The sequence below is a fragment of the Argiope bruennichi genome, chromosome X2 (genome assembly GCF_947563725.1).
Source record: "Argiope bruennichi chromosome X2, qqArgBrue1.1, whole genome shotgun sequence".
NCBI lineage: Eukaryota > Metazoa > Arthropoda > Arachnida > Araneae > Araneidae > Argiope > Argiope bruennichi.
The window spans coordinates 39,422,378-39,999,093 of NC_079163.1; the positions used below are offsets into that span (position 1 = coordinate 39,422,378).

At 28.8% G+C, this 576,716-nt stretch overlaps 7 protein-coding genes across 11 annotated transcripts; 5 read left to right on the forward strand and 2 right to left on the reverse strand.

Annotated features, from left to right (window-relative positions):
• Positions 1–117,775: 117,775 nt before the first annotated feature.
• On the forward strand, positions 117,776–134,697 carry LOC129960555 (DENN domain-containing protein 10-like). Its single transcript, XM_056074044.1, has 8 exons — positions 117,776–117,862; positions 117,954–118,014; positions 120,915–121,126; positions 126,431–126,659; positions 128,525–128,636; positions 131,293–131,501; positions 132,345–132,439; positions 134,158–134,697. The coding sequence occupies exons 2-8, from the start codon at positions 117,975–117,977 to the stop codon at positions 134,329–134,331; spliced, it is 1,071 nt and encodes a 356-aa protein (XP_055930019.1). The 5' UTR covers positions 117,776–117,862; positions 117,954–117,974; the 3' UTR covers positions 134,332–134,697.
• A 15,290-nt stretch (positions 134,698–149,987) lies between these two features.
• On the reverse strand, positions 149,988–166,939 carry LOC129960401 (protein OSCP1-like). Its single transcript, XM_056073820.1, has 10 exons — positions 166,666–166,939; positions 165,254–165,408; positions 164,940–165,107; positions 164,753–164,833; positions 158,164–158,255; positions 153,857–153,979; positions 153,061–153,133; positions 152,832–152,953; positions 152,670–152,727; positions 149,988–150,269 (listed from the first exon to the last, which is right to left on the reverse strand). Exons 1-10 carry the CDS (start codon positions 166,775–166,777, stop codon positions 150,156–150,158), a joined length of 1,098 nt encoding a protein of 365 aa, XP_055929795.1. The 5' UTR covers positions 166,778–166,939; the 3' UTR covers positions 149,988–150,155.
• A 436-nt stretch (positions 166,940–167,375) lies between these two features.
• On the forward strand, positions 167,376–265,770 carry LOC129960082 (insulin-degrading enzyme-like). The gene is made up of 28 exons (XM_056073176.1): positions 167,376–167,504; positions 179,986–180,170; positions 182,821–182,897; positions 190,595–190,621; positions 196,112–196,215; positions 199,715–199,884; positions 203,052–203,174; positions 205,370–205,482; positions 213,339–213,428; positions 215,177–215,249; positions 217,325–217,417; positions 222,152–222,324; positions 224,499–224,602; positions 227,269–227,371; positions 230,882–230,977; positions 231,059–231,085; positions 231,166–231,248; positions 235,716–235,860; positions 240,861–240,971; positions 241,069–241,189; positions 243,847–243,938; positions 245,937–246,048; positions 254,363–254,530; positions 254,608–254,732; positions 257,907–258,054; positions 258,139–258,200; positions 260,685–260,846; positions 260,938–265,770. Exons 1-28 carry the CDS (start codon positions 167,392–167,394, stop codon positions 261,058–261,060), a joined length of 3,123 nt encoding a protein of 1,040 aa, XP_055929151.1. The 5' UTR covers positions 167,376–167,391; the 3' UTR covers positions 261,061–265,770.
• Positions 265,771–277,412: 11,642 nt separating this feature from the next.
• On the forward strand, positions 277,413–280,759 carry LOC129959707 (uncharacterized). The gene is made up of 4 exons (XM_056072596.1): positions 277,413–278,156; positions 278,406–278,526; positions 278,737–278,868; positions 280,662–280,759. Exons 1-4 carry the CDS (start codon positions 277,413–277,415, stop codon positions 280,757–280,759), a joined length of 1,095 nt encoding a protein of 364 aa, XP_055928571.1.
• Positions 280,760–282,296: 1,537 nt separating this feature from the next.
• LOC129960233 (uncharacterized) lies at positions 282,297–336,824 on the forward strand. 4 transcript variants are annotated; one of them, XM_056073492.1, is made up of 10 exons: positions 282,297–282,404; positions 293,185–293,241; positions 293,504–293,569; positions 294,157–294,270; positions 296,043–296,083; positions 320,558–320,617; positions 322,687–322,757; positions 325,456–325,527; positions 332,784–333,491; positions 335,924–336,824. In XM_056073492.1, exons 1-9 carry the CDS (start codon positions 282,375–282,377, stop codon positions 333,461–333,463), a joined length of 1,191 nt encoding a protein of 396 aa, XP_055929467.1. In that variant the 5' UTR covers positions 282,297–282,374; the 3' UTR covers positions 333,464–333,491; positions 335,924–336,824. The 4 variants fall into 4 exon arrangements, with proteins under 4 accessions (XP_055929467.1, XP_055929468.1, XP_055929469.1 ...); XM_056073493.1 differs by having other exon boundaries at positions 293,507–293,569; XM_056073494.1 differs by lacking the exon at positions 296,043–296,083 and having other exon boundaries at positions 282,385–282,404.
• A 7,283-nt stretch (positions 336,825–344,107) lies between these two features.
• LOC129959708 (acid-sensing ion channel 1A-like) lies at positions 344,108–370,600 on the forward strand. The gene is made up of 15 exons (XM_056072597.1): positions 344,108–344,202; positions 344,572–344,647; positions 346,976–347,046; positions 350,910–351,240; positions 352,599–352,659; positions 353,743–353,885; positions 355,574–355,632; positions 356,327–356,487; positions 357,810–357,908; positions 361,163–361,283; positions 364,132–364,207; positions 365,448–365,502; positions 365,851–365,906; positions 366,481–366,556; positions 370,295–370,600. The coding sequence occupies exons 4-15, from the start codon at positions 350,933–350,935 to the stop codon at positions 370,598–370,600; spliced, it is 1,521 nt and encodes a 506-aa protein (XP_055928572.1). The 5' UTR covers positions 344,108–344,202; positions 344,572–344,647; positions 346,976–347,046; positions 350,910–350,932.
• A 46,049-nt stretch (positions 370,601–416,649) lies between these two features.
• On the reverse strand, positions 416,650–564,279 carry LOC129960342 (chorion peroxidase-like). 2 transcript variants are annotated; one of them, XM_056073717.1, is made up of 16 exons: positions 564,071–564,279; positions 516,888–517,070; positions 487,401–487,492; positions 472,522–472,630; positions 469,160–469,377; positions 467,090–467,260; positions 446,395–446,562; positions 442,349–442,450; positions 440,437–440,559; positions 438,040–438,281; positions 436,672–436,804; positions 432,476–432,603; positions 427,928–428,130; positions 424,523–424,692; positions 421,103–421,211; positions 416,650–417,903 (listed from the first exon to the last, which is right to left on the reverse strand). In XM_056073717.1, exons 1-16 carry the CDS (start codon positions 564,076–564,078, stop codon positions 417,819–417,821), a joined length of 2,244 nt encoding a protein of 747 aa, XP_055929692.1. In that variant the 5' UTR covers positions 564,079–564,279; the 3' UTR covers positions 416,650–417,818. The 2 variants fall into 2 exon arrangements, with proteins under 2 accessions (XP_055929692.1, XP_055929693.1); XM_056073718.1 differs by lacking the exon at positions 564,071–564,279 and adding an exon at positions 531,386–531,589.
• Positions 564,280–576,716: the final 12,437 nt, after the last annotated feature.

Here is a 576,716-nt window from a genome sequence, read left to right on the forward strand (position 1 = left end):
ATTTCTTTTCATTATATATGTAAATGATTTACCTCCCTTCTCAGTTGAAAAACTTTTTTCAGGCTATGCTTTATTTAACAGAAACTTGCCTTTCTCGTTTTGAGATCGATCATCAGCTATCTTTCGCGTTGAATTTTTGTTTACCGAAGCGGCTAATCTTTTATAAAATAAAATTGAAAAAATAAACTATACCTTCGGATTGTGACCTCTCGCATTCTTAGAAATATGATGTACAATTTTAGAAATTATTCACTTTGATTTTTTTTTCTGTAATTCTATACAGTTTGTGTCTTTTTAAGAAATTTCAGCTTATGGCTCATAGTTGTATTTAGTTGACTTGCATGCTGTAGTATAGGTGATCAAAAAGTATCAGAAAGTTTCTATTCAAGCCTTTTAATGAAATGATTTTATGTGATTTCACAACCATATAACAAAATTAACACAAATTTCAGTTTATAACTCATAGTCTTATTTAGTTGACATGCACGTTGCAGTATAGGTGATTAAAAAGTATCAGGAAGCTTCTATTTGATCGTTTAATGAAGTGACTTAATGTGACTTCACAGCCATATGACAAAATCAACACAAATTTCAGTTTATAGCTAATAGTTATATTTAGTTGACATACATGTTTCAGTATAGGTGATAAAAAAAGTATCAGGAAGTTTCTATGTGGAAGTTTAATGAAGTATTTTATGTGACTTGAAAGCCATATGACAAAATTAAGGCAAATTTCAGTTTATTATTTTGATTACCAATACAGACATGCATGCTGCTGTATAGGTGATCAAAATATGTCAGGAAGTTCCTATATGAACGTTTAATAAAGTGATTTTATGTGACTTCACAGCCATATGATGGAATTAACACACAAATTATATGTTACCTAACTGCATGCTTTCTTATGTAGCATTGTGCAAAACAACAATGCAGAAAACAAAATATTGCAACAGATTTCAGAATTAAATTAGAGCGATATATTTATGCTCATCATATGAGCATAAAAGAATACCTTTTTTTTTTTAATATGAATTTACATTAGAATCACCAATTAACAAACCACAAAAAACTCCTAAAAAACCTTGAAAAAATTATTTATAAAGGCTGTATATTATAACATCAAATAAAAAAAAACATACTTAGGCAAACCTTTTAAATGAGCATATACTACATCTCCCTCTTTGATGTTACTGAAATAATAAAGATATTTCGATTTATAAAGTTAAATATGATAAGTTTATGTTTTATGTTTTTTGCTAAAAGAGAAGTTTTTTGACGTATTATGTTTCAGCCGTTGTTACTACTCTTACCTCACAGAAACTTACTTCCAAGTTATTATAAATATATGACATATGGAGACCATTAAAATTTATTACGTAGCAAAATTTTATGTTATTAAATCTTTCTACTTATACAGTTAAAATATAAATGTCTCTTTTCATGCTCCCTGGTTTTGAAATATTTCTGAAATGTACTTTCATTTTTAATGAGAAAAGAAATTTTAACATTACTGGTAATTTTCAATCAAATTATAGCTTATAATTTGATAAAACCATAAGTCACTTTATGGTTTTGATATCTTGGAATAATGTAATTCTGACAGACGGCATTTGAATTTTTATTATAACCAAAGTCATTATGCTAATTATGTACGTTTCATTTTACGCTTCTCCATCATAAAATGTGTATAGGAATTATTTCCATCATTTATAAAAATGAGTTAATTTGGTATTACTGGCTAATTTTATTTAAATTTTAATTTGCTCATGGCAAATAATCATCTTAGCTTAATTTTGTATGGACAATAACTGAAATTTTATTATAACAGTAAATTCTAAAAGTTCTCATTTATTCATAAAAATATTCCGTTCAAAAAATGGTTGTTTTGCTAAAACCTGAAAAAAAGACAAAAAGTAATTAGCTTCAGGCAGAGTAATTGGGAAGAGCCCCTGTAAAGCACGCTGAAGAGGCCTCAGGGAGCAGGATGGTACAGTCAAACCTGTTTTTGTCAGGTAGATAGGGGCCGCATAAAAGAAATCGCACAAAAAATGTATTCCGAAACTTTATAAATAAGTTATAACAAATAATGTTTTGTAACATAATAAAGAAAAGAATTTTATAGGGTGAAGGGGAACCGCATAAAAAAATGTATCACTTAGAAAATCTGTCATAGATTTACTAAATAATGAGAAAATGCTTTCCAATTGAAATAAGTAATTAAATGACCCATGGAAACATTTTTTTAATTTAATTTCTCATTTTAAGCATGGAAAATTTTTTAAAACACATAATTCAATGCTGCTCGTCGTAATCCTAAACGCGGATCTTCTGTTGATGAACTAGTTCAAAATCAGTTTCATCATTTGAAGATATTAGAGTTGATTTATTTTTGGAATATATTATTTATTTTATTTTGGAATATTAGAAATAATTGACGTGATATGTACCTACATGGTATGTATCACGTTAACTAATGTATATCATAACACTGTATTAGTGTACATATGTATACTGGTAGAAAACATTACAACGTTGTAATAATGCCAACACCGTAGGATTTCACATACCGCATAAAAAAGACAGCACAAAAACAGGTTTGATAGTACGCGATTTGGTTAAAATACTCAAGAGGAAGACTCCCCTATGTGTTTTTGTAGTGTTATCCTTAGTTGCAACTGTGATCAAAAACAATGAAACAGAAACTTTAATAACGTTCCTTATTCGATCTCTTCACTAGTTTTCTTCAAGGATTATTGGTAAGTTATATATTTACGAAGAAATTACGACAATGAGTACGAAGAAATTACGACAATGGTTACGAAGAAATTTCAATTTTCGTACTTGGATTTTCACTTGAAGAACAAGTTATCATCACAACTTTTATGACTGGATATCTGGGAATGGGTTTTCAATGTAATAGAAACTTATATTTTGATGTATTGGGAATAATATATTATATAGAAAGTAATATCAAATCTGAGGGCTTATAATGCTTTCAGTATAGTTTTTTTCTTTCATGTCAAGTTAACAACTGAAGTTTTAAGGTAATATACATTGTGATTTGTATACTTATTGGTTTTAACGATTGAAAATTTATTTGTTGATAATTATCTGAAGACTTTAACGTTAAGTAAAGAAGGAAATGATGAAACTGGTGATGAGGAAGGAGAAAAGATGATATTCATAGAAGAATCTGAAGACGGTGATTTTGGCTCCTTTCAACAGGAAATAGGAGCAGTGGAAAAGAAAAGGACAACTTACATTCAATCTTCCAGGGCAGCTTTTAAACAAATATGTATATTTTGATTGATAACGCTGAATGTGCTAGAAAGAAAACATATTATTCGTGTCTCTGTAGAAATGATGGATTTGATGGCTGCAAGCTGGATGTGTTGGCTAAATGGAAATGTGTTATGGTTTTGAAAGACCAGTTTTTGATTTCCGATAATCAGATAAAAGCTATACTTTTAGATACTACCATTGGTTGAAAGAAAAAAGTTTTTTTTTCTGATTATGTAAATTTACAAGAAAAATGAGTGAATAGAGGATTGAACTGTATACTTAAAGAGGGGTGGATTTCTATTTATTGTTACTAAATCTATTAATTTTTGTCAATACGAGTTTGTATGCCTTAAATAATTAAACTGATTATATAATGATTATAAATTACTTCAAACTAAAGGCATTAAATATTTATGATAAAATTCATTTGATATTCCATGAAACAGAAGATATTTCTGACAAAACATTGTTGAGCAGTAAAAGAAAAGAAAATTCAATTTCTTGTAAAAAGAGGGGACAAGGAATAAGGTACATTCTGGAGCGATATGTAATAGCTTCTTATTATTTCAAATATCTTCTCCTCAAATTAAGTCGTAACTGTGATTAGAACTCGAGACATGTGTTCCTAATTATTCCAAAATATATAGAATCATTGGGAAGACACTGAGGAAATTGGGAATATTTCTCTTCCTCAGATTGGTTAATTAATCCATTAATTCGAAAGGAAGGTATCATTTAATAAGTCCCGAAGATGTGATTATGCACTCTCATGAAATATATACCTTTTCTTATCTCACATTATCATTTTAAACGGAAAAATAAACTTCTGCAAAACCCGTTCTCACTTTTCCCAACAAACCATATATTAAATTCAAACTTCCATCAGAATAAATTTGAACTTTTTAATTTTAAAATTTAAAGCTTTCGACTGAATTCATTTTTGACTTCTGTTAACTGTAAAGAAGTTTGCCACATTTCAAAATATGTATTATCAAGTAATACATAATTAATTAAATAAAAACATGTTATCACTATTTCATAAAAGGTGCTGAATTTTCATTTAATACCTTGTTTCATTATTTAATTCGCGTGAGAATAAATTGAGAAGATAACGCAATTTACAATAAAACATTTGTCAGTAAAACCTCTAACGGGTTTTTTTTTCTTTACTTAAATCGTAGATGTTAGATAATATGTCTGCAGTTCTTTGAAACAGCTCATTGGGGGACTGTGAAAGTCAAAAGATAAAAGATAGCAGTTTTAAAAGTTTCTTCGCTGAGGGTCGATTTAGAATACGGACACATCAGGGTTTCTCGATATTTCAGAGAGTGTTTAAGATGTATTTCCTTGGTTTCAATCCTGCCAAAAGGAAGATATTTTATTGTTTGCATTTCCTTGTATATAAAATGGAGGATACTTTTTTGTGACTTAATGTTCGAACATGTACTCTTGGAGACTGTAGAATCAATTTTGAAATTTATTTTGCACTATTCGACTTTGGCTATATATATTATATTTAATTGCAGTTAAGCCTTTTAAATAAAACTCCCTGTCCATGATTCCATCAGATTGTCAGACATTAAAGCTATGTTCGTTATTTTCATTGTATATACGAACCTTTTTAATGGAGACTAGTTCTATGACATAATAATGCTGTTATGTCCGGCCTACTAAATTTCAAGGTATTGTAGTTTCACTTTTTTTATTCGTTCGGTAAACTACACATATATGAAACTGAATCTTTCTTTAGCATTTAACAATAAAAGAAAAATCACGAGATCAAATACTTGAAATAATGAAAACGATTTTATAACGAAAAAACGAGAAATAACGAAGTAACGAACAACGAGACGACGAAATAACGAAAAAACAAAAACGACAATTTCTTTCACAACAATGATAATATTGTTGTGAAATGTACTTAAAAATATCTTTTAAAATTAATTAAATATAGATAGAAATATAGATTTTACAGCAACAAAATTGATATAACAAAAATGTATTTTTTTGGATTTTAAAACAGTGTGGAAATTATTTTTGTGTAGAAATATTTATGGAAATTATGGCGAGAAAACATTAAAATTTAGCTTATTTTTAAATTAAATAAAAGTCTAATTAAAATTTTTAAAAATCACTACGAAGTATATATTCTCACCTTCCAAAATATTTTAAAAAATTGCTAAAACCCAGCAAAAATTCCCACAATAATTAAATTGGTATTATCAAAAAGAAAATTTTTTAACGGTGTAAAATTCATTTTGTAATATTTTCGGTAGCTCTAAGAGAAAAGCGCCAGAAGTCAGCTTGATTTTAAAATAATCAAAATTTCAAAAACATCACTCTGAGATACACATTCCCATCTTCCAAAGTATTTTTGGACCAAATTTGGTAGCTCTAGATCAAATGCTCTACTCTGTAAAGCGCCAAAACACACACACATTCATGTTTATTATTAGTAGAGATATATGCAAAAAATTTGTTGAAAATGCTGAAAAAATTATACAAACTCAAGTTAAACTAAGTTTGCACTAGTAATTTGAAAAATCCCAATAGTACAAGAAGGAACTGAATAGTGACAATCCATAGTTCAAAGCTTTTCAGTGTATTTTAGAGACTATTTCAATAGTTAATCCTTCAAAGTTCTAAAGTCACAGCAACAGCAACACACAGCAGACGCAATTTAATAGCTATTCTTTGATGGAGTTGAATAATACCTTATAAATAATGTAAAACAAATTTAAATATCAATGCGGTAGTTTCAGAGAATACTTATTTCAAGTACGTAGGCACAGAAAATATACTGCATTTTATATGTGAGGAAAAAGAATAAATTACTTCTATCTGCAACGAAATCCAAAAAACACATCTTAACACATGTGCTCTCGAAACTACTGTATTGGTATTTAAATTAGTTTTACGTTATTCATAAAGCATTTCCTTGAAATGCTGAAAATTTACACATGTACAGTGAAATCTTAAACCTACCATTTGTACGATCACAATTATCCAAGAAGAAGCTGAAAAGTGGCTAACTTAATTTAAAGGTTTTCAGTATATTTTGGAACTGGCTCATTCGAGCAAGTATCTATCAATAGTTCAGAGTACATTCAAATGAATAGATCTTTGTCGACGTGTTTGCATAATTATTTCTAAATGCAGATTAATCTCATTATTAATATCGAAGATAAGTTTTTTTCTCTTTTTAAATGCTACATTTAGTATTTTATCATTTCATGTTTTCTGGTTTTATTTTCATGCATACGAAATGCAAAAAGGGAGAAGTAATTTGACCATCAAATAAAGAGAAGCCCTAAGTAATTTGATTTCGATCAATTGCCATGTTTCTGATTTTCCATAATCAGAAAAATGGAAGTTAAAATTTCTAAAATTTGAAGTTTGACTTTTCAAAACTTCAAAAAGCTGGAATAACGAAATTTGGTATATGGCCTTTAAACCAAAATTTCAGCTCCTTGTCAAACTTCCAACAAGATCTATTAAATGGATAATTGTCTGCCAATTTTTTTGTATGTGTACATGGAAACTCCGACTCGAAATAAGCTAAATACATGAGTTTTAGCCTGTTATCTTTACGCCAACACTGTAAATCCGTACCAACATCAGTTAATCAGTATATTATCTAAAGTAAATCAGTATTTTGGATCCGATCATTGAAAACGAAACGCTATTGTTACATTATACTAAGTAGATTCTCTTTGCTCTACAACGAATCCTAAACTAAAGCGAACATATTAAGGAAGCATATTACAGAAATGAAGGAATATTACCCATTAAATTCATACTACCTAAATCGAATTCACAATAATATATGCTTAGAATAACTTATTGGTATAATCAGATCACAATTTCTATTTAAAACATATTTTCGTGTGCATAAATATTTTTTTTATTTTGAAAGCACAGAATTTTTTGCTTCACAAAAATAATTTAGTTAGCTGTAAAAAAATAAAAGCCTTCTTTAAGACATTTTTAAAACCTTTAATGTGTTGTTGAAAATAAATAACTTCATGAATTAATGTAATAGTCCATCATTTGGATTCAATAAAAATTCTTTAGTAAATATGTTTGACAAAATTTATCTATGCCGGTTTCTCAATTCTTGTTTTCGCCATAATTTATTACACAATTCGATGTGTTTTCCCTTAGACCAAACCGCAAGGAATGAATAATTTCCAGACGTGTTCTAAGCTAAATGTTGAAATTTAATTTCTGCAATTCTTCGATTTGGTGTCTTTGAATACTATGAAGATAATATCAAGGTTTTAACCATAGATTTGTTATATTTAAATCGAAGTTTCTTGAAAAATATTATTTTACAACTGTATTTTAGCGGTTTATTGGGGATAATGTTGAAAAGAATGATTTCGCCACAGTTAGAGCTTGAGGTTTTTAGAAGCAAAACTTTCTTGGCTATGTGACTGAAAAAACGTTTTTGTGCATCTATATTTTTTTGAAAATTACAATTTTTTTTAAATATTTCTCTTTTTTTTGTTTATTTAGCAAGATGAATTCTAAGTTAGTTGCAATTATTTTCTAAAATTCTCTCTGTTTCTAAGGAAAATGTTGCCAACTGATTATTGTAAATTTCTTTTTATTGACAATGCTTTTGATTCAATCCAGAAGTATTTAAATAGTTTTAATATTAATTGCATTATTAGGAGCCATAACTAAATATTTACATAATGCCATATTCACACAATAAGCATAATTGCTTGTGTCATATAATACTTAACTTGCCGTACGCTTTAATGTGTTATCAGAACATTTTCCAACTTGAAAATTCACGACTGATTTTAAAATTCGATCATCTGATGTGCATTGCGTGTCCATTATTTATTGCAAATGGATTAAATCAGCTGGAAGCATTAGTATGACAGTCATAGATTCACTAAATGATTTTTCATGTTTAAAGCAGAGCGGGAGAAATTAATTTCTTCGATTCTAAGCATAAAGAAACTTGATCCAATTTACGAAAATCATAAAGCTCCTGAAATTCTATTGGACGAAATCCCAATTGTTAACGAATCTTTCAAAAGTATCTCAGAAATATATTAGATTATTTCAGAAAAATCCATATTAATTTGTATTTAACTTAGGTCGTTGTCTGGGAGCTTTTGTATATAGCAATAGAAATTATCTTCAAAATGTGTCTTTCCAAAGGTAAATTACTCAGTGTACGTTTCTAATTTCCGTTTTTCGGAAGTATCTTCTATTTTAATTTATGCAGAAGAGTTTATGGTTGGTAAAAATGATTAATTCTAGAAAATAATGAAAAAGTATGAAAAATCATGTTACTTAAATTATGTATCAAGAGAAATTAATTTTCCAAATTTGTTTCTTTCTTCTTTTTGTAAAATTTATTTTTAATTTTTAAATGATGATTAAGAAAAAAAATTATCTATAGAGAACGTTTTAAAATGGAACAATAAATTATTATATTTAAAAAGAAACTATGCGAACTTGTGATTTTATCTAACATAAGAATACAGAATCAGTTGAAAAAGACATTGATACCAATTTACACTGCATTTTTATATCAATATACTAGCCGCCTTTAACGGTCGGCTGCTGGGATCGGTGGTTGCTAACATTTTCATTAAAAAATTTAATGTAACTCGCTCTCAATGGCTTCATCAGCGAAAAATTTTCATTATTAAATTTTGATAGACATGAAACTCGTATTATTTTAGAAAATTTGCTCCATTTTGTTCAATATGCAATGCATTTCCTTTATTTTCTGTTCATTTCACCTAAAACTTGAACATTAAACTGAAACGAAAGTGGTTAAACTCCGGCTGAATTATAACTTTCTTGCTGAAAATAAACATACTCATTAAAAATATAAGGCTAAAAAATAGAATCGTTTAGCATAGAATTTTTTTCTTACTGCAGAACATTTAACATAATTTCAATTATATCTCAACGATTATTCGATATGAATTTCTATAATTCAACAAAGATTCAGTGAACTGCAATAAAAACAAGGAATTTTCAAGCAATAAAAAAGATAGTGCATTTTTATACATAATTATATTACAGGAAAGAGCAGAAGTTTATGAAAATGGACGCATTTTAAAAATATTTCATCATTGCTTACTTGTCAAGTTAAACCTTACTTGAAAGTACAACCAAATTTCAAAAAATTTTGTTGTATTTTTTATTATACTTTTGAAATAAAAACATACTTTAAACGACTCAGCATGGAAAAGTGAGATATGCAAGAGAAGTTGCAACAATGAAATCAGTCTGAATTTCAGTCAGTAATGAAATTTATTGTTGCAAAATAATAATAATAATAATTAAAAACAGAGAAAAAGTTGTACAGCAACAAAATTGCTATCAAAGAAAAGATAATTTTTTAAATTTTAAATTGGTCGGAAATTTCTTTTTTGTACTATAATTTTTTCGGTAGTTATGGTCGAAAACCGTCAAAATTTTGCTTAGTTTTTAATTAATTAAAATTCTAATTAAAGTTTTAGAAACATTGCTCCTACGTGCACATTTTTCATCTTTCACATTATATCTGTAAAATATCTCGTTGCTCTATGTCTCATGATCTGTTCAGTATAGTTCTAAGACACACGCACACACAGACGTTCTTTATTATTAGAAGTAATTAACATTGGCTGTGAGTGTCAATAACAAATTCAGTTTGTTACTAAAAGTATTACGCCAGTGGGAAAAGTGGAATATAACTGTTGTATTCAACAAGGCAAACAATGAAATGGGTCTTAAGAATGAATGTGCTACAATCACAAATTTGACCAACTCTAAATACAGGTGAAACACGAAAACCGCTTTTTTTTTAAGAAAGGGAAAGAGGAAACTAAATTCCTGAATTTTTGGCAAACATATCTAATAATTATTGCAATTTTACTTCCGCATCACCTGTTTATTTATTTATATGCGGCAATATACACATTTTGTGGAAAATATTTTTGTATGGTTCAGGAATTCTTTGGAACATTAAATGCCTTTGCTTTTCCCGAAGAATTATTTATTGATACGCTTTTATGTGTTTTGTCGGAAGATTTCTATGCTTTTCTTCCATTCTGTTATTGATATTAAACATATATCTCCCAAAAACTCATATCAGGATACAGTATATTTTCTTCGAAAAATCCTATTTTTCTGCTAGTGGCGTGAGAGTTTCATGTAGGGATATTGCTTTCATGAATTTGTAATATTTTTGAGCCATGAATGAGAGTGAAAGATATTCTCCTTCAGAAAGGTGAATACAAAGGATCGAATTACAACTTATCATTCTACAAATATATAGGATTAAAGCATCAAATGCGTCTTTTTTGAATCAAAGCACTGAAAAACATTTTTAGTGCCCGACACATTAGCATTTCGTTTCGCCTTGGTTGTAGCTCCTTCCTGTTTATCTCAATGTTAAAAAAATTATAGAGGCGCCGATTTTCGATAGTTCATCGCCTGCTTTGAATTTCCAGAACATCTTTCTAAAACATTTTCTTTTTGAGATCAAATAAAAACAGTTTTATTCCTTTTCGATGCATAATAGAGTTAACTGAAAAGAAGAATCGTATATTAGTTGTATTAAATGAAAATGATTTATTAATTTTTCTGATGTAGCTTTTTGAAACAAAATTATGGTTATTTTGAACCACAAACAGATTATGAAGAAAACACCTGGACTATTACTCCCATCTCCAAGTTGCCCTACGCGGCTGCAGTGGCCTGGTGGTAAGATCTAGTTTACGGTGCCGTTTCAAGTCCAAGAATCGATTCCACCGAAGAAATGTCGTGCAAGTGGGTCTGGTGCACGTTAAATCCGTCGGGAGCAAATGTCATCTCGCTGTTGTGGTGCTGAAGTTTGGTGAGGGGAGTGCCAGCTCAGGTGTCGTCATTGTCATTTGACCACTTTTCAAAATTATGAGGTCCGTACCAAAATATCCCTACTGTTGCTTTAAAACGGGACATCAATATAGCTAAATTAAACTAAATCAAATTTCCCTACCACATAACATGAGGACATTTCGCTCCGATGGATTTGGCACGCGCTAGGCCCATTTATGAGACAGTTCTTCAGCAGATTTAATTTGCGAGCCAAAACTCAGACTCCGAACAGAAAATTTACCGCCAAGTCACCATGGTCCCCAGACATAAATGTCTGAATATATTTAAAATCAAAAACCAATTTTGACGAATAGGTGAATTATGATATGAATTTAACTACATCTAAAATAATAAATTGAAAATTTGATCCAAGAAACTTAATTCGATGAAAATGAAGTCAACGTGAATGACGAAAAAAAAAAATGAAAAAATTATTTTATATTATTTTCAAGATGCAATACAGAGCAAGGTAATATAGCTGAATTTCTTCGCATGCAGTCATGATACTGCAGAAAATCTTTTAAAGATGAAAATTCAACTCACAATGATTTAATTAGCCTAAACCCCAATGGCAAACGCCACTGCAATTGTAATTAGCAGAATTTTTTTTATATACAAAATTTTTCTTGGAAAAGGGAGAAGAGCCAAGATGTATTATTGTAATAAGAGTAATCATTTGAATTTATGTCTATTATAATAAACTGATATAAAATGTCACTATATATCTAATAGCGAAAGCTACACTGCATCGCTGTAATAAAAATTCTGGAAAGAAGAAATTTGTAAATATAGTTACTGAAGAAGGATTATTTCGGATATTATCAGTTAATTTAGTCAATTTCAGAATAATTCTTAATATCCTTTATGCTATTAATGAAATAATAATGCCTTAATTAACTTTTATAAAATTTAAAATCTAGAAATATTCTAAAATTTGTAAATATTACTTTTACATTATAAACAATACAATATACTTAAGGATTCTGAAATATTATTACAAACCAAATAAGTTCCACCATATTACATTAATAAATGAATAATTAATGCTATTTTCAGCAAAGATTCATTAATGCTTCGAACTTGATAGTTCGAGTTTAGTTTCTTGAATATTATGTGAAAATTGTTATATCATATAAGCGAATATATTATAAGTTGCAAGATGGGAACGAAAATTTTTATGTTTGCTTTAAAAAGCATCAAAATAAACATAGTGTCTAAGATTGTGTCAAATTACGAATTTTGAGACGCAAGAAATGTGTTTTCAAGAAAGTTGCTAGGATCCTACTTGTTCTCCGAAGAGTCTAATGTATCATATAAGCCGATAATGCAAATATGCTTGGCGATGATGTGATTCCCGTTCTAGCAGTTAAATAATTCTGAATTAATTAAATAATTCTGAATAATTCTGAAATAATTCTGAAATAATTCTTAAATAATTCTGAAAATAATTAATTAAATAATTCTGAAAATAATTAATTAAATAATTCTGAAAATAATTAATTAAATAATTCTGAAAATAATTAATTAAATAATTCTGAAAATAATTAATTAAATAATTCTGAAATATCCGAATTTTTCGAATGTGTTCCTAATTCCTAATATCATCATTTTTGTCCTTTTTAATGATTAATTTCTTTTTATTCATTAAGTTATAATGATTACAAATGTTGAAAAAGGAACTCCGGAATAAAGAAGCCTGCAGTTCAATCTTTCTTTAATTGAAACATAGAAAAAAAGTATGAAGTTAAATTTCTGGCAATTGGAATAGTATAAAAAATATGCATTACTTTAAGATAATAGCAACAATTCTTTCCATCAGAAACTGAACATTTTCTGAAGAATTTTCCAATGCAGGCGAAATCAGTAGTACTTAAATATAAAATAACTGGAAAACCGAGTTTCTCTCGGCAGCGTGTTTGGGAAATCGTGTTTTTTTGAGAAAATATTTAGGTACGAATCACATACTGATTACATATAAATATTTTTCAATCTCACCTACATATAAACTGGTCATTTAAATTTAAAAAAATCATGAGTGCACTTAGTTTAACATATTATTCGAAACAATCTGCTATATTACAGTATACATTTTACATTTATATATCATTACTTATATTTTCGAACTTACACTCAGTTTTTACCATGGTGAAATCGGGTCCGAGATGGCACTATATGACATTATCAGCATGAGAGTAGATAGAAAAAGGCTCTAATAATTAGTTATAGAAAAATATATGTCTGTGTGTAAAATTGCATTTTTCTGGAAGGATATCTACATAGATAAACTTAAAAAGCAAGAATGCTAAACATAAATTCATGTGTAAAAAAAGATAAAGCAAAAAGCGCTAGTCGAACATTGGCCCCGGAACACAAGCGTTATTCTAGCCACTAGAGTGCACTGCCCACATTTCAAAGCGGAAGTTGAATATACTTATTCTAATAGATAGTTGTAGAAAAAAAATTTGTGTAATATTGCGGGGTTCTTTCAGGGAAAACACCTACATAGATAAACTTAAAAAGGAAAGCCTTATCAAAGCATAAAAATTTATCAAAATCGTTAGAGCCGTTTCCGATGTACACGAAATAAATTCATATATATACAAGAATTGCTCCTTTAAAATTATAATATTTCTTCATTCATTAAGTTATTATTAATACAAATGTTGAAGAGTGAACCCCGAATAGAGAAGTTTGCGGTCCAATCTTTCTTTAACCCTTTAAAGGGCCATTTTTTTTAGTCATATTATGTTAAAATATTTTTAGGCTTGAAATTAGAATAAGAAAAGGGATTCATTTATCTTATTAGATGAATTTAATTGGATTAATTAATTAATTTGGTTAATTAATAATTAAGTAACAAATCAAGACAGGTCATTTTGCGTGAGATAAAGAACTGAAGCATCTAAGTTTCTGTCTTTCTAAGAAAACTTGTTAGAACTTATGCCAACCTACATTAATTCATACAAAGATTGATAAATTTGGTGGGAAGCATACTTCCCACGGCCCTAGAAAGTTTTAACTGAAATATGAGAAAACTTATCAAGTTACATCTCCATCAGTTGCAAAAGAATAGAAAAAAAAATTGACTTAAAAATTATAATAAAATAAATAAAATAATAATAAAAATGAATAACAAGTATATAATAAATAATAAGATAGTAATAAAAAATAATAATAATAATAAAAGTTAAAAATTTGTGAATTATTTTCCAATGCAAATGAAAGTAGTAGTACTTAAATAAAAGCAATATGTGTTTATCATTTTTAAACTCAGATTAATGATACTCGATTGATATTTAGCAGTATACTTTTCTTTTGAGTATCATCATAATTTTTTGTTTTTAAATTCTGGATTACACATCCAGATTTTCGTTATTGCTCATGTTGCTAATTCTCTTTACAATCACTTTCTTATTAGTGACATCAGTTCTACTTCGAAATCTATTTTCCGTTTTAAGGAACGCTTAAAATGATGAATAACCTGCACAAATTTAACAGCTTCAAATTGTAAAACAGCTCAAAGGATATTGATACATTTATATTTATTATACATACAATTAACCTCGGAATTTTTATTTGATGTTAATCTGAAAGCTAATTAAACTAAATTTCCCTCAAATATAATCAACGAAGCGAACTTTAAATGCATTCATAGTTTGTCAATTGACATGTTCAAAAATTGCAACAGACTCTTGATTTTAAGCTTTTTCCCCCCTGATTTGAAATCCAAAAATGCGATTAAATAAAGGAACAAAATCGTGAAATAAGGTGCAGCAAAGCGAAGATAAATTTTTCTCGTCTCTGGCGTCAGAAAATTCTTGTAATTTTTATGATATTGGAAAAAAGTTATTTAGAAAAATCTCTGACACGAGCAGCTGCAATTTTTCTTGCGTTCATATTTTTCTAAGAAATTTTGCTCTGTATTTCGGGCTGATAAGCAGCTTTAGCAACTTTTCAGTCACAGCTGCTGTTTTACGGAGTTTTTCTAATTAACCTGAAGGATTTTACTTATTCTTAAGCTGAAACAAAAATACCGTTGAAACACAATTCTGATTATGGGGCAAGATGTAGTATGAAATACTTTTCTTCGATAATTTAAAAACTTTCGAGTCGCTTGAAGCCGAGCAAATAATCTAGATTAACTTGCCATGGGAACTGCATGAAAAAAGGAAAGTTGAAGAAATTTGATTAGAATACAAACAGCTCAATTTTGAAACTTTATAATCTGAAATCTTTCTCATATTGATCACAAAAGCACAAATTTAAAAATGCTAGTTCTTTAAATTGGAAAACTAGCTAAAATTAGATCTTGTATTAGATCTTGCAACTTGATTGAAAGTAGAAATTAGATCTTTGTTTCTGTACACGCTCGGTTCATATAAATCAGCAATTTTTGTTAAAAAGTTCTGCTGAGTTTTTCCAAGGCACACCGTTTAATCCGTTGTTTTCTTAGCACCTATTTGTAACAAAGAAGATTATTGAAAACTTAGTGTGTGTGTTTTTTTTTCAAAATATATAGATTATGGCATTATTTTTTCACTTTGAAATGAATAATCTAATTGAACCCAAAACAGTCTGCTTTTGGACGTTCGTTATTATCTTCAAATTGCAGCTGATGATCTCGATGATCTTTGTTTCAGATTTCTGCATAAACTCATATATCTAATTAATAAATCTGAATAAAATTTTATTTTCAATTAAATAAATTTCATTTCTCATTCTATTATTTGTAACAAAACTATCACTGAAATTAGTGATTAATGATCCGATGATACCGTTTCAAATAACAAATAACAAATTATAATAACAAATACAAATAACAAATAATAAATTTTTTCCAACATTTGGCTTTTTTATTTAAAACATTCTTGTTGCATCTTCATCGTCATGTGGGAAGCTTTAAGTTTGTTAATCCTTTAAATACCAGTTCACTTTGAGCAACCGCATTAAATATTGAAGGCCTGTTCGATATGAACATTAAGATCCTAAAATACATAAGGCTCCAAAAATGTATAAGGGTTGCCCAAATCAAAAGTGGACAGGTTGAATAAAAAGAATGCCTTTATTGGAAATTAAAAGAAATTGCCATAGGCATTGTTACACAGGTCCCATAGTTTCAGTAGCAAGTCTATGCCTTTGCTGTAAAAAGATGGTGATTGATTCTTGAGGAAGTCCTGCACAGCTTCCTTCACTTCGCCTTTCGAATGGAAACGTGTCCCCTGTAATGCTCCCTTAAGTGGCCCAAAGATGTGGAAGTTGCAGGGTGACAAATTCGAACTGTACGGCGGATGTTCCAACACTTCCCAAAAGAAATTTTTTAAGAAAATCTGGGTTTCACGGGAGACGTGTGGGCTGGCATTGTTATGGAGAAAGTTCGCTTATTGTTAAGAAGTCCTGGTCTTTTACTTTTGATTGCTGTCCGTAGTTTCGTCAGAGTATTGCAGTACTGTGTTGAATTGATAGTGTTCTCTTGGGGCAAGAAATCAATCAAGAGTGGTCCACGACAATCAATAAATTAAAACCCGTACTAGCGCTCTCTGTTCCGATCTGAACGCATCCATTTGTAGCATGACTTTACTTTAAAACAGTTTGCTATAATACGAATAGTTTTCACTGTTGAATGCCGTATGCAGTGCACACCTCCTACCACCTTTTATATCCCTGTTCGGTAGTTCTGCTATAGATGCAGTCATTCTGAAGCAATCGAAAATGTCAACTTTTCATTTGGGCAGCCCTTATAAAAGACAAGAATTGTTGTCCGATACATGCATGACATATCATTTTTGAATATTGAGTGGACCCTACATGATTTATCATGTGTGCTTAATCAGTTTCTATTAATTATAAATTTCCAATGCAATTCTTATCATTGTGTGTCTAATTGTACTAATGTAAAGAACTATGAGATAAAGGAATCATGTAGGCAAGTTCATCTTTGTTAGTGCCTGTTTTACAATATCGCCCGATTTCGTTCGGAAGAATTCATATGCATAATAACAATCAGGCAATACCGTTGTTATCCTTAATTTAAGGCTTCTCTATACGGAATCCATACAGAATCTCTATACAGAATCCAAGATTATCAATTAATAAACATGTTTCTTAACTGTGAATATGCAATGAACTTGAACAAACAATGTGGATATATTTCTACAAAAAGATACAAATGAAAAACAATACAGTTATAGAATATTTAATGCGTTAGCAAAAGTTAAAACTCATCCATTTTTTTAAGTAGTTTATAGATCCTTCAGGACAATCATTTGTGATAGAGAAAAAAATGTGAACCACTTGAAGTAATTAATTAATATTTTTTGTACATATCACATTTCATCGAAAAATTGAATTTTTTAAAACTTTCAGTTTAATTTTAGAACTTCCCCCATTTTTGACAGATATTGTCAGAACTGCTTCTACACACTTTTCGATTAAATAATTTTTGCTCCGAGCAAAGGTAATTATTCTCACTGAAATCGATTACTGACTCCTTCACCATTTTCCAATAAGTCTGATTGAGTAATACTTCAAACTTACAGAATTTTATAGCAAAACACTATCATTGAGTCTTAATAATTAGATGTGTAACTCAAATTCGACAATAAGCGTTATCACCACTGAGTATTTCATATTCAAAACTTTTGACGGATCAGAAGAGAAACGAAACGTAATTTTTTATGAACTTTTTCTTAGGAAAATATACATCCCTTTCATGGATGTTGTCACTAAAAACATATTTAACAAAAAATTCCTTGGATATTTTTATTAAACTGCAATCCAGAAAGTAATTTCAAACTATTACGCCTTAAAGAATTTTTTTCATAAATTGGATTTAAATTTTGTTAAAAATAATAAGATTACATACTCCTAGTTATATTTTTGAACTCAATTATTTTCTAACAATTAAATATTAACCATCTTTGACGACCAGCTTATTCGCCGACAATAGTGAATGAGCTTTATTTCAAATGAATATCTTATGCATAATTTGACATTCATGGTTCCCTTAACAAAGTATTTTTACACTTCATAGTAGCCTACTCATTGTTCTGTTTTTTGTATACATAGACCTTCATTAGGGCTTCAAATCATATAACTTAACATTTATATAAAAATTGTCAGTATTAATTCATTTTTTTATTTCTTATGCAAAATATGCAAGTGACTTAAACCTTAACCTTTTAATGAGGAAAAGCTTTTCCTCTCATTAAATGATATCGCCATCATTAATAGTTTAAATATTTTTCGCATTTAATACCATGTTAGATGGGTTCAAAAAAAGCTTATAAAAATAGTTTAATAATAGAAACTCTAATCACTCAGCAGATTTACTTCCTTATAAACTGAATATCTTTGAGCTTTTTGCTTACATATTCTTAACAAAAAAATTTGATGAAATAAGAATAGAAAGTAAAATTCATCACGATACAAAAGAATATAAAAAGACAATCAAAATTTCAATGCCTTAGTTTTAAACAATGGAAATGAAACGTGAAATTAAATATCGGTATTGATACAAAAGATTTGAATTTTATTGCAACTAAGAAAAGTATTGCAGCAAATTGTGTATAAAAATATTTTCGAAGTTCGTTAAAATTCGGGAAATAATGTAAAATCGGGAAAAATAATTCGTTAAAATTCGGGATACTAACTAAATTGGTATTACTGAAAAGATAGTTTTTACCTTTGAAAGTGGTGTAAATATTACTTTTTCTCTTATAATATCTTTTTTAAAGTATCTCCAAGAAATGCCAAAAATTTTCGACTTACAACTGCAATAAAGATTTCTCTAAGTTCCGTTATGTACAAGAATTGTTCCACTTAATATGACAACTCATTGTTTTTAATGATGGAATAAATCGTATATTTATGTAATTAAAAATTATTAACTTTCATCAAATAATTCAGAAACTTTTGTACTATTCAATAACTTATAAAACTGATGTTTTAGAAAATATATGCATTTCATTCCAGCATTGAATCAGCATTCTTCAATAGTTAGAATGCCGTTAACAACACACTTGGTATTAAATACTGTTCTCGAGGATAATATCTTATTCTACCAAAATGTTTTTCATAGGTCAAATTTTAATGAATTGAAACATTATTTTGATCAAATGTTTGTAACTTTAATTTAGAATGGAAAATAGAACTATGCATGCATTATAATAAATTGAGCAAGAGCAGGAAAGTTGTTAATTAATGATTATTTTTTACGAATATTTATATTTTTCGAAGAAAACATGATAATGTAATAAATTATCATTCATTCATGTTTCAATGAAAATAAAATTAATTTGGTATCGCTGTAAGAAAACGCTTAAAAATATTCATTAATTGAAATTTCTTATTTAAGATTCAGTGCACATTCAATGTAAGTCTGAATGGAAAACTGTAGAAAAAAAGTTCTTTTAGGCAGCTCTATTTCTGTCAGGAACTAGTTGAGCTGAAAAGTTTTCGTCCAAGTTTGGTAAAGAGATACCTTTATATCAGAACTTGAGCTCGAATCTCGTTTAAGATGACAGTTTACGATATCGCCTTTTTTTTCCAGTAAAATACGATGAAAGTCTAGGAAATTACCCTATGGGATAAGAGGAAAAGGCGACTTGGTTGTAAAAATAAAACTGTTTCGAACTTATTTGCAGTTTAGAATTGAAATTATCGAAAAGAAATCAAAAGTCTTTATTAAAATAATGGAATTTTACATATTCAACTTCAATTATCCCATTGCAGTTTTAATTAATATTTTTTTCATTGTCATATAATTTTTGAGTGAACTGATGACATGCTTTGAAAATGGTTTTATTAAAATTTAAGAAGGTTTACACTGTGTTATTCAAGGAGAAACAACAAAATCTGAAAGAAAATCTCCGTCAGTATTTAAAAATAGTTCTGAAATAATTGCTTGTGATTAACTAATTACGAGATCAAGAAATATGTAAATGCATATCTTTCGAAGTTTCGAAGTGTTGAATTCTCTGTCCGCTTTTAAGATTTTCGATATAAACACTTTATTTTCACATTTTTGTTGATTTTTTTTTAATCTGCATAAAAATATTGTTGAGATCATAATTTAGGTATGTACTTTGTAAAGATATCATTGTAAAGGATGTTGGCAATAGCGATTGATTGGAAAACTAGAGATTGATCTTTCCATCTCTTATATATAAACATACCATAAAACAATATTTTTCAAACATAAGATAAAATTCCTTCAACTACGAAAAAATACTTTCCATAGAGAATTCGGAATGGAGTTCTATGTTCTGTCATAGAGAGAAAGACAATCAAAAATAGAATTTTGACATTTTTTTCGTAAATTCAGATCACTGCTTGTTATTTTATTTATAGCTGAAAATAAGCATTTTATGATTTTACAATATTTCTCTGAGATGGAAGCTATAATTTTAAAATTAAAAATATTTGATTTAAGAATATTATCAGAAGTTTGCGTCTCTTAGAAACATGATTAGAATTAATTTTCACCAGACTGCAAATTTTTACAGTCTGGTGAGTGTTTACAGTGTTTTTACTTTATTATTAACTAGCCGCCTTTGGCGACTAACCGGTTCGCCAATCTTAATGCTCGTTAAAATTTTAATAATTAAATATTTTGTGTAATTCTTATTCTAATAGCTGCTTCATCAAAATATTTTAAAACTTCACATTTTGATAGTCATATAATCCTCTCATAATATTATAAAGGCATTCAGTCATAACGTAATATGTATCTCTCTAATTTTCTGTTAGCTCCCTTAGAATTTATGCTTTAAATTAAAGTGGAAATGATTAATCTGCAATTAATATAATAAAATTTTTTACTGAAACAATATAATATGATTTCTGAAAACAGAGTCACTGAGCATTTAAACCTTATGAGCACTAAAGAATATCTTTCTTAATTTATATAATATCTCAAGAATTTGTCAACCAATTTTTCTCAGATTCATCATGAGCAGATCGATTAATTAACATGTTTAACTTTAAATGCACCCAACACTAAAAAAATAAACAGAATCGTTTAAAATAATCGGCGAAAACAGGTTAAAAAAACTACTTAAAAAACTATGCACTTAAAACTATAAGCATATATAATATATATATATAGCTAACATAAATACAATTTAATTACAAAAGCATACAACTAACCTAAAAATAATTTAAACCAACTCCGCATGCGTTGAAAATAGTTGTCATCAATCAGAACACAATGCGCATGCGTGAATTTTCAACGCCAGTTATGGTAACGCAAATGTGTAAACATTTCTAGATGACAAAAAACAAGAATATAATCATCGATATAATGTTTACTTACAAATGCCATTTTGTGAGATTTTAAAAGCTTTGTATTATCAAACAATAATTTAAAGACTGAAAATAAATTTTGAAAAAATAAAACTATTTGAATCCAAATGATAACTTACATTTTCTATTAACATGTTAAAATTTAAAAAATTTAGACTGCCTTTGGATATAATTATATTACTTATCTAAAATTTCAATATAATAAATACATAAATGCAATGATATTTTAAAATTTAATTTAAATCCTAATTAATTTCTTGGGTTTTATCTTAATTTAGCTCATATTAACATCATTCTAAAATGATATCTTATTTCCTGATTCAATTCTCACTATTTATTTAATTTTTTTAAGCACGCTCTCTAGAAAACTGATGACTGCAGCAATTTCACACGATCCGAGTGAAGGGATAAAAATCTCTAACATTCTTTTAAAGATACCTAAGATTCCCTTTTCTAAGTCGACAAGCGTCAAAGAAATTATTATTGAAATATCATAGTAAAATCACTGAAGGGAAAATTTTTCTCTTTATATATTATATTTTCTCTTTATTTATATTCTCTTTACATTATTATTATTTTCTCTTTATATCAAGCACTCTTTTTTGCTCTTGTGTGGCAATGTAGATGGGAGCAACTTTTATCACTTTTCTTTGTACAAATTATACCTCCCGGGAGGAAATAAATCCAAGATAAAATTTCAAAAATATCTTCTATTCGGCCACGTAACAGAAAAAAATTGTGTTTACAAAAATAAATATAGTTTCTGCAGCTTGAAAATGAAATTAAAAGCATTTAATATTCTTTATAAATCTCTGTGTAAAAATATTAATGGATTAATAATATTTTCGGTCGCAAAAATATTTTTACCCTTCTAAAGTTAATTTATTGTTTCCTACTACTAAAAGGTTGTACAAAATTAGATAATTTTCGTTTGACTTGATAATATATAAACAGAGATATTTTGATAATTTAGTAATTTTGTTAACTGATAATAATATAATAAAATTTTGGGAACGTTACATTCCTGGTATATAAAAAAATTCACTCGTAATTTATTGAATATCAAAACATGTTTCAATCAGAGTAACACAGGACTCAACATGATGTTTGGAAGGCAACAAATTGCGGCATAAACAATTTATTCTGTATTAAAAAAAAAAAAAAAAAAAAAAAAAAAACGATGTAAAAATGACGGTATGAGGAATTCAGTCCTCTTTCAAACAGGACTTAGATATTTAGAGAGGAAAAAGTTGTTGATATCATTTTCAGATAAATTGTCGTGTAGGAAGTGATTGATCGATCTTTAATGAATCAAGTAGAATTTTCGGTTCGTTAAGCAGCAAAATTTAAAAGGTTTCTTTAAAAAAAAAAAACTGTTAAGTATGCAGCATCAACAACTGAAGAAAATATGTTGTTAACTCAATGTTTCATTACTTAAAGCATTATTTATAGAATAGTTTAAAATGTTCTGTTTTTTTAATCAAATAAATTAGTGGTAAAACCATAACCATTTTTAAGTAAATATTATATTAAAAGCAGTATAAAAACTAATGATATGTTACGTAAAATAAGATAGTAATGCAACAATTCAATTACAATTTACGAAATTCCATTGACCTAAATGTAAATAATTTTATTTAAAATTTTATGAACATAATTAGTCAAAATCAGGTTCTGTGCCAGTTCAGTGTCATATAATTAGTCAAGGCGTATGAAAGGCCATATTGAGCAAGGATAAGCAATTTTCACTTTTTTGTACTTTTCATTTTGAATGGTGTCTTTTTAAGCAAATCGCGAAATTGGTCTTGTTTTTTTAAACTAAATTTAACTTGTTTAATTATCTGATTAAGGCTACAAGACTATAACATTAAAAAAACTTTACATTTAAAGTTGTTTCTTGTGAAATGCATCAAAATCTAGTTTATTAGCATGCACTTTCGTTTCCGCAATTATCTCGAATTCGGAGGTTTAAGAAATAGTTGATTACTGCACAATGTCGTATGCTTGCCTTGAATTTCAAATGCAATATTATTCAATAATAAAAGGCAGACATGATATGTCAATTATCACTATTATATCAAAATGTCGTAAGTCGAATTTCTTAAAACATTTTATTGAAGTCACTTTCGAATAAGTTAACTCCAACTACTCTCAAATTATTGTATATGATATCTGATTGTTATATGTTGTAACAAAATGTCATAAGTCCTTAATGGTTTCTATTGTTACATCAGAATTTTATATATTTGTCCTGCATTGTTTTTGACATACATCGTTTTGATACAACAGTGACTCTATCACACTCAACATGCTTAAGTAGTAATTAAAATAAAGTGGCATTATACCTTTTTAAAAAAGCAAGAGAATCTTAGATTTCTTTGATCTGATCTACCAATAAATAAGATATGTGAAATTATGCATAAGAAAAATAAATTTCTTTGACTTTTAAAGAAGGTTACTCAAATTTGCGAAAAAAGCAGTGATTAAATTTTAATTAATTAATATCATTTCTAATAAATGTAGCAAAAGTTGGCATATGTAAAGACGAGGAAACTACTAGTTGGCTTAAAATTATAATAAATAAAGATTGATAACAAAATATTGAAGTAAGACCTTAACATTTTACTAAAATGTTTATTTAAATGGTTGATAATAGTTATAAATGTGGCATTTAAAATACTAGGAGAGAAATGTCTTTTAAAATAGTTTTGTCTTCTCGAAGCAGCAATAGAATCTGAATTTTTTTTTTTCACATGAATAGAAAAACGCAAAAATTTAGACAACACGAATCTAAGAAGATTGCCTAATGCATTTAAATTTTTCCCTTTTGGAATGTGATCACTTAACTTTAAAGGATGCTTCTATTCTACAAAACTGTTTCTTAAGTTGAACTCTTTTGTTGGTTTTCCTTTCTTTTGTGTAGAAGCGCAAGTACATAACCTCTTTAAAATGGATTCTATGGAAATTTTCTTTTAAATTACTTTCTACTCATGAATTTCAAGTAGTAGTATCGGCTGAAGATTTTGAGATCTAGCCCTAATTTTCCACCGAACGTGCCTAAAAGGTATGCTTGAAGCTACTGAATCACGTTTTATAAACTATTCAAATAAGGTATGCTTGTCTTTAACCAAACAGTGGTGTAGTGTGTAAGCGTCTGATGATGTACCCAAAGTTAGTACCCTACATACAGCTGTGATTTAAAAAAAAGAAAAAGAAAAGGACTTTTTTTAACCACCGACTATGTTCTACATTCGACTTTCTCACTCGATTCATTGAATTTTGTATTTTATTTTGTAGCACAATGAAAAGACTCTTTTGTACTTTTCATTTGATTGATGGGCGCAGAATTTGAAATAGCTCTTCAGTCTTGGTATCGCATACTGAAGATAAGCGCATACTAAATTTTATTATTTTATTAAATTATTTTCGTAAAAAATTACTACATTTTATTCTATTTCTATTTAAATCATTTTTTTGAATTTATCTAGCTTGTGTTTTTGTGTTTAGTTGGTGTATTCATACACATTGGAGAGAAAAATAAGAAAACTATTTACCTCTTTTCAGATTTCATCCAAAATTAGACACAGATCTATAATTTTTACATAAAAATCATATACTGAATTCATTTATCTAGCTTTCGGCGTTTTTTAACTATCGCGTTTACAAACGCATGAATCGACAGATCAAAATACTTTGAATATTTTGTTGGACAAATGCAGTAACAAAATAATATCCTATATTTCATTTACCTAGTTAGGTGCATTTTTCAGCTATCATGCTCTCATTCATGCGGATATACGGACAGACTTTCCTTCGACTGAGTTGATTAGAAATCTACAAATTTGGTGTGAACACACAACAAATTACATTCTAATAACTTTTTGAGATTTTGAGATATACTGTATGCAGACAGATGCACAATCAAAATGATTGAATAAATAGATTTTCTGGGAACAGGGAGTCCTAAAATATGTAGATTCATCAAATTCTCAAGGTCTAACATTTTACTGATTATAACACTTTCTCTTTATTTATGTCGTATATGAAAAACTGAAAAACCATCGTATTCAAATAATGTATTCTTTAACTATTAGCAGATGCAGTTCAAAATATTTAGTAGGTTTGTCCGTTATGCAATGAACACTGCGCTATTTGAAGGTCAATAAACAATTTCTACATTTGGTACTTTTAAATTATTCTCGTTTCGAACTTTTCGTCTGATGCGAAATCCTAAATTCCAATTTTAAAGTTTCCACAGTTTCTTCTCGAAATAATAAATTGTATTTCATTTCCCTTCTTTGAGAAGACTCTAGGAACTTCCATTGTCTCTGTCCTGAGTTCGCAAGAGACATCTGGCACCAGACAAATCTATTCTTTTTTATTCTCCTTTAAGAATAAAAAAAAGAACTATTATTTGGAGTTTTGTGAAAATTTTGCTTCAAACTTTCATAACCAAAATTATGGATTCAAATCCGCTTTTGAAAATACTAAGTCTAATAAGATACACATTTCGACAGATATTTTGTTTGCATATTTTCTTCGATTATTCCTTAAATTTCAAATATTACCCAAATGTATCATAAATATTAGCATTTATTATTAGTGTTCACAAGAAAATCACCTATATCCTCATCTTTCAAAGAATAATGGTGACACACGTGTGTGTGTGTGTGTGTGTGTGTGTGTGTGTGTGTGTGTGTGTGTGTGTGTGTGTGTGTGTGTGTGTGTGTGTGTGTGTGTGTGTGTGTGTGTGTGTGTGTGTGTGTGTGTGTGTGTGTGTTTAAATGACTTAAATAACGCTAACTAAATAAGGGAAAGCAAGATTTGTTCCTGCAGTTTGGTTCATGGCTAGCTTCATTTTTCTGCGATGTGATCGATTCTATACCAAACTCGTAAAATGTAAAATTGAAGTTCGCGGTAGTATCTCAAACAGTGTTTTTGTACTTTTCATTTTTCGTTGCTCGCATGTTTGTGATTTAAACGATGCCATGCCCCTCAACTCACATGGAGTATAAAATGGAATAAATCTTGACAAATGTCTACTATTTTGTAACTACAGTGGTTTTATTAAACGCTTTTATTAACGTTATTTTTTTTTGCTTCATTTAAAAAAATTCTAATTCAAGCACCTAAAGCTTTTGCACCACATTTTTCAGTTGGAAGAATTTTTTTACGTGCAGTTTAAAATAGCCAACATGAATCTGATTCTATTTCTAAATAAAGGAATATGTAAAGTTTCCTTATTAGAGTTTTCAGAAATTAAAAAAATTATGCTAAAATTTAATGGAATAAAAGGAAGAACATTTCATGAAAAGAATCTTTCAATCTGAAAAATATTATTTCTCATAAGTTATTAGGCAAGCTTTACACTGGTTTAGTTTAGTTAAATTGATGACCCGAGTGTGTGTTTTTTTTATCGAGTTCTTAATTTTGAACCATGGTCAACTAACGAGTTCGACACCTGATCTAACATAACAGTTTCAAACTGCCAGAACTTTCTAGGAGGTGGGGGACGTTTGATTTATGATGGATTTTAGAGATACGGAAAATGTGTTTTGAACGATTCTTTATACACTATTTTGTTTATTTTACTCAGCATTCATCCTGTACATTTTAAAATGTATTAAAAAAATGATAAAATGCTTTAAAGTTCATTTAATTTTTAGAATCAGTGCATTTCCAATTCATTTTTCATTTTCATTACTATCAATCATTGTGCATGTAACACTAAAAAAAAATATTGTTTCCTTTTCGGTTGCTCTTCAATAACAAAAGACAAATTTTCAACCTTACTTATTTCTTAGAAAAGTCATTTTCCCGTAAAACATTTCAAAGCCCTCATAATTGAGAATTTTCAGTTTTCAAAAGAGTGAGTTGCCCTATTCCATACATTTTCTCTTAAGTGTTTATACTATCTACTTCATTTTTTAAATCTATTTTAAAAGCATTAAATATTTTTCGTATCTATTTTCAAATTAATCATCTCAAAGCCTCTCTCTAACTTTCTCTTTAAAAGCTGAAGAAATAGATATTAAAATCTTTAATAATGAAAAACTCAAAATTTTTACGATGTATCTTTTTTTCTCTCTTTTAAGACTACAATCCCTTATTATTTCACTTCTTCAACATTTTTTATAAATGTTAGAAAGCTTAAAAAAGCTCATCAAAATATTACCGAGTCTTCCTGACAATCTCTTCAAGCAATTATCAATTTTCATAGCAAAACCTCAGATGCATGATATATTTTTTAAATTGCAATTCTACTAAAAAAACAGAATGGATTATATTTGACAGGGTTATTATAATTAAAGTCCCACTTTCAAAATGCTGTAAAAAAAAGTTCCACTGGCCATAATGACTTCCAATTTGAACAGAATATACTTGAAGAATGGGGAAACGGTATGACATAAGAAAAAAGTTCCGAACTGTATCAATAGATGACGCTGTTAGCAATATACGAGTACTATGCAGATAAAAAGATATCCATCGATGCTCACGTTGAATTTGTTATGTGCCTCATATTGCATCTGAGGAGCTTGTCATGAGTCTCTCAATGAAGGATTGCACTCTGCTTGTGAAGCTCTTTTTTACAAGAACGGCGATTATGCTCTAGAAGCATTAAAGAAATTCCGGTCATTGAAGGGTATGAAAAAAGGCTGTGGTCTTATGTATGCCTTCTGAAGAAAATGATTAAGAAATTCGAAGATACAGGTTCTTTCGAAGTGCAATCTGGCAGAGAGAGGAAATCAATTGCTTCGACGTCTGTAGAAGATGTGACCACAGCATTACAGGAAGAGATAAACAGTTGTGTGCAAAATACTATGCAAGGGTAACTGCCCAATCTTTAGACATGCATGTGCGCATGTTCTATAAAATTTGACGCAATAACCTGCATTGCTATCCATATAAAAAAATCCATCTTCTGGAGTTGCCCCCTGCTGACCTGCCAGTAAGACACACTTTTGCTCTGGAATTTCTTGCTCGTGTAGTAGTGGACAATGAAACTGAGGGACATCTTTAGGACAAAAGAAGCCCATTATCACCAAGACTTTGTCAATACATAAAATTGCAGGATATGGGCATCGGAAAATCCATTCGCACCAGCACCGCTTTATTCTGCAAATGTTACTGTGTGGTGCGGATTGACGGCATCGTTTATTGTAGGGCGTTAGATTTTATGAACACTAAGAGCACATATCGGCGAATATTTAGTGGAACCGAATTTCGGACTCAGAATCCTTTGACTCGAAGCTCAGATCTAATCGCTGAGACACAGAGAAAGTTCAAGGCTGTTACGAAAAGACAGCGCATACGCCAACTATGATGCAAGGCTAAAACGATTAAGTTTCGTGGAATGTCAAAAAACGCAATCAGAAAGTTTCAAGAAGGAAAAAAAAACATATCTTTAACGAAAACATTTATAAATGTTATAAAGAAAATTAATAAATATTTCATTAATCATACATAGTTTAGGTGTGAATTACATTATAATTAATTTTTACTTTCTATTATCTAATGTATAAGAAAAAAAAGCAAATTTTTCGTTAAAAAATGCGATCTCGAGTTTTCAGGAATTCTCACATTTCAGACTCTCCGAGTCTAAAAAAAGTATTTTTGGAATTCTGCCTGTACGTTTGCAATCTCAGTATCTGAAAGATTCAGCGATCTGTACGGATGAAACTTGATATACTGTTTTCAAGACAAAATTGCAGATTTTTTTATCAAATTGCGGGCGAAATTTGTCAACAAACAAATTGTCCAACCTTCTGGAGGCATGAGAATATTATAAAATAAGTCGAGTGACGCAAACTAATGAAATTTTATATATAATTTTATCACTAAAATTGTAGATCTGATTCAGATTTGAAACCGAATTCGTTAAGCGGTTGACAGTCTCCCGACCTGTCAATTTATGCGCATTTCATTCGTTAGATCGAAAAAGATATAGGCTAGATAAATGAAATTCAGTATGTGAATTGTGCGCAAAATTTACCAATATATATCAAGCTTTTAAATCCATTCAATCGATGGGAAACGATTGAAAATGGAATCGATTTCGATTTTTTTTTCCATTATACTAAGGAACTAAATACAAAATGTGTATCTTATAAGTATACGAGAAATTGAGGAATTGCTTCTTTTTTTTTCTACTAGGGATGTGGAATTAAAACTACTGAATAAAGGAAATATTGTTATTTAGGAACTAATATGTCGTTAAGAGTAAAGTCTGCTTCCAGCTTCTTGTGAATACTTTACCTTAAAAAGCCAACAAGCATTTTATTTGGTGCGTAATTTTTAACCAGGATTGTAAATGCATATCGAATTTCAGATCAAATCCTTCAAAAGTTTGTAGCACAGTATCATTATGAGTATGTAATCCCAATATCTCAAAAACACAGCTATATAAATGATATTTGGTATGGAATTTGACATCCAAACTGTAAATTTACATAAAAGTTTAAATAAAATGGACTAAATGGGAGAGATTCAGTTCTCTTCACTGTGCTGTTAAGTTTAACACAAAGCGTGCCATATTTTGTATGTATACTATTAAGTAGAGAGATGAATATTCCCACTGATTTATTCTATTTAGTTTTAATTTCAAGAAATCATCAGAAATAAACTGCATTAAATCAAGCTAAACCGATTTGTTTTTTGTACCAGCCCGACATAAAATTTGTTCAGATGCATTTTTTTAAACACAAAATTAGAAAATTTTGCTCGTCCGATCCCATTTCGTCCCAACCTCTGTAAAGAGTACCTGTAAGCGTACTTCTCCGAGATTCAAAATAAAGAATTAAATTATGCAGATAAAATTGCTTCATAAATTCGATTCCATTAATTTGCATATAAATGTCAAGAATACCTGATATTTATGAAGTAGGCTGTGTTTAAAGAGACAGAAATGTAAATTAGCAAATCAAAGCCATCAATATATAATTCTTTTATTCGGAAACAACTCCCACCGTGGGGCATCTCAGATATAAGGATGAAAAGCTTTGGTATGGTGGTTGGTTCTCGTCACCCAATTGGGTACAGAAATTGTGTAGGGTCGGCTACTCTTACCGTGGCTGTGTTGTTAGTGCTGCAAGTGGCTACAATACATTTTAGCTTTGTTTTCGTTGCCTTTGTTTTGTGTTTTCTGGCGTAATCGTGGACAAAAGAGCCGTCATCTACTATCCAACGCGTTACACTTCTTTCTCCATGCACCTACGGGACGATTTTCGTAACAATGCTTGCTGACGTGCATTTTTACTTTTTCATATACGAAATAAAAAGTAAGCAATCTTCAGCCGAATGACAGTACATATCGAAAACACACACTTTTGCTTTCTTGTACACGAAGTACAGGGAAAATATTTTAATTGTGAAAAAATTCGAACTCGAGATTTGGACGGATCTACACGTTTCAGACTACCCTGAGTCCGAAAAACTTATTTCTGTAATTATGTCTGTCTGTGAACATGATAACTCAAAAACACTTTTACCTAGATGAATGAAATGTTCTTCCTATATGGGCAATGGGAAATTTGTCGAATTCTATCAAATTTTGAGTGAAATCCATTCGGAAGAAATCGAGTACAAGTGAACTATTCGAGTACAAGTACCTATTAGAATACAAGTATCTATTCGAGTACTAATGAACTAGATAACTACAAAACGTCAAGAGCTAGATAGATAAAATTTGATACACTCTTTTAGCATCTAAAATGTAATTCGAATTAAATTTCGCAACAAACATGTCAAAGGATTGACCGCCTGCCTCTCTGTAATTCGCATCCGTGTAAACGTAACAGATCTTAAATGTAATGACTTAAATCAATGAAATTTAGTATATGATATTGTGACTACAATTGTAGTCCTTTTATATTATATTTTGGTTTCAAGCGGCCGGAGAAAAGGCGTTCAAAAAACGAATTCACGTGACGGATTCAGTAAAAATGCTTGATGCACGTCAAAAATTTGTATTTCAGAATATTGTTAACCACTGCCATGCAAAGTATTCACGGCTCTACTTCACAATTTTATGCTGGGAGAGGGAAAAAAGATTTTTATTGAAGAGTATGCGAGAAAGTTTCGGGGAGTACATTCCCACTGGTGGGTGTTTTTTGTTATGATTATTATTTTATTAAAGTAATATGAAATAACTTACTAATAACCTGCATTTAATATTTTTCATTTTTAAATTATTTTTGCATGTGGAATAATTTATAAAAAATGATGGTTGCTATTGAATTTTAATAGAAATCGATGGAGAACTCCATTTGATATCATCATGCAAAACTTCAGCACATTCCTACGAATAGTTATTCCATAGTATTAAATTTTAAGCATTCCTGGTAATATGACTCTCTTAGAAGAACATTTCTCAAATAATATTTTTGTATATATATTCCAAAGGAAATCCCTTTTTTTAAGGAAAAGAGAAGGAAAATATATATTTTAAAGGAAATTTTTGCTCTATTTCAAAGAAAAATGTTTTTTGGATTTGTCATTCAAAACGGATTATCATTTTTTATTCAAAAGATACCGAACAGTTATTAAACATATAATATTACTTTCCCTTTCGCTATAAAGAGATATATAACGAAGCTTCGGAAGTACAGCAAAATGTTTTGGAAATCCTCTTCTATAAGATATTACTGTTTTGGTATTTTCATTCTGGAGGTGAAATATCTATCAATAATTCAACCTTAGTATAGTGCAACATAACTAAAAATTATAAAATAAAAACCCAAAACCCTCATTCTAAAGAGAAAAAAAAATGAAATAGATTTTCATTACATTAAGTTTTATAGTTAATTTCTCTATAAAAAATTTCTCTCCATCGAGGAAAAAAATGAAAATAATAATTATGATATTGTATTCACACTGCAATTAAATACAACAAAAATATGAATATGTTAAAGAAAATATTATTTACATAATAAATTTAATTTAATCTTATTAATTCATTTCTATTGTCTATTATCGCGCCTTTTAATGATGCCTTTTAAAATAATAATTTAATAATATATTTGACAAACTACATTTTTTTCATAACAAAAGAAAATATTATTTTTAATTACACAATAGACATAGAACTTTCTGGATGATCAGCCGTAATTAAAAAGTAGCGAAATCGATTGAGATGTTGAACTTGGGGCTCTGTTTAAGTTTTACTTTGAACTGTCTCTCGAAAATGGTAGGTACATACACAATGGGTGCAGGCGATCACTTATAGCGTATCTAGTAGTCATGAATTATTCACTTGAAATAGAAGTTGTCGAAATCGGTGCAGTGGTGGCAAATGGGAGACTCTGCCAGGGTTGTATAAGGTAAAGCGAGATATGTAATATGAAATATTATTTTCAATATTAATCTCAGCAATGGAGAAAAGTGCGGAGATATCTAGAGACCACGGACTGTCATATAAAATAAAAATTGCCGAAAACCGAACAAATAGCTAGAGGTAGAAAAATGTTTCTTCATTTTGCCAAGGATTTTAAATATATAGATGATATAAAAGTAAGGATGTATAGATATAAATAAGATGGCTCGAAATATTTATAATTTAATCCTTTATAATTCATATTATTATTGCTATATAGTTTATATTATTTAATATTTTATGATTCGTAGTAATGCTGTTATATTCTTCATATTATTTAATATTTTATAATTGGTAATAATGCTGTTGTATTGTTCCTATTATCAAATATTTTATAATTCGTAATAATGCTGTTATATTGTTCATATTATTTCATATTTTACAAATCATATCATTCATCTTGCAGTTAAATCAATAGTCTGAAGATTATTCATCAATAGTCATCAATAATCTGAATATTCCGCACAGTAAACTCTAGATAAGGATTTTGCATCAGATTCATTTATTTATCAATTGATTTGCGAACTTATGAACATGCAAAAGTATATAGGGTCTTTCCTAAATCTTCAAAAATAACGCTGCTTTTGTTAGAAATTAAAACGGCAGGGATGGAAAATCAATTTAATGAATTTTGTCATAATTGCATTTATTTACGAAGATAATTTTTCTTTTCTCTTCAACACTTTTATTGAATTCATTTTTTGCAGTTCAATCATAAGCATTCTTTTGAACCATCATAAAAATTATTATCACTAACTTTCAGAGCACAAATATGTAAAAAATGATATATGGGGCAGGTAAAAAAAATTTAGATGCTCATCCATTCTGAATGTTAAGAAGCATAATTAAGCAGCAGCATTATTATAATTTGGACAAATTCTGTTTAGAAGAATTATTTATAAAAATAAATAATTCTTCTAAACAGAATTTGTCCAAATTAAGAAATTCAAGAATATAATAAAATGAAAATAGTTTTTATTCCGAAAGAAATCATTCTTATAAAATGTAGAGCATAGAAATTAATAGATGTTCATAGGAAAGATCTTAGTGACTTTATCTTCATTATTAGTAGTAATAGTATTTGCTTCGCTTTGAAACAAAGAATATATGCTTTTTCGGGAGTTTTCTGAAATGAAAAATATCATGTTCAAGAATCATATTCTAAGAATATTCTACATTCGTCATGATATTCTTTTTATAAAATTACTTTAATAAATAATTTGATGACGAGATTTGAATAAACGTTTACTGCTTTAATAATTTTACCCTGGTATTAGTCCAAGATATACTTTAAAATTCATCTAAAAATTTTAAAAATTGAATATTGAGTGGTAATTTCATTAATTTTGTTACAAAATCTCATTGAAACAGTTAATGATTCTTTTTATTTAGGGTTTCCCTCATAAAAACATTTGAAAATAACAGATTCTTTACAGTTTCAGAGCTTTAAACTAACTAAACAATTTAAAAAAGTATCTAAAATACAATAAAATTTCTTTTTATTGCATATATCTTTAATAAGATAAACAATAGTCATGCATTAAAGTCGTCATGATATTCTTTTTATAAAATTACTTTAATAAATAATTTGATGACGAGATTTGAATAAACGTTTACTGATATAATAATTTTACCCTGGTATTAGTCCAAGATATACTTTAAAATTCATCTAAAAATTTTAAAAATTGAATATTGAGTGGTAATTTCATTAATTTTGTTACAAAATCTCATTGAAACAGTTAATGATTCTTTTTATTTAGGTTTTCCCTCATAAAAACATTTGAAAATAACAGATTCTTTACAGTTTCAGAGCTTTAAACTAACTAAACAATTTAAAAAAGTATCTAAAATACAATAAAATTTCTTTTTATTGCATATATCTTTAATAAGATAAACAATAGTCATGCATTAAAGTCGTCATGATATTCTTTTTATAAAATTACTTTAATAAATAATTTGATGACGAGATTTGAATAAACGTTTACTGCTTTGATAATTTTACCCTGGTATTAGTTCAAGATATACTTTAAAATTCATCTAAAAATTTTAAAAATTGAATATTGAGTGGTAATTTCATTAATTTTGTTACAAAATCTCATTGAAACAGTTAATGATTCTTTTTATTTAGGTTTTCCCTCATAAAAACATTTGAAAATAACAGATTCTTTACAGTTTCAGAGCTTTAAACTAACTAAACAATTTAAAAAAGTATCTAAAATACAATAAAATTTCTTTTTATTGCATATATCTTTAATAAGATAAACAATAGTCATGCATTAAAGTCGTCATGATATTCTTTTTATAAAATTACTTTAATAAATAATTTGATGACGAGATTTGAATAAACGTTTACTGATTTAATAATTTTACCCTGGTATTAGTCCAAGATATACTTTAAAATTCATCTAAAAATTTTAAAAATTGAATATTGAGTGGTAATTTCATTAATTTTGTTACAAAATCTCATTGAAACAGTTAATGATTCTTTTTATTTAGGTTTTACCACATAAAAACATTTGAAAATAACAGATTCTTTACAGTTTCAGATCTTTAAACTAACTAAACAATTTAAAAGTATGTAAAATACAATTAAATTTCTTCTTCTTGCATATATCTTTAATAAGATAAACAATAGTCATGCATTAAAGTCGTCATGATATTCTTTTTATAAAATTACTTTAATAAATAATTTGATGACGAGATTTGAATAAACGTTTACTGCTTTAATATTTTTACCCTGGTATTAGACCAAGATATAATTTAAAATTCATCTAAAAATTTTAAAAATTGAATATTGAGTGGTAATTTCATTAATTTTGTTACAAAATCACATTGAAACAGTTGATGATTCTTTTTATTTAGGTTTTCCCTCATAAAAACATTTGAAAATAACAGATTCTTTACAGTTTCAGATCTTTAAATTAACTAAACAATTTAAAAGTATGTAAAATACAATTAAATTTCTTCTTATTGCATATATCTTTAATAAGATAAACAATAGTCATGCATTAAAGTCGTCATGATATTCTTTTTATAAAATTACTTTAATAAATAATTTGATGACGAGATTTGAATAAACGTTTACTGCTTTAATAATTTTACCCTGGTATTAGTCCAAGATATACTTTAAAATTCATCTAAAAATTTTAAAAATTGAATATTGAGTGGTAATTTCATTAATTTTGTTACAAAATCTCATTGAAACAGTTAATGATTCTTTTTATTTAGGTTTTCCCTCATAAAAACATTTGAAAATAACAGATTCTTTACAGTTTCAGAGCTTTAAACTAACTAAACAATTTAAAAAAGTATCTAAAATACAATAAAATTTCTTTTTATTGCATATATCTTTAATAAGATAAACAATAGTCATGCATTAAAGTCGTCATGATATTCTTTTTATAAAATTACTTTAATAAATAATTTGATGACGAGATTTGAATAAACGTTTACTGATATAATAATTTTACCCTGGTATTAGTCCAAGATATACTTTAAAATTCATCTAAAAATTTTAAAAATTGAATATTGAGTGGTAATTTCATTAATTTTGTTACAAAATCTCATTGAAACAGTTAATGATTCTTTTTATTTAGGTTTTCCCTCATAAAAACATTTGAAAATAACAGATTCTTTACAGTTTCAGATCTTTAAACTAACTAAACAATTTAAAAGTATGTAAAATACAATTAAATTTCTTCTTATTGCATATATCTTTAATAAGATAAACAATAGTCATGCATTAAAGTCGTCATGATATTCTTTTTATAAAATTACTTTAATAAATAATTTGATGACGAGATTTGAATAAACGTTTACTGCTTTAATAATTTTACCCTGGTATTAGTCCAAGATATACTTTAAAATTCATCTAAAAATTTTAAAAATTGAATATTGAGTGGTAATTTGATGAATTTTGTTACAAAATCTCATTGAAACAGTTAATGATTCTTTTTATTTAGGTTTTACCTCATAAAAACATTTGAAAATAACAGATTCTTTACAGTTTCAGAGCTTTTAACTAACTAAACAATTTTAAAAAGTATCTAAAATACGATAAAATTTCTTTTTGTTGCATATATCTTTAATAAGATAAACAATAGTCATGCATTAAAGTCGTCATGATATTCTTTTTATAAAATTACTTTAATAAATAATTTGATAACGAGATTTGAATAAACGTTTACTGCTTTAATAATTTTACCCTGGTATTAGTTCAAGATATACTTTAAAATTCATCTAAAATTTTTAAAAATTGAATATTGAGTGGTAATTTCATTAATTTTGTTACAAAATCTCATTGAAACAATTAATTATTCTTTTTATTTAGGTTTTCCCTCATAAAAACATTTGAAAATAACAGATTCTTTACAGTTTCAGAGCTTTAAACTAACTAAACAATTTAAAAGAATCTAAAATACAATAAAATTTCTTTTTATTGCATATATCTTTAATAAGATAAACAATAGTCATGCATTAAAGTCGTCATGATATTCTTTTTATAAAATTACTTTAATAAATAATTTGATGACAAGATTTGAATAAACATTTACTGCTTTAATAATTTTGCCCTGGTATTAGTCCAGGATATACTTTAAAATTCATCTTAAAGTCGTCGACAGAATAAAGGTGATTAGGATATTTAAAATGATTTTTAAAGTCCAATTCAAATGATGCCTAGTACTGATTAGAGAGTCGTACAACATGCCTAACTCAATAAGGTGACGAATCCCAACAGAGAAGATACAATAATTTCACTAAAGTCCTTAATAATTTGTGCAATTCTATCCAAATGTGAATTCCAACTATATTTGCTATGTTATGTTTATTTATGACTAGCCGCCTTTGGCGACCAGCCGGTTCGCCAATCTTAATGCTCGTTAAAATTTCAATAATTCAATATTTTATGTAATTCCTACTTTAATAGCTTCTTCATCAAATATTTTAAAGCTTCAAATTTTGATAGTCATGTAATTCACTCATAATAATATAAAGTCCTTCAGCCATAACATAATATGTATCTCTCTAATTTTCTGTTAGTTCCGGTAGAATTTATGCTTAAAATTAAAATGGAAATGACTAAACTGCAATTAATATAATATTTTTTACTGAAACAAAGCATTTTTTTAATAATATGATTACTGATAATAGAGTCACTGAGCGTTTAAACTTTATGGGCACTAAAGAATTTCTTTCTTAAGTTATGTAATATCTCAAGAATTTGTCAACAAAATTTTCTCAGATTCATCATGAACAGATCGATTCATTAACAATGTTTAATTTTAAATGCATCAAACTTTAAGAAAATAAAATGAATCGTTTAAAATAATCGGTCGAAAACAGGTTTAAAAAACTACTTTAAAAACGATGTACTTAAAACTATAAGCATATACAAAAAATATATAACTAACATAAATACAATTTACTTACAAAAGCATGCAACTAACCTAAAAATAATTTAAATCAACCGTTGATAAAGGTTGTCATGGCAACATTCAGAATGCGCATGCGTGAATTTTCTTGGCCAGCTCCGGTAACGCAAATGCGTGAATTTTTCTACGCCAGTTGGGGTAACGCTATGCAGATTATACATTTTTTATTTCCTTTATTCTGTGTTATTTTAATTCAAAAGTACTTAAGAATGAATCTGAAACATGGATTAATTAACAATGTTTAATTTTAAATGCATAAAACATTAAGAAAATAAACAGAATCGTTTGAAATAATCCGCCGAAAAATGTTAACCCTAGCCTCATTTCTGTTGGGAGAAAAAAAAATTGAAGTTGGCGGTGGGGAAAATAGAAGATTTTTTTGGCGGAAAAGTTGGCGGTGGGGAAAATGGAAGATTTTTTTGGCGGGAAAGTTAGTTTTTAATTAATAATTAAAATTCTAATTAAAATTTCAAAAAAAGGGACCCCAGGTGCACATTCCCGACCTCTAAGGTATACATGTACCAAATTTGATAGCTGTATGTCAAATGACCTGGCCTGTAGAGCGCCAACACACACACACACACATTGAGCTTTATTATAAGTATAGATAACAAAAAGGGTATTGCATCTGGAAATTTCATAGTGTATACTTTTATATCTAGACAACCCCTTAAGTAAATCTCAAAATTTAATTTTCTTTTAAATGGTACATTTCACTGAAGGCAGCTAGATTGGCTTAAATTATGAATAAATGGGTACCTTTTATGCAGAATAGATAGAAAATAATGATTTAGGGTCATTCCACTTTCGGATTAGATTCGGATCATAATTAGCATCCCAGTTTAAAACAACACTTGGGTTATTTTGAGACAAATCTCATATTTTTTGACAAATCTCATAAGTTTGAGCCGCGATCAAATGATAAAAGCGGCACCTGAGCTGGCACCCCATCTCACAGCTTCTGCATCACATTGAAGGGAGGAAATCTAATCCATAATTCCAGATTTAACGTGCATCAGTCATGCATACTCGACGAATTTTTAGTAGTATCCGATATTGAACTTTGAGCCCTTCAGCTGAAACATTGTCACGTAGACTAGCAGTCTTTTTCCATGTTGGTATTTAATGCAAAATGTCCATTCGAGAGTCAGAATATGTGCTCTTTAATTCTGTCAAAGTTCTTCTAAATTTTTCAAGTATTTGATGCGATTTAACATTTCTTTAAATTGAATTAGAGATACTTTCCGGATTTTTCACCACCAAAAAGAAGAATTATTGGATTCTTGAAAGAAAAATTAAGGCTTTTTTTTTCACATGATACCTTGCCAGGCATTTAGATGTAACGTAAGACTTGTGAACTTAATTCAAGATTATCTGAAATGGAACGTTTATTTCGAACATAATTAACATATCATTAGTAATCAATCATGATAAGTTAATTACCTATCAGAAATTTAAAAAAAATAAAATTGCTTCATCAACTTTTTTTATCGAGTTTTCATTATACGTTTGAATAGTTTCTCCGAGCAACAAAAGGTGAAAGTCAATCACATTAACATTAAGGGATTATTAAACTTTCCACACCAACCTTTTCAGGGATTTGGGATAAAGAACTGACAAGTCCGATATAAAAGAAATGCATGACTTCATTTTTATCTGCAAAACTTTTCGATACACAAATCGAACATCATTAAAAGTCAATACGAATATTATTTAATAGAATAGTTAGAAAACTTTAATAAAATTCCTCAACCAAAATAGACTTCGTAAGTTTTTAGGGAATTTTATTAATTTTATATTCGATTTTTCGCTTCTTTCCTGGCATGTGCAGATTTTGAAATTTTGTACACTTGTGTGTTTTCGCTGAAAACACGTGAATATTATACTTTCATGACTTAATTTTCTGTCAATTATTTAATTGAATTAATTTTTTTATTTTAATTACATTTAGTTGATAAATTAAATAATTATATTTTTAACTCGAATTGAAATGAACTCTATTTTTAATAATTATTTAATTGAATTAATTTTTTATTTTAATTACATATAGTTGATAAATTAAATAATTATATTTTTAACTCGAATTGAAATGAACTCTATTTTTAATAATTATTTTAATGAATTAAATTTTAACTTTTAATTTAAATTTAAGTGAGTTGGGAGAAAAATTGTTTGAAGATACCATAATATAATAATATTATAAATTAAAGACAAAAAATAAAACATAATTTGAATGCAAAAACGTGTATTTTTAATAAAGCTTTTGCTCATTAGCCAAATTATGATTTTTACTACATTTATTTTATTCCTAATACTAAAGTAAGGAAAAGTAGTATTGAATTGCCTCATTAGCAAACAGTATTTTAAAAAAGTTTTTACGCAAACTAATACAATTGACTAGTAAGAATTCTCCAACTGATTAACTGGAAATTGGTTTTGTGAAAGAAATTAAAACAGAGTTTGATTATATCAGCTAATTATCTCGAAATTAAGGTAATTTAAAAATAAGCTCTCTAACGAGACAAGAGATGCAATGAATAAGAATTAATCTTTTATTAAACTCCCCATTCAAAGGCTGCATTTATGTAGAAAGGGTTAAAACTGAAATGCAGCCATTTAAAGAAATATTTCACATTTTATAATGTTAAATAATAAAAATAAGTCTTATGAAACATTATTTGCAATAATGAAATATGTGACAATGTATGTAAATACTATATATACAGGATGATGCAAAATTCATCCTACAAATTGTCGGAGACACATATTATAACGTTAAATAGCAAAAAATGGGTTTTATGGAACATGTTTCCAATAATGAAGTATGTGACTTAATGTATTTAATTATCATATACAGGATGATTCAAAATTCACCGTACAAACTGTCGGAGAAGTGGAAAATACTAACACAAGCCATGTTAACTTGTTATTTTACAGTATATATGAGTGCACATACACTTCAAATGTAAAATATTGCCAATTAACTTGTTAACGGCTTGTCATTTCTGCAACTTCAAACTGTAGCTCGTTTGCAGGACTTCTCTTGTCATACATTCCTAGGTGTTTTTAATTTATTACAATTTTATTTGTTTTTGCTTTCTATTTTCTTACAATAATTTTAATACTGAAGTTTCAATTACCATGTACTTTATAACATAGGAAGAATATAAACAAACAAAATTCAATTAGCCAGTCCTCAAACTCGAAAATTTCTAAATGTATATCAAGTATACTAATATAAATATACGATTTAATGCCATATATTCATGTATTTATTTTCATTCGTACATTCGATTTAAGAGAAGTTGTGCTGATAATTAAGTATTAAATAGGAATTAACATTTAATGCAAATCTGCATAGTTCTCTTTTTAAAAAATGTTATTTGATTTCTTTGAGAAAGCAGGAAATCTTAAACTGTTTAATTGAAGAAATGATCTAACTCCCACACTTCCTTAATTTGAGTCCTTAATCATCTTAAATTTTTAGTAAAAAATATTTTTTAATCTTGCCCTTTAGGGGAAACGGGGTTGCCCCTCAAATACGAGGATGAAAGGATCGAATTTAAGTAAAGATTCCCACTCCCCCCCCCCTCCCAAGCTATATAACAATGTTTATGAAATGGTAAAAATCCCATCACCAATGGCGGGATGTACCTCCTCACGTAATATGATCTATTTTGATTGGATCGCAGTTCCTATATTATTTTTTGATACCCCATTCCCTGCAGCTATGCCAGATGCACTAGTAATTTGGAAGATGCATTTTTTATAATTAATAATGATTCAGATTATATATTCCTACAAAGGATTCGTATAAAGGAAAAATTAAGATTTCCTTAAGATTAAGTTTTGGTCCTTTTATTTGAATAAATAGTTTATCATTTATTATATTATAATTCTTATTTTTAGTACTTTTCTTTTCTTTTTTCTTATTTTATTTTAATATATCTATGGTGATCCAGCCACTCAAATTTACTGGATTTTTTTTATGATTAATAAAGATTTTCGATTGCTCGTCAGCTCAAAACATTTATGTGAAATGCGCTTTTAAAATTCCTGTTTTCAAGCATTTTTAAATCAATAATTTTAATTTCAGTTTACATCAGTTTTAAAATAACATTAAAATTATCTAAGGTTTTTTGGATCCTGTTTTTAAATAGTAAGATTGGGGTAAGCCCAATACAGACAAAAATTTATAAAAGTTAGAACTGCAAATAGATTGGAATTCCTCGCTGGTTTAAATCTATACATTCAGCGAACTCAACATTAGTTACATAGAAACAGAAAATTAAGAATTCCAATTCGGTTGCCCAGATAGAGCTGAAATTTCATTAATAACGATTTGTTGCAATGAAGAATTTGTTTTCTTCTTTTTATGTGATGCATCTTGGTGTCAGCATTTCTTTTTCTTTGGCATGAAGGTTTAATTGCTCTTTTTCAGGATACGGTGGACTCTATTAGATACTTTTGCGAATTATTTACTTAGAGTTAAGAAATGTTTTATGCATATGTATTAAAATATAAATAAATCAAATCAAATATCTTTTTAAAAAACTCTTTCAAACGAGATATATTATTTCTAAAAAAATTAAAAGATAAGTAGTTTTCAAAATATTTCAGGAAATTTAATTTTTAATTTTTTTTTAATTATTTATTCATTATTGTCCTATATAAATCCATTTGGAAGAAAACTGTGAATGATTTTATAATTTCAATTAATTGTTGATATATACGCCTACGAAATGAATTTTTATGGTGATTTTATGTTTTCCGGAACTAAAATTGACTTTTAACTATCTAGTGAGCCTCGAAACATAAAATCCATGTTTCGAGTATATAGCTGAAAGTATGTATGACTTGATGCTCCATCATATGATAAATCTCATGGCGAATCAAACTTCTCAAAATAATTAGATGATGGTCGAGATATTAGTATATTTGACATCATGATCGAAAAATAATGCTCCGATTAAATTATTACTCCATATTTCAAACTTAGTATTCACTGATTAACACAATTGGCGTTTATTTGGTCGCATGTTGCTACTATTTTCTAGTAATCGAAAGTGGCTGCATTTATATTTAAATATTAACTCATGCTGATTTTTTCAATAAAAAGCAACTTTTCTGTTCCTTATTTCCGAAATGTGCTTACGCGCAATTTTCAATGGGATATATTTTATTTTAATTAAAATTGGCTTCCTGCAACGCGACAAATATTGCTCAGGTAACAGGCTTCTCTTCAATTGTGTGGTCTTCTAATTAATAATGTTATGCATATTTCGACTTCTTTTTAAGCGTATTGAATATTTAAAAGGCTTCTCTTCAATTGTGTGGTCTTCTAATTAATAATGTTATGCATATTTCGACTTCTTTTTAAGCGTATTGAATATTTAAAAGGCTTCTCTTCAATTGTGTGGTCTTCTAATTAATAATGTTATGCATATTTCGACTTCTTTTTAAGCGTATTGAATATTTAAAAGGCTTCTCTTCAATTGTGTGGTCTTCTAATTAATAATGTTATGCATATTTCGATTTCTTTTTAAGCGTATTGAATATTTAAAAGGCTGATATTTTTTAATTATTTTAGCCACAAAATGGATGGAGAAGAGATTATTAATTAAATAATAATAGATTACAAGAGTTTTATTTATTTATTATGCTGAAGACTTTCATTTAGCCATTCAATTAAATGCAAAATGGAGCTCAAAATTTAGTTCGTATAAAAACTTATCTTAAATTATTAGAAATCCCATTGTCTTAGGCTAAAAAAAATGCAAACAAGTTGTTTTAATTTGCTTAAAATTAGATGGCATGTGCATATACCTGCGAATGTTTTTAAGACTTTTACCCTTAATGTACAGTTGTATAGCTACAACTTCCAGTATGGCTTGAATGATCATTTGTAAGTACATTTATCATCTAAATTTCATAAATTAATTAGTTAACTAGTAAAATTTTGATATTTTTTTATTTTGAAAGATCAGTTTATCATAATAAAAAGCAAAACATTTCGAGGTGTGCTGGAGTTATTTTTTATAAAAAGTTAAATAACAGACTAAAAACTAAAATATTTAACTCTCTTCTAAACAAAAAAAAAAAAAATCAAATATTAAAAATCGTTTCGCTATAGAAGTAAAAATTTCTGGTAAGTAAATTTTTATATATTTTAATTATTTTTCACCTTTTAGTTTTTATAATTAAATATTACGGAATTTTGAAGTCTATTTTTTTTCTTAAATTTAATGCCAGGTGACCCCAATTCTGTAGAATTAAATGAATTGACTAAATATTAATCATTGTAAATAAGGGAATATATTATTTTCATCGATAATACATAAATGCACAAAATTCCAAGCATCTAAAACATCAGTAAATGAGTGAAAAACCGATTACAAAATTCCATATTAAAATAATGAAATAAATCAAATCAAATAAAAGTGTATATAAAGGTGTTTTATAAATGTCTTTTAACAAGTTGCAATTTCACATCAAAATTGTGGAAAGAATTTTCTTATGTACCGTATTAACCATACTTTATTTGAGAAATTGACAGTAAACATTATATTGAAAAGTTGGATATAAAGCATAAATTACTTTACATTATCCCTTCTCACTCCAGTTTTAAAAATTAATTTACTGCACAGTTCCTTCTTTTACCTGTTTTTCCTTATAAAGGCTCAGATGATTATGAATTTTTTTTTAATTTCCAGTATTATTGTATTCCTGAAGATAGTGTACTACGGCAGGGAAAGATTTCCATAAATTTTGAACATTTCCGTTTCTATATTAATAAATCATAAAAAAAAATATTTATATTCCTTTTGAATATTCTAGAACATTTTTTTTAAATGAACGTTGGAAAAAATTGTTTCTTTGATTCTCTTATGAGCATACGTATATTCGCATTATAGATTGCTTCAGCTTATGAGAGTTTCATTAGAATGCATGACAGTGAATTATTACTAGATTAAAATATTTAGTTTAATAAAGAATTTAAAAAAGGAAAAAAACTCTTACCTTTCTGAAACGCTTACCTTATTCTTTTAAATAAAATCAAAGATAACAGTTTTATAAAAATACTGCTAAAAAAACTCCTAAAACTCTGATTCTAAATGAATTTCTTTTTAATATACGTACATATTTATTTTTGCCATTTTTATACTGACAAAAGAAATTAACTTTAAGTGGTAATGAATGGTTAAACTTGCTGATTTAAAAAAAATTAAACACTTGGGAAAAAACAGAAGAACAGAAGCACGTATTTCTCAAATTGGGATAAAAAAAATCACTACGTCTGATCAGAGAAAAAGGATATATTCCTTTCCCCAAAAAAAATCACTTAAGAAGGAAATAATATAATGAGGTCATTAAAATAATAAAAAAATCAAAGATTCATTGCGTATTTGTAAAGAAAAGAATACATTTTCCAAGCAACTTATTTATGCAAAAGAAGTATATACTCAGAATGAACAAAGCTCTTTGTGACTTGCCGCATTTCAAATGTAGTTAAAAGAGTTAAAAAACAATTGAATATTGTATAAAAAAGAGTGATCAAAAAATGATAAAAGTGATAATATATGATGTGATAATTTCTCATAGATTAGTTTTCATTAACGAATTAAAATGGTTTGATTTGTCTGCCTCCAATGAGCCCCATTCCATGCCATAGGGTGTTCAAATCAAACTAGGTTATCACTGACAAGTAAAGAGCCAAATTATTATGCAGGATTATCAGAAGTCATGAGTTAACGTATAATGTGCCTTCGAAAATTTGATGTATTGTTAAAAATATGTTTAGTATATAAATTTATAATAAATCAATGATTAGTGACGAAAATGGAAATGTTGTGAGTGATAGATTAGATCAATGGATAGCTTTTCTAAAAAAGAAATATCAATACTTGAGAAGAAATATCAATATAAAGATGCCCATTAAAGTCCTCAGCTTCAGAACGACAACAGCTATAGCCATAACAGTATAGTCCAGATGTATAAAGGATTGTGCTGTACGTGATTAGATCACTGACAGAGCCGCCTAGTGACAAATTTCGGAAATAAAACTTTTATCATGAAAACAGTAAGAGAAACAGAAAAAACGTCAATTATGAGGTAATAAAGCATCATCAATTTAGTAAGCAAAGATATCTTCGTACATTAATACTTAGAACACATAAAACGTGTTTCACCATGATTTCTAAAATGATACAGGATAAGGAATATTTATCTGTCATTAGGTCTTTTTTAATTCATTTTACTACCACAATGTACACCCAGAAGGCTTGCACTGAAATTTCCATAGAATGCAATGCAGTAAGGCATTGCAATGTAATACTATAAATAACAAACTGGCGTATGCATCAATAACATGTCTTCGAAAATCTACAATATTGATATTTTTTCTATCTTACAGATTCTTTCTTTCGTCGTAACTTGAAGAATACTCAGTTTGGTCCCTTATTTAATGTTTGGATTTTGCAACAATGTACTTAGGAAGGAAATTTATTCCTTTGTTGAGATCCTGAAATAAGAAGACAAATGTCAGGTGAAAAACGTCGTCGTATCTGACTCATAATCCACTAATAGAGACATTTCGCAAGGCGTCCAAGATATTTCCAATACTCCAGTATCTTGCTTGAACAATTTCACGGTAGCTGGATGATGTAAAATTCATGCTAATCCATCCTTCAAAAGCTTAAATTTGCAAACAGCTATCGTTTTGAACGTTTGCAGAAGTATCGCTGCAAAACTGTATAGGATTTGCTGTCCTAAGAGTATAATAATGATAATTCACAATTCAATTCATTCAATTGATTTTCCTCACAAATAATAATCGTCATCTGAAGGAATTTATGTAAGTCGTTTCTGGACAGAAACGTTAGCATTTCCAATCAATTCATGATTCTTCAAAACAGATTAAATGTTTGAAGTACCGTTTATTGTGCCAAGAAACCCTAATATCTAGTGCATATTAACATCAAGCCACTATGTTCCTGACATATTGCAGTCTCACCTTCCATACCTCCAAAATAACTGACACCACAAACTTCTTGTCTCCCCTTAAATTGACTGAAATATGTGTAGTTGTGTCTATGAGTAGGTTCTTTCCCTTGATCATTCGTCAGTCAAGAATCTGTTGAAAATGATTCCATAAATGCTGTATTCCATCCTTCAGTTGAAAACAAAATTTGACCTCATGTCTGCAGAAAATAAAGTATCGGATCGCTGGACCTTGTTTCAATCCTCAGTGCTTTAGTATAATAAGTGGTATATGCCCAATTGTTTGCTTTGGAAAAGGAACCCTAACATCTAATCGACAATCTGCATAATCAAATGTCTTATTTTTGCACACCTTTGAAAATTGATTTAACTATTAAATGCTCAATTATCTATCTATATGTGAATATTTTTCAATATTGCCTATAAATGAATTGTTCATTTAAATAAAAAAAAATCATGAATGCATTAGTTTAACATATTATTCGAAACAATCTGCTTTATTACAGTATTCATTTTACAGATTATCTATCATAACTATATTTTTGAACTTACACTCATTTTTAACATGGTGAAATCGGGCCCGAGACAGATGGAAAAACTCCCAGTAGTTAGTTATAAACAAATGTTCTTTTATTATAAAATCGAATTTTTTCAAGAAATAACCTATATAGATAGACTTATAAAGCAAAAATATTAAACATAGATAAAAAAAAAAATAGAACAAAAAGAACGATCCGAACCGAGGACTCGCAACACACGCACCTCTCACGTTGTTCTGTCCACCAAACTGCTCTGCCCGCACTTCGAAGCGGAAGCCAACTATACTCATTCTAATAGTCAATTATTAAAAAAAATGTATAAAATCGCGTTTTTTTCAGTGAAGATACCTATACAGATAAATTTAAAAAGCAAAACATTATCTAAATATAGAATTCGATCCAAATCGTTAGAGCCGTTTCCAAGATACACGAAATAAATTTATATATATATATGCAAGAATTATTCGTTTAAAGTTATAAGATAAGTAATTATATTGCCAATTTTTAACAAGTGGAATTGATCTTCCCGAAACTATGTCGGCATACTTTGCAATACAGGTCATATCCCCACTTCCTCCAAATAAAATTGATGACTTTCGGTAAAACAGCGAAGGCCTTGTACGGCACTTGCGAACAATAGTTACGAAATATAGAACATTGACTTCAATCTAACATTTTTACTGAATCTATCGTGAGAATATGCATTTCTGATGTCTCTTTCTCTGCTGATCTACACCGAAATTTGACTTAAAACTATAGCATATCTAATTTCAATGATTGAGTTTACAGTCATATAAATGTACAGACAGACAGACGATCAACAGTTTAACGGATTTGATTCAGAATGTAATATTTATCTATATTTTAAGTGCTAAATATGTACACCAAATTTTATTTTATCTATATTTTAAGTGCTAAATATGTACACCAAATTTTATTTTATCTATATTTTAAGTGCTAAATATGTACACCAAATTTTGTTTTATCTATATTTTAAGTGCTAAAAATGTACACCAAATTTTATTTTATCTATATTTTAAGTGCTAAATATGTACATCAAATTTTATTTTATCTATATTTTAAGTGCTAAATATGTACACCAAATTCTATCTACCTAGGTCTTCGCGTTTTGTAGTTACCGAGTTGATTTGTACTCAAACAACCATCTATCCAGACTTCTAACAAATATATTTCCTTCAAAATTTGACTGAAATCTACAAATTTGATCGTAATTCCATATACCAAATTTCAGCTGTCTATCCCAAAGTGTTTTTGAGTTATCGTATTTACAGACAGACAGACATAATGCCAAAAATGTGTTTTTCACACTCAAGGATGTCAGAATCGTGGAGATTCGTCAAATTCTCGAGTTCAAATTTTTTAACGATTACAATACTTTGTATGCGAGATAATTAAAATGTTACATTAAGTCTTGACTATAGTTTGCATGCGTCAAGCATGACAAAATGCAAAAACTATAGCTTTTGCTACAGTGCTCTATTTATTGAAATTTTTCTAAACATTATAAAAACTCTTACAATTATATAAAACTGCCTCGATCTAGAATGACAATATTCCTATATAACAATTTGAGTGAAATTCTTACAATAATTTTTGTCACCATAAATTTGACATACATGGATTATTTCAAAAGAAATCTGAGTGGAGCTTTTCGTTGCGTGCCGCTGTTGTAATGTTTGTAAAAGAAAGTGGGCTGCAATTTCAAAAAAAAAGTGCTTGTGTTAAAAAATAATAATAAGGTAGTGAAAATTATAATTTTTTTCTGGCAATTGGTAGCATTTTGCTGCTTGATAAAGAGATTAAAAAAGCAATTTCGACGAATTTCTTACTTTTTCAGCGTCATTTCAAAAACTATTGTATCCTTCAGCAAAAAAGAGATTTGATTAAAAGAAAATAAATAACAAGGGAAAGTAAAAGTATAGCATGTTATTTTTACAGAATAATAAGAAATAGATCTTAAAGATTGATCATTTATAAAAAAAAACGGTTGGAAATATCAATTGGAAAATGCGCATTTGTAAAATTCCCCGGGTTACTCTTTTTCATAGATGTTGAATGTTAACAATGAATCGTTTTTTCAATAAATTTCACATAAGGAAAAAATTTAATTTATTTGACATCAATAAATAATAACATCATCAATATAAAAATTATTTTTGCAGATGATGTAAGTTAAAAAAATGATGTTTATATTAATTTATCATTAATTCTATGACTTTTGGATCTTACAATATCAAAAGCTTGTGTTGTCAATACCACGCCAAAACCACTAGACTGCAGTAATTTACTACAGAGATTAGCGGTTTTGGCATGGTACCGACAATGTGCTTGTTAAAAATAGTTTCTATTTAAGTTACTGAAAGCTTTTGGGGACAGCGAAGGACTCAAAATAGATTTGAATCAGTGTACATTTTTTTATTGATAGATAAAGTTTTTTTCTTTTTTTTACTTATAATGTTATTCTTGGAGGCATATTTAAGATATCCGACTAGGTTGAAAACATTAATTTGGATGAAAATTCACATTTTAATTTTAATTTTTAGTTATTTGTTCATTTTATTTATTTATGCAGTTTAAAAAATTTGGTACGTTTCTGTTTCGAATGATAGCTTTATTTTTTTCTTTATGACAGTTAGAGACCAAGCTATAGAAAACTATTGACATGTAACTGATGCTTATTTATAAGCATTTAAAAAATTTCAATTCATTTTCTGAAAAAGGAGTTTTTTTTATAAATCTACCGTACGAGTATCGTCATATCTCAAAAAATAATCAAGTTATCTTAATGAAATTTATAATTAGTGCTCGTTCTATTATGCAGAATGTAATGAACAATGGATTTGATGTTAAATGCTATAGAAGTCAATTTGTGATTATTTTATGTAAATATTGGCGAAAAAAATTCCAAGATGTCATAGATAATTTCTTATAAAATTCATACACACAAAAATTTTATTTTTGAATTTTATTCTTAGATAATAGTTAGCTACACTTTTAGATATATAATGCATGTAATGTTACAAAGAAAAATGAAAAACTGTAACAATTTTTTTTCTCTCTAGAATAATCCAAGGTTTTGTAAATAAATGCTAAAAGTTGCATCGAAATATCCTTATATTAATGAAAAAAAAGCATCATACAAACTTTTTTGTTTTGAAAAATTCTCACCGAACCTAGATGGATACCTTAACTGTATTTTCTTTAGATTTTATGATTATATGTTTGTATTCGAAATGGATTTTTTTTAATTTCCCATTTCCTAAATTCTGTTACTTAGTGATTGGTACTGTAGTGAAAGCTTATAAGCCAGTTAGCAGCTACGCTACCCAAGCAATTGCTTTTGTATTGTGGGCATGTTACTGGACTGCGAATCACAAGGTCCCAGATTCCATCCTCGCTCATCACAATCCGTCACATTAGTGACCTCGGACGATGATCCTTCAACCTTCGTACAGCTGTAGTGGCGCCATGTACCCACAGCAAACCAAAGTCGTCAGACTCCATGCAGCAACAGCAACCACTCACCCACACATGGTCGCCATAACGCTTGGCGCTACTCAAATGGGTACAGGCACATTAGAATCAACAGCTAATACATCATCACTCAACAGTCATGTCGTTCGTCTCACCTCCGACTCACTGAAAGGAGAGTCTGTAGTGAAAGCCTATAAGCCAGTTAACAGCTACCCAAGCAATTGCTTTTGTATTGTGGGCATCTTACGGGACTGCGGACCACAAGGTCCCAGGTTTTATCCTCGTTCATGGCAAATTCGCCACAGTACGCATTTACAATTCACCTGATAGTCTCTCTTCATTCTTAAAATTGGGCAGAATTAAAATTAAAAATTATGTGAAATTTTGGTTCGATAATAATACTGATCTTGCATCTTCCTTGCAAGTTGAAAAAATAATTACTTATTTTTCATTTTTCTATATATCTTAAATATTGCTTCTTCCCAGTTGTTAGTTATTTTTTTAAAAAAAAAGAGTCACTTGAGTCTTTCTCAACTTTCAGTCACTTCTGTTCCATGCCACTTCTAGAAAGACATGCTAGAGGAATGGCAAGAATATTGGAGCGATGATGACACAGGCAGAAATTACTGGACTATATCCAGTATCCTGCCTTCAGTCAACCTTCATCCCACTAACTGGATCAGAGAGGATATTATTTTCTTCTCAGAACACGGCCCTTTTCCTGCCTACCTCAAAAGGTTCAATCTGTCGGAGAGTGAACAGTGCAGATGTGTTGGGATTGGCACGGCACTAACATTATGCTACAGAATGCCTCCTCACAATCTCTTGGCATATGAAAAAACCATCACCAAGCCATGAACAAGAATGGCTGAAAAGAGTCGCAAGCAACTTCCTTTCCAGGCAAAAAATCCCCAGGATAATTAAATTCATAAATGAAAATAGAGATCTATTCTGGTCTCCTTAGCTCTCAACATTAAATGTCAGACTAAGAAAGATTAAGGGAAAAAACAAGCACCGCAGTCTCCTATCATACATTTCAATCAAACAGAATTTCTCTTCGTTCCCATTGACCAAATTATTTTCCATCTGTTTTTATAACTGCATCCTCTTCTACTATGTCATAAAAATAAGTGAACACAGAATATATGTATATTTTTAAATATTTTATCTCTTAGCATAATATTATTTCAAACAGTTTTTCTAAGTAAAAAATCTTTGTAAACGGCTTCATCTCAATATCATTTCTTATATGCTTGTAAATTCTGTAAATAATTATCGTTGTTTTTTTCTACTGTAAATATTTTGGTACTTAAATAAAATTCCCGTAACATGCCTACCAAACTGTTCAGTGACCAGAATGGTCATGGATACAGGGGTATGAGAAGGCGTTCTGTTCTGTTCCATGCCACGATAGCCTGAAGTAAAAACTCGGCTTTGAAGGGGAGAGTTCCATGTTTATTGTTCTAAATTTTTAAAAAATTCAAAATATTTGTAAAATTAATATTATATGTTTCAGTAGTGAGCATTAAGAGTGTAAAACAAATGTCAATCGAATCTTTCTCAATTTCATTCACGTTTACTCCATGCTGTGCTACTCTTTGAAAAAGACTTGGCATTGAAGTAGACAGTTCCAGACTTATTGTTTTAAACTAAAAAAATTCTAAACATTTGTATCATTAATATTATATGCTTCATTTGTGTGCGTAAAATGTTTTTATAAAAGTCACTTGATTCTTTCTCAATTTCACTCACGTCTGCTTCATGCCGCATTAGTCTGGGGTAAGGACTTGGCTTTTAAATGGAGAGTTCCAGGCTTACTGTCTTAAATATTTAAAAATTCTAAATATTTGTAACATTAATATCATGTGCTTCAGTATTGGGCATTAAATGCTTTTAAAAAGTTACTTGACTCTCTCACTTTCACTCACGTCTGTTCCATGCCACGCTAGTCTGGACTAAAGACTCAGCTTTGAAGTAGAGAGTTCCAGGCTTATTGACCTAAATTTTTTTAAAAATTCTCAGCATTTATAATATTTATATTATATGCATCATTTGGGCGCGTTGAATGCTTAAAAAAGTCACTTGAGTCTTTTTCACTTTCGCTGACATCTGTTCCATGGCACCATAGTCTTAGACTTGGCTTAGTAGAGAACTCCAGTCTCAATATCTTTTATTTTAAAACATTTTTAATGTTCGTATTAAATTTTTCAGTAGTGGGCGTTAAATACTTATTCCCTCCTCACCTCATGTGAAATGGAGTGACTTTTTGTGTCTACATATATATATGTGTGTGTGTGTGTTTGTGTGTGTGTGTGTGTGTGTGTGTGTGTGTGTGTGTGTGTGTGTGTGTGTGTGTGTGTGTGTGTGTGTGTGTGTGTGTGTAATTGATTTTTTTTGTATACTATCTAAAGATAATTTTATCTAAATTTTAAATGCCTATAATAAATTTAGCACTTTCACTTGTTAATATGTGTTTGCATTAAGCGTCGTGATGTGTATTTATATCTGCTTTTAAGAAATGTTAATTGAGTTCCTTTAGATATTTACTAGAGAATTGAATCTCCCTCTCATCGGTTTGTTTCAAACCCAGCAACCTTTCGGGTAGACTAGTTCAGTGTGATTGATTTTTCTGAAAATTCGTAGTTAGAAATCTGATTCTACCAGAAAGGCTATGCATGGGCCTGGAGCACGTTAAATCTGACTTCGATGATAAAACGCCCTTCAGACGGAATAACGCGAAATTTAGTAGAAGAATGTGTCGGCTTAGGCATCTCATCTACTGATTACAACTAAAAGCTATTATTTTCGTCACTTAGGAATAGAAATATGAAGTAAGATAATAGCAGATTGCCGATTTGAGGGAAACGTCATGGAGTGCTTGAACTCATGATTCTTAACCTCCAAACACAGCAAGTGGATAGGACAATGGCAAGGCAATGAGATTCCTTAGTAAGTGGTAAGTAATAGTAGAAGTAATTCTGTGTCTTCAAAACTGCCACTGAATTTACGAAACATTAAATTCTGTCTCCAGGCCTCAGGTGCTTTTTATTTTTATATAATTTGCGATATTATTTTCTTCTCAGTATTTTTTTTTTTTCAAAAGTCTAAACGGCAGACTTACAATATATTTAGTTGTTCTCTTTGTAGTAGAAACAAGGGAAAGATGAATTAGTTTCCAGTTAGTCTTGTGAAATCACTTAGTATGTATTATTTTAATGCATTTTTACTCTCGAAATTTATTTAAATAGTTTCCTTTCCTTGTGAGTCTACCAGTTAAGCATACATGAGCCAAATATGCTTCTAATGTTTACTTCTGAGGCGAAAAGAAAAATTGGAAACGAAACGGCAGCTTAGTATAGCTGATTTTAAAAATCAATCTGCAGTAGAAACTTATTTGGGAAGAAAATGTGTGCTATTTAAATTTGTTTCAATGTGCTGTTTTTGATGCGGAGTAAAGAAATTTTTGAATTCACTAAATATTCTGTCTTTCATCCTTCAACTTCAAATAATAATTATAAGACTTTTCTTTTACTTTTGAATAAATGAATGAGTAGTTTTACTAGAACAATTTTGTATTACTATTGTACAAACAACTTTTAGAGCGATATTTTATTCATTTTGTACGAATTTTCAGTTTTGAAAATTAATTATTTGACCCATGTCTTAAAGATACAAAAATCAAATATAACAGAGAACAGACAAATTACTGCTTGAATTTCGTTCTATTACAACTCTTTTTTTAAGCAACACATTGATGATTTTAGAACGAACCACGTATTTTTGAATCGTGACCAGAAGATGAGGATGACACTTGATCCGGTACTATCTTCTACAAATTTTCCGCCTCAGCAAACCAAATTGGCACCCTTAATTAAGTAACAATCTGTTTGTTAAAAAAAAAAGCGCTATTTATTTGTCTCTATTATTTTCGTGGCTTTATTTCACATTCGAATGCTTATATTTGTTTTGTATATATAAAACCCTTAATTCGAGTTTATAGAGATTTTCACAGGATATTTACAAATTTCAGTTAAGTATAATTCATTAAACAATAATAACAAATGTGATTCGCTGACAAAAATTTCAAATGACTGGATGAAATTCGATCCAAAATTCGATTCGAAATTCGAGATCTCTTTTTCTGAATGAAATGGTTCATTTGATTTTATTTTGCTATCCATAAACTATGAGTGATTGTATATAATCGTATATTTCCAGATTATTAATCAGATCACTCTTTTAAATTTTAACTTTAGATCGCTCTATTTCAGAACACTCTATTAAATTTTAACTTTAGATCGCTCTATTTCAGAACACTCTATTAAATTCTAATAATCAAAACTTCTAATTTTGTATTCAAAATTTAAAAAAAAAATCAGTTATTTAAACTCAGAAAATTATCTATGGGTAGAATAAAAAGTTGTTTAAAATATTAATATCTGTTTTATTTTTAATTTAATTTTCTTGCTCTCAATTAACGTAGTATGTACACTACATCATTTTCACATTTGATATTTGGAAGTTTAAAGTATGAAAACATTTTTACACTTCATTTATCCTCTTGAAAAACATCTTTTGTTATTAAAAGTTAACTCATGTAAAACTTTTCTACTGTCTAACATTTTTAGCAAACATCTTCTTTCTTTTGATTGTTCTATGGCCTTTTAGAAAGAAGCCCGAGAAGAATTTCTTTTTCATCTTGAAGCTTTATCTGTCATGTAGTTAATTGATTAATAATTTATTAGCATAATACCTATAATACATTAAAGATTATGACAGCAAAACTTTTTAACGCTCGCGTTTAGGTTGGTATAAATCGTTGATGTCTTAAAAATATAAATTCTTAGCAACGCCAATCAATCAGTTTTAACGCTAATTAGAATGAACAAAGAACATATGCATTTAAGCCTTTTTTGTAAAATAATACGGCTAAAATAATGAGTATAAAATGAAAATAAAATAGTGAAATATAGTAAATATAATGACTTGGTCATGGATGTGACATTAAACGGTTTCAGTTTACCTTTATTGCTTCTCATGGTGATTTTGGAAATTTAGGTGTGGCTCCATAATAATCGATTTATGATGCTTCAGATTAGTTAGACTCTAACAACATTAGTTTTAAACAACGAAGGTAATCAAATGATCTTCCTTATGTACTAGACTATGTACTAGTAGTATGTAGTACTTATAGTGCTTGCTACTTATGTACTAGTAGTGCTACTAGCATGACTGAAAAATAATAATAATAATATATGGCTTAAATACGTTTTCAATCAAAACTTTTTCTTCATAGATAAAGTTAGCTTAAATAAGATTTTAGTCAATTTTTATCGATGAAGCAAAATTAAACCCAAACCATATGAAAATTTAATAAGAAGTGGACATTAATAAAGGCGTTGTAATAAATTTTTATTATCAACAAAGAAAAAAATAGCTTGAATAAAATTGAACAGAATTTACTGATTTTTATGTTGCAAATTTATAGTAATTACTATTTTCAAACAATTATGAGGCTGTAGGAGTGAAACTGAGAAATTATTTTAAAAATTTACCAATAAATAAATTTTATCTTATTTATCAAATTGATAAATTAGTTCACCGTAATCATCTTTATTGAACACTTTATCCTTAATTATGCACATTTGTTTTCATTTTAATTATATTCACAGCCTATTTTAAAGAAACACTAGAGCTTGTTTGAGACAGATTTCGAAATTTTAAAATAATGTCAAAAACCCTGATAGACACTTGATCAAATATCCCCTTCTCCAAATTTGAACTCCATTGAAGCGAAGAAACTGCTGATTCTCGAGGTACATATTCAACGAATACAGTCCCACAAACACGGTGGTTTACAGGGGGACTAGGTCTCGAAGTGGTAACCCTCTAGCCTCAAAGCCGAAATCTTACCAAGGCTACAGTGGCCTGCTCCCATCATTGAAGGCAAAAGCAGGATGAAGATTATGAAGTATTTCATGTAATTTTTATTTGTTTTCTGAGCAAAGGAAACATTCAAAAGAATAATTTTTTTGCTCCATGTAATTTTTTGTTTTCTGAGCAAAGGGAACATCAAGCAGAATATTTGTTTTACTCCACATAATTTTTTATTTGTTTTCTGAGCAAAGGAATTATCCAACAAAATTATTTTTTACTCCATATAAAGTTTTATTTGTTTTCTGAGCAAAGGAAATATACAATAAAATAATTTATTTGATCCATGTAAATTTTTGTTTCCTGAGCAAAGGAAACATCCAACACAATAATGTTTTACTCCATATAAATTTTTATTTGTTTTCTTAGCAAAGGAAACATCCAACAAGATAATTTATTTAATCCATGTTAATTTTTATTTGTTTCCTGAGCAAAGGAAACATCCACCAAAATAATTTTTTACTCCATGTAATTTTTTTTTTTTCTGAGCAAAGGAAACATCCAACAAAGTAATTTTTTACACCATGTAATTAAGCTTTTATTTGTTTTCTGAGCAAAGGAAACATCCACCAAAATAATTTTTTAAACCGTGTAATTAATTTTTTATTTGTTTTCTGAGCAAAGGAAACATGCAACATAATAATGTTTTACTCCTAACATCAGTTCTGAGTGACGGTATTTATTACAATTAATCTTCGTTTCCTAAATGTGGTGATCTTTTGAACGAAACGATCGTTTGCATACACGGGTACATGTCAATGAAAAGTGTTGAAATGCTTGCAAACTGATGTTTGAATGAACTCGCATCAAATGGCGGAAAAACAATATAAAAATATGGGGAAAATTAATAACTCGAGAGAAATCTATTTGCGGTTTCATTGAAGCATCTCTGTGAGACTGAGATAAAATGTTACAAGACAATTGAATGGAATCCAATGAAAAAAAATCTTTTTGTGATGCTATTAGAACGAAAACGAATCTATAACTGTGCGAAACACAGCAGGTGCTCATCGATTCTTCGCAACGCTTTGAAACTAAAATGATCAAGAGCAAAATCAATTACCCAGCTTTTGAAAACTTTTCATAAGAGGAGAAATTTCTAAAATTAACACCACGCTATTTTTTCTGTAATTCTGTTAATTATCCGCCTGCCATTTTTTCCCTATTAATTATAAAAACTAAATTTTTAATTTTGTATGAAGCCGTTTTAAAAATTAGTTCGATCTCATGAAAGATTTACTTACAGTGTCACAAATAATTAATGTTTCTTCAATTATCATCATCGGACTTTTAAAAAAATATATATTAGATTTTTTTTAAGTTAATAATTAGAGTTAAAAATTAAATTACGAGTAAAAAAACTGAAATATCTGTTGTTGGATACGAATATGATACATAATTATTAAAACAAATATGTTGTACAAGAAGTTATATCGATTTAGTCTTTTAAATCCAAATGTATCTCCCTTTCCTTTCAATGGTTTTTCTTAAATTTTGTGGGCCGCAATGACCTGGTGGTAAGGTCTCGGCTTCGAAACCGGAGAGTTTCAGGTTTGAGACCCGATTCCACAGACGAACCGTCGCGTAACGGGGTCTGGCGCACGTTAAATCGGGGCCAAACGTTCTCCCGATGGTGTGGTGTGGAAGTTTGAAGAAGGGAGTGCCAGCTCAGTTGTCGTCCCGTCAATTCAAAGTTACGAGATCCTTCCCAAAATAGCCCTATAGTTGCCTTAAAACTTGATTTTAATAAATTTCGATTTTGTACCTATTCTTTCTAAAGAACCTTGAAACTTTAAATCGCATTTTTCAAACTTCTTTTTATAAATCAATTTTTTTTAATCATTGCGTCAGTTGATCATATTTGCCTATTACTAAGATTGACATTTGATTATTTTTATTAATAGAATGTATTCTTACGCTAAGAATGTGTTTCCGTTATAATATTAGTATCTGATTGACAATTTCATATTATGCAATTGGAATGTAAATAATTGAAACCTTATAATTATTCTGTACATTATACTGTACATATTCTTACTTATTTGAGGTATTTATGATCCTTTGGCATCGTTATCCAAAGATGTGGGAATCTAAGAATACCCGAAACAGTGCCATTTCTATTGATAGTTCTGATGGACTGATTTAAGAACCTCTGGCATTGTTCAGCAGCAATTTTTGACTAATTTGCTTGCTCACTGGAATTCGGCAATGATCCTAGACCCCCTGTAGTCCCCGTGTTTAGGACCTTGTGATTATGATTTGATTCCAAGAATGGGAAAAACACTTCTTGGCATTCGTTATCAAACTGTTTCAGTTATTTATTTTTTTTTGATACAATAGGCTGTTCTATCCGGAACAATAACAGAAAAATGGTACTGTTTCAGCATTCTGCGAATTCCGCGAGACTGGATACACCCCTGGTTATTGTTTTGGTATGCTATTATAAACGTTTCAAGCTAGTGCCAATGTTATATCGGTTGACTGCCGCTATTAAATTTCCACCTTGTAGCAACCTTTCTTTTATTTCAAATAAATACACGCATTAAATCAAAAAGTATTGTAGTTAATATTATTTGCTATAAAATAAGTGATTTATGAAAAAAATACTCATTTATAAAATTTTAATAAAATTATAATTATATGAAAAGAATATAGAAAAGAAATCAAGTTTTTCCGAACATTTGCTGTGATTATATTGGATCATCTAGTCTGAGGTGATAAAAAAAAGATAACCTGAATGTAAAAAGTGGAAAAAAAAACACTGAATGTATAATTTATTATATAGTGATATATATTCTTAGGGAGATAAACTTTTTACAAATAAATAAATAAATATTAATCTCATTAACCTTTAGGTCACTTATTGTAACGAAATACTAAAAAATAACAAAATCAAATGCATAACCAACACAAAAAAGTGGGGGGGGGTAGTAAATTTGGATGGCAAATGACAAAGTTTCAGCTTTAAACTACGTTATCACACTAGCTACTCCGACTTGCCCGAAAGCACACGGATAATCTGTCTGATTAACCAGGCCGCCGTGACGGTAACACTGGCGGGAATTATGGATGAGTCTTAAAGGCCATCACCGGCCACGGTACAACCCTTCCCGTGGGAAGTATGTCCAGTCATTGATAGGAGGTAGCCGATCCACACGATTTCTATATCAAACAGGGTAAAGAGAAGCAACTACTATACCGGAAGATTTTCATCCTCATTTCCGATCTGTTCCCCTTTGGGAGTTTAAAGAAAATGGGGGAAAAAACCGGGTGAAGCTTTAACGAACGAGAAAGAAAATGAAATTTGAGAACATTTCTTTGTAAAGGAAATTTCTATTAAAAATATCGTCAAGATTGTTTCCTAGATAATTTTTACTTAGAAATGTCAGAAAATCTTATATAAAAATCCATCGTAAAGGATCACAGGCTCCCAATATTAGTTACTTTATCCCGATTGGGTAGATAGTCATAGATTATGAAACTCTACACTATGTCATTGTTCCCCGATCTCTATTTCAATTTCATAGAAAATATAGAATGAGAAGTGGTACCATCTCGCTAAATTTATTCTAGAAACCCATTTCGAGTTCAGAAGGACAACTGGCACCTGATGGATATTATTATAGATACCTTTTATTCGAATTCTCGCCACAGAGGAGGTGATTTCATCTTAAATCCACTAATCCCAAACATAGGAATGGCCATTTTAAATCGATGTACGTCTTTTTGATATCTGTTATCCTGCCATGTGAAGACAATGCTTCGACCATGCCAACTATTCTAAAGATTTAAGAGCTGCGTCGCGATTCTATATCAACACAGTTCAGTAATTTATGATCAGCATAAAAGCTTTATATTGTATTATTTATTTATAAATCTTTACAGGTAATTTCTTCCATGTATCACGAAATTGAAGTTGAAATTTTGTGACAAAAGAATATTTTCTTGAGAAAAGATAGAATATCGAATTTTTAATTCAAATTTGTGTATTTTTAATTTTTTTTAGTCATTCTTATAACACGAAACTAAAGAAGGCCTCTTTGTCTCTTTGTGCTTAGTTTTTAAACATTTGAATCTACAGCTACAACAGTATAGCCGTAATATATTAAAAGTTTTTAAATACTAATTTTTTTTTCTAGGTACGGCCTTTATAAACTTACTCAAATGTAAAATAATCAGTATTATTTATTTTATTTGCGACACTGAGTAAAATTTTTAAAAAATAAAACGACACGAATCATAGAGATAATAAATATTAATAATTACGATTTCAGTAGGACGCTCTTTTTGGTTACATTTTCTCTCATCCTAATTCTTTCATTGATCTTTCGTTTTTCCAATATTTCGGATCGTCTGAAAAAGATGCATCCAAACTCTTAACACAATTACACTCGGCCTTCTTAAATATTTAAAATACAATTTATTTTTCTGATGTTTGTTATGCGCAAATATTATCTGTTTCTCACACTTTCGTAAATATTTAAAATACAATTTATTTCCCTAATTTCTGTTATACTCAAATATAATATGTCTCACACACTTCCTTAAATATTTAAAATACAACTTATTTTTCTAATTTCTGTTATTCAAAAATTGCCTGTATCACACGCTTTACTAGAGATCATTATTCGATTGATTGAATAACGAAATAATATGCATGGTAGGGTAGCAGTCAATCAAATTCTTCAATAACAAGAACAAGGTGATAATGAAAATTTTTAGAAAACGATTTTTGAAAGATTTGCTAGATTTCTAAATTCATTGCTTTTCAATCACCATGTTTTAAAAAACTACAATTTTCGCCTCTCGACTTTATCATTTTCTTCCACAAAATGGCAGTTCCACTAAAAGATTCATCTTGTGTGTGGGCGCAGTGCAAGTTTAGTGTGATGTCTTGTTCTAAATGGGATCCGTTAATTTTGCGGAAGTTCGAAAAGTGGGTGTCAGCTAAAACATCGCCCCCGTCATCTAATAGTGGCTTAAAATTATAAGATCCCTCCTAAATAGCTCTCGTATTACCTCCAAATGAGGAGGGGCGTTAATATAACAGAACAAAACTAATTCACAATTTGGCAAGTTTTGCATTTAACTTGATAGCATGATAAAAATAAACAAACAAGCAGTCTGTAGTACCTCGTTCCTTTATGAATTTGGTCAAAATTTGTATACGGATATACAGTTTTTTAAGTAAATTTCACATTCCAAGACTTCACTAGGCCGCGGTGGCCTGGTGGTAAGGTCTCGGCTTCGAAACCGGAGGGTTGCAGGTTCAAGACCCGATTCCACCGAAGAACCGTCGTGTAAGGGGGTCTGTTGCACGTTAAATCTGTCCTGACCAAACGTCCTCCCGCTGGTGTGGAGTGGAGAGGGGGTGCCGACTCAGGTGTCGTCCTCGTCATCTGACCGCGGTTCAAAATTACGAGGTCCGTCCCAAAATAGCCCTAGTGTTGCTTCAAACGGGACGTTAATATATCTAAACTAAATTAAACCAAGACTTCATCTGTCTATCTTGTTGCGATTTTGAGTTATCGCATTCACACGCACACTGACGGACAGACATACAGTCCAATTGAATTTTTCCAAATTTTGATACAACTACTATTTGGGATTAAAAACTATATACTAAATATTTCATCTCGTTCCATCTGTTTTTTAGTAAGCGTGTTCATATCCATATATATATATAAAAAAATATAATTCAAAAGCCGTATTGTTGTTGTTTTTAAAAGTTAGATAGATCTTAATCTAAATTTCTTAATCGAATCTAACAGTCTCAGACTTTTTTAGTGGTATACTTGTTTGTATGAAAGAGCAAAAAAAAAAAAAAAAAAAAAGACGGAGGATGTTAACTTACCTTCCCAAGCGTCTGAAACTTCTTACCTCATTGCTGTTACTCCAGGACAGAAAATCAGGGAAATATTTCATAATTATCTTGGCGGAGAAGTGACGTGACATGGGTAAAGTATTCGTGGTTAGATTATTATTAATATTTTGCGCCTGCTCGTCTGTAAAGTTTTATAAAGACTCGCCCCTCAAGACATGCACCCAAGGGAGTCCCTTCTCTCCTTAACACTAGTCGCTGTACAACTGCATTGATTTTTTTTTTCAATTCACTAGTATAAATCTTAAGTAGTCTAAAATTAGTTATTCTCTGATATGACTTACGTCTGATGGTTAAACATTAGAGTTTTTAAAGATAATTCTAACTTATAATTGAAATTAATAAAAGTATGGGAAAACTGTTTTTAAAGATCCTATTTTAATAGTATACTAATAAAAAGAGAATTTATATTAAATAGTTTCTATTTTTTAATCTTCAGTTTATCCTTTATTACAATATTAATCGCCTCTGGCGATCAGCTAGTTCACTACAATCAGTAGTCACTAAAATTTTTAATTAAGTATTTTATGTAACTAGGTCTTAATGGCTTCTTCAGGAAGATATTTTTAAGCTTTAAATTTTGATAGATATATCATTAATATAAAATTTCATAGATCATAATTTTGATAGAAACATCATTTTGAAGTCTTACACCGTTCTGTCCATTTTACTATGCATTTCGTTATTTTCTGTCAGCTCCCCGAAAATTCATTTAAAAAATGGATATACTTAAATAATATAACTTAATTTCAAACATAAAATGTGTAAAATTTGGCATTTTTCTTTATGTGAATTGTATTTTAAATATAAATTAAAACCCTTTACAAAATTGTCCCGGTTTTAAATAAACATATCGCTTGTTTTCCTGATATTTGTTTTACCAGTAATGATTTATATTAAGGATAGGATAAAAATTCGGATTGCAAAATAATTTTAATAGCAACTTGCACTAATACCTTTGATTTTCTTCCATATTTTGTTTGTTTGTTTGTTTTATCATTCGTGATGCGTTTAATATTCGTTGAGAATTCTCAAGATTCTTGTTGGAAACTGCGTTTAAAAATTTTCTTTAAAAATTGATTAAACATTGTACAGTAATAATACTGTATAGTTAAAAAGAAAATATTTTGAATTTTAAGATGGTGTAAAATTCATTTCTTTTCTATAATACGTTTACCAGTTGTTGCGAAAAAAAAATCCCTTTGAAGAGCATATTCCCACCCTCCAAAATATATATGGAACAAGTGTGGTATATAGGTCAAACTGTCTAGCCTATAGAGCGCGAATACACAAACGCGCGCGCCCAAAAAAAAACACACATTTATTTTTTATTATAAGTAAAATTAAATATAAAGATACATTATGAATTAAAATTATTTTTCTCAGATTCAGTACTACATAACGCCACCCCAAATGTAATTAACTTAATCGATTAGCTGATAATTAATCTCTGAAAATGTTAAAATGATATATTTCCATCGATATTACATAAGTGTGCAAAATTTAAAAACTCTGGCTCTTAAGGAAATGAGCGAAAAGAAAAAATGATAACAAAATTGCATCGTTATACGCATGAAAAGAAAGTCGAGTTAAATATGTGTCTGAACACCAAACAACCAAAATCCTACATTCGTGTGAGAATTATGAGACTGCGATTTTTTGCTTATTTTTGAATGAAATATTATAAAATATCTGTTAGAAAGAATCAGTAAAACCTTCATTTCGAAATGAAAAATGTGTGTGGTTAGCTTTGTTCTCCTTTCAAATAAACTTCCAAAACAAAACAAAAAAATGTGTTTCTTGAATCCCTTCATTTTTTTTTCTAGTTAAAATTTATTTTATGTTTATTGTTAGATACATTTTAAAATTTTGCTTTAAAAAAGAATCACAAAAATTGCTAACTTAGAAAGACATTTTAAGTCTGAATGTGTAGAAAGCACAAGAAAGTGAATTTTGAGTATCAACAAATTTTAAAAGATGCATGTTTAAAAATTCAAAACACTCAATCGTAGTGAATGGAATTGAGAAATATTCATTAGCACCTAGTATGATAAGAAGAATATAAAATATATCAATGAAAAATAATAACACATATTATAAAAGCAGCAGGAAAATACAAGGAATCTAAGGAAAAACGTAATTAAAGAACATAATCTAAACGAGGAGTCTAAAGAAAAATTATAAATAAAATAATAAAATAATGAGTCTAAGAAAACTGAAGTTTGGAATTTTTTTTAAATATCAGTAATTAGTAGAAAAGTTTATTCTGTAACATATATCTTGTCCGACATGTATTTTTAGTCTTTATTTTAATAACGAAAATTAAAAGAACTATGTATGTATATGTTAAGACATAAGTATTTAATAATCTTACAGAATTTATCAAAACCAAGAATTCTGTATAAACTACGTGTTCCCCTCCCTCTCTCTCCCATTTAAAATTCAAAGCTGAAACATAATTTGTTTATTTGTTATGCATTTTTACAGTCATTTCATTTTACCTTATTGTTGGCATTGCAAAACCTGTTATATTAGGAAGTTTCTGGATCTAAAATTTTATAACCAATTCATCTATTTAAAAAATAAATTGTATCGATATTAAAATTTGTCGTTGACAATGCGAGACTATTTTAGCTTGATAAAATAAAATAAGCATTTTTCGGAGTGAAAATCAAAAAGCTTTTAAGGATTATCAGCGATTCAAATAACTTTTGTCTCTTTTTGCTAAATATGTTCCTATTTCCTTGTTTAAAATGAGTGCATAATCTATATAGCATTTCTTATCTCTACGTATCTCTTTATATGTGATAATTATAATCCATTTGGGTTTGCATGTCCATATGACTAAGGTATCCAGTAATGACATTAAAGGGGAAACCAAATTATTTTATCTTGTTCAAGGTGATCGTGGAGCGTCTAATATCTCCTGAAACAGAATTTTGACTTATCTCCAGCATTTAGCAATAAATAGCATTCTTGGGGAACTTTCACTGAAAATGACAAACGTTTGTATTCCACCCAGACGGAAGTCAGGAAAATATCCAACAAAGCAGTCGACCAAGCAAGGAATTCGTTGCTAATGCCCATATCAAACCTCACGTTTATAAATACTTATATAAAGCTCAATGTGTGCGTGTGCTTGTGTGTGTTGGTGCTCTACAGGCCAGATCGTTCTACCTTCAACTACCAAATTTGGCACATGCATACTTTGGAGGTCGGGAATGTGTACCTGGGGTCCCTTTTTTGAATTTTTAATTAGAATTTTAATTATTAATTAAAAACTAACTTTCCCGCCAAAAAAATCTTTTCATTTCCCCACCGCCAAATGAGTAAGGCTTCAGTTTTTTTCCCATGCTAACAAGGATAGGCTTAACATATTTTCGGCTGATTATTTCAAACGATTCTGTTTATTTTCTTAGTGTTTGATGCAATTAAAATTCCCATTGCTAATTAATCGATCTTTCAGATTCATTCTGAAGTACTTTTGAATTAAAATAAAAAAGATAAAGGAAATTAAAAATTTCTAATCTGCGTAGCGTTGCCCCAACTGGCATAGAAAATTCACGCATTTGCGTTACCATAACTGGCGCTGAAAATTCACGCATGCGCATTGAGTTCTGATTGTTAACAATTATTTTCAACGGATGCGGACTTGATTTAAATTATTTTTAGGTTAGTTTTATGCTTTTGTAATTAAATTGTATTTATGTTAGTCATATATTTTTGTATATGCTTATAGTTTTAAGTACATCGTTTTTTTAATAGTTTTTTTTTAACCTGTTTTCGACCGATTATTTTAAACGATTCTGTTTATTTTCTTAGCGTTTGATACATTTAAAATCAAACATTGTAAATTAATCGATCTGCTTATGATGATCTGAGAAAATTTTGTTGACAAATTCTTGAGATATTACATAAATTAAGAAATATATTCTTTAGCGCCCATAAGGTTTAAATGCTCAGTGACTCTGTTTTCAGTAATCATATTATTAAAAAAATGCTTTGTTTCAGTAAAAAATATTATTATATTAATTGCTGATTAATCATTTCCACTTTAATTTAAAGCATAAATTCTACGGGAGCTAACAGAAAATTAGAGAGATACATATTACGTTATGACTGATAATATTATGAGTGAATTATATGACTATCAAAATTTAAAGTTTTGAAATATTTTAATGAAGAAGCTATTAAAGTAGGAATTACATAAAATATTTAATTATTAAAATTTTAACGAGCATTAAGATAGGCGAACCGGCTGGTCGCCAAAGGCGGCAAGTAAATAATAAAATTAAGAACGCGAGCACAGGATACAACCTTAACTTTCTTCATCTGATTCACGGTCCTAAACCTAACAGGTCGCATGTGAACTTCCAGCAAACTATCTACAACAATATATTCTAGACTACCAACGTTAATCAAATAGCTTATATTATCGTATAAATAGTAAATGTATCTTATCTTTAATTAACGAATTCGAAACATTAATGTATTGGAAATATATCTGAAACTTCATCATCTTAAATATTAATAAATTTTCAATGTTTATATTAAAAGCAATTCAATTACATCTCATCAAAATAAAAAGGACTCACAAAAACTCTAGAAGCGGAAGCACGATGTTAAATATAGTTAAAAAAGAGTCTTTATTCTTTCTTCTTACCATTTACTGCACCCAAAGGCTGCATTAAAAAATAATCACCCAAAGAACATAACCATGTAACGTGACACGAGAGTTAATTCCACGACAACGACGCTTATAGATCACTGAAAATAAATTTTACCTGGCTTCAGGCTTCGCTTTGCATTATGTGGTGGATTAATGAGTGTTACTCAGACATTCTTTTAATGTTTCATTAAGCAAAATGTTCAAAACATTTGGTATAGAAAAACTTTTTTTCTTTATCTTAGATATTAATATTTAATCGAATTCCTATATATTGACCTTTCATTTACTAAAAGTCTCTGAATATTTCCCATATATCGATATTTCTCGAAAACTTTGAATTGTCACAAGAACAGCAGTTTATAAACATCAAATAATATTTATGTCCATCGGAGAAAAATTTTGTTTAATGTGGCATAGTAATAATTCAGTACTGTTAATCAATAACAGTGCTAGGCCTGGATAGCCGGATTGGTACGGCGATGGATTCGCGTCTCTGGGTTGTGCCGGCCGATGACTCTCGGTGTGTGTGGTGGATGGCGCACGTATAAATCTATCATGGTTACAAAGTCCTCCCTATCGAGAGTAATACCACTGTGGGTACTGGATCAGGGATGACTGTTCTCTGATTCAGGTTTAAATTATGATATGTGGATGAGTGAATGAAATGCATGAATGGAGTCCGCCCCGTAAAAAGGGTTGTGACGTGTGTGTAACTAAATCGTACTCTTGGCCCTAGATCTCTACTGAAAAAACAAGAGACGCACCCTTTGCTTAAAATCACTGACTTCTAAAGTCAATGGGCTTGTCTATGACAAGTGCCATTAGAAACAAACAAACAATAACAGTACTGAATTGGAAATATATATATATATGGGATCAAAAATTTAATTCGTTGAGTTACCGATCAGGAATTTTTAGAAGACTTCTTTGATTAAGAAGAATCCAAAAAGGATCATGACATTGAAGATGAATTAATTTAATCCAGAAAAAAAATAATTGGGCCCTTATTTTTCTGGAAAAAAAATGTAAACATTCATTTGAAACGGCTTTGTTAAAAGGATATGTTCAATAGATATTAAGAACTAATTTGTCAAAAAATAAATAAAAATTAAGAATTTTTTTGCTTACGGAAATACATTTTTAGTGCATCATAAGCAAACTTGCAAAGATATATACATATTAGAAAAAAATTTCAAATATTTTCTTTTATAGTTTTTAATATTTAAGTTTTCTTTATCACTTAAAAGCTGATTATCCACAACTATGAAAAAATTACATTAAATAAAAACCTTCAAGTTCTATATATAGAAATTTAATTGTATTTTCCAAGTTAAGGATGACAACGATTAAATTAAACCTTGTCAGACCAAAACGGATTCAAGAGAATTCCAAAAATAAAGGTGCGATGTTAAGATGTAAAATACGGCGAAATAAAGAAAGACCCCTTTTCTTCTTCTACCATTTATTGCACCCAAGGGCTACATAAAAAAAATTACCTCCCAGAAGGACATAAATTTGTGAGGTTTAGACGAAAGTTAAATGTAGTATGATGTTTCTCACGGCTTACTGAAAATAAATTTTGCTGAGCTTCAAGTCTGACTTAATGATACTTATAGAGTTAACCCATGTTACTCAGGCAATTCATAGTACTGAGCATCTATTTTCAAGTTTCTTTAAGAAAAGAGATCAAAACATTAGGTGTTCTCAAACCATTAGGTACCAGTTAGGATCAAATGCTGACATAATTTAATGTACAAGTAAAAAACAATTCAATTACATCTTACCAAATCGTAAAGGATTGAGAAGATCTCCAGAAATGAAAATGCGATGTTAGGAAGTTAAGTATAGTGAAGACAAAGATATCCTTCTCTTCTTCGCACGATTCATTGCATCTTAAGACTACATAAAAAAAATTACATCTCAAAAGGATATTAATTTATATCTTTGAGACAAGAATTAAATATAGTTTGATGCTTCCCTTGGCTTACTGAAAATTAGTTTCATCTGACTACGTAGAGTTAACCAATGTTACTCAGATAATTAGTAGTACAGAGTATATGTTTTCAAGTTTCTTTAAGGAAAGAGATCAAAACATTAGGTGTCCTCAAACCATTAGGTACCAGTTAGGATCAAATGCTTGCATAATTTAATATACATGTAAAAAACAATTCAATTACACCATAACAAATCGAAAAGGATTGAGAAGATCTCCAGAAATGAAAATGCGGTGTTAGGAAGTTAAGTATAATAAAGACAAAGATATCATTCTCATTTTCGTACGATTCATTGCATCTTAAGACTACATTAAAAAAAATTACATCTCAAAAGGATATAAATTTATAACTTTGAGACAAGAATTAAATACAGTTTGATACTTCCTATAGCTTACTGAAAATTATTTTTATCTGATTACGTAGAGTTAACCAATGTTACTCAGACAATTCATAGTATAGAGCATCTGTTTTCAAGTTTCTTTAAGGAAAGAGATCAAAACATTACGTATTCTCAAGCCATTAGGTACCAGTTAAGATCAAATCTGACGTAATTTAATGTACATGTAAAAAACAATTCAATTACACCTTAACAAATCAAAAAGGATTGAGAAGATCTCCAGAAATGAAAAGGCGATGTTAGGAAGTTAAGTATAGTAAAGACAAAGATATCCTTCTCTTCTTTGTACGATTCATTGCATTTTAAGACTACATAAAAAATTACATCTTAAAAAGATATAAATTTATAACTTTGAGACAAGAATTAAATATAGTTGGATGCTTCCTTTAGTTTACTGAAAATTAGCTTTATCTGATTACGTAGAGTTAACCAATGTTACTCAGAAAATTAGTAGTAACTTATGTGTTTTCAAGTTTCTTTAAAAGAAGAACTCAAAACGTTAGGTGTCATCAAACCATTAGGTACTAGTTAGGCTCAAATGCTAATATATTTTTAAGGTTGTTGTAAAAAACAATTCAATAAACGATTCAAAAGATCTCCAAAAATGAAAATGCAATGTTAGGAGGATAAGCACAGTAAAGATATCTTCTTTTCTTCGTACCAATTATTGGGCCTTAAGATTACATAACAAATCACATCTCAAAATAATATAAATTTATAACTTTGAGACAAAAGTTTAAATGTAGTATGGTGCTTCCCATAGTTTACTGAAAATGAATTTTATCGAAACATCAGAATGCTGATTAATATAGGAAAATTCACTCATTTACATGATGGTGGGTATTAAATTGAAAAAAAGCACAAAACAAATTATTATTTTCTAGAACACTGAGCTGAATTTTATGTAAAACGTTGAAAATCAATTTATTTGCTTATTTAGCTAAATGCTGTATAAGCGCGTACCGTAAATTAGTAAATAAGACTTCATTTCTGTTTGAGAGGAGAAAGCCTCTTCTAAGATTTTGATGGAAGGCATTAAATAATGGTTTATGATCCGTGTATAATATGAACTGTCAAGTCCCGAAAAAGGGTAGAAAATGTTGATAAATGAATGCATGATCAATAGTATTCTTCAAGCAATACTCTACACCGCTATTGTGTTTATTTTATCCTGGTTAAAAAGAACTCAAGAAGCTGTCAGGAATTATTGATAAATCGTTGCACTTCGGCTCAAATGCTTTGTTCAAAATGTCCACCAGTTCGGATCTTAATCCAGATACAGGATGCGAAAGCGTCATATTTTCTTTTTCTTTTCGGTGCGTTTAATACTGAAAGCTGCTTTCAGAATTTTCCTAAAGGAAATTCTGATTTCTATAGAAATATCATTTAAGAAAGATTAATGTGAAGCAATATTTGATTAGAGCGGTCTATTGAATTTTAGTGAAAGCATAAATATTCAGGTAATAATAATAGAGAATACATCATCAATATACTTCCTAAAGGTGTAATAGCTATTATTCCAAACTCTTAAATATTAAAGAAATCGTTATAGATATATTCAATAATGCCTTAAAATGATTAGCTTCATACATATTTTTCAAAATGAAGATCAAGTCAAGTTAAATAAAAACATATTAAAATAGTTAGTTTGAAATTTCGACTTATGGAATAATGGAGCAAATTCAAATATAAACTGTTTTGCAAGAAGAGATGATTCTCTCAACCAGACAACATATATTTGAATGATTAAATAAAACTGATAGTGTGTGAAAATGAAGTAATCTAAGCTAAATTTTATATATATATATATATATATATATATATATATATATATATATATATATATATATATATATATATATATATATATATATATATATATATATATATATATATATATATATATATATATATATATATATATATACATATATTTGGTTTAAGTAGAATGTAGGTTCGAAGCAGTGAAGAGACTTGGTATTTTTAATTTCGTTTTATTCTCTCTCGGGAGGCAAACATGATTATTTACAAGAAGGTGCAATGAGGCACAAAAGAAAAAGGTAAAAAGGGCTGAACAAATGATCACTAGTCTTATATAACATAGGATTTCTGGCCATCCGCCAATTCAATACACGTGATGATGCTTGACACCTTTTCAAGGGCGACCGAAAGGGATCACTTTCAGTTGAAACGTAGTTCTGATGGCGCATTATTTTTTACAGAGGAATTAATTAAACCGAAAGGGGAATTGGATCACGAAATAAGAGAATATTTTACTATGGTCTAAATTAAGAGTTTAAAATATCATTATATATATATATATAGATAAATATAGATATAGATATAGATATATATCAAGAAGAATTAGATGAACAGAAAAACAGTACTTCTAAAAGGAATGTTTACGTAAAAATTCTGTTTCTCTTTATCTTATCTCTCAAATATCATCCAAATAAGACATGTTTTAAACCATTTGGATACAAATCCATACGTACACAGCTTTCATTCTTTATTTTTGTATTTGAAAATTAAAGTTGGACTTTCTTCTGCAATAATTATTTTAGACTCAAAAATATTTTTGATAGCTTCCATATGTAATTTTTTTTCAAAACGAAAAAATATCTTAAACTCAAATGATAGGAATAATAGATTCAATGAATTTTCATTTAAGCTGAAATTAATAATCTCAGTTTTCTAACTTTAAAAGACCTATTTAGTATTTATTTTAATTTTTGTTTTATTTTTTCTTTTAATATTTTTTTGTTGTTTTCAATGTACACATAAAACATAACCATTTATATTTACATCAAATATAATTATTTACATTCATATAAAACACAAACATTTTTAAGGTCAAAGTAAATCTTAAACTTATTTCCAAAATGAAGCAAATTTTTGTTTTGCGGCATTTGGATTCCCACACATTAAATTAAACCTTTTCTTATACAAATTCTACAAAACTAATTGGAATCCATGAGCTGATGCATATATGATATTTTTCTCTTTTTTTTTAATTCTCTAATTGATAAAATTGCTATTTAAAATTTTCCTATTCTCAATTAATATGGATATAAAATTAATTAAATATGGTTTGTTAATACAATATTTTTTTAATTAACAAGCATCAAAATGTAAATGAATCCTTTTGCACAATCAGATCCGAAATTATCAGTTTTTTTTCTTTTTTAAGTACAATTCGAATAATTCTTGTTATATAATTTTAGTATCACCCAAAGCTAATCTTCAATCTTATCGAAAAGTTAAATAATCACCAAAACAAAAAAATAGTTAATTTCTCAATTATTTCATAATGAAAGCTGCATTCAAAAAATTTGACATGAATTAAAATGTCTCATTACCATAAGCCTAAACAAAAATTCAATTTAAACTTCATTTAAACCCAATATAATTTTATCAATTTCATTCAAATTCAAATGTATATCTTCATCACTTAGAAATTAAATAACTTTTATGTCAACAGAAATATACTTTTTTAGGGAGGTTTATGAAATTGAGATACCTTTAGTCAAAATCATTAATTTTGTTGCACATCTAAATCAATAGCATCAATATCTATAAATGAGAAAGTGCTTCATAATTTTAAAAATAAAAAAAAGAATGTCGTCTACTTTTTGGTTATTAATGGCAATATCAACACAGTATCTTGTACATTCTCCCAATATAGGTTTCCCATTTGCCTGGAACTGCAACAAATCATCGGAAAAATTATTGAAATAAGGATTCTTGTCTCTTTTATGCTTTCTTTTATCCATTTTGGCTCAATCACCTCTGCAGGGCTTCATCGATATTAAAATATTTGTTCCTTTTTTTAGTTTTGCAAAATCTGAAACAAATCTATTTTGTTTCAAACTCTTCCGAAACGATCTTTTCTATTATTTTCCTCTTAATCCATTTAAGAGCCTCCCTCCAGTTCATTGTTTCACGTTAATGGAGACATGTAATGGATTCATTTCTCTTCCTGAAAACTTTAAGCACTTTCTTTAGAAAGCTGGATATACAGTTATCTAAGTTTTTAATCATTAACTTACATCCAAGCCTGTGAAATGAAATTAACCGTAAAATTAGTAAACAAATATAAATTGTCGATGTGATTAAAATAATGACCTGGTTTCCATGAATTATGATAAAATTTCCAAAATATTTATATCTGTAAGATTGTATGCTGATTTTAATGAAATGATATAAGGTAAACTGAATCCTAGAAAGGTAAAAATAATTTGAAAACGAATTACTGGGCCGTTATTTCGTATGCAAAATGAATTCATGTATGAAACTGACATATTAAATATTTCAAATTGGTAGATAATTAATTCCTTTTATATAGAAAGTCGTCAACCTGATCAACAATACAGCATTAAATGATACATCATGGCATGGATTTCGCTATTAATGGTCTCAGTCTGAAACGAAATTCCCTGTTCTTATAAAGTTGTTTTAAGCGTGTGAATATCTTGGGTGGGAGAATGAATGGAAAAACACGTAACTTGAATGATCTCAAACATTTTTGGGATTCAGGTCTAGAGATAAAGATGGCCATTGCTTGCGCTGAATTATTTACTGTTTATAATAATCTCCTATTGCAAGAGCTAATAAAAAGAAAATGTCTAAAGAAAAATCTTGTAAAGTGAAATTATCACTTAATTACTGCACAATATATAAGCAACAAGGATATAATTTCTATAGATTTAAATAATGAAATCTATGCGTCCATAAAGGAATATATCAACGCTATACACGAATACGGTCACATCTACACGGATTTCTGATGTTGAATCGATGATAATATATTCCATATTCTTTCCGAATTAAGTAACGTTTATTACAACGATGTAATCCTGTTCATGCAACTTTAAGGCTGAGTCTGCATTTTCTTCTGAATAGAACAGTCCTCCACTGATTTGTTGATCCATTTTGACGCAATAACTCAAACACTCCCTACTTTGATGTGAAATGAACGGCTCACAGTTGGCTGGTCGTTCAGCGCATTAATTCGCTTCGTAGTGCTTTTTGAATTCAGTATACATTGATAGTCTTTTCCTGATGTCTAAAGGAAATCAAGACCTTAATCAGATTTTGTATTAAGACTTTAATTCTTCTTACGTAAAACTGACTGCAAATATCTTTCATTGGTGGGTGGTATACATATTGGCTATCTTTGGTAGAACCTGTGAAATCCTAAATTTGAAATTCGAAACTGCAGTCAAATTATTTAAACTACAGAAGGATTCACATTTAAAAATAGGGTTATCATCTTTCGGTTTTGATCAATCACTAACTTTCCAATACTCTTGTAAATGATACCTCAAAATAATTGTACAGAATTTGCTATTGCCGACATTTTAACTCACTTTAACAGCAAACCATATAACTTTACTCTCAAACATATATAAATTGTCTGTTGGCTATTTTATATAGGTTTTATAACCTATTATAACCTTTTATAAAATATAATTTTTAAAAAATTGGAGTTTCATTTTTACTTTTTTCTTGGAAAAAGAAATTATTTGATTGTTTTCAAGTTAATGAGTTAATATTTCTGCGAAAATTTCATTTATAACAAGTACACAGACATAAATTTCATATCAGACTGAAAAGTCTCATGCATAGAAATACAGCGTAAACTTGCAACTTAATTTTTTCTAGAATTTTATCAAATATTTTTATATTAATATAAAATAATTTTCCTCTTTCTCACTTGCAACAATGCTGTTATCGCTTATCAAACTTCCTGAATAATTTCAAATTCCTCAGTATCTCCATTACCATTTGAAGCGTATAAACAATTACAAAATGAATATTTATGTTAAATATACCTTCTCTATAAAATTAATAATTAGCTTTTTTAAATGATTACAAAATGTTCATATTTCATTATGAAGCTACTTAGTCAGTTTTCCAGTATTTAACACTGATACAGTAGCGATTGAATTTTAATGTTAGAAACTAAATTATTAAAGGCAAAAAAAATACTCCTAAAAATTGCAAAGCTATAATTATTTTATTCAGAATATTCAGTCAAACTATTGTAGTAAAAAAAAAAAATAGCAATAAACACGTGCCTCTAAAAACTGGAACCATTGGAAAATCGGCCTAAACCAGCGATGCTGAAATTTATTTTATAGCAGCTGAATGGCATATGATAGCATTAAGAATCTGCAAGACGCTTCCTGACTACATTAGTCTTGCGGTTAGAAAGAGTGATTTACATTCTTAATGGATGCTAAATGGAGATTCAACGAAGCTACGACCTTGGCGATATTCTGGGGACTTCGCGATGAATTTTGTCAGTTTGACGACGTAATTGAAGGTTCTGGAAAATGCAGGAAATATGGCTCTACCTCTATTAGGCATCGACATCTAAAGTCCGTCACAACCTATTGATATTTCATATAAGGCGAGGAGCTCATAAGAGCAACTATTCTCTCTCAGGAATTGAATCCGATTAGCAAGCTGTAGACTTCTAGCTGAGCACTCTGGGCCTTATTATAGCTTTTTTTTATTAGAAATTTGCACTCTGCATGCTTTAGTTAGTTTTTACAAGTTCTTTTCTTTGTATATGCCACTACTTAGTTTTTCTTATATGTAAATCGTGTTTTCTGCTGGAATAAAGCGTCGTTTTCCATTATCCAGCTTCATGAACTTCAATCATCAACAGCCATTGGACGATTCTTAGTATTAATATTACAAAGAGTATTCCTTTTTTTTTTTTTAACTTCACTCGCTGTTTTTAATTCCTTATATGTTAACATATCATATGTTTAATCTCTTTAAGTCTATTGCGTCTGTTGTTTTATGTATGACATATAATAACTCTTTTGTCTCTCTAATCTACATTCTGCTCATATCATAGCAACGCGCTTGGAAACTTGTGAATCATTTATGGGAATAATAACAACATACGTGGGACATTTGTACTTTAAAAGATAATCAGTCTCATAAAACTTAGTCAAGTCACGTGACATCGCAGTCGTTCCATTGAACTGTGTATGTCATCTAACAACTTACAGCGTGTCATTTTGCTCTGTGATGTGATATAATACTGCGAGTAGAAAAGAGAGAGATCCTCAGGAATATCAGATATTGTTTATTCTCGGATTCAAAAGCCCTCTACGCTTTTGCGCATGCCCCAGGATGCGTTTATTTAGCCAAAATAGGGGTGAGAGGAAAGACGAAAGGAGGGGATGTTGTATTAATGTGAATTCGGATTTTTTACAGACTTAGAAGATTTAAAAACGGAAAATAACTCGTAATATTGTCGGTAAAAGATACTAATTCACAATAAAATACTTTAGAATAATTTTTATTTACTGGAAGGGGCCTAAACATTAAACTATGGTGAATAAATGGAAGATTTATGTTCTTAAAATTTGATCATTCATTTTTTTTACAAAATTTTAATTATAATTCTGTATGCTAAAACATTTCTTTCTTTTGTTTGTTAGGGAATTTTTACAACATTTTGAGATTAACACAGGTAGATAATCTAGATCCGTTTAATGATATTACATCAGAAATTTTTCATGCCACTCTTGAAAGCTTTTTTGCCATTTGAACTAGCAATATAAGTAATCAATGCAATTCTGAGTTAAAATAAAATAGTATGTCAGAAAATAAATGATACTCACATACACATGAGAAAATAGTGAACGAAAAAGTATCTATAATGAGACAGAAATCAAGGTCAAAGAATGGTGAAGAATTCCTGAAATGCGCTCATCCTTCCGCGTTTCGCCCTTCTGCGAGGTAGAATCTTCGAAAAGTGGTAGTCTCAGTATACTGAAACGAACAACAAAAGTGCCTCGACGCACGGAAATTATTTCACGTGAGCATGAAAGGATTTTATTTAAAATCATAGTTAAAATAATGAGGGTTCAAATTTATCAATTTTCAAACAGTAACGGATAGGTAATAATAATGGTGCATGATATATTTATTTCAAGTGTTTCAGTCTGAATAGCTTAGAAATGTTCACTAGAAATTCTTTAATTATATATCAGATTAAAAAATATATATTCTGTGATTGAATAAATTATTTTTAATGAGATATTTTGATATCAGCAAATAATATTTTTAATTGAGACGTATTTATTTTATTTACACAATATTTAAATCATAAAAACACTTTTCTAAATCATTAATTTAGTTTCACTAATTAATTTTGTTTCCTTGTTTAAAAAACTGATTTTTTTTTTCGTGAAACTGAATGCATTTTCTTTATAAAAACTTGTTAACAACAATATCTAAAACATTCCATTTTACAAAGTAAAAATTTTGCTTAGATTATTTTCTACATCCAAAAGCAATATTATTTATCTAGGAAGAAGATTATAAGATCAAGAATGCAAAACCAATCAATAAAAAATTTGAATTTATATCAGAAAATATATGAATGGAATAACAGAATCCAAAATATTTGCTCAGAAACTTTTGGTTTAAAAGGAAAAGCATTTTTTGTCAATATTTCGCCTTTCGTAAAACTGAACCTTCCGAAAAATCAAAACCTCGAAACGAAATGTTTAAAAAGGGATGAAAGAATTTTTCTCCCTCTCTTTAGAACACCTTCGAAAAATATCTTATTTCGAATTTCACAGATAAGGACAAGAGATATCAAAAATGACGAACTTTATTCCATGTGCACTTTTATAGGACTCATACAGACCTCGAATGAAAAAATCAATGGATATGCAACTTTTAGACTTTGCAAAACTCAAACGATTTCTGTAGAGGATTTGTTAAAAAAAGAGAGAGGGAGAGGTTTTTTTCCCCTTTTTAAGCATAAAAATAAAGAATTTCACATATTCCTTCTTAATGAATCATTTTAACTGTTTCTTTTGTAATATTTTATATGTATTTTTCTATAATTTTACTTTTTAATTTTACTTATTCTTTTTTATAAAGTACCAAGTAAATACAAATGTGAAATGAGGAATCTCATATTTGGCCAATATTGATTCCAAAATTTAGAAGGTAATGAAGAATTTTTTTTTCCTTTTTACTTAGTTTGCGCAGGATTTTATTATACTCGTAAAAGTGCACTCTCAACAAATTTCTTTTCATAACTTATAATAATCATTACGAAACATACGATTTATATTGTGCTTTTGTCTAAAAATCTATATCGTTACAGCTGATTGGATAAAATTAAAAGTGTTTTTATTCAAGGTTTTCCACAAAGAAACTAAGTAAAGCTGATTTTGATTAACTTATTTTCAATGAAAAATTTCCCTTTTTCTTTCAAAAAAAGTTCCATTTTAAAATTTATAAACGTGGGACAATTTTGTAAAAAGTTTGAAGCAAATACCGTCTTTATTCGTAAACTTAGATTACATACAATCGTTTTCAAGACAATGTTATGTTAAATTATACAGTTTAATCGTTAAATGTATTGAATAACAATTAATGAAATTGAAATTACTTGAAACACTCAATTAATTGAAATGTCTCAATAACTTGAATTCTCTTCAAGTTATTAAGATAAGTTTTGATAATTTTGAAGGGTCCTTCTTGTATATTTGTTCCTTATTATTTTAAGTGTCATATTTACATTGCTCTACTGTTCCAGTTTTAATAAAATAACCAGAATTCTGCTTTCTTTCACGGTCAAATTGCCTTTTGTACAAAGAGAAACGCTTCTCATAAAGCATAATAAACATTGCGAAATTCTAAGATTCTCAGTATATAGACCTAAAAGTGACAAAACATACCTATATAAGCACAAATGACCATACAATACATAGTCGTAACTCAAGTGGTCAAACACTAACGGGCGTTTCCCTCTTGGGAGGATCCATCGAATGGTCAGCGTGGTCATTCGATCACTCAAGTCTGGACTTTTCCCAGGAGAGATCATATGAAGAACCTCATCTATAATGATAGCCCTGTTGATTCTGATGAGGATTTTGTAGCCAGAATTTCTGTAGTTCCCATAGAACAAACTTGTGTTTCCACCAAGGTATACCGATCATTATGTCGAGAGTAAAAGATCTGTTTCTTTATTCGTAACCGCGATTTAAGAAGTTCGATATTTTTTCTATAAACACGCCCCTTGAATTCATCAGTTTTTCCTTCGTTCCTTCTTTTTCATTTCCGTTTTTATTGTTCCTCAGAAACTGTTCCACTCACATTTCACCATTTGAGTTACATCAGTGCGTGGATCCATTATATTCATTGTATTTGGTTTTATTCTGTCATTCCTTGAAGTTTGTACAAAGAGCTTTGAAGCATCTCCAATATAAATGCTTTCAGTTTTTGAATAATAAACAAAATTAAGTATCGCAAAGGGCATTATTAAACACTTTTTATTTAACTTGCCTTGTTTCATTTTCGTAAAGATGGAATTTCTTTATTTATTTTTCCTTCTTTATCAGATGTCATAGATTTTTGAAATTACTTCTTTTTCATTTCAATTTTTTATTGTTTCTCAGAAACTATTACACTCACACTTCACCACTTGATTTACGGCTGTGCGTGGATCCATTATATTCATTTGTGTTTGTCTAGTTGTATTCTATCAATCCTTGAAGTTTGTACGAAGAGCTTTGAAGCACTTTCAATATAAATGCTTTCAATATATATCCTTTTGAGTAATAAATAGAATTAAGAATCGAAAAGGATATTATTAAATACTTTTATTTAACTTGCCTTGCTTCATTTTCGTAAAGATGGAATTTCTTTATTTAATTTTCATTCTCTTTATTACATCTGAAATTTTGTATATTTATGTATTCTCAGATAATACATTATTTTAATATTTTAGAAATTGATCATAAATTCATTAATTAATTTAATTCGAAATCACACAAATGGCCCTACCTCGCAGAGAATTCGAAAAAATGTATTCTTTCTAAGTGCCCATAATATAATAATAAATTAAAAATGAAGGTCTAAAAGTAAAAATAATTTAAATAAAACGATTTCTGAAATTTGGTGGACTAAAAGTGTCTTTTTAAAAAATATTTTTTTATTATTTATTTTTTTAATTGTTATTTTTTTAGATGGTTTTTTTTTTCTTTTCTTTTCTTTTCAAAATCACTTTCCAATATATGTAGAATTTATATTATATGTTGCTAGTCACTAAGACCTAATTGACCAAAAATCTTTAGCATTTCTACAAAATTTTCTTGCGACAGTACAAATGTCCACAAAAATGTTTAAGCAATAACTTTATACTTTTCAGTTTCACAAAATGAAAATATTAATTCTATTTTCATGAAAAATTTTACGAGTCCTTTTTTGTCTCACTTATAAAGAATCAAAGTACTTTGAAAAGCATTCAGATGAAAAAGATCAGGATAAAATCAGAAAAGAAATTGAATTCATTCATTTATTGCACTTATTTCAATAAATAATGGTAAACTAAACATTTAGAGTTTTTTTTTCAGGTAAATTTTACTAAGTGTCTTTCCGAAAAGAAAAAGATTCGAATAAAATTATCGTTTTTCAAAAAAAAAATTATTATTTGGGTTACTAAAATAACATCAAAAATGAAAAATACATAGAAAGAAAGACGTTTTTCTAAAATTCCATTTGACAAAAAAAAAAAAAAAAAAAAAAAAAAAAAAAAACGCTTTTTTAGAATATAAAACCAACAATTAGCTTCTGATAATTTTTTTCTTCTGCATGCCTTTTCTTAGAAAGTGATACTTCTGATCAAGACTAGAAGAAATTTGTTTGCATACAAATGCAAATTTTCAGCTCAAAAATTTAAATAAATATTTTTTTATATATTCTGGATAATTTTTTCTATTGATTGCAAGTGTTTGCTTTACGTTTCCGGCAAATTGTAAATCTACTGCATCACGAAACAAATAAAACGAAAAGTAATATTTACATCTTTTTTCAAATTTTTTAAAAATTTTACTGTGCTACAACATTCAAAACTGACACGTTTTCTTGATTGCAATGATTGATTTGACTTTCTAAGAAATAGCTAATTCTTTCTCAAAATTTTCTTTGTGTTTATGCGCTACTAGAAAACGAAAGTGCTGTCAGAACTGACAGTTTTATTTGATTGCAATGATTGGGCTTTCTTTTTAAGTGAAGATCAAAATTAAAATTCGTTGAAGATACATTAATGCATGTGTTCTTTCTGTCGTTCCAATTTTCGATAAATGCAAAAATGAAGAGAAATCAAATGTCTGACAAATAGGTTTGACCTTGAACAAATAAAATGAAAAGAAATAACTACTTCTTTTCCAAAAAATTTTACTATTTTACTGCGTTACAACAGTCAACAATTGCTTGATTTCAATGATAGATCTCACTTTCTAGAAATAGCTACTTCTTTTTTAAAATAATCTCAGTGATTTTGTGCTTCCAGAAAACAAAAGAACTGTCAGAACTGACAGTTTTATTTGGTTGCAGTGATTGGTTCTTTTTAAGTGAATTCCAAACAGACTCATAGAAGGTACGTTATCGCATCTGTCCATTTTGCTATGCCACCTTCCGATTTATGCAAAAATGAACAGAAATGAAATATCTTACAAATAGGCTTGATTTCTTTCTATTTTCTCTAGAAAAAGCATCTTGGTATGCAAAAAATACGAATGTTGTTAGAATTGATCAGATAAAGTTCATCATGAACAGTGATTCGATAATGGGAACGACACAACAGATAGCACTTCCCTTTCTATTTTCACATCATGCCAATATATGGTCTATGATTCCTCCCCCCCCCCCGCACACACAACACATACATAATCATACACAATTGGAAAATGAATCAATCCCCGATATACAGTAAGTCTTTTGTATAATCAAAAATCGTATATGCCATTTAACATCTGCCAACTGCCATTTTACATCTGCCATCTACCATAACAGAAAGAAATAACGGCCTGGAGGGCCACTCAACGTAAAGACAAAATTTATTCTTAATAAATACCAACATATAAAATTTATTCTTAATAAATACCAACATATAAAATTTATTCTTAATAAATACCAACATATAAAATTTATTCTTAATAAATACCAACATATAAAATTTATTCTTAATACATATCTGTTGTTGAAAAGCCGTTATTTGTTTTGATATATAAAAAGCTTTTAGCTCTTAAGATGAAAAAGTTATGTTTTAATGTCTCAAATCTCAAAATTTCAGCGATGAAAAAAAACTAAATTTTATTCAATGGGATAAGCAAGTAATTAAATTCAGTGGCTCTTCATTTCCAGACTATTACTGCAATAAAATAATATGGAAAATCGTTCCTAATTAAATTCATAAGTTCCATGTTACTTTTGATTATATCATAGAAGTTAATAACCTGATTTATAAATGTGAAAAGAGAAAAATATATCATTATAAACACAAAATAAAATATAAGAAAAGGAGCTTATTTGAACGTAGCTGTTCTTTCACCTAGCGTTTATTTATACGCAAATTCCACCTCACTTCGGAGTCAAACTAGGGTGGTGAATTATCAGGTCATGAAAGGATTAGTCAATCTTCAGTCTTCGAAATCTTCTTTTCTTCTTGGTTTGTTTGGCCTCGTATGCGATGAAGTCGTTGTCATTGTTGCTATGCCTTTCAAAGAATATTCTTGATAATTTTTTTTTATGAAAGTAGTTATTGCAATAAGTTAGAGATCTTTCAAACCATCATTATTTTTCAAAAAACCATTGCTTCTTATTTATTTGTTGTACAAATTTATTTCGAAAGGTTTTCAGCTCTTAAATATCGATATCAGCTACTGACTGAGGCGCAGATGAAAGAGGCATAGTTAATGAGAGACTGAACATTGTTTTGTAAATGAATAGTTTTTTGGATTTTGAGAATTTAGAATCTATCCTTGTTAATAGAAATATTTTACTTTTGAACCTTTAAAGTTTCTATTGATTTTTTTTTTCGAGGTTACACCGATGTATATAGTTTCATTTTTCAATGGGATAACTTTTCTGAAAAGTTAGAGGGGAAGAGTTTTTTCTTTCTGTGAATACGCCTGTGACAGGCATATTAATAGGGACGCTTATCGTGCCCATAAAAAATGGATGTTAACATACCCAATACCTATAGGCGCATTAATGTTAAAAGGTTTTAAGGAAAAACACGAATACTATCTAATTAATTCAGTCTGTTTACCGGTTTCAAAATTAACATTTTCAAATATTTTCAAAATTATAAAAGATAATTAAATGCAGCTAAATATTTTTATCCAATTTAAAATTGAAGGTAACAATAAGTACTTCTAAAAACTTTTTAAAACCTTTAAAATTGACTAAGCCTTTATGGTATAAAAGAGCATTTAAAGATGAAATAATAATATAATTAGTCAAAGCACTTTGAATATGAGAGATCTGGATATACATTAAGCAGCTTTTAGCAAAAAACGGGTTTGTAAAATTAAAATTGGATAACAATAAAAAACTGGACAATGGAATTCTCAAATTAGCATTCAACTGATGCTGTATAAAGCCAACAAGGCAGCCCTATCTAGTAATGATAATTTAAGCAAAATGTCGCTAACACCAAATTCAAAGAATTTGGTATCTAAATTTCGTATTATCATCAAATATTTTTCATTCACAATTATTTAATGTCAAATCTTTCGTGTCTGTGAAGACGAAATTTTTTAGTATATTTTTTCACTCACTGTCTGATGTGCAGAAGTAAACATTGGGCGCATTTGTGTATTCTCGATGATAATACACTATTTTAAAATTTCAGAACTGAATTATCAATTAATCGATTAATTTAATAGCATTTTTTTATTCCATACAAGATGCGACACTTAGTAATGAATTATTACTGTTTTAAATACTATTAAATAACATGGAATATCTTGGATACTAAGAAAATAAATACTTCTAAATATACTATACTTGGATAATAAGAAAAGATTATCTTTAATACTTCTAAATTATAGCACTTTACAAGCCCACTGACAGTTATCTGTCAGCGATTTAAGCCTAGTGAGCGTCTCTTGTTTTTGCAGTAGCGCCAACTAGAGCCAAGAGTACGACTTAACTACTTCATACGGTACAATCGCTTGCACGACCCTTTTTTACAAGGGGGCACATTCACACACCTCACAGATAGAACACAGAAGAACAGCCATGCATGAACCGGGGTTCTAACCCGGGACGCCTAGATCACGGAGAAGACGAGCTACCCCTTGCCAGGACGCCGGCATGCAATAATATAATGCATGTATAATTATTCTTTGCAGTGTATACACAAAATTTAGTAACAAATGTTTCTGTAGCCAAATATTGTTATGAAATGCATTTAAAAAAATTTTAATTCTTAGAGCGTAAATATCCAATAATACCACAGAAAATGTGTTACTGAAACGTGTCAGATTTCTCTCATTCATGACAATGCAAATATATGGATTTCACTATACCCACAAGCTTCTTTATTCGCAGTATTTCAAAACTTCGAGAAGAGTTTCTTCAATCTATACTTGTATAAAAGGCTTCTTTATTATTCCCTGATGCTGAAGGAAGGAAGTTGCAAAATATTCATCAATCGAAGATGCTAACATTATTACAAATGAAAAGAAGTCCGTACGATGCAAGTAGTGATGCCTATCTTCTTTCAATCAATATTTTTGCGCCTACCAATAGAATTTAGATAGGATTCTTCAGAAATAAAATATTTTACGAAGTACTGAATAAAAATAAAGTAGTTAAGGCATCCGAAAAAAATTATAGCGCCTTATTTACATAGAACTACCTTTCTTATCTAAAAAGTACGAAAAATTCGGTGAAAGGGAAAGGTATGGGAATCTTCTTTCTAAGATGAAAATTTGACATGGGAATTCTTTTCTTTTGTGAGAAGTGATTCATATTATTTATTAGGACTTAGAAAGAAAGATTTTGCGATTGAGTCAATTCTTTGATGTCTGTGCAGCATTTCTTAACATTGTTATGAAGTGATAGAGCATGGATAGGATATATGAAGAAAACCGGGGTACATTTCGTTTAAATATGGCACTCTTCTTTTTGAAGCATTTGTTTAAAATCTCGAGAAGAGAAGGAAAATTCTCTTTGTTCGCCTCCAACTTTTTATATTCATCTTGAGCTGATACATCTCTTATATTTCAGTGGATTTATTTATTTGGTTATTTATTTTACATCTCAATACGTCGTCAAAAATACTGGTAGTCGGTGCAGCACCGCTTTTGTGAACAGCATAAAATACACAGTGTCCGCTCTCATCGAGGCCCATTAACTAATTTCTAAATCTTTAAAAATAGTAATATAATTCCAATTAGAAAAAATGCTTTAAATGATGAAAAGAATTATATTTTATATTCTTTGCCTCAATATATGCCTTTCTGAAAACTTAAAAACTTTTTATATGGTTCACTGGTCCTATCAGTTCAGGAAAAAGTGTTGCCTTAAAATATGCGAAAAAATCATTGATTTTTACAATTAATATTGACAGAATTATAGCTGTTTAACCAAAATTAAGGTCGTATACAAATTTATTTTTAGAAATAATTTGAAAAAGTAAGATAACAATGCATAATTTCAATTTGCAAACGATCTTGTAGCATCTCTCTCGAGACCACGAATTTAACTATTTAAAATAGTGATTTTCGGCGTTTCATAACTCGATCAGTTTTAGCCGTAGAAGTGACATTATAGCATTATAATATATCGTCTTTGATATTATAGCATACATTTATATATATATATATATATATATATATACACAGGGTGTTCCAAAAGGTCTGAAGCTTCTTATTTTTATAGATTCGGATGGAACTCGTCAAGAAGAGTATTTGGATGTATATCATGTGAAATCCTCGAAATAATAGCGTCATAGTCTAATTAAGATTTGAAGAAATTAGAACAAAAAAAAAAGTGAAAATAATCTTTTATTGAAAACTTTCAATGCAATAGATTTCCGACATGTCGGCCATTCAACCAAATAAAATTGCAAAGTTTGGAATCGAAGTTCTCAGTTTTCTTCTGCAAAACATCTGTTCCAATTTCCTTGACTTCGGTTTCAATTGCTACTCTCTACTTGTGTGTGTGTAAGGATGTTTTGAAATCTAATTTAAACTTAATGAATTTCCTACTGATTTAGCTTAATTTCTCCCATATTAAACTCATTCTAAAATGTTCTCTTACATATATATATAAAGCAAAACTCAAATATTTGCAATACAAAAAGTTATTCTTACTTTTATCTGAAAACAAACACAGTGATGAAGTGGATTATAATTTTTAACTTTCCTGATCAATCATTGTTCTTGTTCTGGGAATCAATTAAATGTTAATAACTGCCAGCAGAAGCTGACATCATGTTTGAAATTGGAACAAGTCATTATTGTGCTTTGTTCTGTAGAAGGAAGATTGATTTTTTATGTAATCAACTTACAAGTAAGAAATTTTGTTAAACTTTATAAAATTTCCTTCTAAATATTAAAAATATTTAGTCAAGAAACAATGACATCAAATAAAAAAATAGACGGACACCTAGAAAGAAAACTAAGATAATTGTGTTACAAGAATGTGGTCTTTCCTATAAAATTGCAAGACAGGTGGGTGGTTCAGTGACTACCTGGAGTCAGAAAGTTTTGTTTACGATATCAAGAGACACATTCATTAAAAAAAAGGCCGAAAAAGATGCACCACATCTGTTGATGATGGAATAATAAAAAGACTATGTCTCCAAAATAGAGGAATGTCATCAACAGCCATCAGAGGTCAATTGATTGATGCTGGCGTTTCTGACCAATAGGAAGAAGATTATTAGATGGTGGACGATTCCTCGAAAAAGGCCTTATCTCAATTTACAGCAGCGCATAAAAAGATTACAGTGGGCAAAGAAGCACATTAATTGAACAGGTGATCAATGGTCGCAAGTTATATTGAGTGATGAAACAAAGTATTGTTATTTGATGGGCGAAAATATGTAAGACGTAGAATAGGAGAAGAGCTACCTCCGGAATACATTCAGCCAACTGTGAAGAACTCAGTTAGTGTTATGATTTGGTCATGCATGTCCGCAGAATGTATTGATCGACTTCATGTTATCAACGGGACACTAAAAGCAAGAAAATATATTAACACTATTCTAGAGCCAAAACTTATACTTTCCATCAGTGATCTCTTTTCCAACAACGTATCAATTTATTTTTCAGCAGGATTCAGCTCCTTGATACATAACAAAAATATCAAAACAGTCATGATCTCAATCCTATTATGGCACCGTTTGAAAATTCTTGAAAAAATTGAAAATTTCAAATAAAAGAGAACTGATTGAGACTATAATTGTTTCCTGGCATCATATAGTAAAGCTCTCTTCAGCTCAATAAAACATCGGTGTGAAGCTGCAATAAAAAATAAAAAGACTGCCCTACTAAGTACTGATAACTCACTACAGTCACCAGCATCTAATGCATCGCGATAATAATTGCAGCTCAACTTTTTTGTATTGCAAATATTTGAATTTTATTTTTGTATTGAAATTAGTATTAAATTCTCTTTAAAATGACAAGACTTTGCATTTTGTGAAACGTAACATTTTCTATAAGCCTATAAGCCATTTTCTATAAGCCTGTGTGTGTGTGTGTGTGTGTGTGTGTGTGTGTGTGTGTGTGTGTGTGTGTGTGTGTGTGTGTGTGTGTGTGTGTGTGTGTGTGTGTGTGTGTGTGTGTGTGTGTGTGTGTGTGTGTGTGTGTGTGTGTGTGTGTGTGTGCAATTATTGAATGAGTATTTTACTAAATATGATTAATAGGACAGGGAGATTGTATAAAAAGTTAGATTTCTTAACATTTTGAAAAGCATATTTATTGACTGAAACAGAACAGGATATAATTCTTTCGGTCTTTCAAAGCATTATTCCAACTGTAACTATTTATATATCTCTTACAGTTCATAAATTACGTATTATACCACGGCAATTGCTGACACCTGTATATACGACAGAGTGTTTTCTATCATTTGAGAACTTTGAAACGTATTTTTTTCAAGTTGCTTTACTTGAATTTTACTTCCGACATAAGAATAAATTTTTATTACATTTTTTCTCTCTTGTATACAAATTTTGTAGTCATCAAAATTTTCGTTCTCTAGATTTTGATGACTCTTCATTTTCAATTGTCCTGGAGCCCGAAAATCCAATTTTAAAATTCTACCTATCTTCTTGCAATATTTTCTTCTCTGAACATGCCCCTTTCTCTGCTCACCTCAAAAGTTTCTGCCTTTCTAACGGTGATCAATGCAATTGTGTTGAGATCGGCACGGTACTTCAGTATGCTATGGAATGACCCCTCATAGTGTCATGGCTCATGAGAAAGTCAGCATCAAACCCAGGCCAAAAGTGACTGAAAAGTGATGTCAGTAACTTATCCAGTTGGGCAGATAAATAACAGTAAAAATAGAGATCTCTTCCTGCTTTCCAATTTCAAACATTTTTGTGTCCTCAATGTATGTTAATTATTCATTACCAGTATCAAATGACCTCCCTGAACCCGAGAATCCCTTTTTAGAATTCTGAATTTTTAGAATTAGAATCTTTCTCTTTGAAAATGGTCCTTTACCTGCTTACTTCAAAAGTTTCATCGTGTAAGTGATCATTGAAGTGGTGAAGTTGGCACTCCACGAAACCAGCAACAAATCTCGAACAAAAAATGACTGAGAAGAGTCATAAATAAATTCTTTTCCAAGTAAAAAAAATCATTGGGTTATCAAAGTTATTTGTATAAATAAAGATTCCTTCCTGTCTATTTAGCTTCCAACCTTTATGTGTCCTTAGAATGACAATTTTGTACTTCGAACATCATATTCTTCGTTTTCAATAACCAAAAAAAGAAGAAGAATGCAACAAATTCACAACTTTCATTACAACATATAAATCAAACCAACGTTCTAATTTGCATTATGATTCTTAGCATGTATGATAAGCTTTATGATAAATACAATACGTAAATACAATTATTAATATTCATAGTATAGCTCTGTTTATTATTATTTTTGAAATTTCGTTTTTCATTGTTACGAAGAAAAACATTATTTAGATCGGATACAATTTTATTATTTTTTTTTCTAATTATATATGTTTGTACTTTCTGTAAATATATCTATGAATACTTTGCTTTAAATAAATGTTTGTGACTGCAACGGCCACCTATACAGAACTACGAAACGGCGTTTTTTTATTATGTATGTCACTGAATATAATAACTAAAAGTCGGAACGAATTCGATGAAATTTGCTAAATGGAACTGTTACTGTCAAAACTGTCAAAATATTAAATAACTGTTAAATTTTATATAACATCTGTTTAAAAGAAATTCATCTTTCTGTTTGTACATGTGTTTGTGAAAACAGTACAACCCAAAAGCATAACGTTAAACAAATAAAATTTAATTTGTGTTCTTGAAATAAAAATCTTGATCTTATCTATTTACAAAAAACTTTTTATTCCTATATGTAACAAGATTTGAACAAGATAAAAGATAAAAGGTTCAAAATGACTTTTTCTTCCCTTCATTATATAATCTGTAATTATCTATTCCATAAAATACTACGAAACTAAATATAAAACATATTATTTTTAATGTAACTTAAAAAGACGAGGAGAGAATAGTTATGCTAGTTATTATAAGAAAATACTATTTAACTACATATTTCCTATTTTTGTTTAGAAAACTTTTCATGAAGTATTCCTTAAATTTAATAGCTTTAGCTTGGAAAATATAATGAGCTATTTCTTTCCGTGTTTCGTTGCTTCACTTGTAAGCCTATATCCCATCATTAAGAGACTTTCTTTTGTCACTTTTTAAAAACATTTTTCAGTCCCATGGGTTTACAAAATACACTTACTTTCTTCTTACTTCAATCCTAAGAGAATCCCTAAAAGTAAATGAAACAAAAGCTTCTTTCTTTTTAAACAGATTTTCTTGTGAAATTTCAAATGATGAAAGGGTTATTCTAAGAATAGTTATTTAGGTTATTAAAAGAAGTTTCTAATTTCTTTGAACAGTTTAAATTCTTTGAAATGTTTTACCACCGAAAAATTGCTTTGAAGCTTCTCTTAATTCCATCTGAAGGGATAAACAGCTTTTTGAATTTAAAAAAAAAATCTTTGACCTATGGATTTTGCAAAATAGTTGATATAAATAAATTGAGAGTGAAAATGATACTATTTTAGTGAGAGTGATTATAATAATTATACTAATAACAATAAATATTTTTACATTAGAAAATAGTCAAGTCAAAAATTATTCTTCTTAAGACAAATTAAGTTATTCTGCGTTATCTAATTTTCTAATTAAAATAAAATTCCATCATATAATTATCATTTGAAGATTCCATGATAATTTCTTTCATATGATAATGAAATGTTTATTTCTTGATGTTACTTTTGATATATTACATGCCAAGCAAATTGTAAGAAAAAACCAATAAAAAAAAATGGACAATATCTACATAATCGAGTTTCAATATGTAATCTAGCTTTCTCTACTATGAATTTTCTGAGTTTAAAGTTGTTTAATTGTTTCATCTATTAGCACAAGATATTGTATGATATTTCCACATTGTTATTCGATAATTTGAATGCTGACCGATAACACGAAAATATATTAAAAATGTTGTTAAGTATTTTGTGCCAAAAGGACATTCTCTTCTGGAAATTAAAGGTTTCATAGATCTATCAGTGAAATCTTGTGTAATTTCTTTATTTTATTAATGAATATAACCCTCTTAAATGATATCTCATGTGAATACGTTATCTAATAATTATTTGCACAGTTCAAAATTAATTGCATGCACAGGATGATCGGTAAAGTCATTTTACCTCCTTTAAATTCAAAGCGGCGTCTCGTATTGCCAGAGAAGTAACGTGTATCTATATAGAGTGACTATGCTGAATTTATTGAGACAGGTTACAGAGCCCCTAGCAACGAAATAAGGAACTCAAAAAATATAAGAGATCTGCCAAAAAGTCCAATAAGGAAAATGCATGCACTACCATAGTAAAAATACAAGAAAAATTTCGTAGAGATCTATAAAATTGGTGAAGATATGGAATTCAAATTAAGAACTTTACCGATAACTCTGTGTAATTACTTCTGTAGGATTACTGATTAGAAATTGTCGAGCCGTTTACAATATAAAAGTCAATGATAATCTTATATTACTGATCATTATTAAAAATGTAGCAATAAAAGAAATCTCTTCAAAACACGTATAATAAAACGTTTAAGGATGCGTTTTTTTATTTGCATTCATAATATAATTATAAAAAAATATTAACTGATTCTGTTTTCAAATATTGTTACTTACCTCCAAAAAGGAGCATAAAATATTATATGCACAAACCAATTTCAACATATTTTCTGTTATTATTTGAAAGAAATAACTTGTCTATATACCCGTTTACGTATTGGTTACTCTAAAACAACTCCCTAATCACATGACTTGAATTTTAACTCTTTGCACTCGAATGATGCCTCTCACTCACCATTCGAAACGGTGCATCATTTTGACGTTTTATTTTGTTTTCAGTTTCGATTGTTAAAAACGCCTACAGAATGGTAAAAAGATGTACATTAATTTTTCAAAGAAATTCAACTTAAAACAATTATGAATATTTATTTTTCAGAGCAATAAATCTTTGTATTAGGTAAATAATTATGAATCGAATTACTTTTACTTTAGGGTTAATAATATTTATAACGAATCCTTCAACTGTTCTTTTTTATAAAAAATAATTCAGTGTAAAGTGTTTATTATTGATTCTAAGTAAAAATTCCTTTCTTATATCACAAAATGTTGGAAGTTGTAGTAACTTTAATGTTGATGATGTCCAATTGCAGTCCGCACTAATGGAACTTTTTTTTTTTTCATTTCCACGCTACTCCTTTTTTTTCTTTCACTAAAAGTAAACATACCTCACTTTACATCGATCTTACCACTAAACCTCGTTTGAATATTAAAAATCCAAAAATTTTCTGTTCTCATATAATCTTTAGCCAAATGACAATACATATCGAAAAAACAAACCTTTTTCTTTTTCATATTAGTCCTGTTTTTCTGTCACAGAAAAAAAAAATAGAAATTTGAATATTCTGAATAGTTTTGATGCATTAGCATTCCAATTTGAAGCTATATTTGTAACAGATATCTAGCATCGACATTTGTATTTTGTAACAGACATCGAAGTCTTAAACTATGGGCAAATGACGAGTGAGATATTTCTACTAAACTTCAACACATTCCAACTTAAGAAGCATGAATCTTGAATTTATCTCGATTGTTCAGGATTATCTTTCACTTTCCTTTGTTAAAACTAACAAATTGGCCAACATGATACTTTCTTTAGTTGAAATCAGTTTGATGAAGTGGATGAATTAGTTTTCAAGAGTTTAGTTATATTAAAGTCCTATTTTAAAGCAACACTAGGGTCACTTTCGGACGGACCTCGTAATTTTGAACTCTGTTCAGACGACGAGGGCGGCACCTGAACTGGCACTTCCTCACCAAGTTTCCACTCCGCACAAGTGGGAGGACGTTTGGCCCCGAAGGATTTAACATGCACCAGATTAGTTTAGACGGCGGTTCCTCGGTAGAATCGAGTCTCGAATCTGAAACCCTCCGGTTCTAAAGTCGAGACCTTACCACCTGGCCACCGTGTCCATGTCGTGTGCTCGAGTAAGTAAGTAAGTAAAAACCTTCCTGTTTTTCCTATTTAGTGTTTTTCAACTAAACTTTTAAATTAAATTCGTTAAATATGTAGCTTACTTAGTGATTTCTTCCTTTTAAAACTGAATAGGAGCGCAAAATTATATCACTTGTTTTATGTGCGTTTCGATTTTTTTTTTTTAGTTTGTTCACTTCTTAAAACTGTTTATTTAATTATCTTCAGATTTTTCAGTGTGGAATTTCCTTTTAACAAACATCTCGAAATCCCCATTATCTTCAAGGAAAGCAATAGTAGGCAACAGAGCAACAATCATCATCCAAATTAAACACTCAATAACACTATTCACTGAATTCATCCATACTACCTCCCTTCAAAATAAACCATATTCCTAAAACCGGCTTTCCCCGTTATGAAAGGGCTCAGCGCTATCGTCAATATTTGGTTACCCAAGATAAAGAAATCTACCCAACTCCGGGCGGATATGCTGGTCAATATTTGGTTGGATCGAAATTTTGAATTATGAATGAGATTTATGAGTTTCTGGTTTATCTATCTATACTTCTACTTTAAATACAAACACTTACCAAAACGTATTTCAAAATAAACATGAAGTTTTGATTTCATCATTAGACAATAAAATTCTCCATCATTCTTCCATTCAGGGAACGTAAAATTCCTAAATTTATTCACTAATACCAGGTAATATATTTTGATTCTCCTTTAGGAAATTAGAGCCTCGTGCCACCATGTGTAGCGAAACCTACACATGGTGGCACGAGGGATACTCTAACTTAAAACGAGGGAAATTTGTTTTTTATCAATTGATATCAATTGGTAAAATGCGTAAGTATTTAATCAATTGATAATATTAATTCATTGACACATTAATCAATTGATAAAATTAATTCAGTGATACAACTGATAAAATACATATTGATAAAAAGATATTTTATCAACTGATATCAAATCATTGTATGTTGTTAAAAAATGTCATATGTCCCTATTAGTCCTAACTGTTACTTGAAAATTTCATTATATTTTGCGGTAAGTGGGTTTTGACATAAAATATTTTGATATAATAGCGACGATATATTACGTGTTAAGAAACTAATTAATAATTATTACCTGACAATTAATATTAATAGGATTAATATAATTAGATCGTGTTTAGTTTAAGTTAAACATGAATCAAATTTTGAATATAATGCATACTCAGTGATAGATTATTGATTGTAAAATCTAATTTTTCTGAAATGTTTAAAATTCAAACATTTGGTGTTCATTCTTTCCTTGACAAGCATATCTGAACAACTAATTAGGAAAGAGAAGAGTCTATTTTCTTAAAACACATAAAACTGAATAAAATGACGATGCAAACAGACGACATAACAAAACTCTTCTTTTGTAAACTGTTTGAAAAATAATCAGACACACATCCTGAAAGTAGTAAAGAGATCTTCTGGCACAGCAATTAGCATTTCTCTCTTTTTTTGGATGATTGCTGTTGTAGAATCTTTATTTGTTCCAAACTAATTGTGCATTCGACGCATCGTATAATATGGAATAATTTGTCGTCCAATTCTTGATAATTATTTTTCCTTTAAATCTTTTGAACAACGTGTAACTTAAGCATTGTTCTTTTGCAATCGATTTAAGATTGAAGAGGAAAAAATTAAATTACTCTCATCCTAATCGTCTCATTTGCAAAACATCTTAAGTTTCTTTTGTCTTTATCTTCCGTGGTTTTCTTTTTCTCTTTTCTTCTTTCTCTCCCCATTTAATGACTTCTTTTTTATAATTCTCTTGTAAAGAAAAACGGCAGTGATTAAATCGTATCAAATCTGAATGGATCAAACAAAAAAGGAAACTTTTTTCTTAGAGTCATAAAGTCGTGCTCGCAACCGAATCGATTTTTAGATATTGTTCACCCGGTTTCTTTTGTCACAATTAAATGTTTTTTTTTAATTCTTTTTCTAGGATATTTGAGACCTTGCAGAAAATGCCATGGTTGTGATGGTATAGGAAAAAACTTCATAAATGAATAATGTACGCTGTTTGAAGAGAAGATGGATAATCTTTCTGACGAAAGAAATTTATCAGAGTTGTTTCAAACTATGATGACTGTCTGAAATATCACATTGATTTTGGATCTTGTGAATGGGCCAAAAAACGCAGATAATTTTTCTCTACAAAATAGTCTTGCAAAGAAATTAGTCATAGGTTTCATCGTATTTTATAATTAAATTATTACATTCTTTACAAAATAGTTTTCGAAAAGTCTTTAACTTCAATAAAAAAGAATTTTATAAATAGTTTCGAATCGATTAGTTACATAAAGCGTTGGGCAGCTTTCGAGTCAAATGTTACTTAGTGTTTGCTCTTTGTTACTTCCTCGTACGCTAAGCTTAGATATAGACATTATTATGGCTGTCGAAAAACTCAACTTCAAAATATCTTTACGAATCTACGTTTTAAAACTTCCTAAAATCGAAGCAAAAAACTTCTTTTGAAATTATTTTTGGCTGTTTGTCCATATATCTGTGAACACAATAACTTAGAAACAGAACAATCTAGACAAAATAAATTCAATATCCATTTTTTACACAAAAATTGTAGATTTCTTTAAAATTTTTAAAGCAATCCATTTATGGCAAGGAGTCTAAATATTCATCCATGGACATGTGAATATGGTAACTCAAAAATTCAATATGACATATATGTTTATCCCCACAACTATATTACAATAAATTTTGAATAATTTAACAATTAGTTAATGGAATTTAATTATTAGATGTTTGACTGAATACAAATACGTTTTCATAAAGAAATCTAAACCAAACAATTGCCAATTTTTGATTATTTTCAAACAAAAATTTTATTTCCGAGTAAACTCACGTTTATAAAGCTTGCGGCTAAAATTAACTTTAAAAAAATATTAAAATTAAGTAAATCTTTATAATTTTACGTTTATAAAGATTTACAGAAATAAAAGTGAGCAAAAAAGAAACAATGGAGCTTGCGGTTAAAATTAACATAAAAAATATTAAAATTTACCCTACCCACGAGGTATAGGGTGGGGTTTCTTTCGCTATGTTGGAACGATGCATGCCGCGACGCTTACGGGACACAGAGGAAATTATGAAGAATTTTTCGTAGGTATCCCACTAAGAAGAATCTCGCTGCCTTTGAAAGAGTATGAGCAACAGCATTTCGCATCCTACGTCGTCGTCATAAGGAATCTTGGCTCCACTTTGTCTTTTTTATAATTTCAACCACAACCAGTGTACAATTTTGGAGAAAAGTCAAAGCAGCAAATGGAATTTATCAGGAGTTCTGATTTCCGGTTTTAAACACAGGAAACGCTTCATACTATTCTCCCATAGCTATCGTTATTATTACCAGGTAAACATTTTCGAGAGTTTCAAGCTCAGACTCGTGACATTCCTTTACACCAGCCTGTATATCTATTAGCACAGACTAACAGTCTAGCTGAACAGATATATCTCCTCTTCAAAACCCACAATTTCCATATAAACAATTATACATTTCCAATCTATGAAATGAAGAGAGCTCTATCTCAAGTTCATAATTCTGGACCCGGATTTCCAGATTCTGTTAAAAACATTCTTTACTTGTTTAATAGAATCTGAAATGAGCAAATATTTAGAAGCAAACATTAGCCCAGTAACATGAAACTTGTGATACCGTTCCTAAAATACTGGAAAAATCCTTGTAACCCTCTGCACTACAAACCATTTGCCTTGACGAGTTGCCAGAGTAAAACTTTCCAACGCATGAACAATGTTAGACTTATGTATGAATTGGAAAAAAAATTGATTGTATTCCTTCCTTTAAAAGTTGTTTCCGAAAAGTATATCCTCTATTGATAAAATCATTCATTTGGAAACCCACATTCGCAATACCTTTGTCCGTCGAAATCATTTTGCTGGTGTGGTTTTCAACATTAATAAAGCATACGCTAGCATATGGCGTTATGGAATTCTTCGACCTTATTTGAATTTGGTCTTGAGAGAAACTTGCCTATTTTTATTTTAAACGAAAGATTTCCTATCTTGTCGTATATTCCGTGTTCGAGTTGAAAATTATCTTTCAAACCCTTTTATTCAACAGGAGGGCGTTCCTCAAGAAAGCGTTTTAAGTGCCACCTTGTTTTCTTTGCATTTTAGTCAAGTTCTTGAAGTTTTACCTGCAACTATTACTGGGATCTTGTGCGTTGATGATTTGCAAATTTCTTATCAAGAATCAAATATGCCCATTATTGAGATACAGCTGCAAATCGCTATTAATAGTTTTATCTTGTTGCGATGAAAAAGGACACAATTTCTCCTGAGAAAAGTTGCTGTACTCATTTCTGTAAAAGAAAAGATCCTGTGGTCTGTATTCATAATATTGATATCCCTGTTGTTAAAGAGACATGTTTTTAGGTATTATTTTTTTACAAGGTAATCACCATTCTTCCACTTATCTCTCATTTCCGGAATGGGAGTGAGAAAACACTCAATATTCTCAAAATCCTATCGAATACAACTTGGGGAACAGAGTCTTACGTTACTTCGCATATATCAAAAGTCAATACTCTCATATATTGACTACGGTTGCGAAATGAATGCGTTTGCTTGTCTCAGCATTTAACGGAGACTCGATGAGTTGCATCATTCTGCATTTAAACTAGACCTTTCTACGTGATTTCCCATTAACTCCCTCTACGTCTAAGGCGGAGAAATACATTAGTTTTTCCGCATACTATCTCTTTCCAAATTTGTTGAAAATTTGAATGTGTCTGTCAATCTTCGTAGGCTTTACAACATCCTTTCTTATAAAGTTCTTCCTTTTCACGAAAAGATAAAAACTGATATTTAAAGTTTAGATCTTGAAAATGCCAAAGTTTATCCAGTTAATCTTTTATCTTCTCCACTTCGGATTATCCAGAGTTTTCATATTTTAACCCGTTTTTAAATTTTAATAAAGCTACAACATTTCCTATTGTTTTCTGACAGTTATTTAATTTTCATCTTTATTAACTTTCAGCTTACACGCCAATTTACACTGATGAATCGAAATCTTCTAGATCTGTTGGATATGATGTTGTTTTCTAGAAGTCATGTATAATTATCGTCGGCACGATTCGTGTTCTATTTGACTGTTGAACTATTTGCGATTTGGTTAGCTCTCGAAAACTTCTCCAATTCTGAAGAGCTTTATTATTGCATTTATTTAGATAGTATGAATGCTCTAGAGATAGTGTAATTCTGTAAATATCAGTCAGCCTATTGCAATAGATATTCTTTGCTGTTTAAAAACTCTTCAGACTAACGGATTTAATATCATATTCAGATGGATTCCTTATATTGACATAACTGGCAATTAAACAGCTGACAGTATTTCAAAAACAGCTGAACCTGTTTTGCATTGAACTTGCCTAAATATTGATTTGGTTAGCATGTATGGCAGTTATATACTTTTGGTTTGGCAGGAATCACAGGATCAACAAATCCAAAACAAATTGCATTTTATTAAACTGATAATCGACTTGTTACCTGTTTCCTCGACTCGAAAAACCGATGTAAAACTAACCAGACTACGGATTGATCACACCTGCTTAACTCACAAGCATCTTCGGTGTAATGAGATGGTACCGATGTGCTCAGACAACTTGAGTCAACTTGACAGTTGTACTTATTTTAATTGAGTGTCTCAAATTTTATTTTCAACGTAGGCGTTTCTTTAATTCATCATTATTATACATGCATGAATTGGTAGAAGAGCAACCTCATCGGAATTTTTTATGAATTTTTAAGAGCTATTAATTTTATTCATTTTATATAAATACGGTTTTCAGTTTTCTTGAAACGATTTTTAATTTTAGTCACAGATTTTGACTTATTGTTGTAAGCACTTCTTTATTATAAACATTTATCTGACTAGTTTATATTGACTTTTTATTATAAACACATAAATCACTGAAGGAGTTTTTTACTATCTTGGAAACCTCATACGAATTTTTCTTCCACCTTTTTTATTCCCTTCATGCTGCCATATCGTACTTTATAAACATGAAATGCCGCAATTTTCAGTCCTACTCTTAAATCTTAGAGTGCACATTGATCTATATGTTCACTACTTACATGATAGCCTTTTTAAATCAATCGTTAATTCTTTCTTAATAAACCAAAAAAATTAACAAATTAACCTTAGCTAAAAATTTAATCTCTGATTTTTTTTCTCAAATATTTTCCTATCCCCATTTACATAGGCGCTCCAAGACGCAACTCCCTCTGGCTATCTGATAACGATGTCAATCATTTTTTATCTCAGCGGTTTCCGTAACTTCATCAGAGCAACATTTTGTTTTACAAAACTAAAATATTAAAAGGTTTTCTATGACAATGTGTCAAAACTTTTTATCCACTTCAAAGTGCAGTTTGCAATTTTCCGCTCCTTTGATGAATGCATTGTTTCCAAATTTTTCTGAGCAAACCGGTACTAGAAGAAAGAACTGAAATATGATCATCCTGATATCATTAAAGAAAAATTATAGTAAGTAAATATGTAAAAAAAAATCAGGAAAGTAGTTTTTCAAACTTTTATTTTTATTTTTTTCTACATAAGCCACCTGACCACTCTGTTTTTAACTAATGAATTAAACATAGGTAACATTTTATCAGGTAGCCAGGTGACATTTTATGAAACATGAAGACCAACAACAGCTGTTTTCAGTCAACAGATGTATAAAAATTAACACAACTACAACTCAGAAATGATAATATCTTAAAATGTAACTTCGAAACAAGTACACACATGGGGAAATCATTTCTGTATTTGCTTATTTATAATAAAAATGTTAAGGTATAATTCATATTCAAATAAAACTAAATTAATTTTATTTATTAACATTATTAAAAATTACTCAAAAAAATTCATTCTTCTTGTTTTTGACCAGAGAAAATATTAACAATTTTACCCTTTCATACACGTGCATATGTTGATGTATCTCCGTTGAAAATATTGTAAGTCCATATAACCTATCACCTCACGTAACCTATGATGACCAAAACAGTATAAATTTTTGAAAAACTCTAAATACAGATTAACAATAGTATACTCTTCTCTTATTTTATATTCAATAATTTAAATATCGAAAGTATTTTTCTTTCTAAATCAAGTGGAAACTCAATAAGGCAGATCATTGATATGGGCATTCTTCTTTCAGTTCAATATGATTTCCCCGGAATAAATGGCGCAAATTGTAGGTTGATATATTGAATCTGAACTGGTAACGCAGATACAGCGTAAATTTTGGAGTATTCATAATCGAAATAAAAATTTTTAAAAAAAAATCTGAATGGCAAAACATATTTATGACGATGCGTCCATTCTCTAATGCTTTGTAGGACCTAATTAGAAACCTCCGAACGATTCAATGCGTGCCATACAATTAATGGTGAACGCATTTAAACCTTCTAAATAGTTCTTTGATGCTTCCTTTATTGAATACTAAAATCCGTAAATGCATATCTTCCCTCGCTTTCTTTTAAATATTTTTTTTTCAAAAAACATGAAACATCCTGTATTTTATACTTTTTAGTGCAAAGCAGGGTATGTAGACTCTAATGTAATCATAGGAATATCCTAAATGGGAAAAAATATCTTAATCATTATAGTATCTTATGCATATGCTACGTCGAGTTGCTATTCTTTAGTGTCTTATAGAATGAAATTAATGTCGCGAATATTTTCAGTCTTCTTTTGAATTCTTCATCATATATTTGTAAAAATCATAGAAGAAATCATGTTGATTAAAACAAGTTTATTCAAATTTAATTGTAACTCAATTATTAACCTCAAATTTAAATTATTAACCATCTCAAATTAATTTTTTGTTTATTGTTAATAAGTCTTTCATTTGTAATTTATTTTAGAATTTTGAGATCATGAAAATGTTTTCCGCTCGGAAAGAGATCGTTGAATTATCGCAATAATTCCAGTGGAACTCACACTGAAGGAACAACTAGAAGAAGTTCGCCTTCTCAGTAAAATCACAACGATGAAAGGAGGTAGGGCAGAAAAAAATCAATTTCTTTTCATGTCGCTTTGCCGCAAAGAAGTTGCCAGTTAATGAGAAAAATAATGAGTAAAAAAGGTGATAAAACTGATTAATATATTTTGCTCCCTATGGAGCTAGGAAGACATACTGAGCAGAAGTGCTCTGCTGGTAACTTTCTCGTATACTCTTTAATAAAATGTCATCCCCTTCTCCTCGTATAAAATTGTCGATCTTGGACTAAGCCATGAACGCTACGAGGGCATAGACTTTTATTTTCGGAGTCCTGTGCGTAAGAATTGTATGCTTTGAATTAAAGTAAAGAAAATCGGTACTTAATTTGGCAAACGGCAATTACAAAAAACCCTATTAGTGAGTGATCATTGGCGAACATTTTGTTTTGTTTTTCAATGTTTTTCATCGCAAGGGTGTAGTTAATATACAAATACAAAAAATCTGAATATGTATTTTGGACGCCGTTTTTTAGACTGATCGAACTACAGTACTATCGACTGATGTAGAACTACAGTTGTAGTCCGAAGATTACATACCAAATCTCATCTTCCTAGTTCTTAAATTTTCGAAATATCGTGTTGACATGTATGAAAAAGCACAAACAGACAAGCCTCTTGAAGGATTTGATTCCAAATTTGATCATGATCTATATTTTAGATGTTGAACTTGAAAATCAAATTTTATCTGCCTAGTTCTTTTATGTTTTGTAATTATCACGATCGCTTTTAAAAGCTTCCTCAGAATGGATTTGTATAAAATTTGATAGAAATCCACAAATTTTATGTAAAGTCCATCTGTAGTTATTGGAGACAGGCGAGGATCGAACTCGTAACCTTATAGTTCGTAGTCGCGTAACATGACCACTATAAAAAAGTGATCACTCCTGTCCAGAGGCTGTTATCTGGCTTATAAAGCTTTACCATACATCTGCCAAATTTCATCCATTTAGCTCAAAGCATTTTTGAGTTATGATGCTTACAGGTACACAGACAGACATAACTCTACTTCATGCCCCGGCAACAATAACCTTCTGGTAATTTAAACAGTGTAATGGATATAAAGTGGAAAGGCATCGAAAGACGTTCCTCAGATGTCTATCGCTGTGACCATTATCCTATTTGCCCGATTTCTGATATGAAATTGAAATCTGTTGTGAAAATACAGACCAACAGACGATGGATCCTTTGATTGATGTGGTTCAAAATATGATAAAGATCTATACTTTAGATGCTTAAAATGTGAACCAAATTTCATTCAACTATATTGTCACGCGTTTGAATTATAGCTCCAAAAACTAAATATAAAGCTCCAAAAATTAAATATAAAGTTTGTTTTGATTGCATATAACATTCCATGCAAAATGCATGGAATGTTACATGCATGCAAAAGTTAAGACTAACAAATGTTCAAAACCCCTGGACGGATTTCGTTCCAAATTTGATAAATATCTGCACTTTAGATGTTAAATCTGAGTAAATGCTTCCTTTTAACTCACTTCGTTTTGTAGTTATCACATTAACTTATATTCGTACAGCCAGACTGCTTCTTCATGGATTTCGATCAAACGTTCACAGAAGTCTACAAATTTGGCATAAAGACCATATTCAAATTTCATACGTCTTCCTCAAACCATTTTTGACCTAACATGTTCATAGATAAACAGATAGGCAGAGATACAAACATAATTTTTTTAATCCATTTTCCCGGAGGAGTTCTGAAACACAGAGATATGTCAAAACCTTGAATTTGGATTTTTTGACGATTACTGTACTTTTCCTTTGTATAGTTAGTGCACGCGAACAGAAATCTACTATCTTTAATTAATTTTTTGTAATTTCTCTCTATCTCCTTATCATATCATTAAATGCTAATTACTCACATTTTTAAGCGTAATAAAATTCGCTTTATCTACATAACTTCCAAACGCACATTCCTTTCAAAGCAAACAAAAAAAATACGTAAAATTACTTCAATATACAATTTTTAGTTCCGAATTATCATCATTATAATCTTCGGGCATCATCTTGTTAATGAATTAAAATGGCTCAAAGTATACACATAAAAAAAGTCTTAAAAATATCAATTTCATTTATTTTCCTTGTTTACAGTACATCATTAACTACTTAAGGTTTATCTCCAGAATTAAATCAAAATATTGTTTGTAAGCAAAAAAAAAAAATGAATAGTAAGAATATAGAAATAAACAAAAGTTTAAAGGTCTTTAACAAAACACTTCAGCTAATAAAACATCTTTATATGTATAAATTTTTGCATGGCATTTTATCCTATCTTAGACCAGATGATATATGGAAATTCGACTTACGGCAAAATACACCTACCCCTAATGTTGACTAAACAACACTCAATGAATGTTTTCAATTGTGATAAAATTGGTAAATGTGATTTAAGAATGTATATAAGAATTCGTTATCAATGATCCTGTCAAATTATCACATTTTAGGGGGTTAACAATAGCAAACGAAGTACTCAAATGGTACTAACATAAACACACACGCACTATTTTGAAATTGTCCATTCCCCAGTTGTTAAACATTAAATCCTTGAAATATTCCAAAGAGCGTCAAACACGTGTTAAAAGCTATTGAAACAACCTGTTACATTTCTAAACACTTACTTAAAGCTTTTAACCTTAGAAATTTATTTATTTATTTATTGACAATGCTGCAAACATGGTGTTGATCGTAACAATGGGCAATAGAAAACGCTTCAAAGAACTGAGCATTAGATAAATTGAAACTTCAATAGCAAAGAAAAGATACAAACGATCAAAATTTTCCCGTCATAATCTTCTGGAATATTCTGAAACCGAACAATATTCAATTTTTATCCTGTGACTACATTTTTGCAGAATTAATATAAGTTTAATATAAACTTTCCCTCAACTAGAAAATTGTTTCATACATTGCTTTTTTTCCTTCATTGTAAAATCATATTCATAAAAGTATTTAAAAAAATTGTTTAAAAAGGGGGGAAAGGCTCAACTACATATTTTTACCCAGGCTCTCAAAAACGATGAGTATTAGTCGCTTAAAAAACAGTTCGTGTGGAACTGGGTCCAAAAATGATGCTAGTGCTAGACAATGCTTACTCGGAATGTCCGAGTAAGCATTATCTACAGAAAAAAAAAATGACTTGCAAAAAAAACATGGAGAATTTTGTTTAAGGTCTCTTAATTTTTTTGTTTCTTTTCGTATTCTCGTCATTCGGTCTTTGTAAACAAATAATTTTATAATGTAATTTTACAATATGTTACCATAAACAAAAATAAATTATTAAAGTTCATATTTTTTAAGACCTAAATAATCTTTCGTTATGCATATACCTCGAACTATTGTAATTCATCGACAGGATGATGCAAGAAGACCTACAATGATGATTAGCTAAGAAAAATTGCATAGTGAAGCAATTTTAAGTATTTTTTGTTTACTTAGAAAGGAGTGTATAGCCAAATGTTATGGACCGATTTTGATAAAAAAAAAATAATAAACCTTGTCAATTTTAAGAAGTTAATTACTTAATAGACCAAACTATAAAAAGCAGATACAGAGAAATTTTAAAAACTAATGTGAAACACTCGATGTTTGCCCTTCTTATGACTTATAAGCCCCATGTGGGCACAAATGATACCTATCCTTTTTATTAATATTTTGTTCATTACATTTCTCGACAACTTAGAACTTCTTTGCCACAAAGAAAAGAACTAATTTCCTTCGGCTAACCCCAGCGCACATATGTTTTTTTATATCGCAATTCGAGAAAAATACAATCAAACTTCGCCTAACCAATACGTCGCAAATCAAGGAAAAAAAAATGGAAAAAAAATCATTTGCTTAACGAGCGATATTTTGCAAAATGAGTGCAAGGAGACATCATGGCGTCGCATGCTGGAGTGTCCTATATCTGTCGGTGTTGAGAGCCTGTTTGAAGAGAAACTTTCAATTTACATGGAAAAAGCTTTGACTGGATAGCGTTGTCGAACGCGATTTCACGGGGTTTGAGCAAGTGCCTGTGGAGCCCTAATCAAGGAGAGTTTATCTCTGGATAAGATTATGGGGCTTGAGGTGGATAGCAACAACATTGATGAGCAAGTTTAAGAACGTATCCAGAATTACATAAGAGCTTATGCAGCTACCTTCTCTGTCGCAGCAAAACGCTTCAGAGAAGATTTGGCCAGCACAAAGAAGAAATAATAAACACGTCAAAGCAACAACCCTTCAGTAAATTAAGGGTGATACTGAAAGCATGGAAAATTATTGCATTGTTTGTTGAAAAGCATCTCTTTGGTAAGACAATAGCTATGTGCACTACAAATTCATTTAACGATAATGCTGTGATTCATTTCCAACAAATTTTGAAATGTAGCCAAAAACAAATGTCTTTAAAAAACTTTCTTGCAAAAAAAAATATATACATTACAAATAATAAATTACATTATTATAAATTTGTTTGAGTATTTTTTTTTTCGAAATTAAACCCATTATCCTATTTTGCATGGATTCCTATAGAAAAAAAAATGCTTCGCTTAAAATGTGTTTCGCATTTCGAGTAAGATTTGGGAACAAATTATGCCCGTTAAAGGAGTTTCACTATACGCTGAAGTTCCTCCAGAACTTTTATCTCTCTTAATTTCTTTAACCCTTTAAAGAAACTTTTTTTTTCCAGAAGTGGTATGTTAAAATATTTTTGGATTAAAATTGATTAAAGGAAAGAAATTTATTTACTTATTGGGTGGAATTAATATGATCCATTAACTAGTTTGATTACTTATTAATTAATTGCACAATCGAGGTATCTTGTTATAGTTTAAAATATGAAACTAAAAAATCTAAGTTTATATTTCGCCGAAAAATATGGCGAGAGCTTAATGCCAATCTTATAAATGCAGTTAGCAAGAAATAAGTTTCCACTTCAGAGTTCTCTAGAATGCGTTCTGTTGGTCCCAATGAGAAAAAATTTCAACTGCAGGTAATTCAAATGATGTGCTTGCCTTTTATTAAATAAAGAAATATTTAGTATAAACTTCCACCAATAGCTGACACTGTAATACATTTGAAAACATTTAATTTGCGTTTTAAATGTTAAATAATATAAAAAGTAGCATTAAAATAGCTCAATATGTCCCCCTTCATATTCAAAATATGTTATAATCACTAAAGCCATTTACTACAGTTGACAAGAATAAGTCTACCAGAATATCAAGATCATGGCGCCAAATGCTGTTCGTCAGATCTGACACAGATGCTGGCGTTTAACGGTAGATACTAACCTTCAGGAAACACCACAACCATAAGTCCCAAGGTTTTTTTTCGGCTAAATTCTAGGCTATGCTATTGTAAAATGATGATTGATCATTCATACAACTTGAAATGCTGACATTGCAATAACTTTATACGATTATCAATGTTAGGAGGTGCACCATCATGCATGAAAATGATATCCTGAAGGCATCCACGCTTTTGAAGTTGTGGAATTACAAAATTCCTCAGCATACCATGGTACAGTTGTCCTTTGGCGGAACAGGTTTGGATTCCATTTGAATTTATCTTTTCACTGATAAAGGTGGCGGTAAAACTGCACGATATTGTCACTTCTTCAAGATGCAATAATTATTCCTGAATAACTTGAGGGATTTTCGCTGCCCGCTTTTGCTCATTGAGTCAAACGCGGGCTTTAGTCACTCCACAGAATATTCCATGGACAAGTGACATCATCCACCATTTCAGCAAGGAACTGAAGTGCAAAAATTTCACGAACAATTGAGTCCCCGTCCTGCAGTAGGTGCACAGGCTTGATTTCGTAGAGATAAAAATGCAAAATCTGCCTTAAGATTTTTCGTACAGTGGAATACAACATATCCAATACACCGGAAATAAATGGCCCTCTCTCATAACCATGCTACGGTTGACTGCTGGTTTCAACTTTAGCAGTAATCACATTTTCGACACTAGAAGACGGGATTTGCTTTCATCCTCTACCTGGAAAAATGCCAACATGCACAGTTATTTCAAATTTCTGTACTATCCTGCATAGGGTACATAGCGATGATATTCTTTAACAATTGTAACGGAGTTTTACTGGTTCTGGTAGAACAACTGAAATGTAAACGTGATATACTGAGCAGGGAAGTAACTAATGCTCATGCAGAATCCTCCTTTTATTTATTCAAAGATTAATACTAATAGGAATGTGCTGTAAGGCAAATGATGCTTCATATTTTCAATATATGCAAATAAATATTATTCATGTTATAACGCCTCTATTGGTGAATTTTGGTGCTTTTTATTTATTAAACATCAAGCATATCTTCATAATTATCTGTAATTCAAATGCTATCTCAATTGATAAAAAAAATTGGAAGCAAATAAAAAAATGAAAGACTATAAAACGAAATAAAACGTAAAGCAAGAGATAAAGAAGGACGATCAGCATATTAATCGCTCATCGGAGAATGTAATTAACGTGGACCACAAAAGATGTGTTCCTTTGTGATTTCCTTTTTTTTTTTTTTTGTCTTTTATTTATATTTTTGAATCACCTTGGTTATTGCCCTTTCTTATATTATTTATTTATTTATTTTACATCTCCGATTCGCATCGGGGTTTTTTTTTCTTCACCTTTCTATTTTGGTCAACTATATCATTTGGTATGAAGACAGTTTCTTTTTCACTTAATTTTTCGATACTGTTTACAAAATAGGCTATAATTCCTTTTGCAGTCCATATTAATTCCATTCTCTGGTCAGGGATTATTCGTTGATCGCTCCATTTTACTCCCTGCTTTTCATATTTTTCCAATTTTACTATTTATTTGCGATTTGTTTTCACAGCGTCCCTTAAATCGCGACTTTTTGCACATTCGTTTAGAATGTATTCCCTTCTTTTCATATATTGCTGACACTTTTCATTTGTTATAGAAACACTTATTTTTATTCTCTGGTTTACTTCCTTCTTTCACTTTTTATTCTTGTTATTATATTTTTGTTGTATTTCAATAAATCTAGTTCATCTGTATACCATTTAAAACATTTTATGATTACCAAATATTATCTGAACTTAATAAGCATAATAATATATTGAAATTATCATGAAATCTCATTAAAAACTATATCTTCGGTATATATTCGGTAATACGTCTTTCTCATTAAAACATTCTTTTGTAGCATTACTTTGATCGACGAACTAAAAATGTTTAACTGCAAAATTAATAATTGATTTCAAGCACTGAAAACATTTTATGAAGTTAATATTGCTGTAATTCAATATTAACTTCATATCTACGAGCCGCTCCTGTCCACATATTTCATTAATAAATCAGAAGAGTAAATCAGTACGGAAAATAACAAGAGTAAACTCCCGTTGTTCTTCTAGTATACTTACACTATATGACAGGGTTTCTAACTCAACGAGAATGGAAAGATTGGCCAAATGCAAAGTTCAAATGCCCCGACGTCCCAGGTTCCCAATCTAAAAATGTCGAATCTAGAACCCCTATTCGAAGTCTTATAACTGTATAGGCCTAACTATCCTACTATTGCCGACTACCAGTATTAAAGATATTAAACATCTCAAAAATGCAGTATTTTTATAATTAATAATAATAATAAGTTTAATTTTCTAAGAACTTCCATCTAACTTGTGATAACTTAGCAGTACAAGGTGGTTTAAATTGAACTGACGGTACTCAGAGACCCTTAGCTCTATTTCTACTGAACGAAATAGAATGAATATGTATTTGTTAATCAGATCATGGGGCTAAAGTTTCCGTTGGAAAAAAAAGTTTTAAATTTTGCCAACTGATGGCACTGCACTGCTTAAAACCGTATGCTAAATACTAGCTCATTCATTTTCGCTATAAAAATGATACATATAATTCGAAGAAATCATTCATCCTCAGTTATCATTCCACTGCTAAAAAAGAACGCACATTGATCGTAAAACTCTTTTATCAGAATGGAACAATGTATCAATCCGTGCTTACCGATGGATGACAAAGTTAAGGAAAAGATCCCTGTCCGCAAATACAGTTAAAGGCACGATGCGTTTCGGGAAAAAAAAAGTGATTTCTGGATGTTGCAACGGATAAAAAACGGTTTGCAACGGAGCCTGCAATTGTTGAGGAAGTTGCAATCACAATAGCTGAAACATCTGTAAATTCTTCAAATTCTATTGCAAGTGATCGCTCAATAACACGAGTAGTAGATATTAAGTGGACAAACATGCGCATGATTTTACGCAAAATCCTGAAGATGAACCCTTACGCGATGCATTTCATGCAATAACTGAAACCATGAGATATTCTGTACGTCTTGATTTGCCTTGCGTTTTCTGATGAGGACGCAAGTGGATAAGTACATGCCATCGCATATTTTATGGACAGATGAAACTCATTTTCACTCAAATGGTGCTGTGAAGATACAGAACTGCCACAAGTAGGGTTCCACCAATCCTCATGACGTTCAATAACAGCCGCTACATTCCCCATATGTCACAGCACTGTATGAATTCACGATGAATTTCATTGTTGGTCCGTACTTATTCGAGAAAATTACAGTGAACAGGTAGATTTGCAGTCACCAGTGACCGGTACAGCAGGCTGCTGGAGGATCTTGTTGTCTCGGCGTTAAGGCAAAAAGGTTGCTCGCCCACCACAGTGTTAATGAATTGCGGTGCAACTGATCAATTCACGCTAATACCCTGATGAACGTGTGATCCTGCATTCTTTCCTGCTTTCCTGACCAGTACGATTTCCAGATCTGAACCTGTAAGACTTCTTACTGTAGGATTTTCCGAGAGATCGCATGTATCAAGGACGTGTAACTAATGAAGCGAACTTGAAAGCTAGCATTGTTCGAAAGGTCTCCCCCATTTCTACTGAAATGCTGCGTGAGGCCGTTTATAGCACGGTGGCCCGCTTTCAGTATATTGTTCAGTATATAGTATACCTGCAAGGTATGTATATAAAGAGCACAGGCATGTGAATAAATAAGATATTCTGTTATTCTTTTATTTTTGGAATGTTATCTTTCCTTTTATTTCGTACAATGCCACCTGTTAGAACTTTTCAACTATTTTTTTTTCCGGTGAGACCCTTAGCGCCATGATCTTAGTAATAAATATATGCAATTTCATTCGGATCCGTTCAGCAGAAACTGAGCTAAGTGTCTATAAGTTGGATCAGTTTATAGATCTAGAACTACAGATCAATAATTTTGGATCTATAGTTTTCTGCTGAGTTGCATTTGTCTAGTTTGCTCCATTTTTTTTTTTTTAATTTCATGCTTGCAGAGAAACAGACATAATACCGTAAATGTAAAAGATATCTGTAATGTGAACATTCATTGAAATCTAGAGGTCGAATTTTTTGGCGATAACAATTTTTTCAACTTTCTTTTAGAAAATAAATAATATGAGTTACACTAAAAAAGTTTTGTTTGCTTTTGTTTTATTTTTTAAAGAAATGCAAACGTGGTGCTGATTATGCCACTGAAGCTGCCGGTAGTAATTGCGAAAGCGTATCCATTCTTTACAAATCATTTGCAGACATTTTTTAATTGAAAATTCAGAAACTTTATGAAAAATTATTTGTGAATCTCATTTTAAGAATACAGTTTAAAAGAGAATATCAAATTTTGATAAATAAGCAGAAAAATTTAAACTCGATGCGAGATAAAATTTGGAACGTATCGAAAAATAAAATATTAAACATACAGATAGAGGTGAAGTGACTCTTAATTATAAATTGTCACACCACCATTTGGATTTGCAAATGTCATTGATTCAGTTAAATATGATAAGCTTGATAAGCTTTATGATAAGCTTTACACGATAAGCTTTAATAAGCAATATTTAAACAACCCGCCGTCTGTCAAGATTTCTCAAGACGTTATAGTTTGAAAGGGAGTGATAAAAGTTCGACTTTTGGAAAAAAAACTTCAAGTAAAATTAAATTTATCAGATAATACATTTAAACAATCACATGTAAAGCTTTGATTGCATCAAAGTTATTAATGAAAATAACTTTCGATGAATTAATCTTTTGGAATTTTTATATTAGTATGAAAACTACGAAACACAAACTAAAGCTATTTTTTAGGAAATACTAATATCAAGCCCAAATGTAACTAACTGGAATGGTCTTCTTAAAACTTTTTTTGAATATTTTTTAATGAAGGCCTTTCCCCCTTCCCCCTCATTAAGCTCGGGAACTTAAATAAAGCCGCGAATACATTGCATAGCATTGCTGGACAAGAATTACGGAATATAGAACGTGAATCTAGTATTTTCTTTGAATCCATCGTGAGAGTATGTATTTTGCACGCTTTTTTGCCAACTGATTTAAACCAATATTTGACAGAAAACTAAAATAATAGTCACAAATCGAATTTCAGTAGTATAAGTCATTGCGTTTGTGATTTATTGCGTTTACATGCATGCTAAAGAACAGACCGATATACGGTCAACTCTTTGACAAATTTGTTTCAAAATTTGATAAGAATTAGAAATTTAGATGTGTTCTATGTATGATCTTTAAATGTATATTATATCTGTGTACCATACCATTTTATCTACATTATTCCTCGCATTATGGAGTTGTCGTGTTCACTTGTAATCGAGCAGTCATATAGACTTCATACAACTGCAGTTGTAATCGCAAAACAACGGGCTTAATTTCATTGATTTAAGTCATTACATTTATAAGTTATTGCAATAATACGGATAAACATATGGTCCACCGTTTAGAAGATTTTGTTCAAAATTTGATAAATATCTATATTTTAGATGCTAAATTTGTGATACAAATTTTATTCACCTACAACTTTGCTTTTTGTAGTTACTGAGGTTACTTGAACTCCTATGAATGGATGCGTTCAAAATTTGAAAAAAATCTGAAATTTTAGTCATAATTTCATGTATAAAATTTAATCAGTCTAGGTCAAAACATTTTTGAGTTATCCTGTTCCCAAATAGACAGATATGATGCCAAAAATGTGTTTGTCGAATTCCGGGAAGTCTGACAGCTGAGTATCTGTCAAAATCCTGAACTCGAATAATTTAACGCTTACAATATTTACTCGAATGCTTAACATTATATCTATGCTTCGTATACAAGAAAGAAAAAATGGGTTTAAAATTCTTTTAAGACAAATCATCTTTTATTTTGATAATTTCAATCGACAGAGTTTTTATTAGGATCTACCGGAACAAAAAAGTAAGAATTCTGAGTAAATGAGTAAAACCGAGTGTTATAGTTGACATTGTGCAGAATCAATCGCCCCTCAAATCTAATTAAATCGATTGATTAAACAATAAGAGGTACTTTATCACAGATAAAAATTATTTATGATTTGTTGATCGGCTATTATTAATATTGCGCGAATACTTTGCCGGAGAAAGAATATATTTTTACATTCACTCAAGCTCTGAAGAGTGCATTATTTAAATCCTTCTAGTAAAAATAATTATATGGCTGAGCTTTTAAATACTTTTAATATTCAGTGGAAATTCCATGTAAATGATCTATCAACTCTTTCTCTAAGTTTGCAGAATAAAGTTGGAAGAAAATAAAATTGACAAAATTTTAAATTCAAAAATATTTTTTTACATCCACATTCAATTCAGATTTGGATTTTATGTAGCACTCTATAATATTCTTAAAATATCTATGAAAATTTTTATTTCGATTCTCGTCTTCCAGGATACTATCTGCTATAAAATCGATTTCTAATATTTGGACCTGGGAGGCTTTTGGGTCTAGATGGAAGTCATTGCTTTATGCTTTTATAACAATATAACCATTGATAAATAAGTACCTCCAAACGCGTGAGTCTAAAAAAATGTGTAAGTGGACGATTTTCTACTTTTCATAATCATTGATTCTGATTGCCAAATTATATGTCTTTATAGCCACATCTTTTTTATTTTAAGAAACGAGCTAGCCCATTTATTACAAGACAAGTCCATTATTTCATGACAGATAATACGCAAGCCGTGAAAAGAAAAATGCCAAATACAATGTAGAAGGACCGATATTCATTCATAGAGGACTGCTGCCACTTATTGCGTCTTAATAGGACTTCAATAAAGCGTCTAAAACTGAAGCATCCCCGACCTTATATCGAAAAAGTAGTACGTTTGTGAAATAAAATCAAGCATAATACTTATATTCTTGAAAAGGCAAAGGAACTTGATTAAACAGGCTGTTTTTTCATCACATATACTCGCATCTTGAGGCCCATATTGTTTTCTGTGCAAAGTAACCTCTTGCTATTGGTCAAACTGGCCCAAAGACAAGTGGTCCCAACTTGGCCAGTCCGTCACTGCTAGCATATGATGTGAACTTTCTATCAATTTTTACAAGGTTTCTAAATTTTCATAATATTGAAATGTACAAATTGTTTTGTAAAAAGCTGTTAATCAAAATCCCTGAATTGTCATTGTTTTATGAATATAATAACGGAGGTTGCTGCTGCTTTTTATATGTAAATTCATGTGGATGCATAAAGGAAAGTATTTTAATCCATAATCCTTTTGATGGACTTGCAAGACACAAAACGTCACCCCTAGGGATTGCAATACCGGGATACCGAATACCGGTATTTTCAGCCATTTGTACAATTTTGTAATACCGGTATTCACAAGTTTAAATACCGGTTTTTCGATATTTACTAGAAATTTTTAAAATTGTCTCCATTATATGTTCAGGTATCGCGAACATAGCAAAATAGTATACGTTTTTGTTTTTATGTCTCCCTAACGGGCGAAATTAATTAGTTAATTAATGGCTTAATTAATTGCTTAAATCTAAATTAGCGAAACATGGATTATCCCTGAAAGAAAATATTGTATCCATAACGACTGATGGAGCAACAGTTATGAAAAAAGTTGGAAAGTTGATTGGTGCAAATCAGCAGTTGTGCTATGCACATGGAATTCAATTAGGAGTAATAGATGTATTATACCAAAAAAATAAAGAACAGAAGAATCCAAATACTGTGGATATAGAAACTTCGGATTCCAACTTTGAAAAGAGTAAGAGAGAGAGTGATATTGACAATGAAGATAATGACAGTGTAATTGTTGAAGAAGATATTGCTAATGAGGATGAAATATTAACCTATCAAGAATTGCTTCCTATAATTTATAAAGTTCGAAAAATTGTTAAGATATTTAAACGTTCCCCTATAAAAAGGATATATTATTTAAATATATACTAACTGAAAATAATATATATTTAAAATAATATATATTTAACAGAACATATGTTAATATTAGATTCTAAAACACGTTGGAACAGTTTACTCCTAATGATGGAACGATTTTTAAAACTGAGAAATCCAATCCAAAAAGCAATAATCGACTTAAACCTGTAAATTAATTTTTCAGATAGTGAATTCGACTTAATATCCAGAACTATATCAGCTCTACTTCCAATAAAACTGACTATTGAGGTATTATGTCGGAGAGATTCTAATTTATTAACAGCTAATGCAACAATAAATTTCATGTTGCAGTCACTGAAAGAACAGCACACATCTCTATCTAAATCACTATCTTATATATTACATTGAAAAACTGCACAGAAGAAAGGCATACCGAAATAGAAAATGTCTCATGATATTTACATAATTATAGTGATTTTAAAAATGAAAATGAAAAAGAAGAAAAGGAAATAACCAATTCAAATCTGATTAAGTTTAGAGTAAATTTTCTTAAAATTTTTTACCCACAAACCTATCCACATTCAGAAGAATTCGGTTCAATTATCGAAGATTATGATATCACTACTGTCGATAGTGAAAAGGAATTATCTCTTGAACAAAAATTATAATTAGCGATAAATAAAAAAATTTCAAAGAAACAAAATACAATACAGAAATCAGCTATATCCAAAACCATCCAACGAGAAATCGATTTATTTGAAGATGAGGGATTTAGAGGTAAATACTTGGAAAAAGTATATCGCGCATTGCTAATAGTACCACCAACTAGAGTAGATGCCGAAAGAGTGTTTTCGACAGCTAGTAATTTTTTCACAAAATTATTTTTCAGGCTTAATGACAGTACAATTGATGCATTATGTTTTTTAAGATCACATTTCAAAAATTTGTAATAGTACCACAGACTGAATAGTGATATTTACACTCTTTTTGTGATTTAAATAAATAAGATGTTTCTTTACTTTTTTGTGATTATATACTGTTATAATTTATAAGTTACAAATTATTTTTTGTGATATTTACACTCTCTAACAAAACTGGCAAATAAAACAAAGAAACACCTGTGTTTTCTTTCTTTTTTAAAAATTTCTAATACCGGTATTAAAACCGGTATCCCGGTATTAAGATTTAAAAAATACCGAATACCGGTATTGAAATTTTGGTCCTGTATTGCAATCCCTAGTCACCCCTTGCCTCTCTGTCCCTAAAGGAAAGTATTTAGTCCTAAATGATAATTCCATGCATCAAAATATGACATATGAGTGAAATCCCAGTCGATTTGATATTAATGGTATTATTTCTACATATTGTTGCCTTTTTCGAGACCTCGCTGTTTTTCATAATTTAATGAGTAAATACAGTAAAAGATTTCAACGCATTTTTAAAGTAAAAGTTTTTGAATACATATGTAGACGACTCATACTATTAGATGGAAAGAGTTTGTCCGCTTGTTTTGAGACTTATAGTTCCTGATTCTGGAAGTTTTAGTATAGTTATATTAACATCGCTTTTTGAAGCAACATGAAGACTATATTTTCGGACAAACCTCGTAATTTTGAGCAGCTATTAGATGACAAAGATAACATCTAATCTAGTAACTCGTCTCCAAACTTCCATATCACATCAGCTGGAAAGTGTTCAATCCCGACGGATTTAATATGTACCTAATCCGCTAATACGGTGGCGAAATAAGGTTCCGAACATTGAGCCCCACGGAACTTTAACCAATTCCTTATCATTAGCTGAACGCTGCCCATAAGTAATTCCTGCAGTACCTATGCATTGTCGTAGTTCGAAAAGGTATCTTTGAAAATAGGTTTAAGAGTTCGGGTTCTTGTATTTGTGGCGGATTGGAATGAGCGAGGATAGAACTTGGGACCTTGTGGTTCGCAGCTGAGTAACAAGACCAAAAGACAAAAGCAATTACTCGTGTTTTGTAACTGTTATCTGTATTAAATTTTATCGTTCTTATTTTTTCTGACTTATTGGAATGCCAAAAAAATGAGGAATGTTGAATTATTGGATTTCAGTCATCACTGTGATGATTCTCTTAAAAATAATTTTGCTATGGGCATTTAAGAAGTGACTAGTACATATTTCGCTATTTTCTTGAAAAACAACTATATTCCGTTCATTATTCATTGAATAACCATCTATTATCTGCTCTAGAGCTATATTTCAAAAGCGAAACTAAAACTTAATCTAGTTCATCCAATTACAATGCAGTTTTTCATACCTTCAATTCAAGCGATGGAACACAACCAACAAAAATCGATGGATGAAAATCAAAGAGAAAAAGTATTATTTACCAAGAAAGCAAGTGCTATTATTTTTTTACACCTCATAAAGAGCTCTTGTTGGCCGATAGAAATTTTGCTATCGATTTTGAATGAGCAATGCGTTTATAGTCGCGTTTGATCGCTGCATTTTATTTTCATTGTTGTGCAGAATCAAAATCTTAAAATTATGCTCAGAAAGCATTATATGGGCTAGCAATAAATATTCCTCTTAGTAAAAACAGCAAATTTATAGACAAATACATTAAAAGTAATTTACAATTCAAACGCAGGTGAAAATCCAAGATTCACCTGTGTTCGGCAAATTGTCCCTAGAGAAAGTAACATCCGGTAGCAAAAAACTATATTCCGGATTTTTCGTTCCTGAACGTTTATGATAAAATGTGTGATCTGTCGGGTCTGTTGGTAACGTGATTCGTATAATGCTGTATATTATGAAATGAAGCTTGTGAGTTTAGTTTATTTCGGTATTACCGGCAATTAATTTATTTATCTAATTTTATTGGCTTTCGTAATAATACCATGATATGATATTTCAGTTTTATGTATAACTGCCGGTGATGGCTTGCATATCTGAATTACTGTCTGCTGGTATCATAGGTTAGTTTAATTTTTTGAATATTTATTTACCTTTTTAAATTTGTAATTGCTGAAATTAAATATAATTATGAAATTCCTTGTTTTATTGAAGTAATGTTTTTATTGAATAATGTGGCTGCTAATTTATCGCCGAAATCAGTGAAATATGATTTTATTAAATAACATTAATTTTAAAAATATTTTTGATACATCATTTTAGCAACTTTTGTTTTAAAGCTGTATTCTTATATTTATTTCGAATAATAAGAATTATTCATAGAATTAGAAAGTAAAAAATAAGGATTATTAATATTTCAGTGTCATAAGAACATCTTTATTAATCATTGAGGTAAATACTTCACAGGTTGCTTCTGAATTACTTGAATATTTGTATAAATATAACTTCTTTAGTGTATGTATCTTTTTATAAAATTATTTGCTTTGTTGTAATACCAATGTACTTTTTAATAATTGCCCTGTCTCATTTGACTGGTGAGATTTTCTCTTGACTTTTCAGTTCTGATTATTTTTCTTTATTTCAGTTATGTGCAGCTAAATTAAAAACTTGTATACAGTTTTGAAGAGAATTCCTGATTTCTTTAATATTATATTTCGATTTTTAATTTTAATTTCATATTTGAATTCTGTTTGATGAAATATATGAATATTTGTTAAAATATTAATAAACTTATAAAAATATTTATTAAATTAATTGCATTCAGAAGTTGTTGATCTTACAAATAGCTTATGCAGTTAAATTTTCAATCTAATAAATATCAAGAAACTGAAGAATCATGAAGTTTATTCTGATAATATCTCTTATGATATTTCTGAATATTTAAAAATTTCATGTTTTCAAAATCTTTTCCTCATAATTTCTAACTCAATCAGCATTGCAAATCAGCAGTAATAAATAAATACAATTTTGATTTCTTCTAATCTTTTATATTATGTATTATATGAAAAAATCTCTGGTGCACAACTTTTATGGTAATTATATAAAATGGTAAATGTTCCACGTTACAGAAACCCATGCTATCAATAAAATCATCTTATGATATAATTATGCTATGTTATTGTTTCCTATAACTTTAAAATGTATATGATATGGGTTATAAATAAGCATTTTAATTTAGGAGATGTGTATAAAAAAGCATTGTGTTTAAAAAACTAATTATCAGTCTTTGCTGTAATGTTAATTTACTATAACCAGCAATAAAGAGCTGGAAGCTGCTGTTCTAGAATAACTCTTGTTGAAATCCTTGTTTATATATATATGTATATATATATAATATTATATTATAGAAGTTTTATATTAATATGATTTTATCTTTTGTTACACACAACATATGTCTTTTACTTCATGGCTCATACATATTTTAATTTAGAAGATGAACCCAGAACAATAAACTGATATTTGGTATTTGAAAATAACAAAAATAATATTTTGGCATTATTATAAATTATATACATGTTGTAATATTTTAACCCTCCAAGTGCTTATTCCATAGTTTCTGCAGGCTGTAAATCAGTCTATTTACTTCAGTGTCTTGCAATTTTAGCAGGGTAACATGTTTATCTTTTAATATAACAAATTTAGTTTGTCAAAGAACAACAGATCCTAAGACTGGCTCTCAAGCATATGAATATAAATTGGCCTACAGAGATTCACCAACTTATTTCCACTAGAAGTGCTTTTCAAAATTTCTGTAAATTTATTGTTGACATCTGTAATCCTTCATAACTTTTAAATTTTCTTCTTTTTCTTTTTGTTATGTGTTATATACTTACTTCTGTAAGCCCCGTGTGATACTTTGTGGTGCACAGGGATTTTATAAATGTTCAATAAAAAAAACAAATTTGAAACATATTATGTTATTATAAGGTATCATATAAATAATTGTTCACTTCATTTTAATAATATTTTAACTTAATTGCTGACATTGGATCTAAATAGAGATTTTTAAAAATTCACAATCCATGTTAATAACCAATGCTATCTGTAATCCAACATTGGTTAATGTAAGAAAAGAACATATAAACTGATTTATATTCTACAGACATTCTTTGTGCAACAAATTATGTGGGTAAGATTTTAACACCTAATAACATTTTTCTTCAAAATAAATCTTAAACCAGGACATTCAAACAGGAAATCATAAAAGGGAACCAATTACTACATGTATATACTATATACATTTAGTAGTTAATACATCTAGTTTTATCTGGCTTAGCTTTAAATTTTTTACTATGGTGAATTTGTATTCTATTTTAAACATAATTCATAGAAAATAACATTTAGAGAAAGCTATAAATATAAAATGTGTGGGAAATTGATATTTTCCTTCAGTTTTACACAAAGAATTCCTAGTATTATACACACTCTAAATCCATTTTCCATTATTATTATTAGATATTTAGCTTTAGTTTCTAAGCATGAAATCGGATTTGCATTCTAGAATTTGTAATTATGATTAAATAAAAGCATGGAGAAATAATATGTAGCTACAAGACACTTTTTAAAGAATTATTTTATTTTTGTTTAACCTGTACAAAACTTTTAGCATTTTTGTGCATTGCAAAAAACCACAGATTATGAAGAATTCTTTTATAGTGTATTATTTTTATGATGATCATTCAATAAGCATTTAAATTATAAATGCCTTTATTGGTACTTTGAAAATTATATACTTTGGTTTTATATTATGATTTTGTCTTTAACAGTTTGAAGCTAACTTATGAAAAATAATACCTAACAGGTACATTACTTCTTTAAAAGGGAAATTTTTCATCTGTTATTTTAGTATTTAACTAATGCAAGTTAATTTATGATTTTTTTTCCCCTGTTGATAGCATAGACAATATAGATTTTTGTCATAAAATATTTTTTTTTTTTTTTTTTTTTTTTTTTCCTATTTTAGAGAAGGATATAAATAATGATGTTTTATGGACTTGGGCCTATCCATCCATATCATCTGAATACAAAACACTTATTATAAATAAATGTGGCTTAGGAAATGGCCTAGGTCTCAGTCATGGTCATCATTTAGTATCTTTTTGCTACTACCATCATCATCAATCTTGGTTTTACTTGCATTTAACAGATGTATTTGAACTTCCTAACTTACTCAGGGTAAGCAAACTTTATGGATCTTTTTTCCAAAATTCTTTGTATTCTTCTTAGATGCATGTAAACATAGTTTGTGATTACATAATTATAAACATTTCATAATTCTAGTGTTTATTTAATGTAGAATTATTATCTTGCCTTGCATCTCAAATATGATGATGAAATGTTATGCTTATGAATGAAGTTCAAAAGATTTTAGCTTTAACAATGATATGTGGTGTCGCTGAATGATTTGTATTCAAAAATGATGAGTAACAGCTATTTAAAATTACTGTTATTGTATCAATGAATTTACTACCAATTTATTAATTTATTTACTCCAAATTTATTATTATCAGTTAAAATAGTCAAGAAATTTTGTCAACCAGTATATATTTATAATTATCCACTACCTTCAATAATGCTGGGTAGCATTAAAAATCTTTTTTTTTTTTTTTGAGGAGGGGGGGTCTGCATTATTATTTGATATGAAATATCAACTTCTGTTTTAAGATTTTGCAATCGAGATAAGATTTATTTTTATGTTGACATTGAATGATATGTCAACATGTGAATAAAGCTAAGCATGAATAAAAATTAGGGATTGTAATTTTATGTTTTATTTACATTTTTTATGCTGGTCTGTTGCAAAGGTTATTGAACTGAGGTTTGCAATTTTAATTATTTTATATTTAAACCAATATTAGTGATTACCTAGTTTTAATTTGAGTGGTCCTGAATGTTATGGATAGAGAAAATCCCATTGCAAAGAAACAATGTTACTATATATTTACATTCAAAATATGCTACAAATAATATATATATATAATATTCGTTTCTTAAACAATCTGCCCTTGTGCATGCTTTTTTCTACTACAGCTTCCATTAGCTATTATGTGGCAAATGGCAGATTTTAACTATATGAGGGTACAGATACTAAATTATTTTGAGATCTCTCCTCAGTAAAATCCATCCATTACTAAAAAGTAGTGTGAATAACTTATTCACGCTTTTCACTTTACCTTTATGCTTATTTCCTAATATGTGTTATGAAATATGAAGGCAGTTCTTATCCTCTTATTTACTGCATCAATAATTTTTATTTTCCCTCATTGTACAGAGAATGTTCTTTATTATTAATAAACTATATATTCATATTTATTTTTTTAAAAAATGGCTCTACATCACAGAAACTGCCATATATTCTATTTACAGAATGCTTCAAAAATGGAACAAGCATTTATTTTCATAAATATTGCTCAAAGACATATACTTTCAATTACAACATTTAATTAAATAGAGTAGACAGTTATATGAAAATATTTTGGCTTCTGTCGATATTAAAAATAGTAATTTTTTTTAATTATTTTTTATTTTACCTTTATAGTGTAAAGATGTCAATTGTTAGAATGTTTCTTTTACATTCATCTATACATAAACAAAGTTTCATATTTCTGTCAATAAAATTAGCAGAGATATGCTTATTTTTAAATTTAGAAGAGATGACTACAATTTTAGATGGAGATATCAATTTCAGAAATTCAAATCTATTCAATACAATAAAACTAATATGCAATATACATCTAATCATATGACTTGAAAGAAATTTGCTTATCATACATATGGTTATTGGTTTTGATGTGTCAACTCCAACTTTATAAAGAAGAGAATCAAAATTTGAGAAGCTAAGCATTTAAGATGTCTCAGAGAAATAGTGGTGGAGCACCAAAGTCGTGTGCTTATTATTAAGCTCTGCAATAAAATGATTTATTTCAGTAAAAAGGAACATTTTGAAATGCTAATGATTTAAGCCTATGGAATTATAATGCTGACCGAGTTGCAAAATGCAACCGTGTTTTATCCTGAATTCTTGGCATCCTTCTAGGAAGTATGTTTACAGAATAGTTTGGCATTTGTGAACTCCTAGATCTTACCTTCTCTGGAAAGGTTAGGGCGTTATACTTCTGATACCAAAATTGATATTCGGGCTTATTTTTCAAGTTAGCCTCATGATAGTCAATTCAAGGCTCAAAATTCTAAAAACAAATTGTGGAGAGAATGCTTCACCCTAATAACAAACATTCGTAAACTCTACATTAGGATCAATATTTAAAGTTTTTTAATTATGCTCTATTTCAGACTGCTAACGGTAGAATGCAGAATTCCATGAAAATGGATTAGCTTTCAAGCACCTGTTAATTTTCTCCCAAATTACCAAGGATTGATGCCTTTTCATTTTTATTCATGTGGTAGCTTACATTATTCTACATATAGCAAATTTCTTTAGATGCTTCAAACCTTTATTGTTGAATTCAAGAATGCTAATTTGATGTCACATATGTTGAAATGGATAGCATGCATTGTTAGAACATGCAACTCTAAGTAGGTGTCAAAGGTGCAAGAAAAAGTTTTGTAAACACGTCAGTTATCCATTATTGGTCATTTTTTTGTATTTTAATTAAAATCCCCCCCCGTCCCCCAGTGACTAGTTAAGCTTGTTTCAGGCCACACGGTTTATCTATTTCTTGTCTCTTAAAACCTCTTTGGTGACCTTGATGCACAAGCTGTTGGTTGGGTAGGAGATTAATTTTGGGATAGTCTTGAAGATCCTTCAGTCTCATTTGGAAGTCAGACAAGTGATAAGTGTTTTGGGATATCTGGCAGTTCTCTTTTTGTATCATTTTGATCATAATGTAATTGCCAGAAGATAGACATATATGGAAATAGTTATATCGAATGGTTCTTCTAGGAGTTTCCACCAAGTAAGATCGATTTGTAGCATGCTTTTATCCGCCCATAGGATCTTTGATTCAAGCAACTTGTGCAGGTTTATGTTCTTGAATGTCTCTAAAACTGTGGTGTTTTTCATGGTGTTTCTTTTGATTGTCTCCATAATTCGGCTCTTTTCTTTGTATATATTATGCTTTTAGAATTTTGAACTTTAGACTTTTTAGTTTGGGGGATTCTTAGTTTATGCCCCATCAGGAGTTCAACAGGAATGAATCCATATTCTCAAAAATAGCATTTGATAGGGATCTTCATCAACCGATTTTATAAAATCATTCTTGATATTTTTAACAATTGACTTTATGAATCCATTGTTCTGAAAATATTTAAGGCTTGTTGTTACAATAGTAAAACGATACCAGGGTACGTAGCATCATGAAAAATGCTTAAAAAGTGCTTGAATTTGAAAAACCACTTTTGAGCATCTTATATAAGTGCTTAATTTTCTCGAGATTTGCAAAGAAAGCGTTTTGTTTTATATTCCCACACATTGAATACGATAATTCGAAAGCGTAGTCGTAAAAGCTTGTTTGCCTGATGTATCAGTAAAGAAATCCAACAAAAAAGGAAGCAATGCGATATAGTATCTCTCACTAGCTTCGAAGATTACTTTTTAAAAAATGCTTCCACTGGCATTTTTTTATTTTCATTTTGCTTCTAACTAAAGAGCTGCCTTTTTTTTTAACTACATGAAATTGTATTTGCTATTTATGAAAGCTGGGATTTGTTAAAACATTTTAATTTCTTTGTAAAATATGTAATTACGTTTTTCTGTAATTTTTTTAAAGCAAGAACTTTTGATTATCTGTTAAAAAGCAGTCTAACTACAGAAGTTAGAGGTGATAATTTTTTATAGTCTTACCTTTTCTGAATCTGCTATTCTTTTATATTAAAAAAATTACCTAAAAATTCTTGTCAGTCTTATGATGATAGGCATTCCAGAATGCTTTAATTCTTAGTTTTATAAGACTGCTAATAAAATTACTAAATAGAGTGAATTAGTTCAGGGGGAAATTTACTCTCTCCATCCGAGCCATGTTGAATTTTATTTTTTGTTGCATAAAAATCAAATGCAAAATTTTTGATTATGCTGTGCTTCTACATCACTATTGAAATTTTCAGAAATGATGTATCCATCTAAACAAATTGCTAATTTATAATTAATCTTATCTTACTATTAATCTTATCTTATTATTAATCTGACAAAAGCATTGGCATTGATAATATGATCATTTTTATGTTTTTCGCAAAACCAAAAGGTCATCATTTGTTTTTCAACAGAAAACGCTGTGCAAATACAGAAATAAATATTAAAATTTAAAATTAATTTTTAAAATAGTTTTTCAAAAAACTATGCATTATTAAAAAATAATAAAACATACTGTGCTTAGAAAATACCCAATTTACGAGTACATATGCATACATGTACAAAGGTGTTTTATTTATGATTTTAAGCTAAGGTGCTTAATTTGTACAGCAGTTTCTCACTGTGCCCTCTAACAGGGCGCATAGGGAGAAACTTTTACTTTTGAGGCGAAAGAAAAAATTACCAAGAAAGTTAGACTCTGATATCTTGATCTCTACAAAGAAATAGAAATTTCGCTTCAAAAAGGAAATTGTTGAATCTGAATATAAAGCTAGTGCACTTGTTCGACAATACAGAAATGTTTCATTACTGACAAAATTAATTAGGTGGGAAAAGTTATTAATGAAAAAATTGAGCAAACTGAAAGTGTTTGGGAAAATATTTGGAGAGGAATAGCTTTTTATTTGCATATTTAAAAAAATTAGCATGATTTTTATATTCTAGATTTGTTCACTTATGTTCTTAACTTTTTTTGAGGAATTGGAATGTTAATGAAGTAGCAGTATAACCTTTATTTCCCTTATACTACTGAGTGCAGTGTAATTAAATAATTTAAGGTATGCAATGAAAGTCTTTTAGTAAGGTTTTCAAACGAAACTTGCATTAAAAAAATATTTTAAATAAGTTTCATTTTAGTTTCAGTGTTGGAAAAGTATTCAGTGATTCCTATTGGTATTTATGTGTATATTTGTATAAAATTGGACATTTAGACCCAATTTATTTCATTCGAGCTTACAGTTCTATAATAAGAAAGTTTTTGGTTAAGGTTGGTTCTTATTTTTTCTCTAAAAGTGCTTAAAAAGTACTTACAATAAAGTGCTTATATTTAAAATAAAATTAATCTACATGCCTTGTGACTGAATTCTGATTCTTGTATGATAAACCAATATCCCAAATTTCTTAACATCGTATATTCAAACTGACAATAAATAATGTTACTAAAATGAAGATAATTAGTTAGTAATATCAAAATTTAATTTAAATTTCAATTATCTAAGATAGATCAGCTTCTTCTTTCAATTTAATCAGTATATTCGTTTGGAAGCCAGTCAGTAATTGTGCTGTATGAAATTACTTGTATGTGTGATTAACCAAATCTTTATATTTTCTGTGTTCTTTATTCTGTCTATGTTGCTTAATATTATCATCATAAAACACTTGGGAATGTTTTTTAGGTGAAACAATTTGTTCTTGTGCTTCAAGCTCGAGATTTTAATCCTGAAAAATATGAAAGCTTATCCCGCATACTAAGTAAAACATACAGTGAAACTGGAAATCCAGCCAACATGCTACAACTATACCTTTCTGTTTTAGTAAAAGGAACATGCTCAACTGAAGATAATGGTACTTTTACGGTTAAGCAGTTTGACAAAGTTTCTATCTTCTCATGTGTTCCAGCTAAAGGTACATATTTTTTTGCTATATATGGCAAAATTTCGAAGACTTTTTAATATCTGCATTGAAACTAAAATTTTATTTATATACATTTTTTTTTTTTATTTACTCAAATTCATGTTCAAGTTGGTGTAAAAATTTTTGGAACTAAAATTATCCCCAAGTGCTGTAAATTTATTCTAGTTTCTTAGGATTTTGTGTGAAATGGTAAGTAGAAGAGAAAAGATCTCACATTTGTTTTAGATAATTATAGAAGAAAAATTAGTTTATTATTTTTTAAATAAAGGAAAAAGTGTAAAAAATGCACACATACATATATATATAATATGCAGTGCCCCAAATAAAGTGGAACAAGCATTTATTTCCTTAACTATTGCTGTTACATATATAAATCCAATTACAAGGTCTCATCAAATAAATTGCCGAGATGTTTAAAAATAGTTTGACTTCTGTAGAGGGTGAGTATAAAAGTTACAAAAATTAAATTTTTATTTGACGGTCAAAGCAAAAAAGAAAGAAAAGAAAGTCTGTAAAATGTTTTTCTCATACTCATTTATAAAGACACATACTCATAAAAACATTTATAAAGGCATACTCATTATAAAGAGTCCCATGCTCGTATCTGAAAAATTTCTTAGATATTAAAAGACAAATTATTGATTTTGACCATTTTTCAATTCCTCTAACCGGTGTTTCAGTGAATCTTTTATTGTGATTTTCAGGGATTGTGTGTCTTATGAGAGATTATTAAAAAGGCAGAATCAGAAAAGTAGGCAGGATAACACATTTATTAACTTTCATTAAATTTTTATAAAATGATCTAATAATACATTAATTGAAGTACTTAAAAGCTTATTCAAAATGAACACCTTTACAAAATTGGATTCTTTTAACAATTTGCGTGCATGTGCAATGGAGTTCATGAATTGTCATTTTGAAGTCGTCTCCAAATATCTATAGAGCTTGTATTGCCAATGCGTTTCATCCCTTAATTTAGATATCAAACCAATCAAAATAAACTAAATATTTGGTGACCTGTCAGCATACTGTTGTACAAAGTGGATCCAACCAAAGAGCTTATAAAAATGTCACACTACACTTTTATAAAAAAAAAAAAAAAAATTGCTATTGATAAAGAGCATTTTGTATGAAGAATGAATTTTTATCTTGCCAAAAGTGATAGTTTTAAAGATAATGGTTTTACCTCGATTAAAAGAACATTCATCTGCCAAAATTTAATTTATCAGAAAATAAGGATTTAATTTTACATTAGCAGGACCTAATTGTAAAATTCTAGACATTGATTATGCTGTTGTCCATGTAACTATTGTAATATATATATATATATATATATATATATATATATATATTGTCCAGAATGGTGTATGGATGCCAATTATTACATTGAAATATTCTCTACATTGCCGGTTTTCGAATGCTGCATTTTGAATGAACTAGCATGAGAGTAAAAATATGCCCAGACTTATTTTTACCCAACGTGAAGGCTTGAAAAGTAAGCTAAAAAAAATGCCAATTTTTGTATCACATGTAAAGCCTTATACTCCTCCTTAAATATATATAATATTATTGAAATGTTTAAAATCAAAATGGCTTTTGACATTATTTTCCTTGCTTAAATTGAAGTAGACAAAAGCAGTTTGTGTTTTTAAGTCAAAATTTATATTTGCATGGGTGAATAGGAAGTATTTTAATATATCTTATGATGCTTTAACCTTTTTCTATTATTGTATGATTAAAAGAAATAACTTATATGTGTTTAGTTTATTATATATGCTTCTTTTGATTTTCATACATTTCTTTATTTATTACAAGTAATTGCATGATTTTTTTTGTAATTTGAATTTGTTTTTTAGATGTTGTAAAATTATTTGGACTTGAATCAATTCTGATTTATACTGCACTTCTTTTGAGAAAACGCATTGTTGTATATCACCATAATTTGGATAGTTTGCTATGGTTTGTAAGGTTAGTAACTTTTTATTCCTATCATCCAGTGTAGATGTATACAGAGTGGTCTCCCAAAAAAAGTGGAATTTATATTTATTTTCCTGTATATTTTCCTTTATATTTCCAGTTACAAAGTTTCAGTTAATAGGGTGTACAATTATGTGAAAAAAAAATGATTTAGCTTTTTATCTTCAATGGAGATTAAAGATGAAAAGCTAAAAAAAATCCTTTTTATTCATCTCTGTTACATACAAAGCTTCACCCTTCTGTCACTAAAATTGGCAGAGATATGATTATTTTTAAAGTTAGAAGTACTAATCGCAAATGTAGATGGAAAGATTTATTTCAGAAATGGAAATTTATTCAGTATGGGAGGAACAAACATTGCAAATATTTATATAGTCGTACAACATCCATCATTCTGATTGGAAAGAAATTTGCTAATCGCACATATTTTTGTTCATTTTGAGTAATTTGGCAATTGCCACTTAGACTTCATAAAGAGGAGAATCGAAATGTGAAATCTGAACATTTAAAATATTTCAGAAATGTAGTGGAATACCGAACAAAAAATTTTTTTTTGCTCACAGCTGTGTGCTTGATATTAGCACAAGAATGATAAATTTCTTTAAAGAGGTACATTTTGAAATGCTAATAGTTTAAATTGTAATGTTGCGAAATTGCAGAATATAAAGGTAGTTCTTTTCCGTATTCCCGGTGGGGCCGCGGTGGCCTGGTGGTAAGGTCTCGGCTCGGAATTGTTTGACGCATTTCGCCTCAATTTTCTCAAGGGAAAAAGAAGAGCATCCATTTTCTTGTAAGAAATTTAAAAGAAGGGTAACATTTTCTTAGATATTTTTTCCAATTGCTACAAAAATTTACAAAATTTGTACAAACTGTTTTTTTTTTTTTAATTCATACTTCTAAAACATTTTTCTTTATTTAATTAAAAAAATGGTAACAAGGACCAATTTTCTACTTTTTTTCTGTATGTCACGGGCATGTCATTCTGCCAACATGTTGGTGGACTAAAAATTTATGCAATTTTGGTGTCATTGAAGGATTTGTATTATACTGATACAGTGTTTTCATTTTGAGTTTGTAAATGTTTTATTTTCCTTAATAGAATTATTATTCAATTCTAATATGCGTGTTGATAAACAATATGAATGGGGGAGACCCCACTAGAAAGAAACAAATCATTTAATTCTTAAACACTCTGTCAATGTGCATGTATTTTCGTACTGCATCTTTTGTGAGTAAATCTGAAAAACAGTTCCGAGATATGACTGGTTGGCTAAAAGTCTGTCTAAAAGGGCGTACATATTCTAGTATTTCTTATTTAATTAGCAAAAAAAGAAAGCGTTTACATAATTGAAACTCGTCTGAAATCCAATAAGTAAAAATGATGGGCGCGTTTCTTTTTCTGAGCATTTATTTTGTAGTCAGAAGCGTAGAACAGTTTTTCATAAATAGTGAAGAACATATTGGGGAATAAATAAAGAAAGAAAAGAAATCAACATCATTCTGATGATATTGGATACATCCGGAAAAAGTCGGGGAAAATTGATCTAAAACCTGGAAATATCAGGGGGGGGGAATCTAACAGTAGAAATTTTGGCCACCCTGAACAATCTGAAGCGCACATTTAATCCTGCACATCTAATAAAAAATAATCACTGGTGACGTTTAAATAGATTACTTCTAAATTTTAATTTGTCTATAAATTTAGTTATTTTTTTAATAAAAAAAATTTCTGGAATTTATCTGAATAAATAGTTTCCAGATTATGATTCTGTTTGCAAATACTTATTTGTTCTGAATAAATGCAAATGATCTTATTTTCAAAAGAAATATGTTAAATCTTTTTAGCAGCTATAACTTTTGAAAATTGATATTGAATTATTGTGGATTATAAAATTGTGATTTTTAACAGTAAAATTTCATTTGATGTTTTAATCTGCACCGTTTTAATTAAAATTTGAATCTAAATTGTTGTAAATATTAAAACTTACTCGCTTTCATTTTTTAAAAGTGGTATCTAAAAGATATTCATAAATTCACTCATTTTCGTTTTTGAAATCTATTTTAATATTGCTGAAATGTATAGTTATTTAAAAGGGTGAACAACTGCTTATATATAGGTGTACGTTCAATTTGTTAAAGAATTAAAATAAACTGAAAATGTTGTAGTTGTACATTGCATTTTTATTTGCATATCATTCTTTTACTGAATAGATTGAATATTCTTGCAAGTTACTCCAACTTAAAAAAAAAAAAAAAAAAAAAAACAATTGTAAAAATCGTAATCGAAGGTATTTTGTGCATTTCACATTAATCATTTAGATGCCTCTGACCTGTAAGTTTTCGAAACTTTTATCTCTGTAGAAAATTTTTTCATTTTAAGTGTTTCCTTTTTTCCCCAAATCAGCAGTATTTCGATTAGATATTTAGTTTAGTTTCACTTCTTTCGTGCCTACTGAAAATAATTAAAATATTTTTTAAAAGTAAGCAGAAGTTGAATTACTTTCCTCAATATTATTGTTGAACTCACTATGCTCTGCTCATCAGTTAGCTTTTGCTGACTGTAATAATTTACGTATATTCTTTTATTTTTTACTCTAAAACGTTAAATATGCTAGTTTTCTTTAAATATTGTGCATCTTTATTGTAGAGCCCTTCCAGCATTTATGTGGCATAGACATGATTGGAGTATTATATATCCTTACATGCAATTAACAAATACAGAAATATCTGAGCTATTGTCTCTTCCTAACTACGTGGCTGGATTTCGGGATGCGGCTGTTGAAGGAAGGACTGAACTTTATGACGTATTTGTGAATTTACCTGCTATTGAAATAACTGTTGCAGCTCATGCTAAAGGTATATTTATTTTTTATTTTTCATTAGTTCCTGTTTTTGAAAACAGATTAAACATATTTGTGATAAATTTTGTTAAAGCATTTCAATTTTTATTTCTAATGTTTTCAATTCAGTGTTCAGCCAGCTTAACCTGCAAGATTGATTAACCATACATTGAGTTTGCAATTTCGAATAGGGTATTTTTTTAATTGCAAAAGTAATAATTTCCATTATGGTAGCGTATCGTATAGATAGTTATAACATAACACTAAGGGAAGAGCCCTATCAGTTTTTTTTCTCTTTCAAAGTGGAAATGGCAATGACTGAATAATGAATAGTAACAAAATACTCCAGACACACCACTAATACCTCAATTGTCCACAATCCTAATGTTTATTACTAAACATTAGAGAGTTCTATACAGAGAAAGAGAGTTTGCCAACTCTATTTGAGGTTTGCAATAGCCTGGTAGCAGAAACTTAGTTTCAAGATTAGAGATATGCAGATTCAAGACCTGACTGTGCTAAAAAATTTCTGTGTATAGGGACTTAATGCACATTATATCTTTCAAAAGTCACATGTTCTTTCATTAATGTGATATAGAAATTCAGAGAAGCTGTGTTATTCTTATCATCTGACCACAGTTCCAAATTGACATGTCTGTTCCAAAATAAACCTTGAATAACTTCACAATGGCATATTAAACTAACTTAGTTAAAACTTTATATTCTTTTAACACAGTGCAAGCTCAACTTGTAAATTTACATTCTTCTATTCTGAGCTGTTGGGACTTTTTTGTAATAACATTTTGTAACCGATTTTTTGCTGTTTACTTTTAATATAATATATCTTATTTTAATTTAGAAATGTTTGCCATGACTAAAACTCACAAGGAGATTGCTGTCTTTATGACTCGACAAGCAGAAAATCCAGATCTGAATGAAAAATTATTTATTAAAGTGAGAATTTAAAAAATACTCATTTTAAAGCATAAATAATTGAATTTTCGTTTAATTAATTTTCAATGTGTTTATAAACTAACTTTATTTTTAAATTAAATTAAAATGTGTATTAAATAATTTTTCAAATTATTTATTCCCCTTTTCATGCATTTTGATCCACAATCCTGATATTCTGTGATATAGAAAATTGGTGACTATAAATAAGATTTTGTGCAATTTAGCAATTTCAGCTAGTTGCAAAAAATGAGAATTTAATTTGTAAAATAAATGTGTTTGTATATTTTAAACTCCAGTTAATTTTTTCTATGTATTTTTTTCTCATTCTGAACTTTTGAAATTATTTATAAACTTAACACAATAGAATATTTTCGTTCATTGTTGTTTATCATGTATATATAAAAAGATTCCTGTTTCCAGTTTCTTTCTATTATATAAATAGTTAATACAAGAGAATCGGGTACCAGGTTTCTCGTCAAGCACATAAAACTGGTTTGTTACAAGATGTAGCAAATGGCGGCAATTTTGAAAAGAGAAATGCCTCACAAAAAAAACCCACCAGGGACAATGTGGCAGCTGAACATGTGATAAATAGTGCAAAATTATAAAAAAAAAAAAAAAAAAAAAAGTTAAATTTATTCTAACATTTTTTTTTTTTTTTTTTTTTTTTGAAATTTTTGTTACGATTAATAAATTTCCTATCTCAAAATTGGCAAGTAAAGGTTAATCCAAGATTTAACAAAAATTAGTAGAACTGCAAAAACGGAAAAAATTTCTGAATATGGAAAGAAAAAAATATAAAAGCACTAACTCCATTTCTCTTGGCCTTCCTTCTCTGCAAAAACTCATCCAATTACACAAAGTTTTACCATCAATCAGAATCTCATTCAAATTCCATTTGCTACTTGTCTCTTTCTCCAAAAAAAATATCATCCTGTCACACAAAATTATATAGTCAGTCGAAATTTCATCCAAAATCTATTTGCCTCTTTCAACAGAATTATAGGCATATTCTTGTTGCTACACTCAAACTAATTATCTTTTCACATCAACCTTTTAATATTGCGGCCATTCTCTTCTTCACTCGTTCAAACACGAAATTTGGCTGCACTCTACAAAGCAAAATGAGAAGATTCCAGAGCACGATTTTTTTAAAAAAACACATGAAGAAACCGAAGAAAAACAGAATTGCAGATTAGCCAGGGATTGATAAAAGATAGACACTCTAAACCTAAAGCCATAAGTGAAGTGAAGTGAAGCAATCTACGAGCGAAGTCTAATATCCCTGCGAGGAGAAATATAAAATAGATTTATTAGAAAATGTCTTCGTTTGGCAACTTATCGCCTAAAAAAAGTTGCAACTTTGACACAAATGTCTGCCAAGTACCCGATTCTCCTGTATGGCTTGTAAATATGTTCACTTTTTATTTTATGCATGCTTATATTCCTCTTTATTTTTACTCTTTTGTACTTTCAAAAATATATGCAATCTGAATGAGAAAAAAATAATTCGTTTTCCATTTTTAATAGTACCATTTTTATTATTCCTTATTTAGATATGTGGTGTATAAGTCTATAGTGTTGTCTTATTACAAAGAAATTTTAAAATACTTTTTATCGTTTTAATGACTTTATTTTGTTTTTAAGCAATTTATTAAAATTTCAAATGTTGGAATTAATTATTCTGTAATGAAATTAATTAGAAAACACCTTTTTAGGAAGTTGCCAACAAAACAAATGAGCTTCTTAGAAGTTTGAGAAATTTAGCTGTGAAGAATGAATTTGGACAAAATGTTATTAAACTAGAAGAACTGAAAAAAAATAAGTTTGCACCTGCTCTTGAGAATTTCTTATGGAATTTAGCTACCGCTGAAGGTTATACCGATATATGATGATTGAAAGCAAATATTTTAATTATTCTTTTATTTCAAAGTTTTCACTTGTGCCTTATTGTTTTTTTGTATAAAAATAAAATAGTTCTGTAGATGTCTAAAAAATATGTTTAAAATAAGATATCGGAATTTAATTATTAAAGACATTATTTGAGTATGTTTAATTTTTCAAAGATGATTTCTTAAATATTAAGATAATTTATGTTAAAGGAAACGCATATACATTATTTTTACATAATGATTACGGTAAAATGTTCTGTAGATTTAGTAATTACACCAGTGACTATTCTGATACTTATTTAAATATTTGCGATTAAGTTATTAAATTTCATTTTTATTAGTCGTATGTTAAATGAACTTTTACTCATGTATAATCATAAATTATAAAAAGTATTAAAAGAACTGTTCATCATTTAAATTTCGATTAAATATAATTTTTTAAAAATAATATTAGTAACAAACATTACATTTGTTACTAATTACTTTTTATAATGAACATTAACTCGTTTATTATAAAAAGCAATCAGACTTTCAGAAGTATATCTTTCATATTTTATTCAAATTTACATATAATTTCTGTTGCATAACATGTCAAACAAAAATAAACTTTTTCGTAAAAGTAATTATCACACTGCGTATGTGTTATAACTGTGAATGAGTTTCAGTTCTCATGATGCATTTGTGTATTAAAACTATATTGCATTCTATCTGTTAAATCTTAAGAGTTTTTAAAATATCATTTCTTTCTCTTTCTTCATCTGTAAGCAAGAACTCTTGAAATTCACCTTAGTTCATCTTGACCAATCTGTAACAAATGATATATTTCTGTTATATTGAAATTAATTATATACACTTTCGCCTTGTTAGTGCCAAAATTAGAGATCTGAAATTAGTGAGATATTATTGTATTTCGTAGAGTATAAATATTGAAATGTTTAAAATGTTATTATAGTTCTTTTAATATTGCTGTGTTTTGATGATATGCAGCAACTTCAACTGCATAACCAAAATAAGTATTTAGAAACGTTTCAACAAATTCTTGATTTTTAATATATGCTTTTTATGCTAACATTATTTCAACTTTAAAGCAGTGAAATGTATTCAAAAACTTTGCAACGAATTTCACTCATTTGTAGGTTAAATGCGATGAAGATGTTTGTTAGATTCTTAAATTTTGTGATATATTATATTCCTTTGTATTCTGACAGTGATTGAATCCAGTGATCCATGTATTGATTTCTGAAAATTTTTTGCATCTGAAAGATTTTATGCATTTATTTATATTTTTTTTATTCACTTTGCTTTTTAAAGCCATTCATTTAAAAAGAATATTCATATTATTTATACAGGTTTAAATTCATTAGATATGTGATATGCATTTCAGTATTGTTATTGTTATAATTTTAATTCTCTAGTTTCAAAACCTTTTAATATGATAGTTTTTCGAATAATGATGATATTTTAATTCCTTGCGTAATACTTTGTTTCAGCCGAATTCCTCTCTAATTTAGCTTATGTTAACTGTAATAGTTGCATTATGCCATCTTTTAATACTTTTAATGCTCTTTTGATTTAGTTTATGATTTATGGATTTACAACTTACATTATTTTTTATTGAACTAAATCTCATTTTTTACTAATAGCAAAGAAATTTAATTAGAAATATAGAACATTCCTAATGAATCATGACAATATATTTTATTAGTTAATTTGTATAGAATCGTCTTGCTTGTGTTCCTAGTTTATTTTATTCTAATTTGTATTAGTCTTAAATCATGCAATGTAAGTAATATTTGTGTAAACTTTTTCAATAATTATACCATGTTGTGAAGTGTTAAAAATGTATATCACCAGTGTCTGTCTACAATCTGAATTAAATTGTATGCGTAGTCCAGCAATTATTTTCTGATGTTAGTTTAAACTGATTATTCTGGTTTTGTTATATGATGATTTAAATATTGAGAGGGGGTGGTGTTTGTATGTATATATATAGAGGTGCATTTTTGGAATTTTTGCCTGCCTTATTACTGTAACATAAGATAGCGTGTGCAGCTCAAGTTACTACATTTTATTATTTGTTCTTATCATATTCACATTTAAACTACTTAGTTGTAGCCAAATAAAAAAAATTAATAATGTATTACCAAAATTGAATATTTTTTGGAAATTAAATACAAGATTATTTCGAATTTACTGCTTTAATTTGCTGTTTAGAAAGTATTAAGTTTTATTATATAGCCATTGTCTTTCACAACATTCCAATGGTTTTATTTTCATTATTTTTGTCCTTGATATGTATGTTACTACTTGTTATAATATATAAAGCTGAAATGAGCATTGCTACAAATCATCAATATGATTATACTTCAATATCTGAAAAATTTGTGGTGTTTAATTCATGAAAAGTTGTGACACTAGAATTGTCTTGACAAGTTGTTAACTCTTGGTGTTCAAAAGATTTAAAAAACAGACTTAAATTAGGTGGAGTTTTCAGATGTTCTTTTTTGCCATCCATGGTGCCTAATACACAACGAAATAAATAAAGTACTATATGTTAGATTTACACTAACTTCTAATCCAATGCATAATATTTAAATGAAATTGGTAAAATAAGTGCTAAAACTTTTATGTAAAATGGATAGATGTGGGAGTCTCATAAATTCTGCTGCAACCTTCAAAAGAAAAGTCAACAGCATTTCTAAACTTTTATTATGTAGTATAATATAAATTTACATAAAGCACTAGCCACTTTTCTAAATGGCTAGCATTAGCTTTTATACTGTTCTAATATTCCTGATACATTCATATCCTAAAATTAATGCTTTGCTTATGAAATCTGCAGCGTTGGATTCTAAAATTGGCTATTTATATTGAAATAGTTCAATTTGCAAATTAGGTTCTTAAGCACACATAAGTTTTAACTAAATTATATCAATTGCCTAATTTTGTATTGTGATAAAAGAAAAAAAAAACTTTATTGGAAGCTTCTTGGCTAATTTTAAATGAAGAACCAATCAGATTTCTTATTGTGGACTTGAATTTCGATTCCCGGTAAGCTTTGATGATTTAATGACTTTCGCATAAAAGGTATTTCAGGTGTATATCTTGCCAAATAAGGATGAGTGTTGATTTCCCATTCGTTCTTCCTAACTTCATTTATATGCTTTTTCATTTTGCGCACGAAAACAACTAAGTCGGGAAATTTCTCAATAACCAGATGTTTTGTTAAATTTTGTCTTTCCCAATGTTTTTTATTTTATCCAAGGTGTAGTTTAGTACACAGGGCCTTTCTAGTATGTGGTATAAATAAATGTAGATTATTTTTAAATTGAGTCAGATTAAATAGAAAATCCTAAATAAATCTCACTTTTTCGAAAAAGGTTTATTTTATTAATAATTATAGGATGTTTAATCATTTGTCTATGTTCTCAAGACTATTTAAGGCTTGCCTTTTCCAGTTAGTTGCAGTGGCAATATTCGATGCCTTTAAAATGCCTATAAGCAGTTTAGTTTCCCTTTTGTTCCCTTCCTCAGTACTTTAAAACCTTGAGATCTATATCTCACATTAAAAAACTGAGGGTTTTTTTTTTTTTAATGTAAATTTGTCACGTTTGAAAACCGGTTTTTAAATTAAAAAAACCGTTTTTCCGGAACGCCTGAATGTTTCTCTTTTTCAAAAAAACAAACAAATATTTCGAATTTTATCTGTTGGGACCGATTTGTCTAGCAGCTGAATGCTTAGGGCGACTAGATGCCAGTTTATTAATAAGTGAAGGTATATTTGAATTTCTGTTAAATGAACTAAAAAATTTTAAACATCGAAATAAGTTTGAAATTATATGCTTTAGAAGAAAGAAGACAAGTAGAATTAGCAACTTCTTTTGCTGCATTTGCCAAATCCCACAGAACATTTCTAGTTCAGCGAAGAAATCTAGTGTACTTTATTTAGCTTCAAAAACCGAAATTATTCAGCTATCTGGAAAGATATTGTCTGGAATATTTCCAAATTCTTATGTGGAAACCGATTCTGATGAAGAGCAAATCAAAGAAACTAGGACTAAAACGGGCAATCAGAGTAATGCTTTTTTTTAAAAAAAGCCATGGAAAAATCATTCATATATTTCTTGAAGACCCTAAAGAAAAACAAATTCAAAGACACTGAAAGCTGAATTTTCATTATTTGAAGCAACGAATAATAGAACAATGTTGTTATTTGATGCCATGAAAACTATAAAACCAATTTCAGTAAATAGTAAAAGTATTTTCAATTTCAGGCAATATTGTGTCCAAAATAAGAACAAGACTTAGCCACCGTTCAGTGGATATTTCATGTTTTTTAAAATCCTATTTTCTTAGGAGATATTAAAATTAATGGAAATAATATAAATATTTTTTGAAATTTTTGTTTGAGTTTCCGTTATTTTGTGTAAATAATATGTAATTCTTAATTTATTTTATGTTTTGGCTTTGACATTGATTTCGTTTGGTTATTTTATATAAATTAAATAAAATATTTTTCCCTTTTTTGACAAAAATTCGAAAACCGGTTTTTTAAAAAGTCGATTTTTGTATAAACCCTATTTGAAAGATAATTTATTTTGGCCTGGATGTCAGGTTTATTGACTATATGACTGGACAACGTTGTTTGCAGCTTCATTGAAATGGTTTAGATTTTGAAAATTTTTGCTGGTTTTCTTTTTAATATTAAAATAATTCACTGTCTGGGTTTGTCGTAAATGTACACCAATGTTTAATTTCATAACTACTTCATTCCTATTTACCAATACTTTTTATTTGACATGCAATTTATCATATTTATTTTTATCTGTGAACATTTTTAACACAGGAAAATATAGTATACTATTTATTAAATTATTATAGCAGAATTTATGAGATTAGCCATCTTAAGATACCTTCATTTCTGTCTGGTAACTGCTTAACAAAGAAGCATCTTAACAAATTTTCATATAATTGTAGTGATATGTGATGTTGCTAGAATTTATATTCATTACTTCTGTTTTATAATGCAAAGGTTTTCAAAATGTGTACTATTAGGAAAATTTTGAATTGCTTAAATCATAGTATTGTTACATGGCGGCACAAGCAATTGTAAGAAAATATTAAATATTTATTAAAAGAACACTTTGCGTCTGTAATAATGAAAAAAATTTCACATCTAAAAAAATCTATTAAACTGAGTGGATATTTTATAGATATTTGTATTTGTCAAATTAGAACTGTTTTTAATGTAAATAAAGAATTTCCATTAATTAAACTTCTGTTATTTGTTTCTCGCGAAAATAATATTTGTTGTGCGTTGTTGGATTTTCAATCTCTGGCAAGGAAATTGAAAGTTTGAAATTTACTTACTTACAGAAGCAGTTTTTTAAATGCTTTTATTTTAGATTTTCTCTGAAAGTATTTCTGGTCTATAGTAGAAAAATTTTCATAATTAAACGTTTCTTTATATATGATAAATCAATAATACAGTAGTACCCTAAAAATGCATGCTTTACTATTTTAGATTCATGTGATTCTATTACATAAATGTCCTTAATCAATGAAAACACTTTTAAAAATCTAAATATATTAAAATACTATTGCATTAAGAGATTTAATGCATTAGTTTTCTTTATTCGCTATCATACAATCTATGAACGCATGCTATTCATTTCATCAATCTCAATCCAATTTCAATATCAGTGTGGTAAGTAAACATTAACTCATCTAAGACTCTTTCATTCTTTAAATTATATCATCTTCCTTCAAGCAAAAGTAACTAAGTTTAAAATTTTCGATTTTGAGATGTATACCTCATTGTTATCACCAATTAGTGTTCTACAGTTTAGCAGAACTCGCTGATTCCTTTGACTCTGTTGCTGAGTACACAGATATCCATATTTCACTAAGCCCTATAGATCCTTATACCACCAGGTAAAAGTCGCCAAGTCCGTTTAGCGCCATTAACCAAATTCATCGTAGATTTGTATGATGCACAAATAGGACTTAATGGTATGAAGTAAATTATCTGTTGCAGTTTAGAAATCAGAACATGTTTATTCAATTATTCCCAGAAAATATTAAAAATATACCTTTTGTCTCTAACTCATGTGGTGGTCAGAATCAAAACTAAAATATGACATCTTTAATTATTTATTTTCTCAAACAATTCGCATCGAAATTATTGAGCAGAAACTCTTGAAATCTGGACATTCGATGATAGAGTGCACAGCACTATCAAGTCATAGAAAAAATACATGTTAGTCTATATTATGCATAACTCGATGAATATCTCTGAGGCCGTCCACTCCATTAAAAAGAGGGAAACTGCTGTTCCATATTCTGTACAGAAACATATGCAATATTTTCCTTGGTCTTTTAATCCTTTTTTGGATACTTAATACAGAATAATACAAAGGATATTGAAGAACATGAAATCATTAAGCTTAAGGTAAAATGTTTCCACTTTAGAAAAAACGCCCTGAATCGATATTTTTTAAATACGGTCATTCAGGGAATTGCTCGAAAATCAAAATCTATGTTGGGAGACGTTTGAAGATTCCTAAATTTTCAAAATCTCCCTTTTCAGTCTCGGCACAGCAGTTAAGTAAAAAGGGAGTAATATTATCGGAACTTCATTCTTGATAAAAATTCCTGTCAAGTTAAAAGAATAAGAATCGTAATCCGGAGCCAAGTTAGGAAAGAGACCCTGAAAATGATCATTTTCTGCTTCGAAGCTATTTTTCTTAGATTAAGGGCTGGTCTTAAGAGATGCGGCTCCCAGTTGGAAACAATTTAATATCTAAATTGTTATCAGATGCTTTTATTTTATTCTGTTTTCAACCAACTTCCACTTACAATATAAAATAAATTTCATCAAACACTTTTTTAAAAGCAGTGAGCAAAGACATATGTATTTACTTTTTAGTCATTATGGGTACTTAAAATGGCATTTTATCTCGAATTCGCTATCAAGGAGTACTACTAATGTGGAATTGATAAATTAATTCATAAATAAATTCTAAAAAAACTAAGAGAATGGCCATAGAGAATACAAGCGTATGTACAATTTTAAACTTTACCATATCAAGAAGTAAGTGAAAATTATATTACAAAGAAAGACCTTCCATCAATTACACCCATTGAGAATTCCACGACAAAGTGCATTAAAAAGAAAAAACTAATGTATATCAAATGCGTGATTTATAAAAACAAATATTTTCTAGGTTTAAATCAAAATGTTCATTATTATTTAAACGACTATAGGAAAGAGAAATCGTAATATTTATAACGATTAAAATTGCTATAAAGGACTAAAAATAACGATCTTGATCTTTAAAAAAAATTCATCATAATTATATGTCGATGACATTTGATCAAGAAGACCCTTATTTCTCAATCCAATATTGAAAACATCCACTCTTTTTTAATATATTTTATGATGAACATCCAATTGTAGTTTATATCTGTATACGTTTACAGATCTATTAAAATCAATTATGTTTTTGTAAATAAGTAATACAAAGTAATGTCGAGAGTGAAACTTGACTAATTCGAAATTGCCAGAAAAAATTCGACTTATCCAAAAATTTCACCTAAGAAAAACTTCTGTTAAGAACACAGTAAAAGAAAATGAATTTGAAACTGAAATAGACAAAGGGTGATTCATTTATTATGTTCAACAGTTTTAATAAATATTACATAACGAATAAATAATCCATGAAATTTCAAAAAATAAACAAATAACATTTGTTGATAAAAACTGTAATAATTATATTATAATGAACTTACTTAATTTTTTTAAATTCAGAATATTTTTATTGGATACATTGAATAGCAATCAATGAAAATAACTTAAGTTATTTTCATTAGAAAAATGAACTTCTTAAATTACGATTTATAGGCTTGAGTTTAAATGAAATAAAATAAAATCGCCTTGCAGGTGGTGTTCTAACAATATATTAAAAAGAAATTCAAGGGTCTAGAGAAAAAGAAATTCGAATCGCCGAAGAATTAGAAAAACGTTCAAATTAGCGAAATTACCCAGTTCAGCCGTAAATCTATTACGGTCCGTCTAATTCGAACCCCTTTTCCACAAATGTTGCAATCCGGAAGCGTCATCGAATGACACCAGTAGCTAAATGACCAGTTGCCGAAGGCAAGTGGCTACCTTTACATATGGACCCCTCCTCCAGGATATGTGAGACAGGTGAAAGGGGAAGAGCTGGTTATTGCAGAGTTGCAAGGACTTTCCATGTCTTTTTTCAAACACATAGTTATATGTTACAAACAACCTCTTCTGTGTCGAGAGAACCATTCAGATTTTTTGATTTCTGAAACCTGCCGCAAAGCGAAGGTGAAGCTCTCTCTTTCATGCAGGAAAGTTTTAATTATGTAAAAATATACTCGATCTTGTTTTGAATAAATACTCTGGCATGGAGCTCTATTGGAAGAAATCGGTGCAATCAGCTAAAGGATTGCCTAGATTCATAATTAATATGCTACTAAAATAAATGCCTTTTCTTTCAATAATTATTTTTTGTCATGACTTTATAAACAGAGATAATGGGGAGAATAATCAAAGGCAACTTTAATGGAAATAGCCAACGTAATGCATTAGAATACAATATTAATATGAATTATAAATTATAATCTATTTCCCTGCACTATTATTGTAAATATATAACTATAATTTATAAAAATAAATGAAATTGGTGATATAAACAAATAACTTCATTTAAATTATTATTGTTCTACAGGAAGTCATAAATGCATTTTATATTTCGGAAGATAAACGTCGCAAAATCCACAAAAAACTTTTAATAGATTGTTACAGCTTACTAATACTTCCAGATAGTTATTTAATTATATAAACGAATAATCTAATCATCAAGAAAATCATTATAAAGGTTACAAACTTGTAAAACAATTTTTACCAGTTTTCGTAACGAGTCAAAAGTTTAAATTGGCCATTAGCGTTAAAAGGTAACAGTAGAAAAGGTTAGTTTGAAAGCATAGATCGCAGAGTTAAAATTATGGTATAAAATACAAAAATAATATCAAAACATGAAAGCGGAAGAAAAAAATTACTTTCAGCTGCACAATTTTATTATCATTATTACTTTAAATTATAAAACTATAATAATTTACTTTAAGCTGTAATAATTTCTCCAACTCACCCATCAATGCGCATGTATTCACTATTCAAATAGCATTGCATGCTGTATGAACAATGAAAATTTCTAAAAAATTAGATATAACTATAAACTGAATTTTTCTAAAAACTGAATTCATTCTTTCATTTCTTTTTTCAATTCCTACTATTAGTTCACACTCTCCCTATATATATTTATATATCTTATTCAAATTTTCAATTGTTAATAAAATACTTTTTATTCACCACTCAAGTTCAAATACATTTTTTTAAACTTTTAATGGATGACATTTGATGTTAATACAGTTTTTCAAATATTAATTCATTAATTATTAAATTAATTACTTTTTAATACTTTAAATAGAGTTTCAGCAGTTTGTAATGAAAATTGAAATCAACAGGCTGTAGCTCAATCGGTTAAATGCAAGGATTTCAGTATTTTTCACGTGAAGATGAAGAATGCGAGTTCAATTCTTGCGAAAGTAGGAATTGACTTTTAAAATATATATATATTACTTGTTTCATATTTAAAAGCGAAAAAAAAATCTGCATATGATATAACTGACCAAAAAGTATTTAAAAAAAATATAATCTAATCACAAATTTATTTAAAAGTATATACAACTCCCTGATACTTTCAGTTTAGGACAATTGGATCAATCTTCAAAAGGCTTAACGTATTTTATTATTTGATCCAATAATCTTAACATATAATTCGCAAAAAAAAAAAAAAAGTTTTAAATAAATGAAATTTATAATGAAAAACACACTACCTGAAATAATAGAAAAAAATATTGTCTTTGTTAACAAAAATCTTTATCCGAAATGTATTACGAATAACAAAGATATTGGGATATTAAAACAAAAGGAAAACTACATTGTTTTTTATGCATATTTTTTTTATAAAATGGCTAAGTTATTATAACATTTTAATATTCCTTTTGGAAATGTCAAAGGAAAGATTATTTAATGAACAAATATTTAAAAAATACAATAAAAGGGCATATCTGAAATTTATCTCTAAGTGCAAATGCAGAAATTCCCATTTTGCATTAAGGCTATTAATCGTTATACGAAACTTCTTTTTGGGAAGACTTTTTGAGTTTCTTGTTGTGTTTCACAAATCCAATATCTCAAATACAAGTTTATTGATGAAGCAAATGTAACAAACTACCTTTCAACAAGAAAAGCGAGAAAATCCGATCATTTCCCGAAAACTTATTAGTCATATATCCATCAGAATGTCAATTAGTAAGAAGAATTCTTTTAATTTTTACCTCTGATTTGCAACACATTTCTCTCTCTGTTTGCCTAGTAAAGATAATAATAATAGCGAAATTTAAATTTAAAAATTTCATTCGGAAACATTGGATCACCACATAAATCTTTTACCCTGAATGCAATAGTGTCTGAAACTAGGAATATATTAAATTTCATCAGCTACAATTTTATCTTCAGATAATGTTTTCTTTTTTTCATATCTACTTTGTGTTGTCTTCTCCCTCCACATAGAAAAAGAATGATCAATTGTGCTTGGAGCATTTGAACTTGCTTTAAGAGTTTGGCAATGTTAAATTGCCCCCAAGAATAACTTCAGAATTTTTTGTGCCCAAGAATTCAGAAAATTAGAACTCTAAGCAGCAAAGGGAAGTATTGACTTCATGTCCACTTGATATACTAATGATTTTTAAAAACGAATCTTTGATGAAAATTTTCATAACAAAAAAAAAAAAAAATCACTGTATTTCTTTTTTGGAAAATATTAGCTTTCTATATCTTGTATTTGTATTTTATATAAAAGTTGATTAAAAAGATATTTAAATAAAAAAAAATTTATCTGGAAAATGTGAATGTATGGAATTGAGATTCTAGAATAAATTTATTCAATAAATAGGAAATCTGTTTTTAAATTCGAATTCGTTTGTCTTCATCTTTTAAATGTGAGAAGCTAATTTTAAGAAGTTTTTTTCCTTAGGATTATGGTACGCTTGAATGTTCTAAAATAAGTTTTTTTTTTAACTCAATTTTAAAAAATTGCTTTTTTTTAATATAGTAAATATGGATATCTATCAATTGGTTTTTTATACCATACAGAACAATGGCGAGTTGTACTCGTCATGTGAATAAAGTTATTGTTGATAATAAATTTGGTTTACAATTTCAATTAAATTTGGTTACAAAATAAGATAATAAATTTGGTTTACAATTTCACGTTGAATTCGGAATCGCTTTTATTAGTTATTTGATATCACAGATCACTATCACATATTGTTTACTGTTAAAATTTCTTGAACAAGTCACGGCCAAATTGTTGTTAGTCAGTAAGATTTCGTTCTTATAAGCATTTAGTGTGAACATTGGTGCTGTCAATATGTATTTTTACTGAGGGTAAAACGTGTGAAATAAACACCGTAATGGATAAGAGTAATGCAGACTTTAAGGTGATTGGAGAGATTCTGAAGAAGCAGTAGAAATAAGCACACATTTACCTGATACTGATAGTGAAATATTATTGAGAAGACGGAACCGTGCTAAGCGACTAATAAATGACTCTAATGAATGCTCTGGAGTCGTAGACAACGTCAAAAGAATGGATTTGGAAAGAAACAGATAATGACTCATATAAAGAAATTTATGGGAGTGTCTAGAGTAAACGCACTGATTTTGCGAAAACCAGGGGCTAATTAAACCGAAGTCATTAGAAGTTTTTGAAGAAATGCTGAATATTAACTTACGAATTAGAATTATATCCATATCAATAATATAATTTTAATTAACAGTATGTAAACATTATAAAATCAAACAGGTTTTTTAAATTAAAATTAAATGGTTATTTCATGCACAATTTTTCATTATAGAATCTTACCGGAAGTGGTTAGTCATCATGTTAACAAGACACATTTATCAATATGGCATTAAAAGAAACAATTGGAATAGCAGAGTTTTTGTCGTAAAGTAATTTGCAGAAAAAAAAAATCGCATTCCTATTTTTTACTTAAAATAGAGAATCTGAATAAACTTGTAATGAACCCATTCAACAAATTTATTGCGTTCTTGTATAAATTCTTTAACTGTGGAATAATAGTCTACCATATAATATTATATAATCTAATTTAAAATAATTTTTATATATTTATCTAATTTATAATATTCTAAATACAATAAATTAAAACCAAAAGACATATATTTTGTAGCTAAATAAATGTTAATTCCGTTTATTCATTTTATTTACACAATTTGTTTATGTCGAATTCAATTCATTTGATAGCAACCTAAGCGATTCTTTTTACCAAGATTAAATTGCAAGGGATTGGTGACAGCAACTGCTTCTGTTTTTATTAGATTGACTTTAGTCTTTACAGACTCGGAAATATCATGAAGAACTAAAACATAATAAATTATAAAATCTTGGACATTTTTTTGCTGCAAAAAGTGGATGAACAAAATTTTATCAAATGCAAATCATTTGCATCATTTGAAAGTGCAACTCTGGATGAACAAAATTTCCTTTTTTTTTTTCCTTAAGAGTTCAGTAAAATTTGAATCAAGGAAAACAAGTAGAAAGGCGAACATGTATCTGTTGCATTATCTGAACATTTCAGTCTTGCATAAAACTGACATTCCAAACAATTAGCTAATTTATTTTGCCTAACTATTCTACAGACATGTGGTCAAAATAGCCGATAAATGTAATAATCTATATGAATTACATCTATTATATTGATTTCTTAGTGGACTGACGAAAAACAATCGACAGAAACCGACATTTGGCTCACCTTCTCGCTATGTCGGTTATTCTTCCAAATGTATTGCAATCAGACCTCTGACATAATGCAGATTTAACTGTTGTTTATCGGGTTGTCAAATTCAGAAAAAATTCGCATATTTCGTCAGTTTACCATATAATAACTTTGAAATAGTGTTGTTATGAATTTGTAATGTTGCTTCCCAGCGTAGCTCGTTCCATCGTAAGACAGTTTTACGGTCAGCTCTGTTGGATGCTGAAGAGATGCCGGATCAATGATCCCAGGCTTGGCGAACATTTGGAGACTTGGCAACGAGTTTGGCGCCAAAATTGGGAGATTCTAGAATCTCTAGGAATTTTAACGATTGGACCAATAAGAGGCGAATTATAGCGATCCTTCTAGAACTTTCGTTCTCTGCCTCGGAAGCTATGAAAAGCCGGTAGACGAAGCTGGAGTCAGGTAAGCAAATTGGATCAGTATAACGACGTGCAAGCGTTGAGAGGAGCTCGAGCGATTAGTGAGTTGAGTATTGAACCGTGGACCGTATCTTGGAGTCAAATACTGAAGCAGCAGCTAGTCGTCTGCTGAGTAGCCACTCGTGTTGTTAGTCAGCACCTGAGTACAGCTAAAATGAGAGACAGTGGTGAATAGCAGACGTTTGAAGGGACGTGAATAACTGTGTGAAGTCTCTCTTTCTGCTGAGTTTTGTATTATTGTGGTTTTTACTACTGATTAACTACTTGTGGTGCTGCTGTTTGTTGTTAGTTCTGCTTTTGCGTATCTCTCGGTTGTGTTCTGTCATCTGTGTATTCCTGTTAATGAACGTCACTGAGACTGTCATTGTTTCACCATACATCTATCATGTCGACGCCGTTTGATTGTTGTCGAGAGTTGTTTTTTTTCCGTAACAGAATTATACATATCTTTGATATTATTAATTGTTACAGTGTCCAGTAGATCACATAGCTCAAGCATATTTACTCAAAAAATTTTCTATGCATTTTATTAATACATATTAAAAAAGAAAATAATATAAAAATACGTATCCGTAGAAATGACTTGTTTTTATAATGGTTTAAAGTGACTTTCTCAAAACACTGGTACCATTGATTTATTCAAATAAAGTATGAGTTTAGCTTGTTCTAAACCTTTTAAATACGGTTTTTCCAAGTAAAATTTTCTTGATTGTTATAGTTAAAGTACATGCGATTCTCATATTGCAAATTTAAAATGAGTCAATATTTATGCACTGCTATAGATTTGCACATCAGTAATTATTTTTAAAAATGCAATTGATTGCAATCATATGTCTTAGTGTTCAGACTTCCAGCACCCTTGAATTAGCTTGAAGTGGTTCTACTAATATTCTTTTTTCATTCTTATGAACAGTATTGAAAATCTAGATTCTATTTTTCAGATTTTGTTTCTGCCACATGTTTTACACATTAAACTATGTAAACATTTTATGGCAAGAAACTGAAAAGTAAAGTAATAGCCACTTTCATTTTCATTAACAAATAAACTGAAATAAAAATAATATGCTAACATAGACAGGTAGTTCTTAATTTCGTCATCAAGAACTATTCAGTGTAACTGAAAATATGGGGAAAACTAGAGCGTGATCTAATTATAGTTTTCTGATATTAAGTCTTACAGCTATTTTGAAAATTAATCTCTTGCAAATGAATTTGGAGATATAGAATATATCCCATTTTATTACATTAGTTCTTATTAGTTCTAAGAATACATATAAACATATCGTAATTGGTACCACTTCCCAAATATAAAGTTCAGTTATAACCCGCCTTATAAATAATATATATCGAAATTACCATTTATTTTTAATTTTAGAATAAAAAGTTTACAAAAAAAAATAAGACTAGAAAAGAACAGAAAATCCGACGTTAAAATAATTAAAAACTCAAAAGTTAGACAAATTATGAGATATTTTCTCTCTTCTTCATCTTTAAAAAAATTATTTTTATTATTTTGGACATTTTTTAATCATTGGCGAATAAATTAAAAATTACTCATTTTATTTTAATAATAAAATTACATTTTTCTTTAGTTTTAATATTACAATGCTTCATAATTAGAAGTTTTCCCTTATGCTATATGACGCGAATATATTGCTTTGGAGAAATGAAGGGTAAATATTAAATTAAATTTCGAAATTCAAGAATAAGCAATGTAAATTTAGCAGTCAGAACACCCCTGAACCTCACACACACACACAAACAGCATGTTAACATATTGATTATTTAATATTCTTCGCTTTCATTTTGATGTGTAAGAGCTCAAGTATGCGAGAAACTCATATTCTTAATATTACTTCATATTGTCATTATTAATAAGCACTGAAATATACTTATTGCATTAAAGTCTAAAGCAACTACAGTTCAACGATTAAGTAAAATATATTCAGTTATGTGCACATGCACATCAGTATTTTTTATGCCTTTACATTTATTTTAAAGGAAGCACTTGTACTTTACTTTTACATAATGCTTATCATAAAAATGTTCTGTAGATTTAGTAACCACTCAAACAGCTATTCTAAGACTAATTTAAATATTTCCAAAGATAAATTATTAAAAAATTTCATTTATATTAGTCATTTACAAAAAGAAATTTTAGTGTGTAATCATAAATTTTAAAATGTATAAAAAAACTGCTTATCATTTAAAATTTGATTAAATATAACTTTTAAATAATAATAATAAGCATGTAATTAATAAAAAGCAATCAGACCTTCAGAAGTATATCTTTCATATTTTATTCAAATTTACATATAACTTGTGTTGCATAACAATTTAAACAAAACAAAACAAAAACATTTTCATAAAAACAATTATCACAGTGCATATGTGTTTAATAACTCCGTGAATGAGAATGAAATCTCATAATGCATTTGTGTACTAAAACTATATTGTGTTGCTTTCTGCTATATCTAAAAGTTCCAAAATATCATTTCTTTCCCTTTTTTCTTCTGTAAGTAGGAACTCATTTGAAATTCGCCCCAGTTCATCTTGACCAACCTGTAATAAAGGAAATATTTCAGCTTTCATAGAAATTGATTAAATATACTTTTACAATTAGTTGGTGCTAAAAATAATTAGAGATATTAAATTAAGAATGCGTTATCATTATATTTTGTAAAGTTTTATTATTTTTTTAGTTTAAATTAAAGGGCAAGTTGTTACATCATAAAAATTAATTAATGCGCAATATATAAATTAAAATGTTGCCTTGCAAGAAGGATTTATTCTAATAAAAATTACTCTGGCTGTCATATTCTCCCAAGTCGCTCAATTTATCATGATTTAATAAGAAATACATCATATTATAAATAAAATCGCCTCTGCGCCGTTTTCTCAAAAATGTATGCAATATTTTGAGTCAAACGAATTATTTTAATCATGTACAGCAACTTCAATTGCATAACCAAACTAAACATTTGGAAATGTTTCAACAAATCTTTGACTTGAAAAATATGCTTTTATGCTAACATTATTTCAAAATTAAAACAGTAAAATATATGGAAAAAGAGGAAAAGTTTGCAACGAATTTCATTCAGTTGTAAATCGAACTAAATGGAAATGTTTTTTGGATTCTTGAATTCTCTGATATAGAATGTTCCTTAATGCTTTGATAATCTATTCAACATTGTATGGTTTTCTAACAATTTTTTGTGCCTTAAAGATTATATACATTTATTTTTTTTATTCAATTTGTTTTTTAAAGCAATTCATTTTAAAATAATATTTATATCTGAAAGATTCTTTTTTGTTTAGACAAATTTAAATTCGTTAGATATGTGATATACATTTCAACACGGTTATTTCAATAAATTTATTCTCTAGTTTTAACACTTTTTAATACGTTAATTTTTCGAACAGCCGTGGTATTTTTAATTTCTTATTTAATACATTGTTCCAAACGAATTACCTTCAAACCCACTTTATGTTAAGTGTAAAGGTAGCATTTTGCCACCTTTTAATATTTGTAATGCTCCTTTGATTTAGTTCATGAATTATGAATTTACAGCTTATATTTTTCTTTTATTGAACTGAACCTCATTTTTTTACTAACAACATATGAATTTATTTAAAAATGCAAGACATTCTTAACAAATCATGACAAATTACTCTGTTAGCCAATTGTAATAGAATCTTCCAGCTTGAGTTCCTAACTTATTTCTAAATTATTATATTCTGAACTCATACAATGTAAGAAATATTTGTGCAAACATGTTGTGAGGTGTTATGCACATATATCACCAGTGTTTATGTTGTTTAAAGTCTGAATTAATTTGTATGTAAATAGAAGCAATTATTTTGTGATATTTTATTTCATTTTATGATAGTTAAAACTGCATCATTCCAATTAAAGCTTTTATCATTTGATAATTTAAATATTGAGGTATATATATATGTGTGTGTGTGTGTTTGTGTGTGTTCACAAAATAATTGCTTCAGTTATACTAGAATCTTCAAGAATTTTTACGATAGAACCAATAGGAGTTGAGATATACTTGATTACTCGAGAAAATTCTCTGCCCTGCTTCAGAAACTATAAGGGGCTGGCAGTCCAAGCCGAAGGCAGTCGTGTATTTCATATAGAGTCGTATAGCAAGTGAACAGTGAATTAGTTGGATCAGTCCAGCGAAACGTTGAGTGGAGCTCAAGCAATTGGTGTATTGAGCTGTGTGCCGAATCTTGGAATTTATTATAGAAACAACATCGAGTCGTGTGTGGAGTAGTAGTCGTATTGTTGTAAGTCGGCAGTTGGATACAGCTAAAGTGAGGAAACAATGGAGAATAGCAGGCGTTTGGAGAGACCGTAAAGAATAGCTACGTAGATTTTTTCCTACCGATGAATTTTGTCTCACCGCTTTGTGTACTCTGGTTGTTGTTTACTACCAATTATTATTTGTTCTAAGTGTGATCAAGTATATTTCTTGTGTACGCCTTGGCTGTGTCTGTCGTCTGTGTATTTGTACCATTGTGTAAATAAACGTCCTCTTTTGTTATTGAGGCCTGCTTACTGTTTTACACTATACACCTACTACAAAGCGAACCCGTCGTCGAATTTTAGCGAAATTTTATTTGTCCGTAAAATTTGGTGGTAGTGGTGGGGTTAACGGACTTTGTGGAGGAATTTCTATAACGATATATTAGAAATAGTTTTACATGAAGAGATATAATGCATTTCTATTTTCTACACATTCTTTTTTTACAATCTGTGAACACACGCTATTCCTTTCATCAGCTTTAATCTATTTTCAATATTAGATTGATGTACTAACAGTAAAATGTCCAATAATCTTTCATTCTTTAGATTATATATATTTTGAAATTGTTGAAATAAAGTACTTAATTTTTAAAAAGTGCATTCCAGAGCTAAAAATTATTATTAAATGCTAACTTATTTCTTACCTGAGATGCATTAATATTGACAACAGAGCAGTTATCTTTGATATCATTTCCATAATACCTTTAAAAGAAATATTTTTTAAAAAAATTTCATTAAAGATAATGCAAACCAATAAAAAAAATGTTAATAATAAAAAAATGTTAAAATAAGAAAATAATGTTTACTGTTCTTCCTTGTCATCATTTGCAGAAAGCTTAATTTCAGGAACAAAATCAGACTGATTACATTTTCCAATGAGACGACCCAAAAGTGTAATTTCTTCTAAAGCTTGACAATTTTCGTTTTCCTAATAGAAATGAAATAACAAAATGTAGTAGGGAAATTAATAAAATGCTAAGAAAAATTATGAAGTTATTTGAAGTTACAGCAGAATATGGTGAAAATATAACATACCAAAGAATGATCTGCAGTTATCTTGGCAGAAGAAACTGAATCTTTGGATTGCAATGAATTGGGCTGTACATATCTAAAAAATTTTACAAAGCATATATTTTAATAAATGCACATCCATTAAAATAAATATATAAAATTTATATCGAAAGTGACATGATCCTTTATTCTTATTAAGCTCTCTCAATGAATTCTGAACAGTTTAAGATACTGATTAATTTCAAAATTCTATATTATTTAAAACATTTTTTCCCCTTAAGAAGACAATTATTTTTATTGATTGTTATATTTAGCTGTAAATCATATAGCTAACACTTGTTAACTAAAAATTGATTTCTTGTCATGTGTATTTTCCTATTGCACATCGCAAAGGAAAATGATATAAAAATACATATCTAAAGGAACATTTTGTTTCTATAGTGGCTTTAAATATGTTTCTCAAAAAAAAAAAAATGTTATTTATGGTAATTGTTTCATACAGATAAAGTATGAGTTTATCTTTCTCAAAATCTTTTTGAACACGATGCTTTCCATGTAAAATTATCTTGATCGTTATAGTTAAGATACATGTGATCTTTCATGTTCTAAATTTAAAATGGATCAAAATTTATTTATGTTCAATATTTACAAGATCTTAACAATTTGTAAAATTCAAGTGCAAAAAAAAAATATTTACTTTCTTAAAATAGTAATCTTTTTTATAGCCTTAATTTGAAGAAATCTTCAAAAAGACATAATATAAAAGTGACTGTAAAAAGCACATACATGTTTAATTGACATTTCATAAAATAATACATACATGTTTTTCCCAAGTTCTATGCCTCTATCCCCATCAATTTCAAGTCTCCTATACGACAATAACTCTTGTATTGGATCTTTGATTTGCGACACTGGAGAATTCGCATTATTTTTTAAATTGTTTCTATGAAAGAAAAAATGTTATTGGATTAAAAACAATGCAGATAAAAAAAATGAATATATGGTTGAAATTTCTAACATTTTCTCCAACATTTAATTTTTAATCAATTTTTTACAATTTAAATATCACTATCCCTTATTCATCTGTTGCATCTAAATTTTCAAGCACACAGTGTCTTAAGTACGTTATAGAATTTCGTACATTTATTTTTAAATCTTTAAGCAATAATTCAAAATTCAAAAATTTATTTTTCAGAAAGTATATTTAAGTTATTCTTTTTCATTTATATTGTAATATTTAGAAGAAACGCTTCTATTTTATATCATCATAAAAAGTACAAAATTTTTCAAAAACAAAGCACAACTTTTCTTTTTAACATTATGCTTTGAATTAAGAGTACTGGGACTTACAAGTTAATTCAAACTTGCTTTCAAAGCATTTTACAAAAATTTATGTTCTCGTTTCTAAACTTTATTTAGATTTATTTCTATTTTATTTAGATTTTCAGATCTGAAAATTTTTTTTACTTCGCCTCACTTCTTCAGTTAAGTATTTATTTTTAATTTTTCAAATAAAAACATAACTAAGTAGCAATCACTATATATTAAGGATTTTTTTCTCACTAAAAGAAATTACATTTCATGAAATGAATTTATCTCGGTATTCGGAATACTTGTCTGTACCTACACGTTTGAAACTACAGATCTCAAAAATTAACTCCTTAAACTGTAATGACGAGTCCAACTCGCCATGAACTTTCTTGAGCAAACTGACAATAACGAGCTGTACTTACCAAAAATTAAGAGAGTCGATACCTTTTCTGAAAAGTTTTATTTATGTAAAAAAAAAAAAAAAAAAAAAAAAAAGAACTGATTAATTTGATGAACAAATTTCACGACTCTTCAAATGCCTAGGTATGATTAATGAGTAATTATTAAAAAAAATAAGGAGTTGTGAATACTATTGCAAATTCTTTTTTCAGTTATAGCAAATATGTAATGTAAACCTGTCCTGATGTCTGACATTTGATTTCGGAATTATAGCATGTTTAAGACATGTTTGGGAATAGGGCATGTTGAATTTGACATTATGGATCAAAAGTTCTCATGTTTGTATGCTTTTCGTGTACCCGGCATTCAAGTCGGGTTAATTTAATAATGATGTTTTCATTAAAATTGTCCGTTTTTATAAAACCTAGATATTCTATTTGATTTACTAGATCAAAGACCCGTTTAAACATTAAAATGTCTTGCAACAAGAAAATTGTAAGGTAAATTACATTACCGTAAACTAAGACAATATTGCTATATTTCTCTTTTCTTTCAACTGCTTTGTAAACTAGTAATGTATAAAAATATCTCAAAACCGTCATAAACTATTTATCTCAATCGCTAATTTTTCCTTCTGTATAGAAAAGCGACAATTTAAGTAAATATTATACCTATATTAAAAATATTAAAAATAGCGTTGGCAAAGTTATCTTGGAAAAGGAGCAACTTTGCCAACTATGTTAAACCAGTTGAAATCTCTCAAAGGCATAAGATAAAATTTAAAAAATTTTTAAATAATGAAAACATTTTTCACACTAATATTAACTCTTTATTGTAAAAAAAGATATACAAAAAAAAAATACAAAAAACTGGAATGGTTATACTTCGGAAACCTTAAAGTCTAAAAAAAAAAAAATGTTTATAATTTTACCAGAAAAGATAAATAGTCCACGGTTTTCGTTTTAAGGAAGGTCGATTGTGTAAACGATCATTTGTTCATTCAGTAAAACTTCATCATGCACGTTTGGGAAGTAAAAGGTTTTCCTTCTACCGTTCCTACAAAGATATTTTACTTCGAACTCCCCGTCTCCCAACAATTGAATGAGTTCATCAACAAGATGTTTGACACTCTTTTCCTCCCGATATTTTACCATAACAAACATTCCAAACTTTAATTTTGAAGAACCATACTATCACTTTTCTGAATCACGTTGACATTCAGCATTTTCATCATTAAAAAAAAAAAAAAAAGGCACAATTAGATTAATCGTTGAAGCAATGGTCATTTCTCTCATTGTTCTTCCATTTACGAACTCCTAGCTCCCAATTTTATTTGCTGTAGAAGTAGGGGAATTTTCTTTTCCCAACAACTGTAAAAGTGCAGAATCTGCATCTACAAAGAGTTTCAGAAATCTGTCACGGACAGCATCGATAAGTAATTCCCCAGTATGCACAAGTAAGGACTTGGTTAAAGATCTCATTTTCCTTATCAATGCTCAATAGAATTTGGTGTCTTGGTTTTTTTTTTTTTTTTAATTGGAACACTTAACTTTTATTCCCAATGATTCTTCGAAGGATATAATAACTTTCAAATACTTTTCTCCACTGGTTATTTCCTTATTAACCACAGTAGAGACAGCAGATCTCAACGTACATCATGATAGTTTCGATACCTTCTGAACTTGGTCCTAATGCGCTTTTGCATCAGAAATACTAATAAAATAAACAAGGAAAATACCTGATCTGAAAAAAGTATACAGGAATTTGATAAAAAGACCAAATTTTAGATTTGCAAAGTTCCATTTTTAACTAGATTTCTGTTGCAAATTTGTCAAGTTATATTATTACACCGAAGTGTAATAAAATTCAAATATAAAAGTGATTTTGAAGTGGGATTATATACTGTTTTAAGCAAAACAAATAGTTTCTATTTACGTTTGAATGAATAGGCTGTTCGAATCACTTGAACACACAAAACACTTGTTCAACAAGTTGGTCATACGCTTTGATTAAAAATAATGAACAAATGAGAGGTTAAAACATGTAAAAAGTTTATCATAAAATATCTTCTCTATGCGATGAAATCATTGGCACCTTCATTCCTTTATTTAGTAACTTAGTAGGGAGTGAAGCATAATTTTTCAGTTCAAAAATTGGCTAAGTTGTTCAAATTTATGGTATGCTTATAAATCGATCTATTTGGAATTTTCATAGGCCATTTATATTATTAAAGATAAGGCAAATTAGAATTAATATTAGATAGATATTTTAAGTGCATTCACTTAATTAAACCTGTACAATATAGAAATCAAATATGAAAATCATTATCAACAATATTGAATTTAATATATTTACTCGAAATCCTAATTAGTGTATTAATTTCATCAACCATTTTCCAAAAATTAATGACACTGAAATACAATAAAATTCTACAAAGTTTTTAAATGTATTTTTATGAAGTTAATTACAGAATATAAGATCAGAAGAAAGTTTAAAAAAATATTTGCCATATAAATATAGAAAAAAAATTATAAAATCACTTCTGATAAGCATTCGTTTTTTCCCTTCCGTATCAAAATCAAAAATAAATAAATAAAATTTTTAAAAAATGTCCATTATTTATTTGGACATTATTTAATAATTGCAGGCCCTCCAATTATTTATTACTTCGAATGACGAAGCACTTTACGCAGGTGCAGCTAGGGACGCGGGAAGCATCAATATAGCTTGGCATGATGCCTTTTCGTAGAAGTTTCACCTGCTACTGGCATGTTCTTTCTTTTTTATTTTAATGATTTTTGGTTGCAGTGTTCTTTTATAGTTTATATTATGTTATTGTAATTTTCGCTTAAATTGGAAGTTATAATTTATTGTTTTATTTTTGTGAAAACTGGTTTATCTCTAAGGCCTCAACTTCAGGGGTTTTTCGGGTCATGAGGGGTCAATATTGTTGGACGAAAATCAGACCCCTCACAGAAAAAAAAATCCCTTGTTTGAATCCCTGCCTGAGGGTGATCCGTGAGAAAGTTTTCCAACCGGATTCATAATTTCTTTTTTGATTCTTTTTGCTTATATTAATTTAATATTCTTACCAATTTGGTTAAGTTCATCTGTGTTTTAGTAGTAGCAGCATTAGCGCTCTCTAAATACAATTCTATCTTTTTTTAGTTTGATTCAGAATTAATTTTTTAGTTTTTTTAGTTTGTTTCAGAAACAAATTTTAATTGATATTTCATAATGTTCATATTTTTGATTATTTCCTATTCCAATTTTTTAAAATTATTATTCCATTATTTATTTCATATTTTTATTCATTTTTTCCGCCCTTCTTCAAAGTACATTCGGTAAACTGTTTATCATGACGATAAACTGATAATGAATGCTTCGTAACTTTCTAAATTTAAGCTTTTAACATACTTTGCATAGTCCACATTCGGCATCTGTTTGTTTCGACAGGGAGTAATCTCGCCAGATGGTAACTGAAGACCAAGCCTCATCAGCACAGAAACCTAAGGTAAAAGAAGTAGAATAATTTAAAAATACTTTTGTTTTTAGTCAGTAATTTTACTGCCCTTTTTCCTGTGCCTGCATTAGCTGATTAAAAAGGCAGAAATCAATACGTTATTTTAATAACAAGCAAATTGCCTTCCACTCTTCATGCTGTTTGCTCAATCTTCCTTTAACATTTGCACAAAGAATTTGCTATCCTCACGGTTATATGATAAGCGTATGATAGATTAAACTTCCATTAAAGAGTTAAATAATGATCTAAATAGTTTTTGCACCTTTTTTTAATATTTCATAAATTAATGAACTTTAATGAACAAATGAACAAAGTAATTATTTTATTTTAATAATAAAGCAGCATTTTTTAAGCATTACTACGTTTCATAAATACATGTTTTTCCTTAGCTTACGTTAAACGAACAATATATTTATGCATTAAAATCTTTAATATAAATTATAGCTTAACTTGATCGATTAAAACACTTTCAGTCATGCGCACAAGCGCTTTGGCATTTTCTATGCTGTTATATATTATTAGAATTTAATAAATGTCAACATGATTCAACAAAAATCCTAATACTATATATATTTTGTGGAAAATTAGTTATCAAAAGCTTATTGATAGGAACTTCAAATAAAATATGTGTTTTCTGATCAGCTAAAAATTATTTAGCAGAATAATAGATTATTATATATTACAAAATAATTTTGTGCAAGGAAGGATAGGCGCAAAAAATGTATATGCATTAGAAGAAAGAAACACAGTTATATACATAAGATTTTATACAACCTATGAAAATAATTTTAACATCTATATTTTTAATTTGAGAACAGATTGATTAATGTACAAGTTTAGCAACCATTTTGAATTTATATGTGGAACAATTAAGAAATAATGCTAATCAAGAAGAAAGACTTAGCAATTAAAAATAAAAATGCAGCACTGATTAATACTCAAACGATAAAAAAAGGACTCATTAACTGAGATTTGCACAGTAAAGTACCATATCTGGTGCTCTACAGTTAAAGACAACTGAAGTTAACAATAAGAATAAAAGGCACTAAATGTGTTATGAACACCACTTAAATTTGCCTGAATAGATTTTATAACTGTTTAAAAGTAATAGATATAATTGAATAGAAATTTGTATTAAAAAACAGCAGATATTTTGTGCGATAAAACTATATTGTTATGAATTTATAATACTGCTTCCCCACCATACTTGAGAGATTTATATGACCTATGAAAATAATTTTAACAACTAATTTTTATTGAATTTTTATTTGAGAATAGATTGACTAAGATACAAGTTTAGCATCCATTTTGAAGCTATATGTAGGGCAATTAAGAAATAAAGATAATTACGATTAATGATTTAGCAATTAAAAATAAAAATGCAGCTTTGGTTAATACTTAAACCATAGGAAAAAGATGCGCACAAATGCAGAACACACACACACACACACACACAAAAAAAAAAAAAAAAAAAAAGATGCACCACATAAGATTTGCACAGCAAAGTGCCGATATCAGATGCTTTACAGTTACAGACAACTGAAGATTATAGATAAAAGCATTAAGTGTGTTATTACCACCACTTAACCCTTTCTAGGGCCGTGGGAAGTATGCTTCCCACCAAATTTATCAATCTTTGCATGAAATTATGTTGGTTGGCATAAGTTCTGACAAATTTTTTTAGTAAGTCAGAAACTTAACTTAGATGCTTCAGTTCTTTATCTCAGACAAAATGATGTGTCTTGATTTGTTACTTAATTATTAATTAACCAAATTAATTAATTAATCAAATTAATTAATTAACCAAATTAAATTTATCTAATAAGCTAAATGAATCCCTTCTCTTATTCTAATTTCAAGCCTAAAAATATTTTAACATAATATGACTAGAAAAAAATGGCCCTTTAAAGGGTTAAATACGTCTGAATAAAACTTTAACCTGGTTAAAAGTAATAGGTATAATTGAATACAATTTAGTGTTAAAAAATAGCATTCGATATTCTGAGCGATAAAACTATATTGTTATGAATTTACATTACCGCTTCCCCGCCACATTTGTGTTATCGCTGGAAACAGACATTTATAGGTACTCATGATGGATGTTATACTCTGTTTCACCCTAACTTGGCAGTATTGTAAAAGGCAGAAAATGTGACGCTCCGCGTTGGGAAAGAGTTCCCCATCAATTCCGACTTTAAAATACTTAAAATGCGCGGAAATTTATCAAATAATATCATAAATTACATAAATCCTTTTTTTATCAGTATGTATTTAAAATTATTCTCAAGTTAGAAGTGCTTATCTGTTAAGTATTTTGTAAATAAAGCGAACGAATAAAACTAAAAGATTCCACTTTGGCTAGAACCGGTCTTCAAGGTCAAATATTTGGCGCGCTTTTCTTTTACGTCTCCGCCAACTCAGTTTCATTCAGTTCGCAACCGTTATCATCTTTCCTACTTTTTTATTCTCGCTTTTTTACCAGCTGATATTTTTGATACTGTTAATCACATTAGTAGTTATTAGTTTTCATTGTTGAATATTTATTCGATTCGTCATTTTATTCACTTCTAAAATGTCTGAAAAAGAGAAAGTGTTATCACCGACTACGCTGTGCACACCTTCAAGACGAGTAAAACCAACAAAAAGTGCAGCATGCAGAAACATATTAAATGTTTATTCTCGACTCCGAGAAAACCCTCAAGATTCTATCAATCAAATCGTCGATAAAGTTTCGCACCTTACAGGTGTTTCGCAATGAACAGTTTTCCTTTTGAAAAAAGAAATAAAGGCATCCAGTCCTTTAAGTATCCCTGGAAAGAAGCGACCTGGCTCAGTAGGTAAACATTCAGGTCTTGTAAAATATGATAATTTTACATTATCCTGTATTTGACGAAAAATCCATGCATTTTTTAGTAGAAATGAGATCCCAACATTAGATAAAGTTTTAAAAGATGTGAACGATGATACAAATATCTTTTCGAAAAACATTAGCCGAACTAAGCTTTACAGAATATTGAAAGATTTAGGGTTTTCTTTTGAGAAACGATGAAACGAAATGAAATAACATTAATGATTTATTAAAATAATGTATCAATAATATTGAAAAAATGATGAAAATAAGGAAACAATTAATTATCCGATAAAGTGATAATATAATAAAGAAAATAAATATTTACTATTTCGCGAAAAATTTGCGAGATAAAGTTTCGCCAGCGATCTGCATTTCTAGTAACTTCGTACTTTAAAGTAACCCAGTTCCCCTGACAACGACTGCGATTCGGCTTGCCTAGAATATACACTACTGCCAAGTTAGGGTGAAACAGAGTATAGTTAATGACCTCCAATCTCGGCGAAGACAAAAATGAAGAATAATGGGACTTATTTTTATTAGGTACCAAGAAGATCCTTCTAATGATTCTATCTAATATGACGTCCTGTAGAAAACCTATATAAATTTAATAGGCTGAAATGAAATGATTATCTCGTTAGAATATTGGTCGCAAAGCGAATTTTCGTATTGTTTACGCTGAGCGCTATAAATATTTTCTAATTAGAGATTTGCTTGACTTGCAATTCTGTTTCTGGCTTCATAAACAAGCTTTTTTTTACTTAGTTTAAATATCTTCCATTTTAGGACTCTTTGTCACTGCAACAATAGGGCATGTCTAGGTACTATATAAAAGAATTCACTGTATCGTGTCAAGGTAGAATACTTCCGCCTATCTAGGTAGAGTGTTATGTAAAAGAATTCTCTATATCATCCTCCGCAAAATAAAATGGTGTAAAAGTAAATTTAGTTTAAATCCACCCTCCTGTACTCCTTCATATTGCGATGGATGTCAAGTCCTAATACCATAAAACAAGATAGTCCAGTATAAGCTGACACCAGAAAGTAAGTTTCAGCAAAGATTAATCTCCCCCCCCCCAAAAAAAAATATCGCCAAAAATGGCATGTTCGTCACTGATATGTGATTAAGCCAAAATTTCATCAATCCAAGCCGATTGAATAGATTACTTCTAATCGGGTCCAATGTTAGTATGCAATCTGCTCTTGATTCGATTCTGTAATAGGAAAGAGTAGGCAGTATATGTGGTTTGAGCCCTATTACAAGAGGCTCAAAACTATTAAGAATTTTAAAAAGGGCTATCTCCCACCACCTCCTTAGCTCAGAATCCTTTGTAAAAAGGGTTCTAATAAAATCTGGCATCAAAAATTGCATACACCCTTTTTTACAGAATGATCTTAAGTCCTAGTAAGATTAACCATCTAGATATTTTTTTAATTCAAATTCATTTTCTGGCCATAATTAGAAAAAAAAAAAAAAAAAAAGATCAACATGCTATACAGCCAATTACATAAAAAATAAGATAACATTGGTAAAGTGATCCCATTTAAAAATTTATATATAAAAAATAAGCCAAAGAAATTTTCATTCCGCATTGTTTTTCTTTTATAAGAGTATGCTGGATTCTTTTAATTCACAGTAAATTTGAAAGCGTGCATAGAAATTGAGGGAGACTCCAGTCCAAATACACTAGAAACAAAGCAGCTAACTAATATTATTTCCAAATAGGCCCGTGTCTCCTAAGGTCGTCCCTGTGGAGAACGGTATGCGATTAATACGCACGCACCAATCTTTGATACAAAAGTTTTTGCACTCTGAACGTTGACATTCAACTTTAAAATTGACGAGCTTTTCGGTTAACTTTTCCACTTTAATACACTGGTAGTGGAGTTAATTCAATTTGAAATTTCGAGGTGACCTTTTTCTACCAGAAATCACCGGTTCTTTACTACATGATGAGATAAGTTATTGTCAAGTTTAAATTCGAAAGCAGATTATTCGTTTCATTGTATTTAAATTTTATCTAAATAAAACGGGTTAAAAACGCGAGTTTTTGATAAATTTCCTATTTTGTTTCATTTAAAATTTTATTCTGAATCTCGCGAAACATTAGTAACTTTTGCCCCGTAAGAAAAAACAAATACCAAAAATATATTTTAAAATTATATATATATATATATATATATATATATATATATATATATATATATATATATATATATATATATATATATATATATATATATATATATATATATATTTTAAACTCTTAATTTGATCCAAATTAATTTCCAAAACTTTATCTTAATTTAGCCGACAGGATTCGAAATTCATTACATATTATTTTTTTTAAATTTTATAAAATCTGACTCAACAAAGTTCTTAAATTAGAAATAAAGTATTAACTTATTAAATAAAATATAATATGTAATGAATTTCGAATCCTGTCGACTAAATAATATGTAATATTTCGTTTTAATATCCATTTCGGGAAAGCATTTTATTTACAAGAAGGCGAAGCGCATCACAAAAGCAGAAGTAGAATTTCAGCTACGTGGAGAATCTATCTGAAGAAGCTATGCCATGATCTGAAGACGCTAACCCGGCAAGTGCCAGCACGGAATCATCTTCAGATTACCGGCGAATCAAGGAGCCGTACCGTAACATCAAATTGCCTCTCATTCCTACTGCCTATTCATTACATATTATATTTTATTTAATAATTTAATACTTTATTTCTAATTTAAGAACTTTGTTGAGTCAGATTTTATAAAATTTAAGAAAAATAATATGTAATGAATTTCGAATCCTGTCGGCTAAATTAAGATAAAGTTTTGGAAATTAATTTGGATCAAATTAAGAGTTAAAAATATCATTACGTATATTTATATATATATACACACACACAAACCAAGAGCAAATCTTTTTACAAGTGCATAAAGTTGCGGGTAAATACACATTCGTCAGCAGCAAAAACCCAACTGTTATAAAAAAAAATATATCCACTTAATTTTCACAACAAACTATGTCTGTGAAGCAGTCTCTATCGATCAAGACTTAAGATTTATTAAGAAATTTATGATAAATTTTCAGATATGAATTCAGAGAACTGCCCCATGACTACTGTCATACAACAAACGCATGCATATTTTAATAAATCTAAAAGAAAAAGGAGAAGTGGGGAGGCGGGGGGGGGGGAGACTGGTAGAAGCCAGAATATGCCAAAAATAAAAAGAAAATTTCTATGTAATGGATGGTAATACTGATAGCAATTTGCTTTCAGTATCGTTTTAAAGAGCTGGTAAACCCAAGGAAATAATTTCATGCAGTCATAGTAATAATAAAAAAAGAAACTTGAATCCAGAACATTTTAAACATTAAATCATGCAAAGAGAAAAATATTTTGTACTTAAAAAGTCATACATGTAACTACTTTTTTTCTATTCCAAATACTTCTAATAAATCTCCGCACCCTACATTAATATAATATGCATTTTGACTTTGATTTCAAATATGGAAATAATTTTCAAATATGGAAATAATTTTCAATTATTTTCATTTTTTCGAAAGCATTAATCTAAATCTATATAAGAAAAAAGCAAGAAAAATTCATTAAAACTACAATACAAATTCTTACTCTAATGTTCAGATCTTTCAAAAACACCTCAATGCATTTGTACAAGCACTGATAATCTTCATGTGACATATCCTTGTAATTCTGAAAAATCCAATAATTTTTATCATCTCCAGATACATCACTAAATGAAATAATAATAGCATAATGCACAGCATAATGAAAAAAAAATTTTTTTTTAAAGACTCACAGAAATAAGCAGTGAATAAACATTTTCGACTTTTTCCTTTAATTCTGGATATGGTTTTGCACAGTTCTTAATTGCATCCATGTGATTTAAAGTCACAAGTAGTATTTCTTCTGGAATTTCACAATTAACCACTTGATATTTGAAAACCATCAGCATTAAATCATACAGCTACAAAAAGTTTGTTAATATAATTTTATTATTAGTGTAACTTTATTTATTTATAAGTACTTCAATAAAGAAAATAAATCAAAATGCATTTATAAATAATTGTAAATTAAGTGAAATTTAATTGATAAAAAACTGTGAATTTGTACCTTGCTCATGCTGTTGCTGTTTAACCTCATTATAGAAGAATGAACTAATTTTTCAAAAACAGACTGCATTGCTGATCTAGAATACATATGTTGTGGCTCAAATAATTCTTTAATAAACTGATCATTAAGCATTGTACTGATAATATCTTGAATAACTAGGGGGAAAATATAGAAAAAATATTAACAACATCAAACAGACATAAAATTTTATATGTTTAAACTTTGTATGTATTTTTCTTAAATAAAAACAATAGAAATTTTCCCACTATTTTTTTTAATGTGCTATTTAGACCTGAAAGCGAACCTGATCATAAAAACTTAGTGCAGGGAACAACAAATAAAATTTTATTTCTTTTGCACAGGAAAAAAATATGCATTTTTTTTAAAAAACATGAATTAAGGCAAACAAATAAAAAAAAGTAACTTTTAAGTGCATATATAGGCTTATATATTGAATTATTTCAGTTCTTTTTTAAAACCTACATTAGGATTTCTGAATTCAGGTTATATTAATCATTGTGTTTAAATTATCATTGTGTTTAAACATAAGCACAATTGCAGAAATTTAAGCAGTTTAAGGTTTAAAAAGAAAAAAAAAACCTCTTTTAACAAAAAAACATTTTTATTAATTGAATTTTAAAAGAATGGAATTTAGTTTATTTAAAAGAATACATAATAAAAATCACCATTTCATAGCTTTATTATTTTCATATAACTGAAAGAAGGGTCATCAAAAATTGTATCTTATTATTAGATGTTTAATAATTTAATTAATACTGAATCAATGATAAAAATATTTTAAAAACAAAAGCTTTTACTTTTTATAGTTACTTTACTTTAGACTAGTCTTTTAAGGCATTACTTAAATAGAGGAAGAAAAAAAAAAAAAAAAAATCTGAGACGAAATTCTGCTCAAGTACTTAGGTATGATGCTGTATAAACCTTAATACAGGTAAATACCTTATTAATTTTATATTAACTTATGTAAATCGATGGAAGGTTGTACAATTTATTTTGTTATTTTACTTACTAATATGTACTAAGCTTTTAAATAACAAATAATAATTTTTTCCAGAAAACTCTTTGTTAATGGAATGAGTTTCTCACTTTTGTTTTAGGACACAGATAGGAGAAAATGTATTCGAATAATGATTTAAATCTTTAGTTAGTTCTATATGCAGTCAAATAATCATTTAAAAAAAAGTACTTTTTTCCAGGAGTTAATATCAAAGGGTAAACTAATTTTTCATAAGAAAGCATTTGTCATAGAAAAAAAGATGAATATTTACAGATAAATATTTAAAAAGTAATAAAATGCATAATAAAGTATTTATTAATATTATTTCATTATAAGATATTATTTTCAATAAAATAAAATGGGCTTGTGTAAAAGCTAATACTGAATAAATTACCTTTTCTAGACTTGTCCTCTGATATATTTTGAGCTTCAAGTCTTTGCTGAATAACATAAATCATTTCGCCACTCAAATTTATAAATATTATAGGAAGAGCTCTATCAGCCATTATTTTTTGACTTTTTTAAAATTTGTAAGTTATTTTTTAATTAGTAAGTATTATTATAAAAGAAAATGTTATTTATTTGATTTTACGGACGAGTGATATATTTGTTGCATACAAGATATACGTATTTACGCTATTCACTTGCCGTTTATTTATAAACAGAGATTGCTAGGTTACCAAATCTTAATTATGATGCCATTCAAATAGAAATTTCGCAAGAATTTTGTGAAAAAAATGATGAGCTTAAAATTCAGTTCAAAACAACTTTTCATAATGCACCTTTCATTATTCAAACTCAAAAAAGAATCAAACCAGTTTTTCTTTTATAAGCTATCGAATTATTCTCATATGAATTCTTTAACAAAAGAAAGAGAAGGGAGGGTGATTCTTGATTTGATTTGACGCCTAAACAGCATAATGACTAATGACTTGTTTTTGTTTTCACGAAGTTTAAATTTAATACAAATAATGGGTGGTATTAACACTATGTGTTTTCTCAAGAATTTTTCTAGGTTTCTTCTCTTGCTAACTGCATGGTTTCAAAGTAATTCTCTATCAAAAAGAGTAGCTTTTTAAAATTGAAAATGGCAATACTTTATCTGTTTATATTTTGCTGAATGGCATTAAAGATCTATGGAAGCGCTGCCTTGGATTTTTTAAGAAAGAATATTTCGACTCAATGTCATCGTAAGATTAAAAATTTGTATTTGAGAACATCTGTGGAAAAGAGGTAACATTTTTATGCACTGATTCATTCTAATACTAATCCACTTTTCGTCGTTGAAACTTTCTTTCACGATATTTCTATATATCGTTTTTTAAAAATTTTTTAAATGATGTTCGTTTACTTCTGGCTTCAACTAGTTTTTGGAAACGCAATTGAATGATATCGAGTATTTTTAAAAACTATTATCTATGAAATTTTTATTCATATGAAGTTGCTCTAATTTTATCTACAATCTGTGCTGAACCATAATTATTTAAGGTGAAAACCCGTTGTGAATGTATGACTTTTATTAAACGTTAAACAATTTTACATTGTTCCTATTAGAAATCCTGATGCTAACAAATAAAATTAATTTACTAATAATAATACCACCCATTTCTCTTATTTTCTTACAATTTAAAGATATTTTATAACTCTTCTTTAAGAATAATTAACTGTTCTTTGAGAATAATTATAAACCATTTATTTACATGGTAATGTATCTTTTATTTTATCACGAAGAATAGTAAAAAAATCTAATAGATTAAAAAAAAGTGAAACCTTGAATGAAATTTCATCATTTCTGTGTTCTGAATAATTATATTTTAATTATTGATAAATGGAGAATTCTCTGTGGATTTTGTAATATTGTTATGGTATCTATAATTGAACTCTGTTTATTTTTTTAAAAAAATATTTTGCATTTTTATTGTATTTTTTTAACTTTAGTTTTTCCTTCTCTAAAAAATTTAAATAGCATTTATTGATAATCAACTTTCATTGTAAGCATCTTGAGAGAATCTAAAATATGAATTCTGCATGAAGAAACAAATGTGATGATATTAAGAAATGATATGCTGATAGAACAGATACTACACATGCATACAAAAGGTCGAGATAATCAATTCCAGAAATAAAAGGATTTTGAATCAGCTATCAGTATTATTATACTTCTAGTCTATTGTTGTAGATATATATAATAAATTGAAATGCCTTTTAATTCACTCATATGTTGTTGTGAAGTGATTGTGTTGAAGAAAGAAGTTTATGTGATGGTCATTTTGTTAAAAATATTAATTTATAAAAAAATCAAAGCTGTTTCAAGAGATGAACTCCTTAACAAGAGATTTTTCTTTGATTTAAATTTAATTAAATGAAAAAAATTGATTAATTAAAATTTTTTTAAAGAAAATTTGGAAAAAAGAATTTTAAGATAAATTTTACTATCATATCAGGAGTAGCTTAAAAATTTTGTTGCATTATTATGTATCAGAATGTTATATAGCCCATTTGAAGTACAGTGATACTCTAAAGGTATAATCTTGATTTCGAAGTCGCATATTCTTATCATGAGTCTAAATTTCAGACTAAGATCAGTTTATCATGATGTGAAGATATATAGCAGTAAATTTGTTTGGGTGTTTAATAACTTCGCATTAATCAGTTATGATATTGAAATTTCATTGATGGAATGGAACTCTAGTGCATCTTAACTTCATCTTCAGATCACAAGTCAAAATTATAAACAAGAGCCAAGCTGTCCCATGTAGAAAGATGGTTGAATTTGAGGTCTTCTATAATTTATATACTATGACCACATTTCTGAGTGAAAGAAGGTACAACCAAGGAGGATCTAGAGCTATCAGTGCCTAAATGTAAGAAAGAAGGGGAAAAAAAAAAAAAAAAAAAAAAACAGAATTGCTGTACTAAACATACTCCAGATCTCTTGTCGGAGCCACTGAAAGGCTGATATCCTGGCCAACTGTGTGTAGAAATTTTAGCTTCATAAGGGAAGGTTGTATCCAAAGTTTCCAGCATGTGTGTGCCTTTTACACTCCTCCTTTAAAATAAAAGGTTTACTTATATGTAGGCTTTATTCTTTATGATGAGACCTATATTTTCTTAGCAAAGTAACTCAGAAAGATCATGGATCTGTTAATCCACTGTTATCTCAATCATATCCATGAGTTACTGTTAATATTTATTTACATAGAGATGACATTCTTTGTCTAATTGTTCACCCTTATGCAAGTGCAATGGATGTTTCCTTATCTTTCAGTATGATAATGCTATAAACCACACAGGATTCATTTGGTGAATAGTTATCTATGTGAACTAATTTTGTTTATAGTTTGGCTAGATTGTTCTCCAATCTTGAACAAGATGGAGCGTGTTTGAAATGCTGTAGAAAAATGTATTTCTATGTTTAACTCAAACTTGCAACTCTTTTAGGTCTGCAAAATACCTTGACTGATAAATAGTCTTTACTGCCAACCACGTTAATGAAAAACTATCATTTTTAAATTAAACAATTATCAAGGCGAGGGGGGAGGGGCATTTTTTTCTTCTTCTCTGACTAATTTGTGAAGTACTGTTTGATTTATGTTCTTGCCAAATTTTATTTAATCCAAATGAATAGAAATTTTACCAACACTATTTTTCTAATCTTCCATTAATTTATAAAACCAATGTAATTGATAATTATAACATAATGGCATATAATAAATTCATGAGAAGGGACATTCTGTTTTAGGAATGTTTTATTTTTTCCATCCAGATCAGAAGACATAGACATCTCAGGTACTTAAATGTCCCACTTACCATTTATGCAGTATTTTTCTATTCATTACAATTTCCAATATCCTGTAATTTATTATAAATCTGAATCACCAAAACTTGCCAAAAGGTTTATTGTAACAGATATACTTACCTGTTGTCTCTAAATCAGAAATATATTTATAACTGAACAGCTAAACAGCTATAATATTTTTATCAGACATAAAACTTGAAGTCTAGTGATTCAAAAAATAAAGTTAAAATTTTGACTTAAGCATTAGGGTAAAAGAATTAAATTGAATGGAAAATAAAGCTGTGTTAATAGTTCTGTACAATTTAAAGCCTTCTTACAATCATATGGAAAGCAATGTACCTCCAACAGATAATGCCCTCAGCAAAAACACCCCCCCCCTTTTTTTTTCTTTTCTGCATTTTATTATGGAGATCTGCTTGCACTTTTGCTGCTAAACGTTTTTATTCTTAAAATTAGTTACTTGTGTTTGTAGTTTTGTTCAATTTCAGATTTAAATTCCTGAAGTATCAATAAGATTTAGTAATTGAAAGCTTCTTAAAACACCTCCCCCTCCCTCTCTCTCTTTAATTCACTTAAATTCCAAAGAAAAATTTTAGCTTTATAAAGCAGAGTTGTGGTTCTTGTTTATTGCTTATGTTTTTTTTTTTCCCTTCTTATTTTCTATGTATCATATTGTGTTTGGTTCTTCATATTTTATTCATTTATACTGCATTGTTTATCATTCCAGAATTGAAAGAAGGATTGACAGTCTAATATGCACATTTTTGAAAACAATTTCACTTTCATTGCTGAATTATGTGAATTAACTTCCTTATTAAGAAAATGAAAAATAATGATTTAAAAGAATTCCTTTTACAGCTTAACAGCTGTCTCTCTCTAAAACTGGAACAAAATAAGCAGCACATACCATGTTTATTAAGATATGAATTAATGATATGTTCTGTGAGCAGAAAGTTATGAAATATTCCAGCATCCCCTCCCCTCGGTTGTTATTATCACAACTTTTTATTCTTGTTGATGAGGGCTACAGTCAACTTGCTAACATTAATATGGCATGCAGTACTAATCGCACACTTGACGAATATAATTTTTTTATTCAAATTTGCAAAATATTTTGAATGAAAAATAATTTTATTAATTTTAAGTAGCTGTCCTGAATGAATGTTTTTTTTTTTTTCTTTTCAAAAATTAAACACTTTTCCTTTTAAATATTTCTTAAATATGTGTAAAGAAAAGGAAATTTGAAAAGAGATGAAGTAAATTAACTTTTAAATTAAATCCATCGAAATAATATATAGGTCATGATAATGTAACTTTTTTCATATTGAAATTGATTCAGAATTCATACGACAGTGCATAGTTAGATGTTGGGTGGCATTAGCAGTTACTCTAGTCATGCAATTGTGAGATCAAAAAAAAAAAAAAAAAAATTTCATTATCATTAAATTTAAAAAATTATTTTTGTATATTGAAAATTATTTATTAAACTTTTGGTTGAAAATATGAGATACCCTATTTAATGTGAACAAATGAATGAAAGTGTATTACTGGAACTGAAGAATGGTTCCTTGGGTCTAGCTTCCAAGTGTTTAGAAGAAGTAAATAATAATGACTTTAACAAAATCAAATTGCAGTTTTTTGGCTGGGCATGTATCATGGCACTATTGTCAGGGAATGCGAAATCTGTTAGTTATGTGTATGAGAAAAGTATGTTATGTTTAAACTCTTATTCCACAGATTCTTAAAAATTAAAATGCTTCTAATCCAGTGTGGGAAAACATGCTGTCCTTTTTACAATTTAGGAACTAATTCAAGCAAGATTTTTAAAAAAAATAACAAATAACTTTTTATTTAAGAACTATGGTAACCAAAATTAAATTTATTTAGAAGAAAGCTTGTTATGACCTTTTTCAAAGATTGCTTTTTAAAGATGGAAGCATTTTGCTAGGAATCTGCGATCAAGGGGAATAATTTGATTTTATGGTCAATAAGTTATGTAATTTCTTTTCAAATATAAACTCTAAAAATTTTTGAAACTTAAAAGAAAAACTAAAACTTTTAAAATTGACATTTTTTTTTTTTTTTTTCAGTTTTGCAGAATTAAAAAAAATGTTGTAACAACAGTTCTTCATTCACAGATAGGATTTTTCGACAAACTTTTGCTATATTGAGAGGTTGATAAGAGTGGTTTTTGTGGATCTTAAACAGGCTATTTCTTTTCTAAGAGTATGCCCTCGGGAGTTTTCTGTAACTTCTGGTGAGGATTTCAATTCATCTATACTTTTTGTTTTTCTTTGAATTAATAGATTGCGCTAGAGTTTGTTTTGGAGTTGCGTAGAAGGAAAAATTTTGTTCTGATTAGGAGTGGTTCTGCGGTGTTAATTTAAAAGATACATTTTCACTGTAGGCAGGTGGTGCTTTTTGTTTCGTCTATTCTGTTGTCTGGGGTAGGTTTTGTCTTTCTTCATTTATTGCACTTATCTTCTTTTGGGGATGAGCTTGGTTTCTAATATATGTTTAATGGCTTCCTTTCTGTATGTTTACTAATTATTCTGAGACCTGTAGTTTCACAGGATTTTCGGATTACGAGGGGACAGTTTTTTATAAGTCTGACTCCTCCCAGAAAATCCCCGTCAGAAGGTGGCATTGGATAATTTTGGTTGCAGTTGTTTTCTTTTTTACCTTGATGTACTCCAATATAATGATTTATATTTTCAAAGATTTCTCTATATCTGGCCAATGTATACTTGAAAATCCGCTGATGGCTTTAGAAAACAGCTGTTAATGTATCAGTTAACATCGCAGGCTATTTCAGGTTTCCTCTTAGTATACATGAAAGTAAAATTTTTAAAACCTTCTTATTCATACTAATTGATAGTGGCATCTTTTGAAGCTAGTGACAGGAAATTAGGAATAGAATATTATTCCTATTGTAGCAGGTGCATGTAACTCGACTCGTAAAGAGCAAGCAATGAAAATTATCATCGCTGGGTAACAAAAGAATTTATCGATTATTATTTTACTTTTTAAAATTCTGTTTTTTAATCCTCATTTGGAGAAATATATTATTGATGAAATAAAAGTTATATTAATGAGTGAGAATTTTCTTCGTATTGTTTCAAATTGGTGACCCTAACGTGATTCGAACATATAACCTTCTTATTTGGAGGCACATCAGAAGATCTCTCCCAAGTTTATGTGAGCAGAGTAAAAAAGGGAAATGCTTATACTTGTTGTAAAGTGTAAATGGAATCCATTCCAAGTAATCAGGAACTTAATTTTAAATATTACTCTTTTAAATTTGTCGTTAGCCGAGAAGCAAATTGTACATGCGATTTGTTAATGCGTTGCTCCTTTCTAAAATTTTCCAGGAAAACTTGAACAGTCAGCTCAAATTCTCATAATACTATCGAGTTTACTACTTCATGATTATTAAGTTCGTTATCTGTAATGTACACAATGATGTTGGATGCCCTTTCATCTAATAATTTAAGAGTATTTCCGCGTTCAGTTTTTCAGGCACATTTTTCGTTACGAAAGATCTCTGAAGGGATGGGGGGAAAAATCCCCGTTTCTTTCGGTTTTCAAAGAATATTAATTGTCAGATTGTTTATGCTTTTTATTAAATCTTCTGAGGAAGAATTCTGACTATCTGTTTCGGTTTTCACAGCACTTCTGCTTCCGTTTGAATTAGATTTAGATTTAATCACTTCTAACTAAGGCTGGGCGATGACCGAACTTCATCATCATGATATTATAGTCCAACACATATCGATATTTTTCGATATATCGTGATATCATTTATTTACAGCTATTAAATGTTAAAAAAATCATCTCTTAACATACTGACTAATCAGAACTACTCCACATAAAAGGAAGTTCCAATTTGTATTTAAAAAAACATTCGTGTTCTTTTCAATAAAAATAGTTGGAAAATAATTGTGTTAAAACCCCTTTCATAAAATGTGTCAATGCCAAAACAATGTCTGCATGTTACAATTTATCATATTACGTTTCTCCAACAATATAATAATTTTTAAAATTTTTACCTTTCTACCTGCTGATTAAAAAGAAACCCTTCAGTTTTTTTTTGTTTTTTTTTTTACATTTAAAAAAAAAGAAAAAAGACATAATAATGCTTTTAACAAGTAAAATTAAGTAGTTTTAAAAAAACCGAATTCGGAATCTGATGTCTTGAAAAATTAATGTTGTATATGAATTACATAAATTTGTATTCTTATTTTAATAATATTATTGGCAGATTTAATTAAAATATGCGCTAGAATTTTAGCAATCGGTATATTAGATAATTGACATTAATGATTCAGTTTACTATTTCAAAATTAAAAAAGAGACGAAAAATGATAATTTCCGAATAAAACATTAATAACAAATATTACGGACGAATGATGTAATACATTAAAGATTTTAGAAAAATGCTTGATCAAATGGAGACCATTATGGCCATTATATACCATCATATTATAAATATGATGTAATGATATCATCATCATTAATATAAACTCGGTGAAAAAATAACCGTCATACAAATACAAAATTATGTTTTTGAATATTAAAATGCTAGCTAATTATCTATTATTTCCAATTATTTTGTCAACATTTTGGCATATTATGAAATTTGAAATGAAATAAAAATTAAAATATAAAAAATTAAAATGAAGGAGAAAGATTAAAAAAAAATATTATGTAAAAGAAAACAGTTAAAAAATCTTTAGAAGAAACATTAAAGAAACATTAAAATATCTTTAGAAGAAACATTAAAATATCTTTACATTAAAAACAGAAAAATAATAATTTCACAAAAAATTTTTTAAGTCCACTGAATACAGGAATTTTTAAATCAATTCAAGATACTGTATATTTGAAGAAAAAAAAAAAGAAAGAAAAAGAACATGAATTAAAAAGAAAACTCTTTTAAACCGCGTGAAAATTTGAAAAAAAAGCGCAACATATAATCCAATAACATAAAGTGAAATAAATCGGAGTAATAAAATTTATCCATTAAAAATATAATGTTGTAATAAAAAATATATTATGAATTTGGAAAAGAGCTTTTTTTAAAATATATATATATATATAAAACAAGAAGAATTATGCACTTAAGCTATAAACTATTTAGAATTATAAAATAACATGCTACAGAAAAGCATGCGGATAAAAAAGAAAAGAACAATACGTGTTTTTCACCAATATGCGAAACAATGCCTTGAAATAGAAAAAAAAAAAAAAATCGTAAAACATTGCCAACACCGATTCTCTTTAGCCATTAAAATTTGACCAATGTCAAGCAAAAACATTGCATGACTGATTCATGCAAATTTGATATATATCGAAAGTTTGATTGATAAGTATTGGCAGTTCGATATGTATTGAAAATTCGATAAGTATCGGCCGTGCGATCAAGGCCCATCGAGCGCTCAAACTAGTTTCGAAAGGAGTTGGAATTTCTGAGTCCTAATGGTAATCTTTTTAGAAGGTGTTGATGATGTCCTGAGATGATGGCGATGTTCATATTAAACATATTTGCTCTGAATTTCAAATTTAAATCAATGTATTTTAATTAAATAATAATTAATATCTTACTTAATGTTTTAATTGAACTGTAATTTCGTAGTTAGATAAAAGCTATAAGTTTTTTTTAATAAAATAATTTTCAGTATCTGTTTCTGAACAGATGCATTTCAATTCAGTTATTTGTATCATTTTTAAATGTTATTCATAAAGGTATTAAAAATTATTACATAATTGCTTTACCACTATTTTTGGAAGATATTTCGCATGTTTAGAATGAATAAATCAGTAAAAAAATTTGCTTGATTGTAAATGAAAATAAATGATACATAATTATTTTATTATATTTAAAAATAAATTTGTTGATGCGTTCATTCAGTTAGGGAATTTAAAACAATTTATTCCAAAATGACATACCTATAAGTAGTATTTTTATATATTAGAATATGACAGTACTTATAGAAATATTAACAGAAATTAAATATGTAGATGAAAAGCAATGAAGAGCAACAAAAATTAACACTAAACGGAAACCAAAATGAAATCGGAAGCTCAAATTAATTTTAAATATCGATTTATTGTATTCCAATTTATCGTGAACCATGATTCGTGATGACGATACCGATAAATCGAAATTTTGCAAAAACTGATATCGAAAAAAATCAATTTTTTTTCTCGATAAATCGGAAATCGGCACAGCCCTACTTCTAACTCAAATTTGAATCTTTCTATTATAATTTATTTTTCAATTTCAAAAGTTCTAATACTTGCTTCTTCACCAAACTTTATTTTACTAAGCCCACTATTAATGAAATCTTTCACAAATTCCTCATCATCTTTTAACGATGTAGAGTTTTTAATAAATTTTTAAGTTCACTCGCTTTGGCGTTTGGTGATATATCATCGCACAATTTGTCGACAGGCAGTCTGAAGTCTTCTCTGAGGCGAATTTTAAATATTTTCATCACAATTCACTATCACCACAAAAATGAAAAATAGTACAATGATAATCGGTAATCCAATAAAATGCTCGTATGGCTAGTAATTTCACCGGCTCGAAGGACCAATGTCTGCTGTGATAGCTCATTAAAACACACACACACACACACACACAATTTTTCTTCTCACATTTTAATTTTCACTACACTGTGCACAGATATACATGTTACTCACTCAACAAAACACTACTTATATATAGCACTTGAGAATTAGGCACAGATGTGGCACCCCACCCTCTGCGTACTTCAATATTCTTTATACTTAGCACCCTCTGCGTACTTCAATATTCTTTATACTTAGCATGCCCTAACAAACATTAATGCAATGGGCAATTCTTACTCTTTGCCTGTTAAAATATAGCAGTTCTTTAATATTTATTTTCCTATTATATTTTAGGTTAATAGTTCGAACACAGTTAAGTTTCTTTTACATTTCATGTGAAATCCTATTGTAAAAGTTTTCTGTTCATTCTGGGCTTTAAGAGAATCATTCCTTCTAATCACTCTCGGCTTTTCTTTTTCTAAACTGTACAGATAATGTAAGGATTCCACTTCTGTGGCTTGTCCGACGAGGTTTTTTCAACTTAGTTCATCTCAGTTTTTATTGTATTGAACTTGTTATCATTTGGCGCTAAGATTAATTAAATTATTAATTTTATAAAATTAAAATTATTAAATTAAAAATTAAATTAAATTAAAATTATTAAAAAATTAAATTAACATTATTAATTTTATTGTTGAATTTTTAAGATCAATGGGATTTCGTAATATTTTATCAATCTTTTTTAATCTTTTCATTTGATTTAGGACCTTCCTTTATCCCATTTATTTATTTTGGTTTCGTTATCATCACTTCAAACCCGATCTGCATAAGTTAACACAGTCTTCGCCGACTTTGCGCTTTAATGACAGTGCCCTGAGTCATGACGACATGCTTGATTATTGCATGTCTTCATGTCCTTCAATCATGGTGGTCAAATCACATCAACAGCTTCAATATTTAGAATTCTGTGTATTTTTTTAAGTATTTTAGCGATCTTTGCCTATAGAGCTTCCAGATTTGTTTCTGAACACTAATAATCCTCAATATCAAGTCAGCTAATTACTTGCAATGCTATGTTTCTTGCACTATGTATAAAATGTGATCCTAGGTTTGTGTGCTCTCGCCTTTCTTACTTTTTGTATGAGTTCTTGGTATGGAATGAATTACTCTTTTAAGCATTAAAGTTAAATCTTTATTTCCGATTCATTCATATCTAATAATTTTTTAACACTCCGAGCCCGACGAATATTCAAACCTGTACGTAGGCTCGTTATATATATACGATATTCATATCCTTTCTATCAGTGAAAAATTTCTGCAAATCAGAATTATCTCTTTATTCAGTTTTTCAATGATATCTGTCACTCTCATCAGGTGTCTAGCCAATTTCTGTTTTATGCGAGCATGAATAATAATTAATTTTTATTATGCAAGCTTGGAATTTTTTTAAATCTCGAAGTGTTTATGAATTCATTTATAAATAGTATTAGGTTATTTATTTCTTTGTTCCAGCTTTTGTATTTAGCAGCTCATTTTTGCATATTTGTTTTGTTTTGTTAATGGATTCACATTTGTTTTAATCCGATTTTAATTATAAATTGAAGTTGTCAATTTTCTTTCAGTGTTATTTTTATTTTGTATGTGGCATTGCATTTCCGCGAAAAACACGGATTTCAAAATTTTCGGAATCGAATTTTATCATTCTGGGAATTGATTCATTTCCTTTTATATAATGATCCCATAATATTTTTAATATCCCAAATACTTTTTATATAAATTGATTCATTTTATTATTCAGTTATGCTTATTTTACTTCTCTGTGTTTATGTTTGAGACAATTCATTATTTTATAAAGGTCAGTTTTTTTTTTTTTTTTTTTTTTTTGTTCCGCTGTGTCGTATTTGATTTATTTTTGTTAGTTGACCATTATTTTTTTTTTAATCCGATTTTAGTGACTAGTTTTGATTTGACTGTTCGTGAACATTAGAGATAGAGAAGATTCCACTGTTAGGGAACAAAGCTTTTAGTGTTACTATATATTTACATCTGAAATATTCAAGTATTAATTGCATATTTCCTTAGCACTCTGACAATATCCATAAAATTTTCTATTGCAATTTTCGTTAGTTAATCTGCGATATCATATCTAAGATATTGTTAATAGGGTAATAATATGTCTAGATGAGCACATCTTCTAGTTGTTTAAAAAGGATATTTGGACGACTTATCTTTCACTACAGTATTAAATAGGTAACCTTACTGTTTTCTCTGTTTTGGTATTTGACTATGGTCGAAGAAATGCAGGATTAAAAGTTTATTTTAATTTAAGCTGAACTACTGTTGGTTTTGAGGAATTAACATATTTAATTGAATATTTGGAGTCCTCTTTCATAGAGATTTCATCTCTCATGTGTACGTGTGTAATTGTAGGTTAAAAAGATTACTTTTTTTTTTTTTTTGATATCAATTTTTTGCAGCAGCATTTCTTTACGTTTCCTTTTAGTTAAGTCCTATTTGTATTGTACATAAGATTATTTACTCTATAAAAATTGTTGGAACTGTACGTAAAATTATACTAAATCTTTCAGTAGTGAAATTTAGGCATCAAATTACTTCGCAAAATGGCATTAATGCGGAGAAACTTTTAGTTATATTTATTCAAAGTACATTTTTGTCTGTTAAATTCATCGTGTCAAATAATTAATTTGAAACGAGTTATAATTTTTGTTAGCATTCATACTTTACAGAAATAGATATTTGAATTTGAAAACATTTAGTAAACCAAAAGTGGTATCAAACTATATGTTTAAAGATTTTATTTTGAAAATTTATTTTTTTTTATTATTTTTGTTATGGTTTTACTTGAAATAAAATATTGATTTTAAAATTCGAAACAAAGTAAGAATTGATAAAGTTCTTGATTATTAGAAACTGCTTAAATGTTTTTACTACTATTTCATTTAATGAAAAAATTTCAAAATCGTTGTCTTTCCCTCCTGTCTTTATACTTATTAGAACTGTCTAACTTTATATTTAAAAGGGGAAAGTGATGCAAAATATTTACAGAAAGTGGGTAGTCTGAAATTCTTTTTATTTATTTATTTTTTAAACATTTTAAAACTAGTGAGACCTGAATATGATTTAATGATGATAATAATATATAAAAATATTTCAGACTGTATTCATGATCTTGTTTGAAACTTCCCTTTTATTCGTATTTTGATATCTGAACTGTTTGTTATTTCTTGTGTATGGATTTCAGTTTTTTTGTTACCTATTTGTTATTAAAACTAACTTTACAGTTATTATGTGTGGTGAAAATTCTTTTGTTTATTTTTAAAGGTCTTACATTTGCACTACAATGATTTTGAAAGATCAGCTAGTATCAAAGGTTTATGATAATATCATCAAATCAGAAGAGGACTCCAGGCTGTACCGGGGATTAGAACTAAGTAATGGAATGAAAGTACTATTGATTAGTGATCCTTCTACAGATAGGTCTGCTGCTGCACTGGATGTTCAGATTGGTACGTTTTAAAGCGTATTAAAATTAATCTCTCTCTTTCTCTCTCTCTCTCTCTCTCTCTCTCTCTCTCTGTCTGTGTGTGTGTGTGTGTGTGTGTGTGTGTGTGCGCGTGCGTGTGAAATGGAGTAAAGAATAAAAAGTTTCAAAAACAGTTACTTATAAAAACTCATTTGTAATTAGAATATTTACGAAAATTTTAGTTCATTTTAATTTAATAAATAAAACATTGCTTATATATAATAAATCCTGGCAAAATGTGCATTTTATTTTAAGGTAAAAGAAAATTCTTTGATGGCATTATTTGTGATTAATAGTTTAAAATAGAGGGAAAAAAAATCAGAAAATGCCATTTGTTTTCTTTAAAATATGTGAGAAAAAATATGTTTGAGTTCTTGTGATTTACCCTATGGGCCAATCGAATTGTCTTCGGTATGGAAAAAAATGCATATTTTTATTTTTATTTCTTGAGGTTGTTGAGTTAGCCGTCCAAAATATACCACTATAACGTGCATCCGGATGAAGGGAGGAGTTGAAATATTAGTTTACCGCATTTTATTTAAAGGTTGTTAATCTGAGAGAAAAATATTAAATTACAATTTTTAAATTAGATTTAATTCAGAAAAATTATTCACACTGAGGTGTGTGTTATACATGAAGTTATTATCTGGTAAAGAATCCGGAGCTATGTCTGAATTACATTTCGAAAAACCGACTTTATCGAAGAGGTGTGGGTGGGTGGGAAGTTGTCGAAAAAATACTTATAAATAAGTTTCTCCTTTTCTTTGATTTGCGAGACTTTGAAGCAAACAGAAATGATATGTCGGAGGCGTTTGTATTTAAAAGATTTGATTAATTACTGATTATCTTAAATACTAACAAAGATAGAAGTTAGACTAAGTGCGAGTTGCTGGACATACCGTTGGAACCAAAAACGGTCAAAATTGCACACTTAGGAGGGTAAAATGTACACCTAGGATCCGTTTTTTTTTTATTATTAATTATTTAAAATTAAGTCTGATTACTTCACCAATAACTTGTAAAAATTTACCGCACAAAGATTACTTTTGTAATATTTTATAGTGCAAGTAATTTTCTTTCCAATGACGCTTAAGATATTTTCGATACTTGTACGATGTTTAGTCTCATTTTTGCAGCATTTTTTTAATTGTAGTTATCTCTGGTGAAAGTCGCTCATAGGGATTATGTTACCTTTTTCTTGACGGTTAGAAGGCATAAAGAAACAGGTTATGTAGGATTAAAATCTGGGGGTGGGGTGGAATTTTGTGGTTTATTACAAGAAAAATGTTTGATACTTTATTGAGGTTTAAATAAGATTAGCAAAATTGTCGGCTTTTTTATAAATTTTCAAATAGTTTAATAAATTTTAACCGAATTTTGAACAAAACCTTTTTTAACTGACTTTAAAATGCTGGAAATATCATTTTTTGTTGATATCAAACTTAATGCCATGTAGGGTTTTGTGATATTTTATAAAATTTTTAGTCTTTAATTAAAATTTGTATCGTTTAAATGCTCTTCTGTAATACAAATTATAAGGATTATTGCATTTTTTAAAAATTTCATGTGATATCTTTTTTATTTTTTATACTTGTATTATTTTAGTTATGTGACAAGAAGTTTAATCGGTTGTTGAGAAATGGCTGCTGATAACTGCATTTATTTACAATTCTATTAACATTATACTCATAAACTATTCTGTACTACTCAAAAGTTTTAAAATGATGTAACTGAAGATGATCTGTGATTACTTTTTATTCTGGGTGCACCTGAATTTCATTTTTCTTTTTAGAACTAGTTTTTGATTTAAAAAGCGTGTAAAAATTTACAGTTTGAAATATTCATTCAATTTATTGTAATTTTTTATAATTTTTAATGCTATCTGTTATCTTTTAAGTTTGATAGTTTGCAATATTCAGAAATTTCAATTGGGAATTGCTTTCTTAGATAGCTTTAATTCCAATTTATTAAAATCAGATTAATATAAAAAGGACAATAAATTTATACATTTATTGATATAACTAAATAATTATAAATAATAAATTGGTCAAACCAGTTGTTCACTAAAAGTGATAAGTGCTTTATAAATGGTTTGATAGAGTAAATTATAATTTTTTTTGTTCCTATAAGCGATATTCATCATATTTTTATCCTTCACTGTTATATTTTTGTAATATAACTGATTTCTGTTTTATTTTAAAGTAATATAATAATTAGTAATATAGCTAGCTTATGTGTAGATGTGATTTGTATTATATTGTTGATATCTGTAAATTATATGAATATTTGTCATTCAGAAAGTTGGCAGTTAAAGTAGAATTATGATTGAGATCAAATTGGTGGGATTAAGTATTAATGGAAGCTACATCAATAAATTTTTTTAAAATAAGAAAACCTTTCATTTTTAAGACGTTTATATTGATTTTACATGCTAATTCTTCAAAATTCCTTAATATTAATAGTATATCTGATGCTTTCTTACTGTAAAATAAAACATTTAAACAATAATACTAGTTTATATTATATTATTTGAATTTTTATTAAATAAATAAATGTTGATTTGAAGATATATAGAATAACATTGTGACATGTTTTCTCTTTAGTTTTAAATGAAATTTTTATGTTTAATTTAGGTTTTATGTCTGAACCTCGTGAATTCCCAGGACTTGCACACTTCTGTGAGCACATGTTGTTTCTTGGTACAGAAAAGGTAGGTGATAGTTGTTTATTATTTTTCTTTATAAAATTATTACTTTAGATATTTGATATTTTAGAATTTTTTATATTTTGTAATACTTCTGGTTTTATATTATTATCTACTTTTCATTTGGTTAAGCTGGTTAATAGGTACAATCCATTAGAAATGCATCCTAACACTTACTATTCTCAATCTTCAAATGTTAAAACCGGGTTGTCACGGCACCGGAAAAATACTGAGAATTTAGAAATCATCTAAAAAAACAGGGGAAATGCAGATAAATTTGAAAATTTCCACAAAAGCCTCTTATGGAAATTTTCCTTTACGGATTTTAAGATCCTCCCCCCCTTTTTCCCTCTAAAAAATCCCACACTCTGAACATTTCGAGAATAAAAGATCGTAGCCACAGCACAGAAAACGAAACAACTGTGTAATCTCGGACACTCACCTCTTTTCTTTTTACTCCCCCTTTTTTTCTGTATAGATCAGTTTAATTTCGATTTCAGAGTCAGTTGTTCTCTTTTCATGAGATTCCTGGATTGCAGTATGAATAGGCCAAATGTAAATTTAAAATTTTTAATATTTGCAAAAGAAGAAAATGACTGTGTCATAAATCTAGGTACTTGTGAACTACACTAATCCATTGGGCATTTCAGTATGAGCATAAATCTGAATGGAAAGTAGGTGTTATAAGAGCAATGTATAGAATATTTAAAGATAATCCAGCTAGACGTGCCGATTTCCTTTAAGTTGCTGATTCTTTAGAATTTTCATTGAAGTTTTGTTCTTTCCACTGGGTAGAAAATATCAGTGTTTGCGAAGTATTCTAAAAGTTTTTGGCAACATAAAGAAATACATAGATTTCAATTTAAAAATTTTTTTCCTGGATCTGCTAAATCCTTAGTGCTTGTTAAACAGTTTATGAAAAATATTGTCAAAAGAAGCAAAAATATTAAATTCTTATTTTTGATAGTACTTGGTGTTCCTAAAAACTTAAAATATTAGAATAATGACTACGAGTTATTTTATTACTAGTGGAATTAATAAGACTGAAAAAAAGATTCTTTTTGGCAGAGTGTTTTATATTTGTGAAGAATACTATAAAAAATATTTGAAGGCATGTCCAAAAATTTTACTGTTTTAAAAACTGCGTCTTGTTTAAATCTACATTTATTGAAGAACCTTGCTTTTTCCACTCCTTAAAACTATGGAATGCTGTTATCCCATTATAATTAGCACGAGTGCTGTTCGTACATATCCTCTTATATACTGTCTGTCCATGACAAGAATATTGGTAGACAATCGTCTATGTTTACGGCGGGCGCTATAGAAACAGATTGCGGTAGGGATGATCCATTTTCAATGGGTGGAATCGGAAAGAAGTCTGGGGGGGTATTCTTTTTCTTGGCGTCAATGTGAAGCGATAACAGAAAATCTATTGCTCATTCGTCTTCTCGCTTTAATCGCAGTTGCACGTATCTTTATATTCGCTTAACTTATTTCTTTTATATTTTATTAATCTTTTCTTTGGTTAATATTAACTGCATTTTATTATTTAATAATTTTTTTTTTTTTTTTGTCTCGTAAATTTTGACATCCTTTAAAATGCCTTTTCGATTTAAGAAAGGGGAGACTTTAAAATCACAAGCACGTAAAATTGTGCATAATGTTGCAGAGTTCTGCTCCGAAGAAGCTGCAGCAAAATCTTTGAAGGTTCCTCTTCCACAAGCCATGAAAAGAGCTGCTCAGGCGACTGGAGTGTCGGAAGGCACTATTAGGAAAATTAAAAATGAAGTTTCGACACTGCACAAAACGGAAGTTTTGAGTACTCCTGGAAAGCACCGTAAAAGGCCTATTGACCGAAATTGTGAAATTGACGACTTCGACAAATGTGTTATTCGTCAAACAGTTCAAGATTTTTACGTCCAGCAAAAGAAAGTGCCTTCTTTAAGAAAATTACTTCCCGTATTGAGAGAGAAGTTGAATTTTCATTGGAATAAGGAATCATTGAGGAAAGTTTTGCATTCAATGAATTTTCGCTGGAAGAAATGCGCGAATAAAAGAAAATTTCTCATCGAAAGACCTGATATTGTGTTTTGGAGAAACAACTACTTGCGAAAAATGAGGCAGTACAGAAAAAGTAAATGCCAGATAGTTTTCATTGATGGAACGTGGGTCGACAGTAATCTAACATTTAGAAAATGCTGGCAAAGTGATACAATTTCAGGAGCCGAAATAAATGTAAATTCCAAAAATCGATTGATCATTGTGCATGCTGGCTCGTCCACGGGATTTATTCCTGGCGCTCAATTAATTTACAAAGCGTCAACTAAAACTGGTGATTATCATGGCCAAATGAATTATGAAAATTTTGAGAAATGGGTGTTGGAAAAACTCATTCCAAATTTGCGCCCAAAAAGTGTCGTGTGCATGGACAATGCTCCATATCACACAAAAGTTGCAAATCCGACACCTACCAAATACAGTACGAAGAAAGAAATGACCGATTGGCTGATTAATAACGGAATAGAATGCGATATGAAAATGAGGAAAGCGGAACTGTATTCGCTAATTGATAGGAATCGCCCTAAAGAAATCATATATAAAATTGACAGCATAATAAAAGAAAATGGGCATTATGTCTTGCGACTTCCCCCCTACCATTGCGATTTAAATGCGATTGAATACGTTTGGTCTTCAGTCAAAAGACTCATCAAAGAGAGAAATATAACAGGAGACTTAAGTTTAGAAAACTTACAGAATCTGTTGTGCGATGCTTTGGGCGGAGTGTCTTCCAAGGAATGGGAGGCTCATTGCCGTCATGGGGAAAAACTTGAAAATTCTTATTGGGAAAAAGATGGAATTTTAGAGGAAGTAGTAGACGAACTGGTAGTTCAAATTGGAAGTACTGAATCGGATTCCGATTCAGAAGAAACGGAATCATGTGACAGTGATTCAGAATTTTTTTAAGAAACTACACAACTGTCACTCGATCTCTGCTAGTTTTGTCATTTTAAAATAATATAGTTTTGCATTCTTTTAATCATAATTAATATATTTTATAAATAAAAAGTGAGTTTTAAAATTGCTTTTTTATTTCTTTTCGATTATTCAATTATAGATTATAGCAGAATGGAATTGTATTTAGTCTAATACATTTTGTTTCTGATACATTGTTATTATTTTCTATTTTTTTCATTAATGTGTTCTTGATTTCTACCATTCATGTTTGTGTTAATAATCAAAAGTTTCAGTTTAACATAGTTTTGATTGTCCTTATTTTTTAAGGTCTGTTTTATTTATTTATTTTGCAGATTTTACTAAATTTAAAGCATGAAATTTAGTTAGTTAATTGCTGATTAATTAATTTTTATAATTGTTATGATAATACTTTAAATTGTAGAAAGTGAAACGAAGAAAGAAACAATAGATTCTAATATTTATCAGGAAATAATAGAATATTTTAGCATGAAGTTACTATGGGCTAAATTAAGATAAAACCTTGGAAATTAATTAAATTGAAATTAGAGTTTAAAATATCATTACATATATACTTTTATAGCTTTTTCTGGATCAAAAACTTTTATTTAATGTTATAAACTGAAATTTAATAAAATAATTATCGTAAATTAGAATTTAACTTTTTAGCATAAATAAGATCGCCTTTTGAATTGATCGATATATGGAACTGGAAAATATAGAAATCCATTTCAAATGATATTTATAAAAAAAATGCACAGTTCAAACTTTTAAAGCAAATTATACTCAGCTGTTTGTATAAGTAAAATTAATTGATCATTCATTTTGAATTTTTTATTTGAAAAATGTATTGAAAATTTATTAAAAAAAAAGTTCTTGCAGGGAACTTTGAATTCCATTATTTTTTAAACTAGTATATTTCACAATTCAGTATTTTATTTTCATCGAAATTATTGAGTAATTTCCTTAAATCTACAGGTATAATTAATTTAGTTATCTACTATCACAATCATTGTCAAGATAAAAAAAAAAAAAATGAGGAGGGGAAAAAAAACCCGTTGTTTTAACCTTTTGCTCTTAGTGTTAAATAATAATTATGAGAAATTGTATTTATAGTTTAAAAAAAAAAAGAATTACTTTGAAATTCAAAATAGTGATTCTATTATGCTATATGAAAATATTTAGAGATTAAAACGATTTAATTTCTTTTCTGGAATTGAATGAGTATATGCAATTATTAAGAAGTAATTCTATTAAATTTTTATCGCTAAATATTATTCAACTATATAATGGTATGAAAAAATATTATATTATAGGTAGCGCATTACTTTTTTTTTCAATAAAATAAAGAAAAATAGTCATTTATTGAGACTTGTTGTCTCGCCTCTCGAGATTCCTTTCTACTCAGGTGCACTGATTGTGATAGTAAAACGGTAGCAGATATGTATTCTCAAACGGTATTGATAGGCTTTGAATAGAAATGTGAAGAACATTAGGAGTGAAGAATTTTCAACCCCGAAATGATAAAATGCATGCAGGAATTTGGATCCTTTATTGCTTCGAGGATACATTGAAAGGAAAAGCTCATTTATCACTCTTATTTGAATTGACAGCTCGTGAGAAAAATTTTTCTTTGAAATAATTGTATTTTTTTTTCAAGCCGGGGGAAATGAATAAATGGTAATCTGGAATACAAAAACAAACTTTTACCGCGGTTTTCGTAGAATAATGTAAAGCGATATTGGGCTTATTTAGTTGGGTTCCTTTAAGTCTGGGACATCTGGCACATGCATGAATGAACACTTGAATTATCTTCAAATTCAGAATACTTTTACATATAAACTTTGCGAAATTAATTATGCTGTAAAAAGCTTGTGCATATTGAAAATAAGTTACAAATCACAGTTTGATTTTTAAAAATCTGAAAATTGATAGTGTGGTAATCGTTAATTTTGTGTTTCGGGAAATAGTATATACATCAGAAAAATAAATATAAATTTGGAAAGGTTTCAAACCTATTTAACAATGAGCATTTTACTTTAAAACAAAATAAAAGCACTTTTATAAAATTTATGAAATAAGTACGATTAATTATGTTAAATTACGATTAATTATGTTAAATTAGATTACCTCGCGTTTGCTGCGGAGAATTTGATATTAATAACTTATATAAATTTAGAGCAAATGAAATGAAGACGATTAATGTTTTGTCATGCATGATTTTACTTAATTTTTTTTTTTTTTTCTTCTTGTGTAGTCGTTAGACATACAAATATTTATTCAGTTTTTCTATTTGATTTGTTTTGTTCTTTGTATACATATGACAGGAATGCCGGATATTTTCAATATTCCGAGTATGCAAATGATTTTCAGCTGAGTGAATTATTTTTTTAAATTTGTTTTCAAGAATTAAATGCAATAATACCAAATATCGCCACTTTGGCGCTAAACGTGCCAATGTAAGAAACTTGAATGAATTTCTACCTCTGCAAAATGAACTCTTCCTACAGTAACCTGTTTCTATAACGCCCGCCGTAAACATAGACGAATGTCTAGCAGTATTCTTGTCGTGGACAGACAGTAGCATATATGTACAGAGGAAACACATGGATTTTTTTTTTTTTTTTCCTTCTAGATTGGAGTGGCAGCTCTGTAAAATTATGGAAAAATGTGTTATTAGATTTAATGATGCGCCTTCTTTAAATATATATAAATTCAATTGGCTTATGGTGTTTCATATTTGTTTTCGTATCTTCATATTTTCTTTCGCTCGCAACTCATAATTTTTTTTTTCCTTTTAAACAATTTCTTATGTTAAGAATCCTTTGAGTATGAATTTTCAGATAATTTGACCCAAACAACTGGAGATATACAAGAAAAGATTTATGGTGATGTCTCTTTATACATTTAAACTTTACTTTCTATGTTTCATCAGTTGATTTGAAAATTTAACATTAATTCTTTTAATTCTTCATAAAAAGTGATGCATCGAATATTTAATTCAAAAGGTTTGTCAAAGTATAAGCTCAAAATTAAATGTGTTTTGTCATCTCCGTTTACAAAGAAAAATTTTAATATATTCGTTCATATTTTTAATTAGTTCTACTTTTACAAATCAGTCGTAATTCATTGAGAATTTTTTTTTTAAAGTCTTATTTTATAAATCAACAATTTTTCTGGTTTTTCTGTAGTTTGTTCTCGCCCTTTCTGATAAGTTGTGCATGAAAACAGTTTTTTTTTTCAGTGTTAACCAACTCAGATCTGTTGAATCGAATATTTACTCTTTTTTCTGTATTATAATTATGTTGAAAAGAAAAATTTTGTATTAATGTCCAATTTTTAGTTTGAAGTAGCATCCAAAGATCTATTTTTTTTTTCTTGTATCATCTAAATAGTATTTATCTCCTAGCTGATTCTTAAGCTAAATTGCGATGAATTCCCCCTTCTCCTTGAAAGGAATGGGAAGACTGAAATTTTACTCAATGTTTTTAATGATATTAAAAGCTCGTAATTCGATCAGTTCTGTCTACAGGAAACTTATTTTCTTTTTAAAATTAGCAATTGTGTTGCGATTAAAGTGGCACCTTTTAGAAGAAAATGCTGCTTAAAAAAGAAAGATGATGACAGAGGAAATGTAATTTAGATTAGTTTAATAAATACGGAACAAGTATCAAATTAAACTGTAAGAAACTAATTCAGTGAATGGTGAAAATAATTTTTCAAATTCTCCATGGGATAAAGTAAAGAAAGTTAATGAGTTTTTTTAATCCACAAATTAATAAAAATTACTTTTGACTGAAGCATATTAATGGAAATAGTTTACCCTGTTAGTATTAATAACTTAAAAATAGTGTTTGCATCACTTTATATATATATATATATATATATATATATATATATATATATATATATATATATATATATATTATGTTTGATAATTTATATTTATATTTTAAATAAATTCTTTTTGTACGGGCCTCTCAAAATGTAAATTTGTAACTTTAACTACCTTTTCCACTACCACTTAACATCAAGAGTTTCATTTAAATTTCTGATCTAGCAATTCTTTAGTTTCTTTTATAAGCTGGTGGGACTCTCTTATTAAGTGATTAAAGCCTAAGAACATTTTGCTACTCTTATCCTTATATTGCCTTTTGCTGGGGAGTATATGTGCAGCAGTTTTGTTAAAGATGGCCATGGTCTGGATATAGTGTAATCAATGTTTCCTTCATTAAAGATATGTGCATAAACTTCAACATTAAGAATTCATTTTGGATTATATAAAATTGCAAACTTATGCATAGCTTTTAAATTATATGAATATAAAAGAAAAATTCTAAATGTTTCTAATTTATTTCCGAAATTTTATTGTTATTAGAATTACTTGAAGAGATACATTAGAAGAATAAAATGTCAATTGTTAAATTAAATAATCCATATTCCCTTTAATAGTGGATGCTATACATTAATTTTGAAATTCCTCCCTATTCCTTATTTTCTAACTTCATACTTTTTTACACCATCATAAATCATTCAAGCTTTTTAGGTGAATGATTTTCATTTTTACTGATTCTTATTCATTTAATAACATAATGTTACATAAATTGCAATTAATATAAACTTTTTTTTTGCTTATTAAATTAAATAATTTTAAAAACTTTTTTGTATTTTTTTTTTTCTTCTTCTTTTTGCTGTTTTAGTAATATTTACCAAAATATTTTCTTTTTCAGTATCCTTCAGAGAATGATTATAATAAGGTAAGAAAAAGTTTTGTTGTATATTATGTAAAAGAAATGTATTTTGCTAAATCTTTCTCTCACAAGAAAATCAGTTGTGATGCATTTTAATTTCAAGATGAAATATGCATACAATGGTTGCAAATTTGTTATTAAAATAAAACCAAATATAAAAATTTAATTTTTATATTTAAATTGATAAAATTTGTAAGTAATTATAAGGATCTAGTTACATATTCATCACAAACACTGTTTTAGAACTTTTGAGGATTTCAGTTGCAGTATCAGTTTTAAGAAATTTCTCTTTGTGCAATCATTAGAAATATTTTCAATGTACATTACATGAGAAAAGTTTAAAAATTTCACCAAGATGGTAATTATTTGAATGGACACTATCAGGGATAATTAGATTTTAACAGAGACTAGAATAGTATGAGTTAGTTTTAAAGTCTTCAAAGGTTATTTCAACATGAAAAAGGAGAAGAAATTGTACAAGGGCAAATTTTATATTGATAAAGTTTGATTTCTTTAGTACCTTTCAGCTACAGTCAACATAAACTATTATTATGTTATTAAGGTTATACTGTAAAAACATTCAGTATATCGATATTTGAATGTTTTTGTATAAGAATTCTTCACATTATGTAAATTCGAGTTTAATTTCATGTTTTTTACTAAAAAAATATTTATATTAGAAAAAAAACTATATTACTTTTTTTAAGCAGTAAATAAAATTTTGCATGTTTTTTAAGCCTACCACAAACTGAGTAAAGGCTACTATGTTCAGTTTCATGTGGTTATACAAATTAGTTGGCTTGGGAAAAGATTTGGAGTTATTGTTCCAAGTTTTGTTTTCTTTTACATTGATTATTTTAGAAAAAACTTAAAAAATAAAAAAAATAAATAAAAACACTTTCACATGTAGTGAAGAACAATTCTAGAATTGCAATTCAGGCAAAAAGATTGTCTCTAGACAAAATCTTTATAATGAAGGATATCCAGGGGTGTTTGTGCTCCGGGGAAACCCCGGAATTCCGGGGATTTTGAACTTCGATACCCGGAAATTCCGGGGATCGTCGTTCAAAAGGAAGTAGGAATAATAATGAATTATTTATTTTGATCTGGGTAATTTTGTTTGCTTTGAAAGCAGAAAACGCAAGGTCAGTGTGTGTGGTGAAAACTTTTCCTTTCTTTCTCCAAAGGCAGTGATAATGCGTGAAAAGCGGGAAAAAACTTCTTTTTTGTTCTTTCCTTATTGCGAGTTATGACTCATTCCCCCGGTTCTCGGACATTCTCTTCTGGATTCTTTTCGGCAAGTAGGCGCGGCAGAAAAAAAAAGGGAGAGACTTCGTTCAACCAGATGTGCGATAACGTGACTCTGGGTTCAAAGGTCTTATCTCTCCTGGCGTGGCGCCAATAAGTAGAGAAGGGGGATTTTTCGCTGTATTAGCTATTTGTTATTGATCGCTTCGCAACTTTTTTTTCTCCGCTGTGTAAAATTTTCGTTTCATTTATTGATGCACGTGTAAATTTTTCGTTTCGCTTATTGAAATATTTTTTTTATTTATGTACGCAAGAGAATTTCACTTTGAAATTTCAGCATATGAAACAGAAATTACCCCTTAAAAATTCATATCTAATTAGTTTTACAGCATTAGATCCAGAGCTAAGAGGTAAAACCAGTACAATATTAGCTTTTGAAAAATTATCTTTTATGTCCCATATTTTTAGTGATAATGAAGAGTCAAAAGTAGAAGCTGAAATAAGGTTATACCAGAGTGATATTGATATCACCAAAGAAATGCTCTACACATCTGATGAAAGTGGAAATCAAGTCAAGTGTACAATTGATAAATATTGGTCTAAAGTTTTTAATTTAAAAGATGATTTCACAAATGATTATAAGTATCCTACATTGGCTAAATTGGTCAAAGCCTGCCTTAGCTGCTTCCATGGCCCATTAGTGGAAAGTGCATTCAACTTAATGGATACACTTGTCACTGACTATAGAACCTCTCTTAAGATTGATTCCCTAGATGCAGTGCAGACTATTAAATATGATTTAATGGCTTCTAAAGAAACCTCATGTGAAAAATATGGCTCAAAAAATCCAATGACTGATCCAATTCACAAAGATCTCTTACTGAATATGAACAGAAGTTGGAAAACATATCAAGAGGACTTAAAAACATGTATTTCAGATGAGTCACCTATAAAAGTCTCTGAAAAACCTTCTACATTAGCAGAAAAGCAAACTGCTTCTACCTCTGCATGTGCAGTTCTCGAGGAAATTTCTTCAACTGTAAATGAGGAAAATAAAAGTCAACCTTTCTGCAATTATGAAGTTCACCACAAAAGAAAGACAAGACCACAAACATCAGAAAATAAAAAAAAGCAGCAGAAATTAGATAATTTTTTTTAAAAGAATTAATTCAGGTAATTTAAAATATTTGCATAAAATGTAGTAGTTTATATGTTTGAAAATTTATGGCTATTAATTTTGCAAAAAAAAAAAAAGTAATTCATTGAACTTTTATAATTAGGTCATTCAATACTTCATAATTGTAATTTTTCATTTCTCCCCCCCCCCCTTCTCGAAACTCCAAAATGCCGGTAGTAAGTCCGTAAAAGTTTCAGGGGATTTTTTGGGGTCCCACAAACACCCCTGGATATCCAAATGAAGGAAAAACACTTATTTATTCAATAAGTAGACTTTTTAAAATTTGGGATTAAAAATAAATGTAGATCAGTGTTTTTATCTGGCTTTTATCCATAGTCATTTTAAATTCATAATTTAATGTGAGATAAAAAAAATATTATTCGAATGATTTTGGATATATTTACGATCTTTATGTAAAACGACCAATCTACCAGAAACTGGTTTCTCTGCACTATATGAAATTAGTTTAATAAAAAAAAAAATACCAATCATTTATTTAGTTTTTAAAACTGATTTCCCTTGCAGGTTTGAATTTCATTCTCTGAAATATCCAACATCTTTGACACACTCACAAAATAGAAACAAGCACAATTATCTGTTTGAGTATCTATCTTTTTGAGTAGTATATCTGCATAACATACAAAATTTTCTCTCAGATTGTAATAATCTATAATAATTTTTCGACGATCATATGATTACTTTTTAAGCATATTTTTAACACGAGATTTTGATTTTCTCATTACAACTAGAAATTGTTTGATTACACCCTTAATGTATATTAGAGAAAGCCAGATAATAGTTATTAATTCATACTATTTTTTTTTTTTTGTGAAATAAATAAATGACTTCAAATCTTTTAACATCTTCCATGAAACACATTTTAAGTTACTCTTGTGGAATATTGCAGTGAAGGCCATGACACATTAATTATTGAAATAAATTGTAATAAATTTTAAAATATTCTGTCTTTTTTTTAACCTGCTCCTAATTTGGTATTGATATCACAGTAACTTTTGATTGTGCATTCAGTACTATTGTGTAATCAACATTACTTTGTTGCTTATATTTTTTATCTTCGTCGTTTTTATGGACTTAAAGGGGTGTCATTTTCAATTTAGTTTTGTATTTATTGAAATCTTTGTGTAATACTAAAGGAAACTTGCGAAAAATTGGCTGAGTGGTTTATAAGTAAAGGTATTCCGGGCGGTAAAATTGCATCTTTGATTAAAAATAATAAAATATTCATCTTTATCTGTAAAAAAATTCGAGGGGAAGAAAACTTTATTCTGGATCAGAGGATATTGAATACCTTTCATAGGAATTCTGAGACCTTGGTTGCCTGATGACAGTATTGGCTTTTAGGCTTGAAGATCCTATGTACTTAAACTAATTCCCCTCAAGATGTAGGTCTTACACACTTTCAATGCTGCATTCCATTCGTATGGTGTGGAGATTTGAAAGGGGCTGCTAGCTTAGATGTAATTTTTATCATTTGGTCACAATTTAAATGTACAAGGTTCTTCTCCAATAATCATACTTTAGTTCCAAGACTGGATGCTGATCAAATTTATCATAAATTTTAGATATTTTGTCACCAAAAATGTCTTGGGAATGTCTTCTCCGTGAGAAGGAATCTTAGATAAACAATTTTGCATTTAATTAACTATAAAAATATTTAATAGTTTTAAATAATTCCCTAGAAGACATCATTGTTGCATTGAAGTAGAATCAAATCTTGCATCGAAGAACTAAGAATTTCATGCACAATTGTTGACTAAATTACCATATTATCACTTTCAAATATTGTAATGGCAATTTCTGTTGAAGATTGACATATAAATAAACATGCTTGATCACAGCTTAAAGTGACTCTAACAACTTTGTTATTACAAAACTAGATACAAATGTAATAAGTCAGTCAGTTGCAGATGTTTACTTTGAAGTTCGGTTTACATTCGATGTTATAAAGCGGCCAGTATCCCTCCCTTACTATTTTTTTTTTATTATTATTATTATTGTTATACAGTTAATTTCCAGATTATAGAAATAAATTTGTTAAATATTTCGTTTAATTTCTTGTTCTGGTAATCTGTATATCTCAATATCTTGAATAAATTATTTTAGTTGTTTCGTAAGGGTATGCTGGGTTTTATGTATGAAATTTGTACGTTCAAAGATCGTAAAACTAATAAATGGAGGAATAATCGGAAAAGGAAATATATGATTGTAAACTGCTTCTTACATTCCTCAAGATATGCTATCTTTTGGCATTAAAATGTTTTCCAATAATCATTTCTCTTTTTATATATTTGCTGTGGAAAGTTTTAGCTTCAGTGTTATTTATCTGCAAGGTTTAATATTTATAGTAAAATATAAAAGTAGTGAAAATTCAGAAATATGGTATTCCATTTCACTGTTTTACCTTATGATTTATTTGCACAAATATGTTTAAACATATGTTGATGCCTTCATTTTTGAAATATGAATTTAATAATAGCGTTTCTTTGTCTTTATTTTTGAATAACAAAAGTAAACATATATATATTTTATTGTGTAATTTTAATAAAGTTATTTTTATAAATGTTCTACTTTCTTATTCTTTTATGCATTTAGTGAAAATTTTCTTCCAAGAATCATTTAAGAATTTAAATATTTACATGTTGATAATGAGAATAAATATATAATGAAGACTTAATGTAAATAATGAATGACTTATAGGATTAAGTATATAAGTTTGAATTCTTATGTTATCCAAATAATAAATGGATGCATGGCCAGATTTTAAATTTATTATTTTGACACATTAAGTGCTGCAAAAAAAAAAAAAAAAGCGAGAGAATCAGAGGGTGTAAGTTTTCCCACCTGGCCAATGTTTTGTCTTGATTTGTGAGTTGCATATATTTCATGAGATCTTGTCAAAAATAACATAAATGTTATTCACATGTTTGTTAACATGTTAAGTATTTTTCTAATTCACTATTAGCATTGCATATTTTCAGTAGCAACATACAATTAAAAATGACATTTATATTTTTTATTGTCAAAACTAATATTTTATTTTGAAATGCTAGTTTCTTCATGAACATGGCGGAAGTAGTAATGCATACACTGCAGAGGGAAACACTTGTTATTACTTTGATGTTTCACCTAATTTTTTAAAAGATGCTTTAGACAGGTATGATTACATTTATATAATAGTATAGCAGTAATTTTCCTTTCTATTTGTTGATGATTGATTTTTTTTTCATGTTTCTGATTGTGATTTGTGATGACTTATGAGATGTATTTAATTTTCACTGTCATTTTTTAAAATTAAAGCATTAAGGATGTTTTATATTAGTAAGATGTTGGAGATAATTCATAAAATAAAAGACGCCATTGAGTTAAAGCTTCCTCTATATTCTTACTCTGTTTTTGTTAAATTATACAATGAATAGATTTGATTCGCCAGTATTTGAAGATAAGTAAATTGTAATTTCTCCCATGATATTGTCAAAAAGTTCTTTTGAAATGCCTTGTTATGACTATTATTATTTAAGCTTTATTTTTAAAAAATGAAATTTAGTACAGATTTCTTTTAGATATGTATGAAATTTAGGTCGGAGATGTAATCTAGAGGAAATTTAGATATTTACAATAACTGTTTTAAGCTAAAATAATAAGTAAATCTCTATTTCTAATTCTTTCATGTTTGTAATTTTTTTGGAAAAATAATTCTGCGAATAGCAGCTATTATTGAAAAAATATTTCTCCTCATGTTAAATACCGTGAATCTGTGACTGATCAAATAAATATCATAGAAAATTCACTTTACTCTACCTGATAATTTTGTGGTTGATTAAAAAAGAATGGCATGATCTTGTTTGGGATTACACATCTTATTACAAATCAAGTAAAATAACTGATATTTTTTGAAATATGACAGACATTTGCAGAAATTTTGGACTCTTCTTTCATAGAAATTTATCTCTAATGCATATATATATAAATTAAATATATTAGATTTAACAGGGAAACTTTATACAATGTCTAAGGAAATTTGCATTTATTAATCCAAAATAAGCCCCATTTAGCAAACCAGCATTTATATCAGTCCCAAAATCAGTTTCCATAGTTTTTTTGGAACTCCTAGAATTTTTTTTTTTTTTTTTTTTTTTTCCCCTGTAATCGAGGCCCCGGAAAAGTCCTTTTTTTTTTTTTTTTTTTTTTTTCTCCCTGTTAAGTTCTTGAAAAATAAGCAAAATTTCCAACAAATTTTTTCGATTTGCTGTCGGGAAAAAAAAAAAAAAAACTATTCTAAAAGTGTTGCTCTACTATTTCAGTATGCATTGCAATAGTCAGTTTGGGGTTTAAAAAGGTGAAAATTAAATTTGAAATTAACATTTTGTCTCAGTTATTAAGTCTGTTTTCATCTCATAAGTCTGTGATCTCGAAACTCTTTTTCAACTGCAAATTTCAGCTTATTAATTGAAAATCACCAAAACGAATCGTTTTAGGGCTCTTCTCTTAAGCATTTAGAAGTAGTAAACAAGAAAATTATTTTGCATTTGAAAATAATACTGAAAATATTTTATTTAAATTTGTTGTTTGCGTTTCTGTATCTAAAGTAACAAATTGTATGGTTTTTGAATTTTCTAAAAATAAAAGTCCTTGAAATGTCCTTGATTTTTTTCCCCTTCAATTAGATCTTCAAAAAAAATCTAATTGCATAAAAAATTGGATTTCGGTTGAAGAATAGTCTAAAGATAGTCTAATAGTCTTCTTTGGATGAATGCTTTGTTTTAGCATATATTTCAAGTTTTTATCAACATCTAGGTATTGGGGAGGTCGTTAATTATTATTTTATCAAGATTCACTTTTCACAACGTATTACTCTGTTCAGAAGCTTAGGAATTTTTTTAAAAAAATGAGAGGCCGAAGAGTGCAAATTTCCAATTGATTTTTCAGGTTCAGTTTTGTAAACTCTTAAGGAAATCCAATTATCTATTCTTTTGACTTAACCAAGTGCAAGCAAATAACAGGAAACTGTGGAATAATGTATGCCTAATTCCTCTGCCGAGACTCTTGCAGTTAAGCAAGAGTCAGACTCTACTAATGTTCTAATTTCATCATGTTCTGTGATTGCTGTAACCTCTTCATAGGTTCGTTTTCTTGAATTCATATAGCCAAGTTGGATTTTTTTAAACATCAGTACACAATTGTCTCTTTTTTCTTTTGTGTTATCTCTAAATGCTTTATTAATATGCTTGACCGCTTCTTTGTTTTGTGGCCCAGTTTGAAGTTTTTTTTAAAAAAAATTGCCTGAATGTGGATATAAACTTGTCCCTTGTTATATCTCTTTATTAGTGTTATCAACTAGTACTCTAATGATTTTGTACTCATATGAAAGAATATTTAATCTTCGCAATCAATACCACTTGCACCAGCTAGTGATGTGTGTAAATATGCAAACCTTTTCATCCCGAAATCTGGTATTTGATCTGTAAGAACTTTATATTCATATACACACGATAAATCTTTTCCCCAAAATAACAATTAAATATTTTATATATGTTCGATTCAGTTTCCCTCTTTCAGGATACTTTAAATTAAACAAAGTATTTCTTTTTCATCTTCAATAGCACAATAGTCTGGATAGGCCCCCTGACACTCTTCGGAATTATATTCTGTGCCATCCTCAACTTGGCTAAAGTTTCTTAATTTGTCACCTTAATACTTCTCAAGTCTTATTCCTGCAGTCAGTCTACCTATGTTGTGATCTTCCTCTTTTTTGGGTTCGAAATGTTTTAGCTAAAAATATCTTTTTAGTGGCTCGATTGTCATTCAATATTATTAACTGTCCTGCCCATTTAATCCTCTGTATGGCTCTAAATTTAAAATTATTTGGCTCTTTAAATAGTTTGTAAAATTTCTAGTTGGTTCTTCTCTTAATAATTAACACATTTAATTTTATCAAATATGCTTCTTAAAATTCTTCTTTTAAATATAACAAGAATCTCTTTATCTTTCACAGCTCATTATTTATGTTTCAGCTACATATATGAGAATGGATATGTTAAAAAACAAATTATTTGTTTTAGCTGAATCTTTATCAATGTCAATATTTTGTTGTTACTTATTATTCTCTTCGTAAACTTCAATATTTTGCTATTTTAACATTGTTTATTATTCAGAATAGGCTTGATTACTGCATTGTGAGAGAAAAGTGTATTTCATCTTGAACTTCGCAATTTAAAACTTCTAATAATGTCCCCTTTCTATTCTAACCTTCTTGAGATTAGAATGTAAACCCTTTTAATCAAAGTTTGTTTGTTCCTATTTGTAACACTGTGTATCTTTTGTGTATATGAATAGAATTTCTCTTCTGATAGATATAGGGCTGTTCATTTTATTAAATAACATTTAAAATTTAATGAACATCGCTATAGTAAATTGATTGATTGAAGTTCTGGAATTTTCAACATATATAATTTTATATCTATCTGTATAACCTTTGTTATTATATTTTAAAATTAATTTTAATCTCTTTTAGTAAAGTTTTTATATGAAATGAACTGTAAACTTTCATATAAATGTCTCAGCTAGAATGTAAAATAAAATGAAAAATACTCAAAATAATGTAAATTTATCAATTATTTATGTATTTATTATTTATGTATTTTTTTCTTCAAAAGATTTGCACAGTTTTTCTTATGCCCATTATTTACTGAAAAAGCTACAGAACGTGAAGTAAATGCTGTAGATTCAGAGCATGAAAAAAATTTACAGATAGACTCTTGGCGTCTTCTTCAGTTAGAAAAGGCAACATGCAATCCTCAGCATGATTACAGCAAATTTGGGACAGGTTGTCAATTTTTTTTATATTTAAGTTAGTTTATTAAATTTATTATAATATAGATTTTGAAAATATGTGGTAATGGTATTTAATTTTTAAAATTTAGTTTAGTGAGAAATATTGAAGTACATGCTATTTTATATGCTTTATATTGGTTGCTTTACTCATGTGTTTTATTGCAGCACTTTGTTATTCCATAATTTGTGGTGAATTTTTTCTAGGAAATTGAGTAATTGATGATCTGCCTTTGTCCTTGGGATGTGTACTTTTATTAATTTGCTTTGGATGGCCTTTAAATGAATTTTAAAATTTTGAGTTTCTTTTATATGATATATACAAAATATTGTAACTTTCAAAAAATTAAATTTCTAGATGTAATTAGAACTCTACATTTTACATTCCCCTGTGTAAAAAAGATAAAAACAATTTTTGGAATTTGGTTTTTCTATTTGTGAACTGCATAATTTAAAAAAAAATACAATAAAGTATACAGATGAGAGGATGGATAAAATTTTGAATGAAATCGTCTTTCGGAAATTTGATTGTATGCCTGTAAATACAATGACTAAAAACACATAGGAATACCTTATTTTGCTAAGGTTTTTATAGTGAAACATTAATTAAAAATGTTTTAGTTTGTCAAGTTTTCTCTGGATTATTTTGATGAAATTATTGACTTGAACTGTCATTAAAATAGTATAGAATGTAGATGTTGGACAATTATAATAAAATCGATTCTTTTTTCAAACTAGTTATCTATTTTAACAGAACAAGTTTTAAAAATATTTTGATCTTTCGATCTTGTATTTGTTTTCATGTTAGAAGTATTATATATTGCCTTTGAGCTTAAAACTTAAATTAAACAGTATTAATTGCCACAAAGTAAAATTTTCAAAACTTTTGGAGCTTTTTGAAGTATATTGTAATTTATTTTCATTAATTTGGCAAATCCAAGGCATCTTTTATATTTATGTGGAGTGAATTTTGCTAACAATTTTTTCTCATGCATTTCATGCTGCTCCTTTTGAAAGTTTTGCATTCCACTTTTTCTTATACTTAATATGCATTCTTTTCTAAGTCATGTCAGAAATATGATTATGAAATCTTTTGTTTTCATAAGGAAATTGGAGATATTTATTAGATTTATATCTAAATAATTGCAGATTTTTAAACATAGGACTTTTTTTTTCAAGGGGCAAAGTAATTGCATTCAGTATCGTGTTGACATTTTTGTCTATGATCTTCTGTCATTCTTTAACCGTCTTCTTGATTCTACATTTATAAAACTTCTGATGCTGCAGATTTACTACTGATTGTAATTTATTATTAATTTTTATTGCGAAAAACCTTAAAACAGGTGTGATTTGTTCATATCGTGATTATTAAAATTTTACATCAAATGAAATAAATAGTAATCTGCCTAAGAAAGGTCAAGATCTTATATGGTGGGTGTATCATTGCAATGTCATGAAGAAACACAGTTTCTCCTCTCTACCTGTTTTTATTTTATTTTATTCTTCAGTTTGGTTTTTTGTTGAATGTTCACATCTTTTCTGATGGTTTTGTTGTGGTATTAAATTTCAGAGTTTCTTTCCTTTGTAATCCCACCAAGCCCATCTTTTATTATTTGTGCTGGTTTGTAAGATGTCTGTCCTGGTTCATTTTGCTTACTTCATGGTCTTTTTTAATTATGATTGTTGACAATTTATTTCACGCCCAGCAATAAAAAGTTTCGAGAAGATAATGTTCATTGTGTCTTTTGAGAAAAGACACAGATATCTCTGCACTTGTTAAGAAAAACTTTCAAATCATGGGAAACCCATTAATCGAATTTTTATTACGGCCAGTTTTTTAAACGATTTTAAATGCATACATAAAAAGCCGAAAAATTTGAGCAATCTCATATATGTTACTGTTGTGATTTGCATTGATTATTGCCGTCGTCAGGATATATTGAGCGACTAGAAAACAGCTAATCTTTATGTGAAAAATCATTTACATGAAACTATGAAAATCAATGTAATTCCTTTAAGGTTTTGGTTCCATACACAGACATACCTTTTTGTATGTCTACGCTGCATTTTTTTTTTAACGTTTGCAGGAGTGAAAAATGAAACCTGATAAAATGTCACTTTTTGCTTTTTATTATTCAATCTACCAAAAAATTGTACAAATCAGTGCAAGATATTTTCTGAATATAGTGTCAACCAAGAAACAAATATAGAGAATTTCCTTCTCATTTATGTAAGAATACCTAAAAAATATATTTATCTCTATTCATGAGCAATTTCTTTGTATCGCCTGCCTGACTTAATAATTGCACATGTATGCTTATTAAAGAAAAAGATTTTCAATTAAGTATCGAACCACAATATTATAAATTTTCGCTTATCAGAAAAAACAATGGGAAAGTGTGTACAGTTATTAAATTAGTAACAAAATTTTATCCTATCTTGAAATATTAAGCTATTTTTTTGCACTACTGCATTTTTTTTTTTTTTTTAGATTTAAAATAAATTTTTTTGTATAGTATATATTTTTTATAAACTAATATGTAGAATAAACAACATCCTTACATTTTTAGTTTCTATTATACTCATTTTTCTTTTTTCTGTGAATATCATTTCAACATTAAAAAATTAAAATGTTCTGTGGTTTTAATTTTATTCTATATATGTATTGATAATTCATACAGTATTGTTCTATATATTGCATTTTTTATTTTATGAATTTTATTTTTAACATTTTATTTAGATTTAGAACCAGTGAACATAAGTATGTTGAAATAATCAAATTTGTTATTTTAAGTTTCCTCATATCATTGTTTATGTTAAACTGTGCATTATTTAAATAATAAATAGAGTCTAATTAATTTCAAATCCTTATCTGTAAACTGTAGGTGATTTTTTATTTTTAAATCAAAGTATTTTAAAAGCCGTATTTCTCATTACAAAGATGAATTAAAGCAAACTTATCCACAGTTAATAAATTTTTATATCCTTTTTTCTATGCTGTAAGTTATTTCAGCTCTATTCCCTGTGTCTTGAATTTTGTGTAAGTTGTAATTATATTTACTTCATTAAAATGTGTTCTCAAAAAAGGAAGCATTAAATTTAATGATCTCTATTATATACAAAATTTAATCTAATAATAAAATTTAATTTTCATTTCTCCAGGTAATCTTGAAACTTTGAGCATTCGGCCAAAAGCCCAAGGAATCAACATTCGAGATGAACTTCTTAAATTTCATAAACAGTTCTACTCGGCAAATGTTATGGCTTTAACTGTCTTTGGAAAAGGTATGAGAGTGAATAAAAAAAACACATTTTTCGTAAACTAATATTTTGATCTGTTAAATGAATAACACAGAATATTAGCGATGCATGTCCTTCCTTTTATGTAGTAAAAGAGTCTTGAAAACAAAGACATTGACTGAAAAAAATCCTTTTACATTTTATTGTATGTTAATCTTTAAAATACAAATATGACTTTTTAATAATATGAGCATGTAGCATTTTCTGAATTTTCAACGAAAATACCAGTAAACAGTGGTAGCACACATAGATCATTTTCAGATATTGTCATTGGTTTTGAGAGTAGCTAATGTACACGGTTCAATATATATATATATATATATATATATATATATATATATAGAGAGAGAGAGAGAGAGAGAGATTGTAGAAAACTGCAAAAAATTTAATACAAAAAACTTTAATTTTCAATATCAAATTGATTAAACGTTGGTACACATTACAAAATAACAGTGTTTTCCCATGCACTTAATGTGCATAATTTTATTTTCATCAATGTATATATATTGTGTCTTCAATGATATTACAATATTTGTATGCTATTAATCAAACTAGGTGCAATTTTATTACATTTTTCTTTTGTATGTTTGTGTTTTAGCACTATCACTTTAATCTTAAATAAAATATCTATATCGAATAGTTTCTTCGGAATTTTTTAAATAAATACTTTAAGCTGCTGGTGCTGTACGAAAATTTCCGCTAATCATCAAGGGAAGACTCTAATTTCCCGTAGAAAATAGATTTTTGACTGTTGAAATGGATGAATGGCAATTTTATGCAAGTCAGAAAATGCTCGCCGAAATATTTGCTTCTCAAAAATAAACCAATCATGTTCGACCTAATCGAGTCATCGTTGACGCTGAAAATTAGAAAACACTATCATTTCTGAATTCATATCTACAATGGACGATTTAATTATAAATATAGCATGTAAATTCAGAAAGGCCTTATATATATAGATAGATAGATAGAAATTCAATAGCATTTGATAAATTTTCTTACATTTTATCTGAAATGTGTTTTTTTGTGATAAAATTTACAATATTCATCTATGTTAATTCATATATTTAAAAACTTACTATTACTACTTACTTGGCCTCTAGGTAGTTGCCTGTTTTATCTTTTCAATTATACGACCCTGCATACAGTTGCTCAAAAACAAATAATAATGTGTCATGAAATATAATATAAAAAGATTTTTTGGAATTAAAATACACAGAAAAAAATGTCCTTTAACAAAAAAATAAAATAAATAAATAATAAATTTCACATTGTCTCATAATCCGTTTTCTTTAAATTGAGCATTAGTTACAAATGAAACATTTTTTTTTTCTTTGCATAAGAATTTATCGCATTCTTTTTCATCAATTAATTCATCGAGTTTAGAAATCATTTCTTGATCTTGAGTTCAGTTAAGCTTTAGATATCTTGTCTTATATTTAATAACAATTTACTAAAAACACCACTTGTATCTTAAGGAATCCAATTAATTCAAATGTGCATATCCCTATTAAACTGCAAAATGTAGCTACAAAGATATTTTGAGACTTGAATAAACCATAGATAGTAAGAACAATTATGTATTCCAATATGTGTTTTGATTTTAGTTCAAAATTGAAACAAGAATAGTTAATAGAGATGTTTATGCTAAGTAAATGTTCTGATTGAAGCTTAATTGAATAAATACTATATAAAATAATTACCTGAATAATTACTATATAAAATATACTTTCTATTTTTGGATAATTAATGACACTATGTCCAAAATATCTAAAACTTAAAAAAATTAAGTTAATTACACGAACTGTATAGGAATGGTCACTTCCTTTGCTTATTTGACCTCTTCTTTATTATTGGTTAAGATTATGATTCTCAATCTTTAAATTTTTAGAATCAAACTTACTGTGCTTAAATACATCTTCTTGCTGATGAATTTTCTTCCTTCTAATATATATATGAAATTTAAATAATTGATACTAAAGGATTTTATGTATATTAACTATTCTTAAATATGACATTTTATTTTTGTATTAATGTAGTACCTGTTCTTATGACATCAATAATGTTATTTTTTCCCTTAAAAGTTTCTAGACTTGTCTTATTTTAAATGTGAAAATAAGCTGAAATATAATTTTTAATGGACAAACATCTTTTTTCTACTGTTTCTTTCCCAATTTTAGAAAGTTTGGAAGAACTAATGGACATGATTGTTCCTCTGTTTTCAAAAGTTGCTAATAAAAATGTAGAAATTCCTGAATGGAAAGAGCATCCCTTTGATTCTGAACATTTGAAAGTAAGTATATAATTGTACTAGTGCGTTATTTTTCTATTATCAGAATACAAAGCCTATCTGATTTCATTTCATCTCTATTTTGTTTTGTTGATATTCTTACTTTATTTTGGTTGGTAGATGCAAGAGGCTTCTTTATGATATACTTGCTATCTTTATTCTGAAGGTTTTTGTTATGTAATTTATATAATAAAATTTACGTTGTTTCTTTTTTTTAATTATTTGATCAAATGAAAAGATTTTTAAATCAACTTTAAATTGAAGATTTCTATCTTCATTAATAATTTTGTACCAAAACTGAATTTTCAGGAGAAAAATAAAAGAAGGGAAAGCATGGAGATACAAAATGTATGAAATTTATATCGATTTTTACTTTTATTCTGGCAATATTACCAACTAACAAATATAGAACGTCTAAATCAATGAATTTTCAGTGTTTTGAGTGGAGTTTAAATAAATGGGCTACCAGTGCCTATCTTCGGAAAAACTGTGAAGACAAAATATTTTGATGGCTGTATATAACAGGATAACATTATATATACAGTTCAGACTCCATTTACTCTCCCTAAGTCACCAATTTTTAGTGTCTTCTTTTAATGCTATTCAACATAGAACTAGCTATTCCTTTCGTACTTCATCAAATGATCACATTTGAAATTCTAATCCGTGCAGATTAGTAATTAATTGGTGACAGTACTTTTATTTTTAAGGTTTCTCTTTCTCAGTTGTCAACTGAATGCAATGAACACTTTGTTTTTAAAGGATTTGTTGCATATGTTAATATTTCCTACATAAATTTGTTGGATTTTTTAAATCTATTGTGACAATTCTGAATTCTCCAATCTTTTGTAACAAACATGAAAATGTGACAGAATGGACTATGATTATACAGGGTGTTGCCGAATTCGACCGACAAATTCAGAGGGGTGATAGTAGGCATCAAGAGGATAAAGAATCACCATACAATATGGGGTATCAAACGACGTTTAGGGGGTGATAATCGCAAAAATATAGGGAGTCGGAGAACTGTTGGAAACTGAAAAATTTAATAAAGAACTAACAAATGGTGTTTCAACTATGCATTTTTTTTAATGAAAACACATTCTTAAAAGCTGTTTTTCATATAAGTAACATGCCGATTTGATGAACCAGGATGTCGTAAATTATTGAAAACGAAAAACTAGTTTAGAACCCTTATCTGCAAAAATATTAAAACTTTAAGAAAAATAAAAGCTTGAAAATATAAGAAATTTTATATTCCTTAATTTGATATAAGTCTGTAGTGTGAAAACTGAGGAGGTTTTAAGATATTCAAGAAAATCTAAAATGTTTGCCGGGAAACATTGTTGCAACATCGGCACCGATGTTTACAGAAGGTATTGCAAAATTCGAAAAGTAAATTTAGAAAAGTGATAGTAGGCATTAAGGAGATAAAAAATTATCATAAAAACAGAGGGTCGCAAGAGACATTTATTCTGTGAAAATCGCAAAAATAGACATCGAAGAGACAATTAGCCTGGTGAAGAGAATGGTCCTATGAATGCGAGGATTTGGAACAAGGTAGTCGAAAAGAAGAAGCTTTCTCGTAGGTAAATTTTCCATGCTTTCGAGGAATATAAAAGCAGCGATCATTGCAGAATTGATGGTTCGAGTTAAAAGTAGCTTGTATTCATTAAAGAGCAGTGCAGAATTGATAGTCGATAAGTTTCATTCGCAAACAATATGTCAGATTTCACGAAAGATTCTTATCGCCTTGATGCCTACTATCATTCCTTAGAATTTTTTGGTAGAATTTTGCAATACCTTCTGTAAACATCGGTGCCGATGTTGCAGCGATGTTTCCAGGCAAACATTTTAGATTTTATTGAATATCTTAAAACCTCCTCAGTTTTCACACTAAAAACTTATATCAAATTAAAAAGTATAAAATTTATTATATTTTCAAGCTTTTATTTTTCTTAAAGTTTTAATATTTTTGCAGATAAGGGTTCTAAACTACTTTTTCGTTTTCAATAATTTACGCCCCCCTGGTTCATCAAATCGGCATGTTACTATGTTACTTACATGAACAATAGCCTCTAAAAATGTGCTTTCACTTAAAAAAAATCATAGTTGAAATACTATTTGTTATTATTTTTTTAATTAATTTTTTGCAGTTTCCAACAGTTCTCCGACTCCCTATATTTTTGTGATTTTCACCCCCCTAAACGTCGTTTGGGACCCCGTGTTGTATGGTGATTCTTTATCCTCTTGATGCCTACTATCACCCCTCTGAATTTGTCGGTCGAATTCGGGAACACCCTGTATATCTTAAACATAAAGCTAACCTTTGTATTAATCATGTATTTTCTAAAGTTAAACAGTATGCTAATAACATTTACTGATTATGGCTTTTATTTAAAAAGCGCATTGGTGAGCCTTTCGTTTCCACTTAGAAATTTCGTTTTAATTCAAGCATGATATTCTTTTAATTGCTATTATTTTGTTTTACAATAATTTTCATGTTATATTGTAAATTTTAATTATAATTAAACCTGATTCCTTGTTTAAAATTGTTATATATTTGCATATTTTCACTGAGATTTTTTATATAAGTTTTCCAAATTACGAAGCTTTATGGAGATATTTTGAATTCTAAAGCATTTTAATGCAATATTCACATGTGTCTCTTTTAAAATATGATTTGAACTGATGTCTGGTTGCAGTATTGCAGGAAATCGCATAAGATTTTGTTATAAGTTTTTTACTTTTTCTCATAAATTTTTGAATTAAATCCTTATTGAATTTTGATTTAAGTTAATTGTAAAATATGTAATAAATCCAATTTTTGTAACTAAAATTTGGAATTGTTGAAAAATCACCATAAAACATTTTTAAACTGCTGCTATATCTTGTCTAAAAAAATTAAATGTATTAAAAGATTTTTATCAGAACTTTCAAACCTTTATTTCTATGTTTATTTATTTAGATTAAATATATAAGGCATTGTAGATACAAAGAGTAAAATCAATGTTGGTTGGATTCCCCCCCCCCCTTCTTTTTCTTGTATGTTGATTTGTCACACTGGTGACTAAGTAAATAAGCATTTTTATCGAGAATTCTTGCTCTTTCTTAACGTATTAAAGTGCAGTTGAAGTGTCTTATGAGAGTATTTGAACTCTGAAAGCAAAGCGCGGCCCTTCCTTCTACATTGAATCCACCAAAACTGCCTAAAATATTTTCACATGACTTGGAAAATGTAATCTGTTGAGTTTGTCCATTACTTACTGTGGGGAAAATTTTAAGTTATTGTCGCAAGCATGTATACGCCATTTAAAGTAAGTTGGTTTCTTCTCTGAACTTTAGGTAGCTTACTTGACTTACAGAACCTGTATTTATCAAAGGTGGTGACATGCAAAGACGTTAAAGGACTTTAGCAAAAAGAAAATTGAGTTCTGAATTGTGTCGTTTTAATTATGCTATAGTAATAACAATGTGTGTGAAACAGTGTGTCTTATTGAAGTTTGTAATATGCATGGAGATTAGGAAAATCTATTTGCACTGCTGTTCAACTAGAATTATTGTTCTTGATCAAAAGTGAAGAGAGAATTGAATTTTAAATTAGAAGACTAAACGACTGAAGTGAAACTACACATTTTGTCTCAGCTGTGTTAAATCACTATTGTAACACATAAATCATCATGGAAAGTATTTCCTGGTTGGGTTTAATGTTAATTCACTGTTTTACTATTGTTGGAACAGTTGAATGAAAACTGTTCTATTAGTGAGTGTGTGACTGAGCATTATTATCGCATTTTTAATGGCAAATTAACACGAGTGTGGAACCTTCCAGCATTAATACATGTAACTTCTGTTATTAGACTGGCGTTACCATAATTAATATTTTAAAAAATAATTGTAACTCATCCAACGAAAAACCAAAAAAACTGCATTCCATATAACCTGAAGCTTCTCAGAATCTTGGAAAGTTGATATCAATGAAGAGATCCTCATTATCGTATTAGACTTACAATATTCACTCCTCACCTTTAAATTGATCAGTGGTATGCAATTATATAAATAGATACTGTGAACATACAATTCTGATGTTATGTTCCTTAAACAACGGTAATTCAATTATAAGTAGTACTGTGTGTAATTTTTTCTTCGACAAGAATAATTCCAATGAGTAGTTTATAACTATTAATAAATTTTACTCGAGTGATGTATATAATGAATGTTACTGATACTTATATATCTGCATTTTCGTTATATACATATGCATGTGTATGCAGTTCATTCACGGATTCTAAAACCCTCCCTGCTTTTGCTCATGTGCCATAATGTATTTATCTTGTCAAAATAGGGATGAGAGGAAAGATGAAAGAAGGAAATGATTGCATTTAACAATAAGGTGAACTCGAATTATACGCGGAATTAGCAGTCGGAAAAGGATACTAATTCACAATAAAATATTGTAGAGCAATTTTTATTTACTGTGAGGCGTTGAAACGTAAAATTATAATAAATAAGTGGAAGATTCCTGTTAGTAAAATTTGTCAATTCATTTTTTTATAAGAAAATAATAATTTTTTTAGTTTAAAACTTTTTTTTTTAAATTTATAATTGAATTTTTTCATAATGTTTTGAGATTAACAACGGTAAATAATCTCAGTCACATTTAATGATTTAGAAAATATTTTTCTTGCCAGCTCTGAAAGCAATAAATATGCAATTTTGAGTTACAATAAAATAGTACGATCAAAAAGATATGATTCTGTTATAAATAGGAAAAAAAAAAAAAATCTAATGGGGCGGAAATCAAGAACAAAGAAGGAAGAACTCCAAAAATGTACTCATGCTTTCCACATCAACCAGGCAGAATCGTCAAAATGTGGTAGTTTCGGGATACTGAAATGAATACTATGTACGCGCGTATTTACATTCCGCACAAATATAACATTTAATGGGGGAAAGATCCTTTGTATATGTACAGTTACGGGGGGGGGAGAAATCCATCTCGCTTTATTCTGACATCGTTTATCGTGCAATCATAAAAAGAAAAGAAAAAAGTATCATTCGAAGGGAATTAATGTACTCTTAAAGATTTTTTAATTAAAAAAAAATTCATGCCGGATAATCTATATATTAAAGTAAAAAAGAATTTCAAAATTGCCAATGGGAACATCCATTTCCCTCATCAAATTTCTGTACTGTATCAAAATTTATTTCCGGAAGCCAAATTTCAGTAAGCTACGTCTGTCCGTTTCGAAATTATGAGCTACCAAAGTTTTAACTTTCTAATGTTAGGGCAAAATTTTGAATTTTTATTCATATCTTAAAAACTAATGTTGTTGACTCTGTTTTAACAAAAAATATAAAGTATTTTGCACATTTTCAATGAATATTCATGATATAAAATTAATTTTTAACATATGATATAATTTTACAGAATTTAGGTTTAGCAATTTCTAAATGGCAAAACGCCTAAATTTGAACTTCAATCAATACACTAAATTCACTGTAATACACTGTATTGTTTATAAACGATGCATTTAGGGTACATTCAAAAATTTCAAAATATCAACAACTTTTTATTTGGATTTCAGATACTTTTTATTCTTCATTTCTTCGATCAAATATTATTTTCCACGTTATTTTAATGTTAGAGCATGTAAAAAAACAGCTTTAAAAATATTAAATCAAAGGGGATAAAAATACTTTTAATAATAGTTTCTTAGTTGTCATTACTTATAAATCTGAAAGAGTCTGTCTTTGTGAAGAGCTAAAATTTTTACTAATTGCTTTTATAATGTCGCTTAAGGAATGTAAGAAGTGAATGCAAAATTGAATCTTATTTCTTGCTAAATCCTTTGTAAGAATGTAACTATTTAATTTTATAAACATATTGAACCAAATTATTTCTCTTTATAATCAATACATAATGAACTCTCTATATTTTTTTAACTTATTGATGTAGTTTTATGTACTCAAGATTGCAGAAGTCTCAAATTTCATGAATTTAATCTGTTTTAATTGTTATTAATATTGTATATAATAATTAACATTGTATATGCATTTACTATTAATTTGCTAGATGCAAAATATATTTTATATTTATACCATATACTTGAAAAAAGGATAATTCCAAATAATTTTAATAGTTCATGAAGTGTTTCGAAATGAATTGACAGATACTAATGAAACTTGGTTTCTGGGAATAACTTTTGAGGTAGTTTAAAATTTGATGAGATAAATGGATGTTGCTATTGGAAATTTTGAAATTTTCGCTCTTATTTCAATATGTGGAGAGCCTACCAAGAAAGTTTTAATTCAGAATTCTTTAAAAGTACGTTAGGCGCTTTCAAATGACACCTTTTTTATGATTGTACGATGAATGATGCTGTAATAAAGCTGGGTGGCTCCCTTTTTTTCCTCAACTGTACATGCGAACATATGCTGTTCATTACATGTAACTCATGTTTGCAATGTTACAGATTCGCTCTTATTTTGCAATACAACCATATTGTGTTTAATTGATAAAGGTCATAAACAGGTGCAATTGACCTTTTAGTAATTTCTTTTTCATTTGTTTTGATGTTTTTGGCAATAGTTTTTGTATTTTGTTAGAACTTTATTATACTTTGGCTTATTGTCTTCTTAATCTGGATTGGATTAAGAGTGCTTAAACTATTGGATCTTCAAACTGCTTAAGTTGAATAATTTTGCAATAATTTATAGGGTAAATTTCTAGATAGCAAGTCACACTTATAATATAGATTGTTCTTTACATTTCTAATACATGAATATATGTAACATTACAAACATGCATATATACATACTTTCATATTAACTTACTTTCATACACACTTAGTTTCACGTATATATATATTCTTAGTTTATTACTTATGTTTGTACTTATTACATTACTTACCTATCTGTCTTTGTCTGTTACTTATATATATAAACATTCTTATGTGAATGATATAAGTATCGCTGTAATGAATAGTAGCAATACATCTACATATTACTTGAGAAAAAAACAATTGGTAATTACAAAACTGCCCATTAAGCTTACACCAGAAATTAAAGGCAAAATTTTGATTAGATTAAAATCTCTACATATAAAACAATATCTTACATGGCACAGAAACTGCTCTTATTACATATTATCGAATGGCAACAATCAAATATAAACAAATCCTTATATGAACATTTCAGACTGCTTCATTGAAAGTTTTACAGTTTCGCATGATTCACTAATTAATGAAGCTGTAAAATGCTATTTGAAATGCTCTGAATAGAGCTTTCCCAAAACACTATTCACAGAGAGGAAAGAAGAGGTAAAAGAGGTAGGCTTCAAACAAAAGTCAAGGGTAAAGTTAATTAAATGGAAGGTGACAAAGAGAATTGCAAAAATGTAACTAAATGTTATTCAATTTTAAAAAGAATTATAAAATACTCTATTAGTACAAAGATGATGAAAAAAAGTTTAAAGTTCAGATTTTCTTTAAAAAAATTTCATAAGGTCTTTTTTTTTTTTTTTTTTTTTTTCAATTTAGACAACAAACGTTTAGACATCTCTGAACAAAAATAGTTAACATGAATTATCTCGCGTTGAGGTCGTCCTTGTGGGAAAAATAAAAAAATGAAAATGCGTTTTCCTGAAAGCCAGCATTTGTAGAATTTGTCTTTCATATCTACAATGCCTCATAAATATTGAATATATTGTTTTAAAAACAAATAGTGGATATTTGTTTGCCAGAATTTAAATATATATATATATAACATTTATTTTGGCTATGTATATTTTTAATTCTTTTATTTCATGATATTTTAATAATACCCTTTAAATTGTTTTGTTGTTCATTTATTTTTAGTTGGAAGGCTATGTTGTTCCAGTTAAAGATGTAAGAACTTTAAATGTTTCATTTCCAATTCCAGATCTCCGACACGAATATCGTTGTAATGTAAGTTTTTTTAAAAAATATATTTCTGCTGATTATCTTTATTTTGCTTTTAATAGGTTTTTCCTTCAAACATAATTTTTAATGGATGATGTAAGTCATTAAAAGCTTGTTTTATTAGAAAATTTAGAAAAATTACAGTTTTATTAACATGTTTCTTAAATGTTTGCTCTTTATTTATATATAATAATATATAAATTTATCATTTCTAAAAAGTGCTTTTCTCTTAATGAATTGTTTTTCATATTCATTAAAAAGTTCATTTGAAAAGTTAGTTAGTTCATTAAAAAATACTTATGATTTCAAATTTTGCTTTCTGTATATAATTTTATCTAGATTACCACTAGATAAAAAAAATATTGAAATTGATTTTAGAAGACATAGGATTTTGTTACTAACCTCCCCCCCCCAGAAGTAATTTTCTCTAACTGCAGTTACATTTTTGCCATCATTCCTCAAAGTATATTTTAAAATCTTTTTATCTTTATAAAGTATTTTAAAGAGTTTATTTAAAATAAATAAAGTATTTGCACTACTGTTTGTCTCTGTAATAGTTTTTAAAAACGTTTCTTACACATGATTCGATTTATTTTTTATTTGTATTTACTTAACTTTTGGCTATTAAAATTTTAAACATGTGATTATTCCAAGTAGTAATGCAGATTATTCAGTCTTATTCAATATTCATTTTATGTGTACTTTTTCTTTGTTCTAAAAAGTATTTTTCATTATTATTATTACTATTTATTCATATGCAGTGCAATGTTTCATCTTAAAAATGTTAAGCTGCTTGATAAAGAAATTAAAAGGTTTATGTAGTTTGCTTTATGTATATATGGCAGAGGTGAAACCTTTGCAATAACCAGTGTTTTTCCTGGTTGGTTTATTCTTTAAATTTCAAAAAATTGCCTTTCTTCTCAGACATATTTCATAAAAGCTGAGATGCAGTTTTGAATGTTCGGAAACCGTAATATCTTGTTCCTTCTGTTTCACAAAATTCTATGAGATATGAAGGCATGGGATGCCAAACTTTGTGTCTAGTTTTACGGGCAGATCTGTATGTGGAAAATGTCAGTGCTCTAAAACAATTATTATATTTATGTTTTTTTATAAACTTTTATATATGCTGTAGTAATAGTAACTTCATCATTTTCATCTATCTATCTATATCTATCTATCTATATATATATTTTGGTTTTGCTTTGAATTTTCAGCAATTTTAAGCTATATACAAATATTATGAAACAAGATGTGTTTATAAAAGTGATATCAATCGCTTCGTTTTCTCAGTTTTATAATCGCATCTAAAGGAAGATTATTTCGATATTAATTAAGAATTGATGAAGATTTCTCAAATGGAATGTTATATAATTTTGCGATAAAAAGTGTTTTTTTGTCTTGCTGCATTTTTGAATTTTATTTTTAAATGTTATTTATCCTTTCGTTAAAAGTTTCCTTGATTTCTAATTCATTTCTTTTTTAATGAATTTAATTGTAAACAGATGTCATTTCAAATTTCTTACTTGGCAAATAATTTTATAAATGCATACTTAACGATTTAAAATCAAAATTATGTCTTGTATTGCTCTGTGTCTGTGCAAGATTTCATAAACTCCTGCCTCTAGAAGTTTAGATATCTGTAGAAAGCATATAAACATATTTTATGTTGTATAAATATATTCATTGCAATTGAAATTAAAGATTAATAAATTGAATTTCTCACCAGTAATTTATCTGTGTATATTTTACAGCCTGGTTCATACTTGGGACACTTGATTGGTCATGAAGGTCCAGGAAGTTTATTGTCAGAATTAAAATCATTAGGTGAAAACTATACATCCTTAATTATTTTAATTTGATTGATTAACTTGACATATATTAATGCTTAACTTATTTTAAACTTTTCACCAAAACATATTGTTTTTGTCATTGCTAAATTTTTAATGTGTGTTATTTTCTTAAATTATTTATAAATTCCACTGGATTCCTTCTATTGTCCTGTCATATATGGATTCCAATGAAAAAATTGTTTCGCATTACGAATAAGATTCAGGAACGAATTATGCCCATTAATTGAGGTTCCACTGTTTTTGAAAAGAAGATCTGAATCCTACTAAACATTCAATTATGATTTTGAAATTTTTGTTGTATCACAGATCAGAGTTGCCCTTTCTTCTAAGATTCAGCAGTATTCATTTATCAATTCTTAGATAGAAAGAAAAGAAGAGAATTTTATATTTTCCTCATTCCTGATGTTTAACTTTCCTGTTCCATTTATACTATATAAAATAGCAAAAAAAAAAAAAAAATGTCATCATTGATATTAAAGTTTTAAAACCCTTCAGTTTTTCTGTAAGTTTTTAAAAAATCAAAGAATACTTCTTAGTTTTCGAGTCGATTAAATACGCATTCACCATATTTTCATTTCCCAGATTATAGTTTCTACCTTTTCATTTTCAACACGCTTTTTGAAGCCCTCCCCCTCACTTTTCAGTTGAATTTTTTCCATTCATCTTTATAATTTTATGAGAAAATAAACCTGATTCCAAATTTCCGAAACAAAGTAGCACTTCTTCAGAATCGAAAGGATGAATTTGTTGGATTTTCTCTAAAACTTGGAAAATTGGTATGGATTCATGTTTCTGTTATTCACTTTCCTATATTATAAAATTTTGGCTATAATTTCACTGATATCTTATATTAGCCTTCTTTAATTAATTAAAAAAATCCTTTTGACCATTGATATGTCATTTTAAACAAAATGAAATCCATAGTAAAAGTTATTTCACATGCCTTATTCTCTTTAGAGTAACATTTGTGCATTATGCATTCAAAAGATAAATTGTGCATTTCCTGTTATAAATTTGTTAAAGCACTTTTCTTAAAATCACTTAACAAAATTTAAATAAAAATTAGTGATCAATATCATTATTATAATGAAATGTTATTATTGTATCTGATTAATGAAGGTAATCTTGCCTGTTTTATGAAATTTGAAATTTTATAATATTTCGAATAAACCTGTCATTGTGAACTTTTTATTTTAAATTTAGCACTAGCTAAATAACGGATTATTTAAAAATTTCCATTTTTTTAAAAAGTTATACAGTTTTTCATTGTTGTTAAGTTAACAAAAATTCACGGTAACAAGCTATAAAAATTCAGCTTTTGAGTTAAATTTGATATTTAATAGTGTTCAGTGCAACTGAAAATAATTACAGAGGATATCGTGGAAATCTGTAATTTGTAAATTCCATATGTTTTCTGTCATTATAATAGCGCATTTTATTTCTGTATAAAAAGTAAGTTTATTTTTGAACATTATTTTTATTTTAAGTATGATGCATGCCCCAAAATTTTATCTTGATGGGGGGAAAATCGCTGCTTATCAGTTTACCGATTAAAATTTCATGATCCTGTCAGAGATGTTTAGCTATAGTATTTTTATTTTATTTATTTTTGTTAATTGGAAACATGATTATATTGCATTTTTCGTGATTAAGCTTGATTCAATAGACTTTTATTAATGTTTACTTTAAAGAAATGTATGCATTCTTTCATGTCATAAGTATTCCTCCTTACGTTTTAAAAATTAGATTTTTAAAATACTTTGTATTAATTCTTGCAAGATGCTTATGTATCAGGATGATTAAATGTGAAAAGTTTTTCATATTCTAATTTCAAAATATTCTTTGTGTAATATATAGTTGAACAAAATTAATTTCATCAGTATCATAACTTTTTGTTTAATGATGATTATCAGAAAAATATTCTAACATTTTGAAAAACTTTTTTTTAATGAGTGATTCTCCTTATGACAGGCGATAACCGTTTTCTCCTCAACCCCCCTATGTTTAATTTGAATCGCTTTTTTAAAATTGTCATTTTATCTTGATAAGGTTGGGTGAATAGCTTAGCTGCAGGAGTGAAACCTGGCTGCAAAGGATTTGCATTTTTCATTGTGGATTTAATACTAACAGAAGAAGGGCTTGGTAAGTAAAAAAAAAAAAAAAAAAAATTAATTAAGAATTAGTGTTGTGAAAAATATTTGGAATTGCATTACAAAAAGAAAAAGGATGTATCACTTTTCCATAATCGATTTTTTTTTATTTCAGCATATTTACTTTACATTATTAGGGCATAACTTTTGTAATAGATTTCAATGTATTCTGTTCGTTAGATATATATGTGATCTTTTCCATTATTTATTCTGTCGAATTGTAGGATGAAAAGAAGTATCATTTCTCATGTTTGCTAAAGTTCTTGTTAATACCAGACACCTGTCTTTAATCAAGTTTTCAGAATTCATCTGAATGGAAATACAGTTTTTTCATGTGAAATTAGAATTTTTGGTACTATTTTTCTTCAACAGTTTAACTATTTTCCGGTTTTATATCATGAGAAGTGTTATAAACAAGTTTTATTTATCTCATCCTTCTTACAGCCTAGAAACAATTGTGAAATTTTCTTCCTATTTCAATTATCGCAAAACAGAAAACTCTAATAAACTGAAGTATATTTTTTTTCCGTGTAACTATTTATCGACATAAAATTTTAATGTACAATTTCACATTATTACAGAATATATTTTCTTTTTAATTTAAGAAGAAAAAAGCTTTAAAATTTTGGAAAAGCTTTTATTTTAGTGTAAGCTATATAAAAGCTCTTAGTATAATGTGTTGTATGCATTAAGAGTGAATAACCTACACATGCATATAATTAGGGACATGTGTGTAAGTAAATTTTAAAACATTTGTATGAAGAGATATGATCACTATAGCATCTCTATTTGATTTAATGATTAATTTAATATGCAGCTTGCTGAACGACATTCGACTAAGAAAACTGAATTATTATCTTCCTGTTTAATGGAAGCAAATTAATAATTGTAATATAGTTTGTATTTTATACTAGGCAAATTTATACCTAATATTAGATAAATCTTAATCTCTTCGATTTTAGTTTGTTTAAATTGGTATAAAAATTGATACTTATATTTCAAACCATTTGTATTATTTCAATTTGTACTTCTGAAAATATAAACAATAAATATGCTATTTGAAATTATAACATGTGCAAAGTCCTATTGCTCTAATAGATTTAGATGCAATTCATAAAATTTTTAGACTTCTACAGATTTATCTATAAGTTTCAACATTTACGCAGTTTTATAATATACAGGGTGGAAAAAAAAAACCCTTCCCCTATATATGAAACCCTAGCGGCCTATCCGCTCAACCAATCGAACCAAAATTTCAGACATGGTTGTTTGAAGGTATGCGCTGGAGATTGTGACAATTCTAAACAACGCAGAACTAACGGTTACGGTTACAGTGAGAGAATTTCGAAATTTTCGAATGGCAACACCCACTTTTTTCTTGTGCAAATTGATGAGTGAATTGAAAAACCACAAATGGCGTTGGAACGATTAGCGTGGGACGAAAATTGCCGACGGAAAGCATTTGCAAAGAAGAGCATTATAAAGGACAAAGGCATTATGACAACACAGAGAGGAAAGAGAAAAAAAAACCTTTTATTGGAATGGAAAGTTACAATTACAGGTTTTCAACGTGTTCACCATCGCAGGCGACAACGCATTGTATTCGGGAGATTGTGGACAACAATACCGAATGTAGCATAAAAGGAGGAATCTGCATAACTTCACGTGTTATGGCATCTTGAAATTCTGACACATCTCGTGGACGAGGCGAGTACACCTTAGATTACAGATGACCTCAGAACCAGAAATCCATAGGAGTGCAGTCGGGGGATCGCGGTGGCCACGAAACTGCAAAGTTACGAGAGATGACTCTATCATCAAAGTGTTGTTGCAGCACTGGTCGAAGACATTGGGCGACATGTGGATTAGCCTCACCTTGCATCCATACAATGTTACTAATGACATTTCGTTGCTGCAATTCCGGAATAACGTAATTCTGCAACGTTGATTTATATCGAGCACTTGTGACAGAGCATGATTTCAAACTTATGGTAGTGACCTCTTCAAAGAAGTACAGACCGAGAACAAATGTTCTAGCGATGTCGCACCACACAGTCACTTTGGCTTCGTGTAAAAGCACTGGTGCCACATCGTGAGGGTTTTTTTTCAGCCCAGTGAACACAGTTCTTGTGTTAACGTTTCCAGTTAACGAGAAGTGTGCCTCATTCGTACATATTATCCGCAGCGGCCATCTCTCATCTTCATCATATCTGATGATGAAAAAATTTGAGATGTCCACACGCAGTTCCTCATCTCCAGGCTGCAACATCTGGACACGCTGAAACCGGTGCTTTTACTGTCTAACCCTGTGAATTATGCAAAGTGCGTCAAAGCTCATCCTTTCTGTGTTGTCATTAGTCCTTTATAATGCTCTTCTTTGCAAATGCTTTACGCCGGCAATTTTCGTCACACTCTAATCATTCCAACGCCATTTGTGGTTTTTCAATACGCTGATCAATTTGCGCAAGGAAAAATTGGGTGTTGCCATTCGAAAATTTCGAAATTCTCTCACTGTAAACGTAACCGTGAACTCTGCGTTGTTTAGAATCATCACAGTCTCCAGCGCATACCTTCAAACAACCATGTCTGAAATTTTGGTTCGATTGGTTGAGCGGATAAACCGCTAGGGTTTCATATATGGGGGAAGTTTTTTTTTTTTTTTTTTTTTTTTTTTTTTTTTTTTTTTTACCACCCTGTATATACTTTTTTGCTATGCATCTATTCTTTCTAAACCAGTTTTTAATATCCACCTCACATATGTTTTGAAAACGCAGTTTAAAACATTGTTTCCATTTGCCTTTGTAGCAAGAAAAAAAGAAACTACAGCCCTAGTATTTAATTTTTAAAAGATGCACGTTCAAAGTGTTTAAATTGATAGAATTTTGATGAATTGTTGCTTTTTCTTCGCACAACAAATTGCAACATCTCCGTGGCCAATGAGGAGCATTATTTTTATGATTGGACATAAGTACTTGATTTATTGTTCTAACACTATTTCTCAAGGACTTTGTGGCGTCAATAACCTTAAATGATCCTTAATGTGAAGAAGAAAGCAGTCATTCTTTATCTGGTTATACTAACACCCAGGGAAGCACTTCGAAAAGAGGATGAGATGCTTCCGGTATGGTGGTCGGATCTCGCCACCCTGGAGGGTACACAAAAAGGTGGGGGGATCTGGCTCCTCCTATCGATGACGGGACGTATATCCTTCGGCATGGGTTGTGCCGTGGCCGGTGATGGCCCTTAGGACTCAACCACAGTTCCCGCCAGTGTTGCTATTGAGGCGGGCCGGTTATTCAGTTTTCTTTATCCGTGTGCCTTCGGGCGGGTCAGAGAGTCAGTGATATGACTTAACTGGTTAAAATTATTGCTTGTACTTTCGTGAAAGGTTTTTATTTGAAAATATCTTGATAATGGATTTGCATTTTTCTTTCTGACTCACACAAATTATTCGCTATATGAAGATAGAATGCTGAATGAATAATGCTATGAAAAATGCTAAAATATTAATGCCACTATTTTCAACTACAACCGTAATCTGTGCATCATATTCTGAATGAGAGTATTATTAATATCAAAGTCTTAAATCAGAAAAATAGTTCTGAGCAACTCATGGAATTAATATTTTCAACAAGGAACTGCTTACATTCTTTAAAACTAAAAACTATCTCATTCGGTGATTTTATTGTTATTACGAATCCATTTTATTATCAAATCCAATTTGATAATGTTTAGAGATGAGGATCGAGAAGAATTTTGCTGAGAATATTTACATCCTCTATTTAATTATATATATTAAAGAATCATATTTTAGAATTTATTAATAATTTTGTTTCATTTTCTACATTTATTCTTTAAGAACTAAATTATTGTGTTTATATATTTAAATGCGTGTGTCCTTTTTTTTTTCTCTCTCTCTCTCTTTCTTTCTTTTTTAAAATTGTTACTTGTATTAGTGAATAATATTTTATAATGGTGGATTTAGGATGGTATTAATTTTAATAAGCATTACATTTTTAATATGTTGCCAAAATGCTCTGTATTATTTTAAAAGGAAATGAATGCTTTATACACATTATAATAAACCTTTTAAAGCAAACTTATACTTAAATCAAAAATATTTAGAAATTCAATAAAGAAAGAAAAGAACATGAAAAATATATTTCATTTTAACTCAGAAACAGAAACATCAGATTTGTGAATCGAAAGTGGATACATGGAATCATTTTGACTTCCATTCCAAGATTCTAATATTTAAACCAATTTGTAAGCAACGATTTCTGCTAACGACCCTTTGGGAACTAAATCTTTTCCTATGGTTCATTTTGTCTCATAAAATATGAAAAACAACATAAAGAACAGAAAAATGACATTACCTTTGTGACATAGCTGGTTCTAAATTGTCTATTGTCTGGTAAATATCATAGCTAGAAATGTTAGAAACAGCACAGTAGCTCCAGTGATTGGACAGTAGTTGAAGTCGGAACTGAAGTCACAATAACACCATATTTTCATTTTAAGGCTAACTAATATAAACGCTTGATCAGGTGCTTAATATTTTAAAATAAGCTTTGGGTACTGCATTAGTACTCATAATTAAGTCGTTATTTATTTCTCATAAAATTAAATTTAGATGTGATTAGAAAGTTAAAATCTTCAAAATGGTTTTGTGCGTAATAAATACTAATTTTTTTTTTTTTTCATTCCTTTAATTTCTGTATATTAGAACACACCGATGATATTGTAACCTTACTATTCCAATATTTAACAATGCTGAAAGAGGTAGGACCACAGGAATGGATTTTTAAAGAATGCCAGAAGCTTTCGGAAATGACTTTTCGCTTTAAAGACAGAGAAAAACCACAAGTATATGTTTGTTCAATTGCCAGTAGAATTTTTGTAAGTATAACTGTTAAATATTATTGCTTTCTGTGTGAAAAAGTTAAATCAGTGTCGTAGTAGAAAATGTGTGATTGAAGAGTTTTAAAGATTGACTAGGGTTAAATAAATATGGTAAATACTCAACGATAAAATGTGTGTAAAATGTTTTGTTCCAATTTCTGTGTTAATCAAAAAAAATCTGCAATGTCTCCTTTTTTTTGTTGGTAAAAATTTACATATTCCAGTTGGCTGACACCTAGCATTAAACCAGTTATACCTTCTGTCCATATTTAGAATGATCTTTATAGGCTTTATTTCATGTCATAAGTAAGTGAAAAATTCTTAAATAAGTACCTCATGAAGTATTTTGTTAAAAACCCTTGCCAGAAAATAGATCTTTTATAGCATTAATTTAAAACAAAGAAGATAAATGTATAACGATACGAAACTTTCAGAGATGTTCAGTATTTTGCAGTCATGGGGGGGGGGATAGCAAAAAGGCCTTAAATATTTTTCTGACATTGTTCAGATATATTTAAGCAAAATGTCTGTATGAGAGGAAATACAGGCCTCTAAAAGTCCACTGAACAAAAAGTTTTTGGAAAATTATCTATATATTTAAATATGTTCTGACTTTGAAATATCTAATTTGCAACATTTTTGTTGTTCTCATAAATGAACACAACTTGGCGAAATTAAGTGTTTGATAAACATTTGTTAAATTGCCTGTACTATATCAGCAAATATAAAACTTTTTCCATTTTTCACTTAGAGGTTTCATATCGATTTAGGTTTTGTGATAATTAATAGTAGATTTCTCTTCTACTGTCTGTCCACCAAAAGAACACTTCCCGCCAAATGTCTATGCTTACGACGGGCGTCATAGAAACGGGTTTCAGTAGGGAAGATCCACTTCTAATAGAAGGAATCGGACGGAAATCTGGAGGTTATTTTTCTTTTTGCGTCAGTTTGAAGCGATAAAAAAAGCTGTTGATCTAAATTTGTTTCTAAAATATCATTATTGCTTTTTTTTTAATAATAAAAGTACACAATCAAGTGTTTGCTCCATTTACATTCAGGGAATGCCGTCTTGTTTTTTCTACTTTGTCTTGAATTTTTAATGATTTACATTAAAAATTCACAAAAAGTAATTATAAAATTGTATGAACCACAAAATATAATTTTAAAAATATTTTTCGTATGATTTTTAACTAAAACTCTTTCTTATAAAAAAAAATTATATCTTAATTTACTTTCATAGCTTTTTCTGAATCGAAAACTTTTATTTACTAATGCCATAAACTGAAATTTAATGAAATATTTGTCGTAAATCAAAAGTTAGATAACTTGTTAACAGTTTGAATAAGATCACCCTTTGAATTAATCGATATATAGAACTGGAAAATACAAAAATCTATTTCAAGGTAATATTTTTAAAACAATAACATTTGAAACTTTTTAAGCAAATTATACTCAATTGTTTGCATTGGAAAAATTAAACCCATTATTGATTTCGAATTCTTTCTTTGGAAACTGTATTGAAAATTTAAGTTAAAGTTTTTGCACGAAATTTAGGATATAATTATTTTTAAAGGAAATATATTTTAAGAATTCAGTCCTTTATTTTCATTGAAATTATTGAATTATTTCCTTAATCTACAGGTATAATTTAGTTATCTCCTATCACAATCATTGTCAAGATTAAAAAAAGAGAGAGATATATAGATAGAGAGAACTTATTTAAATTTCTGCTCTTAGTTTTAAATAATAATTATAAGAAATTGAACTTATACATTCAAAAGAAAAGTTTGAAATTAAAAATAGTCATTCTATTACACTATATGAAAATGTTTAGAAGTTAGTACGATTTTATTTATTTTCTGGAATTCAATGAACATATGCACTTGTTGAGAAGTAATTCTATTAAATATTTACTGCCAAATAATATCCAGTACTATAATAATATGAAGAATATTACATTACACAATAGGAAGCTCATTACACATTTTTTTAATGAAATAAAAAACTGTTCAAGCTAAACGTGCCATCTTCCTGTTGCTTTACATTAATACCTGCTGGTAAATAACAATACTTTTTAAATGGTCTTTTTAAACAATTGAATGAATTTTCATGTGTTGAAAAAATTTGAGTAACTGTAGATTTCTGAATGGTTTACCTCACTTTTATTTAAGCTTTATCCAATGGAAGAAGTACTTACTGGTCCCTATCTGCTTCGCGAATACAAATCGGATCTCATCAATGAGCTGCTGGCCATGCTAACGCCCGATAGAATTCGGTAAGTTTTTGAAGATAAGACAAACACTCATTCTTAACCTTCATTATAATGATATTTTTCATCAGTATATTTATTTCTGATCTGCATTATTTTTAAATATAAATTTCAGTATTTAATAATTGTTTCAGTATTTAATATATATTTTGAATTCATTTGACAATTTTGGCACAGAAAACAATCTTGTCGTCTCTTAAAATGTAAACTTATAATTTTTGAAAGCAGAGTCGGGGTTGAAGACAAAGAAAAATACTTTGAATTTTTAACTTCGTATTGTTTCATCCCGGGAGACATGATTTATGAACAAGCAGAAGCGACGAGCACACGCACAACACAGAACGATCCAGAGCGAAATGAGGAAAAGCTGATGAACATTTTATCCCTGTGAATATATGCTGTGATATTTTAATTGGGATTTCCAACACGTGTCAATCATAGGGATCATTTAGAAGAATTTGTTTAAGTCGGCAATATTTTATCCCTTCACTCGGAGTGTGGGAACTTGTTGGCTTTTAGCCGATTCAGCAATTTTAGAACTCGTGTTAAATTAATTAATTAGAAAAGGTGGAATGGGATCAGAAAATAAGAGAATATTATAGAATGAAGTTGATGTGAGCTAAATTAAACTGAAAGGAAATTAATTAAGTTTAAATTAGATTTTAAAATATCATAAAAATATAAGCATTGGGTAATTAGAAACTATTATTGAAATAATCTAAAATTAAAATTATTTTGGAAACGAAACTAAATTATTTCGGTATCGCAACTAAAAAATTATTTCCGATTCAAACTAAAAACTAAAAAAAAGAACAGAAAACACACCTTTGTATTTAGAGAGCGCAAATGCAGCTACTGCTAAAACACAGATGAAGCAAGACAATAGTAATAAAAACAAAGTTAATAACGAAAAAAAATACAAAATTTAACCAAATAAAATAAGAATCCGGCCAGAACACTTTCTCAAGGGTCGCCCTCAGGCAGGGATTCAAAACAAGGGATTTTTTCTGTGAAGTATAAAGAGTAAAATGTCCAACAGAATTGATTCCTCATGACCCGAAAATCCCCTGAAATTAGGTCTAAGAGATACACTATATTTACAGAAAAGAAAACAAAACAATAAATTAGAAGAATACGACCACTAATAAGCAAAAATACAATGACATAAAATAACCATATAATAACACTTAAACCAATTATGAAACAAAAAGGAAAGACATAACAGCAGCAGGCAAAAAAATTTTTTTAACATAAGCTCACTTTGTTTCCCGCGCCCTTAAACTGTTTTAGCTAACACCATTCAAGGTAAAAATAATTGGAGAGTCTCTGCGCCATCTATTGAGTTAGTTAATGTACAACGGAAGGTCTATTTTTAGGCCGGATTTATTTTATTTGGTTTAATTTTGTTGTTTTTTCCCTATTAACTTGGTTTGTATTACTATATATATAATATACAGTGTGTGTGAGAGAGAAAGAAAAGTGTTTCATTTCTTCTAAAAAAAACAACTTTGAGATTGGTTTTATTTGTCTATATTTTTACCTACAAATTTTTAAAGGAAATACTATTTTGCTAATCATTTTGCAGTTTAAACCACAACCTATCCCAATAATAATAAGCGTAATCTTTGTTTGAAAGTTGTCTATGCTCCATATGATTAACACTGTTTACTCATGATATACTGGATCATTGTTAAGATTGAAACAATTCAATAGTCCTGGTTTTATAATAGTTTTGCTGATTAATCTAAACAAAATTGCATTTCCTGCCGGTTTTTGGTCCAGACAGATATTGCATCAACATTTGAAAAGTCTTCTAGGGAGACAAACTATTTGCTGTTTCTGCAGTTATTAATTGTGATCTAATGCGTGTTTTTTTGGGGGGGGAGCTAGAAATAATGTTATTTATAGAGATCCATTCAATGAAAGATGTTTTTTCTGTAACTTCTTTTGTCATATTAACCGTTAGTTTAATATGACTCGAATATATTTCGTTCCAAATTATATTCGAATTGCTTGGAGTCCACAGAAAGGAAATTCTTTGGTTTAATTTTGTCAGATTGTGTATCTTGGAGGCTATATGTTGTTGAGTTTTGGTGACTGAATAGAGATATTTTCAAAGACGGCCTTTCACAATAACTATGTATACGAATCATGTTGAATGACTGAGTGTAACAGAATAAAGAATGCACAACTTGCAAAAAAAAAAAAAAAAAAAAAAAATCAGTTTACATATTCCTTGAAAATAAAAATAAAAAAGACTAAGAAGGGCAAACTTTTTTCTCAGTTAAATTGGCTCTTAACTTGTAAAGCATGCAACATGAGACGCCTCTTCAATGCTGTTTCCTCTTCAAACTGAAATCCAACATTCAACCAAGATTTACAGTAGCGCTATCATCGAAATTCATTAATTCTCTTTTGTAATTCAGTCTAGCCTTTCAATGTAATATTAAACATACAAATAATCTTGAGAATTTTATGAGCTCATACAGCTGTGCATAAACTCACTAAAAATCCTGAACTGATTGATGGATATTCATATATGGGTTATGATTTTATTTCCGAGCCCAAATTTTTTTATTATTCTATTTAGCTCCAAAACAAAGTATAATTTTTTCAGGTAAAATCAAATTGCATCAATTTTATGCATATCGAATCGCATTTTTTAATTATAGGATTGCAAAAGTTGGAAAAGAATTCGAAAGTATCTGTCATGAGACAGAAAAGTGGTATGGTACCAAGTATCGATTGGATCCTATACCAGAGGAAACTTTAGAAGTGAGTATTTTAACTATCTTAGTTATCTTTTAAATAGACACTTCAGGCGTTCTTTCTGCAGTATTTAAAATTTAAATTAATGTAGGTTTCGCTTATTTAAGGTAATTTTTGTTTCTTTCGGAGTTGGAAGTAATTTTATTTAAACTCCTATCTTCTCACACTAAGCGATGACTTTTTTCTTCAATAGAATTGTTTTATTGGCTAGAAAAAGCAATTTAAACAAAGCATTTATAGACATTGAATACTCAAACAAGTGATGCTAAAACAGGATTGCCACGGTACTTGAAAAACCTTGACAAGTCCTAGGGAAAAAGTGAAATTTGCAACTAATTTTTTCGATTTGCGGATCGAAAAAGAAAAATCTATTCTAAAACTGTTGCTCTACAGTTTCAAATGGCCTTATAATAGTCAATTTTCAAAAGAAACAAGGTGAAAATTAAATTTGAAATTAACATTTTGTCTCAATTATTAAGTCTGAACACATTTTCAGATAATCTTTACGCTCGGGAAAACTAGTATTCATATGTAACTACATATGAAGTATTCATATGTAACTACATATGAATAGCAATTCATCACTTATATCCCTTCCGAATTTTTGATGCTTCAATGGGATGTTTAATAAGAAGTAAGCGTAAAAATTTATTTTGAATAAAAATTCAATGGAATTTAACAACAATATTTCGATTAAACAAGCAATTTCAAAGAAATACTACTTGAACCAAAAAACAATTTCAACCTAAGTCAACATAAAGCCATTGTGGTTTTTCGCAGATAAGAAAAACAACTTTTACTCCCCTTTTCAAAGAATGACCCCTCAATGTCCCACGCCTAAAGGATCCCGCAGGACCTCGTATTCTAAGACATGTGTAAATGACCTTAAACCGCCTTGTTGGAATCCATTGTGTTGACTACCCTTCAAACAATCAAAATGTCAAACTTTATAGGGGGGGACACGTTAAAATAAATCTAAAACAGTCTAGGAGCAGTATATGACCTATATAATAGTCCGTGCAAACCGAACTTGTTTCGTTACTGACCATACATTAAAATCCATGCAAAACGATCTTGAAGCCAACCAGGTATTATGTCGAAATTAGTGTTAAATCCTTAGAGGATTAAAAGAGTAAAACAATTTTTCACATATATTTTTTCAATAAAGAAAGAAAGCAACATCATTTTGAGGATATTGGGTACATCTGAAAAAAGTCAGGGAAATTCAAACAGCAAAACTGATGGTCATCCTGTTACGGAATGTACATTTTTTAATGATTTTGTTTTAAATAAATTGTGAATGTGTTTTTGAAGTCAACACTTTTTAGTAGTTTATGTGAAATTAGCATCTGTTTTTTGCTGTGTGGTGGATAGCGTTTGCACTTTGATCTTGAAACCTACTTTGAGCTGCGAGTTTTAGCATATTAACTGAAGAAGAGCTCAACAATTCTTCTGAGTGTTTGCCCTTAAACATTTAGAGGTAGTAAATAAGAAAGTAATAATACGTTTGAAAATTAACTGTAAAAATTTGTAAAAAATATTATTTGCACTTCAGTATCTGAAGTATACTGGCCACCAAAAGTCAAGGTACACCCTGTCTTTTGTGTCTTAATTTCAGAATGAATAAACATAGGAACAAGAAATTTGGAGTAAATGTGCACTGAATAATTCTTTGATAAATACAACACAGAAATTTTCTTAAGTTCAACACAAATATGAATTGCAACAAAAAGGATTTGACCTTAGTAGAGAAGTGTATTCTTGGAGAAAACAATACACCACAGTTTTATGTGGAAAAATGTCACGGAAACATTACAAAAATGGGTTCTAATGAGGAATATGTCCATCCCTAGCTACAATGCTTTGGCAGCATCGATCTTCCATGCTAAGAATTAAGTTGTCGGACACCGAAATTCGAAGCGAAAACCAGATGCGGAGTAATTTTTCCTCGTTCCAGCTCATTTTACGATCAAGAAGGAGGACTTGAAGCAGCAATCTGTCTCTCAAAGTTCTTCAAAAGATGCTCTATCGGATTCAGGTTTCGGTATCTAGTTGACCGCTTCATTCTCTCAATACCGTGACCTTCAATATAATCCTCAATAAGTCGAGCTCGGTGCGGTCGCCCATTGTTGCCCATCAGAAGAAAATCATTACCAATAGCAACCGCATATGGGCAGATATTTGGTTTAAGGATCTCGTCTCGATATCTCACGCCTTTCAAAATTCCTCCCTGGAATACATGCAGGTCAGTGTGACCACCAAGAAAGTCTCTATCCAAACCATACTTCTATTTCTGTAACTGCAGCTTTCAACCACGTTACATTGGTTGTACCTAGTGCGTTGTTTCCTTCAGATCAGCTAAAAATCTGAGTTACTCTCCGATATGAACATGGACTTGTCTGTGAAAAATACAGAAACTGTTTGGTAGCTGGTCCAGACTGTTCTCTTGCCCAACTTAAACATGCAGCTGTGTATTCTGGCTTCAACTGAGGACTCACAACTGGTCTTACTTACAGACCTATATGGTGAAGGCGTCTTCGCACTGTAGTATCGGAGATTCTTATCCATGTTACTACAAAATGCAATGCCCTGAACTGAGGTACAATAGTGTTTCTCTGCCTTCAGGCCGAAAGCGCTAAATAATGGTTTCCCGCAGATGCTGTAACTCATGGTCGGCCTGAAACTTATTTTCCACAAAATCCTCGGATTGAAACAGATCCCATAGTCATCTGACCATACTATGAAAAACATTGAGACGTCTAGGAGCATCAGCTTATGATAATCCCTTTTTCATCCGTTCGACCGACCGCCACTTAAAAGAATCTGGCAAAAAACTTCCCCTAGGCATTTCTAGACTCTCCTGGATGTTGTCATCGAAACTGTCTATAACAATTGAAGATCAAGAGTCCTTCACAAAATTTACACACAAAATTACAATGGTTAGAATTTTGCTCATTTCTCCCATTCCTCTATTTGTATTCTATTCTTTAAAGTAAAAGTAGTAGCTACTGTTTTTACATGAGTTTTCTTAAAGTTCGTTACAATCATGCATATAAACTGCGAATTTTAATGTTATTGCCATTTTTTATGATAAATTTTGATAAACATGCTATTCCTTAGCTTTTGGAGGCCGGTGTACGTAATTTATGATTCTTGAACTTTCTAAAAATGATCGTCGGAATCCTTGAGGGTTTTTATTATTATTTATTTTCTTCTTTAATAAAAATAATTTTTTCTTTAATATCTGCGTTGTTAATGAGATCTTGATTGTATATAATGTTTCTTAAAGAAAACATTTTTGTATCCTGGATTTCATATGAAGTTTACTGCTTTAAATTACTTGCCCGTTATTTCATTTCTTATGAATGGTAGACAGCTTGTGTTCTCAAATAACTTTTGTTTGTCCATGAATGATACTAGCTATCCGTGCTTTAGAATTTTAAATTAGATTTCTTCTTGATATAAAATATTCCAAAAATTGAATTTGATTTTTACCATTGTGTTTCATTCGTTTAGTGTTGGAGAGCTGCTAAATTGCATCCAAATCTAAAATTACCTCTTCCTAATGACTTGATACCATCTAGTTTAGATTTAGTTCCATTGGATCCAAATGTAAGTATAAGAAGTTTTCTTGCTACTTGTATTTATATCTAATACTTATATCTTAATAATACGATTTGTTCTGTCTTGTAGAATCCCAAGTTTCCAACTCTTATTAAAGTAAGTTCCAATGTTTTGTGTGGTAAATTGGTTTGTATTGTTTATTAAGTATCTATGCTTAATAATTTTAAATCTTCCAGAATAGCGAACTTTGCCATCTGTGGTTTAAACAAGATGATCAATTTGGACTTCCTAAATCATCTCTAAATTTTGAGATAGAAAGGTGAGTTTTGCAGCTCTTTTTAAAAATTATTTAAATTATAAATTACCATTAAATATTTTAATAACCAATCAAATTTCCTGATGATTTTAACCGTGGGATGAGTCTGAATCTTCTTTGGCTCATTTAGATTGTATGTATACACATTGGTGCTCAAAATTAAGATTGCAGTCATGTATCTCGAAGAATAACTGATTTATTGTAAAGACATTTCCTTGTTGCTGAAGGGATACTTGCAGGTTTCAGGCCTTAAGATGAAGGGGGAAAAAATCCCTCATTATATTTTATTTCCACTCAACTATGTTCCTTTACATTTTTGCCGTGCCCAAAAGTAATGTTCCTTTAAGACGGACTTTTTTTTTCTGTGAATTCGTTGAATAAAGTCCGTACTGCTGGTCCTTAGAGTTAAATGCTCTTTTCCATTGGGAATCTAAATACATTTTGCCTGGAAATTGTTGTTTCAAATATGTAAACAGTTTTTCAAGAGAGCTCTCAAGCAATAGAACTGTGGAGTCGGATAGTTAATGGTATAACTATATATTTATCCTCTGCAGGTGCCATGATTTCCGAACGACTAGGCTGATGTTTCTGGTAAGTACTACCTGTAATTTAGATTTTTTTCCCCATAACAGGAAAAGTTCATTTCAAATATTTTTTTTTTTTAACTATTGAGTGTTTTTACTTTATTAGACTAGCCAACTCCAAGTCTATTGGTGGTCTATCTCGGTCTAGTATCCAAACAATTCTATGATTTTATTTTAACTGTAACTGAAGAGTCTTGTTATTTTTTCTTGTAAGAAATATTGCACAATTCTGGCAGTATAAGGTTTCTTCTGTTAGCTATTTTTGGTCTTAAATGGATTTTTATTTTATTCCTTTTTAATATGCTATAATACTATTGTCTGTCTTATGTTATTGGGGCATGTTTGTACAAAACATCATTATACAGGGTTGCAATCCTACCTGTTAAACCGAGGAAACACAGAAAATTTCAAAATAGCTTAAAAAAACCGAGAAAATGCAGGGAAATCTGAAACTTTTCGTAAGAGCAGGAAAAATACAGGGAATTGTAAATTTCTTTATTTTTTTCTCATCCAAAAAATGCCGATTTGTAAAGATAGCAAGAATTAAAGATCATAATCATAGATTCCGAAAACGAAACAGTACCATTCGCGATTGTATAATGCGAAACTCATCCTTCCGCCCCCCCCCCTTTTTCCCCGTATAGATCATTCCAGTTCCGATTAACGAGACATCTGTTCTTTTCCCGTGAGATCCCCGGATTGCTGCGAATGGGCATGCGCGAGACTTCTGTAACAGAAAATACATTTCTGTGGCGGAAATAGCAACATTCAATCTGCGGAAGCAGCGCGATGGCATAGAGTCTACCATACTTGAGTTAATTGAATGGTGTTTTTTTTTTTTTTTTTTTAAATTGCCAGCTTATTCAAAGTAGATTAAAGAATTTTTTTATATAACGATCTGCTCAAAATTTGTATTTAATACGAATTGGATGTATAAAAAAATTATTCCTGATTTGGCTGAATAGGTTCGAGAAGTTTTGCAAAATCCATTTGTTGCATACTGCTTGCTTTGTAAAAAAATAATAAGGCTAAGTAATATGGGGAAACAGGCTTCTACTAGTCATACCAAAAGAGAAAACATACAAGACTGCATGCCAGTTCAAAAGAGTCATCATTGATGTAGGACTTAATATCTAAAAGGAACACTGGAAAGGTTGGCACATTAAATCTGAAAACGAAAAATTTAATGTCCGAAAATAAACCGATTTTGAAATTTTTAGTTTAAGAACTATAATTTAAAGTTGAATTTTTATTAAGCATTAAAACCTGTTGTGTCACATTCGTCATTTAATGCGTTCGATGACATATCAGAATTATTTTCACATATGTTACTGGAAATGAAGTAGCTAAAAAAGAAAAGTGTGCGTTACATCATACAAAAATGTCGTATCTTATTTGTTACGGATTAGACCCATTAGCTCTATGAAACTGATGGCTGAAAAAATCTGCAGAAGTTGCAGAAATTAATGCCCAATTTGATTTGATTTTCTTGATTTTATTGGCACAAGAGCCATGGGTGAGCGTCATGCCCTACCGAGATATACTGGCATGGCTTTAATACATCTAGGAATTTTCATCACACATGAAAAAGGCAAAAAAAAAAAAAAATTAATGCCCAAATACATGAATTGGCAAAAATGAATAATAAAAAAACCACTCTTGCCTTATAATTTTTTTTTAAGTAATCATTAGATGATTTGTATCGCGATAAAAAAAATGTTTTGTGTTTTATTTCATCAAGCCCTTAATTTTGTGTGACTTACAATTAAAGAGCATGAAGGTAATAAATATATCCCCCCCCCTCCTGATATATAAATTTTAGCTTAGTAAATTCTAGATGATAAATAAAGAGAAATTTGTTATTATTTTTAGTAGTGATAAATAGTTGCTTCTTCTCCTTACTTTTTCCACTCCTTAAAACCATATTGCATAATAACTAGTGCATGAATGCTATTCGCACATTTCCTTGAATATATATACAGGGAAAAACAGAGATTTTTTTTTTTTTTTTCTCCCAGATTTGGGTGGCAACCCTATTATAGTGAATCAATAATTATTCGAGATATCAAATGATTCCTGCTTGTAACTTTAATCTTAGATACTATTTTGCAGTACTGTAGCATGATGACTATGTAATTACAAATGCCTTAACGTAGTTTCCATGACTTTGTCTTCCAACTGTTCACGGGCTTGTAAGAATGGTTAGGTGTTCCTTAATGGTAGTAGCACAGTTGGCCTTCTTCACATCTGAGTAAAACTTCAAAATGGATCAACTTTCGGAGGAGTGTCCCGACTATAATTGTAGTACAAGGCTGACAATGTAATTGGGAATAAAATGTATTTAAAGACTCTTAGTATTAACTTTGTTGGTTTAGGTTTTTCTGAGTATATACTGTAAACGAAGAGAAAAGTAGCTTTCATTAATTTCTCAGGAGAATAAATGGTCATAATGAAAATGTCTTTATAATTTTAAATTCATTGAGAACCTAAATTGTTTCTGCTCCAAATTACAGTGCATAGAAAGCAATTGTATCATGTGCATTTTTTATGATATTCAAACATTATTATAGAAAAATAATACTACAGTTTTTCCTAATTCTTAAATTCCCATGATCACTCTTAATGTTCATTATCTGGAGAATTCAAAAAACTCTTTACTGCCATCACTACTATTTTGTAATCATGTACGTTTCTGTCAGTTTTCAAGAAGAAGAAAAAAAAAATGTCAGTACATCTAATGTATATGGTTTTTTCTTTTCCTTTTTTAATTCCCGCCAATCTGATTAGAATTTCCAGTTGCATATCTAACTTTATAAGATTGTTTTCATGTATTTTTTATCATCTCTCATTTATGAAAAATTTCTCACCTCCATAACGGAAAATTGCTTGAGTATTGTTTTTCTATTATATGTTTATATCCAGTGTTTTTCATTATTGTTTATTTACTGGTATAGAAAAAATTTCGTCATCACTCTCTCTCTAAATATTTTATCGGTTCTTTATAATGTGTGCACATTTTGCTTTGTTATATTAGTTGAGAGTATGACACTTTTCTCTCATCAATCTAATCTTTCTGAATATTATAGAATTTTTTTTCTTTTATTTCATTATTCTTGAATGATGGAAGTTCCTTTTATCCTTTTGCTCTTTGGTCTTTAAATGGAAAATTTTCATATTTAAAAATTATGTATTAGTGACCTTTTCTGTCATTGTTTTCTTGTTTTAAAAAAGGTTAGGAAGAATAAATGCCTGTCTTATTTCATATATTTGTATTATTACACCAGTTTCTTCTCTAGGTGCAAGCTTAATAAAATAAATGGTTCTTTTATGGTAATATTCATTTCCTTGGTGTTCAAAAAAATGCAGTCGTTTAATTATTTAGATTTAAATCTGTTTTGTGTTGAAGTAAAATTCTCTTAAGCATTTTATGTAGCTTTGCAATTTGCATAATGTCCTTTTTATTTAAAAAAAAATCTTGTTCTAGTTTAAAATATTAATTTGCATAAATAATTATTTCTTTTTTTCTCTTGGACGTTTCCTAATGATAACCCATGCAATAATTCATTTCCAGTATGTTTACCCTTCTACGCTGAACTAAATTAAATTCAAAACTATGTTTCTTAGAACAATATCTTTTTGTGTGTGTTATGAATGTGAATGAATAGTTTAGTTAATTTTATTAGGTTGTTTTTTATCTAAGCGTTTATTAATTACTACATATAGTTTTGGCGAATTATAATTAGTATGGAATTATATTTTTAAAAACATTGAATTCTTGCTGTTCCTATAACTTCAGTAATTAATTGAGAATTTAAAATAAAACTTTGTATTTTTGTTTGCCATATTTCTATTTAATAAATATGAAATTGAATTTTTATTGTTTCAGCCCTTTGGCATATATTGATCCTCTTCATTATAATATAACACACTTAATTGTTCAGTTGGTGAAGGATGCTTTAAATGAGTATGCATATGCTGCTGAATTAGCTGGACTGTCGTATGTTTTAGGAAATACAAAGCTTGGTATATTTGTAAGTAAAAAACGTATTATTTGAAAATTTTGATTTGATGAATAAAAATGCTCTAACATGTTTGCACAATATTTATATTAAAACTTTGTGTTTTTGTAATTGCATCTATGTTAATTATTTAGATTACTTAATAAAAATGCTAGTTTTTGAATCTTGGATGATGGGCAAAAAAAAAAATTATTTCCTTAAACATGTGTGGTAATCTAACTAAAAGCTCTAATTATAAATATGATATTTCTTAATCTAATTTAAATCTTAATTTCGTAATCTTTCCTTCTAAATTTAAATCTTCCTTTCCTAACAATCCTCTACGATTAACTGGAAGGCATTTTCCAAAATTACATGTAGATACCAATGGTAAAAAGTCAAGAAGACAGTGTGTAGTATGCAAAAAAAGGTACTTAAAAGGAAAAAAAAAAGAAGAAGAAAAAAACGAAAGTTAACTTATTATGAATGCAAAATTTACAACGTAGCGCTTTACCCCGAACAATGTTTTGAATTATATCATAAACTTCAAAAATTTTAGATATAATTATGTATTTTTTATAGTAAGTCTTCTAATATTTTCCATGTTTTGAATATGTGTATGCAAATGTATGCCATTTTCTGAAACTATATATGAGCCGTTTATTTTGAAAGTGAGGTAAGTCCATTTTTGAAAAAAATGGGGATAATGGCAGTTATAGATAAAACTTGTTATAATCTTTTTATATGTAAAAAATTTGTAGTAAAAAAAAAATTAGATTCTAGTATTTGGGAGATGGAAGTTTTATCTCTTAACAGAATTGAAAATCTGTTTATTTTGAAAGTGATGCAAGTCCTTCTTAGATTGAAATTATATTTGACCGAGTATATTACGGCAAAATTTAGCTCCGGTTGCTGCTGTATGGTGAAGCAAATGTGGCCGTTTGACATCATGTCTGAAATCTAGGGTGTTTCTATTTATCTATTTTTGATATTGAAAATCGGTGGTTGTACAGTATTTCATAAATAATAAAAAAGTATATCTTAATTTGAGTCGATAATAATATGTTTACTTCCGTCACCGATTATTCAGTCCAGTGACAATGATATAAATATCATTGATCAGAAATTTTTATTGTCAGGACATTCATTTCTACCGAATGATCGTGATTTCGGAGTGAAACTATCCACTAACTATTCAAGGCAGAAACCAGTTCCTTGCATATTCCCCAGGATTACTATAAAGTAATACAAAATAGTCGGAAACATAATAAATTTTTAGTACATGAAATTAAACGTGGAAATTTATTTTCAACCCAACCTCTGGAAAAATCGGTTTTAAAAAGAAAGAAAAATACTGATAGAGAAACCGCGAATTGATTAAATATATACTGGATCAGATTTACAAGGGGTGTACCATACAAAATGTTCAAAAAAACTTCAATAGAACGAGATTTTGAATTTAAAATTATCGATTTGTCAACACAATGAGGAGGATAAATAATTATTTTAACAAAGGTTATTTTAACAAAAACGTTTCTTTATTTCATTTTCTTTAAATTTCTCAATAGTTTTTTAAATATTGCAACAATTTTATTACAGTATATTCAGATACTGTCAGTGATAAAAAAAAAAAGAACTAAATTTCAGCGTATTTAATTGCAGTAATGATTTTATATGAATTTTTTTTAAAAAATTAGGTTTAGCGGGAAAAATTGCCCGGGCCTGTGGGTGCGTACACTCTTGGAGCGCACGGGCCTGAGGGAATGCTTTTTTTCTCCTTTCGCCTGTTCTGAAGGAGTTAAAATTGCAAATAATTGTAAATTATAATATATAAAGCATCTTCGCATCTTCGAACAAATATGATTTACATTTTACAAAGTAGCCACATTCAGCGACCAGCTGATTCACTCAACAAATTAATTATATTAATTTTGTGATATTGGTCTACTTTAATTAATATTTAGTGCATAGAATTAATTACTAATTATAACCAAGAAATAGATTAGTAAATATGAAGAAAATAATACGCTAGATGTGTCACTATTTATTGCATAAGTAAAATCAAAATGTTCTGAATACTTTGGAAGTATGTATTTAATGATATTTATGTTATTTCATTAAGCGTTAAAAGAGCGAATGCAGAACGTCTTCCTAAACAGCATGAGATTTAATTAAGGTTATTTAAATATTTTCAGGCATAGATTTAATTAAAATTGATATAATTACATGCTAATTAACTAATTATAAATTTTATATTTAATTAAATTATAACAATCGGTTGAATAGCAAATTAATTGCTGCCGGTGCTTGAAATTCGACAAAATTATAATCTTATGAAATAATCAATTTAAAATATCTAGGAAATGAAGAAAAGGTCATCACGACGTCTAAATCATTCATCTACATAAAAAAATTGTATGTTCATATTAGCATGTATGCGAGAAAAGATATAACATCCATTAGTTATAAAAATCTAAAAAAAGTTTAATTTTTGGTTGAAACAATGTACTTGATATATATATATATATATATATATATATATATATATATATATATATATATATATATATATATATATATAATGATATTTTAATTCTAATTTAAATTTCCAAGATTTTATCTTAATTTAGCCCATCGTAACTTCATTTTAAAATATTATTTTATTTCTTGATCTAATTCCACTTTCGGTTTAATTAATCCCTTTGTAAAAATAATGCGCCATCAGTACTACGTATCAAATGAAAGTGATACTTTCGTTGCCCTTGTCAGAGGTCAACACATGTATTCCATCGGTGTGTGGCCGGAAATCCTATGTTATATAAGACTAGTGATCATTTGTTTCGCTCTTCTTTACTTCTGTTTTTGTGTCGGACGTGCCTTGTCCGCGTATCTGCTTGTAAATAATTATGCTTTCACGAAATGGATATTAAAATTAATTTTAAAATATACCATGTCTCTTCGACGTCTTCGAACCTGCATTCTGCTTCAACCAAAATAATGTTATATATATATATAACGACTTTCATACTTTAAAGTCGCATATGTTATTGATAGTAGTTACAATAATTGCATCTATTAAGTGGATAGGAATTACACATTTAAACTAATTATATCACATAAATTTATAGCTACTGGTGCTGTTTTTAAAAAAAGTAGAAATACCATTTTATTTTGAAATGCACTGTTATAAACATCTATAAACTTATTAGTTGGGAAATTCTCTTATATAATTCATGTACATTTAATAAATATCATGAAATAAAAATGTTGTTAAGCTTATATCATACATAGAGAAAGAAAATTATGATACGATTATTTACTACCTTTCCATAGCCTAAAAATAAGGTTAAATTTTTGATTAAAAAAACTTTGAGTATAATGATATTTTTCAAAAGAAGAAAAACAAAAGATTTTAAAATGCGACGATAAATAAAATAGTTTTGACTTAGATTTCAACGATGGAAGTTACGATTGCTAAATATATTTAAAAATACTTTTTAGGATCTGTTAAAATTATGGAAAAATCTAAATTTACATCATTGAAAAGATAATTAGGCGTTTGTCCAAAAGACGGAAACCGTCATTTAACATATGAAGGTAAAAAATTCAAATACTCAAAAGTCATTGATTATTCTTTTGAAATGAGTCTTAGTGAATTTAACTTTCTTTTAAGCAATATCTGAAATTTAAAACTACATTCGAAATCAGATATTATTTTTTAAACATTGACTTAGTACTAGTTTTCATTTGAAATGAATTTTCCAGAAACGGTAATTATTAATAAAGGGATTTTTTTAAACAGCTTACTTTATACATAATAATTACATAAATATTGAAGTGCAATTTTTAATTTCTGAGTAACGATTGCTATTTGAATACTTTTTTGATGGACTGTACAATGAAGATTGATAGCAATTCCTGATGAGCAAATTGGGGGGGGGGGGGGTAATTTGATACTTTTTACAGTTCGAGAAAAATCTACAGCTCTGGGTCAGATTCTATATTGAGAAAAATGAAATTGTATTCTGTATGGTTTTATAGAGAAACAAAAACACGATTTCTCTCTTTTGAAATATTGTGAATGAAATTTGTTCTTTTTAAAATATTTTTTTTCTTTTTTCTTATAATTTTCCATACTGATATTCTGGTTAAAGCATAGGTGGTGTTAGCAAGAGTGAGAGTTTTGTCCTCAAAAGTTTTCACCACTTCAGAGCTGGGCATTAACGAATATGATAATTTTAAAGTTAATATACTATAAATAATCGAAGTATCCAAAGGACGGTTTAAGCGGTTTGACTACATTTGGCGAAAAGATGAGTAAATGCTAAAAATATGTATTGTTTTTTACAGAAAGGTGTAAATAAAGTTCATTGTGGCATGTCGTTTGTCTCTTCAAAAAGCTTTTCAGATTTTATATATTCTTATTTTGTGTACTTATATGAATTCTATCCCTTCATCTTGTTTCTTGCTCGTTTGTGTTATTTCTTTGCACTTATAGTACAGTTCTACTGTATTCCGAAATTCTTTGCTTCAGTTTCTGTGCCAATATGGTTCAAAGACAGCAAAACTTAGCTCATAACATTAGCTAATTAAACTAAAAACAAAACATTATTTTGTTATGTAATCATATCTAAATATTCTTACGTACAGTTTTAAACTAAAATCATATACCCATACTGCTTAAACACTTGTTTTTCTTGTTTACCTCTTGTGTTCAAATTCCACGGAGAGACAACAGATTTTTATTTTTTAACAGAAAAATGCGGTCCATATTTTCTTCAGCTGATGGTCACCAAACTGACAGTATGGAAAACGTGCTAGATTTTATTAAAAAGGTTGGATAAAAGTTTTCAAATTATTGAAAGTAATACTGCAAATCTGCAGCTTTGAGAGATAAGTCATCACAAGTTATGCAACAAAATCTCTTTTTTGAAATATTTTTGTTTTCAACTTGGAAAGGTTTTATTGTATTTAAAGTATTTGATCAAAATATATGTCTCACGTATTTCACTGAGTTTTTATTATTTTTTCAGTTAAATATAAAGGGTTACAGCAGTAAACAACATATCCTTTTACAAAAAATTATGGATAAACTTACTACAATCAAGATTTGTAAGAAACGTTTCGACATCTTGAAAGAAGGAGTGAGTTTTAAAATAGCTGATATTTCTATTTATTTTTGAAATTCAAATTGGTGTAAGAATGCAATTTTACATTTGCACTTTTATTTTCTTGGTATAGTTGCGCAAATGCCTCAGTAACTTCCGCGCAGAACAGCCCCATCGACATGCATTTTATTATACTTCAATGTTGCTTTGTGAACGAATTTGGACAAATGAGGAACTCTTAAATTGCTTAGATGGTAAGTAATTCTTTTGCTGTAATTCTGCATTTAAATATTTATTACTGAACCAAAGTTTTATTATTTGTTATTTTTATGGTATTTGTTGCTTAATAATCTAGGTAGACAGACTGTTCGTTGGTGAATTTCGTAAAAAGTTGGTAGAAAATAATAATTTTTATACGAAGACCATATACCAAATTTTAATAGCTTCCAACTCGTCATATTTATAAGCCTGGGCGTTTTGGACAGTGTGATCTAAAACATGATGAAAACCTCGAGATAGTATTTTTTTGATGATTATATATTTTTCTCTCTCTTACGAAAATGTAAAAATCCTCATTGCATAGCTTCTTAGAAGTATCAAATGACCTGTTGATCCATGTATTGATTTAGTTAAAAGATGTTGATTTTCTATAGCTTAAATGTTCAAAATTCAATACACAAGGACCGAGCATGTTTTATGCTCAAAATCTGTTAGACTGTTCTTTGAAGGGGAACTATTAAATATTGAAGGATAAATTGAAATACTTTTTTTACGAAGTCATAGCGTTTGTTTAGCTTAAGCGGCTCATTTAAATCGCTTAGGCCGTAGATATTGTGCAGGATTTGGTCCCTTTTTTAGTAAACGAAATTTAGTATACATAGCTACACATTTTTAACTTAATCATCACGTTAAGATTTATTCTGGGTTCATTATTAATTTCAGTAACTTTTTGAAAAGGCTTACATTTTCCTTTATTATGACTCATGGCTGTATGGTATCCACGATTGTACACAGTTTTATCTATGCATTTATAAATACCTTAATAGCGAAGTAAATGCATTGAAACATATAGGAAATTGATCAGCTATATTTGGCAAAGTGGTAATATTTTATAATTTATAAAATTTGTATTTTTGCAAATTTATTTGACAACAAAAGTATAACATATTTTTATTGATTTCATTTGATCTACTGACAGCGTCCCCTATCACCCGCCTAGCCAACGATCCTAAGTAGCTGAATAGTCGCAAATTCGCTGCTATTTTATCATCGCAATCTTTCACGAAGGTGGCGCAACTTCGTTAATTATGACTCCTGAGCCAAAAAACCTCACAGATCCCTCCATCGAAACATCTTTGACGAAGGAAATCATTTATAATAGAATAAGTCATTGTTAGAACTTTAGATTAAGCTTAGACAATCCTCACCAAGTAAAGATTTTAAACTGAGTTTCTGCAGAAGATATCATTTTTGCATTATACATTTCATTACTATTTTTGTTAATTATTTAAGTTTACACACTATTTTCACAAGTATAACTCTTTATTATATTTTTATAATAATGTAAAGATAAAGGATACTTAGGTATCGCTTTTAAAATACCTCTAAATTTTAATCTCTTACTTGGACACCACTTTGAAGTAGGGTTGTGTGTCGAAGTGCCCCAATGTACTTCCAGGTATAGCAATAGGGAGGGTGGATTTAATGATATCTCTTAATTTGATTTAAAACCTAATTAATTATTTTTTTTAGTCTTAAATAGTCCATGTTACTTTATTCTAAAATTTTCTTTGCTTCCTGAACCAATCCATTTTTTTAAAATTTAATTATTGCCAACTGTTTAGAAATTAAATTAATAGTTCCATTTGTTTATGTGGTATCATTTACTTCGATTTAACTATTTTTGAAATATAATTAAATTAAATACGATTATTATTTCGTATTTAATCGGTCTATATATTTATATATAGTCTTAAAACTATCCAACACTGAAGTACTGTTACATCGTTTCATGTGCGTCGTTTTTCATGTCTCTTTAATTTGTCTTCTTTTGAATGTTAATTATCGATATATTATCTCATTTTTCTGATCGATATATATATATATCTCCTCTCTTTGTAGTTCTTTGTAAAAAGTCATAGAATTTGTTTGAAAAGAATTTAAAAATGAAACAAAAATATTCAACTATTTAAAAACTTGCTTTTTTTTTTTTTTTTTTTTTTTTTTTTTTTGTCCAATTGTTTGTTAGCAGCGGATGTTAGATTAACTGAAATACATTTTTAAATCACAAATAAATGTTGAATATTGCATTATTGAAAGAGTTTTCAAAGACTTGCATGAAGTTATCTTTGAATTTCCCCATCCTTTACCTTCACTCCTATTTTTTTTATTGTCTTGCAGTTTCTTTTATTTTTCTTATTTTATTGAAATATTTAAAAATGCAAAAAAATGATCTACTTGTTTTTCAATTAACTGAACATTATATTTAGTTATAATTAAATTATATGCTTACATTTTCAAATAGAATGTATTTTTTCTGCTTTATTTTTAGAATCCAATTAAACTTACGATCATGTAACCATAAAATCGTTTGGTTCCCGTATTCTGTTTTTAATATTTTGATTTCTTGGTTTTAGAATATTTTTTTTTATTTGAGTATTTATGAAATTTTGCCCTGGTTTCTGATATTTTGAAATAGGTATGTGCAAGTATTGACAATCTAATATATAATCTCATGTAATCTTCATTTAAGTTTAAAATAATGGATGATGGTTAGAAATAAAATGTTTACATTTTAATTTATTGGGATTGTACACATACCAGGATTCGTGAATCAAAATTTTTTTTATGCATGTTTTAATCCTATCAATAATACATGTACTCATTTTATTTATCTGTTATAATCTCCTAGAAATAACTGTTGAAATGGTACAGCAGACAATTCCAAGGCTGTTGGCTAAAATTCATATTGAAGCCTTAATGTATGGTAACCTAAATAAAAAGGTATGTATATTAACTATTTATAACTTTATTTTATTTTACAAGTAAGTTATCTTTTTTATGGTACTATAATATCAAAGGATTGTTTTGCTATCAGTTTTGAACTAATGAGTTTATCTTTTATCACTGAAATAGGCACTTTTTCATCAATTTTTTAATGATTTTTTTTTGTTTATCTTTTATGAAAAAATGAATCTAAGTTATGTTTAATCTTTTTTTCTTTCTTTTTCTCCCTTTCTTTCTCTTCATTTTTTTTTTTCTTTTAAAACTTGAAATGTAAGAAATTGTTATTTTGAATTGCAAATTTTTAATTAAAACCCATATTCCTAAATTATTACGATTAAAAATGGGGAAATTTGGTTTTACTTTGCTTGGTACCATTTGTGCTAAATTTCTCATTTGGAAACGATGCTGCTTGAATTTCACTTTAAAAATTCTTTATATTCTACTTAGTCAGCACTGGACGAAACAGCGCTTATTAAAGACTGCAACTGTAGTTTACTTTTTAAAACTTAATTATGTATGGTATGAAATCAAAGGAATTGCCATCCAGTTTTATTGGTTTCATTAATTGGATTTCATGTCCATTATTATGAAGTGGAGTGAATTTCATATGTTTCGTAAGTCCATTAGATATTGAATGTATTTCACTCTCTCAGTAATATCATATTATAATTAATATCCTTTTCTGTTATTGGTATAACTTAATAATAGTTCAGAATATTAAATATAAATTACGGACCAAACTGCGTGTTATTTATGGTTTGTTGGTTTTTATCATATATTTGCAATAATAATTTATGAAAATCTGCCAGTAATTATTACTCAGCTAAATGTGAAGAAGACTGAGAATCAGACTTTCACTGAAAATCTACTTATATTGGATGACCCTGGACTCCTTGACCATATTTTAAGGTTAAATAAATTACATATAAACAAACATTTCATGTATAACAATATGGGGTCAGAAATGAAAAATGTAGGCAGAAGGGAAAAAAATGCTGAAGACCGTGCAGCTCGCATTCGGTTTCTTGACCTGAAATGAACCGATCTCGCAAAGCTAGCGGTATAAACGAGGAGAAATTTTGTGGACCGGTTTTGTCTTGTTGGGGAAGTGTTCATAGTACAACCTTAATGCCTCTCTTCCATTACAATTCGCAAGCCCATACGTAAGATGCATATCTGCTTTCTCAGATAGCACAAATCGCTCCATCGCACAAAAACATTCTCTAAAGCAAAGAATCGTTTGAACGACGCATAATACTATTCAAACTCAATAAAATTGTTTAGCGGACGATTTGATAATACAATCTAAATAAACCTCAATAACTATTCAATATTTTTCCTTCTAAAAAATTTATCTTTATTTAAGCTGCGTCACTGATATATCCTCTGCTCTAAAAATATTATGCAAAGAAATAAATAAAGACATTTTTTCCCTCATTTGCTCTGCTTTTTTTTTTTTTTTTTTTCCCTATCCTTTTTATCTCAGATCGTATACTGGTGTGTGTGTGTGTGTGTGTGTGTGTGTGTGTGTGTGTGTGTGTGTGTGTGTGTGTGTATATATATATATATATAATCTTCTTTATATGTATTTTACGTACCCTTAAGATGTGGCCCATGAATTCAGGGATATGCTGTATATTCTTATTCATTTCACCATTAAATTTCAAGATTTTTTTTTTTTTTAAAAATACATTTAAACTATAATATCATTTGTATAATCCTCTCCATGGAAATATGCTGAAATTGTTTCATCTTACTGATAACATTTGTATAATCCTCTCCATGGAAATATGCTGAAATTGTTTCATCTTACTGATAACATTTGCTTAAATTATTTCCAAAGAATTTTTTTTGAAATTTTTAATTGGTATATGAAATAAAAAAATTAAACTAGTTCTGAAATATGTTTACTCATAACTAGAAATTGAATCATGTTGTTAAAAAAATGGCCTTGTAACATTCAGCTATTAATGCTAATGTTTGCTTAAATTATAGATGGCTCTGGAACTGATGGGCATTGTTGAAGAAACATTGATTAAGAATATGGGTTCAAGATATTTGATGCCTAGCCAACTAACTAGAGAACGAGAAATTCAACTTTCTGACGGTAATAAATAAATATTATTATTTGCTATTATTTCCCCCCCCCCTTTTGTATACATCTGGTCTTTTGCCATTTAAATGGTTAATGAAGTCTTCCAGGGTATTATATTCATATATTAAATGTAAAAATATGCTGAATTGTCACTTTAATCATAAATATATGGCTATTGTCACAAGTGATATATACAAATTATAACCAAATATTTATGACACTGCCGCTGAATATTTATAATATATTTTTTACCAATTTAATTCTGTGTATATTCATTTATTAATTTTGCACTCGTTTATTTGCATTTGTTCTAAATGTTGTATTTTGTAAATTTTTTATGTTGTTTTTATGCTTTATATTTTTATTTATCTTTAATTTATTCTATTTTATTTTAATTTATTCTAATTATTTTCTTATTATTTTACTTATACTTGAAATGGCCAAAACTTTAACCTAGAAGTGTAAGTTGATGTTAAGATTTTCAGACTAGATTCTTCTGACTCAAATGTCAAATTCACTCATCTTATAATTTGCCCTATATTTGGCGCAATAACCGACAGTGTGGCGAGTAAATAAGATGTAGCATTTTTGCAAACTTTTCTTTGTGTTTTGGCTAAGATATCGTCTAGATTTATGAAAAATTAAATTCTTATTTTCGTCCATTATTTCAATCACCTATTAGTGGAAGGCGAAAACATCAACATTTTTTTAATTAATTATTCTGGGCTTCTGAGTAGTTATATATCATTTGGATTTAATCTCTTCGTTCATTTTATATATCCTCCATTTTAAGAGCATGCATTGGCTCATTTAACTCTTTAACATCCAAGCACTTTTCAAGTGGCACTCCCTTTAACATCCAGACTTTCTCAGCGTGTCTCTGAAAGACATGGACTCGTCCTAGCTGAGGGGCAGTTACCCCCCGCACTCTGAAGTAATAAAACTGTCGACGCTCTACCTTGAATAATTGCCTTGCGGTTTTCGACAACGAGATTCATTTTCCATCCGCTTAAGAGTTTTATTCTAATGTATTTATATTTTTTAGTGTGAAGTGTTTCGCTCACCATCTTTGCGAAGCATTTTTCTTTTTACAAAAAATTTGAAATTTATTCTATAATTTAAAAAATAGTTGTTTTTTTTTTCGTAAGTTTCATGTTAGGCTTCCAAACCATTTAAATAAAAACTGGCTTTACTAGCAATTTCAAAAACATCTTTATAATTCATTTAATTCTCAATAGGCTTTTATATTTTTTTTGTTGCCAAAATTAAATAATATGTCATATATTACCATGTAAAAAAAAATTTACATAGTAATGTAAAACATACATTATACATATATCAATGCAATTACTACATTTTTTTTACATAGTATAGATGTCAATGCTTTTCAGTGATAAACAAGATAATGTTTTAAATCTTCATTTAATACCGAAATAAAAACAATCGTTGGATAAAAAAAAATGTTATTACTCTTTTTGAAAGATGTTTCGAAAATAATATGTTCTTTCAACACTCAGCGAAAATTTGTTTTTTTTTTATTGTCTTTAGCATTTTTTTTTTTAGTATAAACGATTATCTTTATTGAATTTTTAAATATAAAATATTATTTTGCATTTTCGATAGTGATACTAAGAGAAAAATTTTAGAACTTTAATTAAATTTTTAAAGAAGTTTTCACATTTTTTTTCTCCAAAACCGTACGCATTCTTGCTTTTACATTAAATAATCGAAAAAGAATGTAGAGTAAAGATAAATTCCAAAAATATCTGTATTTTGCCACTCATTTTTACTAATCTTTTAAAATATAACTATTAAAATTTTTTTCTAACAAGGGAATATATTACGTCAAACGTTATATATCTCATCTATCGAATTGTTTCGATAGATGAGATAACATATTTTTAAAACTTCATTTAATACTGAAACACAAAAATTTATGAAATAAAATTTGGGGGGAAAATTACTCAACGAAATATATTTCAAAAATACATTCCTTCAGTTTTCAGCCTGAACCTTTTACTAAAACATTACATTCTTCATAAACTAAATATGAAGATTTAACACATTTAAAATTACATTAATCATAAATATTACTTTTTTAGTATGAACTGTCATATTGATTTTTTCAAGCTGAATTTCTGATTTTAAAATGTTATGTGAAGTTTTCTATAATATTGTTAAGACAAGATAAATTTTTGAACAAAAGCTTCATATTAAATTTCCACAAATTTACACACGAGGGAATCATTTGCAAATTTTTGATAATATGTATATTATATAACATTTTTTGACTCCTCATCTCTATCTCTCTCGTTGACCTGACCCTCGTTAGTTTCATCTCCTGCTTATTTGCTTAGAATAAACGAGAGATCAGCTAAAGTATCATTTTTTGGCCAACCATCATCTTCGCTGATAGATCACTGTCACTTTCATCAGAATCAAGTAAAATTGCTTTAATTTCTTATTCAGTATGTTCACGATTTCTTTTACTCATAATGAAGAAAATTTCAATAGAAAAATTACTCTGATAATCCAAACACCCGATTCACAGTACATAAAATAAAGAGTAGAAATTCACAACTGAAGAGAAATTTTCAGAATGGCATTCTAAAAAGGAACTCAGTATTTATATAAATTATCTCACTCTTTGAAGAGGGCAATAAAGAATACTCCAAATCTTTTTTTTTTTTTTTTTTTTTTTTTGTCTTTAATTCTATTTTAAAAGCGGTAGTTTGTACACGGTCTCAGAATTTCCGACAGTCCTTTGATGAAAGAATAAGATGCAGTGTAAAACGACTTCCTACCATAGTAACAAGTATCGCTACCCATTTTGTGAGAAAACTGCGATGTGAATAGGCCGCATTGACAATGCAATGGTTTGTCTTTATATCATTACAATAGTCTTACTACTGGAAAGGTCTTCTGATGCTTGTCCGAAAAATAAACAACGTGTCGGTATCCTTATATATCATTCATCGTTACCAGAGAACTTCAGTGGAAAATTTCTTTTATAAATGGCCATAAAATCTTTCCAATTTTGAGCTAACAACACGTGAAAATAGAAACTAAAACCCTTTTAAAATACAAAATAAAAGCCAATAATCTATTTAGTGAATTCCTCCTCAACCCCTACCGCCCGAAGGCACAGGGGAAACTACTGTGAAAAAGCCTCGATTATCGAAGATAACGAGGACCTCCTGGAGTGTTCAGTAGAATAGCCACTTTTAATACCCATCTCCCCTAAAACGGCTAGCAGCCGCCCCAAACCGCCCCACGTGAATGTTATAGGGTAAATTCTCAAACCGCCCCAAACCGCCCCGCTGGAATCGAGAGGGTTAACGTAAAATGCCTTCCAGGCGCAATCGATACGAAGTTGAGTGAGTTCTTTGCCAAAAATGCTTTGATACTGATTACGCTGAAAGACACACGAGTATGGAGCATCAAAAATTAGTAAAACAAAATTGTGTAGATTTGATAGAAAAGGGAGTGAAGAAATGGAAGAATCCATGGGAAATAATTTCATCAAAAGGCGTTCATTGTTTGAAGGCAATGGAAGCTGTAATATTCTTCAGGATGCTACTCTCAAAGATAAATTTTTTTTTTCTTTCCTTCTGAATTGTAAGGGGTTATTAGATTAAACTTTCGATAGTTAATTTTTCTTATTTTCTCTTGCATTGATTGTGTCTTGTGCATTGATTCTTTTCATTTGATTATATATTGCCCAAGCATTATTAACTTTTAAGAAAATTTACTAACCAAGAATACTTTTTATACATTTTTATGTTTAGTTATTTCATTTTATTAAGTGTTATTTTGCATATGTTATGATTATTCAATATTAGACATTTATAAATTACTGTAGTCCTGTTCGATTAATTCATTTTTATTGTTATTGAAATATTTTTCAAGCGCTAAAAAAGATACAGAAGATTAAGAATTTTGTTAAATTCGAATCAAATTCAAAATAGTTTAAAAACTTATTTATTGTTAAAGTCGGGTTAATTATTTTCATGATCATACTACAACAAATTTAGGCAGTTTTGTAGCATGATCAACCTGTGTTTTGATCTGTATACAAAAATCTGAGAATGAAATATAGCCACATTTTTTTCTAAAATAAGAATTCAGTGCAATTAAATCTCAAAAGTCGCACAGGAAATGGATTCAAATATTGACAATCTTTAATTTCACTAAAAGAAATTGAGAACAATGTTTTTGTAAATATCCTAGCAACTTTTTAAAAATGGGGGAAAATTAAGTTTAGTATCTGAATAATGAAATTAAGAGCATGAAGAAGTTTACTGAGCTAATATATAATTAGTTTTAAATAAATGTAAGTTAACTATTCTGAATAATTTTGAGACTAGAGAAATTATCCTTGCCTCCCCCCTCGGTAAATCTCTGGCGTTGCTTCTGGAGGACCTGATGTAAGAAATTAACTTTTAACAAACACTTACGATTAGGACTGCGTATGCCGGATTAGCCATTATCAATGTACGTGTATTTAGAAAAATAATTAGTGGTTTATGTTTGTTTGTTTTTTTGGTGTATTGCATAAAAATTGGTTAAAACAATTTTTTTAACTGGACAAATGTGTTGTATTCTTTATTTATATTAATATATTTAAATTCGAAAGTGAGTACATTATTTTCAAAAACGAGAAATCAGTTCTTGAATTCTAAATATCCTATCTTAATTTTTTAAATATGTGTATTTATTTTTAAGAATTTTTTTTCCATGAGGCTATTGAAAGTATAGATGTGTTCAAAAATAAGTTTTCTCCCTCATAAGCACTGTTGGTTTTTGTTATAGTTTTTATCGTTTAGTGTTGTAAATACGGATATTCTATCAGTAAGTTTTTTAGTAATCACCATTTTATCAAGACGCCTTTATTCATAAGCCATTAAAAAGACATTGGGAATTATAATTTTTGTCGTGAAGTAACTGGTAGAAGAAACAAAAAATTCACATTCCAATATCAATATTGAATATGGAATAAGAATCATTTAAATCAGAATTCATTCAACAAGTTTAGTGCATTTTGAGAGGAATTCTTTATTTTTTGTTGAGAATTGTTCATATCATGTTTATTTATTTTTTGTTGTAAAATTGTTGGGAATATTTTATTTAAAAAATAATTGTAGCTTAATGAATTAAATAAACAAACAGATATATTACAGTTTAGTAATTTTAATTTCTATTTACATATTTTATTTACACTATTGGTTTATGATAAATTCATAGCATTTGACTACTACAAAACAATTTCATTTAGTAAGTTTGATTGCTGACAGCAGCTACCTATGCTTTAATAGACTCATTTTAGCCATTAACCAGACAAGAAATTATTATAAAGTAGTAAAATATAATAAACTAGGGGGCTTCGAACCTTGCTCGCTTTTGCTCGCCAACCCCAATTATACATACGTCTTCCTCGAATCATAATTTCATAATTTTAACTTTTTTGGCCAAAATGCAGAATTAAAACAGGAAATTAAATAAAAACTTTCTTAAAACCGTTTGAAGATACTTATTAATATAATATTTCATGTTGCGTAATTTTTACTAATTAAAGGCATATTTAAAAACAGTATTTAATGCTGCCTATTTTAGCCTGCATTCTAATTCCAGTTTCGCTGTAGACAATGCTATTTACAATTGACCATGTGAAAATATTGCATTGGCCATTAATAATCTGACCAACTTTGTCCAAACTCTGACCTTGTTACTTATTGATATTCACAACGGAAGTTAGTCTCGCTGGAAATTGCAACCTTTTCTATATAAATGGCATATCTGCATCATCTTCATTCATTCATCATCAGTTAGAATACATGGTACTTGAACACTTGTGCTTTTTGTGACCCATCATCACCTGAACATGTAAAATGTAGAGCTCAGTCTTTCTGACTATAAATCGAGATCCATCGCTGGACGGCCCGTTAGTATTTAAATGAAATAATAATAATGCAGGGATAACATGTGCATTGCTTAGGTATTCAAACAACGACAGAAAGACGAAAAATTTCCGTTACTCGAAAAAGGTAAACAAACTGAAAAGCTATTAATTTATGTTGCCGATGTGTCTAAAAGTAGAATTAATAAATATTGTTTTAAACTCATTTGCTGATAATTTAGTGTTAATTAAAGCTTTATTCTTTTTTTTTTTTTTGTATCCATTTCAACTTTCAGTGCAGTATAAATACTTATTAATAAGTTTTAATAATTTTCATTAAGTATTTCAAACAATATTAGCGAACTTCAAATGATTCACTATCTACCAATCACAAAACGAATAAAACGCAATGTGTACATAAATTTTTTGTATAATAAAAATATTAGAAATTTCTGAAAATATTTTGTTGCAAAAAGAAATAAGTAGATAAATAATATACCTCTTCTTTTCTTAAGTATTAAGAAATTTTGAATCGGAGAAAACAAGTTGAAAGGCGCCGAAGCATTCATTGCATTATCCTAACGTCTTAGTCTTGTATAATGCTGATTTTCTCATTTTCCTTAATAATTCCACTAACTAGTGGTCAAAATAGTCGATGAAGATAACAATCCGTACAAATTGTCTTCCATCATGTTGGTTTCTTAGTGGACAGACCTAAAACAATCGACAAAAGGCGACATATGATTCACTTGTTGCGACATCAATTATTTTGCCAAATGCTGCACAAACTACATACTGAATGAATGATAGTTGTTGAATCAGATATCTTACATTTTGTCGACTTCTATCGTATTAATTTCTAAATCAGCCTATGTAAATCTTAAGAATGCGACATCTAATTTACTTGTCCCCTTATCACTTATTGTACCGAATTTAGTGCAAACTACTTGCTCAGTAAATGGCAACTAAAATAGGTGTCTGACAGTCTGCTGACTTAGCTGGGGTATAGAATTCGAAGAAAGTTTTTATATTTCGACTATTTACTGTATAATAGCTTAGATGGAATTCTTTGATATTCATCTTTATGAAACAATGCTTACGAAATTCATAATAGCTCGCTGGCGGATTAGGGCGGTTGCCCTTCATCCGGTGTCGCTGCCTCTGCTTATAACAGTATAATAGGTTAGCGTGTCTCTTTGTACTCCTCAGCACAGACCATCAAACTTAGAACTACCAGACCTTACATTACTTTTTTTTCTTAGGTATTGCACCATGTGACTTTTCAAGTTTAATTATACCTAAAATAATTTGATGTTGTTACAGCCTTTATAGGTAGGTTTTCGAAGAATTATCTCATGGAATTGTTGAAATGTAAAATTATCTTTCCCTTGTTGCTGATTCGATTGTTGAATGACATTTTAAAAATCTAATCTTAATAAATATTAAATTCTGTTTGAAATGACACGATCATTTACTATTTCAACAAACATTATACAAATACTGGAAACAGAAACATAATAGGTGTTAAAACGTATAATTTTTTAAATATTTCTTAATTTAAATCTTATAGCGATATTAAAGTTTTATTTTTCCATTTCCGATTTCTTATTATCCTTTAAACATCTATCTCTAATTTAGGATTTAAATATGAAAATCCTTTTTAAAAAAATGATTGATATATTGTTTTAATTTTATCGTACTAAGTTAACATAAAATAAAAATTCATTCGAAATAATGAGTATGATTAAATGAGAATTTTTGAGGTAATATTGCGAAGAATTGGCAGAATGTAACTTACATTTTCTCAATATTACAATGAAGCTGAAAACTTTAAATTTAAAATTAGATTATGATTTAGTTTAAATTTTAAAACGTACATTTTAAATTCGAAAAAAGTGAGTTATTAATGTGTCGAATGATTCAGCTGTTTGCCAAGGGCAAATAGTAAATTATATAATGAAGACTATTGTTAATCAAACTGCAACTATATGAAATAAAAGCAACTATATGAAAAAAATGACGAATACGAAGCTCATAAATTCAATTCTTAATCTTCAGTCTTCGTTTTTACTGAGATGTAAGTGACATTATAATTTATAACCTAAATCGTGGTTTATTCTAATTTAAATCTGCTTGTAATATTATGATGTAAGGAAAATATTATATTTCTCTTTAAAAAAATTACTAAATGATTTGATTTGAAGAAATTATTATTCCTTTATTTTATTTTCATTATTTATTATTATTTTCATTGGTTTAAATGTTATTGGGAGAAAGTCTTCATTTTCAGATCTATTTGAAGCAAATGCAACATTTGATTAATGCTCTGTAAATAAATTAATAGATTTGTTGAATTTAAGAATGTACTTAATGAGATGAAAAAGTTGATTTCTTTTAATGTATTTGTATTTCTTATTTTCACTTTTATAGGTTGTCATTATGTTTATGAAGTTACTAATGAGATTCATGGTAGTTCAGCTGTCGAAACTTATTATCAATGTGGTATACAAGAAACAAGAGCAAACATGCTATTAGAACTTCTTGTTGAAATTATAAACGAACCTTGTTACAATTATTTGCGCACTCAGGAGCAATTAGGTATTTATTTTTAACTAAGTATTGATATTGCTTACCATGATTTCATTGTGTAATAAATATCATTTAACTTTTTTTAGGTTACATTGTGTGCAGTGGTGCCAGACGTTCTAGTGGTGCTCAGGGACTGCGTATTGTTGTTCAGTCTGAGAAACCACCTACATTTATTGATGGACGGATTGAATCATTTATTCAGTATTTTGATGTAAGCACAAAAAGTTTTTTCGGTGTTTATCAGCTCCAAAATATTAATTTTGTACTTAACCTCTTCAGACCTGAGGTACACATATATGTACCTGCAATTTTTTTCATTTTTTTTATCCGGTAAAGTAAATATTTGACGAAATAATGCATGCATTTCAACATTTACGAATGTAGCTTCCATTTTGATTGATAAATAACACTACAGTTCGATATTTTTTTCATATCCATCGCTATTAATCATTGACATAACGAAAATTGAGTTGAACAGAAAATACATCAAATCTAAGTACATTTTTAAATATTTATTATTAAAATAAACGCTTGTATATTTATTTTTATATAATACTACGTGTCTAGTTAAAGTCATTACCAAATTATATCTTGTTATCTATAACAGAATCGGTGAAAATGAATATTAACCAAAGTGCACATATGTGTACTTCAGGCGTTTCCGCCCCCATTTCCTGACTGCTCGCGATCCAATGCGCTGTTTATCTTTTGAGTGCTTGTTTCTAAATTGTCATTTCTTGTCCTTGAATATATTGTATATCTTTTTTATTATAAATAATTCTTATGTTCTGTAATGTAATAAGATATAATTTTGAAAATATTTATTTTTTTTAGGCTTTTTAATTTTATAGCTTTCAATCCGACATCATGTATAGAATATATGGAATTTTATAAGCTAATAATATTTTTTTTGACGTCAAGTGGCTTTAACTCAAATGGAGGTTATTGAACTTTAAGAAACAAGTGATTTTATGGAAAGCTATAGAATTTCTCATGTGTCGAAAATTATGAAACCTGACAAATGGGATGAATGGGTCACAGACGATAGTCAAATGTGCCTTGTCAAGCAGAAAGATAATAAATCCTTGACTCTATTGTTCACATGTATAGGTAATGAGCCAATTGAAATAGGCAGAAGACAGTCAAAATAATTGAAACAAAAAGCTGATATAAAATAATCTGCTATTGTGAAAGCATATAATATGGAAGCATATAATATAATACGCGAGCATTCACGCATTTTGTAGATTTAGTAATTCTCAATTGCTTGATATACTATAAAATGGTGGCAAAGCGACAAGCAGAGCTATTAGGAATGAAGACGAAAATGCTATGACTTTAATGCAATTTCGAATGCATATAATTCGGTTCCTGTTGAAATAAGAGGGAATTCTCATCATCAGCAAGAAAATAAACCAAGAACAAGTAAAAAAATCATCTTTGAATGAAAACAAATTAATGGAAAAAGAGTCATCAAATGATGGAAATACAACTAAAAGATCATTGGAGATTTCATTACCACCGTCTGTTGAAAATACCTCTAAAAGAGCAAGAAAAATTGTCCCTTTCCAATTAAAAAGAAATAAGACTAGATATGTCAAGCCATATACAACATTACATGGACGATAAGTATGAATCAAAATGCAGGTATCCAGGATGTAACTCTAGGAGAAGAGTCAAGTGCTCAGAATGCGGTATCTACTTATGTAATATTTAAAAAAAATGAAATTTCATTCAAAATAAGGTTTAATAGATTATTAATATAATAAATTTCGTATTTTTTCATTTATAAGGCCTTAGAATAGGAAAAGAATAGCTATTTAATAACCAGGAAAATTGAATAATTTTGTTTTATCGAGGATGTTTTAACTTGCTTTAGACCTGAGGTACACATATGTGTACCTTAAAATTATGGGATTTAAAATTATTTGATCAGCAAATAATTTTTTCTACAAACTATTGAGACGTAACAAAGGTGAAAGATCTTGTTGACAAATTTTTAAACCAGTTTTTAAAAAGTCAGGTTTGAAGAGGTTAAGCAGCTTTTTGTGAAGCAAATATGCATTTTCTTACTATGAGGCAAAATAATATTAATGAAACAACATCTTAAAATGTATTTTAATTTAAGAAAGTGAACTATACTGTAAAATCTTTTTTCTCCTCCTAAAATGAAAGTATAAATGGTCATCACATGTTGAAAATGACAATGATTTTTCTAAAAGAAAACATTATAACTGTAAATGTATAAATGCCCGCTCCATGCATAATTGTATGGTATTTATGCTGTGGTTGAAAATGCTTCAGTTATTTTAAAGTTAATTAATATAATTGACTGCCATAAGCCAAGCTGTAAGGAGAGGAAGGGTGACCCTATGGGGGGGCTTGTAATTTGCATGAGATTCGCTATAATAAGGTCTAATTTGTTGCTGGAACAGAGTATTTGTTATTATGTGGGAGTCAGTCATTAAAATGTTATTCAAGTGGTTGAATACAAAATTGCAGTTTCTGTAATTCGCAACCATTATAATATTTCTGTCTTGCGCCAGAAATGGTAAATAGTAGTTTTTAAGTTTTCGATAGCGCCTACCGATAGCAATCACTATTAAAAGATACAAACTAAGTTATAAGTATTATCAATATCTTTTGCAGTTTTTCTTACTCAAAAAGCAATTTTGATATCGATAAATAATACCGGGGAGCAGACTGTAGCTAATAGATAATGTTGAAAAAAATTTCGAAAGTTGAAACAATTGAATGGAAAAAATCACAATATTTTCGCTGAATAAAAGTGAGGTAGAAGTGAACAAAACAATAGAATTGCAGTTACAGCTAAGTCGAGTGGTTACTAAATGTAAAATTGTTAATTCTAATATAAAATGCAAAACAAATCACGTCAATTCTTTGTTTACATTTTTGAGTCCCTTTTAATTTTTTTTTAATGCTTATAACTTTTAATATGCATACTTATATACGTTCTTGGTTTTGTATTAAGTTCAGTAATATGAGTAAAATCTTATTCTATGAAAAAATTTCCATATTTTATTCAGTTTCCATCAATTTTGAAACTCACCGTTGTCTTAAATGTAATTCATAATCATTCCAATAAAGATGACTCATTCCAAGGAGAGTAGAATCGAATTCTAACTTATTTCAAATGTTATGAATCCATGATTGATATTTGCTTAATAATATTTACATATTGAAGTAATAAAATAGATAATTTCTTATGGTAGATTAACTTTTAGTTGTTAAATTAAGTATACCATTTTCTGTGTTCAGGAAGTGTGAGTTATTCATTAAAAATAAAAAATTTTAGCGTTAATAATGTTATCTCCTATATCATATAAAAAAGGAACTGTTAATGTATGTTTGAATAATGTTTCAGAAACACATACAAGATCTGACTGATGAAGAATTCCATAATCACGTTCAATCTCTTACTTTACTGCGTTTGGAAAAACCAAAAAAATTGGTGCAGCAATGTGCTAAATATTGGCTTGAAATTGCATCTAGGCAGTACAATTTTAATCGAGGTAATGGATTTCTGTGCAGTAATTTAAAACAATTAAATTCGTGAGCTTTATTCACTATCTAATTGAGTGTATTTTTTATTTTAGATTTTACTGAAGTTGCCAGTCTATCCACCATTACAAAAGACGATTTGTATTCATTTTTTAAGGTATTAATTATTTTGTTATAAAACTTTGAAATTGATTTATGTGTAGAAATATTACGCGGTGGTGAAATTATATATTTAAATTGCAGTAATAATGCAAGTTACACTACCCAGACTTGCGCGAACTCGAAGCTGTGTAGTTCCTTATCTTTTCCTCCCGCATCAAATATTTACTATTTAACTATTATTACTAAAAAAATTCAAATACAAAAAAAAAAGTGCCTAAAAATGAATCGGAAATTATCGTTCATATATTATAGGCGACCGTAAAATAACTTTCCTTTGTTGGAGACATCTAGCTAAAATTAAAGAAAGAAATCGAACCAGATTTCATATGTAGACTGTAGAAGCCATGTGGAAATAAATTCCGGGGAGGGGAGGGGAAAGAAAGAAAAAGCTGATTAAAACTTTATACACAAAGATTAGATTAGCACATTGAAAATGTAATCCCAATGTTGGTTAATAAAAGAATATTTCCTACGAAATTCTTATTACATGTCATTCATATCTATATAAGTGTTTTTTATCACTCGAAAATTAATTAAAAGTTGCATAATTCTTGGATTCGTTATAATGATTAATTTCGGTTTTTTTATTCTGCTTGAATAAACCGTGACAGCAGGAATCGACACCTGAAACTCGGACCGGCTAAAAAAGCAAATGACAATTGCAATCTTGTCTGAATTTCTTGGCGCAAGTTTAAAATGGGAAAACCATTTTGGCGAGAATGAAATCTATTGATGGACCTAATCTTTAAATGCAAAGCAACTTGCTTTGAAGAAGTTTTACGGGAGGAAAAAAAAGATTCCCCAAGTCGCCTGTTGAATTAGATTTTATGAAGCTATTGACATACAAATGTCTTTACAACTTTATTTGTTTCTTTTTCCTTGAGTACTGAAAATGCTCAAATTTTTATCAGCTTTTAAAAGTTATATATAAAACCATAGCTAATTCTAGAGGAGGCATGGAGAGAAGCAAGGGAGAAGAAGGAAAAGAGACAAAAATTGAGAATGCATTCAAAGCTTATATAGTTTTAAAAAGGAAATTTTACCAGAATACAGTTGAGCAAGCATTTGCCTTAAGTATCTGATTTTCACTTGATACTGTAGTTTCACATTAGTAATTAAAAGTTACAGAAATATGACACAGATAAATTGAATTTATTATATATGTATTATAAAAACAATGTGTTACATTTTCATTATTTATGTATTAGGGATTAATTATTCCTATTTTTGGATTTATAAACAAATTACATGCTTAGTATAATTTTATATACAATCAAAACACTCTATTAGTAAATATATATAACCAAGGCAAAAGCAAACTGTATAACATGGTTGCTTTCCAGTTATTTAAAAAGTGATTTTTTTTTCTTCTAAATAGTAAATTACCCTCGATATATTGTTATTTACTTCAAATTTTAATTCATTTTTCGCAAAAGTTATTTTAGAGTAATTTTTGCTTGATGCATTTTTGTTATTAATCAATAAAATTCGATTTATGCTGATATATTTGCTTATGTATTTTTAAAAAAATGCTTTTTTTTTTCCATCACAAAAGTACATAAGTATTTTCGCAGCTAACAACTTACATAATTTTTATTCTTCATAGATTTAGTGAAATAATGAATAAAGGTCTTAGGTCATTTGAAATAATAAATCCAAGTAAAGATTTGAATACAAAGGATTTATTCTTAAATTTACTGAGAGTACACAAATGAACTTGATATGCAAAGGCAGTGAGTGCAGAAATGAGTTTAATTAAATACATCATAGTTAGAATACTAATTAGAGTTCAGTTTGAAATTTTCCAAAATGTCTTCCCACCTTCTGAAATACCTTAAACATTGATTTATCCAAAATGTTAAAAAAAAATCTATAGAAAATAGAAGGCTGAATTTTTCTACACTTCATTGTTTGTAACATTACTGCTGATAGAGTGGATCTTTTCTAGAACTCTTAATTGGTGATGTTTCAAAATGTGATAGACAGTTTATTTCTATTTCATGATATGAAACTACACAGTCTGTGAATGTTAATGCTGTTAACTTTTGTCTCCTCATGGAGCTTGCCAGTATCTGCTATTCTAGTGGACATTCTGCTGCTGCTTGAGATAAAACTTCCTTTGTTCATACTTTAATACAGTTATACATATTTTAATTTAATTAAACTTCAAAAAAGTGAAAATTAATTGAATTATTTTTGGTTAAAGAAATGTGTGCAAATTTTTAAATAGTTCTTATATTAAAAAAAAATATTATAAAGGAAGGCAAATTGCTCATAAGTAAAAATATATTATTTTTCTTGATATGACAAACGACTTTTTACAGTAATTTAGGAATACAATTTTTAAGTTTTTAATTTACTTACTTAATATTTCACACAAATCCATGATTGGAAAACAATAATTGTATTGAATGATGAATATTGTGCTGAAAATAATGCACTGTAACTTTTTATATTGTTTTTTATAATTTTCATTCAGGAACTTATATCTTATGATGCACCTAAACGAAAGAAACTCTCTGTACATGTACTGTCTTCAAGTTGTAAAATTCCAGCTGATAACAGTGATGCACAATATCCATGCATACAGGAACAAAGCGCAACTAATGATGGTCTAATACCACCTCCTCCTGCATTTAGGGTAAACAATAGCATAAAATCAAATACATTTATTTTTCATTAATGTAGTGATAAAAAAATATTAAATGTATATTTTTTTTCTTTCTTTGTAGCCTCCAGTGAGAATAGAAAATGTTACAAGCTTCAAGAATAGCTTAGGTCTTTATCCATTAGTTCCAGCCTCCATTCAGATTCCATCACCATTTTTTGACTTGCCAAAGAAAGCAAAATTGTGAACTTCGCTAATATTTATTTCTAAAACTTAATAACATGTTATTTTACTTTTACACACTGTGATTTAAAGTACTGTATTTTTTTTACATGCTTTCTACGTAATACTGTGTACTTACACAAAGTCTGTACTTAGAAATTTTTAGATAGTCATGATTTTAACTTTTAATTCCTTATCGGAATGTATGTACCGAAATGCATCACTTTTTTGAAAGTACATTTTTCATATCACAATGTATTAAATCCATCAAGTAAATTGTTTAATAATGTACAGTGGTTTTGCGGAACAGAATACGTGTAATTAAAAAAAAAAATAGTTTTCAAATGAATTGACAAACATAAAATGTCCAAATTTGCTTCAAGAACTGTTTTGAAATTGCTAGAGAAGATGTAGCTAGTCACATGTGTATTTATACATTTACAAAAAGTATCCAAAAATTTCTGATTATTTCAAACAGGGCTGCCATGGCACCGGGAAAATGCAGGGAATTTAAAAGTCATCTAAAAAGCAGGGACAGTTCAGGGAAATTAGAAAATGTCCCTAAAAACCGGGAAATTGCAATGAATTTTAAGTTTCTTTGATCCCCATTTTTTCATCTAAAAACTGCCGATTTCTAAACAGTGCAAGAATAGGTGTTGCCAGGTTGCAACCATAGCTCCAAAAAAGAAATACCACCATTCACGACTATGTAGTTGCAGAAACTCTCACCTTTTCTACTCTCTCTCTCTCTCTCTTTCCTGTATAGATCAGTCCAATTTCGACTTGATTAACAGCTATTCTTTTTTCATAAGATTCCCGGATTACAGCTGATAAATATGCGCCAGACTGATGTAACTTCTTGAGAGAATAGAATAAATTTCTGTGGCGGAAACAGCTACATTCAATCTGCGGAAGCATCGTGGTGATTAGTCGCACATACATGAGTTTATTGAATGACTTGTTTATTATTTGAGGGGAAAAAAATCGAAATCAGTTTATTTTCGGACATCAGATTTGACGCTTTTGGACTTGACAGGTCATCTTTTCCTGTATTCTTTTCAGATGCAAAGTCCAATATCGATGATGACTTTTTTTGAAGTGGCACGTAGTTTTGTATGCCTTCTTCTTTTGGCATGACTAATAAGTGCCTGTTTTCTCATATTACTTAATCTTAATATCTTCTTACAATGCCAGCAGTACGCTGCAAGCAGATTTTGCAGAACTCCTTTAACCTATTCAGCAAAGTCAAGATTCATATTTTTATTCGTCCAATTCGTATTTAATATTGATTTTGAGCAGCTCACTGTTAAAAAAAATCTCTAATCTTCTTCTGAATAAGCTCACAATTTTAGTTCAGCCACAATAACTTAAAGTTGAACTTTTATGGGCATTAAAACTTGTTGCGTCACATTCGTCTAATGCCTTCAATGATTTGTCAGAAAAATTTTCACATATATTCACTGATAGTGAAGTGGTCAAAAGTTAGGTCGTGCAAATATATTATACATTATTTGTTACCGATTAGCTACAATTTTCCGAAATCGCTTAAGAAGTCTTTAAACAATAAAAAGTTTATAATATGCTGTGATGAAACTTTGAACCACATTTTACAAAAATGCCAAATGGATCTTAGTATAAGGTATTGGTGTGAATAAACCAATAGAGTCTCCATTAGATATTAGAATTAAGTATTTTTAAGTCATACCACTGCTCAAGAACTGTTTGAGAATTTTATGCTGTTGATGTTTATCTCCCATGGATTGAACTTCAATTCAAACCAAGAGATCAAAGAAAGAGGGGTGCAATAGCTTCTGAGAGTAAGGGACCCCTGAACATCCTAGGGCAGAAGTCTGACTTTGGCTCATATGAAGATGACATTCACACACTCGCTTGCACAACCCCTTTTTATAGGGGGCCTTTTTCACACACCTTACAGATAGAACACAGGGTAGAGAACAACCATGCCCTAACCCAGGATTCCCAGATCACGGGGAAGATGCACTATCCCTAGGCCAGGATGCCGGTTGAGAATTTATATAGCTCGAATATTTATAAGAAGTTCGGATATACAATTACTTTTACAAATTAATATGGGTGGATAAATTTAAATTAAAAATTTTTAAAACATGTCAAAGAAGAACTTTCGTGTGAAAATGACTATAAAATTTTAGATCTAGGTACTTGTGGATTGCGCATAATCCACTGAGCGTTTCAATTTGAACACAAATATACTGAATGAAAAGTAGATGTTATTCTAAGAGCAATGTGTAGAATATTTAAAGGCAGATTGGCTAGACGTGCTGATTTTCTGGAAGTTATAGGTTCTTCTGAATTTTCATTGAAGTTTTGTTCTATCTACTGGGTTGAAATGTGAACGTGCGCTAAAGGTTTTTACCATATAAAGAAACACATAGAAGTAAAAAAAAAAACTTTACCTGGATCTTTGTGATAATATTATAAATGTTTATCAGGATAAATTCATTCTGACTAAAATTTACTTCTTCTGTTATACTGTTAATATTCTGCAACCACTTCTTTAAAAAATGCAGAAACCTGAGCCTATGGCGCCTTTCTTATATGAAAATCTTTTTATCCTTGTTAAACAGTTAATGAAAAAATATTGTCAAAAGAAGAAGAATCAAAGCAGAAACAGTAGACGGCCTATTTTATAGGACTTGATGATACCAAAAATCTAAAACAGAAAAAAAGAAAAGGGAATTTAGTATCAACAGGGATATGCTTATTGAAAATCTGAAAGAAAATTCTGGTCTAAGAACTGTGCATGATATCATAAACTTTTATGGAGGCATTTTAATTGCCCCATTGTTGGAGTAGTGACTACAAGGTACTTGATTACTACTGAAACTGAAAAAAGAGGCTTTTTAGCAAAGTATTTTATATTTGTGAACGCTTATCCGAAAATTTTGCTGTATCCAAAACTGCATCTTTTTTAAATCCACATTTATTGAAGAACAATGCATTATTATGTGAAAAACAAATGGTTGATTTACTTCAACTTCTTTATTCCTAAGCACAAATTTCCTTGGTGTGTTTAGAACATGGTCCAATTTGAAATTGTCTTGAAATAACAAAAAAGTGAATACAAAGAACAATTTGATTCATTTAGTGAAAAAATTCATTTAGATAATTTCAGTTTTAATATATTTGAATCCAAAAAATTTCCTGATTTTTGCAACAGTAGCTTTGTGTCAAAATTTAGTTTCAATTGATTGGGGAAAACGTGTCCAAAACTCAAATTTAATGTTCGGTTGCAGTTAACCGTAAGTCTGAGATAATAGTTAAAAAACTCGCCAAGGCTCACACGATAAATTCAGCAAAAGTGCTAAATTCACGCCAAATATTCGTATTTCATAACTGTTGTACGCCATTGCCAAGCAAGGCGTTTTCTGAGACAACACCTTTATGGGGGAGTATGTGAGAAAATGTTGGAGTGATCACTCCCGCTGGATTGTTAAATAATCATTAAATGTTTTTAAAATGAAAGCAAAAATGTAATTTTGTGTTTTATTACATCCGAATCCTTAATTTTGTGTGACTTACAGTTAAAGAGCATGTGAGGTGATCAATATCTCCATCCCTTAATATGTAAATTTTGTCTTACTAAATTCTAGGCACAAAATAAAAAGAAATTACTTTTTTCTGTATGTAAATATAAACATTCTTTTATTATACTATTATTTCGAGTAATATTAAATTCGTGTCCTTGTTTTTTCCTAATCATTATAACTATTTTGCAATACTATTACAATATAACTAACTAATATAATTATATATATTTTATAGCTCGAAAGCTTTTCGTGGGTTTCCTTTTATATTGCATATACGTACAGGAAAAAACAGGTTTTTCAGATTTGAGTGGCAACCCTGTTTAAATCAGAATCGTTTGGTTTTTTGAATATATTATTTATTACTTTATATTAATCTCTTTTCATAACGAGCTATTTTCATATTCATATTTGTTATTTTAAAAAATTCTAACGAGATTGATGCCATTTTTTTTTTTTTAATCCTTTTAAGTATTCTTAAACAGTGCAAAATCTGCAGAAATAAATGCATGTGCAAAAGTAGTCACAATACCTAAAGATATAATAAAAATCTTTGCAGTTCACTTTAATCTATTTAACTGCAAAATATAAATTGTGCCATTAATTCTAATAACTGGATCTTTTTTATTTCTTAAAATTATTCTTGCTGCATTTTTTTTTTAATTATTCTTCTTGCATATTGATTAAACAAATGAAATAATTGCATGTCGAAAAATGTGTCATGGAACTATTCTGTTCAGCCGACTTACGAAAGAGACTTTTTTTTTTTGTATTAACTCTATGATAATGTTCTTTATGACTGCTGAGTATATTTATAACTACTTTTTTTTTATAAATATACTTTTATATTTATACTTTTAAAATAGTTTTAAACCTTTATTAAATTTGCATGAAAAGTAATATTTAATTTTGTTGCAGTTGATTTTAAAAGAATGTTTAATGTTATTTTAAACAATAAGAGTTTTAAATATTTTTTGAGAGAACTTGCATTTTGTCTGAATTAAATTTGATTAATTTTTTAGATAAAGTACCAATTTTACAAAACTATATCTGTAATTTTCAGGAGCTGTTAGTCTTTGCTGTACGCCCTGCATTTAATTTTTTTCATGCATAATAATAAAGATGTTTTTAGAAATTTAGTTCTTTCATATACATTTTGCATTTAAGTAATTTTATAAGTTGATTTATTTTAATAACGTTAAATTGTTGTAAAGACATAATATCCAAAGTAACATTTTGTTTCTATTTGATTTGGAAGATATTTCCTTTTATAATAAATGTTTATTGAATTTGAAATACTTTCTAATAGGTGTAAAAAGCTGCTTTTAATTTATTTTTGTACATTAGTCAGCATTAAAACACACACAGAGAGAGAAATTTTGAGTACTGATGTGTGACTATATATCTTTTCTCTTTATAAATTTTTAAAGAGCATATAATTAATGCTCTATTAAATTTGAACTTGATACTTTAAATTTGGAAAACTATATAGTTTGTTAAAGCTATTTAATATTTTATTGCAAGAGTCCTTTCAACAAATTAAAATGGAAAGTATGTCTATAAAAATATGAAATATTCATTTTATATTAGAATTTTCAATTTTTTTTTTTTTTTTTTTTTTTTTTCTTTTAGATACACAATAGTGATTTTTTTTTTTAAAGTTAATTTGATCTGGAAGATGAAATTTTTGTTTGAAAGAGTTTGCATTCTTCATGGGTGGGGAAGGATAAATACAAGTTTTTATATTAGAACTATCCCTCGTGCCCCCAAAATGTGGAGAATGGCAAATAGTTTTATTCATAATGAATCCTTAGAAATATTTGATTTCAGATGTAATGTGTGGTTCATAAATTACTAGCAGTGTTTGGATATTTTTTCAACCATATATGCATAATATTAAGCTAGTAACGTTATATTGTTTCTGATGTTATTATTATGTCATGAAGACAATATGATTATTACTGCTCGTTAGTCACTACTATGGTTAAATATAAAGTACAATTATATTAATGTGATCACATTATTCAAACACGCCTGATTAGCTTGACAGGCTGAAAGTGATTCCACTAAGTGCTGGATAGGGTTCATATAGATATGGAGTTATGCTGACTCAAAAGCAGCTGACAAAACAGGAGGCTGCGTAATGAAGGATCTAGAGAGCTATTTTGTTGAAATTCTCATAAATTTTCAGTTCAGTTTAAAATCTGGAAATTTGGAGGCCAGGGGGAAAAAAACCAAGAATTTGTCCTTCTAAAAGAAACATGTCTTTAACTGACCAAAAATCATTTGGATTCAAATCTGGGGATCAGACAGATTAAACAGAGTGAAGAAGTGATTAAAGGTGGTGTTTCTAAAAAAGTGTCTTTTGTGCACCTCCTTCCTACAAATGGCAATATATGTAAGAATTCTATCCTGTATTGAAAATTGCTCCTATAAGGGAGTTACGTGTTTGCAAAGAAGAAGCAGTGATGTTCCATAACACGAGGTATAACGTTATCCAGTTACGTATAAAACATATCACCAGACCTTACAGTGTTAATTCTTCAAAGAAAAAAATGATGTGGTAAATCACATCAGACTGTAACATTCTCATACTAAAATAGCATTTGTTGAATCAAATGACGGTCTTCTCATCTTAGACGCTGCAACTCTGCGTATTTACCACATCATCAAGATATAAATGGACCTCAGTGATGGCTGGGATGTTCCGTATAAATTTTTATCGATTTCACATTAAACACGGAATCACGATAAGAATGTTAGGCATGCAAGTTAATCAATAGAAAGTACTTAATATGTGAAATATTTGGAAAAATCCTATAAATAATAGTGCTTTATTAATCCAACACTGTATCAATATACAAATGCTTGTGCTGCCTCTGAAGTTTGAAATCCTCCCCTTTTCCTGTCATGCGTGTAGAATTTGCAGAAACTTGCTTCGTATCATTTTTCGTCTTAGAGATATGAGAATGAAATTTTTAAATTGACCTTTTCGTATACGCGATTAGATATGGCATGTGGTTGCTACAATTTGTATACGATAAAGTTTTACTATAAATTATCCTGTAGCAATAATATTTGTTATTGCTTTTGGTTTAAAGTCTTTTCCATTCTGACATGAAGATTAGGACGTGTTCCGAATTTTCTTACTTTCTAGCTGCATACAACTCGGAATAAGTGAGCTTCAGTTTCGCTTAGTATTTCATACCTGGTACTTTTCTTTTTAGAGCCGGGATAGCCCGGTTGGTAGGGCGTTCGGATTCGTGTCCCTTGGGTTGCGAGTTCGAACCCCACCGGCCGAAGACTCCTTGTGTGTGGGTGGCTGGCGCACGTATAAATCTGTTGCGGTCACAAAGTCCTCCATGTCGAGAGTAATACCACTGGGGGTTCTGGATCAAGGGTGATCGTTTTCTGATTCAGGTCTAAATTACGATCTGTGGATGAAATGCATGAATGAAGTCCGTCCCGTAAAAAGGGTCGTGACGTGTGTGTAGCTAAGTCGTACTCTTGGCCCTAGATGGCGCTACTGAAAAAACAAGAGACGCACCTTTGGCTTTAAATCACTGACTTCTAAAGTTAGTGGGCTTGTCTATGACAAGTGTCATTAGAAACAACACCTTTTCTTTTTATTTCTCAGATTTTGATTACTTTAAAATTCTGCGAAGATATTGCTGGAAGTTTTCCATAACATGAATAATGTTTTTGCCTGATTCCTTCGGTAGATGTTTGAAATATAAAAAGAAAATCTTTTTGTTTTGTTTCAATTAGAAAGTCGCATGCTTAGACAACTCGTGTATTTCATGTTTAAGCCATATATTACTGCGATATTTTTAAATTCCCAGATTCTATTAATTCCGAAATTTTTGTTCATCGACTATTTTTTATTTAAAGTTACAAATCTACATTTTAAAATACTTAAAATAAACGATGCCTTAATTCTTCACTCATATCAATACTTTGATTTTAAAAATTAATTTCATCCCGATTGGTTTTTGTTATTTTAAAAGGGATTAATATTTGGGAACGTCTATAAAATTAAACGAAAATATCATTAGTAACATTAATGGTTGATTTTGAAAAATCATCCTACCTTGGAACATTGACCTGCTTAATTTCAATTTCTTGCCAGTTAGCTGCACACCACTAGCAAAAATATAAATTGATCATAGATCTCAATTCCTGCGAATTTTTTCCTTGAAGAAACTTGAATGAAGCAATGCATCTATTAAATCCCCGACTCATCATTCATGAATGAGCAGCCGTTATTGGACGAGTCGGTTAATTTCATACTTCCCTTTCAGGTTTTGTTTTCCCCTTGTAATTTCCAACTATTTTTCAATAACTGGCGACTTCAGAAACTGGAGAGCCCCCTGTCTGTAATATATGGCAGTAACACAAGAAAGCAAGTTAACAGAAGTTCATAATCTCATTCTTTAATATTCTCCAAAAATAACTTCTGGATTCTGTATATAAGAATTTAGAAATAGACATTTATTTTTAGAAATAACTATCTTTACTATTTAAAAATAACTGACAAAGTAAAACAACTTTTATATTTACTGAGGTTAGAGAAATCAATCCATGATCTACCAAGTTAAAATGTATTTTCTTTTCTTTATGAAGAAATCTGATTATAAACAAAGCCAGATCTGATTTGTGCTTTCCATTTTAAAGATGGATTACTAACTGTCGAAGTTGCAAACTAGTTTATATCTAATTTATTTTCATTCTAATAGCCGAGTCAATTTTTTAAATAGTTTTTAATTAAAAATTAAGTTTAAATTATAAGTTATTTCAAAATAATCAATAACATTTTACTAATCGAAACATGGTAGTAATATTTGGAAACCATGAGCTCCCCCTTTCCAAATAGTAGCAAAAATTAGTTTCATTTAGTATTTCATTTATATATATATATATATATATATATATATATATATATATATATATATATATATATATATATATATATATATATATATATATATATATATATATAATTCTATTATAAGCAACTGAAGATATAATTTTAGATATTAGCAAAGAATGTATTAAAATTATATTTAAAATGGAAAATGTTACCTTCAGTGTGCTCCAACCCCGCCCCCTAAACAAGCAACCGAGGTATCTATAACCTCTTTATCCACCCCTCATTACTCGACTACCTAGCTTTTGAATGAATTCAACTTTACCATATGGAGATCATTAATTATCATGAAGTAGAACAGACAGATATAAATGCAAAAATCTAATTTATACATAGAATTAATTTGACATATATATGTCTACTTTATTTTCGCAAAAAAAAAAAAAAAAAAAAAAAAAATGCATGTTCACAAAAAAAATATTGTGATTAATTAGATAAAATTTTCTTGACAGATATATAGGCTTCCACTCTAAAACCCAAACTAATTTCTAAACTGTTAGAAATAGACATATTCTTCCAATTACAAAAATACTATGAGTGAAGTAAATAATCACATTTTATATTGAATAACAAAGTAAATAAATGAAATGCTGAGAAAATTTCAAAATTTACATTCTTATACTGTCCCTCTGTTTTATTAACCATATTTAGTTTTAAAAAAATCTTAATATCTTATCACATATTATGAAAAAAAAAGTTGCATTGTTTTATGACTAAAATTGGCGAAGTAATAGCTCTTTAATGAGAATGAGGAGCGGGGGGTCATTTACATATTTATTTCGGAAAATAATTATCAGTTTTTAAAAATGTAAAATATTTGGATGAAATTAAAAAGGTCCATACATCTTTTAAATTGACATAAATATTTAACAGAAAAACGTAAAACAGATATTCCGATGTTTAGCCACGAAATAACAAAAAATAGCACAGCTTGTGCAGGGCCGCGGTGGCCTGGTGGTAAGGTCTCGGCTCGTGGGCCGTAAGGTTTCAGGTTCGAGACCCGATTCCACCGAAGAACTGTCGTGTAAGGGGGTCTGTTGCACGCTAAATCCGTCAAGGCCAAACGTCCTCCCGCTGGTGTGGAGAGGGGGGTGCCTGCTCAGATGTCATTCTCGTCATCTGACCGCGGTTCAAAATTACGAGGTCCGTCCCAAAATAGCCTTAGTGTTGCTTAAAACGAGACGTTAATCTAACTAACTCAACACAGCTTGTGCAGTAAACAGTATGATGAAAAGAACTGATGATTTCATAACAAAATATGTTTTTTTAAAAACAATTATAATAAGCAATTTTATAAACCTAATATAAAAGTCACTTTATATTTATTCGAAATGACTTCCTTCGGCTAAAATATAGAAAAAGAGGAAACAAATTCAATAATGCAACATTCTTGGTGTAATAGATTTTTATGCCATTGTAATTAGGTTTACGAGATCTGCTCTACTTGTGAATTCTTTTTCCTGTAGTTTTTTTTTTTTTTTTTTTTTTTTTTAGTTACTCCAAAGAAAGTAATCAAATAGACTTAAATCTGGAGACCTTGGAGCGCACTGTCAAGGACCGTATATGTACTGTTATTTCTAAAAGTATTGGTTAGGAAAATATGTGCCTGAAAAGATTTGGGATGGGACTTCCTCGTGTTGAAACCAAATCTTACGAAATCCTCCAGCGAAAGATTCCTCCAAATAATCAGATAACGGTCCAGAAAAAAAAATGTCCATATATTTAACCGATGTTAAGGCATAATCCAAAAGAATCTCCCAATTAAATTAGTCCTCCATATTTTACACCAAAACTTCTTAGACTAAAGCACTTAGAGCTTATTTGATTGTATATTACGCTTATCCTGTGGAGATCAAAAGAAGCTATTGTTTATCATTAATTTTCAATTCACGATTATTTCCTTAATTAAAAATATATATTTGTGTTGCTTTTCTGAAGTATTCTTAGGTCTAATTTCCAATATTTTAAATTGAATATAATGTAATTTCTGGAACAGAATATGTACAATTGATATGGTAGGCTTTTCTTCAAATTCGAGATCTGTCTGTTAAATAATAACGCGCATATTCGTTTTAAATGCATTGAATATTTAAATAAGTGTTACTTTTTTAATTTTGTTTTTCAACAAAGCAAATGTATAAAAGGTTAGTAATGAATTATAATAGGTTACAACAGTTTCTTTTTATATACAACCCTTCGCGTGACCATCCCATAAATTGCAAAACGGAGTTTGAAACTTAGATTAAATATTTTGTATTCAATTCTTACAAATTCCATAATCTTGAGAGTAACAAATGCCTGCATATTGCTTTAGTTTACCTAAAATATAGTGTTAAATATATTGACAGTGAGCAGCAGTCTAAGATATTTTCACAGTTAATATCAGTGGTAACAATGATTGCCATTTCCTGTTTTGACTCAATGGTCACTGATAAGAGTATTTATCATCCCTAATTATATAAATTAGTTATTTCAGTCACAAAATGTTGACGTTTTCTTATTTTGTATTCGCTGCCTTTGGAGACCAGTTGATTAACCAGGATTAATGCTCACTAAAATTTTCAATTAAATATTTTATGCAACTTGGTTTCTTAATAGCTTCTTCAGAAAATATTCTTAAGCTTCAAATTTTGCTAATTATATAAATCACTCATACTATTAAGAAGGCCTTAAGGCGTTATGTTCATTATACTATGAATCTGTCTCTATGTGACCTCCCATAAAATTTCAACTTTAAATTAAAGTGAGATTGATTAAACTTGAATTAATACTTTTTTTTTTTTTTTTTTTTTTTTTTTTTTTTTGCTGAAAGTAGCATAGAAAGTAAAATCGTTTAACATTGAAATTTTAAGTGAACTACAGAATTGTTTTCACAGTTTATATAATATCTTATAAATTATTCAGTAATAATTTCTCTGACTCATCACAAAATACTGCTTTTAGTTTTTCTTTCAAAATTACTTAAATTATGTAAATAATAAGATTTTATTTTGCTTCGGTCTGTAAATATACTTTAAAACATTATGAAGTCTAAATTATGTACAGTCCTTTGGACTTAAAAAATCCTACTCTACGAAATGTTCTTGAACTCCAACTTTTTAAAAAATACAATAAACCGATTCTATTTTCTGCGATCAGTTTTGATCAAATTTTGACCAATTCTGAATAGCATAATTTTAAAGCAATCAACATTTTCATAATCTTAATCCAGTTAGCCTTGAGAAGACATCTCATGACATCAAGGCGCTGTTAAAAATTTAAATATCTGGTTCATCAATCTTTTAAATTTCGCAATATTGTGACTTCATTTTTATAAGCTTCGTAAATTACCTAGATATTAAGCAGAATCCTTCTTGCTTAACTTTAAACAATGGAAGGAAATTACGCTATCAGGTAGTTGAGGAAACGATGAAAGTGGTTTGAACTTCAGGGCAACAATGTAATCTATTGTTGGAAATCAGAATTTTTTTTATTTTTATTTTCAAATGCTACAAAAATTTGCAAAGCTATTAAATTAGCATCATTAAAAAAGGAATTTTATAAATTTATTTTTGTGCAATATATTTTGAAAGTTATTGCGAAAAAAACGCTGAAATTTCGCTTAATTTTTAATTAACTAAAATTCTGATTAAAAGTTTAAAAAAATAACTTTGAGGTTCACATTCCCGACCTCCAAGGTATGTATGCGCCAAATTTGGTAGCTGTAGGTGAAACGGTCTGGGCTGTAGAACACCAACACACACACACACGTTCATCTTTTTTATTAGTATAGATGATCAGTTTACCATAATAGAGCAACAAACATTTTTTTAATGTTAAAAAGAAGCTTTTTAAATAATTACATAAATGATTAAAACATAATATACAATGTGATCAAGAAATAACAGGAGGTGTTCGGAGCCCAGTAGCGTGTTATTTACTGGACGAAATATAACAAAATTTGGCCACCATACACATTAAAGTATCCGGTTTTGATTTATCAAGAAAAAAGAAATTAGTACCAAAAAACGCCGATAGGGGAAATCCTGGCGCTGCAAACGCATAATATGTGAAAAAAGAATACATAACAGCGAATGGAAACAGTAAACAGCAATACGCCAAATACCAATGAAAAACGTTTATTATAGCAACTTACAAATTTGGCTCAAGGTGACCACCAACTTGATGTTCCAATAATTGCATCGGTACAAGAGGTTTTCGACGGTGGCTCGCAGCATATCGGATTTATTCGCCTGACATGTAATGTTATTTGATCTTTTAAAGGAGGAATGTCAGGAACATGTCCTTGATACACAACGCCTTTCAAGTGAACCAGAACTACCTCACAACCAGAAATTGCCAAGATCCAGATCAGTGTCATCAGTTAATTGTTGTTATCTTATACGGATAATTAGTGTTAACTTATACTTTCAGGATCTTACGCAATATCTTCTGCATCGTCGAGAACGAGGTATCTGTTTGTCGTGATATTGAATATGCATTGCTGATAACTTGCTTATTAGCTATCGCCTCGTCCATAACGGTAGTTGCAAATTCTTCAACTTGTTCCTGCTTGATAACTTTATGTCCTCGGCCTGGTTGCACACCAAGAATTCCTGTTGTTTCAAATCTTTCACCCATTCTTCGTAAGTTAGTTATGGTCATCGGTCCTCTACGTAATTGTTTTAACCGCCGGTATTCGCAAAGAGCAGCACTGGCATTTTCATCCCGCTGATTAAACAGCTTGATTAATAAGGCGCGTTCACGTAGTGACAACGCAATCGACGGCGAATTCTTGAAGAATGACATAAATTCCCGCAACTGTTTCTTTTATCTTCGATGTCATGTCACAAAGTGCCCGTATAAGCAAATTACATAATAAAGTTTTCGATCTCAACGCCAGGATTTCCCCTATCGGTGTTTTTTGGTAGTAATTTTTTTCTTGATAAATCGAAACCGCATACTTTAATTTGTACGGTGGCCAAATTTTGTTATATTTCGTCCTGTACATAACACGCTACAGGGCTCCGAACACCTCCTGTTATTTCTTGCTCACCCTGTATATTGAATCTCTCCTCCGCAAACAAATATTCTATTGTTTTTTTTCCTCGGAAACAATAGTAACACCTCCTCATACCAAGTAATCGAAAGAAATCTAAACCTAATACAATGTTAATACATAATTCCAATTTGTATGATACCCCTGAAAAAAGTTCTGGAGACCGTGAAAATCAGCTGTTAAAATAATTTAAAATCGAGATATTCAATTTCTTGACTCGCGGAGTTTTAATTGCAGAAGAATAAATTTTTTTGTTCAAAATATTTGTGCGTTAATAATAGAGCTTAGAAAGTTTGATAAAAAGTGTCAAAACTTTAACTATTCCTGTTCCTACACGAGCAGAGTCGTATAATTTATTTTTCCAATCGCTTGAAAGAGCTTTCAAAACCAAAAATGTCCCAGAACAATTCAAATCAGAGATCCTATTAAATATTTTAGGCGAAAAAACCAATTTAATGATATATTTAAATGAAGATGAATTGTGTATGTATGACAAATTAAAAGAATTAGTGTTAAGAGAATTTCAGTCCACCCCACAAGAAGTTTTAAATAATTTCCGTAAAGCGAAAAAACGTACAAACGAAAGTTATATCCAGTTTGCATTGCGACTTAGTGCAGCTTTTGATTATTATTGTCAATTAAGAAAGGTAAATGATTTTAAGGGAGTTTGTGAACTCATGGTTTCCGAAAAAATATTTGATTCATTAGATCGTGAACTACAAATTCATATTGGCGTGAAACAAGGAGAATCTTGGTATGTGCCATCAGATTTGGCCAGGCATTGCGATATTTATGTATCGTCAAAATTCAAAAATGATAGTTATGTGTTTTCACGACCGCAAATTGTAAACCATTCTCAAAAATATCGTAAAGAATACAGTCCACAAAAAGCATTTGTATCGGAAGTTAAAACTCCGAAATGTGTAATTTGTAAATCTAATGAAAATCATTCCCTGAATGTATGTCCTGTGTTCAAAAATATGCTTGTTAATGAGAGAATAGAAGTCGTTAAAAATAAGCAATTATGCTTTAATTGTTTAAATCACCATAAAATTGCTAACTGTTATTCAAAATCCAGTTGCTCCATTTGCAAAAAACGACATAACACTCTTTTGCACTTGGGAAATACTCAAAGCGAAACTGAAACTCTCTCGCAAAATGCTAACGCGGGATTAAATCCAAGGTCAAATGTATTCGTTCCGCGAATTGAAAATCCTAGTCATAATTCTTCACAACTGACGAATGAGTCACCTGCGAACAGTACGCATTCATTCACTGCTACCAACTTAAATCTAAACAAAATGGTTTTATTAAGTACTGCAAATGCAATGATTCAAAATAATGTAGGAATGTTTATGAGTGCAAGTGCGTTACTGGATGTTGGTAGTATGAGTCATTTCATTTCAAAACGTTTAGCCGATAAACTGAATTTGAAAAAAGAAAGAAGAAACATCGTGGTTTCTGGACTAAATCAATCATCATCTGTTATTAACTCGATCGTAAAAACGAAAATTTCGAACGTAAGCAGAAGCTTTGAAAAGGGAATTGAGCTATTGGTAGTGCCGCATATAACAGATAGTATCCCCTCCAAACAATTTGACATTGATACGCTAGAATTATATAGTTTCAATTTAGCGGATGTGAGTTTCAATGAACCTGGAGATGTGGATATTTTATTAGGTGCCCAAATATTCTATGAACTTTTAAGATCGGGTCAAATTAGGTTTCCGGGAACAGACATTGTTTTTCAAAATACTGTGTTTGGGTTTGTTGCTACCGGAAGTGTTCCAATAGAAAACGAAACTACTGTTCATTGTGGGTTAGTAATAGAAGATTTGGATGCAAATTTAAAGAAATTTTGGGAAATTGAAGATGCTGAGGGGGATAAATTACAAAATGATGAGAGTTTAATATGTGAAGATCATTTCATGAAAACACATTTCAGAAATGACGATGGAAGCTATGTTGTTAAAATGCCGTTTAAAATAGACCCCCCATGTTTAGGCGAATCAAAACACATTGCTACTAAAAGATTTAATTCACTTTGGCAACGTTTGAAGAGAGAACCAGAGTATAGGCAACTATACAGCGAATTTTTAACTGAGTATGAGAATTTGGGGCATATGCAGGCAACTTGCGAAACTCCAAGGTACATTATGCCTCATCATGGCGTTTTTAGGCCAGAAAGTAGTACTACAAAATTACGCGTTGTTTTTAACGCATCAGAGGCAACGTCATCTGGACAATCGTTTAATGATAATTTGTATTCAGGATCTGTTGTCCAAGATGATTTGTTTGCTATTTTGTTGAGGTTTCGAAAACATTCTATAGTTTTCACCGCTGATATAAAAAAGATATATCGTCAAATTTGAATACATCCAAATCAGTGTGATTTACAATGTATTTTATGGAAGGATTTAGAGGATGAGAAATTACGTGTGTTTAAGTTGCTCACTGTTACCTACGGAACCAAATGCGCTCCTTACTTGGCGACCAGAGTACTAAAACAAATATGCTGTGATGAGCAGGACAATTATCCTTTAGCCGCTGCTGCTGGCAAAGATTTTTACGTCGACGATATACTCAGTGGTACCGAGGATTTATCTTCTGCCATTGAACTACAAGACCAGTTAATACATTTGTTAAAATCAGCTGGTATGGAGCTTCACAAATGGAGCTCAAATAATCCTGTTTTGTTACAAAATGTACCAACGTCGGAACGAGAATACAATTTCGATAACCCCAACTCAGCAACTTTAAAAACTTTGGGATTACAATTCAATCCTGAAAAGGATACATTTAGTTTTAGTGTTCAAAAAATTGTGAGACCTGCAACAAAAAGAACAATGCTATCGGACATATCCAGATTGTTTGATCCTTTAGGTCTCTTAGGACCTTTGATAATCACAGCGAAGATGTTCTTGCAGAAGTTGTGGATTTTGAGAATTGATTGGGACGATGAAGTTCCCTTACACTTAAATAGAGAGTGGGAAAAATTTAGTTCTGAACTGAGTCAATTGAAAAATTTAAACATAGATCGTCATGTGTTATGTTCTGAAGCTCTGAAAGTAGACCTGATAGGCTTCGGAGATGCTTCGAAAAATGCGTACGATTGTGCCGTCTACGCCAGGTCTTTGTCAAGGTCTGGTGAGATAAAGGTGTCACTCTTATGCAGCAAATCTCGAGTGGCTCCCATCAAAGAAATTAGTATCCCACGTTTGGAGCTGTGTGCAGCGGATCTGCTTTCCAAGATTACCGTTAAGGTTCTGTCATCCTTGCAACTAGACATTGATGGAGTACATTTGTACTCGGACTCCACTGTGGTGCTTGCTTGGATCAAAACTCCACCTACATCGTTGAAAACTTTTGTGGCTAATCGAGTTGCTAGGATTCAAGAGTATACTAAGAACTTCCAATGGCATTATGTAAATACTGCTGAGAATCCTGCGGACTTGATATCACGAGGAGTTTTCCCTTCAAAGATCCAACAGTTGGACATTTGGTGGAATGGACCGTCTTTTCTTTCATCTAGTAGCTGTCCAAACTTCAATGACGATCCTGGTGTCTTAGATGATGAATATCTTCTTGAGGTGAAAAGAACTGCAAAGAACTCTGAACTGAATAATGATCCTATGATTAATCTTTCCATTTGTAATATTCCTAGTTTTTTACAATGCATATTAGATATAAGTAATAATTATAGTAAAATTGTTCGTATTTTAAGTTATGTTTTCAGGTTTGTCAAGAACCTAAAAGAAGCAGTGAAGACAACAGGTCCACTGAATGCTGAGGAATTGAACTATGCAGAGACATTTTTAATTAAAAATGTCCAAATTCAGGAGTTTGCTAAAGACATGAGCAGTCTCCAAAAACACCACTGTGTGCCACCTGGTAGTAAATTAAAAACTTTGAATCCTTTCTTGGATTCTAAAGGATTGTTAAGAGTCGGAGGACGGTTGGGTAATAGTAATTTTAGTTTTTATAAAAAGCATCAAATAATTTTGCCAAAAAGCCATAGATTAACTTCAATTATAATAGAACATTTTCATAATGAATATTTACATGTTGGTGCTTCTTCCTTGCTATATCTTGTTAGAGAAAAATTTTGGCCTCTAAATGGACGTAATAGCTGCAGAAAAATCATTCATCAATGTATCATCTGTTTCAAAGCCCAACCAATTGCACCTTCTCAAATCATGGGCAATTTGCCCAAGGAAAGAGTGTCTCCAGATTTTGCTTTTAATTGTGCTGGTGCCGATTTCTGTGGGCCGTTTTATATTAAGAATAAGGCTCAGCGTAAAGGTGCTTTACAAAAAATTTATATTTGTATTTTTGTATGTTTTTGTTTTAAAGCTGTTCATATAGAAATTGTTTCAGATTTGACTTCTGATTCCTTTATAGCGACATGGCTCGAAGAGGTAAATGTGCGAAACTATTTTCAGATAATGCTAAGAATTTTGTAGGAGCTAATAGAGAAATTAAAAAACTTCATGAAATGGTTAGAAAACCAGATGAAAAGCTGGCAGGCTATTTAGCTGCAGAAAGTATTGAGTGGAAATTTATTCCACCTAGATCCCCACACTTTGGCGGTCTTTGGGAGGCAGCTATAAAGTCATTTAAATACCATCTAAAAAGATTTGTTAAGGGAATAAACTTAACTTATGAAGAGTTCTTAACGGTAATTGTGCAAATTGAGGGAATTTTGAATTCTCGTCCACTTTGCCCCTTGTCAGCTAACGAGGACGATTTTGAGGTTCTTACTCCTGCACATTTTTTAATAAATAGGTCTTTAACCTCTTTGAATGAGCCTGATTTGACAAATTTAAAAGAAAGTCATCTCAAGAAATGGCAAAAGGTAACTAGACTTGTACAATATATGTGAAAATTTTGGCATCGTAATTATTTAAGTCAGTTACAACAGAGATCTGAATGGATGTTTGACAAAAATAATGTAAAATTAGGAGATTTAGTGTTATTAATTGAAGATAATTTGCCTTGTTATAAATGGGCTATGGGTAGGATAATTAAAATTTATTATGGTGATGATAAGAAAATTCGTGTTGTTAAGATTAAAACACAGTCTAGTACTTGTAAAAGAGCCATTTCTAAAATTTGTGTATTGCCTATGGAACATAATTAATTTGTAATATTTGATGTTGAAATTTGTAAGTTTTGATTGTTATTTCTTAAAGATGTTGATTATTATGTATATTGTGTATTTTTTACTAGATTTGTGTAAAAGTTGTAATATTGTGTATGTTATTCAACATTGGAATCTCTTGAAACCTTGGGGTTTCAAGGTGGGGAGTATGTTACAGCTTCACGCCGATAGATGGCGTATCTGTCGAGTACAAAGTTCCTGTTAATTCCTTTTTTGTATCAGAACGTAGAGTGTGTAAGAACGATTCTGTGAGAGAGACGAGGCATCCAACTGTGAGAGGTGTCCTAATCTGTAACAGTCTACATGAAGTGGCACAAAAAATGTGTCCGAAAATAAAATGGTGTTCACCAGAAAGAAATGAGTAATTATTTGTAGAGAATTACAGAGGCAATTTCAATTTTCTCAGAAATCGAAAAAAAGACGAATCTATTTTTTCCCAACGTGAAAATTCGACGCGATAAGCAATCCGTGTTCTGACACTGCTTTCGGGTGGTTGGGAATTAATTAGGATTCCAATTGGGCGGAAAATCAGCAGAAGAGGGAAGCAATATCTTTGCCCTATTTGGGGCTCTTAAAAGTAGTAAACAATGAAGAAAATGTTAAACTATGTAGAAAATGGAAAAATTCTATTTAAAAAAATCACATTTCAGAGCAATGCATAAATATATTACGTCATCCATCCTTAAAAATTAGATTTAAAATGGTTATTTTAGATTTAAAAAAATTATATTTTTTCAAAATATTTTTTAAGAATACAAAAAGTCTGCAAAATGAATATAAAATTAGTTATGCCTATAATTATCCATTCATCTAAAGATTCTTTCAAATTGTATAAAAGAAATGAATGGTTTCTTTTACAATGATCTATAAAAATAACATCCATAAAAGTATGTATTTTGTATGAGAAATTTTATTATGATACTCTCTATTCCAGAGAGGACATATACTCCTCCCCCATTTCTGGACCTCGACTTTCTCTGGGTCAACGGTCTAATGGACCTTGTCTGCCTTCGTCAAATAGCTGAAGGATAAGCCACAACAACAACTACAATTAGGGATGACGAATATTTTAAGAGCGGTTATTACGTAACCAATATCAAAGTCACAAATACAAGTGATCAATACTTTTCAAAGAGAGGTCTGATTCAAATCCTTAATACGATCTTATTGGTCTGATATTTCGATTACAGGTTTTGGATCACGATAGAAAGTAACAATCGATACGATATCACTGAAATTTACCGGAGCGGTGACTTCACTGGAAAGTAACAATCGATACGATCTGTCCAATGGAAGCTCTCGAAAGAAATCTGTGATTCGATTGAAAAGTGAACGGACCGGTTATTGGAATTATCGTATCGTATCATTGAATTGCATATCACTGAAATTTATTGGAGCTGCGATTTCATTGGAAAATACGACACTTCACTGGAAAGTTCGAAGTCACCGCTCCACTTTATGGGAGTGACCGATATTCGTATTTGATGATGCACTATTCCATACAGATCATTTTTAATTGCTCGTGACATGATTGACTTTGATTACATGCATTCTGTTTACTGCTGGCGCCATCTATTGGTAGAATATAGGAATAAAGTAAACATTTTAAAGAAATGACATATATTTTTAACTCACCTTTTCCAGAAAATGGTTCACTCTAATAAATAAATTAAATAAATAGATTTGAGAAAAAAAAATAAAATTTAAGAAGTAAGCTGAAACAGATAAATTAATTCAATCACACGTTACTTAAATTAGTAAATTAAGTATTAATTACAATTAATAAATTTTATATTTAATAATAAGTAATACTTTTTAATTTTTAATTAATAATATGATTGAAATAACAGATATTTGGAACACATATTTAAAAGTAGAAATAGCAATATTATTTGTTATTCAAAAAATCGTGGATTATGCATCTCTAACTACAATTAACATCATGATTGAAATAACAGATATTTGTAACAAATATTTAAAAATAACAATACCAAAATTATTTGTTATTCAAAAAATCGTGGATTATGCATCTCTATTTGATATTGCTTACATAATAACTGTGCGTAAAATATTTTTCATCCTTAAGTATTGATTTTTGTATTGATATTGATGATATTTGCGACTTTTTGATATTGATTACATAATAACAGCTCCTAAAATATTCGTGATCCTTAATATTGATGCAAGGGAAAATGCAAACTAAAAGCTTGAACTAAAAATTAAGTCTATCAAAATAACGTGGGTAAACTATCTAAAAATTAAGTTTATTTCAAGAAACGAAGAAAAAAAAATTGGACTGAAAACATTAGTGAAACAATGAATATGGACTGCCTTTTAATACAACAAAAGAAGGATCCATACATTAATAGGCGGCATAGATTTAAAGCAGATAATCACATTACTATAATTTCGGTTTATTTATTAATCAATTATTTCTAGTGTGTGAAGTATCGATGGTGAATTAAATATTAATCGAGAAGAGAAAAATTTATAAGATAGAATGACTTCGTGATCAACATTCTGTCGTTTTCATACTGCAGTATGCACCATTTCTGCGTCGAAAGTTCGAGCGTGCGCAGTAACTGTAACTTTTACCTTTCTCCCATCAGTATTAAGGAGTTCTAAACAAAACCAGCGTCTTATCGAAATGGCCGGTAGAAGACGAAGAAGAGGAAGGGTAAATTTTCATATTATTATCTTATATTTATCAACGAAAATATAAACTAACTATGATAATATATATATAACTGGATGTTGTTTTCATATTTGAATAGTTTTTAATCTGATGCTATGTAACGAGCATACTCGTAAGGCAAAATGCTCCTCAAGTGAAATAGTTGTCTAAACCATCGGAAAAACATATGCTTAACCTATGCTTTGGAATTTGGCAAATATGAATCATATAAATAAAACTGTAGTGAACATAACTACTGCTTTATTAGGTGACTTTTCTCAATATACCTTACAACAGTCTCTTATGCTTTCAACGTCTATTTTATTTCACTGGAAAGATGATTCTATTCTGACTAGGGTTTATACAAAACCCAACTTTTTGAAAAACCGGTTTTCAAATTAAGTATTTCGAAAAAACCGGTTTTAGCCGGTTTTCGAATGTTTGTCAAAAAAATTGAATAGGGAAAAATATTTTATTTAATTTGTATAAAATAACAAAAAACGAAATCAATATCAAAGTCAAAATATTAAAAAAATTAAGGATTTCATAAGCACATTACTTACACAAAATAATGAAAACTCAAACAAAAAGTTCAAATAATATTTATATTCTTTTCACTAATTTTAATATCTCCTAAGAAAATAGGATTTATAAAAAACAAAGTATCTACTGAACGGTGGCTATGCCTTGTTCTTATTTTGGATACAATATTGCCTGAAATTTGAAAATGCTCGTTAACTAGCTACTGAGCTTGGTTTTATAGTGTTCATGGCATCAAATAACAAATTAAGTTTTTTCTTTTATTCGTTGCCTCAAATAATGAAAATTCAGCTTTCAGCGTCTTTGAATTTGTAAGATTTTCTTCAGGGCCTTCAAGAAACTTATGAATTGATATTTCCATGGCTTTTAAAAAAAGCTGATAAGTAGCTTCTTCGATTTACTCTTCATCAGAATTGGTTTCCACATAAGAATTTGGAAATATTCTAGACAATATCTTACCAAATAACTTAATAATTTCGGTTTTTGAAGCTAAAGAAAGTATACTAGATTTTTTCGCTGAACTAGAAATGTTTTGTGGATTTTGCAAATACAACAAAAGAGCTGCTAATTCTATTTGTCTTCTTTCTTGAATTCGTTCTTCTAAAGCATATAATAATTTCAACTTATTTCAATGTTTAAATTTTTCAGTTCATTTAACAGAAATTCGAATATACCTTCATTTGTTAATAAATTGGCATCGCTTCGCTTTAAGCCTTCAGCTGCTAGACAAATCGGTCCCAGCAGATAAATTTGAAAATATTTGTTTATTTGAAGAAGAGTAATATCCAGGCTTTCAGGAAAACCGGTTTTCAAATGTGACAAATTTACTTTAAAAAACCGGTTTTTTAAAACTGGGTTTGAAAAGGCATCAAACCCTAATTCTGACGCAGTTATCTCTTCCTCATCAAATGAAATCTCGAACACAAATTTTTGTTGGGACACAAAATGCAGGTCCTAGCTATGTTTGTATTGTGTGGATCCTAGCACAGCCCACCTCTGGGCGTCTTTTTGAATTCTCGCCAAACGAGTGGCGATAACGTCGCCAATGTGGCAACCTAGACGGATTTTCTTAATTAATTTTTATTTTATTTTTTATTTTATTTATTTTATTTTATTTTTTATTATATTTATTTTATTTTTTATTATATTTATTTTATTTTATTTTTTATTATATTTATTTTATTTTTTATTATATTTATTTTATTATATTTTTTATTATATTTATTTTATTTTATTTATTTTATTTTTAATTTTATTATTATTTATTATATTTATTTTTTATTTATTTATTTATTATATATAAATATATTTTATTTATTTATTATATATATATATATATATATATATATATAATATATATTAATATATATATATATATATATATATATATATATTAATATATATATATTAATATATATATTATATAATTATATATATAATATATTATATATATATATATAATATAATTTATTTTATATATAATAAATTTATTTAATATATATATAATTTATTATATATATATTAAATAAATATATATATAATAAATAAAACATATATATATATATATGTTTTATTTATTATATATATATTTATTTATTTATTATTTCTGGCCTTCAAGTATCGTTTTTTAATTAAAAAATAATAACAACAAATATTCAATTAGTAGTCAACGTGGCGAGATTTCAAATAAGTCGCCAAGAGGTGGGCCCATCTAGGATTTTACCGTTTCTATTTGTGCTTCCATATTATTGAAATACTTCTCTCTCGTATTGCAGTGTTAAAGCATGATGTTTACCGAAATGTTTTGTGTTGTTTTTCAATGCTTCAATTAATTACATATTTAATAATTTTACTGCTAATTAAAAAAACACATCTACAAACAAGCATCAACTTAAGACTTGATATTGAGATGCAGGGAGGATCCTGCATGTGTTATTAAGATGTCTCCTTATCGCTCATTAAGATTTCTTTTTCCCTTACATTTTGGTTTGCTTGTAATGCAAGTCGCTCTTTGTGAGATATGCTTATTAAGCTAAGTTAGACTGTATTTTATTTCATCATTTGTCCATTTTTGGTGCCTCCATATGGCATCTAAAATTTCTTTCAAACTATGCAATTCATTATATATGAACTATATTAGCATCGCACAGCGATCTATTTTGCTTCTTTATTCAGTTAATTTTATAATGTTCTAATTATAATTATATTCTAATAATGTTTAATTGGATTTCTTCCACATATTTGTAATCGCACAGATTTCTTACAGGGATGGTTTAAAAGAAGTATTGAAAATTAGGTTACAACTGTATTTTTAATGGAATTCTTTTTTAATTTCCAAACATGATACAGATCAAATTCATGTATTTTTAAGATTAATTTTTTTTTCATACCAGTCACTAGTGGAATGCTCAACTCTTATATAATTTTATATTTAATAATATATGTGTGTTCTATTTCTTTTTGTGACATGGAAGATGTATTTTATTACTCTCAAAAGTAAAGCTTAGTTGAATTGAATTGTTTTCTTAACCTGTATCTCCAGAAGCTGATCTAATTAAAATTAGATTGTATATTTTTTCAAGTTTTTTTCATCTAAGTTTTGTAATTTGTTTTATTTCAAATCAATTTGGATTCTTGTACTGTTATTAATTTTTTTAAACATAGAGTTGCTGATGGGAAGAATTTTCAACTTTGAAACTTTATTTTTGTTACATATCATTTTTCATTTTCAACACTTATTTTGAATAAATTATTTGTTCTGCTATTTTTTGTAACTGCCTAGGATTTATTGGGTATATACATAATATCTTTCAAATTTTTTATGCTATTGTTTTTATTTTAATTTAATTAATCCCTCCAAAAAATGCGAAATCTTAATGTTTTTCCTTTTTTTGTTTTCTATATCGAATGGATCAGTTTTTTTCCATGCATTTAGATATTGATTCGGTACTTGCGTATTAATACCACTGCAGCTACAGATTTGGCGGTTTTTGCAATTATGCGCCAATAAAGAGCTATCCTGTTGTATATTAATGCCACTGCAGCTACAGATGTGGCGGTTCTTGCACTAATGCACCAATAAAGAGCAATTCTGTTGTTCGCACACACTTACCTTTTGGATTCCTTGTTGTTTGCTGATTTTTGATGCAATATTTTAGTGCTACGAAAATGTGTCATTGGGATTTCCAAAAAATGGAACAATGCAATTTTATTTTTTCAGGAGCGAAATATTTTACCAAAAAGATGAAAATGTTCCAATTCCCATGACATGAAACTTTATTTTGGTAAACGTATATTTCGGAAATGTAATTTAAGACAGTTTGATCGACAGGTGGGACTTGGAAAAGACAACTGGTTTGAAGGAAGCAGAATTCCATTTTGTTCAGCTTTGATTTTCATATACTACTGGTGCGAGGAGATTGGCGGCACTTAAAAACCGCCAAATCTGTAGCTGCGGTGGCGTTAATACGCAAGTACCATTGAGCTCTCGGCATTTTAGAAGCAGTGTGGTTGAAGTGTAGTTTAGTGTGCCCCCAAGTTACCCATCAATATAGTAACTCAATGAAATTATCTTATCGCAACCCTAATGCTGTTTTGTTTACTACTTTTTAGTGGTTGAGTTGTACATGAACGACAATTATTGTATGAAAAATGTTGAATTAAAAATAATAAAAAATATCAATTAAAGATTTTAATTTAGTTTCATGTTATAATTAAGTTTTTTTTTGCTAATAAGACACTGTTATTTTTAATGTGAATATGAACACAAAATATTTATTCCTTTGCAATACTTAACTGTCAGTATGCATTTTAGAAATTGTCTGAATTATTAATTTAAGAAATCGTCTGCAATAGAATTCCTTGCACTTTTTGTAATTTTTTTCTGATCTGACGGTTTTCTTGATAATTTGTAATGTCGCAAATTGTTAAAGAACAGATGTATGGTGAATGGCATGGCAGGAAATATTTTGAGCTTGCAGAATGGATGAAGGGTGAGTGGAATATTAATTTTGCGAGTTGATGAAGTTGGGAAAAGGATGCTTGTTTGAAATTTTTTATGGAGAAAGATTTGATTGCTTCTTTCTTCGTTCAATCTTTTCTTTTGATTATGTACTGTTTATGTTATCCACACAGTCCTTATGTTCAATGAGCTAGCAAAGCTACTAGGATCCCGCTGCTACTGAAGCCATAGGATGTATTTTTTAAGCTGAAAAATTCTGCCTGTTGCCTTCTTCAGATGCCGAAGGCATCGCATGCTCAAAATTTTGTCTATATAACAGACTGGCGCAGATGGTTTAAAAAATTTCTTTATTTCAAAATTGTTAAGATAAGCAGTGATGGTGACCCCAAATGTTAAAAAAAAAAAAAAAAAAAAAAAAAAAAAAAAAAAATCTTGGATAAAACAATACTTATCAATGCAGATCATAATTTTAATGCAGAAAGTGGTATCCGAAATTGTTTTGCAGAATTGTTTTATTCTGTCCACCATCTTTATTGCCGGCTTGTCATTCCCGGCACAGCAAGGGACATACTAAACTACACTTTTACTAGCAGTATTTAATAAATTCTGAGATAGAAAATTGTTACTAGATTTCTGTTGTGATAGAAATAGTTAAAAGTTTATTTTGAAATAAATGAATTCATTTGTATTTTCATGTGTGGAATTTCTGTAGAATGTATCTAACATTTAAGAATTGCTAGAGTTTTGAGATAACAAATGTGGATCATCAAAATTTTTTTAATAAATTATAGAATACGTAAATGATATAAAATTGCCCCAATCCTTAATTTCCTCAAAATATTTTATTAATATGTGAAAAGAAATTATCCTTGCTAGAGCCAATAAATCTGCTGGCATTGCTTCCCAATTAGCACAAGATGTTTTCTGATATCTCAGAGATATTCTCAATAAGCGAAATTTTGTTGTTTTTCCTGGATAACTTCCAAAAATATTGCAACAGAAAATTGATTTTTGCATTATATTGAAGTTCAATAAATAATCTTTTCAATGATACTAATGTTTTAACTTATAAATTAAATTTATGTTTTTGATGAATTTTTAAAAAATAATTTAATTATATTTTTCTACAATTTATTTCATACAAAATAAAAATAAAATTTAAGCTGCATGAGCATATTATGCATCAGTGGGAAATTTCACTTCACATTGTTTAATTGGTTTGTAGAAGTCCTATTTTTTATTGTTATACATTACTGCTTTATATTATTTCAGATATATATATCTAATGTAATATTATAATGTATGCTGACTTATATATTTTAATAATTTTAAAATCATCAGTTTGCTATTGGATCCCAATAACTAATTTTAATAAGCATTAAGAGAAAAAAAAGAAAAAAAAAACTAATTGTTAGTATAATTAGCTATTTATAAAATGTATTGAAATGTAATGGGGCGTGTCCCATTTCTTTCTAATTGATATTGTCATATTCCTCCTACTGCCTAATATTAAAAAAAGGCATATCACATAAAGTATTCTGTATTTAAACTTAATTTGACTATAAACATATTTTTCAGATTATTATACATTTAAAATATTTTTATTTTACAAATAATAAGACTAAAAAAATCATTGAAATATAAGCATTTGTGTCTACTTCTGAGGCATAAAATCATATTTTCTGCTTTAATCAAAAATATTATAGTTAGTATAACAATTAGGATCAAGCAAGAGGCTATAGCTGCTTTATCTAATGGAGAAACTAAAAGTAGATTCTAATCTTTCATTTAGACATAAATGCAGCTGTCTTATTCCTCCCAACTCTAACTTACTTCTATAAAAAAATATTTGAACGCATGCCCAAAAATGTTATTGTTTTAAAAACTGCATTTTATTTAAATCCATATTTATTGAAGAATCTTTCTTTTTCCACTCTTTAAAACTAGAGAGTATTGTTATTATATTATAACTAGGCACACGAGCGCTGTTCGTACATATCCTCTTATATTGCATATATGTTCAGGGAATTTTTTTTTTTTTCAGATTTCAGAGGCATGTTAATATATATATATATATATATATATAATATGTAGGCAATTTGCTGTGGGTTATTAATGTAGCAAGAGGCAAATATGGAATTTGTATTGCAATAGGATATTTTTCTTTTATTAGTTTATTCTTTTGGTTTTTGTCAATGCAGTTAAAATTTGCGTTTTGAAAATATCATTATTAAGGATTTTTTCATTTAAACTTGTGTTCTTAATTATTTAAATTTTTCCTGTCTTGAATTATCAAATTTTTGCCAATCTGATTTGTTTCATTTAGCTACTTGACTTGAATTATATAAACTTTTAATTATATACTTAAATCACATCAACATTTCTCAAGGATATTAAATTACTTCTTATATTTGTGATATGAATATTCTAATTGCAATGATTGTTTTTCTTTTTAAACATTTAAACTTTTTTTAAAAATATTTTGTTCTTGTGATGCATTTTTTGATGTTAAAATTTTTTTTACATAAATTATTTAAGTAAACAATTGTATGGCACAATCAAAATGATGTAGAAACTTTTAAATGATTAAAATGTATTGAAAAAATTTATTTGAAAAAGAAGCATGTTTAATTATTTCTAACTTTGTTGGTTGCTTGGTAATCTTTGCTGTTTAATGCATTCTTTAAAAATTAGTTCAGTCGGTTATTAATCAGCATAGTTTTTTGGAAAGTGATATTTTTCAAATTAAGCTACTCACAAAAATGACACTTCCTCTGGACATGACAGTCTGTCATGTCACCTTGACTGGACAGCCAGATTCAATATACTTAGGTAAATGAAATTAGTGCTAAAGCATATCTAAGCCAATAATATTATATAGCAGAACTCAACAGAAAATTTTATGGAATTTTTTTCTGTTGCTTGTTTTAGAATGACTGATAATTCTTTTGATTGTGGTTGCCTGGAACAGATGATGTTATCGGACTAATTTCGTAATAATTTTAGCTATAAAAGATAATTTTTTAATAATAAAATACTTATCAAATAAGAAGAGTTAAGTTGTATACATACCTAAAAATGTGGTGTAGTTTAAAATTTTGGTTCAGAAACTGAGAAGCAGAACATAAAATAAACGTAAACCTAGTGATGTAACTGAAGCTTCTCTGTTCATCCTTTTAAAAATATATCCAGATATTTATTTTTTACTAGGTATTAATCTGAATTTGCCAGACAAGGAATAGCTGATCATTTTCTGTGAAAAAGGAAAGATAATAGACTTAATATATTAATTACAATAAATACTTACTGTTTGAGACATTTTGCACATAAATTTCTGAAATTCTACTAACTGTAACATCATTGTTAATTTTGATTTTTAATATACATTGTTCAGCTCATAAATCAAAAATTATATATATCTATATTATGTGGCTATACTTTTGACTATACACAGACTAAAGAATTTATTTATCTGTATTGCCATATATAAAATCTTGATAAAATATTTTTAAATGTTCTGTTAGATTCTTAGACAATAATAAATAATTGAAATAATTCTGTGTTATTGATGGATGCTCCTAGAAATATTCAGTTAAGGAAATTAACTGATGTATCATTTATTTGATTTGATGCATGTTTGTGTTAAAATATTCAAATAAAATCGAGGCTGATTTTATTCATCAGTATTTGCTTATAGATAAAACAACAACAAAAAAAAGATACAGATTTGCTTTTACTTCAAGTAAATGGGTTTATTCGAAAAAAAAAAAATTATACTACTGTATATTTAATGCATAATATTAGTAAAATTTTTTATCCATTTATGTCTTGCAGATAGATCTACCCTCAAAGTGGAAAAAGAAATTACAGAATGGTTTATCTGATTTTTTTAATATGTAACCATTACATTAGAGATTTTTAAATATTTAGAAAATATAAAAGATAGTTATGCTAAAAATTGATTAAGCAATTTTAAATTTTTATTCGGTAGTTTTATTTATTAGTTATTTTCGGTACTTATTCATTGCCAAATTAAAGAAAAATATTTTTAAAAAGAAGGTTTTAATTTGTTTTGGACTAAATGATTTCTGTGTACTATTGTTCAGATTAGTTTCATGATTTGTTTCATTATAAATATATATTATAAACACTGGTAGAAATATTTTCTCATATAGAACTGAAAAGAGTGCATTTCTTTATTGTATACGGAAAACAGGTTATATAGCATCATGAAAAGAGCTTAAATTTGATCATTTAAATCATTTTAAAATATCTTTTAAAATTGCTTAATTTTTAAAAAAGGTTCTTTATAAAGGGCTTAATTTTCTCGAAGTGCAAAGAAAACTTTTTGAGTGGTGCTAGCATGTATTAAGATAAAATACTGGGAATTGTTTATTGAAATACTGGGAAGGTTATCCCCAAGGGGTAATACAAAATACATACTATGTCAGACTTGTTGCGACTTCAAGAAATGTTCAAACTTCTGTAGAATTCATATATGGTGAAGTATCTGTTTTAGTTAAGTCTGATAAATGTATGTCTAACCTTTTTATGTATTGTTAAAGTAAAATATGCAGATTGATTCAATGAACTGAAAATAAGAATACACCAAGAGATATAGACCCAAAAAGATATATCAAACATTGCAGAAGCTGCTCTAAAAACACTTAAAATGAAACCTCTTTTGTTCATTACGCATTTGATCATTGTTCTCATTAATATTTCGTTTTTGAACAATCTCTTGTACAATCTATTAAAGAGATTTACTGTACTATGTATATTGGATTCTTACTCATTGCAGTGTATAATTAATTATATTTGTCTACTGCATAAAATTCGAGTATGGCGAAATTTTAATGTGAAACCATCAACCATGATCTTGATTTCTTTGTTCTTTTTTTAAATGTCGCCATTCATTTAAAAATTGTTTTTCTGCTTGACCTTTCTAAACAAATTTTAGTTTATATATATATAAAAAATATACTAAATACTGTTCTTAAAATTTCAAAAAAAGATTTTCAGACTTTTATTCTTTAGGGACTTTTGTTCTATCATTTTTAATGATTTTTGCTTTTACTCTTTTTGTAATTGTAACTCTTTTTCAAATTGTGAAACATTAAAAAATGCCCTTTACTGAGCATCTGAAATAAGAAGCAATAAGTTAGTTTCTTTTTAGGTTGACTATTTCTAAATGCTGATATCTTTCCTACTAAAAAAAACAACAAAAAAACTGAAAAGTTCAATTAAAACATTGCATTGTTCTTTTGTCAATTTCTGGCAGTTTTACTAATCTTATGATGGTAGCCAGCCTGGAATGCTTTAGCTCTTAGCTTTATAAGGTTGCAAATAAAATGTTCTAAACTGCTAACTATGATGATTAGAATAGGAGCAAATTTTACTTTCCATCCAAGCCTGATCTAATTTCATTTGTTGCTGCATATATAAAAATCAGATGCAAAATTTTTGGCCATGCTATGTGTCTATACAAATGTCAGCGTATTTTCAGAAATGATATGTCCATCCATATTTAATAGTAATTTGTTAATTTTAAGAAATATTGAAAAAGAAGCCAGAATTTTGTTGTTAATCTTATAAAAGGTGACTTAATTTTTTGAAAATGAAATATATAATTTCTGTGATAATTTTTGTTTTTGTCAAAACCAAATATGTTTTACTATTGATGGAAATAAATATTAAAATTGTTATATTATTGCAGAATTAACCATTAAAAAATGTCCATTTAAAACCACTCAAAAATATCCATTTAAAATTAATTATTTAAAAAAATTTCAATAAAAATAATGCATTGTTATAAAAAAAACCCTGTACTTGGGAAATATGCAGTGTCACATATGCATGAATGTAAAAAGGTGCTCAATTTTTTTGGCTAAAGTGTTTAAAAGTGTTTTGCAGCAATTTCTCAGTACATAACCTGGAAAAATTGCAAAATAATTTGTGTGTAATTTTTTCTGTTTAATTTGAAATAAACAGTTTTAGAATGTTTACATGCTTTACATTTTTTGTTTTGAAACAAATTAACTAGCGTTTTTGACTTGAATGATCAAATTTAAGTAATTTGGAAAGTAAAATATGTGTAAACATTGCATAGCATAAGTTTAATTATTTCAAATTAATATGGTGTGGTTCCCTCCACCTCCTTCTTAAGGTGACTTCTAATAATTCTGAATTCAGTTTTTTTTTTGTATGATGATGATGATTGTATTTTCTGTTCTTTTCATTTTTTGCAATATTTTTTAATGTGTATTATTATTTCCTTGGCAGGTTGCACGTAGGTCTTTTGTAGCCAAGACTGATGCCGAACCAGCAACGGAAGAAAATGTTAGTTTAACTTTTCTTTTAACTTTTAAAGCCTGAAATGGTTTTCTTAAAAGAATATCAAATGCAATTGTAAAATTATAATATGATGATTTACTTTTATAATTTTTTATTCACTCAAATTTATTATTTCTTTTGTAATTTGATGACTGTTTCTACTATTTCATTTCAAGTACTCTCTGTTTTTAAATGATAAATAATGTATGATAAATGCGAAAGCACAGATTGCAAAATGCTTTTCGTAAATGATTTTTTTTTTCCTTAGCAGGAGCCGGAGCCTGTTCCTTCTACATCTAGAGGGACCGATGAAGGAGCAGTGAATGATCCAGCTGTTAGTTTAACTTTTTTTCCCTCTGTTTTCAATTCAATAATTATTTTGTTGAAAGTTGCAATTTCTAACTTTTTTGCAATTTAAGTGGCTATTTTACAATTGTTTTTCATTTCAATTTTGTTATGATTTATATATGATCTGATTATTCTTTATACTATATCATTTTGACTTTCACAATTTTTAAAAGGCAAAATCATGTATGTTAGATGTGAAAACACGTATTGTAAAATATTTTTTCCCTAAGTGTATTCCCCCCCCCCTTTCAAGTTCTTTTTTTTTTGGTTGTGCTTGGGCAAGTCAATAGATGAAGAATTTGTTTAACTTATTTTTCTCGCCTCTTAACATCTTAAATGATTTTGTTAAGGATATCTAGTGTTACTGCAAAATTATTGTTGCAATTTAGTGGCTTAATATTACAATTGTTTGTTCAGTCATGTTTATTATGATTTCTTTAATTTGATGATACTTTCTTCTATTTCATTTGACATACTTTTCAATTTTTAAATACAAAATAATGTTCATGCTTTGAAAATATAAAATATATTTTGAAATATTGTTTTTCTTAACAATATATATTACTTTGACAGGTTGCTGGTCCTTCAACTTCTCGATCCCCTAATATGTGTCCTAAATGTTCTGGAGACGATAGATTTCCTATGTGTTATAGAGCGATCTGTGGGGCACCAGTATGCGAAGGAGCTGTTAGTTTAAATTATTTTTCTCCGATTTTAAAAGCAAATGATTTTGTTGAGAGTATCAAGAGCAGTTGCAAAATTATTATTGTAATATGGTGATTTGATTTTACAGTTATTCCTTTAGCCAAGTTTTAAACAATTTCTGTAATCTGATGATCCCTTCTGTTATTTCATTTAACTTACATTCTCAGTTTTTGAAAAGCAAAACAATGCATTAAATGCATATTGTAAAATGTTTTTTTTTTTCCCTTTAAGTCTTATAATTTTTCAACTGCTTTTTTTAGTCATAAATTTTAAATATTTTTATAAACTGAGAATCATATATTTTACTTTTTTCCACCTGGTATCTGATTTAATTAACTATGAAATTAAAACTACAATATTTCAACTTCTACTATATTTCCAAACTTCAAGTGAACTAATGTTTTAGAAAAGAAAATCTGAATGCCTTTAAAACGTAAATTTTGAATTTTAATCTTTTTTACATTTCAGAAGAATATTTTCTGTAGTCTTGCTCCAATTTTTTCAAGAATTCGAGTTTCTTTTAATATTATTGATTTAGAAAGGAAACTTCTCAGTTTGAGTTAAACTAGTCTTAAGATGTGGATATCTAGAATAGTTGTTACACTACAGGTTTAGATCATTAGAACTAAGTAATTACAAATTAAAAATGTCAAGTTTTCAGATTTTCTTAGTTTAAAGGCGAAGGTTCGAGATTGTTATTATGACTTTTCATTTGCCATGAATAAAGTTTCCTTTAAAGAATTTCATTCTATAAGGAAATGAGATTATAATTTTAAAGGAAAATTAATGCATTTAAACTGCTATTTTCAAAGTAAATAGATGCATGTTTACTTTGCTTTTAATTAGCAAGTATCAACTTTATTCAGGATTTAAATACCTTTTATTAAGAATTTCAGAAAAATCGTATGGCAAGATGTATCATAAAGTATCCTTGCAGAGATCCAAAGGATGCTTTGATACATCTTGTAACATATTCAATTTTCTTCAATGCAAACATGGAGGCTTTTAATCTAAAATAATGTCCCTGACATTATTTTATTATAAATTGTTATCAACAACTCCCTTTAAAATATAAAACTATGAACAGTTTTTAAAATTGGAAATATATAACTATAGCATCTCTTGGTGACATCGAATTTTTTAATATATATTTTAGAAAAAGAAGTAAAAAGTAAAACCAAAAATGCAATCAAAACCTAGTGCTTCAAAAAATTTTAATGCAAGATCCAAACTTCAGAAAGCTACTAGATATGTTTTAATTACGATTATAAATTATAATGAAAATTTAGCTTTTGTTCATAATTTTAAATTTAAATGAAATAGTTAATAATGACTTTCTTCCCTCCCAGTTTTTTGCAATGCTACAAGGGAATCGGGCAGGAGTTTTATACCAGAATAATAATTTGTATTAATTTCTCAGAAGCATTAGATATGAAAAATATTCTGCAATTTGTCTCAAAAAAGAATGAGGGCTGCTTTGTTGTATTTTATTTTTATTGTATCGGGATAGTACTTTAATTTTTTCCTTTATACATGGTTATTGAGGGTAAGTAAAGTTGAACAGCCTTTATAGGCAGTTCTATTCTTTATTAGTCATTTTAAAAAATATATCTTCATATCTCATTCCTTCATCTTCTTCTCTACAAATCTGCATAATGCATATTAATGCTGTTTACTTTTAGACCTTAGCATGCATTTTTACAGAAGTTAAGGTAAAGTTTAAATTTACTTTTTCTTTCCAAATGGAATTCTAGCCGCCATCTGTAGACGATGGACCTCGATTTACACCTCAAATGTAAGTACTTTTTAAAATTGTAATTCTTTTTTTAATTTCTGTTAGTTCTTAATTTTTTGTATCACCACTATTATTTTGAAATGAGAGAATGAAATGAGTTTTTATTTCAAATATTATTTCTTTTATATTTATTTTAACTATAAAGATTAAAACTGGAACAGTATTATTTTGTTAATTGTGAGGCTATAAAGCCTTTAATGCAAAAAATTCAAACATGAAACAAAATTGTTGAAACTACTTTAATAAAAAATCCAAGGAAGAGTTATCAGATAAGTTTGAATCACATAAAACTTATAAATATTATTACAAAAAGCTGACACTCTCTGAACTATACTAAAACCAAATGTCTGTGATAACATGTATTTTGAAACTAGAGGTATGATTAAATTTTATCTAAAACTTATGAAACTTAGAGGTATAAATAAACTATAATCAAATAAAAAATCAATCGCATATGTAAAAAGTAGCATAAATACTTCTTACATGAAAGAGATGTGAAAGATTTATCCTTATATAAAATTCACATATTATGACTTTCTTAAATGCAAAGATATGAAAAGAAGATATATTTCTTCGAAAATTGGAAGTCATCATATCCTTGAGAAAAGGAAGAGAATGAAATGTCAATTTTTCTCAAATTATTAAATCTATAAATGCCTTTATAAAATGACTGAAAACTGATACAAGTACAACAGGTGTAGAAAATTTTATGCCAAGTTTAGAAATCAGCTTATTGATTTTGTATTATATATATAAAACAATAGAAGCAACGATGTTGTAGTGTAGAATCATCTTGAAGCAAATGCAATAATAATGAAAAGCCATAAACCAGTGTATTTAAATTTGGAAGTATAGTTTCTTGTTAGAGTAAAGACGAATTTATGGATCTAAACCATGATCATTTGAGAAACTCGCTAGCAAAATAGTAGGAGAAAAGAAGAGGATGATAGTAAATTTTATCAGTTCAGATCATAAATTTCCCATTTTGAAAGTGAAACTGAAACCAAGAATTGCTTGCACAAAGACCCTGTGAGGTGTAATGGATACCAAGTGCACCATGATTCAGAAGTTAGTGTTTTTAATGTCTGAATTTAAGTATTTAGAAGAGGAAAATAATTTATAAATGCGAATACTTTGAATTTATTATATATATGTTATAAATACTTCCCCCTTCTAAATGCAGATAGCTGTTGATTATTTCCAAACCCAAAATATCGGATGACCCCCCCCCCTCTATTTTAAAATATATTATTCTTCATAACTTAATGAAAACTTTTATAAACCTGTGGTGTCTCCTACAATCAAAACTAACTTGAAATACTGTATTATAAAGCAATTCTTATCGTCTCATTGCTGAACTCTATTGAACCTAAGAAAAAAATCTGCCGCACCATTTTCATGCGAGTCGGAAGGGTTAATAACGTCATGTAGATTATTATAAAATACTTTCTTTCATGGGATTGACTTAAAACAGCGTCAGTTTGAATGAAAAGTTGTGTAATCGCAATGTTAATAAATATTTTAATTGTTGCAAAATTTGTTCTTCTGACATTATTTTCTAGTTGTATTACTGCATAATATGGGAAGCGGTAGTTAAACTTAAAAATTAATATTTATAACAAACCTGAGAAAAATTTTACCTTTGTTGCAAATTTTGACTATTATTTATTCATTTCTTATTTTACACGTTTATCTTTATTCCGGTAATGTTTAATTAAAATATTTGACTATTGTTTCTTTCACTGAAAGTGCATTATACTTTTGAAACAAACAGAACAACCATACAGATAAAATTAGCTGTCAAAACTTTGGGAATCTCCGAAGGGAATGCACTTATCAAAAATACCGGTATGATACATTTTCGTGAGAATGTGGATTATTGAATTTTTGGAATCGAATTTTATCAAGATTAATACATTTTCTTTTTATGTATTAATTCTACAATAACTTTATAATCTCAATTACTTTCTGTATAAATTTATTCATTTTGTTTAATTAATCGTACTTATTTAACTTCTTGATATATATGTTTGGAACAATTCATTTATTTTATGAAATTCACCTTTTTCTATCCAAGCCTGTGTCATGTCTGGAAAGGTCTTCCCAATGAAGTAGCTTGAACTGACTCTTCCATTATTTGTTCAGTAGTTTCAGAGCAGGAGATATTCCTAGTTATATTATTCTAATTAGGAAGACGACATTAGAGACACTATTGCCCCTCTGTTGATAATTACTCCCCCAGTCGACGAGAAGTTAAAAGTTTCCTAGGAAAACATTCTCCATTTCGGAAGGGGTTCGTAGATTGTCGAACATCAAATTATGTAATTTAAATCCCGCCTTTAAGTTATTACATAGTAAACAAATGAAATAAATGATTTTTTTTCTTTCGAATTCTATTCTGTTCTGTCCTGCTTGGTTAACAATGATTAAATTATTAGAATATAAGATATTTGATTCAATTGTCGTTCATTCTGCCAGTAATTTATTGTGCATTTGGCATAATAATCAAATAATATGGTTGAATAATATGATCACAAGTGAAACGGATGTTGCATTTCACCGACTAATTTTGGTAGACTAGTTAAAAATCGCTGTAAAAGAAATTTTGAATTGTCTGTTATTTTTATTGATTGTCTTGATCACTTGTTGGTAGAACTGTTTGCAAAAAATAGTTTTGGTATTAACGAATTCATGATACCTTTCGATTTGTTTCCTTCATTCGAATTTTATGGATCAATTGAGCAGGAAGCCATATTTTATTTATCCAATCGTTTCTTTTCACAACAATAAACTTATAAGATTTTTTAACTTATCATATTTGATTAGAATATTCCTATTTACTACTTTGAGAAAAAAAACTAGTGCTTCAAATTAAGAAAAAGTACTTATTATTTGAAGCATTCATGCTTATAGCGGCTTTTAAATGAAAAAAATTCTTAAAAATAAGCCCCCCTCTTTTTTTTAAAAAAAAAATGAGGATAGGCATTTTCGAATTCAAGAACTGATTTCTTTCGTTTTTACATAAATTCATTCCAGAAAAAAAAAATCCATAAATTCTCATTTTCCAGTTGAAAAATTATAGTTAAAAATTGTTTTAATCAACTTTAGTGTAAAATACCAAGACATAAAATGCTGATTATTTTTCTAAAAAGTGTAAACCTTGTGAAGTAACCTTGATTTTGTTTTCTAATTCTTTTAAATTTCAATGGAAGATCTCTAAAAAAATAACTGGTGTGTCTAGTGGATAAAAAAAGAAAAATCAGTAAATACTGTTGCTTTTATGGGAGTTCTAACTTTCCGGCAACAAATAATGATATGAATGAGAATAAAAAAAAATAAGATAATGTAAATGGGGAGGGGGGGGGAACATGACATCATAATGTGCCTAAAATAGGTTAAAATGCTCCAGGCATCGTTTGATCACTCAGGAAAAATGTATTGTGAAGTGGTTGTCTGCTATTTGAAGATAAATTCCGTTTCATAATATTCAACAGGCTCTTTTTTTCTAATACTTTTGCATTCTTTTTTACTTAAGAGACATGTGTTATGATCCATTCTACTGTCTTTATCTAATTTTGTACTTAATGTAATTTTTTAAAGGGAGGCTTTTTCATTTTTTAGTCTTAGCAAAGAAAAAGAAGTGTTTTAAATTGCAGGAAAAAATGAAAGCATTTTTTGCAGATTGACATTTTAATATATGTATGACTAGACTGTCACAGTTTTCAGAAAATAATGGGGATGTTGTTGCTTTTCTAGTTAAATGTCCCAGTATTTAAAAAATTCAACTCAAGCACATGTTAAAATGAAGTTTGTTACATCTGACCCCCCCCCCCTAAGTTTAACCCCCCTAAGTGTAAAACTGGGTCTGAAATTTTAAACAGTGGAAAACAATAGGGAATGCAAGAAGTCTTCATAGAAACTTACTTTCCGTTTGAAAATTTTTTTCATTTGGAGTATAGCCTCACAGTAAAATATTCTGCATTTTTCTTGGAAACAAATTTAATATATGCTATTTTCTGCCTCTTTTTTAAAATATTTATTTAAATAATTTTTTTAGATATCCAAAAAGAAGATTTAAGTATTATAATAGGTCATCAGTAAAAAAAAATATCAAAACAATGTATTTCCTCGTTGTTTTTGAATCCCATTATTTTTTCTATTCGTAATTCCTGTCTACATTTCAAATAAGATTTTTTTAATGATGATTTTTCTCTTTTTTTTTTCCCCCTTATATTGTGTGTTTTTCATTACAGAATGCTATCTGTTTGAAACCTTTGGTTATTTTTGGAAATCACATATTAAAACTTTTTGGATAAGTTTTAAAATATGGAAAGTTGTTTGAAGATAGATTAATTTTAGCTGTCCTAAACTGAAATTATCAGTATTTGCATATAATTTATTGATTAAATTTTAAAAAATTTTATTCTTTGGTCAGTCATATCATATGCAGATCCTTGTTTTTTATATATGAAGAAAATCAACTTGTAGAAATTTCATTTTATTGAAGTTCCCATTATTCATATGACTTGTTTTTAATAATGATTGCATGCACTGCCGTCGTAACTTGGCAGATATGTTAAAGGGGGGGGGTAGAGCACAATTGATTGTTTAGTGAAAGTTAATTTTAACTTTTCTTAATTTTTCATGCTTTGAAATTTTTATTTAAAGTATTTTTAAATTTTATAATAACTTTTTTTATTATTCTTAATGTTCTTAAGCCAAATTGTTTTTAATAGTAGTTTTTAACATACTTCAGTCTTAATGAGAAATATTTTTTTGGAATATTAGAGATTTTTCATGAATTTTCAGCATATGAAGGAATACTTTTGTGCTTAAACTAAAATTCTTACTTTTAAAAGAACTTAGTTACTTTAGTTTAAAGAATTGAAAAATGCATTCTTTTAAATTATAAAAATTATTTACAGGTAAAAATTTATGAGATGAAATATTTTTTTAGAAATACTTTCTCAATATTAATACTCAAATTTTTTATATAGATTAGTAATTTTATTTATTTACTTACTGAAAATAACAGTAATAATTATAATTGTTATTATACTTTGATGAATTATGCAAATTTAATTTCTTAACATTTTATTTGAAGGATTTTATTTCATACAACATCCAATTTAATTTACTTAATTCATTTTCTGTTAAATGTTGTTCAGTAATCAAGTTTTATTTCATACAACATCTAATTTAATTTGCTTAATTCATTTTCCGTTAAATGTTGTTCAGTAATCAAGTTTAATAATAGGTTAAGAATTATTTTCACTTGTTTTGGCTTTTTATTTATAAAATATGATTAATAATGCAAAAATTTATTTCCAATATCAGTGCGGTACATTTCATCTGAGATTATTTTTCATTTTCTATTATTGTTCATCTTAAGATAGCACAATTCTTATTACTCCAACACCATATAAATAGTTAATTGCAGGAAATAATTATTTATTGTAATTAACTTAGTCATTAAATACTAAAGTCATTCCCCTGTTTAAATGTGAAATTAATTATTGTGCATTGTTTTGAAGTTAAATTAAAGAAATGAACTAGAACTAAAGAACCATCAAAGAGCTCTTAGCTCCCTATCAGAAAATGTTTACCACTGCATCTGCATTTCAACTTTATTTGGAAATGGCAGGAAAAAATAAGTATGTTATTCCCCTGCCTTCTAGAAAAAGTTTTCTTTTAATAAATACGAAAAAATAATGACTGGAGCAGGAAATTTGATTTGTTACACCTTCAAGTATCCTATGAAACATGTATTTTCTCACTTGGTATATGTTGCTTCTCATCCAACTTTAAGAAATCAAACATTCGTAAAGCTGAAGAATGTATTTTCTGGTATTATCATATCGCAACAGCAAAGTGAAATTTAAACAATGAGAAAGGAGACAAAAATAATAAATAAAAAAAAATCTGAAAATTCCACTTCTTGGGCTTTGAGGTTACAGAGATTTTTATTGGTTGTCGAGAAAGTCTTATATTTGGAAAAAAGTTCGTTCTAAAATTGAAAAATGTATCCTAAGATTTCCCCCACCCCAGATGTGCGTGTTTTAGGTGTTTTTTTTAAAAATTATTTTTACTTACTTTCTTCATTGTTTAGTTCGGAAAAGCTGCATGATGATATCAAAAATATATTTTTCAATTTTAGATTAACCCTATTTGAAGTCAACAAAAAGTACATAATTTTAATTGCAAATACTCCGTAATTTTACAGATAATTCCACGAAACGTTTTGTTGTGTTTTTATTATGTACATTTTCCGAAATGGACTTTTCGGTTGATCTTTTATTTTTGTGATTTCCTTATATCGCCATTAGGGTCGCTGTAACCTGCCTAAATAAATGCAGCATAGTCACGTTTCTATAAGTACATGTTTCTCCTGTGGCTGTAGGAGACGTTGTTTTGAATTAAAAAAGTTTTACCGATCACTCTGTATATGTATGTTGTGTAGTCTTTTTAATTATAAATATTTTCTTTTTCATCAAAATAAGCAAGTACATTATTCAAATATTATGAATATTAAAATAGAACTTTATTTTCTGTCTTTCTGAGAAGTTCTGTCCTCCTCTGTAGTATTACGTTAGCTGCAACAAAATCTATTAAAAGAATAGAATTTCAAACATACTAAAATTAAACATGCTCATTTCAATTAATAAATCTATAAAAGATATATTCGCTTACAATATAGCAATAAAAAACTCGCGATCCTCTCTCTTTAAGAGCATCAAATTGAAAGGAAAATACATATTACAAAGTTTTATATTTCATCTCTGGTTTCAGCTCCAGTTGCATTTCAGTTGTATTGCTTGACAGCTTATAGCATTCTTTAGTAGATACAGCCTATTTATGAGGAGCATGTCGCATGATTGTATGAAGTGCCTTCTGTTCTGAATTGTAATATAATTTACTGCAAATATAAGGACAGTATTATTACAGAAGAATCAGAATGAATTGTTCAGCGGAAAATCATTTGGGGATTAAGTTGAATCATTTGTAGATTTTCCTTGGTTAAATGTAAATTAACTGTGGAAAGCGCGTCAAATACGAGAGGAAAAGACAATACAGAGGAGGATTTTAATGATATTGGATTTGACGATCTAATGAATCAAAGTATGCATTTCATTATATTCATATCGGTTATAGTTTAAAAGGCAAAGTGTTTAGATTCTGTATAACAGCTTTATTCATTCAAATTTTTCGTGGAAATGGCAATATGAGGCTTCTGCCTATTTGATAAATTTATGTCCTTAACCTCTTCAGTCCTGAGGTACAGATATGTGTACCTGCAATTTTTTTCATTTTTTCTTATCCTTTAAAGTTAAATTTTGACGAAATAATGCATGCATTTCAACATCTATGAATGTAGCTTCCATTTTGCATCAATAAATAGCACTACAGCTCGATATTTTTTTCATATCCATCGCTATTAATTAGAGACATAACGAAAATTGTGTTGAACAGAAAACACAGCAAACATAAGTACATTTTTTAATATTTATTATTAAAATAAACGCTTGTATATTTTTTTTTTATAAAATACTGTGTCTCTGGTTAAAGTTATTACCAAATTATATCTTGTTATCTACTATAGAATCGGTGAAAATACAAATTTAACTAAGGTACACATATATGTACCTTGGGCGTTTTTGGCCCGTTTCCCGACTGCTTACGCTGTTTATCTTTTGAGCGCTTGTTTTCAAATTGTCATTTCTTGTCCTTGAATGTATTGTATATCTTTTTTATAATAAATAATTCTTATGTTCTGTAATGTAATAAAATATAAATTAAAATTTTTTTAAAACTTTAGTAAGAAATTTAATTTTATAGCTGTCTTGTAGTCAGTAATTGATATTTCAAACCGACATCATGTGTAGAATATACGGAATTTTATAAGCTAATAATAATTTTTTTCAAGTCAAGTGGCGTTAACTCAAAAGGAGGTTATTGAACTTTTAAGAAAAAGTGATTTTAGGGGAAGCAATCGAATTTCTCATGTATCGAAAATAATGAAACCTGGCAAATAGGATGAATGGGTCACAGACAATAGTCAGATGTGCCTTGTCAAGTTGAAAGATAATAAATCTGTGACTATTATCCATATGTATAGGTAATGAGTCAATTGGAATAGGCAGAAGACAGACAAACTAATTGAAACAAAAAGCTGATATAAAATAATCTGCTATTGTAAAAGCATATAATATGGGAGGCATCGACCATTATTTTGCATATTATCGCTATGCAGTAATTACAAAAAAATGACCAACGTGAGCATTCACGCACTTTGTAGATTTAGTAGTTGTCAATTGCTTGATATACTGTAAAATGGGGGCAAAACGACAAGCTGAGCTGTCAGGAATGAAACCTAAAATGTCATGACCTTATTGCAATTTCAAATGCATATAATTCGGTCCCTGTTGAAATATGAGAGAATTCTCGTCATCAGCAAGAAAGGAAACCAAGAACAAGTAAAAAATCATCTTTCAATGAAAACCAATTAATAGAAGAAGGATCATCAAATGATGGAAATGCTACTACAAGACCATTGGAGATTTCTTCAACACCCTCAGGTGAAAATACCTCTAAAAGAGCAAGAAAAATTGTCCCTTCACATTTAAAATGAAATAAGACTAGATATGTCAAACCATCTACAACACTGCATGGATGATAAGTATGTATCAAAATGCAGGTATCCAGGATGTAACTCTAGGAGAAGAGTCAAGTGCTTAAAATGCAGTATCTACTTACGTAATATTATTAAAAAAAGGAAATTTCATTCAAAATGAGGTTTAATAGATTATTAATATAAAAAATTTTGTATTTTTTTTCCATTTATAAAGCCTATTACACACTGCGGTCTATATTATCTTGTTGCCGATTATGTGGAAACTGAAGGTCTACTCAGCTTACTTTCCCAATCTGTTGCAAATGTTTTTGGTTGATAGACCAAGATTGTGTAAGAATGTTTCCATGGCAGACAGTCAATGTAGAATTCATCAATTGTCTGCCATGGATTTGTTTTCACTTCCTCCCTTAACACGTCAATTTCCAAAGTTGATCATCTTTCTGATTGATGAGTTTGAAAATTCAAATTTGTCGGATCTGAATTTATAAAATCAACTTTGGTACTTGTCTAATGCACTTGGATATAAACATCACAAATGCTTTTAGTAGCAAATGTTGCATTACTACTCTTTGAAACTCAAAAGGCATACTGTGCTATGTATATATCTTCTGATATTTGGCTAGTCATTTCAATAAATTTTTTAAATTAATTGATTTTAATAAATTGGCAATTTTTTTTTATTACTTACAAATAAATAAGTCACTTTAATTGTGTTTGGCACAACTTTGAAGTACACTATGCACTGAAGAATGCCAAACTAATACTGATATGCAGAAAATGACTTTACTTACCTGTCCCCCTGTATATTATTTGTATATATATCTCATGCAATACTTTGCAATGTAGAAATATAGTAATAGAGAGAATATTTTTTAAAAATTGGTGTACTCACTTTTTAGTAAATAGCAGAATAAAGCCAGAGAAGAGGTAAGTATATAATAAATTGTTTTAATTTTTTGAAAACAGTGGTGCTTTATTTAAGGTATTAGTATATTTATAAACTTTTAAAAGTATGAGAATGCTTCTACATAACTGAAAAATTATTTCAATCTATTCATGTCATTTGTTTTTTAAAATTTAGATTGTATTAAGTATTTCCAATTGTATTATTAGAATTTCCATTTGCATCATTTTTGTACTTTATTGCTTTATTCTAATAAATGGTATTATTTCTTTTAAATGTGTATATTTTGTTATTTCTGAAAAGAATTACTAGTTTAATGTGAGAAATGTTTTTTTTTTAATTTGTTCCAATAAATCTAGCTTTTTAATTCAATACTGTAGCTATCTTATTTTCTTCTGGCAGTTTTTTATAAATTTTAAATCAAAAATTTCAAAGTTATATCATTCAGTTTTTCTTTAGAATCATTATTAATTATAGCTTACTATTATTCTATATTTTACTATTTTTTTTTCTGTGGCAACATCATGATTATCTTATTTATACTTTGAATTGATGTTTACTATTTTAAGAAATATTATGTTTTTAAAAAATAGCTTGGAAATGCGTACATTTTTTGAAAATTTTATCTACTTATAATTTTTATGTAAAATCAAAGTTATTATTTAAGCCTGTATTTTCTCTTTGCATTTTAAAAAGTTATTTGAGAATGGTAATAAATTGTGTGATTTCAAAACTGAAAAAGGTTCAAGATTTCACAGTAATGACTGCTATACTGATTTTATAATTTTAAGATATTTTCCTAAATAATAGTTCCAAGTGAGATTTTAAGTGTGTGCGATTCATTAGAAATAACAAGTACCAATAAAAATTTAAGCTGATCATTCATGATCACTCCACACTATTACAGTTTTAAGCCATTCATTGAGGCTGTTCATTTACGAACTTCCCACGCTTATTTCTCGAATGTTTTACTAGAATACAGAACCAACACCATCCCACCCTTTGCGTATTCCATGCTTCAGCCTTCCCACCGGTATTCACTAAGTGTCCATTTCAAATGGCACGACAGTAATGTGGACAGTTAGATATGCAACCATTCACTCCATGCCATGCTAATTTAGACGAGTTTTTGCATTGATTTTGGAATGCCGCTACTTTCTCTGCCCCTGGCTTACTTTTACATATCTTTAGGTGGAAGATTAAGATACTTAAAAATTAGAATACAAAATAATATTTTGTATTTAAAGAGTAAAAGAAATGTAATGTTTAAGAATGAAAGTTGTATGTACAATAAGAAAGCAGAGAAGCTTTATAGACAGAATGGCAGAGAGGCATAAAAAGCTTTATCAGAACTTTTGATTTCAAATGGGGTGTATTTGAGACATGTTAGAAAAAAAAAAATCTTTGTGATAATTTTACTCGCTGGTAAACGATTGATAAGTTTGGATAAGAATGTATTGTAACAAGCGTAGCCACAGAGATTTTTCATCCATTAGTGTCATTTCGTGTTCGCAAAGTACCTCTTAGAAGAGACAGGTACCGCTGTAAGCAAGGCTGGTTGTGGTCAAAGATTAAGGGACAAGCTCTTTATTTTACAGGCTAAAGAGACCAGCTCTAATCAATATTTTTCAGCAGGTGCATAAGGAAACAAGATGTTGAGAACCCAAGTCACAGATGTATTTAAAATTTGGAAAAACAATATTTTGTGATATTGAAACGGCTAAAGGACTTGTATTGCTCTATATTGTATTATGTAGATCCCAGTTTTGCTCAACGCAGTATCCCGGTATTCTGCAAATTAGTTCCTTATATTACAGATATTTCTAAAATTGATTCCAACTGCTTTTTAGAGTATGAAAGAGTTTATTAAATTTCTTAAGGTCTCTCTTAATTAATTTTAGTCTATTCTGTCAATATTTTTTTCTTATTTACCGTAAGATTTGAACCTGGGACCTCTTAGCGCCCGGCTTCTTAACCAGTGTACGACCAGAGAGACCTTGATAAGCGATTGTAGATTACAGAAATTATGTATTTGGGTGGATGTTCCGGGATGGAAGCTGACAGGTCACGATTACAATTTTTGATTTAAATTTACAGTGCCAAACATTTATTTTGAAGATGCTTAAAAATAATTCAGAGAAATCGCCAGTTACTTGCAGAATAGTTCGTTGCTTATGTTATATTGATGGGGGGGGGAAGAAAGGAATGGCTTCACGTAGTTACGACTGTTATAGCAAATTGAATAATGTAGTCTCATTTAGTGAAAATACTGTGTATAAAAGAAAATGAATGCAATTATATATTAATTGAATTTTATTCTTTATTGAGTAATTAATATTATAAATAATAATAACTTCAAACTATCTGAGATGATCCATTAGAAATAATTAGTATTGGTAGTTTTTAGCATGGAATTTAGGAAACGATAAAAACCTAAGCAAATTGTGGAAAGTAATCTAGTCACTTCTGATACGTTCTCATGGGCAAGCTGATGTAGAATAATAAAAGGTTTCTCCTTCTAATGAAAGAATCGAAATAGGAAGTCTAAATGAACTATCTTTTATAGCCCCACGAAACACAATTGATTATCTGAAATATTCTGAAAATTCAAATTGCCTTGAAATCAGGAAGGAGTTAAAATTATCTAAAGTAGGGGTCAAGACAAAAATATTTGGCTTACTTTGAAGATCAGAAGATATCGAAAGGGGGAAGAAAAAAATGCTGTTTTGATTGTTTAATACTAAAGTAACATTTAGTGACTTAAAACTGCACTAAAAAAAATAAGAAAAGAGGTTTACAGAGAGAAGTTGAAGAATTAAGGACAAAAAGTTCTGAATAAGTAGAAGAGAAAGTCGAGTTGGTAACTCTAATAAAATGTCTATCAATTGAAAAATTTACACCACTCAGCAAAAAAAAAAAAAAAAAGTATTGAGGAAAAGTTAAATAAAATGCTTAGAGAGTTAGAGTTCTGTGTTTCAAGATGCCTTAAACTTCGCAGCTCTCTAATGAAGAAATGAATAAAATTTGAAATTAGTCGGAAAGACCGTTAATGAAATATTGAAACGATATTTGAACGAACTTTTAAATCGTTCTTAAAGAATGATTTATCGATTATTAATTTATATGATATCATATGAATTTTCTCGGGTACAAATGTCCAAAAAGTGTTTTTAAATCTTTCGTGGTATGCAAATTACATATGGTTTGAATAACATATTTGTAATTGGTGCTTGTATGCCTTGCTGTTTTGTTGAAATATATATTTTACTGCAGTTTATGAACTTTTGGATCCGAGTGTACATTGAAGTAATTTTGATGAGTTGCTGTAAGTTAAAAATATTAATTCAATCGGATGGTATTAAATCTCCTAAGATCGGATTGGTATGTAATATTTCCGCAGTATTATGAATACCAAAAACTATACCGACAATAATGTATAGTATGTATCATTTCCGTAATACTAAATTTTGAAAGTGTTATAAATGTAAAGTTTTACATAATATTAACTCCAGATGTCATTTTGTTTTTGTTTATTTTTTTTTTAAATCCATCGGTCATTTTTTAAGATACTGAATATTATATAATGCAATGCAGTGAAAGTAATATTAAAAATGCTATGTTTCTCAGCGTTGTATAATATTGAAACTAGAATGTTGCAAATACTGTATTTGATTTACGTTCCTTCAGAAATATTATAAATGTTAAAGGTGTCTGGTAATACATTGATTCAAAAGGGAATAAAAAATAAAACATTAAAAAGGAACAATTTTACGAAGTGAAAATAAGTTGTATTAAAAAGAATCTATAGTGTCAGTAAAACAAGAGTCAAATCACCCTTGCCACCAACAGTCGGCAACATCATAAGTTATGTTTTTTTTTTTTTTTTTTTCCACTATTATATCTAACTTTGCCTTTCAACGTCTGGCTAGCTCGATGCATTAGGTGGCGAGATGATAACCAAAAGGTTCCGATTTCAAGACTACGCATAAATCAGGTATAGATAATCAGGCTATGCTTAAGATAAATACCGCATAGGTAGATTATCAAGATGGATGATTAAATGAAAACAAAAACAAGTTCCGATTTTAGAATTATCAAGAATTTCTGCGCGGAAGTATTAATTTTTTTTTTTTTTTCATAATCTAATGTGTAGTTTACTCGAATTATACATCAGAATATCGGTCATAAATTTGTAGAAACAAAGTAAATTGAGGTACACATTTGGAATATTGTACATTTGTGACTAAAAGTGAAGTTACAAAGAAACATTTGTGATATCTCGAATAATAATCCGTTTATTTCAATTAAATTTGGTACATATATGTCCTTGTATTATTAAACAGGTAGCAGAAAAATAATATAATGTAAAGAGCAAAAATTTTTTCAAATATGCAAATAAGATTTTAATGGGCATGAGCATGAACCCTAATATTTTCGGAATCATCCGATTTATGATGAGTGTCGCTATCCTGCTGAATTTACGAGTCTCGGTGAGTATTCATGCCACAAACGAGTTTGCTGGTAAATGGTTTTGGCAACAGACCCCATTCTCCTAACAGCGATGATTTTTAAATAGGGAAAGCACTAGGTGAGGGTTGACGTCGTACAAAAGCTGCCCTAGAATATCTCAAACATGGTCTGTGAGCCAATGATTTGGTGATTTGTCTGATCACATCATTCGGTGTAGACAGTTAGTCTCTCTTTCTTCAGAAAATTACCTCTGAGCTAATCTATATGTGATTGTTTGTTATGATTGTTTTCCATAAAAATGGAATCGTCCATTGCTGGTCTCCAGAAATGCCTGATTTAAAATTTGAGAACATTATATGAATTTCTCTGTGACCGCTATGCGCATCAGAGACATGTAGAGAGGTATATGGCAGTCCAAATTGCTTTCATTTCACTCAAGGAATCTACTTCTACTGAAATTATCTGTTCTCCAACATCCTTTGTTGTTACCATACCTCCAACAGGAATCTTTATTTCGATCGCTACCATCCCTCCAACAGGAGATGTTGGAGGGATGGTAGCGATCGAAATAAAGATTCGTTGAATATCACTCTGTGCATTGAATCTAGGCTCGTCGGTTAAGAGAATGTGGCCCCAATTTTATTATGGGTAAAATTGCTGTTTCTAGATCCACACATACACAACAAAACCGATTCTGGGCGTAAAGACCGTTTTCAGAGATATAGCTATAAATAAAATATTTCACCTTATTTAGGCATTCGAATCTTGAATGAGCGGGTTGCTGTAATAATAATGGGGTTACTGTAATTAGTTACAAAATGGCTGTTACCGTAACAATCGTCAAACCTTCCTGACGGAGTACAATCCGTCATGAACACAGCCCCGCTTTAATCATTATACCCTCCAGGAGGAGTTCTCAAGCTGTTAGCCTCTCTATAGCTTTGTGTACTAAAAAAAAATGCTATGTGTAGTTTTCTGTAGATTTTTACAACAATTTTTACTTGAGACTGGCCACTAAGAATCCTATAGACGGTTCTCCAATTTAGTCCTAAGCGGTTCTGAAAGCTATATTTTGCTGTAATTAATAAGTCGCGGGTACTTTTATGCTAAGAATCACACTACTTTAGATGGAAATAGGCAAGTTTCGTGTTTTCTAAACCTTCGGATGTCCATGTAGATTTTTGAAACGTGGAAGTCCTTCATGTATCGTTCATTGACCACATTGTTAAAAAATATATTTATTTACCGTATTGACGAACCATATAAAAGAAATCCAAACTTGAAATCGACTCTTGAAATCATTTAATAATATAGTTAAGTTTCACCCATTGAAATTGCAATATAGTGACAATAAAATACGATGATGTATCAATAAGTAATGCACATAATTTTGCACACAATAATATAAAATGTAATGCATAACTATATAAAATGGAAATTAAGTTTTACAATTTATTACTTATCAGCGTAACTGTCATTGTGATTGATTTGTCCCAGTGCTAGATCAGTTTGAAAATTCCAGTCTTATAGAACGGTGTCAGCCCCTTCGTGCAAAACTGCAAGGATTCTATTGAGAAGTTTTGGAGCACCCACAGTTTTTTATCTGTTTGAATCCATGAAGAAATCCCTAGTTGGTCAAAAGTTTAACCCTCATGATGGGCCGACAGCGTTCTATGTAACCTGGATTTTGAAACTGATTCAGCACTGGACAAATACCTCTAATATCGAAAAAGTAATAAACTGGTAATATTTTCATTTTTGTTTTGTTTTATTATATATTGCTTTTATTATTGTTGTGTGCAAAATTATATGCGTTACTTATATTCTCTCTTACTTCAACAATAAAATAATGATTAATTCACATCATGGTTAGAAATTCGAATTCCAGATATTCTATTGAACTTAATCACTTTGATTATTGTACCTTTATTGTTGTTATGATATTAACATGATTTTTTCAATTGCGCATTTTATTTATTAGGGTTTTTTTCCCGTCTGTCGTGTATTCAAAGGCAAACAATACGCTTAGGAATTATATACGCAACAACTACGCTTAGTAGAATTTCTCAGGGTGGCTAACCGACCTCGAATTCCGGGAGATTGAGGAAAGGCACAGAAAATTTTCTATTTTAATAATTATTATCCTACTCGATAATTCGCTGGTCTTTTTTTCGTAAATAAAATGAAACATCATTGGCAACCAGTGAAAATGAATCATTTACTAAAGTTACAAACGGAGTTTCTGCGTGCACTCCATGCAGCAGGATTTTTTTTTTTTGAAGATTTTGCTTTGTAAAAGTTATGCATAAAGAATAGGATAAACACGTTTCCATAGTTCTTTATGAGGCCTTGTCTTTTTTTCCCACAGGATTAGTTTTTTTTTTTTTGCACTCCCCTTTTGTATTTGGTTGGCTAATTCAATTTTACGGTTTACTTGCGGTTACTACGCTTTTGCTGATAATTCCGCTGATAAGCGGGATTTACTGTATTGTTAAATAAAATGTAAATAACTCCTGCGTCTTTCATTCCATTTCTATTTCAATAAAATTGCCTCCTGGCGCATGCACAATAGCATGGTGGATGTCCATATCTAAGAATAAGCAGCATGTGAAATCGATCATCACAAAAGTCTACAAAATTCATTCATTCCATCTTAAAAAAAAAAAAAATTATGCAATAAGAAGAAAATTTTAAAAATAAACTTATTTCCACTTTACTATGTATGATACAATTGGATATATAGACAAATGATTTTTTTACTATGGTTGGCGGACTAAAGTTAATACAAAATAGTTGCGACTGAATGGTTTATTTTATTTTGATACAATACCACCTCCTTTTTGTTTAAAAATGCGTACTACCATTGTCAATATTTTCTTTCGGTCGCTTTTCATTTTTTGTTTGCAAATAATTTTTTTTCCCCTGTTTGTTAAATCATTGTTCAGTTTTGTCAAATCAAAAGTAAACAGTATAAATAGGAAAGTTTCCTCAAGAAGGAAATAGATTATTTCATAGATAGATTATTATATATATAGATTACATATATAGATAATAGATTATTTCTTAAGCAGTCTGGAAATGTACAGTGTCGGGGGGGGACCCACCCAATCTATCTTTGTTGTATCTATTATCGATTAATAGACACAAAAACTAAAAGTACGATTTCAGAGCTATTAACGTATTCTAAAAGTTGCTAAATATTCGTAAGGGATTGTCTACGTATTTAAAATTGTACAAACTTTGAAATTTCCTACGGCAATATACTTTTTTAATGCAATGAATAGATTTCCCCGTGGAAATATAACCCAAAGTCGAAATCATGGTTAATATACTATGATTACATCGGGAGACGTGGTATTTTCTTTTAAGGGGTTTCCATATTCTTGTGTTTAAGATTTAGATATTCTCTGGACATTGGTAATGATATTAAATTTTCTTAACACTTTAAAGCCGTTTGTAAAATTGCAATCTGCATTTTAAAATCGATTGCTACTTCATGTATGACGAAATATTTACACTGAAAATATTTGGGAGAAGTTTGGTTCTTTTCCGCAAAGGAATATTCAAGAGCATTGTAAGTTTTGTTTAAATTGCATCTAAATCTGAAACGCCATTATGTTGAAAGCATCAAAATAAACAGTTTTTATTTTGATTCAATATATTTTTTATCCTTCATCTTCTATATGACTAAAACTCCAGTAACAGCTTTACCACACAAATTAAACTCTGGACCGAATATTGCCGACAATTCATTTATGTAAGCCTACTAACTGTATTAATTTTTTTTCTTTATCTATTAAGTAAATTACAATGATTTGCATGGTTGAAATTACAAAATCCTCTTAATGTACAACCATTTACTAAGAATTTCGGTGCCATGTTATCATATCAAACTATGATGATCGGAAGTGAAGAACTTCGTTTTCAAGCATTCATTGAATCTTCTCGTAAATCAGCAATTTAAAAGAATTATTAATAACAGTGCTAAAATTAATCTTACCGATAATGGGAGAGAAAAAATTATCTGATTTTTATCCTTTTTGCACTTTATTTTTTTTATCATAATATACTATTCCTCTCATTACTACTCACTAATAGGCATGACATGATACACCATGTTATTTTACGAGCATATAAAAAAAGTAGCACATTTCTTTCACTGATGAATATAAATCAGTTTTCTTCCGTGCTTTACCGCAGTTTAGTATTCTATGTAAATATTTTCTGATTGCGAAATATTTCGTTATATGAAAATACGTATACAGGATATATGCTTATAACAGACTTGTAACGTAATTCGGAGCGCGTCATTCTAAATGTTCATTCATTTATTCTACATATCTTTAATTTTCATCATTATTGTACTTGCTTAAGTGATAATTCATAACATATTTTGCTGTTTCTGATATAATTAGCAATTTGGAAGCAGGTATATGGGATAATTATTATATATATAATTATGTGAATAATTATTCCATAGGATATCTTTAAGATGTATCCAGTTTAATAATGGAAAATTTGTTACAACTTCTCGATTGAATATAATCGATTAAATTGGCATTTATCAACTAAATATATTAAATGGAATAATAAAATCAATAAAAATGAGTTACAAATCGTAATGATACATCTATACGTAATTTATCAAAAACAGCATAATTGTCTTCAAGAGTTGATAATAGAAAAGTTTGCATTCGTTCTTAATCGATTAAAATTCATTTCAAAAGGATTTAAGAACAGTGCTTTAATGTGCTTAAACAGAATTATTTGACAAATAACGGTGGTTCATATAATTGAGATCAAGTAAAGAAAGAATTGCTATAAAAAAGTCACTGATAATATCTTGTCTTCTTTGTATGTATCAAATCTCTAAGAAAATTTAAAAATGCATTTCAGTTGACATTTTGTGTAATTTTTTCTAATAAAATATTTTTGCTTATCGAGAGAAATTCTTACAAAACTGTCGTTTCAAAGAAGTTTATTCAAGTAAATTTACATGCAAGTGAATTGAAATAAAAAAAAATAAAAATAAAATATGATCCGCTTCTGCCATTTGTTTAAATATAAAGTAAAAAAAAATTAATTTTATACTGACGAAAACAATAATTATAATTAAAATATTAATCAGTACTATGTGAATCAGTAAAATTATTTGAAATTGTACATTTTTACATGTGTAGGGAATAAATGCAAGATGTATTTTGCACTCAAAAAAATTAATAGTAAATGCGTTATCTAATGATGTTTTAGTGCCTGAATATTTTTACTCCATTTATGATTATGTGCAATATTAATTATAATTACAGCAGAATAATTTTATGAAATTTTAGACTTTTGTGAGAAATGTTGAGCACATAAACAAACATCGATAAATTTAAACTGAAATGTCCTTTTTCTTGTTAACGAATGTGAGTTTATTATGCATTAATTATAAAGAGAAATAATTGGATCAGCTCGTTTGTAAAATTAAATATCTACAATCCTACGAAATATTTATTAGGAAATAAAATTCCCATTTTTTCAGTAATTTCTTATTTTCTGTAAGTGGCATTATATAAGTAAATGTATGAGTAAAAATTAAGGCTTCTTTTACGAAGACAGAGACTATTCGTATTTAAGAGTAGTAAATATTAATAAAACTTGGTGGGAATGGAAAGCATTTTTTTATTGATGTTGTTACTTTAATTTCATATTTTTTTTGCCGCTGATGAAATTTTTTTAATATACATTCTTACATTACAACCACGTGGAAAATGATATTTGATTCAAGAAATGCATGAACAGTAATATTTGAATGTCAAACAAAATGCTGTCGGCATTTTGTCGTTTGTGAGTACACCTTTAAATTTATTGGTTTAGAGGCAGTATAAAAATTTAATGTAACGAAAAAACTACTCGTAGGAACGAGCTAAAATTTTGCATGCTTCTATAAAATGGCCTTTCCCATCAATTTATGTTCAAATTTAAATGTGTTGCAATTAAAAAAAATGTTAACTTTAATTTTGGAATTTTGTTTCGCATATTTAAAATCACTTTTTATTTATAAATATATATTTAAAATGTGTGGAATATCTTATATTTTCATAACAAAAAAAGAGTTCAGGTCAATATTTATATTATTTTTTAAGATATGAATAAAAGTCAAAAATTTTATTTTAACATTAGAAGATCAAAGTTTTGAAATTTGATGAGAAAAAGGAGTGTTGCCAGTGGAAATTTTGAAATTTGATTCTATTCAAATATAATGAAATTTTTAATTCAAAAATCTTTAAGAGTATGTTAATTCCTTTATAATGATACTTAATAACTGTACGATGAGCAATGCCAGAATAAAACTGTGTGGTTCTTTTTGGTGTAAATTAATTTGGTTCTTTGAACTAATTTTTCTTCTCTGAAGTTAAAAAAAAATCTTTAAGACTATTGAATATGGGCACAAAAATGTCATACAGGATGAATATGGTCACAAAATACAGGCCGCAAAAAGACGTATTAAGAAAATAAATCGGTTTATTTAACTCTTTTACTTTACCAGTTCTGATCGAATTTTTTTTTAATAAAAAAAATATATATATATATACAGCCCGATCAACCACTCAAATGCGATCTAACTTAAAGCAACATTTCTTTTAGACTACAAAATATTATATAAGGTGTCTGTGTGGTGGGGAGTATCCGCCCTTTGTTCATGTTTTATCATGCTTTTCAAGCTTTGTAAGACATACTTTGGTAGTCGCTAAGTTTTTGAATAGTTATTAATGGTTTTACTGAGGCCATTCCTAAATTTTGAAAAAACCATCACAGAAAAAATTTACCTTTCTTATCAGTTTTCAAATAACGTGTAACCACAATGCTTGCGTTGAGTGCTGCTATAACAACCTCTTAAAAAAATAGGATTAGTGGCCTTAATAAGTGGAAACAAATAAGGCTATTGTAGTGTTACTCAAATATGAATTTTCATTCACCAATCTGTCCAAGCTATTCATACTCCCTTTGCAATACGGATAATCAAGTATCTCTTAGGGTTTGAAATGATCTTCGTTTGATAAAATGCTTGTTTGATAGCATGACTTCTGCTCTGCTATGTTTATATACGTATGAAACCATCATAGCCTCTTTAGAACGTACAGTATCGTTTAAGTATGTTACACGTTTTCTCTTGGATGAAATTCTATTGTAACTTATTTTTGTCTCAGTTTCATAGTGCCACTTATTGCTATTTACCCTTTCAATGATTCTGTTGGCCAATCATGATTGTAAAACTTTTCTTGATGTTTCTTCACACTTTTTTGAAGAATACGCTACTTTTACTTGTACTTTTCTATATTCACTACATTGAAGTATTGCGGCTGAGGAATGCTTCCAGTGTAACTATTAATGGCCAGGTGAATTCATTTAGTGACCCAACTCAAAGTATAATCGTTTAGGTTTTTTTCCCACTTGAGGGAAACGATAACTTCAGAATTCAATGAAATGCTGTAAAATTCATCTACAAAAGTACTAAAGTACTAATTTTTTAAGAATGAATTATTCGGATGAAAGTGGTGTTGGGGGTTATTTCATGACATCACTTGGCCATACTGGTATTTCATAGTAGAAAGGATAATGATTCTTTTTTTAAAAATCAAAACTGGGTAATGATGATGATAATTATAATTTTTAAACTTTTGACAATAACAAAGATTACTAAAATTATTCTGGTAATTTTAATATTCTTTGTTATTATCAAAAGTTTAAAAATTATATTTAAATTTTATTTAAAACTTCGCAATCAATAATTTTTTTTGATTGCGAATTTATTTTATACTCATATACTGCTGATAATTTCAGGAGCTCTTGAACCCTGGCCTTTCTTCAAAGATAATTCCAACTAGTTACAGTCTTTCGCAACCCATATTTTACATGTTCAAAAAATTTCTGTTTAAATGAAGCATCATAACAGCATCGAGATAATACTTAAATTCAAAACAGCAACTTTTGATCTTTCACGCTGACCAAGAAAATGCTTCTACTTGTCGGTTGTACGTTGCCAACAGAAGTGCTATTATTTTTTTTACTTTGATCGTACAGTAATTCAAAGAAACAACGAAGAACTCTAGTTAACAGGGCTATACTTTAACGATTATCTAAGCTCTTTGTGGCTAGTGGCTTCACATCTTTAATATAGTTGCACTATTTCGCTATATTTTTTTCATGGCGAGTCGGGGCTTTTTTTTTATTAGAGGAAAATTATTATCACTTTAGTCACATGTTGGCTAAAATCAGAAGCTCTTTGATGGCGATACGAAATTAGAAATGATTTTTCTTTCATTGCAGTACAAAATAGCCTGACTTGGTTACCTGTAACAAAATCAATTTCTATAATTTTAATTGTCCAACAACATTAACAGCATGATTATCAAGAGAAAAACGTATGCATGTGCCATACGGTCTCTTGAACCCACCTGTTAAAGTTAGAACATTGTCCTCAGGTCATGGGTTTAAAAAAAAAAAAAAACTCTTAATAGTTGCTGAAAATAAAGCTTTTGGCTTAATCATGAATAAGATGAATAAAACTGTGGAAAACAATTTCAACTAATCGTGTTTTAAAAATTATTTTCTAATCACTTGAATTCAGACTTCACCTTGACTTCTGAGTTTCGCGTGGCTTTTCCCAATTTTCTCTGACACTCATAATTAGAAATAGTGTCACTCCAAAATGCTTGCCCAGCTAAATATCGGGGAATTCTCTATTGAAGCTGTATGAGCTCTGAATTTGTTTCACGCCCTCTTTTTTTCATTATCTACCTGCTCTGCTGAATGTGATGATATGTAAAAATATAAAGAATTATAAAAATGATATTTTCTGCACATTTATTTATTGAGACTGTCCTTTAGACCTTTTTTTCTTGCATATCTCCAGTTGTGTTTCATCAAACAAAACGAATTTCTTATTCCGATGGTTCTGAATGTAAGAAATCATTTAAAAGGAGAAAAGCTGAGTATTTCTATTGGAAAATGTGAAGATTATTTGACAATAAATATGAAGAAAGTCCCTTAATCTAATACGGTTTGTTTATATTTTAAAAAGGTACATTATTAAATCAAATGGCACATTTTCTTGATTTCAAGAATTACAGACTGCTAGCAGGAAGATGTTCAAATACTTTATTGACGGATTGCATCTTCAAAACTGTGTTTTTGTTCTATATTGTGCCGATACAAGTCCATCTTAAAAAGTCAAACTATCCTTAAGGAGTTATTTTCTCTTTCATAAATCTTGTGACAACACTCTTTGAACTGAGGATTTAAACATTTGGAAAATGTGTTAGTTATGTGAAATAAAGCGGAGATTTTTATTTCATCGAATTTGTGATCTACAGAGTGGTTATAATTAAACTTCCCCTATAAACAGCATCCTACAACGCAAATGGATGAACGGATTGCAGTGAAATTGGGTATATAGGGTATACACAAGGTGCACTGAGTGCCTTTTCGAGAAAAACATTAAATTTAACACAATAAACGCCGAAAACGGAATACAGAAACTATATTAATAATCCAGAACAAGAATTATGAGTAATAAAATGTAAAACCGGGAAAAGCTGTCAATTCTAGGAAAAAAATGTCGAGATTTGCATGCTTGTGAAGAAGAGGAAGCTTTATGTAAAACAGGTCAGGATAAGAAACGTTTGCAATCGTTGTCGTGTTTTACGTGGATATTTCCGGCTGTAATGATGACGGTATCTTGTTGCTACGGTGTTGCGACATTGAATGACTTAAAGAACTCCATAACGTTTCATGTGCTAAGCCTCACAACTAATCAGTTACTATCTGCTGTTGAACACACTGACCAACGACTTGATTTGCAGGTGAATGAGGGTGGTCACATTGAGCACCTTTCCATACTTCATTCTGGACATGATTAACAACTGCTCCTCTTGTACAATTTTGTTCTAGTCTCTTCTTGTTTCTGCAAACTGAAGTTTTTGTCAAACAGCGTACTACTATTTTTTTCTTACCTTTACTTAATATGGTTCAATGACAAGGTGATCAGAAACTAGTCATAAATGTTAATATTGTTTCTGTATACCGTATTGGTCGTTTATTGTGTTAAAATTAATGTTTTTCCCGAAAAGGCGCCCTCTGATGGACATTTTGGAACTAAAATTTTTTCCCCGAAATTCCATGAGCGCATCGCGTGTATAGTTATATTGATGTATATACCAAATTTCATTGCAATCCTTTTACCCGTTTGCGTTGTATGATGCTGTTTATAGGGGAAGTTTAATTATAACCACCCTGTGCTTGTGAAATTAGTACTGCAGCTAAACATTTGTGAACTCGTGCAATGAAACAACATTTCAAGACATTTTCAATCTTTTGAATAATTTTTACTAGTTTGTATTCATTCTTATTCTTACCATTTGTTTGTTTCTGAAATAAAAATGACAAATTTCTGTTTTATATATTCTTTTACTTTTTAATATAGGATTGCGCATTGCAACCGTAGAATCCGAAGAGAGATGGTTATGACTGGAAATATGTCAGAGTAAGAATATAGAATTTTTATTTAACTTTTTTTTGAAAAAGTAAACTGTTTTGAAACTCTCTGTATGTTGTATTCTTATCAAATATAGGATGGGTTATTTAATACTATTACACAAGAAAGCAAGAAAAAAGCTGGAGGAGATTTCTAATTTTCGCAAAATTCACTGAAAATTTGAATTTAGAATTAAATTTAGTCATCTTATTTCTCTTTTCAATGATGCAGATTTCTTGTTTTTATTTTGAAATAAGATGAAAAGAAAAAAATCAATTTGTATATAAAAAATAAGTTTTTAAAACGCTTTAAAGTAATGACATGGAGATTTTTGGTGTTCGTGGACTGAGCACATTATTTATTTTTGGTACAGTAAAAAAAGAAAGGATGTAACATCTCCTAAATTAAACCATCCCAATTCCCCCCCCCCCCGAAAAAAAAAGATATGTAATCGGGTGAATAGGTTGCTTTTGCAAAACAGCCGAATTAAAATTGCAGAAAAATGATAAAAATTCATCTTAGAACTATAAATGGTAGGAATTCTTTCATACTTAAACTGGAACTCCTGAGTCCATATTTTAGGGTCTCTGAAGATTGTTTACACCCGTGTGCCTGTATGGAGATGACCGGTTCTGAGAACTGGTATAAAACATTTAGTGGCGGGGTGTCATTAAGTGAAACAGAAGAGACAAAACGAGCAATGTCGTGTGAGGATTACCTTTGATCATTTTGGGAGCTCAGTCTTTTAATTTTTGTTAATAGATACTAGTGGAACTGGTATTTATAGATCGATTGTACAGTCAAATCTGTTCTTGCGATAGATAGGGACTACGTAAAAGAAATCACACAAAAAACATTCCGAAACTTCACAGGTAGCTATGCCAAATAATTTTTTACAACATATTATAGATAAAAAAATTTTTTTTTGCAGTGAAGGGAGACCGTATTAAAAAAAAGTATCACTTAGAAAATCTGTCGCAGATTTACGAAATAATATGAAAATGCTTTGCAAATAAGATAATTAAATTGCAAATGGAAACATTTTTTTAAACAATTGAATTTCTCATTGTAAACGTGGAGAAATTTTCAAAATGCACAAAATTCAATACGATTCATCGTAATCCAAAACGCACGTCTAGAGGTGAACTAGTTCAAAATCACTTTCGTCTCTTGAAGATATTGGAGTTGATTTATTTTTGTAATATATTATTTATTTCATTTTGGAATATTGGAATTAGTTGCTGTGATATATACATACATTGTATACCATACATATTGTATGGTATATACACTGATGGGAAACATTACAACTGTGTTATAATGCCATCACCTTTGGAATTCATATGTACTTCATTAAAAAGTCGCACAAAATAAATCGCATAGAAAAGGCTTCACAAAAATAGGATTGACTGTAAATGATGCAAAATGCATGACATCAAATACAGTTTTTGAGCTGCCATGTTCATTAATGTCTAAACTTTATTGATCTATAATTAAAATAACTTTATATAATATACTTTTGGTACCATGCACATTCATCAATTCAACTATAAAATTCTGTTCCACTACTCCTTTCTGCCGACAGAAATTAGATAAATGGCTGCCGAACACGTTCGATGTTTCCCTCGCACAACATTGTTTGTTCTGTCACTTCTGCTTCACTTAACATTGCCACTAAAAAAAAATCACGTTTTTCAATACCGCCCTCCTGGAGTTTCCTCGGAAATGATGCATATGGTGGTAATGAACCTGAATTTCTTTATAAACTGAAGAAATAGTAGTTGCCGTGTAATGAAAACGTACAGTTTGCTATTTATTTTTATGAATAAACTTTAAACTTCACGCATTCGTTTATTTGGATTCGTATCGACATTATTTCTTTCCTTTTGAAAATGCTGTTTCTATGAAGGGGAAAAAAAAAAGCATTTTCATAAGTTCTTAAGTATTAATTGTATTCTTCCAAATTTAAAGGTATCATATAATTCTGGTATAAACAATGAAGTCAGAGATTCGTTTTTCACGCAGTGGTTTTCTCTGTATATTGGAATAGCATCTTTAATTGTGATATTTTATCTTAGGATGGTGACTTACATGCAGAGACGACTGGCTCAGGTTGGATGGAGAAATGCCATGATGCAAAAATGTCGAGGTTAGCTGTAATTTAATATATTACTTTCAAGTATTAGTCAGTTTCGTGAAGCTTGCACTTTTACAAAACATTTAATTGTGTGATTCCTTGATAATTAAAGGTTTCTTTGCCTTAAAATGAAACTATCTGTTCCTTTAAATATATTTTTTTGCATTTAATGAGCCTCAACTTTAATTTTAACTTCTTTTGTAAATCACTGATCATATTCTGCATTTCTTTTTTAAATTGTGGGTCAGTTTTTACGAGGATACTCATCGACCAAATCTTAATGCGAAGTAAAGGATTGGAGTAACGTTGCCATGTATGAAAATGCGACGTTACGGAATGCGATATAAATGTGAAACCCAAAAATGAAAATTTCTTCTATACTTTTCAAAAAACACGCCGGATACAATGCTTTGTAACTGATCAAGTCTTCCATGTAATTAAAGACCTTATCAGACGGGGGATCATCGTTTTTGGTGCTCTTTATTCAAAAAGAATACAGTGAAGTATTTGTGCTAAAAATTTGACCAAAAATGCAAAATTTAAAACGTACCCAACAAAATTAAAAAATGTATTTTTTTTTTTTTTTTAACTGCTGGTTGTGTATTTACTGAGCATGAGAAATCTGGTAGCTCCTATCCTCAGTTGAGGTACAGATTTCTTTGAGTGGACACGTGTTTTTCTTAAGTTTCAGCTTTGTTGTAATGTTTAAGTACATTCTTTTTTGGGGCTTAATGAATAAATGGATTGAAATTAGATCAGGTGTATTTGTAAAAGATATGTAACGGCTTTGTTTCAAATTGTGTACTAATTTAAATTGTTTTAATATGAATAAAACATTTCGAATCTTAAAGGTCATTTTTAAAAGTCATTTTAGCTCTAATTTAGATTTTGTGAAATTTTTTAAAGATATGGCAAAGTTTATCGGCCCTGTTTTAAATTATAATCATAATAAATACATTATTCAGGATATTCATTATTATTTTCATCGATTTTTTTTTTTTTTTTTTTTTTTTTTTTGCCAATTTCATATTTAATTTTTCATATAGAATCTTTCACGATGATTTCCTGATTAGAAAGCGAGTTATTAACTATAGTTTATTATTATACAATTATTAAACTGTTCTTTTTAACTTCTCTGTGGAAATCTTATTAACATCAAAAACTTCTTTTGATTCTTTTTTTAACTATAACGACTGCGATAAAAACCCTTTTTACATTTAATAAATTTATTAATTGCTGTCTTTAAGAATTAAAATGTTTTGCCTTAAAATTTTTTTTCATATTGTGGATTAAAGTGTAAAATTAGGCTATTAGTTAAAAGTATTCTCTTATGTATATTGCAATTTAAGATTTGCTATTTCTTAACCAATCTTGTAATGACCTATTTTGTAGTCACTAACCTCAGAAATTTTTACAAACGTATTATAGATGTTTCATTTTTCAGCTCCTGAAATTGGAAAAGCAACTTACTGTGACATTATATGTATTGGTGAAATATTCACCCGTGAAAGTCAATCGATGAAAAACTACAATTTTTTTTAAAAAAGTAGTGGAAATTAAACATTTATTGCAAATAAAGAAATTCAATTCATTGGAGGCCAAATAAACATATTAAAAATAAGCAAAAATATCAAATGACTGTGGAATACTAAAGAGTAAACACTTTGTTTTGCTAACAACGATTGATGGAAAAGTGTGTAGTGTTGTTGCAGAACCAAAATCATTAATGAAGTGCTACATCTGTAGACTTGCATCAAAAGACTTGAATTTGTTGAATAAGAATTGATAGTGATATTTTATGTTCAAAACGTCATCAACACATAATGTATTCTTGTGTTTTCCGTTCAGAACTAAAAAAGGAGTTTTCTAACATCAAGAATGTTGGTGAAAAATATTCTGGAGTAAAGCACAGTTTATGTCGACCTCATTTTCCATGGATAAAATTACAGTATGTCCCTAATTACCCTGTTATGTTTATGCTTCAAATTTAACACACACACACACACACACACACACACACACACACACACACACACACACACACACACACACACACACACACACAATATCTGGTCATTCCATTATGATAAATATGGATGAATCAACGTGAAGGAAAAGTAATTGAAATAATAACAAAATGTATTACACATTATCTCTTTTTAATTTCTTTGAAAATTTTAACAATGATCTGTATCATTGTTTTTGAATTTTGTATTTGATTGTTTTAATTTTTTACACCCCTCGTTTCTCCCCATTTATTGTTTTAAATTCTAGAACTTCCTTTATAGAAGCAGAGAAATATTACGTCTAGTATTGAGTATGTCATTATTATATTACCATTTTTATGACGAGGAAAATCCAGCTATATTTATAAGAAAGATTGAAAACTACAGTCATTAACACTTAATAAATATTAGCACATTTTTTTCCCTTTTGCATTTAATGTTGCATCCGTTATTTGCTTTTCATGAATTTCTTTTTAATTGTTTTAAGTTTCTTGTTTCCGAACAGAGATGGAGATTCTTTTCTCCAGTATTAAAGAAGCTATTAAGCAAAATATTGACAGACGAAAACGCTTATTTTCGCACACCAATATTCCACTAAATTTTGATTCTGAATGGTATATTAATATTGCTTTTGAGGAAATGGTTTATGACTGTATGTGAAAAAATGTGCAAATTTTTATTTACCTAATATGTTCTTTTTTTAGAGGTTATCTTGGAGAGAGGTGAGGAAATCAAATACGAAGAACTGTACGACGGCGTGAAGGATTATGGAAGAGGTATGTAAATTTTAAACTTCTAGAAAATAAATTAAAATTGTATTGAATGGTAAAATATTATACTTAAGTGTATTGTGTGCACAATTGCCTACATTTTACTTTAAAAAAAATCGAAACTCGTATGCTTTAATATGAGACCAAATACACTATTTTTGTTCAAATGATGGTGATGGTTTCCAAAGTAATTTGCCGCTTGACGACTTTGCTTGTGTAAACTTTGACACAAATGTTAAATTTCATGTTCATCATTTATAAATTTTTCGCAAATATATTATGACACTTCAAAATATTTATAGTATATATTTTTCAATGAGTGTAAAGCAAGGTGATTTTGTGACAACCTTTACATTTTTTTTAGTAACTATTCTCACACTTCTGTACTACTTCTATATTTTAATTAAAACATATAAATCATAAATTATTTATTTAATCAATAAATATATTTTTGATTCGTTACAAAGCTACCTCTGTTGCGATTTGACTTTGTGGTTAGGCATCTTTTCTTTTAATTAAGATTGAAATTAGAGAAAACAACAAGTGAATGTACATATCTTTATTTTGAAATAGAATTACAGGAAAATACAAGAAGTAACAAGCAGATTGAAAACTTCAAAATTATTGTGAGTTATTATAATTTTTATTGAATAAAATCCAGAAATTTGAGGATTCTGAAACAGTCCTCGTCTTCTAATTTGTAATTAGTGATAAGTCGTGTGATTTTATCTGTGGAGGGGTGCTCAAGCTCTTCATTGTTTCATATTATTTTCAGTTTCTTTGAAAAGCTTTTACTATCTAAAGAAAATGCATTTAGTTATGCGTTTGTTAAAAGTAGGGACAATGTCATTACTATACAAATATTTCTGAATATTCTGGGTGGGTTGTCTTTTTTTGGATTTTTCTGCTTTTCCTTACGCATGAAGGTGCTTCTTGGATTTTTTTCTACGTTCGAATATCCAGATTTCATTATTTGTTCAAAGAATGTCTCTTTTTCCTAAATGTGTAAAACTATTTAAAATATGAAAACAGTCAGAGATTTTTCAAAGATGTAGCAGCAGGGATGCAAGGAGGGTGTAAATTTGTTGGGTACCTCTCAAAGGGAAACCATGGAGGGCGTTTATGCCTCTTTTTAAAACCAAATATAGTGAAAGGAAAAAAAAATGCTTATAATAGGTCCCATTTACCATTGTTCAGACATTGATGGCAGCTGAGGTCGAAATAGCTATACTTTGCCTCTGTAGCTGCTTACCTTTGCCACGCTACCAAGTCTCTCATGTTAATTTTTATCGTCACAAATTAATTCAATAAAGAGCGAAATTTTTTTAAATCGCTTAATATCTCTTTAGTTGTGAAGATAGTGAGAAGCTGTCAATAGAAACACCTCATGACATACGATCAAATAGGTATAAAATGTCTTTGTTTGTGAATGGTGTAAAAGAATACTTAACTAGGCAATTCTTCGTTGATGTTTTTACTTCATCTCTTATATCATCTCTTATCTGGTCTATGATCTGATTATTTGGAGGAGCTTGCTTTTTGTTTGGGATTTGTCTAGAATGTGGTTTCTGCATGACCAGTGAGAGATGTGACCAGCAATTCTTCTCTTCAGTCAAATACTTTCTTCGCTAATTCTGTTATAAGCAGTATTATTAGCAGTGATGCTCTGTTGATTAAAAAAAAGCTTCAGTTACCTAAGCTTGAACACTATGTAGTTAGAAATAATGTCTTTGCGTAACAATGCTTCAATCCCAGTTTTCATACTATAGCTGGAATGCGACCTGAAATCATTTTATATTAGTTAGTTCAGCACAATTTGTGATTCTCATATGATTTCAACAATTGTGTAAAAAGTGGCTACCTTTTTGAGGATTGTTGTCTTGGAAAAATGAACGCGTCATTCTCACATATTTCAACATGAAAGTAATACAATTACATCGGAAAACTATCTTTAAATGTAATAAAATGACATCCCATTATAACTTAAATCATTGATGGAATGTTCTTCACAAAGAATAAATTATGTTTAAAATTAATAAGTCATTACTGACTATTTCTTCGAATATTCTTTCTTGAGCATGCCGTTTAAACAGTAGTTTATAGAGCCCAGCCGAATTAAAATTAGGATATCTTCATAGATTTTTTTTAATTAAGTAGAATCAGTGAAGGTAATTGGGAGCATTGACGACTGTACGCACCAGTAAAATCTTAGAGAGATAGGAAACATACTTTTTTTTTTATCGATCTAGAGAAAAACGATCACCATTTCTCCCGCTTTTTCCATTGGAATTTTCTAACGTTTTTTACTTTAGTTACCACCATATTAAAACGTTTTTTTATTGTCGTTTTTCATTTCCTACTCCGGCTATGTCCAAGTTAAGTTGCGAAGTTATACATTTCTTGGTCTGCAGGATAAAACAGTTAAGAGTAAGATTTTCATTTTTAAAATTTCTCCTGAGTTGTAGGAGAGGGTTTTCAATTACTTTTGACAATTTTCATCGTCAAGTGATTATAAACAGATTCTTAATGCAGTAAAAACCTGTCAATTTCATGCAATTCGTATATTATATAATATGAATGATGTTAAGTCTAGGAGCACGGTGGCGCCCTGTTTCGCCAGTAATGTAAACCCTCTTGACAATTTGACAACTGATATTTTTAAAGAATCTATCATGCGATCGACATACTTAATGCCTTTCTCGTGTGATTGGTTGCGCAGGTTTTTAAAAATGATTTAATGCAGATTGACGTCGAATATAAGTGTAGACAAGAAAACTGATGTAAAGGAAGGAATAAAAAGATATGATGTCGTAGAAGGAATCTGAAGATCATGATTTTCATTTTTTTTTCAATAAGTAACGGAGCGTATGGAAATGAGAAATTCGTTCGTCTATGAGATTGATGAAGTAGACGGTGATGTGTTGAATGAGAAAGTTTAAAAAACACCATTTCGACTTAAATAAAATTACTTTTGGTTATTAACGATACTTTGCGACTGTCAAGAGTTTAGTAAAAGTTATATTACCTGAGTTTATCACTGAGTAGATTTTTTTTTCAAGAGCGTAAATATCAAAGAAAAATTAGTTGAATTGGAGATTGAGCGTTCTATATGAAATGAGAGGTCTATTTTCTATTACCAAATTGAACTAACAATCCCTATTTATTTTAAAGTAAGTTTATAGATGTTATATATTTCTTTCTTATTTATCCAGTTATTTCTGTTTTTATAAAGAGTCATTTTTCCTTTTTGGTCGGCAGAATTGGGAATAGAATGATCATAAATTACTTCAAATTGAAGATAGCAAATAATATGATAGTTTATATGTGATATCCCTTATTCTTTTATGTGAAAACCGTAGAAATACAGTACTTTGGATAGTTGGGAGCGGGTGGTAAAATACTGAGGAAATATGCAATATTTTCTCATCATTATAAATTTATTCTCTTCAAATGAATTATTTACTGTGATATGAAGCGAAAACACATGCTCCCAATTACACCATATTTTCTCAGGCAATTGGGAACGTATAGCTATAATTATGAACTTTATTTTAATTAAGATTGGTTAATTAATAAATTAATCTTGAAGAGAATGCATTATTTAATGAGTTTCCCAGAACATGATTATACACTCATATAAATTATTAATTATAATATGTTTTCTTTTTCATATGATCATTTTAAATTGGAAAAAAAAAAAAAAACGATAACTTCTGCAAAATTCTTTTTTAATTGCTCTACCTCTTAACGAACTATTTTGTTCCACGATTGAACAGTGCTTTTTACTTTTGTACTCAACAAAAGCATTTGCATATATAAATAAATTTTAAAGTAACTTTATTAAACACTTTTACTTCACTCCGCATGCTTCATGTTTGTAAGGACAGGGTTTTGTCATCTATTTTTCATTCATTTGTTCGTGCGTTCTGAAATTCTGTACAGTAACTGACTCAAACTGCAATAAAACATTTAAAATATTTCGGGATTCTTAGTTAGTTTTTTTAGATAAAAAAATTGTTTCAAAGTGGTAAAGCTATTTTGAAATTATTTTGAGAAATATTAATTTATGGACTCTGTAATAATTGTAATCATATGAATTATATTGTAGACTAAGAGGCAGAAAATTATAATAATGAAAAAGTTTTAGAGCACCTTTTCAATACTTTAATGAAAAGCAATAAACAATATTTTTAAATTGAAAATTAAGCACTATTATGAAGAAATTGTTACACAGAGAGGAATTTTTAAATTTTCCAAAATTTAAAAATATATTAGAAATGTGATTCATCTAATTTATTTACAAAATATTTTAAACACAATCTCACGATTTTATGGTTTTATTTTAATATCCATTTTTAATAAACAAAGTAAGAAATTAAGATAAATATAAAAAGATAAAGATAAGTAAGCACTATTATGAAGAAATTGTTACACAGAAAGGAATTTTTAAATTTTCCAAAAGTTAAAAATTTATTACAAATGTAATTCATCTAATTTATTTACAAAATATTTTAAACACAATCCCACGATTTTACGGTTCTATTTTAATATCCATTTTTAATAAACAAAGTAAGAAATTAAGATAAATATAAAAAGATAAGAATAAAAAAACTTAGAAAAGAAATATTATTACTGTGAACTAGAATATTTAGTTCTTGGATTAAATAATAAATATAAAATAATTTTCTTCAAAATGAAATCCTATATGACTGTCTAGAATATAGTAATACATTGAAATAAACCCGGAAGAAGATTTGGTACAATGACTTTCATAGTGTTGTAGCGCCAATATCATTCCCGAATTTTAAAGCCTCAATGAATATTGTAAGAAATAAAGACTTCAAACTAAAAAATACTAAATACATATATATAAAAAATACATTTGGTCAGTGTAATAGAAAAGAAGATGCACACACACAAATCATAAAAATTCTGCTAGTCAAAACAAAATTACTAAAAGCAGAAAATATAGGAAGAAGACTATAAAGCTATGAATTATAGGAATTGTCTGCAGAATATAGTAACTCTCATTGGACGTCTAGCCAATTTCTGTTTGGCGTCTGTTTCCTTTCTTTTTTTTCTTGCATGTATGCAAGAAGACTCAGAAATATTTATGAACTCGCATATGGGTAGCACTCAGTTTTTTTTCTTCTATTCCGATTTTTTAATTTTATTTTGTATCTGATAATGCATTATTTTTTCTGTAAGTAGATCACTATTTTTTAAAATTCAATTCTAATGATTAGTTTTAATTTAAGCGTTCATAAACATTATGTATCGCAATATTCACATTTTATTTATATTATATTGTAGCAAAGGTCTGTAAATATATTCTTTACATTTTTGTTTCATATTTGGCATTGCATTTCTGTAGAAAATAGGATTTTGACGTCTTTGGAACTGAATTTTATCATTCTTTAGATTAGTTAATTTTCTTTAATGTAATAATGTACAATATTTTTCATAACTCGGCACTTTTTGCATAAATTTATTTATTAATCATTTTCTATAAGTTTATTTCATTCAAGCATGCTTATTTTCATTTTTGATGTCTGTGTTTGGCAACATTTATTATTTTCATAAAGTTCAGATTTTGTTTCAAGCCTGTGTCATGTTTGATTTTTTTTTGTTAGTAGATCACTGTTTGTTTCAAATAGATTTTAATTATTAACAGATTTAATAATTATTTTTAATTTAAGTGTTTGTGAACATTATGTATGGGGAAGATCCCCCTGCTAGGAAACAAAACTTTTAATATTATATTTTTTAAGCATTCTTCCAGTATTGATGTGATTTTTTACTCCAACTTCCATTAGTTAATCTATGACAATCATATCGAAATATTTTTAACCGGGTAATATCCTGTCTTAACAGGCACGTTTTGTAGTATCAAAAAAAAAAAAAAAAAAAAAAAAATCCAAACAAATTCCAAATCCAAAAATCTAAATTCGTTATAGAAAAGTTTGATAATTACATGATATGCATGTCAAAAATAAGATATTTGTGTTTGGTGCAATTCAAAATTTAGTAGTAATTTGTATTTAATTCTCAAACATACAAATTGTCTTGTTTGATTGTATTTTCGAGAAAAGCGTTAATTGGTATCATTTAGTTTCACAAGTTAACAATGTGATTTCCCCCATCTCAAAAATTTAATGCAGATACATTATATATTTCTTTTTTGAAAATGAAATTGTTGCTTCATGTAGTAGAAGTAAGAAGTTACACGATGAATATTCTATCCTAAAATGCGCGGTAGTACGGCGATCCTTTGAAATCTATGATTTTCCATTGTTTTTATTATGATTTATAAATTCAAAGCCTACAATGCTTTAGGTATTTTTTTCAGTAAAAATAAACGATTAGAAAATTACCAGTGAGTGTAAAATTGACATATTGTGGCAATATATAAAGAGAAAATAAGTAAAAGTATTTTATTCTTTGATGTGCTGCAGTTATAAGCTAAAATGATTTACAGTATGACTTTATAATGGAGTCCATTGTATGAGTTTTTGTAAACAATAACTTCCACATTAATTTGTTTTATGCAATATCTGTTTACAACAATCGCATATTATTATATATCTGTTACTAACAATCACATCAAGTCAGTTAATCTAATCTAACCTCACTCTTTTGTTGAGCATGAGATTTTTCATTTTCCCTATATTTTAAGCTTCATTGTATGTAAAATTAAATTTGTGTGCCGTTTTTATCACTCAGAATGTGAATATAATCGAAGAATGTAACTAACGGTGACAAAACTTCATACAATTATAATGTAATTCAAAGTGAAGTTTTATAATGTAATGTTATACTGGGGGGGGGGGTAGAATTAATGCATGCTAGTTGAGAGTATCGAATTTCGGCTGTATGCAATTCAGAACACGAAATAAAGATTGGCATAAAAAGAAAGAAAAATAACGGGAATAAAATACATTAGCTAAAAATGAGTTTTTTTCTACATAAATACTCTTCATCGCATCCAAACTTGTGTGTATTGCTTATATCAACTGTTGGTGTTTAGGATAATTGTTAATATCCTATGGTCCTTACAATTCCTAACTTGTAAACTACGATTAAATTATTTATTATACGACAGCGGTTGAATTGTAGAAGTGCTCGATACTATTGCCTTTCTTTCGAAAATGTTTAAACTTTTTGTTGAAGTTGAATTATATTTTTGAAAATCATTATACATTCATATCATCTGTTGAATGTAAAACAACTATTGAATGTCGATTTTTTTTCTTCTCAAACAGAGACTCTTCCATTGAAATTGAAATTAGAGTTGTTTGCCGACCTGTTCCGTGTACCTGCTTTCGAAGTGATAACGAGTGAGATGGAGGACAAAGAACAGCCAGAAAGCAGAAGGAAAGCTGAGGCAAAGAAAGGCAAGGGAGCTGATGGAAATGGAGGCGCGTCAACGTCAAAATTATCTGAGGAGGCCGGGAAGAGAGCTGAAGATGAGGGAGTAGGTGAAGATGAGGAATTAGGTGAAGATGAGGGAATAGCTGGAGCTGAGGGATTAGCTGGAATAGCTGGAGCTGAGGGATTAGCTGGAATATCTGGAGCAGAGGGATTAGCTGGAATATCTGGAGCAGAGGGATTAGCTGGAATAGCTGGAGCAGAAGGGGGCGCCGACGAAGAGATAGACGTGTCGAACTTGGACAGTTTAGAACAGTTGCAAATCTATGAGGTGATTATGGATGAAGTGAATATAGCTGATTTGGATGACGAGAGTATGGTTGAGGTAATTATGGATGAAACAGCGATGGCTCAAGCGATATTGGCTGAGGCGAATATGGCTCAAGCGGCGAGGGCTGAGGCGGCGAGGGCTGAGGCGGCGAGGGCTGAGGCGGCGAGAGCTGAGGCGGCGAGGTCTGATGAGAATGTGGCTGAAGTGGCGGCTGTTGAGGAGGAAGCGAAGGAGATGGAATAAAAGCATGTGTGATGCTTCTCCATGAAGGGTAGGTGTTTCTGTTATTTTTAGTAGCCATAAGGAATCTTTGTTTATCATTTCTTTAGTTCATAAGTGCAAATGAAAATTTTTAGCATTAGAACTAGTCTATATTAAAATGAATTTAAATGGAAGTTTTGTTTTGTATAGTTTATGTAGATTAGAAGTAAAAAATCAATAAATATCCATTTCAAGCTCTTACAATTACAAATATATTCACAGCGCATTGGTGAAATATTTTTAAGATATCTTGAGCAGTTACAGTTGAATAATAATTATATTAAATTATTCGGAGGCTATAAAATGAATGTTTGAGAATTTTAAAGCATAAATAAAAGAAAGGTAAAAACCAAAATTAAATTGCTAATTCTAAAAGTGAGAAACAAAAAATAGGCGAAAGTAAAAACTGATAATTCACTATTCTTCTTTTATTGGACTGAAAAATAGTTTTTAATTGTTGTTCGATTTCTAAATGTTGTGCATTCCAAAATTGCTAAAATTAAGCATTGCTCTATTATTGGCTGTGGAACAATGTAGTTGTTTGAATAAATGAAGAAAAACACATGCTGCGCTGCTCATCTTCTGTTACTAATCAAAAATCGATTTTCTGTATCTTGATCACTTTTTGTTAATCTTTAATGATCGAGGAGTACTTTTTTCATTCCCATCTCACGATAGTTTAAATTTATTCACTTCTGGAATTAAATTAAAAACTTTAAAGTAGTATAATTAATTATTGAATTTCTAATTTCAGTAAAGCTATCAAATATATTTACGAATAACTTTATTTTAATGTGGGCATTTACGAATATGTAAGAATCGGTTTAAAAGAACAAAATATAGTATTAGTAATTAGACTCGATGACTAGCGTAAGCGACTTACTCGAGTTTTGTTATAAATGTATGGACTTAAAAAAGAATTTTATTTTGAGCAAATTTTTTTTTTCAGTCTCGCTGGTAGTTTACGCATTCTTTTTCCTTTCAAAATGATACTAAAGTTAATGAAAAAGAATAATCCGATTTCATACTTTCTAATAAATTCTCAAAAATATATGAATGTTAGTCTTTAAAGTAAAATTGTTATTTTCTGCTGTAATTTGTTTTTTAAAGCTTTGTAGAGTGTGCTCTTTAATAGGTTTGCGCTTACATTTGACGATTTAGAAATGTTACTCCTGAATTTCAATCTGCCACATTCATGATTACATCGCTTGAGCTTTCTTGTACATTTTTCTTTTATAAATGCCATCTTTTTCGATAAACAAGTGTTTTTTTTAATCAATCTGAAAAACATCTTCATTTATTAAAATGAATTATTTTGACCAAATTGTGAAATTTATATAAAAAATAAAATCATTTTTATTAAACTGCTCTATTTTATGATTATGCAAATGTGAAATAATACGATCATGAAATAAAACTTAATTTTTAAATGTCTGATTTTATAATGATTAAATGTAAAATGTATCATTTTTTTTAAAATCACGGGAAAAATGCTTTAAAAATCTTATTTTGTTTAAATATGTTTTGAAGTTACGAATGAGTTTATTGCCAATCGGCAACACTGGACTTTAGTTGAGGGGAAAAGTGTGAGCCGTGATAACTATAATCTTCTATATTTTGCCTTTCAAGTAGCAATTTTTAATTGAACATTACAGAATAAAAAATTGTACTAATAAAACAACTGGCCATACATTCACAAGTGAAAAATATGAATTAATTTTTTTGTTTTTCATCAATACTCATGTATGAAAACATTGTTTTTTTATGTATGAGCACGTTACAAATTGATGTAATCATATTTTTGGTACTGGCAAAAGTAGACGTTAGAACTTCAATCTTATTCTCATGTTTAAGAAGACAAAATTAAGTATGTTGTTTTAAAAATAAGACATGACATTTAAGAGTGAATAAAAATGTTCAGATAATAACTCTAAGAGAAAAAAAATCATTTCTGTGATTTTTAATTATGCACTTAATCAAGCAGAAACTAAAAAAAGTTATTCTATGTGACAGTTTGACCCACTGATGTTAATACAATTTCTTAAACATCTTATTATATTTGTCAGTTGTTTCATTCTAACTTCTGCCAGTATCAAAGTAGGGTCCGCCTTAACGAGCACTTCTGGTAGGGACATTAGGGTCAATCATTAAAATTGATTTAAACCGAATGTAAAAGGAATTCCTCTGGAAAAAATATCAATGCTCTTTGTTTAGCTGACTATGCAACTATATTTGAAATGTTTCCTTACTTTAATTTTCATGTTTTCCTTTGTATTTCCCCCGAACCTATAGTGTTTCCTGTGCTGTTTGAATTTTCTTAATTTTTTTAAAAAATATCACTGTGAATTAATTTTTTTTAGTTACCGTAATTTTTGAAATTGTTTTTCCTACCTGCAAACATACTGTATGAAAAATTGCCACTGAAAGAGATTATGCTTTCAGATTCCTCCAGTTTACGTCCAGTTCAATGTCAAGTTTGAAAAAAGAAGTTACTGTTCTTCTATAAAAAGAAATCCTCTGGAAAAGGAAAAATTTTGATGTTTTCCCTTGTATTTTAAGTGGCATGGTACCATCTACACATTTTTTAAAAAAAATTTAATATAAAAAATCATATTTTAATGATTTTCTATGAAATAATGTATAACTTTTCCTAGCAAAAAGATTGGGATGTAGTGTAAATTTTCTCTGAAATTTAATTTTTTTTTTATGTTTTAAAAATAGATTTAAATAAATTTCTAAGACTTTTTACGCATTTTTAAAAAATTTAATTAATAATTTTCTGAGATTTTTTTCTACACATTTTTTAAAAATTTAATATTAAGAGTTATATTTTAATTGTATTCTATGCAATAATGTATAAATTTTCCAAGCAAAAAATTGGGATGTAGTGTAAATTTTTTCTGAAATTTAATTTTTTTTTTATGTTTTAAAAATAGGTTTAAATAATATTCAAAAACTTTTTTTAAATATGCATATTTTTTTCTTTACAAAATTTTTCTCAAGTATTTTTTTCTGTTGCTATTTAATTATTATTATTATTGAAAAAACGGGCAAAACATTTTCAAAAATGCATATATTTTTATTTTGAAATTTGTTAAAAATTAATATTTATGTTAGTGTTAATTTTATACAGTACATCATATATACCACAAAATAGGCAATTCAGAATATTTTTGAATAATTTCACACCAATAAAAAATATCGGTATTCCGATAAATTTTTGGGTACCATGTCATCTTGTGCGAACCTTTGTGAATTGTGAACCTTTCAAATTTAATTGGATATCGATGTTAATTGTTGATGTTGTGATTGTGTAAATGTCAAGTGTCAATAAACTGGAGATATAAACAATATTTATGAAAAATTCATTCACTCTTCAAACATTATGCCAAAAATAATATTTATTAATAAATCATTGACTTCTCAAACATTACGCAAGCATTAATGTGAGAACTATAATTTTAAAGCTATCATGATTTTCAACGATCATATCAAAAGAACTACACAATTTGAATTTTCAATTGGATTAGTCGATTGTATAGTGGCTAGTAGTTCAATCAAATTTCTCACAAATCTAGATTACATTCTCAAGGCTCAGAAAATTATCTATATCAAAGTACTGAATATTTCTTTTAAGCTAGGGTAATGCAAAAGTTGTTTCTTAAATTTGAACTACAATGAAATAAAATTAGTGATATTGGAATGATTTTGTAAGGAGGGAATAGTTGCAAAAAGGAATAATCTTGAAATGCCAAAGTAATTAGTAAAACTTCCAAATACGGCCGTTACGTTACCATGAGATGGCGTTTTATATCATTTCAAAGAACCAGTTTCCAGAGTAGATGTACTATTACAAATTTAAACCTTTCTGATTATCATCTAGATTTAATTTCACTGCTGTTGCAATTTTTACAATTTAGGCTCTAATAAGGATAAATTATTTGCTCGTTATATAACTTTTCATTTTGTATATGAAATATTGTAAGTACAGAGTGCATAAAAAGAGAGAGCCTATTGATATAGAAATGTATTGATATTTCGCTAACTGATCATTTGCTGCTCCGAAAATCTATAAGAGATGTTAGCTGAATTCAAATTTAATTTTCATCTAGATGTATTATTAAACGATAACCGAAATCTACTTCTGAAAAATAAAACAGAATAAAAAAATCGATTTATACATTAACAAATGTAGTATATATTCTTTAGGATTTTTTATTTTTTTATAGATCGTTCTTATGTGTAAAATAAAATTCCCGATGAATGAAGCTGTGGTAATGCACTCTTCACTTTTACTGTAAGTTTTTACTCATAAACTATGCTTTTTCCCCACAACGCTTACAAAACAAGAGACTTGATGAATTTACGCTGAATTTAATCACTCACTTTCCATATTTGAAACAATGTGATTATTTCCATTTTCAGAAGAATCCAGGATCTTATTTAACTTCCAGGGTCCCTTAGTTAATGCCAATCTCGAGGCTCCCTTTTCTCTTCCAAAATTTTAAAACCCAATATTTTTCATCTATTTAATTTTTATCCAGCAGTTTTATGTAGCAAATTTTGATAAACTGCAATCGTAAGTCCCTTTCAAGGAAGTTTATATCAATATTTCAAGTAAAAAAAAAAGTGCACAGATAAAATTTAAAAGTAACATAATGCAGAATACTTTTTTCTAGTTTGTTTATAATTATTTAAGTGGACAGCGGACTTTAAAATAAGCAAAAAGGGACGAAAACGTGCTATTTTATTTTCATCATTTCATCACCAAAATACGTTTATATTAAACTAAAATAGTGTTATAAAAGGTAGTGTTCAATAAAATAAATATTTGAAGGATTAAGAGTAAAAAAAGTACATCTTAAAAAGATATTGTAATTAGATTTAAATATCTTTGAGAGGTTGTTTCAAGTGTCTTAATTTTTGAAGAAATTAAATGAAATTGATGATAAAGATTTCAGTCAAACATTAAAAGAAAATGGAGTATGCATTATATATATATATATATATATATATATATATATATATATATATATATATATATATATATATATATATATATATATATATATTTAGCTAGTTAAAAGTCAATTTTAGTTCAGGAAAACATAAGATTCCTGTGAAAATTCAGTAAGTGTGCATAAAAAAATTCTAAAAAATTAGCATTTAATTGGAATTACAAAGCCTTTTCTTCCAGTAATTTTGTTTCAAATAAATTTGCATTGGGTAATAAGAAAAAATAATAGACAAATTAAAAATGAAGTAGCCTGGAATAAATACATAATAAAATGTATTTATATATGAAAAGATAAAGTTTTCATATAAACATGAATACTAGATTTTTAAGTGTGAAATTTGTTGTATTTTTATAATTATATCAGGATTCTTCCAAGTTATTTATTTTGTGTGTATATGAATTATTTATTTGATTACCGGGAATTCAAAGGCTTTGGATAGATTTAATTTCAAATAATAAGAAATTTATCAGCTGTTAAATTCTGTTGTTAATTTATGTGTTATTAATTACCTGAAGTGTACGTATAAAGGACCCAGTTATCTTAAAACAATTAGAAACGTCTTAGGCTGTAATAGTTAAGCTCAAGTACCTTTTTTATAATAGAATTTCTCTATTTTATATTTCCTTTTACAGTTTATTGATTTTCATTTTAGAACTATATTTGGTATACTTTGACTGTGAATGAATGATTTAGAGAGTTGATATAATTTGCAAACGTTCTTAATATATTTAATCGTATATTTTAAACTTGCCGCCTTTGGGAACCAACTGGTTCGCCGAGACCAATAGTTGCTGAAAATTTCAATTGTTTTCTCAACAAATAATTCCGAAACTTCAAGTTTTGATATCTGTCTGTCTCACTATATCAAACTAAAGGCTTATTTAAAACGCCTTACACTGTTTTTTTTCTTCTTTCCATTGTGCTTTGCATTTGTCTATTTTTTTTTATCTATATCTTTATACATTCAGTTATATCAAAGGAAAAAGAGCAATATTTTAAAATGGAGGCACTTAAAAAAATATTTCCAACATTGCTTGATTCTGAAGTTAAACAGAATTTTTAAATACAAAAAATTTATTACAAGCATACCTAATATAGAAACCTTATTCAACATGGACAAATAAACCTAATCTTCATATCCTGATCACAACATTAGAAAAAAAAAAAGAAAAAAAAAAAAAGCGATGAAATATCAGTAGCAGCATTGCGCTCTATTTTGAGTTTCTTTTCAACAATGAAATATATTGTTGCAAAATATAGTTAAAATATTTCAAAAATTTATTAAATATAGAAAGAAAAATTATATGATAAAAATTTTGGTATCATTAAAAAGATAATTTTTTGCATTTTATGGTGCTGTACCAACTATTTTTCTATTGTAAAAGTTTAGAAACTTATCACGAAAAACGTAACTATTTCGCTTACTTTTTGATTAATTTAAAATTTTAATTAATACATCCTTCAAAGTATGTATCTGCCAAATTTGGTAGGTATAAGTGGAACGGTCTGGTTTTTATAGCGCCAGCACACACACACATGAACAAACAGATTGAAGCTTTTTTCTTATGTTAAAGCATCAAGATTTAGTTAAAATACCATTACATTTTCTTGTCTAATATTCTTGCCAACTGCTAATATGATTTTAAATAACTTATTCTAAATATTCCCTAGCTCCTTTTTTCAATGAGCGACGAATGATTTATTGGACATTTACGACCCATACGGAAAAGTCTCATTATCAATTAGAAAACATACGAGGAGGTTTCGGGGAAACCGGTCCCTGTTGAAACTGACAGGAAATCTAAATACCAAGTCATCTCTGCAAAGCAGTATTATCCTTTTAGTGTAAGACTGGCGAGTACTTATTAAAGTCAAGACTTTTTTTCTTACGTTTGTAAAAGCGGCTGACCTTAGTTGCACAATCCATCTTATCTGGCTATTGCAGTTTTATTGCGTAAAACTATTCCAGTATTTAAATAAACGGCAATGCACATTGTTGAAGAAAGGAGGATCGGAAAAAAGGGGTAATTAAGCGTTAATATGTGTTGGAACCCCTAGATCTATTTCACCCTGGATTCTTTGTCCGAATTCTTCCCTTTTCTTGATTTTCTTTCTTGATACATCTGATAGACAAGCCTTTACGACAATGCTTTCGAATTATTTTATTCAACGTTTGGGGATATAAAACGAAATAAAATGCTGTCTTTGCACTTCTGGAGAAAGTTAAACACTTTTAAGGTGCTTAAAAAGGTGTTTATACAGTTTATTATCAAACTGCGAAGAAATGTTCGATAATTTTAAATATCCAATATAAAGCGAAAATAAATATCACAAATCAAATGGGATATTTCTTTTTGCTTAATTTTTGTGTGTTTCCAGCATTAAAAACTTATCCAAACTTACATGAACGTACGTGTTGAGATATTCTTAACGAAAAATGCACCTTTTTCAAATTTTATCAGAATGAACGATGCTGATTCGAAGTGAGCAGTGGACTGTACCTTTGCTTAAACTTCTTTATTTACAACTATACACACTCCCTTTGCAGTGAGTAGTTCATATAATACATGGCTGATTGCGGTATTGCATTGTGGCTGGCTTTGTTAAGTCTTACAAACTAAAGTTGTTTACAGCTTCTGCAGTGGCTGGGGAGCCGATGCGGGTCAACGTTCTAATGAACCCCTGAAAGACTCGACCAGAAGGGCGGGTAAAGGAGTTGCCGTAATTTTAAGATTACCACGTTTGGCGTTAAACGACATTCGCGTGAACAAACGATATACCTCATTTTTCCCTTTAATCTGATCAATATAATCTGATTCCATTTAATATTATTAATTTAAAGCTTAATTTTGAAATATATACGTAATAATTTCCTTTTTATCTTATTAATATACCTTATCTAATCAAAAGTATCTGAACACTTTCGGATTTTCTTATTTTTTTTGGAATTTTTACAGAAAAGGTTGAACAAACTGCCTTTGAATGTAAAGAATTTGTGTTAACTTACATTTTATAGTGAAGATTCGGTCAATATGGTATTTGAAGGGCCTACCAGAAGTTAATTAAGAATGAAATGAGCTGGGCTCATTGCATTTCGCAGAAAGCTGATAATGATTTGCAACTTTTATAATAAGTTTTAGTTTGTTCATTTTCATAAGAAATAGCATGTATATTCAGGAAAACATAAAGGATTTATTTTTGCAGGTTCTTTGTTGACAATATGCATAGTTTTCAATCAAATCGTATGAAACTTACAATATATATGGCAATATATTTTCAATATATTAAATAAGAATTAAACATAAATACTTTGAGTAGTCTTGGAATTATGAGTATTTGTAGTAAATAATTATTTAACTGTACATTAGCGAAACTGGACATATATTTTCTTTCAGAATTTCAAAGCCATATATATAGAGAGCAACATATATACCAATTCCGGTTGAATACCATTAAGTTTCATAATGATATCGGCATTGCAGTGATGTTAATTTCAATTACTCTCCAATAGAAGTCAAATGTTAATTGATTTTCCAAAACCCGATGTTTTTTAAAATCTTCTAGTAATTGAATTAAATTGCGTAAAGGTCAAAAATAGGATAAATATTCCAGAATTTTTATAAATTAAGTAAATAATTACTTACTTCAAACTTTTTAAATGAGAAACATTTACAGAAAAAAAAAATGCATACTAATGATAAAATAAGTGTATTTTCAAGAATTTTGACAAAAAAAAAAAAAAAAAAAAAAAAAAAAAATCAGTGCTTTTTTTTCTGCTTTTAATTTTTTCCTTCACATCCAGCATTTTTTCTTTTCCTTTCGGGACTCTTTGAATTTCGTTTAGTGTCATTAGTTTCAGCAGTTGGTGATTGCATACGAAAAAATGTGCCCAATTTAGAGCTTGAAGAAATAGTTTCTTTTTTCAGTAATTAGTTTAGTAAGATCTAGCTTAAATATTTCTGGAATTTTTGACTTAACCACTTCTGATAAACCACAGACTTTGATAAATATCATTCATTTTTTGACAGTATCTGAAGACAAATATAAAACCTTGCAGTACAGGCGAAAAATTGCTCTTTCGTGAAAGAGTCCACATTTCTAAGAACAAACTTAATGTTTTCGATATTACCAGCATCGGAGAGGTCGGATAAAAAAGAGCCATCTTCACTCTCTCTTTAAAACCAACGTTTTTTCACGGCTCCCTATTTGAAGTGCTTTAGGTTTGTTGTATACTCATTTAGATAAATCAAATTTGTTCTTCTATTCTTTTAAGAACACCCACCATGTATTAACAAAGTCTCATACCCATCAAATTAACAAAATTGTTACGGTAATTATATCGTGAAACATATCACACCTAAAGAAGATACGCTTATGAGGAGCTCAAAGAGCTAAATAAATATGAATATCAGTTAGTAGGAAAAGGAAGATACTGAAAACATTCAGCACATAACAGACTATACTGAGATAATTAAATTTGATGGAGAAAATTCATGTTCACATGATATACTTCAATTGTGCAAAGTCAGTTTAACCATTGAATTAACACCGATGGAATACACTGAAATCTAATAGAAGGGAAAGATTAAAACAACGTGTATTTCGAGGCTTGAGGACATACGCAATAGTGTTTGCTATGCAATGTTGAACAATTGGCCCCATTTGAAATGCGTTTACTGCAGTGAGGAAGAATTCATTATTTGGATTCTGATAACAAGCTAACAAATATATTTATAATTTATATTTTTTATTTATTTAAGATTAGAATAAAATCTTTGTTAAGGGTTTTCTTATATTACGGTACCAAATGTAATAAATTATGAAATAAACTATTTTTTATATAATAAAGAATTATAAATGAATGTGAAATCTGGTAGTAAGCAAATCTTTAATGCTTTTTTAGCTAAAAGTATAAACAGATACAAATACGCAAATGTTATAGAATATCTGTTGGTCAAAATTTCACTGGATAATCACGGAACAAGTAACTTTTTATGAATATTGGACTTTGGATTTCAATAATTCTAAGCTGAAAAGATTTATTTCCCAAATACTTAAATAGGAAGAAATAATAAAAATAACAAATTCTTCGATGAGAAAAAGTAACTAGAATTTGTCCCTAACTATTTTTTTATATTTTTGTTATTAGAACATTTGCATTTCGTTTTGCTTTTTCAGGGTTCGAAAATATATTCAATATATCCTACTTTATTTGTTTTATGAATTTACGTATTCCGTTTAAAATCAGCATATTCACTAATGGAACTGCAGCACGCTAGGTTCGATTTTAAAGTTAACAGTCTCCCGCTCCCTCTTTTTTTTTTTTTTTTTTTTTTTTTTTTTTTTTTTTTCCCAATAGACTGCAAATCACGACTTCTATCTAGCGAATGAGTAGATTTCTTTGCATAAGCTTTAAGGAATGTTTACTTAAAGGAACCTTTTCGTATAGCAATTTTTATAAAACCTAGATTCATGGTCTCATCATAAAATCAGACTTTTTTTCTTCTGGTTTCTAGTTGACTTCAATCAAATCTGTTTATAAGTTGATTTATAAAACCTAGATTTATGGTCTCATCATAATTTTTTTTTCTGGTTTCTAGTAGAATTCAATCAACTCCTTTCATAGGTTGATTTAAAATGTTATTAAACGTTCAAATCAAGTTGTCATGAGAGAAATGAATCAAGATTCTCTGATTTTCTTTTGTAAGTAAGAGTTCTTTTATTTTTCTACGTTTCTTCCTTTTAAAATATAGATTTGGAAAAGTAAGTTTAAATTTTTTCTAAATAAATAAATTAGCTACAAAAATGCATATAATGTAAAAAACACCTCTTCTTTAGCATATATTTAAAAACATGATACGGTTGAGCAAGTGTCTTGCGTTCACTTTATAAAAATGTAAAAATATGCCAACCTAAAATCACTGAAACTTCAAGACTATGAGTGTACAACTCATTGTACAAAATTAGAGCGGAAATTTAAAAATTAATTTTAGATAATGTTTTTTTTTATATTGCTTTTATATTCAAGTCAAGGTATGTGAAATTATGCATAAATCTATTATTATTCTTTAGAAAAAAGGAGAAAAATAAATGAAGACCAGCTACACATCCTAATCAATATAAAGGAGACCAAAAGATTCCCGCTTTTGTAAGTTGACTAATGACATAATTACAGCACTTTTTTTTACCGAATATTTCTTATTAAAGGAATTTTTATAAAATTTTCGCCATTTTTTTTAAATATCTATATTTATCTAATAATCACGTAAGAAAATGATACGGTGACTAGTGACATAATTAAAGCACTTTTTTAAAACAAAATTTCATATTAAAGGAATTTTTATAAAATTTTCATAATTTTTTTTGGAAATATCTATACATATTAAATAATCATGTAAGAAAATGATGCTGCTAAAATTTATCATGTGTACTGTACTCAATAAATAAATTCTGACTGTAATGAGCATAATATCGGATTTTATTAATAATGGAACTGTTTAAGCATTTATATTTTTGCAAATCAGAATTTAAGAATAAGTCGCGGCTGTAAATACGCGGCTGTAATGGCAGAAACCTAAAGAACCGAAAAGAATTAACAACTTTTTATATCTGTCAATGTTTTGATATAGTTATTTTAGGCATAATATTTCGTTTTATAGTTCTGAAATTTTGACAACAGTTTGGCTTCATTGCCCCTTTATATATTTACCTCTCAAATGTTATAAATGGTTTTAATATTATTTCAGTGTCTTTGAGGTGAGTAATCGCGAATTCATAAATAATTCAATTTTATTTCATGTGGAAAGTTGACGATTATTTTCGTTGTACAAGTTAGAGTGTCTCACATTTTTTGTACTAAAATTCTAAAATAAAAATAAAATTTTGAAGATGAATAAAGTTACATATTGAACTCTAAGGTGTGCAGTTTATGCAAAATTCTGTTCTTTCAAAATTTTCACATTTCTGTTGAAGAAAGGGAATAAAACTGTTTTATTTACAGAGAAAAGTTTACAATCTGAATGGCTTTCTGCATGTATATGTGTTTACACAAATAATTACTGAAAGTTTTCAATACCAGAAATTGCACAATCAAACATTAAATACTTCTGATAAAGATATGACATTTAAATAAATAAATAAATAAATAAAAAGTTTATTCACCTCTAAGGAAATACGATTTTTAGTAAGTATATTTATATTTTTATCTTTGCTTACAAATTATTTATATAACTCTAAATACAATAAGGCGTTATTTATACATTTTTCAAGGGAATGATATAAAATAATACATAATAAAAAGACGTTTTATCAAAATTTTAATAAACCAATTTTAGTTATTACAAATTTAATGCTACGAATACATATTCAGTTAAAAGTAACATTTAAAAAGACTTTACGAGAGTTGTAGTATATTGCCACATAATATTAAAAACAAAAACAAAATTTTAAATTTTAACATTTATCACAAAATTTAGAAAAATCATATATATATATATATATATATATATATATATATATATATATATTGTATTTCCTGAGTGCTTATAATGTATTTTTTTTTCTTTAAGCGATTAATGTCCGTGCAAGTAGGCATTCAATAAAAAATATTTTTATTGTCGTCTGACATGCTGGTATTTGTGGTTATTAAGTACAGCAGATCAAATTGAATGAGGTTTGTTGAACGCCTTTCTCTCGTGTTTTGACAAACAAAAAAGTGCAAATTGTTTCAATGGACCCCATTGTGTTTTTAAAGAAAGGTGGAAGTCATTTCACCGACTCTCCGACCCGCCTCCAAGGCACATGGATAAAAAACTGAATGACCGGACCACATCAACAGAAACACTGGCGGGAACTGTGGTTGAGTACTAAAGGCCATCACCGGCCATGGTACAACCCTTCCCTAAGGAAGTACGTCCCGTCATCGATGGGAAGAGCCAAATCCCCACTTTTTCGTGTACCCTTCAGGGTGACGAGAACCAACCACCATGCCGAAAACTTCTTATCCTCATTTCGAGGTGCCCGCCCCTAGGGAGATTAAAGAAAGGTGGAATAACTTCCTCACATTCTACCTCATTGTCGCTTAAATTATCTCTAGACAATTTGTTTTTTAAGCATTTCACAATTACAATTATTCTGCAATCATGAAATCGGTATCGCGTTTTCATACTCCTCGAAAGTGATATCTATTCTCAGGAGATTCCATTAGTCTTCATCCATGATCTCAGATTCGTACTGTCTTTCGTCGACATCACTTACATCAATGCTGTCACATTTCTCTCGCTTGAGATCTGGAAACCTCTTTTAATGAAATAATTTTTTATTATTTCATATTTAATTTAACTCAATATTAATGTTTGGAGATAATATTATTGCTTGAAGTACATTTATCGTCCCATTGACATTCCCTATTTTGATGCTTTGAAGTATAAGTTGAAGTAAATCTTTTTTGTAGAACACTTTTTTCTTATAATTTCAGATCTGAGGGCTGTAGTTCGCTCTTGCAATTTGTGGAGAAGAGGGTGGACATATTTTAACATTTTGCAAAAAGTCAGTTTCTTTAAAATTTCTTTTTTTAATATTATTATCCATTTTTTTAATTACCCAGTAAGAGTGTTAGCAGTTAAACATGCCTAAAAAATGCCTTTTTATATGCTTCAAAACTTATTAGTAATGTTTTAATATTTTAAAAATATGTCGACTTCCGTGACTTCTCTCTATTTAGAGGAGTCATCACTTCCAATGTTGACACAAAATGGCAAAAAAGTGTAGCAATTGTTAGAATTCTTCTCACTGTAGCATCTGTCATCGTTAATTGTGAAGCTGTTGATAATAGGTGACATTATCATCAGCTCTGTAAACGCTCTTTAGCAGGAATCCATCAATTTTGAAAAGTTTTGAACCTTTCATCAACATTTTCAGTTGGCATATCTTTAGATTCTCTGCTTACCACTCGACTTGAAATTCTATGTAACATTTTGAAATCATGAAGCCATCTAGTTGAAAAAAAGATTTTTTTTTTACCTGTTTCAATGCTTTCTTTCTATTTCTCTTTTTATATATACATGGGCTCATTCACAAACATATTTGATTCATATCACTGGGTTAAAAATTTATTCACAAAGTTCTCTACTTCAGAAAGTTCTTGAAGACCCAATTTTTTCGAAGCAGCGTTCCTGCAAGCTGCTGCCATGTCTTCTATTTTTTATTTTCCATAGATAATTTACTTTTTGTCCTTTTTTTTGCCAATTCTACCATAATTAATACTGTGCTCTTGCCAAATTCTTTTAAAATTTCAGTTTTACCTTTCAATGAGAGAACTTTACGCTTTCGAGAAATAAACAAAATAGCGGTAGGAGAAAAAACATGGATGTTCTTAGTTAGAAGAATTCGAGAATGATGTTGAGGTAGAAGGAAATTTGAAATAGAACAGTCCAGTAAAGCTATGGTAATGTTTCCAGACGTTCTAATTTTCTAGCATCCTTTTTCTGAAAATTCCGGAACGTTACGTTATTCTCTCTGATTTCTTGGAAAGGTTTTCATTTCCAAGAGAAACGAAAAATAAATAAACTAACGGGGCAGAAAATTGCAAATTTTTGAAAAGGGAGATGAAAGTTTTGCATCATTTGTATTGTCTCAAATGCTCTCAGTCGTATTTGCGCTTACCGATTAACTAGTGCTATTTGTGCTCAAGCATTAAAATGGTTACCACATTATGAACTTTATAATATTTAGCGCATTGAAATAAATGAGGTAATCAGTCAATGTCAGAATCAGAATGATACTCTGTGCCCTTGATAACGCAAGGAAGCTTCCGTGAAAAATGCTGGTGGTTCTAATTATTGTTCCACTGAAGGGAACGATTAATACCGAGTTTCAGAAGAATATTGAAAATAATACATTAAACTGGAGGTTTCTTTAGATCTCAATTTAAAATATTTTCTTATTTGATTTCTAAAAAATTTCTAAGATATTTCTCGCGTTCTTAAAGGGTAAATGTCACTTTTACCGTAGGAAAAAGATGATTGTTTTATGAGAAATAACTTTCGACAATCAATCTCTTATGAAAACGAGAAATATGCATTCTCTATAGTCCCTCTAGATGCTCGCCAAATTTTCCTACCAAAAGTAATTAAGCTGCAGTAAACCTACAATGTGAGCACAAGTTCTACTATTCTTTTGCATCACACAAACGAAATATTTTATCATTGCAGTGATTACAAATGAATCGGAACTGTGATTAAATGAAGTGTAAATGAGAAATTTTTCTTACTTGGATTAGTAAAATAATTCATATCGCATTAAAAATTCGGATATTACTTAAAAATTAACTATATAGCAAAAAATTGTGCACATTAAGAAATAAAAGAATCAAAATTATTTGTAAAGCTTTTTATAAAAATTATAAATCAATAAGCATTCCTTGGTCCGCTACTTTTACCAAACATTATTTTATTGTATGAAACAATACAGACATCCAAGTTTTTTGAAAAACACATAAATCTAGCAAAAAATTTTGTTTAAATAGAATTTAACGCTCTTTCACAGCAAAATTTTCCTATTATTTGTCATATAGAGTATTTTCTTCATACAGACTAGTATAACGGTTTTGTAATTGGATTTTGTGACAAAGCGAGGATTTTAAGTTTCCTTCAACATAAAAACTATTCTGAGAATCTAATTCAATTCCTACTATTAGTTCACACTCTCCCTATATATATTTATATATCTTGTTCAAATTTCCAAACGGTAATACAATACTTTTTATTCATCCACTCAAGTTCAAATACATTTTTTTAAACTTGTAGTGGATGACACTTGATGTTAATACAGTTTTTTCAAATATTAATTCATTAATTATTAAATTTACTTAATTTTTAATACTTTAAATAGAGTTTTAGCAGTTTGTAATGAAAATTGAAATCAACAGGTAATAGCTCAATCGGTAAAATGCAAGGATTTCAGTATTTTTCACGTGAAGGTGAGTTCACTTCTTGTGAAAGTAGGAATTGACTTAATTTTTTTTATATATATATTACTTGTTTTGGTTCTAGCAGTAGTTTATCATAAAAAAATATAACTCGTGTTTTTACTTTGGGTTAAAATTTTTCTCGATGTCGTTAGCTATTGATTTGTATTTATTGAACCAGGGTCACTTTTGGTTTTTCTGGCCATTTTCGCTAAGCTTATGTCACTTGTATTTTGAAAATCTGTTAGCAAGAAAGCGTTTCAATCATATATTTTTAGAAAACAATGACTACTTCTCCGCGATAATTTAGAAGTAGTCAAAGCTGTAGCTGCTTTCAATATTCTAAGGTTTAAATGCTGAAAATAATTGGACATTTCGGTGAAGTTGGGTTCTTCCAATGAAAGAATTACGAAAAAGGATTCTAAAATCAAATTTTATGTAATGCTGTTATGTAGAGTTTCTTCTAAAAGGAAAATTATGCATAATACGTAGGAATGAAATATTTCATCGATCAAAAAAGATTAATTAAAAAGATGGAGAATTTTAATCATGAAAGTTAGAACGGTAAAAGGGAAACGAATCATCTATTTTTCAATTAATCATCTTGTTACCGAAAGCATAACGTATACTAAATACCTTATGTCCAGTAGTTTTTCGTTTCGTTTCCAAAGTAAAACTTGCTTCTTACGTAAAATATTTACAGATTTATTGAGAATTAATTCTTTCAAATAATATATGAGATTGTACTAAGATGTACATCTCTGTCTTTCTGATTTAGTACGTTAAATTGTACCATAATCAACGAATATGGGAATTTTTATTGTCTGTGAACATAAATAAATCTACGTGGAACGTGAAGATATTTTAATTTAATATAAGCAATAATAATAGCAACTTATTTATTGACAAAGTATGACAAATTTGAAACTGAAATAAAAAAATATTTAACTAAAGCACAGAGTTCCAAAGAATTTGATATGCACTTGAGCTGCACCGAGAGCTGAATCGTTGACAGATAGGGAATAGAAATTCCCCTCCGGATAATAAATAGGAAAATAAAATTAAAGCGCGACAATAAATAAATGATGCATATTTTCGGTTCCAAACGCTTGTAAATATACGTTTATAGGTAGCTGTTATGTAGTGTAGGGTATTCATAAAAATAAATTTATTAAAGAATAGTTTCTTTTAATAATGTTAATTCTTATTGCTGTTTTAAAAATTTAATTCCTGTTTTCTAAAAGGATAGTGGTAAATTATTTTCCTCTGTAAATAAAAATAAAAATGGATTAATTTGCAGTGAATGCTCATTAAATGAGGTTTATTTGTCCATTCACTATGTAGGTGTCACTTATGTGATCCTCATGTCACCATTTGGAAGAACAAAACCAACCAAAAATTTATAAAGAAGATTTTTTTAACAATGACTTTATTTTTTTCCCAGAAGAAGCCGATACATTTCAGGATATGACCGTGAGCAGTAGTAAGGATCGTCGCCGTCGGATGGTAAAGAACGGAGTGCGCAGTGTGTGGCAATACTCCCAGCAGATATTTGCAGTTTCTGCTGTCAATGGAGTCAGCCATATCGCTCTTGCGAGATCCACAGGGCGTCGCCTGTTATGGACGACCCTCTTCGGTGTTGGCATCATCGGCTGGTTTTACCAAACGACTACACTACTCGAGTACTACTACAAATACCCTTCCGTCGTCAACATTCAAGTGGAAAAGCCCCAAATTTTAGATTTCCCTGCTCTCACATTGTGCAATGTCAACAGGTGAGACTTCACGTGGTAAATGAATTAACCCTTTAAAAGGCCATTTTTTTCTAGTCATATTATGTTAAAATATTTTTAGGCTTGAAATTAGAATAAGAAAAGAAATTCATTTAGCTTATTAGATAAATTTAATTTGATTAATTAATTAATTTGGTTAATTAATAATTAAGTAACAAATCAAGATACATCATTTTGTGTGAGATAAAGAACTGAAGCATCTAAATTTCTGTCTTTCTAAAAAAAATTGTCAGAACTTACGCCAACCTACATAATTTCATACAAATATTGATAAATTTGGTGGGAAGCATACTTCCCACGGCCCTAGAAAGGGTTAACCCTTTCTAGGGCCCCCTTTCTAGGTTAACCCTTTCTAGTTTTACTTCATGGGAAAACCAAATTTTTTCACTCAAATTTATATCTCCTATTTATGTTTACTTGTTACTGACATTTATACTATAATTAAGAAACTTTCTTTCTTTGATATTGAAAAGGACATGCTGAGGTAGGAAACCAAAACTGCAAATTTAAAATGCACGCATTCCGGAACACTTTATAAGATGTAAAGTTCATATTCATAACTGCATGCTAAGTAAATTAAGTTTTGAATTAATTTATAAATTTTCGTAAATGCATTTAAATTTGGCTTGGAGTACTAGAAAATTACGATTATATGAAAATTTGAGATGAATATATGTTTCCAATACAAGAGGCAGAGTTATAAAAAAACAACTTTCTCCTGGAAAGCGTTTTCATGAATATATTTATTTGCTTCCACACAAATGTATAATAAATTTGTTTTAATATTTTATAACGTTTAAAGTGTTACTAAGCATTTTATTCGGTAAATTTTAATTCTGAATATTTTATTTTTATAAATATTTCACTGCGTAGATGTAGCAAGTTCAACAAAATAAAGCTACAAAAATACTTTTTTCTGCTTTTAAGACATCTTCTAGCTATCTTATTGAATAAAAAAAAAGTTTGTTTTCTTTCTGTAATATCGAGGTCGAAGAAAACTTTCAGTATTTTATTCAATAATTTCAAGTAGAAATTGTTCTTTTTTTAAAAATATTCTTTTTTGATTGAAACTTTTATATATGAAGAAAGAAAGATCGTATATCATTGAAAATGCACCCAACAATGTTAAGCAGTCCAAGGCATACTTAAAACTATTAAGGAAACCGTTTACAAACTCAGAGATTTCTAGTGAAGAAATTTTTTCAGTTGATTCTTTTGGTTCTAATTAAATTTTCTCAACCACGCATATCACTTTTTATTTCATCCTCAAACATTATCAAATAAAGATACCTTTAATTGTGGTGATTACTCAGGATTGTTTGCTAAAATTTTCATTTTAGAATTCGAAGATCTGTTTTTTGTCGAGAATTCCCGAAACGTTGTGGAGAGCATGGCATAGAGGTAAATTCATTGTTTCTTAAATCAAGCTAAGCAAATACTGTAGCTTTGGTTAAACTATCGTAATTATTCATGTTTATTTCTCTGATGCATGCTTTTTCAAAATTAAAAGAAAATAAAAAAAATATAAAAATAAAATTAAAGAATAGAAAGCACATAAAATAATTTAACGCTGCTAAATAATTATATGATGCTGGCTGCTGAGCAGTGTGATTTTACACCAATGCGACAAACTTAAAGAAAGGATAGAAGTGCAATAGCGATTTGGAATTATTATAATATTGTAGAGTTGGAAATGCCTTCTTTATTAAATAAAAAACAAAAGGAAGAGACAGGAAATAACAATAGCGACATATAGATGTTATAAAGACTTTTAGCCTTTGATTTATTTTATAAAAATCAGGAATAGAACAGATTGTACTTGAAATCTTGACCCCAAATTTTTATACAAACGACTTGATGCTAGTACAGCATGAAACCTAACATTCATGAAAATTCTTGTCTTCTCTGGAACATTCAAGACAGCTATAAATATGCAAACGACAAGGTCTTAAACGGATTTACCTGAGGTATCAAACCCTTTTGTTTTCATATGACTCCAGAAGAAGCCAAGGCATTCGAAATTCAATAACCTATTGGGCCGATGAGATGGACCGATACGCCTGCTCCAGTGCTGTCAAGTGTAACGTTTATATATCCATTGCTAAAATGACTGGAATTCCTTTTGTGCTGTTACTATTTTGAGAGAACAAAGATTGGGGAATATGTTTTTTTATTGGCAGGACTTGACGTGGAGAGGTCAAGTATTTCCTAAAGCCCAGGCGAGAGAGCATGAGGTAATGTCTTTTGAGGTTGTCTCCAGCAATTTCGACTCAAATACTTATAGTAAAATGACGTTAGGTTTCACATGTAATGTCAAGTTCCCTTATAACTCCCATGAAGAATGCGTTTCTCACAGTACAATGCTAGATGATTCAGAATCGTCTTTGTGCCGTCTACTCTTCCCGCAAGTTTGTGACACGGGTGTTTCTTTAATATTTATTCATACATTTAACACAAAAGTGTTTGCGAAACTGTATTTTGCAGTTGACAGAAGAGGAAATATTCAACATTACGTTAGACTATCAACGCAAGGGACGGAAATTTGAACTCGGTCACCAGTTGGAGGACATGGTGGTCAGTTGCGAATTTTCAGGTCTCCCTATCCTAGACACTACCAGCTGTCTCAAGTAAGTTTTTATTTCTTCCATTAAGTAACATTCCAAAATACAAATGTTTATAGTTGCCGTATTATTCTCGAATATTTCGGTTTTAGAATGAGAAAATGAAAGAACATGTTATGAAATCGACGACGATATTTCCCCATCTACTTTAAAACTTACATTGAAATATTCGCCTTGATTGCTTATTAATTTTTAAGCATCTGATATATAGAATTACTTTCACTGAAAGGTGATGCGGCGGATGGTAAGATCTTTTCTTCAGACATGGACAAGATAGATCCATATTCGAATCTCGAATTCCACAAAATATTTTTGGTTCACATGGGTCTGGTGTACGTTAAACTTGATGTAGAGAGTCAGACATCCTTTCTCTTTGGTATGTTGTGAAAGATTAAAGAGGAAGTACTGGGCTAGAAGTCGTCTTCGGCATTTGATCATGGTTCAAAAATACGAGATTCATCCTAAAGTAGATTTTATGTCCCTGTTTCACAACGGGATGCTAATGTAATTAACATGGATGCAACTTTTTAATCCGATTCTAAATTTATCAAATTTAATCACACATGGAAACTATGAGTGTATAGACAATTTTCTTTTGTATTTATGAAGTTTTATAAAATTGAGCGAGTTAACGCTTCGTTGAGTATCGTTTCAAATGAACTGTGAAAGATAGTTGAAGTATCACATGTGTTTAGCAATGAAGACTTTATAAAAAATTTAGAGCAAGTGCTTTTAACGAAAGTTCAGTAATAAATCATGGTTATTTTAAATAAACTATATCTGTATTTTTTAAAATTATTTTATTTACCAATTTTAATATACAGGATGGTTATAACTAAATTTTCACTTAGAAATGGTCATAAAAGGAAATCTACTAAACCAAATGTTATCAAACTTGGTGATAGTTTAAAGAAAGTCGTGGAAATTTCTTTTCCACCAAAAAAAAGTTCAAAAACTCAGCACCAGGAGGGGAAATGGCGCATTATGCAATATTGTTAAGCAAAATAGGACATGAAGACATCGGTTTAAAATGTGTTTCATTGTTTCTGAAACGTGTTACAAAGCATGTTCAATGTGGTGTCCACCATTTTCTAAAAGCAAGTTAAATCGCCTTACTGCATTCTCAAAAGTAGCTCTTAGCATATCAGAAGGAATGTTAAGCACATGTCGGTATATCGCATCTTTCAGTTCCACCAAATTGTTTAGATTTTCACCATAAACAGTGCTTTTGAAATAACACACATTCAACAGGCTTTGTAACATGTTTCAGAAAGGATTAAACACATTTGAAATTGATGTCTTCATGACATATTTTGCTTAACAGTATTGAATATAGCGCCATTTCCCCCCTGGTGGTGAGTTTTGAACCTTTTTTGACAGAAAAGAAATTTCTAAGACTTTCTAAACTATTGCCAAGTTTGATAACATATGATCCAATAGTTTTCCTTTTATCACTATTTCAAAGTGGAACTTTAATTATAATTATCAGATTAGCGAAGCAGTCTAATTTGATCTTAGTCATATTATTATTTCAATGTAGAATTACTTCTGTATGTGTTCTTTTATAAAGTGGTCAAAATTTATTCTATGTTATAATATTCAAAAAATTCGACTTAAAATAGCTTTTTCGCAACCTACAGGTACTTCAGCCTCCTATACGATCCTCATTTAGGCAATTGTTACGTTTTTTCTAGCGATGGTGTGAGACAGAGGCTCTACGTCACTGAACCGGATGCATGGCAGGATAAAAAAGGTATGTCACTAAAAAAAGGACACACACACACGCGCGCACACACAAATATGTTTATATTAGTGTATTAAATATTCTTGCTGTAACTTTTTACCGACCAAAAATATTTTCATTAGGTTTCAAACCTACAAATTTCTTTATGATGCATTTAGGTAAATGTTGAATTATATTTTAGCGTAACTTAACCATACTTAAGTGATATTAAGGGATTATTTATTGCACTTAAGGGATTCATGTTTTGTACGTAAGTACAAGAACTGATGTAAAATGGGTAGAAAATTAAATTAAAATAAATGTATTAGTTTAATTTAAAAGTTTTCAATTTGAAGTTAAAAATTAACTTAAAATCAATCAAAAAATTTTAGCCTTTCTTATTCATTAACCATAAAAAAGGAAAATAGTTTCTGATGTAAAACTTTAAAATATTTTAAAGATGATGTATATAAACTTTATTCGTACGTCATCGAAATGTTTGATCGAATATCGAAATGTTCGAAAATATTTGATGTATATAAATTATTTTCTGGTGTATATAAATTTTAAAACATTTTCACTTTTCCATGGAGAAAAAAATTTCTAAAATTCGAACTGATTACAGTTCTTTGTCCTGAAAATTAGATTGGTTCAGAACTCAAATCAATCCGCAGATATTTCATTTCAGTACCAAGCATTTGTTTATGATATATTTCATTTACAGATATGGAACTTGTCTTGAATCTAGAGAAGGATGAATATCTAGATGAAGACGAGACTCCTGGCCTTATCGTGACGCTTCACGAGGATATGACCATGCCACATGTTCTAGCTCACGGGGTACATGTCTATGCGGAGCACACTTACACTTTAGCTGTTGAGAAGGTCTTTCGTTGATTTCTAATATCTAATAAAATTTTTGGACAATAATTATGAAACATATGTATGGCTATGAATTATTTTCTATTAATTTTACATTTTGAACAAAGCAAGAACTTTGGTTCTTTACTAAGAATATTATCAACCAAGTTCATTAAAAAAATTTCTAACAAAAATTATTGAAGAAATAAAAACCACTGTAATTGCTGTAGATTAATGCAACGGAACTGTATCACGTTCCTTATATTCTGGGATTCATGCAAAAGCTCGAGGAAATTTCTTTAACTTCCTACAATATATAATCCTACAATATGTGAGCTTTCCTTTACGCCTGTACTGAAATACGTAACAAACTTCGCTTCATTCCAAAACTATAATGGCCGCTTAGCAATCACTTTCTTTTCGTCTGACTTTTGTCGCTGTCGTCGGGTTTGAGGGTCGAAATTATGTTTTGTGGTGCATATAGCACGAGATGCTGTGATCGACAAAACTTGGTGCTTGGGAAAGGTTTTTTAAGCTTAATGCAGGAACAGCGGGATATAAATGAACTCGGACGAAGCTGGGAAGATGCAAGGATCATAGTAGTTAGAAAGGATATATATAACGAGTTTTGCTTAACTTATATGAATAGTTTTTAAATTTTTCCACTTCATTTTATGTGCACAGTTTAACTAATACGCCTGATTTTCGTTTTCGCTAAATCATGTCCTATCATATTGACTAATGGTGGTGTCATCTGTATTTGTATGAGCATCGCTGGAAAAGGACTCTACTGCAATATGAGCGACATTGTATTCTGCTGTTATTAATTAACTATTTATTGTTTGCTTAAACGTCGATGACTTCTGCAAATGCTGTCTGGTATACGCTTCAGTTATATTTTACCACCTATGTTTTGTATTTTCTTGTGAAATAAAGAGTCATATCTATTATCAAGCTTGTTTGACCTTTCAGCATATACTGATTTTCTCTAACGATATTAAAATTTTAGTTTTTCTAAGAACTACTGGAATTTTGACAGATTAACCAAAACCATGAATTTATGAACTGAAAAAAAAAAGATTGTAGTAGTGAAACATCTATGACCACTTTGAACATAAGGCCATTGTACTTAACAAACGACAGTCACGTTACATATATCACTGTAAGCAGTGATATACTGCTTACATACATTTCACTGAAATATATAGAAAGGAGAAAATAAAGTTTAAGAGAATAGTCGATTAATAATAAAATAATCTACAAATCTTAATTTGAAATACTTGCTTGTATAGTAAAATTATATTATTTTGTATGATCAATTATATACTGATTAATTTTATTTCTAGGTAACAGTTAATCTTCTAACAGATCCCTTCGAATCCAACTGCACAAACTTCAAGAAGTTGCCATTCCAATCAGAGCATCGCATGGAACTTTCACCCAGGGTAAAATTTCATCAATACACAGACGAAACATAATCATTTCTTTTATTAGAAGGACAAAATTTGAATATAAACAATAAACAAAAATTACTAAATATTGTCACGTCAGATATTAAGAGATAATGAACGAAAAGCAGTCAAAAATTAAAAATTATCTTTTCAGTTAATAAATATTTCTAGTCATTATTAAAGATATCTTGTTTAAGATTTATAATAAATATACATTTTCTTTGAATAAGGAGACGTGTAGAACGGACTGCGATCCTCCCCCCTAGAATTTTTTTCTAATTGATGTTTTGGTCAAAATTAGTCAGTAAATTTTTAAGGTATATCTAATGAACCATTTATTCCGCACATTGAGGATGTTTGTTTAAATATCATGAAGACCTTAAATAAAGAATATGAAACTTTTAATCTCACGTTGAAATTTATGCGAAATATTTATGGACATTTACATGAAAGATTTATTTATTGAAAGAAAAAATGTTCTATTTTCTGCGAAAGCGTCAAAATTGTCTGCTACTCGGAAAAAATGCGATTCTGTTTCATTTGAATCTAATACTCACATTCTCTAATATATAAATATGAATACATTCATATATTAGAACACATATGAATATGAATCTAATACTCATAGATTCAAAATATAGGTTTTTAATTAGTAGATATCTCATATTGCTATTTTAAATATTAATTGATTTTCTAAAGCCGTCGACGTGTATCAGATTATATAGTTAATAAGATTTGTTGGCAAATAACAACGACGCTAAAGGGAAACAATTATACGGAAATAAATTTCATGGAAAACATAATCAATGTAGAATTATATGTCGATTAAAAAAATTCAGCCAAGAAACCATCTTTTTCTTTCTTTTTTAATCTTGCATAGTTTTCAATAACCATAGTTTTTATTTTCTTCAGATTGGAGCTATTTTCCGAATTTATACGTTAAGCGTGATATACAATAACAGGAAAATAAGGACAACGTTTTCGTTATAAAACTACAGTTCGATTATAAACAAAGGTACCCAGATTCAACAAAAGTTGCGGAAACAATGAATCTGACCCTCACAGAAGTTTCTACAATGGGCATGTCTCAATCGAGCATGGGAGAGAAGACAAGGAATAATGCACTAAAACTTTGGGATGTCTTCCAATAGTGGGTGTGATGGTCCTGATGTCTTCCATTCTTCGCAGGCATCCTGATGCCAATTGTTTCAATAGAGTTAAAATGATGCCAGGAAACCATTATAGCCTCAATTAATTCTCTTTTATTTGATGAACGCTTCATATGTACAAGAGTTTTCCAACGGTGCCATAAGTTCTCAATAGTTTTGAAGTCAGGATTGTTTCCTGGCCATGATAACAGTTCAGTGCTCTTTGCACTAAAGCACTCTTTCGATATTTTTGCTGTGTAGCAAGGAGCTGAATCCTACTGAAAAATAAATGATGCTTTGTTGGGAAAGTGAACACAGATGGAAGGTGTAAGTTATGGCTCTAGAATAGTGTCAATGTATTTTCGTGCATTTAATGTCCCAACGATAACATGAAGGATGCCAATACCGTCTGCTGACATGCATGACCAAATCATAACACTAACCGAGTTCTTCATAGTTGCCTGAATGCAGTCAGGATGTAGCTCTTCGCCTATTCTATGTCTTACATATTTTCACCATCACTACCGAATAACAATATCTTTGTTTCATCACTCCGTATAACTTGTAACCACTGATCATCTGTCCATTTAATGCGTTCCTTTGCCCACTGTAATCTTTTTATACGCTGCTGTAAATTGAGATAAAGATTTTTTTGTTGAATTCTACCCCATAGTCTAACATCTAATAATCTTCTCCTGATTGTTCTTGAACTGACATAAATGCCAGCATCATTCAATTGACTTCTGGTGGCTACTGATGACATTCTTCTATCTTGGAGACATAGTCTTTTTATTCTTCTGTCATCAACAGATGTGGTGCACCTTTTTCAGTCATTTCCTGCTTTGTATTTTATTCAATTTCTCTCCTTATATCGTAAACAAAACTTTCGGACTCCAGATGTAGTCACTGAACCACCCACCTGTCTTGCAATATCAGCATAGGAAAGACTACATTTATGTAACACAGTAAACATAGCTCTCCTTCTAGGTGTCCAATCTATTCTTTTATTTAATGTCATTGCTTCTTGACTAAATATTTGAAATATTTACGAAAATTCCTATATATTAAAAAGTTTAACAAAATTTCTTCTAACATAAAAAACAATCTCCCTTCTACAGAAAAAAGCACAATAATGATTTGTTACAACTTTAAACATGATGACAGCTTCTGCTAGCAGTTGTTAACATTTGATTGGTTCCCAGAATAATATCAGTGATTTGTCACGAAAGTTAGAAATTACAATCCACTTCATCACTATCTTTGTTATTCAGATTAAAGTAAGAATAACTTTTTTGTATTACAAGTATTTGAATTTTGCTTTTTGTATTGAATTCCGCCTTAATTTTTCTTTAAAAGAATATGTAAGAGTTTTCATTTTGTGAAATGTATCATTTTCTATAAGCATACAAAGTTAGAAAACATAACGATTTTCAAAAGTGTCCACAATTTTGGTCACCACTGTATATATATAAGGTCGGCGAAGATCATAAAGTCAGTCATTTTTAGTTTATCTCCCTCCAAGGTTGGATTATTCCTTCTAAGGACTTTTAGGCAACGCAGAATTTGGTGTCATGCTTCTAAATCCACGAACTTACATATTGATTTTAATATACGAGGGGTATTCAGAAGCTAAGCAAATAAATATAAAAACATGGGAAAAATCGTTTGAATAATTTTCTAAAATTTAAACGCTACTTGATTTTGCTTTGAGTACGCTCGAATACATAGTTCTTTTTAATCAAATAAAAGCATAAAACTAAATCACATTCAACAAACTGCCTGAAATTTCCGAGACCTTGAAACTCTCCAAAGTTATAGGGCCCCTAGGCTATTGCATACATTTCCTATTTAATCTGAATCTTTTCCCTCCATAGTGAGTTCCTCACGTTTGAATACTTAATTACGTTTTGCAATAGAAGCATTATAGGACTCTTTTGTCCATAATTCAAATTTGTGAGGCCAGTCCCTAAAAGTAATTTTATTGTGTAATTTCAAAATGGAGCATCATAGAAAAATAATGAATTCAAAGGTGATTTTAATTAATCAAATGAGTTTACTAATTTGAATTATGTTTTAATTGATATTTATTTATCACTATAGATGTGTACTGTAGAGTGTCTACTTTACCACCAAAAACGAGAGTGTGGCCATAACTACGTGACGGATAACGTTGTTTTGTACTCCGAACGCATCCCTTATGATTCAGAACAAGTCACTCGAGGTAAAGGATTTCTTACACCTGACCTAGATTGAAATAAAAGATACAGTTTTGATATTTCAAATAAAAAGAATTAAAAACCGTTTAATTAATGCAAGTATAAAATAAAATATGCTTTAATAAAATTTCACTTTGAATTAATAATTACAAAAATAACACAAGTTAGCTCTACACGCTGAAGAGTGTTCGTTTCTTTTATTGGTATAATTGTATAATAAAGATAATTTTTAATTTTAAGTAATGATAAATAACAATATTGCTTTAAATCGTTGTAAATGACAAAAGAAATTATTTATTTGCAGACATATTTCTATACACATTAGTGAATAACTGCAAAATTCTTCTTTTTAAAACAATTATTACTGTGCATTTCTGACAAATATTGATAATTGATTTTTGAAAAAGCTTATCTGTTTTGATAATTATAATCTAGCACACACGTGAAGAGGACGAAACCTGTTTTAAAGTGGCGAGATTTGCTTCTAAATTGTCCTGAGCAATTTCAAAATAAGGAGCTAATAATTATTCATATTAAATTATTTGCGTCTAGATCTTAAGCCAGTGGCTGTTTGTGTATTTGGGCTGGAGCTACAACACTCCTTGCAATAATTTCAAAAAATTCTTTTCCATAGTATCTGTTGACATTTCCTTACAGATATTTCATTGATCTCGTGAAATTACAGATTTCCTGTAATAAAAACTTAATTATAAAAACTTATTATTGCTCCACAAATCTAGAGAGCACTTAGTCAAAAGAGCAATTATGACTTGTTTCTCGCTATTGCTTAGCATCGTTATCAAAATCAAACAGTTGACGTAAAATAGGGCAAAATGGTGTTTGTGGGCTTCAGAGATTTAATCAGTCTTTTCTCAATCACAGGGAAATCGGAAATTGGAATTAGCCCTATTTCTCTGTTTATTTCCTCTTAAATTGAGTTTTCCGTTTCATTTCCTGTTTAATAAAACTATTTTATTTCCTTTTAAACTGTTTAAACTTTTCTCTAATTTTTAGCTTTAATATTCAACCGACTTCCTGCTTAGCATACCTTTTTTTTTGAAAACTTCTTTGTATTTTTTTTATATAAATAAACGATTTATATAAGATAGTTGTTCTAAAGAGAGAAAGATAAATATATTTTGAAGTATGTTTTTTATGAACTCATTAAACACACAATCAACCCTGCTTATTTAATGCCGTTAAAATACATGAAATTTCAGAATATATCAGACAACAAATACAAAAATTTTGGATTAATGAAGGCAGTTTTTTAAAAATTGTTTTTGCATGACTTCACGTTTATCATTAGGCGAACTATCACTGGCTTAAGTTAAGGTTCTTTTGAAACGTTTAAACAGTTTATAATCTGGCAGCAATTTTCTGCGTTGTCGTTGTACGTAGTTGTTCAACTAGAAGAGTAAATATTAGGAATCCATAGATTCTTTTAATCCCACCAAAGAATGTATTTTACTTGTTAGAATTTAATACTTTAACTATTCAGAATCGAAAACAAAAAACTGAATCATTCTTTAGAAAAGAAACTTAATACAAATTTCCATAATTTAACGTGTATAAGGAACCCTCATGTATAAAGAACCCTCTTACGTTTTGGTCTTAAAATTTGGGAAAAGGTCATCAAAGGTTTTTTTATATTTCTTTTATTTTAAGGCATACATAAAAAAGATATTTTTTATTCTTTACAGAAGTCAATAAATTCTTTTTCACTCACAACTTATTTATCAAAGTCATTTGCATAAATTAGTTTATTATCATCATCAGAGTCCCTCTCATTATATGTTGCATCATCCTCAGAAACCACCCATGTTGTTGCATATACTGCACTTTTTAAAGGTCTTTATATATTTTTTTCTTCATTTCATTCAACTAGTTCTTCTTTCAAGCCGTAAACTTCCTTAATTGCAGGCTTCTGGAATATTTTTTTTTTTGTATTGCGGTGTTGCATGTAATAAAGGCTTGAATTTGTACTACAATAATTTGTTAGCTAATTTATATCTCTATTTATGTCTATTTGTCGATAGTTTTTTATTTCTAAAACTATCCTTGTGTAAGACAATGTACTGTATTTTTGTGAACTAATTTTTGGGAAAATATGGTTTCATTTGCATGTTAAAATACGATAGATCAATTCTACTTTCCTGATAACGAATTCTAGAATTTTTTTAAAGCTTTTATATCAAAGGTATTGAATCTAAATCGAAAAAGATCTTGGTACAAACGAAGTGCAATTGAGAGTCCCAGGAACAACATCCTGTATTTTTGGGACCTAATTCTTGGGAAAATATGGTTTCATTTACATACTGAAATACGATAGGTCAATACAACTTTCTTGATAGATAATTCTAGAATTTTTTAAATGTCTTTATATCAAAGACATTGAATCTAAATCGAAAAAGATACTGATACAAATGAAGTACACAGATTTTGATTGAGAACCCCAAGAGGAACAACATCTTGTATTTTTGGGACCTAATTTTTGGGAAAATGTGGCTTCATTTACATGTTAAAATACGATAGGTCAATTTGACTTTCCTGATAACGAATTCTAGAAATTTTTTAAAGCTTATATATCAAAGGCATTGAATCTGAATCGGAAAAGATACTGGTACAAACGAAGCACACAAATTTTGACTGAGATCTGCAGGAATAAATTGTTATTTAAATAAGCTTAGAGAATCATACAAATAAATGTATTTTAGTTAAACAGAGTTCAGTAGAAAGAAAAATAAATTTTTGCAGCTCAAAAATCTGAAATTCTCCTCCTAAATTGAAATTTCTTGGCATACATATATACAAAAATGAGAGAATTCGAATGAGTGTATTTTATGTTTTCAGGTGATCGCATGTGTGCTGCCCGCCTTTCTGAGGCTTACAAGAATTTCTGCCGAACTCTTTGCAGCGTTCCTTGCCAGTAAGTGAGCTTCTTTTTACTTTTGGGATATATACATGAAGGGGGGATTTGGGATTGACACATTTGGGCTAAACACAAAAATAACAAAAGATACATTCTTTTTTCAAATAAAAATATCATTTTTCTTACACTTTCAATTCATATACATCTCTTTTTATAGAGGAAATCGATGCGAAGCTACAGCATTCTTTAAAAAAAAACGACGAAGCATTCTTGATTATTTTAATAAAGGAGTATAGTACAGGTTAAATAAATCCATACATTTTTAATAAAAATTAAAATTTCAATAGTAGCCGTGGTTTTAAGAAAAAGAATTTCTAATTAAAGAATCACAAACAAAATTTTTAGAGGAAAGTTTATATATAAATACCTAACCTGGATATTTTAGTATTGGAAAATTAAAAAGGTAAACTTTTAAATTTGTTGAGACTTTTGAAATTAATGAGATAATATACAGATAGTGACACAAGACGTTATGAAGTCAATATTTTTCAATTAAAGGCGGATTTTCGATCAGAATTTAACGATTAATTACCCTTTCCTATTATATGACATCTGCCAGAATTTTTACTAGAGGTTTATTTTGTGTTAAGTAGTAGATAACGTTGATTCATATTTAGTGCTAATTTAATGCTAACTAGTTAAATTATATCACATGCAATATATTTCTAAATATAATCGTTAAGTGATATGACACATTCTTATGACAAATTTTGAAGCATATATTACATATGAAATGTAACCATTGATACATTGGAATGTTAATTTTATGATGCAGTGTCATAAAGCTTTATTCTAATAAAATAGGCTATTTTCTAGAAATCTATCACTTAATTACAGTTTAGTTTAAATACAGATGAAACAAAAATAATTATTAGATTTTTAATTGAATTTAATGGTAATTTAATATTCTATTTTGACTGTAGTTTTTTTTTTTTTTTTTTTTTTTTTTTTTGTCGCACCTTCTATTTCTAAGAACTTCTTTGACGGGGTCATTTTAAAAAGATATTTTTTGTCACTTGAAAATGTCAACCACTATCTAGAATATAGTTGGAATCAAACTGTTTTTTTCAATTTTTAATTAATTGAAAAAACAGTTTTATCCCAACTATACTTACCTTACCTTTGCCTTATTATTAAGTTCCGCTTTAAAAAAACAATAAAATTGTCTGAACGTCTAGAGAATCTATATTTATTTTCAAAAAATTATTAAACTCTGTATGCCATTGTTTTATTACAGTGACACACAATACCCTGTTACCATTGATTCATCTCCAACTTCTGAGCATAAAATGGTAAGTGCAGAGTAAATATTATTTTCTTACACAAAATTGATGTCAAGATATAATTATATTTTCTGAAATAAATAAAAAAAATGACATTATTTCATCATTTTGTTTTCTATAAAAGATACTGTGTATAATTTTGACGAAGTCTGAAAATTTTATATTCCCTTATGAGAATCTTGCTTAAATCTCAATTTTAGGAAACATAAAAATCACGTGTTTTCACACATGTAAAAATCTTGATAAACAAATTATTCAATTTTCATTTGTTAAGTCAAGCAATGAAATGATAGAATTCTTGGCAATGAATTTATTTAAGTGTTGCAATCTTAGTACAGTTAATTCGTTGTGTTTCAGATAAGAAAAAGTGAAGTTTTGGACTCTTACCATCGGCGCAGGGGTGAAAACAAGAAGTAAGCTTAATTACTGCTTTTCAACCCTTCATAGATATGAATTTAGAATTAAATTTTTGAAACTAAATTTTGAATCAATTAAGTTGAACCACAACACTAAAAATAATTATTTGCAACTATTAATTTGCAATTTAAAGGCAAAGGGTACTACAGCGAATTTAGAAGATTGTCCCGTATTAACATAATTTAATGTGAAATGAAAAAAAAAAATTATCTAATAGACTCAGTATTAAAATATTCTAATTCTAAACAATTTTAGATCATTTCTGTATTACATGTACTTTCAAAACATTATTAATATGTTTACTAATTGTAGAAAACAATGTGCAACAAATGCGCAACTGGGGTGTTATGAGTCTCAACCATAGGTTTGTCTTTTACAGATTTGTTTCTGTTTCCAAATGTAAATTTTTAAAGTTAAAAGTCACTAGAAACGTTTTATATGAGTGGCCAGGGTGTTTTGATAAATTCGATAAACAAGACTATGTAATTTCAAACTTTGTTCCAGCTGATCGGAGATGAAATTGTTTGAGTATAAATTAATGTATTAGATACTTAAGTCTTACATTTACAGGATGCTGTTGTCTGATGTTCGTATCCATTACCAGACACTGCAACATACTGTGTTCAACCACACTCCAGAATTTACGGTGAGTTACTTATTACTGTATTTTGTAATTGATGTAATATTTTGAAAATAATGATTCAAGTGTATAATGACCGAAGATGTGAGGCCGTTGACATCATAACATATACCAATTTTTGCATTAGTTTGCTAACCATATCTATTGTTCAATATTTAATTAAAAAAATTCAAGATATTTCGTAGTAGATATCCTGTGGAAGAAATGAGCATTAGCTGGCATATATACACCTGATTTACAGATTGACAGAAGGAAATGCACGAACAGCAGAAGGATTGTATCACGAAAGATACCCTCAGAAAGATGCACCGGACTGGCGGATGTTTACTAATCTGCATCACAGTTTGTGTGAATATGTATCATTACGAGGTAATAGGCAAAGTGAGGGCAGGCCACGAGTGACTCGAACAAAATATGTTCACATGGAACAAAATGTGTTAGATACCATTCGAAGGAATCTGAGTACCAGCGTACCAGTTGCTGCAGGTGGAGGATCGCGGAGTATTGTTCATCGTGTTTTGAAACGTGAAGGCTTACACATAAACCATCTTAAAAGAGAATAGTCACTGTTCCCCACATATCATCCTGCGCGTGTGCGTTTTGCACGGTGTTTTCTCGACCAATGTCTCCGAGAAGCACATTTCCTATCCTACGTTTTATTTATGGATGAGGCGTACTACACGCAAGATTGTGTGTTAAGCCATCACACTGCGTATTTATGGGCTAGCGAGAATCCCCATGGCTTGAGACCAAATGCTGCCCAACATCGCTTTTCAGTGCATGTTTGGACTGGTGTGGTTGGCGACCTCCTAATCGAGCCTTACTTGCTGTCAGCACCTCTAACATCTGCAGATTATCTCATCTTTTTGAAAGAAGTGCTACCAAGCTTACACACACACACACACACACACACAGAGGGGGTCCAGGATTATTCGGACAAACTTTAAGTGGAGGTAGGGGACATCACAAGATTTCAGATTTGCATAGCAACCCATGGGCGGAAACGTGGTTGGAAAGTAGTATGACAGGTAAAAGAAACGATGAGACGTTAGATTGAGATCATCTGAAACATTTATTGGTCAATGATGTTACATGCGCTGTGGCAGATGATATGTGAAAATCTCACAAAAGATGTTCAAAGTTTCTCCAATTGCTAGCGATGCATGCGTTACACCGTCAGACCATGGACTGGCGGACTCACTCAAATACACCTGGATTTTATGGATATCCGCAACAGCACAGACGAGTCTTGCAATCAGATCCATTTCGGAATCCACAGGTGTTACGTACACATCAATTTTCGTTGAACCCGAAAGAAAGAAATCCATGCTTCTTAAATCAGGAGAGTATGGTGGCCAGGGAACCGGTCCACCATGCCCAATCCATCGGTGACCAAACACCTGAATCAAATGCTCACGAACACGTCAGACATTCTGAGGTACAGGGTCAAGTAAGCTTGGTAGCACCTCTTACAAAAAGATGAGATAATCTGCAGATGTTATAGGTGCTGGCAGCAATCAGGGCTCGATTAAGAGTCGCCAACCACACCAGTCCAAACATGCACCGAAAAGCGATATTGGGTAAAATGTGATCTCATGCCATATGGATTCTTTCTAGCCCCTAAATGATCATTCTGGTGGCTGAACACACCATCTCGCGTGTTGTACGCTTCATCCGTAAATAAAATGTAGGATAGGAAATGTGCTTCTTGGAGACGTCGGTCGAGAAAACACCGTGCAAAACGAACACGCGCAGGATGATATGTGGGGAACAGTGACTATTCTCTTTTAAGATGGTTTGTGTCTAAGCCTTCACGTTGCAAAACACGATGAACATTACTCCGAGATCCTCCAACTGCAGCAGCTACAGCTGGTACGCCGGTACTCGGATTCCTTCGTACGATGTCTAACAGATTTTGTTCCATGCTGGAAGTTCGAGTCACTCGTGTCGCGCCCTCACTTTTCCTATTACCTTGTAATGACACACATTCACACAGATTGTGATGCAAATTAGTAAACATCCGCCAGTCCGGTGCATTTGTCTTTGGGTATCTTTCGCGATACAATCTTTCTGCTGCTCGTGCATTTTCTTCTGCCAATCTTTAAATAAGGTGCATATCTGCCAGCTCGGTGTTCGTAAATCGTTCCATATTCCTCTGCGGGTGATGACAGCTCAAATGATTTCGGCAATGCAAGTCGGTTTACTCCAATGCTTTTGTGAACAATGGCGCCTAGCGCCGACAGAAGATGTTTCCGACCGTGAGTTGCTATGCAAATATAAATCCTTGTGATGTCCCCTACTTGCCAATAATCCTGGGACACCCTGAAAATGTATATGATTCTATTGTGTGTTCGCATTCTTGAAGACCGTCCCATATATTTTTCACATAAAATGAGTTTTCTCTTTGGAAAGACTGAAAAATGTTATAATTCTAAAAGAAATCTTGGATTTTTTAAAATTTTATTTCTAAAAGAAACAATTTCTTAAATAACAGAAGTAGTAATTTAGAGCGTCAAAATGTCCGCATATGAATAAACAGATATTTTATATATGACAGGTGAAAAATGATCTATATGTAAATCTATGTAGTCAACTCTGACTTTTAATCTACCTTGTAGTGCATCAATAATCAAGATAAATTTTCTATCTTATTATCACGATTTTCCAGTTTTTGGCTAGACTTTAGACTTTTAATTACATGAGAAAATGATATAAATTTTTCCAATGCTCATGATATAAAAGTAAAAAAATGTTTCATCTGAAATATTTCTTTCCATTCAATAGGCGTATCTACAAAGACTTTTCGTGGACAACTCAACATTTGAAGCGAAAGGAAATATTAGAATTCAACGAAAATTCCTGTTTTCTGTCACTTTTCTTTTAAAAGTAACAATTTCTTAAACTGTTTAATATAGAATGATCGGAAATTAATACGGATACTTATTCTCCAAATTTTTATGATCTTTCTCAAAATATTCTGATTATTAGCGGTGTATTTCGCCTTTCTTCCAGTCTCCAATCACGCACTGGAAGCCATTATTTGACAGGCGCTTCAAAATCACTTCCGCAGCTATAACCATCATCTCTGACGATAGAAAACGTTTAGCCCGGAGGTGATTCTTCAAATTTGACAAAAGAAAAGGTCTCATTGGTCTAAATTAGGATTGTAAGGAGGAAAGAAAATTCACATTACTCAGACACTTGCCTTGTGCAATTTTTCTGTGAGTGACATCCAATAAAACGTTCAGTATTTCGGATAGGTCTCTTAATGTGCTTTGGCTATTTTTTCTCACTGTCACAGCAGCTGTTCATTTCCGTTAAGTATCCACTAGAGAATCGGTCACATCTTCCATTAAAATCCATTATCTTCCTTCATTAAACATTTTAATCATCCTTTAACTGTGCTATAGGGAAGAATAAATTCCCCATAAGCTTTCTGTAGCATCACGTAAGCTTTAGCTGATGGTTTTTCCGAGACAAATACAAAAGTTTAATGCATTTTTCGCAATGCTGCAACCATTTTTGGTGTAAATAAAAGTAAAATGACGTGTACTTGGACAGCTGCCAACGCTACAGTAGTGACGTCATAATCGTAAAGCATGCATTATCTGTTTTTTACTTATCCCGTTACACATGCAGCATTAATCAAATTTTTCTTACCCATCCGTAAAAAAAATTATGACCAATCTTTACAGAATACCCTTCATATAAGAACTTTGCTAAGAATCCCAATTTTTTTTCTAGACGGAGCTTCTATTCAGTTATTTGGGAGGTATTTCTGGCGGATGGCTAGGCATATCCCTGCTCGAATTCTGTGCCTTTGTTGAAGGATTATTTTCCGTCATCATGTATGCCCTTCATCTCTGCTGCTCCTCACCAAAAACCAAAGGGCAAAAGAAGGGGAGAGGATCATCTAAAATACCATTCTCATCCAAGAAATCTCACAACTCGTTTCCCACGAAGTGTCATTGCAACAGTGGTGTTCTTCTGGGTTTGCCAGTTACTAAGTCGGGGCGTAGAGTCCAAGTTCTGCCCTATGCTTTCTACTGAACCTTATTTATGGAATGTATAATTTAAAATAAAATTTTCTTATTAGATATGATTTATTTCTCAAAAATCTTCATCCCCCCTTTTAATAGCATAAAATAGATAAATAAATGTCTTTTAAAGTTTTTGAAGATTTATTTTAAATTTGGAACAATGAATCTTTTAAATTTTTTTTTTTAATAAAAACAATTTTTCTGGGAAAATCACCTTCTTTGAGTTTTGAAATCAGCTTTTTGAGTAGTGCAACTTGAACTAATATGCGACAAATATCACCCTGATTTTTCCAGAGCAATTCATCATTTTCATAAGTTCCTATGGTAAATTTTTTCCACTTTCCCTTCTCACATGAAATTAAAATTATTTTGTAGATAAATTTACTTTATTGCGTTAACCCACTTGTGATGTCTAAAATTATATTTATACTAGGACATACCTTTCCCCTCCCCAGAAAAAGGCTGCCTTAGACGGAGCTTCTGTAGTAAGATTTTTTTTTTTTTTCAACTAAGCAAGTGTAGTGCAATTCTCATTGGATTAAGCTCATCTCGAAGGGATGTCTGATTCTGTCTGATTGCAGTAAATTTTTTCGTAAAAGGAGTTTCGCTCATTTCTTGTTTTTCATGTTAACTGATTTAGGAAAGCAGCTTGTGACTGTGAAATTTTGTTTGCTTATCCAGAAGCGATATCTACTTTTTCCCAACATCATAATAACCTTAGAAAAAAAATTGAGCTGCTATTTCAATACTTCGGCATATTTACACTAGATGCTGTTTTTGCTAGTTTCAAAACCCGAGATACAAATTTCGCAGTGAACCTTTTCATTTCCAAATATTTCATTAAAATTCGCTGAACTGAGCTCCAAGATAGTCCAGATAGCTTCCATATCTCTTCAAAGGCCCTCTGTGTTCCCGAACAAATGCAAACAAATTTTTTCAGCATTTTCATCCATTCGAGAAGCTGAGGGACGACCAGAAAGAGTTTTGTTATGAATCGACATTTCGCCATTTTGAAAAGAGAAAATCACTTGTAAGTTTTCGCAATAGCGATTTTTTTTGTAATCCGTATTCAACATCAATCGGATCTATGTCCAGGGGCTCATCTGAGATCACCATCTTATTGCTTTAAACAGACATCCTGACTCTACCGTATCGAAGTAGAACTCACAATTAAAATATAAAACACCTAAATAAAGAAGTTTAAAAGAACATGGTTAACAATCTACTGCACTGCTTGCAGCCAGCCAGCAGATAGTAGAACCAGACAAAGATGCGGTGGTTTCCACAGCTCAGAACGCGCTGTTACACACAATCTATACTACATGACGAAGGGCGTGATGATTTGCTCTGAATTGGTAAAGTCTGAGGTTGAAATGATAGAGAAAGGAACAGGTACATAGACATAGCAAAGAACGGGGTGAAAGGTGGGAGTTTGGTTCAGTTGCTAGATGGTGAGCGTGGCGGTTAAATTCGGCTGCAGTCGACTGTAAAATCTTTCGTGGTGGCAACGAAAAGAGTCTGGTGGCAGAAGATTTGTGGTTTTCTTCAAAGAACAATGGACGTTGTTCTTTCGGCAGGGATGGGGGCATGTAGCGGATGTTGACAGCTTTTTAGGTTTGAGGAAATTCTTGCCTTGATGTGGGAAGGTGTGCAGAGAATGGGGTAATAAAGTGAGGTAATAAAGGGTTTGGGCAAAAAAGGTGTGCATGCTTGATTTCAGTGCTTGATTATAAGTTAATCGGTAGTGAAATTAAATTTTTATTCATTACCAAAGAAATGTTTGAGTTTGCATGAGTTTGAAAAATGATAGATCTAAAGCTAAAAAAGTAGAAGATAATTCCAATAAAAAATCTGCTATTTAGCGTACTAATAACCAGCGGGGCTTCAGAATTCCATATCTATATTTTAGATGATTAATCTGTCTACCAAATTTTATTTGCCTAGCTACTTGTGTTTTGTAGTTATCGCGTTGACTTGTGCACGAACAAACAAACAGATTTTCAGTGAATAGAGTTCATTTGAAATTTGACAGAAATATAAAAATTTCGTCGTAATTCCACACAACACATTTCAGCCGTCTAATATAAAGCGTTGTTCACACACAGACAGACAGATATAATGTCAAAAATGCTTTTTTAGAAGTAAAGTAATTCTGAAACGTAGAGAGTCATCAAATTCATGAGTTCAAATTTTTTGGTGATTTCAATGCTTCCTCTATATTTTGTACACGAAAAAGTAAAAATACATTAAAAAAAATAAATTTCAATTTTTTATAAACAAGAAGTGCTAGAAGTTCATGAAAAATAATATGTAATTCATAAATACAGAAAAAATTATGTTATTAATAAAAATAACAATATCATAATTCTTTAACAAAGTGCTGTTAAACATTTGGATAATTTAAGAGCCTGAGGATATTTGAGAACATCAAATTGATTACCGAAAACACAATCTAAGGTCCTAAAAATGTGCAGACTTCCACGGCGGAAGTGCATTCATTTCTTTCAGAATCAAAAAAATTCCCACTAGAAACCTAATAACAAAAGCAATATATAATTAATAAATAATGAACAAATTATGTTAATAATATTAAGAATAATATTTTACTTCTTTAAGAAGATGCTGGTAATATTTATGGGGGATTCAACAGCCTGAGAATATTTACGACCACTAAATAAATTACCGAAAACACAATCCAGGGGCCACAAACTCCTCAGGCTTCCACAGCGGATGATCATTCATTACTTGCAGAATCAAAAATTTTCCATTAGAAGCCTAATAAGAAAAGCAATACGTATTTATTAAATTATAAGCAATTAATGATAATATTAATAATAGGAATATTATACTTCTTTAACAAGGTACTGGTAATCACTCGGATGATTCAACAGACTGAGGATATCTAAGCACATTAAATTGATTACTGAAAACACAATCTAAGGGCTTCAAAATGCACAGGCTCCGACACAGGGAGTCCATTCTTTACTTGCAGAATCAAAAACTTTCCATTAAAAACCTAATAATAAAAATAAAATATAATTATAAATGAACAATTTATGTTAATAATAATACAAATAATATAATACTTCTTTAAGAAGGTGCTAGTAATCATTTGGATGATTCAACAGACTGTGGATATGCAAGAGAACTAAACTGACTATCGAAATTCAATTAAGGGCGTCAAACTCCTCAGGCTTCTAAAGCGGAAGTCCATTCTTTACTTGCAGAATCAAACATTTTCCATGGGAAGCATAATAAGAAAAAGAAATACATGATTAATAAATTATTTTTGTTAATAACAATAATAATTTGAATATCATACTTCCTTAATACAGTGCTGGTAATCATTTGGATGATTCAATAGCGTGGGGTTTTATAAGAACAAGAAATTGATAACAAAAAACATAATCAAGAGCCTTCAAATTCAACAGAATCTCACAGTGGAAGTTCATGCTTGACTTGAAGATTAAAAATTTTCCATTAGAAGTCTAAAAATAAAAATTGCAAAAAGTTAATAAATAATGAACAAATTTTGTTAATGATGATAATAATAATATGAATATCATATTTCTTTAGCAAGGTGCTGTTAATAATTTGGGATTTAAGACCACTAAATAGAATACCGAAAACAAAATCCAGGGCCCTCAAACTCCTCATTCCACCCCTGGAGTAGCCCACTTTTTATTTGCAGAATCAGAAAATATACATTAGAAGCCTAGTAATAAAAATAACATGTTATAATTAATAATCAATTTATTTAAATAGTGATAGGAATTATATTTCTTTAAGAAAGTGTTGGTAATTATCATGGATGATTCAAAAGCCTGAGGATATTTAAGTTTATTAAATTGATTATAGAAAGTACAATCCAGGGTCTTCAAATACCTCAAGCTTCCACAATGGATGTCCATTCTTTAATTGCAGAATCAAAAATTTTTCATTAGAAACCTCGTAAAAAAGCAATATATAATTAAAAAATAATGGAAAAAAAATTCTTAAAAATAATATTATTATGAATATCATACTTCTTTAACAAGGAGATGGTAATAAGTTGGATGATTCAGGAGCCTGAGGATATTTTGAACCTCTAAATTAATTATCGAAAACCCAATCCTAGGGCCTCAAACTCCTCAGGCTTCAACAACGGATGTCTGTTCTTTATTTGCAGAATAAAAAAATATTTCATTAAATCCTAATAGGAATAGAAATATATAATTAATTAATAATTAATTAATTATAAATATTAATTAATTAATTATAATTCAACAGTCTGAGAATATTTTGTGCCATTAAATTAATTAACGAAACACAATCCTAGGGCCACAAAACTCTTCAAGATTCCACTGGGGAAGTCCGTACTTTTCTTACAAAATTAAAAAATTACATTAAGAGGTAAGTATTAAAAATTACATATAAATATTAATGAACAATTTATATTAAAAATAATAATAATATGAATATCATACTTGTTTAAGAACAAACTGTTAATCATTTGATGATTCAAGAGCCTGAGGTTATTTAAGACCACTAAATTGATTATCGAAAACACAATCCAGGGGCCTCAAACACCTCAGGCTTTCATAACGGATGCCCATTCTTTACTTCCAGAATCAAAAATTTTCCATTAGAATCCTAATAAGAAAAGAATTATATAATTAAATAATTATAAAGAATGGTCATAATAATAATATTAATATGAATATGAATAATTTACTTATGTTAGAAGGTGGTATAAAAATTACATATTAAACATAAAAATTACATATGATTATTAATTAACAATTTATATTATTAATAATAATAATATGAATATCATACTTGTTTAAGGAGGAACTGTTAATCATTTGTTAATTCAATAGCCTAAGGTTATTTAAGACCACTAAATTGAATACCGAAAACAAAATCCAGGGCCCTCAAACTCCTCATTCCACCCCTGGAGTAGCCCACTTTTTATTTGCAGAATCAGAAAATATACATTAGAAGCCTAGTAATAAAAATAACATGTTATAATTAATAATCAATTTATTTAAATAGTGATAGGAATTATATTTCTTTAAGAAAGTGTTGGTAATTATCATGGATGATTCAAAAGCCTGAGGATATTTAAGTTTATTAAATTGATTATAGAAAGTACAATCCAGGGTCTTCAAATACCTCAAGCTTCCACAATGGATGTCCATTCTTTAATTGCAGAATCAAAAATTTTTCATTAGAAACCTCGTAAAAAAGCAATATATAATTAAAAAATAATGGAAAAAAAATTCTTAAAAATAATATTATTATGAATATCATACTTCTTTAACAAGGAGATGGTAATAAGTTGGATGATTCAGGAGCCTGAGGATATTTTGAACCTCTAAATTAATTATCGAAAACCCAATCCTAGGGCCTCAAACTCCTCAGGCTTCAACAACGGATGTCTGTTCTTTATTTGCAGAATAAAAAAATATTTCATTAAATCCTAATAGGAATAGAAATATATAATTAATTAATAATTAATTAATTATAAATATTAATTAATTAATTATAATTCAACAGTCTGAGAATATTTTGTGCCATTAAATTAATTAACGAAACACAATCCTAGGGCCACAAACTCTTCAAGATTCCACTGGGGAAGTCCGTACTTTTCTTACAAAATTAAAAAATTACATTAAGAGGTAAGTATTAAAAATTACATATAAATATTAATGAACAATTTATATTAAAAATAATAATAATATGAATATCATACTTGTTTAAGAACAAACTGTTAATCATTTGATGATTCAAGAGCCTGAGGTTATTTAAGACCACTAAATTGATTATCGAAAACACAATCCAGGGGCCTCAAACACCTCAGGCTTTCACAACGGATGTCCATTCTTTACTTCCAGAATCAAAAATTTTCCATTAGAATCCTAATAAGAAAAGAATTATATAATTAAATAATTATAAAGAATGGTCATAATAATAATATTAATATGAATATGAATAATTTACTTCTGTTAGAAGGTGGTATAAAAATTACATATTAAACATAAAAATTACATATGATTATTAATTAACAATTTATATTATTATTAATAATAATATGAATATCATACTTGTTTAAGGAGGAACTGTTAATCATTTGTTAATTCAATAGCCTAAGGTTATTTAAGACCACTAAATTGATTATCGAAAACACAATCCAGGGGCCTCAAACACCTCAGGCTTCCACAACGGATGCCCATTCTTTACTTGCAGAATCCAAATTTTCCATTAGAATCCTAATAAGAAAAGAATTATATAATTAAATAATTATAAAGAATGGTAATAATAATAATATGAATATGAATATGAATATTTTACCTCTTTTAGAAGGTGCTGGTAATCACTCAGATGATTTAACAGCCTGAGGATATTTGCCATTAAATTGATTATCGAAAACACAATCTAAGTGCCTCAAATGCCTCACGCTAGTACAGCGGAAGTCCGTTCTTTATTTGCAGGATCAAAAATTTTCCATGAGAAGCCTAATAAGAAACGTAATATATAATTATGAAATAATGAAAACTTTATGTTAAAAATAATAATATTATGAGTATCTTACTTCTATAACAAGTTGCTGATAATAATTTCGAAGATTCAACAGTGTGAGGATATTTTGTCCATTAAATTAATTACCGAAACACAATCCTAGGGCCACAAACTCTTCAGTCTTCCACTGGCGAAGTCCGTTCTTTTCTTACAAAAGTAAAAAATTACATTAGGAGGTTAGTGATAAAAATTACGTATGACTATTAATGAACAATTTATAATATTAATAATAATAATATGAATATCATACTTGTTTAAGAAGGAACTGTTAATCATTTGTTGATTCAAGAGCCTGAGGCTATTTAAGACCACTAAATTGATTATCGAAAACACAATCCAGGGGCCTCAAACACTTCAGGCTTCCACAACGGTTGCATATTCTTTACTTGCAGAATCAAAAAATTTCCATTAGAATCCTAATAAGAAAAGAATTATATAATTAAATAATTATAAAGAATGGTAATAATAATAATATTAATATGAATATTAATAATTTACTTCTGTTAGAAGGTGCTATAAAAATTACATATTAAACATAAAAATTACATATGATTATTAATTATCAATTTATATTAATAATATCATACTTGTTTAAGAAGGAACTGTTAATCATTTGTTGATTCAAGAGCCTGAGGTTATTTAAGACCACTAAATTGATTATCGAAAACACAATCGAGGGGCCTCAAACACCTTAGGCTTCCACAACGGATGCCCATTCTTTACTTGCAGAATTATTCATTACCCAAGAAATGTTTGAGTTTGCATGAGTTTGAAAAATGATAGATCTAAAGCTAAAAAAGTAGAAGATAATTCCAATAAAACAATCTGCTATTTAGCGTACTAATAACCAGCGGGGCTTCAGAATTTCATATCTATATTTTAGATGAGTCTACCAAATTTTATTTGCCTAGCTACTTGTGTTTTGTAGTTATCGCGTTGACTTGTGCACGAACAAACAAACAGATTTTCAGTGAATAGAGTTCATTTGAAATTTGACAGAAATATAAAAATTTCGTCGTAATTCCACACAACACATTTCAGCCGTCTAATATAAAGCGTTGCTCACAAACAGGCATACAGATATATATATAATGTCAAAAATGCTTTTTTAGGAGTAAAGTAATTCTGAAACGTAGAGAGTCATCAAATTCATGAGTTCGAATTTTTTGGTGATTTCAATGCTTCCTCTATATTTTGTATACGAAAAAGTAAAAATACATTCAAAAAAATAAATTTCAATTTTTTATAAACAAGAAGTGCTAGAAGTTCATAAAAAATAATATGTAATTCATAAATATAGAAAAAATTATGTTATTAATAAAAATAATAATATCATAATTCTTTAACAAAGTGCTGTTAAACATTTGGATAATTTAAAAGCCTGAGGATATTTGAGAACATCAAATTGATTACCGAAAACACAATCTAAGGTCCTAAAAGTGTGCAGACTTCCACGGCGGAAGTGCATTCATTTCTTTCAGAATCAAAAAAATTCCCACTAGAAACCTAATAACAAAAGCAATATATAATTAATAAATAATGAACAAATTATGTTAATAATATTAAGAATAATATTTTACTTCTTTAAGAAGATGCTGGTAATATTTATGGGGGATTCAACAGCCTGAGAATATTTACGACCACTAAATAAATTACCGAAAACACAATCCAGGGGCCACAAACTCCTCAGGCTTCCACAGCGGATGATCATTCATTACTTGCAGAATCAAAAATTTTCCATTAGAAGCCTAATAAGAAAAGCAATACGTATTTAATAAATTATAAGCAATTAATGATAATATTAATAATATGAATATTATACTTCTTTAACAAGGTACTGGTAATCACTCGGATGATTCAACAGACTGAGGATATCTAAGCACATTAAATTGATTACTGAAAACACAATCTAAGGGCTTCAAAATGCACAGGCTCCGACACAGGGAGTCCATTCTTTACTTGCAGAATCAAAAACTTTCCATTAAAAACCTAATAATAAAAATAAAATATAATTATAAATGAACAATTTATGTTAATAATAATACAAATAATATAATACTTCTTTAAGAAGGTGCTAGTAATCATTTGGATGATTCAACAGACTGTGGATATGCAAGAGAACTAAACTGACTATCGAAATTCAATTAAGGGCGTCAAACTCCTCAGGCTTCTAAAGCGGAAGTCCATTCTTTACTTGCAGAATCAAACATTTTCCATGGGAAGCATAATAAGAAAAAGAAATACATGATTAATAAATTATTTTTGTTAATAACAATAATAATTTGAATATCATACTTCCTTAATACAGTGCTGGTAATCATTTGGATGATTCAATAGCGTGGGGTTTTATAAGAACAAGAAATTGATAACAAAAAACATAATCAAGAGCCTTCAAATTCAACAGAATCTCACAGTGGAAGTTCATGCTTGACTTGAAGATTAAAAATTTTCCATTAGAAGTCTAAAAATAAAAATTGCAAAAAGTTAATAAATAATGAACAAATTTTGTTAATGATGATAATAATAATATGAATATCATATTTCTTTAGCAAGGTGCTGTTAATAATTTGGGATTTAAGACCACTAAATAGAATACCGAAAACAAAATCCAGGGCCCTCAAACTCCTCATTCCACCCCTGGAGTAGCCCACTTTTTATTTGCAGAATCAGAAAATATACATTAGAAGCCTAGTAATAAAAATAACATGTTATAATTAATAATCAATTTATTTAAATAGTGATAGGAATTATATTTCTTTAAGAAAGTGTTGGTAATTATCATGGATGATTCAAAAGCCTGAGGATATTTAAGTTTATTAAATTGATTATAGAAAGTACAATCCAGGGTCTTCAAATACCTCAAGCTTCCACAATGGATGTCCATTCTTTAATTGCAGAATCAAAAATTTTTCATTAGAAACCTCGTAAAAAAGCAATATATAATTAAAAAATAATGGAAAAAAAATTCTTAAAAATAATATTATTATGAATATCATACTTCTTTAACAAGGAGATGGTAATAAGTTGGATGATTCAGGAGCCTGAGGATATTTTGAACCTCTAAATTAATTATCGAAAACCCAATCCTAGGGCCTCAAACTCCTCAGGCTTCAACAACGGATGTCTGTTCTTTATTTGCAGAATAAAAAAATATTTCATTAAATCCTAATAGGAATAGAAATATATAATTAATTAATAATTAATTAATTATAAATATTAATTAATTAATTATAATTCAACAGTCTGAGAATATTTTGTGCCATTAAATTAATTAACGAAACACAATCCTAGGGCCACAAAACTCTTCAAGATTCCACTGGGGAAGTCCGTACTTTTCTTACAAAATTAAAAAATTACATTAAGAGGTAAGTATTAAAAATTACATATAAATATTAATGAACAATTTATATTAAAAATAATAATAATATGAATATCATACTTGTTTAAGAACAAACTGTTAATCATTTGATGATTCAAGAGCCTGAGGTTATTTAAGACCACTAAATTGATTATCGAAAACACAATCCAGGGGCCTCAAACACCTCAGGCTTTCATAACGGATGCCCATTCTTTACTTCCAGAATCAAAAATTTTCCATTAGAATCCTAATAAGAAAAGAATTATATAATTAAATAATTATAAAGAATGGTCATAATAATAATATTAATATGAATATGAATAATTTACTTATGTTAGAAGGTGGTATAAAAATTACATATTAAACATAAAAATTACATATGATTATTAATTAACAATTTATATTATTAATAATAATAATATGAATATCATACTTGTTTAAGGAGGAACTGTTAATCATTTGTTAATTCAATAGCCTAAGGTTATTTAAGACCACTAAATTGAATACCGAAAACAAAATCCAGGGCCCTCAAACTCCTCATTCCACCCCTGGAGTAGCCCACTTTTTATTTGCAGAATCAGAAAATATACATTAGAAGCCTAGTAATAAAAATAACATGTTATAATTAATAATCAATTTATTTAAATAGTGATAGGAATTATATTTCTTTAAGAAAGTGTTGGTAATTATCATGGATGATTCAAAAGCCTGAGGATATTTAAGTTTATTAAATTGATTATAGAAAGTACAATCCAGGGTCTTCAAATACCTCAAGCTTCCACAATGGATGTCCATTCTTTAATTGCAGAATCAAAAATTTTTCATTAGAAACCTCGTAAAAAAGCAATATATAATTAAAAAATAATGGAAAAAAAATTCTTAAAAATAATATTATTATGAATATCATACTTCTTTAACAAGGAGATGGTAATAAGTTGGATGATTCAGGAGCCTGAGGATATTTTGAACCTCTAAATTAATTATCGAAAACCCAATCCTAGGGCCTCAAACTCCTCAGGCTTCAACAACGGATGTCTGTTCTTTATTTGCAGAATAAAAAAATATTTCATTAAATCCTAATAGGAATAGAAATATATAATTAATTAATAATTAATTAATTATAAATATTAATTAATTAATTATAATTCAACAGTCTGAGAATATTTTGTGCCATTAAATTAATTAACGAAACACAATCCTAGGGCCACAAACTCTTCAAGATTCCACTGGGGAAGTCCGTACTTTTCTTACAAAATTAAAAAATTACATTAAGAGGTAAGTATTAAAAATTACATATAAATATTAATGAACAATTTATATTAAAAATAATAATAATATGAATATCATACTTGTTTAAGAACAAACTGTTAATCATTTGATGATTCAAGAGCCTGAGGTTATTTAAGACCACTAAATTGATTATCGAAAACACAATCCAGGGGCCTCAAACACCTCAGGCTTTCACAACGGATGCCCATTCTTTACTTCCAGAATCAAAAATTTTCCATTAGAATCCTAATAAGAAAAGAATTATATAATTAAATAATTATAAAGAATGGTCATAATAATAATATTAATATGAATATGAATAATTTACTTCTGTTAGAAGGTGGTATAAAAATTACATATTAAACATAAAAATTACATATGATTATTAATTAACAATTTATATTATTATTAATAATAATATGAATATCATACTTGTTTAAGGAGGAACTGTTAATCATTTGTTAATTCAATAGCCTAAGGTTATTTAAGACCACTAAATTGATTATCGAAAACACAATCCAGGGGCCTCAAACACCTCAGGCTTCCACAACGGATGCCCATTCTTTACTTGCAGAATCCAAATTTTCCATTAGAATCCTAATAAGAAAAGAATTATATAATTACATAATTATAAAGAATGGTAATAATAATAATATGAATATGAATATGAATATTTTACCTCTTTTAGAAGGTGCTGGTAATCACTCAGATGATTTAACAGCCTGAGGATATTTGCCATTAAATTGATTATCGAAAACACAATCTAAGTGCCTCAAATGCCTCACGCTAGTACAGCGGAAGTCCGTTCTTTATTTGCAGGATCAAAAATTTTCCATGAGAAGCCTAATAAGAAACGTAATATATAATTATGAAATAATGAAAACTTTATGTTAAAAATAATAATATTATGAGTATCTTACTTCTATAACAAGTTGCTGATAATAATTTCGAAGATTCAACAGTGTGAGGATATTTTGTCCATTAAATTAATTACCGAAACACAATCCTAGGGCCACAAACTCTTCAGTCTTCCACTGGCGAAGTCCGTTCTTTTCTTACAAAAGTAAAAAATTACATTAGGAGGTTAGTGATAAAAATTACGTATGACTATTAATGAACAATTTATAATATTAATAATAATAATATGAATATCATACTTGTTTAAGAAGGAACTGTTAATCATTTGTTGATTCAAGAGCCTGAGGCTATTTAAGACCACTAAATTGATTATCGAAAACACAATCCAGGGGCCTCAAACACTTCAGGCTTCCACAACGGTTGCATATTCTTTACTTGCAGAATCAAAAAATTTCCATTAGAATCCTAATAAGAAAAGAATTATATAATTAAATAATTATAAAGAATGGTAATAATAATAATATTAATATGAATATTAATAATTTACTTCTGTTAGAAGGTGCTATAAAAATTACATATTAAACATAAAAATTACATATGATTATTAATTATCAATTTATATTAATAATATCATACTTGTTTAAGAAGGAACTGTTAATCATTTGTTGATTCAAGAGCCTGAGGTTATTTAAGACCACTAAATTGATTATCGAAAACACAATCGAGGGGCCTCAAACACCTTAGGCTTCCACAACGGATGCCCATTCTTTACTTGCAGAATTATTCATTACCCAAGAAATGTTTGAGTTTGCATGAGTTTGAAAAATGATAGATCTAAAGCTAAAAAAGTAGAAGATAATTCCAATAAAACAATCTGCTATTTAGCGTACTAATAACCAGCGGGGCTTCAGAATTTCATATCTATATTTTAGATGAGTCTACCAAATTTTATTTGCCTAGCTACTTGTGTTTTGTAGTTATCGCGTTGACTTGTGCACGAACAAACAAACAGATTTTCAGTGAATAGAGTTCATTTGAAATTTGACAGAAATATAAAAATTTCGTCGTAATTCCACACAACACATTTCAGCCGTCTAATATAAAGCGTTGCTCACAAACAGGCATACAGATATATATATAATGTCAAAAATGCTTTTTTAGGAGTAAAGTAATTCTGAAACGTAGAGAGTCATCAAATTCATGAGTTCGAATTTTTTGGTGATTTCAATGCTTCCTCTATATTTTGTATACGAAAAAGTAAAAATACATTCAAAAAAATAAATTTCAATTTTTTATAAACAAGAAGTGCTAGAAGTTCATAAAAAATAATATGTAATTCATAAATATAGAAAAAATTATGTTATTAATAAAAATAATAATATCATAATTCTTTAACAAAGTGCTGTTAAACATTTGGATAATTTAAAAGCCTGAGGATATTTGAGAACATCAAATTGATTACCGAAAACACAATCTAAGGTCCTAAAAATGTGCAGACTTCCACGGCGGAAGTGCATTCATTTCTTTCAGAATCAAAAAAATTCCCACTAGAAACCTAATAACAAAAGCAATATATAATTAATAAATAATGAACAAATTATGTTAATAATATTAAGAATAATATTTTACTTCTTTAAGAAGATGCTGGTAATATTTATGGGGGATTCAACAGTCTGAGAATATTTACGACCACTAAATAAATTACCGAAAACACAATCCAGGGGCCACAAACTCCTCAGGCTTCCACAGCGGATGATCATTCATTACTTGCAGAATCAAAAATTTTCCATTAGAAGCCTAATAAGAAAAGCAATACGTATTTAATAAATTATAAGCAATTAATGATAATATTAATAATATGAATATTATACTTCTTTAACAAGGTACTGGTAATCACTCGGATGATTCAACAGACTGAGGATATCTAAGCACATTAAATTGATTACTGAAAACACAATCTAAGGGCTTCAAAATGCACAGGCTCCGACACAGGGAGTCCATTCTTTACTTGCAGAATCAAAAACTTTCCATTAAAAACCTAATAATAAAAATAAAATATAATTATAAATGAACAATTTATGTTAATAATAATACAAATAATATAATACTTCTTTAAGAAGGTGCTAGTAATCATTTGGATGATTCAATAGACTGTGGATATGCAAGAGAACTAAACTGACTACCGAAATTCAATTAAGGGCGTCAAACTCCTCAGGCTTCTAAAGCCGAAGTCCATACTTTACTTGCAGAATCAAAAATTTTCCATGGGAAGCATAATAAGAAAAAGAAATACATGATTAATAAATTATTTTTGTTAATAACAATAATAATTTGAATATCATACTTCCTTAATACAGTGCTGGTAATCATTTGGATGATTCAATAGCGTGGGGATTTATAAGAACAAGAAATTGATAACAAAAAACATAATCAAGAGCCTTCAAATTCAACAGAATCTCACAGTGGAAGTTCATGCTTGACTTGAAGATTAAAAATTTTCCATTAGAAGTCTAAAAATAAAAATTGCAAAAAGTTAATAAATAATGAACAAATTTTGTTAATGATGATAATAATAATATGAATATCATATTTCTTTAGCAAGGTGCTGTTAATAATTTGGGATTTAAGACCACTAAATTGAATACCGAAAACAAAATCCAGGGCCCTCAAACTCCTCATTCCACCCCTGGAGTAGCCCACTTTTTATTTGCAGAATCAGAAAATATACATTAGAAGCCTAGTAATAAAAATAACATGTTATAATTAATAATCAATTTATTTAAATAGTGATAGGAATTATATTTCTTTAAGAAAGTGCTGGTAATTATCATGGATGATTCAAAAGCCTGAGGATATTTAAGTTTATTAAATTGATTATAGAAAGTACAATCCACGGTCTTCAAATACCTCAAGTTTCCACAATGGATGTCCATTCTTTAATTGCAGAATCAAAAATTTTTCATTAGAAACCTCGTAAAAAAGCAATATATAATTAATAAATAATGAAAAAAAAATTCTTAAAAATAATATTATTATGAATATCATACTTCTTTAACAAGGAGATGGTAATAAGTTGGATGATTCAGGAGCCTGAGGATATTTTGAACCTCTAAATTAATTATCGAAAACCCAATCCTAGGGCCTCAAACTCCTCAGGCTTCAACAACGGATGTCTGTTCTTTATTTGCAGAATAAAAAAATATTTCATTAAATCCTAATAGGAATAGAAATATATAATTAATTAATAATTAATTAATTATAAATATTAATTAATTAATTATAATTCAACAGTCTGAGAATATTTTGTGCCATTAAATTAATTAACGAAACACAATCCTAGGGCCACAAAACTCTTCAAGATTCCACTGGGGAAGTCCCTACTTTTCTTACAAAATTAAAAAATTACATTAAGAGGTAAGTATTAAAAATTACATATAAATATTAATGAACAATTTATATTAAAAATAATAATAATATGAATATCATACTTGTTTAAGAACAAACTGTTAATCATTTGATGATTCAAGAGCCTGAGGTTATTTAAGACCACTAAATTGATTATCGAAAACACAATCCAGGGGCCTCAAACACCTCAGGCTTTCACAACGGATGCCCATTCTTTACTTCCAGAATCAAAAATTTTCCATTAGAATCCTAATAAGAAAAGAATTATATAATTAAATAATTATAAAGAATGGTCATAATAATAATATTAATATGAATATGAATAATTTACTTATGTTAGAAGGTGGTATAAAAATTACATATTAAACATAAAAATTACATATGATTATTAATTAACAATTTATATTATTAATAATAATAATATGAATATCATACTTGTTTAAGGAGGAACTGTTAATCATTTGTTAATTCAATAGCCTAAGGTTATTTAAGACCACTAAATTGAATACCGAAAACAAAATCCAGGGCCCTCAAACTCCTCATTCCACCCCTGGAGTAGCCCACTTTTTATTTGCAGAATCAGAAAATATACATTAGAAGCCTAGTAATAAAAATAACATGTTATAATTAATAATCAATTTATTTAAATAGTGATAGGAATTATATTTCTTTAAGAAAGTGTTGGTAATTATCATGGATGATTCAAAAGCCTGAGGATATTTAAGTTTATTAAATTGATTATAGAAAGTACAATCCAGGGTCTTCAAATACCTCAAGCTTCCACAATGGATGTCCATTCTTTAATTGCAGAATCAAAAATTTTTCATTAGAAACCTCGTAAAAAAGCAATATATAATTAAAAAATAATGGAAAAAAAATTCTTAAAAATAATATTATTATGAATATCATACTTCTTTAACAAGGAGATGGTAATAAGTTGGATGATTCAGGAGCCTGAGGATATTTTGAACCTCTAAATTAATTATCGAAAACCCAATCCTAGGGCCTCAAACTCCTCAGGCTTCAACAACGGATGTCTGTTCTTTATTTGCAGAATAAAAAAATATTTCATTAAATCCTAATAGGAATAGAAATATATAATTAATTAATAATTAATTAATTATAAATATTAATTAATTAATTATAATTCAACAGTCTGAGAATATTTTGTGCCATTAAATTAATTAACGAAACACAATCCTAGGGCCACAAACTCTTCAAGATTCCACTGGGGAAGTCCGTACTTTTCTTACAAAATTAAAAAATTACATTAAGAGGTAAGTATTAAAAATTACATATAAATATTAATGAACAATTTATATTAAAAATAATAATAATATGAATATCATACTTGTTTAAGAACAAACTGTTAATCATTTGATGATTCAAGAGCCTGAGGTTATTTAAGACCACTAAATTGATTATCGAAAACACAATCCAGGGGCCTCAAACACCTCAGGCTTTCACAACGGATGCCCATTCTTTACTTCCAGAATCAAAAATTTTCCATTAGAATCCTAATAAGAAAAGAATTATATAATTAAATAATTATAAAGAATGGTCATAATAATAATATTAATATGAATATGAATAATTTACTTCTGTTAGAAGGTGGTATAAAAATTACATATTAAACATAAAAATTACATATGATTATTAATTAACAATTTATATTATTATTAATAATAATATGAATATCATACTTGTTTAAGGAGGAACTGTTAATCATTTGTTAATTCAATAGCCTAAGGTTATTTAAGACCACTAAATTGATTATCGAAAACACAATCCAGGGGCCTCAAACACCTCAGGCTTCCACAACGGATGCCCATTCTTTACTTGCAGAATCCAAATTTTCCATTAGAATCCTAATAAGAAAAGAATTATATAATTAAATAATTATAAAGAATGGTAATAATAATAATATGAATATGAATATGAATATTTTACCTCTTTTAGAAGGTGCTGGTAATCACTCAGATGATTTAACAGCCTGAGGATATTTGCCATTAAATTGATTATCGAAAACACAATCTAAGTGCCTCAAATGCCTCACGCTAGTACAGCGGAAGTCCGTTCTTAATTTGCAGGATCAAAAATTTTCCATGAGAAGCCTAATAAGAAACGTAATATATAATTATGAAATAATGAAAACTTTATGTTAAAAATAATAATATTATGAGTATCTTACTTCTATAACAAGTTGCTGATAATAATTTCGAAGATTCAACAGTGTGAGGATATTTTGTCCATTAAATTAATTACCGAAACACAATCCTAGGGCCACAAACTCTTCAGTCTTCCACTGGCGAAGTCCGTTCTTTTCTTACAAAAGTAAAAAATTACATTAGGAGGTTAGTGATAAAAATTACGTATGACTATTAATGAACAATTTATAATATTAATAATAATAATATGAATATCATACTTGTTTAAGAAGGAACTGTTAATCATTTGTTGATTCAAGAGCCTGAGGCTATTTAAGACCACTAAATTGATTATCGAAAACACAATCCAGGGGCCTCAAACACTTCAGGCTTCCACAACGGTTGCATATTCTTTACTTGCAGAATCAAAAAATTTCCATTAGAATCCTAATAAGAAAAGAATTATATAATTAAATAATTATAAAGAATGGTAATAATAATAATATTAATATGAATATTAATAATTTACTTCTGTTAGAAGGTGCTATAAAAATTACATATTAAACATAAAAATTACATATGATTATTAATTATCAATTTATATTAATAATATCATACTTGTTTAAGAAGGAACTGTTAATCATTTGTTGATTCAAGAGCCTGAGGTTATTTAAGACCACTAAATTGATTATCGAAAACACAATCGAGGGGCCTCAAACACCTTAGGCTTCCACAACGGATGCCCATTCTTTACTTGCAGAATTATTCATTACCCAAGAAATGTTTGAGTTTGCATGAGTTTGAAAAATGATAGATCTAAAGCTAAAAAAGTAGAAGATAATTCCAATAAAACAATCTGCTATTTAGCGTACTAATAACCAGCGGGGCTTCAGAATTTCATATCTATATTTTAGATGAGTCTACCAAATTTTATTTGCCTAGCTACTTGTGTTTTGTAGTTATCGCGTTGACTTGTGCACGAACAAACAAACAGATTTTCAGTGAATAGAGTTCATTTGAAATTTGACAGAAATATAAAAATTTCGTCGTAATTCCACACAACACATTTCAGCCGTCTAATATAAAGCGTTGCTCACAAACAGGCATACAGATATATATATAATGTCAAAAATGCTTTTTTAGGAGTAAAGTAATTCTGAAACGTAGAGAGTCATCATATTCATGAGTTCGAATTTTTTGGTGATTTCAATGCTTCCTCTATATTTTGTATACGAAAAAGTAAAAATACATTAAAAAAAATAAATTTCAATTTTTTATAAACAAGAAGTGCTAGAAGTTCATAAAAAATAATATGTAATTCATAAATATAGAAAAAATTATGTTATTAATAAAAATAATAATATCATAATTCTTTAACAAAGTGCTGTTAAACATTTGGATAATTTAAAAGCCTGAGGATATTTGAGAACATCAAATTGATTACCGAAAACACAATCTAAGGTCCTAAAAATGTGCAGACTTCCACGGCGGAAGTGCATTCATTTCTTTCAGAATCAAAAAAATTCCCACTAGAAACCTAATAACAAAAGCAATATATAATTAATAAATAATGAACAAATTATGTTAATAATATTAAGAATAATATTTTACTTCTTTAAGAAGATGCTGGTAATATTTATGGGGGATTCAACAGCCTGAGAATATTTACGACCACTAAATAAATTACCGAAAACACAATCCAGGGGCCACAAACTCCTCAGGCTTCCACAGCGGATGATCATTCATTACTTGCAGAATCAAAAATTTTCCATTAGAAGCCTAATAAGAAAAGCAATACGTATTTAATAAATTATAAGCAATTAATGATAATATTAATAATATGAATATTATACTTCTTTAACAAGGTACTGGTAATCACTCGGATGATTCAACAGACTGAGGATATCTAAGCACATTAAATTGATTACTGAAAACACAATCTAAGGGCTTCAAAATGCACAGGCTCCGACACAGGGAGTTCATTCTTTACTTGCAGAATCAAAAACTTTCCATTAAAAACCTAATAATAAAAATAAAATATAATTATAAATGAACAATTTATGTTAATAATAATACAAATAATATAATACTTCTTTAAGAAGGTGCTAGTAATCATTTGGATGATTCAATAGACTGTGGATATGCAAGAGAACTAAACTGACTACCGAAATTCAATTAAGGGCGTCAAACTCCTCAGGCTTCTAAAGCCGAAGTCCATACTTTACTTGCAGAATCAAAAATTTTCCATGGGAAGCATAATAAGAAAAAGAAATACATGATTAATAAATTATTTTTGTTAATAACAATAATAATTTGAATATCATACTTCCTTAATACAGTGCTGGTAATCATTTGGATGATTCAATAGCGTGGGGATTTATAAGAACAAGAAATTGATAACAAAAAACATAATCAAGAGCCTTCAAATTCAACAGAATCTCACAGTGGAAGTTCATGCTTGACTTGAAGATTAAAAATTTTCCATTAGAAGTCTAAAAATAAAAATTGCAAAAAGTTAATAAATAATGAACAAATTTTGTTAATGATGATAATAATAATATGAATATCATATTTCTTTAGCAAGGTGCTGTTAATAATTTGGGATTTAAGACCACTAAATTGAATACCGAAAACAAAATCCAGGGCCCTCAAACTCCTCATTCCACCCCTGGAGTAGCCCACTTTTTATTTGCAGAATCAGAAAATATACATTAGAAGCCTAGTAATAAAAATAACATGTTATAATTAATAATCAATTTATTTAAATAGTGATAGGAATTATATTTCTTTAAGAAAGTGCTGGTAATTATCATGGATGATTCAAAAGCCTGAGGATATTTAAGTTTATTAAATTGATTATAGAAAGTACAATCCAGGGTCTTCAAATACCTCAAGTTTCCACAATGGATGTCCATTCTTTAATTGCAGAATCAAAAATTTTTCATTAGAAACCTCGTAAAAAAGCAATATATAATTAATAAATAATGAAAAAAAAATTCTTAAAAATAATATTATTATGAATATCATACTTCTTTAACAAGGAGATGGTAATAAGTTGGATGATTCAGGAGCCTGAGGATATTTTGAAACTCTAAATTAATTATCGAAAACCCAATCCTAGGGCCTCAAACTCCTCAGGCTTCAACAACGGATGTCTGTTCTTTATTTGCAGAATAAAAAAATATTTCATTAAATCCTACTAGGAATAGAAATATATAATTAATTAATAATTAATTAATTATAAATATTAATTAATTAATTATAATTCAACTGTCTGAGAATATTTTGTGCCATTAAATTAATTAACGAAACACAATTCTAGGGCCACAAACTCTTCAGGATTCCACTGGGGAAGTCCGTACTTTTCTTACAAAATTAAAAAATTACATTAAGAGGTAAGTATTAAAAATTACATATAAATATTAATGAACAATTTATATTAAAAAAAATAATAATATGAATATCATACTTGTTTAAGATGGAACTGTTAATCATTTGTTGATACAAGAGCTTGAGGTTATTTAAGACCACTAAATTGATTATCGAACGCACAATCCAGGGGCCTCAAACACCTTAGTCTTCCACAACGGATGCCCATTCTTAACTTGCAGAATCAAAAAATTTCCATTAGAATCCTAACAAGAAAAGAATTATATAATTAAATAATTATAAAGAATGGTAATAATAATAATAATAATATGAATATGAATATTTTACTTCTTTTAGAAGGTGCTGGTAATCACTCAGATGAGTCAACAGCCTGAGGATATTTAAGGCCATTAAATTTATTATCGAAAACACAATCTAAGTGCCTCAAATACCTCAGGCTAGTACAGCGGAAGTCCGTTTTTATTTGCAGGATCAAAAATTTTCCATTAGAAGCCTAATAAGAAAAGTAATATATAATTATGAAATAATGAAAACTTTATGTTAAAAATAATAATATTATGAGTATCTTACTTCTATAACAAGGTGCTGATAATATTTTTGAAAATTCAACAGTTTGAGGATATTTTCTACCATTAAAATAATTACCGAAACACAATCCTATGGCCACAAACGCTTCAGTCTTCCACTGGCGAAGTCCGTTCTTTTCTTACAAAATTAAAAAATTACATTAGGATGTTAGTGATAAAAATTACATATGACTATAAATGAACAATTTATATTAAAAATAATAATAATATGAATATCATACTTGTTTAAGAAGGAACTGTTAATCATTTGTTGATTCAAGAGCCTGAGGTTATTTAAGACCACTAAATTGATTATCGAAAACATAATCCAGGGGCCTCAAACACCTCAGGCTTCCACAACGGATGCCCATTCTTTACTTGCAGAATCAAAAAATTTCCATTAGAATCCTAATAAGAAAAAAATTATATAATTAAATAATTATAAAGAATGGTAATAATAATAATATTAATATGAATATTAATAATTTACTTCTGTTAGAAGGTGCAATAAAAATTACATATTAAACATAAAAATTACATATGATTATTAATTATCAATTTATATTAATAATATCATACTTGTTTAAGAAGGAACTGTTAATCATTTGTTGATTCAAGAGCCTGAGGTTATTTAAGACCACTAAATTGATTATCGAAAACATAATCCAGGGGCCTCAAACACCTCAGGCTTCCACAACGGATGCCCATTCTTTACTTGCAGAATCAAAAATTTTCCATTAGAATCCTAATAAGAAAAGAATTATATAATTAAATAATTATAAAGAATGGTAATAATAATAATAATAACATTATGAATATGAATATTTTACTTCTTTTAGAAGGTGCTGGTAATCACTCAGATGAGTCAACAGCCTGAGGATATTTAAGGACATTAAATTGATTATCGAAAACACAATCTAAGTGCCTCAAATACCTCAGGCTAGTACAGCGAAAGTCAGTTTTTATTTGCAGTATCAAAAATTTTCCATTTGAATCCTAATAAGAAAAGAATTATATAATTAAATAATTATTTAGAATGGTCATAATAATAATATTAATATGAATATGAATAATTTACTTCTGTTAGAAGGTGGTATAAAAATTACATATTAAACATAAAAATTACATATGATTATTAATTAACAATTTATATTAATAATAATAATAATATGAATATCATACTTGTTTAAGAAGGAACTGTTAATCATTTGTTGATTCAAGAGCCTGAGGTTATTTAAGACCACTAAATTGATTATCGAAAACACAATCCAGGGGCCTCAAACACCTCAGGCTTCCACAACGGATGCCCATTCTTTACTTGCAGAATCAAAAATTTTCCATTAGAATCTTAATAAGAAAAGAATTATATAATTAAATAATTATAAAGAATGGTAATAATAATAATAATAACAATATGAATATGAATATTTTACTTCTTTTAGAAGGTGCTGGTAATCACTCAGATGAGTCAACAGCCTGAGGATATTTAAGGCCATTAAATTGATTATCGAAAACACAATCTAAGTGCCTCAAATACCTCAGGCTAGTACAGCGGAAGTCCGTTTTTATTTGCAGGATCAAAAATTTTCCATTAGAAGCCTAATAAGAAAAGTAATATATAATTATGAAATAATGAAAACTTTATGTTAAAAATAATAATATTATGAGTATCTTACTTCTATAACAAGGTGCTGATAATAATTTTGAAAATTCAACAGTTTGAGGATATTTTCTACCATTAAAATAATTACCGAAACACAATCCTATGGCCACAAACGCTTCAGTCTTCCACTGGCGAAGTCCGTTCTTTTCTTACAAAATTAAAAAATTACATTAGGATGTTAGTGATAAAAATTACATATGACTATTAATGAACAATTTATATTAAAAATAATAATAATATGAATATCATACTTGTTTAAGAAGGAACTGTTAATCATTTGTTGATTCAAGAGCCTGAGGTTATTTAAGACCACTAAATTGATTATCGAAAACACAATCCAGGGGCATCAAACACCTCAGGCTTCCATAACGGTTGCCCATTCTTTACTTGCAGAATCAAAAAATTTCCATTAGAATCCTAATAAGAAAAGAATTATATAATTAAATAATTATAAAGAATGGTAATAATAATAATATTAATATGAATATTAATAATTTACTTCTGTTAGAAGGTGCTATAAAAATTACATATTAAACATAAAAATTACATATGATTATTAATTATCAATTTATATTAATAATATCATACTTGTTTAAGAAGGAACTGTTAATCATTTGTTGATTCAAGAGCCTGAGGTTATTTAAGACCACTAAATTGATTATCGAAAACACAATCCAGGGGCCTCAAACACCTCAGGCTTCCACAACGGATGCCCATTCTTTACTTGCAGAATCAAAAATTTTCCATTAGAATCCTAATAAGAAAAGAATTATATAACTAAATAATTATAAAGAATGGTAATAATAATAATATGAATATGAATATGAATATTTTACCTCTTTTAGAAGGTGCTGGTAATCACTCAGATGATTTAACAGCCTGAGGATATTTAAGGCCATTAAACTGATTATCGAAAACACAATCTAAGTGCCTCAAATACCTCAGGCTAGTACAGCGGAAGTTCGTTTTTATTTGCAGGATCAAAAATTTTCCATTAGAAGCCTAAGAAGAAAAGTAATATATAATTATGAAATAATGAAAACTTTATGTTAAAAATAATAATATTATGAGTATCTTACTTCTATAACAAGGTGCTGATAATAATTTTGAAAATTCAACAGTTTGGGGATATTTTCTACCATTAAATTAATTACAGAAACACAATCCTATGGCCACAAACGCTTCAGTCTTCCACTGGCGAAGTCCGTTCTTTTCTTACAAAATTAAGAAATTACATTAGGAGGTTAGTGATAAAAATTACATATGACTATAAATGAACAATTTATATTAAAAATAATAATAATATGAATATCATACTTGTTTAAGAAGGAACTGTTAATCATTTGTTGATTCAAGAGCCTGAGGTTATTTAAGACCACTAAATTGATTATCGAAAACACAATCCAGGGGCCTCAAACACCTCAGGCTTCCACAACGGTTGCCCATTCTTTACTTGCAGAATCAAAAAATTTCCATTAGAATCCTAATAAGAAAAAAATTATATAATTAAATAATTATAAAGAATGGTAATAATAATAATATTAATATGAATATTAATAATTTACTTCTGTTAGAAGGTGCTATAAAAATTACATATTAAACATAAAAATTACATATGATTATTAATTATCAATTTATATTAATAATATCATACTTGTTTAAGAAGGAACTGTTAATCATTTGTTGATTCAAGAGCCTGAGGTTATTTAAGACCACTAAATTGATTATCGAAAACATAATCCAGGGGCCTCAAACACCTCAGGCTTCCACAACGGATGCCCATTCTTTACTTGCAGAATCAAAAATTTTCCATTAGAATCCTAATAAGAAAAGAATTATATAATTAAATAATTATAAAGAATGGTAATAATAATAATAATAACATTATGAATATGAATATTTTACTTCTTTTAGAAGGTGCTGGTAATCACTCAGATGAGTCAACAGCCTGAGGATATTTAAGGACATTAAATTGATTATCGAAAACACAATCTAAGTGCCTCAAATACCTCAGGCTAGTACAGCGAAAGTCAGTTTTTATTTGCAGTATCAAAAATTTTCCATTTGAATCCTAATAAGAAAAGAATTATATAATTAAATAATTATTTAGAATGGTCATAATAATAATATTAATATGAATATGAATAATTTACTTCTGTTAGAAGGTGGTATAAAAATTACATATTAAACATAAAAATTACATATGATTATTAATTAACAATTTATATTAATAATAATAATAATATGAATATCATACTTGTTTAAGAAGGAACTGTTAATCATTTGTTGATTCAAGAGCCTGAGGTTATTTAAGACCACTAAATTGATTATCGAAAACACAATCCAGGGGCCTCAAACACCTCAGGCTTCCACAACGGATGCCCATTCTTTACTTGCAGAATCAAAAATTTTCCATTAGAATCTTAATAAGAAAAGAATTATATAATTAAATAATTATAAAGAATGGTAATAATAATAATAATAACAATATGAATATGAATATTTTACTTCTTTTAGAAGGTGCTGGTAATCACTCAGATGAGTCAACAGCCTGAGGATATTTAAGGCCATTAAATTGATTATCGAAAACACAATCTAAGTGCCTCAAATACCTCAGGCTAGTACAGCGGAAGTCCGTTTTTATTTGCAGGATCAAAAATTTTCCATTAGAAGCCTAATAAGAAAAGTAATATATAATTATGAAATAATGAAAACTTTATGTTAAAAATAATAATATTATGAGTATCTTACTTCTATAACAAGGTGCTGATAATAATTTTGAAAATTCAACAGTTTGAGGATATTTTCTACCATTAAAATAATTACCGAAACACAATCCTATGGCCACAAACGCTTCAGTCTTCCATTGGCGAAGTCCGTTCTTTTCTTACAAAATTAAAAAATTACATTAGGATGTTAGTGATAAAAATTACATATGACTATTAATGAACAATTTATATTAAAAATAATAATAATATGAATATCATACTTGTTTAAGAAGGAACTGTTAATCATTTGTTGATTCAAGAGCCTGAGGTTATTTAAGACCACTAAATTGATTATCGAAAACACAATCCAGGGGCATCAAACACCTCAGGCTTCCATAACGGTTGCCCATTCTTTACTTGCAGAATCAAAAAATTTCCATTAGAATCCTAATAAGAAAAGAATTATATAATTAAATAATTATAAAGAATGGTAATAATAATAATATTAATATGAATATTAATAATTTACTTCTGTTAGAAGGTGCTATAAAAATTACATATTAAACATAAAAATTACATATGATTATTAATTATCAATTTATATTAATAATATCATACTTGTTTAAGAAGGAACTGTTAATCATTTGTTGATTCAAGAGCCTGAGGTTATTTAAGACCACTAAATTGATTATCGAAAACACAATCCAGGGGCCTCAAACACCTCAGGCTTCCACAACGGATGCCCATTCTTTACTTGCAGAATCAAAAATTTTCCATTAGAATCCTAATAAGAAAAGAATTATATAATTAAATAATTATAAAGAATGGTAATAATAATAATATGAATATGAATATGAATATTTTACCTCTTTTAGAAGGTGCTGGTAATCACTCAGATGATTTAACAGCCTGAGGATATTTAAGGCCATTAAACTGATTATCGAAAACACAATCTAAGTGCCTCAAATACCTCAGGCTAGTACAGCGGAAGTTCGTTTTTATTTGCAGGATCAAAAATTTTCCATTAGAAGCCTAAGAAGAAAAGTAATATATAATTATGAAATAATGAAAACTTTATGTTAAAAATAATAATATTATGAGTATCTTACTTCTATAACAAGGTGCTGATAATAATTTTGAAAATTCAACAGTTTGGGGATATTTTCTACCATTAAATTAATTACAGAAACACAATCCTATGGCCACAAACGCTTCAGTCTTCCACTGGCGAAGTCCGTTCTTTTCTTACAAAATTAAGAAATTACATTAGGAGGTTAGTGATAAAAATTACATATGACTATTAATGAAGAATTTATATTAAAAATAATAATAATATGAATATCATTCTTGTTTAAGAAGGAACTGTTAATCATTTGTTGATTCAAGAGCCTGAGGTTATTTAAGACCACTAAATTGATTATCGAAAACACAATCCAGGGGCCTCAAACACCTCAGGCTTCCACAACGGATGCCCATTCTTTACTTGCAGAATCAAAAATTTTCCATTAGAATCCTAATAAGAAAAGAGTTATATAATTAAATAATTATAAAGAATGGTAATAATAATAATATGAATATGAATATGAATATTTTACTTCTTTTAGAAGGTGCTGGTAATCACTCAGATGAGTCAACAGCCTGAGGATATTTAAGGACATTAAATTGATTATCGAAAACACAATTTAAGTGCCTCAAATACCTCAGGCTAGTACAGCGGAAGTCCGTTCTTTTCTTGCAGAATCAAAAATTTTCCATTTGTATCCTAATAAGAAAAACGGTATATAATTATTAAATAATGAAAATTTTATGCTAAAAATAATAATATTATGAATATCTTACTTCTTAAACAAGGTGCTGGTAATCATTTGAAGATTCAACAGCGTGAGGATATTTTGTACTACTAAATTAGTTATCTATAGGGCCTCAAACACCTCAGGCTTCGACTGGGGAAGTCCTTATTTTCTAACAAAATTATGAAGTTTACATTACTAGGTTAATAAAAAAATAATATATAATTTTTAATGAATAATCTATGTTCATTATAATAATATCTATCTTCTTGTACATATTTCTGGTAATTATTTTAATGATTTCACAGCTTGAAGATATTTGAAAGCATTAAATTAATTACTAAAAAAACAATCTTAGGGCCTAAAACTTCTGAGGCTGCCACAGTGGAAGTTCATTCTTTACTTGCAGAATCAAAAATTTTTCAATAGAAGTCTAAGAAGAAAAGCAATATATAATTAATAAAAAATAAACAATTTTTGCTAAGGTTTTCGATTTTAATACTGGCACCCATTCGAATATATGTTCTCAATTTCCCAAATATTTAAGGCCATTAAATTAGTAGTAGAATAAGAAAAGTAGATATGAATAAGAATTCATATTTACATCAAATAAATTATTCGGTGCTCAAATTTAAAAGATGCATTTTCCGAGTATTAAAATTCTGATTTACTTTCATTAATTTGGGGTTTTTTTTATATTCAGAAAAAATATGTCCAATATAAATATGAATTAAAATTTTAATATATTTATTTCCCAAACCATGTATTGATAAAACAATACTTAAAATAATGATAATAATAAAACAATTTTTCTTTTCCAAATTGCTTGTACAACCTGAAGAAACTTGAAGGATGTGAAAAATTACAGAATACACATTCTAATCGTCTTAGTATATTGAGACTCCATTAGCAAGCATGGTCTTCACCTGTAATATCTAAAAATACATTACAAGCACATAAGAAACATAAAATGAAATAAACAAATAAGTAATAAGCAAATAAGAAACACAAAATCAAAGAAAAACGGACAAAATGCTCTAAGAAATTTTATTTTCTTGCGCCAAAACGAACATTTGTCCATATGTTCGGAAAGTAACAAAAGTATGACTAAGACTTCATATGGAAATCAAATTTTTCTGCTTTCAATATCAAAAGATGTACTTTCTTCGAAGAACAATCTAGCATTGATTTTGAGGTTCGGAAATTTTACAACAATGTGAAAAAGAATCCATAATTAAATGAAAGAATTCATTTGGCTCTAAAATTTAAATCTAGCCTTTTCCGCATGACAAAATTCTTATTTCCGCCGCCAACTCGGGCATTTGTTACAAAGCTCAGAAAAAAGATAAAGTCAACATCAACAAGAATTCAAATTTCATTACATTATTATTTTATTTCTAAAACCAAATCGAGTATTTTATTCGAATTGTGTATTAAAAATAATTAAAATCATGATAACAACAACTGTAATAATAATACCACGCTCCGTACCAAAATAGTAATCATTTTGTTGATTCCACAACCTGATGAAATTTGAGATATCTGAATTTAAATTTTGAAATTTACAAATGGCAAAATTGTTATTTCCACCACTATCTCGTTTCTTGGTTCTTATAGTTAGAGAAAATATGAAATCAATTTAAAAGAGATTTCAATTTTTCAGTCAAATAATATTTTCTAACGCCGAATTGAGTATCTTAATCGAAATATATAGATAAAATAATTATTATGGTTGGTTCCAGAGTTCCTTGGTCCCTTAATGTGAAAAAATGTAAAGTCAATTTAAAAATAATTCAAATTTGAATCAACATATTTTCCAATACCAAAGCAGAATCTTAATCGAAATATATAAAAAATTATTAAAATAAAAACAGCAATAATAATAATACCATGTTTCTTCCCCAAAGTGTTGACAATTAGTTGGTTGATCCGAAAGACTGATGATATCCGAGCGACTGGAATTGATTATAGAAAACACAATTCCTGTAGCCAAATATCATCAGACCTCCGATAGGGAAATCCAATCATCAATTGCAGAGTCTAAGAAGTTACACAACAAGTGGGACAACACTAAAAATAGCACATATGGACTATTAATGCAAAATGAAGAAACTATGTTTTCGTGTCTGCATTAAAAATTGTTTTTTCCGACATCAGCTCGAACGTAGAATTCATCATCATAATAATAATACCACGCTCCTTTCCGAAAGTATTGATAATCATTTAGCTGATTCGAAAGCCTGAAGAAACATTAAGCATCTGAATTGATGTCAGTCTATATATCAGTCTATATATAGACTGAAGTCAGTCTATATATCAGTCTATATATAGACTGAAGTCAGTCTATATATCAGTCTATATATAGACTGAAGTCAGTCTATATATCTTGAAGCCTCCACTGGGAAACCCCAGCATTTATTTGAAGAATCTAAAAAAATGCAGTACTAACACCACAATAAAAATAATACAATATGGAATTAATGAATAATGAACAATCATGAAAGGAAGTTAAATTTTATATGCGGTATAATTAAGATAAAGAAAGCAATAATAATAATATCATGTTTCTTCTCCAAAGTGTTAACAGTGAGTCGGTTGATTCGAAAGACTGATGCTATTTGAACGACCTGATTTGATTATAGAAAACAAAATTCACGAAGTCAAATAACATCACGCCTCCGATGGGGAAATCCAATCTCCATTTGAAGAAATTACACTACAAGCACAATAATAAAAGTAGCAGAGATGGTGTATCAATGCAAAATAAACAAACTATGTTTTCATGTCTCTATTAAAAATTTTTTTTATTTCCGACGTCAACTCGAAAGTAAAATTCATCATCATCATAATCATAATAATACCACGATCCTTTTCGAAAATATTGATAATCATTTGGCTGATTCTAGAGCCCGAAGAATCGTTAAGCATCTGAATTGATAATTAAAAACTAAGTTCGCACTCCTATATACCTTGATGCCCCCACTGGGAAACCCCAGTATTTATTTGAAGAATCTAAAAAAAGACAGTACTAACGCCATAATAAAAATAATACAATATGGAATTAATGAATAATGAACAATCATGAAAGGAAGTTAAATTTTATATGCGGTATAATTAAGATAAAGAAAGCAATAATAATAATATCATGTTTCTTCTCCAAAGTGTTAACAGTGAGTTGGTTGATTCGAAAGACTGATGCTATTTGAACGACCTGATTTGATTATAGAAAACAAAATTCACGAAGTCAAATAACATCAGGCCTCCGATGGGGAAATCCAATCTCCATTTGAAGAAACTACACTACAAGCACAATAATAAAAGTAACAGAGATGGTGTATCAATGCAAAATAAACAAACTATGTTTTCATGTCTCTATTAAATTTTTTTTATTTCCGATGTCAACTCGAAAGTAAAATTCATCATCATAATAATCATAATAATACCACGATCCTTTTCGAAAATATTGATAATCATTTGGCTGATGCTAGAGCCCGAAGAATCGTTAAGCATCTGAATTGATAATTAAAAACTAAGTTCACACTCCTATATATATTGAAGCTCCCACTGGGAAACTCCAGTATTTATTTGAAAAATCTAAAAAAAGGCAATACCAACACCATAATAAAAATAATACAATATAGAATTAATGAATAATGAACAATCATGTGAAGAAGTTAAATTTTATATGGGGTATAATTAAAATAGAGATATATAATACCATGTTTCTTCTCCAAAGTGTTGACAGTCAGTCGGTTGATTCGAAAGACTGATGCTATTTGAACGAGCTGAATTGATTATAGAAAACAAATTCACGAAGTCAAATAACATCAGGCCTCCGACTGGAAAATCCAATCTCCATTTCAAGAAATTACACTACAAGCACAATAATAAAAGTAATAGAGATGGAGCTTTAATGAAAAATAATCAAAGTACGTTTTCATGTTTATATTAATTCAAATTTAATTTCTTTGTTTATAAGGTATAATAATATATAAGTATAATAATAATAATATTAACAACAACAACTCGCTTCTTTTCGAAATACTGATAATTATCAGCTGATTCCACAATTAGAAGAAAATTGAGAGAACCGAATTTATTATTGAAAACATATTTCATACCCCTCAATACCCTAATGTAACCACTGGGAGAGCCCTGTGTTTCTTTGTAGAATCTAAAAAAAATACATGACAAGCGTAATAATAAAAATAACACAAATATAGAATTTACGAATAACGAGCAAAATATGTTAAAATATTAAATTTAATTTTCGTCACTAATTCAGAAATATAACAATGTTATAAACGAGAATTTCTATTTAAAACTACTTTCCAAATCAAATGTGTATTTTACATGGATTAAAATTTTTATTTCCGATATCTAATCAAGTATTTATTCTGAAGGTCGGAAATATTTAAACAATATGAATAAGAATTCATATTTAAATTAAAAGATTCATTTGGTTCTCAAACTCACATTGTACATTTTCCAAATGTCAAAATTCTTATTTTCTCCACGAGCTTGGTTCTTGTTTTCTATATTCGAAAAAATATGAATTTATAAACAAGATTCCGCATTTCAAGCCATTTTTATACTTTAACACCTAATCGAGATTATATATAGATAATCGAATATTTATGGATAAAATAATAATTAAAAATGATAGTAATAATAATAACATGTTTCTTCTCCAAATTGTTGACAATCATTCGGTAGATAATATCAGGCCTTTAATGAGGGAAACGCAATTTACATTTGAAGAATCTAAGAAATTATATTACTAACAAAATAATTGAAACAACGGAAGTATATAATTCATGAATAACGAGCAAATTATCGTTAAAACAAATATGCAAGTATAAAATATACTTTCATATTATAAAAAATACGTAATTTTAGTCTAGATTGTTGATTATTTTAATGCAAAAAAATATTGACAAAAATTTATTATATCTCGAAATATATTGAAAAAAAAACAAAAAAAAAAAAACAGGAAGTCTTAAATTTCAACCATCTCAAAAAATTCAAATTTTCAACTGCTTATAATTCATCAACCACTTACTCAAAATTTAAAAATCTTATATGTATTCCAGTTATTTTAATTCTCAGAATTTGGACATACATTCGAAATCTGGCGTTGCTATTTGAAAAGATTGAATTTGGGTAAATCTAACTATGGAGATAACAACATACACGTAAAAATTTGTTTTTTTGTAAGCGTATGAATTTCTACAACAGATATTTACAATTTTATTATGAGATAATTAATTTTAAAATAACGAGCAATGTTCGGATACTTTTTTGACACACTGTACCAACAATCAATATTTATAGAAATTTTTTGTTTTAATGAACGTATGTGATTGCTCTGCACTTGCTCATTTACAAATTTAACTGTATTGAATAAAATGAAGAAGAATTATTGAATTTTAAAGCAGTATGAAGAGAACAATAAGATTTTTTGATAATTTTACTTTTCTGATTTAAAATGTGTTTAATAATATATGAGCATTAAATTTATTTATTTAAAATCTAGGTGCTTAAATTGGCAAGTATGGAACTCTAAAGCATTACTTTCATTAACACAATTCTTAGTTAACACATTAACACAATTCTTCTATCTATTTGCTTTCAAACAAATTGAAATGATTTTAAATAACTTCTCATATTCCAACTTTACAGTATAACTTCAATAATTTTTATATAGATTTAATGTATGTATGAACCCTTCAAAAAAGATTACATTTTTTTATTTGATTTGTAAATAAAATTTGACATTATTCATGTTCATTTTAACAGCTGTTTAAGCATAAAAACAATGCATTAATTACTTTTCAAATTTTAAATTAAATGAAATGTTAATAAATGTACTTAAATACTTTATAAAGTTTTTAGTTTTAACAGAAAATACATTCTATATTCGACAAAAAATTAAATTGAAAAAATTTCAAATAAAAATTTACAGTTGCTTTAAACGTACCAATACCTTCTATATTCAACAGAAAAATTAACAAAAGATTCCAAAGGGAAAAAAAGACGATTCTATCAAACATAAATACAATGTTAATATTTTTTGATGAATTCATTGCCAAGATAGAATCAATGCAATCTTTTAGATGCTATTTCGAAAAAGTAATATATTAAAACACGAAATAAGCTGAAGAAAGAGACAACCATCACGAACTCTTAGAATTTTAAATAAAAAATAATCGTCATTTTCAATAAAATATTTTCAAGAAAAGGGGAGAGAAATCAGTTACATTCCTCCGCACGAGCAATTGAATTGAATCGGAATTATTTTAATTTTAATCTTAATTTTAATTGAAGGGTAGTTTTAATTAGAAATGAACTTTTGACAAAGTAAGCTTACTCAGTTTCGATATCTTTTGCTTTGACTTGCAGAGGAAGATGGCAGCATCGCGGGAAGAAGCGTCCCTCTATTCTACCTGTTGAAACCATCTGTTCTCTGATAATTTCTTATCAATCAAATATTTATAATTTTCTTAATTTTCATTGATGGGTAGTTTCAATTAGAAAAGAATTTTTGACAAAGTAAACTTACTCAGTATCGATATCTTTTGCTTTGACTTGCAGAGGAAGATGGCAGCATCTCGGGAAGAAGCGTCTCTCTATTCTACTTGTTAAAACCATCTGTTCTCTGATAATTTCTTATTAATAAAATATTTCTAATTTTCTTAATTTTCATTGATGGGTAGTTTCAATTAGAAAAGAATTTTAGACAAAGTAAGCTTACTCAGTTTCGATATCTTTTGCTTTGACTCGCAGAGGAAGATAGTAAAACAGCACTTCGGGGAGAAGCATCCCTCCTATTATACCTGTTGAAACCAATTGATTTCACAGTATGCACTAAAACGCCACCTGTAGGCATCATTGCAAATATTTTTGGACATCTAGGTCTTTTAGCTCTCTCAAGAACGTTCCCATTAAATTTGGAAGGATGTCTCTTTAGGATCAATAAAATTAGGGGGGGGGGGTTTAAGGGAGAAAGAAGGGATCGTTGTAAATATTGCAAGCGCAGAGGTACAAATCACTGGGTGAAAACCAATTATTGATTTGATCAGTTAGTGATATAAAATGAATTTTAAAGTTTTCATGAAATAGTGAATTATAACTAATCCGATTTAAAGACACTAAATAAATGAATTTTGCATTCATTTAATGTTTCATTGACTGCTTCTTTCTAATTTAAGTTAGAGAAGTGCATTTGAATATTATCATATTTATATAAGACATATTAATGTTAACCTCTCTGTAGCATCAATTTCTGCTGATAATTGTCAATAAACATCCAAATGTCATTATGTTGCCAGCATATAAAATTATGTAAAATTATGCAAGGAAATTTAGATTATTTTTAAGATTTTGGAGAGATAAATTTTGTTTTTTGTAATTATTACGCTCATTTATTAATTCAGTTACATTAATTCGTAATACATTATTAATTCTTTTACTAATTCAAGATATGTTAATGTTAATTTTTTGTACTATCAATTTCTGATGATAATTGTCAATAAACATGCAAATGTCATTAGCCAGCATATAAAATTATGTAAAATTATGCAAGGAAATTTAGATTATTTTTAAACTTAAGATTTTGGAGAGTTAAATTTCGTTTTTAGTAACTACCCCACCACTAATTAAGCAAACAGTTGAAATCGTCATTCATATAAAGCAAAATGTAGTTTATTTAAAATCATTTTAAAGAGCTCATTAGGTAAAGCCAATTAATATAATAAAATTTTTTACAATTTTTTTTTACAATGTAAATATACATGTGTAAATAAATATTTAAATAAATACACACAGTTTAAAATCATACAAACGGGATGAAAAAATTTAACCTGTACTAATAACAAAAGAGAATGTGTTTGTTAGAAGATAAACTGTTTGACATAGAGCTACCAAATTTAGCACAAATATACTTCAGAAAGTGGGAATGTGCACCTCAGAAAGATTATTTTTGAAATTTAATTTAAAATTTTAGTTTAAAAAATAAGTGAAATTTTGGCTTTTCCATTAAAAATTCCGAAAATATCATTTCACAAGACAGATGATATACAATGAATATTTACCAGAATAAAAAATGGGAACTTACAAAATTTCAATACTAAATTAATCGTAGCTTTATACTATTTAGGAAGAAGCATTTAAAATTTCAAATTTTTCGATAATTTATCAAGTTTTTAAACGCGTTCCGAATTTCTGGGGCAAATTTTGTCTTCATTCTCTTCGAAATAGTGCTGCAGATTTTAATTGTCAAGGTTGATTCCAATTTGAGATTTTACCCCTCAAGAAGATCGGCTTAGTTCGAATACTCTCGCCGTTTGTCTTTGAAGTTTTCACACGATTGCTAACTGTACGTTTACATGAAACTTTAATTTTTTAATGAATTAACTATTGTAGAAACTTTGCGATGCAAGCTATAATGGTATTTTCTCATTCATTTCATCTCTCGATACTTATTTAGATGTGAATATCTTTGGTAATTTTTATCTGGTGATTGGATTAAGTACGCTAGCATATAAAATGATAATATTAATAATACTTTTTGTTTTAAAACAATTAAAACATGTCACATATAAATGAAACCAACGGACAAACAACATCGGAATATATTGTCAATGACAAAACTATTTTTCAATCGAGGGCTGTGTATTGAAGAGGATTTCGAGATCGAGGTAGGTTTCAAGTTCGAGGCCTGATTCCACCGAAGAAACATCGTGTAAGCGTGTCCGATGAAAATTAAATCCATCAGGGGCAAAAGAATTCCCGCTGGTGTGGTGTGGAAGCTTGAAGAGGAGGGGGCAGCTCAGGCGACGTCCTTGTCATCTGACCGCGGTTCCAAAATTACGATGTCCGTCCCAAAATAGCCCTAGTGTTGCTTTAAAACGTGAAAGTATAACTAAACTAATCACCAAAAGAATCAGTGAGCTTTAGTACTCCAATTCTCTGTGATCAATCAAAGATTTTTAAGTTAATTTGAAATAAATTGCGATATTCATTCCCATTCTCGTTTTTCCTGAATAAAAATAAGTAGTCCAAAGTAACTAAAAATGGTTTCATATTTCATTCATCATCTAGCTTCTTTTGAAGAGCGTGGCGAAAGTCAGCTGGTAGCAATGCCAGTATCGTTCTAAAACCTTTCGGTATTCACTGATAACTTCTATATAAGGTGCTCTATATATCTGATTTTGAAATTATAAAATGAAAATAATTATATTTCCCGCATACTGAAAAATTATTTGCTAAAAGTCTCATATTGCCTTGATTACTTAATATTTCATTTATATATTTACATAACGTTTTATTAATACTTTGTAGTCTCTTTCCAAGTGACATAATAACTCTAATATTAGTTCAAAATGGAATGTCAATATAACAATGATGAAATATGAACTCTTGCCATGTTTCGCAACTCTAATTTCATGGCCGCTTTTTCATTAAAACAAATAACATTACGAAGAGAAAAACTTTGAGAAAATTTTAATAAGGGTACTTTAATATAGAGTGATAATTTACCAAAAACTGATAGATTTCAATTTATCAAAAACTGCTTTCTCGTATACAAAGTATAAAAGAATTACTGTAATAGTCAAAAAGTTCGAGCTCAAGATTTTGACTAATCTCTTTGTTTCAGGCCTCCCTGAGTCAGAAAAACACGTTCCTGGAGTTATGCGTGTCTGTCTGTGAGCACAATAACTCAAAAAAGGCTTTGAGCTAGACAGCTGAAATCTGGAATTACGATCAAATTTGATAGAAATTTGATTTGATTGGTGAAAATTGGAATGGAATGCAGAGAACTAATGAGATATAATTTAGTACATAGGTGTAGCATCTAAAATATAGATTCTGATTAAATTTTGAAACAAATTTGTCAAACAATTGACCATCTGTTGGTTTGTGCTTTCGCATGCATGCAAGCCCAAAGACTGAATTGATTTCGGTATTTTATCTTGTGATTACAACTGTAATTTTATGTCAAATTTTGGTGTCAATAAGCCGGCAAAAAGATTTTGAAAATGCATATTGTTACAAATTTGTAATGTTGCTTCCCAGCACGGTTAGTTCAATCACTGGAAAGACCGTTTTACGATCAGCTCTGTTGGATGCTGATCGGATGCCGAGTTAGTGATCCCTGAGCTTGGCCACAAACTTGGCGATCATTTGGTGACTTGGTGACGAACTAGGAGACTTTTGCGACAAAACAGATAATACTAGAAATTTCCAGAATTTTAGAGATTGAGCTAATAGGAACCGAGGTATGCCTGATTGTTTTAGAACCTTCTCTGCCCGCCTCCGGGAACTATAAAAGGCCGACAGTCTTAAGTCGAAGTCAGTCGAGTATTGTCGTGTATTGAATCGTAGAAATAGTCAACGGCGAATAATTAGATCAGTCCAGTGAAGAGCAAGCGTTGTGTGGAGCTCAAGCGATTGCTGAATTGAGCTGTGTGCCGAGTCGTGGTGTTTATTATAGAAGCAACATCGAGTCGTATGATGAGTAGCCAATCGTGTTATAGTGAGGCGGCAGTTGGATACAGTTAAAGCAAGGAGACAGTGGGGAATTGCAGGTGTTTTGGAGAGACCGTAGAGAGTAGCTACGAAGATTCCCACCTCCTGCTGAATTCTGTCTGGTCGCTTTGTGTGCTGTGGTTGTTATTACTACCGATTACTACTTGTGGGCTACTGTTTGTTGTGGTGTGATGCTGTGTGTTTGTGTTTGTCTCGGCTGTATATCTGTTGTCTGCGTATTCTTGTCTTTGTGTTTAATAAAAGTCGTTATTGAGGCCTACTGTTTGTTTTCACACCATACACCCACTACAAGTGAATCCGGTGACTTTATGGACTTGGTGGAAGTGAAGTTCCATAACAATATTCTCGCCACAGATTCTGTTAAAATGAAAGATTCAAACCAAAGATCTATATTTCGTAACTATCGTTCAGCAATGCCATGCAAGGGTGCAACAATAGTTTACATCATTTACTATTAATTTTATAAGGAGAAAGGGGCATAAAATCTTTATTGGAGAGCAAGTTTCAGAGGGTGTTGGGACTTTTAGTTACAAGCAGAAAACAGTCTTACAAGGGGAAAAAAATCTTCTGTTTTTTTTTTTTGCTCCTATAAAAAATTCTTAAAGCACCTAACATTCATACACACATCAGATCAGATTGCAGCAGAATTTAATTTCTTTGGGCAGAATGTTTATGTTATTCATCACGAGAGGACTGCTGAAGCTGATTACATAGTATTGTATTTAATATAGATAAGTTAAAGTGAACTAAGTTTTTAAAAGAAACGAAAGATATAATTGTTAATTTGATTGAATTTTATTTAATTATTCACTAATTATCTAAAAACATTTAATGTTTTTGCATTAAAAACTTGTTTGCGAGTTCCCTAAAATTTTGTTCTTACTTGTTTACTTATAAGTTCTTTTTGCTTTGTTTCTTTGCTTACATTTCCTTAGTTTTTGTAATACTTATTCGTAAAAAGCTTTAGAATTATTTATACTAACTCCCTATCCAAGTAAATTTAGTTATGTATTTTTCATTTTCTGTTTTAAATGATGAAGAAAAATACATGAATTTGAAAATAATTTGTAGATGCGCAACTCGAAAATAAAATTAAGTGGCATTTTTCATGAGTATACAGAAATGAATCTTTTCAATAAACAAATAATTTGTCGATCTATTTCTAACCAATAATATATAAAAAGGATTCCAAGAAAATATAAAGCTTGTTACTTTTATCTGGAATAAAAACTTTAAAAAAGCTACTTTTTATTTATTAAATAAGCATTTCATATGCTTTCTGTATGTGCTATGATATAGAAAATTATGAATATTCATAAATTAACTTTTGCTCAAGCGAAAATATCCACTGAAAATGTATATCATGTGATTTCCCTCCATATAAAAATTAAATACTCATAATTTCTCTTGGCACGTTCCTTCAAAATCATGTCATTCTCATCAAAATCGATAGATTTGAATCTCTCCTGTTTCTGCGATTGCTCTTAATACTCCTTTCTCAATAACAACCTTTTCTACCTAACAACCGTAGATAATCTTCCTTAGCAACTGTTGCGTCCGATTCTGCCGGTGACAGGTTTTCGTTCGAAAAATCAATTATTGTACTGCGAAAGGTAGACACGCGCTGACAATACCCACTATTTTTAGAGCTATCTCAAGCATGCGTTTCCAGAACCAGATGCCTGTGTAGGAGGAGTGAACAATAGCGATGCTTCTTCAAAGAATTGATTTCAATTCACAATAATAAAGCTAGATTGCGGAGATCCGACAGTCGCCATCTTTTCGAATGAAAAGATGGCGACTGTCAGATCTCCATGTTGACTATAAATTTTGGAATGACAAGATTAATTTTAATACTCTACTCTTTGAAACTTCATTATTAATTAATAAATCGGTATTTTTAACAATATTATATCATGTGTAAAAAAAATTTCAATTAATTTTTCCATGTATTGATACTAAAGAATTAAAATTTAAAATGCAATATTTTTTAATAAACTTAAGGATTTAAAATAAACATTTTAATAGTCACAGGGTTTCAACTTTTAAACAGAATAATACCCTTTTTTCTCCAATACATTTCGGTAAATGTAATGCAGCAGGATTTGCAATACCATTAAGAAATGATAATCGCATGTGCTACTGTGCATCACATATGAATCACTGAGCAGTTAATATTTATATTATTTATTATTCTATGTTTTGTGTAAATAATATGAGTACGTAATTAACAGAGGAATAGAATGGGAGAACAATTAAATTAAATCTATTTTAAAAGTTAAAACGCACATGCTAAAATAATGGAAAAATGGAAAAAAATCTTATTCCAGATTTTTAAAATATTAAAGCAAGATTATGATTTACATGTATCATTAAAGTATATTTTAAATATCAATGAAGTTGATCTATCAAGTCGAAATTTAAATAATTATGAATGTGCTCATAATTTAAATTAAAGAAAAAGAAGAAATTCTAAACTGTAATTTCATTTAAGTTAAATACTATTAAAATAAATTCAATAGTTTGTTTTATTGTTGTTTAGTCATTTTTATTTTAAAGATCAACTTATTATGAAATTCAATTTAACTAATAAGAATTATTTTCAAAAGAAAATAAATTTAGAACGATTTTTTGAATTGAATGAATTCATTTGTTTCCATCTCTGAACGAATTAATTACATATAAAGATAATAATAAACAATTTATTCAGATATTTAAATAGTTTACCAATTTTTTTAAAGATGAAGTTTGTTTGTAATAAAAGAAAAATGCACTTGCATGTTCATGAAAATGTATTTTTATTTGAAATTCATTTCATAGAAATAAGTAAAGGGATGGATTCACTAGTTAGTCTCTAATATGATAAAATAAATTTGGAGTTGTTGGCAGTAAGTTTTAATGAAATTTTTCAATAATTGTAAATATATTTGAAAGGAATTTCAATTTTTGAAACCATATCACTTATATATGAAATTTCATTACCACAATTACAATTTTCATCTTGGTCTTGTAAGCTCAATACGAATTTTTTTTTCTATATCTAAATTGATAGATATCTAATCCCTCATTGTAAAGGCTTGTCTTTTTTTAAATATTTACAGTCAATCAACGGCTCTTTTTTCAAATTCAAAGGCAGCCATTGATGACGTATCCATAGGTTATTAGCTTTCAAAATGAAATGAATATTAGCAAAACCGGTTAAGAGAATGAGACTGGGGTATACCATCAGGATTGTTTTTCTAAAGAAAATATATAGATAAGTAGTATTTATCTCCAAAATGCAGGAGGGTGGTGGACATTTGACCGCTGATGATGGATCTAGCAGTCATAAACTTTCGTACAAAATGAATATTTTGAATCAGTAAATAGTTTTGGTTGGATTACTGGTTTTCTTTTTCAGTTTTTTTAAAAACAAATAGTTTATCTTTCGGAACTATACAAAGTAGACTTTAGTTAAATATATAGTAAGTTTTAAATGAAATATCGTGTCATGTCTATTAACTTTTCATATTAAAATTTTGGAATGAATTAATTGGGATGATATGGATTTAAATTCGTTTTCTTTACAAAAGTTTATTGAAATAAGTTTGAAGAAAATTTGATGGATAAGATGGATCTATCAATATAAAAAAACACACCCTCAACTGATAGTGTTCGAGCTTTGAAGTTTGTAAAAATGTGTAAAATTTCTTTTAAAAAATGGTGATAAAATATATTTTTTTCAAATCAAAATCATTTATCTTCTGATCGATTTAAAATTTATTAAATGATAATGATTAAAAAAATAAAAACAGAACCAAGAGGATGTCACAAGGCTGAATAATCAAAGTTTCACATACATTATAGCTCATGTTATTAGGAAAAAATAATAACATTAAATTTGGTGTTGGATAATAGCATGAATAAGATTATAATCAGTGCAATCAAATTAATTCGAAAGCTATTACATCTTTCTAAAAGACAAACTCAATCCTTACCTTCATTTTATCTGCAGAAAATAAAATGGCTGAATAATGAGAAATATAATTTTTAAATCATAATTAACATTTTGGCTATGAATGTATTAGATAAAAAACGAATTTATATATCTTGCTTGATCACAAAAAATTAATACATTTTCACTTGCCTTTGAAAAATATAGGTCTATACCTTTTAAATAAAATTGAGCAACATAAATATATGTAGCAAATGTGTATAAATTAAAATTCAAAAGATACAACCCGCAGAGAAAGCTTGACCTCAAGAAGAAATAATTTTGAAGTATTACTAAACAGATTTCCTTTCATCATATTTGAAGCCAATCTGATGGCTCATTTTAATATATATTTCAAAATGCATGTCAAAATAGATATAAAAATATAGCTTCAAAAAGTCATATTTTTACCAAGTATGTAAAGAACTTGTTATTTTGATTCAGCCTTGCAGAAATCTTAAAAAAATATTTTATAAATTGATGTCTTTCATTTCTCATTGTGAATAAGAGGAACAGTATCTCGTAGATTCACCTTATTTGATTTAAAAGAATCTGCTTTCTTTTAGATATCCTGTATCTATATTTCTTTTAATATAAGAAATGGATTCCCCTTTGTAACAGAGAAAGATTTATAAAGCTTATACAAATCCAATAAAAGAAAAAAACTTTTTCTGTGGCATTCTAATTAATATCTAAAAGCTTGCAGCTTTAAAAAAATATTTATAGAGTTTTTAGTTAATCTTTCTGTTTCTTTGCTCGCTTTCGCAAGTCTGTAATGAGTGGAAAGGAACTGATCCTCGATTTTCATTGGTTGAAATGTTTATATTAGCAAATTGCGTGATACTTTTAATAAAATTTCATGAGTTTTTATCAGTAGTAAGGAAAAAACACAAGCAAGCCAATTTTATTTACCTAAATAAAGTACAAATGCGACAAAATGTGAAAATTGATAGAGAGTATTAAATTTTTCTTTTGGTTCATTGAACATATAAAAAAATTGAAAGATGTTTTAGTTTTTTATTCATGCAATTCAAGTAAAAACTATTCAGTGTTTTATTTCGAATTCATTTTATTATTGGCTCCTTCAAATTAATAAATGTTTTAATTTACAAGTTTTAATTTATCATTTGAATCATTTTCAAACATTTTTTATCAGATGAATTTTTAATGTTTAAATGTTTAATAATTGTATGAGTAGTTTTTAAACCAGTATGTGCGCGGTGTTTTTAATTTTAATTTAAAGGAATTTTTCTTCAATTTGAAGCTAAAACTTTGAAACAAATTTTACAAATATAAATTTTGAAAAAAGTGAGGTATTTTTATTTTATTTTATTCTTATTTTATTTATTTTGCGGAAAGCCATTTTACAAAAATCTGGCATTTACCAAAAACATGTAACTATATTATTTAAGTTGTTATTTATTTATTATATATTCTATAATTCTTGATAAACATGATATTATTTAAATTCCAATGTGCCTTTTATATAATTTTAGCTAAATTAGCAAAACTCTGCTAAAACTATCTAATTTCAATTGCTTGAACAATGTATAAATATTTTCAATAATGTTAGCTCAGAATTAATGAGTAGAAATTTATTTGATTTTATAAATATATGGAAAAATTCGAGCTCTTAAAATAAATTTTTCCAAATTAATATTTAAAAATTCAGAATAATTTTTTTCCTGAATTCAAGCAATGTAAATGTTTAATTATATGATGCAAGTCTACTTTTTTTATATAGACTATTTCAGAAAGAAAATAAAAAAAACCCTCAGATTTGAAAGTATATGTATGTACTTTTTTTGGCATTTGTTTTGATAGTTAATAATCATCAATTCAATATGAATAATTTCCTGTGTGATAGGAATCTAAACATCATGAATAAAACATTGCATAGAAAAAGATTTTTTTTTAATTTTGTGTCAAGAATTTTGGAAATATGATTGTTTATTTAAGAAATGTGATTCCTATAGGGATTAAGATAAAAATTGCCAATGGAAGTAAAATAAATATATTCTGATGTTCTCTTGCCATATATGAGCTGAAATGTATGTTGCTATATGTTATAGATAATAATTTTAAAGGCGACTATATTTTGAATTTCCTGTTCTGAAATGTTTTTTCTTTTCTTTTTTCTATTTAATGTCCCTGACATGAATCATGCATCCTATTTTTCTGTTAAACTCTGCTAAGTTTATAACTAGAATTCCTATTAAACCATTCAATAAATCTGTTTTTAGGCTTCGACTTCATTTGTTTAGTTAAAAGCTAATTTTAGACTAGAAAATACGAAATTTTGATGTGAATTCAATAACCATCCATGAAAGTATTTTATAAACATTAACTTTTAAACTGATTACAAAATAATAACAGATTTAGTCAAAATAAATGCTTGATTGTAAATAGTGAAAGCTCGGCAAATAAAAACTAAAAATTAGAATGTTTAGAGATTTTAGAAAAAGTAAACTAAGATTCTCTTATTTTAAATAAATTTTATCGAATTAATTGTGAAAAAATTCTTTTATCAATGTATTAAAAAAGTAAAATTTCTTTCACTTATATTCTTTCCTGATTTCTTGGTATTTAGTTTATAATTAATTATTATTAATATATTAGAATTTTAAATGATTTTTTCTCAAACAATCTGCAAGGTGATGTCATGTGTAAGAGAAACAATTTTTTAAAAAATAGATTGTTTAACTGATAATTTGCTTTTGAAAAATTAAAGTAGTACATTGTCATCGAGAATGCAAGATTTTAAAACTAAAGAGTGTTGAGAAGTGAATGAAGAAGAGGCTACAAAATTTTGTTTTTATAAACATGGAATAAGTTTAACTGTTTGAAAATGCAACCACCTGAAGAAAGCATTTTAAAATTTTATAGATGTGAATTAAAGTATATATGTGAATTAAAGTATTTAATTTTCATTAATTTACAAAAAAAGCTTTAAAAATATCCACCATTAATTAAAAGACAAAATAAAAAAAGAAAGAAAAAGGATATTAAAGACCATTTACTCTTTATAGAATTGTAGGTAAGAAGAAAACATTTCTTAAAAATAGTATGTACGTGTTAATCATAAATGTTGCAATATTATTGCTGTGACACTCTTTTGTTTCATTCTTCAAATCACACTTTTTTTCGAAATAATTAAACATTATTAAATATTTTTAAGAGGAAAAATAAAAATAAAATTTGCTGAATCTATGAAAGATTTAAAAAAAATATACGTATAAGTTGTATATGTACTGATTTCCAATACCATTTACATGGAAAAAGAGTGTCACAGTACGATTTTTTTAAAAAAAATTCTTTTCTGTTAGGAAGATTTAAAATCATGTATATTGTTTTCAGTATGTTTGTATGTTATGTATATTGTTTTCAGTATGTTTGTATGTCATGTATATTGTTTTCAGTATGTTTGTATGTCATGTATATTGTTTCATGTATGTTGTATTTCAGTTTTTATTTATCAGAATGGAAAGGTCGAAAGTGGCTGTTTTACAGAATAACTAGTCATTAAATAAGCAAACATCCCCAAAAGCATCTTCGTCAATTCTTTTTCCTTTTTTTTACTATAGCAGTATTCTTTTAAGAGAAGGAAAATTCAGGTTTTTATGCTTGGCTGATAGAGAAGGTATAACATATGAGTTTATTGAGTTCATAATCTGTTTTCATCATCCCTTGGCATCATTATAAAAAGTATGCAAAAATAATGAATTTAGTTTTGACATAAGGTCTCTTATTTATTATGTACATTGTGGAAATGCAAACAGTAAACAAAATAAACAATATAACAAACATGAAATAGCTTTGTAAGTATGTTGACATATTTATTTTTGTACAAATTGGTATTAATTACAGACTTCACAAAAGAACAGCTATTCTCTTAGAAGACAAAACAATGCATTTGAGCGGCATTTCTGTTGACTCCAAAGTTGACCATTATGGCACTGCTGTACACGCAGAGGTCCAGAGTACCTCCTTCCATTTCCTCGGGGTTGCACTTCACGACGAACTTTCACCCTGAGTTGATTGACAACTATTACCTTCGATATCATAACAAAGGTTTCAAACTCCTTCTTGATTTTGAAGTAAAGTTCTGTGTTAACAGATGCAATTAAATTCGATTTCAAAATCATTTAGTGCTGGTGATTATTTATGAAAATTTTTGATAAAGCGTTGGCTTAAGATGAATTAACATGCAATGATATTTTTTTTTATAAAAACAAAAGCTATTGTATCGAGTTTATCGAATAATATTCATTTTTTTGCCGTAGTTATGTTTAACATACTTAGTAATAAAATTCTAAACCGTGTCATATTAATACCATGGTACGGTAAATTAGCTTACGAAACAGACAGAATGAAATGAACCGATGATGTTCCAAATTTCAATGTTTAGTTAAATATTATTTACTAAATATTGCTTTCAAGATGGAAGATTCAGTCATGGACGTTTCATGATTGATAATCAAAATCCTTTTTCGTTTGTTTTTTCATCTTTTTTACAAAAATTTAATGGTTGCATTATCAATCTATTGACTGAAGATATATTTCACAATAACTTCTCATATACATAATTTTATGCAAAATGTGTGAAACAGGACTTGCAGTTGTTTTACAAAATATTTCTAAATTCAGATAAATAGAATAGCTCCAATAAAAGTTAGCCTCTTAATAATTGTTTAAATAGCTAGCTCCTAGTATGTTTGCTTCTTGATATGGTCATAAAATGCCATGTCTTTTGAACAATATCATGTTGAGTTCGATTATGCAAGTTCATCTCGGAATGTATCATGAAATCAAAGTCAGAAATTCAGTGGCAGATCACTTGAGAGTCTTGGCATGAGATAAATAACTTCACATCCGGAAAATCATTAAATAATTCTATATACAATACCCCTGTATCCGTGTTGCACTGGGATTTGGGTTGATCACCGGAAGTGATTTAGTTGAAAAAAAGCACCACATCCTACATTAAATTTATTTTTTATCATAGCTGGTGTCTCGCCACTTTGTCAAATCCATGTGTGGGAAGTGATGACTGTTGCATTCCACAAACGGGTTTCTGTAAAAGAATAGGAATTTTATAATTAAGTGATGTGAGAAATCTATAATTGTTGAATTCAAATTTGTCTTTAAAATTTCACCTATAAAAGAAAAAGTAACAAAGTTCTGTTCTGATTAGAATGTTCCCTAATGCAAAAAGAATCTTCATTAAAGGAATAAAACCAATCTTAAAATAGATCTGTTTAAAGCTATGTCAGTGCAACGCAGTTTTTTCTTCTAATAATATATTTTCCATTAATTTAACTTTTAGAAAATTTGTAATCTGTATATTCAAAATAAACGAGCTGTATTTTTACCAATAAGGGTCAAATTAAATACTTTCGATAGTATGTGTGATCTTATGAATTTTGTGGGACAAAAGTTAAAAAAAATCTACTTTTGAATTTTGTAGTGATTATATATGAAACTGATGTTTCAAATAAGTCAATATCCAATTTGTATACTTTATTTATTTAAAAAAAAATTCTTTTTCAAAGTATGATTCTATATGAATGTCTAAAACTTAGCGCTACAAAAGTATGCACTATTCCTTCTCAGTAGATAATAAATTCCTAAGATATTTATGGATTTGCTTCTGACACATGGATATTTTTAATAAAGAAACATAGATATTGATTTTACTTCCAAAATTAGATTTTGATTAGTTATCTTTAGAAATACTGTATAAACATACTGCTTAGATATTTGTAAATATTATTAATGCTAATAATTCTGTTCGTATTTCCCCCATAAGTTTTAAAATAATCATAATTAGTAAGTCGTGGAAATGATATAAAATTTAATTTGCAGACTTAAAATTGTATTTCTATAAAATATGTACATATTTACTAATAACATTATAGTACCAAAAGATGAAGGAAGTATTTAAAAAAATTGGGACACAAAATCATATATTTTAAAACCTAAATATTGCTTCTGATTAAGTTGAAAGTCCATATCCATCTAAACGCTTTCATCTGCTCTAAATTGCCCCTAAATAAATTTAATGATGTCGCTAGTTAATGTATAAAAGCTTCATTTGTACCATAGGATCAGTAACGATTTCAAAAAATCAGAAATTTACTAAATTCTCCCACATTTTTAATAACTTCAACTGAAATTTAAAACAAGCTGTTCAAATGTTAAAAGATTTCAAATGAAGTTGGTAAAAGTAAGAAAGAAGCAAAGACAATCACTTTTCAGAGAAAATACATTAAAACTTATTTAGAAGATTACGTTTGGTTATTTTTAGAAGAAAGTGTTATTTTGAAGAAGTTGCGATAAAAGGCAAATTTTTAAAATTATTTTTAATATTTCTAAATTTTATCTATTGGTTGAGACAGAGAAGTAAGATAATTAGCTATCACGATCCCTAAAATAATTTCAGTTGTTTCGTAAAACAATGTATTTTGTGTTAATAATCTAAATAATTTACACATCTAAAGTTATTTTAAACGGCCAAAAAATTCTAAGAAATTTAGTATGCCATTTCAAATAACTAGAGAGATTTTCTTGTTGTTGTTTAAAAATAAACTCTAGGGTTACAGTACCTCATTTGAAGAGAATTTCTGTGAATATTATAATGTTAGGGAAAAAAACAATTGTTCTATAAAATAGAAACTATTTTATTACTAATCATGATTCTAGGAGTCTCACTTTGATACCATCTTCTTTAAATGGCAATAATTTCATGAAGATTTTTGTTTCTATTCTGAATTTAAAGCTATTTTCTGCATATGGTGTAAATGTAGAAAATTCCTTTAAATTATTTCTGAAATTCAAAATATTTTTCTTATTAGGATTTATGGTACTTGGCAAATTAATTGATACAAATGTAATTTTTGCATTGAATTCGTGTTTTTACAGATATATCTTGCCTGACTGATACTGGTTTCAATTGCATTTTGTTGCGAAGAGAGTTTTGCCTTGACTTGAGTCTAAATTGGTTTGATCACTTGATCATCACAAGCAGAGTATTTTCGTATGAGTTGCGTTTGAACTTTAGCTAAAAGTGGTTGATTGTGTGGATTATCTAGTTCTCAAACGTATGAAAAAAGGGATTTCATTCCCAGGAAAATGACTAGAATTGTTAACCAAAGTCAGTAAACTTCTATGACTATGAGGGATATTATTGCAGTAGGTGGAATTAGAAAATCCACTGTTTCTAGGATTATTAAGCAGCAAAATAAATTTGCGACACTTTATCCAAAACAGAAAACACAAATGTAAGACAACAGATTGACAAACTTCTTGCGTGAAATAGCTAAATGCATCACTCAAGATAAGTATAAATCTTCTGAGAAAATAATTGGCTATTATGTAAGGTTGATTCATCGACAATACGGCGAAGACTAACTGAAGCAGGGGGATAGGTAAGAACACCAACCCCCAAACAATTAAAACCTGTAATGAAGAGAAAACGATTCAATTGGGGCAGGAAATATTAATCCTGGACGACACAAGACTGGAATAAAGTTCCATTCAGCAACAAACACTTTTTTTTTTTTTTTTTTTTTTTTGGCCAAGGATTTCCATCACGCGAAGCGATGGAGATCCTTTCAGGGAATAAGTAAAACAGTTAAGCACCTACTAAAGCAGATATTTTGGGGTTATTTTGCATCTGAATGACTTGACAGTTAAGTAGCGTTTAGGGAATGATGAATCCCCACTCCAAGTAATTTAAATACTAAAAGTCAAAATTTTATTTTTTATGCACATATTCGCTTTGGTGTTGGCGTGTTTCAAAAAATTTTGCTGTACGTCATAATTTTAAACTGATAAACAAAGTTTTGTCACAAAAAAGAAATTAATTCTTTTCGGGAAACTCTTAGTGTTTTTTATTTCTGGTAATTCTGATGTAATTTTTATCGAAAATTTGTGGATTATTGTGAAGTGAAGTGTGAGTAATAAGAATTGCTCAACCAAGAGAGAAATGATTAAAAATGCCATAAAAGTTTGCTTTTGTAATGATATCTTCAAACATTTGTGTTTTAAATTTATGAAATCCGTGCTGAAACGTGCACAGAATATCATGTTTGTGAACTTATTCTAATTAAAACACATATGTGAAAGTTTTTGTGCTTGTCCCGATTAATTTTCAATACTGTGTATACGATAAAAATGCAAGAACATGCGGTGTTCCTATTCTTAAGACTCATAAATACTCTTTCATTTATTCCAGAAACTAAAATTCAAAAGATTTTCTAGAAAGAACCTACCTCATAGGATCTCCCTGCATAAATGTATTCAGAGGCACTGTAGCGATGTCATCCGAATTATCACAGACAATTCTTCCAACTGTCACTTTCCGTATCTCATCTAATTGTTCTGAAAAGGAATTTTTAAGAATGAGTTCTCTGCAAGTAAGGCAAATTAATAAATAACAAACAAAAAATAAAAGTAGCCCTCTGCGAAATAATAAAACAAAACAAAAAAAAATAGTATTAGATACCAGAAATTTCCATAATTTCAGTGTAAATATCCAGTTTTAGAAAATAAACATAAGCTTATGAATATTTTCTTAACAAAGGCGAACATACACGTATTACAATGCCAGGTTTTATAGGTAGGCATATTATAATTTCGAAACACACACACACACACACACACACACACACACACACACACACACACACACACACACACACACACACACACACACACACACACACACACACACACACACACACACACACTCCGAGGAATTTTAGATAATTTTATAAAGGAGAAAACTAAATTTTTAGACAAAGTGATATTGCATTTTTGTACAGTTACAATCTTTGCAGTTAATAAGATTAGACAAAAAAACCATCATTAAAAAAATGGGTTCGGCTCACATTTGATAAAAGGTGCCTCAACAAAAGGATATAGTTTTTATACTTCAGGCAAGATTAAATGCATTGCACAAATTCTAATTTGATGATAAAATATTAAATACTGCATTTTATTTCTCTTGAAATACAAGATATCATTGAAATAAAAAAAAATCGATTTAAAAAAATGAAGATTTTTACGAACCTAACTTTTTAAGATGTACTTTTATGTATATTTATTTTTTTCTACTTAGCCCTATACACACTTCTAATCACAAATAATTTCAGACCGTCACATTTCTTACACCTTTTAAAATTTTTGAAATAGAAGTGAGTAAAATACGAAACTTTTTTATAGTATTCCATTTAATAAAGCATTTGATAAAATCTCATTGTTCTTAAATGTTCCCTTAATATTTAAGATTATTTTATACAAGAATAATAGTTAAAAATGATCACTTAGTAATTTTTATCGACTTGACTCCACAGAAATTTTTTTAAAAATCTGATTACCATAAAGCATCTGAGCAAGTTATGGATATCTTGTGCCTCCCTGGTACTACAAAGATTTCAGTGCTAAACATCTAACTGGTGAATATTTAAATTTCAGTATTATTATGGATATACCTGCAAAGAACTGGAAATTAGACGCATTACCATTAATAATAAAAGTAATCAAGGCGATGAGGATCCCATGAAACTTCAGATAAAATAACTCTTTCACTAAATATGTAAATGAGGGCATATTTGCATTAGGTAACGAATTGCCAGTGACAGAATATACAAACTAGCATTATGATAATACGTTGAAAGAATAAGTCTTTCTTTCTGAAACATTAGCTTTTATTTTTTCAATTACATTTCCTTACATTCATTGTAAAATTATCATACTGACAAATTTAAACGTTCTGCAATTATACGGCAGTGATTGAAACTGCTCCTGCTTTTGGAAAGCATGGAGTATTTTATGCAAATTCATGCATTGCTTGATATAGGCATCCGTGGCCTAGAGGATCAAAATACGATTAGAGGAAGAAGAAAAAAATTATGTTCTATTTCTTCAATTTTAATTCCTTACATTCATCGTAAAATAACCTTAATGACAAAATCACATGTTTTGACACTGATCGTAATCGCTCCTGCTTTTGGATTGCATGAAGCAATTTAATCAAATTGATACTTTGCCATGATCTAGAGGATTCCTATATGACGTGGCTGAAGAATCGGAAGAAGAATCTATGATTTTTTTTCTTGTTATGCTTTTATCCAGAATTACTCAGAGATTTATAGACTGATGCAATTCGGCAAGAAATTCGCTGAATCTCATGCCAATATCACTGCCATCGGTCTTGCTAGAAGATTTTTGATTTTCCTCAAAGTGAAAACATGTGTCAGTTCCCTCCTGAAAGTCCCCCAGGCAGGCAATATTACCAATTATTAGAAATAAGTCAGAATTATACCTCAGGTAATATCTAAGAGCTTTAATATAATTTTGACCTTCATAAGATACCATAGTTTTTCTTTATTACCAGTTCTTGACTTATGGCTAATATGGCTTAATTTTAGAGTACTCTGGCTTTTTCATATTCATTTGTTATTGCTATCATATGAATTTTGAATATAAAGATATATTTCCCAAATCCAGAAAACGTTTTCTGGAAGATTTATAAATCCAAGTCAAGTCGAGAAAATATTTACGTTCGTATCAGGCAGAGATGAATCAAAACTCTCTATTCAGTTTATTTAATTTTTGTGCATGGTGAATTAACAATTGCTTTTGAAATTCTAGTTACTACTCTTATAAGTCTTGAAATACCGATGATTTTAAAACGATTGATTTTTTCCCTTGTTGCAGCACTTTTTCAAACTAATTGATTTATTTCATTCTTTGAATGAGGACCTAAAGTGGTAAACTTTCCAAGTCTTAGATAAGAAAATGAAAGGAAAGGTTGCAGCCCTTTTTCAACCAAATGGTTTATTTCCTTCTTGGAATGAGGACCTAAAGTGGTAAACTTTCCAAGTTTTAGATAAGAAAATGTAAGGAAAGGTTGCAGCACTTTTTCAACCAATTGGTTTATTTCATTCTTGGAATGAGGACCTAAAGTGGTAAACATTCCAAGTTTTAGATAAGAAAATGTAAGGAAATCGCAGAAAACTGTTCACACTAGCCACAGGAATGTTGATCCTCTGTGCATGTTAACTTGAACCGCTTAAAAGACTAATAACTTGAAGGCGGTATTCACATTTTTCACATTATAAAGCTTTTCTCATTAAATATTTTAACTGAAAAAAGGTTTTTCGATTTTCTTTTATTGCACTTTGTTACATACGTTTACCATTTTTTGTTTTTAATTCATTTTTTTAGAACTTCCAATTTCTTAAAATCTAAAAGTAGATAATTTTTGATAACAAATTAAAAACTCATTTTTGTAAAGGTATAAAGAGAAACAAACATACAGAAATTAATATTAGGAAAAAGAGAACACAGTTCACTAAATGAAAAACATTTTGTAAAAAATCGGGAATTTTTAATTAAAATTTGTATAAAAATTCAAATTGTCTTGAAGGATTTTGCTGAAATTCAAAACCACATTATTCTTTTAATAATAGTGGCCCAAAAGAAATAATGTCTGAATATTTAATTTTTAGTAGCAAGTGTTTAGAATTTTATACTTGAAAAATAAAAAATAAAAAATGCTATAAGTAAAGGATGGGTTATTTTTGTAGACATGATGATTGACTGGTAAAGCAACTTGAATTACTTGCTAAAACATTTGATATTTTAGGTTAAATTTTGAAATAAGACTTCAAAAAGCATGTTTTTACCTGGCGTGAATGACGATGGCCAACCAGAATTTTCGTACCAAAATCGATCTCCTCTTCGAAGATTTGCAAATTGTTCAGCTATCAGGCAAGACAACGTTGGGCCAAGAATAGCACCAGGCAAAGCATATTCTGAAATGGCCGCACTCCACAAGTCTATATCTTCGACGTGCCTGTTTTTTAAAATATGAATAATTTAAAACAAAATTCTTTCGAATGTCAAATAGTCTTGTAAGTATCTCCTAATAATAAATACATACTAATAATAAATAATACATGTTTTGCTATTTTGCAAGATTTTATACCATTTTACCTAACAAGCAAAATACTTACTTGTATTTATTATATTTCTATAGTTAATATATAGTTATTTTACAAATTCATTATCCGAATTATATATATATATATATATATATATATATATATATATATATATATATATTGTTACGAAATTTCCTGGTTCGTTTGGATAGTGGAAGTTATATGGTGTGGAGAACGCTCAATCAGCAGGCGGCAGTAGAAAAAAAACAACGACGTTTATTTACACGAAGACACACAGGACAGCACAAAGACGAAAACTATATACAGCACGGAGAAGACAATTATCTTCAGCCGAGACGTGCACACAACAAGACTCTGCTGCAGACAGTAGCGCACAGCTTAGTTCAGTACTAGCTTGACTCTGTCGCTGCTCTGCTAATCCCTGGAAGACTCCTTCTTCACCGTCGATTCCGACTACTTTCCGACTACCCCCCCCCCCCCCGGCAGCTGCAGGCTGCCTCCTTTTATAGGTCTCAGGAGGCGGGGCTAGAAGCCTCTCAATCCAATCAGGAACGTTCGAAGCGTATCTCGGTTCCTAATGGACGGATCAGGAAAATTCTCGATGTTTCGGGTATAATCTATTTTGGCGCCAAAATCGCCAAATTCGTAGGCAAGTCGTCAAATGGTCGCCAAGCTATTGGGACCTCCGACGTGACACCCGGACTCCGTCCAATACCGATGACTGTAAAACAGTCTTTCTGATGATGGAACCAACTATGCTGGGAAGCAGCATCACAGATTCGTAACAATATATATATATATATATATATATATATATATATATATATATATATATGCGGGTATCCCTGAATTCATTCCTGAGCGAAATTCTTTTATGTAAATATAAATATTCAATATTATACTGATAACCTAATGAACTATTAAACTTGCTAGAAGTTAGATATACAGACTTTTACAAATACAGGTCAATCTCATTTTTTTAAAAAGTATTTTAAACACTCCGAAAACTTGATGCTCCAAGACATTTTTTCACTAGATTGGTTTCTTTACTTATTATATCCTAAAATAATGGGTAACAAATTTTGCAATTTAATTTTGTTAAATAGCCCTCGAAAGTGGGAGAATCATCGAAAAGAACATATTATGGCGCAAATCCATTAATATTTTGAAATATGAAATGCTTTTTTTTAAAGAATGAATTTTCTGTAAACTGCAGAGTATCTGAAATGCATAATTTTGTTTTAAGAAAGATCTTTTTACAAAAAATATCTTAGCCTGGAAAATGTTCGAAGGGACATGAAAAATTTGGAATCAACATAGATATTCGTATTAAATAGCATAAGTATCGAAGTTTCATTCATGTTTTATATCGCTTTATGAAATTATGTGACAAATACATTCAATTTTGAGATTAGCTCATAATATTTTTATTATATGCAGTTTTGTATCTTCATTTCATGCTATGTTACAGTTACAGTTTTAGGTCCTATTGCCTTCAAGGGTTCCAACAAATTTTCAGAGAATACTTTAATACGCTATTGTGAGAAAATTGGAAGAATAATTAGTTCTGAAAAATATAGCAAACGAAGATTTGTGTATATACAATGTGACAAAAAGGAAAAAATAACATCTAGAATTTACTGAGTCATCAGTAATAATTAATGATGATATTAAATGCAAAACATAGAAAATGATGATGTGAATTCTCCATACTAAAATGTAATTACGTTTTGAATACAATTTATTATAGAAAAGTAAGAATGAAAGTTCGAATGAAAATTATTAAAATTTCATTAATTCCATTACAAAGTTCGAATATGCAATTACAAATTTCGAATGACAAAGTTCGAAAGTTCAATACCAGAAACATAAGATATAGATATATACTTCAAGTTCGAAAAACGCTTTTAATGACATGATGAATTATATTATATATTGTTTGAGTTAAGAAATGTATTGCAAAAATTATTTATTACAAAGTCTACATTTTTATACAGTCTTCTGATTCTGTCAATCAGATTCGATAAAACATTCTGGCAACGCTTAACATTTTAAGCAAAAAGTTCCACTCTTCCATGAGTAAAACCGATCGATTCCTGAAGTTTTGATATTATTTATTTTAAATCAATAAATGGCCACCTACAGCATGTGCCATCCATTGTTTATCGGATCTTTCCCGAGATGGTCAGTGAAATTTTCTTAAATCATTTTAAATCGCGATATTTAAAGCTTCGTAACTCGATCAGTTTTAGTCGCAGAAGAATAGAATTTTTATTGTTTGTTTTAAATGCTAGGAATATTTTAAAAATATGATTGAAAAAAACCAAGGGAAGTACAAAAAAATTAATTTTTGTAATCTTTTTAATAACATATTTATTGACTAAACAACATAAAATACAATTCTTTACGTTATTTTGTAGCGAATTTCTAATTGCAAGTATATAGCTATTTTTCTGGGTTTAGAAATTAGCTATTAGGCTGAAATGAGAGTGATTCCTGTATAATATTAAATAATATGGCTGAATACACAGTATTAAAGTAATACATGTAGAAACCTCAATTAATTAGCTTTTTATTAAAAATTAAAGTCTAATAAGATAAATTCATTTGCAAAGATATCTACTTAATTATAGATTTTCCATAAAATGATGAAATAGTTTCTTTGAGTAGAAAATATCGATTTATCACATTTGAATTTTAAGGTTAAATATATGTTGCACACGTGAAAAACTTCTTGGAATCATGAAATTGGCATTAACATTAATGACTCTATATACCTCCGAGCTCTGAATGATGTATCTATCCAACAGTTGGCAGGTATACGTGGAAAGAAAAATAATTTCATTACACTATTTTTTTAATCATAAATTGATACCTCTCTATTTACTTTATTTGCATCTACTTACAGATGCGAATAAAAAATTTTCTAACACTATCAAAATATCAATTTTCTAACACTTCATCAAATTATTTATCAAGTTGATTGATTTTCTGGCAATCAATATCATCAACATGCTGACAATTGAATCGACAAATTGAATGCAAAGAATTAAAGAAATAACAACAAAGGAATATGATATTTTTGTAAACACATTTGAATAAAAAAACCTGTAATAAATAACCAACCTGTAAATTTGTGAATAACGATGAACTGTTTTGTTAGGTAAAATACCTATCAAATCCCAGAAGTTTCGAACCCTTGGCATACCACAGTACTCTCTGTACTTGATGTAACCTGGAACACCATGCTCTCTTGCCCTTTGGACATTCATTGCAGCTAAGTCCATACCAAAGCCTTCTCCTGGTTTCTCAAAAAGATGATTTGTTACCTAATAGGAATCGTTAAGGTTAGTTAATCATCAGATGATTGCACCTCCTATACAGGGTAAAATATTTATTTGCAAGTGAAATTCTTTCAGAAATAACTTTGTTATGTATTTCATAAAACTAAAACATGATAAATGACAACAAACTCTAGCTGATAACCAATTATTCTTAATATATTTATGTACTGTTATAAATGGAAGGTATGAATCAAATATTCATCGGTGAATTATTTAATAATAACTCCATTCCAAAATATCAGACATCATTTTAGCTGTATGATATTCGCTGTATGATGCTTAAATAATTTTTACTCAGTTTTGTGTGTTTGCTTTCATATTATTTACTCTTCCAAAGCAGTACACAAACATAATTATCTATTCATATTGAAATGCCTTTTTCTTTTCGGAAATAATGGAAATAGTGAGAAGGTTTCTGAAACATTGTGAAAGCAATTCATTTATATGAATGATTATAGGCAATGACAATTCAAATTCAGTGAATGTTGGAACTTAAGCAATTTGTCACCCATGTACTAAATTAGTGCGAATATAATTCTGTGGAATATAAAAATAATTGATATCTTGAATTTCAATACCTATAATTAATAATCTGAATCATAAATATTGTATGTAAAATTAATTTTTTCCCTATTTCATGCAATTTTTTCTGTAACCTAAAAGGCATGGAAACACATATCATGTAATTAATGGGAAACTCGTAACTTGTAGCTTTCTATATACTAGAGATATTTTTGATTATAATTTCTAAAGGTTTTCCACTCAAATAATTCACATATTTTATCTTCCTAAATTTCGTTGATGCTGACAAGACAAATTCGGGAAAAGAGATAGCGTTTCTCTACGTGGGAGTACTGAAAATGGGATTACTCAAAATTTGATATTTTACAATTCTCATAAGGCAATTATCAAATTTAGGAATTTGATTGACATTTGATGACATTAAAGTGCTCTTTCGATGTACTTGTAAATAAGATAGAATTTTTTTCCTTATAATTATATTTAACATTTTCTCTGAGCAATAAATTGGCATGTTATAAAAAACAAATGCTTATTATGTAAAGTATTACAAATAAGATATTACTTTTCATATTCATTTTTTAATATATTTAATGTTTTTTACATATTATTCAAAGTAAAAAGTTACATTTATGATGCATCTATTTTTTCCAGTAATTAGTTTCTTTGATGCAGCTCAAATTTTTTAAAAAATGATTAAGATTTTGAATTTCGAAAATATGTGATCAATTGTTTTCTCATGTCTAAATATAAACATCAGAATTGTTTTATGAGGAAACTACTTAGTAAATTGTTAATTTAAAATAGCCTGTTTTTAAAAATTAAAAATGCTTTCTTTTTAACATAAATACTTTTTAGATAAAATTTTTTAAAAAAATTGTTTAAAAATGCTTTGTTTTATATAATGAAAGATGTTTTTAAACCATTTCCAAGAAATGAATCAATAAAATTTAAAATAAAAATTTCAAAATTTATTCTAACGTTTTGACAGTTAAAAAAAAACTTGTTTTATTTAATACATGCTAAATTGCAAAAAATTCGTCTAAAAACTTTAAATAAAAAAGAACATGAACCATTGAGAGTAAGTTTAAGTATTGACAGCATTTTGGAGAGATAGCGTTATTTTGGAGAAGTTTTGCTCCCTAGGTTTTCTTAAAAAAGCTTTAAGAAATTTTTGAGAATAGGTATGGACTTGAACAGTTAGATTTGCTTATGCAGGAGCCATGGTGTACTTGAATTTATATTGATTTGAATTTGAATTAAACAAAATTATACTGTGAAGATTGTACCTTATAAATACTCAGTTTGAAAGCTTTTGTTATTGAGAGATTTTTTAATAGTTACATATTTGAATAAAATTTCATTCTGTAGAAAAGTTTGGCATACATAACTGTTTCATTTTCTTTACTATCTAATAAGATGACAGCTTCTATTTTGGGAATATTTTCTTATTTTGATTCAAATGGAAATCCATTGAATACTTGACGTATCTATGTATTCGAAGTAATTTTAATATTGAATTATAATCGTTATGAATGGTTTATTTTTTGCTTACAACTACCAAAATTTGATAAATCGATGCACGTATGGCACTCGGACAAAACAATTAAGCGGTTAAAGGTAGACTGATTCTTTATACTCACTTTAAAGAGCACTGATCTTCATTTTTAAAAATCAAAATAAGGTGAAATGCTTTTAAAATCGCTTCTTGTTTATTCTCAGAATCTCTTCATACTTCGGGAACAAAGAGAGAGACTTTTTTTTCTTTATGTGATTTGTGAATTTGGGGTTAAAGGTCAAGATTGAAAATGTGGAATGAGTCTTGGCTGACCGTGAGAAGGAACGAGAAGACAAACCTTCCCTCCAATTAAAAAAAATCTTCCATTATAAAAAAGGAAAGAGAAATATGCGAGATTAACATGGGTGATAAAGTAACCATATATTTAAAAGAAAATCAGCTAAGTTATGACAATGATATCGATTTAAGAAGTTTTAGCGAGCGCAAATTTTCCTTTCAGATGGAAAGTCAGCTTCAACTTGATATTTTCATACACAATACAGATAATTTAGAAATTACTGGAAAATCACTCATGGTCAAGTAAACACTGAAAAAGGAGCATTTTCTTCAAAAATTTAAAAGAAAGTTTCTTTTGTTTTCATTTTTTTAATTAGCGCCTAATAGTTTTTCCTATGAAGGTTTGCTTTAAGTTGTTGATGATGAAAGACAAAAGGGATGTAAGAAAGAAAGAAAAAACATAGGAGTGAGGCGTATTTCACTGAATTTGCTCTGAATAAAATTCCTTCAATAATCTTTTCTTATATTTTCAAATGCTTCAACAACAGTCTGGAGACTGTAATATGCATTGACTCTGTAATGTGAAAGAAGGAAGATAAGCATTGCAACTAAATCCAGCAACAATTCAGCATTTTCCTTCCAGCAATCTGCTTACTTTGACATATTTTTATATGTTTTACTGTGTATCATATGTATACATAAATGGGCCACACAAATGATTTTATAAAATATTTTTAGCATCTAAGTTAATTGGGCCGTATCTGACTCCAGTATCCAAAGTCCACAAACGATGTTATGCATAAATATTCTATAGAATAGGTAATACATTGCTTTAAGAAAAAGTCAACAATAATTAAAAAGGTACGTTAGCAAATGGAGATAACAACAGATGGTCAGCTAGAAAAGAACAATTTTCGAATTATAATTAAATAGGTTGATTCTATTCTGGAAGTAATAGAAGTTGGTTCCGAGAACATGGAACTGCTAACTGTCGTAAACTCAGAGGAAAATTCATAGTAAACAGCGAGAAATAAACCTGAAATCCGATACTGCAAAAATACTGAAATCGTTTACGCATATATTACTGTCTTACGCGCTCCATTTCATTTTATTTCTTACTAAAGAATACGGCCTCTCACAGTCGCTACAAATATTTTTATATTCTACCAACAACGAAATCTGAAAAGCAATGAAACTTATTGTCAGTACATCGTGAATTAGATTAAGCCATCTAATTCACGAGTTTACAAGGATGACGCACTATACAACTTCTGTGTTTCGTTCGATGTTTCATTTCAAGGAAACATCAGAAACTGAAATCAAGAACTTTATTCTTATTTTTCTTTACTTTTTCCTTTCTTATTTATTAACACTCTTCCAGCTTTGAATGAGAAAGAGCTTCGCCCTCAATATTGTGCGGAATGTTTTGTTATAGATTCATTGGAATCTATGAATAGCAAAGCGTATCAATCTTATGTTTTTCTACCTAGATGTAGAGTGAAGAGTCAAAACTCAAAGTATACGAACTCGAGGGATTCTGTTGACAATAAAGTAAGACAATTTATTCTTCCCCAAATCTTCAAAATGAAAAAAATCCAATAAATGCATTTACGACAGAGAGGAATTGAAACTAATACAATGCTACAATCATTTTGTCACGATTAAAAATGCCATAACTATCGTGTAATTAAATCTAAAAACACAAATTTTGCTTAGATAGAATTGGCAGTTTTTCAAAAGATGAAAATTAATTAACATGAATTTAATTTAATTTAGGTGCTTTAATTTTCCGTTTTGAAGCAGCATTAAGGCTATGTTAGGACGCACTCCGTATTTTTTGAATATTTTTGAAATTCGGAGGCCCAAATCTCAACAGTACCACTAATTTTAAATTTCAGCACTACTCTAGCGAGAGGGCGATTATTCTTTTGCGTGATTTTCAGCTCTCGCCAGACTCGCATACATATGACGGTCCCTTGAAATTATTTTGACAAAAGACAATATTTATCAACTCACTTCTGTTGTTACTTCGGGGTCCATAGCATTTGCCTTCTGGTTTATGAGTCCAAGAAGGAAAGTATCCACAATTCCTGGTTTATAAAGATTGAAAGGTTGTCGGAGAACTGTTGACACTCGAAGGGAATCTGAAACAAAAAGCAAAAATTGTTATTTTGAATAATCTTGAAGCGAGTTTGTTTTAATATCATATCTCCGATTTTGTAAACATATTCAATAGGGAACCAGAGGACATCATATCAAAGGTAAAGGAACTGAGTTATTCATTTGGTAAGATGCATTTTGTCTATTTATTCATAAATTATTTGAATTTCTCAATGTTTAATTGTATAACAACGTTGGAAACTGTCTTTAATACTACAAGTGGATAAAATATTAACTGGAAAGAAAAGACTTGTTTATTATACTCAAGGATGTGTGAAACTTAAATTCTTTTGTCTTAAAAAAATTTTTTTTTGAGTATTTTAAACTTTTGCACGAATAAAATATGCAGACCTTCAGTTGCCTGCAAAATTTTGGAAAGTTCAAATCCAACCACATCTTCATGCTAAGTTGGGTTAAATTGCTTATTCAATCCTACAGGTATGATACAAAACGAAAAAAAGTTAAAACATTTTTGTATCAATAAAATTAATATACTCCAAATGAATTTAAGGTATACTCAGTCTTATAATATATTTTTTCAGTCTAATAATGTTATATTTTTCTTAAGTTTTCTCATGAAAACTTATATTCGAAAAAAAATAATAACAGTCTTTAAATTTTAATCGCTTTCAACTACATATATTTTTCTGCTGTTATGCCCTTGTCAAAGTCAATGAATTACTGATTCCTCATCAATGATTTCTTGACATTTTAAATATTCCTAGAACATTTTAAATATATCTTATCTTTTATCTCGAATTCTCTGTAATATTAATTTGTGACATAGCTTCAACATCTTGAAAGCAATATTTGTCCATTTTACTGTGAGTCAGCTTTTTCTTTAAAATCATGGTAACGACAATCGCTTATTTCTAAACAAGTCAATTATCATGCCTGGCAAAAGCGCTGCGCATATCAAAGAGACAAATGCAGTTTACAAACAGTAGCCCGTTGACTTCCAAGAAGTGATTGTTATAAAAGATTAAATAGATCCCTCGAACTGATCATAATCAAGAAGAAAATATTACACAAGTTTAAATATTTAGGCCTTTTCAAAGCTTCAAAAATAATTTAGCCTTCTATCTTTTCATAAGCTTTTCAATAAAATTTACAAATATTTATTTGTGTTTTGAAAGGTGGTTCTGAGCTAACCTGTTTCCAGTTTTCAGTTTCAAAATGGTAAACCCTTTTGCAATCTGTATCATGTTATGAAATTTTGAAATGAACACAATATTGTTCGATCATACTTTATGAAAAGTTAAAATGTGAAGAATAGTTTAAGGAAATTTGATGATAACTTTTTAGAAAATTTATACTGTCGCTAAAATCATAATATCTGTATTGTAAGTTCCTTGAACATGAAAAACAGATGATGATTACGAAGGTACTTTCGGTATTTTCATTTAGTTCATTTAAACAAATTGGCTTATTTCCAAAACCACGTATATCAAAGTATTTACTGCTTTGTAGTTAAATTTTTAAACCATTGAATGAAAAAAGTATATTTTTAAGCTTTAAAAATGTACTTTCTTCATTAACTGGTTTAAAAATTAATAAAAGTTTTAATTAAAAATTTGATGTATATTTTGATGCAAGTGGTAGGGAAAATGAGTCATTATACTTGAAAGAATAAAGTACCAAAGTTATTTAGAGTGTCGGAAACCTAAATACACGACTTATTTATCCATAAAAAATAGTTAAAAGATGTCAAAATATATTTTACTGATTTTTTTTACTTCAGTTCAACAAGGAATAGAGTACTGTTGCATAATGAAACATTTATAACATGAAAAATATAAATATATTTTTAAAATCTCTTTGAAGATCTATTAATATGATTGAGATTATACAAATTTGTATACTAGTTTTTCATCTCTAACAACGACTGCACGAAATACAAAAGTATTGGGGCTCATATAGTTAAAAAAGGAAATTCTCAAATACAGAAAAAAAAAAAACCCTCAAACTTTTCTAAAGACAGATGTGTGGCGAATTATGAAGCAAGCGCAACATAACACTAACAACTGATGAAGCAGTTTGAAGTAGTTCGTTTTATGTTATTTATTATGACATATTTAATTTGTTCTATTTTGCTGTATTGTAATAAATTACATGATTATCTCTTTTTAGCACATAAAAGTGTGAGTTAGGAAAATTCTTTTAAACTTCCTATATCAACACTGATATATGTTCTTGATAATGCTTCAAAGAAAAATTCTGAAACCACATAAAAGTTTGTCCAATATTCTTTCTTTCAAGATAACTATTTTAATTTTAATTTATTATTGATATAATTTTAAATGACGTCTTAAAAGCAAAAAATATATAACAGAAAAAACAAATAGCAGTCTTATTAAAGTTTATCTTTAATATAAATCAGTGAAGTTATCAATCAGTGCATTAGGGTATTTCGTGGAAAAATATGATGCTGAAAAAATTTTCTTTCAAAAAATGTTAACTAACGTAAAAATGTAAATGTTAAGTTACCGAGAAAAGTAAAATTGAAGACATCTTTTTTAGAAAAACAAGTTTTGAAATCACTAAATATATAAATATACCAAATTTACAATTAATATTTCTTTTAAATTTAAAAATTCGTACCATGCACAAGGAATTTTTTTGAAGCATAAAAAGTGAATTTAATTAATATATTATTTTTTATTTCGAAAAGTAATTGATGATAAAAAAAGAATGAAATCACAGAAATTGGATATATTTTAGAAACTCAAGGTATTTCAATCTTTGGAAAATTGAAATATTTGTCCTAAATATAACACAAATGTAACAAAAATGCTAAATATTAAAAATACAGGTTTGGAAAATAGATCTTCGACGACAAAAATTAGATTGAATCGTTGTGATTTACGACAATTTTTGCTGTTAAAATGAATCTTTTAACCTTTACCTGTCAGACCCTGTGATGCAAAATTTTATAATCAACAGATATCATTATATATTCCTATTGCAATGATATATTTTCTAGAAGGCAACCTAATCTAGATAAAAATTAATAATTCGCAAAATGTTCAGATAATGATGTACAGAATTGCTGTAATAATAATTTTGTACAGATATTCATTTATAAACAAATTAATTAATATAATAGATTTATTTTAGCACTAATTATGTTATTGCTTTTTGTAATTATTCAATTCAATAATATTTATGAAATTATTATTAATTTCTTTTACTTACAAATAATAATTAGTGCTGTAAAGTGTTAATATTTGTTTTCTTTATATGAAAAAAGTAAAAAAATGCATATGTTTCGAAGAAATACATCAAATAATATTCTTTAAATGATCAGCTTTACTGGATAGCTTTGGTCAACCAATAATAACTTTTGTTGGTGAAGTGATTATTTTCACTGAGAAAAGGATTTTTCAACAAATATGTCGAAAAAAACGGAGAATTTTTAAAATTTTTGTTACTAAGTACGTTTCACATCAAACTAATTTCTTGGGGATACCTCGAATACGAGGATGAAAAGTCTGTGTACAAACCAAATTCTCAATCCATGTGCGGCATTAATAGACATAATGGACATAACAGACATATTAATAGACATAAATAAGTTATTACTTTTTAAAACTCCTAAGAATTTTGGGCCCGGCACTCTATAATTTATAGGCTTCTATTATAAGAGCATCACCTGAGTTTGACTAAAATCTGAATCCGCCAATTTTTATAGAATGTATGTCTATTATCTGTCGAAATTGTTCAAAGCCAGGATATTTGCTGGCTTTTAAAATAAAGGATTTTTTAATTTATTTATTCGGCAAGAATAGAATTCATGAGATGTTGGTTGATATCTTTTTCAAATAGAAATGAAAAGGATAATTTCTTTAATACTCCGAAACAGAAAAATCGAAATTGACTGATTTCTTGGAATGTATAATTCAAATGTTAAATTTAACCTATAAGCTGCCCAGTTTGTGAAAATTGCAGAAATGCTGTATTATATGAAATAAATAATTCTCGGAAGCATATAATTCGGAGATAAATTAAAACTCTTTCTTATAATATAACACTGAAATATTATAAAATTGTACCTATTTTTTCATGGAACTTGTTGTATCTTTCAATGACATCAGGCAGCAAACTGTGACCAAACCGAAATGCAGCTGACTGAAAAGCAGCTCTGATTCCAGCATTCACTTTGGGACTATAACCATCAAAGTAACCCTGTTTCATAAAATATAATTATAATTATATGCATGGTAGATAGAGTTTGAATAGGATAAATATAAATTTTGAATTTTTAATACAATTTGCATTCTTTAAGTTTAATCAATATTTCTTATTTATTTTCTTGAGGTTTCATTTTTTGCTGTTATTCTACTTTTAGAAAACTATTTTTTAAAAAGGAAATTGTTTTCAGAGCTTTTATTTGCCTGCTTTATAAATAGTATCTGTTAATTTGTTACAGCATCAGACAATTGAGTGAATACAGTTTGAAACCTAAAAGGATTTCGAATGATATTATTTAAATCATGTACACATTATACAAATAGAGTTACACAATTTGGATAACATTATGAAACACCTGTTAAAAATTTTATTTAGCTATTTCAAATTCTCTTTAATTGTCACAGACAATAATCTTTCTCAACATTACTTTACATTACATTACATTTCTTAAATTTTAATAAACTTCTATTTAAATTTTATGCATTAGATAATTTATCACATTTCAAAAATATATTTGAAGAATTCTTCTTTATTTTTAAGATATATATATATAATCGGTTATTTCGTTAAAAAAAATTAAACAAAGAAGAATTAATCTCAATCACATTTAATTTTAATGCTGACATGGTGGGATGCATAAATCGAAAAATATACAAAAGCATTGTCTGAAAAAAAAAATTTATATTACACTAAAAAATATAGAAATATCTTCAGTATGTAATTTGTAAAAGAAATTCAAAATAATAATTCTTGTGTCATACTCATATTGCATTCATATCGAATAATTGATTTATTTAATTCATAAGTCTAAAATATCATGAAAAGTTAAAAATGCTTTAGAAGAATGTCGGAAAAAAGAACTCAAAAGATATATTAGGGAAGTGATTTTGAAAAATATTTCGAAATTGAGAAATATTTTGCATTTAATTTATACAATATTTTATGAAGAATTCATATATGGGCACAATACATGCATTTTAAGATTCATTCAATCGGTAAAATGTACAAAGACAAAAAAAAATAATAAAAAAAAATAAACAGCAAAAATAGAATAAAAGAATGAACAATAATTAGATTACGTCTAGAAATACCTACTTTTAGCCATATGGCGAGTTTATTCCTGTCTGAAAGTCTTCTTTTATGATTAAAAACAAAATTACTTACTTACTTTACTCTCAAAAAAGATCTACCTATAAAAGAAATAAATGTTATTTTTTTAGTTAACTCACGTGTTTGAGGGGCTCTATGCCGTACTTCATAACAGTTTGTTTTCCAATCACCATAGGAAGAAACTGGCTGTAAGTGATATGTTGAATTTCCGCTGCTACGATATGACGAGCTTCTTGATATATCGTCTCATCATCCCAGTGAGGATTTACATGCGATAAAATATCTGCTACCCGGTTGTGTTCTCTCATCATCATGGTGTGCATGACAGTCAGCATCAATTGTTCATTCACTCTTTCATCACCTGATAAATAGAGATCACGATGAAAAATATTTACTTTTTTTAAAACAAAGAATTACCTGATTTTAAACTTTCCTGCTACTTTATCCTTTCACTTCCTGATAGTGTGACTTAAGAACAAAAATGATTTTAAAGGATGAGGTTTATCAGCCCGTAAATTTGTCACAGATAAAAGACAAAATTCATTGGCATATCGATTATATTAGAGCAAATTTACTAGCTATAGACAGCTGTTTTCAGAATTGGAACGGGTTGTGAAAATCAGGATGGGGCTATAAAATAAAACATAATCTGTAGAATGTTTCATTGGTAATAAAGCGCCATCTATTATCAGAATTTTAACACATTTTTTAACGGCCTGCAGCCGTTTCTATATTAAATAATTTCATGAGACAAATATTTACCTTCAAAATCTGTGTAATATAAAAAAAAGGGTTGTTGTCTTGTAATTCCTATTAGTCCAAATTATCTTAGACATATTAATAATTTATGAATAGAAAGTATAGATTAAATAACTTGGAGGGCAGAAATATAGAGGAGATATATTTTATAGATAGAATACATTCATAGAAAATTGTTGCAAATTATATACCTTAAATATCTTAAATATATAAAAAGAAAAATATCACATAAGGCAAGAATTTACCAAAATATATTTTCGTTTTATAACTTCTTGTAAGAAACAAAGCAACATCTCTGGTGTCAATAAATTTACGATTTTCTTTTCCAACCCCATTAGCACAAGATATTGAATACTATTTCTCCTATGATGATCGATATTTTGAATACCAGATAATAAATATTGTGAACAATTGGCTCACAATATTTCTTGTTGGGCATCTTGGCAATATTTATAGTTGTTGTTGAGCATTTTGTACTAAGACGGAAGTTGAAAGACTGATAGGCATTTGATAGAAGAACTGAATACAAACAATATATATAACTATGAGAAAGGAAAAAGAATAGTGGGTCAAAAAAAAGCAAAAAAAAAAAAAAAAAAAACGAAAAAGAAATGTGAGTAAAGTTGATTGGCAGGAAATGATCTCTGTTTGATCTTGCAGAACAATGTAAGATATAATCGAAACGTTCAGCGAAAAGATTCTAAATGTAGGTTTAAAATAAGTCAAATTAATCAAATGATTATGAAATGCTTAAATAAGCATTCAAGTAAAAATATTTTCTATTTTCTTTTATTAAATATAATAAGAATGAAGCTTTGGTTGATAGTAAAATATAACAACTAACTAATAAATTTTACGCAAAAAATAATAGATATCAATTCCATTTTTATTTAGATAAAGATTACAAATGTAAATGATATTGCATTAAATGCTTAGAGATCGGAATTTTTTCTAACTGCGTCAAACGATAATTTAAAAAGGATATATAAAATATTAATGCTGAAGTTCAGGAATTCATAAATAAGAAATTCCACTAGCATCATTTTTATTCATATAAATATAATTCAGTTTTAGTTCTTAGTCTTATTTTATTATTTCTCTTCTCTTTATCTTATTTCTATTATTTTATTTCTCTTTCTAATTTTATCTTAATACTCTTTTAGTCTTATTTTTATATTTATATTTTAATGTAATTAAAATATATTTGAAATCTTAATTTAAAAATGAAAAAAGGAATATAATTTAGCATGTTTGGTTCTCTCTTCTATGCATTTAGATACATATTATACATTTCTTGTATACATTTAGAAAGCGAGACGGATAATTCAATTTAAAACCGATTTTAAAAGTACTTTTTTATTACTAGGTAAATTTTTTATTTAAGTTATTTTCTACTTTTTATTTATTTTATTTATAATTCAATAATATAAATAGTATAGAAACTTAAAATCAATTTTTTTTTTTCAAATTCACTACTAAGTGGTGCCGCGCGTATGGAATCAAAACTTCATTAAACTTTATTATTATTTATAAAATAAATTATTTATCTGCTAAGTGGTAATTAGGTTTTGAAAATATTAAAATGTGTTATCCAAAAAAAAAAAAAAAAAAAAAAAAAACAGCTAGCATACAAAATTTGAAAACTCTAGCAAATCAAGAAGGTACAAAAATTCATTTTTGCAAGCACGAAACAGCTCAAATTATAAAGTAATGTTTAAAAATAAATAAACAAAAAATTCTGACAGGAAAATTCTTACCTGCATCAAAACAATACACATTTCTTGGCCTAGCCATGCAACCTACATCCTTTTCGACCATTTTCATTGGAAGCAAATCTTTGAGTCCAAGTTCGGCATAAACCTGATTTGTTTTAAGTCGACCTTAAAAGAAAAAAAAAGTTAGAAATTATTTGTTTTTTCATGAAATAAAACAGTTACTAAAGTGAGACTGGAAGATTAGGTCAATACTTGGGAGAATCTGGAGAAAATACCTAAGAGGCCTTTCAAAGAAAATTATCCATATTTGCTTTTTAACAAAGAAACACTATCGCATATCTAAAGGTAGAAAATAACCTAAGCAATTATAACTTGATTATGCATATTAGTTTGACCTATAAAAGGATGGGAAAGTTTTTAACTTATGAAAATCGGTTCATTATCGATGGGCTGTTTCAGACGGAAGTTGTTAATCAGACAATAGTTCAAAATGGCACGGTTTTTATATTTAATTCTCAAATTAACAGTTTTATTTTATTCTTGTGAGTCTAATTATAATTCAATTTGCTTGAAGTTTTCTTAGAAAATTATTAATGCGATTAAATGTTTAGATATTTTAAAGATTAAATATGTCCCTATGCATAAATTGCAGTTGTTTATGCTTTACATATGGAAATTTTCTGTACAAATAACGCAATTATGCTACAATAAATTCTCCACTTGACAATTCTTTAATATTTTTAAGGCAAACGATAGCCATTTATGAGGTACTTCTTAATCAGTAAGAATTAATTCCCGAAAATGATTAGGAATTTAAACATTACAGCAGTACGCGTGTAAGTGGATTTGAGTGTAACGTTTAGGTAAATAACAATTTGTTTTCAAAAGATTTTAAAATTTCAAAACATAATTATTAAACAAAACTATGAAAGTTCAAAATCGGCGCGACTATTAACTAGTAGATCTTTATAAAAAATGGTCCAACTTATAATTCGCCACTATAACAAGAAGAAAAAATGAAGTTAAAAATAAAAAAAGTAGGCTTAATATGATAGTAAATAGTTAAGGAAATTAGAACGTTCTCGGCAAGGAAAATCGTTGACACCAGATAAAATAATTTTTTCGTAATAAAAAGTATATCTGAATTAAAATACAGCACATAAAAAAAGAATGAGATGTTTTCATTAAAATACTATATTAAAATATATGTAATAAAATGTGTAATAAATATGTGTAAAGAATTCGTTCTGTAACAGCAGGTCAAAAATGCGATGTGACGCTGTATTCTGCACATACATCGATACACTCTATAAAATAAATAAATAAAAGCTGCGTAATATTATTCCGAAACTAGCACAGTGTGAGTGCAGATTTAATAATTACAGTAAAGTTGCTTTCACCTCAAAATATTTATAGTTAAAATTAAAAAAAAAAAATCTTTGAATGACATAAAATGTGAAGAAAAATAAACTGAAAATTTTTTAATGCAAATAATAGCTAAAAAATATATTACTAGCCATAAATAAATAAAAAACTGTGTAACAAATGCATTATTCTTGTGAATATTACTATACAAAATTTTATATCTATACAATAAAGAGTATTTCTTATATACGTGCTTGAATAAAAAAACAAAACAAAAAAAAACATTTTCGTGTGTGGGAGAGAAAGTAGAAAGGGCTATATTTAGCTGCAAAATATTATATTTTAATTTTTTCACTAAATTTAATTTTGAAGAATTTCGAATCAGAATATATTAAACATTTGCAGAATTGGTGAGGGATTAAAATTGAGAAAACTATTTTTTGATGATATTCAACATCCGTTCCCTTAAATGAAAACATTTTTTTGTTGGACAGAATTGTATTTTTCTTTGAAAGTAGATTTTACAGGAAATACTTCAATGACATTTAAAGAGATATTATTTTAGCATATGATGAAACAGAATTTTTACCTCCATGAAATTCTCTTAATCTGCTAGCAACATCTTGAGTGCTTCCATAAACAAAATTTCCATCAATGTAAGAAGATATAGTGTTAATTTGGAAACGAGGACCTGGAAAAAATTGACAAATCATTTGATAAATAATCATCAATATAATAAAAATTATCATACAAATTTAGTCATAAAGGAATCAATAATTCAGTATTTAGAAATAAACACATTATATTCATTTAAAATATACAGACTGTTTTTACAATCCGTTACTGCAAAATCTGTTTGCATATTTTATCATGTCTTACCGCTTATCGATGTCTATTTCGATTTTACGGAACATTGTATATTATTATTAGCATTTATGGTAATAATATGAAGATCATATAATCAATTAAAAATAAAGGCTTTGTATTTTTTAATCAATTTTTATATAATTTTTAAAATCAATCATAATTTTAAAATCATCAAATCATCAAAAATTCTCACCATCATCAATTTAAAATCAAATCATTTAAAATCATCAATCATCATAATTTTTAAAATCAATCATTTTCAATCATCCCATAAAATTATCAATCAATCATTTAAAATCATCATCATATCTACTATCATCATAGTAGATAGATATGAAATTGTTAATTTAATAGCAATGCTTTACAGGAATTTCAGTAGTCATCCAATGCAAATTATATGAATAAAATTTTCTTATAATGATCTCATAAAATTCCAAAAACAGTATTTTTAATTGTTGATTTTCAAAAACTCGCTTGCCATTGATGTATAAAACATGTGAATAGTATTAAAGGTCCAAAGCAGAATTCCATTGCTAAATTGAATAAAGAAATGGAAACCAGGGTTTCAATAAATGATAGATTGAAAAACAGAAATACTAAAAGTTAATTAAAAATTAAAACACATTTTAACATAAATGACTATTCAATTAAAGATGGAAAAATGTAGTCTTAAATGAAGCTATCATAAACATCAAGAGTCATTACTTCAATTTTTGATAAGCCTCAGAGAGCTCCGAGCAGATGAAGCAAGAATTTCCAAAAATTTCTTTTAGTTTCCCCAAGTCATTTTTAGTATTAACTAAAATTTGATATTAAGCAATTTTGATTGCCTCTGAAGATCTCTTTGGATTAATTTCTCTAGTATAAATACAATTAAAAATGTAGTGATACAAAATATAGATATTGCTTTCAATTATTATCATTGTTAAGTTATTGGCTAGTTGGTGGGATTTGCACTGGTAACGATAAGTAGCATCCTTGCTATAATATGATTATTTTGTCCCCAGTCATCATCATGGTTCATTTTTTGTAAATGGGACCCAGGGCAGTGTATTATTTTGCGGTTTTTTCTGTGCCCTTCATCGAATTGACTTTAAAAAGTGATACAAGCGCATTATGTTTTCGCATCATGCTACCCTGTAAAAATAATACCTGAGGCATATATACCTGCTTTGTCTCATTCCCCCTAGGGCGCTATGCTACCGTCGTTCAAATACTATCTTTCTGTTGATAATGAAGATGAGAACCAAACTCAAATTATTGAGCAGAATCTTTATAGTCATCACAAATATAAAAATATGTGTCAGAAAAAGCACTCAAAGATACACCTAGCACGAAAAATTCTATTAATTTAATAAAATTATTAAGATTCAATTTCTTTAAATTTCAAAAAATCATATTAATGCTCTGTATGAGAGGTAGATATTATCGCATCATCATGTCTACGAAAAACAAGTGCTGTTAGCATTTTTATTATTTTTTAATATATACAAATTCTTATGTTTTTACAGACGATGATTTTCAGTTCAGTTTTATTATAAGTGAGCATGTTGATATTATATTAATTGCTGGCAATTATATTAATTTTGTATGCTATGCTGAGCAATCAAAATGCTTACTTTTGCCATTTGCATACATTAACAAATACTACCGAATTCAGTTATGAGCTTTAAAGCTTTAAATTATTCCTGTCTTATTCACTTAATAAAATATATTTATGGATATTTTAATCAATATATTACAAAGCATGGTTAAATCTAAAGAAGCTATGCAGATATCTATTTACTTGACAATGAAAAGATATATAATAAAATGTATATGAATCTTCTATCGTCATTCAACTGTTAGATAAAATACATCAGCAGAATTGCAAACTACCGGGTTGAATTTGTCTTATAAATATAAATCCAATTAATCCATATGATACCGCTCTGATATCTAGTTGACGATATGATTATGTTCGAGTTCATGGCCCATTCTTGTTTGAACTGTTTGTAAATGACATACCGGAAACATTATCAACATAGTCACGCCTCTTTTAAGAAAATGCAAATGCAGAAAGTTTATAGAGATCACTAGATCGACAAAGAGAAAATATCCATTGTCGAAAAATAATAGGCTATGCTTCTTATTTGCAACCAGTTTAATTCATGCATTTATAATAGCAAAGACATTGACTTGGAACAAAGAATTCTCTTTTCACACATGTCACACCTAGAAAATAATTCTACTTATCCTATTTACAGATCTATTACCCTGTCTCCTGGAGGGATAATCGGAATTCGCTTTCTAGTCAAAATAAAGTTATTGAAACACTTGGTTTCCGAATGCATGCATAATTTGAACACTTTGCTGCTTTTGTAGTTCTAAAATTGATCTTTGCCTTCATAATTTCTTCCCAACCCATATCGTAACTTCTGTACACTAATGGATTGAGTAACGTTCCATATTTCTCTCGTTTCCCATTTTTCATTGTAATCGTTTTGTAAATGTGAAAAAATGATGAGTTTTATACCCACACCATCAAGGTAATAATTACCTGTCAAATCTACTGAGCGTGGAATAGTAGTTATTTAAAAATATGAAATGCATTTACCAAAAGAGTCGACAGCTAAACCTGTCCTTGAAATCTGCTTACAATGTGGATTTTACGAAGTTGGTGTGACTGGCCTTCATTTTGGCAGTCTACAGAATAGCTGATTAACGGTTCAAAGGTTTTTCTTTTCATTTCTGGAGTTAAAATGAGAAGTAGGTCTTGACTCATAGATAGGGTGGATTTATATATACTGTGGCCTTTCCTTCAACGATGCATAGTCAAAGGTAAATCATTTTACTAAATAGCTGCCGTTGAACAATGACTCTTTTGTGCGCTTTGAAAACTAAATAAGTTATTGGTAATATCTGTATTAAACGTAATCGGTTCTTTTATATAAGGAGTTTTTTCAATGCGTATAATGTTTTTATTATAAAACTCAAAAATATAATGCTTTCATTTACATATGGTAATTGTCAACATAAGAATACCTGCATTTTTTTAAATAAATATTTTATACCTGGAAGTATAAAATATTTACGTGCAAAAGATATTATTTTAAATAAAAATAGAGTTAAGATTTTTGTGCATTATTAACGGAAGAATTATTAAAATACTTTAATACTCTAACTGAGTAATAAAGAAGAATCCTAAATTTGTGGAAAGTAATTGTTTTTACAAATCGTTGATTTATGAATTTTTGAAACAATTATGAGTATAATATAAACACTAAATTTCAATTAATTAAAAAAACCAACTTCAAAAATAAATAGTTATAAATTATTAGAAATTTCTCAATCTATTCCGATCCGTTGTTGGCGTTTGATATCTGTAGAGTAATCCGCTTTTTATAATCAATAAATCAGTTGAATCACCAATTTAATCCGATCAGTTGAATCATCAATTTAATCTAATCAGTTGAATCGCCAATTTCACTTTTGAATTCCTAGGAGGCAACATAATCTCGATACAAACGAATATTTTAATTAATTTATTTTAATTAAATTAATTCAAGGCTTAATCAAGATAAAGTAAATAACTTTTTCTTTTTTAATATTTACTCTTTTTACGAATAAATTATATTTGAGACCGGTGAGGGTTAAATAACAAAGCATTTTCAAGAAATGAAACTAAAAAAAAGTCTTTCAGTCTTTTTTTTCTCTCTCTTTCAATTATTAGAATGAAATCACCCAAGTGCAATTTTCAATAATCAAATCGCAGTAAAATTTACTTACCTAATTTGCAGCCAGGTTTCGGTCCTGGGTATATACGAGCGAAGTCTAAACATTGGCGTTTGAAATATTTGTAAAAAGGATCATCATGAGGGACTTTAATGTTCATGCAGTTAGGATGTTGATGTTCAGGAGGAAACTTGCAACACTCGATATCTTGTTTCTCATGATCTGTAAGAAAGTAAATGCATAGCCATTTCAGTAATGTTTCAATATATTTAAAAGCAGAAACTTTCTTTTTAATGAAAAACATTTCAGAGCAGTTATGTATTAAAGTTACCAATTTTTCACTCAAATTTTGAATATCTTACAGGCACTTAAAAATCAGAATAATAGCATCATATCAAATAGGAAACTTTTTAATCTTAAAATAAGGCTAAATGAATAAGTCTTGGTTAAAAATAAACTTCCATTGAATAATTCCCTTCAATATTGATGACAATTTTAAGGCCATTATTTTATTACATATCTTTCTGAAATTGTTTTACACTCTCTAAATTTTATATTTTAAAATCTAATTTAAACTTAATTAATGTCCTAATTTTTTGGCTTGATTTAGCCAATATTAACTTCATTTTAAAATATTCTCTTATTTCCTGATCCTATTACACTTTTTCTATTTAATTAATGCAACAGAAAGCTCTACAAAAATGTTTTAGTCAGTGGTTCCTACTCTTCGAGTGAAAGGATAAAAAATTCCTAACCTAAACAAACTCTTCTAAAAGATACCTGAATTCCGCTACAGACATCAACACGTGTAGAGAAATCCCAATCAGAATCTCACAGTATGTAAACACTGGGGAAAATATTTCCCCTCTCTTTTAAGTTTATTCTCATTTTGTTTTACGTCGTTCTGTGTTGGTGTACTCGCCGCGGCTGCTTGTACATATATCATGTCTTTCAGGATGAAATAAAATGAAGTTTAAAAATTCGAAAAAAATTCTCTCTTCGGCTATGACTCTGCTTAAAAATTATGTTATATATATATATATATATATATATATATATATATATATATATATATATATATATATATATATATATATATATATATATATAATTTAAACATATGATTTTTGAATTAGAAGGCAGTTTCGAAGACAGTGAAGAGACTTTTTAATTTTGACGTCGTTTTACTTCATCCCGGGGAGACATGCATTATGTTCAAGCAGAAGCGACGAGCACACACACAACACAGAAGGACACAACACGAAATGAGGAAAAGCTGATGAAAATTTTATCCCTGTGAATATATGCAGCGAGATTTTAATAGGGATTTCTATCAAATTTAATCACAAGTAAGCGAAACACAGGGATCTTTTAGAGGAATTTTTTTATATCAGCAATATTTTATTCCTTCACTCGGACTGTGGGAACGTGTCGGTGTTTTAGTCGTTTCAGCAATTTTGGAACTCATGTTGAATTAATTTAATAGAAAAAGTGGAATGGGATCAGGAAATAAGAGAATATTTTAAAATGAAGTTAATATGGACTAAATTGAGCTAAAAATTAAGAAATTAATTAAGTTTAAATTAGAATGAAAAATATCATTACATAAATATACATAGATTTTGTAGTCTTTCTTAAAGCTTAAAAAAAGCACACCTTATTTTTTTACTAAAAGATTTGTCTTGTATTAGATATATAGCTCATGTATTACGATAAATATTAATTCCGAAAAGAAGTAAAATATCACATGAAATCATTTTCCACAAATTACACATATAGTAAAATCAAATACATCATGGCTTAAGATTTACATAAATACGTTAAAAAAATCTACGGTGTTTGAAGAAAATTGCTTAAGGAAATTGGACATTAATTTTCTGGGTCTTAGATGTAAAGATATTATAATAGCAATGAATAATGTACGCATGTCCAAGAAAAATTGTTCATTTCACACATTAAGTAAGAAAATGAGAACACAAATAATTTTTAGTGAAATAAATGAGGGAAACAACTGTTGTTGATCCTTATTACACTACATAAGAGAAAAAAGATTGTTTTAATAAGTATGAAATTTTATTTGAGTGAAAAGGAATTTATTTATATATAAATTAATATATTTTTAAAAGCACTTTTTATAATACTATTAAATAGAATTAATATTAAGTAGAATTTTTTATTTTGATTATTTTTTACTTTAAAAAATTATTCCCTATTATAATATTATTTATAGTTATTATTATAAGTTCATTATTATAAATATATCCTTGATATCCATTCTTTCTAAAATTCACCAACTGGTAACTGCGCGGAAAATGGGTTATAATTAAATTCACATTAAAATATATTAAATTCTTAAAGTATTAGACATCGAAAATAAATAAGTATATAAATTTTTAAAACACTGATTACCAGGAAATGAATGAAAAATCGATTACAAAATTCCATCCCTACAAACGTGAAACAAGTTAAGTTAAATAAAGGTTTTTAATGAAATCAGCATTTTCTGAAACACCTCAAAAAGTAAATCATACACACCTCTCTGGTTATTCTCTTTTTAATAATGAAAAGATAATTGCGTGCTTCTCGTGAAACTGTTGTGAACAACATAATCAAAACTTTCCTCATTCATTTGACTGAACATCTGAGATATTATTGATGGCTATTGAAATAAATCAACGGTCAAAAAGGGTCAGGTCGCACCGCGGACATCAAACGCTTTTCATAAACAACGTTACATTCATAAATATTCATTTCGAATTGTTTATTTATGCGGAAGGGTTATACGGTAGAACTGACTTTCAAACTTCATGGAACAATTTTTTATAATTCAATAGTTTCGATAAAAAAATTATTAAAAATGTTTATCAAAAATATGCAGGGTGATTAAAAAGTTCAAAACAGATTTAAAAAATTACAATAATTTGCAAAGAATGGCGCTGTTTTTACCGAAAGGATGGAAAGGAAACCGATTTTTTTCTTCTTGCCGAAACCGAAATTTGATTCGTTGTCGATTCTTAAAATCTATAGAAAGTTTCAAACCGGAATTTTGCTATTGGCAAGATAATGGATTTGTGTAATTGTTTTTCGAATATGTATTCTGTAGTTCTCCATATAAGAACACAGCTGTCAGACAAAAAACCAAATTTTTGCAGCATTAGCACTTTTTCTAATGATATAACAAAAAAAAAAAACGAATACATAATTACTGTGGTCATTGTCTTTTTCTATATAACTCATAGCTTCAACAACAGCAAACCCATTTGGTGGCTTAAAGTATGAATTACTTGTGCAGTGTGCTGCAAATGAATTCTCGTTTTGGTATTAAATATTGTTTGATTTCATTTTCATCCTTTTTGTGTAAACGATAAATTTTTGTCTTAATGCTTTTACAAATAATTTAGTTCATAAGTTGCTCTAAGTTTCTGAATCACCCTGTATTTATCAACATAAATTCCCCACTACTGATGGCAAAATACATATACTTTGTGTTAGAACATAATTATTTTTTACTCTGAAGTATTGTTTTACTTTTTCACAATTAAAACTAATTTAATAATGCAATATTGATATTATAGGGAAAGTTCTATAAATTTTGCTAATAAATTTTTTATATCCTTTTATGAAGTTACAATGTTGTTTGGTTTATTAATTCTTTCTTAATTAATATCACTTTATTCCTTAGCTATTAAACACTGGTTACTATTATTTTTTAGCAGCTATTGAGTCTTCTTGATAATATAACAACAAAAGAGTCAGAATTATAATAATTTCAAAACTGATTAGCTACAAGGATAATTTCAAAGTTAAACAATTTTAAAGGAACAGATTTATACAAAGGTGGGAAAATACAAGTATACCGTGATAATTTTATTTTGGTATCCATTGAGCAACTGAGGGAGGGAAAGTGATGCGTCTTTAATCATAGCATAAGAAAACATGTAGTTTTTATAACACACGCAGTTACGTTTGCCATGCGATTGTGATGTTATATGAATAGACTCTAGAGAGGTATTGCACATGAGTTATATTTTATAAACCATACAAATTTTACTGCAACAATACAGATTTAGATAAAAAATTTAGAAACTATGCATGTAAAAATTTGACAGACAATGTCTTTTTCGTATGAGAATAGCAATACAAATGCGGAATACATGAAATGAATAAAACGTGAAATCCGAGGGCATAAATGTGAATTAACTTTATAAAGGAAGCTGAGGAATGTTTGTAGGTGAAATTTTCTATAGAAATATGAAGGAAAAGTTCAAAAGAGATGTCTTAACAATGTAACTTAAGTAGACAATTATCAGATTCGTTTACTATTAGAAAAACTTTGATTCGAAAGTAAAACAAGAACAGTGATCTTCTTTCTATCTATCTATTACTCCTAAATCTTTTTACCAAATTAAAAAAAATCTGCTTGTCAGAAAACTCTGTGAATTTTATCTCGTAAGCCGAACAAATCAATGAAGAAACGTTTTCCAAAATTTCGATGGATAATGTTGATAAAATTTATATATTTTGAAGCTGTTTTTTTAAAAAATATTTTTGGTAGTAGTTGTTATTTTAGAGAGGGAAGATTCTGAAAAGAAATGTAACTTTTTTTTAGTATTTCTGAGCAATGAATAGAAATACTTATGTCAGATTTACAGAATAAAGACTGGAATTAATTTCTAGGGAAGCAAACTAGTTTGATATTTTTTTAGAAAAAACATGTCTGAAATTAATCAAGCTTGTTTTAACTTAACTTTTAATTGTTTCAAAGGTAACTGTTTAACTTTGAAGTTTTAACTTAAAAGAGCTTTGAGTTTTGAGATAAAAAATTTTCAGCAAATGACTGATAAATTAATACTCTCCATCTTATAATAAATTAATCATTATTTTTTCACCCCAAGTTGGATTATTTTCTTGTCGAACGCTATTCAGTGTGTTTTCCTTTGTGAGGGCTTTAAAAAATTATGAATTTTGCTGCTTAATTTCATTCCACTCCCTCCACCCCCAAAGTAATATGTTTTGGGTAGAGCCTTTCTTTCTTCATGCAGTTTAGTTAAATATAACTATGCAAACTTAGAATTTTAGATAATTCATTCTAAAATTCTCTATTTATGCTTTCTCTAGTATTTGAGAATACTTGAAAGAATACGGATTTTAAAATTCTAAGTTCACGAAACGATATAAAAATTTATTACAAAATTCTATCTTTACAAACATGAGATACATCAATTGAATAAAATTGTATTCAAACATTCTCATAGTTTTATTTATCTAGCCTTTTAATAAATGTGCATTTTCTTACAACTGTGTAGGGGATTTTGATTGTCGAAATCAAGAAAGTCCAAAATAATGCAACTTCTAGAAAAGTGCATAAGAAGAGAGTACAAAAGGTTAAATGACTTCCAATTTCTGTTATCATGTATAATTATTTCATGTGTTTTTAATCTCAAAAATTATGTCAGATAAATTAAAATAGCGCATTTATTTCACTCATTCAAAAATTCGTAAAGAAAAAAATATATATATTCTTGCAATTGTGAAAAATTAATTTGAATTCACTTTTAATTCTTTTCTTTTGCTAAAAAAAACATGATTAATTTAAGAACTGAAAGTAAAAACACGGGTTAAGATTCTGATTTGATTTGTTAGGGTTGCATCGTAGGCTGAAACAACATAAGAATTATTGGAAACGGACCTCAAATTCTTGAATTGAAGTAAGATAATATCTGAGCTAACTGATTTATATGTAGATACCCACACCAAAATGAAAATATTTAACCATCGGCAGTAGATTTAGACTTTCCACAGGCCTGCATATGAGATGGCTTTTCGGCAAAACCCGGTTTTGAAGTCAAGATTCTGCTGCCAGACCACCACTACCAAAGCACTCCCCCATTCTTTCATTCCCAAAGAAAGGTGGAAAAATTTTGAACTGCTACAGGAAAAAATTTATTTGAAATATCTATATCAAGTAACATTCCGATATTTGATGTCTGAAATCTCCTTTTGTTCAAATTTTACTTTTACAGTATATTATTAGATAATAAATTTATAAGACAGTTATATGTGATATCATGTAAAAATGGTTGCTTTTTTTCAATAAATTTCTTGTAGATTTCGCAAGCACAGTGCCTCCTTGCTAAAACAGCTGATGTGGAAATCCCACCATCGCCTCTGCAGATTGAGCGGATAATCAATCACACCTACTTTACAATCAAGTCAATCTGCTATTCAAGAGGTTGGTGGCCAAATTCCCAATATATCTGCCCCTGTGATATGGATTCACATTTTCTTTTTGCTGTCTATAATCTACACCGGCAACAAACAACAGCGGAAAACATGTCCTACAAATTTACACGATCGTAATTAATTAGAGTTCAACCCCCAGCTCAGAATATTCTTCTCAACAGATAAGAGATAAGCAGTCCTAAGGAAATAAAAAGCGTCAAAACAACTCGAAAAAGTATCATCCAAAAGTTATCATGCTTCACATTTTTTATGGTAATTCCTACTGTACACACATGCCTATAAATAGGCCACTGGCAGAAGACTGGGCCATGAGGGCAAATGTCCGTCTGGTTTTCCCTTGGAAGCGGAAAACAGATGGTTAAAGGCTATCCCATAGATGCCGGCGAACTGGTGTGAATGAGTAAGATAAAGGACACCACTGAACCAGTTTTCAGTCGCAGTTTTGTTATATGATTTCACTTCCTACCTTTTATATTATGAGGTAGGGTTACTCCTTTTTTTTCCTGCAAAGAACTTTCGTGTTGCATTTCGCTGTCAGTGACCTAGCCAAGGTTCGCAGTTGAATCTTAATAGATATCGCCTCGTTTCAATAAGTAGGCCTAATTAATTGTAAAACCGGATCTGTTTCTAGCCTACCCGTTCCACTTTACTCTCTCTCTAGTGTAAAATCAATCATTGGTAAGTGTTACAAGAGTAAAAACGGTCGTGCTCATACATAAATTAGTGATTATAATCAACGGCCAAGGTCGCATTCGCTAGGTACCCGCATAATAGCTTCCCTACGGAAAAATTATTTCCATGATTGCGTAAAAGAAGCATGTAATGGAAAACTGAAAGTGTAAATATCCTTCATAAAAGAAAGTTTTGCACGTTAAAGAAATTGAATAACAAATTTCGAATACTTAATGATTTGTAATTAAATACGATTAAAATTAATTATGAAAAAGAAAAGATTAAGAGCTTAAGAGATTTGATTTAATCAGCTTTAATGTACTAGCCATTTTGTTACTAATATCAGCAGGTGAATCTATATTAGCTAGACTAAAGACACTGTTGTTTGCAATTGGAAAATTGGTTACTTTGAATAAGCTCAACTTCAACTTTGTTTGACTTTTTCTTTACAATCATTACATCGCATTGTGTAATAATAAATCATTCGTCTAAATGCATAAAGATATGTTAATTAGAGGCAAAGAAAAAAGACTTGCCCGGTCAAGATTCACACCTTTCGAGTTCTTTTTAGAAATTGTATCTAATAAATATGCATTAGCGATGGTTGAATTTCTTATTAACTATATTAACTCTCTGACCGGAATATCGGTCATTGCGACTGCTGAATTTCATGCAAAGTAGTCGAGTATTCAGAGAATGTTCTTGTTAGAAGGTTAAGAAGGAGGTGATATTTTTTGAGTAAAGCCAAGACTATATATAAATTACCTTTGAATATTGGCAAAATTCTTTTCCAATTTTTGATAACCTTATATCATGAAATTTGAGTTATGATTGTGCCAACAAAAGTCTTATTATATATTGTAAATAAAGCAAAATACAGAAAAAAATTCACAGAATTATTAATAAACTAAATCCAATCTTCGTAATAATAAAACTAAAATGAAGAAAAATGTCACGAAGAATTTCAAATTCAGTTTTATAATAAAAAAACGAATGTGAAGGTTTCTCTTAAGGACATACTGAAGACTTCATACCTTAATAAATTTTCAAATATTTAATCTAGATTTTAAAAAAATTTTAAATTATTGGTTTTTAGATAATAAAATATATGATAAACCTTCAGATGTCAAGAAAGAAATAATTCCATCAATTCAGTTATTTTTTTCATTTTTACAATCTATAAATTTGTTGCATTTTTCAAGGATGAAAAATAGCTAATTTAAATAAAGAAAAAGTAAGCGAGAAATGTTCGGCGCCACAGGCTACAAGCATTTTGCCTCTTGCTATTTGATCTCTATTCTGATTAGAGAAGTGTTTTGCTACTTCCTGTGATTAATTTTCTGACAATATGTTTCTTATTATTAACAAGTCCTACCTCTGTGTTCTTGCTGTCAATTAAGGAAGCTAATTAATGCAATTTATTATCATTATTCTTTCAGATTGTATTGAGAATACTTCTTATTTGTTGTCACATTTCATCGATGCCTTAGATATGACCTAGTGACAGATTACAAAGAATAAAAAATGGCGGGGACTAGATAACTTAATTAGTAAAAAACTGGATGAATGATTTTATGAATCACCGGTTCAGTAGAAGAGCTTTATCTTCTACTGAATACCAGATCTTTAAAAGCTGTGTGGTACTGGTTCTTTATATCAAAGTGGGTTGTAATAGTTCCGAGTCGGGATATGAGGCCTTCTTTATATTAACATATTATGATCTTCATAGGGTTTTTAAAACATAGAATAAATTGTAAGGGAAAATTATTTTTAGACGTCTCATTATCTAATTTCAAATTACCCCTTTTAAATCTTCATTACCGCCGATAAATCTTACTTTAATTTGAAAAATCAGTCCTTATAAGCGTATTTAATCTGCGAACTGGGGAATTAACTTTTTAAAAATTTATATCATTGTGAGATGTTTCGTCATAACCAGTTAACAGGTTAAAGGAGCACCTCAACAAGAATGAAAGGAATATGACCACTATATCCTATATTAAGTGACTTGGTTCTGTATTCTTTTCCATTACAATGCCTATTCTAGACTGTATGGTTAATACAAATCTTGCAAAACAACAAATATAACCTGCTAGCAGTAAGTTTTTTTATCTACTGGAAAGCTGCAAGTTCTAAGTTTCAATGGAATCAATTCACATTGCAAATATTGCAAACATAATTGTGCGTACCGTCGTTTTTCCAACTGAACATTATTTAGGGCTATTATATGACCACTTATCCTCTCTTCTTCAGCAAGATGGGCAATGGATATCAAAATTAATTTGGTGTAGTGCATTAGGCGTGTATTACGTGATCATGAATTCAAAAGGCTACAATCGCGCCATGAAGTGTTTTTGTTGAAACAAATCGTGCAAAGTTGAAACAAATAACAAAGCAAACATCCTTTTCTCAACACCTATTTAATCATCACTTCATGCTACACCCAATTTTGTTGCCTCCCCTCTTTCTCAATGCTGCTGAAACAATCGGAGTCTGACCTTTGTCTGCGTAGCACGCATTTTTTTACAGTTCTTTCTTTCATGACCTCAGTTGAGTCTGGGTTTGATTTAGTTATGAATCAATTTCTTTTCTGCATTCAAAATAAATTCCATCGTGCTGAAAAGGGCGATTTTTAGATTTAATGTACAGTGTTTTCAATTCATTTTTTTAAAATTTTTTAAACATTTTTGCCTTGATTTTTATGCTAAAAACATTCGAGTTATTTTTAGAAATGTTAGCTTAATTTTCCAGGTAATATGCAACATTTTTTTTTTTAATTTTGTAATAAGCTTTAAAGATACCGTATTATTTTTCAAATGGAAAAATCATGCGATTTATCGCCATTACAGTAACAACTAATTAAAAACTTAAAGTTAATTACTTAAAGTTAAGGACCGTTTTTTAATAAAATATTAATGAATATTATACATATTCCTTTATACAGATTCAATTTTGACGCTGAGAGTGATTTGGATCTTACCTAATATGTTATTATATAAAAGTATAAAAGTTAAAATGTTCAAGAAAAAAAAATTTCGTATGGAAAATGTGTAAATATTACCCAATGTCTAGACTTAAATATTACTCAATGTTTGTCAATCTAACAAAATCCAAGTAAAATTTAAAGAAATGAAGGATTAATCTCAAAAGTTTGAAGAAGGGAACTTATTAAAAAAGTATATTTAGAGTAAAATGGAAAAAAAAATTTTTTTTTCAATGTTTGCCATTCTTTCTTAACGAAACGCTTATATTTTCTTTCGATTACAAGTGCAGTTAGACAACAACAATTAGTGCTGTGTTTGATTACGTTACTAAAATTATATTAATTACGTTAGTTAAATTATCTTAAATTATGATGATAAGCCTTAATATGAAAAGAACATTTTGAAAATAACATATGAATAGAAGATTCTATTTATTGTTCCAACTAAGGATGCGTTACTTTTACATAAAACATTTACATCTAGTCAGTGCTTTTATTGCAAGAATAAACTTCATATCTTGAAGATTAATAAAACGTCATTAGGAACATTACATAATTATGAGCCATATTCAAATGTTGATGATAGCATCTGAACTAGTATTCCACGGTAAACTTTTACAACACACCAGCGTATTTACTGGTTTGATTGTAGAGATTTCTTGTCGTTAAATCTTGTTTAGCTATGCTGGGCATAATATATATGGTTGAAAAATTAACTTTAGAATATGCAAACAGATTCAGGTAAATGAGGAGATTAAATCATTGAGAGGTCAATTGGCTTATTAAGAGCAAAGTTAAAAAGCACAAATCAATAGAAACAATGGCATAAAATCCAATCAAAGGGAAAGAATATTAAAAGCCGAATTCAAACGCTAGACAAAACAAAAATGTATTGAAAAGTAAGTATACAATTATTGAAATTTAAAAAATAAAATTTAAGAAGTTTGTCACGAATGATTTTTGATAATATTAATCTCCTAAAATCACACCAATATGAAGACGGTTGAAATAGCACTACAATGCATGTCAGTGATGGATGCTTTCGTTTGACGCTTTACAGTAGCTTTCCATTGCTGAAAGCATACCAAGAATTATTTAAAAAAATTATTCACATAATGGTTTCAATGATTTGTTTCTTGGTTAAGTAGAAAGGGCATCACTTCTGCTGATGCACCAACTTGAGTTTGTCTACTCTGCAACTTCATATGTGATGTAATGGTCTCATATTTACGACAGAGGTTTTGTGGAAATGAAATTCGTAAAGCCACGACTTTGCTGATATTTAGGAAATGTTAACTGTTTCATTTGGTATTAAATAATTTTTATTGTTACTTTAGTAATGATTTCCCAATATAATATAAACATTTATGGCACTAATTTTATATAGGATTATAAGAGAACTGTCTTTCTGCGTAGGAAAAAAATCTAATTAGTTCAATTGATATAGCTTCTAAATTTTTGTCAAGAGGCTGGCAACTGAGCAAAATTGATTTATATAAAGCCCAACTTATAAAGCACTAATGCATGGACATCATTTATTAGACCAAATGACCACAGCAATGTCAAGGAAATGTCTAGTATCTTACAGCGCATACTGGCACCATTGTTAATATTAAGAATTCCTGCTCCGAATAACGCTGAATGCCATTTTACTGTCAGCATTATTATAGCTTTAATTTGAAAAATATATTAGCTTTGCCTCCCCTCCCCAAATATTTAGATTTATTTGCAAATATTGCATATAAATATTGATTATAAACAGTTCGCTGGATTATTAAAAAAAGATTAATGCTTAGGGTTAAAGAGATAAGTGATGCAAGAAAATTTCAGAAAGGAAAATGTCTCATTCACAGGGTTTTAGAATTACTATAAATATCTTCGGTTAAATAGGTCTACATAATAAATGTTAAACGATAATATTTAAAGTGACTTTCAATCTTTTAAACAAAGAATTAACAAATTAAAATTCATGAATTAATTTATTGGGGGGGGGAGAATAAAGTATTTACTTTTTAAATTTATTTGGCATAGCACTGCGTAAACGTTACCCATATATATATCTTCTGAAAAAATTGTTTGCAAACTTTATTAATATATACTTATGCGAAACTAAAACAATATCTAATTTTCTGTTGTAAAACATCATTTTAAACAATTTAGTTTGCACGAAACATTCATAATAATAATAATAATAAACTTGTAGAAACGAGACACAGAAATGTAAAATATAGAACAGTTAGTTCGCACTTAGCATTTATTTTAACACCATTTATAATAATCGGAATATCTTATTTAGAAAAGCCAAAATAATAATAAATAATTTTTTTTTAATATTTAGAAGAAAAAACAAAGCAATTATTCAGTTTGAAACATGTTATCCTTTTTACTTTGCGAAGTAAAAGTGATCATACTACTATCAGATGGCGATTAGAGCTTTATTTTTTACTAGAAGCAAGAAACAAATTAGAAGATCAACTCCATTAGAAACATCATTTTCCTTAACTGAACAGTTCAAACCCATCATTTTCGTATTCATTAATGTCCACAACTTCCTCGAAACGTCGTTGGTTCTCGAAAGGCAGATGGAATTCATAGAGACTCATGTAATTGAACTACTTAATACCGCATCCTTCAGGAATATAGCTTTCTCGATTCTACTTAACCCAATTTTTTTTTTGTATAAAGTCAAAGTTGAATAGCACGCCAAAGGAAAGTAGTGAAACCACAAAACGAATGGTTACTAGAATGTACATCTGCAAAACATCGTATCCTAGTTCGAGAAAAAAATTCCGAACATAACTTCGAAAAAATATCTAGAAAGTTGCAACACGTTGATAAATAATTACGAGCTGAGAATTTAGAGAAAGTTGAACTTCTAAAACGAAAAATTTGCAATCAATTCGTCAAACACTAAGCAAAGCCCTTTTTTATACTCTATTTAATAAACTCATTTACAAAATCTAAATTTAATAAATATGCATAATTAATTCGATGCATATATCTTAATTCATCATAATTATTTTAATATAATTTTGCAGTTTCGTTATGGCATCTTTCAGATTTTAAGATTCATTTGCAGAAGTGGAACTTTATTCAGGAAGATTCAAAATTCTTTAGATAAAATTAAAGGGTAGGACAGGAGCACAAAAAAATATATTATTTTTACAATGCACCAAGGGGTCGCAAATTCAAAATGCTGATGTCGTAGAAAGCTCTATGTCAGTATATTAAATTAAAAGAAAATGATTCATTAGATAGTTAGTTATAATAACGTCCCGCTTTAAGCAACACTAGGGCTATTGTGGGACGGACCTCGTAATTTTGAACCGCGGTCAGATGACGAGAACGACACCTTAGCAGGCACCCCCCTCTCCACACCAGCGGGAGGACGTTTGGCCTTGATGGATTTAACGTGCAACAGATCCCCTTACACGACGGTTCTTCGGTGGAATCGGGTCTCGAACCTGAAACCCTATGGCTCGAGAGCCGAGACCTTACCATCAGGCTCCCCGCGGCCCGATTCATTAGACAGAGAACACGGTAAAAGATAAATGGAATAAGAATTTACAATAGCGCAGTAATACAGTGTCAGGAATAATAATATTCGAAGTGTATATAGTTCGGGCAGCAAGTTTTTTGAATACTTTAAGTACTCCAATGATTTGCTGTTTATACTGTGTCCCACGTATTGTATCTGTTATGCGTACAACTTTTAATGTTGTTTTTCAAGCAGCTGTATTGTTATGCTGTTGGGAATTAATATTTCATTGTATCTATGTTTGAACATTTTATCTAATGGATTATTTTCTTTTGATTAATTCATTGGCAAAAATTCCTCTATGGTAGTGGATCCTTGCGCTTGCAATTCTAAGTAAAGTTAACTTGCATTTGTATGTCTGACTTAAACTTTGTTTCGAGACTTTTAATTATCCTGCATATTCAAGAAGACTGTTATCATTTAATTTCAGTTTCTCACTTAGTTTTTAAGTTAAGAAAAGTATGCCAGATATTTTTAACATACTTTCACTTAAAGGAAATATGACATTTAAAACCAGCAACAATATTACAATGATATAAATAATTTTTCATGTGCAAGAAATTATTTAATGTGAAAAGCCATTAAAGGATTTAAAAATTGGTAGCCTACTATTTTACTGTGTGAAAAGGAGCAGGTTACTTTGTATCTATTCCTTTTCACGTGTATATATTTTCATATAATTTTCTTTACTCGGATCAAGAAATGCTCACACTTGTAAATAACTTCATTAATAAACCTGCGTGTGTGAGAGCTCTCGTATTTGTTCCTTCTTAAACAATGAATTACGTAATATGCAGGTCAAATGCAAGGAGCGAGTTCCCTTCAAAATATATGTTTTTAATTATAACTATCTTCTTACAATAAAAGTCAAGAAACTTTGCTTCTGCTGTAGAAAACAATTTTTTACGATCTTTATATATAATTAAATATAAGAAAACAGCGCTCTACTGCTCTTTATTTCTTGACTACTTTTGTGACGTTATATGTTAGGCTGTTCCTAAGTCAAATGCAAAATCCATTTTGAGTGAATAAGCATTTATAAACTATTCAGATTATTTCAAGATCTTATGTACACGGGTCACCTTGTTTACAATTTTTTTCTTTCCAAACATAAAAAAGGCGATGTTAGTTTTTAATTATAAAACCATTACTATCTTAAAAGTCGGGATCTAAACTGTCTGGCAACGTTTTTCCATGGAAAGGGCTCCTGAAAAGTTAAAATATTGTGGAATTGATCATCGCTAAAAATGAAAGAGAATTTCAATATAAAAAGTTCTTAGAGATGTAAAATTAATAATAAAGCATTTTCAGTTAGTAAGAAAGGCAGATATTAGAACTTTGATAGTAATTTAAATCTAAGAGAGCACTAAGAGGTTAAGCAATATTTCAATTAACGTATTCAGCAAGGATACGGTGAGGTAAGTATGGATTAATGATTGTCAAATATTGCCTATCTTAAAAGATACTAAGTAGGTTCCTAATTTAATAGGATTAAGGTACTTGAATTAAGATTTTAATTGCACTAATTAAACGGACGAGAAAACTCGTCATCAATTCATAGCAAATATTTCTGTAGAAAGAAATTGAGGTTGGGACATATTTACTGTTTTTTCTTAATAATTACCAAATCATTTTTTCAAGAAAGAAAAAATATATATTTGTTGATTAATACTCTTAATTATATAGCATTTAATGACATTCATAAATGAACAATCGCATTGCAAACGATACTTTTTTTCTTAGAGCAAAGTAGTTTCCGCAAAATGTCTCAGAACAGAGCCGCACTAGTTTCAGTCATATGGCTTGAATCCTTCTCATATTTTCCTGAGTGAGTATCTTATGTGGATTACAGGGAGTTTTTGCTTTCATTTCTGAAACTCTTGAACAAAAATTAACCCAACGCAAGATCGTGTTAGGCGAGGGAACAGAATCGTTTCAACGGACTATGAATCTACGAAGAAATTCGTGCTGAAATGCATCACTCTTAATAAATTAGCATGCAAAAATACGCTTCGGCTTTTCGCTCAGCTGTTATGACATCTATAACTACATTGCACAGCATGAAATACTAACAATTGAATAAAATAACGTTACTCGTATAACAGCCCCTTTCTGCATTACAGAGTATGTGCTTTTTTCCAATTTATCTTTCAATCCCACATTTTATATATAATAAATACACTTTAATCATTAAGCGCTTACGTTTACTGTTATGCTACCGCCAATTTTACTACAATTTAAATTATAAAGAGTTATTTTAATATTTTAAAATAAAGCTGTTTGAAAAATTCTGAATAATTTCCAAGAATGTTGCACATGAAAGATTAGAGTATTTTATCTGAAGCTGTTTCATTAAAAGACGATTCCCTCTTATTTTCATACATAAGAAGTTTCGTTGCCTCATAAGAAGTTAAGTAAATCTCCTGAAGGAATAGAGATGCTCTTAAGAAATAAATATTAACACTTTACTGTTCATAAAAGGATATTTTCTTTGATACTGAATGTCAAATTTCACCTGTGGTTTGTTTGTTTGTTTGTTTCTTATGGCACTTGCCACTGACAAGCCCACTGTTACGAAGACAGCGATTTAAGCCTGAGGGGGAACGTCTCTTATTTTTTATAGCAGCGCCAACTAGGGCCAAGAGTACGACTTTGCCACTCACGCATCATTCATTCGCTTGCACAACCCCTTTTTACAGGAGGGCACATTCACACATCTCACAGATAGAACAACAGAAGAACAACCATGCCCAAACCGGGACTCGAACCCGGGACGCCCAGATCACGGGGAAGACGCGCTACCCCTATGCCAGGACGCCGGCTCATCGGTGGTAAATCTATTAACTTACACGTCTTTAAATCTTCTTTAAAAAAAAAGAAAAAACCTATTTCATGCATGAATAAGATTGAAAATACAAATCCTATGGATTGAGAGTTTACGAAAGTAATATATATGCATTCTCTTTTGATTAATCACATAATACACAAAGTTGATTTATTGAAGAAGATTATGATAATTATTTAGCTTAGTCATAATTATATAATTTCTCCTACTTTTATAATGGAATTAGAAAATGAATGAAATGAGACAGGTTCAGAACAATGTCTTGAATTGGGAGATGCTTCAGGAATAAAAATATTTACAAAACGAGTAACTTTTAGAATTCTAAGCTATTGCAGATCTCTAAATATAAGATAAGATCCAAAATCAGAACAGTGTCTTGAAATGGGATATGCATTAGGAATAAAAGCATTTACAAAAAGAATAACTTTCAGAATTCTAAGCTATTGCAGATGTCTAAACATAAGATTCGACTGACTTCAGTTTGCATTCCAATAGAAGCATTTTTAGGCTAAGAAATACTCTTTCTTCTAGAAAAAAAAATATCGTCTTATAATTTTATAGACTTTAAAATCTCTGGGTACTCACCAAAAGAATTGCTGATTTTAGAGTTTAATTATGTTTTCTTAGTCTCCTGTAACCAGACATTTTGACCTCCAGTTTTGGATGACCGAGATTACGATGTCTAATGGAGACGCCGAATAAATTGTAGCGTATGCTTCAAATGTCTTTTGGAGGAAATGTCAGAGGTGAATTACCTAATCCAACTTCAGAGAAGTCTCGTGAGTGATTTCAGCCCTTGAAGAATGCGGTGAAAGGGACACCGGTCAACTGCGGCTCTTTAATTCATGTTGAAATTTCACTTGATTAGCCAAGCAACTTGAAAGAGTTATAAAGAAACTTTTTGATGTATAAGTGAAAGCCTAATCAAATAACAAACCTAGAAGTAGAAGGGTGGTGCCATGACAGTTCTCAAAATTGCAGCCTATTCTCTACTTGGAGTAGAATTTGAAATAAAACTTATCAACAGATGGCACCACTAGAGTTTAGTTCAACAAGTGATGTAGGCTGCATAAGCTCCTACTATTCCATGAAAGCAAAGGCGATTCAAACCAATGGGAGAGTATTTCCTAATTAAGAAGTTATTCTCTCTCTCTCATGTAGATACAGAGAAAGTTCAGATTTCCTGCAGATCAGCATTCTGAAGTTCCTAGTATAGTGGATAAAACTGACTATGCATTATATATATTCTTTCTACCACAGATTGATATCGACATTTGATAAAAATTACAGTTTTAGCTCATACCAAATTTCGTTTATTTCAGATATCATACCGAATTTCATTCATTCTAAACATTGTGTTTTTGAATTATCACTTTCATATGCATAAAAAAGTATAGACGGACAACCTTTTGATGGATTTGGTTCAAAATTTAATAGAGATATACATTTTAGACGTAAAAAACGCGCATCAAATTATTTCTATTTAGTTCTTTGTGTTTTTTTGAAATCGCCTTCAGTTTCCCTCGCACAAACTGGCAGACAAATTTCCTATAGATGACTTTCATTTAAAATTTGAAGGAATAAATATCACATATCAGATTTCAACTGCCTAGCTGAAAGAATATTTGAGTTCACATGACAGACGTAATTCTGGAAATATATTTTTGGAGAGAACAATTCATTATAAATTATGCTTTCCATAATAAATACAAGCATCAAAAAACGTTGATATACTTTCTTTAATTGCCTTTAATATTATAATGTAATGAATCATTTTCAAGAATAATATAATTGCTATTATTTTCATTTTATTCCAGACGAACCCAGAGATTCTGTTCAAAATACTGAATTTCACCGATGATACATACAAATTCATATTCTAACATTTGACAAATTAGTCAAGGACTGGACTATCTAACTTTTCACTAAAAACGTTTTATTAAATATAGTTTAATTTTAAAAATCTGTAATAAAGGAAACTGTAATAAAGTTGCTTTTATGTATTTCGGAAATGCTAAAATTTTCTTAAAAAATCAAAATGCCTATTTTGCTTCATATATGTATTTTTAGATTTAGAGTTATTGAAAATGATATTGTTTATCACCGGCAAATAGCCAAGGACGATATGAAAAATGACCCAATAGACATAGAAATATGCACCTTTCGTAAAATATCCTCAGCATAACATGGTGATTATGTTTCTTATTTAAAGTTATAACTACTTTACTAAACCGATGCCTACCTACTTTGCTTAGAAATAAGAATCAAAACATTATCTCATAGCTTGTAAGAAAGTGCATAGAGAAGATACTGATAATGAAATTTTTTCTTTTTAAAACATGAAACTAAATCAGGAATAAATATAATGACTGTTGCCTACATTTTAACAGAAATTCAGAATTTAAACCCTTGACCTACGAACGTAATTAATTTCCTAATCAGATGACAAATCCTATTTGAGACTTTATTACATTTTAATTCCTATAATATACACAGAATATAAGAGCAATTCAGATTTGAATGGGTTTTTTTTGCATTTTAAGCTTCTTAATACTTTCATTTAATTGTAGATTTAAAATTAAAAATTCAGTAATTCGATGCGCGCGTCAGACCTGTCATTGTATTCGAAAGGATTAACTGAAGAATCGAGGAAGCAGGATTTCTTGAAATTATGGAACCCTGAGGATAAATTTATTAAACCAGTAGCTATAATGAATATTTCAAAGATTTTTCTAGAGATATCTTGAGAGTCAAGCTAATAGAAAGATAAAGTCAACACAATAGATAATCTGCATATATTTTGCCAGAAAAATAGAAAATAACACCGATAGATATGCATTATTCATGTTCTGGGAACGCCCCCAAAATGTATGAGGGTGTCAGTTTCATTTTTTAAAGCGATTTTCATTTAATTAAATTATGGGGGTAGAAAAGAGTTTCTTTTCTCTTTGAGTTTGGATTCATTGTTTGCTCAAATCAGAAGAACTAGTTTGTTTAAAGGGTCACTGACCAGTTTAAGTGGAATGTGTGGGAAAAAATATGAGATTATGTATTCTGGTTCCATGCAGTTTCTCCGATAATAAATGCAATTTTTCACATTTTTGTAATGTTTATCTTTATACCAAATCGTATTTCTGTTATATATATATATATATATAGTATGGGTTTCAATTCACCTACAGTTTGATGTAGAGTAGCTTTTAAATTGGTGAGGATAGTACTACAAATTGCTTTACTGAAAAGTATGTCGATAAGGATTTAATCGGATAAGGTTTTCAAAGTGAGAATCTTGCAAGGTGACACAACAGCGCAATCTCAAAATTCAAAATCAAAGTAATCCTGCACTTGAAATTATCTTAAACATAATTAGAGCTTCCAATTTTCTTAAAAAGATCTTTTACCATTATCCTGAAGGCATGGGTTTATTTTTTGAATATTGAAGATTACTTTCATAATAACATCGCATTTTTACCACATAAATACCATTTATTAACAATTAAAATATGATTTTCAGTTGAATATGACAGTTTGGAAGACATGTTGGAAAAAGAAACAAGTAGCGTTAAACATTTTCCTGTGATACTCTTTCCTAATGTACGCATTTCTAGCGATATCTAGTAAAATATTGAAGTTATCTCAGTTCAAAAGAGTTCAGTTACTCAGTTCAGCATAGGTAAATCAAAATACTCACTCTACATTAGCATTGGTAATTATCACCTTCAGGAATGTAACGAATAATTTACGCTTCTTGTTTTGAAGAATCGCTACTTTATCATAAATCACCATTTAAAAATTTCGCTTAATTAAAAATTCCTTGGCAATTAGCTCATCCACAGAGCTCTCTAGGGGTTCTCTGGCAATTCAAGAATCGAAACCTTTTTCCCTTACGAAGAGCATATATTTTTCATTGGTTTTAATAATAAAATAATTGATTTTTAAATACAAATTAAAAAAATAGCATAACTTTTTACTGCGTTTGGCCTTCAAGTGACTTGATTTCAGTATTTCGCACAAGAAAACATTTTTTCAAATTTGAAAGTAGTTTTAAACAAAATCGGAAAAAAAAAATTTACAAAACTTTTTAATGCGTTATAAATATTCAAATAAAAAATTATCAGGGCTATTATCTTATAAGGGGTTCAGTAATGACAAGAAATAGTAAACAAGGACATCTGCGAGTGATTTTGAAAAAAACAAACAAACCTTAAGAATAATATTTTGAAATTTAAATAATATTCGAAAATATACAAGAATTCCTAAAATTACCCCAAAAAACATTTGAGACCCTTCAAAGTAGCGGGGCCACTAATCAGTTGCCTATTTTACCTATTTGATTATTCAGCACTGCCTATCCATAATGAACCATCTTGATGGCAGGCGCTGATAGGATGTTCGTTTTCATAATATTGAACATATGCCAGTTTCATTGCTTAAACAGATGAAAGAAATCAGATTATGGAAAACTTACCTACAGTTTGTGCTGCAAGTGTCATGTCGTGATCTGTCATTTGTCCCCAAAATACTAGAAGAATGTTGATATGGGAATGATGTTCGCTGACATCGTGGTGCATCATGAAACTGACTATACGAGCACTGGGAAGATCACTGCCATCCACAGATTTACGGGGCTCCTGTATCGCTGAAAGAAACTGAATGATCAGAGGAAAAGCGATAAATATTTACAATATCGAATGAAATTTTATGTCTTCTATCATAAAATGGCTGATAAAAAAATCAGAAAATTTACCATTTCGGATAATACATAGAAAAAAATTATTTCATTAAATTCTTTTTGTTAAGAATCAAAAGACATTATCAGCTTTACTTTGTATGCGTAAGATCGTTCCGCATTACTATGATCATTTATCAATAAATAATAAAATACGCTTAAATAATTATTGCAAGAATTAAAACTGTGTCATCTTTTAATATTTTGTTGATTTCAAAAGTGTAAATACTCATACTATAAAGCACAGATGGTTCTATGTTTTTAGCAGAGGTTTCCAAAAATAGTAGAACTTCTAGCAATAGTAGAGATCGAATGATGTTTTAAAAATTTATTTTAAAATGCGTTCAATACATCTACTTCTTTTTCCACAATAATTTTTTTCAACGTTCCATAAAGTAGATAATAACTATTTATAATATACAGGTCTGTACGAAAAGGCCAGAATTAAAAAGGATTTGGGTATGAAAAGAATATTTTTAATCATATGGGCGGGATAGGAAGTAAGCATTTAAAGACTGTTTGGCCTATACATCAGCTTTATTTTCCGACTTGTCCTTTCTCCATATTTGGCCAAGTAGCTGAAATTCTACGATATGTAATTCATATCAAAAATAATAAAAATAATAATAAAATTTCAACAAATAATTTCATTATGATGATATTTAATATTTTCCGAAGTCAATAATTTGTAGATTCCATATTTTGAAACATTAAGTTAAAAGCTCTATAGGAATGGTGGTTCATATACTTTTAATTCACATAGTCCATATAAAATATTTTAAATCCATATAAATAGTTATAATTCTAATAAAAGTAACAGTTTTGAAAGTTGAAGACATTTGACAATAAGTTACCAAATCACATTTACTAATTTAAAGCAAAAATGACTATCTTTTATTATCATTTATTTCTTTTGAATATGCACTAATGAAAGTAATCAATATACAGGATATCCTATATATTATCCTAAATATATATCCTATATCCTATTTATATCCTAAAGAAACTATACATTTTCTTCTTTTTGATGAGAATGTAAGTACGCAAAGCTTATTACAAAGAATATTTAAAAGAAAAAACACGCATAAAATGTTTTTATTATGAAAAAAAATTACAACCAAAAATCATAATTTTTATTTTTGGAAATTCTTTTTTGAAAGGAAAATAATTAATGGACAAGAAAAGGCCAATAAACTATTTTTTTGTTTAGGTTGGTAATATTTTATAAATGGTATTTCGCACATGTATTTTTTAAATGTATAAAATGTGATTTAAAAAAAATGAAAGACTGATTCAAAAGTATGGTAGATTTTCATTGACATTTCGTGACACAAATTTTAAACTTGTTCCTTGTATTTATTTTAATTGAAATCTATTATCTTTAGATTAATTATTTATTAATTATTTATTTTATATTGATTAATTATTTATTTTATATTGATTAATTATTTATTTTATATTGATTAATTATTTATTTTATATTTCAACGCACAAAAAGTTCAATATTTATATTTAGTGTTCTTACTTTTTATTTCAATGTACAAAAAGTAGAAGAAAATTATGCAATTTTCAGTTTGGTAATAAAACAAGATTATTAACAGAAATTATAACTTTTTAGCTTTTTGAAGATCGGTCATAAACAATTTGAATTGCTATTTTATGATGTCTTAATTTATTTCGACCTTTCTTTTAAGGTCAAATACGGTATGAACTTTTCATGCTCAAAGAATTATCTGTATGTTGTACTCGCTGAAAGGTCTTGATAATTTTTGAAAACTGAGGATATATTGCATGCTGTTAGGTACTAACCATCTGCGTATTCCGGGGGTAGGTACCGCACCATTGCAGAGCGTGCGCTACCCCAAGATGGATGTTCCAGATTGTTGCACATGCCAGTCAGCGTCCTGTAGCGAGAGAGCTCGCACTTGACGGGCTTCAGAAATGTAGGACAAATTTCTTTGATGGAAGTCTTGCTGGTGTCGATCCGTGGCAGTGCGTGAATGATTGTATCACGGGACAGTTGAAACCTAATGTAAATTAAATCTTGATTTATTTCACAAATGAGATATTAATTGAATCTTTATTTATTTCAAAAAGGTGAAATTAATTATGTTTTTGAAAAGTAAATAAAAAAGCATATAGATTTGGTTTCTATAGTTAATGCTATTCGCTAATTAATAGCATCGGAGTATAAATATTTTATAAAGCAAAAAGATCGCTGAAATATTTCTAGTGTATTATTTTTAAAGCCAGTTTAATGCTTTATTATGAATATTATTAGCATGACGTCACAGTCATAAGACAAGTGCAATTTCTCATGTCATTTACCATCTATATACTAATTATCTCACACTTTCCCTCCCTGTATGGATTTCACATTTAAACTGGCCACATATTGGTGACAACAAACTCACATATTTGGTGCATATGTCGAAACATGATTCCAAAGCAAGGGCTTAGTTAGGATTCCATCAATAGAAGAATTTAAAATGCATTAAACTTTTAAGATACGTCTTTTTTTTTTTTTTTGTATGTTTTCTAAAACCTGTTTGATATTACACCAGTTTCCTAAACATAAGCATGTTTTAAGAAACTGGTGCAATTCTGTTTTTATTTAACTTATATTAAAAATTTAGAATTTTTTTTTTCTTTTTATAAAAATCGGCTATGATGTTTTATTTTTCTCCAAATAATATAAGACATAATTTTTTTTTCTAATTTTCAATTTGTATTTCATTAATAGTAATTCATTCATATTGGTGACAACAAACTCACATATTTGTCATGTATGGCGAAACATGAATCCAAAGCAAGGGCTTAGTTAGGATTCCACCAATAGAAGAATTTAAAATGCATTCTACTTTTAAGATACGTCTTTTTTTTGGTATGTTTTCTAAAACATGTTTGACATTACACCAGTTTCCTAAACATAAGCATGTTTTAAGAAACTGGTGTAATACCATTTTTATTTAACTAATATTAAAAATTTACAATTTTTTTTTCTAATTTTCAATTTGTATTTCATTAGTAGAGCTGAGTATCAAGAAACAAAATTTATTTAAATGAAATGACATCACTTCACAAACACGCATAATAAGGCATACTTGATATAGGTTATTGGAATTAGAAATGTTTGTATGTATATTGTAAGAACTGCACTTGCATCAAATTAGATAATGGAATCTATTAATGTAATTCTTAATGATGCTCACAGCAATGAATAAATATAGTTCGAAAGTGAATAAACACTTAACTGAAAAATCTTTAATTCTTTACTCACAGGAGAAGAATGTAGTGGATATTTTTTGCCTTATTCAGTAGGAAGTGATGAAATTGAAATTTTGATCAAGTACAACAAATAAATGTACTTCTTTTTATATTAAAATGATGAGTATTATAAGGGAGACAGATGCGCTATAACTCACGAAATAAGAAACTAGTTTCCTTTAAAGTGGGAATGGTTAGTCTTGGGTTGGAAAATTTTATTTTTTTGGATTCAAAAATGTGTCTCCATAACATTCAACACATCAATTGGAGTATGGTGGGATTCCCTAGGAACCTTTTTTTTATAATTTGCTAAAAAACAAAGTAATTGTGATTTTTTAAATAAATTATTAATGTAATGAAGTAGTTTTGATAAGTCCAAATCACGGGTGCACCATGTGTCCTATGTAGCATTTCATTTCTGTTTAGGTCAACTGGTGCACACTTGATTCGCACTGACAGATTCAAGTCTGTAAATTCATGACACGTGTATAAAAAGTTATCAGTGTCAGCTGTTTTGTCCAATGGATTTGGTTCATTTAATTAATAAATATCGTTGAAAATTGCCTTAATATGGGAGACTATGAAAAATAATGGTGACTCCAAGAGTGAAGTTTTATCTTATATTGGTCATAAATAATTTCAGCTTTCTTTTTATATCTGTTTGATATTTATCAATTTCTCAATATTTTAGAAGGCAAAATTATGATTTGGCTCGTTCGTAATAATATAGTTATTAAAATTTTTCTTAGATTAACTGCTTTTGTATTAATCCATTTTTTAAATAAATTCTAAAGCGTCAGTTAAATTTATCAAACTTTCATTACTTTTAAGCATTTCATTCTGATGTGAATCATGAGTGAGCTATGCAGCCTGAGACAAAATACCAGTGCGAAGCATGATACAAATGTAGCGCGAATCGTATTTGATTCTTAAGACGGTTAATTGAAGGATCGGAATTTTCAGCTCGAAAATAAGGTTGCATTCTCAGCAAATCTAATTATTCTTCAGATAAAATTTCATATGTATAATTTGTCTTTTCATAGCTACAATTGCTTCTCAGATGAAAGTATTTCTTTTTCATAAGAGAGACCTAAAGAAATAACAAAGAAGTTTCTTGTATCATATCAAATTCTGGTATCGCTGGATATCATCTTTCAATGACCGATTATGTTGCAGCTTTATTAAATACAACAAGATCATATCTTGACCTAAAAATGTTGAGATTTAATCGACCACTTTCACATTCCAAGATGGTGAGAATGTTACGTATTATATAGTTGTATTAAAATGGTTATCTTTATATCATGGATTTACTTTTGAGATGCATTTTAAGTGAATGTTTGCTATGATGAGAATATTTTTTGTTACACTAACAAATATGTTTTACATCAAAGCTTATGGTATGGTATGAAATAAATACAGAATTTATTACAGAAAGAATTGATAAAAAATAAAGGAATGCACCATTTAAGAAAGAAATTATTTGAATAAGGAAGCTCTTGAAATTCTTCTCTTTTTTTAATGAGAAATTCTTTGTTTTCTTTTATTGTAGATGTTCCTTACGTGTATTGTAGTTCCTTACGTATTGAACTCCAAAGTAAAGTTATAAATTTGCTTGTATTTTATCATACAAATTTATTTTCATGTAATTTATCACAGCATTACTGTTTTATATCTTTTAAAACCTGAATATTTCAAGAATAATTTTATTTGAGATGATAGCATAATAAAATAATTTTTAATATAATTAATTGTGAAATTTTCGAAGGAATCTTTTTAGCAGTGAGAAACAGCAGATTGAATTCCCAAGGAAAATATTTTTTTCTGTTATTTTATGAAACAAACTTATGAGTATTTGTGATCTTATTATCATTCATTCGATTTAAAATAATTTTAAAAAGTACCTGTGAGCCAATATCCTTGTTGTTTCTTGAATGATTTCTGCTGACACTGCTATGTGTTCTGCTTCTGGGTATACTGATGAAAGCTCATAAATTTCTTTTGGCACTTCCCCTGGAAAAAGATTCAAAATTTGAAAATACAGAATACTAAGAAAGGAATTTTTAACAGTTGTCTTAAATATCTGTACAAAATTCTTCAAAATAAAAAAAATCATTAAAATCATTAAAGCCATTAATTCCATCATTAAAATCATTAATCATTAAAATCATTAAAGCCATTAATTCCATCATTAAAATCATTAATCATTAAAATCATTAAAGCCATTAACCATCATTAAAATTGATTTGACATATTTAACAAAAAAATGTTTTTTAAAAATATTTTTGATGCATTTTTAAATTTTTTTGGAAACTTTTATAAATTTTTATTTATTTTATTTTTCACAAAAGAATTTAAAAAATTCATCTTATTCCGTGTCAATTTTCCCTCTATTGAACGGAACTTTACCTCTACTGATCACTATTGCATAACAAATTAAATACAGCAGTTCTTATTCATAAAAAGATTTATTGCGACAAAAATCACGAAATGTTATTAATAATTTAAATACTCCATATAAATAAACTGTACGTTTTATTTTACAAAACATAACTAACTTTCTTAATATAGTGGAACATAGCTATTTTGAATTATTTTTTCTGGAATTTTCTGTTTAATATAATTTTAATGGAAGCCATATTTAATTTGAATTTTCATTTTAGACACCTCAGCTTCTTGTTCATTGAGTTCAATTATAATAATTCTGTGTTGGAAGCTTGACATTATTCTTGTATTAAATTAAGTAAATTTAATATATAGAAACAAGTTGCTAATATGCAGAAAAAATTAATTAATTTTAAATATAAAATATATCAATAAAAATATTTTAACAAACAAAAGCATCGGAAATTAGGAACAGAAATTATGAATATATGGCAGGTTTTTTTAAAATTAGGCTGAAAAATGTTAGAAGTTTAATTATGTTGGAAATCAGTTCATTTATCAAATTCGTTGTTCATCATTATCATTTCAGCGGATATATTTTTCTTAAAGATATCTGAGATACTTTAAAGGATTAATGTGATTTTTGTATTTTGAATTTCTATTTGAAAATGGTAACGAAATATGATAAATAATCTTAATGTTTGAATAAGGAAAAGCATTGACTCGATTCTGGGATTTTGATTCACTAATTGATAAGAGCTTCATTAGTGATTTTAGTTTCGAAAATTCTATTATATGATGTGATTTGGCCAATCTAAGTGAAGAGTACAAGTTTGATCATGATAAATATTTTGCTCTGATAACTATTAATATAATTTTTTTTTTTTTTTTTAGTTTTTGATCTTGAAAAGTTTTATTGTGATAAAAATCACGATATGTGAAAAATAATCTGAATTTTCTGATAGTAAAAAGTGTTAACGCTAAATGTCTTCACTCCATTGGTTACCAATGTTTTCACCTCAGATATGTGGACGAAAAACTTCCGGCGTGGTGGCTGGTTCTTGCCACTTGTGTTGGTACGGAAATGGTGTAAGGTCGACTATCCCCTACCGATGACGGGAAGTGCTTCCCACGAGAAGGGTTGCACCGTTTCTATGGCCCTTAGGACTGAACTATAACTCTTGTCATTGCTATTGCGGTGGTCCAGCCATTCAGATTTCATTTTGTACCTCAGGGTGGGCCGGAGTAAGCAATGTGTGATTACCATTTCAATATCGAAAATTCAAGTGTTCGATTCTCTAGTCAGAAGTGTTACTGTAAGCGAAAGGGTCAATTGTGTGTATTTTTTAAGTATATCACATTATATATATTTCTGATTATTAAGCGATACTGTTATTTGATGATAATTTCGTTTTTGAAAAATGCAAAATAGTTATTGTTTGTACTTATATAACATGAAATAATCATATCATAATGAAATAATCAATGTCATCATGAAATAATCAATAACCTTTCAATGCAAACCGAATATTTCTTTTTTGTTTTGCATCGAATCTGGAACGCATTCGAAATTTTTTATCCGGTAAATTGAACATAAATTATAAAAATATTTCAAAAGACTTTCTTTTCTAGCTTCTTACCAATAATTTAAGTCTCTTGGGAGAAAATAATTCGAATGATGAAAATGACTGCAAAAATTTTACACATAATCCTATATTCCAGCGTTTCTCAACCTTTTAGTATTCTCGGCCCAGTTTTCAATCATAATTTTCATCGCACCCCCCACTTACAATAAAATGTATACAATAATAATGTATGTTGAGTCCTTTGGATTCTGTTTTTCAAATTATTTTTAACTAACTGCCAAAACAAGATTAAAAACGAGCCAACGTTGGCGAGAAACCACATCTGGCATTTTGCAAAGCCTGTGGTGAACAGATGGAGCGAAAGAAAGAGGGGAAAATTTAAATATTATATTTGAAATGAAAGCCAAGCAGAGATATAACGTTAAAAGAATATGAAAGTAGAAAATTATTGTAGTTAATGAAAGTTAACCTAGACGGGGTGAGCTAAATTTAGAAACTGGGAATACATTTTTTCGAATAATAAAAGAAATAAAACAAAAGCATGACTAAACAAAAGAAAAAAAATTGTGTTTGTTGAAGGGAATCCACACAACCAAGCATGCGCAGAGTAAATGTTTTCTCATAGGAAGAAGGAAAATGTTCGATAACACAAGTTTCAATTCCAGCCAGACTCGTTCGAATCGATCCTTCTATCGCTATTAAAATCTATCGTGAATGTGTATGTTATATATGTTTTCGTGTTAATTGCAATTCACCATATTAAATATTCACGGCAGCAGATTATGCAAACTCATGGATAAATTTTTAAGCGGAAGTAAGCTAGCATTATATGGTAGTCAAGCATCAACAAGTACACTGATGAGCGTCATTCCGAAAATAAAATCAAGAAAATATTCTCAAGAATACTTAAATTTTGGGTTTGCTAACACTGAAGTAAATGAAGAAGAAAGGCCTCTGTGTATCATTTGCTCAAAAATGTTGGTCTTAGACAGCATGAAACCTAATAAACTTAAACAACATTTGGAAACGCGCTTCATAGTGAGTACGTCAACAAACCCAGAAATTTCTTCGAATTAAAATCATATGAAAAGCAAAAATCATTTTTAAATAAACTTTTTCTGAGAATAAAAAAGCTTTAATTGCATCTTACAAAGTTTCATATAAAATAGCCTGATGTAAAATAACCTCACACCATTGGTGAAGAGCTTATTTTGCCAGCAGCAATTGAGATTGTAGAAACTATGTTTGGAGATAGTTTTTAAAAACAATTGCAGTCCATGCCTCTTTCAAATGATACTGTTGCTCGTCGAATTGGTGATATAGCTGAAGATGTACAGTGTCAGCTTTTCTCGAAGTTGCGTGACAAATTGTTTTCAATACAGCTTGATGAGGCAACAGATAGTAATAAAGATGCTCATTTAATTGCCTATGTTCGATTTTGTGATAATATGTCAGTAGTAGAAGAACTACTTTTCTGCAAACCAATAGAACTCAAAACAACAGCATTATTTGCTATTTTAAAGGATTTTATGAACGAGGAAAACATAGAATGGAAAAATTGCGTCGGAATATGTACCGATGGTACTCGTTCAATGTCCGGCTTCGAAAGAAATGAGTCCTTGTCTGAATATTGTGCTAACTACGGTTGTAAACGTAGTAAATTATATGAAAATGAGAAATCGTGAATCTTTTCTGCACTTTGTAAAGACATGGGTTCATTACATTACTATTTTATTGCCAGGCAAAATGGTTATCACGTGGGAAATTTTTGCAACGTGTTTAGGAATTAAGAGAAGAAATCGCCATTTTCCTAGAAGAAGAAAACAGACCGGAGGCCGAGAATTTTCGCGATGGTTTATTTGTGATGAAATTGAGCTACTTGGTCGACATATTCGAGAAATTAAATAACTTGAATCTTCAACTCCAAGGAGCAAATACATATATGTTGGATACGAGTGATAAAGTTAATGCTTTTTGTAGAAAATTGGAAATGTGGAGCAGAAATTTAAAGCAAAAAAACCTAATAATGTTTTCAAATGTGGATGATTGTACTAAAACGTACAAGGCTGAAGAAGAACATGTAAAAGTTGTTTTTGTAACAATTGAAAATCATTTAGCCATACTGGCAAAGAATTTTAAAGTATTTTCTTGCTGACGACAAACTGATAGAAAGTTACGAGTGGGTTAGGGATCCATTCATAAGACTCCCGAAGGACTCTCAATTGCTGAGGAAGAAAAATTCATCGACTTCACGACAAGCGGCGAAGCTAAAAGTCAATTTAGTTATAAATCACTATTTGAATTTTGGGCAGAAGTAGTGGATGATTTTTCTGCACTAAAAACAAGGCATTTCGCATTCTATTACCATTTTCAACATCCTACATTTGTGAAACTGGATTTTCTGCTGTGGTTTCTTTGAAGACAAAATATAGATCTCGGCTAAATATAGAAACATAACTGAGAGTGGCTATTTCTAATATTAAGCATTCCTTCGAAAAACTTTGCTTTGCAAGACAGGCCCAAGGAAGTCACTAATAATTATTAAATTTGTTTTTAATTTAGTATGTTTTAATTTAGTAAGCTGTTTTACTTTATTAAATTATTAAATATGTCGAAATGTATTTTGCTTTCCTTTCAGTCAGTTAAACAATTTTTTTAAATAACATTTTTTCTTGGATATTCTCGCCCCCCCTCTAGTGTGGTGGCGCCCCCCTAGGGCGCCAGCACACTAGAGGGCGCCCCACAGGTTGAGAATCGCTGCTATATTCTTAAAATCTATAAAAATAGCAATAAAAATCCTACCACATATTAATTTTTAGGGCTCTTATCTTTGTTAGAAAATCCGCGGTTCCTTCTTTTAGGACTTTTTTATTGGCTGTTGGTAAATGATAAGAATTTGCAATTTTTACGCCCGTTTAAAACAATCCAATTTAAATCTGCAAATACATAATTATAAAAAATTTCAAATAAGACCTGATGATAAACATTTTTGATAAAAACAAAGATTTGTCGAAACTATATTGGTTTATACAGAAGCATATAAAAATGATTCCTTAATTAACAAAATCCAATAAAACTTATAACTGCAAATAAATTTAACAGAACTGAATTAATTTCCATTATCATTAAAAGACATTCAGGCAAAAGTTGCATTAATCCGCTTTTGATTTAACAATAAAAGTGACCCCGCTCTGTCTTAGCCTTCGAAGAGAACTGAATGGTTGAAAAAATTACAGCGAGCTCTATGGTCGACATATTATAGCACCCATTACGTGGAGAGCCATGCATCCATCTGTGACTACCCCTCATCAAAGTGAAAGCAACTCGCCCTATACCATTATAGTACACACCAGTGAATCCAAAACCAACCACCATTCCTGAAGCTTCTCATTCTCAATCTTAGATTGAAAAATTTAATTACCGCTGCTTAATCTAATTATGCTTAATATCTAATTATCAAAAGAAACAATATAGCTTAAACAAGAAATAAATAGCAAATTTTATTTCTGAGTCAGTTATAGTATTAAAAATAAGATTGCAAAATAGGAGCAATACAAGAAGCGATTTATCTGAACTTGACTACTAGCAATTTTAAGATCGCCGTATCTGTTTTGCTTATTTTAAATATGAAAAACAACAATAATGGATATTCAAATGCTTAAAAAGGAAACAATAATGGAAATATTCAAACTTTTCTAGAGAAAACAACAATAGAAAAAGTTTTCAAGTTTGGCATTTCGAGTTCTGAGAAATGACGAATTGTTTTTCATTGGAATTGCATTCAACTAATCAATTTTGTCTCTGTATCATTTTCTCTTTCGAATGTCACGCGATTTCTAGTTCGATCATTAAGCTACTTAAACAAATATCTTTATATTTATTTGTATTCTTTAAATGCTCCTGTTTTCTATTGACGTGTTCCTTGCATCATAGATTCTGACTTAGAATCTCAATAAAACAGTCATTTCATGTCTACCTTGCGGTTTAAAGAATCAATATTTCTGATTCCAGGAATATGGATATGGAATGTTTAAATGTAAATCAATAGTACTTCGGCATAAATATAAATTGAGGAAATGATAAATTGGGATTTTTTTCCCACTGTTGCTTATTCAAACACATTTCTCGGTGAACATAATTTAGTTTATTTTAAATTAATATTTTACATGATTATTATTAACGGTCAGTTGGACACGAGAGACAGTTTGGGACGAACATCCTAAGAAGACAAAGACAAAAACAGAGCCGGCACTTTCCTCTCAATGTTTGCATATAAAAAAACCAGTAGGGAAATGCTTATACACAATCTATTTATTAAGCTATGGGGCTGCTTACTCTGCAGATTTTTTTAGGGAATAGAGTATCGAATTTAAGACCTTCCGTTTCTTTAGTCGAGCTACGATTAATCTCGAGCTCAAAGAGGAGCGTAAAAAACGTCAAAGGGAGTTATTTTAAGAGAGCGTTTCCCTTACAAGCGTTTTTCACTAAGATAAGAAGACATGTAGCATTTCGGAAGGTTTTAATCTTTTTCTAAGTTTCTTCAAAACTGAAATAAATTAAAATGAATAAAAGAAAAAGCATAGCATAAATATGACAACTTTTTATTTAAAATATTAAGCTAGCAACAATAAATCCCAATCATAATTTATAAGAGGCATATTCAGTAAACTATATATATATATATATATATATATATATATATATATATATATATATAATATGAAAATCTGAGCAGTATATTCTTAGTTAGACAAAGACTTAAATTCCGTGGGTATATGCATATATTTCATTTACCCGAGCCTTTCAAAATGAATTGTTTCTCTTTCCCTTCAAAAATAGAAACAGTATTATTTTATTTTTTGAGTGGCGATGTCTTAAGTTTTTCTGACGCCTGTCAAAAGCTAATTACCATAATTTTAACTTTCTGACATTGATCTGTCTTAACTCGTTAATATCACAAATTAAAGCAATGTCGAGTCATGTCTTTTTCGCTGTTTGGAATGCGTAAAATCTAGTTGCGTTTTTTGTAACTCTCTTTTTTTGCCTTCCAAACTTTATCGACCTGCATGTGCGTTGCATTTCCCTACAATTATCAAAGTTGGATACTTTTAACATTTTCTGAAGAGTTTAGATCTATCTTTCAAATTTTATAGAATTAAACTTCAAGTTTAAAATAAACTGATTTTTCGATTCAGCAACGATTGGAATTCTTTAAAAAATATGTCTATAATGCAAGTGAGATTCTTTTTCTTAGATATATATTATATGTTCAAACAAAGAATAGAGTTAACATGCACATATATTTGCCTTCTAAATTCTAATTATTTCAAAAATGAAACTTAAATTGAAATTTTTCTCACACTAATACAAAGCCTACAAAAAGGATTAATAAAAAACAAGATTAAAAACTTTTCCTTACTTGTTACGAAATAAAAATCCAAAATTGATAATTTACAAACCAATTATCAAAAAGAGATGTAAATAATCTAATCTCCCATAACTGCATTTTTTCTGACTTGTTCAGTATAATAAGAAAAATACTTATTGAAGCAATAATACTAATTAGAAATATGCAAAAATTTAATTTTAAACACTGTTTTCAGATTTTAATTACTAAGCTTTGAAATGGCATCATATTATAATGCAAAAACTTTTGATTATTTAAAATAAAACAATTTTGATTTTTTTAACCTTTGAATAACTACTTTTCTTCTTTTTCTTTTTCTTTATTTATTTATAAATACAATGCAGATAATTTATTTACAAAAATAACATGAGATTTTGATGCTCTTTTAAATGTTTCTTTTGTGTCAAGCATTTTTAAATTGATAAAAATACATTTTCGAGATTTTTCCGTTAACAAATGCAGTGTGGATATCCATAATAATGACATAAGCAGAGAATAAAGATATATAAATCATTGTTATTAACAAAACAGTCAGGAAACTCATCAAGAAAAAATTAAGTATTTCAGTATTAAATTCAAACTTATCTTTTCCTGCATGCCTAAATTAGATCACCAGCAAAAACAGCTACAATGTATATGGGCAGAATATGTAATTAATTATTTATCTTGGATATAGAAACTGTCTTTACGCAATTTGAATCTAAAAATAATACATCCTGTGCAGTCATCCGCATTTGTTTCACAGATTTTTGTTTTACCTTTTATTATTAATTCTCTTTAAATTCTGATGGCACTTTTACCAAAACATTTGTAACATGAAAACATAGACAAAATCCTGAATTCACTTCTTTCCGGAATTTAAAACTCAAAAAAAGCTGTATGAGGTAATTTTTTTTATTAATCAATTACTTACTACTTTTAGATTATTTTTTTCAGTATATAACTTTACTCACTCACACATTACTTTTAATAGGACACGATTGTTAAGCATGATTGAAGTTTCATATTTCCATAAACATTCGAACAACTAAGACTTCATTAAACTAACTTACGAATAATAATTGGCAGAAAAATAAAGCATTAAAAATATTTTACAAATAATGGAGGTTGCATATAGATATCCTGATAAGCCATTGAAATACTTTTACTCGGATTGTTTTTTTTTAAATGTTAAGTTCACCCTACACTTAATTGCAGCAGTCACCTTTCGTTTTCAGACACACGAAGTTCTGAGGTTTTACGAAACCTTTGGCCTTGACATATTTTTTCCCAGACGATATAAGTGGAAAAAATTGCATTTAAATAACATTTAAATGACACGAGATAAAGAAAAGAAAATTTTTAAAAACATACCTGAAAAAATTAATTTTGATACTTTATTAAAATATCTAATAACCTTTAAATGATTATTCTAGCCCTTGATTTTGCAATAAATCTTCAATAAAACTTATTGAGCAACTGTCATTTAAAAAGTCAGCTGACTTCGGCATTTTGCATGTTATTCAGCAAAAGAAAAAAAAATGTTTATGGTATTTCTTAAATTATATAATAAAATTTCTCTGCTCTTTGTATAAAACGGTATATAGGCCAAAAAAATTGAAATAAAAATAAAATTACATGTAAATGACTTATAAAAATCGGTAGTATATGACTCAATTCCAGAATGCTATCTTTTCTGGCTTAACATACTCTAGAAAGAATGGTTTGTAGGCATATCACGTTTCCATAAGATTATGCTTAAAACGTGACGTGTTTCTAACATCTTAACTCTAAACACAGATAAAGATATCTTACATATGGTCATTGTTTCCTGAAGAATGCTCACACTTTAAGGTGGTTAATTAATTAGTCTCTTACGTGCGGAAACATCTTGAGATTAACACATCAAACCACTACTCATTATCCCGGTTGGCTTAGCAAGTTGCGGAAAAGAAATTGCGATAAATAACTGTTTAGAAAGCCAATTGTTACTTTTCTTTGGATTTCTTGTGTGAGTGTTTTATTACCAAGTTTTTCCACCCTTACAAACTGGACAATTACGGGGTTATAAAGGTTACACCCGTCTCGCACTGCTTAAACATATGGTATATTCACAAGATCAATGGATAATGACAGGCGCCACAAGATAGTATCAAGTCAGAGAGTAACTATAGTTTACCGTCAAATGGTTTACAAATGGCTTTAATGAAAGGCAAGCTTTTGAGTTCACGGGAATGTTACCAGTCAACACGGAATGTTACAAGTTTGCAAACAAGTTGAGTAGAATTTATTTCCGACCAGTATCATAGGACAGGCTATGGTTTGTTTCCAATAAAAATAATTGTTTATATATACAAGAAACATGTTTATTATTATACCCATTTATTAACTTGTTTCATGTTTTTTTTTGTCTCCTACTTTCTGATATATTAAAACTCTGAAATTTTGCATTGCTGTGAATTGTCGATTAAAGTATAGGTTTTAAATGTTTTCAGAATTTTATCACCAATTAATTAATTCAAATAAATTTTTATTCCATGTGACTGGTGCAACCTGTTATTGAATTTGGGAAAAACGTTCATTTCAAGATTCCATAACATTTATAATAATGAATTATCAATTAAAGATTAAGATAGAAAGTAATTAAAATTTAAAAGAAAAATTCGACTTTTTAATTTGCAATAATATTTAGTAAATGTGTGTTTTTAAACGCTGTTTCGTTTTAATTTATTTTCACTACAGAGAAGAGAAAGGTGTGATTAATGTTTTCTTCTTTCATGAGATCATCTGTCATTATCTTAATTGTAGCTTTATGCGTTTTAATGTCACTCGCGACATTAAAGCATGTCACTCGAGTAGAGATTAATTTGCATTCATTCAGTTTTCTGCGCACAGAAATCGAAAGTAGTAGGGTTGGCGGAGCATGGTCTTTTTCGGCTCTTGCGCCATTAAAACTTCCCTGCCCACCTAGTTACGTAAATTAATAGCGTTTCTTCTGATAAAGAAATAATTAATTATCTTTTCCTAGTGGCAGGAAACATATATTTTACTAATAAACATCTCATATGATTTTGCTTTGAATTATCGTATTATGAATTTATCATCTAATGAAAGAGTAATTACTACCAAGAAATTTTACATCCATTAAAATTTATTTTTTTTAACTATGTAGCTGAACGATGTATATTATATATAAAATTAATAAAAAAGCATGTGATATCTTATTTCTATTATCATTTACTATTTTCACCGCTTAGTTATTTCTTGCGTCATGAATATCATTCTAAAAAATAACTATTAAAAGGTTAACTGTGAATACTTCATTATTAGAGACGGCAATTTATCATTTCCATATTTGCTTGGAATTGATAAACTGCTTTAGAGAATCTGCTCTTTTTGAGACAAAAATAATTATTACTAACTAATGAAGAAAAATTGTGCTATTATTGGATATATGACGTATTTATCAAAATCTAAAGGGTTAACGTTTCAATTAATAACGGATCAGATATGGAACATTTGTCTTTTTTCCTGTTTATTTTAAAGGGTTTAATAAACGATTTATAAAATAATTTATTTATAACTTTTTTGATTTTATGAGAAAAAGTACTATTTCAATCAAGGAAAATTTCATTGCATATTTAATATTTTTATCAACTAATTTTAATAAATAAAATAGTTAAAATTAGAATTTGTAATTACGTTTCCTTAATTTTTTACATTCATTTTAAAAAAAATACGTAAAAATGTTAAAAAGTCGTGCATTGTAAGGCAAAGTTATTCGTTTCACATATTTTCTTTAAACATATAATAGTAAAGTGTTTATATTTATTTTATTTCTACAAAATTAATATAGCAAATATTTAAACTTCGTGGGCTTGTTTCTAAACATTAATTATTGAGGATGAAAAGAAATACATAAATTTCGACATCAATTTAATATCTTAAAAAGTAAACAGGGGGAGAATTAAAATGATATTTCTACCGTTAAAGTAAAAATCTGTTAAGAATTCATGTATTAGTAATGCGTTATGCATTTGTTTGTATATTTTCATGATATAAATAATTGAGATATATAATGATAATTTAAAGCTGTTGTGTTTTTATTAAAATAAAAAAATTTTATGATGACAGTGCGTTCATATTCTTAATTTTTAGCACTTTAAAAATCTTTAGAAGGTATTTGATTAACTTTTATTCTAACTAAGAAAAAAAAACTAATTTAAGTGTGCAATATTTGCATTTTTTGTACCAGCAGATGAATTAGTTTGAAGCTGATGGATTTCTTTGGAAACTATTGACCATCAAATAATCGTTGTTTTATTATTAAGAGTCATTGCTACATTAAGAACTTATACTTGTTAAATTTTTACATTAAAAACTTATTTATTACTTATTTCATTAAATTATAGGTGAAAAGATTTGATTTTATCATTTAGTTTTTGGTAGGAACATTAATCTTCAATTTTTATGGAATTATTTAACAACTTGGTGAGATTGCAGCAGCTTTGATATCAGAATACCGCGGGTACGTGGTTCTACCGAACATGTGTAGTGTATTGAGGTCCATTTCAAGGTAAATTAGTTATTGGAGTCAAACATCCTTGTTTTGTTATGCTAGTAAGTTTGAAATAGGGATAATGGCTCTACGGCATTCTCGATATTTGTCCACGGTTCAAAATTTATGAGGTCCATTACAAAACACTCGAGCAGCTCTGAAATGGAACGTTAATGTATAATCAAATGAATACATTTACTTCTAACATGCCATGATTTAGGAATGCTAAATTTTTCGTGAAGTTTAAATTTAACAGGAATTCTACAAATGTTATAGTTATTCATGTTTTGCACTTCTGGAAATTTTTTCGCTGCATCGGCTAATTTCTACTTAACCTGCAATAATCTCACAAAAACTTCGCCATAGATTAAAGAGAGAAAGATTTTGAACAACTCAAAAATCCATGGAACATGAATTTTATGTTCGAATTTCGCTCTCTGTTTGAAAGGAAGTAGAGATTTCGTCGAATATGTGTAGCATATTTAGGTCCATTTCAAGGTAAATTAGATATTGGAGTCAAACATCCTTCCTTTGTTATGCGAGTAAGTTTGAAACATGAGATAAGGGCTTTACGGCATTCTCGATATTTGTCCACGGTTCAAAATTTATGAAGTTCATTACAAAACACTCGAGTAGCTTCGAAATGGAACGTTAATGTAGCAAATCAAATTAATGCATTTACTTCTAAAATGCTGTGATTTAGTCATGGTAAATTTCTTCTAAAGTTTAAATTTAATATGAATCGTACAAGTGATATAGCGTATTCATGCTTTGCACAGGGGGACATTTTTTCGCTGTATGGGTTATTTTCTACTTAACCTGCCTCACGAAAACTCAGCCACAGATTAAAGAGAGAAAGATTTTGAATAATTCTTAAATTCATGGAACATGAATTTTATGTTCCAATTTCCCTCTCTGTTTGAAAGGAAGTGGTAATTTTGTCCGAAGAGCAATGAGGAAACGCAGCCGAGAAAACTGCGAACGCTATTTCGCACTTTTTATTCATTGTCGTATTATAAATACTACAAATGCCGAAATAGCACGCATTTCAGAAATTAAAATATGCAAAACCGATAAACTGTCTTCAAGCCTTTAGAAATAATAGTTTCTTTCTTTACTGATGAGAAAGTACCTGTTTTTTAGAATATATGTTTCCATTCATTCCTTAGCGTATTTTCAAGCTGCATTATTGTCTATTAAAGGTTAAAAAATTTTAGAAATCTCCATTCCGTTATTTGGGAATGTAGTAATTTTAAAATTCATATATTTGAAAGCTTTTAAATTATCGTTCCTTATACGCAAACGCTTACTTGGGATCTGTTAATAAAAATTTTCACAGCTTAATCTTTGGAAAATTAAGTTTTATTGAATTTCAATAATTTACCCCTTCCGCAATTTTCTGGAAACTTATGTCCCGTAAATTTCAGAAAATGCTTTTGAGACACCAAATTCTTCGCAACGAAATATGATCATCAATCGAGGCCAGCCCTCCAAATGAAGCAGTAAGTGCTAAATATAATTGGCCCTGAGGTAACTTGCTGAGTCAGCGTAGTGAAATTTATATTTAGATAAGCTCGCATGCCATTGCATGCAATTATCGACTTTTCTTAAATGTTGTATTTAAATTTTCCTATAGGCTTTGAAAATAACTCAGCAGACACTTGCAAATGCAATTTTCCGAAATTGTTAATAGTTTGTAGTAGTGAAAATAGTATTCAGTAGATAAACGAGCGATGAATAGGCTCATAGAATGAACCATCGCTATAATAGAATTCCTTATCAAACCCAACACGGAATATATCAGTGAAACTGTAAAGGGAAGAATCAAGGCTTGGTAGTGGTATGACTCAAAGATGAGCTAAATGTTGAGCATTTAGTCAGAAAAAAGTTCAAAAGAGGTTGAAAGAACTGTGTGGAAACTCAATGATTTAATTTGAAATAAAAATTAGGTGCTTATATTCGTTAGTTTCTTCAGAAATGTCTTGATAGTATCATTTCAAATGGACATCCATTACAACATAAATCAAGACCCACAAGAATAAGTTAAATTTGTAATGGAGCTCAAAAACGATTGAAATGGAGTTTCCCATGACGAAAAATGGAACGATTCGTGCATGGAGGCTCAACTCAGAAGTGGTGATGATGCTCTTAAATTATCATGAAGCGGAAAACTCAAGAGTAAAAAGAGTCATGACGATAGAGCCAAAAGCCAGTTTCAATAATATTATAACAAAATCGTGAGAGGAATTGATTTGGCATACTAGAATGTAAAGATCTAGGATATGAACAAAAATATACTAACCGGTAAGGAAAAATATTTTTGTCGTTCATTTATGAATTTAGTGGCCACCTCTAGGATTATTTCCCGTGAACGGAAATAACGAAAATTTACATCATGGAGCAACTTGTTGAATCCACAACAGTCCATGGCAAGCCATCAACGACTTCGTGAAGCTAACTAGACGGGCTTCCAAACTTTTATAGAGCTTACTGAATGTCTACAACGATCTAACTGTAACAATTAAGACCCCAAAACATTGCCGTAAATTTTCCCAGTAGCAACAATAGAAAAAGCTGTATGGGAAAAAAAGCTGTAAAAAAAGCCATTGCCGCAAATGTTTCCAATAGCAACAGTAAAAAAAAGCTGTATACGCTTTTTAATGGTCAACATCGATGGGATTTATATGTCTCAGGCTCAAATATCAAATCATTTTGATCGAAAATAATGGCATTTGGATTTAGATTTTCTTAAGCACATTACCAATACTTTATGCAATTTAAAATGTTATTATGTAGCAATAAAAAATGCGACGAAATTGTTAAAACATATATACGTATGGATGTATTTTAAGTAAAATCTATACTAACCTATTTTACGTCTGGCTTCATATGCAGCTTGACTAATATCTTCATACGTAATGCATATGTCTCCATATTCTCCAGTCCCAGCAACTTTGAGCCTGAAAAATAAATTAAAATATTTAAAATAAAATCAGAAGAATTTAGAAAATAATTTGGATTAAGAATGTATTTAATCTGCAATTCGGTCAATGAAGATATTTAACAATCAAAATGGATAGACTTACACCTTTTTTTTATTATGGAGTCAATTTATGGTCACTTGACAAAGTCAAATGAGTCGATAGAGTTGAATTTTGAAATCTAAGGCGTAACTTACAGAAAGAAAAGCAACGATACGTAGCATCTCATGGTAAGCTAAAATACAATTAAATGTCCTGTGCAGTTACGTTTCTTATGTTATTGTGATATTATATGAATTGACACCATTATGTGAAAGATGTAATATAAACACGTATATGCTGTTTCATGAAATATAAGAATAAAGTAAAGTAAAGGTAATATAGAATTCCGTTTCACTAATAAAGCAGTATGATTTTACTTCGAATCGATTTTAAATTATCGATTATTATTAGAAATATTTGAGAATTTTTGTTAAAGTAAAAAAGTATATTTTATCTTACAAAAAGTTTTTTCTTTGCGTACATATGAATTTAATCATAAGAAATCAAATATTTTCCTCGAATTCCCTGCATAAATATACCTATAATACATTTGATACATTTGTAATCTCCTATTACTTATTAGATTATACATTGGCGTCAATTAATAATTTTGTGATTAATAAGGAATATCTAAATCGAAATGGCGGGAAATGCGATATGCGAGTATAAAGTGGTTATAAAATAGGAAAACTGCGAGAAAGAGCAAAATTATCCACATTTTATTATCCAAAGAAACCATTTAAAAGAAAAATTATGCATTAGAGGAAGACATATTTTAGTGAAATCAAATCAAATTTTAAAAAAAATGCTATAGCAGTTTTATAAAATGTTTAATCACTTCTGACAGTCAGGCACCCTGTCCGACCATTTTTCGTATTTTCTATGGTATTTTGGATGAATTTGGACTCAAATAATTCAAAATGACATTCAGTGCCCTTTTTAGCTCTGGAACCGAGCTTGGTGGACACGGCAGGAATACAAGTCGTCTCCCGAGCATTCCCCACACGTTCTTGATAGGGTCCAGATCCGGTGACTGAGTAGGCCTTTGGATATTTTCGGCTTCAAGGAAATCATCGATCAGACTCTCATAGTGATAAGGCGCGTTATCATTCATGAATATGAAATCAGAACCGACAGCACCTCGAAATAGGTGAACATAAGGTTCAAGAATTCCGTCTTTGTAGCTTTTAGCAGTCACAGAACTCACAGCATGACTTCCATTGATAGAAAAAGATGTCTTTCCGTGAAGTTTCTCCAGCAAAAACGGGTGGCACGTTCTCACCACATCGGTTTCTGAAAAAATTCGGAGCTCAGAGTAAAGCAAAAAGATGCGCCACTAAACATCGCATCGGCTTATTGTACCAACTCCAGTACTAATATTTTTTCCGAACTTCAGTTTAAATGAATGAGTTTATGTGTAGATGTGAGGAGAAAGCAAACTTTTGGTTCGTCTTTTATAGAGATTAACATGATTTACTCTCCTATAAACAGTTTGTTTTGGAAACTCGCATCTTTCTGGAGACAATGAGTGCTGAACCTAGTTCTTTGGCACAATTGTTTCCTCTAACTTCGCGCAGTTATTACCAGATATCGGTCTGGGTAAACGGATGTGACACAACATTCCTTCGCTTTGTTCGACAAGGTACTAATCGTCTGTTAACATATCCCACTCTTTAAACCTTTGCTACAGTCTTGAGATCACATACCGAGGTACATTCAAAATTCAAGACACTTTGGTTTGTGGCCATGCGGATTCCAACGATTCTTCCTTTCGCAAATATGTCCAGTTGCCGTCTTCGAGCCATCATTTGTTCTTTTTAATCGTTCATAACGTTCCCTCATGCATGAAGTGCACGAAGTCTTTCTGAACTTCTTATGCTGATTAAGCCGGCTTATCCATGTTCCAACATACACAGGTGTTTTGTGCATGAAGACACAGGCTGAAATGTTTTGCAGTTTTGCATAAACTCAAATTTCTCTTTCAGCTGAGATGGTCTTTTTTAAATTATTTCAAATAAATTCACCAATATTTACTCACATTCTTTTTTGTTTGCATTTTATAAATATATAAAAATAATTTTATAATTTTTCTTGGTCTGCTGTTCCCTAGTGAACTTCGCAATCTCTTCGAAATACACATTCAGCAGCTTCTTATCTATTCCACCGCTAATCATGAATTCCCTGTTTCGAACCGATAAAAACCTCAAATCACTAAATTTTAACCGTTTTTTTTTCTCTTTTAATATTTGACGTCCACCAGTCAACTTTACTATTTGACATCACATGCAATTCAGCGCACAACATGGAAATGAAGTGGGATTATCTAAATATTTACTATAGTTAAACACATTTTTCTTTTAAACATAATGCGAAAACTGCAATATAAGACTTTTTATGTTTTGGGAACAACTATACAGACTGGCACATTCAAAGTGCATATCTTCAAAAGTTAAAATTTGTAGAATAAAAAAAAAAAAGACATAAATATGAAGTACTTTTTGTACTTATAAGGTTGTATATCTTTTGCAGTAAGCCATATATCTGAAATATTTACTGCTAAAAGTTTTCATTGTTGTTTAATGAAGGAATATGTCTAATTTCAAAATTCTTGGACTTTTAAATGAAACAAGAAAATCAGTCGTCATCCAGTATATAAATCATTTGTAAATTATTCGTTAAAACTTAAATATTGCATTTGGTTTATATATATATATATATATAAAGTTGTTTGTTTATCCCATAGTACTTGAACTCATACACATTAACGGGACTAGGTGCATAAATCAGAATGTTCATTCCACTTATTATTTTTATATTCTCCATATGTGAAGAGCAATCACTATCAGTCATAAATTGAACAATTTACTGAGAATAAACCTGCTTGCGAGTAAGTAGCAATCTGTGTTTGAGAACAATGGATTTTCGGTATTTCCTCCTCTATTTCGTTTCCCGAAACCAATGAATTTATCTCCCTTTATGAAACGACAGTTGAACAACCTTGACCAAATCCTTTTCTAAAGCTCTAGGCCAAGCTTGCTCAACAACTTTTTCTTATTATTTTAAGAATTTTATGGTACAAGAGAATACCGAAAATCTTCTAGAAAGTTGATATTTATGGACAATGCAAATGCTTGTTTCTTAAGAAGTTCAGATTAAATTTGGTAAAAGAGAATACTGTTTACCTCGATTGTTATACTGAATTGATGAATGAAGTTAAATGAAATTATTTTTAAAAGTTAAAAAAAAGTAGAATTGATTAAATATCAACATAAAAGTTTGTGATTTATTCATATATTCTGCTTTTCATGCATTTCCCAACTTACTTTTATACGATATTATCAAAAATTGATTTATTATAAATATAAATACTTTAAATTTAAAAGTTTACAGGTTCTTTTATCCAGTAACCATTCAACAATATTTACAGAATTAATAAGGAATATGGAATTTTTCATAGTAAATTTTTAATCCAGTATAGAAATTTTGTTCTCTACTATCTCCTTAAATATGTATTTATTTAAAGTTTTTCAAGGAAATTTGCAGCTATTATTTTTACTCATTTGTTATGATTGAACAGTTGTTAGACGAGTTAAGGATCCACTGAAGATGCCAGAGGTGATATTCTAAGCTTTTAGTTTTGCATAAAAGAGAAAAACAACCATGCGTGAGTAATTGTAAATAAGAGCTTAACAATATGATAATTTCCTTAGCACAAAACCAATCACTTCTGTTCGGGTACATCATGATATAATTCGAAAAAAAAATACTATCTGCATAGTTAAATTGTTAAAAAAGATTTTCCTTTTGATTACTGTGATGAAGTCAAGAGTTAAAAAAAAGATGCATTTTTCCTTCTCTTGCGTTCTGGTGGTGTTGAAAATTTGTTTTTGATGAATCCAAGAATAATCAAATGCTAAAAATTCTCCCATTTTTAATTATTTGTTTTTCTCGAAACCAAGAACAATCAAGTTTTAAAATTGTCCTTCATATTTTACTAAAGAAAATCATAATGACAGGCTTTTTGTAGAGTTAATTATTCGTTCTTTGCTTCAGATAATTTATTTTACTTGCTGCCTGAAATCTAATCATAACACTTCTACAATAACTGTTGTGTACATTTATCGACTTGTTAAGTAAAAATGCTATTGGTTTAAAAATAAATGATGAATACTTTACTTGATGTTTGTTTACAAATATCAAAATTCTTAGAAATGCTAGGTACTTAAAGGCAATAACAAAATAATGATTATATTTTTACGTTAATGTGTTCATTACTTTACATTTTAATTGTTTTAAGCTTCGGAATTAGATATATAAAGTTGAAACGTTCAGAGAATACTAAGTTTGACGATATGTGTGCTTCCTTTGTTACGTTAAGAATATGTTATTTTTAACCCACACACGCCCATTTTTGGACAGTCATAATTCATTAATCACTGGAATCTTACGATTCAGTAAATAGTAATTGCCATTTTGTTGAAGTAAATTTCCCCCTGGAGTTCTTAGTTGTATTTCATTTTACTTTTTTTTTTCTTTTCGCATTTTTCTCAACTCCGCCTGTCCCAATTGTGACGTCTCTAGTCCCTGTTTGGGTTACTAGGTAATAGAGGGCGTTGTCTACCCCAAAAATGGGTTCAACTCGACAGACGGCAAATATTTATCATGATCACAGAATTAAGAAACTTTTGATGTATACATATTAAAGACTGCCAAATTCTTTTTTTTTTTCTGCTTTCTTGCACGTGAGATCAAAGATCCTGATATTTAGATTCAAAGGTGAACTGAGTAAAAATAAAAGCAACCAGTGAGTGATTACATGACAGAATCACGTAACCATAGTTAGTCATTAATTTCCGATGGAAAGGTGTAATGAAATAGACAGTCAATATAAATAATTTTTTTTATTTGTCTCATACACATAAGCAAGTCATTTATCTGAACACCAGATCGTTATTAAAGCTTCTCTTTTCAAGAATTGAAACGACAATATTTGCATAAAGAATCTTTTAACCTATTATTAATCTTTCAAAAGATTGACGGATAAATAGATTTGAACGCATTTGAATAAAAACAACTTTTAAGATTTGACTTCGGAAAATAATAGCAGTCAAATTTAAAAGGATATGTATACTGTAAATAAAAGTATTCAAATCTCAAAAAATTACTGAAAACAACAATAATAAAATCTCAAAAGCTTTGATTACTGTAAATATCAATGCTAAACTCTAAATGAATTTTTGAATGCTGAAAATAACATTAGTCAACTCTAAAAAGATTTAACTACCCTTATTTTCATTGCTTTTATTTTAAGAATTTTCATACCAACATCAATATTATAAGTAGCATATTACTTTTAATAATATATGAATTTTACAGATTATTAATAAAAATATTTAAGAGTTAATTTTTTTTATTTATCTATTAATCTCTGATAAGGAAATTAAGCACCTAAGTGAGCTGGATAAATTACTCACAATTTCGCAATTATATTAAGAGTCAAAGAACTTGTTCCCTTCATTCTACTTCAAAAGTAAAAATTTAATCTCACCTTTCTAAAATATTCTGCTTCTTTTTGAACTATTTTAAAAGCAAGCCTTATTTCGTTTCCTTTCTTTTGTCTCGCCTCATAAATATAGTAGAATATGTTTCAACTGCAATTAATTAAATTTATGAAATTAATATGAAAATTTGACTAAATTGTTTTGCCCTGCAATGCATTACTTTTAACACTCGTGACACTGGGTAGCAAAGGAAAAAGAACAGAAGAGATGTTAATCGAAGAAATAAAAGCTTTTGTATTTCTCTGAGAAAGGATATATAGCTAAAATATGAAAACATATTAACCCTCTAGTTAATTAATTGACAATTTAATGTATATATTAAAAACTCATGCAACTTATTTTATCAAAAATTATTGCTAGTCCCAATGACTTTTACAGTTTTCAGGCTTTTAAACCTGGAGATGAATGTAGTCAGAGATTGATCATGCAAATGCATTTCAATTTTTGGGAATAATTATCGACCTTGTTAGCATCAAAACGAAGAATTAAACAATTATGCATACATACATGCATATGGACGATCGTTGTATGTTATTTTTGTGTATTTTATCGTATGCGAAAATTTGTACCATAATAATTTGATTTATTATAATTATTAATTTGTTGAATTGAACTGAATGCTTCAGAACGTTTTGTCTTGTTTATAATAAAAAATCCTTGTCCTCATCTCAATATATTGTTGATAAAACATGTAAATGAAAAAAGTTTCTAAATACAATTAAAAAAATCTGACTGCATCAAAGATTGTCTCTTGATCCTTAAGAAGTGAGACAATGTGACTCAGGTTCGAAAAGAAAAGAAAATGTGTGCCATTGTTCTACTGGTACATCTTTCATTTCGGACCAGTGGCAAGATGTCTCACTTGGCAGCATCTAGGTAATGAATTATCTTTCTATTTCCGTCTCAGTTTATTAAAATATACGATTCATCTTCCGTGATAGTGTCTCATATATTGTTTTAGCGTCATGTCTGTTTTTTAAAATATTTTCATACAATGAATAATCACTCTTCCCTATCAGTCTTATTTTGTTTATCAGACCGTTGAAAAATCAATTCATTTCTATCAAACGAAAAAGTAAAAATTTACCTTAATTATTATTTATAATATTGTAAATATTACCACTATGTTAAAAGTATTTCGGAATGATTAAAAAATGTCCTGAAGCGAATTTTTTAGAATTATGGAAGGATCAACTGTGACCTAATGTGACGATCAACTGTGATCTAATGTGATTATCAACTGTGACCTAATGTGACTATCAACTGTGACCTAATGTGATTATCAACTGCAACCTAATGTGGCTATCAACTGTGACTTAATGTCATCAACTATATTTAAAGATTAAGAAGATGTAGTATTACAAATTTTATACTAACAAGCCTTTTACTTTCTTTTAAAAGAGGCATAAAATGAATATGTATTGTAAAAGATAAAATATTCGACCGAGATTTTGATGAATTTCCCAGTTTTAAGTCTCATTCCAAGAATACCATTTTCAGAAATATGTTTGACTATCTGTGAACAAGATAACTCAAAAATTGAATAAGCTTGAAACAAGCTAGATCTTACACCAAAATTCCAAACCTTTATCTTGAACAAAATATGTTGAAGCGAAGACTGTATGTCCGCCAATGTCCATATAAAATTTAACACTCACAAATGCTACGAGCAACTTTGAACCAAAACTTATTCAGAGTTGCTGTTGATCGGTATGTCAGCTTGAATACGTTAAAGCGAAGACTATGTTCGCCAGTGTCCATATAAAATTTAACACTTACAAATGCAACGAGCAACTTTGAACTAAAACTTATTCAGATTTGCTGTTGATCGGTATGTCAGCTTGAATGTGTGTGAATGCGATATCTTGAACGCGCAATAAGCTCGATGCAACTAACATGATATTTCTCTTCCTATTGTGGATCATTGTCAAATTTCTGACTAAATCTGTCAAAGAGGGGCCATTTCAAAATACAAACTTCATTTTCTTCCTGATTACGACGAAGTTTGCCCCAATGTGAAAATAAATGGGAATGTAAAATAACTCTCCCACTGGTTTTATTTGTAGTTAAAATCCATGTTATGGAAAGCATATCAACCAAGTATAATGTTTAAACTCATATTAACTCATAAAATAAACAATATAGACAAAACAATTTTTTAAAGAGTGGTACATCACGGATTTCGGACTGTTTCATGATCATATGATGCTATTTATAGTCATGGATTTTCCTTCTGCGATTATTCATTGGTTCTACAAACAATTTATCTTATTAAAATAATTAATCTCCAATTCTTGTTTTTTTGAAGAAGTTATTTTCCTACCTTCAAAAATTTTGTGCTTAAAAAATCCATCTGTAAAATTTCTAGGATCACATGGTTTTGTAAAATGGAGTATTATCGGAGAAAATCAATTGAATAAAATCACAAAAAATTTTTGATTCATTTAAGCTTACTTCAAAGCAACGCAATATTATATATTGATGTACTGCTGCATTTCTGGTTTGAATTGCAAGGGAAACAGGAGAATTACTTTGATGTCTTCATTCTATCCGATAAGTATTTTTGAGATCTACTGAAGTGGTGACTATTTTCTTGTTATAAAAGAGTACAGTTACAAATTCATATGAGATTCCAACTCTAAATAAATCGTACTGCAAAATTATACTTTTCAAGCAACTTAAACATTGTGAACAAATAGCGTCAGTGGTTCTGCCTCTTTATGGTGACGGTTCTAATCCCATTTAGTTAGGCAAATTCATGAGTTAAGGATATATGATAAAACGAAAGTATGCCACCTTTTGTTAGTCAAGCATCCTTGGACAAACTAGATAGTATGGGAAGCAGTCTAACTTAACTCCAATATAAATTGGAGTAGATTGCTTTCTTTGATAAATTTTAAGTGATAGTGGCTCACATTGTTTTTTATTTCGAATTTAAGGATGAAAACTTCAATCAGCCAATCGGAGTAAGTAGTTCGTTGTTAAAACGCCGAGCGAACTGGGTTTGGTTTAGTTATATTAACGTCCCGTTGTAAAGCAACAGTAGGGTTATTTTGGGACGGACCTCGCACTTTTGAACCGCGGTCAGATGACGAGGACGGCACCTGAGTTGGCATCCCCCTCTCCACACCAGTGGGAGAACGTTTGGCACGACGGATTTAGCATGCAACAGACCCCCTTACACGACGGTTCTTCGGTGGAATCGGGTCTTGAACCTGAAACCCTACGGCTCACAAGCCGAGACCTTACCACCAGGCCACAGCGGCCCCCGAGTGGTTTGAGAGTAGACAAATTTACTAAAGACTTTAGACCATTTACAATCTAAAATACTATCTTGTTTACTTAAAGAGACAAGAATATTCCAACAGAACCTTAAAAAACCATAATCAAAAGAAAAAAAAAATGAAGATTTCCTTCTTAGGTTGAATCACGTTGGTATTCTTTATCAGGATTTTATTTTATTTAATGTGGATTGTATTTAAGTTTACAACAAATAATTAATGCATATATGCATTAATGACATATTTGACGTTAAAACTAATTTTCAATAATTTAAAAGTAAATTAAGGAAAGGGTAAACTAACAACATTATGTAAATTAATGTAAATTTGATTTCAGTTACCTGAATAACGTCCACTTTGGCTCATATTTTAAAAATGTCGTCAAAATGTGAGAACGATCCTCAAACTAGTTACTAAGCAAGAAAAAAAATTGATTTTAATAAGTACATTTCAGTTAATCGATTGCCATTGTTTGATGATTAACTAATCTTTATTAACATGAGATTATGTATTAAGCTTTTTCGAACCCAAAGATATTTTAGTATGTTTAGTTATTAGCTAATTTATAAAAAATTAAAAATTAGAATAATATAGCATAAAAGAAAAACTAATTAAATGCATCAAAAATTCTAAATACGTAAATACAATTTTTGGCTTTATCTAAAAAAAAGCAAATAAACACAAATGAATCGAAATAGAAAATTATGTTACAAGATTAATAGAAAATAAGAATTAATAAAAATGGAAATTTTAAATTTGCGCCTAACGTAAGAACTAGAATTAAATTATCAGAACAACATAAAGAAAGAGGATGAAATATAATATTTTTTGTCAAATATTGGCGTATTTTTCGTAATATTATGATCATCAATTGCAAACGTGCAATTAATACTAAATTTGAATGATATTAACATGAATGGATTCTATTTAGTAATAACATCAATACACATTATTGTACAGGCATTATTTTGTTTCATACATTGTGCGAAATCAATTTTTATTTTTTTATTTTTTGAGCATTCGGAAATGTATTTTAAAATGTAAGATGCATAGTTGAGAAAAAATACACACAAGAACCTCGTCTTTATTAAATGTTTTATTATTTTCAAAGCGAAAAGAAATATTATTATTTTGTATCATGTCTGATTATTAATTCAAATATTTTTCTTTTTCTTGGACGCTTTCTCATATTAGAAACTTTCTTTTCAAATCATATCCGTTAACTTAAAATCTGTCAGAACATTACATTCTCAATAAACTTACTTAAATTTTTTTTAAAGAATACTTTTATTAATAGAAAAAAAAAGCAGAATTAAAATTTTTAAAAATAGTTTCCACTTTTAAGCTAGATATTTAGTGTTTCGCAAACTCACAATCAGGTGGAGCCAGTGGTATGGAATTGCAATTGCATGCAATTATTGATTAACTGATAATTTTCAAAAAGTATTAAAACAATGCATTGCCATTCAGAATACAGAAAAATGTACAAAATTTTTGTATTGTGTATTTCTTATTCACAGGATTTTATTCATTTCTGCAAATACATTTTTTATCAATCAAATATTAAAGAAATTTTACATAATCCACCATTTATAATAATTGATTTCAGTGTTTTTGTTTCGATAATATCGAAATGTCTCCTATATTTAACTTTTGCTGCGATTTTTTTAGAAGTTTGGTTTTTTTCCAGAATTTATTTCCCCACATATTCGACAGCCTCTATATGAATATCCTAATAAAGAAATCTATTTTATGACCACTCTCTATATATTTTAAAATTATAATTTAATTTCGCATTTTCATCTAAGATTAATGAGATGTAAAAGTAAAAAAATGTAAGTTTATAATTTACTATCTTTATTATATCATTTGCCTTTTTTATTATCTTTATCGTTATTTTATCTTTATAATTCATAATAATAGATGTTATGGAATCTCAATATCGATTTTTTTTATAATTCATTACCAAAAGGTAAACTCAGATAAAGAATAAAAATGAAATTATATTAAGCTATAATCAAGCTCTGATAATATTAAAATAGTGCATTATCATAGAGAATACACATACAAAAAATTTCAAAATTCTCGCACATCAGCAAGTTAATGAAAAATCTATTGCAAATTGCAAAAATCTAATAAAATGTAATTTGGATAATTCTAAACAAATATATTTATACGATAACAATGTACACACGTAAAAGTTTGCGTAATTTTCACGATGTTTAGAACTTAACTTATCTACAGTTTTTTTAACATTTCAATGAAAATGAAGTGTACATTTTGGCAAATCAGATATTTCTGGGCAAGCAATAGCTCACATATTTCTTTTTAAGAATTACTTTTATGAACTCTGTGCATGCTTTATATAAGTGTCTTTTTTATTCTCTGAAACAATAGTTGAAACCATGTATCTCACCATTACAAAAATTATGCCTCTCACCGCCATTTTAACCTAGAAGCAACTCTAGGTCCATTCTTTTTTCCTTCATAAATTTCCCTCAAGGACTTAAAAGCATGTGGATTAAGTTTGATGACATTTGGATCAACAATGATAGCCGTAGGAGATGGACCGTAGGATAGCGTAAAATGGATTTGAACTACTCAGCATTCATCTTTCAGGAAATCTAAGATTTCTTTATTAAGTTTTTCAAGCCGAATAAAGAAATAGGTCGTTTTACGATTATTATAACATGATCTCTGATCAGAATCGTTTCTATTCATTTCTATATCACCTTAAATTGTTTAATTTCCATTTTTTTCCATTTTTCGATTTTATTAATCCTTTCCTATACCTTTTAACTTTTTGTCATTAATTCTTTTATAATATTTAATTTTGTTTTTACTAATATTATTTCAGTCTTTTTGCATTAATTCATACTCACAATTTTCAACTCGTATTACTGATTCGATGCCACTTCTGTGCTTCTAGCGTTTGTATTTAATGCTTCAGTACGTCTATCTATATTACTTGCATTTTCTCTACTGAGTTGTAAAGCCCTTACAGCAATTATTTCGTTATTGTAACATGAAAGTTTGAATTTCTGTCGCATTTAATGACTTTTATCAACTGCCTCTATGTCATTGTAATACTAATTAGAGAGTATTCTTATTTTCTTTGAATATATAATTTATACCATTCATATATGTACACAGTTTTAATAGTTAGCAATAAAAATCAATGTACTCCCACAAAGGCAGAAGAGATGCTTTCAATGTTGCATTAAATTTCATAAAGAGGTTTGAGATTAACAAACACAATACAATAAATTGTGTAAATTCGTTTCAAAATCTATTCACGATAAAGCAATAAATAAAAGCCATTGCTTCCCTTTGATTAAATATCGTTCATTTTAGAGAAATCTGTTGATACATGTAGTGAAAATTCGATAAATCTCCACTCTTACTTCAAAACTTCGTATGTGAAATTTGCCAAAAAAGTTTAATTAATGCAGGACGCGTGGGCTCTAAAATTGTTGCTTGTGGTCAAATGTACGTAGCTCAAGCTACAGATCAGAAATATATAAATTCTATATATAGCTAATAGCTACATCAAAATGTAGTATATATTATTAGGATGTTTTTTTTCTTTTTTTTTTACATTTAACATTTTGTTGCAGCAAGGCCCAAAATTAGTTATAAAAGGATAAATTCATAGAATAATTAAGAATACTTAAATAATAATAAGTTATGCCAGAGAGAAAGAAAATTATGAAATTTTTCTTGCAAATTAATTTTCTTTAAAGGGCTTAGAAATAATAGAACATTTTATTCGTCCCATTATAATAATTTAATTTAGTAATATTAACCTTGCGTTAGGAATATTAATCTTTTGGGAAATACTTGAGCCACGTCCGGATATCAAGGACGGTACCTGAACCGGTAAGCCAAAGTTTTGCGACGTAAGAGCAGGACAGTATTTGATCTATGACATTAGATTTAACGTGCTCCGGGCTGACGACGTAAACGCCATTTATTTGAGGGAGTAGGACTGCTAACCTGGAAACATCCGATCCCGAAATCGCGGTCTCAGTGAAAGAACATTGCGGCCTTCTCCTTTTAATGAACTTTAAAGATAATTTCTTTACGTACAAAGATAATTTCTATATTTCTATTCAAAGATAATTTCTTTATGTACAAAGATAATTTTTATGTTTCTATTCAAAGATAATTTCCTTATGTACAACGATAATTTCTATGTTTCTATTCAAAGATAATTTCTTTATGTACAAAGATAATTTCTATGTTTCTATTCAAAGATAATTTCTTTATTTCTATTTAAAGTTAATTTCTATATTTCTTATATTTCTATATGTATGTCGCTTAAGAATTATTGCTACCTAATGCTTTTGTCATTATTGTGTAATAACATAATTTACGCAGCTATTTAAAATTCCAAAAGGCCAAATCCATATAACAGTTAGAAGCAAATTTCCAAATGCAAATTTAAACAAAATATAATATTATTTTGGCTATTCTTTCTCTTTATTAAGTTAAAGGTATAATGTACAATATTTATCCAATTAAATATTGGGGAAAATTCGTGAAATTTAAGCCATTAATTTTTATTTATTTAACAGTTTTGCATACTACATTTTCCAACTTATGACAATATTATTTTCTACTTCCACTTATTCAGTATTTTAGCAAATAATCTTTCATTTGCAAACGACTAATTTTATATTGATGTACTTGAGAAGAAATAAGAATTAGAAACAAATATATTATTAAACTAAACTGAGTTTGGAGTCTAATCCAAAGAACTGAGAAAACAAGTAATTATTAATATTTTTCCTTACTCTTTGTTTATATTTACATCTATTTTTCACAAATAGCCCTTTATTCCATTATTTTTTAGGAAATTTCATTGAACGCAGTGCCTCCTCTCTGTTTCAGGCAAATTAAAATCATTTATGGATCGGGAAATCTGTGATGAAGAATTTTTTCTTCCATCGTGAAACCCACTGAGAATTACCGACAGATTAGCCTGATTTTACGCCCCATTAAATCCATTCTGCTCAGCGCCTCATTCATACTTTTCCTTTCAAACTAGGAACTTCCTGTCTCCTAAATTATTTCCAAGATTATTTTTAAAAATACATCAAAAACAAAAATGAAGCGAGGAGTAGAATTATCTCTTTGGTGATTCATTGTGTTTTTCGGAATAGATCTTGATTTTACATCTGATAGAATAAATAAAAACGATTTTTCATTTTTGCTCTGAATTTCGATAGAAATTTAATAAGATGAACTATTTTAAAAATTCACCAAATGCTTTTTCAAATGTTATTTAATTTTAACTCCCGTCAAAAAAGATTAAATGCAGATGACATGAAATAAAAAATCGTAAGGAAATTCTCTTATTGTTGAGAGTTTTGTTTAATGTATTACAAAAGATTTTTCATTGCTCTGAATTTCGATACAAATTTAATAAGATGAACTTTTTAAAAAATTCATCAAATATTTTTTTCAAATGTTATTTAATTTTATATTACGTCAAAAAAGATTAAATAGAGATAAAATGATTTTTAAAAATTGTAAGGAAATTCTTTTATTGTTGAGTGCTTTCTTTAATGTATGAAAGAAATGCGTATTTTTTGGCTACTATAATGGTGTCATAGCAGTCGGACTGGCAATTAGGATGATTTCTGTTTTTCCAGTATTTATATTTGGTAAATTTTATTCTACAGAAACTTTATTTTGACTAAAAATTTTTTTTCTTATAGTTAATGTATTTAAATTGTAATTAGTTTTATAATTAATAATTTGTTTGCATAATTTATAAATCCTGAAAAGGGGACAACTAAAATTAGATATTTATTGAAAGTGATTATTTAATTATTTTTTCTTCAAAGAAAGATGAAACCTACTGTCAGTTTCAAAAAAATATTCATTAATTTTACCGAAAAATGTCTGAATTAACAATGTTTGATCTCAAATTATTCGAAATTATAATTGAAATGATCTAAATCCCGCCAAAATTTTCATTTGCCTTTGAGGCTCAAAATCAAAATAAAGCATGATATAACATCATCTACATGATTAATATAAGTAAATTATTGTGTTGTAAAAATCTGATTTTCTCTAAAATCTAAATCGTCTGAAAGATTGGCAGCAATAGAATATTTTTAGAAAAAATTGAGTTTACTGGATTTAAAGAACGGATAATCTATTCATCAATTAATAGAAGTTCATCTATTAACAGATAACTGTTAAATTTATCAGTGATATAATTTTTCATTACTTTCATGTGGATGAGTTGTTTTACGAGTGCAATGGATATAAAATTTTGATAAATCGGCTTAAAAGAATGATTTACAATAATAAATTTTATATTTTATACTCTTTCAGTATTATATAATATGTAAGCAAGTGCATAACATCGTTTAAAGCAATCGAGATCATCTACGTGCATCAAAACGTTACATTTTAAATCAAGCTCCTGTTAATATATAACATATAAAAAAAAAGCTTGCAAATATTTTGAAAATGTGTTATAATAATCAGATAATTAGATCAAATTATTTATATTTATTCTACCCACTAATTTACTGCTTTTTTGCTTCAGATATATAATAAAAGTAATCTTAATACTGTTTAACAGTATATGCACAGTAAAGAATAAAATAGACAGTTATGGATACCTAATCAAATTAAAGAAATAAGGTGGTATATAAATATCCCATTTGAGTAAAAAGAAGAAAATTTCTAGTTGATCGGAAAATAAAATTTATTAATGCTTTAAAAATATAAATATTCCGAGAAGTATTATAATGGAGGTAAAACGAAGGTTACGTCTAAGATATCCAAGAAGACCTGACCTGTTATGTTTTGTGGAGAATTATCATTATTATTATTATTTATCTATATTTTTACTTTCTTTGATCCAAAGAAAATATTTCAGGATAAGTAATTTAACGTTATTATGAGCTCACAAAAAAAGTTCTCTGCAATTTTCATTGAGATGATCCATTGTATTTTTTTCTGTGAACGACAATTACTTGGATTTAGTTAATTATTGATAGTTTATTGTCAACCCATATCAATAACGGAACTAATATTATTATTTTATTATCATGAAATATTACCATTACAAAAAACTCATTTTTCTTAGAAAATACTTTATTAAAAACTTTGAAGGGAAAACGGAACAGAAACTTAAGAATAAATACTTTTTCATGGAAATGGCTTAATATTTAGAAATATTTATTGATGAACAAAAAAAAAAAAATGCAACTCATGAATTTCTAACAGAAAAAAAGGAATACTTTTAATTTTCTTCGACAGGAATTGTTTAGTTAATGATAAGTACTCAATTCATTATATTTTAGGCAAGTTTTTCTTTTTCTAGTGGTCGTATTCGAAAGAAATAACTGAATAAATAAATTAATTAATAGTAATTCAGTATCACTCCTCTTGCTCATTACTACAGTAGAATATGCAGACTTGTTTGTATTCAAATCTGTCAAACAGACTTATCAGAAATATTTATTCAAAATTTCCCCCAATTACTGCAATATATAATTACACTTGTGTAATTTATGAATTGGGCACAGGTGTCTATCTACCCACAGGCATCATATCATTGCCATTTTTTAGGAAATTACAAATGGCATGTATTGCTTCAGTGATGCAATCGGCATTATCTATCTCATGGTAAGAGGTTGCATCTTTCAAAGAAAATTTATACCATCGTTGAAAAAAAAACAATTGATAGCATGAATTGCAAAAGAAAGTTAATTGAAAACTTTCTTTCTTATTTCTAATTACGAAAAACGAGTCAAATTTGGGTGAGTTGTATATGTACATGTAATTACTTAAAATTTCTGGCATTTCGTCATATTGTATCAAAATAGCGTAAGTCTAATCTGCCGAAGCGTTTTATGCTTGCAAAATACTTATATAAGTAACTAAATTTAATTTCAAATTTTTGTATGTACTTTTGTATGTGATATATGATTGCTACATCTTGTCACAAAATGCTGTATGCCGCTATTAGTTCCATTTGTTGCACCAAAATTTCATAAGTCTTCTCATGTGTGGTTTTCAACATTTTGATATAATAGCGATGATATGTTTTTGAGAATCATGAGATCAAGGTTAATCGACGATGCTCGTAAAATTCTAATTAATAGAATTATGTGAAAAACACTATCGATTTTAGCTGCTTCAGGACTGTAATCAATTAATAAGAAAAAAATATCCAATTGGCACAGATGCCTATTTTATGAATTAACATACTGAACTTTCATAGAAAGCATTTCCATTTATGAAAACTGTTCACTGTCCATCTCTTCACCAATCTTAATTATTTAATGAAATTCTATAAAGTATAATAGTAATCTATGCATAATCTCATATCAATATTGTTATATCAAAATGTCGTATGTCAAATTTCCACCAAAATTTTATTGATGTGAAACATTTACAACTATTCTCAAATATTTTTATATGATATGCGAAAGTTGCATTATGGCGCAAGATGTCATATATGATCCTTGTTGTTAAATCAAAATTTCGGATTCTTTACGGTAATCTTGGAGTAAGACATTTTAATATAAAACTCATAATATATAATTTCTAAAGATTTCTATATTGAGATCGTGTTTTCAAATGTTTGATTACTAATTCCGAAACTGTATTAAAACTGTCATCATTTGACTATATGATTAGCTAGCTCTAATTATCATCTGAAATCTTTTGTTAAAAACTTTGAATTATTTGGAATTTCAGTTTTTATTATAGACTTTAGATCCCTTCAAATTTTTGGAACTTTAGTTAATAAAAATTTATCCTATCTTTTCATGTTCGAAAATTAGCATTTTAACAATCAAAATATTAATCTAAATTTGTAACAAATAAACTGAAGCAAAGTTTTTAAAAACTCCGCTTTCTATTCACCTCTAGGGTGCTATTTTTGTTTAGGTCAATTATGGTGATTATTCAGAAAAACCATTTCGTATAACTTCAACCTTTACCATCGTACTTAATATTAAAATGATAATTTTGCATGTATACCTTGATTATCAATTAAGTTCATTACTTTTTCAATGATTTCCATCTTCTAATTTGGTCATAAATTATTTTCTACACAGTTTTTTTTTTTTTTTTTTTTTGTCTTCATTGAAATTGCGAACCAAAGGACACGATATAACAAATTTTTGATGAAAATTAGCATTTCATGCCTATTTTTAAAAGGATATTGAAATCTTGGCCCAATATAATAAAAAAGTTATTATCTGTCAAGCTTTTAATGTCTCTCTAATTACATAACTATCTTAAAGATGCAAGAATTGTCTTTGAAACTCAGTTTATAGGAGGTGATTTAATAAGAATAACGATGATACTTTTGAGAATTTTCAAAATGTTTTCTTTCATACTTCTGGGATTAAACTAGTGCTTAAATTATTATTTAAAATTTTTAACAGCATTTATACCTTTGAAATAGTGTATAAAATTGAGTTATTTCTTTTGTTGATAAAATTGGATATATTAAAAATTTAAATTTCAGATAAGTTATCTAAATATCTAAAATATAAATTTGTTACATTCAAGCACTTTTACTAAATCGTTCAATTTAGTAATTTTATTATATATCTGAGAGTTGAAAATAAGAAACTGGACTTAAAAAGTGGAATTTTGCATAATTTTGCGTAAACGGCAATATTATGCAAACGGCTTTTCCATCGCAAATGAAAATTTTTCTTACACATTATGTATCTGTAGTCAAAAATTTTTTAACTGGGCTGAAAGAAATCTACGACTTGGAACAAATCTAACAGAAATAGAGGATGATACAGAGTTTTATTAACTAAGCAGATGATGATAGAGATTTCAAAAGAATTTTTCTGAATTTAAAAATTGCAAGCGTTGTGGGCACAATTTTCAATCTGTGTGTTGCACGATGACTATTAAATGTTATTAAAATTATAGAAAAATCGTTTAGCATTAAAACAAACGAATACATTAATATATACATGAATTTCAAAAAGAGAATTTATCTTAAGCATGTTATATCTACAGTCAGAAAATTACTAGCGAAGCTGAAAGAAATCAATTGCTGGGAACAAATCCAACCGGATTCGAAGATGAAAAAAGAGTTTTTCTAATTAGGCAAATTATAATTTCGATTTCAAAGGAAATTTTTCTTGATATAAGAATTTCAAGCCTTTTGTACTCAACTTTCAATCTGTGTGTTTCATAGTAACTACTTCATACTGTTAGAAATGCCAGAAAAATAATTCAGCTTTAAAAAAACATGCAATAAACGAATGATTATTTCCGAAATAAAATTTATTTTACGTATGGGATAGTTATTATCAATTTTTTTTAAATCAAAGCTTATAAAATATATTATTTTTTGGAATTATTTTCAAAACAAATCCAATTGAAACAGAAGATGAAACGAAGTTTGCTGACAAGGCAAATTATCAAGACGACTTCAAAAAGAATTCCCCTTCATTTAAAAATTTGAAACGCTTTCAAAACAATCTTTCAATCTGTGTATTTTACGTAACTACGATTCAGTATGAGAAAAGCGTAGAGTATTAAAAACAAACATAAAATCAATGTAATCATTATATTGTTAGATTTAACAGTAGTTTACCCTCAATTCAACGTTTCGGATAATTCATTATGCGGTCCATTTCACAAAAGACAAAAAAAAAATCAACACAAAATTTAACATTGTTTTAATTGAAAACAACTCTTTATTTTTATGTCTAACACAGAATAATGAGTTGAGACAGACTTGAATTTATTACATTTTAAACAATCAATTGGAAAATACTTTACACTTCATTATATGGTACTTAAAAAGATGCACGAATCAAAAATTAAATTATTTTTGTTTGATAAAATGAATTTTTTCCTTTAATTAAAGAATACATGTCCAGTACATACTTGGTTCTATTTAAAAAAAATTCTCAGGCACATGTATTTAACTATGTTTAAGACCGCGCTTCAAAATTGCGAGATACGTCACAAAATAGCCCTAGTGTTGCTTTAAAACATGATTTTAATATAACTAAACTAAACTAAACTAAAGTTAACTATGTTTAAAGTTACTTAACTTTATTTTTAAAGGGTACCAAAAATATGAAATTTTCTGTTCAAGATTTAAACTGTATGAAAAAAATAAGAAATTTAGATGAAAGTTTAAAAGTGGAGCAATTAAATGCACTATAAATAAATAAGGACAATAAAACAAGTGCAATTTTTCGAAAATTCACTAAATTAGAAAAAATTAAGTAGAAAATTTAAATACGTATAGAAATAGCAAATAAAAAGAACATATTTATATGCTACAAAAAAACATTTATACGTATTACTTTTTTCGCAATTATTAATTGTGTAGTTATAAAAATTCACAGATTGCAAGTAATGAAACATTAAATGAATATGAAGCTAAATGTGCCTTTTAAAGCTAAAATCATTGTTAAAACTTTTTTACCTGTAAGAACTACTTACTGAAATGGTTTTTTTTGCTTTAGTCTCGAAGTATTAGCTCGATAAATTTATTATTCTAAATTTTAATGAAGAAATAATTATGTGTAAAATCTAAGAAAATGGCTGACCAGGAGTTTCTTAACATTTTCACAGTCACAATCAATTTCCTAGGCAAATCTTTGTATGAAAAGTATATAAAGTAGATAAAAAACATAGGCCAATGTAACATTAAAAATTTATTTAGGTAAAAATATTTCTTTAAATGTTTTAATGAGCTGTTTCAAAGGAAGATAAATCTCTGTTTTTTTTCCTCTCATAAACTCTGGAGACTTACTGAAGCACAGGAAGTTCGTGTTTTACAAAACCAAAATTTAAGGATACACCCTATTTAGAAACAGTACTAGTAGTATACGGCGCACCTTCGGATTAAACTTTTGTATAATTCGTCAAAATTAATGCATGAATTAAAAAAACGTTCATCTTTTAAATTTTCTTAAATTTTTGTATGCAAGCATTATTTAGAAAATTATTTGATACGAAACATTTCAATAAAATCATCTGAATAGAATTTTAAAATTAAATTTGCTTTCATTCATCAGCAACTAATACTTTATGTTCTTAGCTCTCTTTCCTATTTTGGAATTGGACTCAAATTTTTGAAGATTTTTCTCCTCGAAAGAGTTTGCTGATAAAAAAAAATAAAGAAGTACTGATTTAAGAAAAGGAAAAGTGAAATATCAATATAGTTATATAGAGAAATCGATGCATAAAAATGTAAATATAGAATAGTTTCTTATTTTGGGAAAATACACAATAATTAATGTACTAAAATTAAATTTTTTAAAACTACCTTCCATTTTTTAAAAAAATAATTTATAATTCAATATTATAAATACAATTGAATCTTGAAATGAATTTTTTAAATTCATTTCTAAGTGGCGTATGGAATCAAAATTAATCAAATTAATCGATTAACTATAATTAAGTTATATTCAAAAAGTATTGCATTTTCATCAAGAATACACAAGCATATAAAATTTCAGTCTTTTCACACATCAAGAAGTGAGCAAAGAACTGTTTATAAATTTCCTTCTTTACAAATATGAAATAAATCAAGTTTAATAAAAGTGTGTGAACATAAATACGTTGTGATAGTTATATAAAAATGCTCAAACAGTAATGAAAAAGATCACAATCGTCTTGAATGGGTCATGTTTACTCAAGTTTGTATTGAAATACGGGATTCTGATCCTATTTCAAACTTTTTTTGTTAGAGATCCTTTTCATTCTTGAAAGAACATGTTTTTATTAATGGAAGCCAGACCGCCAACAAAACTAACGGCAGCTTTCTATAAACATATTAAGAAGCTCTGAAAAGTCAATAAATAAATAAGAAATCTTAGTTTAAAAAGAAAAGAGAAACTGAGAAGAAAAAGAAAGTAATAGTTACATAGGAAACGCCCATGTGAGATTGCCAAAAGAAAACAATCGCTTCGAGTAGGACTTTTTTTAAATGAAGTTAGTTTTCGAGCCACATTATTTTGAACCCATTCCAAACTGTTTTGTTAGTGATCCCTTTCATTCTTCAAAGAATCATTTTTTTTTATTTATAAAGTAAGAATGCTGAAGAAACTAACAGTAGCTTTCTTCAAAAACGTGCCACTTCACTAAAAGATTATCGCCACTGGTCACTTTCTCTGTTACCGTCCTTTCTGATCTTACAAAAAGCTTTAGATTTTGGTCGGAGGAATTTTGTTTTTGGTAAACCATTCGCAAACAGTGAACATACAATTTAAGAGATCGTTTCAGGTTTCTTGCTGCTAATTCTTTTTCAGTGAAAGCATTAGCTTTCACGTGATTACGTTTTACAGCTGATTATAAGGTATAATTTGTAAAGAAACCGCATCAAAAGATTTTGTTAAGTAACGTCACGAGTTTCTATTATGTAGCACAAAGTAAATAATAACTAGTTACTGTTTCTCTTTCTTCAACCTTTATTTAAAACACAATTTAGAAACTATAAAACACATCCCGCTGTTCTTTATTGCATTAGACGCACAAAAAGAAAGAAAAATTCTTTTCGGAGGTACAATGGGAAAGTCTGTTTAACTTTTCTTCTGAAACGCGTGCAATGCGATTTACCGGTCCATTTGAGAAAGAATTCGTAAGTGGGCAATAACTGCTGTCTGCAAGTATAGGAAGTGTAGTTCACGTTAAAATTTATTTACGTGATGGAAAGTAAATAAATTACGTTTTTCCATCTTGGAAAAAAATTATTCGTTTCTTCCGCATATTTAAATATTATATAGGAATTTTAAATGAACATTAAAGAAACCAACGCGATATTTAATAACTTTAATCTTAAATTTTATTTAAGAGATTCGTTTTCCATATAAGAAAATAATTTGCTAAAATGCCTGATAAGTAATCTTTACGAATCAGTAACAACAATATCACTTCTGTAAATAATCAGACGCAAAGACAAAATGAATAAGGCCAAATATGGTGAATTCTTTTCAATGCCATGGTTTACTAATGGTAGAGACTTTTTCTGCAGAAGCAAATAAGCATTTTCAAGACTTGATTTTATCTAAAGTGCATCGTGTGCACGATGCATGTAAAACCCGTCAGGTTCTAGTGGTGTGATTCGAGAACTTACGAGGGAAGATACATCCTCAAGTATTGTACTGTCATGTGAAGATGGTTCAAAATCATGAGATATTAACGACCATTATCTTTAAATCGCTTTCAAATGCTGTAGAGATTAAACTTTTAACGTTTTTCCTCATTTTTTTCTAAGTAATTAACGAATAATACTAATCTTTTTAGAGTAGGAAAAGAGAATTTATGAATAATTTTATTATTTTGAGCTCGGAAAAAAAACTGCTTCCAAATTAATTTTATAAAAGAATAAAATTTAAAAATATTTTTAAGATCCTTTTATTAGTGCACAAAAAGTAGAATACTTTTCATTCTATTTATTTCCACTTTTTAATGCTTTATTTATAACTCAGTGTTATAAATACAATGAATATTCTAATCAGATGTGTTTTTGACATCGTAAGTATTGAATCAAAAATTGATTAAATTAATCGGTTAACTGATTATTAAGGTCTGACAATTTTAAAACAGTGTAGTGTTATTGTCAACACACTTGTATAAAATTTCAAAGCCGTAACACATAAAAACGTGAGCGAAAATTCAATCGCAAAATTTCATCTGTATAAACATGAAGTCATTCCAGTTAAAGAAAAGTATTTACTAAAATAGTTAATACATGTATATTTTATCTTTTAAGAATGCATCTATTCAGTATTTAGGCATATAAAGGGCACATTTTACACATAAACAAATGGAACTTAAGGCCAACATAAACGAATTAAACCTTTATTATCTCCAACAAGAAATATATTTTTCCCTACACACGAATCGAAATTGGACGAATGCCAAACAAAATTTGTAATCAAATGAATGCAAAGCGAAAACATGAAATGAAATTCTTTTCAAAGGGAAGAAACGGGGGAAAAATTTTGTAATAGAGTAGAGGATTTAAACATTAAAACGCACCAGCACAAAAGGTTAGTCACAGCAGGATATAGAAAAAGCTCTGATTACAAAAATGGTGCCAATGAAGATTTATGTAATGGCATGATTCTTGATCAAGTATCACGTCATTCTGAAACAATTTTGAACATTTTGAAAGCGATTTTGAATTCTCGTTTCACAAGAAATGAAAAAGACATAACTCAAAATATCAAATTAATTAGAGTAAAATCACTTCGATCTCTTTTAATATTATATTTTGGTAATATCATATTTGCTTGAATGTAAATGGTTTTTGTATTAAATAAATTTTCATATTCTTGAATAATTGAAAATATATGTCATTATGAGATGTAATGCAGTGTTAAAAAAAAAAAAAACTTTTCTGTTAATTTTTTTTATCTAAGTAATAACCTCTTTCTCATCTGAGGATTAGACTTTTGTGGCATTTATTTTATTTAGGAAAAGTTATTTGAAACAGAAATATAATTTGTTATTGTTAAGCATACTAAATAGAGCTTCATATTATACATAAAGATAAATGAGCTCTCAATTAAAATAAATGAGTTGAAGCATTATTTAGAATCAAATAATTGAGTAAAAATGAATGAGAGATGATTAAATGCTGTGCTGTTTCAATGGTATTAAAAGATAACAACATTTTGATTTGAAGGCTATACGGTATATTTGAGTAATACATGATTAAGAAGTTCAACCGAGAAAAAAAATTAATAACAAAAATAAAAAGTGTGTCCGAGTACTGTCTTCATAGTGAAAAAGTGAACAAATTTTGTAATACCTAAAAAAGTTGTGAATTTCGTGAGATATTTTTCATGCATCCTAAGGAGAGTGTTTGTTTAGATGTAAAATAAAAAAATATGCTGCACGCTTTAATGCGCTCCTAAACAATGCGTTCCAAGCAGATAGGGAAAGAATAAATAATATCGCCTTGACCAGAACTATTCAGTGTCTGATACAGTGGTCTTCATTAAGTAAAATGAAACAGAAGTGTTACTGTATTAAAAAAAATTCTGTTCCTAAACAAATAATTTTAGAAAAAAATTTGTTAAATTTAATATAAACTGAAAAGTTGAAAATCCACTCAAACTTTTGTTGACTATTTCAGTTATTTACTGTTACCAAGGATATATTTGTATCTGCATTCATATAGTAAAAATATCGTATTAAGCACACGGATACTCATATATATATGTATAAATTAAAAATACGTTTCTTATCTTGAATAAATTGATCTTATAAAAGAAAACTGATATTTATTTTGTGCTATACAAGTATAGACAGAAAAAAAACTGAGTTTAAATTACTTTTTTGAAGATGGGCTAAAAACCTTCAATTAGTCTTCAGAATTAAAAAAAAAATTGAAAGTAATATTCGTAAAACGCAGAAAATATTTCATTCAAAAAGTTAAACCTTCAGTCAATCAGGATTGGAATGAACTTTCAATCGTTGAATGTTAAGTAAGTATTTAAATATTACATTATGTATTTTCTAATTAATAAATCAAGTAATAGTCTGGAAACTGAGAGAATTTATATAAAAGTGCACAGGATTTTGATGCATTTCATAATAAAATAAAATTCTTTATTTCTCTATTATTGAAAATTAATGAAATATGAAAGGGAATTTATTGGGACATTTTAGTTATTCGAATTATTGAATTTAAAGAGAGAATTAGAGAATTTATTCGAATTATTGAATTCGAATAAATAAAATTCCTTATTGTTTATTCGAACTGGTTAAAAAGAGATAGGACATAACTTCTGCAATCAGAAGCCTTTACTTTTCAGGTAACACACTTTAAAGATAATTTAATTTCGAAAAATAAAATCTAAAGTAAAAAAAAAATCTTTAAACTTATTTTCATAAATTATTATGCTTTTTATAAATTCTTATTTGGTATTTGGTTCACTATGGCTCTTATGGCTCATTGAGGTAGAAAAAAATTACTTTTTTTTTTTTAAAGTTAAAGTTTGAAATTGTACCATCAATTGGAAGTTAAATCCTTGTTTCTTCTTCTTGACATCGAGAAAGAATGTTACAGATTCAAATTAAACCTTTTTGTTACGGGAAAGCATATTCATCTAATTTAACTTGAAATTTTAAAAATATTCGATATAAATTAAAAGAAAAACAAATTCGATGGATATCATTTCGTAAATTACAAATTTAGATTGGTATGTCTCCGAAATAACATTAAAAAAAAGTTGATTTTGTGTATATTATAGATCAAAAGGCTAGGATATTAAACCACCAATCCTATTCGTGTCTCTCAGGTTTTGAATTACAGTTATAACCACATTAACAAGGGGCAGAAATATTTATAGAATTGCTAATTGCAAAATATATGAAAGGTAATAAAACAGCATCCAAGATACATTTATATTGCAAAGAAAAAAAAAGAACCAAGTTTTTAATGTAACATACATGATGATTTCCTGTTTTTAGTCTTTTTGATGAATATTTGTACTAAAAATAAAATAAAACCTCATAAAAAATAATGAAAATAATAAGAATTCTGCTTAAAACTGAAAAAATTTGAGAAAAAGAAAATAAAGTAAACCCCTAGAAAGTGGATAACGATATTTTCAATGGTTCTGTCACACTACTTTCGACTAAATGAATATTCAATGTATATAGCTTTATTTTGCATCTTAAAATCACACCATACCTCAGTTAAAATATCAAAATGCTTTTCTTGAAAATCCGATGTATTCTGTATTAATGCAGAAATGAACAACATCTGTAACATCTGGTTGGTGATTTTAGCAATGTTGGAGAGAGTATTGCATATAGAAACAGTACGGAAGTATTTTTTTAATGAATTCCATTTCGCGTCTTTTTTTTTCGTGTGTGTGGTTGAATTAATGTATTTAAGAAGGATTTCATAAATTTCGTAGTCTTTGAAGAAGATTGGAGAGATATGGTCACAGTTATATCAAAATGCTACAAATCAAACTTGTCGAAACATTTTATTGAAGTAATTCTCTTTTGCTTACAAATGTAATTGTTGTACGCTGTCACGGAATGCCATATGTGGATTGTAGTTCTAGTTTTTACATCAAAATTGCGTAAGTATGCTAAGTGTTGTACTCAACATACGACATTTTGAATATAAAAGCGACGACATTTGATTTAACATTAAAAACATCTAAGATCTGCATTTCATCAAAGTCTGGACTTTATAACCAAGACAAATGACTGCGATAAGTACTAGGTGGAAAAAAGTTTCGAAAGTCTCGCAAATAAATCAACGCTTCCATTGAATCACCAACATGAAGTACAAGCATTATTTATTTATTTTTTTTCAAAGTCATCAGAAATGGAGTTCTAACGACCGCAAACCAAAAAAGTCCACCATTCTATGATGGCCATTGTTCTTAAATTTGGTCATGACCTCAGCGATCTATATATTTCATGGTCAAATCTGGTCAATTATCTAACAACTGCCAACACGTTGGTAAGGTGTGGATGCTCCAAAAAAGTTTCAAAAAATGAAACTACACACTCTTGTAGAATTTTCACGAAGCGGTACTGGGTGCAATGTGTGTTACGAATAATAAATACATATTTAATTGCCTAATACAATTATAGCTAATACAATTTAACTTTTAAATATTATATTATCTGCGTAACAAATAATGTTAAGAGAAGTCCTATCTTTCCTTATATTATATCAGAATATGGTGGGAAGGGAAGCAGTCTGTACAAAACTTTGCAAGTTTAAAATCTTGTTGTTGAGTCAAACATGCAACAAAAACTGTTGATAATCAAAGAATTTTGAGAAAATATTTTAATGTTTCCGATATCATTTATTAGTAAAGTAGGCGAACAGCAAATAATAATAAAAATTTAATAAAAAGTATTTTTGCTGAAATGTGAATAACACGAATGTATACGCAGCATTTTACTTCCTTCAAAAAATTATTGCCAATTTAATACAGTACCAGGAAGAGAAAGCCTAGAATTTCCGGAACTGAAAAACTCTCAATACTTTCTCATCCATTAGATACATTTTCCGGTCAAATGCAGGGACAAAGAAACCAATCAAAATTTTTTATCGATTTCTTTCAAAGTAATAAAAGCTGCTTTTATACAGGGAAAATTTTCTTCAAATCCTATAATTTGCTAGAATGGGGATTATATTAAAGTGATTTGAATCAGTGGGAACATTCTTTTCAAAAGAAACTCAACATTTTTGCTGAACTAATAAGTTGTGATTGTATTATATTTTTGCTTGCTGCATTCCTTGTTTTTACATCAGATATTACTTTCATGATAATACACTAATACATAAGCACTAATACATAATTATTTTTAGCACCTGTCTTTTAATAAAAATTTGCAAACTACGTTCAAATTAAAATATATTAGGTTGATGAAACAGATTTTATTGTAAATGCACAGAATTTTGTAATTAACAGACTGAAAGAGCAAGGCGTTATCAAGCCTCTTTGTTGAGTAATGTGAGGTGCACTCCATTTTATAATCCGAGTTCAGAGAATTCCCTCTAAAATAAGTCATATGGAAATTGTTTTGAGGTTGGCAGAATTTTTCATAAAATATTAATAATAATTTAGAAACTGACGAAAATCACTCGATGCTGAAATTTTGTTTCTTGAATGATTTATTTGTAAGCGTGAAACAAATAAATAATGCATATTAAGTAGCATTATATCAAAAGTGGACTGAATATTTCAAAATCGACTTAATAAAATTTTCGTGGTTCTCTATTAAAAGTGACTAATAAATTATTTATAAAAATTATTTGCACCCTGTGCTTTTTTACACTTAAAAAAATCAATAATATTTTGTAAAGTTTAAACAATAATCATACACATTCAGGCTGGTATTTCTTTAACTGACTGAGAAATTATATTTTCAGTTATGTTTAAAATCCCCTTTTCAGAAAAATAATAAAGAAAAGCTTTTTTTTATCTGAAATACCACAATCCGTTGGTTTATTTAATGTTCATAAACAATGTTTTGTTCTAGAATGAATCGATAGACGAATTTACCTTCAACCATTTTAAATAAAGTCCAAATTTTATCTTCTCAATTGATTGAAGTTCTAGAAGCTTTTTTAAAAAAATAATTGATTTTAAAAATAATAATAATAAGTTCTAGAAGCTTTTTTAAAAAAATAATTGATTTTAAAAATAATAATAGTAATAAGTTCTAGAAGCTTTTTAAAAAAATAATTGATTTTTTTAAAAATAATTATTGATTGAAATAATTGATAGTATATATTACAAATAAAAGAATCAAATTCAAAGAAGTTGATTTCATTATAAATTTCTTTATACCAAAATTGTTTCTAATTTATAAATTCTGAATCAAATCAATTTATACTTTCTATTAAATAGTATAAAATGCTTTCGAATAATGCGTATATTTAGCGAAATTTCAAAAATCAATAAAAAAGTTCTATTAAACTTTACAATGTGAGTAATACTTAAATAGATGAAAATGTGATTTACTTACCCTGGTATAAAATTGGCAAAATAGCGTATTCCATTTAAAGAAGTATCAGACCTTCTCTTGTGTTCAGACATCACAATAAGAGCACAGTCCGCTGATAAACTAGGATTTAAAGGTGTTGGCCTTGAATTGGAGTACGATACGGGCTGACCTAAGGTCAGCAACGTAGCCGTCACCATCAAATATCTGTACAATAAAAAAAGGAGAAATTAGAATAGAAAAATTGTAATAGCACTTTGGAGTGAACACACTTTTTAAGTATTTTAATAAATATAATATTTTATAAAGTGACATTTAAAAAACATTTGTCTTATTTAAGGATTAGCTTTATTACTAGATCTTTTTATAATGTTATAAAGTTGTAATAGTTACGTGAAAACAAGGAGTTCAAATTTTTTCCAATAGCGATAAGTAAAAAAGTTTCTCAAATTACAGGTATTTAATTCAGCAAAAAAAAAAAAGACTGTAGCACATTAAATATTTGTAGCACTTTTTAAGTAATGCTGAGAAGATAAGTTATTTTAGTTCTTATTACTTTATATAAAAATCTTTTTTCAACATTAATTTCTGTTCTAGAATCTTCAGTTAATGTAAAATTATTTACAAATTCAAAATTATGGACATTGAAAATTCTAATAGCAGTTTTTTGAATGTTGATAATACCAAGATGAACAATATCAGATTCTGAAAATAAATAATTTCATTCACAAATATTACAATATTGAGGGGATCCTCAGCTTTCGAAAGCACCATATTTCAACTTTTATTTAAATTTTCAAAGCCAATTGTGATAGAACAATAAAAAAAAGGAAAATAGCCTTTCTCGGAAAAATTCCTATGACTAAAATTATTTTAAAAGGACTTAGTAGTAAACACTTAAGAATTTCAGGTAAATATGACAATCTTTGGATTATTAGTTTCTAAATATACTTGTTGTGTGCATGTTTTCGGTTACAAAATGCATCTAAATTCTTCATTTCATTCTTCTGCCAGCCTAAAATTTATATCAGCCTATTATGCTCTACAAAACAATACTATTTTTTATAATTTTGAATTACAAATAATCTAAGATTCTTGGTTAGTTTGACATTCAGAAGGATAATATGAAATTTTCATGTAAAATGCAGATACGCCATAAATATATTTTACTGCAGGTATTCTGTATACATTCTGACGCTTTGTTTCCCTAAACAATCGGTTCGACTTTTATGGTTTATTTTCAAGATCCCGACTGTCAGAAGAATAGATGGAATTCAAAAATTATGCCTTAATTTCTTTTGAAGGTAAAATATATAATATTAGCTCAACAAAATTCTAAGCTACTTCATGCACAATTATTCAATCCCTACTTCTTTCGGATCTGATATTTCAATAAAGACGTTTTTTTCAATACATGGTGGTCTCATAGTGATATTTAGAGCTCTATGATACTCTAATTTAGTATCCCACTATTGGATTAAATGTAAATTCTGATTAAATTAATCATTAAAAATCACTATAAATATGTTATTATTTCACCACTGCTCGTGCATATCTTTATCATTAGAATCACCGACATTTTTAGGTTATTATATGAAATTGTCAGAAATCAAAAACTTAGCTCAAAAGTGTACAGCATTTAAATGCAGCATCTGAAACCATTAATGATTTATGACATTCCGTGATAATATATCCATCACATACAACAATTTGAAAGCATATATATTTAACCTAAACAAATTTCTTGCATATATAAAATATTTTGGCACATTTCATGCACGGCATTGTGATTTAACAGTAATGAAGCTATGACATTGTGATTTTCCGCTTATTTTTGTGTTCTGTTATATAAACATGATTAAAATAATTAATTCTCTACGTGAAATTTTACGGAAAAGAACCGTATTTACGTCATAATAGAGCAGATAGAACAAATTTATTAATGTATCCAATTAAAAATGCTCAGTATAGTATTATTATAACTAATATTGCAGATGAAACTTCCTGGTTTAGGATAACGCAAAACACACACACACACACACACACACACACACACACACACACACACACACACACACACACACACACACACACACACACATATATATATATATTATATGTATGCATGTATGTGTGTATATATATTTATATAGTGCCAAAATGTACTAAAAAGTTTTTTGTACATTTTGTACATTGTATATTTCAAGTTAAATATATCCATTTGTTCTGAAGTTTCGAAATATTATTTGAACTCGTCTTTAACTCGTCACACTAATAAAATCATACTAATCAAAAGTTTTAACTTCTACTTCTCTATAAATTGGATAGAATAAGATTAAGATTCTTAACCTTCCTAAAGCATCTTATTCTTATCCAACTGTCTTTTCAACCCAAATGGTTACAAGGTACATTCACCATTGTGTTAGTTCCCTCAACTACAGCCATACCCGCTTAGTGGGCAAAGACTTTCATTCTGCTGTGGAAAATACATGCATAATTTTTACGCAGACGCTCTACATTACACTAATAAAATCTGATATTCGATCAAAGGTTTTAATTTCTACTCCTGGATAAGTTGCAGAGAATAAGATGAATGATTTTTATCTTCCAAAAGCATCTCCATCCTATTCAATTGTCTTTTCAATCCAAAAGGTTACGAAGTATATTCACCTTTGTGTTAGTTTCCGTCAACTACGAGCCCATACCCCATTAATGGACAAATACCGCTATCAAGTAAAATTATTTATCATTATATTACATCAGTCAGCATTCTTCATTGTCTGATTCGCCATTACAACCTAAGAAGAAACAGAATACAGAGTGTTAAATGAATCTGAGACAGAGATGTCACAACATTCACTGTGTCAGAGAGACTGTGTAATAAATATTATGAAATATTAATTGATTCTAAGAGCTCTTTCATCCATTTCCGCAAGTACAATGTAAAATAACAAGTTAACTATCTTGAGTGCAGAAAAAGACAAATTATCCATTTCTTTTCTTTCTGCAAAAGTAAAGCATCTTATATAGGCTTTTCATTTCAAAGCAATTAAGAAATGTACTTCCGGTTCGATTAGAGCATGATTCTCTAGGTTGAATATATAGATGTCTTTAGATGTCATTGCAACGATCATATATCAATAACAAAATTAAATATATGATTGATAAAAATTATGTGGCTTTATAATTTAAGAAATTAATATAGGAAATATTTTATTTCCAAATTTCAAAAGCAATTGCATGGATTAATGAAACTAAGAAAATTAAAAAGCACCTAAGATATTTCTGATAAAATTATCTTCAAATACTTCTATATATTATTCTATCTGAAAGTATTACATATATTTTCTAGGACCATACGTAACAATCATATAATATGTTTAATTATTCTTTTGAATTTTAAAAGTAGATATAATATTAAAAGGAGTACCAAAACTATGCGCTATAGCAAAATTCATTTGCTACAAAGAAATAAAAATGGACGGAATTTTTGACAACTTTTGACACGAGAAAAAACTAGAATAATTATTGAGTTTTTCGAGAAATTATTTACCTTTTCTTTTGGATGTGTTTGCATAAAATAATGCCAATATTTTATGTTTTTTTTTCCTCCTGAATTTTTTTAAAAAAATGATTATCATCCTTTTATGTAGTTTTATATATAAGATATTTTTCATCTAAAATCTTTTATTCATTATATTTTTTATCCTAAAAAGTAGCAAAAAAACATGTTTTCCTGTTACCTGTTAAATAATAATTTTAGTATTACGATTCTTTAAAACAATATGAAATTTATTTAAGTAAAAGGAAGTATTCGAAATTTTGCTTTAAAATCATCATGACGAAATGATTAATCAATAGTCGAATTGTATATACTTTCCTCGAAATTTAGACACTGGTAGAAGGAAGTACTTGTTATGCTAGAGAAATGAATAAATAAATGACATTATAATGATGATTAAATTATCAAAATAATTTGTGCCTGTCATTTATAAGAGATATGACATAATGAGATCTCATTTAATATTTATTGAATATGAAAGAAGATATGTCTTGGTAATTTGAGGTTTTACAGTAGTTAAAGAAAAACAATAACTATTATTTTTTAAAGAAAATTTTTCGACACAATTCATCCTCGAAGCTGTTATTTTTTGTAGATGTCCACATGCTATCATACTAAAATTAATATCTCATACAATATTTATTTTTATATAAATTCTTAATGCAAAATTTTTGAAAGTAGAAACTTAGACGTATAATCGAATGAAAATATGTCTACAGATCTGATTTTTACCAAAATATGTTTGTTTCGCAACATATATCTGTTCACTTTTTCGAACATTGAGAGTGTTAAATATTTTAGGTTCTTTGTTATTTTCAGCAAAAAAAAAAAAAAAAAAAAAAAATCCGGGCAACACACACACACATATATATATATACATGTAGTAAAAGCTTATAAGCCATTTAACATTAATTGCTTTTGTATTGTGGTCATGTTACTGGGCTATGAACCACAAGGTCCCACGTTCTATCTTTACTCATCACAATTCGCCACATTGGTGACCCGGACGTGATTATCGCTCCAGGCCACAATACAAAAGCAATTGCCGGGGAACGTAGCTGTTAACTGGCTTATAAGCTTTCACTGTATATATGTGCTTTATTATTGAATGATCATTTTCACATAAATATGAGCAGACAACTGATTTCGTCAACAATTTACTTGAAATCTGAAATTTTTAGTTTTAAGCAGGTGTACCGATTTTATCCATCTAGCTCCTTCATTCTGTTAATTACTTGCGTCAGATCGACAGACTAACATAAAACAACGACATACAAAAGTGTTTTTTTTTCTGACAGAGATTTGTCTAAAATATGGAGATTCCTCAAAATCTCAAGGTCAATTTTTTATGATTACTGTACTTTCTCTTGGAATATTTCATACAAGAAAACAGGGGGGAAAGGAAAGTTACAGAAATCGAAAGAATCAGTTTTTAAATGAAACTGCGACAGCCACTGAAAGATATTAAGAAAATAAAAAAGGTGACCTGGAATCAGTTGAAATGCAATTTTAGAACAAGGTTAAGATTTTTTTTCCTTAAATTTTAGATTTAACAATAGGCAATAATGGCAAAAGAAATATAATTGAAAAAGAACACATTTATATGAAGTGCATAAAGAATACGTACTTAGAATAACGAAAGAAAATAAGTGTTCACAGAGTCTTTGTGAAAAAGTTTATTTCTGTATTTTAAGAACAAGCTATCATGGTTTGCATTCACTCTATTGCTTTGAAAAAATCAGTGAATTTTAACCCCTTATTGGCACAGAAGTAATGTGCTTCCATTGGCTTTAATGGCAAGTCTACAATTTCAAATGCTTTACATTGATGTTATAAGCGTGCCTTCATACACAGATATCTGAGTAATAAATAAAGAATTAATTAATTAATTTAAAAATTCTTAAAACATGGAAATAATTAAACGTATTCTACTTACTTCGTGTGAATGCTCAAAACATTTTTTACTTCACCTTTCCCGTATTTGCCAATACGGGTTAAAATATGATATGAAAACTGCACAGTCAAAGATATTTCCATTCAGATTTCCTTACTGTGTCATTTATTACCTTATTCGAGATCTTGTAGAATATTGAGAACGTAAGAACTATTAAGAAACATTTTTCTTTCAAATTTTTCAATATTCATAAAAAGAAAATGATATAAAAATATTCCTTATTTAAAATATTTCACTAAATACAGTATTTAATTACTTTCAAATGAATGTGACTTTATTTTTTTAAATGAATGCTTCCTTTTTTCATATATTTTCGAACTTTTGAGACATAACAAATTTTTCCAACAGATATGGGTGCGATAACAAATTATTTTTGATGCTCAAAATTGTCTAGAATGAAAATAATTTAACTAATACTGCTTTGAACGAACAGAAAATATATGGTAAAGCAATATATCAGACGATACGTGATTAGAACATGGAGAGTGAACTCAAAGCTTCTAAGCTATCGGGCTTGTAAATATTGCTAATAAGTGGCTTAACAACATATAAATATTAATAAAACTTAGGTATTACAAAAATTTAAAAAAGAATAAATGAGAAAATCAGTTGTAAGTAATATATAAGTTAAGACCTAATTACCCTAATAGAGCAGTACTCATTAAATCTCACGTAAATAAATATAGCAAGATGGCCGCTTCTGATAACAGTACGTCCTAATTTCGTATGAACAACTAACAACGGATACAATAGGGAAGACTTAAATACGCATGGAATTTTTTTTTTCGAATTACTGTATTTAATCGTTTTTCAATGAAAATAGTTTCTGAATCAAATTTCAGGTTTCACTCAAAACGATAGAAGTTACATTAGGGACTTTTATGTCCCAATAAATAGTTTTATAAGAACGACTTTTACTTTCCCAAATCTCATAACTTTAAGACGATTTTCAGAGCAATTTCCAAGTCTAGATATTTTCCTAAATATAATTATAACAATCATTTTTATTTAAATATCTTTCAGTGCAGGACTAAAAATAATTTGATTCTTTCCTTTGATGTATGTAGAGATAGATTTTGGAGAGAAATTGTTAAATGCTTTACTAATGAAAATTTGAATAGAGCATATAATATTTTCTTTTAACTTGTCAAAAAGTTTTCATGGAACTTCAATTATTTAGATTCATTAAACGCAGATACAATATGAATTCTTATACAAATTAATACAGTTCTTTATCAGCATATTTTTTAATCATGGTAAATAAGCACGAAGAAAAAATAGTTTTAAAGATAAATGAAATGCAAGGTTTTCTTTAATGATCAAATTCTTTCTGTTGCTTGTAAACCATTTTGTGGTGTGTGTGTGTGTTTTTCTGAAATATACTGTTTAATGTTTCAGAAATATTCTATAATTTTTTATAAATCAGAGCGCTATAATTTTCATATGGCTTTTAAATTGTCTTTCTATTACACGAGAAATAATAATAATGTTGGAAATCAAAATGTCAGTATAATGTATCTCACTGATTACAATTCATTGAGAAGTTAGTTTGGCAATCACTTTTTTATCTACTAACACACTCTTTTATGCTAATCTACTTACTCAACATTATATTTACTGAAATATTGAAATAAATATCAGCTTTAAATAGTTGAATTTTTTCAAGCTGATAATTCAATGAGCATCGGAAAAATAGAATTTATTTTCAAATCAACAATGATTCATTTAATAGTTTGCTAATGGTCTGCGCATGAGGAAGTAAAAGAAAATTATGTTTATACAGTTTACTGTCGCCAGTTTCCCTGTGGAAGTAATGGCATTTTGCTTGGTTGTAACAGCCATTGATTTCGTTATCTTTCAAAAGAAAGAGACATCTCTTAAAACCACGGAAAAAATAAAATATTATCACGAATATGTTCAAATGTATCATTCTAATTGTTTACACTGATTTTCATAACAATCATACTTTTTAAGATATAGCATAGTGAAAAGTACATTTCCACTTGTTTAAAAATAAGAAAAATACAATTAAAAGCTATTTTTGAGTAAAACGAATATTCTTTCCGAATGAATTGAAATTGATACTCTAAATATTCTTTAAGTGACACATTAGCAAAATGCTGAAACAATAAGCTATTCAATATCAATGATAGTAAAAGTAAACTTCCTGCTTTTGTTGACTTTTCTTAATTCGATTCTTTCATTCTTTCCATGATTAATGTTTGAACCCAATTGCAATAAAATAATTCGCCCAGAAAAATGTTTGCTTAAATTGTAATTAAAATCAAACGTTAGAACATTTAAAATTGAGATTACCAGTTAAAAATATAATTAATACCATTAGCAACGCCTAGAAGCTGTATAATCAAAATTATCATGACCCAAATAAAAATAATTATCCTTATCATAGGGAAAAAAAAACGAATCAAGCAATAATGTCGAAAAACTCGCATTGCAAACAAAATATTGCTTGCAATCTCACTCTAATAATGAAATGTATTAATTATATCAGTGAAAATAGAATTTATAAAATACTGGGAGAAGATTGTAAAAATATGTATTCAATTGAATGTTCAACTTGAATAAGAAAGAAAATGTTTTAATAAATTCTCTATTCCTGTTTTGTACACATTTTTGAACGATTAATAATGTCTTATTATTATCCCTAATTCACGTAATTATTTTCTTTGTGCATCAATTAACTGCATTTCTAATATTATACATCAAAATTAAATCTTTTATAGATGTTTTAACTAGAAGCAAAAGGGGCGGAATATTCATAAATATATCAGTTATTTAATCGAATCTTGAAATTGAATCAAAAAGACAACACATTCCCAAAGTAGTTATCACCATTTAATTAGAAAATAGAGAAAAGAAAACTGTTAAACGGTTAAAATTAGAATCGAACTACAATGTACCCAGCAAGAGATTCTGATACTCACGGTTATTTTATAAAATAAACAGGATCGATGCAATTTTTCATTCTTAACATACCTTAAAAAAACTAAAGCTATCAACTAAGAATTATCGCTTTCAGGGTTATTAAAATTTTAAATCATTCTATGTAAAAAAAATCACCATAAAGACATCAAACAGTAAACACGTAATCATTGAAATTTTAAAACAAACACTCGATTCGGTATTTCCTTATAATAAAATAAATCATATAATCCTATCTATAGATTGGTGTAATATTCATCTAATTATAAAGTTGAGTTATTTTTGAAACGCGAACCAACCATTCATTAAAACTTCAGAACCGTGGAACATCATCAAAAGTATGCCGTTCACTTTTTCGCTGACAAGAGTTGACCTCGAATCTATATTTTGTCTACGACTCCACAGACAGATGTGTTTGGTTCCTCATCGGTGGCTTGGATGATCTGAGCTGTATACCGTGACATATTTGAGAGGCGATTACTACGATGGCATGGATTTTTTTAACCTGTCACGGCTAGAAAAGGATCATAAATTGAGGTGTATTGTCCTTATAAACATGGAAATGTTCCCTTATGACGCTAAATCGGATATTGTCTAAGGAATTTGAGTGGATCGTAGTATAAATAGAATTCCATGTTTATAAAAAAAACGAAATTTTTGCAACTGTTATTTAAACGAAGTATCACCAGAAATAACATACAAGTTCCAGAAATTGTTTGGAAATATACAACTTTTTTAATAACTTCCTTTTGTCCAAACAGTTGATTTCTCGAAAAATGATTAGCAGAATTTGAAAATTTTTGGAAAGACTTATTCTAAAGATGAAAGACATTATAAATATTATTAAAAACCTCTATTTCATATACGATTATAACAACAAATAGCAATTTGAAAATGGGAAACTACAGAAAGGGATTAAACTATTTCCTATAGCTCATTATTTATTCAAAAAAATAGAGATATATATAAATATTATGAGATTGACCTCTTTTGTACTTCATATTTCAACCATTTTAAATTCGTCTTTCAATGCAAAAACAATAACTGTACATAATTTAATTAGAAATAGTTTCATGGTAAAAAAAAAACCCTGCTAACTATAAAATATTACGATGCAGAAGAATATTAACTTTTTGCGGTGCACTTTCCAGTACCACTGGAAATGAAATTTCTAATTTAGTTTTCCTAGAAATTAAGTTGTATTTTTTCTGTTCATTCAAACTGATTATTTCGTTCTATAAATTAACTTGGACTTCGCTACCAGCACTTTAATAAAATCAACGGACCGCAAAAGGATTAAAGCTTCAGTTCTAAGCGAATTTGAATGTTGTTTTTTGTTTCTTCCTTGCTTGTCTTTTATTAGATAAAATTAACCGTTCCAGAAATTATAAAAGATGATCCTAAAACATTTTATAATAAGGGAAAGGTAGGTATTGGAAACTGAAATAAACTGATTCTATAACGGGACATGGGTACGAAGTGACAGAGAGTGATGATCAGACAGTCACTGATGGAAGAAACTGTCTTTAAATTTTCGGGTAAGTTTGCAATTTTCAATCTCATTATTGACAATTTACAAGTCACGAAATTATATGTCTATCATTAAATATTCTCTATTAATATAGGAGATGACATGTTACAAAACTACATAGTAAATGCAGCACCTATTTACAAGACTACTGGAACTTCTTTCTAAAACTCGTCTAGCAGTTGTCTCATAAGCCTCATTCTAGCACGATGCAATTCTAGTTTATTTCAGTAATGATATTCGAAATTACATCTGTATAAATTACGATTCCTGTTATATTGGAATAAAGGGCCCTATTTCGGGGTTATAGATACATGCAAGGTTTTCTATTTCTGGGATCATATTCATGATCTGTGGAAGATCTGATGAGTCTTATAAAGATATAATGTCCAAACTGTCATCTACCACTGAAAATGTATGTAAAAGTCTAAAGATATTTCATAGAGCCTACTAATCCATACGCCACTACTTCGAATTTTGTATCATAGTGGGGGCTTTAAATTTCGAGGACTTTGTTGTGTGTAAAAAGGTAAATTAATAAAATGTTTGATTCTTTTGATTTTACCTGTTTTTGCGATTACTTGTTTTTCACAGCACCTTTATGTGTCAATCCCGCAGGCACATTCAATTACGAAATCTACCTAATTTCCCTTTCCTACATTTACATTTTTGCTATTTAATGCAGAAAATCAACTTGAAGTGATATTTTTGATAAAAAAATATTAATTTTGTTCTGAATTTTTTTTCCAACTACGTCCATTTAGCTAATGAATTTGCCCTGAATTGCTACTTACATTAAAATAAAATGTAATATGAAACTTGCAATTCGTAAATGTAGCAAATACGTTTGACAGATTTAAAAAAAAAAATTATTATTTCCTGCAGCCACAAATGGGAAAGATCTTTTGGAAAAAACCAAAACTTTCTGAAACAAAAAAAAAAAAAAAGAAAGGAAAGAAATAGAATATTTTAATAAAATAAATGGGAAAATTCCCCGATTTGCGTTATTATTGGTTAAAGTTTTGACGAAGTTTTCTGAGTTTTACTTGTTCTGATGGAAATATTTCAAAATTAATTGATAATGCTTAAATAACCGTGCAGATTTCCTCTTAATTGTAAATCATAGAATGTTAAACAAAAAAAGAAAAATATGAGCATCATTAATATGTCTAAAAATTAACGAAACTTTATTTCCCCCAAAATCGTACTTATTGTTGACCAAAAGTTTGTGACCTGGGATATCCCTAACCTTTAAACTATTGACTCACAACCATTTCTGCTAATTTTACTGACCTTTAAACTATTGACTCATTACCTTTTCGGTAAATTTTTTTGATCCTCCCATCAGATCAATGCAATTAAGAAAGGTCAAAAGGATTGTACTTAAATCTTTAGCTCTCAGCCAAAGCACTTCGAATGGGATTTCTTCTAAATTATTCTAATTTTTTTGAATTTTTTCAGGATATACAGTTTGAATGCGTAACAACTGGAATTATAACAAAATAAAAAAAAAGCAGAGCTTTCGTTCTCTTTTTTTGATTATTGCATAATCGTTAGTATAATAAGAAAAATATTTTAAGCGATTAATTTTGCTTAAAGCTAATAATAAAAGAAAAATTGCAAGAAACTTCTTGCAAATTATTGTGAAAACATTGAAGTTAGATAAATCAGTTAGATGATGCAATGCAAATCAGGTTAACAAACGAAAATTAGTCAATTTAAACAGTAATTTGGTTTTTTAACATAGTTCGAGCAAGATAAGATATAGTTGCTACATAGAAATTTTAATCTTATAATAACGAATGAAATATTAACTATTGAATAATGCACATGAGAAGTATTTTCAAAATATCTTCAGACAGTTCTTAAACCACAAACATTTTATCAATTCTGAAATTAAAATTTAAAAATGAATTGTAAAGTCTTTCTTTGAATGAAAAGAAAGTAATTCAAAGATTATGTATGTTGTACTATTTTGTGTTTAAGGGTAGGAAATGTTTAAACCTTTTTTTTTATTTTTTTATATTTTGTATTTTAATATTTAAAAGGTATATTTTAATTAATGATGTATTGTAAAATAATTTTCTATAAATATTTTTCTTTCAGCTTTTCTTTTTACTACCATAAATATTTTTATTGTGATATATTGGAAATGTGGGAGAGTTTTATTTAATATAATACTAAAAAAACTGAAGTGCAGTTTTTCTTTCCTGCCTTAATCAATTAAAGCTAATAATGAAATTCATTTATTTATAGAATAAATTACTGTTGTTTAATTGAAAACGTAATTTTCGCTATCTGGACAAAATTTATTAAAAAATGTAAAAATATTTTTGAAAATTTTTTTAAATATATTTTCAAAAAAAATTGATCTACATAAAATAATTGATTAATTAATAAATAATAGTTTTATAAATTATGCGTAAATATATAATGATCCATGATTGAATATTTTCACTTAATGCACTTCCTATATTTCTCAATTAAGTGAAAAAAATGTTTGGATCCTCTCAAAAACTTCAAATTGAAAATAAGAAAGGAAAAAAAATTAAATCTTCTCCTTTTAAATTTAAAAGATAAGAAAATGAGATCCAAAATTTATTACACACCAAATTAATATTCATTATTACATATTTTTGCTTTTAGAAAGGTCATGTATTATTGAATAAGTCAGTATGAAAGCAATAAATAAATAAATTAAATAAAATAAATAAATAAATAAAATAAAATAAAATAAATAAATAAATAAAAATAAAAAAATAAATAAAATAAAATAAATAAATAAATAAAAATAAAAAAAAAATAAAAAAAAATAAAAATAAAAAAAATAATGCGTTCCATTTTGATAAATACATGAATACAAATTTAATGAAAATCGCTGCAGTTTGCAACAGTACTTATTATTGTCTTTTTCAGAAAAAAAATTTATTGTTATTGTTTTACTTTTTAGGACATTTCATAAATGTACATTTCTAAACACTTTTACTATTTTGAAATTTTCAATCAATAGTTTTAGATTTCTTCATTTGTTGAATTATTACTCTCACTTTACATGTGCTTAAGATATTTAAATCATACATAATACTAAGTTAACTCATTTGTTTCCAGAACTTTGCAACTATAAGAAAAAAATTACAGATTTGAATTTAATTACTTTATTTACAAAGTAATTGTAATGTACCTAATGAAAATAAAATTACTATTTCAAAGCTATATTTTAAATATATTTCAATGACAAAACTTATAGAAAAATAGACAACTAGTGCTAAATTTTACAGTTTTATTGATTAAGAAAATTGACATAAATTTTATCGAAATACTTTCAAAATGTTTTGAAAGATTTCAAACTTAAAGCTCTTAATTATTTTATTTCTTAAATTTGGAAAAAACAATTTGACGAAGTGCACTATTATGTATCATATTTTATACTATCAATTTTTTCCGGCATGTGTATTCCAGAAAATAATTTGAGAGACTGATAGTTATAATTAATTTTAAAATTATATTTGACAGCATATTTCAATATTTTTCAATGCATTTCATTAAAATAAAACCCTTTAAATTACAAATTATATTAATTAGATAAGGTCACATCGGTGGTGTTTTATAAACTTTGGTAGAAATTAAAAATTTTGACACTGACATTTCAAATTTAAGATTTTTATTTTGAAATCCAAATATCAAATGAAATAATTAACTTTAATTTAATTCCTATAAAAATTATTGCGGATTCTGCAGAAGAAAATTTAATAAAAATTAAATTACATTCTACTTAAAACATTTATTATGAAGAAACATATTTGAACTTTGAAGGCGAGTTCACAAGTTGTTGAAATTTGTTATTTTTAAAGCACATGCAGATCCATTTATTATTATTGTTATTTCAATGGGAGGAGTTGTTCGTCTACTTTCTTGTAAATGCATAAAGAAGAACAAAATGTATGTATCTAGTTCCGGTGATTGGATTTATATATTTTCCCTTGGGATTTGGTAATAAGCTATTATTTATGGGCTTTCAGATAGGATAATAAATTCAATAACTGAAATTTTCTTTTGTTTGCGACTTGCATTTGTTATTGTGAAATAAATGAACATTTTGAGACGCAAACCTGCTGAATTTCAAGGCGACCTCTTGATGAACTAGATGTTGTTTCATTACAATATTTTTTCAAAGAGTTCAAGAAGTATTATGGTAGGTTATATCAATTATATTTGTAGACTGTATTACTTAAAAAGGAATTCACAGCTTCATTAACATTCAAAAGTAGCATAATATTACTAATGCATCATTAGAGTAATATTTATAGAAATCTAATAACAAAAATCAATCAGAACCTTAACTCAATATTAGTTGCATTCTCTATATGATCTATAAATATTTCAAACACGAAACAAAAAAGTTGATTTTTAAATTTAATAGAATATGACTAATATTTACCGTTTTTTTATTTATTAAATATTACCAAACAAAAAATTTACATTTTGTCAAAAAAAAAAAAAAATCTTCACTATACTGAAAATAAGAGAGTACTTACGACATAGTTATGCTAAGGAAGTGCTTTCATAGCAGGAAAAAGAAGTATGGCGCGGTATTAGATATGACTAAAAACCAATCGAACACCGAAAGATGCCGGCTCTTTTTTATTTTTTTCCCATAGGTAAAATTCTCACTTTCCTCCAGCTAAGCGAAAACTCTCGTTCTAACCTCAAAAGTCTATGACCGACCATTTTAAACTCGGGAGGAAGATCTAATGTAGGTCATTAGACTCAGACAACATTTCTTTCGATGCGGCTGGATCAAAACACTGAAAATTTCCCTTTTTCTGCCTCAAGTCTTTCTTTTAAGAAGTATCTCTCCCTCTCTTTTTTTCCCTGTATATTCTAACACAAATTTATACTCAAGCAGGTTTTATTCTTTTAGACAGAAGGGCAATAAATTTTTACTCACTTTGCCAACTATATTGCCATTTTTTTATTATTTTTACTCACTGTACGTTTTTTTTATCTTTCAATTCCAATACGTAATTCGAATCTAAATAAATGTAAAAAAAAGCAGGGAAGTTAATATTGTAAAAAATTTTAACTTTTGATTGCATTTTTTAAGAAACAGTAGGATTTGGTTTTTTAAAATAACACCCTACAAATGCACTGCTGATAAAAAAAATAAGAGATATTTCAAAATGAATATGAAGCGATAAAAAAAGAGGCATTTTTTTTACGAAGCAAGAACACTAAATTTAACCCCTTGCTATTTAATTTTTGATATTCCTGCTTATCAAAAAAAAAATGTTCCATTTTATATTATCGTTTCATAATCATTCTAAAAGGTCTTAATTTTTTGTGTGCAAGCGTATGCATGAACTTCATGCAAAATCATAGACATTTTGTACACGGTTCATTAGAACAGAACTATTTTGCTACACAAAATGACCGTTGTGAACTAAGCAATACATCGTTAAAAAATGCTATCGTATTTGCAGTATATAAATTATTTCACGATCACAACCATATCCCGCTTATAAACAAAACAGGGAATGCGCATGTAACAATATGCAATAAATATTTTAATATAATTCGTCATCAAAATAAACCAATTGGTAGAAAATATGTTAACTGATGAATTAGATCTCAAAGCATGAGTTAAGACTGCAATATGCATCAATACGCATTACTAGGTAAACAATCGAATTGTTGACATATGAATTAAAAAAACAGATTCGGTAAAATTCGAAGCGAGTTTCTAAAAATGCATTCTTTAGATATTGCATATTTTTGAGTATTTTCCGATGTTTTTGCTGCAACTTATTTAGAATTGAAAATGATGACACGGAAAATTTAAACCACTTTGAAAAATTGTGGATCTGTTTTAATTTAGAAATATTCTAATTCAGTTCTTTTTTTCTAGACTCAGGATAATTGTGAGAAGATCTATTGATAGGACTAATTTAGGTTAGGAATTTATTTTTAATATGTAACATAACAGTGATAAAAATTAATGTAAAAAAAACCGAGGTTTGAACAAATGTAAATTTTTAATAAAATGGATAATACATAAAAACTTCTATAATATGTCTGCCAAGAAAAGAACACAATGCCAACAATGCTCATTCCTCACCAAGATTTCCTAATACAGCAGTTTACCTTAAACTAGTTATTACCTATACCTGATACACCACGGAAACATTAGCAGGCGCTATAGAAGGTAATGGATTTGCGAATGACAGATATGTCGAAACGTTTTCATCAGTATCCAAAACCAAAACGTTTCTTTGGTCAATAATATCCATAGTATCTTTGAAAGGACAGTAAAATTGATTATTTTATAGTCTCTTTCTGAACTGCTTAAAATTTAATTGTATATTAAGCAGTTTTACTATTAAAAATACTAAAATAAATATCTTGATTAAAAAAATTGACAAAAAGAATTTCCAGGTAATTATTTCTACAGAGGCAAATAATACAATTTTATATTTTCTTTTGGAGTCATGAAAAGCTCATTCTTAACCATGCATGAATGGAATTCAAATTTAAAATCACGAACAGGGCGTTTTAATCATCAGTCTCACAGAAGATAATTTGACACTTCACACCTTCCCCAGAGTTCAAATGAACGAGGCAAATCCGAAAGATGCAAAAAAATATGTTAGATGAATTCCTAAAAATGAGGTCGTATTTCGAAGTTCTAATTCGATTCCTTTTCAAAAGTCTGGAGAATCTGGTTTAATTCGAAAATTTAAAATAAAAAAGTTATAAAGTTAGACAGTTCGATTGGCAACATGTATTAAACCGGTTTTCCATTATTATTACTCATATTCCTATTCGAATATATCGATTGTGAAATCCATCAAGACAATAGCATCAAGAAGATGACAGTTGTCTTAGAAATTTACTTAATTTACTTCCATATTGATATAACCTCTTTTCTTCCACTAACTATATGTGTCTCATTTTCTCCAATGACAGTGCATTTGAAAGTGTGTGGCAAATGTTCGTCATCTTATTTAATATAAATTATATTGTAATTCCCATGTTTGTCAAAATTATTGTATTTATTGATTTGTCATTCCTTTATGGATGCAAATATATAAAATTACTTACGTATTGGATGACTCAGATACTCCTATAAACGAAATGTAGGATATGGTTAAAGCTAGTCTTAGGAATATATGGTTAACTAGTAAATAATGGATGGAAAACTATCAAAAACATGCAATATCAAAATTATGCAATTTTTTATAAATAGTACCAAAACATGATCTTTTTTAGAAATATTACTAAAAAGTACTATTCTTAAAACAATTTTGCTTAGGAATAAAGGTTTACATGAATGCCCAATTTTACAATGACATAATTTTAAAAAATAAAGCTATGTTTCATGGTTTGTGGGACTATCAAACAATAAGCTGCTTATTATTAGCCATAATCTGAAGAGAATCTACCAGAAATTTTATGCAAACATTTCTTCAGAAAATAGTTTTGAAAATTCTTGTTTGAATTATATTTTGTACCTCTGTTTTGCCCAATAAAACATGCATTCTAAAAGTTAATTTTCATTTTTTTTTCAAATTAAACTGATTGTAAGATAATCAGCTGTTTTTTTAAATTTTTCAATGAAGTTTTTTCATTGTTAATATTTAAAAACTCATAAATCAGTAAACCATGGCCATGTACTCATTTCTTCTTAATTGTATTGGATATATTTGTTCTTTTTCAATAGAAACATCCAAAAGGTAGCAAGCAATCAAGCTTGCAAGATCGCTGATTGTTATCAATTTTATCAAAAGCTGATAAAGAAAACAAGAGCTTGATTTGAATTAAGGAAAATGTAAAAAGATCTCATTATTTAGAAACTTAACGAAAAAGTTCATTAATGGACACGCAATGCTGTTTTTTTAATCATTATACGACTAATGAGAAAAGCGTACCAGTTGAAAAGCAGTTTTATTTTCCCTCACTAGTTTCAAGCTGTTTTATTTACTCTTTAGAGAAAAAAAATAAAGATCCACAAAGAAATATTTCATGATTCTCTTTCAGAATCAATTACACTGTTGTAAACCATAAACGATTCCTATATTAAGAAATAGATAAGGAATCATCTGCCCAAAGGTTTTCAAGCATATCGGTCATTATTGCCATCGTAAGTAATAGATTCGCGTGACATAAGAAGTAAGTAATAGATTTGTGCTCACTCCACCAAACGAGACGACCCATATATTTATTTCTACATTAGAGATCACATATTCTTACGTAATATTAACGAGTGTCATCGTTGTTTCAAAGTTCAAATGGGTTTCTTTTACGGTAGAGCACACTGAAAGTATGTTACATCAATTTATGTAAGTAGCATAGGAAAACCTCGGGAAACTTGATATCAGTAATTGAAATTACTGATGGATAAGAATCAATTAAAGTTTTCACCGATAAGTAAAGTAAATTTAAAATGCTTTGAAAAGCATTATAAATTGCTTATGATATACTTATAAGCTCTGAAAACGAGAAACAAAATTCTGTTTTCCTACAGATAAGTATTTTTTTCATAAATAATAAGTGAAAATAAATCGTGACGATGCATTAAAGAGCTACATTTTTTCAGAACTGTTAGTTAGGCACATTTTTCGGACAATCGATGATTGTTGGGTAATTCTTAAAAAGACAAATTTGTCCATTTCGACTCAGATAAATATTGAAATTGCATTTACCGTTTATGGAGAATTTCAGAACAAGATGATACTAAACGCAGAGCTTCAATCAGTGGTGTAACTAGGGTAGAGAAGATTAGACAAGTACCCTGGGCGTCATGACCAGTGCCACAAAAATGTGCTATAAATTAGATGAATTTAATAAAAAAAGTAGATTTTTTTTAAAAATTCTTATTCCTTAAATCTTCTTAAAAACCAAAATAAATATTTTTCTCTTACTTAATATTTCTATATATTTAATTATCTCGATTAATTCCCATATTCAAATGACTATTTGAGTTCTGTACCCAAACATTATTTTTGACATAGTATGCGAGTCATGAACGTTTAAAAATATTTATGAGTGTATCATGCAAGTAGTATTAGATAGAACTAAACTAAACGTGAATAGTTAGTATAAATCAGTAGATCATATTTTATTTATCATATTCTTATCAATCAGCAAAAAAAACTTATTGCCATTTTTAAATGCTTAATATTTAGAATTAATGTAAACTAAACTGAATGAAAGCTGAGAATAAATTGCATTAATAATGCAAATACCAAGTGTAAATAACATTTAAAAGAACCCGTTAAAAACGTTTTGTAAAATATGATGGTGGAGGTGTGGATAAAGTATCAGGTTAATAATTAGAATTTTTTGCTACTTTTTGAAATTGGAATAAAACCATTTCGTTCTAAAGTTGAATCAAAACTACGAAAGAAAACTTGATATTGTCTCTTTGGTCCATAATATTAGCGTTATCCTTGGAAACGAATGCTTCTTTGAAGATAAGTTCTATTGTACAAATTGATTCGATTTGAAGAGTTCTTAAAACCAATTATTATTTAATAGTTGCACCGTACTTGGCACTGAATAACTAATCAAATAACTTCTCTACAGTCATATAATCTCACTAAACTACAGAATAAATAAAGATTCATAAAAATACGAAGATATTTTTATATATTAAAGACTAGTGCTGAATTTTTAGTTTTATTTGTTTAAACATATATTAACTCATTTTCTTTATTTAATTTAAAAATAATATATAGTTAAAAAAATTATCAGTATACTGTTCTTGTCTTTTTTTTTGTACTTTCAATGATTGTAACATCGATTACTGAGGTATTTTCTTAAACTTAATTGAATTATAAGATAGTTTCCACATATTTGAAGTATATTTCTTTACAAACAACGTATAAAATATGTGTTTTAATAAGGGAATATAATGCGTTGTCGTTACCGTTAAGTTAAAAAAACAGATATTCCGAGCATTCTGATCATCATATTCTACGCTTCGAAACCGAGATTACATTAACTAAATGGATGTAAATTTCAAAGCATTAAAAAATGGAGCTGAATTTGAAAAAAAAATGAATTTTCAACTGAAAATTAAAAAGGTTTTGGTAGAAATTAGAAATTATCCTCGAAATTATGTATCAACAGAAAATGCTATCTCCAAAGGAAATCATTTTTTTGGAGAAGCATAAATATTTTTTAATGTTTAATGAATAAAAAAATGTGATTGAAGACATGGAAAGTACTTAAATTTAGAAAAACTTAAAAGAAGAAGAAATTTTTTAAAGTAAAATATAAAAAGGACAGCACAGAAAACAAAAATAACAGTTTCTAAAAATTATCACAATATACGAGAAATCAAACATTCTTTGTAAATGCTTCTTGTGAAAAAATGACGGTTAATCCGAAATTAACAAATTCGTGAAACTTTACAAACGGCACATAGAAAGCAAGTTATCATTGTGAACAAAGCTCTCAGGTACAATGAAACAAACAATAGTTTCATAAGCACTGAAGCGCTTAAAAGACGATAATTACACTTTGATTCCAGTTGAATGAAAAAAAGAACTCTCGCTGTTTGAAATTTCAAACCATAATAAGTTGTATATAAGAGCTTAATTCAACGAAATTTTGTTTTGAATTATTGTATCTTATTATTTCTAAAGTATTAAAAGTACCTGATTTCGAAAACATTCATTGAACATTTTGTTTCTTTACTTTGAAATTAATGGAAATAATAACCTTAAAAAACATTAAATAAATAGATATCAAATTAATTTGGTCTGTTAAATCATTGGGGAATTTCTGATAAGACTGGTGTTTCTGAAAAGAAATGCTATAGTGAGAACAATATCTGAGAATGCTCTTAATTTCTCTACTCCATTTGAAGACACTTGCTCAGCAAGGGCTTTAGGGAACTCTAAAAAACTATCCTTTCAACTATGAATTTGTCGAACTGTTGATTGGCTTATTGATTTGGGTTTAACGTTGCAAAAATCAAATTTTATTACGCTGACACAAACAATAGGATAAGGGCATAGATAAAGAAAACGAAATATATTGCACAAAATACACGAAAGTGATCTAATGATGATGATATCATTTATAGAGATTTTTTTTTTCTTTACCCTTTCAGATTTATTTTACCCTCCACGAAAATTAAACCTGACGGAAGCATGACTCACATGATGATGTTGCATATTTAACATATATTAAGCAGATATTTTCTTTTTTTAAGTCTTGCGTTCTTCTGCTAGAATTTGATTAAATTCAAACTTCCATTTAGTAAATTTGGGGGGGGGGGGAATCTAAATAAGCCAAGTAGCAACGAATTCGCATATTTAGAAGAACGAAATTCGGAGCACAATACGCATTTATACAAAAGGTGAACGGAACATTTGGAAATGAAATCAGCAGAGATATTATTTGCAGAATTCAAAACTTTAAAATGAAATCTTGTTTCTTGTAGAATATGAAAAGAGATTGTGTTTCCATAAAATAATGATTTGGCAGAAGCAACGGTTTATGAGATCATAATTTCACTGCGGTTATGGTAAAATGATTAATATCCATCAGCGGTTATGGTAAAATGATTAATAATCCATCTTTCTGGAGAATGAATGTAATCGTGTGCCGAATGCTCTCCCACTGAAATTGCGATTTCCTATTATTTATTATTCTCATGTTTTTTTAGATTTAAGAAAATTGTACCAATTACATGCAACTTCAAAATGGTATAGGTAATTAGAACAAAATCTCTTTCTAATGTACATTCACACTTTCAAAGAACTACAATGAACATTCGATAAATTTGGACTTTTGGAACTTATAAGAGGGAATTGCTGAACTTAGTGTTCAAGAGAGATTAACAAACTCCAGTGATTAAACATGACTATAAATATGCGAATTTAATTTACTTTAATTAGATTTACATCTTGTTCTAACGCTTTAAGAGAGTTGTTTGAGATGGTCTATGTAATTTTAAATTATAATTATATGACAAGAATTATACCTTGAGTTCACCAATTCTCTCTTCAAACTTTCGCTTTTCTCTAACGAGATAACGTGTAACAACACCGGATTTAACAAATATTAGACCCAAGTACACAGATATTCTTCAGTAGAATCAAGTCTATAACCTTCAATTTTTCGGTATCAAAGCCATGATTATACCATAAGTATTCCTTCAAATATCATACTTTAATGATAAGGAATGTAGAATGCACTATGGATGGTAAATTAAACGGAAAGGATAAATGATGATCATCCCTTATAATCATTTATAATGTAAAACAGTAAGCGGCTATGCTACATTCAGAAAGAGTATCTATCAAGTTTGAACACACACTTTGAACCGGAAAATGTTTGTAGATAATGATGCTTCAAGGCGTTCAATTATGCTATTAATTAATTATTATTATCATGTTTGAACACATATTTTGAACCAGAAAATGTTTGTAGCTAATGATGTTCAAAGCGTTAATGTATGTTGATTAACATGATAGTATTTATAATTCACAGTTATTCAGTATTGCTTACATTGCTTGCTGATTGCTTACATATTACAGAATCAATGTATCCTGATATATTTTAAACCTAAACTGTGTCAAGATTTGTTTCATAAGCATTTAGCATCACAAATCTTGCATAGACAAACATCTGTGGATTTAAATCTTACAGAAAAATTAGTGAGATTATCTGTAACAACACGCAAAACGTACAGAAAAAATAATGTTCGTTTATATTCTAGGATTTTAGCTAGAAACGTTTCTACGCATTTTTATAATTCAAATATGTTTCTAGTTACTCAGAGAATCAGGACACAGCAGTTGGTATTGTTTTTCCGGTATGTCTAGACATTCAAATACTACATACATTTTTATTGCCAACACACCAGATTTAAATTCTACAGGAAACTAATGGAATTATTTATAACTACACGTGATGTAAACAGTAGTATAATTAATCACAAAACTTATTCAAGTATTGAAAAGAGGGTGAATGTTAAGCGACTTAAATACCATTCGAATTACAATCGTTACTACAATCCGATAAAATGATGAAGTGAGTGCCAAGTATCTGCCATATCTTGTTAGGTGTGTAAACACTTTAAATGTAAACTTGTGCACAATTTGCTCATATCTTTACTAAGATTAGCGATTTTATTAATATGATTAAACTACTGTAGTTGGCCAAAAGTCACGTTCGGCCACGCCTTAACTGTTCTTTCATTGAAAACTAGAACGCTAGCGAGATGACCACACAATTACTTTCAACAAAACTGAAATGTTACGAAAGGGAATTTTTCTAATAGACGTGTGTAGCTAGCGAAAAAGTTGTTTTTATTTTCATAGCACGCCAGTACAACCTCTGCAATTACTTGTTCGGAAAGAGAATTGACTTTCAAAGTGAAAGAAGGTTAAATTGCTGTCGTTTAAACTGAACTAGCTACGGAAGTTAAACTCAAGAATAATAAAATCGAAAAGATAACAAAGGCAACGTCACTGTATTATGACTTACTTTACACCTCTCCTTATGCGTACGCATTAAATGTCTTTCAGAATTTATTGAATGAAATGTATAATTTATAAATTATTAAATGCGGAAATGAAAGTTTTTAAATCAAATACTTTACTTATTATTTTCTTATGAAGTGCAAATGAAACCTATAACTAGTCTTATAACTTCTAATATTCTTTTTATTTTTATTATTGTCCTATCATTTTTTTTCATCTTGGCAAAAATGTAAAGAACTTTCTGGTCCAGATGATAAAATCATGAGTAAATTTTTTTTAATAAGCGTGAAAAAGAGGTCAACGCTCTAAGAAATGAGCATTTTATTTCGTGACATATCTAATGGGCATTTTTTTAAAGAACTACAGTTTATAAAAAGTTGGGTCGTATTAAAAAGATCTCAAGATATACATTTAATTAATAAAATAGGACTTATGGTAAAATCTATATATTTAAAAGAATCAATCAACTTTTGCAATTTTCAATATATATTTCCTTGATGGACAGACATAGTACCACACAGTAAGACAAGATTTGTCTTCAAAAGTTGTCATTATCTTTCTAATTTTGGAAATAATGAAACTGAATTGTGAATGCAATAATAAGAATTCGTTCCAATTTATAACTTACTTATTTTAATAGCTATCATCAGAGAGCCTATTCTGAATTCTCTTTAAATGTGCATCTAAAAATAGAAGCAGAGATATTTGCTTTTTCAAAAAAATAATCAATTTATAAAATTTTTCTTTCCTATCAGAATAACTGTTTAAATTAATGTGTCTGAAATAAGAATGGCTAGAGACAAACATGTGCGTGCAACAGTCGCAAAAAAAAAGCAATATGGCAATTTTTGAAATTTGGTATAAAATAAATATGGTTGATTGAGGATGTTTAAACACCCTTCCGACTTTCGTAGTTGCCTTCTAGAAGCAGAATTGATGAAATAATTAAAATAATTTTTTAAACTAGCTTTCGTGATTATTCGTTAGAGATTTTGTTATTTTCTTGAACTAGTTTATAGGAATCGCAAAAATTACAGATAGAAAACATCAATTTTTTGATAAAACTTATAAAAAAATTCTTTTTCACAGATTTTTTTTCCTTTTTGAATATGTATTAAACATTTTTGTTTCTTTTTTTAGTTCTGGTATCTTCTGCTTTATTATGTGTTTCGCTTCTGCAACTGGATTTTTTATATTACATCATCAAAATAATTTAGAAAGATATTTGATAAAATGATTGGAATCGTAAACTATTAATAAGATGTCAACTAGAATCTTCGTGAAGAAGAAATTCAGATCATAAATTGACAGAAATAAATTTTATATGGTGAAAAATATTTGTTCTACACTAGTTCGCAAGAAAAATACTCTAGAAAATTCTGTAGAAATTAGGGTAAATCCATTATTTCATTAATTACTGAGATCTATAATAATTCTAAACAATTCTTCCTCAATTGTAAATACTTTTTTAAATTATACTTATTCAAATTTGGAAATACATCCACTAAACACACTTCCGTTAAAGCAAAAATCATGAATTTCAAACTAAACACATAAGCACCTGTTTTTTATTACACATGAATAACTATTACTTTTTATGCATATTTTCTATTACACATGAATAGAGGTTCCATAATTAACCATATTCGGTTACTTTATAAAGCATTCGATGAAATTTGCGCAACTCTTAATTCATTTTTCCACCTTGCTTAGTACTGAAGTTACCTTATGTAGAAGCAACTTGATAAGCGAATAAAAAGTAAGAAACTTGCTCTAATTCAGGGAGATGAGCGACCGCGCCTAACTACACTATGTCACTCCATCATACTTGGAAAGCTAGCTCACCAAATGAGCTTGACCTCCGTGTATCTTAAGGCAGAATGTGATGATGAGTGGCTCAAAGACAGAGAGATTGTTGCAACTGTTTTGGCCTTGGAATAAAAAATGCATTAGAGAATAGGTATTCGTGAGGCTGTTTAGTCAATGTAAAGAAACCAATTGGATCATTTATCGAAAATCGACCAGCGACCTTCCCATTCAGAGGTTTCTAGATACGCCTTCGTTCTGCAAACAAAATGTATAACAACTGTTCTAAATTGAAATATGGTGACACAAATAGAAACTCCAGTAAAATGAGATTTAAATAATTTTGTTCTGAAGTTATGAAATATAAAGACAAAAAGGTAAAATTATGTAAATAATGCAAGTTAAGATGCACAATTTCAATCATACTGTCCACTAATGTTTTTCTCATTTAAAAGAGTGTCCTAAAAGCGATTACTTAAAAAATAACTTGGCATTTCTGAATATTAAAGCAGCTTTTTTCAGTAAATTTGAATAAAATTTAATTAAGAGTGAATTTAAATTGAGCTACATATATTGGAATTGAAGTTAAATAAGACGGAAATCGACTTCAAATGTTGAAACATACTATAGCGCCAAAAATTATTTTTCTCATCCATAAATAAAATTTAAACAATTAGTTGCTAGATTGATTAATTTAGGCAAATTGGGTGTAATAGGTTTTGAGAAAATTAACTGTATACGTTGAGCATTGAGACTTCCATTGAGTGCATTTTGCGAAAACCATGCAATGTCAAAACCTCCAAAAGGATATTTTTTATAATTCAAAAACATAAGGATTATTTTCTAAAAAAAGAAATATTGCAATGCAATTTGATTGATCCAGATTATTCAAAATATAACAGGGGGATGTTAAAAGTGTAGCAATGAAATCGGACGTATTATTTAATCATTACTCTGACAGTAAAATCAATAAATGTTTAGTGAAAATCACTCAAGATAATATATTTTTATCGTGAATTTTGTTTTTGCAAGTAAGTTTGTCAATCTTTTCATTTACTTCTCTTTATAATATTATTCAAATGCCTATATTTGTAAAAGAGATTGCGTGGTTTTCTAAATTATATTTTAACTCTTCACTGAAGAAATTGGCCTATAGTGCACTCTAGGAGAAGGAGTTATGGAGTCCATACAAAAGGTCATTTTCTCATCCTCTGCTTTAAGCTTCCGTATATGTTTCCTGATTTATTTTTACATTTATCTATTTCAGAATTATATTAGAAATACATTAAGAAAAGAATAAAGCTAAAAACGGAAAAGAAGAGAAATTTATTTAAAATATTTATTAAAATTAATATTTTTAAAATTAAAAAGTTACAGCAACAGCTAGGTATTTGTTATAAGTTTAAAAAGTTACATCAAAAACTATTCCTTACATAAAACCTGAATGAAAAAAATTTGAATTTACATGTAACTAGCCTTTGATGAACAAAGATAACATTAAATTAGATGAATTATAAATATGATAAATTAAAAAAAAAATGGAAAAAAGAAAATTTTGACGCATTAATTTTCTTCTGACTGTTCATTGCAACATATTCTGAAAACAATCTGTCTTTTTCAGATGATATTTGCGAGTGAAATGAGACGCATTGAGCTTCAAATATGTTCCTTTAGGGTAGACGTGGGTGAAGGCCTCGGGGAGTCAGAGAGTACTCAATGGCGTACTATATATGCCAGTCCTCCCGAAGAGCTATTTCAAACGAAATTATGATCCTAAATACAATATTTTTTTCATAAAACTAATCATTTTTTAATCCAGTGAACTCGTACAATAGCCATATTTAATCACAACAACACCAGGTCATTTGAAAAGAAACATTTCAAAACTTATCGAATGAATTTGATTGCTTTCATAGATTATTTGGCCCTTTAAAAAAATTAATACTAGTACATGCTATTCTTATCTGAAAAAAGTATAATTTTAGTCCACATTTTAGAAAGATTTAATAATAGATGAATATGCCTTCATCGATTTTAACAATTATCGAAATCCATAGTGTGAGTTTTGAATTCAGTATTTGGTAAGCTAATCATTTTTTAATATTCATATACAGGTGATGTGTTTGTATATTTACTCCTCGTAGCATAAATCTGTTTATTTTAAGATCACCAAGAAAAATTTGGAGCATAAAAAATTTTGAGATTAATTCAGTAACAAAATGTGACGGTTGGATAAAATTTACTATACAAAATAACTCAATTTAACTAATTTTAAATGTATAAAAATGCATTTCAAATAGAAACTTTTTGTGTTAAATAAAATGTTATTTTTTACAAAAATCTGCAGAATTTCGTGCAGAAAAATATTCATTTCTGCAAAATCTTATTAATAACTTTTAATCAAGATTTCCCATACTCTGTTATTTGTAATTAAAGCATAGATAGAACAAAAAAGTAATAGAATAATGCATTAAAAAGTATCGAAAGACGAGTTATTTACACTGCATTAAATAAAAAAATGGATATGCGAGATTTGTTTTTCTTTTTACCTAGAAAATGTCAAACGTCAATTCGATTTGAACATATTTCAGTATTTCTTGCTTACCATCAGAGAAAAAAAATTCTGCCGCCTTTTATTGAAACAATTATAATTTTTTTCCCTATAGATATGCTAATTTAAATTCGATTGGGTCTGAAAATAAAAGGCCCGATTCAAAATCAAGCAAATAGAAAAGTTTAAATTTTGAATATTTATTCAGTAAGTTTCTATTACCATAAAGGGGAGGGGCAATATTATCCATTATTTATAAATAACTTATAAAGACCAAAAAAATCATAAGCATTCGATCGCAAGCATGCCCTCTAATTCCGATTTACTGAACAGGTTCAATTGAAGCCATTTGATGAAGATTCAACTACTTTGTCGGTCATGAATCAAAATTCATTATGTATCTACGTTGAGCAAAAGAAATGGAGATAAACAATTTATTCCTATTTGCATATATATTTCAGTCGAACGGATAGATATAAATAACTTAATTTTTATCTTTTTATTTAATATCGTTTTACTACCTTTAGAAAAGAAAAAATCCAATCTAACTAACCTTATCCATCATTCATACGCATTGGCCATAAAGAATAAAAATAATTATGAGCATTTAGACATAGGACAAAGTATGCCCTCTGGTCCTGTATCATTTAGTAGCTTTAAATGAAGCCATTTGATGAACATTCAACTACTTTGTCGACTCGTGAATCAGAATTTATTATGCATTCTATGTTGAGAAAAAGAAATGGAAAGAAAAGATTTATTTTCATACACATATATTTATAGCACCTGTTATTCCTTCGGGTCATTACGCTGAAACCTCGATCGACTTAACCAGGGCATTAATTAACAAGTTCAGACATAACTGGGCGTGCCTCGACTTATTCAACCGCGAGGTTAGGGCTGACGAAAGGGAGAAGAGACGCCACATGGAAAGGCTCAATATTCACATGAACGAAAAAAAAGTGGTTTTTCTTCAACTTGCAATGCTTCAGGAAATTTTCATTTCAGCCTGAAGAAAGTACTTAATAGAGAAAGCAAAATGTAATTATGATGCATTAATGCTGAACGGGAAGCGATGAAGTCTTGTAACTACTCAAGTCAATCTAAATTGAACCATAACATGATACTTAAATATGCATTTGGAAATTTAAAAGTAAAAAAGTATTTAATATATATGTATCATTAAAAAAAGAGAGATTTCAGTCATATAAGTTCCATATCACGACTACTGGGAGTAATAAACTATTCGATTATTTCTGTCTAAGAGATACTATAAAAGAGGGAAATTATTTTATAATTTCTGTTTTAATAATTAATGAGAATCTTAATCTGAGTACATTATGTGTTTCTTCACAACTCAAAATTTAAAAATTTTAATAACCTTATTTGAAACTATACATGGTGGCCATAAAACAACGTCCCTTGATTGAAAGCATTTGCAGCTAAAGCTAATGAGCAGAATGAAGTCAAATTTCATATGCTGTCTGTAAAAGACATGCGGAGATGAATTTAAAAAAAGTCACCTATTCAGTACTTTGTACACAGATAAGATCTACACACTGAAAAAGTAGCATGTGCATCAGGTGGCACTCATGTTGAATAATAAATACTTATTTTTTGTGCGTTTCAAACTGCTATTTGTTTCTGTATGTCTATTTTTTATGAATCGAACATAACTGAAATTTTGCGTTATCTATTTTCCGTGTGTATATTCAGCTAACATTTCTCTTATCTTTGATGGCTTTTGTCATTAATTTTATTGTATGGAACTCATCTCCATCTGCCCTCCTTAGTCTGTAAATGAAATTTGCTTTCATTCTGTTTATTAGTTTTAAACTGTAGATGCTTCTAAACAGGGAAGTTTAATTTTACGGCATCTCTAAAATGCGACTAATCTTTTCTCAGCCGAGATTTTCAGTACTTTAAATTTGTCTCGAACTCCTTCTTTGTTTTGTTTTTGTAAGACCGTTCCCCTATTCGACCTTCATTCCGAACCCCTGTAGAGCGTTGACTCAGCAAAACAGCCTAAATGTTTTCATTACTTCAAAATGAGCTCCACCTTTTCACACCTCTGTCTTGGTACAATCTAGACAAACTCTTTTCGATCTCCTTTTAACAATGACCATGGGCGGAATGTAAAAGTAACTAAAAGGAATTAAGCACAGAAATTTCTTAAAGATTTCGCACAATGGAATTGAAACCAAGGTAATTTTACGACGGATGCAAAATTTTGAATTTTTTTTTTTCCCTCAACTGAGAAGTCATGATCTATACGCACATATAGGAAAATAACTTTTTCATGACTGAAACGATGAAAATACATGCATGTTAGTAAAAGTAAGAATTAAGTCCCGTGATAATGCATTTTTAAACATCAGTTAGATGGGAAGAAAAGCCTTATGCATAAAAACACTACTAGGTCGGGGTTAAACCGAAACACTTGGAATCTGAAGTTGAAGAGAGATTGATTAGTATAAATATGCATAATATCTATTGCCAGGTAAAGATAAGCAATACAATAAAAAGATATACATTCAAAATGATTTTATAAAAAAATCCTAATTGAATTTCAATTTCCTTCAAAAGCAAAAAAATGTATGTATGGTATACTATACAAAATGAACATAAGGGTTAATGGAAATAAAGGAAATAAAGTTGCAAATGCTTAGCTAAGAGTTCGAACAAATTATTTTATACTTCTTTTAGCCTTTATACTTTTAGCTGAAAATTCATTCAGGGCCGTTCAATCTTTTTCTAAAATATTTGATATGGTGTGAACTCAACATAAATTGGTTTGCAAACTAAAACATTCCGGAATCTGAAAATATGACCCGTTAAAGATTCTGCTGTCTCTGCCCTCGTTTTGTGTTCCTAACTTCTCGCTTCATTGTAACTAGACATTCAAAATTTTAAAAAATGACACTGCTTGAATGGATAGAAAGTAAATGACTAGAAACGATTAACATACGAAATGAAAGAAATTTATCATCAGGCCGTGACACTTTTATTATTCTGAAATTGATCTGAATTTACATAAATTTATTTCTTTATAGATGTGTGAATAAAAGAAATTCCGAATTGAAAATGTAATGCATTTTTTTTACAAACTCTTTGAGTAAATTTTAAGATATGAATGTGATAAAATCTCACCTTTGTCTAAACTATGCAACGGTTAGCATTATATGGTGATAAACATGATAATTATTGTTTCTAGATAACTGCTGATATTCTAATGATACTAATATTGATATTATCATTACAGCCAATAATGCATGAATTTCTTATCTACAGCAGTAGAAATATGAGAATATATCTAATATGTATCAAGGAATGCAATAAGTTCTCCTTTTTGTTTACATTTTGCAACGATTAGGATTAAATGTGTATTGATTATCATGATAATTATAATTTATAGATAAATACTCAAATTTTAATATTAATTCTGATATTTATCATTATACTCAATAACGCGTGGATTTTTTTTTGTCAAAGAACAGAAATATGTAACAATATCTAGTATGTATCAAGAAAACTGTCATGTGTGAAATTGGCAAGATCAGTTATTCTATCTTATGGGCAAACTATTTTCTTTTACTGGAGTAGAAAAAATTAATTTTAATAAAATTAAGTAATTATTCTGTTACATTTCTTAAGGCAAAAGAGATTGAATGCTTCTAATCAAAATCACTTTGGTATTCTTATAAAAACTAACAGGAAATGTATTCAATAATTTAGATATATTGATAAATAAATAACAGGAAAATACTAGATTTGTTGGTTGCAAAATAACATATAAGTCACTTCAAGTAAATCGGAATCTCGTTAAAATTTTTAAATTCTTGATCTGGTAAAAAATAATGAATTCAATAAAATGTAATTCTAATATTAACAACACTTTATGTAGTTTTATGAAAAATAAATGATTTGTATATGAGAACGGTAATGATGATGTACATATACTTTGTTTGATGATGTACATATACTTTGTTTGATGATGTACATATGCTTTGTTTGATGATGTACATATACTTTGTTTGATGATGTACATATGCTTTGTTTGATGATGTACATATTGTAATAATGATGTACATATACTTTAAAACGTTATATTCTATAACTATCAATTTTAGAAAGCGCTTTAAAAGAGGATCAAAATAAGCATACAGTACCAAGTCATAGTTTTTTTTTAATACCAGTAGTGAAACATTCGTCTAATGTGTTTTACTTTAAATTATTACTAAGATTAGGATATCACTATTAAGACTTTACTAAGACCCTAACTAATTTACCTAAAATTATTTAAAATCGCTGGAAATGAATGGTCTAAATTTACAATATTGTTGCCATTATTAAAAATTATTCCTATTACTAGAAAACTACTAGTATTATTCATTTTCCAGATGTAATATTTCTAATAGAAACGTAGCCAATAATTCACTGATAATAGTTTTAACTGGCAGAAATTCGAATTGATTATTGATGGAAGTGTTCCAAATTTAACATCGATGATTGGTGCTTTCCTCCATGAATTTCCCTGAGACATTTCCTAAATAGACTGAAAATCAATCATGCGTCATTAATTCTATACAAACTGCCGGAATTTGACACAGACAGTTGTTATTTTGATAGATGAGGAGTAGGAAAATATATTTTGATTCGTGACAACACAGTTTCATTAAGAACGAAACCAAGTGTTGCGATTGTGTAATAAAAAGAATTCAACAGTTTGTCTAAACTTTTCGGAGCAGATCTTTAATGTAGTTAGAAATTTCCTGGTTTCTAATATTGTCAAATAGAATTATATATTTGTTTTAAAAATAAAAAATATATCATAAACGAGCATTGAAAAAGTATGGAAATATAGTCCTGCATGATAAATAGATAAGATTAATTTAACAAGGGAAATGTCTCTGTTTTATCATTTTTTATATATCCTTTGTTACTAATCATCCTAAGAATACTGTGCACACCCTTTATTACTATCATTATACTAATGTAAAGAAATAGTAACATGAATTATTTAATCAAATACTATCAGATCCCTGAATCAACAGTTATAAGTATTTATTTATTCAGAATTTCCAAGGTGGCAGATCTTTTGTATGAAGGACATTAGATAAACCAACGTAAAATAAACAAAAAATACAAATTCTTCTTATGATTATTTTCCATTTCTTATACTCAATTTTTTTGATAAATTCTTTACTGTCTTATCATTTCATACATTTGAATAATGTTCACTGAATGACTGACGATTATAAGCACTTCCGCATTTTTATGAATAGCTTTTGATAAAATAAATCTTCATTGAATTTTGAACAATCAAATTTCAAGTCATTAAATAATCTCAATTAAGATCTCAATATTCCTTGCTTTTTTCCTTGAAAAGGCTCGACAGCAGGGCTGAAAAATGTGTGAGAAAGTTGACCAAAGCGGAAGAATTGAATCCATCCTTTCAACGGCATTTCATGCTTCAGTGGACAGTAGTTACGAGGCTGCACCGTGGCAAATTATATGGTTTCAGAACCGGAATTTACAACCAATCATTGCCGTCATACTTAGGGGGAGCGATCTTATAAATAAACAGAAAAGATTCTTAGAATAATTCTGTTCAGATGTGGGTGCGTATGTCTCAACGTCACTTTTTTAAGATTTAAATTCTTTTAAAGCAATTTTCATTTATATATATTTTAATTTAGCTCTATATTCATTTAACGTTATTTATTTTTCGTGCTTCCTTTAACTGTTTTAGTTGGCAAATAGACTCAGTGTCGAAGTGTCAATTTAACGTAATAACACAATTCTTAAATAATTTTGCTACACGTAATACTTATTCTTATACATTGAACTAAAACAGCATATTTAAAATATGTGTTGTTACTCCAAATAGAGTTTTATTTATAAAAAAAAAGTGCAGTTGCAAATGCTTTCACGTAGCCCTTTTTTCTCAAATTATTCTTTAATTTTGATACAACATACTTTTTTATATACTTATTTAGAGGAATTTTGGGAAAAATTATTTTAAGCCTAATTTTTTTAAATTTATCATTAGTTAATCTGCTTTTTTTTTTTTTTTTTTTTTTCTTTTTTCCCCCCATTTCCAATTTTGATGTCATGGCAGTTAATAATTTGCTTTATATTGAATTTGTATCTTTTAAGCTGCTTCTTTGTTACCGAATTCTAAAATATGTGTTTATAACATTTGAGAACTTCTAACTGATATAATTTCAATTTTTGAAAAATTCTTTTTTCGGACGAGCTTTTGCAATATGTATTGAGTAAATTCTATTAATTTTTGATAGTTTTTTTTTTTACTAGGAATTTTACTATTTTTTTATAACATTGTATAACATCTGTGCAATAAAACATCAGCTAGAAAAAAATCGATTTTTAATTGAACTTTCATTTATAATAACATGTAATGAGAAAATTCTATTTTTTTATGTTATTTTCAATGAGATCACTATTTCTAAAACAGTTAGTTATAAGTTTCTCATCTCATCATTATTATATTTTTTTTCAATTGTTTCCATTTTCCTTTTTTTTTTATTTATTTGCATTTTTTTTTTCGCTTTTTTTTTTGCCAATCTATTTCATCTCGATTCTATGTCATCTAATCATTCTCAATGCTCTAGGAATTAAACGCTCCACTGATAATTAAGAATGGTTTTTGTATAATATTGGGAAACAAGGACTCTAAACATCATCGATAAAAAAAAGCGAATGCATGCATGTTATGCGCGTTTAATCAGATCTTCCAATATCAGATTAAATCTGTCCTATATCGTCGGAAACGTTGAGCAAGAAATAATTTGTCACTAGGGCATTTTTTCAAGCATATCATAACTAGGCGAAAGCGCATACAAAAGTTTTGAAAATGAAATAATGATTCGTTTTCTTTTAAAACTCGAAATTGAGGCTGATAGTGTAATAGATTAAAATATCTTACGAAAATGGAACTTTTCAGGGAAAATTAGATTATTGAAAATTGTAAGGAAAATTTCTGGGCGGATAATGAGAATACAGAATGACATGATACAATGTGATAAACAGATATTATCATTTTTTCCTTTTACTTTCTTACTGTTTCTAGAAACAATAGGCGACGAAGCGAAACAATGGCTCCTCTAAAATCATTGTCCCAAACGTTCTGATTGTAGTTTCGAAAATAACGTGACTAAAGTTTTATTAGCAATGGAATGTAGCCCAGTGAAGTTATATAAATTTTAGTTAAATGAAACATCAACATTTCAAACAGCCTCTTTTATATACATACTAAAGTAATAAATGAGTTATTATTTCAGAGTATTTTTCCTTTAATTTGGAATAAAGTATTTTACATTCCTTCAAATAAACTATTTTCAATTTTTGAATGTTAAATTCTTTTCCAAGTGTTAAAGAAGTATTTATTGAAAGATCTGAAGCGAATTGCGCATAAAGTGTAGAACCGTGTGAGATAATACTACACTTTATGTTAATTTACTAGTATGCTTAATTAAAAAAAGGCTTGTAAAAACGTTATTGAAATATACATAATCCTAAAACCATTTAAATTCTATGTAATAATTAAGCCTGATTTAGCCTTATTTTTAATTAAACTGTAGGTGATGCATGATGAAAACATAACATTTAACAGGACTGTTTGGTTCTGATTTATATGGAAGCTTGCAAAATTGAACTCCTATGTAGTTTTAATGTATAAGATTTTAATTCCTTTAAATGATAATAGATAATAGTATATGTATTTTGCTGGTAAGTGCAATGGAAGAACTCTATGTTTTAAAGTAAAAATTAAATAAATTTACGGTTTTATTATTTTAAGACTTAAAAAAATAATAGTTTGTAATTAATGCAATTATGATGATGATGTTAAATTTAAAAAAAATTCATGAATATAGATTTAATGATTATTGTCATTCTCATCTTTAAGCCATATATTCAAGATATCCAAAGATTAATTTATATACTCTTTTAAAGATTTGCATTATTAACTAAAAGAAATATTAGCTTTGTATATTTAAAAGAAGATAATATATATAAGATAGTAGAAGATATTATATATTATAGCAATTGCATTACTCTATCCTCTCTTTTGGATAATAGATGGCGATGCCTGATTAGGTACGCATCCCATAGTGCATTGCGATTGTAAATAATGAGATGATATGCTATTCTGTTAAGGTGCGCAAGCATTAATGTCTTGTCTTGTTTTCGTGTTCTGTGTTTGTTTTGTGTGAAATGTGATCATTAAAGAAATGTTCTCGAAAACGTACGTCTTGTTACTTCCACTGCACGGATCATAATGATCTTCATTCCATCGCAATATTCAATTACCTGAATTCATTCTGAATATGTTAACATAAAAAATCATTTAAATTGAAATTGAAATTTATTAATTTAACATCTGTAAACCATCAATATTCCTTATGGATTTATGATTATGTCACAAAAATGGGTGAAAAAAAACCCTGAAAAGACAATGTTTGCGTACATACACATCATTGGCATATGTAATCTGTTTTTGAATAAACCATCAAATTCAACTTTTTTAGTACAAACAATTGAAATTTAATATTCTCTACAAATACTGTAATGCTGAATAGAGCAGAATGTATGCAGCTTCATTTCTTAGGATTTATCTGTTAGAGAATTATAACCAAACAAAATTATCTTTCATATTTATATGCACATTTATGATAAAGAGCATTAAAATCCCTTTTTCCAAAAGTTTAAAATGCTCACCAAAATATTACCCCCAAAATAATACTTTTAACTGAATTCCATCTGCCGATTCCCTACGTATAGGTTACCAGCACAGTTGAGAAAACCAAGCACTGAACTGGCTTTTTTTTTTTAATCGTTCACGCCATTTTGCTGACAAATGGCTTAAATGAAACATTCATGCTTTTGAGTGATTGATGGAGAAAACGCCATGTCCAAAGAGCGTGTTCAAATAAAAAAAATGTTGATATTCATTACCATGTGTTACAAATAACATTTTGACGCATGTCAAATTCACTGATTTATCACGATTTTTAACAGGTAGTTCTTATTCATAATCACGCGCAAGGAATGTACACACACGGAACTTGACAATCTTGAAACTCACGTAGGTTATATTTATTTTTCAGCTGCTCTGCTCATGAAGCATCCTATTACAGTTTCTGACATAATAATTGAATGCAAATAAAAATAAATATCTGTCGGAAGTATTTAGAGTAATTCATTGATAAATAACGTATGATAATTGCGTGTAATGCCCATCCCTTTAATACACTAATCTCTATCGGATTTTTTGTACTAATTATTTTATAGTATGGCTATCTTTATGTATGAAGTTATTTATGCTGTCCATAGCAAAATTTTCTGTAAAATAAAAATTTCAAGTCTAATTTAACTACGTTGATGAAGTCAATTCATCAGTATTTCAACAAGAAACTGATTATGTTACACAATTTAACTACACTTTGCTTCGCGGTATAGCGAGGTTATGCACCTTTTTCGCCGGCAAGAAGCTCAAAAATTCTAAAATCAAATAGATGTAGCCTATTCAAAGAGGATATTAGCGAAAACTTATATTAAAAGACGCAGAGCATGAATTGGCTCTTTAACTTAACTGCAAGCCATGTGATTAATACAATGAATTAGCTTGTAACAGAGAATATTTAAACTTTATTGGATGCAAATTTTACTTAAATTTAGCACATAGCATTTTAAGAAATATTACTTATGACAGTAGCATCAGTATTTATGCAAATGTGTTAAAACAACTTTAACATTCCACTTGCTAAAATCCATCCTAAAGCATCCGTTTTTACTCTAACTGTCGCCTTAGTATTGAAAATAATCGCCGAATGCATTTTTCTTCCAGCGAATAATATATACTCAATTCAATAATTTTAGCACATTGATAATTTTATGATATATCTGTATATTTTAAGTGACTTTTTACTGACAGAAAGTTCAATACAATTCCTTTTCAGAATAGAGAAAATCCACACTTTAACGAAGAGCCATTTTATTGAAAAATGGTAAAATGGTAGCCAAATGAATTTAACGAATTCTTTTCTCATCCTTGTAGAATATATAATATCCCTTTTGTTAGTTGAACAGGTTTCGAATAATAATACTCAAAGATTATTTTATGATTCGTGAGAACTTGCAGTCGAGCATGAAAGAATCATCGAAAGAAAAGAAATAAACATGCTGTGGCTTAGAATCGGTTGAACGTCAGATTCCTTGATTCACGTCATGCAAGGGAAAGTGTCCTTGCTCTAAATGTGGTCTAAGTATTTGCTCCTGGTGCAAAGAAGACAGTTGTGATCTGCATTGCTATCACACCGTGACCTATGTTAGCCGTTATGCGTAATAGTATAGGGTGTGTCTAAGTATTCGTACGATTTGTGAGATTAAAAAATGAATAAATAATTTTCATTCCTAGTTTTTTTCGTTTAGCATTCATAGATTCTTTTTCTTAAGATTCCACAGCTGGATCTAGCAATTCACATCTTTCAATGTGGGAATATAAGTAAAAATCTGTCATTAAATTGAAAGTATAAAAGGAGTTCGAATGTCGAGACACCAGCTGATGGGTCAATTACTCTGAGATCCCAAAAAGATTTTCCCTTTCATAAAGCATGATTGTGGAAAAACTGAGATTTAAAAACAATATATTCTTAGTATTTAAAACTCGGGAACTTATTTTCACATATACATGTCGGTGAAAAGTTGAAATTAAGAAAACAGCTTTATCTTTGCCAAATGTAAAGAATTGTTTCCAATTAAATGGATTAGAAAATTAAAATCATTTGAAGACTTCGAATTCAATTTTTTCGAATTAATTAATTTAATTAATTTAGTATAGTAATGTAACTATTTCGAAAAAAATTATGACCTTATCGTAATAAGAGGCAAGCATTATTAAAATTTAAACATTACATAGATGAAGTTTAGAGAAACAGCTTCATGATAGAATACCATTATTTAATAATTTCAGCCAAAAGTTTACTTATTTGAAAATTTTCAACTTTAAGTAAATTATAATTTCTAGAACTGTTTTGTTTTTTTAAAGACAGTAATATGATGAAAGGAACTATGATTAGGTATTTGGAATTTCCAATAGTTGTATTTGTTTCGCTTATTTTGCTCTTAACAAATGAATGTATGCTTTTGTATGTAAAAAGATTATTAGACTTTAATCAAATAACTCGAAATATTGAACATGGAAAGGGTTTTATGGGCATCTTATTAATGGATGGGGTGTAATAGAATAAAATTAGTGAATATGAAAATTGCATTTGCTAGCAATATGTTATATTGATTTAATAGAGTGCACTTGAAAAGGGACTGATGTGGCAAAAAAAAAGTTTAAAGACTTAAGTTAAATTAAAATTAATTATTAAATAATTAATGACCGAAAGGAGCGATTTATTGATAGTTACTAATTTATTGTTTGAGAAATTTTCAGCTTAATTTTAAATAAACAGTTTAGAAAATATGAAAATGCCAAACGCGGGAAGATAGAAGCAATTATTCTTTAAACCTCCGTCAGGTTAGAAGTTAGTTCATATTCATGAGCTAGAAATTATATTTGAAGTGAAACATTTTATAGAAAAGGCCATGAGTTGGAAGAGAAATATGAAAGTAAGATATAAATGTAAAGCACCGGAAAAGATAATGTATCATATCTTAGGGGTGCAATTGCGTTTGTCAGACACAAATATGTATCGCTAATAACATATCCCCACTTAACAAAAGATACACTACACAAAAGCAAGCAGCAAATGCAGTGAGATTGGCTTTCAGCGAGAAAGTGCCTTATTCTTCTATCTTTGATTACTTGTACCCAAATTTACTTATGAGTTAGCTGATTGCTGTACAGACTAATAAAAATTCACATTTCTTTAAACTTTGCTTACAAAATATTTTCTTTTACTCAATAAATACTATGTATAAATTTGCTGAAGCATAGGAACTCAAGATCTCCTCCAAATAAAATCATGCTTCTAGCCAGAGTCTTGGCCAATTTGCCCATGTTGTTAGTAGCTATTACCACTTTGTACTTAGTGTCTTATCTCATTTTAGGCACTAAACTGCATAAAACTTAAAAACGAACGAAAAGCAAAAATTTTGTTAAAGTGATAGGCTGCAAGCTTACATGCTGCAGTCAATAATGTATGAAGCCAGCACCATAGACCATGCACTCTCATTGTCAGTACATCTCACAGATTGTTTCTAGGTTCATAATAATGCAATAAATTTTTGTGATAAAATTCTGAATCGATGACAAAAGTTCTGATGGAAATCAAAGGGAAGCGCTAAAGGATGGTGCCACTTAGTAAATATTAAGATTGGTTATGTTAGATAGCAGTGAATAACAGAGGGAAGGACGCTTTAATGCTAGTTTATGTTAACACTAGTTAATGCTAGTTTATGTTATAAAACAATAGTTATGAATGCTTCATTTTAATATATATTGTGCGTAAGTTTTAAATTTCATTTTCTGTGTAAATGAAATTATTTAAAATTTGTGAACGATTGATTTTTTAAAAAAAATATTAATTGAAAACGTCAAAATATACAATGCAATACAAATGTTATGAGTAATTAATAAGAGTAGCAATTCCACTCGAAAATTACAACCGATATAATTAATTCCCAGATGAAAAACAAAGACAGAAATAGAAAGAACCAAAAACTTAGAATATAATGGAAAGAATATCATATGAACACCTTGAACAAATAGATGAAAACATATTTTTATCGCAAATTTCACACACAATTTTTTTTCCATAGCTAATAGTATCTACTATTACAGAAGTAATGGATTTTAAAAATTGACGAGAGATTCTCTTAAGTAAAATAATTTCATTCTGGTATAAAGTCTTTTTACACAAAGCTTTTTTTCCTCAGTTAAACATTACGTTCATAGAAACAAAAACAAATTAGTGGGATTATTAGTTTTTAGAACATTAAAACAAACAGTGTAACTTCTATAAAATGCAAGATCGTTAACATTCAACAAGCATACTATAACACAATTATCGCCTTTTAATATAGCAAGAGATAGAAATTGCTTTATTTTCTATACCTGCACTTAACTGTGCCACATTTAAATAACAATAACAACAATAAGAAAAAAATTGTCTGTATTTTGTATGATTTCTGTGCTGGTTAACAATAAAAAGTAATCCGGCGTTTTTCATAATGATGGAACCGATCTTATATGCGTTATCTGGTACATTATTCCGTTTACTTTGCTGAATTGTGCTACATTAATGATGAACTACTTATAGCTACGTGACTAGCGTTAACTATTACGTCTTCCGAAACTCGTTTCTTTGTCATATCATATTCAAAGAATGAGAATCAGTATTCATCAGAAAGAGAAGATTTTAAAATATGTATTTAGTTATTAAAATTGCTTTGTGTTTCCCACTCAGTTATTAAAAGTTAGTCTGAACAGTAACTAAGTTATCAATCACACCAACATGATTTACTCCCTTGTCTTGTACCCAGAATAATTTAATTCGCCAAAATGAAAGAATTTAAGATCTAAAAATGCCTTGTAATGTATGGCTTCTTTTTAATACATCTAGTGTTTAAAAGTTTTATGAATTATATTACTAAGTCATTCATTGATTTTCATTTTTCTTTGTAGATTTTTGAAACGAAAACTCAACTTTTGTCCCCGACCGCCAACACAGTAAGTTCCTCTCATTCTGAATTTAATAGCTAATAATTCTTTTTAGTCATAAATTCCTTTCACAGATAAACTCCCCCCCCCCCTTATTATCCATTAATTGATTACCCCTCTTTATCCATTAACTTTTAAATAGTTAAAAAGTAAGATTTTTCTTACTTTATGAATATATTTTATCTTCAGTAATTTATACACATATGTTCTACTTGAGTGAAATTTAGATATTTTGCAAAATTTTCTGCTTGAGAACTTAAAGTATATGCATGATTTGATTTTGTTAGCTTTTTGTTTTGAAACCATACGAAAAACTCTGACATATGCATGCATAAAGAAGGATTTTTAACTGCAGCGTAGGAATATATTATTACTGCTGTTTCAGACTTAATGTAGATTTAGCTTATTTTGCTAATCGTCTGTCATGTTGAGGAACACTGTAGCATTTTATATTTATGAATATAATGAATCAACAAGTATGAATTAAGGAGGATAAGAACAGAATATTTAAGAAAATAACAAAAAAAATGCATTCACAAAATCGTTAATATTTTGAAAGCATCTATAGTTCAAAGAATTGTTAAAAAGGAAACAAAACGCTTCAGTTTCAATTCAACTAAAGGACAAAAATTCATATTTAACGTCTACTTGTCTCGTATCCTCTAACAAATCTGAAAAACACTTTAGCTGAATTTATTTTCTCATAATGAAAAGGTCCACATTAATAATCAAATATTATTTTATATATTTAAATGATTTATGGTTAATATTACTGTATGAAATTGTTATTGCAAGAAATTTTCGGTTCAATACTTTGGCAATGTTCCTTCCTTTAGACTAAAATAACTTCACATATTCAAAGAAGAAATAATCGATAAACTTTAAGATTATAATGCATAAAATAAAATAAACAGAAAACTAAAGAAAAGAGGGTGACTTTGGACAATTTCATTTATGTTTTAGATGTAGCAACATTGGCGCACTCTAAATGCTAAAAATGTATCTTACTCATAAATTTCGTTTTTCATCAGAAAACATTTTTTAATAGGTAAGTTTCATAAAATTACTTTTAACTTTATTGATTTTTGTATAATCCACATATTCAAATTAAACGTTAAAAAATTAAGTATGTACGCGTTAACATGTGCCAAGTCCTATGATATACATTTAATAATATGGCCAGAGCAGTATATGCTTCTTTAAACAATTCACATAAAAGTTTCTACGGTCAGTTAAATGACGAAGGAAATTGTACAAATAAAATGAATTGAAATTCCATATAATAAATATTTTACATTCCATATCTATATTTTTCATAAACTTTCAAATGGTACTGAAAAAAAATTCTTTTAAAATGGCTGCTTTTTTTTTTTCGTTCTATAAAAGTAATTCTATCCTCTAAAACATTTATAGAAGCAAATTTTTCAGTCATGTAACGATTACGAAGCGCTTAGACCGTAAAACTGATTGAAAAATTTATTTTTTCTTAACTACTATGAAAGAGCTCTAAATATACTTGTTGCTACAAATTTGGAACGTTTAATTGTACGAATTTCTAGCATCAATTGAAATAATGAAATTTTGAATAGAATTATCGTTATTTTTATTTATTTCTACATGTTAATGACTAAAATATCAGATAAAACTGATAATTTAATGAAGGTTTAGGCCTTATAAACTGTTATACTACAATGTCTTGATATATTCTGAAAGATACAGGAACTATTTCAGCAGAAAACGATGAAAATTCTTAGTACGACTAAGAGGACATACTGTTATTCAACGGAAGCATGTATTTCTTGCCTACAAAACCAATTTATTTAGTATGTAGAATTAAATAAACAAAAGAGTGGACCGAAAGGAAACAGAATCTTATTATATAAACAACTAGAAATAAGCAACTGAAAGAAATGGCGAAAGCTGACGAGGTAATGAACACTCTTAAATTCACAAATACGAGCTTATTTGCTATCAATTTGGAACAAGCACTTTACAAACACCTACGAAATTATGCCAATCTGCAGGACAATGATCTAATAGAAAAAGCACGTCTCAAGGATAGTTTTACCAAATTGCCTCCGGACTAGTTTGAATATCCATCACGATATAGACTACCATCTGCCGTTAATAGCGGAAAATTCAAAACTACTTAAGCTCATTCTGCTCAAACATGTCGGTTGTTGACACGATCGTTTAGCCTCAACAACGAAACTGTCCGCTTATATTTGGCCGATACGCAGCTGAAAGTAAGGAAGTCGAAAAAAGAAAAAGAAGAAGAAAAAAAGTGAACAACTGTTTTCTGTTTTAAAGTGTCATATCTATTACAGAAAAAAATCACGCATACCAATATATTGAGAGCAAATACTGTTATATAGAATTGATTTTTTTCTCTTACAGAGAAAGCTTTGTAAAACAACAAGAGTACTCATAAAATGAAAGATTTGAGTATAGAAAAATGTCTATTCAAAAAGTATATACAAGCATTCATATCAAAAGTAATAGTTTAATTTTTTTTTCTTCAAATTTATGAATGTACAAGATCCAAACCCTGTCCAAACTGGAATCACTTTTATGTATGAAACACTAATAAATAATTTAACACGTAGATAATTAATAGAAGAATTCACTGTAGTATAGTAAAGCCAAACTGGTCCTTTACATAGGCAATCCATGCATAATTGTAAAAAAAGTCCTTCGTACTAAATTAAACTGTGTACAGACGATAAATGTTTCATCTCCATATCACATTCATGAAAAAGCATTCATGCTATATTAAAATGTGTACAGTCGATAAATGCTTTCATCTTCGGGTCACATTTATCATATGGCAAATATATTGTATTTAAATGTATATAGTCGATAAATATTTCATCTACAGATTGCAGTCATAAAAAGGCATTCGTCGTATAGAAAATGAATTGATTAGTATATTAATATTATAATGTACGCAAATGGTAAATATGCATAGTGTGAAGCGAAAAAATAAAATAAAATTGGCAAATGTGAGTTAACTTATGCGCATATTCAAATATAAAACTGTTTATTTTTATAGAAACTCATCCTTATTTCACTGTTTTAACGTAAAATGCTTCAACGGTTCTAAGATTTATAGGAAATGCATGAATGCATATTTTTTTTTATCTGTGCTACGAAAATCATCACTGTATACGACCAATATATAATGAATCCAGTTATTTACTTACATCAAAATTTCTTATGCATGTCTCGTTTTATTTTATTTCATACAGAGGCTTAAGAGGTTTTTTTTTGCAAAAAATAATTGTTTATTAATTTTTTTAATTATACAAAAAAAATGTTTTAATGATAACAAAAGACTCAAAGAAAATTAAAACCCATAATGGCATTCACACTGAAGTGCACTGACCTCAATTATTGTCATTTTTTTACGATTTCTATTCAAAAAGAAGCAATGAGAACGGCTATATTAACGGAAAAATTTACCTTAATTGCAAAAAAAGAGGATGTAATACAACGATTGCAAAAAAATTCAGATTAACTCTTTATAAAAAATAAAAATAATAAAAATAAACAATATGCATAGTTCAAAATGTCTCAATTTTGCATATAATGATTTGAAATATTAAATTGAATGATAATCACCGCGATGAATAAATTAGCCAAAAGGAATAAATTTTATTTCGAGCATTCAGCTAAAAAAAGAACCTCCTTTTCTTCCTGCCTTTTTTTCAGTACCTAAACAAAAACTAACAATTTAACCTAATTCATTTTTCTTATGACCATATCTTAGAAATATTCAAATTTATAAAATCAAAAATATATATATATATTTTTAAAAAATCAACAACAATTGTAAACAAAACTTCATATCCTAATAAGAAAAATTTGCAACCACTGAATTTCGCTGAATAAAAGAAAATTTAAGGTAACAAATATTAATGTGACTCCATACATATTTTTCACTAAAGGGAAAACTTTGTTTTTTACCTAAAACTTTATGCTCTACGAAATTCCGTCAAGGTAAACTTCTTATAAAATTCTACATGAATTTCATATGAATTATTCTTCCCGTGCGGAATAATTTTTTTATACTTTGACAAGCATATAAATCAATGACAAGGTAATTTTGAAACTTTAGTTGAAAAGAACATTTAACAAATGCTTATGGAGCTATTGTTCTTTGAAAAGACCTAGGTTGCAAAGATTTATAAATGTCTTCCCACGCGGAATGTCGCTACATGTTTCCAAGTTTTTCAATATTTAAAGGAATTGATTTTTTTTTTCAAGAGCTTACAAGTATGTAATCAGACAAGAAATAGCACAGTTTTTAACATATATCCGATAGCTATTAAGATGAAATCAATTATTTTTTTCTACCAATTAAAAACACCTTTTACAAGAATTCCTATCCCTCTGCAATCAAAATAAAAAGTCAATACCATCGGAACTCCAATACCAAAACTCCAAATAATAATAAAAAAATTCGTAAAAAAAAAAACATTTTTTGTCAAAAAAAAACTGAACAGTTATCATCGAAAAGCGATAAATAGAGTATAATTATTTTGGATAAAAGGTTATATTCTGTAAGGAAATACCAAGAAACAACAATGGTACGAACTATACATACAGAATTTCTGCCTGCAAAGTAAGTTATTTTTTTAAAATTTATTTAATTTATTAATTTTTTTAGTCTTTAATGTACAAATCAAAATTCTGTCATAAAATTATACATTGCAACGGATATCTCTACAAAAAAGGAAGACTTTCAACAGTAATTAATTTTTTGAGATAAAGAATTATCGAGTTCTGGCTTTATTGATACCTAGTCATCGAAATTTTAAAATATCCATACAATGGTAGAAGATATCTTTATGAATGAATGTTTGCACAAAATTTAAACATCGAGTACTTAATCTTACTCAGCTTTCGTTTGCGTAGTTGAATGAACCATTTCTTATAAAATTCTAATGATATATTTGCAAATTTCATTTATAAATATACTTGCTTATACTTTTAAAAATTAATAAATTAAAAAAGTGCTTTAAAAAATTAATACATTGCTTTAATTAAAATTAATAGATTACTTTTAAAAATTATAAATTACTTATATTTTACAAATTAATTTTAAATATATATGTTTATTATAAATTATCAAATGACCATAATCAAATTGCTCTCTTTTTAATAACATGGAAATAATTTATTTTATTTTCAGCATTAAAATTCATTATGTGTAGGAAATTTTTTCTTACTTGATGTGATTATGGTATTCATTTATGGTATTCATTAATAATAATGTAAATAACTTTCATAATTTACATAAAATAAATATTTATTGTTAAAAATAAAGAAGCTAATGATAAAATGAATATAAATCATGATATTTAATTATAGTCCAATGTCAGTATAATATATGTTGAATTTATAACCAGCATCAAGGAAAATTATTTATATTATTTAATATGAATTCGTGAAGAAAAAAATAAATGAAAAGAAAATTTATTTTAAGAATTAAAAAAACGAATGATGAAATAAATAAGCAAACTTGCGGTATCAAATTTATTGTCCAATATCAACGAAATTTTTTTTTATAATCAATTATGACGATATATCCAATTAGAGACCACATAAATTTCTAGCGAGCGCAATCCAGGTAAATTTATTGTTATGAAAAATAATGCAATGGACTTACTTGAGCATTGTGGACACGGCGTTCAATTAAGTCCAAATTCAGAGCGAATTACGGAAACACGTGCATAGGCAAAAAAAATCAAGGCACTGTATTAATTTCCAAGAAAGGAAAGCTTTCTCCTTCTGCTACGGAAAAGCCGACAAAACAGCGTGGATCAGCTACGAGATGGTTTATATAGTACGAAAAACCGTTCCACCCCGATAGCCTAGTTTTTGCAGTCGAAAAAGAAACGAGGTCTTAACTGAATGCCTGCGGCTAAACACTTCAGCCGGCGACACTGAATGCTTTCTCCTGGCAAATGCTTTCGATTCCTTTTTTCGCCCTTCTTTAAAGAAATTCGTCTGAATATTCTTCGCACTGGTGATCACTTTCTCCCACATTCATCAGGAAATGGGAAGGGATCTTTCAGAAGTCCGTTATGCTTCGCAATGAATTATTTGCATTCATTTCTTTAATCCTGTTAGCCAGCGAAGATTCTATCGGAAAGGTGGAAACTGAAATATCTCGAAACAAGTATTTGAACTCCCTTTCGAGATAGGAATCGAAGTATTTAAAGTAAATAAAGTCTGCCTGGATTCCTTCTTAAGTAGGAAAATAGTACATATTTGTATCAGATAAACTTTACATCGGAATAATCTATATAGTATCTGAGCATATTTTAAATGCATATTTGTTTGGATGGATTTCAACCATAAATGTTAAAATTCCCTTCTCTTTCTTTTCAATAACTATTTTGTCTGATCTGTGCGGAAGATAATTGAAATACAATAATCCAAATTGAAATATTTGTATTAAAACAAATGCAAATTAAAGTGATGTATATCTCATATGCTTATCTGGGGTGTAAATCTAGATTTACGATTGCGAAGGATTTAAAAAAAAAATTCTGAAGTCAAGTTTTAAGTGTAACAATATGATTCCATTATCTATAAACATTATCTAAATACTTGTATAAATTTCCTCATTGCAGTATTAATCTGGAGAAAATCTAAAATAGAGGTAGAATTTATCTTGATGAAAGGAGTTTTTTTATGTGCATGTTGTTATTATATACTCCGTTTCTCACTATTTAGAGAAGAGATCTGTTTTGATACCATAAAAATAATATCTATGTAAAGGGTGTCCCAAAATTAAGGCAAGATTTGAATTTACCACCATTCGTGCAATAAAGTGTTGGCAACCCTATTAAAAAACCATTTGACAGCTGATATTTTATGGTTAGTAAAAATGGAGCGTTATACGATAGAACAACGTGTTTTCATTGTTGAACAATATTTAAAAAATAATGAAAGTCTGGCGGCCACAGCTCGAAAATTTAAGAATTCGCTCATTAGATAGTGTGATTTAACACTATTGGATTTCTTTATATGGGAGTCGAAGGTCTATGCCAACAAGCCCACAAGCACGTATGCTTTGAAGGAGGAAATTCAACGCTGCATCAACAAAATTCAGCCACATTCATGCAAAATGGTCATGGAAAATTTCGACAAAAGAGTGCGTATGTGCGAGCAAAGTCGTGTAGGCCATTTGCCCTGTATATTATTCCATACATAACCCTATCATGTGTACTTTACAATTCAATAAAAATATAAAAAATTAAAGAAAAAAACCTGTGTTTTTTATTTAATTCAAATCTTGCTTTAACACGTTGTTCTATCGAGTAATGCTCCATTTTAACTAACCCTAAACTATCAGCTGTCAAATGGCTTTTTAATAGGGTTGCCAACCCTTGCACAGTGTACGAATGATGGCAAATTCAAATCTTGCGTTAATTTTGGGATACCCTTTGCATTTAAATCTTGGAATAATATTCCGATATTCTAGTCTACGAATTAGCAAGAATATTACACAAACTGCTATCTTTTATATCGCAACATGTGGTGTTTTTGACTTCTTCCAAATAAAATTAAGATGAAAACATTCATGCAAAAAGTAGTTTTCGAAGGACTGAGAAAATTTTCAGCTGGAATGAGTGAAAATTTCCCTTTCGAGTAGAATGTTGCTTTTATTGAACTATCTTTCATTTCGGAGATATTATGAATTATTTACATGGATTTTTAATTTTTTTTACAAAGACAGTTGAAGAATTATACAAATCCATTCAAATAGTATCGGAAGGTCTTAGATATAAGCCTTCGTCTGTGTGAAATATGGTAAAAAAAATTGACAAAGTCACACATGCATTACAGGAGTTTGATTATTGTTTTTAAATTTAATAAAAATTGTGTCAATCCTTTTAAACAAATTAATTGAAATGATAATTTCTATTATCATTAAAGATGTAATTCATGGTAATCCTTTCTATTTATATTATTACCTTTCAACGATAATTTCTTCTATCAAATCAGTCTTCTATATTATAACCTTGACATAGTTATAACATATTCAAAATTGTGAATATAAATATCAGAAACATTTTAATAAGTTGAAATTCTGAAGTATGTATTGAAGAGGAATTAACTTTTGACAATTATGAAATTAAATTTTTATTGAAGTCTCTCATTTCATACGTCGGAGGATAGATAAAAAATCTAACTCCGACTTCTAAAGTCCCTTCATTTTGCAAAGTGACAAGATCATTGATAAATTATCAAGCATCATCAAATCGTCCTGATATTTCTGAGGTTTATAGAAATGGGTTCATACACTTTTGTTCATAAGTGAGATTTTTCATTCAAATTTTATTGTTTTCGTTCTAACGTTGTTTCAGTATGTTGAAGACCACTACTAGAATAACTACAATAATTATTATTTTGAAAGTTAAAACTATACAGTGATTTGATTTGTTATTTTTAGTTTATTATTGTCTCACAATTTTCCTCTTTACATTTACATGGCTAAAAACAATAATGAATCTATAACTTTGCTTAAAAGTAATATAGAACTAAAGAAAAAGCTGATTGCAGGTCTGGGTAAAAGCAGGCTATTTGAAGGTAAAATTCCTCATTCTTAAACAACGATGGTTTTTTTTTGTAGTTATTAAACTATCCATTTTCTGTCTAAGTAACTTTCAGCTAATTCAAAAATACTAAAAAGTATACACTAAAAGAATATATTTTTATAATTGTATTTGCTAATAAGCCGGAAGAAAACAAAGGTAATTGCAAAAATTTATTTTTAAAAAACAGTTTTAAGAAATGTACATATTTTTTTATTTAAATTATATGCGTATGGACTAATTATAACTTGCCTAAGACATATCAATCTGATTTGAAGGTGCAATATAATTTTTAAATTAGCAAGAAGTTCTAGTACTCAAAGTTAAAACGTTAATTAATACGGGGAAAAAAAAAGAAAAAAAAACACCCACTCACGCCTTTTTTTTTTTTTTTTTTTTTTGAATTTCCGATCATGTTCATTTATGGAATTACTATCTAGTTAGTACATATTTATCAAAAACTACTCGTCTCAGGTGATCAGCTGGTACGCCTGGGATATTGGTTAGATTGGTTTTCTGATAAATTGTTTAGATATAACTTCATGTCCATGATTTCGTTTTATTGTCTGACATTAAAGCTGTATTATTTTCATTGTTTTAAGTTCTGCTTTATTGTGTATATGAACCTTTCTAATGGGGACGGTTCTATAACATTATAGCTCTATTTAAAATGTAAATATCCGGTTAATATATATTCTAAATTTCGTGATATTAGAATATAGATTTACCGGATATTCTATTGAATATTTTATGATATTTTTAACTAAATTTCGTGATATTTTTAACTTCACTTTTTTATTTGTCTTGTAAACTACACAGATATTGAATAGAATCCTTCTTCCTTAGCTTTAAACAATAGAAGAAAATCACACGATTAAACAATGAAGGCGATTTGAATTGGAAAACAATGATGTAATCTATTGTTGGAAATTAAACAAAAAAATTATTTTTAAAAAATTGCTAAAATTCATCAAAAATTCACATGACTATTAAATTGGTATCATTAAAAAAAACAATGCCTTATTTTTGAAACGTGTGAAATTTATTTTGTGCAATATTGCTTTCAAAGTTAGAGCAAAAACATTTAGCTTAACTTTTAATTAATTACATTTTTTAAAAAATCGCCCGAGATGCACATTTTTATCCTCCAATCTATACATGCGTCATATTTAGTAGCTGTAGGTGAAATGGTCTGACCTGTAGAGAGCCAACACTCATACATTCATCTTTATTATTAATTTGAATAAATGGGTGTTCATTATTGTCCAAATTCTGATTAATTGTCTTAACTAAGTTTTGTTTATCGTGTACATTAAGCTTTCTAATGTAGACAATTACAGAACATCTCAGTACTATTAAAAACGTAAATATCCGGTTCAATTATCTTCTAGATTTCGTGATATTTTTAACTACACTTTTTTTATTTGTTTTGTAAACTACACAGACATGGAATGGAATCCTTCTTCTTTAGCTTTAAACATTGGGATAAAAGCACGCTATTTGTATTTGATGAAAGCAAAAAAAAAAAGTTGTTTGAATTTCAGGGGGAAAGTGCAATCTATTGTTGGAATTAAAAAAAATATTTTAAAAAAATTGCCAAAATTCAACTAAAATTTGCAAAATTATTAAATTAGAGTTATTGAAAAGATAATTTTTTAAATTTTAAAACCGAGTGAATTTCGGCAGAAAAACGCCGAAATTCAGCTTATTTTTAATTAATTAAAAGTTTAAAAAACTCACTCCGAGGTGCACATTCCCACTCTACAAGATATACATGCACTAAATTTGGTTGCTGTAGATCTAATAATCTGGCCTGTAAAGCGTCACTTCATACACACACATTCATTTTTATTATTAGTTTAGATATAGCACATTTTTTTTGTCAAATTTAAAAAAAATCAGTTTCTTTCATATAAAATCCATTTCCAATAATTAAAAAGTTCATTAAATTTAATCCGTAACTATTGAGAAGTAACATTGGAAAATTGGAACTCTTCCTTATAAAATTTAGTAATAGTTAATTTATAAATAGCAAATGTTGAACTAAAAAGTTGATAAAAAATTTAGATGGATTCAAAAAATAAAATCCTGGTCAAGGATTTTCTTTGGATGTGTAGATCCTAAACCCGTGGATTCTTTAATAACGAACGAAACCATAGGTTCAAAATTAACGAATTAGTGACTTTTATTTAGCAATTCATAGTTTGTTCAAATTCATAGGGACTATTATGCACTGATGTCATGACTTCATGCTTGATTAGCATGATGACGATATTTGTTTAAAATTTATTTGCTTATAAGTAATTACTTATAAATAATTTGTTTTTATTTGCTTATAAATAAGCCTATAAATGAAAACAATATCTAGTAGTTTAAGCATTTGTTTAACAATAAAAGTGTTCCACTGAACTGGACATACTTTTTGAGAGCTCTGGGAACATTTGCAACGAGTTCTTTGAATAAAAGGGACATTTTGGTATGGTTATTTTTATTATTTTTCAGTATTTCTTATTTTTATTTGTTTTTATTTTTTTATTTTAGGCGTTATGTACTGATTGGTACAATTTGTTAATTCTTTTTAATTTAAATTTTTTTATTTGTGTTTTTATATCTGAAAAGTAACATTTGAATTCTAATTTGATAATATTTCGGATTGTTTAGTTGTGTTTTATTTTGAGCTTCATTGCTTGTTACAATATTTACGTAATGATTGTAATTGTATTGATTTATGTGTTCAAAGTCTCCATCCTCTGACGAGAGTCAGACAACCCTGTGTCTGAGCAGGATTGCTGCGGTAAATAAATAACCATTGCGAATCATTTTAATGTTAAATTGTTTATTTATAAGAGCTACAAGCTATTTAAAAAAATCGTTAAATTATCCGTTGTAAGAGGCATACACACAATCCAATGAGTTGAACACAAACTAAAAGTGAAGCGTTTCTCGTGTCAAAAAAAAAATCCTAATTACAATTATATAATGATGTTTTTTTTTCTTTTTCATTTAAAGGGAAAGAATAGAATGTACACTAATTACTAATCAGAATTTCAATGTGTTGGCACTGAATCCATTAGAAGGAAAATTGTAAATTATAGAGTATTCAGATAATTAAAGGAAGAAAGACGCGAATCCAAGTAAAGCTTATGAGCAAATTACTTCTCGGGTTTTCTGGTTATCTAATTTTTTAATTGAAATAACCATATTTTTATTATTAACTAAATGGTATCAGAAATTACAGAGAATTAAGGAACTCACTTAAAGACATAATATCAATTAATTTAATACTATATTACTATATTTAATTATATCTTTTACAATAGCATAATGGAAATAGGCGCAATTTTATAACAATGGAAGCAGCTTAAGAAATATGATAAATATATTGGTAAGTAGCTTTACATTATTACATTCCATTTGCTTTACATTATTTTCAGCTTTTCCTTAAACTGTCTTTCACTAGGAAATGTTTCTCCGCCCAAACTGTACTCAAAATGACAATTAATAAATGATAGTAGTAACTTCAATCAAAAACATCATTGATGCTGTAAAGAGCTAATAATCACTGAAAAGAAAAATCAGAATGTTAAAATACGAATACATGAATAAAAAATATAATTATGTTGAATTATTTTTATAATATTAAAAAGCAAAATTTTAAATATAATTATAAAAATATCATTAATATTTTATTAATTTGTATATTTAATTAGTCATATTTATAAATGAATAAAAATATTAATATACTCAATCTGAATGAAAATAGTAATAAGTATAAAACGACAATTTGTATGACTGTATATCATACAAACCTCACAAAATGTAGTCAGAAAAAGTCATGAATAGAAAGATATAAAAATACCCATGCATTCATAACAAAAATCATTTAAAAAGTTTTAAATTTTGAGGGAGATATTTAAGAAAATGAAACACTTGACTTAAATGAAGTTTTTTTTTTTTCCCGAATGCAGATTTGAATACATGGAAATTTTTGCCATGCCCGAGATATATTTCTTAAAGTGTGAAATTACTTATGCCCGGTTTACACTTGGGCAGTTATAAGACGGCAAGTAGGGAGCGCATGCGTAGAGAAAGGGACTGATTTATGTTTGTCACAATTTCATAAGATAGATTCAAGCATTCTATGCTTGGCTATAAATTGCCGTTTTGATGTTCCTGAATTTTTCTTTTTCACTGCGTATCGTATTAAAATGATGGATATTTGCGCAAAGAAATATGGTAAAATAAAAAAGTAAACATACTTAAAGTTGGAAAACTACAGAAAAGAAATGTCAAATAAAATAAAAAAAATACACAACCTCGCATTAGAAAGAATCAAGAGCAAAAAATGTCGGAATTAGTTTACGATAAATAATCAATTTTTCACGCAAAAAAAAAAAAAAAAAAAAAAACAGCCAAATTCTTCAAACGCATGCGCAGTAAGAAAAAATACAATACAGCCGCTTGTAATTGTCCCGTCGGGACAACAACAACAATAATTCCAAGTATATGTAAGAGATTTTCCTTTACAAATGATTGCAATAATAATTTATATCAATCATTCCTGGTCAATGTCTTAATTTCTGTCAAGTAATGAAACAGCATTTCTAAATAATCATGAAAATTTTCCAGAATTTGTATATAGAGATGTTTCTTTTTTCGCGTCCAGTTCATGAAGGTGATTCATGACGATTTTTTTCAGCCCAGCTACTTTTTTAATGAATTGAATGTATGAGAAGAAGAACAGTATTTATTCGACATGACCACAATACTAATTGCCTCCAATTCAAAATGTCCACAGTATTGATTGTCTCCAATTCAAAATGTCCACAGTATTGATTATCTCCAATTCAAAATTCTCAGTTTTAGGATCAAAGAGACAATCAAATTTTAAATTTAGATAGGCACTGTTCTTCGTTCTCACTCAAATATAAAATGAGCCTGGAACTGAAACTGTTAAGAAACTGCTCAACTCCTTTTTAGATCTACATTTATATGGCTAGATCTATATTTACATTGCATCAATGTTTAGATCGCGATTATCAAATGAATTCATAAAAAAGAATAGAACTGAGTTTGCTCTATTTTTTTCTTCTACGATTTAAGTTTTTCCGTTGTTATATAACGTAATTTACGCATTTAAAGTGTTGAAATCTCGGGGCAAAAAACTTGTTCATCACAGAATATCAAGAATAGGAAGAAAGAGGAGTAAAAACTAACACATTGTATTTCAAATTCGCCTAGATTTTCCCAGTGCGTCTCGTATTTCAACAAATAACACAAAATGATAAAATGGATGCATATCAATATGTAAATTATTTACGCCAATCAATATCAAAATATATATCAAACAGCATATTCATTAACTTCCTTAATGAAAATCATGCACGCAAGAGAGAGTAAAATAATAAGGAGTGAATATGATTCTCATATTACCTAAATAGTTAAAACCGTTCTCCACAGCTCTACTCCATAATATTGTTAATACAATACTTAATTATTCAAAAATATAGAAAATGTATGAAAAAATATAAAAAATATCAGAAAACGTGATTACATATTCGCAGATCTTACTTGCCAAAACAGAAGTAACAAAGAAAAATATTTCAATCGGTTAAAAGTATTAATGCAGTTCGTTTGTTTCTATAGAGAGGCCTGAAAATTCTTCAGTAGAGCTGGTATCGAATTTATACGATTTTTTATTTTGATTCCGCACATAATATTAATTTAAATTTAAAATTTTCGTTAAAGTATTTAAACGAAAATGTTTTTTAAAAAAACGTTTATCACTGTTTGTGATTTTTTTATTCTCGTGTCTCTTGAAAAATAAACCAAGGTATAAAATAAGGAAATTAAAATCAACTATTAAACAGTCTATAGCAACAAATAAAAGAAATATGGGTTCAAATTCATTTAAAAACATTATCATCAGAAGAAAATTCTAAACTCTGTACAAAAATTTGTGCAATATGCTTGGTAATATACACAGTATAGAAAAAAACATACCACTGGTAATATATTTTCTGTCATAACAGTATCATAATCATTATTTAAATGTTGCAAATTAATGAAAAAGACATGAAATCCACACCAAAAAGCATAGGCATAGTGTTTTACAATCTCGCTGGCAACAAGATAAAAAAAACATTAAGAAAATTAAAGAATGCATTTTGATGTTTTTTCGGATATCATATTTTTCTCTCCAATTTGTCCAATAAAGGCACTACTTGAGTATTCTATACTGTGTTTAGAACTGTAAGCACACAGTTTTACTGTGTGATCTACTCTGTTAATGTCTGATACAACGCTGCAGCAAAATTCGTCAAGTAATGCAATTCCGATGAGTTTTATCTGATAATTATTAATGCATTTTCGTAGAATTTTTCAAAGAATTGTAAAATATTCAAGACCTGCACAATTTGAACATCTGAAAACTTGTCAAATACTAAATGCTCGGATTATCTATTCTGTAATTTAAATGAAAGGAAACATATCTAAAGTTAAAAGAATTTCGTTTTTAATAAAACAACATAAAGAATTTTTCCCTTAGTATACTTGTGATTATAAGACAAGTATTTTTTGTGATGATGACGTAAACTTAATGGAGGTCACAGCATTATATCAAATAATTTTAAAACTTATTTACGGTTGCCTCAAAGAAAGAGAAAAATAAAGTTCAAGACATTGTGTTAAGTTACAAAGTGCACATTGCCGATATTTAAACTCAATCATTTTTGAATTATCTTCATTAAAGCCATGATGAATTATGGTTATTATTTTATTATTTTGTATAAACATTATACCTTCTATTAATATTTTCCTTCATCAAATCAAAAATTCATAGCATTTCTATTTTTTGTATACATACATGATTCATTTTTATTCAAAAACATTGAAGTCTCGATGTTTGAAACTCATGACGCATAACAGAGTTGAAAGGGAAAAAATTACAAAAACGCTGCTTTGAACTGGCTTCAGTTAAAATTAGTTGCATTTATTTTCTACTTTTCAATTTTTTTTCCCTCTTTTTCACTTTTTTCTTCTCTCTTTTTTCCGTCCCAAACATAAAACATTTTTAAAAATCCTGAGTTTTTTTTTACGCTGTCTCTCTCTTTGAACAGTTTTTTTTTTCAATTATTTTTCATTTTTAATGAAAACGTCAGAAAACATTCGCTATTAATAGAAATTATCTTAAAGATATTAAGAGACAATGAAACATTCTAACAATCTGTATATCATTTACATCAACAAAAAAAAAAAAAATTAAAGCATTGCGTCGCGGCAGAAAAATGTTGTAATATTTCCTTGCAATGGAAGCCGAAATAACTTCCGAAATATTTTTCCAGGTTAGAAACAAAAAGTAAAAGAAGTTAAGAACCAATCAAATAAGTCGGTACTTGAATATTCGATTGAAATGCAAACATTGTGCTGAACTGGATCTCCAGAAATCCTTCAACTTTTTGTTAATTTTCATTTCAAATTTCTTTCAAATAAGCACGTATAAACACATGTTCCGCAAAGGCATCTTCTTCATTTAGACAAAGCTCATGTCCCTTTCTTTAAAATTATATCTTGTTTACTAAAGAAGCGATTCTATCTTCGAAGCTTTGTTTTAAACAAATAAATAAATAAATAAAAAAGATTGAATAAATTCCATTTCAAGTGTGGCATTGAGTTTCCTTGCACGTATGTGCATAGCAGATAATAAAGATCTTCACGCTGTAAGAATCGTTCTATATAGTTTCATTTCAAACTCAGGAAATGCTTCATAACTTGAAAACAGTCGAGGAAACCAAATCTAAAAGAAATATATCTTAACTTCATATGTTAACTCTCCAATTACGGAATTCTATAAATCATTATTTAGAAACAAAGTTTGGAAATATTCCGAATATTTTTGAAAATAAGCAAATTGTTATTTAGATGCAACGCTATAAATGTATATCGTAACACTATAATAATAATAGTCTTGCCGGTAAAAAAAATAGTTTTACTATTAGAAAATAATCTTATTTCCAATCTGTGTATAACTTAGAAACTCAAATGAAGGGATTTAAAAGGAAATTATAAAAGTATCCTGAAAGGTCAAGAACACAGAAACAAGTCATTTGATGGAACGAATTAGAATATGAAGTCATTTCATGCAAATCAGTACACAAAGCATGTATCACTTCAGACAGCGACAGTTCTGAATACTTATTTTAAGTACTCCAAAGGTATTTAGTGTTGTTGATATTACGGCGTACTTCCATTATCATATCTGGCATGTTATATACGACTTATGTTATTCTCGAAATTGAGTTGTTTTGCTGTTGTAAGCACGTATTCCATTCACTCTGTGGTGTACATTTTATTTCGTGTACATTTTATTTGGTGCTTCCTTTTCCCTTAATTCGTTGATAAAGAGGCACTTTTAATGGCTCCCTTTGAGTTTCCGACCACATATCTTTACAACAACAATGGCGTGTTTCTGTATACCAAGTCTATTTTCAAAATTTGTGGGCGCCCTTTCAGATACCCTATATGTCAGGAGGGATAAAAAAGTAGAAGAAATCTTTAAGATTACCAGATAACGAAAATGATAATTTGCTTGATTAAAAAGTTGGAACTGTCATCATAGGTCTGCATGGCCAAACAACTAAGCAATGAAATATCAGATGCCCAACAAATCATGTTTCATCAGAAAATCATGTCATCATCAAAAAAATCATGTGTTTTCTCTACGTAAATCAGAAATTTCCTGAACTTGAACATTCCCTCCAGAGTTAGGCTAATTTCATGAAAGTAGAATAAGATACAAAAATTAAATTGAATAAAATACAGAAATTACAATAATTTTCAACACTTTAGAAGTGTTGGAAATTTGACAGTATAAATCTCACATAAAGTACTCTTCAATATCTTAGAAGAGTTCTCTATGTGAGGTTTTCAATAAAGTTAAATATAATTTTTTATATTCTCTTTTAAAAATCTCATCTTAATTCTAAGTTTCTTGTGCTTGCGATATATTAAATGTTGCCGACATGGCCACAAGAAAACTTTAGACACACTCTATAATGTCCATCATTCATTAAGTTATTTTATCATTTTAAAATCACAAATATGCGCATTTTAAGAAAAATAAATTTGACAGATGAAAAAAATAGTGAAACCCTTGCTTCAAAATTTCCTTTATTTTTGAAGCACATAATCATTTTTTTTTCAATCACATAGTCATCCTTTAACTGATATTATTTTTTAATATATGTAAGAGATATGAATTATATAGAAAACATGTTTAATCTTTTACAGTGATACGTACTCCAAAAGTTTTGGTCCTGCAATCCACAACATTCCAAATTTTATCTGTAGAAATAAAAATGAGATTTGCTGCAAGATCAAATAAAAAGGAATGTAAAACTCTGTTCTGCCTTTGCAGTGAAGCTAGATTTTTTATTCAGGGACATAAAGAAAAGTAAATTTCATTTTTCCGCCATTTCCTTCTCTAATTTCATAATTTTGGAATCATGAGGATGAAATTATATGAAAGAATGCGCAACTGACGGAAGCTTTACAAGACGGTGTCACATAATTAGGTTAAAAAATAGTCAAAGTTAGATACTGAAAATCATTTCTCAGTTCTTAACTTCTGAAGTATTGCACCTATCGAAAATTTTTGAGCACAAAAATTCTTATCTAGGAAATTGTTTGCTTGGCAGGATTATCTTTCCC

Coding starts and splice junctions, on each gene's coding strand:
- LOC129960555 (XM_056074044.1), top strand. CDS start 117,975: ATGGCTTGCATATCTGAATTACTGTCTGCTGGTATCATAG. Junction 121,127..126,430: donor AACTTCCTAACTTACTCAGG/GTAAGCAAACTT, acceptor AATGTTTTTTAG/GTGAAACAATTTGTTCTTGT. Junction 128,637..131,292: donor AGTTTGCTATGGTTTGTAAG/GTTAGTAACTTT, acceptor TCTTTATTGTAG/AGCCCTTCCAGCATTTATGT.
- LOC129960401 (XM_056073820.1), bottom strand. CDS start 166,777: ATGGCTGATAGAGCTCTTCCTATAATATTTATAAATTTGAGTGGCGAA. Junction 153,134..153,856: donor ATAGAACTTGGGAAAAACAT/GTATGTATTATT, acceptor AAAATTTTTTAG/ATATGTACAGCCCAATTCAT. Junction 152,728..152,831: donor AATGATGACAAGGAAGAACA/GTAAACATTATT, acceptor TTTCTTTTAAAG/GTATTATGGAAATGATATCA.
- LOC129960082 (XM_056073176.1), top strand. CDS start 167,392: ATGGCATTAAAGATCTATGGAAGCGCTGCCTTGGATTTTTTAAGAAAG. Junction 180,171..182,820: donor TGCACTGGATGTTCAGATTG/GTACGTTTTAAA, acceptor TGTTTAATTTAG/GTTTTATGTCTGAACCTCGT. Junction 246,049..254,362: donor AGAAATTCAACTTTCTGACG/GTAATAAATAAA, acceptor TCACTTTTATAG/GTTGTCATTATGTTTATGAA.
- LOC129959707 (XM_056072596.1), top strand. CDS start 277,413: ATGCTATCGGACATATCCAGATTGTTTGATCCTTTAGGTCTCTTAGGA. Junction 278,157..278,405: donor ATGATGAATATCTTCTTGAG/GTGAAAAGAACT, acceptor GTCCAAATTCAG/GAGTTTGCTAAAGACATGAG. Junction 278,527..278,736: donor AAGAGTCGGAGGACGGTTGG/GTAATAGTAATT, acceptor TCTGTTTCAAAG/CCCAACCAATTGCACCTTCT.
- LOC129960233 (XM_056073492.1), top strand. CDS start 282,375: ATGGCCGGTAGAAGACGAAGAAGAGGAAGG. Junction 322,758..325,455: donor CATGATGCAAAAATGTCGAG/GTTAGCTGTAAT, acceptor TTCTTTTTTTAG/AGGTTATCTTGGAGAGAGGT. Junction 325,528..332,783: donor CGTGAAGGATTATGGAAGAG/GTATGTAAATTT, acceptor CTTCTCAAACAG/AGACTCTTCCATTGAAATTG.
- LOC129959708 (XM_056072597.1), top strand. CDS start 350,933: ATGACCGTGAGCAGTAGTAAGGATCGTCGCCGTCGGATGGTAAAGAAC. Junction 353,886..355,573: donor GACACTACCAGCTGTCTCAA/GTAAGTTTTTAT, acceptor CGTTTTTTCTAG/CGATGGTGTGAGACAGAGGC. Junction 365,907..366,480: donor CGCAGGGGTGAAAACAAGAA/GTAAGCTTAATT, acceptor TTACATTTACAG/GATGCTGTTGTCTGATGTTC.
- LOC129960342 (XM_056073717.1), bottom strand. Junction 467,261..469,159: donor ACCCCCGGAATACGCAGATG/GTTAGTACCTAA, acceptor AGTTTCTTTCAG/CGATACAGGAGCCCCGTAAA. Junction 446,563..467,089: donor ACTTGCAGCACAAACTGTAG/GTAAGTTTTCCA, acceptor ACTTTCTTACAG/ATCATGAGAAACAAGATATC.